At 38.0% G+C, this 552,867-nt stretch overlaps 1 long non-coding RNA gene across 8 annotated transcripts; it reads right to left on the bottom strand.

The window, feature by feature from the left end:
- Positions 1-72,860: 72,860 nt before the first annotated feature.
- On the bottom strand, positions 72,861-508,998 carry LOC116448550. 8 transcript variants are annotated; one of them, XR_004242002.1, is made up of 8 exons: positions 508,935-508,998; positions 428,891-428,969; positions 361,826-361,993; positions 207,359-207,422; positions 200,490-200,557; positions 135,698-135,819; positions 118,214-118,503; positions 72,861-76,444 (listed from the first exon to the last, which is right to left on the bottom strand). It is a non-coding gene; the product is annotated as an uncharacterized LOC116448550 (long non-coding RNA). The 8 variants fall into 8 exon arrangements; XR_004242006.1 differs by lacking the exon at positions 72,861-76,444 and adding an exon at positions 88,628-90,155; XR_004242005.1 differs by lacking the exon at positions 72,861-76,444 and adding an exon at positions 166,906-167,046 and having other exon boundaries at positions 112,584-118,503.
- Between the last annotated feature and the right edge of the window lie 43,869 nt (positions 508,999-552,867).

Raw genomic sequence — 552,867 nt, 5'->3', positions numbered from 1 at the left:
ACATGCATCAGGAGGAAAGCAGCAGCCTAAATTCCAGCAGTTTATGAGAAACCTTGGGAGTACAGGGACATAAGGGTGCTCTGCAACAGATGAGACATTTGTAAAGTATTTTGTTTGTTCTTCTTTCATCTAGCTTTACTTTTCACTGTTAAGTACGTGGAGAGACTGAGGTGTGGGTAAGGAAGTAGTATATAGGCAAGAGATTTCTGAAGTCTCCTTTTGGTTAAAAATACTGAGTATAGCTTGGTTTTATTTCATATTTCAGCTCTACTCCTAAGAAATGTTCGGTGCTTTTGGTCGTATTTTACACATTTAATTTTCTTTTAACATCACTGTTCAACAAGTAATCCCAATATCTATTTGTCTGTTCATTTTTTTTTCCCCCAAAGGATTTCATGCTTACTGTGAGTGGGTAAGAGTATGACAAGCCCCAGAAGAATACAGATTTTTTTCAGTGAGGCAATAATAATGAAATCTGAGTGTGCCTGTTTCTTTATAATGACTTTTCCCCCACATCTGCTGTATTCATGGACTAAATGCTAATTCAACGCAGGGCTTCCACAGCAGCTTCTCTTTTGCAGCAGATAGAGATATTAAAGAGACAGAAAAGTCTAGAAAGGACCCTTGTACTTCTTTCCTCCCATGTGCATGTAACCAGTTTTGCTTTTGTTTTTCTGCTTGAAAGAACTGGTTCAGATTTTTCTTTTCAGCTACTGCAATGAGCTTTTTGAAGAACTTCAGTTTCATTAGATTTATTTCTGATATGGTCTTCAGTGGATTCAGTTCTGGAATGAGTAAGTATTTTTTTGAGTCTTTGCCTCCCTGAATCCTCACTTTCTTGTGTGGCACAGTAGGCTGCTCTGCTATTTTTTTGAGTGAAAGGGAAGACAATACCTGTCTTAGCAGCCCCTGTGACTGAGCTGTCAAATAAATTACTTGACTATTACTTTTTTTCATTATGGGATTTTTTTGATGCCACAGCAGAGTATGAATTGGAGGGCAGAGCTTTCATAAAATACATTCGTAGAGTTGATACTGGTAGTTCTTAGAGATGAGATTTGCACTAGTAGTGTTAACTGTAGAATTGCAAGAATAAGTAATTAATTTATGACTGCCAGGATTTTGTTGTACGCAGATGGTGGAAGTGCCACTTAAGTGGCTTTCCAACGTTTTCCCAAATACTTTCTGTATCTTAATGTAAGAAGTTAAGAAGTTACTTGGAATCTAATAAAGCAGATAGTCTTCCTCAACAGTACTGAAGAACCTTAGTTCAAACCTTAATTACAAATGGAAAGAGAAGCTTTTACATTCTTCAGTGAAATATTTGGCATCTTGCCACCTTTTATTTTCTTTTTTTTTTTCTTCTGTATATAATTCTCTTCTTATTTGACATATGGGTCAAATAAATACAAGTGCATCCCACTTACAGGGTGGTGGCTGTCTTCTATTGTATTTCACGGCTAGGGGGAAGGCAGAATGAGGGAAGGGATGGGTGAAAGTTCAGAATTCACCTCACAGAATTGTTTCCTTCTGCAGCTGTTTGCACAGAGCTGTGTTCCTACAGCACCTCAATCCTAAACTAACAGGAGAGCGTCTGAGAAGCAGTCGATATCCTGGCATGATGCTAAGGCTGTTAAATGCAGGATCATCTTTTTCTCTTGGTAATTTATTGCTTCTAGAAAGTGAGTTTTCTGGATTAAGCTTCTGTCGCGGGTTCGGTTTATAACCGGGCAGAAACACCAATTTAGTGTAGTGGTTTGGTCCAAAATACTCATTACTGTTTATCTGCTGTGAGATAAGAATTAGGAGAAATGCAAAACAGGCACCAAACTTGAAAGAATAAAAGAAGTTTATTAACAGACCTAAAAGGAGAAAAAAAAATTATACCGCCTTCAGAACTCTCCTCCTCCCCCCACCTTCCTCCCTTCTCCCACTGACAATGTGAAAAGACAGCCCTTAAGATGTTCAGTCTGTTTACCACTTCCATAATAACCTTGTTCAGTCCATTTAGAAAGAGAAGTCTCTTCTTGCTCATGCTATGAAAACATTATCACAACGAGACAGCCGCCCACTTCCAAATATTGTTCAGTCCATTTAGGAAGAGGAGTCTCTCTGCCTGCGTGTGAGTCCTTTCCCCCGACTTGCAGCTTTCCCTGCAACTGCTTTCGAGGGTCCACTCTTGAAGTTTTTTGGGGTACAATTTTAAGGTTGAGCCGTTCAGAAACAAAAACAGAGGCCCTTCTCCTTCCCTGGGAGCAAAGGGTCTTCATCATCTTCATCGTTAGGACTATCTCTGGGAGCATCTCTAGGAGCTGAGGTTTTCTCCTTTCCCATTTGGAGCAAAAGTCCTCATCTGGTTCATCTCTAGGGACTGAGGTTTTCTCCTTTCCCGTTTGGAGCAAAAGTCCTCATCTGGTTCATCTCTCCCTGTCCAAACTTCTCATGAAATTACAGCTGCGTCAGCATCTGCCTATCTCAGCGCAGGTGCTTTTGCTTACGAGTTGAACACTCCACCCCCCATATCTTCATGAAATTACAACAGGATACTCTGATATATCATAGCTTCACAACAGAATTTCAGCTTTAAGCATCTCCTCTCTCTCTTCCCTCAGGTTTTCAGCTCTTCACAGCAATAAAAGGGTTACTCTCACCTCGGCCTTGCAGCTTTGCAGCTGGAATGTTGAATTTTTCTTATCGCAGTGGAGAGGGGGGAGAGCCGAGCTGCTCCGGCTGCCCACGGCAAGGCAGTGGGGGGGGTTCCACGGCTGGAACAGGTCCATGGCTTCAGGATGGCCGTGGCCTGGCCCAGCCTGGCCCGAGCAGGGCCTGGCCGGGCCCGCTGGCCCCCACACGGGGCCCGCAGCCACCTGTCCCAGCGCCGGAAACGAGAGAGAGCTTGGAGGGGGAGTTTGCCTATTCTTAAATGTGGATCACAGAGGTGATCACAACTTTAAGTGGCTTAGAGAATTGTCCATATTCAACCTGGCCAGCTGATAGGTTCTTTCAGTTCCCAGAGGAAACTGTAAGCACCCCTTAGCAAGGACGTCCCTTCCAGGACTATGCTTGCTAACCTATGACAGCTTCACTTCAGAAAAGCTGTTTTGGCTGTGTTAAAGCAATGCCCTTCAGGATTATTTTGCATGAGGATCAAATGTAAGATCAGCTGTCTGATAAAATCATATTAGTCTTAAGTTTTTTAATAGAGTATGGCAACAGTTCAAAAGTAGGATCTCAGTCAGCATGATTACAGCCTGTATTGGCGTCAGTGCAGCTGCAGAAGTAGCAAAGCTGGGAGCCTGGCCACTGAGGAGGGTATTGGCCTGGGGTGATGCTGTGCTGCTTAGGCAGTGGAGAAAACTGCACTTTCTTGAAAAATACCTGCTTGTGTTTTGGTCCTGAATATTGATCCCTTTGCAGTTGCCTGCTCCACTTACTTCTGGTGTATGGTTGTTGAATGTCTGAATGCCTGAGGTTGGCAAGGGAGCTGTATAGTCATGTAGAAACTGACTTAAGTCAGGAACTGGTCTTCTGGCCTCAAACCAGAGTTCTCCTATTTCCCAGAATTTTGCTTAGTTGTGAAAGGAGTTGCTCAACTACTAATGACTCTGCATCATTTTGTTTCTGCACTCTGTTGAGAGAGGGGAGCAGAGAGAGGAGGAAGGGAGCAGAACGAATTTATTATAAGCTACTTCCTTGCTACAATGTCTGTAGCGTAGACGGGACATGAAAGCATTGCATTTTCACAACCTGATTTGGAATGACAGTGTAATGTAAGCCCATGAGATAGTTTACCATATTTAATACTGTAAAACATCAGGACCTAGCCTTCAGAGTGGGCTTGACTAACACTTCAGGCTTTAAGCTTTCTCAGACATGGGTTACTGATCTCTCACAATGTATGGTCATCCCCTGGCAGTGTGTGAAGAGGAGGTTTGCAGCCTTGCTGTTTTCCACTTCTGTGTCTCTAGCAGCAGGACTAGCAGAGCAATTGCTCAGATCTTTGTTCCTTAAATCAAGTTGCTGACTGATAACAATTATCACTCTTGTGTAATGGGAAGGTGTGTTGAACTTGTGATGTTAATATTTGAACAATAGGTCTGTCTTCACCTCTTGTGGTAGCAGTCAGGATGGAGAGATGGAGTTGGTGAGGGTATCAGAGAGAGTGAGCTGCATCCTGCTCTGGTCCCACAGTAAGCACACTGATTGCAGAGAAATCCAGGGTTTGCTGCTACAGTTTGATCCAACTTAGTTGCCCCAGGTTGTGTACAAAGAGCTTAGAGAAAATGGAGTGTGCTTTGTAAGGATTAACTCCTCTGATGTTTTAGCTCCTAAATTCTATCCAGTCTCTGAGCTTATGAGAGATGAAGATTTGGGGGGGGGGTTAACTTGCTTTTTCCTCAGAGGCTTCCAACACAGGCATGGTGCAATTAAGGCATTTCTGTAAGAAGCACCTTCTAAAGGAAGGTACCTCCAGCATGAAGTAAATAGAATGCATGAGAAGATGGGGTAGAAAGTATTAAGTATAAGCTACTAGAAGCTAGTTTTATCTTTGGCAGTGCTGGGAGATTGTACGAGGTGGGTGGGTACACAGTGCAACAATGAACTTCTGGCACAGCTAAATTTAGAGACTCATCATATCTGAATCACTTCTGTACACTGTGATTCACCCAGGGAGCTATTTCAAGCATTTAGTCATTGTTTAAGACACGTACCAAGTAAAGCAGGATGGGTCCTGGTATATAAAAGAGTGATTTGCCTTAGAATTTCTGGATCCAGCTGTCACAGTCTTGTCTTTGCTGTGCTGTCAGGAATTGTAAACTGGAGATTTCGATAGTGTTACTTGAAAATAGAGGAAATTCTCAGTTCTTATACTTCAACCACATGTGTTAATCTGCATGAGAGCATTTTGGCCACATGTGCTATGAACTTTTAGTTCTCTTAGACTCATGGCCTGTGTCCCCATCACTCAGGCATACAGTGCACGTCTCTCCATCGAAACCATGCCCCCTTCATGCCTCATGTGTTTGCCAGATGTCAGCTTTCCAGGGACAAAAAATAAGCATGGGTGGCCAATGGCTTTTGCATGATTGGAGGCAGGAGCAAGGAAGACAGAGACAAGGGATCTTTATTCTAAAGTGTTCTTGAAATGTAAATTTTTAAACTGCTTCTTCTGTGGTAATGAAGGATGCCTTAGGATCAGAACTAAGGAGCTATTGTATATCAGAGGTATAACTGAGCTGTGCTCTGTAAAAAAGTACAGATGAGGCTTCCTGATTTTTTTTTCTAGTAGTGTATGCAGCCAGTGGGATGAGATAGACATAGAGGGCTCCAGGCAGGAGCAGTTTCTTGGATCCTGTGGGCAAATCCTTCATCTTGAGCAGTGGCACTGCTCATGGCTGTTGGAGCGGGTGACCAGAGCCATGTTTCACTGCTGTGGTTGGTGTGTGGTGAGGGCTTTTTAGTCTTCATCACATTATCCATCAGTGTATGTGTATGCACACAGACCCATGCTTGATTTTTTTCTATAGCCTGGCTGTATCTTGGCCTTGTTCTGCAAGCAGGATTTTTTCAGTGTGCATCTCATACTGAAAAAAATTATCCCGTTCTGCTGAAAATTAGGGTGCAGAGAAGAGTACACAGGCAGGGCTTAATTTTTCTCTAAATATTACTGACAAACAGGGCATATAAATATGAACTTTGTGTGAATTAATTGATCCATATTAGTTGGTAAAATAGCAAAAGTAGGAAAAAATGAGATGTTCTTTAGCTTGAACATAAACGTATGGGAAATGCTCTGTGTTTTCCATCATTAGCTAGACATAATCTACCTGAAGTTACACAAAAGGAAAAGCTGAATGGACACCCCAGTGTGTTTCCAAAATAGCTGTGCAGGTGTTCTTGAAATGTTTTTTGAGCAAATAAATGGATCTGTTCTTGGCAAGCTGTTCCCATTTTTATTTTTTTTTTAGTCTGAAGGGAACAAAAGCACATTAATATACTGCTGTGGCAGCATTCAAATGCTCAAAAAGCTCAAAAAAAATATAGATATCATATTGCAGAGGAGAGAAAAACTTTGCAGCCATTAAGACAACAAAAATATTCCCTACATGGAGTATTTTGTGACCAGAGCCTTGAGATGGCACTTGAGGAATATCGTCAAAATACCACAGCCTGAAGACCAATGTGTTTTCTTAGTACAATTTTATCTCTATTTAAAAAGAGCTTCTAGTTGCAGACTTTATTCCTGAAGGGCCTTTTCTTCGTGTGCAATCAAAATGAGAGATGTCATTAAAACATCTGTATTCAGAAATAAAGCCAAACTACCAGCTTACTCAAGGTGTTCCTTAGCTAAGATGCCCCCACGTGCAATACTCCATGTAGCTCTAATACCTACCCAGTCTCGTGCTTGGCATTAAAATTCCATGACAAGTTCTGCTAAGCCAGCAGGCAAAAAGTAGTCAAGTATAGGGACAGGTGTATTTTTGACAGATTTCATGCAGAACTGACACTGATTGCATTTATGAGCGCAGGTTGCTGATGTAAGGATTAATTTCAGCTAGGACAAGCTTTTGCCCACAGCTTCAACGTGTCCTCTGCTTGTGGATACATGAGAGCTGGTAAGAAGCTTGCAAAATACTTGGGCCTAAAGTGCTAATTTATCTATTTCCTGCAAAGCAGGAGGTGTAATTTGATAGTGAGACCACAAAGGCCGAGGATTGAGAGAGCATAGGTGCACAATTCTGGTTTCCTGGAAAAGCTTCACAGTGAGGAATAAGACAATTGTTGAATGAAAGGATGCTCATCTCAAAGGATGCTGAAATTTCACCTGGCCCTTACAGTTGGGAATTAAAGACACTCTTTCCTTGAGGATGGGAGCAACTGAAGCTTCTCTGTCTTGGTAATTAAGAAATCCAGCTAGAGCTCTTTCTGTTGTTTTTCTTGTGAATCTGTGGGAGCAGGATGGCAACTGTAGAGTAGCGCCAGGGCCTGATGGGTGTCCAAGCAGAGCACTGACACAGAGGAAGAGGGAAGGCTGATAACACGCTCTGTGTTTTTTCCATGGCACTGATCAGGGCTGGTTTGTTATGCCCTTTTTATTTGCTTGGTTGTTTGTTTCTTGTTTTCAATTGGGAAATGAAGGGAGGTAATACAGTTCTTGAGCAATGTAAATTGCTAGAACTATAGAAATGAGAAGTGAACACTTCTTTCTTTCAGAGAAATAGTAAAAATACATAATCTGAGTGGTTAAATATAAAGAAACTACAAAGTGTAGGAGATCTGCAGTGAGGAAATCTTAATCTTTTTGCTGAAAATGCCCTTACAGAGTTATTTGATTTCTGCAGATAATGGAGTAAAATATGCACAAAGTAAAACTGCAGCTCCTTGCTAACGCAAAAGGAATTGGTCTCATAAGGCTGAAAAATATTTTTTTGCTTCACAAAAAAAATTTTAGATAAGGGTAACTCTTGTATTTACTGTAAGTAACTCATATATAAATTCTGCTTCTCTATAGTTCTTTTATAAATATTCCCATCTGCTTTTGCCCTTTTGTTTTTGATGTGCTTATCTCCAAGCTGAAGATTTTATGTGCAGCATGCTGTATTGTAGTGCTGCTTCTTTACTTCAAGGCAAGGAAGCTCTTTTGGACTGAATGTCTTCCATAGAAAATCTGCTCGTGATAGAAACTTAAAGCAAACTTTACTAGATTTTTATCTTTTCACTTTTAAATGCCTGAGAAGTGATGAGTGTTTGTTTCTAATGATAAGAATGTTTTCCTTTCACTACTGAAGCTTGCAGAATTTTTAAAAAAAACCTACTAAAGAAAACTGATTTGGGATTCAGTTTCATTTTTAAAACAAAAATAAGTTTTTGGGTTTGTTTTTTTGGGTTTGTTTTTGGTTTTGGGGTTTTTTTCTTTTAATAATGGAACCAGGTAGATTTATATGAAATAAAGTTATAAATATTAATCTATAGGAAATGAGTTTAGGAAAAGTGCAAGGCAGTGGAATTGAGTGAGCAAGTGACAGCATTGCATATCATGGTCTATCCTTCATGCAAAAAATAGCATTAAGTGTCTTATTTCAATCCACTTGCCAAGCTGTAATGGAGCGTGATATATTGATGATGTCAGAAGTTAACAGATCCTCTGTTGTCTTTCATTTTCTGTTCTAAGGGGCTGAATTCCCAGTAGGCATCTCTGCTGTTATTTCTCACTTTTGGCCAGTGGAAACAATAAGAATTATTTATAAGGCCACTAATTGGAACTCCTACATCCCCCCACCCCAACTTGAGTTAACTCTTTGTTTCCTTGCCAACAGCTGTTAGATAAATTTAATTCATTATTTTTTGACTTCACTGTGCTGCCTTCTGTGTGTGTTGCTTGGTGCAATGTCTCATGGTACAAGCAGAGCACTAAGACATGGCATTTCTCCATCCCTTGTGCGAGCTTCATTCTTGAATCCAGTATTTTCCTAAATGCCTGTGGTCCACTGGTAAAGCGATTACAGAGATGCCTGCAGTCCTTCCTCACTGTTTCATGAAACATTTCATGGCTTCTCTTGGATTCCTGGAAGTTGGTTGTAGATACAGAGCTTCTTTCTATGTTCCCACCTGGCTTGAGTTCAGCATGTTGATAGCTCTCTGTGTAAAGTGAACCTTGATAAAGAGAATATTCTTCCTTTTCATCTAGCTTTCCAACTGCCTAAGTTTTGAATTATGAATGTTTTTCTTTGTAGTAGAGTGGTGTGGGAAAGAAGGAAGCAGTCCAACAACATTGCCAATACCATTGGCAATAAAAATTCTACTTAAATGTGAAGTATGGTTTCTTCATGGTATGCTTCTTCAGGCTCCAGTTCCTCTCCCTCCATCCCTTCTTTAGTTCAGAAATAAATATATTCAAACCAAATGCCAAAATAAAACTTTCCTTTCCTTTTTAGACTAGCAGTACATTCAGGACTGTCTAAAGGCTTGCACAGATAGTGGACTAACAGCTTTGCACAATGTCAATTTTGTATTTATTTATCACTCGGGAAGTTACTTGAAGGTGTGTAAAAACTCTTTGAACTGAACTGCTGCCCTCTACAAGCTGGAGTGCATTATGCTTTGGTTAAATGATAACACATGAAGCTCAGAGAAGGCCCTCTGAATATTTAATGGTGCATTCTGTGCTCATTTTCATGAGAAGTTGGGGCAGAAGGCTACTAGAATTCTCAAATTCATGAAACTTAAAGCAAGAATAATAACAGCATGAAAAAAGGCTTATAATTTAGAACTGAGTTTTGTGTAGTCCTACAACAGCCTCCTGTTTGCTGTGCTTCTGGTCTTTATTGTGGTATCTTGGGTATGTATTGCATAAATATACCACAAGAACATGATTTAATTTATTTGGTGGTTACTTAAGGCTGATCACAAGAATAATCTTTAGAACTCTGATAAATAGAGACTAAATAACCATAATTTTGAAACAATTAAAATAGCACTATGTATGAACAATAGAATAGTGAGATCTGTTTTGGGGCCATGCCTGCAAAAAGCTGAATTTCTGCACATTTGACTTAAGCTTCTTCTTGGAAATGACCTTTCTCAATTTCATTTCAGGATCTGTGGGTTCTATAAACTCTCTTCTGTAATTTGCTGGGGAGGTCAAAGTATTTAACCTATTTAATAAAAGTATGAGCAAACAGACAATGGAAGATAAAAAAAGGCTTTTTCTTATCTATGTACTTTTCCTCTGGTGGGAAGTTGTAAAGTAGTGCTTTTATACTCTGCCATCCTGTGGCCAAAATTGAATTTTACAAATGCTTGTTAAAACCAGGAGGGGGTCTGGATAATAGAAATTAGGACACAAATAAAAGCTGCAAAAGTACTTAACATAATACTTCAGGTACAGTTATAGGCTTCAAGTCAAGCAATATGGTCATATTTGGACAGTGTGCATTTGTCCACACGTCCCTAAAAATGTCATGAATAATACTTGCATACCCACATTTTTAGGTAGAAGTTGCAATTTACAGAGGATGAAATAGTGTCTGGTAATAGAGCAGCGCTCGCTTTCTTCTAAGTGCGTCAGAGTATTTGATGGGAAAATTGTGGCTCAGAAGAACTGATTTGTTCATTCCATTTGGCAGCAAATCTGGGAAGAGGCTGCAGACTCTCGGATTCCAGTCTTGGCCATGGCCCCCGGCTGAGTGACTCAGTTGCCAGGCGAGCGTCCGTGATTCCCGCGAGTGCTTCCCGGCAGCCCGGCTCGGGGCTGGGGGCGGGAGGGGGCTCTGAGCAGGGATGGCCTCAAACACCACACACAGCCCTCTGCCAGCTCTACGTGCAGAGCAGGGAAAGAAAGACAAAACTTTCCCAGCAAGCTGATATTTGATGCAGGATCTCTCCCCTGGTCCTGTTCCGTTACTTTCTAAAAATGTCTTCTGGTATGAACCCAAAATCTGCTGGACTGCGGGAGCCAAGAGCAACACCAGCCAGTGCAATGCTGCAGGAGCATCTCTTGCCTTCCCTCATCAGCAGAGAGGCCTCCTCCTCCCTGCTCTGTTCTCAGTCTCTCCTGTACCTGTTTGACATTCTAATGAAATGCTGCCTCTGACTCTCATGCTGTTGTAAATTCGAATTTTAATATATAGAGGTTATGTTAATATGTGATGGGGCTAATAATGTGGTTAGTGTTTTCCTAGATGTTGGTTGAATGTGCCATTTCCATATGGTGTACGTGGTAAGTATGAAGTTACCTGGAGAGGTGTGACCGCTTTTCCAAGCCTTTCTGCTAATTATTTGGATAAGAGAAAATAACTGTTACCTCCCAGAAGTAAAATGTCATCATGTTTCTTTGAAATAATTTACTGTTCCAGATACTGACACCCTAGTTTTATTTTTGTTTTTCTTCAGTCCTTACCAAGACATCGTCAAATGTGACCACTGACATAGATGTTTAGTTGTATGTTTTCAAAGCCAGGTCAGAAAAATAATATAGAACTTAAAACTATATTCAAAAAAAGAAATATTTGCACAAAGCCATTTCTGGAAGTTTCTTAACAAGAGGTAGCTGGATAGAGCCATTTTTATCAGCTCTAATTTGATGGATTTTTCTGCTCAGTCAAGTCAGAAAAATTTAAATGGAAACTTTGTATACTTCAGTGAATGCATTAACTGATAATGTGGTTTGTAGGCTGCAGAGAAAAATACAAAAAGGAAAAATTATGTACATTTTGCACCTTAAAACTGTATGGGCTGTTATGTTTTATAAATATTCATTGTTAATTGATTTTCTTTACCTGCTCTGGACTAGATCTTGGGCTGCTGACTAATAGAACATGAAATCTGTGTGTTACCTCATAAGTTGTCTGTTGGGAAAGTTCAATTGTTTCAATGTAATTTTATTGTCAAAGGAAGTCATTATCAGAAGAGGCAATTTCTTTGTGAGTAATGCCAGTTTGAATTTTTTTGATTGGCTTTTGGACTTACGGGTGTGGCGGATTGGAGAATACAGCTGCAGTTATTTTCTTAGTAGAGATTGTTGATTTCCCCTTCTATGTGAGCTGAAAAGTTACAGTTTTGAACCACCTGGAGCCTTTTCATGCTGAGGGATTTCCTTTCTAGATGTGGTGAATGGGAAGAGTATTTTCAAAAAAATAACTGGAAAATAAAGAAATTCCTTTACTGGCCTTAAAGAACAATACAAAAAAACCCCCTTCCTTATCTTATGTGGTGGTTAGTTAACGTTTTGCTCCTTCTAAATGCAGTGAAGGTGTGCATAAAGGGTTAAGAACCTTTTTTCCTATAAGAATGGAAAATGTAGCAAGTATCTTTACTTACCATGGGACTTCTGTGGTTGGTTGAACTGCATCAGGTTAAAGCAGATTGGTGGGGCAAGGGCGAAAACAGCTTTCTTTACAAAGCAAGCAAGGTGTTGGAAATATGAAGGGGCATCAAGTCACTCTCATGCCATGTGTCAGCACCGCTTCACAAACACCACAGTGCTGGTCTTCAGCGTCCCGCTGGATGCCCTGGTTATCCTACAGCACTCTGCAACCACAGCTGGGCTGTCAGCTGGGTAAGTCATGCTGTGTTTATCCTGAGAGGTCATTCTTGGCCAAGGATGAGTACAGATCTGGCAGTCCCAGATAATTTTGAAAGAACGAGGCAGTGCTGGAGAGCCGAGGCTTTCGTCACATCGGTGGAAAGTTTCGAGATGCAGAGCGGGTTCAGTCTGTGCTTTGGGCTGTGGGCGGTCACTGGGAGACCTGTTTGTTTTCATGGCTCTGCTTTCCCTCGACAGCCATCTTCACTGCAGGAACACAGGAGGAGGTGTGGATGCAAGAGCTGGGGCTGCTGTGCCACTGCCAGGGCATCTGCTTCCTCTGTCCTCCGTTCAGCTTCACTGGGCTCGGGTGACATGGCTGGGAAGCAACAACAGAAATCTGTTGCCATTTTTAGTCCTGACTGACATTTATAGCATCAGGCACAGAAGATGTTCCTCAGCTCTGAGTGAATGAAGCCTCTAAATCAAGAGCTGCATGGCTGCCAATAAAGCAGCTGCTTGCTCTTTGTATCTTGCATCCTTGCGAATTCTTCATATCTCTGATCAGGTTTCGTCTCCTAGATGTATGGGAAGTATATATCCATCAGGGAGGGTGCTATTAAGGACAAGTAAATGTGTGTAGTATATTTTATTTGAATTGTCATTTGGGTGAAAGCACTTTCAGAAATGGCTGTTTAACTGGAAGACTGTTTCAGAGCTGAAGTGATTCAGAGGAAGAATAAAGCCTGTGAAACTCACTTCAAGCAGGGGTGAAAAGAGGCAGTAATTTGTCTCTTGCTCCATTATGTAATTCAACAGTAGGTTAAAAGTGCTTTCAGCTGCAGAACCAGGTCTTCTAAGAGCAGTTTGTACAGACAGCAGATTTTTTCCGTGTCCTGACTCTGAGGGGTGTTGTCTCCTGTGTTTGCAGCCTCTGAGGAGGAAGCTCAGCTTGAAGGCTTGTGCCAAAGCTTATTCCTGAGGACAGAGACCGTGAGCCCTGGCTGCTGCCAGGCTGTCGGCTCTCCCCACACCGCTGGGAGCCTCAGCCTCCTGCAGAGAGGTATTGGGAGCTAGGAAATGGAAACTAGGCCATGGGTGCTTTTGGCAACATCTCTCTTTTTGTAAGACAGCAAACCTGGGTTTTGCTGCCCCTCACTTCCTCCCTCCCAGAACAGAGTAAATATTTGTCCTTAATCTCTGTCTATCTCCTAGTATTTGCAAATCTGCCCTGAAGGTGTGTGGGTATAAGAACTGGACAGGGAATAAGGAGGAATGTTTCTGTTAAAGCTGTTGCAGAAGAGGAGAGAAAAGTAGCTTTTTAATTTTTTTTTTCTTCCCTCTTCTACCTCAGAAACAAGATCCAGCAAAATTACCATTTCAGGAAATGCACATATTTGCTTTAAAAATTTCCTTCTGCTTTAACATATTTTCTTTGCTGGCTGGTCTCTGGAATTTGTCTGAATTAATTGTGTCAGCAGTCACTGGAGCCTAAGCACTACTGTAAAAGTTTCTGGGGATTTTATTAACTTGACTCCTTGTGTTATGCTTATGCCTAATCAATGGATTGATTGTGGTAGGAAAGATTTCAGAAATTGGACTTTGTTTGCCAGTGCATGGTAATTTCTGATTGAAACTTCGTGATTGTTAAGGGAAAATGGTGGCTCTTACAGGCTTTATTGGACAGATGTATATGAATGCTGATTATGCTATTTATTGGGTAGGTCTCAACTGACTGCATGCTAATCAGCTGCTCTTTCCTTAGCTAGCCTGGAGTTGCTTTTCTAGCAGTTTCTACTTTCCTCATTCCCTCGCCACGTATGTACTTTCTCTCCTAGTCTTTTACTCTGCACAGATGCTCTGTTGATGATCTTTGAACTCAGGCAGGGAAAAGCCCCTTGTCATAAATATTTTCTTTTTTTTTTCCCCACCCCTCTTTGGCAGTGAAGCATTTGGCCACGTCTTCATGTTCTCTTCCTACCAGTATTGCTTCCAGATGTTGTCTTGGTGCTTTTTTCTTGTTTGCATTTGGGTTGTTGCTTGATCATTAGCACTCTGTTTTTGAGAGGGAAGCCTTTGACTTGGTAGCGAGCAGACATGAACCCAAGCCACAATTGTCTGACCTCAGCTTCCTCTGTTTGAGGTTGTGTTTGGATTTAAGATGTTGGTTTGGCCTATAGCAAGTGAGACTCAGCCACAAAGTGCATTTCTGGATTCAGAGGTGGATTTTACCAATGATCCAAGACTACACAACTTAGTGCTTCATGTTGACTACGTGTAGAGTCAAATTCTGTTGCTAAAGATTTAACCCTTTTTCTTTTGTTTGAAACACTGCTGTGGATAGCTTGCATCTTCAGAGGAAATAAATAACCTGAAACTCTGTGCTTGATGTGATTTTGTTCTTGAGGGCCATAAATATGATGAGATGGAGGACAGTCTCACTCCACAGACTGGAAGTGAGACCATCTCTCCCTGATGACCCTGATGATGGCACAGACCTGAGCTGTGCTGCTCTGATAAGAGGAATTGGAGGTCAGGTTGTTCTTGCAGCTGCCTCAAATACCTTTTCCTTCACATTGCTCTGTGCAGTTCCTAGAGGGGTTTTGGGGGAGTCAACCTTATTGGAGTGACAGATGTCACAGTGCTGGGGCTTCACAGAAAGAATTATTAATTACCAATATAAGTACCAAAACAAGCCATGTATCTGTGTTCCTTATAGCTCTCACTACTCGTGAATCAAGAACAAGAAAAGGAGTATGCTCTCTTCTCACATAGCCTGGGTAATTCTGTCTCCTGGCCGTAGCTTCTGGCATGAAGAAATCATATTATTAGCTTCCCAGTCTGTAAGTGGTGTCCGTGTTTTGTGAATCACTGGTTTTGGAGCATTTCCTACCTCCTGGTGGGGAATTTGCTCTTTTACCCCACCCTTAAGAAGTGGAAGATTAGCTGGAGGCCAACTTAACTGCATGCCATCCCCAAATCAATGTGACCAAGGTTCAGAATGCACATAGGCCCAAATTCAGTCTGGTACAGAAATGGGGACCTGCAGTCCCCAAGTGACAAAACAGGGGAAGAGTCACACAAGTGACAAACACTAAACTCTGTTATAACAACGCTTTTGCAAACAAATTCACCCCAGCCTAGGCAAGGGAGAGGCCTTCATCAAATTTCAAGCAAAAACGGTTTGTGTCTGGGAGTCCTCAAGACTGAAGCCCCCTACTTGTCACGCAAAGGATGGAAAAAAATTCACTTTACTATTAAAAACTGCTGAAAAAATTGAAGACTTGTTTTTGTTCCAGCAAACTTCATGTATGTCCTTCCCTCCCTCGGCTGGAAGAAAGTCAGCATAAATACCGTCTTGTAATCTGTGGTTGATTTGGCAAGGTGCAGATGTTTATTCCTATGGAATAATTTCCTATGCAGCAGATTTGTTCCAAAAGTAGTCCAGAAGTGATTAAATCTGGAGTACAACATTTACATGATTTACAGGAATTCAGCTGATCTGTGCTTACTCCTTCTCAGCTGGAAAGAAGGAAAAAATGCCCAGATTTCTCTTGCTGTGGTGAAGGTATGAAGGACCTCAAGGGCTCTCCCTTTTTTTGGCCCACAGGAGGGCATCATCGAGCTGCAGCTGAAACAGGCATTGCCAGAGCAGGTGTACAGTTTGCTGATGTAAGAATCAATGAATTGAAACGAATTAGCTAATTCAGAAATATTATAGACTCTGCCTATTTAGTGGTATGTCAGTCTGCATCCTCTCTGGTTTTGGGTTTGGCTGTATTTGTGGTTAATCTGTAATTGCTCCAAATTCCTTTTGTCATCTGTAGCCAATGACATATATTGTGAAGAATAAGACAAAGTTGTTTATTAGGGTGTAGTCCTGGTTTTTTTCTTTTTACTTCTCTTTCCAAACTGTATTGCATAGTTAAGTGTTGTGCTGGGGAAAATGGACTAATAGGGTTATGATTTTGAGTTGTGGCATTATCAGAGTGCCTGTGTGTTAAAGGCTATGCTACACAGACTGCAGGCTGAGAATTGCACAACACTGATGGCATGAAGTTCAGTTACTTCAGCAACATATCAGCTTTGGTGTTTAATGCAGGTGGCTTTCAGTAGTAGTAGCAGTGTAGCAAAGGTAGCGGCACAAAGGGTTTGTTTTGCAATAACCTGTGGTCTCCATAAGTTCTGATCACACTCTGGAGTGAGGTGCTCTGGGAGGCTGAGACCTGACTCTGGAGGAGCTGAAATAGGGGGCGGATATGCCAGATCCTAAGAGGCTGGGAAACCAGATCAGACAGAGCTTGGCACTCAGGCTTTCTGAATCTCTGCATATATGATGTTTTCAGGTTCACAGAACTATAGAAGATGCTGTGTTGGAAAGAACCCATCAGGATCACTGAGTGACAGGTGAGTTAAGGGGGAGAGGGCTTGTGTCTGCAACTGGGACTTCACAAACCTTTCTTCTGCTGTATCCCTTTGGCTGGCAAAGCTGGTATTGCCAGGGGAATTACCAGGGTAATTACCTGAACTCTCAAGGTGTTTTCTCCAAGGGGGGATGGAGGCCCAGATGGAGGCTGTTATATACCAGGCACTAATAACATTTTTGTTTCTAACCAAAATTATCTGGAGGGATAAACAAGGCAAAATGATTCAGTAAAGGTGTTGTCTTCTATTAGACTGACTAATCTATAGTCAGGTTGAGGGAGGTTTCAGGTTTTACATGGATGTTAATGTTGTGGTTAAGAGATCTTTAAGGCACTTTGGGTTCTCATAGAGGCAGAATATTGCCAATTAAAACAAAGTTTATAGTTTGGAAACTCCCACTTCCCCAGCCATATAAGCTAAAAACACAATTGAAACTGAAAACCAGGAGTCTGTAACAAGGAGTGGATTTTTGTGCCAAGTTCCATGGTGCTGCAAGGGGATAATACTTGAATTTCCTTTTTAATGTTCACATCAGGAAAGAATGACCTAGGCCTCCCCCCAGCCCTCTTTTTTCCTTTTTTTTTCACCCAGGGAACTCCTGAAGTATATTGGCATATACTAAAACAACTTTGACAGGACATTATAGATGATGGATTGGTGTGTAAAGGATACATTCCAGTATTTTATTAGAAAAGCAATTGTTTGGATGTGTATCACTTCTAGTTTAGCCAGAGGCAGTTATATAGCTTCATATAGCCAGTAAGATTAACTCTCTGTGAATTGACATTTTGGGAAGCTATCAGTCTTGCAAAGACTCAAAAAAAAATCTCAAGTAAAAGAACAGGCTTGTGTCCATTTTTCTCTTTATCAGCAAATGCCGTTTTTGGGTCCTTGGGAGCTAGACTTTCTCCAAATCATTATTCTTTAATGAAAGAAAAAAAAAAAAAGTTGGTCTAGAAATGATCTGGCCTTCAAACCTTACTCTTTTGTCCTTCTGTTATTGGATTCTCAAACAGTGGCTTTGTTTGTCTGTGCTGTCCTGGCCTTGCCTGAAAGAAGTGTAGGTCTTTGGATGCATTAGCTGAACTCATTATCAGCAAAGGATGTAAGTACTAAGGGATGCTAAGGAATTTGTCAGAATGATCTGTTTAAGGGTGAGTAATAAAACTTAATGTTTTTATGTAAAGTTCAGTTATGCTAATGAAAACTTAAAATGAAGGAACCCAGCTAAGTTTTAAGTCTCTTAGGAGTTACTTCTTACAAGTAACTCTAGTTTCTGCAAGTGCATTTGACTTATTTTTGATGCCTTATGTGAATGGAATTTAGGGGGTTTGTCCCACTTATATTTTACCTCCTCCTACTGGTTTGTCAAAATGTACTGGGGCCAAGATGCTCCGTGCATGGTTACAGTGGGAGGGCTGCCCTATAAAGAGCAGTCAGGCATATCAAATCCACAAAAAAAAGAGGCCAAAGTAAGCACCTGAAGGTGGACACACAGAAATATGCAGGTGTGGCCATGCAGTGGATGGGGGCAGGAGGAGGGCTCAGGCCTGCGTCCATCGCAGCACCTTCTGTGGCCATAGGAGTCCCTGCAGCAGAGGCAGCCCCAGTGCTCGGTCAGCCACATCTGCCGTAGCAGAGAAGTGCTCCCACAATGGGCAAAGCAATCCCAGGCTCCCCTTCCAGACCTTGGTTTACAGGTAGAAACCCAAGGGTAGGTAAGACACTCTTTTAGATGAGGTCAATCTGCCCTGACTTGCCTCGAACAGAGGTGCCACAAGTTTGTTCAATTTTCCTCTCCTTATGCAAATTCCTTTTTCATGACACCTCTAATCCTTGTTCTCCAATCCCCTTTTTCTCCTCCTAGAGCACTCTAAAAATCCCTTCTGGTGAGTAATTTCACAAGCTGTCGCTTGTGGCTGTGCCCCCTCCAACCCTGCAGTGCTGCATTGCTGTGGCAGCCCCAGGTGAGCCTTTGCTGCTGAGGGACTCCACAAATTGTGTGTGGGATTGGATGAGAAACATCTCAAAGATATCACTGCTGATGTAAGAAAGTCCTGTGAAGCTGGAATGTTACATTCTCATTGAAAGTTGATTTACAGCAAGTGGGATGATCTAGTATGGAAATATGATTTCATAAAAAACCAGCCCACCAAAATACCCCCCCCCCTTTTTTCTCCTCCACCTCCAAAAAACAAAGTATTTGGACTGGACCCACTTATAGCACAGGTTTCTACATTAAACAGTGTCAAATGGCAAAACTTAGAGAAAAATCTGATACTGGGGAAGGAGACAGGATATAGGGTTGTTACAGGGGTTAATATTGTTTCAACAAAAAAGTAAAAGGCTTCTTTACTCCATAGCCCTGCTAAATCAAGCTTCAGAAAACATAAAACATTGAACTATGATGACAACCTCTTGGACAGAGCTGCACACATCCCACCACTTAGGATGGTGTGCAATAGTTTTCTGCTACCAAGTGCTTGCAAGTGCTTTCTGGCTTGGTTTGATTTTTCCAATTGAAAAATATGAATGCATTTCAAGGTGGAGATGTGTTTTTGTATGCATGTAGCTGTGTTTGTGTATAAACTCACTGATTTCAATTAGTTCCTTGGCCTCTGGACCCTTGGTGTGAATGCCAGGACTAGGCTATGATTTGCTGCTGTCGAGACCTGCCGGAGCAGCTACGGATGTGGCAGAAATCCATTCAGCTGCAGTGATTGCCTTAGTCAGGGCCTGCAGAGCCTGTGCCTAGGGCACTGGAGTAGATGAAAGGAGTAGAAAGATTAACTGATGTTTCCAAATTCTGTCACTGTAGAATTTGTTCAACACACCTACACTCGCATGTACACACACAAATCCTTCTTCTAAAAAGGAAGGGCTCTGCATGCACTGTATCCTCTGTACTTAATCCCTCAGACACCCAGCCCTTAAACATTCATAAATGATTTGAAATTATTCCCCAGCAGTGACTTACTACTGTGGAGGAGGAGTCAGGGACTTTCAAAGTGTTCTGGAACTTTTACTGAGTGACTGTAGGCAGAAGCCTGGGAAGGGCTGAGGGTGTAGGTTACGGACAGGAGATCTCTATAAACAGATCTTTGAACATGCGGTTTATTGCAAAGGGCGTGGGTATAGGGGCACTCCTCAGAGCTGCCAGACTCAGCTCAGAGCAGGCCCAAGAGAGCAAGAGAGTAAGCGGGTAAGAGAGAGAGAGAGAGAGCACGAGTATGAGAGTGAAAGAGAGGAGTGGAAAAGGCATGGACTCTTGGTTACAATACAATAAATCATCTTCTGTACTGAATATTCTAATTGTCACTAACCAATCTAATACAAGATACAAATCCTATAGCATTTACATACAGCCTATAAGAGTTCTTATATTACCATAGAGTGTTACATCTTAACTTCTAAAAACTGCTCTTTGGACCCCTTCTGCTGAGCTAGTAGGGTCTGCTCTGACCCTTGGACCTGTTTGCAAGCAGAGGGTATTGTTCCATCAAGAGGGCATTACCTTCAGTTGGCCATACCATTGTTTTCCAGTTGTTCAGTAACTAAGATTTGGTATTTCAAAAGTGGCTTTCATTTCGATGTTGCCTGTAGTTTTCATATTCCCAAAATCTTTTGTCAGGCAATCATATTTATAAGGCTTTCCTGTTTCATCTTCCCCAACATGAGGGTATTTGGAACTTTGTAAAGTGGGGCTGTGGTAGGCTCAGGAGGGCAGGTGAGTCAGCAGAGAACCTTGTGGCAGCCAGTGAGGGTAAGAAGCAGAGTTTTTGCAGCTAAAAAGCACAGCCCCAACTACAGACACAGGAAGTTGCCATTAAGTTTTGACAAGCAGAGACTGACATTGTTCTGCTGTGTCTTATAAATCTTTCCATGGTGCAGCTGTGTCACAAAGCAGTAAGCCTCTCTCTGAGTGAAATGGGGAAATGGACAGGGACAAGCCCACCCTGGTGATGCTCTGAGCTTGCTGCCAGCTCTGTCATTGTACCAGCATGACACTTCTGAGGTAGTAAGTCCTGCAGAAAAACAAGAATATTTTTATAGGCTCTGTGCTGCACTCGTGGAGTCAGATGGGTTTTGGATCAGGTCAGGTGGTTTGTGTCCTCCATGGCATGGCCATGGTGACCACAGGTTGATTCTGAGTGACATGGAAAGACAGCTTGTTTATTGAACTGTAAAAAAGAATGGGAAGTTCTCAGGTGGATATAAACACCTTAATTCTCCTGAAGTGCATGGTGATGTGTCTCCTCTAAACCTCTTACTGCAGAGTTTGGCACTTAGCATGTTGTGATGACTGGAGTTCCAAATTCTAGGAATTCTAAACTCAACAGCACTAAGGAATTAAAATCTAAAGCTCTGGATCATCAGTATAAGAGAAGGACTGTACATCTTGACTTCACAGACTGAGCTCAGAGTCAGTTTCCACTTCTGCAATAGTGAAAATTTCTTTAAGCAGAGGTGTCTGTTTTAGGTTGTTTAAATAACATGTCAGAAGAGCAGAAGAGTATACATGGTTAGGGGCATGATTCATGAGTGGGTGGAGAATAACTGTTACTTTGATGTTTAATATTACAGGCTAGCAGAAACCAGAGATGGATGTTTTCATTACATTTTCTGTCTTCAAAAGATGGTAAATTAAGGGTGGTCCTAGGTAGCAAGGTGCTTTTCAAAAAGTGCAAGGGAACAGCACTGAAATTGATGTATTAGTCATTCTTCTCTTTGTCCTCTGAAAAATGAAAATGCTGCATGCTGGAATATGGAACTCTGCTTATGGTGTCATTTATAATGAAAAACTGTGCTTGCTTTCTGCACCACCTTTTTAAATAATTGATACCTACTCTAAGATCTAAACTCACAGTATTTGTGTAGTGACAGAAAATAAAACCTCCAATAGGGAGCCACAGATAATAAACTGACCTTTTCTTATGCTTTTTGTACTGAGATTTTGAGCAGAAATGTCACGTCTGGAGAAAATGCTTATGAAAACTTTTAAGACAGAGCAGTCAAGGAGCTGATATATCTGGAAACAGTAACTGCAAGGAGCATGAGATGGTACCATTTGGGGAGTTTATATGGCCCTATGTATTCACTTTGTCTTATTAGTTCAAAATACCTGCATTGCTAAAGGAGAATGATAAATATTCAAAAAACTTAGATAATCTGATACTTTAAGTAGTAGTCACCTTCTTTCCTTACCTTTATTGTATCTATTTTTTAAAAAATCACTCAATCTAATTGCCAGTAGCAGTTCTCTGCCTAGCAAATATAGATATGTCTATGCTGTCTGTGCTCCCAGTTGTAAAATTGGAGTCAGGAACCATTAGGTCCAGCAATACACCAATGCTGTTGGTGCAAAGCCTCTGAGCTGGTGTTTGGGGTCTGGGAATTCCTCTAACCAGTGGGAGCAGTGACCAGAAATCACTTCTTCACTGCAGGATCAATTATTTGGTGCCAACCTCTTTTCTCAGAAGAGGGATCCATAAGCCTCTAAGCTGTAGTGTCCTTTTTTTTGCTATCAATACTAGTGTCTCCCAAACCCAGTGTCCTTGAAAAGCTGGTAAGGTCAAAGGCTGTTGAATTGAGCTGACAGGACCCTTTTCCCTTAGGAATTCTGTAAGCAGAAGTACCTGGCTTTAGAAAGGCATCCTAGATTTTTTTTGTTGTTTGAAAAGTTATTCTTTCAGATAGTCGATTGAAAGAAGGATTTCTCTTTCATTTCTTCCAAAAAAGAACTTCTGCCAAATGTCAGCGGAGGTGGAAACCATGAGTTCAGTGTATGCACAAACTGAGCAATACCAACGCTGGCACTGAGCTCTGGCAGAGGTGCTCAGCTCTGTTTTGAAAGGGCCACCTCCAGGAGCAAGAGGCAAGTTCAACAACATAATATTTTCCAGTTTTCTCTGAGTGTTGATGATTTTCATACTTTTAAGACTTATTTCATAAAGCCAGAGAAGGAAATACCAACACCAAATGTCAGTACATTCTGTTTGCAGCCAGGTCTCCTTGGGTATGGCTGGCTTGCATTTTCCACATTGCAGCTATCTCAGTTAAAGTGGAATGGTTTTCAGCAAACACTATAAAAAAACCTAGAAAAGAACAAGCAGAGTGGATGGAATGCTAGCGGCTCTAAATGCATATTAGAGGAACTTATGTTAAAACTTCATTGGCACATATTTGGATGAAGGCTAAAATCCTAACTCATAGTACTAAACAGCAGAAAGTACTGCACATTAGTTTTAGTTCAGTGGCAGGAATCTGGTAAACTTCCTCCTCAAAGAAAAGTAATTTCAGTGAACATACAGGAAGGAACTGCTAATTCTGGTTCTTTATTAAAGGAGTAAACATCCATTTCATAAATTTTAAGAATTAACAAATATTTGTCCTGTTAATTTCCTTGGTAATCATACCTTCACTAAGTTTTCTCTCTGCTTGCTGCCTTCTACATAGATTTATATGGCACACATTTAGCAATGAATAGATTTTGGATAGTCTCACTGATAGTGAAACCCTATATGCATTGCCCTCTTTCATAAGTAATTATCCACCTACCTCTTCAGCCTCTAAAAATTAACTGCACAAACTTTACTCATTAAAAATAATGGCATATCTCAATCTATTATTTCCCAGAAATACTGGGTTTTTCCTCTCTATATATTTTAAATATGAAAATGTTAAAGGTATTTTTGTGGGGAACATACATTATGTGAAAGTATTTCTGCATTGGGCACATTAAAATCAATCCCTTTTCACTCATTAAAATAAATGCATATGTTGGCTGGTCTGCACTGCTTGCTGTTAAATATCTTTGTCTTTCTCTACACCGACTTTGTCTTGAAACTAAGAGAGGTTTGACTTGTGATCCTTGACCATCACTGAATTTCCATACAGCTGGTGGAGCAGTTTCCTTCTGATAGGAAAAACTATTCCAGGGAAATTTACAAACCCTGGATGAGGATGTTACTAATGGATGTGATCTCATCTCTCTTCCTATTTCAGGTCTAGACAATGTGTGCATACACATGTAACAACAGTGAAAACAGAAAAAGCAAAGCCCAGGAGTGCAGAGGAACTCACACTGGGGTACCCTTGGAGAATGGCCAGTTTAGCAGAGATAAGCCAAAATCTTGCTGTAGCCTGAAGTAATTACACACCTTAATAAACTGTTAGGTCATATTTGCAGTTAAATGCCTTAGTATTGATTAGAAAACAAAGCAAATTAAATATTAAAGAAGTGTTTTTCAAAACCAAAATAGCTGCATATTTCTCCTGCCATTGTTTTTTTGTTCCCAGGATGTGCTTAACCATTTTCACATCTATCAATCTTGCCATAACACAGGAGGGTGGAGTTTCCTACCTTTCAACATTTTGGTGTGTGTGTTACTATTGCCTGCTGTGCTCTTTGCTGAGGAGAACAAAAATAGCTTCTGATGCTAAAGAGAATATTCAGAAACCTTTCTGAGTGTGTGCTTGCCAAAAGGCATTCAGCATTCCTGAGTCTGCTTGAAAAAAAAAAGCCTAGTAGAGACTTTAATTTCAGTAAATAGGTTAATATTTATGTTTAAGACATGAAATTTAAAATGTTTAACTGAATCATGAATTTTTTCTACGTGGTCTGGAGCTCTCCTGACATTTTTCAAATCTGTTTCTTAAATGTCCAAATATAAAACCACATTAGTATTCAGAAAGAATTTTTGAATCTTCATACCTTATTTGCTCAGGCTAAGTGTGCATCCCACTTTGATTAAGACTTTGCTGATCCTGAAGTAAAATCATTAAAGATTCATAAATGACCATTGCTTTTTCTGCTCTTTGAGAATGTACTGACACATTTTATGCAATTATTTGTCTCGAGTAGCTTCCTGAACTTTTAACCCCCTTTACATTCTCTTATGCATACTTGCATTAAGTCCAAAAATCTTCATTGCAAAGCATTTTTAAAAGCTTATATATGATTCATTTGAGTTAAGTGAAAGTAAAATTATGAAAAAGCACCCTGTCATGCAAGGGCTCATTGCTAATTAACTACATGGGTGGTTTCCTTTGAGGAATAATTTCTCTCAGTTCTTTAATTTCCAGGTTAAAATGCCTTTGAGTCTGGGCTCCTCTTTTGGAAAGATGTCTCTAAAAGTGACAGCTGGATAATGTTGTCCTCCAAGGCGAAGTCTGCTATCACATCTCCTGCTCACACATCTCAGCTCCATGGCATGGGGATACACAGGGAGTTTAATCCACCAGAAATTTAATTTTTTTTCCCTTCTTTTAGCTCAGCTTCTAAGCACACAAGACTTGTGCTTCCTTTAGCACTCATCTAACCCAGTCCCTCCATTCTTTCTCGTTATTTGTTCATGGTCTGAAGTGCAGGGGAGAGGAACCTTTCCAGGACTTTCCCTGAGTCACCAAGCCCATGCCCAGCCCCAGCAGCCAGGCACCATCTCCTGCCAGGGCATGACCCAAAGCACCAGACCCCAAGCTGGTCCTTGGGTGCTCGTGGACCTGCCTGAGCAGACGTGTGTGCCCATCCCACCCTGTGGGGCTTTTCTGGCACTCTGGAGGAGTTGTGATGAGGAGAACTGCTCACCATCCTGTCAGACCCATGGGCAATGCATTTTCCTTCCTCTTGGGCTTTGTGCTCTAACTCAGCTGCAGCTGTAAAAGCCCAGAAGAAACAGATGAGCGCCATTATGCTCAGAGTCTGGAACATTTTAATGCTGAAATACTTAGAAAGCTATTTGAATTGGTAGGTATGCAAAGCTGGGAGAGTAACCAGCCTTTTTCCATCAGTTATCCTAAGAGTAAAAAATGCATTTTAGAAGTCTGTATAAAATACTCTTGAATATCCAGTCTTGTTATTAAAACAGTTTTCTTTAATGTGTTTATAAATTTTAAATGTGTACTTACTACAATTAAAACTGATGATAAAACCCTCACTGGCTCCAAGAGGAGGAATTAATCAGAATACTTAATTGTTCATTACTAGAAAAACACCTGCACAGGATTTTAGGCTATCAAACTTGTCTGCTTTTGATGCTTTGGTTTAAACTCAATGTACATTGGAGCCTAAGTAGGATTTTGGTATAAAATAGGAAGGTGATGCCCATATTGGAGAAGAAAGACATTCAATTTATATTCTCAGTAAAAGCTAAATTGGCTTTGTTTAAGGTGGACTATAAATCTCCCTGTATTAACGGTGTCTAAAGCTTAAGCAAGATGTTTTTGTTTGGTCTTAGAGATTCTTCCCAGCCACCTCTTTTTCTGCTGTTTGCTTTAATTAAAGAGCTAATGCACTACTGATGTCAGAGATACCAGAAAACAAACTGTTAGTCACAAAGAACAAATGAAAATTTTAACCAAATTATTAAAAACATTTCAGGGTGGCTTGTTTTGAAATGCCTTTTTCTATCAGAAACCAAGAACTGAGTAATTTACCATGTGCCCATGCATTCAGAGCACAGGATTTGGAGTCCTTGTAGTCATTCTTAATGCTGAAAACTGGTATTTCTCTTTATAACTCTTTAAAGAGAAAAAAATTCCCACATAATCTTTTTTTTTTTTCAGTCCTCCTTCGTGGTCATTAAGGCTATAAAACATTTTTTTTTTTTAAGTGGCTAGCTTGCTTTTGCATATTTAGGACTTTTAGTTGAGCCAAGGGAATAAGAAAATTTCCTTCTACTCCTCTGATTATGTTGCTTACAGTCATGTGTAATCTGAATGTAGCCAGTCTTAGCTGAGTGTGTGAGTAAAAGGGTCCTAATTTCTTTTTCAGAATGAAGGGTGAAGTACATCCTTTGACAAGTTACCACTGAGACTTGTTTTCAAACACTTTGCAAAATTTTTTGCCATCCATTGCTTTGCTACCTCTCATCTTTGATAAAGTTAATATTTTTCTACATTGTTATATAGTCATTATCTCGAACAAAGTTTCTAGATGTTATTTATATTATTTGACATATAAATGGGCAACTTTTGGCAATTTTACCAATGAACTTTTCTCCTGGATGAAGTCTTTACTACTACAAATGAAGGAATTTAAAGTCTTAAGAGATCGCCATTCTTGATACAGCTTTGAAAATATAGCTGTTACCAAAAAATTCCCATCAGGTATTTCGACTTCCTTCAAGGTTATCTAGGAAAAAACACAGGAAACCCCCCTAGAAAAGTCAGGATAACCCTGGCTTTGGTGAAAGAAAATGCTGTACAAGATTTCAACATCTCTTTTATATAAGAAAATAAAGCCTGAGTGCTGATTTTCAGTTTCACTCCATTAGAACCACAGGATTTTGTGACATTGTTATTTATAACTACAATATTGTCAGCTGAATATTTATGTATATAATTATCCATGCTTTTTTTTTTTTAGATTAACCATCTGTTAATATAGCTTTTAAAATGTTTTAAGAGATCATTAACCTACTAATATTTTAAAGCACCATCACATATGCTTTTTTCCTTGTTTTTTTTACAAATATATTGTCTATAATTTATTCCTTGATGGAAAAAAGTTCCCTGCAAGTAAAATATTATTAACCTTCAGGGTCTATACAGCAAGAGTAGAACAGAGAATTTCAGGAGATGATGCCTGTAAAACCTTTTTACTGTTAACATATACAAATCTATTAAGACTGTAAGATTGAATTTCACGTTTGACTACCAGTGAACTTGATGAGACTGCAAGAAAAGACTTATTTTGGATAGTTTCATCTTCAGAAATTGCTCTATGATCTTTGATGATTATGTGTCACTGCTTTGCTGGGACTTACGTCTGACCTGCATGGATGGTTTGCTGCTTAGTGCCTTGTCAGAGGGATCTGTGCCAAAACAGAGATTTAGGTTTGGAAGGGTTCAGGTGTCAAGAAGTCTTCATGTCTTATGTTGCTCCATTAATCTTTGGAGGGTTGTTTTGTTTTACTCTGCTTCAAGAGCAGAGTCAATTTAGAGCAAAATTCTGCTTTGCTGGTGTGACTGGAATTGTGCTGGTGAGTGCAAAGCGTTTGTAACCAGCCTTGCAGCGGGCAGCACTCCCTGCTATCAGAGCACAACCTGATTGAGTTTCCTCAATCTCCCACCTTCTTATTACTGCAGCATTAGAACTGCCTTCCTAAATGTAGAAGAAAACTCTTGCTAGCCAAAAATCTCTCTACTGCCGCTGAGCAGCAAACACTTTTCTGTAACACAACTGGCTGTATGCTAAGATTGCGATCTTCTCTCTGTTATAAATCTGTCCAGGGAGCTTTGGGCTGGATGGAAACTTGTGGCACTATCAAAGATGCATTTACTCCCAGAACTCCATGCCCAATCCATTCTTTCTATTGCTCGTGTCAACATACAGATTCAGTGATGCTGTGGCTGTGCAAGTAACTCCACCACAGTTTCCATGACAGTAAAAGGATCAGGAAAATGTCTGTGTGTGTTTGCTGGTTTTCATTTAGCAGCTTCTACAGCAATAAATCCCATAATGTTTATGTGGCCTCTGTGGCAGAATTACTGAATATTTAATAATGATGACAAAGTAGAATCAAGACACAGATTCTTTACTGTGGTGAAAAAATTAGCACTTAGGTAGCAAATATACGCCACTGTGCCCTCAAACTGCCTGGTGTAGGAAATTTAGTACCTGATTAATGTGTTAAATATGTGGGATATATTTGATCAAAGTTGGGGTATAAAATGTTCATTGAAATGTTGTGAAAAGGTTACAGTAAGAAAGCTTTTGAACATGAGTCTTTTATTTTGGGACCAATATTCTAAATGAATGCATTGAAAGCAACGTTTCTGTCAGTGCAGAAGCATGTTAAACAGGCAAGCTATAGTCTGTGTTAGGTAACATTGCAGACTCTAATTATAGAAAGCTCAGGAAAATGTACTACAGTAAGCCACATTCATTTTAGATGCTGCCACTTGGGCACTGTAAAGCATCCAGAGTGGGGAGGAGGAATGTGGTGCTTATTTTGAAAATTCTCAGACAGAAGACGCTCTGGTTTGTATATGTCTAAAAAACCACATGATTCCCTGAAGTGTTTTCTTTCTCAAATAGAAACTTTTTCTTCCTGAGGAGTGGCCTGGTTTTCAGCATGGAAAAGGAAAAAATCCAAAAAACAGGTTGGAAAATACTCTGAGACTAAGAATAATGACATGCAAAACTTGTTGATCAGCATATCCCTGTTTAGGAGAACGGTCCTTTCTCCTTGAAGGGCAGGAGGGTTGCATTCTGCTACAGGAGCCAAATTGTCCCCTCCCTCTGTGCCTTGAAGAAGTTAGGTGCAGATCTAAAATATTTAAAACTCTATTACCTGTGTGTAATGTTAATTTGGAACATCAGTCCAATAGGTGAGAGTGGCAGTTTGCATTCAGGGATGACCATGGCAGCTTATTCCATCCATGCCCTCCTGGAAGGAAAGGGACTGGAAGTACAGGGCACAGAGGTCATTGCTGATGATTCCACCAGCTTCATTCCTTTTATTTTGCCACAGTTTTGTCCACATGATAATGTAATTCATTGTTGCAAATGCAGTAGGAACCTGAATGGAGGTTGTAGCCAGATGGGGGCTGATCTCTTTTCCAAGGTAACAAGTGACAGGACAAGAGGAAATGCCCTCAAGTTGTGCCAAAGGAGGTTCAGATTGGATATTAGGAAAAATTTCTTCACTGAAAGGGTGGTCAGGCATTGCTACCCAGGGGAATGGTGAAATCACTATCCCTAGAAGCATTCAAAAGCAATGGAGATGTGGTGTTTAGAATCATAGTTTAGTGGTGGACCTGGCAGTGTTAGGTTAAAGGTTGGCCTCAATGATCTTAGAGGTCTTTTCCAACCTGATGATTCTAGGAAGTACCTGGATGCAAATCATCCTTTAACCACTCAACTGAAATAACTATTTCACAAAGTATTTTTTTTTTTTTTAGACCTTGAGAAATATTCAAGAAAACCTGAATTTTGGACCTTAATATCTTACAGATGTTGCCATTATGCTTACTAAACCACATCGTTTTGGTTGGAGCTCATGCTAGTGTTGCAGAAGCTGCTAGACCACTTCAGTACAGCAGGTGGAGAGAAGCTGGAATTAAATCCTCTTTTTCTGTCCACTGGCCTGCAGGCATAACTACATACCTCCAGTGCACTTACGGGATTAACAATAATAGCTTGCCAAATACACTTTTAATTCCTGGTGACTGAGCAGATAACTTGGAGGCCTTGCACTGATGTTTTCCTGCCATTCCACTTTATATTTTAAGTGATCTGTTTTCCTGTGCAAGCTTTGTGTTGTTTGCGTTAGTACTTTTTAAAGCCCAGGTTACAGACCAGTGGTGAGAAGCAACTCAGTCCTCAAAATGTTCACAGCTGAAATTTTTTGTTATGATAAGGGGAAGAATAGGGAGCGAGCAGAAGACAGAGGGGAACCTGAAGAGTTCCCTGCTTAGGCACTGACTTGCAGAGATCAGATCTGGAGTCAAAATTAAATTCAAATAGTGTCTTTTGTTTTCTTGCACATCAATAGTCTATTATTAACACCCAGTATCTGTGGCTCAAAATTAGTTAAATTAGCCTAATCTTAATAGGATAACTCTAAGTATTCATCTACATTGTCCAGGGACCATCTAAATTAAGGTGGTTGGTAACTGCATATAAATTGACAATATGCATTGATCCTTTCTGCCCACCCTTGCTTTCAAGTGGAGCTCATGTGCAGGAAAACTTCTTTCCCATAAAGCCAATCCATATCTTGGAACAGCTGCAATCAATACATTGACAGCACATGGCATGGGCAAATAGATGAGGGTAACAAACAAGTCAGATTAGTTCTCAGGAAAAATACAAACTCTCCTGGTTGATAGACCACCATTACCGTGCTCCTCACTTCTCAGGGCCCAACTCATTTTCTCACATGTTCAGCTCCCTGTTATCAGTAGAATTGACCAGAATTTTAACACTGAGATAAGCATAATATATAAATGCATTCCTGCTTCAAAATCCATCAATGACAGTGTTTAGTCTTCTCTGGGCAGGAGTGTAAGGTATTAGAATAAGGCCTATCCCATAAAAACGGATCTTTAAGTTTCCTGAACAAGTTCAATATCCACTCTGAATACCCCTGTTGGAAGCACTCACCACTGACTGGTCACCTCTGAGCTGAGGTTCGTTGTTTTTATGACAGAGCTTGCTCAGATGTGACAGCAAAGGAAGGGACAGTATTAGGGGCAAGTCTCCTCTGGTCCCATTTTCTGTGATAGAAAGAGGGAGGACATAAACTCATCAGGCCACCAGAGAAACAGGACTTCTTGAGTCCCGCTGGGCTCTTTGTAAGAGCCAGAGTTCAGCAAATGGCAAGGTAATATCCTGGGTTCCTGAGGCTGGAGGGACAAGCTCTGGGCTAGCTTCCACAAGGAAAGGAAAGGCTAGCTGGCTGGGGAATTGTTGGCATGAGCACAGTGGTGTGGAAGGGAGGCTGTGAGTTTCTTCCCTAGCGCAGAGTTCCCCTTTTCTTTTAGACCATGGTACAGCTCCAAGTACTTTGAGCACTATTAACTCCTTCATGCTGCCAGGAACAATACCAGGAGTAGTTCATCAAGAGTGTGAATGGGGAAATCCTGCATATAATAATAATGCAGGACCAGGACATACAAACAATATTTTCAATAGCAAGGTCATTCAAATATTTCCATTTCTTTCTTATTTTTTTATTCTAGGTAACTATTCCTGCTTTGCCATTCTTGCTGCATATGGAAGATTAGATATTTTGTGTTCTTGAGCTCTCATGGTTGATCAAGCCATTTGGAGACATAATGACAATGGAATTAGGTGAAAATCCCATAAACCATCGAATTACACATCTAGAAGCACATGGAGTTCAGAGTCAATATTTCTGCTGGAACAAAGATGTAGAGCACATTGCTGTTTTCATCTGGTCATTCTGACTTTCCAAATTGCTGACATGCAGTGGTATGAAAAGCCTTCCTACAGCTCTTTGTGTCAAATCAAAAGGTCTTTTTTCTATCAAGTTATTTCTCATATATTTTTTTCCCATATTCATACTTCCAAGAAGTAACGAAATCAATTTTGTATACCCAAAGTGGTTTTTGATGCCTTATTGTCAGGGATCAATCAGTCTTTAGTCTCCAGCTGTAGAATGTCCAGGTTTTGGGTTATCAGAGTTATCAGGCAGTTTGAACTTATTTGTGTTTATACTCCAGAGGTCTTAGAGAAGCAGAAAGCAGTCATTTATAAAGAGACAGATTTAAAAATAAAAAAGAGAAATACATAACTTTCCCGTCTTATTTTTTTTTCCCCATCTATCTCTAAACACTGCTTATGAAATGACTGCTTTACAGTAAAGGTGGTACCAAATGCATGGTGCCATCCACACTCTTTCCTACCCCAGGCCAACAAATCCTGTTTGTACTGAGAGCAAGGTGTGGTATGGACCCACTTCGTCCATGTTCACTTGACCAGAGCTGCTCGGACCTTGCTGGGGCTTTAGTGCCACCTGAGACTTGGTGTCACTGCCTGCTCACTCCAGGTGTGGGGGAGCCTCAGCTGATCCACTGTGAGGAAATGCTCAGGGGGCTTTTTCTTTTCAGTGATGTTGTTGTTCCTTCTGCAGAGTTCATCTGCCTTTTTGTTGTAATTCCTCCTTTACTGGTGCATGAACAGAGCCACGAGGTCAGTTTTTTTCATTAATTTCTATTCATTTCTTGAAGTCCTTAGAAATCTGTGACCTCTTATTGCCCTGAAAGCAAGCAGGGGACACACAGCTGTCCTTCCAAGCAAGCAGTCAGGCAGACTTTAGACTGGTAAATGCAAGAGGAAATGTTAGTGAGATTCACTCAAGCATTAGAAGTGTTTTGGCACAATATCCAGGATATTTGTATTGACCTGTGTAACACTGCTGCAAAAAACTCCCTACAGCTCCCAGCATACTCAGAAATACCTGATAACACTTTTTTCCCCCCCGCCTAAATGCTTTAAGATATGTTCATTTAGATATTTTGTATCAGGTATTCCTACCATCAGGGAGGCCATTAATAGATTTCTGAAAACTGTAGCACTTTTTAATGTACATTTTCTCAATTCTTGGTAAAAATAAATTGATCTAAAAGTAAAGCATTCCAGATTTCCACATCCAGAATTAAAAAAAATGCCTAAAAACTGTAAAAAAATATACTAGATCATAGTAGGCTAGTAAAAATGAATATGAGGGAGGGAGTTCAGTAAAGGAGTGCTGCTTTTTATTATTTTTTAATAATTAATTGAAACTTTCCATGTAAAAAAGGTTTTATATTAGACTTTTATGATGATAGTGATTTTATTGTTGCTGGGATAACCCTGACTGCTATTCACTGAAGTAGTAACAGGCTGCAGGAGTACCCATGCACCCTACTGTGTATTTATTTATTTCTCTTGTGTATTCCTGTTTAGAGACTGAGAAAAAACCATAAAAATTAAATTACAAGTCCTATCAGAAAAGAGGTTTTGTGAGATACAGAAAACTTAAGCAAACTAAAAAAAGTCTACTTACTAGTTTTAAAACCAGATGTGATAGGCCCCTATGAAATCATTTCCTACTGCTATCATGCTGATTAGCTGCACAGACTGTGTTACTGGTCTCTCGAACAGATGGTCTATACTTCTCTTGCAAACTCCAGAGTTACTGGATGACAGAGGCATTTAATTTTGAAGTCCTTTAAAAAAATAGTCCTGTTTTAGATTTACTTCTTGATGAAGATTTACATATTTTTACTACAGAGTAATATTTCTCCAAAGCTTAAATCCCTACTACTTTATTTCTGGAACGATTCACATGTTTGGCCTCCAACTTTTGCTGTGTTATGTTGGTCTGGCTCCCAGATCCAAGGGCTTTATTATCTGTCCAGTGCCTGCTACATTCCACCCATCTGCCTGTGTGATTGAAGGAAGGCAGCATTAAGCAATCTTTGCTTACGACAGCATCTTCCAGAAGAGCTCAGATACTTTCAAACCCTCTGCCTTTGTTTTCTTGGGTAAGAAAACAACTACTGTTTCAATGACTGTCTTGAGAACTTCTAGGTAAATATGAACAGTTGCATGAACCAAGTTTATGACCATGGCCAGTCTTACTCTGACACAATGCAGCAATCAAGTACAGAATACACAGCTCTTTCCCATCTGTCTTTGTGCAGCACAGAGTTTTGTCTGGCTCGTGCATATATACACGTAAGTATGTTTAAATGCTTCCTGTCAGTATAAGAGAGAACTGTAACTACTATAATGCTGCAAGTTGCGCTGAACATTTCATGAACTTAGAATTTATGTTACTATTTAGTTTTGTTTTGCTTTTCTGCCATGTGTTTTCTCAGAAAGACCTCGAGCTGACAATATATCAACTGAGTTCTAAGTTAACAACTTTGCTGCCGTATTTTATATTTCTAAAAATTATGTTGGAGAATTTAGTACCTATGAAACTCTAATAGCTTTAGGGCTAAATTCAGTATAAAGATCTATAGCAGCACAGCTAGCACACACCATGACAGATGGATAAAGAAGCTGCAACTCCATTTGTTTGGAAGGAGTTGCATAAGCCAAACCTGAGTACAAAAACTGTAAGTTTCTGGTAAACATACAGGGAGGCACAGTCCCATATGCACTTCAGGGCTCATCTGAGCACTCTTGCAGCTGCTCCACATGGGGAGGGATGCTTGGTCCCTTTCTCACAGATAAAATTCAGACAAGCAGCTTTCTAGACACAGGGACCTCAGCTGTCACAAGAGAGTATAACTAATGTCTCTCTCCAAATGACTGCATAACTTGACTACAGCCTAACTCCAGACCCCGGAGTTCCCTCACCTACCACCTTCACATCATCTGGCAGCATCACTGCTTTTTCTGACCACACTTGTGGACGAAAAAAACGAGTGGCAGATTGGACAGGCATATTATTTGCATGTCTGAGATCATCAAGCCTTCATAGATCTGACACAATGAAACATTAATTCATACCCTATCATTTTTTTTTGCAGTTGACATTAGATTGATCCTGAGTGTCTATTCACATCTGCTTGAAGGAGTTGTATTTTACACTTCTTGCTGAGCACATAATGAAATGTAAATTCCCTGACTCACCATGTACGAAAATGCCTTACACAAAGGATTTTCTCTTTCTCTGTCATATAATTAACAAACCCAAGTCTCTGCTTGCTCTTTCAGCTGATTTAGCACCCTCTCACTTGGGAGAGGAGACCAGGGAATAAACCTTTCTTACACAGTTTTTATTACATTCTGAACCAGCCTCTTAGCATCCTCCCTGGGTTTAATTTTTGACTGAGATAAGCCATTTGAGACAGATCTGAAGACAAATTCCTACAGATGCCAGAACCTAGGGAGCCCTTAAGGAGCATCTTGATCTTCACTCTGCTGTCCTGCAAGTACTTCTCTCAGAAAGGGTGCTTAGGCAGTGATTGCAGGAGTTGTAAGTTGCTTTGCATATTTTTTCACAGAAAGAAATAACATGGCTCTATTGCATTTCTTTTCCACTTTGTTACCAATTTACAACTTTTTCCTAAAAATCTGTGAAATCTTTATGAGGTAAATGGACATGCCTCTTCTGCAGCAGAGGATCTGTCTGTGCTTGTAATCTGTGAGAAATTACATGAACTATTTGGAGGCTAAAATATTTTTTTTACTATGGAGAGAAGCTGTGCCTGTTTGTTTTATCTACAGTGGCTCTCATGTGCTCTTTGGCATCACTGCTGCTCTCTGTTCCTCTCCACAGGGAGAGTTTCAGTTGTAGAGAGGTGACCTTATGAATTGTTATTAATTAACACTTCCACATGTAAATTAGAGCCTCTGTCATAGGCATGCAGAGAAGCTGCTGCTCCGTGAGAAGTGCAGGCACACAAGTTACCAACAGCTCTGTCCAAATGTGGGCAGTTCCTGGCCTTCTGCCAGGCCAAGCGCATGGACATGCATATATCCATCCATCTCTGAGACAAAGGAATATTCCATGTTAATGGGAAAGTAAAGTTATATTGCCAGAACATGTCATCTTCAACAGAAATAACATTCTCTGGTCCTCTCAGAGTACCAAGAGCTTCCCAGCTGTGTGAAGCTTATGGTCTGAAAACTCTCCTGGGATATCCAGATACAGAGAAGTTCAATTTTTTTACAACTCTGAGGTGGGGCCCAGAAGTTTTCATTTTATCTCAAATATTTTTTAATTTTTTCAGTCAATCTATGTGGTGATCTCTTAATATTAGAAAATTTAGAAAATCTATGAGGTTGGTCTACAATATTGTTTGAGTTTCTATGATGTTCTGGCACATAAATCAGATGCTAGAGGGACCAGCTATTTTAGAAATTATCTCAAGGCTGTAAGAAAAGAACCAGTTTATCTTGAATAAAGCTGTTCCTTCAGTTTGATCACGTTGTGGATTTAAAACCTCCTTGATTCTAAACATTTAAACATAAACATTTTCAATACTGTCTGGGGGAGGACCGTGGATCTGCCTGCTATGGGATTAATCAAATTATCTTTTTGATAAATATCAGGCAGTTGGACTGCCAATAGTCAAAAATAGTACTCAGGGAACACAATAATCTGGCTGTAGAAGAAACATCCTTTATTTCGTAATAATGAATGAGGAGAGGAGAGCTTACATCTCTTCCCTTGCGGTGCCTCCCAGGACTCTGTGTTCCAGTCTCAGGGGCTGAACGTTTGCTCAATCAATTTATGTGAAATTTTAAACTCTGGCTGCAAGAAGTCTTTTTATTTAATGTATATTTAGACCACAGAATAGTGCCTCTTTTCTTATGGAAACAATCTTGCTGTATGAGATGAAATGGCACATATAAACTTAACCTTCTTAACCTGTAAATCTTATCACAAATGGTCATAAAGTTTCCATCCTGCTCCTTTTCAAGTCCTTCAAAGGAGAAACAAGTTTGTGGTTAACATATATACAATCATGAGCCCTGTGAGTTTGGCATTTACTGGTGTTGAGCCAATGGCAGAACCACAAATGTACATGGAGCAACTCCTCTTACGGAAACGTCATCTCCTTCACCCTCTGAGAGCCAGGAATGTTTCCATTTAGGAAAAACAGACCATCAAGTGGTGTAGTGGAACTTGCCACCACAAATGGAGATCTTTGATGAAATCACATGGATGGGTCTGTTCTGACTGTGCAGGATATAATTTGCCTGCTCCACAAATGGAAACAAAATAAATTGGTGTCTGATGGTCCTTGCTGCCTGGTATCACATTGTTTATTTAAACAGATCAGTGAATCTGGGGATCTATTGCACAGCTTAATTCATACTGGAAATAGAAAATGGAAGATAAATTCAGGAGTTGAGTAGTAAAAATTCAAACTTTTCCCCTTTTTTGCCTGCCTGTGGGATGTGGTTATGCGTAAACATTTCCACTGGGACCAAGTGACTGTAGCTGGATGCAGTTTGCACTGGCAGCACAAGGCCCCATCCAGAACTAATCTGTTTAACAGCTCAGTCTGAAGCCACTATCAGTACAACTCATCTAAAAAGATATTTCTCATGCACACTGATTTTAAAGTAATTATTTAAATTACTATTACTGTTCTGTTTTCCACAGAGCCTGTCAGAAGTCCTTCTTGGCCTCCACTTACAGCTGGGCAGCTTTCTGGGAGTTCAGGATCTCCTGGCAAGAGAAAAATCTGCAAAATCTCACAGAATTCCCTGCATTCAGTGCTGTGAGTACTTCTGCCTGGTTTAATCCTACAGGTTATTTTTGAAACTCGTTACTAATATAACTTCAGCTTCCAGAGTTACAGCACTCAAAACGGGTTAGAGTCTTAAACTAATTTTACCTATCTTAGAGGAAATCTTGTAAAGGACATGTAAAAGTTATTAGTCAGAGACTAAATTTTAGGCAGAGCATGTTCTAATGAAAATTAATTAAACTAGAAACATAATTTAGCAACACAAGTTGGTTCTGGTGAACAAAAAAAAAGTTGAAAAATCACAGCACTTTTTAGGTAATCAAAATGTTAACCTGTTTCTCTGTGAGCAATTCATAAATAGTCTTGATGATGTACAGTGGCTTAAGTTCTGTAATTAAGCATGGGAAACACACAGCTGGATTTCAATTTTAGTTGAAATTTACACAGTTGAGAAGAATGTAATAATATATCTACTTGTGTTTTTAGAATGCCCTTCCTGCTTATCTCTTTAAGGTGTATGTTTTTTTGTGCTAGTAACTAGGCAGAATGGACCAAACCAAAAAACTTAACCTGAATGCTTCACTAAATTTTTGATAGGTAATTTCAGATGCAATGGCTCCTCACCAGACCTTTGGGGACTGCCCTATGCTAGGAGAGCAGCTGAAGGAACTTTTCTACTTTTGCTTTTATTTTATGAAAGTAACAGACATGAAGTGTGGGTCACTCAGACAAAAGAGTGCTATTCAAATTAGAGAAAACTACCATGCAGTTTTCTAATGATACCTTGAAGTACTTCCTAAACCTCCATGCAGCTTTGTTAGCAAGTAGTCTCATCAAATAAACATCAAAACTGGTGGAAGTAAAGCACAGCTTGTGCCCAGTAATGAACTGAATGAGTTGGGATGAAAATTATCTGAGGCTAAGCACACTGGTCCTGAGCTGCTGTCCCACTCCACAGGGAGAACCAGGGAAATGCTGCTGCAGCCCCTCAGGGCTCCTGCTCAGCTGTGCAGCTTGGCTTCTGGACTGTATTGGAAAAGCTGTGTGTGCTCAGCTTTCTCCTTTCTTAATGTGAGTTTGCTCCACAAAGATGCTGAATGGCAAATCTCAAAACAGGAATAACTGCTTACCTTCCAAATGGCAATCTGCCATGAGAGGTGTCTGCTGAAAATGTGGTGAGAGCAGTTACCAGGGGACACATCATGGAACCACAATACATCAAAAGCACAGGAGACCGAGAGGATAAAGGATCACCTCTGTACACTAAACCAGTTACTTTATTATGATTAACCAGAGTTGTAGCAGAGCTTTGTCAAATAAAGCACACCACAAAGTTCAAGTTTTGCCCCTGCTTTTAAGTACACTGTTTTAGTTAGGTGAATAAAGGCTTCAATGGAAGTGACAGCACAGCCAGAGCCATGACAAGAGCAAGCCAGCGCTGAGCCCCCGTGAGCCAGCGGGAGATCAAACTCCCTGAGGGTCAGAATGGCTGGGGGTGCTGTCAGGAGCAAACACCCCACTGTGACTCTGAGCTTCAGCCTCTCTGATGGATGTCTCAGCAAGCTGGCTGCTACCAACCTTGTCAAACATTTTTCTACACCAACACAGAAGACCAAAAATAGCTCTCTCACATCTCGTTAGATGTCCATGGCCAGAATACCCCTGTCCAGATTAATAAGTCATTACTAATTTAGAAAAGCATAGCTCATATATCTCTTTACATACATCCTGCTCTGCAGTGGTAGCCAAGCAGCAGGACATTTTCAAGCACCACCTGTGCAGCCTGGCTCGCAACCTGCCAGAGAAGCACGGGTGGTCTCCAGACACCAACTGCAGTCATGCTGACACTGCACGTCCAGCTGTTCTTAGAGGGACTTGGAAATGTATAATGCTACGTTAGTAAGTAAAGCCCCTAGTTAGGCTAACTTAAAGCAGCTTTTAATCTTTGCTAATGAAAATCTGCAGTTATGATCCTAAGTCTTTTTCCAAATACTTCTGCAGCTTTGGGTGCAATCCAACACCCACTGACTTAAAAGAAAAATCTGACTGTAGAAGGCCATTTCTGCTGACAATCCTGTACCAGCCGCAGAGGCTGACCAACATGGGAAGAGTCCAAAATTCAGCAGAGGCCCCCCTGACCAACCTAATGTTCCCACTGTACTTGCACAGGCCTCCTGCACACATCATGAGCAGTGCAGAGCTGGCACTGTGCATCAAGCTGTGGCAGGGGACGAGGTGTCCACAGTTTTTCTTGAAGCACTGTTGTCACAGCTCAAGTGCTCCTCAGGTAGTTCTTTCTCTTCTAAAGGAACTTGAGGTTTTGTAGAACCATAGCCTCAAGTTCCAGCTTCTATAGTAGTGTAAGTTGCTTACCTGTAGGCTCAGGAAAGATTGATCAGATTTGTAGTGTTTTTACTTTTCTGCTTAGCCAGAGTGAAGATGAGCCTCCAAGTAAAATAATCTGCAGCCTGGAGGGACCACTGGCCTTGGCACTTGAGCTTCATATCATAAGCATCTCTTTTGCCAGCATGTTTCAGCTAGAAAGAGCAAACCTGGACATGACAGCTGAGGAGAATGAGAGCAGGAAGCACTCATGTCTGTTGCTCAGCCCAGACTCCCCCACACCTGAGAGAGCTGAGTAATGAGTTTTGACAAGAGCAACGTTAATGCATTTGTGGCTTTCCGTGTTCTGCAGCCCCAAGGCTGCCTTGCCTGGAGCAGAGCATGCCAGGGGCTGGCTCTGCTGCTGCTCTGGTAATTTCCCTTACGTTGGGAAGATGTCTGTGCAGTTTGTTAAGTTCCAAACTGGCAGCTCTGCAGAGCAGGCTGAGAAGGGCCAGCAGTGCTTGGAGATTGTCAGTGCAGGGACATGTTGACATGTGGGGGAGTGACTCCAGAGTGGTCCCAGGCTTGGGCTGAGCCTCTTCAGTGTGAACATTGATGAGTTCCTGAGGTAAACCACTAAAGTGCTATTGTATCTTTATGTCACACTTAGGGAGACAGTGACAGGGAGAAAACTTGACTTAAAACTCTTCAGGAAGACTCCATGTCTGCAGGCAGACAGAACCCCTGTTTGTGCAGCAGTGCTGCTGCTCCCGCCTCTGTGCTCAGTCCTGAGGTAAGGTTCCAGCAGGCCAAAGTAAGCCCATTTAATGAGGGCCGGGCGGCATTGTGCCTCTTGCCAGCTGCCTCATTAGTGAACGGACTGCACTACAAAAGGCAAACCCCATCAGCCTGTGCAGGCTTAGAGGGCTGCTGGGTCTGTTGCTGATTTACAAAGCTCAGCTGTTCTGGGTTAAGCAATCGCATATGGGAACTTGTTGGGAGCTTCCTTCAAGTAAGCCCTAAAGTAAGTTACATCTTTATGGGAAAATGTTTAAAAATAAAACCATATGAAGAAGCATGCAGGAGTACAGGCTGGAAGGGGAAAGACAGCTCTGTTTTTATTTTGCTGTAGCTCACTGTCTGCATCTGGTAAACAAGAAGAGGATGAAGCAACTACTAAAAGTGAAGTTACTATTTCAGGGATGAAGAAAATGGAGATTATTCCAAACTTACCTTCAAAGATTTTTACTGACCTTAGGGGTTTTTTTCCCCACTCTTTATGGGCAACAGAACTATAGTTTTTTGCCTCTATTTCTGTTTCTCCAGTTGTGAGAAATTATTATAGTAGGGGCAGGCAGTGGAAATAGCATAAGCTGGAGTTACCATCACTCTCTTGTGTACCATGAGTGTTTCAGTATTTGGTTTTCATCTGCGAGATCAGAGCAGATCCTCTATGTGGGATGGTGATTCCAACAAGGTCATGGCTTTGAAGAAATGTTTCAGTGCAACTGTAGTAATTTTTTTGACTACTAGAAAAATACTGCGCAGAAATGTGACTCGAGCACAGCTACACTGTCAGTAGGAGAGAATCTGTGATGCAGGGCCCATAGTAGAGTCCATCGTATGTGAACTGTATGTGAAGGACATCAATTCATACAGTTTGCTCTTACCCTGGTGCTGAGGCAGCAGTGAGTGATTTTTGCTGAGTCTTTAGTTAGGAAATGCAGTTTCTGTTTACAGTGGAGTTCACAGAGGCTTCTCAGGAATGACATCCTTGTGGACCATGGAAAATTGTTTAATGGTGGCAGACAAGTTGGAAAAGAAATGGCTTCTACTGAGGAGGCCCAGACTTTCCCTTAGTATAGTCTGATTTCCCATCTTTCACACCTCTAGGAAAAGATCCATGAATATCAGTTCACAGTGTGAAAAATTAATATTACCTACTTGTAGCTGCTGTTCTTTTCCAGTGTGTTTGGTCACAAGATTTGGAGTACTTTCACAATCAGCAAGGGTAAAGGAAAACATTTTGAGAAGTTGGCAGAAACATGCTAACAGTTCAGCAGGAAGCTGAACACTCTATTTCCATGGAAGTGTGTAAACTGAGATATTTTTATAAGTAGGAGGAAATGAAGCTTATGTTTTGTGGTTTTAAAAAATAAGTTACTGTATCTACCACATACTGCATTAAAATAAAAAGTCAAGGAAGCTAAAGTTACTCACATATGCCCAAACTGGCACACAGAGTTTCATCTATAAATATCAAGAATTGATACATTCATTGATAGGTAAATGTATCATTGTGCTCTTATGTTTGTATGGCTTAGTGGTCCCATTTTTAAATTCTGTCTTGTATTTTGACAAACTTTACTTTATTAAGTCTTTGTCCATTGAAACCTGTATATTTTCCAGTCTTTCTCAGAAATCTAATTTAAACAAGACTCATAAGTGCAGCAGAGCTATCATTCTCCATATATTTGCCAAAAATCTGCACTTATTACACAGAAGCAGCAGAATATTTTCTTCATTTTGAAAATGAAAATCGATAGGATTTTATCAGGAGCAGGTGGCTCTAGAAAAGACACCTGGGAACTAAAAGCTTTTTATATGTAATTGATGGATACCATTTCATGGAAATTAATTATAAATGGAAGAAAATATGAGCAACTTTAATATTTTAATCTTGTTGATGATCAAGGGCATTTTAAAACTGTTACTCATTGGAATAAAGACATTTTAAACAGTGGAACATTCTGAACACAAATTTGAAGCTCTTGTAAACTGAAGCTCTCAGTCCTCTGAGTTAAATTTCTAATTATATTTGCAAGTGTTTTCTAAAGGATTTTGTGAAAGGTGAAGAAAATTGCTGAGATCACATTTGAAGTAAAAATGGAGAGGTACAAAATAGGTTTATATAAGCTGATGCTACATCAATTTTGTTTGGGTACTCATTTAAAAAAAATTCTAAAAAATTTTATTCATTTTACCGGAAGAAAAACCCCATCTAGAGTTATGCAAACAAACACCAAAAGGTGATAATTTTTCCCCCATGTAATGAACACTAAGTACAAGAAATACTTACTATTTTTAAACATAAATCATAATAAATATTTTATGCTTGACAGAATGGACTCAGCATTTGTGAGCCAAATGACTCATACCAAAATCCTTTCAGCTGCAAAGGCTTTATTCACTTTTATACCTGCAAGAGCCTGAAGAGAGAGGCAAGATTTGAGGTTTGTGAATTCCCTGAGAAGTGAGACAGTTGTGAACAGAGACACCAAACACAGTCTCTTTTTACTGAAAATGCAGCTTCTTCTGTCCAGTGTTTATTTACATCTCCCAGATGTTGTCTAAGGATGCGAGCTCTGTCCCTGCATGGCCTCTCAAGGGTTCTACTGGGCCTTGCCAGTGTCCTCCAGCCAGGAGACAAAGATGTGCATTCAAACACTGGGCCTTCCCTCTGGCACAGGGAGTTACCACAATAACTCCTTAGAAAAGCAGCTCTTTAGAACAATTCAGACTTGGGAAGATTTGCACTCCTCTTCCTGTGCCTGGGAGAACTGCCTGCTCCTCACTGGAAGGCACAGTGGGCAAAGGAAGGATTTCACACAGAGTTATGTTTTTGTACAAGGACACCTGATATTCTCCTTAACAAGTTTGTGGCTTATGGCTCTGATGAACTGCTGGGGTAGGTGTTAAAATATGAGAGGAAAATCTTTAGAAATAAGGTCTCCTAAAACAGACCCAATAGAAAGTTCAACAACTCAGACCTAACTCAAGGCTTCCTCCCAAAGTGTGGAACAAAAAAGGTACATAAGGAAAAATTCTTGAGAGAGAGAAAGAGATTTGTGAATTGCTTTTGTCCTTAGGAGGACTTTCCCCTTCTCATGCCATAGCCCATGTCCCAACACCATGACATTTCTCACTCTACACCTGAGGTAATGGGCCACTCACCTTGTCTGAGGCCTCTCGATGTTACTCTAGTCTTAATTGCTTAATTGGACTTCAGTCCTAATGCTGACATTCACTTTCTGTGGACCTGCATAAGCAATTTCAATGGAACTGAATCCAAGTTCAGCAAACTATAAACTGATGGATATTATCTTTATTGGCATCACAGAGAGCTTTTTGCATTTTCATTTTCATGAAATATATGATACAGAAATATTGTCATATTTATACTAAAGTCATAAGAACTCTTTTGCTCTTTTACTTAATATCACTTTGGTAAAGAGCATCCAAGACCATCCATTTCACTGTCAGATTTTTCACTTATATATGAGTCTTCTACCATTTTACTTCAGGATTCATATTCAATATTTGTTATTCAAAGTCTGGTCTGCCAACTTCTTTTCCTTCTTGCTTAGGTGTATGCCTCCAGTCTGCTGACCTGTATTTCTACATGTATTTTTCCTACACCATAAAGTGCACTGGACTCAGGGGCCAGTGCATCAGCTTTTACACAAATATCTTTATTCCCTTTTAGCCCTTTTCTGTTCTGGCATTATCACATAGTGTTGCTGCTCTGACAGTTATGAAAGGTTCATCACTATGACAACACAGGTATCAAGCAGAAATATTAACCAACCTATTGCCTGCTCATGCATTCACAAATTATACATAACATGGGAACTTTTTACATAACAGCTATGCTTCACTAATCCCTGTTCAGCAATTCAGGGAGAGTGGAGAGCAAATCCTGTACAGAGCAGTAGATTTCTTAGGGTTTAGGTTGGCATGCACTCAGTCATGGTGCTTCAAAGACTTCAGACAGTTTGCCCGTCCTTTAGAGATCCAGGGACAGAGGTGATGACAAATTTTGAAACTTTATACACAATTTTTTGTGCTTCAAAGCAGCCTGGAAAACATTTGATGCATTCTGGGGTTATGGAGCACTGCTGGGCTGTGCTGGCAGCCAGTTTGAATTGGCAGCTCCTGTCCAGTGGAGATCCAGGAATCCACATTTGGAAAAAAATGGCACAAGTGCTTTGTTCAGATACAGTCAAGGCAATGTGTTTAAACCTGATCAGATATAGGGACTTAAAGACAGATTGGCTTAATCATGAGTTTAATGACTCTGAGTACCAAGGTGATGGGTAATCCATCTTTCAAAAGAAGTGGTCTGGGAGCAGGTTGTAAATCAACTGGGATAAAAATTTAGTTGTGAAGCAGGAAAGTAACTATCTTCAGGTGACACTGTGACATTGATGCCTGGGGCAAAGATGGATCGTAGAAACAACAAAAACTGCAGCCTGCTGATTTCTGCAGACATAGGTCCGATACGTGCAGCAGTTTCTGATCTGTTATGGGGAAAGCAGATCCTTAAGAGGAAAGTGTGGATCACGGAGAATACGGAGTCAGCAGATCAGCAGAAGCAGCTGCAGGCTTAAAGAAAGATGAAACTATAAGAAGAGCAGTGGTACGTAGCATACAAACAGGTGCAATGATTAAAATAAGGACAGCAAATCTGTCTAAAGGACATTCCTGTCACTGAGCAGCAAATACAACCATTTTTTGGGAAGGTTTCCTCAGCATAAATATTACATCTAACTGGAGCAGGAATGGCCAAGGACAGAAAGATACAATTAAAAATGTGTGAAAGAGGCACGAGCCTGCCCCATGAATGTGTGTGGCTCAGGTAGTCCAGGAGTGGTTAATGACAGAGAGGGAGAGATGCTCCTACTCAAAAGAAGCCCAGGGAAGCCTGGCACTGGTACCTTCCTGGATGCTTGTTTTTCTACATGACAGAGAGGGTGTGTGACACTGGGGATGAAAACAGGGACTTGCAGCGCTGATAGTCCTCGTGGGAATCTCTGCCTGGCCCAGGTTCAGGTGCCTGAGGGAGTGGTGCACATGTGCAGGCTTGGTGTGCTTTGCCCAAATACAGCAGTGTGATGCTCTGAGAGCAAATTCTGTTCAAGAGAGGCAATTTTATGGTTAAAATAAGGACTTAGGTATAAAGTAAAAAGTAAATATTAAACCCACATGGGCTATATAAAGATCTGCTTGAGGACAAAGGAAAAGTAAGTTGGGTCTTCTGGCATGATATTCTCTAGGCAACCTATCTTGCTGTGGTTTTGTGATAGCTGTATAACTATGTCCTTGTAGCCATTTGAGTACCTGGAAGCATAAAATAATAGTAGCAGCAATAAATAACCTATTAACCGATTGGAAAGTGCTGGGGGTTTTTTTCAATGGTTTGCAAGTAGATAGCATATTATTATTATTTTGTGATATTTTAATTTTTATTTAATTCTTGTAACTAAAATAAATTCTTTCTACACAAGATCATGCTAAAAAATACCAGACTATCTGTACTACTTACCCTTTATTTAGTTTAGTTTTGATTTACTCCCTGCACTAGTAACATTGCTAATCAGTGTAATAGTAGCACCTGCTAGGCTTACCTAGCCCAGAATCGCAGACATTTCACATTGAAGCAAAGGGAGCCTGCTTTAGGTTAAGATTGCTACAAAATAGATTAAAAAAACTGCTTTTCTGCTAAAGGTCTGTAATTTTCACAGCTCTTATCTCCTTTACCACCTTGTTTTCTCTTTCTTTAAGAGACCACTTTTCTTTCCTAGAAAACTTTACTGGTTCTTCTGTTTCTTCCACTTAATTATTATCATGTTGTTTTTCAGGAGATTAAGTATCTTTTAAAACATTGTGGAGAGACTTGGTCTTTCCTACTAAGCTTTATGAACTATTTAAACATGCAAACTGAATTTGTTTGAAGTGAAATGTCACTGAACTAGCTAAAAATGTATCCTTAATATTCTGTGAGATGTCTCACCGCTCTGTCTGAGTCTTAAACAGTTTAGACCAGTGCTGAGCTGTATGAATTTGTTATTTTTTTCATGTTTTGCGAACTGTATAATCTTAGGCTACTCTGAGCTGCCATTGAAGTTGGCTGACAATAAGATTGGAATGACTGAAGAGATCAAATTCCATCCAGAGAGACCTTGACAGGCTTGAGAGAAGGGCAAACCTCATAAATTTAATAAGGGGGATTTTTTTTAAACTGAAGGAGGGTGGATTTAGATTCAATATTAGGAAGAAATTCTTCCCTGTGAGGGTGGTGAGGCACTGGCACAGGTTGCCCAGAGAAGATGGAAGTGTCCAAGGCCAGGTTGGACAAGTCCTTGAGCAACCTGGTCTAGTGGAAGGTGTCCCTGCCCATGGCAGGGGGTTGGAACAAGAGGATCCTTAGCGTCCCTTCCAACAGAGACCATTCTAGAATTCTATGATTTCCAGACAAACTGGAGCCAGGCCATGGATATTTTCTGAATTAAACCAGCTTAAAAAGTTAATGGCCAGTTAAAACTCTCTGAATTCTGACTGTAGGATGTCATAAGAAGAAACAACTATTGAGATGCCCATGCTAGCTAATGAAATAAATTAATAAAAATAAACAGTCTCCCAGTCATTATGATATCTGCTTAGTCATTTCTTCTTCTCTCCCAGGGAAATTGCTCCGTGAGCATGTCTGGCTCTAGAGAGAAAAGCAAGACCTAAGGAGGGAGGATGTTAAGAGTGACAGCTGAGGTGGACTTGGTCTTTATTAAGTAGTGGGGAACTACTAGTAATGATAGCATTGTTACTGTTTTGAAGTATTAAAAGGCATTTGGAAAAAGTTAAAAATGCAATATTAAAAGATGATAGCTTTCTTTGATAGCTTTGCTTAACAAACAAAAGTAAAGAACTCGGAAGATATGGAGGAACAACTAGGGAAGATAGAACACAATATCTGGAAAATGAGAAAGTAGAAGTCAGGGTGAAAAAGAAAAAAGGTAAGAAGGATTTTATAGTCATTTGTGCTCAGCTTCAGCTTGTCTGCAATAATCCCAGCAGAAAATCCCAGGAGCAATTTTTCCAGCAGATTAATAAAAATCCTTATTTCAAACTGCTTCATTTTTCAGAGTCTTGTGTTTTATTAAAGTATCCTTTTTTTCTGGCTATACAGCAAATATTGCTTCCTCTAAAAGCCTACAGTGTTAGCTGGAGTATTGGAAGCTGATTCCAAATAGTGTAATCCTCCCTTTGCAATTCATGATGCATGAGAAGGAATGTATCTGCAACACCAGAAGGGAGTCAGTGCAGATCTGGGGTGCACCAAGCGTGGTGGGAAAGAGCAGAAGAAAAGTTTGGTTTTGGCTGCCCTGATTATATCAGTACCTAATGACCATGGCAACATTTGGTATTGCATTGAAATAGAAGTTTGCAGGAGCAGTTTTCAGGTCTGATATTCAGTAAAACTTACTGGCTGGTTCAGGTTTCAGACAGAAATTTATTGAAGCCACGTTTCATAGCTCAGTCTGTGATCTATCCCTTAAAAAGGAATCTGATTTACTAAAGGGAGTGAGCATGAAAAATTGTGATTTGTCTATGTCTGAGTTTACTGTAATGTATTCCAAAGGTCACGGTATTTTTTAAAAAGACTGTTGTTGTTTACTCTGGGATTTCAAAACTTCCCACACAGTAAAAAAGACATTGAAAGGGCTAAACTAATGAAGAATTGAGCTATTAAGCTAGAACTATGGCGGATTTCTTCCAAACCAAGAAGTGTTTATCGCCAAAGGTTTATAATATCTAGAGCAAAGGTTTACAATAAATTCAAGATCATATACTATCATATGGATAATATGATCATATATCCTTGCAAACAATTACACGTTTCTTCTGTCTGAAGCCTGTTTTGATAGAATAGGAAATATGGGCTGCTCTACCCCAGCTCCTCTCTACTGGCTGATATTTAAACCTGTGTTTACTTAATCAACATATCTAAATTGAAAACCACTGGCTCCACTAAATTATATAATCAATTCTGAAAACATATTTTCCAGATTAAAACCCAGAATTTACTCCTTGCTGCTGTAGTTACTTTTTTGCAGTATCTGTGTCCATTTTGAGTGATGCTTGGAAGCACACGAAGTGAACATGAGGACTGGATATCTCGCCAAAATTGTGTTCACTATGACCATAATGTTACCATTAAGGCCCAAAATCCTAATATAAGCCCCCCAGACAGTAATATTAGCATTATAGTGTATTAATATGACATTAAAATAGTGCATTTATGGTTCCACAGTCCTCATTTTGGTATAAACTAAAATGCTATTGGCCATGGTGGCTTTGATCTATGTCCATGCAGTTTAGCAATTGGATACAGACTTTTGACCAGTCAAAACACAACAGTCTTTATTTTAAGGGTAGAGAACAGACTCCAAGTGAGCTCCTTCCAGGAGAAGTTAATGCTAAAGTCATAAAACTGTGTGAGCTTTGTAGCAGAACACACCTAAAGGTACATCACAGGGTGTTTACTTTTGCACAAGAAAAAAATCATATCACACACAATATATTCTTGAAAGTAGGTTAAATGTGCATTATACATTCACAAAAAAAGACCAAATGTCAAAATAACATAAATGCAGTGTATGTGGTGATGATTTTTAACACAGAAATGGGATCAAACGAGTAAGTATTTTGGCAAAAATCTGTGAAAGTTTCAGAGTTGAACCAGAAGGATGATTCTGTGCCAGTTTGAAATGTGACATATATTTCTACACAGCTATTTCTTTGATGCATGTAGAAAGCCATACTTGACACCTTATTTAAAAGATTCCACTCTGTATGAAACAATTCTGTACTAAGTGGAAAATGGTTTAAAGTGCACACTTCTCCATTGGAACAACGATTTCAGCAGATGGCTGAAATTTTGTCACATGTTCCTGTGATTTCCATAACCCAAAGGCATCTGAGGAACCATTCCACAGTTCAACATTCTTTGAAGACAATGTGAGTCCTTCCACATATTTGGGATAACAATCAAAATTTTATTCAAATGTGACCTATGTTCATATTTCATTGATTTTAGATCCATCCATGATTTTTTTCCAATACCGATCATAGAACTCAGAAAGCAGATTTCCTTTCTTATATTTCATTTCTCCCAGCCAGATATTGCAATCTTTTTTTACCTTGTTGTCAATAGTTTCTGAGATGCCTTCAGACACAATTATAAAGTCCACTGACGTCCTCAGGAAATTGCTGAACTCAGTCAGGGGAGCTTTCATACAAGTGATGCAAACAGAACAGTAACACTTAGAGGATGCACCCAGTCTTGGAGAAAAAGTTTGGGCTTCCAAGGTCATTAATTGTATATGTGGAAACCCATGGAATTGAATACACCCCTGTCTCCTGTGAAGTTTTTAACTGTAAAATACTGCATAGCAGAACAGTTCTAATAAATTGTTTCCTGTAAAACCTTGGGCCACAGTTCTATTAAGAAAAATCCTATGAGTTGCTGCAATGCTGATCACCAGTCTCTCTTGTGAGAGATCGTAATGGAAATCCTCCTTTTCCCACTATGCAGATGAGGAAGTCCTTCTTTAAGGCTGTTGTGGAGCAGGATGTGGAATAGGCCAGCACAGGGCAGCACATGTTCTTTCAACTTTTCTAGGGATTTTCTGATATAAGAATCTCCTCTATTTACAAGAACACAATTTAATTTTTTTTTTTTTTTCAAACTTGAACTCAGTAAGGAGTGAGTAAAAGAAATCTTTGAACCATTACTTCCCAGGAGGAAAAACATGAAAAGTATTAGGGGAAAAAAAAGTTTGAAAGAGTTGTAGAGCTTTTTTTATTTACACAGTATTTGAAATTTTTTTAAAGTTTCTTCTTTCCTATATTTCTATATGTTCCTGGTTTTTGCTTTCTCTCAACAAAAGAAAAACTATGAAAAATTAAAAGAATGACATAAACCCCATTCTTATCATTGGAAGGGTTTCCATTTCTATTTTTGTGGTTTTGAAAGTGAGGAAAAAGATGAGCACAATATCTGGTCATAAAATACTGGCATATTATACAGCATAGGAATGCTGTCCACTGATGGCAACACAGTGCTCCAACAAACATCTCACATACTTTCCAGAGAGGTGTTGTCCCCTGATTTTCAATGATAGTTGAACCTTGGTTGCTGCTGACTTTTTCTGCTTTCTTTAGCCTTGGTCACAACGTGACTTCCATACAAAATACTGTGAGGATACTATGGAGAACTTTCTTTCTCATAGTTGAAGAAGCATCAAAGGAATTACTGGATTTATTCTGCTGTAGTGGTGAAACCTGCCTGAAAATGTCATGGCACATATAGGAATAATTTATATTGTTCCAGTTAACATGTGGAGCTATTTGCATTATACTGCATATTCATTTAGCTGTCATCACTGTGGGTGGGTTTCCATTTTCCACCCTCTGTCTGAGCAGTGATTTGGTAGAAGACAGTTCCTATAAGAACATAGGAAAAAGTGATCTATAGTAGCTGTAAAAACAGGCAAGGTGGAAAACAGTTTTACCTACAGGTATTGATATTTCATTTCACACTTCAATCCCTGTTGAGCAATTGCTCATAAAAAGAAAATGCTCTGGTTAAGCTGGCAAAGACTAGAAATGCCACTTATTACATACCCTGGATAGCATTCCTGGCCTGGAATGCGGGTGCCCATAAATGATAAATATGACACAATAAATAGATGGCAGAAAAATCACAGATGTGAAGATCCTATGTCCTGAAATGGAAATAAAACTGGAATTTCATAGCGAGAGATTCCTATTATCAGATGGAAAAAGACACCCTCCTAGCCCATAACTATTGCCAATATTGTGATGAGTCCTTTGACTCCATGGTGCCTTCTTTAGAATTGCATTGCTGCAAACAGGGATGGAACAGCACCAAAATGGTTGTTTCCTGTGCAAACAATTAATTTTGCTATTTCTTAATTGTATGAAGTTAAGTTATGCAGTCAGTCAATTTCAGTTACACTCATGTTGCCATTTCTTTTGCTGGGCTTGTTTATTGTCTGTGCACACCATGGTGAGTGCACAGGAAATGCTCATCCCATATTGTGCCACTTGGGCAGTTCTATTACAAATAAATAAGCATTTGCCTAGACAAAATTTTGTAGTAAGAGATGGAAATATGACAAAAGAAACACTGAAAGAATACTTTTTTTTCTGAAGGTTCAGAGACTTTTCTACTTATTTTATTTCAGATCTTACATTTCAGAGGTCCAGAAAATTGCAGGCAAAAATGTTTCTAGTTTTCATGTGGGTTTTGGTGTGTTTTTGTCCTTTGGAGTAGGTATTCCAAACAACATGAAGCATTATTTGCTAAAGATGTATGTGTCCAATAGAGCTCTACAGGATATTTTCATTCCTCCCATAATGACATCACTTCTCAGTAAGCCTTCTATATAAACACCTCGCTGTTTGGAAAAACATTTATTTTTGTATTCTTTATTCTTTGCTTTACAATACTTGTGTGGCAGAAAATCTTCCCTGAACAAAGCAAATTACAAAGTGTCATTGGAATGGCCAAATTCCATGGAGAAGGCCCCCAAATGACAGACTTAGAACAACCACAAAGTGTTGACTAAAAAATTGCAGAAAAGTACTACCTTTTCTATTCTATTCTAGAACAAGCACTGCTGTGCTAAGGAAAGGTGAGAAGCAGATTCATCCTGCCATCAGAGAGTTTCTGCCTCAATGTTAAACCCTGTTTCACAAATGCATTACTTTGTTAAAAAAGATTTGTCTTCTCTGCTTGAGAGTCAGAGTAAGATAAAGCTGAAAAGTAATCTTGTTGGGGTAAGCCTAGTAATTGGGAATAAATGGTTGGGGATTGGCAAGCTCAATTCCTTGTGTTTGCTCACGTACAGTCCTCATAAAGAAAGGCAAGAGGAGCATTTGCAAACACTTACTGCCCTTTATGCAGTCTAAAGGCTTTCTCTCTGGGTGAGTTTGAGCTCTTTTACAAAATCTTACCAGTCTAATATTAGTGAGTACAGAGAGAGGTGTATGAGAACAAAAATATCTCCCAAATCCTCTTATAGAAAAAATATTAGGAAACATTGCATGTATTACACTCCATTTAAGAAATATGTTAGAACAATAATCATAAAACTAATGGTAAGTTTACTTTGTCAGGCAAATACAACTTTCAAATTCAGCTGTGTAGGTGGTACTGGCCCCTCTTTAGCACCATAGGTTTGAAAAATGCAAGCTATGCACTGAAAAAGATTTGTCATGTCGAACATTTATTTTCATTTCATTTTGTCTTACAATCTTCAGCCAGAATTGTATTTCATGTTAGACATCTCTAAGCAGTTTTCAGACATATCATAATTACTTTTTGGTAATTATGGGATTATTGGTGCAAAACTGCCCCATTGCCCCATTGGCAGAAGGCATTGGAAGCCATGCACTGGAAGTGGAGACCCCAACAGCCTGCAGACAAAGCAGCTCCACACATTCGCCTCACATAGCCAAAGGTGGGTATCCTAAAACTTTGAGGAGGACTCTGCTTTCCTTGGCAAAGCGGAGACTAATTTAACTTACATGATGGATGATTTTGCTTATGAGAGAAGAGAAGGAGATTCAAAGAGTAGTCTTGAGTTTGATTCTGAGGGATCCAATCAAGTAATAAAACAATTTCTTTCTATGCCTAATTTGAAAGACTACACCATCAGATCCAGATTAGCCTGAAATAGTGATGGAGTTTCATGCTGAGAATGTCTGTACCCATTTCAGAAGAACCTGTGTACTCAGACTTCTGAGGCATGTGAGCCTTGGCAAGGTAAAACTGGTTCATTCAAGAGCAGAGGGAAAGAGGCAAGTTAGAGAAAAGCTGTCCCTCACTGAGAGCAGCATAAGCTGAAAGAAAATAATATCAAAAGGCAGAGGAAGATAGAGAATAACTTGGCAAGATCCAAGATAGACTGATTTGTTATACAGATAATGTTCTTTGGTAACTTGCAGCACAATGATGAAGAAATGTTCCAGGCTGGGACATAATTTTATACCAATTTTTCAATTTGTTTAATTTTGATCTCGGCATAGGAACATCAGAAGGAGGACACTACTTGAAGGAGCTTAATTTTGTGTATGCTTTGCATCAAACTAAAAATGTATTATTTTTTATGAGTTTTTGTATGCTTGCATGTTTCCCTTATCACACTTTATTTTAATTATTTGTCTGTCTCAGTAAGCTTTTCTTAGCGTATTTGTGAAAGATGTGTGGAATGCACAGTTTCTTCTGTGCCAGTTGCTTCCAAAGTAACTGAAGAGAAAAACTAACTTACCTAGAAATAATGGGGTTTTTTTACTACTATTTCAATGGTCCAGTCTTCATTCCAATCTTATTGTGAAATATATAATCATGAAGGTGTATTTTGACAGCTCTTCTGAATCTGAATAGAGAATAATTAAAGCAAATAGCAATTAACCTGTCTTAGGGAAAGCATCGTAACGTAAGTGCTGCTTCAGGGAAATTTCTGTTGTAAAATCAAAAGGATAGACAAGGAGAAAAATAGTGTTTGAGGCAAGCTGCCAGTCAAATTATGTTCAATATGGTTGATTTAATGTTCCTTCATCTTCCTAGTCAGAGTTGTGGTCTTGAGGAACATATTAGGAGCTTGCAGGAAGCTATAAATATAGGAGATATAAAATGGGATAAAGACAACATTGCAATTTAAGATTAGAAGAATGAAACACACATATATATACACATACACATACTTACTGAAAATGAAAACAAGACTTACGTAATTAGTTCTGTTATTTATAAAATATGGGGTTTATGCTTTTTTTAGTGAATAAATTGCTGAATACACTGAGGCATGTCAGTAAAAACATTAAAATGGCTATACAGGGTAAAACCAAAGTTCATAATATGCTGTCTCAAGGAATGAGTAAAAGCAGATGTCTAAGACAGACCAAACATGAAATCAGAAACTACCTCAGTCAGAGAAAGTTTTCTCTTTTTTTTACCGTCTTAATAATTCCTAACATTTGTCTTTATTTTTCTATTCTCTGAGCTGATGTTCTCATGGACTGCATATTACTCTGCAAGATGCAGTCTGCAGTAATTTAGAACACATCATGTTATACGTGAAATTATGGTTTATCTTTCCCTCATCTATATAATTTCACATTTATTTTGTTGAATTGTATCTGCCATTTAAATGACTCATTGCCCATCTCAAAGGGTTTTTTCTGTTTCTTTAGTGAATCTTCAACTTCTGCTCCTACTCTCTGTTTTCAGCTCTTTAATCCTTCTCTTTTGGCAAGGGAGATTTTGAGAGCCCTTTGGAAAGACAGATATATTATATTGAGTGGATCTTCTTTATCATAGACTTTTTGTCTCCTTCCAAAAACCAAAGAATAAAGATTAATTTATATTTTAGTTTATCTCTTTCAATTTTTCATTTACTTTCTAATGATTTTTAAGGTATTGATATCAAATTTACTGTCTTGTAAATTTGTGCCCTTCTCAGGACACACATTTGTCATATTTTCTGTTTTGCAGCCCTCAAGTACCAAGGTGGTTTTGAGCTAGAGCTCATGAAACAGAGCCAGGTCAGTTACTGCATCACAGATAAACTTTAGAATGGCTGGAGATGGTCCTGGCAGATCTGCCTCTTGCATAGACTGATTTTCCTGATGTTTATGTTGATATGTTCTAACTATCCTTAGGTATTCTTATCTACTTTATACTCCACAGAATGAGAACCAAACAAACCAAACCCTCTCATAATCTTGAGGCAAACTCTACCCTCTGCTAATTTGTCTGTACATTTTGGTGTTAATGTCAATCGATATAAGTTGCCAAATTCCAGAATTTACTTTTCCAACTCAATGGCCAATGATTAGAAGCGACAGGAAAATCACTTTTACAGACAGAGGAACAGCAAAGTGCTGTTTCCATTTGTCTTTCTGCTTGGTATGAAAAAAAATTGTCTGCACCCACAAGCACAATATTGCAGAAAGTCTAGTATTGAAAATCCATGCAACTTCTCCGTAAAAGAACGTGGACTCTTAAGAAATTCTGGAATTGCTGGCAAGAAGAAGAGTCATCCCCATCTTTAATTCATCTGCCTTACTTGAGCAGTAACAGAAGGTGCATAGTGGAGATCTGATCCAGCAGAATCTGTCACTGTACTTCCTTTAATCAAGAAAACCCTTCTGTACATCTCAAACACAAAAGAACTGAGTTCCAAGAACTCAGACAGAGAATATTCAGAATGCCACTTCTGCACTGATTGTATGAAGTATTACAAAGGGTTTTTGTTGATATAAAAAATATTATTGCTCAGCAGCAGGGACCACGAGCTACTTAGCTGTAATGTCACACTATTAGGTTTAAGGCAAAAGGAACAACTACAACATTTGTTTAGTATAAAAAGATCAATCCTCAGGAGAATGAAACAGTAATTTGAGTGTCTGCTGCAGGATGAGTCAGACATTGTAGCACCATCCAGGCCCCTGCCATGACTGAGACATGGACTGATGGCATGCATTACTTGGAAAGGTGGTGAAAGCTGCAGTCTCGAGCCAAAGCGTGTTGGGGAATTACTGCAGATTAATTTCTGTTGGTGTTGAAGGGTGCATCTCTCCTAAATCCTGTGCTTGTTATGACTCTCCTCTGCTCAAGTGGACTGGAAAGAGATAAAGCTGAAAACACATTTTACTAGGGAGATAAATACTGCTGGGATCTGTAACATCACAAAATAATATACCTTCCCAAATGCAGACTGGAGAACAGGTATTGTCAAAACGGTCCAGTCAATGCAGCTTGTTACAGGTGAAAAACTTCAGCATTTCCAAAGCAAAATGTATTTTCATTCTGCCATGAATTTTGGTGAAGGGATTAATTTGAAACTGATAGAAGCTCACACATTAATTTTGCTTAAATATCAACAGCTAGTAAGTTTTGTTTTCAGAAGGCCAAGCTTTTAGAAAGGAAGAGAAACAGTCAATAAAAGCAAGTGGGATGGAGAGACTAAGTTATTTTTAAAATAAAGGCAAAAGTTGTCTGAAAACCATATCCCTGTAAGATGTGAAAATTAGTAGTTGAGAGATTGTTGGACAAATAACCCCCACTTTTAGCACAGAAAAGAGCAAACAGAAAAAAAGAGCTGAATCTTAAAAATTTAGGCAAAGCAACAGATGAGGGAGAAGACGTGAGGAAGTGAAAGTTGCCAGACTTTGCAGAGGAAATTAAGAACACACTGTAAACCTTGGATGGCAAAATGAGTGAGCAAAGAAAGATGGGAGATTTAAGGCAATGCAGAAGGACTCTACGTCGTGTTCTCAGTGGGAATACGAATGTAGTTTATGGGTGTGGAGATAGGAGAGCTAATGCAAGAGGGGATTAGTGAGAAAGTGTGACAACAGAGCTGGCAGTCAGATACAAGGCCCTCCAGACACTCCCACTGAGGGATTTACTATTCCACCCCCCACAGTGATGAACAACCTGGCATGGAATACTGCAAGACTCTGAACAGGATTTTAATCGTTCTTTCTGGTGTGTGTGTAAGGGGCAGATAATACCTTTTAGCTGTATAATATGATGGTGACTGAAGCATGGAAAAAGATGGGGAAATGGGTGAGGTGCAAGAGAAAATTAGGTGATGACTGCCCCAGGCAGGGGCAGGGAAACAAAGGCAGACAGAGACAGAAATGAAGATCCAGAAGGAAGAGGGCTTGAAAAGCAACACTGAGAATGCAAGAGCAGTCCAGCTATCCACTCCATCTCTCAGACATCAGTGTGGTAACTATGTTAGCTAGATTTCAAATAAGGCTGTGAAATGTCGCTGTGCTGGTGCTGGGAGTTCAGGAATGGGAGGGGAGCTCAGTGCAGGCGCTGCAGGGTGAGGCTGGGGGAGCGAGGCCTGGGGCTGGTTTGTTTGGGGTGGTGTGTGCTGACACCAGTCCCTGTTCTGCCAGCAGCACCAGGAGCTGCACAGTGACCACTCAGCCCTTTGCCTTCGCATGGGTTTTTCAATTGTGTCTCAGGTCAGGAAGTTATTCTAGTATGGGATGTGAACTTTCCTCTTTCACGTGTTAAAGAACTGCACCCCTTCTCACACTACACAACACCTTTAAATGCGTATTCACATGGCCCAGATGCTCACAGACACTCAGGTGCTGGCAGGCAGTAGCCAGTATGGTCTCTAAAATGTAGTGAGGGAAGTCCAGTGCTGAATCTCATACAAACATTCACCCACTAAGATGGAGTGCTAAAGTTTATAGTCACTAATGGTGAAGGCAGTTTTTTTGGGCTAGAGAGACATTTATCTATTACATTTGTTTATTTAATACATTGTGTGGCAAGAAAATATGTAAGAGTTACATTAGCAAGTTTAGCAATTATTTTTACTTTAGTCTGTGCATTTCGATCTGTTTGTCATTTCCTATTCTGAAGTCAGCAGAACCCAATCATTTTTATCAGCACTTTGAGTACTGCAATGCACCATCAAGACTGGAGAAAAATGGGGATGTAAAAGTAATCTCTGCAACAGGTAGGGGTGTTTACATATAGATAGCATGTTTAGTTTGATAAATGCTTCTTCATGTAGTCAGATAGTTTTCTAAATATCTGATATCAAGAAAACACACAGAAGGTGCCAAGTTCCATTTCTATTTTCTAGATAGAACAAAATGAACTGAATTTATAAATGCCACTGGTGTGCCACTCATTTATTGACATTAAATTCTGAAAATTGTGAAGAAGGACAGCAAAAGAGAGGCTATTTCATTTTAATGGAGAAGTCACAGTTCTGTGAACTTTGTCATTTCTCATGTGAGCTTGCCAAGCAGCATGAGTGAAAATGACATGGGGAAAAAAAGGCCAGCATGGTGAATTTAGTCACAAATTGTTGTTTTCTGTTTTACCTAGACACCTTTCTTGAGAAAAAGGGAACTCTGAAAGTCAAAAAATTTTGAATACAGAATAAAATTGAGTAAAACCTTATTACAAATGAGCTGTATTGGTTCACCCTGCCAAAAAACAAAGGGGTTAGATTTCTTTGTTCTTTGCATTTGTTTGGTAACTTCAATTTAAAATAGGAAAAGATACAGTCTATTTTTCTAAAATAAAATGTATAAATATGCAGAAATAATATTAGCATGATACCAAACCCCAGACACCTGAATTTAGCATTGCATTTTTGCATTTTTTTTTCTGGTACAGCTTAATATTGTTCCAGGTAAGGAAAAAAACCCAAGCCAGACAACACCAAGTATCATGTAGAACATATAAAAGAGTTGTTTTCAAGATTGTTTTCAAAGCATAGTGTTGAGAAATGGTATTAAGCTACAAGAGTAGGATACACCACTGTGTTTGATTCCTTGGAAATCCCAACATGATGCCTCTCCTGCAGCAGGGATGGGGCAGATGAAGCCTAGGAGGGAGCTGACACTTGACCAGCACACGTCCCCAGGTTCCAGCCAGCTTTAGCAATGTGGGGAGGGCAGGGGAGGTTTCACAGCTTCACCCTTGTGTAGCCAGGGGCCAGCCTGAGGTGCACAGAAGACTAAGAGTGAGTAAAGCAGCAGCTCTGCTCAGCTGGGCACCACAGAGCACAATGCTCTGACCCTTCTGCTCTCACAGCCCTGGAATGAGAGCTCTCCCTCGAGCTGGGACTGTTCTCCTCATCTTGCTGCCACAAAGGTACTAAAACCCAGTAGAAAAACTGACACTTTTTTAAAAATAAAGCCCTATAGGTTATTTTCTCAATTTCCAATGAAGGATTAATTGAAGTATCTATTTTAACTGATCATGGCCTGCCAGTACAGGGTACAGATGAAAAATTGTATTAGCAGCCTTCTCAAGCTAAATCTTATTTTTCATGGCTCATTAACTTTGGTAAAGTCTGCTCCAGGCTGAAATTTTACAAGATTCAAGTTCTAAAGTGTTTTCTTTAAGAACTGATAACTAAAAATGGCCAGCAAGTTCAATGGCATATAAAAATAAATAAGTTATTAGCGTTAGACATTTTAATTTACTGGGCTTGAAAATATCAGATAAGAAAAAGGTGGCAGACAGTTATGACTGCTAATTACCTTCCAGCTCTGTTCTGGATGCATTTGCAGTAGCTGTGAATGAAGTGGTGCTCTTCAATGTGTAAGAAATAGACTAGTATTATTTTGTAAAAACTTCAGTAAGAATATGTCTTTGTCAAAGGTAAAGGGTACTCAGATTTCAAGCAGAGAATTATCTTAGCAGCCAGGAAACTGTCCTTTCCCAGTGCTGTGCAAGAAAAGAAGTGAGAGGAATCTCTGGCGAGCTTTCCTCATTCCTTTGCCAGGTCCTTGGAGGCAACAGCCACCCCAGGGTGTTCACAGCCTCCACGGCTCCCCGCGCCCCATCCTTCTCCTTCCTGGGCAGCGTGGCCAGGGCAGAGCCCAGGGGTCTGCCCTGAGTGTCCCTCACCTGCTGCCCACTGCCCCTGCTCCCCAGGGCAGACACTGGCTAAGCAAGGCTGGGAATTTGCAGTCCCGGGGGCAGAAATAATTCCTCAGTCTGAGCTCCACAGCTTGTTTCAGCTCTGAGGACACTGAGAGGTAGAACAAAAGAACTTTTCTAGTCATGCAGCAGTTACTAAAATGCAGCCTCAGTGGCGCAGGACATCTCTAAATCATCCCTGGGCAGAGAGTGGGACCTGCCCATCTATGGCTGCCTATTGTGGATGCAGATCACCAGATTATTTAATGCAGAGGAGGTGTTCTCCCACCCCCCCTCTCACCGTGTGTGCAGTGGCTCCCCAAATAACCCTGGTTCTCCTATAAAAACACAGTTTAATATTTGTGGGGCGGGAAAGGGTAAATGTGTGTTTGACACCACTTAAATTATTGCCAAATACTAAGTGTGACAATCTGCGTATCTGGGAGGGGCTTAGGCTGCAAAAAAGAAGTATGCAAGAATTCAACAAGGTTTATTTCTGCCACTACACTTTTGCTTTCCATTTCTCAGATACTGAAAGAGCTTAGCCTTATATTTACAGCCAAAAACATTAATAGTTTGATTTTTTTTGTACTCCTTTTCAAAAAAAGATTTGGAGTTCGTCTTCTTGGAGGGGGTGGGGAACTAACTGCCTCACTTAAAGCAAAAAGGACCTTTATTTTCACACAATATGGATCATGTTTCTATTATCAGGTCAGTTTGAAAAAAAGCTTTGAAAGAAATGCTGCCATAGAATGCAAATCCAAATAATACATTGTCTTATGGACATTAACTCTACTTTGTAAAGTAAGTACCCATTTCACAGAAGTTGAATTTATTGATGAAATAATGGGAGAAAGTATGTTCCAAAAAATAGACATATTTCAAAGTTTTTAGATTTTTTTGTTCTAGGTTTGTAACTTGGAACTTGGCTTTATGTTATACCATATATCATATGACTGAAACTGCTTCAAAGAAAAAAAATGGTTTCAATATGTATGAAGAATTTCTTTCCATATGTCATGAAGGATAAAAAATGTTTTGACAACTGTTTTCTCATGAGACAAGATTTGTATGTTCTGAGATGCAGTAACATGTCACCAGCTAAGCTAGTGAACAGCAGCAGTTTGAAATAGCCAGTGAGGATGGCTGGGCCAAAAGACTTTTTTCTAAAAAAGCGAGCTGCAATGCCATTTTTCGTTTAGCTGTTGACTGCCAGTCAACATTTCTTTTGGATTTGAATAAATATGCTCTATATAATGATTTCTTAGCATTTTAGTGTCCATTCTTCCTCTCTTCTCTAGCAATTCTGGGCTTTGTTATGTTCCTGACTGTGATGTTTGGGACCTGGTTTTCCTCCTTTCCATTTTTAAAGATGACCTTGCTGGTAAATCTGCTTTCAAAGGTCCCTTGGCTCCATTTAAAACCCAGACCTTTAAACATGGTCTTTAATAGTTGTGAAATGTTCTCATAAATTCCAAGCTATGTATTTTCTATATTGTTTCTTTATGGTTCATTTAGTGTGACATTATATAAAAATTTTAAAGAGGCATTTCCTTCTCAATCACTTTTGAGTGAAGTGTCTGGAAAAATCACTCTTAAAACTTTCTGTTTGAGCCATTAATTAGCACACTTCTTGTTAACTGCTGCTGTAGCTTTTGATTCACTGGCACCAGCACCCTTCTGGTGTGATGGATGTGCTGTAAAGGCTTAGATAGATAGGCTGTTTGCATGTCATAGTAAAATGAGATATGGCATTCACTTTCAAAATGAACTTTATGGGATAATACTTTATAGAAGTGATGATGTCGTCCTGGATACTGCAGCTTTGCAAGTAAATACAAATAATGCTCCATGTGTTTTATTAGCCTTTGTCAGTGTAACCTTTAACAGAAAATTAAGACATATTCAGTGCAGTATTTTAAGATGAAAGGGGCATTAACATAATAGCATAAATAACAACCCAAGAATTTATGTAGGCAGCTATGAATAAAGATACAAAGGTTTCCTGAACATAAGAGTCTGGTGTGAGAAAAAACCAAAAAGTCTCATAGAAATAGAAGGAGTTACTGGAAATCAGAACCCCTTGAGATGGGGAGGAATTTATTGGTTCTGGTTTTATTTTGACTCTTCTTCTATAAAATAAAAAAAAAGTTTTAATATTGCCCAACAGGTTTTTTTATGTATAACAAACTGCAGTGTAGAAAGCTTTTCACCTGATGGGAATTAATGACCAAGGGAAAAAAAGCCTGACAAACAAGAGGGACGTATATGGAGTTAGCACAGCACTGGTCACCATGTCCTTTCTTGCCCTTGAACCTGCTGAGGGATTAAAGGCAGTGCAGTGCTCAGATGTCCCTGTAATGAAAGAGCCAGAACAACACTTCAGAGAGGAAAGCAGCATGAGAAAAATGGAGAAACCACAATTGATTACTGCCCTTGGTTTTGTTGGTTACCAGGAGCTATGACACAGCAGTAAAGAGTAAGGCTTAGGCAACATCTGTTATTTGTCCAGCATGAAAGGAGTTTGAAAGCTGTGCCACTGCTGGAATGAAGATCCATCCTGGGACGGGTTCTACACAAGGGCACAAGCCTGAGTGCGTGGCTCACCTGCCACTGCCAGCAGGTACCACCAGCCCCTGGCTACACCTCTGGCAGAGCGTGGCACCTGCACTGCCTTCCCAGACAGCAGCAAGGAGCTCAAACAGCATTAGCAGGCCTGTAAGTAGATGTCCCAGAGAATTATCAGGGACAATGATGAATCACACTGGCATTTAGACCATGCTCAATGGGAGCTAAAAAGTGAAAAAGTAATTTCATTTTGCAGTAGATTTTCAAAATACCTGGAGGCAGATATTTCCCTGGGTCATGGCCCAGTCTTGTAACTTTCTTTCCGCAAACTCCTTCTCTTTTTGGTTGTTACATCCGGTGCTCTTGTGTGTGGCATAATAATAACCTGTGTAGGGTAAAGAGAGCTGCCACTGACAGTAATAGCACCAAGACTCAGTTACATATAACTTGTGCAGTATTTTCTTTTGGTCATCACAAATAGAATTAATGAAAGGCAAAAATGAAAAACGGTTTTTAAAGGTGGATGAATCTAATAAATAAGAACCAGAAAAAAAAAAAAAAGAAAAGGTTGTCAATTTATATTCTACAAAACTTGGGTGGGTTTTGGCAGTCAGCATTAAATGCAACTTTGCTGTGTTGCTGTGCATCATCTCAGGACAAAAAGTAGTACACAATGCTTGTATTTAATGCATTCTACTTATGTCGTTCAGTAAGTGATAGTGTGTCCTATCTAATTAAATCCAGATTTCTGTACATCTCTTTATTTACTTACTGTGAAAATAATGGAAGCTAGCATTAAAGTATTAAAATCAGATAAAATTGCATTTCATATTAATACAGTGTGTGGAAATGTGTAATTTAAAATATATCTTACGAAATGTAATCTTCTTTACATATTGCATAGAGCTCTGATATTGATCAAGATATTTCTGGGAGTGTATGATGAGAGGAGAAAATGAGTGTGTTATCTTTCCTCTAGCTATAAGCTTGCTTCTTGATGATCTCTCACACTGCTTCTTTGAATAAAACTAGTTCTTGTTTGATCTTTTTTCTTCTTGTTGTTTAAGGAAGGTTAGTTTCAAAAAGGAATGTTGGAATGTAGTCAGCTTCTCTCCAGTCAGATACTTTGCAGAGCAGTGGGTGAGCAATCCAGGGTCCCTTCATCTTTGTCCCTTCTCTGGTCACACTGGGAACAGTTCCTAAGACAAACTTTGCTTTGTTTTCCCACTTTCAGACCAGCACAGGTCGAGGGGACCCAGCAGGGTCTGGCTGACAAAGGCATTCAGATTGAGATCTGCCCTTAGCTAGAGCAGGACACTGGAAAGAGCTGCAGGACACACAAGCTGCAGTGGCTGCAAGGAATGCCAGGACACCTCGGATGGACAGGTCGATGTATTTAACTTTGCTTCTGGTTTGAAAATTCAGCCTGTTTAGAGACAGGAGAGGCTTTAAGTTACTTTTCTGAACACTGAATCCTTCAGGCTGGTTCCCGCGTCATTCACACCGATGTAAATCCTCTGAGGCCAATGGGAATTGTACTGGACACAAATGCAGTGAGAATGAGGTAATCTATATTCATATGCAGGATCTTCTCTTTTCTTGAATCTGCCATAGCAGTGATCCCTATCTGTGACTAAGGATTTGCTTTTTAAATCACAGTTTTTATTTTTGTCAGAAACATTCAAATATTGCCATCCTGGGCTACATACATACACATTTGTAACTGAAACTCTTTAAAATCATCCTCTCTTGTTCCTTATAAAAATATGTCTAATAAATCCTGTAAAAAATCCATCATGCAATCTTGAGACAGGCACTATTAAAATTAAGAAGGGCTTTCAAATTTAGGAGATGCTTTAAGATTAGAGCCTTATATTTTAATATCCAGCATCAAAGCTTCAAAGAAATTTATTCAAACTTGTACACCAGCAATATGAAAGGTGACAGGTGTCTTCCTGCATTGTTATCTGCTGGTTGGGAACCAAAAAGCAAAAATTAGTGATACAGAAATCCAAAAACTGAAATTGAAAATGAACTCATAAAAAGATGACATGAATATTGTGTATATCTCTAGAACAATAGTTGTTGCAGTTAATTTTTTTTTCTTTTTCATTAACAAGGCACTTAAAAATATTCAAAAGAATAAAATTACCTGAGAAAAACCAAAATTGTAACTATTTTCACTCTGTAATGTTTACCTTTGGAGAAGCAAAATTGTCTGCCAAATGTGGGATGGTTCCTTTCTTTAAATTCTGACTGGCGGGAAAAAAAAAAAATCTGCTGTCTGCAGAAATTATCTAATTTTGTAGCTGTCTTAAGGATATGTCTCCTTTTAGCAGATGATGCCCTTTCTTCCTTGAGTGGAACATTCACTGTGCTCCATAAACAGTCACTTTGCATTATGTAGATTATTTCCCAAGAAAAGTAAAGGAGCGGGCTTTTGACAATGATGGAAACAATGAAGCATGAAGAATTCAGAGAAGATCAAAGGTGCTTATTAGTTTAGATGGTAGGAAATAGAGCCACTAACAATAACACAGTATCTTTCTTGTTACTCTTTCATACAGTATGAAATCCCATAATTGTTGCATCAGAAAACGCTTCATTTACTTTTCATGAATCAAATATTTAAAAGAAATTCTTATGCTTCATATCACATGTAGTAGAGGGACCCCCTCATTTATCGTATTACTTTGATGTATTTTTTTATTACTTGAAAGGCTAATTCAGATTGCAGAGGTTTCATGAATATTTTATGGATTCGGTGTTGTGAATGATCAGAAATCTCTCTCTCTGATATGCTCTGGGCTTATGATTCAGCAGTGCTCAAATTCAACCCAGCAGAGAAATAGGCTGTGGAAGCAAAAACCCAGTTGAATCATCTTCCATATTCCTGCATTTTTACTCAGAGCATTCCTATGACAGCTACAGGTGCCTCCCATATGTATAGAGCTGAGCATATCAGTGGTGCAAAGTAATATCTTATTCATGTCTCTTCTCTGCTAAGACATAACCAAGAGAACCTATTTCAGGCAACTTCATGTTATAACCACTGACTTAGTTCATCCTAAAACTATTTTTGATCTTATTTATTTTCTTGCTTTAAATTACAAAGGTCTGAAAATCTTCTAGTATGTGGTTTAGCAGTTCTAATATTACTCTTTCCCTACTCCATTTGAGGTTGAAGTATAACAATAATACAATTGGTTTAATTAAATTTTTACTGTTTCTTATGTCTGCTATGATTACCAGACTGGTGCTGTATTTAGATACTAAATCATTTTTATTTAGTAGCACATCAGTAGTTTTAAAATTTTATCCGCTATGGGCTTTCTCCCTATATATCTTGCAAAAGAAAAGGGAATCTGTGTATTTAAAATTTTGTGGTGGAATATTCTGAGCAAAGCAGTGGATAGATCAGTGGAGGACAGATAAAAAGTAAATAAAAATATATCTTCAGCATCCACTGCAAGCAAAAAATCAAGCTGAAAAGACCTGCCAGAGTACCACTAAAACCCACAATATATACAGAAATTGCTTGTTTGTAGTATAATAGATCCAGTGTCTTCATTTAATAGTGATAAAAACCTCATCAAACAACTTCTGCTCACTCATACAAGGTCAGTATCACCTGCATTGCTCAGAAGGTTTGCTGTGAACCACTTCAGGTAGAAGGTCTTGACTACCCTGTGACACAGTTGAAAACCCAGTCAGTCATCCTGTGCCACAGCCCCAACTGTTCCCCTGCTCAGAGCCATTTTGTATGTGACATCTAACCACTATGTCAGGATAAATGGTTTCATCTCTTCTTGTGCTGATTTGAACTACAAGCTCACCAATGTTACTGGTTTTCCACAGCAGTGAATTCCCACAATTGCACATTAGCAGAGAAACTGGTGTCTGGGCTTTCAGAAGTCCTCGGGTTTTCTTCACGACGAACAGATTGGAGGTTAACACTACTCAGAGGTCATGGGAAACATCCATAGTAAAGGGATGTGGGAGGGTTTGTGCAGTTTCTCTCCCTCCTATTCTGCTGTTTCAGAGTCTACAAACAGCTGCCAATGTGTTTAATCATTACAAGCGAAAAAACACTGGAAAATGTATGCAAAATATGGGTGCACTGGGAGAGGACAGGAGGGTGGGAGAGAAAAAGAAGACAGATTTTAATGATCTCTGTCCACTCCCAAAGTAAAGACATACCCAATGTTATCCAGCAGCATGAAGATATGTTTTAACAATAACCTTTAAAATAATGGTAAAAAATATAAATTAAATACTGCTTGTCTGTTCCCCAGAGATTAAAAAGAAAATCAGCTTCTGCTTTATTTGGTAGGAAACCTTAGCTTACTCCAGAGAACAGGGTGTAAAGCCACAGTATTGCACTGTTAAAGAGATTTGGTATTCCAGCTAGGTACTGAATTTCCTTTAATAAATATTAGCACTTGGAAAAATTCTGAACTGTGTAAAACCCGCAATTTCGAATTCCTTTCCAGCACCTTAGCTTATGCAAGACTGACACAGAAAGGAACTTCTGAAGCCCATAAAGGCAGGGAGGTTTAACTTCTGTTTTCATTTTTCCTAAAAAAATATTAAAGCCATGCTCGAGTAATCATTTTTAATGAAAGAATATAACTCTGTGAGTTAAACTCTCTTAATAAGCCTGAACTTGTGAAAGAAGTGCATCTCAAGACTATCATGAGTAATTGCTGCATATTTTCAAGACATCATTATTAAGATGAGCAGCTTTTAGTGCTGGTTAACTGTGACACTGCTGATTTTCAAGTGTGTGCAACTCTTACATTTTTGTCGTGCTATCTTTCGACAGCTCCTTCTCCTTTTGCCTCCGAACATGGGACAGGTTCCTACTTTCAGTGGGGTTATTGTTGATGGTTTATGTCCATCCTTGCAACTCCATTAGCTAATGGAAAAAAAATAGTGATGGACCTGTGTATCATGCCCTGAGATTTACATACCACAGGTTTTTGTTAAGAGTTTTCAATCATTTAACACATATAAAGACCATGCTGAAAGGTGATATTCCAATACACAAGCCAGCTATGAAATAACAGACATAGTGGTAGTTTTTCTTCTCAACCTATTGGCTCAGATACTGAGGGGACAGGGGAGGGAAGGGAAATATGCTACACAATAAAGAATCTCCTGACTCAGCCTAAGGGAAGAGATATTTTTCTGGTTCTGTGATCCAGATCACTCGTGGGCAAGACCAGACCAAGGCAAATGGATCAGACAGATGCAAAACAAGCCCAGCCATAAAAACCTCAAAAAAATCTTCCAGTCTATATCCCAAGCTCTTTAGTATGCTCATCATTACTCTGTAAGTTTTAAAAAGGAGAGCACATGAAGCAAAGCCATTTGCCTACCTTTTTACTGAATCCTGCATTATACTTTCTTTTATAAAAAGCAGACTAAATCTAATGACTGCAGCCATCTTACAATCTGCAGGCCTTTCTGCCTGCAAGCTGTGATCAATTTATAAAGTACAGATGAAAAAAAGCAGCCCAGAGCAGGATGCAAAAGCTCGAGTAAGCTGCCAGCCTTTTCTTAGGTGCCCTCTTTGGGGGCAGCAGCACCTCCACACTCATGGCAGGGGGTGAGAAAGAAGTTGAAATGAAGTCATCTCTTTAGAGAACAGTAAAAAAAACTTTTAAGTCACTTTTCTTCACTTCCACTTCACTCAGTTGAGGCACTCAACATTTACTTACAGGACATCAGAATTTAAATAAAGGACTCAAACTGTGTCAACTTTTAAATGATTTCTTGTTCTTCAAGATACTGGCAACCTGATACCAGAAATTCCACATCCCTTTATCTGCCTTAAGAAGAGCTTACAGACTTAGAAGCAATTTTCCCACTCTATCAAAATTCTACAAAGGACATGAGAAAGGTCAGAAAGAAAGCTCTGGTTTCTCTGACTTTGACCACCGAGCTCTCCAAAAAGCATATTGAATATCATTGCACCCAAACAGGGAAACATCATACCATCACCTTTTTAATCTATGATGGATGGCATTATATGGCAATAACAGAGCAATACAATGGCAACCTTGTCTTCTTCTGGGTTTCATTTAAATCAAATCCCCCAAATGAAGCCTAACTTAGAAAGAAAAACAAAAAGAGCTGAACTTTAAATGCTACTACAATATAAGTGTGCCAGTTAGAGTCCTGCAAGGAGTTCCTTTTTATCTGAAAGCACATGCAAGCTCAGAATCCAAGTTCAGATAACTGTATACTTTTCCCAGGGTGGTCTCTTTGATTTGGTGGGTCTCAGGCTCCTAATTATCCAGATCAAGTGTCAGACCAGAAAGATAATGTTGGAGCCTGCATGGGCCTGGCTTCATTTCCCCTGGAAATCAGTGTGCAGAGACCAGAAGGAAAGATCTTACTAGTTTGCACCAGATTTTCTTTAAAGAAAGGTGTAAGAACTGAGCCATGCTTATTTTATAACTGTGCTGCAAACTATGCTTGGATGTCTCTACGTGGAAAGCACAACATGAAGGTATGATGAGGTTTAGGAGTGCCATGAAGACGTGTTCTGTCCTAAACAATGACAATTCTTTACAAAAGAAATAATTAGTTAAATTCATCATATGTTCTAGCTGTATTTGTTTTTTTGTGATCTTCAAGCAGGTCGAAGCACAACTACATGATGTTTATTAATGGCTTAGCAGGAAGGTGTTACCTATATGCAAGATGAAGTGTGCCTGAGAGAGGAGGAACTTTTCTGTGAGTCTGCAAGATAAGATGTAGATGAGCTGTGGGTTAGAGGAAGACTAATAACACAGTAAGTGATAGTATTAAAAATAAATAAATGTTTAAGTCATAAACCATGAGAAAAAAAATGAACTGCTTTACTGAGCAGCTTAGAAGAGAAAGAAAAATGAACCCAATCCCTTGGATCAAGGCAGTTAGAAATGGTTTATAGTTTTAATACTCAAGACTGGCAATGACAATAAAAATTTAAAAAAACTTAGACACTGTGGCCTTTATCATTCTCCCCACTTACAATCATGGAAGATATTTGTGCTTATTGTGCATTTATCAACACTCAATTTTCTGTAAGGTGTAATTATTGATAACTAAAATGGTGATCTTAAATCATAAAAAAACCACTGTTAAGTAAAAAATATTCCTCAAGCTCACACCTCAGAAAACAAGCATTCTATACAGATGCCTGCAGCCCAGTCATGGTGCTACTGGTGTGGAATTTCTCAATGTGGTGAAAAGGGACATGTTGTAGATTTTGCATGTTCCCTGAAGGCATGTTAAACTTCACAGACACCTCTCCAGAGAATCCAGTGACTGAGATCTTTGTTCCCTTCACCAAGGAAATCAGATGCAATGCAGTCAAAAATTGAACTCTTCACATGGCAGGTTCAGTACTGAACAGAAAAGCAACTGTTTGCCTGTCTTAAAGTAATAACCAAAACCTCTCAGATCTCTACATAAGTGCTCAAAGCTTGAAATGCTTGTGTCTAGGTGTAAAACACTCAAAGCCTTGAACTTGTATAGAGTAATTGCTTAGTCCCATGTAGTACTCCTTAATTTCTTTGATCATGAACAGTAATGCCTGTCAGATGTGCATTATCACAGTGCTGGAGGCAAAAAGCTCTTTTGTTGCTTTCTTTTGAGGTAATAAATGAAGTGATGCCATTCACATTTTATAGATAAGGATGTTAGCTACAGAGAGTTGAAGGTTCTTGCCTAAGGCCACGGAGGAATTACTTCGTCTGAGCTGGTTATCTCTTATTTTAGTCACATAAAAGAATTTGGTTCTCAGTTATCAACTATTTATCATTAAATATGTCATTAAACAAGGAATAAAGAAAGCATCACTGTCATCATTCAACAGAAAAGCATCTTGCAAGTGTGAGTCATTACAAAGTGGAGTTCTGCAACAACAGGGTGTTTTAACAAGGGCAAGGCTAGAAGCTAAATATTAGTTACAGAAAGCATAAAATAAATACAAGATTACTGAAAACTCATCTAGTTTCAAAAAGAAGTGGATATGGTGTGAATCACATCACAGGTTTCAGATCCTCACGGCTGCCTTGGTGTCAGACTTAGGAAAAACAGTTCTGATTTTGGCCTCACGTTGCAACCTTGTGAAACTCCCACTTTTTGCATTCGGATGTGAAAACCAGCCTTACTTACTTTAAATTTTTTGAGGCTTTTAAATTCCCCAACTCAAATAAAATCGCGGGACAGCTAAAACAACAACACATAGGACCAAAGCAAAATTTTACAGGAGACTCCATGTGACCAAAGACAGCTGACGTTAAGAAATTTCTATGGAATATACAAACTTGAGTTTTTAGTCAGAATTTGTGATATTACATCAAGCATGCTTGCTCACCCAAGCTGGGCTGTAAGATTGACACACGTATTGCTACTCTATTAGGATTTTTTTGTCATTTGCAAATTTTATTAGCAATGATTTTATATCACTTATCAGATATTTGCTACTTGTCACTCAAGAAATTTAATTACTCTGAATCAAGAGTATTTCTGTGAAAGACTTGTTACAAAATATGCTAGTGGAGATTTCTTATCAAAGATAATTTTTAATCTAATAGTTGATCATGCCTAGCCCACTTACATTGAGATATATTAACTTTGTATAGACTTGTTTGGAATACATTGTTTTCCGTGTCATTAATTTTAAATATTTTTAAATTTTAGATGGTTTGTTCACTCAAAAAGGATGTTTGCTTTTATTGTGTTTATTCTAACTAATGAGTAAGTGTACAAGTTGATGATCAGAAGCACAGAAATAACTGACATTTTTATTCTCCCATAAAATTTTAATATGAATGGCCATAAACAGCTCAACTAGAATGCCTATTGTTAATTTTAAATTGATTTATGTCCTTTTTAGAACTATGGTTTAGGGTCCTCTTTAATTTTTACAGTTTATGGTGGATTTTAGTAGTAGAGGTTAATTCCTCTGATAAAGAAAAAACAGCATGTGCAATAGAATGTATTTACAAAGATTATTTTTACTGCAGAAATTATTCATCTCCTAAATTTTACGATGATAAATATCCAGATAAACTGCAATGAAATACAGCTTCTTTCCTAGACTTTCAGCAATTCTTAGAATGAGGAGAAGTGGGAATCCATTGGCAATGAGTACTTGGTGATGTATGGAAATACCAACATTTTCCAAGCACCTCTGAAGCCTCACCTAGTGCTTCTTGGACTGAAATTCCTACATGACTAAGGAGAGAAGAGAGTAATTACAGAAGGAACACTGAAAGAGAAAAAAACCCCAAAACTTCAAATGCTATTTAATTAATGTTATTTTCACGATAATTTTTTGATTCCTATGAAAATCATTTTATCACAATTTGGAAGGAGATTGTTGACAACACCAACATTGCAGAGCTCGAATCTTTTCAGGCTACATTCATAAAAATGAGGAAAGCTCTTCAAAGGCTTTAATACCAAATGATGTAGTTTGGTGCAGGTAGTTATATACTAGTTTAAATCTATCAAACACCTAACTATTACTTTTGACTTATTCTCAGAATTCTGATTTGAGGCAAGAAGTTCTGGTGCTGGAGCCTGTGCTTTTATCTTCCAACCCTTTCAGTGTGCAGATGCATTCAATGCTTCTGCAAATCAGCCTCATAACTCTAAAGAGCACAGAGGGATTTTTGTGGCTTTAATTTGTTTATTTGGTTTTGGTTTTGTTTTGTTTTGATTTTTTGCCTGTCCATTCTCTCCAGGAAGAAAATTAGTCTTGTTAAACCAGTTAATTTAGTTAAACCAGTTAATTGGGCTGGGAAGCTACTGAATTGACAGTAATTGTGTATTGTTCTATTTTTATACTTGAATAACAAACCATTTTTAATTCTTGGTGATGAATAAATGGTCATAGAATATTCTAAGCCAATGTCACAGCTCAGAGAAAACTACAGAGCTTTCTAAGTACCAGCTGACTGAAAACACCAGCCCGTTATTTTTGTGAACTCAGGCTAGTAGTGATTTTTCATTGAATTTTTGATAGGTCAAGTACAGTTCAGATGTGGAATGATTTTTTTTTCACATCCTACAGCGTGGTATTTTTTAGCAGGTTTTAAGCTAAAAATAAAATTTTTTTGATATACAGGAAAATAATATAATAATAAAATAATATAAAATAATATTAAAAAGTATTCAGAAAATACTTCAAATTATTAATTATAGCATTTTTTAGATACAGCAGAGAGCTTGGCCATGGTGAGCTGTATTTAGCCTAAGGCTGAACAATTATTAAGAAGACATGGTGGCTTTATACCAATTGTGTCTTTTATGAATTCAAGGCTTCAGGAAAGGGCAATTTGGCTTCCTTACAACAAGTTTTGTGTAAAAGCAAGTTCTGAGCTGTTTAAATCACATCTGTGGGGTTTGAGCAGCTTTACAGGCCAGAGACCAGTAGTGACACTTGGCTGCTTCCTATGTATCACAGGGGGATTTCTAAGACACTCTTAGAGGTTGTTGGTTTCCAAATGCTGAACAAAGATGACAGCAAAGAGGGACAGGTGGAGGCAGTTTTTCTACCCATCAGTTTCAACCAAGTCTAATTTTATTACATAAAAATATATCTGCTTTAAGTAACAACTTGATATAGCACTATTTATGGCCCAGACAAATACGAATTGGAAAGTATCACATGGAGCATACTTGAAGCATTTTTTACCTTATTGGATGGAAGAAGCAGCTTACTGGAATGAATAAGTAGTCCATGTAGGATAAATTTAGTATATTAATATTAAATATTTTACAACACCATATCTGAATTTCACTTTATTTTTCCATTAATTAATTTCTTATTACTCCTTTTTTTCTTTTTTTTTGGTACAGCCTCTGCGAAATGGAGTAAAGCCACCAAAATAAATAGTTGAATTATTTCTAACCAAATAAGTTCTCATTTAAACTCAGGTTTCTAACTAAATTATTTCCTCTTCCCCACTTACTGTGAGGTAGGAGAAAATTGGCTGCTTGAACTCCAATTACAGGCCTCTGCTTAAGAAAGATCTGTATAATTTGTATACTTGCTGAGACAACACAGTAGTGCCTTAGTCTCCGAAATGTCTCTGTGCTCAATTAATATTTTCCAGACGAGTGGTATTGTCACCAGTGAACAGGGATTCTCAGTGCTGACTTGAAAAGAGACAAGCCAGGCACTTGGACACTCAGACTGAGAAAGTGACCAGTGCTCAGCAAGGACCATGGAATCAGAACATTTGCAATAAATGTTGAGGTTAATCTTAGATCAGAAAAATCCCTTCTCCTGAGAAAACAACTTCCTGCAAGTGAATCTCAAATTTCAGTTGACAGTGACTCCAAGAACCTACCTGTTTCCTAGTGACCTTTTATGTAATTTAACAGGATGCAATATGAAGAGTGTTTTCCCCTAAGGACCAGCATAAATTTCCTTTTGCTTGCTTTCATCCTGTTACTTATGCTTAGACTACTTCAGATTATCTTAAACATTTCCATGGTACCTATTGATAACAACACCCCCAGTGAAACTTTGCTGGTGTTTACTCCTTTTCAGATACAGCACAATCAAGGAGGACAATGTGTGTGCTTGAACCCCCACAGCAAGAAGCCAATTTTTACCAATAAGGAAAAAAATGCTGCAAGAACCAGAAAGATTAAAAAACAACCCAACAAATCAACCAACCAATCACCCAACAAACAAACCAACAAATCCACCAAAAAAACCCCCCAAACCACTTGCAGAAGTAGATTATATTTGAGCCTGGAAAAAAAATATTACTGGAGTAGACATGTATCCTTCCAAGTTTTTATGGAGACAATAAACCAAGAACTGGGTAATATGTTCTGACCATCTATTTTAAGCCCACTTGAAGTACTTGCCTAGTAAAATTATTGCTTTATATAACAGTTTGTTCTTTTTGTTTTGATTAATGACCATGCTAGTTTCTAGGCAGCAACGCTTCCTACAGCTACATAGGAGAAAGCACTTTTTTTGGAACTGCTGTTACCTGCCAGTGAGAAAATGGCTGTCCTGCCAGTGCATTTTACAGAAAGCAATTAAATCTTGTTCTAAAATAGAAAGTGTCCAGCGTTGTTTTTAAACATGTAACAGTTTTTGAGCATCCTGTTCTTGTTTTTCTAATTCAATTCCATTACTGACCTTGTGAATCTTCAGACAAGATAAATTGCCTTTATTTGAAATAGATTAACTATATAAACACATATTCTCTCCAAATATCTTTGGAAACACTCATACTTCCTTACAACTCCTTTTGCTAGCTCAGACATTTTTAACAGCTTGATATTTTTGGGGGGGCTCATTGCAGTAGAAGCACATTGTGCACATGTCTTTTAGTGTTTAATCTTTTTCATTTACAGAGTTTGGTCACAAAACAAGGACTCATGAAAACCGAACTTAATTTCACAGGCATATAAAACAAAATGGCAGCATTCAGATAAGGCAACTGAAAAAGCTTTGACTGTTGCAGAAGCTTGAATACTGTTGTGACTTTTCCTGTCTAAATCAAATGCAGAAAACTGGCACAGCTAATTTTGATGGAGAAGATGTGTTGCTTTGAAATGTGGTGGAAAAACACAACCCACAACCCACTGCTTCCACTTCTTCAGCTCTCATGCAGCCTAGCAGACAAGAGTCAGACCAATATCTGCAACCAAATACAAGCTGCTGATCCAACCTGTCTTTCGAAGAAATTGGATTAGGACAGAGGAACATCAGGCAAAAGGCAGGAGTTTCCATACCTTTTTAAAGAAATGTCTTTAAATTTTTATCATGTCTTTGAAAAACAAGAAGGACTAGGAAAACCAAACAGCTAATTTTTAGGTCACTCTGCTTTGGATGCAAAAACTGGGAATCAAGTCTTAAAAAAAATTATTTAAGGTCTACAGTAGCAAAGAAGGTGCTTTCATTTCCAATTGCTGAACAGAGCTGCATGGGTAAAAATCTCATGAAAAATGCCAAAGTGGTAGCCAGATTTCAAGAGAGCTTCTGCCAGAGATTCGTGTTCAATTGTATGAACTGGACATATGGATTTAGTTATATTATGTGGGAAAAGTTTGGAGCACAGAAATTGTACTTCTGTAAAAAGCCAAGAAATATAATGCAGAGGGACTAGGCAAAAAAAAAAAAAAAAAAAAAAAATAATTAAAAATAAGGCAGAAAGTGAAAGAAAAAACCACAGAGTTGTGGGTTCTTCTGTCCAGTAATAAAAGGAAAGTAAATTTCTCAGAACATTCATGAATAAATCCAGAGCTTAGTGCCATATTTCAAAAATAAATAACAACAATCTGCATACAGAAAAGGTCAACAGCCAGTCTGGTACTATAAACTTTTTTGGTTTTGTTTCTAAATCCTGTTATTGTGGGTTTTAGTTGTTGGTTTTGTTGTTTCTTGGTTTTGCATTTTTTTCTTTTTAAGAAGAAACTTCCTACTACAGAGACAACCAGGCCAGAGACAACTCTATTAGCACAAAGGACATTCCAGCAAACACCAGAGGTTTTTTCAGTGAATACAGGGTGGAGAGGACCCAGCCTTCCCACCAGAGAGCCAGCCAACACTTCAATAACTGCCGCTCCCAGTTCTGTATCAGCCATGGGGTAGGTGGGGTCTATTTTTCACTTTTAACATCTTGCTTGATGAGTTTTCAGTTTGAATTTTATGCTTTGAGCCAATTTTTCCACAATTTCCCAGCTTCTGGCTGCTGTTGCACATCAATGGTTGTCTCCTTACACTTTCTCTTTCCCAAACTTTCTGTCTCTGGAGGAAGATGAGAGGTTTTCTCTGTTACTTTTCTCTTGTGCAGAGCTTACTAAGAGAGTGATTAGTTGCTGTATTAGTTGATTATTTTTCAGAGTGGTGCAGGCCTGGAAACACCTTTCTTGGAGACAAACCTGCTTAGGACTTTCTACACCCATTATTATTCTAATTCCTTGGAAAAGATCCTGAGCTGCTTTTTTTCAATCCACATGATCTACAGATGCTATCAGATGATGTAATCAACTTTCTCACATATGCTTGGTCTGATCAGAATGAAAAAATTTGCTGGTGCTTTTCTTATTTTGATAAACAGCCATCCAAACTCTCCTTGCAGTTAGATCTCCACTGTATTTCAGTATCAATGGAGCTGAAAAACAGAAAGGGCAATGTAAACACATTGTTATAAACACATAAAATATTCCTAATGAGACCTTTTCATACTAGCAGCCAATCACCTCTATGATCCTCCGGTCATACCACCTGTGTCAGCAAATGCAGTTTCTCAATAATTTCATCCTTGCCTTTCTTCCTGAAATCACTGTCAAAGAACTAATTAAAAATGTTAAAATATCAGGATCCTAAAAATGGCACTGTAAGACAAATCTGAGAAAAACTGGATGTTTTAAGTTCTCAGTCTGATTCCTTCAGCCTAGCTGAGGTTCAAAAGCAATGTTGTGTTTAATAAGAAATCTTAATGTTTGTCTGTGTATTCTTTCTTCATGCAGCTGTGGGCTCAGAGCTTCTAAAAAAAGATGAAGACATGAAGACAATCAAGCAAACAGGACTGGCAGTGCCCAGCAAAAGGCTGAGGAGCTGGGATGCAGTGCAGGAAAACTACAGAGCAAGTCTGAGTGATGACTTTAACCAACTCTATCTTTGACCTTTACTCAGTCTAATTATTGTGATTTTCTTTCGTTTTATTGTGGTTTTTCAAAATGTGTCTGCACTTTACAAATGCTCTGTTTGCTTCAGTAGAAAGAGTCAAAACAAACAAGTAAAAACACCAAGCCAAAAGTACAACCCCGAAGCTGGAAACTACATATTAGAAGTAGGAATGGCCAAACTCTGCTTGCTCAGACTTCTCTCTTATTCCCAGCCCTGCATTCAGAAGGGAGGAAGGAAACAAAGGCCGTGCTTCTGTGGCACTTCATGTGACCCTGCCAACCCAGCCAGAGCCTGTCAGTGTCCACACACACTCCCAGGCAATCCTGTACCAGCCTGAGCTGCCAGTAAGCCCATATTCCTTGGGAGCTGCTGGAAGTGCTGTGCAAACCTGGTGTGGACACCCAGGCTGCCCTCCCCCAGGAAAGGGTTCATGTCAAAGTGACAGACAAACTACTTTCAAACCAGCATTTCTATGTCATGTATAACAAAATATAGAAAGTTTCTACTACTTTCTTCAGAAGTGAAACACAGATGGGGACTGGAAAACCATTTTTGGTCTCCTTGGTGGAACATTGCTTTATGATCTGAAACCAACATCTGCCGAAGAGGCTATCACTCACAGGTACAAATGCGCTCTATTGCAAGACTGAAAAATTAATTAAACCATTGTTTATTCAATTACATTCTTTGGCCCTGCTCCATCTAGATAAACAAGCTGAATAAACTTCTGAAATCTCTCAGCCTGAAGAGCCTGAATCCTATTATCAGCTGTTAAATTAAACATTTAGAAGGCCACATTCCATGAAAGGATATTTCCAAGGACCTATGGTACTTGTAAAACAGCATATTCAAAATATTTTGCCATTTTAAACAAAACTGCCTTGAGATTTTCAAAATCTTAAATAGGCCTAAAAATTAACTACTTCCATTTAATTTTTTCCGGCAAGTTTTATGTTGTAAAATATGTTTTTTTATATAAACCAAGGTGAATCATCCAATAAAGAAGAGATAGTGTGTTTGGTTGCGTAATATTTTCTTACCTGTGATCACAGACCATACCAAAGAGTGTGAAATTCCTCTCTGCCTCTCTACAGGTCACAGTAACTAGGTGTAATTTCAGAGCAGACTACAGAAATTTCACACATTATTCAGTGGGGAAAGTAAGAGGGAGACTGAAGCCCAGGACCAACAGTATTTACAATTAGAAGAAGGTGTGAGAGGCAAAGCAGATGTGCTTGAGCACAGAAACCGCCTGGCAAGTTTCACTTTACAGTCCTGCATGTGCAGAAATGCTTTTCAGAAGTGATGAACTTTACAGCACCACTGGAATCCTATACTTCACTGTATGAGAAACTGGCAGCAATAGTAGCTGCAGGACAGAACTGTCACGGGCCAACTACACCCCTTTGGAGGGGGCAAAAAGAAGCTCATGTATTCAGAGGTTTAAACCAGAATATGATATGCATGTGTCATTGGGATATCCACTGGCACAGCAGCTTCAGCCATCAGCACAAGAGCCAGTGGCTCTTGGACAGAGACTTTATTAAAAAGGTTAGCCAAGACGAAATAGTGAGAAAAAATGTATACCACATAAAATTCCATCTTTCTTTAAGATGCACCAAGCATGAAAGGCTATGGAAGAGTTCTCACCTTAAAACAACAAAACAAGGAAAAAAATATTGTCCCTACTGAATAACAAAACAAACATAAAAGAACTTCAAATCTATACAAGACTACCTACTCTCTCTGAGTAAGCAGAGTCAGTATGTGGAGTTTTATACTCATTCCACTGCATTCTTTCGCTATTTTTTTATCTGTAAACAAACTCTTATTTTACATGACGCTGAACGAAGAACAGCAATTTTCCCCATGGCTGGGTAAAGGCCTCAGAATCAGAAATCTGACTCCTGAGTAATCTTGTTCCCAGTTTTTCTTTATTATTTATGTGATTTTTCCATGAGGAGGAACATGGCATGTTTCTGTCCCAGAAACAGACTGGAGACTGACATGGAATGGTTCAAAAAGGTTATTTACGCAAAATAATATTTTTCCAGTATAATGCACCCCTTGATTTAACACTGGATGCAATAACCTTTGCTCAGCAGTGAGAGTGCCAAAGCATCACACAGCTTCTAATGTAGTCTGAAAAATAAGACCTGAATTTTGAAAGAGCAGTGACAATACCAAGGCATATCAGGACCCTGAGCCCAGAGTGAGTCACAGCATTTTTCTTCTATGTCTTTTATCTTGCTCATAGCAGAAGTTGACTTGTTCAGCAGGGACTTTAGCTTTGGGCTGAGCCAATGCCAGGGGAGCTGAGTGTCTGGGTGAGCAGGGAGGTCCCCAGAGCCATCCTTGTTCCCTGTTCTCGTTAGTGGCAGTGCCAGATTCTTGCCCTGCACCATCAGGCCCAGGGCCCAAAGCTGTAATCAGCACAGGACATTTACCATCTGCAATTATTCTGTTTTTGAAAGTGAACAGGTCTCTATCCAGGTGACAGCCATCTGTGACTGGTTTCACACACAGTTATGATACCATTGTGCTTTGCAATATGCCATTCAAAGGCTTCCTGAACAATGTGGGAAAGACGATGGATTTGACACTGAGTGTCAGGAGGAAAAGGATCGTGGGTTAAGCTCAGATGCACAGAGATATTTATTCTGATGCTTGAAACTGAGCACTGTTTAGATTACAGCTCAGACTTCACAGCATCAACCGCCTTTCGTCCTTCTTGAACAGAGCAGGCAGAAATCTGACTTGGATGATTAACTCATGTTATTAAAGTTTAGAAAAGAAAATAAGTACATTGCAAATGAAAAACCTCTGCCTGTGACTGAAACCAAGAATTCAATTGTGCCACTGCTCTGCAAACTGAGCAACCGAGGCTGTGCCCCATGACACCCCCAGCAGCAGCGATGATCTGCACTGGCACTTGAAGGCACTGTAAATCATCTGCCCAGGGAAGTATTGTAGACTTCAATAGATCAGATTAGCCCTTACTGCCTTCAGAGTAGATTTACTAGGGCATTAATGGATTTTTAGCCCTTCCATCTCACTCAGTGACACTTCCCCAAGCAGTGTTATGCATATTTCTGGATACATGGCATACCATTCAGAGCAGTAACTGTTGTGCAGCAGACATGAAAACTTGGTTTTCCTTGGTCTCTTGCAGGTGTACTATAAAGTTCAACCAACAGCGCATTAACAGCTGTCCTTACCTTACTAGTGACTGGCTACAATTTTCAGTCTTACCAAAAGTTGGGTTGCATTTCTCCTGAGAGGCCAAATCTCTTCAGACATGATGCCCTCTAACTTCCCAATGGAGTACAGAAGCAAACAAAATGCAAAAGAGACATGGATTTCTAACTAAGCAGGATTGCAGCCCAAGTCTATAAAGACTGAAATTTCTATAGCTCACATTAAGAAAGGCACAGACACATGTACTACAAAAAGCTACTAACTTTAAACAAGACCTGTTTTGAAAGGCAGAAAATGCAGTCAGAGAAATTTTGCAGACCACCTGCCCAAAACCAGAGGACCAGTGTTCCCCTGCTCTCTGCTCTACTACACAACCAGCCTGGCAACCTCAGCACCCTAGAGAGACACAAAAACTTCTTAAGAGGATGGATTTTTTGTTCATTGTTTTATGTAATTTAGAATCTTCACTGTGAATTCCTTGCAGCTCTGCAGACTGAGAGGGGCAAAAAGCTTTAATCCAAATATCAACGTGCCCAAGGAAGTTTGTCTGTAAGCAGCAAGTAGCTGCTGGCAGAGGTGGTTCACCAAGGCTGCAGGACTGAGTTCCCCTGGCCCCAGCAGGGAGGCAGCAGGGTTGGAGCTCCTGCACAGGGCTGCACAGGCAGCTCTGCCACAGCCATCCACAGATGGCCCTGGGGCCTGTAGGGCCAGTTTCATCCTGAATGCTTTGAAGGTTCCCACTCTCCTCCTTTCTGTGCTCCACTATTTTTTAAGAACTCTGGTTTACACACAATGCAGTAGAACAATATTTATCCAGTGTTGGTGTGTTTTTTTCCAAAGGGATAACCTTTGGGACACTTTCTGGGTCTTGAATAACTTTATCACTACCAGAGGAGCATAAAGAATGGTTTATGATACAGCTTACTGACCTATTTTTCATATTTGTTTCTACAGAATGACCTTTTCTTTTGCTTAAAATTTTACTCTACTTATTCCAACTATTCTCGAAGTATTGCACTAGAGATGGAAATAAAAATGGATGAAAATAATAATAAAAGATATGGTATTTCTAATTTTCATAAAGGAAAAAGAGTTATTTTTTCAGTCCTTTCCAAAAGAAGAAAATCTCTCCCCTTTTATTCCAACTCTGACTGCTCTAAAAGACAGGGGAGAAGGAAGACAGCAGGCAATGGATGTAACTATCTACCTGTTCTCTTCAATCTACTGCTCTGGGCATTCATTAAAGTGTCAGGCTTGTTCTCTGCAATAGGTATAACATTGCTTTTGTTGAATTTATCAGTAGATCTCACACTGTCTATTTATGAATGTGGTTTTTTCCATAACCACCAATGTTTAAAGAAACAGCAGAAGTCTCCATATGTGCATGCTCAGTTTTCTGAAGAGAGTTGTTCTTGAAGAGTTTTACCTTACTCTATTTGAGGTCAGTCCGGTCCTCCTCTTTATAACTCCACTATAATCTTAGAGAGCTTAAAGGAACTCTTTAACTCTTTTAACTATTTCCTTGTGATTGAACTTTCATATAACCTGTTACTTTCTTGAGTTTGCTTTTTTATTTTCACAAAGGATTCTGAAATAAACCCCTGCCCAAAGCCCCTACATGAAAATCATTGAAAACACATCCAAATTTGACCACAATAACATTTACTTCTGTGGTTTGTATGGCCCAAAGAAGTCTTACTTGGGAATTAATATTTCTCTATTTGATAACAATTGCAGCACATCTAGAGACTACACCTATCTAACAGCCTAACCTGCAAAACTAATGATTAAACATCAAAATACTTACCAAAATAATGTATTTAATCAACTTGTCCGTTGTTTACAGAACAACATGAGAGCAGTGACAAAATAATTAATTACTTTTGTTTCTCTGTTCCATTAAACATTTCTTGAAGTATATCTTTGCCCTGTGGAATGGGAAGCTTCCCACTGGGAGCTGGGTATCAGCAGGCCTTTTGAATGCTGATACCAGCTGGGGCTTTCAGCATCAGTCCCTTCTCTGCACCTGATTACCCACCCAGTACTTTCTGCACCACAGCACTCACTGCCTCTCCTGCAACACCAGTAACTCAAAGTGGCTCCAGTCATTCCAGTATCTCTTTTGAGGGACATTCTCCAGGTCTGATTGCAGCACACAAACACGAAGCTACAAAATAATCCCTGACTTAATTTAAGCTGCCAACACTGACTCAGTTCAAAGGGGAGGTTGTCTTAGTTAAATTTGCACTGTCTGGCCATGAATTATGTCTACATTGCTCTGTCTTTCCCATTCAATTCAACTGTACTAGTTTGATGTAAAACAGGGCAGAGGGAGGCATCAGAGCATTTAAGCACTTCTTCAGTTTACAGTCCCTGCACTCTTCCACTGGAGTTAATGTTACACCTCTCCATATTAGAACGTACGGGTATGAGTTTGTCAGTTGCTCCTTAGCTTGAGTTTCAAGAGTTTTGACACCGCCTTCAATGCTCATGTAAATTGACAGAGAATGTTAGCATAGAGCCATAAAATCCAGCCTGCTCTGCATGGTACTTTTGAATATAAAGATAAAGCAAAGAGTATACAGAGGCCTTGATTTGGGCAGAAAAACTGTATCCTTTCCTAAGGAAATACATGAGATCAGAGTCCAACATTTTTTCACCTCCCCATATCCAGACTAAATAATATTACATTTTTTTGTTTTGCAGTCTAATAAATCACAGTTGGCTCTTTCAGCTGATATAATGTCACTGTAATGCTCTGAGACAAGTGCTGGTGTGTTAGTTATGGAGATGAGAGTGTGTAGGCAAGCACTCATTAGCCTTAACTAATGAATCCTCTAACAAAGTCACGCACAATTGAGAGGAGCACAAGTAACTGAAGCCTTGAGGCTTATTGCACTGGGTGTTCAGAGAAGGGTTTTTTGTTTGTTTTGTTCTGATTGAGTGAAACTATTCTCTCCCTTCCTTGCTTTGTAACAGGACACAGTCCCTCAGTATGTTTCTAAACTGAGTTGTGGTTTATGGGAGACCTGACTTTTATGAAGGACAAAAGCCAGGTTTGCCTGGGAGTGATCTGAGGTGCAGCCTCACTGTGCTATAGCAGTAGTAAAACAAGGTGATCCCACAGAGATCTATAAGTGTTCTTTTGTGAATATATGAGTGGCTTCACAGCACCACTGACAGCCCCTGAAAGCTAAATGAGTAGGTCTTTGTACTCTGAAAAACAATCAGTCCCCTGAAGACCTCAGGGAAAGCACAGAGGAGCTTTGGTTTCTGAGATGGTTGGGAAACACAACAGGTTACAGGGAGTGAGAGTACTGTGGAGAGCTGGAATGAGCCACTCTCTCATCTTATGAAGACTGTTTCTCCTTCATTTCATACTTAGTTACAGAGATCTCTTCTCAGTGCTTGTTTAGCGAGCATTTTTTTCCTTATATACAGTGTTTTTCTCTACCTTCCCACTCGAGAAATGACCTCTGCAAGGGAAGGATTGTGGCTATTTAATATTGGCATTTTATGATTACATGCTTTTTTAAATTCCTTTTTTTTCCTAATTCCTTCCAGAATGGAATGGGTCAGGAAGAAGAGAGGGAGCAGCATCTTTGTTCAAAAGCTGCTGAGCCAGCTCTAGGTAAGAAGCCCCAAGAGATTTCAGGGACAGGGGAGCCAAGCTGGAAGATATTTCTGTTGTTTCCAGAGTTCACACGATTTGTCTAAGCAGATCTCCTTCAAAGCTCTGCTTGAATATGTCCAGGGCTGTAAAGAGCTGGCCAGGCATGGAAGGCTACAAAGCATTTCCAGGGAACTCAGTCATGGCAATGAAAGCAGAGAAAAGGTACTGATGGCTCATAAAATGACTATTTTCAAAAGGAGCAAAAGTGAGAGGCCTCATGGAGTAGGATTTGAGTACAAGAGAGCTGGACACAATTTCCAACTTCACCAGGTGGGAATTCACTTAGCCCATCCCACAGTTTGTGCCTCCACCCATACTCTGGGGATGTAAACTCTACTTTCTTGGACTTTTTTGTTACTGACGTGACTAACACTGTTAATTTACTGATTGCTGTTCCTCAGAAGCACTGAGAAAAGGAAACTCTTTTAAACTTTTTCAGAAATCCAATCTCCCTTCCCCTCCAGTTTTAGTTTGAAGCCATGGAGTGAGAAGGAGCCATCTCCAAGGAGTGGTGAATTCTCCCTGCTCTACTCATCCTCGGCACAGCAGGAGGAAAGAACAGGTTCCCTGCTGAGTACACAAGGACGTGTGAGGAGAGGATGCATTTTCCTCTGTCTTACTAAATTAGAATTACACACCTAAATTAATATATTTTCCCTGCCAAAATAGACTTGCTTTTCTCTAAGTATGGCAATAGCATTCTTACCATGGGGGAGTAAGACCACTGGTGGGCTCTGAGGGAACAAGCACAAGCACTACAGAGCATAAGTTATGCACAAAATGAGAGACCTTCAGAGTGCTGGTAAACTTAACACCAACCAATGGATGTATAGAATGATTTGGATAAAACACTGCCAGCATACATGGAGTAACACACCAAGTAAACCACATGCCAGCACAAATAAATGAGACTTCAACACTAATAAAGTACATAAAGAAAAATACCTCTAGCATTAGCAGGCAAATGCTATGTTCAGTCTGGATTTCATGCAGGATTCATTTGAGAATTTGAGTTATAAAACTAATCCTGACACCTCACTTTGAATGAAATTTTCTCCGTGCTTCCCTTTACGTGACTGGAAAGTTGTATATTTTAGTTTAAAATCCTTTCTAATCAAGACAGTTTGCAGTAGAAAAGAAGGAGAATTTAAAATAAAGTTGCTTCTTGGAACACTAGTTCTCACTAAAAGATTCTTCACTGCCCTACACTTTAAACCATTTATGAAACCACAAAGTAGATCATGGAAAAATTGGGTTGACATCCTGCTCTAAGGAAATATTCCTATAAACATTCATCTGTGGGCAATGAGCCTATAGTGTGAAAAGTACAGAAAGACTGTCCCCTGCATCCCCCATATTCCTGGTATGGCAAACTGTACCATTTTACTAAAACTACTAGGATATATTTATTACAAAAACATAAATTAAAAATGAAAGGTTAAAATCTCCCCTTTGTTTTAAGGGGTGAAGGGAATAAATACAGTATCTGGCTGTCAAATCAAAAAGCCATAAAATCTCCATGGAAATAAAATAATGTATAAATGACCTGTTTTTAGCCATCATCCCCTTGTTTTACAAACCAACAGTACGGGAACACAATGTAAAAGTTGCAAAAGGGCCAAAAGAAAACTGAATACCAGCTCTCCAGTAGTTTCAGTTTAGGTTAGAGCAAGGCTCCTGGTGAGGACACACCTCCCTAGGCTAGCAAAGAGCTCCCCTTGCTGGCGATGCAGCCCCTGAGTTATTGCTTCCGACTTAATTAACCAAAACAGTAGTAAACAGCCATAAATCAACTGGCCAGCCGATCAAGCCAGAATAAAATAATTATATTGCTTACGAGTACCCAGTGTCAGCTCACATACTTTCAAATATACTTCCTGGTCTGAAATGAAACTTTGAACGAATTCGTGGGCAAAATGTAAAGTGGTACTTAGGCAAAGTGGAGAAAAGAGTGAAGAATGAAGTGAAGAATGAGACCAGACCCACTGGAGTCTTTCCCATGCCATCAATAGTTCTTGGCTGAGCTCCAGAACAAAAGTAAGGGAGAGACATTTTGACACTACCAGATCTTTCTGTGAACCCCAGATCATTCTAGTCTGGTAGGCTGACATTTTGTGGTAAAAACATTAATCCAGATTATGCATAATCTCCCTATGTTTTGCTATATTGTAGTGCTTGATATACACAAGTTACAGTTTTTTCCCTAGGCAACATAATGCTGCACAAAAAGATGGTGCTCTCTATAAATTCTTTTGTAAATAGCCTTTATGAGTATTCTCCCACATCTTTATCTTTCATTATAACATTATTCTTTTCACCTTTACAGCAAAGTTGAATATGTCTGGTAATTTTAGCCAAGAGTTCTTCAAAAGCACCTCATCAGCTTTCACTCATGTGGATAAAATTATATTTCATGGTGTACAAAAGGATATTTTGCACAAAATGAATGATCAAAAACTATTTTTCTCCATGCCTGAAGTATAATAGATATACCAGTCTTCATATTAATTTAATTAAAAAATTAAAATTGATTTTTAAATAGCTGGTAGGATCCCATGGAATAACACAGTGATAGAGGACTACAGCACTTTTCTAGAAAGGAGAAAAGAACAACAAATGTTCAGGAGAAACAGAATAAGGACCAGAGATGAACCAAAAATATTATAAATGGCATTTTAATTGCAAAGTATTTACATACCATCAACTCAAATTACACAAAATACATACAAAAACCTTGGCAGCAAGGTTTCCTTGATGGATTTGACCAAGATCACTATGAAGACATTCTGATTTTTTTCAATTATCCATCTAAATTGATTTGAGGGGGGTTTTTTTGTGGCGAGGTTTTTCAATCAATCACTGAAGGACAGATTGTGACACATTGCCAATACTTCACTCACTTTTTTCACAGTCTGCTGTGTCACAGAGACTGCTGGTACACCAGTGGGATCTCTATCCTTTATGTCCACGCACACCCCCAATGAGGAGATTATCCTGAGTGAGACACTGGAATAGCAGTGCTCTCAGCCTCAGGAAGCATTTAATGTGGAGAAATTACTGTACACCAGAAGCAATGGGAAGGGTTCAGAAAGCTCTGTTCCTTACCGTGCTGTGTTGAGCACCGCTCTTTTCCAAGGAAACCACCTCCTCTTTGGGTAATTGCCTGCAGGTTTCCACCATCATAATGGTCTGTCTTGTCTCTTACAGGATTTAAGATTTGGCTTTTCACACAAAGGAGTATTCTCACTATGCCTGAGATCAGAATCAATGCACACAAATGGGAAAGTAGCCATATCCCTGTTTGGCCTGTTTAATTAACTCCTTGGCAATACTACCACAAGTGGAAACCTAACTTTCTGGTGCCTCAAGTGGCTTCTGATATAAAACACTTGCTTTCTAAAAACAGCTTTCAAGGAAACATGCCTTTAGGAATTAATTTAAGACTCTGAATCAGTGCGTGCAGAAACTCCTGCTGCATTGCTCGGTTCTAAGGAAGAACTAGTTTGAAGGAGAGAAAGTACAATAATTATGCAGCTTTCACCACCAGACAGAAATGCACTGGAAAGTTAATAAGCAACAACATGAGACAGATAAGCTTCCTTTGTTTGTAGACAGCAAATTGGGAGACAAGTTCAGATTTTTTTCCTACCAAATATTACACAAACGGCCTCTAGAGGGATCCAGGTTATTGCTTTTCTGTTGAAATCCCTTAAGCTTGGTTGTCATTTTTATTGTTGTTTTTTCTTTCCCCTCTGTTACTTTTTAACTAGTGAATAATTCCTCTAGAAATAATGATGCAAACAATTTGTATTAAAACCCCAGAGTTCATGACCAAGATGAAGCTTTTTGAAAATCAAGAATTAAAAAACCTGGAGGGCAAGGTTCACATTCAGTAGAAGTCCAGGCTCAAACCAATCAGCTCTCAGCTCATATCACATTCAGTAAAAAAATACAAACCCAAAGAAATGCCTATGCATTCAGCTGCCTATGTGAAATGCAGCTGAACTGGTGAATCTGCACAGTTAGGTTAGGAAAGTGGTAAGAATTGGGCTCAAGTTTCTGCGGAATGAGTCAGTATTTCCCACTTGAGCTCCTAGAATACTCATGAAAAAGTATATTGCTTCTAAATTATTGTATCTGGCTTGGGCTTTGTTTGCCTGAATTATTTCACCTAGTTCAAATTTTCACAGCTAAGGTTTTAGTAAAGCAGGTGTATGTTTAGGAGTCCCAAGTTAAACAAAGAGCAAGAATTTAATTCCATGATGTTGATATTCTACATGTTCTATGTTCTGGATTCACCAAAAAAATGGGTATAACAAGCAGCTTCAAGACAGCTTCAAAATCCAGTCTAGCCAGCTTTTTATTGAATGTGCACTTCACATGCAATCAAATGTAAATAGAGGAGATGTAATGACCATAGGCATGTGGAAATGACTCTTTGTGCAGGTGTGAAAGGAAGTGGAAGATATGCTCCCACTCTGTTTGCAGCTTTGTTTTCAAGTTCATATTCTGCAAAAATAGCATTTTCAGGGACCCTCAGGCACCCATAAAAATGTATGAAGGCATTCAGCTAACATCTTATTCTTCTGTTTGGTGGAATTGTTGTTTGGCTTGTGCAAATCAAGACAGAGAGAGGAACAGATAAAAAAGGTTATGGAAAGGCCTCATTGCTTTGGAAAAACAGGTCACAATGCTGCCATTAGAGATGCTTTGCTGCAACTGGGCCCTGAAATCAGACTCCACTACAGTTTGTATAACAGAGCACTACACAAAGCCAGTCCAAAACCAATCTGGTTCACTGAATTTAAAGTTTCATTTTATTCCTTCTGTTAGTGCACTAATAGCACAACAACACAGAAAAACACTTTCACGACACAGGCATTTGGCTCAGGTACAGGAAGTGTTGTTCATAAACACTGAACACAGCACCAGATCCCCAAAAATGTTTACTGTTTCTGATGTGCCTTGTTCCAGCCTATAAAATACAGATAAATCATCTTCTCCCAGACAACAATTTTGTGAAGATTAATCATTAGCAACTGCAGGGGCTCAGCTAAGTGACTAAACCACAAACTCAGCTAGAAAAACTCAACAAATTAAAACAGGCTTTAGATAAAAAAGAAAGACATAAACTTTCTCCAGTGACACCAATGAGAGCTTTTGTCTCCAGCTCAAAAGGAATGTTGTGCAGTTAAAATCTCCTGCTGCTGAGTTTTTGTTTAAATTTTGGTTTGCAACAACAAGAACAAAACATTTAATTAAAAATGCCAATATAAACTAGGCAAAGTTTCCTTATGCTTTACTGTGAACTTCGTAGAAAATTAGAAAAGCTACAGAATTAAACATTTAAGCTTCTTCCTGAGGGTAAAACAAGAAAACAACCAACCATAAACTGGAGTCTAAACTAACATTTCTTATTCCACCAAGCCAGCTGCCAGCTGAATCACTCAATTACACCTTCTATCATTTAGTAATCCAGACTACAGAATACCTCCTGAACCAAATAGCTTCAAAATGATTATTGTAATATTTCAATGAAAAATAATACAAAGTGTTTTTTTACTCATAGGTTAAAAAAATAATACTTTCCTAGAACAGAATAGTTTAATTAATTGTACAACTTTTTAGTCCCACATGATTTTTTCTCTCCCTGTAATTTTTTTTACATTATCTATAAAATCAAACACAATTCATTTTCTTCTAGCTGGAATTCACAGAAATAGTAAAATGGTTAGATTTTTATGGCATGATTTTTGTTGGGTTTTTTATCCTCTGGAACTTGAATCCACACTTCTAATAATTACCTAATGCTTTATTTGCAACTATATGGTGCTCTTTAATGGTTTGATAAGCAAATTCTACCTATTCCCATTCCACTGCATTTTTCTCTCAAGACCTCAGTAGGAAAATAATGTGGTTTATGTCATTATTTTTTACTACTGAAACTCTTCTTAATGAGGTTCTCCAGTGAGACTCCTCAGGGCTACCTGTCAAAAAAAAAAAACAAACCAGAAAACAAAACAGAAGGGAAGGAATCCTCAGATATTAAAAGTAGGATTTCTGCATCGAAAGTAACAGCATAGCATTCACAGAAGACTACCAAGAATTTTACACAAGTTTTTGGCTATTTTACAGCAGTTTTACGTTGCAGTGGGGCTTTGAAAATTCAGTCATGCTGGGTCTCTGCTGTGTTCACTTCAGAGCTCCTGAATGCCACTCAAGTCTGTTACGTTTTTCTAGCTTCAGTGGGCTGTATTCCAGGCCGATTTATGGGTAAAGATGCTGGACTTCTGTCATTACACACTACCACAAATCCACCTGGCTGGAGTAAAGAGAGGATATCAGATCACACCTATTTGGGAAAAAACACAAACCCAGAGGTAGGGACCATTATTGTTGTGTATTCTCCAACCTGCAAAATATAATCATGGAAAGAAAACTAAAAGAGAAATTACTGTGCTGCTTTTGATATAATATTCAAAGAGTGATGTCATTAAACAGCAGATAGAAGAATCAGATAAGGAATTTATGGGAACAGCAAAGCCATTCCTCTCCAACCTCACAGTACACCTACTACAATTTTTAGTAGCACATCTGCTAATGAAACTCTAAATACTTTGAACAGCAAGAACTAGTTGTCTTTGTCTTTAATTTCTGAAAAAAATCTACTGACTCATTAATTTTTGGTTCAGTGTTTGATATGCACTGTTACACAGGTTTAAAAAAAACCAACTCCACAACATTACATGAAAAAAGAAAAATATTTCTTATAGTGTTAGTACTAAGTAGTAGTATTTCTGGTAATTAAAGAGAATATGTGTTATACTTTTAAAAACATGAGAAGCTATTTCTACATCCTCTTTACACATGAATAATGTTAAAAACTCTGGTTGTTGGATGAAGCCTCTAGGAAACAGGTGCTCATTTTTTGCAATATTTCAGCATATCTGCTCCTTTGTCTAGATATTTTTAACTTTTCACTGCCCATTTTGTCTCCTTACCTGTTCTTTGTTAAAGATTTTCTATTTCTAGATGAAATATGGGCAAAGCAAAAATGAGTAAAAAAGCTGCAATTTTAAAAGGCAATCAAGCCTGAATACAGAACCTTTCAGCAAAGGCCTGGGCTTGGTTTGTGATGGATGTCAATAATGCACAGATGACCTTTCCCATTTTCAGGAACTCTGTTCCTCTAACAAGATTCTGCCACAGAGTATAAAAATATCCATCTGACAACAAATTCTCTTTCTATTTTTAAATTTTTTTTCCCATGATCTTGGGCTGACCTGGTGTTGTGACTAATAAATATCCATTGTCACTTTTTATCCCCAAAATGGATGAAGTCAGAATGTGTCAGGTGGTATAGAAGACCAAATTGCTCCTTTTTAATTTGGTGTCAAGCTCTAACAAACCTACAGTACTTCTTTGATATCCACACATATTTTGGATTTCCCAAACAAGGAACTGGGTTAAAGTTTGAAGAATAGAGATTGACTATTGACATTTAATTTGATCACAGCAGAAATACAGGAAATTTTTCATTAAGAAGTTAGCACATGAAAAATTGCTTAGAGAAAGCTTCAAATGGAGAACTCCAGTGACTAATTTTTTACTCTAGATTCTAATATTTCTTTAAACAGCCCTGTAGCTAATCATAAGGATAACTCTTTCTCCTGCACAGGGAGAACTAACACACATGACCAGCAACATTTTTGGTCAACTTTTAAGTTTGTTGTCAACCAGCTCAACCCACATAAGTCTATGTTACACCTTCTAATCCGCACCAGAACCGTCTATGGCTTTCTGATTTTAACATTATTTAAAATGTTGATTTCGGTTTTTTGTTTTAGTGAAACAACAAATTCAGATTCTGAGTCCTCCCTCTTCCCATCTTTTGCTTAGCTCATTTCCCAAGAAATGTACAAGAGTGTGAAAACCGAACACCCTGAAATTTTGTTGTACTCAGGAATTTGTATTAGGCAAGTACAATTATATTAATATAAATTACTCTCTTCCAATTGCACTAAATTTGTAAGCAGGCTTCCCTATTTAGGAAATTTATTTGCTCTGATATGACTTTTTCTGGTCAAGTCATTTCAGTTTTACAATGTTGGAAACATAAAATGATTTCTTGACACCAAATGCCTTCTTGACACAAAAATTCTCACTTTAGTAAAATAGATTAATTAAAGAAAGAAAAAAAAATGTTCAATATGGAGTGATGCAAAACCTCATTCTCTGTGCAATAAGTTGTTTTACTGAAGGAGAAACAAATATTTCTCAGGTTAAAATTGTACCTGTCATTCACATGTGTGATTTACCATCATCATGTTATCCCCTCATGATACTGGGTGATTTCTTGCATAACTCCTTAGGTATTAATGCATTGAAAACTTCACTGCACTACATTTCCATTTCACCTGCTGACATTTTGTTTTATTTGGCTTTGGTTTTGTCAGGGAGGCCAAGAGACAGCATCTTGTAGACAAATTTCGATTTACTAGGTAGGAAGAGAAATCTTTTTCTGCTAAAGACTGTTCATGGAAATTTTCTGGAATACAAGGAAGTCCCAGGAAAACATTCTGCTTGATTTAAATAATGTTGTGCTCAGAATAGCAGCCTTAGCAATTTCCATTTAATTTCAGCCCAAAGCAGCTGTGGTTCTGGAAGAACTACATGGGAAGCGAATTCAGAGAATTTACCTGACCCTGTTAGTTGTGTCAGATGGGAAGGACAATGTGAGTGGTTGTTTTTCCATTGCATAGAAGAAAAAATTACTTTGTCTTCCCTAAAGCATGGCATATGTTTGAGAAGGTACAGAGGTCCCTCTTCTAACTTCCTGTATATTTTCTTAAATTTGTAGTAATAACCTGCACAAACACCTGTTAGACTTCAGTTTAAATGAGTCAATTGGTTCAAAAGCAGGAGAATGTAGAAAAACACACACTGAGAGACAGAGCAAGGGACAAGAAAGATGGGAATTCCATTAACATCAACACGGCTCAACAACTGATTGTCTCAGAAGAAAATCAGCCAAATTTTATTGCTTAAATTTCAAGAACCTGATTCAGATAAGATATTTTCCATAGTTACTGAATGATTGCAAAAGTACTTTTTTACTGGCTTGTCAGCAAAGCATTTAAATTTCTTGTACTCAAGATGTAAAAAACAATAAACTTACATCAAGTGACAGGGATTAAGAAGCAGGATTTTCCTAATGACTAAGACATAAAAAGTGCATGTGAGCGTATTAAACCTTCAAGATAGTCAATATACTTTCTTTCTCAATTAAACAAAAAAGGCTGCTTAAAAGTATAGTGAATAAAGTAGAATTTTGAACACTGAATTCAAAATAAAGAGATTTCATTCTTTCTTTCCCTAGGACAGCAAGCAAATTTCAATAGTGTTTTCTATGAAGGAGTGACTTCTCGTCACTGGCATGCATTATAATAATAAACCAAGAACAAGTAAAGGAACATTATTATATTAGGAAAAGGTAGAGCAATATAGCTACTAAAAAGCCATGTGGCTTTTTTGGTACATTCCCTGGCATAACCAGGTGCATTGTTTTTTCTTTCTGTAATGTACCGTGTACATACGCACAATATATCTGGCAGCTCAGCTAGCGGTGTTTTGCTAATTATGAAAGCTCACTTGATTCTTACTGTCTTCATACAGGGAGTAAGGATTCCTATATTTTGCATTGTTGTATTTTCCTGCCACAACAGCAGTTTGACCCTTAATATTACAATGGAAAAGGCTGCTGTAAAATTTTATATGTTCAGGGCTACATCTGCAGCTATACTACTTTATTGTTAATATTATTGCTCACAAGGTAGCATAAAAAGAATTATTCTCAGCAGAAATATTTGCATGTGTTTATTTTTAGCTCCTGAACAGACAGACATCAGCAGGGATTTCTGTTGAAGTTATTTCACTGATAACAATCCATTCTCGTCAGATGACAAAGCATCATGACCAAGTGAAGCACCAGTGTAACCAGTGGGACTTGTTTTGATGGGTACAAATAAATATAATAACAAAAGACATGATGCTGCAGCAAGCATAAATGCTGCACAAAAAATAGTTCAGTTCTTACTCTTCTCTGGACAAGAGCATTCCGAGGCTTCTAAATCTTTTATTAAGCATATAACTGAATCTTTATGATTTCTGTTTTTTCTAAGTCAGCACTTTTAATTTAAACAGGACATCTGAATTCCTCTTCTAGGTGACATGATTTACCCTCAGGAGTGGTTTGCATTTTTATTATCTTCTAAAATTATACTGAAGAAAATGTGTCCAACCTGAGTTTGAACCGCTGTTTTAAAATTAAACTTAGCCACTTCAACCAACTGTGACTGGGATTTTAAAATTATCTAGTTTCTCCTGCCATAATAGCACTGTTCACTTGGGTGCACACAAAAATAAACAGAACATTCTTAATTAGCTCATCTGAAAGAAGTGCCTACTAAGCGTGTCTTTGCAAGCTCTGTTTATAATTGTGAAGTTGTCATCCTAAGGGGAAAAAGGTAACTCTTTCCGTGTTTCTGCTATACAGTCTTAAGTTAATGAGTTTGCACTTGGATTTATTAATTAACATGTTTTATATTCTTCATATAAAAAGCTTGCCCAAGACTCTGTTAGTCAGAATCTAATATGTGAAGATTTAATGCCTTTAATTGTCTAAAAGACCATGGTGTTTATTTGGCTGAGCAACATACATCCATATCTTGATGAATTTTGGATGCTGCTGCAACTCCCACTGAAAAAGGGTTATTTTAAGCAATGACATCAATTACCTCTACTTATATATTGAACTTGAGAGAGAAGCCTGTAATTCTAAATTCCTTTAAGTATTAAGGTAAATCACTATCCAAATTTCAATTGCATGATCCTTTCACCCCCCATGATTTAATTGCATGACTCTTGAGAACATTTATTTTCCCATTGAAGAACACTTTTTGTTTTTCAAGACAAAAAAAAAGTTATAAAATTAAGATATTTAAGATGCAGGAAAAAAGATAGTGTAAATAAGACCTTCATACCTTTTCAGTAAATAAAATATCTTTCAGAATGTGCCTGGTTGTAGAAATGCAACACAAATCATACTGGTCAAAGATCAAATAAATTTTCTGAATGCCAATATGCCTTGGCTCAATCTTACTGTCACAGTAGAAACAACAGAAGTAGGTATGAAAGTGTACATAATCTTATGTGGTCATGGGCTTGATGAGCTGCAAATGGTATATGGAGTTGGAAAGCCCCAGAAGACTTAGTGCTGCACTGGAAAGGGACACTGTTGCCAGCACTGTAACACAGGGAGTTAGAATAAGACAGGTGCATGTGTCTCACTTATAAATATGAGTTTTGGCAGGGCCTAAACACTCTCTTCATTAAAGCGAGTGAGAACCGTCTCCGTTGAATTTAAAGAACTTACTGAATTTCAGAGATGGGTTGGAGTAACTAATTGAATTTAAGACTTCAGCTATTGCCTCTTTTTCAAATGTCTGTTTTAAGTTCTTTGTTCACATTATTAGTACATTGAAAAGGATTGCAAATGAAAAAAAACAATCTTCATAGAATGTCTGAAATAACCACACATTTCTTAGCTGTTCTCCGAGGTTAAAAATAAAACTCAATACAAATATATCAGAAGGTGGAAAAAGAAACTAAGCTTGATAAATATGCTTTTGCCAGTCTGCTTGCTTTCTCTGCAATGTGATGATTTCTCATAGAAATAATGTGTCTGAAAAACCATATCTGTAGCATTACATTTGATCAGTTTGATTGCTGTAACATTACACCTGAAGGCTGATCAATATCAAATTACCTTGAACAAAGTCAAGTCTACAGCACAGTTGGGCCATTTCATTGTGTTAAAGGTAAAGACATAATCTGCAAGTACAAATGAATTGCCTTTCTCATTTTCTGCCTCATCACTGAACTTTATTCTAATGTGTGGCTTCAAATTTTGCTCTGTTATTCTAGAAAAAGGAAATACAAATCACAGACCCACTTCAACCTTGCCCCATAACATTAATGTCACATGTCTGAAGTAGTCTTTTTTCAATAAATAGTGTTCATACCTGTCTGAGGTGTTTGTAAGAGCAGTTCACCAGGTTCCACTCAGGCACTGAAGGCCTCAGGAGCCAGCATGCACATCAGTCTGGCTGAATGTAAATGGATGTACACCAAATTTTTCAAATACTAATTCAGCTGTTTTAGCACTTCTCATCTGGACATTCCAAATCGATTTTTAACTGAAACTGATCCAAAATTGCAGGACACTCATTGTGGGCTTCCCACACACCTCAGGGAAGTTGTTTTAGGCAGTCGCTGCTGTCAGCCCCCACAATGACAGTGTTTAAGAATGTTCCAGATATAAACACAGTCTTAAAAGAAATTGTTCACTGCTTTGCTAAAGTAGAGTTTGGGTGTTCTGTATTTCACAGGATTAAGCCCATCATAGATATGTTTAATTATCCTGCTTCAGATTCAACTGTATTATTAAGACAGACACAGCAAGCTCTTGCTGATAGAAAAATCAATATGGGTGATACTTCCAGTCACTTGTTTTTTGCATATCTACTTCATGAGGAACCACCACTGTCATGCTTGGGTTTGACACATTCAAAATGAAACAGACTTCCTGCTAGAATCCTAGATGATACAAACATGTCTTGAATATAAAAATTCAAATTCTAGTTATTCAAACAAGAGCTCTCCCAAAACCTGAGATTACACTGGAGTTAAAAGTGATTTATAATTAATTATGACTTACTGATTCATAATCAGTCCTCATACTATTTAAAACCCTACTAAAAATAGAAAATTACCTAATGTTCAGGATATTACACACAAACATATTATTTGGTTTCTTATTCCCCCTCCTTCTCACTCCCTCCTTTCTGAGCATGTAAATGTTGTATATGAATATTTCTTTAATTGCAATTCAGATCCTCATTCACTTACTATCATTTGGAAAATGTAGCATTCAGTGTGACAATGAATGCAGTTTGAAGAGGGGGAGCATTTATCTTGCTACTTTTGGTATGACATTTTTATAATCACATAGACCTCCTTTCCCAGTTTTCTTCACCTATTAACATTTCACAATTGTTTTGATTGCAATGTTCATTAACAAAACAGTGGACAGTCTCACCCGACAGCTTATTAAAAGATCTTGCACAGATCAAAGTATTTTTGATTTTTAAATAAAGGTTTCTGGTGCTTTACAATTTTCCTCATTCTTGCACTGGTAAGAATGAAGGCTATCAAAGCCTTGGAGCCTAGCACAACTTTGTTACAGACTTCAGCCTTCTTAAACCCCCATAGTTTTTCAAGAAAAATGTCAGAAGTATTCCATTTGTTCGTTGAAATTTATCCAATCAAACTGGATATACTGGAAGGTGAAGGTTAACCTTTACTCTTGGTGATTTGAAGTCATTCCTCTTACGAGAGACGTGGGATAAAGTGACCTCTGGAAGTGCCTGTGTCTCCGTTTTGTAGGAGTAGGATAGTAAGCAGAGAGAGCAGTACCTTCAGAAGGTGATTCCTCTCATTGTAAGGTTTAGATTTCTACAGTAAGGTGAGATGAGACCAAACACCTCTCTCTTCCATAACACCTACTCCCAAGCTGGGGTTTCATGTATCAGATTTTTTGTTAAAGATTTAGCTTGCCAACAGTACCTGATACAGATGTGAAACTCAGAGATGCTCTGAGGAAACAGGTTGTCTTCTCTAGATTCACATCATGTGAAATATGGCACACCTCCAAAAGTTACATTTTGCCCATCAAAGGCTGTGCAGTGTGCACAGTCCCTGGTAAGTACACAGAATATATGTATTATTTGATGATATAACACCACCTCTTCCCAACACTCAAGCTTAAAAAATGAGGGTGGCCTTCCCAAACCATCATCTAATTTCTGTGTATCTTGCCTGGTATTTTCATATCACTTTTACTGCTCTCTGCTTTGTTTATATGAGGACTTAATAAAGACCCTAGATGACACTGGTCAGTGTAGATATTTCTTATGGTATATTTCATTTCACAGACTAAATAAATAAATAAAACAAGAGGCTGGAGTTGGCAATGAAGTGTCTGAAACCTGCTATTGTGATTAGGGTGTCCTTCTTCCTCAGTCAACCTGGTGTTTTTTATACAAAAGTCAAACTATAAATCAGTAGATATTGGATAACTCAAAAGCTATAGAGAACATAAAATTATGTGGCTTCAGCTTAAAGAATCACAAGGAGAGAGAAATTAGGGATGGAAGGCTTATTAAACTGTCTAGTTCAATCTCTGCCAATATGGGAATATTCCCTGGAATGTATTTTACAGCACGTTATCAAAAATTTTTTCCATACGTGATTCTGCTCTGGAAAGAGCCTATAAAAGTGGTCTGGTATAGTACCATTCTGACTGAATCCATGATTTCCTTCAGTTCCAGAGAGTTCAAAGAAATATCTTTTTCCTCTCAACGGAAGACATCCACTCTTTCAATCATACACATGATTGCTTATAACAGATATTCTGTGAGGCACCCTTGCCTTTATTTGCATTGTGTAACTCCACATTATGCCTCGACTCACTCCTCTTGCCTTAGGCACACTGTGATGCAGGGAAGAGGATGGAGGTAACAGCAGAGGTAAATGCTTTATCAGAGATAAAGTGATACAGATTCTTTGTATTACCTACATGAGCACTGAGACTTACAGCATTAATACTGTATCTTCCACAGCTATTCCTCTCCTATTTCTGACGCCACAGATTCTGAATCTTGACTGAATGAGTCCTTCATTATTCTCAACTTCCTTCTGATATTACTACTGAAATCATTCAAATATTACTACCACTCTCCCCAAGAGACCTGTCTTTTATAGCTTGAGGTGGAGCAATGGTCAGTTACCTGAATCCTGAAGCTGCTGAAATTATTCTTCTGCCTCATAGTAAGCACATTTGCTCTTCGCTTAGTGCCCCTTCATCTTTTCTTTGACTCTAAGTGTGACCTTTTCACTTTTGTCTTTGATTTTATTCGTAGTTCTTTTCTTTTTCCATTTCACAGTTTTAAACTCCCTTCTAGGACTAGAATATAATTTTGATTTCCTTGACTAGACTGACCAAACAGGCCACACTGTTTAACTGGATAAGATTTGCCTTTGCCAGTTCTGCAGGATTCATGCCGGCCTTTATGTAAGTGGTCCCCCTCACTTTGTTGTCAGTGTCCATGCTTTAAGGTCATATTCAGGCTGGGTGTGGGTGAATGATGCTTATGCCTGCTGACAGCAGGGAGAGAGCCATGCCCATCTGAGCACTGACTGGAACAGCTCAGCTGGGATCTTCTCGGGGTTTTTGGCCAATTAGCCATTTACATTTAATTTTTTTCTCCCATTATTCTGAAACATAGATTTAGAAGAAACATAAAGATTTTAGTTATAAGCTAGCTGTATTGAAATTAGTTAGAGTAGGAAGGAATTCGGGCCCAGCCAGAGTTAATTAAAATAGTTGACAGAGCTGGACCTGAAATGGGTTTTAAGATGTTAGTAACTGATTACCAAATTACTGATGATCTGTCATTTGTATGTTTGCTTAGCTGTGCTTAGAACGAGGAATAGAAACATTGATAAATTGGTGTAGGGAACAAGGACAATTACCAATTTCCTCCCTTTGTGGGAACCCCTTCAAAAGTCACGCAAGAAGAAACTCAGAGGTCACCAAAGTAATTAGGATTGTTAAAGTTCAGAAAGGCAAAAAGGTCAAAATGAGGAAGATGAGTTACTTCATCTTTTTTGGGACCACTGACCCAATTCGAGACCACCGACTCAATTCAGGACACACACTATGCATGCTTAATGACATCTAAGCTCATTTCCATATGAAGTGGAGAATGGGAGGTGTTAATGTTATGAATATGCATTTGTATTTTGGATATTCATAATATTTGGAAATAAAAAGTGCCATGTTTGCTTGTATCGGGCCCTGCGTCTTAGGGAGCTATCCCATGCAGTGCCTGGTGCCAATAAAACATGCACTTTCTAACTCTAAACTGTTAGAGAGTTTTTGTCTGTCTCAGTTGGATATCGATATTAGATCAATATTCATATTTTGGTAAATCAACAGATTCCTCTTCTTTGAAAGTTTTGCATTACCTAATTTTTATGCTGATTTCAAAACAGTCCCAATTCTAATGCCATGAAGATTCTTTTTAATTATTGACATTCTCACCATTGCCAGGGGATGTCAGCAGTTCTGTGACCATGATTTTAACAAAAATCATGCTTTTTTCCTCAATCTTTTCCACTTGCCTGTCGACATTACCCTTTCTGAGGCTCTTCACAATGTCCTTACACTGTTTCCACACTGCAGCAGGCAGGCAAGAACAAAGCATAACACAGACATCTTCTGGAAACCTGACTTGCCCTCTCGGCTTGAAGCCTTCCTGCTGACAGACTGTTCAGGCTCTCTGGGGTGGAGAGATGCTGGCAGATGTTTGATGTTGTGATCTGTAGGCCCTGAGAGAGGCACTTAAGCACACCTATATTTATGCTTGCTGGGTGTCTACAACCAGTCAGGCTTAAAAATGCAGTGTAGGTATAATGGTCATTATTTGTAGATATCCTGTCACCAAAACAGAGTTCACACCTCTTCAGTTCACTGCAATCATCTTTCTCAGAATCTCAACAGCATCTGTGGGATTGGAGCACTTACAATCCCACTTCACAGAAATCCCACTTCACAATTTCTCACTGTTTTCTAGGCTGAAACTCATCTTCCCTACTGCAGTTTCTTCTCCTCCTCTTTTATATTTTACTCTGTCTCATCTTTTATAATTTACAAGAGAAAAATTAACTTTGTCAGTCCTTATTCTTGATGCTAGCTGTACTACAGCCTGGGGCTTCCAGATGCATTTCAGAGAGGGCAGTGTTGAATGCAGCAGCCACAGCATTAAGCAAGACACCCTGGGAACCTCAGCTTTATTTTTACTTTGTCACCGGCTTGCTGAAGGACTGTGGCTACTGCCTGGGGCCTCCTTCTGCTTTGGTTTCAACATCTTTCATACAAAGATAAAATCACAGCATTTAGGTTGGAAAAGATTTTTAAGATTATCAAGTCTGACTGTTAACTGAACACTGCCAAGTTCACCACTAAATCATGTCCCTAAGTGCCACAGCTACGAGGCTTTTCAATACCTCCAGGAATGGTGGCTCAAATACTTGCCTGAGCAGCCTGTTCCAGTGCTTGACAACCCTTTTTGGTGACAAAAGTTTTCCTAATATGTAATCTAAACCCATCTGGTGCAACTTGAAGCATTTTTCTCTTATCCTATCACTTGCACCTGGGAGAAGAGGTTGACCCTCAACTTGACGCAATGTCCTTTCTCTCCCAGATCTCCTTTTCTCCAGGCTAAACAACCCCAAATCCTTCATTGCTCTTTGTAAGTCTTGTTCTCTAGACCTTTCACCAGTTTCGTTGTCCTTCTCTGGACACTCTCCAGCAACTTAATGTGATTCTTCAAATGAGAGTCCCAAGACTGAGCACAATACTCAAGATGTGCCCTCACCAGTGCCAAGTATACAGGGGGATGATCACTGTTCCTAGACTTCCAGGAACACTCCCTTTTCTCCTTCAAATCTAGTTTAATCTCTTTCAGTGAGACCTGCTAACTCCTTTTCCCTTTTTGAGACAGGTGTACCCTGTCTGTTGTCAGCAGGCCTGGTGTTGTTTAAACTGACCCATAACCAAAAAACCCCCAAATTCTGCCAGTGACACCATGTTCAGAGACAGATATTGATCTTACGGAATTTCATGCTTTTTCCCTCATCATGTCTTGCAACCAGAAAGATAGAGGAGAACACTACTTGTGCTCCTCAACTGCTGATATTGGCTTCCTTTATAAAATGCTTTCAGGCCTATTGAAGAAAAATAACCTGGAAGAGAAATGCTACTATTGCTTGGCTGATTCAGTCCTTGCTATTTTCTCATCACAATCACAGGAACAGAAGTGCTGTACAGACACAGTGCCTGAAAGCTCACCAACCTACAGAGGAGTTTCCTCCTAAGCACAGGAGTGAAGGGCTCGGAGCCCTCCTAGACTCTCTGGCATCTCACCAGAATGGCAGTGGGCCTGCCAGAAACTTTTTTTAACTTTCAGCTTTCCAAAAGCTTTATAGTCCAAGAATTTATTTACTTTTTATGCTGAAAGGGAAAAAAAAGGAGAGAAAATAAAGGTTGGATAATTTTCATGTTGCACGTAAGTAATTCCTGTTTCTGATCCGCTTGCAATAGTAAACTCTTCCTGTTGTGCCACCTAAAAAGACTGGAAAATGTCCATTCTGATTGTTTTCCCTAGGCAATGTTGAGTGAATGTTCAGCTCCCCGAGGTTGAAGTGTACTGATATAAATTTACTGTGATAGAGCCGCACTGCTGCTGATTGTTGCAGAACTACCACTGAGTAGTAAATGCTTCACTGCTCTATTACCCGGGGGGGCTGAGCATTAACTACACTATTGAACAGCAAATGCTTATCATCCCCTATAATTCAAACTATATAAATCACTGAAGAGAGACAATGTGCCTACAGGGAACTCACATGGTCTATAAAAATGTAAAAATCAGAACTATATTTAGCTGAGAGAGTAATCTTAAAAAAAGAAGAAAGTATTCAAAAGATAATCTCAGACATTAAACTTACCTTCGTTTCAATCTACCCAAGGTTTGGTGGAGTTTAATCTTCTTTGCAAACATTTTCATCGTTAACAATATTTAAAAAAATAGGATTAAGAAATAAAAGCTATTACTCTTCTCTCTCTCCCATCCTCCAACCATTCATGCAGCATATAGAATGACCTCTTTTAAGCCCATCCTTAGAGCAAAGCAAAATGCCAGCATTTTTTATTCACTGAGAAAAGCATTTCTACTTTGCTTAAAAATATAATAGAAGGCTTAAGATATCTTGCTTGTAAACCACTGTAACCACTGAAAGTGGAAGACACAGTTCCCTTTTGTTTAAAGACAGTTCTTCAAATGTAGGGCTTATGTAAGGTTCATTGCACTGAGAAGAAAGGCAAGTAAAAACATTCCTCCAAGGAACTGTACTGTGACTGACGCCATAAACTTTCATTCCTGTATAAGCAAACACTTTATGTGAGGTGGACAAAAGTAGTTCCATTACTGTCAATGAATTACCCATGGCTGTGAAGTTAAATACACATGAGCATTTGAAGCATCAGAGAACTTTATAATAAGCTGGTGCTGCATATTCCTTAATGTACACATAAAATCTGTTTTCTGTTTTTGCCTTCACCATGCAATAACCTCTGGACAGGCCATACCATGTATTCACAATGCAATTTATTGCAAAGCCAAGGCCTTCAATATATTCTATATTAAAAAACAAAACCATCCCCAAACATATATCCATAGAGAAATAAAACATGGTAACCTTTAATACACAAATGCAATTCCAGAAAAAGACAAAGAGCAAAACCAGATGAGAAAGGCCTCAGGGGAGAAGTGGCATGGGACTTTCCGAGTGCTCCATGTAGCATTCAGAGAGCTGATGAAAGAGAGGTTTGAGAGCAGAGTTGGAAAATCAAAGCAATCAATGTTTCAAAGGGATCAGAACAAAGTCAAATAAGGGTACTAAGCTTTATTCTTAATCCACGGACAGCTTTGTAGCATCTAACTAAGATCTATCCTTCTTGAAGATGTTCTAATGAAACAAAGATTTTGATTTTTTAATATTATGAAAGATGATTTCATCAACAACTTGTGTTTGGTTTTTTATCCTTATGTCCTGGGGTGACGTTATGAAGCTGCTTTATTCCTTAACCGTCCGCTCAATGCCCAAGGACGCTGTGCCTTTAGGATGGACCTGGAGGGCGGGGCTGGAGCCCCTGACCCTTAGGGGTCAGTGAGGGGCGGTTGAACGGCTCAGCCCAAGGGCTCCAGGGTCTGGGCAGGGCTCGGGAGGGAGTGTGCCGGGAGCACTGTGCTGCTTTTCTGGCTTTCCTTTGTGTTCCAGCTAGCTGGGAAAAGGTTCTGTTGGTTTTTCTCTTGTTCTTTTTTCCCTTTCCTTCCCCTTGCCTCACTGCCTCCCTTCCCTCCTCACTGGTCTGGGGAGCCTGCAGGGATGGCCCTGGCTGGTCGGAGCCTCGGTGTCTGTTCCCTCTCCGGGAATTTGCTGAGTTTTGAGGGGTTTTTTTTATCCTGTTATACCCTGTTTTGTTTGTGTGTTAATAAACAGTTTGGCTTCTTTTTCCCACTTTCACTTCTTGTGACCCATTTGTCTCATTGACGGAGGAAAAGGGGAGGCCCTTTTGCCTTTGGAGGAGACACTCACTCCAGAATGTTTCCTCCTGAAGTTTTGTCTCAAAAACAGAGACACCTATGCAGAGAAAATAACTATACTTGATCAGCATGTGTGTCCTACGGTACTGTGTGAGCCTGTACTAACCAAGAGTAATAAGGGATTTTAAACAAAAATATAATAAAACTGTGCAAGTATGTTTGAAACACTGAGAGAAATAACATGAGGTATAGTTTAATTAGACAATCAGAAAAGAGTTCTCCCAGCACACAAAGCCATGTACATACAAGATTATTTTGTAAGAATGAAGCAAATAATGCCAACATACTTCAGATGTTCTATCAGGGCACCTCATTATCAAGGGAGATAAGATCTTTCTGTATATATATGTGATGTGGCTTGAAGGTGTTGCTTTCAGTTGTCTTCAGATGAAAAGCAGATAATTAACTCCAAACAAAATCAAGGAAGCTCAGAGAAAACCAATGAAATCTCTAAAGGCAATCTGGTCTTCTAAAGGCTGCTATTTCATCCAGTCCATGGCTTTATCTCCTGTGGGCTATTATATGTTCATCAGGAGGTCAAAAGTGAGAAGAGAGCAGAGTATACTAAGAAATTGTAGTGAAAAAAATGTTTAATTTGCGATTAAGAGCAGAAAAATTAATGTGATGCAGCAGTAGTTTAATATGCTGGCAAAACGAACACTTACAAGTAATCCTCCAAAATGTACACCAGCTGCAGAATTCCAGATGAATTTAAGATGTTCATCCCACAGGACCACTCAATGAAAATGATCTCATGCTTCAGGATTTTCAGATCAGAGCCATATGCTGTACACTAACACATTTGCAATATTAGTACCTTGCAGTAAATTTCTTAGAGCATTATTGAATCTCATTTCCAATGCCCACAGTCAGCCAACTTCTCTCATTTCCCTATGGAGATAACCCTGTTGGATCAGCCTTACATGACGTTACTCTGGTACTAGACTGAGAGTATATTCCGCGTTTGACTAAACATTAGATAACCATAGCTTCTGGTGATGAAGAATTTAATTGATTTTAAAATTTTTCACGTGATGTTACTCATCAGCTGGTGGAAGCTGCTGCAGTGGCAGGAGTGGAAATGGGGGGTGACACCTGTGAGGGTCAGCTGGGCAGCCTGCAGCACCCAGCATCTGCGGGAATGCTGGCATGAGTGTGGATCAGCTGTACATAGACCCTTACTCTTCTTGCATCTCAGAAAGTCTCATGAACTAGAAACAGACTTTTTATTTTATTTAGTTTATTTGGCTCCTAAACATTTTTAGGTCTCTGTTGACAAAAAGTAAATATCTGTAAATGGAAAAAAAAAAAGGCCTCTTAAAAGTTAATGTAATTTGCCTTATGTTCGAGACCCACTATTACACTCTGTGCTCATTATGTCCCACCTAAAAAGAATATTAAAAATCTCATAATTTTGTTGCTGGATTTTCTACTTTATTATTACCACAACAGGCAGGTAATCATTATGATAATTAATCAAGACTGAGACGTAAATAACTCACATAGGGGTTAATAATCAGATAATAACAGTAAGCACTGTTTCTGTATAATTAAGTCAAATGACATGATTTATACTGATGCAAACGTACCTCCAGAACATAACATTTAAGGATTTTATTGTCTTTTCAAACAGCCCTACACTTTGTGAGCCTGCAGTACCTGAAGGCTGCTTAAATGCTAAACTTCTGACATTGACAAGATTTGAATTGGAGACATTTTTCTTCAAAATTGTAATAATTTATTTGCCATCAACTACCATTGGCTACCATTAATTAAATTTTCCTTTTCAGAATCACAGAATGGCTGAGGGTGGAAGGGATCTATGGAGATCTTCTTGTCCAATCACCCCAGCTCAAGCAGGACCATGCTAACTGATTGCCTCCAGAAACTTCATCACCTGTGCATCATAATATTCCTGTGGGAACATGCTGAACTTCTAATGTGGCCAATGAAAAAACTCTCAGTGATTTTCTAAAAACAACATATGATTTATAACATAGAGACTTTCTTGTATCAACTCATAATTGGAAAGAAGTGTTGTAATTCTTAACAGTTGTGTAAGCACCAGCAGTGCTACATGTAAAGCAAAATAAGGCATTCCCAAATCACATGCAAACTTAAACCAGGAAGGAAAGTTCCATAAAAGCAATGGTTTTCTCAAGCTATAGTCACTCAAGAAAAAGTTAAGCATTTTTATATTAGTACTAAAATAACTTATATTGCTGTGTCTATTAACTCAAATCTCTTTTTCAAATATGTGGAAGTAAATGGTAGGATGTAAGAAACATTTTCTAGATATAAATGCTATTTGAATGATTACTTGAGAGGAATTCTGGAAGCTACTAACAGATTTGCATTTTTGCTGAGGGTCAGATGTGAATCAACATTTCTAAGTTTGAGATAAAACTTACTTCTTGAGTAGTCCTACTGATTGAAATAAATTTCAGGGAAGGGGTGGGTTTTCATTTTTCGACCTTCCTAACGTGGGAAGATTTTCTAAAATGTGTTTTAGGTTTATTTGTCTTTGCAATTTGTTATCCTTTGCTCCTCTTCTTACTTTTCTCTTTCATCTTTCCCTAAATAATTTTGCTTTAGCACTTTGATAGGATTGCACAGGCCTGAAAGCACAGAGACAGAATTGTAGGGTTAAGAGAAGAGAGGCCATTTTCCCACAGGGAGGATTTCTTGCTTATTTAGCCGCTCTTCCAAACTTCAGAAGTTCTTATAAAGCTCTGCCTTAATCTATTTAGTAACCTATATGGTTGCAAAATGAGTCAGATCCAGAATCCAGGAAGGAAATTTCATGGAAATCCAAGGAGAGACAAACAGAGCTTTAGGGCTTGCTATCCTCACAGCATCAACATGCATAGTTCATTCCACCTGTACAGCTTTTACAGCTGTGGTTTCCAGTGACATTAGGTGGGGACAATCTTCAGCAACACATTTCAGGCAATAAGCTGGAAAGTCTTGAGGAAAGAAAAGCAGAGATCTCCACACATTGTCTCCTCTCCACACATTTTTAGCTAGTTAAGATTATTTAGACATTTTAAGACCATTAAGAATTAATATAAACAAAATTATAGGAAATGTCACTTTCAGGGAGGGTCTTTATCCCTCTCTGACACAGTGTCCAGGGGAATACAATGCAGGCAATATTTCTCCCTGCCACTTATTGTACTGCTGGGGCATGAAATATCTGTGAGCTGCATGGTCAATATTCCTGGAGATATCTGGTTGAATAAAGTTGTATCCACATTTGAATCCATACCTAAATAATTAGTGTCAGCCTTCCACCTGGCACTGAGGTAAAATATTCACTTTCATACCATAGCAGCTCAGCAACAAATGCTAGAAATTTTTCATCAGGACCTATGTCTCATGCGATAAGGTTTTTTAGCACTTTTACAAACTTCTTTCCTTTTTCTACTCTGCATTTTTCACTGTTTCCCCTTATTTTATTAATGCCAGTCTGCTTGAAAAGGGCACAGGGAAAAGCAAGCATTCTGCAGGGTAAATGGGAAAAGAAATGGACAGAAGCTTTTCTTAAAATGTCACTGCTCTCAAAGAGCTTGTGGCGGGCCAGCGTTATATAAGGCTGGGTTTTAAAGACATGTTATTAAATATGCCCTGATCTCCTATTTCTAGCTTGCAATTTTAATCCTCTCCACACTAAATTTAAATTTAAAAGTATTTTAACCAGCAACTTGTTACAATCCTTTGTCATGTTTTGTATCTACTGCAGCAACGCTGTCCTGAATCAAGACAAGGTAGGAACATCGTGGCTGTCAAAAGATGTATCTGACAGAACCAGTTATTGCTTTAGCAAAAAAATCTCAAAGCCCTCTGTGCACAGCCTGACCCATTGCAAGAACCTGTTGCGATGGTATTTGGGGTGCATATTGTTTTAGAGTGTCTTTTAGTCTATTTGCACATGGATCATATTGTCCTTTGGGGTCAGCACTCACATTCTAAACACAGCTGCAATTGTCATCAGAGAAATTACATTTAACATGAATGTGGTCCTGGCACCAGTAGCTTTATTCTATATTTTATATAAGAAACTGAATAAACTTAGATAAAATACAACTAATACAAATATAAGGCTTTTGATGTTTTCAGTCTAAAATTTATACAGAGGATCTACATCAGTTTTTTTTGAGTTTGTCTCTACTCTGCACATTTTTAACTAGTTAAGATTGTTTAGACATTTTAAGACAATTAAGAATTAATATAAACAGAATTATATGAAGTCCTATTAAAGTAATTTATGCCTCACTATAAAGTTTCAAAAGAAAATACTTTTCAAAGCTTTCCTCCCTATAATGTATCTAAAATGTAACTGAACCATACAGAAAACAGTAGGTAAGAGTACTGGGAATCTTCCTACTTTAAATGGGTGTCAGCTAAGAGGAGGTGATTATTTTCCAGTAAATGTTTAGTATAATCAGCAATTTAACACCTTCCTTAACACCAGTGTGCTTTGATAACCTTTCCAAGCAGTCCTGAGGGCTGTGTCTCTCTGGTGTCAACACCTTGGTCTCTTCTGGGACACTGTGGTCTCCTACCACAGGAGAAATATATAGAGAGAGTTGAGGCTAGGGTTTCCTTAGTACAAAATCAAAAGGGTGAGAGGAAGAATGGATTCTGGAGTGGGGCCATTAAGGGCTCTGTTCTTGCCTGCACTGCTGTAGTGTTGAAGGTTTCCTCCCTCCCTTCCTCCCTTTAAAACCAGCTAATTCTTGCATTTGGGTTAGGTCTTGGGTCTGTAAGTCAGGAGAAGACATCCAGTGAGGCTTATACTTTGAATTATTCCCAGTTTTCAGACTGGGACATACTGAGATTGAGACAACTCCAGCAGTAAGCGCTGAAAATGCTCCCAGGCTTTTCATTCCTGTGCCTTGTTCATCATTTACCTTCACCAGCACCAACAGAGGCCCTGCTCTAACTGTAAATCTAAATCAGCTGTACATCATTCCCAGGAGGTCTGATTATATTTGTCCAAAATAATAGAGAAGCATAGCTGACTCTAAAGAAAACTCTAAACTTCCCCACCTAAAAATTTAGATCTCAGATTAATAAGTTCTTAAGTAATTGGGTCAGCCATAAATAGGGCTGTTTGCAAAGACAAGAATACATTAATCTGGAAAGGTCATACTGCTCATATCACTGAGAAGTATTAAAGTATTTATAACCCAGTTTTGAGGATCAATTGCTTGCAGTCAGATTGCATCTATTCCTTTTAAATACATTCAAACTAAAGAGTCCTCTGGAGGTTTCTTCCATGTAGTCCACAACACAGAGTAAATACTTAGGTTCAAGGCAGAACAGATTTTGGTTAAGTATCTCCTATGAAGAGTTATAAAAACCAGTATTGATTTCTGGATGTTTACTTCAGGGAAGAAGAAAAGGCTTTCCTGGTGTTGGAAGCCTAAGGGATTATTACAGACAAGAGAAAAAAACCCCAGGATCTGCTTCTTCAGTAGCTGTCTGATGAGGGGTAAAATGTTCTCTACAAACCTGGGTGCACCTTAGAGACATGTAGGGACCTCTGCATTGTATCCCATGCTGTTAGAGCAGCCTTTCTTTTCTCAGCTCTTACAGGAACTCTGTACCATGCTAAGGAATAAATGATTTATTTGGGGACTTCTGCCTCGTCTGACTGAACCTACTATCCCAATGGTCTTTGGGAGATATAAAGTAGAGTAAACATAAAAAGGCTATGATTTTACAACTTTCCTTGTCTGAGCTTGTTATGGGAATATAGGAAACACCAGCACTGTAACACTGTGAATTGAAATTGCTCATTCCCCATTTACTCAGCTCAGTACATGCTCTACATTCTGTCTTGTCACTTCCTGACCTCCTTGATCAGGTTATTAGAGAATTGAAGTGGTTTTCTAAGCCATTCAATTAGAAATAAACTGCATAATATACTGCTGTCTTAATCAGATTTCTGGAGCGTTTAAACCACATTGTTGTAGTCCTTATTTCATTTTTGCAAACAAAACCCCCTTAGTATAACATGCAATTAAAATAGGATAATTTATTCCATTAATCTTAATCTAAATACAATCCTGCTCTGTTGTAAAAAAAAAAAAAAGCCCATCTTAAAGCTCCACCTGAAAGTTTCCTGTTTTGCACTGGGATCATGGGGGAAATGGAAACATGAAAACAGCCAAGAAATCCAATTAGGAACAGAGGTACTAAAATAGACCAGTCTTAAAAAGTGTCAGAGGAAAGAACTGGTAGCTAAATCTGAGAAAATACTTCAAAAAATAATTTTGTTATTTCTATCTAATTTTTGCTGTTTATAAAATATGCATGACTTGACTGGGAAATTCTTAAATATAAGATATTCAATATCTTATTAAAATATATAGAGTGGTAAATTTCTTTAAGTCCATAGATATTAGAAACCACAAGTAAGTGTTCCCCAGATAACACTGGGTGAGGCATTTGGACCAACACATGACTTTAATCTGGCATTAAATTTATTGCTATATAATCTAAGTAGTCTTATCAAATTTAAAATCCAAGAATTATAAAATTTCTATTTCAAGATACTTGCACTTTTGATATGGTTTGGAATATTTGAAATACAGTTTACAGACATCTAGTATAATTACAGAACAGAAAGTTTTTAACAGATATAGATGAGATAAAGGAAAGCATTAAAGTCATATTTGTAGTGGTTTGGTCCAAAATACTCATTACTGTTTATCTTCTGTGAGATAAGAATTAGGAGAAACGCAGAGCAGGCACCAAACTTGAAAGAATATAAAGAAGTTTATTAACAGACCTAAAAGAAGGGAAAAAAAAATTACACCACCTTCAGATTATAATTAATTATACCTCCCTTCCCCCACCTTCCTCCCTTCTCCCACTGACAATGTGAAAAGACAACCCTTAAGATGTTCAGTCTGTTTACCACTTCCATAATAACCTTGTTCAGTCCATTTAGAAAGTCTCTTCTTGCTCATGCTATGAAAACATTATCACAACGAGACAGCCGCCCACTTCCAAATATTGTTTAGTCCATTTAGGAAGAGGAGTCTCTCTGCCTGCGTGTGAGTCCTTTCCCCCGACTTGCAGCTTTTCCTGCAACTGCTTTTGAGGGTCCACTCTTGAAGTTTTTTGGGGTACAATTTTAAGGTTGAGCCGTTCAGAAACAAAAACAGAGGCCCTTCTCCTTCCCTGGGAGCAAAGGGTCTTCCTCATCTTCATCGTTAGGACTATCTCTGGGAGCATCTCTAGGGACTGAGGTTTTCTCCTTTCCCATTTGGAGCAAAAGTCCTCATCTGGTTCATCTCTAGGGACTGGGGTTTTCTCCTTTCCCATTTGGAGCAAAAGTCCTCATCTGGTTCATCTCTCCCTGTCCAAACTTCTCATGAAATTACAGCTGCGTCAGCATCTGCCTATCTCAGCGCAGGTGCTTTTGTTTACGCGTTGAACACTCCTCCCCCCATATCTTCATGAAATTACCACGGGATACTCTGATATATCATAGCTTCACAACAGAATTTCAGCTTTAAGCATCTCCTCTTTCTCTTCCCTCAGGTTTTCAGCTCTTCACAGCAATAAAAGGGTTAATCTCACCCAGGCCTTGATGCTGGAATGTGGCTTATGGAAGTGGAGAGGGGAGGGGAGCTGAGCCGCTCCGGCTGCCCACAGCAGGGCTGTGGGGGGTTCCGCGGGTGGAATAGGGCCCGTCGGCTCCAGGATGGCCGTGGCCTGGCCCGAGCAGGGCCTGGCTGGGCCCACTGGCCCCCGCATGGGGCCCGCAGCCACCTGTCCCAGCACCAGAAACGAGAGAGCGAGCTTTGGGGGGAGGGGACTGTCTATTCTTAAATGTGGATCACAGAGGCGGTCACAACTTTAAGTGGCTTAGAGAATTGTCCATATTCAAACTGGCCAGCTGATAGGTTCTATCAGGTCCCAGAGGAAGCTGTAAGCACCCCTTAGCAAGGACATCCCTTCCGGGACAATGCTTGCTAACCTATGACAATATTCAAAAGCAGAAAATCCAGCCAAATTCAGCCAAAAGAGTAATTAATCGTAGAATCACAGCATAGCTTGGGTTGGAGGAGACCTTAAAGATCATCATGTGTTGCAACCCCCCTGCTATGGGCAGGGACACCTTCCACTATACCAAGTGGCTCAGAGCTCCATCCAGCCTGGCCTTGAACACTCCCAAGGATGGGGGATCCACAGCTCCTCTGGTCAACCTGTGCCAGCGCCTCACCACTCTCACAGGGAAGAGTTTCTTCCTTATATCTAATCAAACCTATTCTCTTTCAGTTCGAAGCCATTCCCCATTGTCCTGTCACTACCTGCCCTTGTAAAAAATCCCTCTCCAGCTTTCTTGTAGCTCCTTTAGGTATTGAAAGGGCTCTAAGGTCTCCCCAGGGTCTTGTATCCAGGCTGAACAACTACAGCTCTCTCAGCCTGTCTTCTTACAGAGCATGTGTCTTTAGTCAAATAGTTTCACTTCTGGAATATGCAGTTTTGGGTTGATTGAATGTTAAAGTGTTCAATAGACTTCTATGTGAGATATTGCAGTGATGGATCTTGATTTTACTTCTCACTTGAGGACCTTCAGTCCTGGAGCCACCCCTGGATTTTTTCACTCTTCTGAATTAATTCATTCTTATTCCAATATTTTCTAATTGGTGAATGAGATACAGAAGACACCAAAGATTCCTTGCCAAGAATTCTCTGTTTTGGAAGCCATAGCTATAGTTTTCTCCTTCTATAAATGTGCACATAGTCAGGGGAGTGAGGAAAGCCCAAAATATTCATTACCATGTGATGCTGGCTGCTAGAAACAGAGAAAATGGTGCCTGTAACCTCCAGGGTTCATCATTAGATTAACCACCACTAAGGTAAGGCCATACATCATTAAAGATGACAGGCGCAGTGTTGGCAATACAAGAATAATAAGTAGAACAACTTGCAGTGTCCCTGTGAGTGGGAATGGAGGAGAAGTCTTATAGATGCTGCTGAGGAGGGGGAGGGTGAATAGGTAGTCATTACCTCAGGAGAAAAATTATAAACTGCATTCTTATTCAGCAGACATGTCTTTGCTTATCAAGTTTATCTGCATTTACAGTACACTATGAGAACCAAATACATCAGTTACTCAATGTCTAAACATGCTTTTCCAACATGAAAAATATGTTGCCTATCCTGATAAGAGCTTAAATGCTTTTCATTTAACCTTAGCTTTCTCTACTTGTTTTAATGACGAATTGCTATGTACGTGAAATGTTTTCCAGCTAAGGTCCTTAGCACAACATTGCTAGGGAATACTACAGCATGAATCTCCTGGTTCCTCACAGGAGTGCTGTCCTCAGGCACTTGGTGTTGTTGTTCAGTGGGACTAGAAAAGGCAACCAGCTGAAGTCCTTTTGCACTCAAGAGATTTTAGAGTATTCAAGGATAAAATCCTTCAGAACAGAACAGTGGATGAGCAGCGTCAATTCTTTTTTTTTTTTTTTGGTGTTAATAGAAGGGGAAGCTTTCATTTTAAGAGTTCCCCATGGAGAGCAGACATTTATTTACTAGACAGTGCAGACTCCCATGGCACCTAGCATCCAGCATTCTCATCCTTAGTTTAGTTTCAGCCTATCTCTACCTTTTCCATTTGCTTCGAAGTTTCATGAATTGAAATAAAAATAACTATAGAGAGTCAATATAGGTCAACTCTTCAGCAAATTAGCAAGCTCTGTACTGTTTAATATCTAAGCTTTTCTGCCTCCCATGCAAAGTTTTCAGGTCTTTGTTTTGCACACCCAGTTCACATTGGTCATGGGATGCACCAACAAATAAACAAAGAAATCTTTCTCTGTTTGTGCCTCTTACCAGTCTCTGAATCTGAACTGTCTCAATCACCTCTTAGACAAGTTTATCAGACAGTGAGTACATCTCATTTGTAATGTACCAGAAGTTGTAATGCTGTGGCATGTGAGGCTCTGGGAGCATTTCAAACCATTATTTTCTTGGCTCAAGTCAATGCAACTTATAAAAAAATATCTCTAGTTTTAGCAATCCAAATTAGCACTTGAGTGCTTTTTCAGCAGAAGATCAAAACTAGAGATCAGAGTATGATTACTGACTTATGAATGTGAAAAAGTATATAACTTGTATGCATGACAGCAATCCTGTACTTGAGGGTCCATTACCAACTTAATATACCTAAAAAATAATTACATTTCTCATGTCTATAATTCCATGAAATTTTGAAAATAATGTCATCCTCTTCTTATAATGGTCATCAATACACTACCCAATCAGTAAATTGTAGAGCATGGAGACAAAAATAAGCCAACAATCCACTAATTTGTTTTATAACCTTTCAAAATCTGGATCTTTGACAGAAAAATAACTTTTTAGGTAGTTAAACTTATTAACACATTCATGTAATGTGTTTAGAAAGTAGGATTTGGTACACCGGCAAAAACCTTCCTCACCTGTCTACTTCATGCTGTTACTAAATTCTCCAGGTTCGGGGTACATAAGAAATGTGATCCTCATGGCCTCTGTCCCAAATTACGCAGCTGAGCCTAGAGAAGGGTGACTGTGTCACCTGCCATGGTGGCGGGCCCCAGGACACTGATATAAATCCACAATAGCTCACACTTCATCTTGCCATAGGCTCTGCCCAGACAAATCCTCCACCCACTTTAACAAGGCTCTGCAAGGAGTGATATCTCTTCTTTCTATTTCCATGTTCCCTCTCTTCTCCTGTATAGTCTCCTGCACATTTTAATAGACAACTGGGCCTAAAAATGGAGCTCTAACTAAATAAAATATACTGAATTAGCTCAATCACTTATCAATCAAGAAATGATGACTTACTGCTATGAATATTAACCAGCCAAAACAGGTGGAGCATTAATGAAAATAGTGCAGACATACTCAATCAAAAAAATAATTTTGCACTATGAAAGATAAACAAGACCATTGGGTAACTGCTGAAGATTTAGTAAAAAAAAAAAAAAAAATTCTTGTTAATACTTTTCTCAGTGTGGAGTGACCTAGGTTTTCAATTAATCTTAAAAATCAGAATAGAAAAAACCCACAAAAACCCCTTAATATGTGTATTCTGGAGAAAAAACCCTCTTTAATTATAACAGGATATTATTTATGTATCTAGATTTTAATTGCACTCATTTGATATACTCATTAAAATTATTTTCATTACAATCAAGCTTTTTACTCTTTTCTAACTCCGTTAGACTCTACTATTCATGGAATGGAAAAAAAAGAGGTTCTGAACAAAATTATGGCACCAGACATCCCTTGAATCTGAATTGAACGCTATTTCTTTTCATAGGAATACTCATATTTAAATGGATATTACACAGTTCTAAAAGCTTGTACACATGGCTGGGGCCACCCCACAGCCTTTTCTTCTCTGTGCTGCTCCAAAGCAGCCCTCATGAGGATGCTCTTTCCCAGCCTCACGCTGCTTCCCAACAGGACTCTGCAGGATTCCACAGCTGCTCTCAGGCTGGGCTGGGCCCTTTTCTGCCTCCAGCAGGAACAGGAATGTCAGTGGGGCAGCCACCCAGCCCTGGCTCTGAGCTGCAGCAGGAACAGAGCACAGAGAGGGATGTACACACCCTCTGGACCCGTCCTCTGCACATGGAGAGACCCAGCAGTTCCTGCTGCACCCAGCAGCTCTGGGGGCATCTCTGCTCTCACAGGTCCCTCTGTTTGTCAGCAGCACCCCTGGGCCTCCCACCCCTATCTGAGCTTCCACAGAAAGAAATCATGTCACAAAGTTCACCATGAGACACACAGGAACATACTGTGGAGCTGGTTCCATTTCTTTTGAGGTCAGTGTCCCTCCAGGGGCTTCAGAGACACGTGTGTCACAAAGAGTCTTTTACAATATTATAATTCTTATTCTATTACCTTCACACACCAAATTAGTTTAGGTATATTTTTCAGAAGTGGTCCCTTGGCCATTGCCTTCACTGTGACTGCTGAAACAAATCTTTTTGCCTTTGCTAGGCAAAGTAGCTAAAAACCCTCAAAACAGGCATGGAACATCCGCACAACACTTAAATCTTAAGAAATAAGCAAATGCCAAAATCTGTGGTGTAGAAAGTCCTTTGTAGGTGCAAAGTATGTAATAACTGCCTCTTTTGAGTCAGTTCATTAAGCTTCTTGCATTTTTGAAACATCCAACAATCCTCTGAAAATGTGTAAAATATTTCCAAAGCACTTTTCTTTTAGAATTTATAACAAAAACTCTTAATTAATTTCATTAACTTTTGTATTAGCTTAGTTTCACTTCACTGGAACAAGTCTTTAGTCTCATTTCTGAAGGAATTTAAGAACAAATAAAGGGGGAAAATACAAAGTAAACTCACCAAAAGCAATTACAAATAACCTTTGGACAACGAGTCTTTATTACAATAATTAAAAACATTAAGTAATTTTTTTTCTCAAGAATTTCGTCATTTCCAGCATTTTGGGTGATGAGTTATAAGTAACACATTTTCAATTTGTGCTGTTTTGTCATGTTAACCCATCTGGCCCATTGAAGAAGGTTCACTTTAACTACTCACAGAGATGATTTCCTGCTAAGAAGTTGAATTAGTATAAAAATATTTTAGTGTGCATAATTTGAACGTCTGGTAATATAACTAGCATTTTCTTCCTGAGGAAATTAGATTCATCCCTCTTTCTCCCCCTTAAAATGAAACATGCTATTTTTACATGTTTATTTCTGTTCACTTACAAAACAAAATAAAAAAGAGTAATTTAGGTGATGTCTTTTCCCTTCCTCATAAACGGTTTGATTTGATTTTATTTAAACAAAATCTAAAATTGCCACACAGAGAATATATACTATAAGAATTTAAACCCAAATTAAATAATAGAGCTGAAAGTTTTAAATTTTATATATGCATATATACACACACACACACATATATACATATATATATAGTGGAGCTATAAGATTTTTCTGAAAGTTAGGGAAATTCAGATCAAGATCAAGATTTTTAACCTCTGACTCTTCCCAAAATACCAGGAAAGCATTCACCAACAATGATGAGTTTTCAGCATTGTAATATTCTTCAGCTGTTACACATACAGACACACCACAAATTTAATGTATTCTTAATAACCAAGGATCATTCTGATCTTTTTTCTCCCTGATGGTCCTTCAGTTTTCACCAAATCACAGGTGTGTTACTGCTGGGAGATCGTGGTCATTTGAAAATCTGACCCTTGGGATTTTTCCATTTCCAAGAGCTTTGCTTCTGGTTGGATAGGTATGAGAGATGCACAGGAAGCATGCTCACGTTTTGTTTCCTTTTTTTATCAGCTTATTTAGAATATAGCCCCTAAGGACAGTCATAAATTTTGTACAGTAATTCACAGCAATGGCAGTTCAGGTGACTAAATTCTTCTAAGCCAGATTTTATTCTGCCTAATTAAAATATATAAAAATGCTTTTTTTTTCCTCCCTTGTACATACCTGGGCCACTCATCAGTGTCTTAGAACACAACCTGACTTAGCTGTGTGTGCTCTGTGTCAAACACACAATTAGAGCTATTGGATTGTAGCTCACAAGGTTAAAGCAACTTCTGATTGTGAGAAGTTCTAAGAGGTACAACACAAGAATGGGAAGTTCCCTGTCATCACAAACTGTGCCTTTCTTCTTCTCTTGATTTCTGTGTTAGAGAGCATCAATCACAATGTCTCCTGCTTGTAAGACACAACAATTATCACTGACTGAAACCTCGCTGGCCTAGACACACACTATTGTGAGTGGACACTGAGCAACTCTGTTTTGTCAGAAGGTCAAATAACTTTCATATTACTTATCCAGCAAGATTGAAAGGATTTATTGTCCATCCTTTTTGAAACACAAGTTAATGGGAAGAAAGGGATGGTGATATTTTTCTCAACTTTCAAAACCTGTAGAAAACCCTTTACAGAAAACACAGGGAAGCAGTTCTTAACGCATTTTAAAGACAGTATATGTTTGAGGAAGGATTTCAGAATTACCTTTAATGGCAGTATCTTGAAATCCAGCAGACTTTCTCTTCAGTTCAAACCTGCTGAACACAGCAGTGTTGGCTTAAGCAAACCACCTGTAGTGGGAATCACACCACCACCAAACCCCTTAATTGAGGGCATGTCCTCCACTCTCAATGAAGAAGGTTTTAAAGATGATTCACAACAGCAGCACACTGACATGGTCACTCCCAAGAGCGTTTTATCTCTGAAATCACCCATCATCTGTGCTGATTAGTGCAGGCTTAGGATCTTTGGCAGTCTCTTACATCTCTGGGTAGCTGTAAATCAGAAGACCACATTAAATATAAACATTACCAAAAGTCCAGGATACCGTGCAACATATTAAGTTCAAGAACATATTTCACTGAATTTATCTCAATGCTAAAATTTTTAAACTAAATGCAAAAATCTGTTCCTGTGTATTTGTAACAAATGTCTATAAACCCAATATAAATATTTTCCTACTACAAATGGCACACAGCACTTTTTAAGTTTAATTTCTTCATCTACATCTTCCAAGGAAAGACTTGCTCAATAGTTCTGTCACTGAAAATATCCAAGAAATAATTATATTTTAAGAGATTATTCATTGTGTATAAATTTTAATTCCTCTGAAATATACTCTCTTAATAAGGGGAAATTATTGCATGGTACAGACAGAAGAGAAAGTGAAATAATTAGGTTTCTGTGTTTGAGTATCTATGCTCCTTTGAATTAATTCAGTTTGACTGTTGGTGGAGTTAAAATTTCATTATAGAGTGAGTTATTAGTTCTAATAAGATATTACTGAAACATTATTTCTAGTTTGAAATCATGTTTAAATGATGTACCTTATGAGCTTAACTTTTAAGGGCTAAACCATCAGGGAAAAATGTTAAACAAGTAAGTCATTGTACTGGGAGGTTAAAACTGGTTCTTGGCACAGCCTGTGCAAGGGCTTGTCTGTAGGTTGGTCAGCATGGGAGGCAGACTGACCCAGAGGTGTCTGAGGGGCAGCTGCCTTCCTGCTCCTTGTAGAGGGACAGAAATGTGCCAGGTGGACTTTTTGGCATTGGTCAGCAAATCCTGCCCCTCCTGTGAGCCAGGGTTGGACATTACAGGGGGAAAAGTAGAGCCTTTTTCATGTTTCACACACACAAGTTAAAAGATACTTAGCACACAAATATTAATACAAGTGAGTACACTCTCATTTCCTTTCACTTCATAGTGTGCGGCTGGTACCATCTGCAGTCTAGTCCATATAATTTAGAGGGTCTGACATCTATTGCCCTGATCTCATTTATCACCAGCCCATCTTCATTTTCGAAGCACAGATACTCAGTGTACAATTTTTACTGTAAAATTGAATTTGTTTCTTATGACAGAGTAGGCTTGTTGAATTTATGATTCAACATTGAACATCTTTCACCTTGGAAGTAGCTTTCCTGCAGTAAAAACGAGGCATCTCTCTCATGAGGACAGTATAACATCATGATACAGATGCCCATCCTGTTAGACAAGGTCGTGCCAGGAGAAACTAAACTTAATTTTCTGAGACTTTACAACACTTAGCCCTATATTTCACTTTACAAGGATAAATACTGGGAAATACTTTATCCCAATGTAACAACTGTCCTTTTGATCAGGGGAACAAAAAAAAAGTGTTTGATGTTCAGTTCAAAATGGCTGAGAGAAAGAAAATACAAAAGGCATGCTGAAGACTTGTTACTTTTCTATCTGGTGGTTTCTGCCTTTGTCTTTACATCACAGAAAATAACCAAATCATCTCACTTGTATTTTGGAACCAGACTCTTCATTATGTGTGGGTATTTTATTCAAGACTATTTTATGGCTGCCTCAAATCCTTAGTCACTGGGTTCACAGCTTTGCTATCACCTTAGTCTAACCACTGCAATTACTGTCAAGCTCTCACATAAAACTACAACTAAATTGGTCTTAATTAATTCATGTTACAGAGAAGCAGGGACATCTTGCTGTTTCCATCTTGTCTTCAGACTTTCACAACCTCCTTCTAGTCTGCAAATCATATCATTCTTCTTTCATAGCACTTCACAGCACTTCACATGCTTCTGAGATAACAAAGCTCTGCATTAACTCGACCCCTTTGTCATGCAGGGGACAGCTTTTTCCCTCATCCACCTACAGAAGCACTGATGGGCCCATCTGGCTCCATCTCTGAAATGCAACCCAAGAGGTTGCAAATCCTCATTTTCCAAGAAAAAAACAAACCTCTGTCTTTCACATCATTCCTTGCCTTCCTCCCCTGTTTCACCTCATCACTATTTGTAGAGAGTCCCCAAGCAGCCACAGCTCAGCTCCCCCACGTGAGAAAGCAGCAGCCACCATCCTGATCTGCTGCACCTTGTGTAGCTCATTTGCCTTCTCTAGAGAAACTCTGCTGCTGCCAGCTGTTAAAGGTGCTCAGTAATTTTCCAGCGAAAGTAAACACCTACAGGCTGTAATTACAGCCTGTCAAAAACACACTCAGCCTTAAGGAACTGAGATACTGCAGACTAAAGCTCCTCAGATCTGTCTGGATCCTTTTACAAGCCCAAAAAGGAAACCAGTTCACAGCTGGCGAAATATTTTCCCAATTATAATTTAAATTAGAGCCTGTGTGTTCTGCATCTGAATGCACACTCCTGGGAGAGCAGCTGGATTCTGCTGTAATTGAGAGATTTTATAGAGGAATTAGTTAAATAATTAAATATATATATATATATATATGTAAAAAAAACTAAAACCAAACCAAAACCAAACACAAACAGAAAACCCTCACCAACTACCAAAAACCCACGTTCTCATGCCTTCTGAATTACAGCTCTTTATCTATCTTTATCTAGATCATCATTCATAGGACTTTCCTTGACCACAGCAACAATACTGAGCAAAAAATGCATGGTGCTTGATGCCCATTTTTCTCACTTTTAAATTCATTAATTTCTGTTGTTGCAAGGAACATTAGAGCATCATGGACCAAATGTTCCCCAGCATAAATTTCCACCAAATTGTCAAAAAACTTTCAAAAGCTTAGACTAAAGTATAAAGCCTCTTTTTAACAAAGAAGGAGACAGCCTGGTGTACTCTTGATGTGTTTAGTTTCCAGGTGTAAGAATGGGCATCCTTGAAGGGACTCTGGTTGATTATGCAATCATATCACAAGGTATTACAAGCAAAGGATGGATAAACCTGCATTTATTTGGGAGAAATAGAAGATTATTGTACTAAGGGCTCAACTCTTCTCAGATGTTTTGGGTTTTTTCCCCTTCCCCAAGCAGTTCAAATTCTACAGGACTTAACCTCTGATTTTGTTTCCTTTTCTACTACTGTGTATTTCTCCTTTACTAAGAACAAATCACAAGAAGAAGATATTTTGAAAATGGCTTGGACATGTTTTAACCAACAAATCCAGAGTAATCAGCAGGCTCAGATTCCCAAAGTTGAAGGTTTATTTTAGAACAGCATGCCATGTTTAATCAGTTTTCCTAGTGCTGCACAGTACTATCTGCTTTGACAAGAATATGTTGATCGTATTACAGAATGATTACTGCTAATGGAGATCTTTTAGACAAGATTAGATTTTCTTCTGTCCAGATGCCTCAAAGAACATTATTAGTTTTTGGTGTCATATTTTTGTAACATTAATATGATCAGCTTATGGGCTTGCTCATATGCTATAACTGCAGCAATTTATCTGACAGTTAAGCTGTCAGGACCACGCAGCATCTAACCCAGTGAGCACTGCTGCAATCTGGATCAAATTAGGCATTGCCCACGCAATCTTATCACAGCTGTGAGGTGACCAATGAGTATTCTGATGAGCCCCCCGCCTTTGAGGTTCAGAAATTTGCATTGTGCAACTCAAGAGATGTTTCCAAGAATGATTACTTCATGGAAATATCCCTAACAGTGAATCTGCATACTTTTAAAGGAATGTAGGTTGGATTTTTTTCCCACATAAATCAGCAAAATGGGAAATAGAGCTGTGCTGCTTTCACAGCTAGTTAATGTGGCACTGTAGCCTATTAGTATAACAGCAGTGGTGATAGTAAGTTTTTTATATAAATACAGAAAAGATAAATTACTTGAATATAAAGCACTGTTCTGTCCTTCTTTCAAAGTTACTGAAGATGTACAAGTTCCTTGCATGACCTGTATTTACTGGTTAGACAAAAAAATAATTATAAAAGGTGAGAAGGATAAAGATTAGTTTTAATACATTTTGACTAGAGAGCCTTACAATATCAACAAAGCAATACTATTGCCCTTAAGTTCAATACATAACTGGTATGCACTCTGATGGCATGCTTCATCCCTTTTGATAATATGCCTTTAAAAACAATGTCCTTTAGGGTCCAATGGACCATGAAATAGTCTCTACAAAAGTACCAGTGGTGTCAATGCTGAGACAAACATTCATTTTGGCTGTCAGCTTTAAGGACTGCGGAAGAAATGAAGCACATTTATTATATACTGATGTATTCTGACTAGATAATCCTTTTCACTTGTAGGCACTATAAAGACAAGTGCAGATTACTGTGGGGGGACATTTAAAAAAGATTGCAATGGGCTGAAACAGTTGAGTGTCCCCAATTTCACAGTTGGATAATTTGCCTTATAAACTTGTATTTAAATGAAAAGTTTTACTGGCAATGAAGTACGCTAAATAAACAATCTATAATTTGAAATAGAGCAAGTTGGAGATACTTACACAGAAACTGTATGTACTAATGCTACATTTATTAATTAACTTCGGAATTTGCTTTTCTATGCTGCTGGCATTTTCAGGGTTTTTTATGACCATTGTCATATAAATTCTGTGAAATTTTGTCCTTTGTCACAGCCCAAAGACTTTTTTTTAAAGAATTTTGTTTAACTGTTGAAAGTTTTGTGTTTGAGGGAGAGTGGAATTGACTAGACAGACTGCAGACTTCTGTAACAGCACAGTCTTGCTACATGGTGAAAAGCACATCGTTTCTGGCTTCTCTGGTAACACATGCCGCAGCCAAGGCAACACTCCCTGCTGAAGGGCTGCCTGGATTCTGTTTCAGTTTGCTGGCAGGACACCTTTCAGAAAATGCAGTGTACTGCAGTACTTTACCTATGTATTGCTGTTGTCTTTATGGACTCTGAGATCACACATAATACTTACGAGAAGTGGGAAGTGAATGTCATTCGTCTACATACTGAGTAATGCATTCAGAAGCTGAACTTTCTTCCCCTTTCAGTGCAGAATTCACTTACCAGCTGCCATCCTACTTCAAAATTAATCTGATGCACTGATCTTCCATTGGCGCTAATATTATATAGGTTACTAGATTTGGGGTTGGGTTTAATCAAATTTCTAGGCAAGAGCTTCATAAAGAGTTTCAGTAGGAGTGGTTCTTTTGAAACCAGATAGAGGCCTAAGTAAATGCATTTTACCTTCAAAAATTATTAAAGGCAGTTTCTGTAAGCAAAGTTTGGATCCTGAACTACAAATACATAAGTCACTATAGTTCTGTAAGCAAGGAGGCTTGTACCATGTGGGGCTTTGGTCTGCAAACTTTATAGACAAGGAAATCAATTTCTCTGCCATATTATTCTCCAATGCTTACGATATATTTGGTAGTGTGAAAGACATAAATATCACAAAAGATATTGATCCACATTATTTTAATCTCTACTAAAGCAGATAGTATTAGAAAAATGTCAGTATCATGACAGGCAGTTTAAAACTTTCAGACTTTTAACAGAAATATAAATTTCCTGACTGTATACTTTCACAGTTTCATAACACTCAGTTAGCAGCAGCTACAAATTGTCTAACTGAGATTACTACAACTGCACTGAAACAAAAATTAACCCTTTTATAGTAAAGAAACTTTACTCTAAATTTACTTATTAAATTTATTAAAACTCACTTTGTAATTAGGAGGTGGTATCAATGAAAACAATGGGAAATTTTAGGCTAAGGCCTGGCAAATCTGTGTAGCACTGAGCAGTATCCAGTACAAGCATTTGTAAAATGAACTTGTTTCTTACTTGGTGTCGTGTGGAGAAGAATACACTCAGAGATAACAATCTGCTTGGGCTATACCTGAACAAAACTACTACTTTTGTTTCCTACACAAATGTATTAATGAAAAAACACACTGAAAGTTGACAAAATATCTTGTTCTGTCAAAATATTTTTTCCAAATTTTGACTCCTTAGACACTGAATTTGGTTAAATATTATTTTGAAATGTCACAGCAAAATGAAAACTTGAAACATGATTTAAGAATGTCAAAACAAAATCTATTTTATTTTCTGTTGTCAAAACCAAATCTATTTTATTTTCTGTTACTGAACATTATTCTTACTTTGGTTTGTATCAGCCTCAAAAGGCATTGAAATTATTTTGAGTATGGAGCCTGAAATGGAGTTTTGTGAAAAACTTTAGCTTCACTAACTGTTTAAATAAATCTACTTAGCCAGTCTGTTTTTCTGTATTGCATGTTCTCTCAGCCAGGAAAATCTCCATGATGTTTATTTTCTGTCCCACTCTCTGCCTGTCATGAAGCATATGTTGTAGGAGACTGATTGCATCTCAGACTGACAGCTGCTCTGCTCTTCCAGTTCTCTGTCACGAAGGAAGATAGCTTCCATTTAGCAAAGAAATTCTGCAATAATGTGTTTGGACACTTGCCTTTAGAACTTAACCATTATAAACTCTGGGGTTCAGTGTGCATGAAATCAGGATTCTCATTCCCTTATAGGCTTCTCTGTCAACTTTTATGGAGGTAAAAATTTCTAATCCATATTAATCTCAATTCTTCTGGGAAACTGTATCCTATGCCACTCAACTTATAAATTAATTCCTTCCACCCATTTTACTTGCAATCCTTCTGGCAAAGCTGGAGCTGCAGAGAGCACACTCTGTTAGAACACACACGAACATGAGCAGATTTTTTACTTGACATCACACAGCCCATTCAGGGGGAATTCTTTATGAACCATTTCTTTCTCACCAGAATTGTAGAAAGGGCTGGAACAGAGCAGGGCATCTTACAGGTGACCTATTGACAGCCCTCTACACAGGTTCATATTACTTAATATTTCGTATGAACTCTGAATTGCAGGTGTTACAGTGCCATGATTGCAAAAATTAAAACAATTAGGGTTGGAAGAGGTATCATTAAGTTATTAAAATACATGGTATTTGCTATTTGCAGAACACAGGGGTTTTTGACAAGTGAAAGAAGTAAGAGCATGACACTGCAAAACATTAAAGTGACCAATCAGATCAGAAGGCAGAAAGATGCCTCTTGGGAGAACTGTAAAATTGTTACCATGTAAACCAGCATAGAAACGTGTGGGTTTTCTTTTCTTTGATTCTTTTAAAAATTATTTTTGTGGGTGTATTACATTAGAATCACATCCTTAGGTGTTTGCATAGGTCACAACAAACGTATTGCAAACCAAACAAAACATTCTCTTTAATAAGCCAAGATCTTCATCATGACATTTCCTATACTGGGAAGGTAACCCAAAGAGTTCAAATGCAAGTGGTTACCAGAAACAATCAGGTAAAACAATGTCCTGTAATGTGGCTTTTTCTCTGCCGTGAGGTGGCAATAGGTATGGCTTCCAATAATCAAGGTACAAAAAAAAAGGCATTTCACACAGATTGGTAGATATTGGTGTCAATATGACAAAAAAGAAAGAATGTCATTGCAAAACATCTCAGCACACAATTAGTCTTACTAGTGCCTAATTTTTTCAGTGATCTTAAGTTCTTTCCTCTAGAAGCTGAATTAGCTTTGCAACCTTTAGGTTATAAAATTATAATCCGGCTTTTTTGGTTTTTTTACTTCTCTTTTGTTACCCTGGTTGCGTTCTCCCACGGTGATCCAAGTAAATTTTTTGCCATAGGTTGGAAATTACCATCAGTAACCATTGTGTTTCTGTCCATGCACTGAACATCTGGAAATATATTCTCCATGCTTGTGCTGGGAATGAAAAGAATTGGAAGCAGACACAAAATTTCTGCCAAGATTTCTTGAGAAGAGTTATGCAAATATATATGGGTGACAATGAAAGAAGTTCAGAAAACCTTAGTTTTCTCACCTAACTGGAATACAGATTTAGTATTTAACTTGGGTTTTTTTGGGGGTGGTTGTGGGTTTGGTTTTTTGTTTTTTTTTTAGTTCTGGCCTGTTCTGAACATTCATTGTATTCAGCCACGTCTCTGCATCAACAACGAACTAAAATCTATGAAATTATTGACTGCTTATAGAAGCAAATACATCCATTTATCAACATTTTCATTTTGGTACAAAAAAGGAGAAATATATACTTGGAATAAAGGCAAAACAAATAAGGTATGTAGTCATAAGAATGTTTGATTTGTGCTGTATAGGCTGCAATTCATTGATATTTACTTCCTTCATAAATGGCTCTAAAGTACACAGAGGTTTTTTTTCCAGGCTTCAGACTGACACATAAAACTTGCCTGTCTTTGCACAAAAATAACTCAGATTTTAGAATGCATTAGATGAACTCATGTTTTCCAAAGATTAAGTTAATACCTGTGAAAATTATTCTTAAAGAGATCAAATTGATCTATAATTTTGCCCATGTTGATACAATGGAATTTTACTAAAATAGTAAGATGATAATAAATGAAGCTTAAAACTGGAAGAAAAAAAGCCAGCAATTTTGAAAATTAATAAAAGTTTGGTTTGCAAACCAGTTCTTCTCCTGCTGAAATAAACAGGATTCTGTCATTGTATGCTCTGAAAATAGGATTCTACTGTTTATTTGGGAGTAACATTGTAAGATTCCTATGAATTATAGAGAAAGAAAAAAAAACTATTTGGGAGATACTATTAACTTTCATTAATGAATTCAAGATGCTTCATTATGGAACACGTATGTGTATACATATCTCTGTGTCTATATATCTAATACATACGTGTGTATATATGTAATGAATATATGGATAAGATTGATTTACATGATAATACGAAGACAAAAAAAATATTTGAATGGACAGAAACAAAAAGAAACCAATTAGGTATATTGGGTCTTGAAACTGATTCTATTATGGGTTGGGTTTTCAGCAGAGTTAGACACTGATTCTTTCTGACTCAAAAGGTGTGACCTCCACTCTGTCCTTTTCCTGCTGGTCATACTGCATAACAAATGCTACAATAGTGGTATGGAAGCTTATCATTTGTACACAGCAGAGTTTTCTAAAGGAGTACAATTTTTATGTTTATATTATATATTTCTTAGCTCACTGGTTTCAGGCTATGAGTACTTGCCTTTTTACAGTAATGTTCATCATCTGACAGCTTCAAAATCTGACTGTTCATGCAAATAAAGCAAAAGGGTTTTGGCTTTTGATGTCAAATGATACAACTGCTCTTATGATTAGCACAGACTTTCAGCCCTGTTGCCTGTCAAAAATGCAAATACTTTTCCTTATACTGCCACATAAAAAGCTCCTCTGTACATTACAATGCAACCCAAACCCAAGCCAATCAAAAATGATCAGAGTTCAGTGGAAGAATCAATGCGATCTGGAAAAGAACTATGTTGGAATTTCAACCATTCTTTGACAGGAGCAGTGAAAACTTCTGTAATTCAGTAGTAGTTCAAAAAGAATTCCTCCTTCCACATACTTAGGAACACAAGAAAATGCTGGAACAAAATACCATATTGCCTTCTGAGAAGCGTCTTATATTTTAGTTAAATGTCTTGGGGCGGACTAATGCTGATGTATCTGTGAGACAAGAGGGACCATAAGTGCCTCTCCTGTGTATCAAACATTACAAACTTCTATAGCAAGAGTAAAGGAAGGACTGGGTATCTCATGAACCTCTCAGTCCTGTAAACAAAGCTTTGTGGCAGTTCCAAAATTCTTCCCTCAGCCAAACACATGGCAAGGGAACATCTGACATGCCAGCTGATAGAATGAAATTGTTCAGAGATGACAGGGAAAATCGTTATTTTACAGCTACTGCCCATGCTATCACACACTCAGCCAAGTGCATTTTGTGAAACTGGAATGTGCTACTAAAAAAGGGTTTGCAAACTATAGCAATTTCTGAGGACCTCAAGAACATGCTGTCAAGACAGCATGTATTAAGAAATATGACCATGATAATGAAAGATCCAAAGCAGAAAATGACATCCTTTCAACTACTGGAAACCCTTTTCTTCTTTAGAAGATGAATCAATATTCAATTAGGTTGGCTTTTTTTTTTTTTTTCAGTACAGTTTCTGAGTATGCAATATGGAATAATGCTAGAATAAAAAATAGTGTCTGAAAAAAATTAAATGGTCTACATTTACCTTGAGGTGCAATTTTCTACTGAATCGAGGTCCTTAAGATAAACTTTAATCTCTCAACTCTTTATTTGTCATTGACAAGGAGAAGCAAGGAAAGAACAATAAATCCCTCTTTGTAGATGTAGGATAAAATGAAACTACTCCAGCATTTACCTTACACAAACAAAGAGGCACTTCAGTTCCTTAGGACCCATTTGCAGGACCTCTCCCCCTTACTTACTATGCATTTGTCTAAAATTAATTTTTAGGCTAGCTTAGAAAAATGCTTCCTACATGAAAGATATGAAAAACCTTGTCTAGATCGTACAAGGGGCATTAACAGCTTTTTTTTTTTCCTTTATCTGATATAGGGTTAAAAAGAATATGTTTCAGAGATACTTGTGTGGGTATTTACAAAGACAAATCTGCGCTGTAACTTCTAAATCCATGTTTGCCTCATGCAGAGGGCAGAAAGAGTGCATAAGCGTCCCCTGTTAGGCTGAATAGGTGTGAGCATCTGGATACTCAGAGTTTCCATTATAAAAATACCTCACAGTCGTTACAGTTCTTGCCTATCAAGCAGAACAGCACCCTCAGCTTGCAGGCAAGGAAATGGAGCCTGAGATTACATGTGATTTACTCAAGGTCAGAGAGGAAATCTGCATTAATGTTTGAGCTCCAGTGTTTTGATACCTAAAATCCAGCTAATTCAACCATTATAGTATCCTTTATCTATGCAGGCTATAAACTTGAGCACATCCCCATGGTGCTTTCTGAATTAGAGTGAGAACCCTCAATCTCTTGCATGCACATATGCTGCAGGAAAAAACTGTAAGCAAAGTTGTTTGATGAGAATGAAATATTTAAATGTGCACTCAGGCACATCAAATGTTATTCTTTACATACAAACCAAAACCCCTCAGACAAAACAAACTTATAAAAAGAAATAGACTCTCCATACTCAACAGACTCTTGGGAACAAGAGTCCATCCAATTCTGCAGGTTTGGGACAGGGACTGACTGACTGGATTTTGTAAGGATAATTACAACTCAGCTGACAATTAAAGCAAACACCACTGGGCAATAAATTGCAATGTCCTTGTGATCTATCCAATTTTATCAAGCCTTTGAATTTCTTTCTTACTAGTTTGAGATGAATCAGGACCTTGAGGGAAACATAGGGTTTTTTACAGTGTATTTAGCTACATCTCTGTCTTCAATTCTTGGTTCCCTCAGTTTTCCTTGCAGTTTTAGCAAAAAGGATAATTTTCCCTTCTCAGTACTTTACTGGCCAGCCAATCCCTGGATAGTTTCTCTATAAATCTGCCCAAATTCTACAGAGATGTTTTGATTTCCTGGACTTAGTGGCCAGATTCTTATTTTTACTGATATTTTCCATCACCTGGTATCATGGAAAAAACGTAAGGCTGGAGAAGGCACTAATTTTGCCTTTGTGGAAAACCTTAAATATGTTTATAATGTCTCTGGCTTGAACTTCAGAACTCTGTCGTAGGACTGGTAATGTTTTTCCCTCCCTTGAAGGAACTTGAGGCAGATTCCTTCCAGCCCAACACTGCTGCCAGAGCAGGCAGTAGGATGTTACAGCAGACTGTCCTCCAGTGGAGAGGACCAGAACTGACAGTCCTGGATTCTGCACAGTAAAACTTTTCTGACCAATGTACAAACCCCAACCTTTCACAGCAGAAAATTGTGCATTTTATTCTGTAACTCATTTTACTCCTCTGCAGACTGCCAAATTGAAAAGGCCTGCAGCAGATGGATCACTGACAGACTTGCAGGGACCATTTAATTAAATGGTGCCCATTAGGGCAGCATTCAGGAGCCTGAAAGTTCACAGCTGGATTTTCATTACACAGAAACATGGAAGATGTCAATGAATTGGCATCTTTATTACCTGTTAACGTAGAATGAGTAAATTTAATGAAAAAATATATACATCTTTAAAAGTATATGTTTAAGTCTTCTTTTGTTAACTGTAAAAAAAAAAACCAATCTAGATTACCTTTCAGGCTAAGTCCCAGCACCTTTCAGTCCATTTGATCTCAGAAACAGAGGCAATCATGGAGATTTTAACACTGTAATTGGTATTGCCTTATAGAAACACCTGGGACCTACTCTTTCAATGAAGACATCCTTTTTGCACATTGATAATAATTTCATTCCATTAGAAAGAGGCTGTTTATTATTTTTTAGTCTAACACATGACACAAAAACAGGGGTCTTTGCCAAATTAATTATGATTTCTTATCTTGAATCCCAACAAATTACCAATGCATGTAAAGGTCTCAGTCTGGTTTCTAACAAACACAAGTCAAAAAGCCATTGTTATAGGGAAGAAAAGGAGATTGTGAGACAGGTGCTCTATAAAGGATGTGAAATGTCTGTATAGAGCACAAAGAATTCTAATATGTTAAGACCAAGAACACTGCCTTCAAATAATCATCCAACTCCAAAACCGAAAAGGTTATCAGTTAGAAACATTGCATGTATTTTATCATCTTTCTGTCAGAAAGAAGTGGGAGAGAACTACTTGAGGAATTGTGTTAAAAACATCACTCAATCTATTACAAAAACTATTGATGCAGTAATGTGTCATTAGTGGCAATTAATGAGAGGTTAAATGCTGTGTGGTACGGTGATATTGTGCATTAATTGGAAACCACTCCTGAGAAAAAAATTCTTATGAAATTAGGGTAGTATTTCAGAATAACCAGTCACTCCTTGAAAAGAAGAGGTCCTTGAAAAGACTCCTTGAAAAGAAGAGGTATATTTTTGGTGATTTTATTTGTTTTTTACCAATCTAATTTTATATTTTGTATGTTCAAGCTTGCAGAATAGAGTGGAAGCAGACTTGAAAGAATGAGGCACTCCAGTGATCTAGGAGAGAGAAGGAAGGGCAATTCACTCTGAGACAAGTGGATGTAAGAGTAAGACTCTGAAATACTGAATTGGGATCTGACTCATGACAGTCTTCAAGCAGATGTCTTTTATTGCCCTCAAGCAGATGTCTTTTATTTCCATTCTGTACCTATAAAGGAGGGTATGTAGTAAAAACAATCTGAAAAAAAAAATGCTATAAGATGCTGAGGACTGTGCACATACCTAAATAGATGTTGCAAGTAGAAAATGCCTGTAAATGTACTTCAGGGGATCGTTCATTCTGAGCAGAGAACAGTGTGAAGTGAGAACTGTAGCCCTTGAGATGGGGGAGTGCTGCAGAGCTTAGCAGACTAATGCAGTGATGTCCTGCAGCCTGTCTGCCAGGACACTGCAGTGCAGAGCAGACTGACTGGCACAGTTTAGTCAATCCCTGCATAAGGACATGAGAACAGTGCTTATAGGCCTGATAAAGGTACCTTCAGTCCAGCACTTTGGTCCAAATGTTGGCCAAGGAGTGGATATTTGTGAAACAAATAGACAGCAGTATTTTTCATAGAATGCCCTTCCACAAATATGAACTGAAGTTTCATAAACTGAATGGTGAATCTGAATGATGAGCAAATTACACCTGTTTCAGACCTAACAAGGCTCTTGTCACCGTTCCTTGCTAAAAAAGGAGTGCAGGGCTATTAGCCCAAGATGAACCTAAAATGGACCTAACCTTAGCTCAGGCTGTTACTCCAACACCTGGGAAATTCACCATAACAGCACCGAGGTCTCAGAGAAGCAACTCAGCTCTAACATAACTGCACATGCAATAATCTCCATGTATCACATCCTAGCTTGTAAAAGAGGGACAATACTAATACTGTACCCAACTGATATGAGGTGCCTCAATGTCAGAAAGTACAGAGAAATGAAGGAAATTGAATTTTTTTTTTTTTTGGTAGTATTAAAAAGGTTAATAATTATTTAAGAAGGTTATAAAATTCAAGTGATGAGTCATGTCATGGACCTGCTTCACCTACATTCTATCTGCTGATCTGCCTCCCTTTTCAGCTTGGAACAGGTTGTGCCAGAATACCTCAAAAAGAGAAACAAACCCCCAGCTGTTATCACCTAAGAGAGGATTTTCTACTTTGAACTCTTTGCTTAGAATTTCCCCACCAGTGTGCCTGTGTTCCAAGAACAGCTATTTTATATTTTATGGCAATATTGAAGACCACAAAGGTGCCCCACCCCCCAAAAATATATTATGTGTCATATGAAGAAGACACTTTTTATTGGATGGCTAATAATGTGCTAAAGGTTCTGTCATTCATGAGTAATTTGGTTATCAAAACTGAAAGGTCACAAGATATTTGCTGGTTTCATATATAACCTGAGCCAGCTATATATAAATGTAGATGTATGAACAAAGTGAGGGAATTTATGGGCTATGTCGTGTATGACAAGTCTGCTTTTTCAGGGTAGTCTGAATAAAACTTTCTGTTAGAGCTTGTTTGAGTGATGTGAGTGGGATCCTAGGCTGGAATAAAGAAAACTACATTTGTATAAATCCCTTGGCTGTCCTGATTGTGTGCTGGACATTTAAGACAGGATGCTGGAAGTTTCCTGGGCTGCTAAACCAGTCAGCCATATTTGGAGAAGTGGTTCCCAGGTTCTATCAGCTGAGAGGCAGAGATTCTTTCCTATTCCTCACTTGCTAACTTCTACCCCTCTCTCCCATGCAGACCAGTCACTGTTGCCTTCTGGCTCCATTCCGCCTGCAGCAGCAGCTCTTGCAATGGGCACAGGAAAGGATCATCCCTGAGAGTGCCCACACCCAGAGCGCAGTGGCACTCAGAGCCTTTGCACGACCAGTGAGGCCCTGTCACTGCTGGTTAGTGAGCAAACATGCACCAAAGAACATTCAACCCATGGCAGTCCTCACAATCAAGTGAATTTGAGAGGTTTCTCAGCAACTATTTTGCCTTTTCTCTCAACTGCTGTTTTTTATTATCAAAGGTGGGGACTTAGTTGAAAATGTTTACAAAAAACACAACCAAATCACCCCTCGGAGCTTAAAATGTATGAGCCAATTTAAAAATGTTTTATACTGATATACATATAGGGGACCTACAAGTCTGTTACTTGCACAGATGTGTCAATGCCTGATCTAAGATGCTAGGAAAATGTTTTCCATGCTTTTGAAATTTTCCAAGAGTTTTGTTGAGAAATCCTCTTGTTCCCTATTAGTTTACAACTGCATTAATGGTGCTACTCTTTGGGTTGACCAGTGATCCATAACATTTAGCTCCTTTGAAAAAAACAGATATCATCCTTTAAATAAATTACATACAAATTTATCTTTGTGACTTCTATTGGGTTTGTAGGTTCTCATAATTTTTGTCCACAAACTCTGAATTTGAAGTTATTCACTTATTTATTACAACCTCTTTTTCAAGTTTCAAAATTTGGTGTATTTCCTTCAGACTTGACAATATCAAGCACTAGCACCTTTACACCAGTTGCTGAACCCCTCTGCCATCCATATACTGCCAAATATAAAAGAGGTACATAAACATGGAAGATGAAAACGAAATGGGAACAGATGGGCCCATCTGCAATTATACCTCTGAAAAGACTGAGAGCCTCGCAGAGATTTATAAACCTTCTGGAGTCCAGACATTTGGTGATCTCATAAAATGATCCTGAAAGTGTTTTAAATAAGTAATTGACAATAACAATTTTATGTGGAATAAAGGAAACTTCTCAAATCAACACTGTACCAACAAAGAGAAAACAATTAGGAGCTCAAAAGCTTTTGCAAGTGTATGTAACTTGAGTAAGCAAATGGAAGATTCCAGGAAAGGTGCTGTTCCCTCTAAGATTTTAGCCAAGTAAAAAAGAAATTTTTAAATAAATGTGATAAGTTGACTTGACTAACTATGATTCCAATCTGGCTGATCAGGTCTGTCATTAGGATATGTCAGTTACCAGTTTTTCTCTATAAGAAAGGTCATGACTTTTATCGGTCTGGTAAAGTTGCTCCGTCAAATCTATGAGGCTCTTCCCTTTTTGGACTAAAAACTGAGCAAGTATTCTGCCATCCTACTCCTCCTGGAGTTAATGGCATTAACAATTCAGGGAACATCTCCAGCTTATCTCCCCACTTTCAGCTAAGTTTAGGGCACTGATTTTCTACAGCCTGCTCAATTGTAATGGCTTTCTTTCTAAAATGACCCCGTTTCTCAGTAAGATGTCAAACAGCCTAGACAGGGATGGCTTCTGCTTGTAAAGTGTTGGCCATGAAATAAGAACAGCAGTATTAAATAATATAGTTTGTATAAACTGAATTTAAAATAGCAAGCTGAAATGTCATACAGCAAGGACTGATATCCCCAAGGCAGTCATGGGTAATGGATTGATTCACAAAAATCTGAGCCAATTTGCTAGGAATCCAAAAAGAAAATTAAAGCCCATGCCTTTGAACACTACAAGCTGAAGCAGTTGAACTGAAGAAATTCCAGGAAATTTCATCAGCTGGCTTCTAAACTGTGTGAGATGTAGGAGATGCTCAAAGTGGAATTACTCCAAGGACAGAGGTCAGAAAACATCCAAGCAATAAGCCTGAAACATTTTCGAGCAATAGAAAAAAAATATTTTGAGAAGGAAATTTTCTAGGAGATATGACTTAAAAACACTACCACACCAGCAGTCAATAAATGGTAACAGAGAGACCACATGTTTACCCAGTAATAACGTTTGCAGCAACACATTTCCATGCTTTTCCCAGCATTAACCAAGGGAAAATGAGAGAAGGAACTACCCTGCTGTGAAACAATGAGTTGCATCCAATTTCTCCAAAACTGCTTTTTCATTCAGCCATGGAAATACCTTTTTAGGCTAAAAAAAACGAATTAACTTAGTCTGCAAGAAATAGCATTTAAAAGAGAGAGAAAAGGTTACAGGTTTTCACCAGTCAACTTCTAAAACTTGTTCTGGGAGACAGAATTAATACATGTGCATAGTTTTTGCTTTGTCCTTTCCCATTAAGTTATGCGTGGAGAGGACGGGGTTTTCTAAAAACAACTTGAAAAAAGTCTCATATTAGCAGTATGCAGTGGTTCTGAAAGTCTGTGTTCAATAGCCTTCTGGGATAAGAATTCAACAGAAATTTATAAAACAATGTAAGATGTAGAACTTGGAGTCAAGAAAACACCATAAATAATCATTATTTGTTTCTCCTCATCTGTTTTAATTCTGTAAATATAATTCTAACCTAATTACCTCAGGCTTAGAGTCCAAGTTGCAGGCTGGGTTCCATTTGAAGGTGTTCTCAGATGAATAGCAATGTTTCCGTATCAACAAAAGAATCAAATGTCATCCAGTCCTGTTCTCCTAAATACAAACTGGAGCAACATGAATGCATTATGACATGGTGAAAATAAACCCCACAATTTCAGTCTGAAACCAATAAACTTAACTGATTTCTGTGTTTTTGCTGCCATTTAAAAATGGGTATAAGTAAAGACAGGAAAGTCTCTTTCCAGAAAATTGGTTTGTTGTGCTAATTTTCAAATTTCCTCTGCAATTGGCCTTGTGTTCAGATATTTTGCAAAAGGGACCAATGAAGTTTATCTAATTTAAGTCTAAATACCCATCTCATAAAATATATGATTATCTGGGGAGAGAGAGTAGAATAAGGAGGTGACACAGCCTAGGGAACTTAAAAGAAATTCAATATCATAATCTATTTTCATGGTAACTTGGTTGATTTCTTAGAGAGAGACATTTAGATCTGAAAAGGTATAAAAGGACCAATACAGAAAGTCTGGAAATTGAAGCTCCATCTAGAAAATGCTACATACTTTTTACTTGAAGAGATAAAATTTTTAGAATATTTTAACAAAAGGAATAGACTTTCCAGAACTTCAAATTTTTATTCTTAACTTCTAGGTAGATGTTGTAACAGTGATACCAGAAGTACTTAACCTGTAATATAATAAAAGACAGACTCAATGATTACAGCAGACTCTAAAGCTTGAAAGTGATGAATTTGTTAGGAGAAAATATTTTGGGATTAGTTCAGGGAGTAAACTTGTAGTGCAAAATAATAAAAAATGTACCTACTTCATATTGAATCAGCTGTATGTGTGAAAAATTACTTGCTCCTCTAAGCAATATTTTAAGTAATAATTTTAGTTGATACGCAGAATTTACAACCATTATTTTTTACGCTGTTGTATCAACAGTGGCGAGGTTACAAGTTTTGTTCTCTTTCCAGTACTTCTGCCATTCTCTCTGTTGGTACAAATCTGCATTCTTGCCCCCTTCACTTGTGTTTCCGAGGAACAAAACTGCCAACTAGTTCAGTAAACCCTTGCAAACCACGTTGTGATCTAAACATTTTTATTTCTATAATGTTGAATCATGCAGGGAGCCTTCCATGCAGCATTTATTTGCAGCAAGGAAAATAGTATAAAGTTGCACAGCTATTTGAGCTCTGAGGTCATTCAAAGCACAGTGGAATTAAAATTACTCTCTGCCACAAAACCCTTCAGTAACTGAGGTGTGGAAAAAGGGAGAGGAAATTGAAAAGATGGAAATGCATGGGGTATTTAGGGCTGAGGTTATCACCTCGATTACACAGAAGAGTAAAACAAAATGAACGTAGATAGATAAGGTCAAAATGTAGTTTGATATTTCTGTGCAGCCTAAACGACAAAGGAAAAGGATCTACTTGATTTTTTTTCCTTCCAATTCTCTATAAAGTATTCTCTCCCAAATAACCAGACAATATAGGTTTAGCAACTGGAAGTGTGGGAATATATATATATGAATGCACTTCAAGGTGCTACAGCTTCCCTGCCACCAGCAGTGCCTCTAAACAGCCTGCAGGGAACACTAATTTGCTCTTAAACACACACACACACATATATATATCCTGCATATTAAATTTATAAACCTCATTTTAATTGCATTTTTACATGCAACTTTTCCCTACACAGAAGGAAAAACCTCTTAGGAGGTCGAGGAAGACTGGAAAAGGGTCAGAAAAGACTGGAAAGTTTCTGCTGCTGCTGCCATTCACATATGCTCTGCCTGGATAAAAGGTCTTTGTACCACGTCACTTGAAAGATCACAGTGCTCTGTCACGGGTACTGCTGACACCTTTCCATGTAATGCCATGAACCAGAGATCCAGTAAAATGGAGTAACATAAGATTTCCTCCTTTCTCACATCAGTCAGTGCACTTCTCACCAGTTTGCCCTCTTTCTTAAAGTAAATACAACCCTGATTCTCTCTTCTTTTCTCTTTGCAGAACATGTGTCCTTTAGCTCAGGAAAGGAAATGAGAAGGTTGTCTTCTGAGCCTGTCATACAACAGGCCAGCCTGTCTAACTTACAAGGTCAGTAGATTCAAAAAGTGAGGTTTTTCTTCTCTTTTCAAATGAAATGCAGTGATAAGTGCTTACTTGATTAAACCAGCGGATAAGAGCATCTATTGTAATTCTTTCCTCTCTTTTCATTTATCCCTTTGGCTCCAAGAGATAAGAATGGAGAACTTTTACCCTGGCATTGATCCAAGCTTTGAAAGGACTTGCTCATTATGGATAATGTTCTTATTCAAATGAGCAGTCCCCTTGAAGCAAATACTAATGTTGTCTGACTGTAATGAACAGGATTTAATCCTATATTTTAAATGAATTTTTATCTCATGAAAGTATATTTATATATTCCTGTCTCTAATCTGACTGGATTTTACCATTGACTTCTGCTAAAGAAGAGTCTACATTACATGAAGCCATCAAGTTAGATCACAGTTAAATATCTTTCCCTTAAATGTATGCTTCCATAAAGAAAATATAAACAGTCACAATAAAGGACAAGAAAATTAGGAATTTCAAATGTCATGTTAAATATATTTGTATTTATAGACTAATTAAAAATTTATACACTAAATACAAATTTATTTAAATTCTCCCTCTATATTGTCTCCTTTACAACAAAAGATCCAAGCACATTTAGCGATTTCATATACACAAATCATTTTGTCATCTTTCCTTTCTTCAAAGCTTTTAAATTCCAAAATAAGCCTTATGAGATGGGAGAGCCATCAGAAAAGAAGCATTCACAGGGTTGATAAACAATGTATATATACAGAGATATAAGATTTATTTTCTATTCTTTCCCTAATAATTCCTAAAAAGTGATTTCTTCTGGACACTCACCAGACACCTAGCTGATGCTTTTCACCAGCACTACCTATAACTGTCAAAAGATCTTGCTCTTGACACTTAACAATCCCAGAGATCATAATTTTATAAGTGGAGCTCAAGCTGTTTTTTCCCCTGCGTCGCTACATTTATCTACACTGAATTTCACCATTTTAGTGCCCCATCACTAGACTTAGGAAATCCTTCTGTAATTATTCTTGATCATTCTACCTTAAATCTCTCATAACAGTAAATAACACAACACCACTTCTCATTCCAAGATCCCTGACAAACATATTGAAATATGGTAATACTTGTTTTTTCCCCAGTATAGAAATCAGAATCCAGAATTAGAAATGGGGCAGAGTCCCTTATAAATAAATGTATCTACATCTAAAAGATGAGATAGGAAACAACACAAATAATTGCATTGTCTCTAGCTATAGAACAATATTGAGTTAAATATAGGTTGATTTGATACAAAACAAAATTAAATATTTTAAGACATTTGAAGGCTTTTTAAAATATTAAAAGGGAAAGCAATTAAAAAATTAACAAAAAACCCCATCTTTTTGCAAAAGTACATAAAAAATTTGTTGCTTAAATATGTTCAAAATAGTTCTGGGATGATTTAATAATGATTCCATATTTTTATTTCCTTCATAATATGTAATTCAATTAAAGGCAATGCAAATTCACTGTCTATGCTGGAATAGCTGGATCTGTGTTTTGGTATCGGGTCAAAAAATTTTGATCAATGCAAAATGGTTCATAGTTCTTTACAAGAATACTCACTTTTAGCCCTGTAAATGTATCCTGCAGCTGCAATACTACTGAGTGTTCATTTGGCACATTTGATTTAAGATAAATAAATAACTTGCCAGTATAACACACAATGTATGCTTGTGTGACTGCATATACAAATACTTCCAATGCTTCTTAAGAATTAAGATATAAGCAAGTTCTGACTTGAGTAAGGCCATATGTATACTAGTTGACAACTTATTTTTTGTCTCTAACACAAATTTTTTGATTTCAGAAAAATTCAGTGAAAACTCTTTAAATGAGAAATGCAAGTTCATTTATAAAAATCTGAGTCTTTATACAGTTTAAAAAAAAAGGGAATGAAATTTCAAGGGGTATCTGAGGATTTTTTCCATTAATACTCTATTATTCATAAGCAAAAAACTGCAGCCTTTTGTAAAGCTTGAATATATGAAAAGAGTAAAATGCTGGATTATTCAAAGTTAAAGAGTTCATTTCAGCTTTTGCAAAATGATGGTGCTTTTGATGAGTAAGACTCAACTGCTGACAATTTATTGACAAAATCATTGTTTATTCCTAACCTAAGAAAATAATTCAATAACAAACCATGTGAAATTATTTATTCAAAGCAGGAGCTGATGAAAATCATTCTCATTATACCTAGATATGATTTGAAATCTTTTATTCAATGTATTTGATAAGCGTTTGAACCTTTTTCTCAGTTCAACAATTATAAAAAATTTCCCATATAAGTGAGATCCCATAATAAGGAGAATTAACTCTTCTGGATAGTTTTTAAAGTTATCTTACATAGTTCTTAAAGTCAGCTAAGGATTCAGAGGTGTCAGCCTGAAAACCACTCGAGTCCTTGAGAATGCCTGTGACTGTAGTTAGTCCTGGTCAGAGTCTGAGGAAAAGCCAGGGCAGCGACAGCTCAAATGTCCATCCCTCTCTACAGGATCTTTAAAACTCACAAATGGCTGAAGTTCAAAATTCTTAATATGAGAACAAAATGAAGCAACCCCACTGGATATAAAGATATAAAAAATATTTTATGTGATGACAGGTCATACACCCTAAAGCTGAGTAAGGTTATGAATAGAAAATATACTTAGTGTGAACTTCAAATCCTTTGCTAGAAGGTAAAAATGAGACAAAAATGGAGCTGATGACATTTCAGTCAGACGAGATGGGAATGGGATAGTAGCTTTGAAAGTTGAGACATAACTCAAGGAATGCAGAAGAGTCAGTGGCCTGGTATTTCAAATACAGATTATTTTCAGAGCTGAATCAGGCTTTAAAGACACAACAGTAACTACAAACCTTCCTTATCTCTCACAGAAAACAATCCCTTCTTAGTCTGTGAAGCTATGAATGCAGGTCTTTCCATTTCCTGTTATTGAAATTCATGAAATTCAAGGTATATTTCTAATGATTTGGCAGGTTGGGTATAGAAGTCTCAGCACACACTTGTTTTGGAGCACCTCAACTCAACATGCACTCTGCTAAGCAGCTCAGTAGTGACTGTCCTGTGCACCCCATCCAGAAGTGCCATTGTCCCTCTCTCGACAGGAAGCCTATCATGGAAAAAGATCTTGGAAGCCCTGACTTTCCCAGCAAATCTTCTCTACCTGGTGTAAGCAACCCAACTAGTCAATAATTAGATGGATGCAAATGGTTTTTCAGCATTATTGCCAGGACTTATAATTTCAACTAAAACCAGCAATTACCTGGTGGACATATCTATTTATGTACACACCAGTCAAATCAGCTCTGCAATAGTTACCAAGTAGCTCCTATTGTGCAATAAAATCATTTTGAAGGGGTGATCCTCAAATGAATACTGACACCTTCCACGCTAGATGTCCAGAACTGGATGTATAACAAGCAATTTCTACAAACAATGCGACCGCATGTCAGGTTTCGTTGCTCTCAATTTTACTGCTTTTCTTTCTTCCAAGAGAATGTGTACAAATTCACACAACTGCTGCAAGAAATTTATCTATAACTTAAAACATAATTGAGCACTAAGAATATTTTTCCCTGCTGCTGACCTTGTAGTAAATTCTATCCCTAACTGATTGGCATGACTGTCTACTTTTAAACTCTAACAAAATATATACTTCACCTGCTTTCTTTTTCTTTTTGAGCAGTTCCTTATAATAATTTGCCACAGGGGAGAAACAAAGAAAAAAAAAAGATGTTTTATGTCCATTCAAAATACACAGTTTCGTGGAGGCAGTAAGCAAGTGCATATCTGACCTCCTGCCTTATGTAGCATGGAAACGAAAGGATTTCCATGAAGACACAAGCAGAAATTGAAGACCTCAACACCCAAAATAAATTTAACCATGATAATTTCCCAGCCTGGTTTCTTTCAGATGTGTGTTTCACACATCTTTGGGTGCTGGGTCTGACTGAGGCCTCTCCTACAGTGGGGGCATTTTTAGAAACATTCTCTTCCTTTCTGATATCTGGTAAGGATTGATGTCAACATTCAGATGTTCCCCCAGGGAAAGCACTGACAGGGCCTCTCTCTAACTGATCAGCTGCTCTAATGCTGCTGAGATTAACTCAGGACATCGAGGGAACTTCCCTCTGCTAGACCCATCTGTAATTAGGCAACAGTTTTGAGAATTTCAGACACACAGACATACATGAAAAATACTCCAGAGAAATGAAAACTTTAGTGAGCAATCTAAACTAGTGCTTCTTCTTTTACTTATGCATTATACTGTAGTCTGTACAGTGGTTGCAAAACATATTTCTTGAGTCTTAGAATTCCAAGCACTCTTTAAATACCTTTCTTTGTTACGTAAGCAGGTCATCCAGAGCAAACAGAATTCCATTTCTCAGACAACCCGGAGCATGTCCTTAAGGAGATACATGTGTGGCTACACAAAAATGTGTGCAACTGTGTTTGCATTTAAATACAGAATGATTTATTAAGAATTTCCATTTCCAAATCCTGTTGGAAATGAGTCTCTAAACTTTCCATGACTTCTTTCCAGTAACTTCCTAATCTCTGCATTTACTGGTAAAGGCAGCATTCAATCATGTTGATATTGCACAAGTACTGCACTGTGCGTCAGACAGATGTATTACCAGTGCATGCCTATGAAAATATTCATGTAAAGAGTATTAATAAAGTTCACAGAAAAGAGTTTATATCTTTTTGTAAAACTGCATACTAAATACTCTTATAATGCAACACACATATAAAATCAATTTTAGCATTTATAAAGGTGTAAGAAAAGTAGAATGAGGCAATTTGAGCTGTAGAAACAATAGAATATTTTTGCTACAAGGACCAAACCTTCGAAAGAAATATCAGCATTTAATTTATGTGACGCTTCAAGGCTATCACATACTGTTTTATGTTGGTTTGGTTTTGTTTTTCTAATGAGGGCAGTAAGACAGAAGTAGATGGAAGGGGTTTTTTCTCCTAATTTTCCTTGCTGTCTTGCCTTGATTGCAGCTACAGCAACTACATTGATGTACAATGATACACTCGACATCCTCATGCTAATAATTGGTGCCTCTGCTCATTTTCCCCAAGGCCATCTGGGTGAATTCCCGAGATCAAGTTATTTTTATAGAGGCTCTCAGCAGGAGGGAGGGCTCTCCACACCCTCTTTGAAATTCAGTGTGCTGGCACATCACAGCTGCTTTCCCAGAAACTGTGAGAATAATCAGCACTGCAGGAATCAGGGGAAGCTGCTTTAGCTCTCTCTGGAGGCCCAAGCAAAAGGTATACGCTGCATGGATCTGAACCTCCACCCATCTTTTCTGCAGCCAAGGGAGTTCAGAAAAATGTCCAAGTCTAACCTGAATCTGGCAACTGTTCAGAAAAGAAAAGTACTGACCAAGACACCAATGTCAGCTGTGGTTTCTTTAATTTGAAAATAAACCTGGTAAAAAAATTCACTGAATACCTCACCAATAGGACAAAGGGGGGAAAAGCTATAGAACCAGGACTAGGTGAAATGTTTATTTAGTCCCAAAGACTCCTTCATATTTGTTATCTGTTCTGTTTTGAAATTATAGCTTTGGGTTTGTTCTTAGCTGATATACAACTGGGCTGAGAGTTCACATCTAAATTAGAGAAGCACCAGCCATTGAAGTTAATGCATCAAGGTACCAGCAGTGTTCCTCTGTCATGTCCCATGGCCATGGGAGCTTTAATGGATCAGATGGTGACTGTGAAGCAACTACGACATACCCACCTCCCTAAGAAAGAAAAAAAGAAAGAGAAAATAGAACAGCTGTATGTGTTCCCATGTACACAAAGAAATGACCAACCAATAAAGGAAGTAAAAGCAAGAGATTATCCAAAGCATAGAATAATTTTCAGTTACAAATGAAACCATTGCAGTAATACTGACCCTACTGAGTGGTTGGCGCTTTTTTTTTTTCCTGAAAAGATTTACAATACTTCGAAAAATAAAAATTTTGAAAAATACTGATTTACAGAACTCCTAAGTATCAGTGGATGCTGATATTGGCTCTACAACTCTTGGTAGCTTTTAATTATTCCAAAGTTATCATTTTCAAAGGAAACTACAGCTTATTTAGAGAATTTATTATTTTTACTCAGAACTTAATCTCTGGGCACAGGCATTTCCTTTTCCCTCTGTCCTACATCACTTTGCTCCCTCCTCCTTCAGAGGGTCTTTGTATTTTAGACCATATCTGAAAGCTCATTGGATATTCTGTTTACAATGTTATTTTGTAGAGCTCTAATTACTAATGTATTTAGCATTCTGAGACAAGACTTCAAACCTTCTGACAAATTATTAATCATGGATATGAGAAGCTCAAAAATAAGAAAACGAAAAGCTTATTTGTGGCCATGAGCTTGTTAATCTTTGTTATTCAGCAGTTATGTGTGTTAACAGAATACTAACACAAATCATGTAATGGGAAAATTTCTACATGAGAACTTTTTTTCCTGAGTGACATATAGATTAGCAGGACTCCTCCTGCTACTCTGAACCGTTTATCAACTTCCCTTCAGCCCATTTTGTTGAAACAACAAATCAGTGTCAGCTTACTTTCCCCACTGATCTGCCTCCTCTAATCTGTTTATTAGAACTCTGTAGGAAAAAATAGACTAAATTCTTGACATCATATTATTTAGCAGGAGACTAATAAATTTAATAAATTTAATGTACCTTAAAAAAAAACCCAAACTCACAACCCTAAGATCTAATACATTTATGTAGGGAAACCTTGGTTTTCTTATTCTCTCCCTTGATATGGAACAAAGAGAACATAAAATTTCTGTATCTTTTCAGTCAGTGTGCTGAGCATTTCAAACCTTAGGAAAATTTTACTTACGGGCAAAGAAATAAAGAAAGCAATTCCTAAACCACAATTATTTAATCTTACTTGATTCTCTGGCAAAAGAAAAAGAGAAGGGGAAAAAGGAAAAGGGGAAATATGTTAAAATGAAATGACCTTTCCAGAAACTTGAAAAGATCTATAGGTAATTGATGTTCAGTTATAGTTTCCCAAATTGACTGTTCCACTACGCCTTGAGAGCATTTTCTCCTGCCTGTACTTCCATCAATTGCTCATGAATATGTCAGTGAACAGGATTCTAAGCCTTATCCGAGTTTCCAGTTCAGCACATTGACTGCTCCTCCTTAGAGCCTGAGCTCTCCATCAAAGAGGAAAATCGAATCAGTTTGATACTATTATTTCTTGCTAAATCCATTTTGGCTGTTTCTTATAGTCTTACTAGACTCATGAGTATCTGGTCATTGTTAACCTTTTTGCAAAGACAGAAGAGGGGCTTAGAATTCCTCCTCCCTTGCATTTACACCCTGATTAATTGAGACCCTGACTAATTTCACTCTTCCCTTTGTCACCTAATGTATTTGTAGATCCTCTTCCTTTCTTTACCCCTGGTAAATATCAGTGCACTCACCTTTTTATCCTGGCTGGTTTTTTAACCTAAAGGGTTTTGATAGCCTTTTAGAGACAACTGCTCTTTTTTCCATTTGTGTATGTCTCCTTTTGTAATAAAGATACCACGACACAGCCAAATTACCTTTCATTGCCTTCTTACATTCTCTGCTTTTAGACAGTTGGCTCTTTTGCCACTATGACCAGAGTTAGTCATGCTTGGATTCAGTTATCCAGACACTTTTGTATCATCAGTGAATCTTGGCTTGTCAATTTTTTTAGTAAAGTCCTTCTGCAGCACTGCCTGCTAACTCAGCAGCAGCAGTTTGAGCTGGGAGAGCTGCTGAGCCCGCCAGACATTTAGAACAAGCCTTTAGACAGATGTGGTTCAAATCCCTCCCATAATGATAATTTCACCTGGGAAGCAATGCAATTTGTGACATTTTCAATTCTCACTAAAAGCACAGGCACATTATGATACTATCTAGAAATGAAAATTTAGATTTAAGAAGTGTGAGTCCTACTAAAAGCACATTACAGGCCCAGCTAATCACTTCAGTCAGGGCATTACTGGTGCTTTGCATGTAAACTCCAGGCTAATTAACTGTCTCTGCCAGCTGCAGGTTTTGAACAGGGTACAAATACTATGTATTTTCTACTAATTTTAGCAATTTGGATTGCTATTGTTCAAAAACTGCAAATCATCCAGGCCCTTGAAGCCAGACAAGTAGTTGGCTACATACAGCAATGGCCACTGCTAATTCCTGGTTTTAATTCTATATTACTAATAAAAAGTCTACTGGGATGGACAAGATGACCATTATCACCAGACACATATAGAGATGGACAATTTTGTGACAAATGCTTTTATAGTCAGGATTTCAGATGACTAGGAGTAGTTAAACGAATATGATGCAGGAACATATGTTAGCTCTTATTTTAATACAAACATAGTGAATTTGTGAAACGTGTATTTGGTGTTCATAGACTGAAAACAGCAGACTCAGATCTAAAAAAGATATAAAGCAATTTAGTCTGTTGAAGATGCTCTACTGCATAGGTCTACTAGGATGGGACTCAGTAGAGATGGTTTCTGTTATGCCAGTGACTTACTCTGTTGTTGTATTATTTCTTTCCCTCACTGACTTCGGTTAAAGGAAAAGGATTAATTACTTCTGCCTGTGAATTTGCGCAGCACAAGATCTTTCATTCAAAATCAGGCCCTAATCCTAGAGAAAACAAAACAACAAAAAAACCCATCAAAAACATCTCCCGAGCCATACAAAAGTATCCATTCTATACAAGTCTACAACATTACTGGCTGTTAGCTGATAAACTTGTGGTAGCTGCTGTGTAGCTACTACACAATAAATAGGAGAAATCCAGTTATGTCCATAGCAATACTTAAGCACTGCTGTAAATACACACCTTAGCTAAAGCACCTGCTTCTATCTGTTCTCTGTAGAAAAGCAATAATTCCACTCATTTAATTGACCTGATCCAAATGCAGTTCTGGAGCTAACACATACAAGATATCATGACCCAATCTATTTGGGCAGTGTTGACATTTGCAGGAATTGCTTTCTGAAGATTAAGATGAAACAAAGTTGGGATTGATTGAAGTATTCCAAAGGGTTTTATTCACTGGTTTTACAGTGTAGCAACTGTCATTTCTGAAAGTCATATGGATTTAAATTGATTTGAAATAGGGTTCTTATTTAATTATCTGGCACAATTGCAGTTTATGAAACTTGCTGATTGCTGTGAGAGGCTCTCTGTGGCAAAAGCTTACAGCAAAGAGAGAAGGAAGTCAACAGATGAGAGGAGGATTGTTAACAAGCTGATGAAAAATGAAGACATACTAGGCTAAATCACCAAGGAGTGTGTTTTGAAGTTCTTGCGCATTTCCAGACTGGCTAAGGATTAAGAGCTTTATGCAAAAAATAGATTGAATAATTTCTAGGAAAATGAAATCATTTAGACTTCAAAGCAGAGCAGCAAACTTAAAACCATAAAGCTGTGGAAGAAATTATGCTCTTTCAGAGCAACAATATCACAGCACCTTCAGAACATGCACAAGTCTAAACTTTTACTCTCTCCTCAGACCAAAAGGACACAAAAATGCCTTCCTTAGTCTGCACCTCTGCAGAGGCACTGATGTGGTGTGCTCTGGTCCTGGCACCCTTTATCCTGACTTCTTGTCACAAAGGGGCATCAGTAGCACTGGGATAGGTGAGAAAGTCACCCATGACAGCACATTCAAGGAAGCTTTCATGTAAGGATGTGTGGGAAGGGAGGAGGGGGGAAAGGCAGCACTGAGTGTTTATGGGTTTCTTCCCCAAGTTAATGGTTGGTCTCATCAGTATTCTAAGTGATGATACCAAACCTAATTCTGCAAATCTGCTCTGAAAGACCTCCTAAATTTTGAGCCTCTCAGTGTTTTAAATGACACAAAACCTGGTTGAGTTTTTCTGGATAATAAAAATCAGGTTCAGTCACAAGATGCTCAGCTTTGTCACAACTGAGGGACCTTGGAACATCCCAAAAAATTAAATGCTAAGAATCTACAGAAATTCTTATGCCAAAAGAGAGTCTGATGCAACTCTGGGGTAATGCAGCAAGTTGGTGAAATTTGTAGAATCACAGTTCTATATCTGCTGGCTAAATTTCAGCCATCTTCAGGTCATGCAGAAACACTTGCAGTTGGTTTCAAATGTAGTGACTGAGAGCTGAGCTCTAGAGCATATGTGGCACCAGTTTCTAAAATCACACCCATATCCACAGGGACTGAATGCCTTAGTGAGAAACATTAAGTTGCTCACAAGTGTGTAAGAGAGATCAGACATTTGTATCAAGTAAATCAAAATCTGGTATGTTGCAGACCAGCTTCCAGATGGCCAAATCCTGCAGGATTTTTGAGGTCTGTAGGAATTGTACTGAGCCAGAACCTGCAGTATTTGGTTCTGAAGAATTAAATACATTTCTGGCTGTAGAACAAAACTCTACTAAACTTTAAAGATACAGTTGGCCAACTGAAAATGTAAACTCAGAGGTCTGAGAAGTATAAAATTTGCTCTAGCAATATTTTATTCTACAAAAACTGCTCCACAAACCCGGTGGCTGTGGTTGTTTTTGCTTGAGGCTATGTTGCCTCCTTCAAGTTTGAGGAGATAAGAAATAATTGTCATTTTTCAGCCATCACTGGAAGCAGTCCTAAAACATAAGGCCATGGTATAGTTCCTAGTATTCAGACTGATGCTTTTTCCTGGAAAAAATAATGAATCCAACTGTGGCTCCCTTCAGCGATTCCTCATTATAAATGAGGGAACACGAAAGATGCTGCTGCTTGCTGTTTGAAGGGATAAGATATCGGGTTTAACAGCATTATAAAGGACAATATCCTTTTATTTCTCTGTTTATTTCAAAGGAGGTGGAGGAATTGGGCTGAAAATATCTTTCTAGATCAGTGTGGTAGACTTACCTGATTCTCTGAGTTTCATAGAAAAAATTTCTACAAACTTTATTTTCTAAAATCTGAGACACATGACTTGGGGACCAAAGCACTGGAGGGGTTTGCTGTGATGCCTTAGGTTTTAACTTTTGTATTTTTCAAATTCTGTACTGCTTAGTGTGTAACTCTGAAGTTTCTTGTAGCCTGTTAATTTCTGCTCTCTCATGCTAGGTAGACATAACAAAGCCTCTCCAGGCCTGCTCTTCAAGGACACCCAGACCCTCCTAAGCCCAAAAAGTATAAACCAAAAGCCTCTAAGGGGGGCAAGCGGAGGGGAAATTACATCATTAAACTGAATCTTTAATTGGAGAATTAACCCTGATATGCAAATGAACCAAACCTATAAAAGTGTGAAGAACTCGTGACCTGTCGTCCATCTTGGGGTCCATCTTGGCAATAGCCTCTGGCTCCCCACAGGGTACCTTTGAAGGCCTTTCAAAGAAATACCTGCTTTTATTCCTTTACTCCTGTCTAGTCCCTGTTTCTAGGAGGCCTCTTAAGGCATCAGTTGGTTAGGCAAACTGAGGAGCTTATCCAAAAAAATCACACTTCCCTCTGAGGAAAAAGTAGTAAGAAAATTAGGGATGCATTTTTGCCACACTTCAAGTTACCGTGCACAAGATAAAACATGTTCTTTTGACATTTTTGGACAAATTCAGAAACAACATGAAGCAAACCAAACCTCATACCTAAAACAATTAAAATTTTGGCAAGATTAGTTTCCCTTTGATCACACAGTATTGCTTCAAGGACAGTTCAGCAGAAATGCTAAGATTTGATTGAATTTTTACTGAAATTCTGCCCTCTCTCCTTCCCACACTTTGCAGTGAGCTAAATTACAAAGCACCCAACTTCAATGTAATTAAATTGTGCTCCACTTTGAGAAAATACTCATTGCAGGAACTGAGGTATACTCAAATTCTCAGATTTTTAACAAAGCCAAATAAGTTTGATACTTTCCAGAGTTGTTCTGCAAGGGTCAAACAAAATTATTTTTTGACCATGTTAAGTTCATCCATCACTGGTAAAATAATATGGGCTTTTGCAGATCACTCTCTTACAACTGCTCATAAATAAAGGGTACAGCTCTGAAATCTGCATCTCTTATATGTCCTCTACAATTTTATGCCTAAATTAAAAAGTCAGAATCTATTTCACATTGTCAAATGGATCTTTAGCAACTGGGATTTGTTTTCATATTGTTGTACCTAGTAAGCATAGTGAATACATGAGCTTTTCCACTAAATTAAATGAAAAGATTATTGCTTTTGCCCTAAGCAGACGTTACAGAACATGCCCAGGAAGATAAACGTAAAAAGCAAAATATAGCAGAAGATTGAGTACTTGTCAAAACCAAATTGAAGGCAGTAGGCAGCAAATTGGATTTTCCTTTACAATAACATGCAGTTCACATTCTACTACTGTAATGAATATTATAATGTGTGCTTTCTAATACAATGTCTAGCGATGCATTTCTAGAACTATTTCTCTAAGCTTAAGGATATTCTTGTTATATCATGGTTCAGTACATAGTAATGATGAGTTCGTTCAGTTCACTGCATAGCCTTAAGAATATCTTCTTCTGAAGAAAGGAAAATATTAATCTCTAGATTTCTCTTTCAGTTACAGAGATTTAAAGCTATGAAAATCATCAGATTTAAAACAATGTCTTCCCACTGTCCAGCTCCCAAACAGCTATGGTTGCTTTGGGAACCAGCACAAGTACCATAAACAAGCACCAAATCCTCCCCAGAGCTTAGAAACAGCACTGAATCCAGTGGCTGCAAACCCAGCTTGCAAATTATGAGTCCAAATCAATGTAATTCTTCTAATTTTATGAAAAATTTGGATGGTGGGTAATTAGCACACTCATGATCGTGAGTCACAGACCCAGTGTTTTCTTCTGCACAGATCAGTGGCTCTGTGCTGAGAATGCAGTCCCAGCTGGGCAGGTGGCTCTCAGTGACATTGCCAGGAAGGTCACTCTTTGACCCAGAACTGAACCCCATTCCACATGAGACAATAATTTTTACATTTAAAAGAGGATCTTTTCTGTTGTGTTTGTAGATGATGGAAAGGGGCTGGTGTGTGCAGCACATAGAGCGTAAAGAAATGGAAAGAGAGAAATAAAGCTTTTTTTATACCAGATATTAAACTTTACTGTATATTTCAAAAGAAAGAAGCATAGGCAAAAAAGCAATAATGTGAAATGAGACAGGATCATGTGGGTGAGAAGGGATGCTTGGTTGTCATAACAAAGCAATACCTTCCTGCACAATTCAGATCTTCAGGGAACATTTCTTGCTGAATTTAGCTTAAAAATAAGGCAATCAGAAAACACTGATATGCTGAGACTCAAAGTGATAAAAAATGTACATGGATGTCAGCCTTGGGAATTGCTGTATGTGTTCCATACCAGATAATGGCTGAAAACAAGTTGTATATTGTGCTGTCTAAATGGTATTTAAAATAAAGAAGCCAAGGAGCTCTACTATTACCATGCAGTCAGGAAGAGTGATGTGGCTGCCTGTTGGTTCAAGGGCACCCATAAAATGCTTCTTTAACAGAAGCAAGCTAATGCAGTGAAACAAAAGATAATCACTTTCAGGGCTTTAGTCAGAGGAAATTTAAAACTTGGCTGGAAAAGTTATAAATATCCTGCATTATTTTAAACTCCTATCAGGGAAGAATGGATTTGATATTTAAGAATATATAATTATTTCTGGTAATTATGAAAGAAAGAGAAGAGTAACTTGACTCGGCTTAATCTGGTTTTTTTTTTTTTCCCAAATAAGATCCTACATTTCTTTAACAGAAGCAGACCTGAGGGAGGTGTGATGACACAAACCCATGCCAAAATTCAAATTTTTCTAAAACTTTTAATACATAGAACATGTTTGTAGTACTGTCAAAATAAGCTTAATGTTTCTGTCTTGGAGAAATTTCTGAAGTTATTACTATTCTGTGTGATGTCCAATGTTTTGTCACTGTTCCACATCTTTCTTGACAATAGCTTTTATTGATTCCTGTGGATTATTCAGGTCTCATGTTTAGATTGTCAAAAATCTAGTGTCTAGGACTTCCCAGGTTCCATGAGTTCCAAGATTTGGACCAGTTTCTTTTCTAATTACAAGTGATTAGTTACTGCAGACATTATTCGTAGTACTAATCCCAGGACTAATCCTTCTTTGGAGCTAATCTGATACTGCATCATTATTTATTTATTAGATGTTGATCATAGGATTTATGAAGTACAAGAACTCAACTGGAAGAATGTTTCTTTTAAAACAAAACTATCTTAGCATAAAGATTACAGACAGATGAAATTCCTGGAAAACATACTTGGTTTTGTTACTTTTTTCCATGTAGATGACCACTTGATTGAATTGTCATTGTCGGTAAAGAACGATGAAAAATAATGAGAAATCATTATCACATCCAAGGGAGGCAGCTATCTCCAGCTCTATTTCTGAGAACACAGTGAGTAATACCAATGTACCTTTCAGAAACTGAAGAAAGAACAGAGAAATAGCCCCACATCTTGAAAATGCCACATCCATGCAAATGTGGAATGTGTCATCATGATGAAATCATCTTCCCTTAAATTTTAGAGTAGATTGGCTAAAAAGAGAACACACAGCTGGTAGCCAAATGGAACCCAGAGACAATGAGAGGCAGCACTGGGCCACTGCTGCTGATTTTCAAGGCTGCACTGGAATTTCAAAGGAAGATGGCAAAAAGGGAAGCACAATTCTTAAAAAAATTATGATTTTAAGGGGACAATTTTCTATTTTCATACTAGGCTTTCTTTTCCAAGGCATGACTGGAAAAAAATTGAAAGATATTCATGGGTAACAGTAGTTTGTATGTAATAGAACCCATCTTATTGAATCCATTTTTACTTAACACACTTGTAAATTTTATTTAGTATAGGTGTTGTCTTACTGCTGCCACTATGTTACAGAGAATTCCAGACAACTTGAATGTCATTAGCAGATTAAGGAATGATTTCAAATATGGAAAGATTTAGCATATGAAAAAATTGCTAATGAACTTTTGAACACTTTTTAATAAAATTCCTCTTACCAAGCGACAGTTAACCAGCAAAGATGTTTGGTTTTTGACCAGCAAATAAGCTTGGTCAGCATTAAAAAATTATAAACCAAAAGAATCAGGACACTGTAAATAAATCCATCCTTTAAGTCCAGTAGGAATGTAATAAATTTTTTCCCTGCCATGTTCCAAGATAATATTGGAGTAAAAAAATAATCAGCTTCTGAACATTATGTACTTGTTCAAAGACATAAATGAATGCCTTATTTTGTAAAAATTGCATAAGTATGAATAAAAGGAAAAAGAAACAGAGGTACTAACGTACAATAGAAAAAGTTAAACCCTTTAATTTCTTGTTAGACATAACAGATGCCTGAAGCTCGTGCTGTTGTGTTTAAGAAAAGCTGATTTGCTTGTCTGTAACTCAATATTAAGCTGTAGATTAGTTTTGCAGTGTATTGTACATAAGCTTCTGAATTTAACCACATCTATTTGGAAGAGATTGAGGAAATATTCTTTTTTAGCTCTTAGAAGTTCCAATTTTCTCCAAAGCCTATGGTGATAAATGCCAGCCTTAGAAATACAAACCTCAGACTTTGCTGATGAACTTGTAAACTTTCCAAGATATTTGGAGGCCACCTGCAGAGAGTCTGTGCTTGACCTTGAACAGATAAACCTCAGGGAGGGATCACAGTGTGCAATAAAAACTTCAGCAGCTGAGCTGAGAATTCTGTCCTTTACAAAAGCTGTGGGACCAAAATCACACACAGAGGCATGGAAAAAGTGGCATAGAAGCAGACAATTAATTGGACATAGAAACAGCAAAGTATTTCAGGCTATATTTCATAGCATTCAGGGAATTGTGATTGTAAGTGTTTACACTAAGATGAGTGAGGGATGAATAAGCAGTCCTGTAAAAAATTACAGTTTTACAGACTAATTTCCACATGCCGCCTATCTGATGGTGTCATAGGAAATCTCTTGAGATTAACCTAAGGAAACATTGCAGGTACACAGAGCCCAAATTTCTGTCCATTCCTGCCCCTAAGGTCAGCCTCACCATAAACCTTTCCATGAGCTGGGCATTACAAGGCTGCTTCTTCCCTCTGTCCCTGAGATCCCTTCCAAGCTCTGTGGAAAGAGGCAGATCTCTGCTCTGCTTCAGGGAGAGCAGTGATTTAACCAGCCTTTTCTCTAAGCCACTGATAGTAATCCCAGACTGGCATAGCTGAGAGCTTCTATTGGAAACCAGCTATTTGATGTGGTAAAGCTCTATGGGGAATGAGATTTGATAAGCTTTTACATATTTTTAAAATGTGGAGAAAGAGAACTAAGAAGACAAAACAAGGCACTCAGTTCTTGCACAACAGCGCTCCCACCATGACCACTGAGAAGCTTTTTCTCTTACAGAGCTGATAATGTCAGCAGATCTGCCTGAGGAGTTGCTTTTTCCCCTGCAGCCTTCATCTGCCGCTGGAGTAGGCCTAATCAATAACCCTGCAAGAGGGAGAGAGAATTTAACGGGTTCAAAGGACTTTGCTCAAAACTTTTTTGTACCAGCATCCCAGCTGAAAGTACGGTACATGCCTATTTTGCTCATCATAGTTTTATAACTTATAGTAGCCTGAAGCAGTTCTTCCCTCCTCCCTCCTCCTCAAACAGAATGAATTCAGCCACAGGGTTTTGCAGCATCTGATCAATATTTACTTAGCAAGACAATTTTAACAAGAACAAAAATATTCTTCCATGCAGTAGCTTCCATTTTTTAAACTTGTCAAAATATCTGTCTTGGTCTGAAGCAAGATGTAAAGACTTTAATGAGGAAAGGGAAGTAACAGAATTGAAATTGATTCATTTTGAAATGTTCACAGTTATTCAGACTACAGCTCACACCAAATAGGGTTCATATTCAAAATACATATTTTCCTTACCAAGCTGTAAAACCATTCACAAAGTGTTGAAAATTTATCTGCTGGAATAGATATGTTTAAATTCAACTGCTTCTTCATAAATTGCTTGTGGCAAAAATGTGATGGCAACAGTTGCAATGAGTTACCAAAATATTTTTCTTATTTTTTAATTTTTGTATTAGATCTCCTGTATGCACATATTTAGTCCTTCAAATACATGTCTGTTAGATAACACTGGTTAAAAGAGTACAACCAACCTGTGCACCCTCAGCAAGTTCATCAATGACACCGAGCTGCGTGGTGTGGTCAATGGGCTGGAGGGAAGGGATGCCATTCAGAGGGACCTGGACAGGCTGGAGAGGTGCACCTGTGTGGGCCTCATGAAGTTCAACAAGGCCAAGTGCAAGGTCCTGCACCTGGGTCAGGGCAATCCCAAGCAGAGGCTGGGCAGAGAAGGGGTGAAGAGCAGCCCTGAGGGGAAGCACTTGGGGGTGCTGGTGGAGGAGAAGCTCAACATGAGCCGGCCATGAGCACTCACAGCCCAGAGAGACAAACGTGTCCTGGGCTGCATCCAGAGCAGCGTGGGCAGCAGGGCAGGGAGGGGGTTCTGCCCCTCAGCTCTGCTCAGACCCCACCTGCAGGGCTGCATCCAGCTCTGGAATTCCCAGCATAAGAAGGACATGGAGCTGTTGGTGCAAGTCCAAAGGAGGCCACAAAGGTGATGGTGAACCACCACTGCTAGGGAGACAGGCTGAGAGAGCTGGGGTTCCTCAGCCTGGAGAAGACTCCAGGGAGACCTTAGAGCCCCTTGCAGTACCTGAAAGGGTTCTACAAGAGATGAAATATTTATAAGGGCGTGTAGTGGCAGAAAAAGGGGGAAGGGTTTAAACTGAAAAAGCAGAGCTTTAGATCAGATATTAGGGAGAGATTCTTTACTGTGGGAATGGTGAAGCGTTGGAACAGGTTGTCCAGAGGAGTTTTAGATGCCCCATCCCTGGCAGTGTTAGGGGGTAGGCTGGATGGGGCAAGCAGGTCTAGTGGAAGGTGTCCCTGCCCATGGGTGTGGGGATGGAACTAGATGATATTTAAGGTCCCATATATTCCATGATTCTATGAAAATAATCTCTGATGACAGTGATAGTTGTTTGGAAAGACAAAATAGTCTCCTTGTCTAACAGAGTTTTTCTTGATGTTTTAAATATTCTTCATGTCAAAAGAGGGTTAATTCTGGGCAGATATCATTCGAATCTATGAATTTGGATTAGTAATTTCTACTAGAAAAAATATTGAGAAGATTTATGTAGGGGTGTTTAGTTACTGAGATGATTATAAATGTAGATTATTATGACCTTTAGGTAAATGTCTTTAAATCTTGCAAATGTTTCTTTCCCTTAGTATAAACCAGCCCTGAGGCTGAAAATACCTTTTTTTTCACAGTGTCTAATATTTTCTAAGAGGTAACTGAAACATTACTGATTCTATCCACCACTGATTTTATCAGCTACTGTTATTAGAAGAATAGACAGGTTTTTTAAGAATAATTCTGTAATTGAGATGCTATTTAAGGCTAAAGTTTCCCTTACTACATTGAGAAGTGAAAATGCAAACCCTTATACTGCTGATAAACAAGCTCTGAGGAATTCAGTCTAGAATGACAGAAATAAATGAAAAAGGAGTAAGTTTGACATTGCTTCCTTCAACAACTGAGCACCTCCTGCTTTGACCTAGTTTTATTTTTAGATGCAGATGCAGACAGAACACGAATCAAAATGCCTTGCAATTATTGGTTTGTGTGATAATTAGCATTTTGGATCTGTTATTCAAAAACAATCACAGATCAGGGAAAACCACGAGTCTCAATTCCAAAAGGGCTCAACTCCAAAAAACCACTTTTCCAGACAAGTTCCCAGAAGGGTTCTAGAAGAGACACAAATATATCCTATGTACATCAGTGCTGTGGATGTTCTGCATGCCCTCTGCTCACCAAGTTACACTGACAAAAAAGCAGCAATTTCTGATGCTAGCCTTAGAGTAAGAGTTTGGGTTTTAAAACAAGTTATTCCCTACTGTTTTAGATGTTTTCAGTCTTGAGTTCTGCAGTACTGTATTGCCAAGAATTTAAATGTGGACCAGGAAAGTGACTGGATACCTGGCAGAGACAGCCCAGGAGTTAGTTATACATCTTTCAGTGATCTGCTGAAAATTGGTTATTTTTTGCTAAAGTCAGTGTGGGCTAGAGAATCATCTCTGAAGCTTTACTGGACTTTCTCCTACAGTTTCAAGCATGAAAGAAGTTTGTGTGGCTTGGAAAATGCCACGTGGTAAACACTGGGATTGTTCTCAGTGGTAAGAGCCTAAACTGTAAAGGTTCAGTCCGTAGCACTCATCCATTGGAGAAGAAAGTACAATAAAATTAGTTAATACAATTTTTTAATATATCAAATCCTTTAGAAGATAACAGCAACAAAAAAGTGATGGGTAACCAGGAGTCCACTAAACCTATCCTTAATGAATGATTGCCTCTCTCTTTTGCTTTACATATTTGTGCCTTTATTGCATTACCAGATCAAAACTTAGCACCCACAAAGACTACCCAGTTACTGGGCACTGTGAGGTATAAACCTCTCCAAGGTGTCCAATTTCTTCAGGGGTTATTTTTGCACAGTAAAGACAGACATTAAAGTTGAGTAGGGCATCTGAACTTCTAACAAACTTCTTTGGGCATCTGGAATCATTCCCTGAAGACCAGCTTGTTTTAAATGCGAAAAGAACACCTGCAGAAATATCAGTGACAGTCCTCAAACACACCAAGTTCATGAGGCCACGAAGTACTGAGATGTTATAAGGAAAGAACTGAAAAATACAAGCCACAAAGACATAAAGCCTGCTTTCCTGTAGACATGAGGGAGAAGTGACTGTTACTGAAATCTCTTTTTATCTCCCTAGAGATACATTTCTTGAAGAAATTAGGGATTTGTTGAATCATGTCTTATGCTCTCAGAGACCTCCCAGATGTCTTATTTCTTTTAATAAACTGTTCTGCTACATTGCTATAACAAATTTCTTTCAGAATATGGGGATTTTTATGCAAGGGTTATTGGAATTGAATTGAAGACTAAAAGTCAGAGCATAACAAATAATTTTCATTTCTAGCACTATGTAATTAAAAAGAACATTTGTTCATTGCCATCTATCTTTTTTCCCCTTCTTGCTCAGCCAAAGCTGAGGATGTAATACAATTGGAAATATTACTAAATAACTGCTTGAAAAGAGAGTTTTTGAAAAGCTTTTAGTCTGGAATTTTCTGAAACCATAACTGCAACTAAGAGATAAAATTGGAAAGTACTACAATACAGGACATCATTATCTGATTTTCAGTCAGTGGCTAAAAAAGGTAGAAGCCTCTACTCTTATTTCCTTCATATACATAAAACATAATCAGTGTTAGCAATGGTAGAAAATACACAGACCCGTAAATACTCCTGTGCCTAGATACATTTACATATTTTAAAGATGCAGTTTATTCCCTTCATGCATGAGAGAGACTAAAGGTGTCACTTTCAGAGTATTCAGTCACTGTAGTGCATGCTCAGTCATGAGTCATGTAATCACTGAAGTGACATTTAATTGTGTTTTAAATGTCTGTGGTTAAAATGACTGTTAGGGTATGAAAATATAGCAGTTGTCTTGCAGAAATATGACTATCATTTCTCCATACCCAATTGGTGCTGCTACTATGTATTAAGTTGGTCTATTTCTTCCAGTAGAAGAAATTATTAAAATTATTTCTTTGCTCTTGAGATTTTCAATTGGAAACTTCTTTTGTTCTGTCCTCCCTCCTTCTGCCTTCTTCATTGACCTGACGTACTGAACCAGATAAAAGCATTGTTGATTCACTCTTGTTAGGAGAGAGTGAATCAAGAAGAGAGTTACCCACTCCTCTCAGAGGTTCCCAGAACAGAATGACAAGAAAACAGAAGAACAAAGCAATGGAAACGAGACTAAAGGTAGAACTTTCCCTCTGTCTATTGACAAAAGCAAGGAATAGAAGACCATACTCCCCAGCCTGGGGAAACCCAGGATGCTAATAAGAACATTCATGATCTGTCTTAGAAGAGCCAGATTAAATTGTATCTTAAATTAAAGTGTATTTTCCAGATGGTGAATTTATCAGACAATCAAAGTACAAGGCAGTACATTTTTGTAACTCATTAGATTTCAAAACTATAAACTTAAAACATGGGGAATCTGATCTTTGGAGTTGAAACAGACCTTGAAGCCCAGGGTAAAATATTATTTAGACTATACATCTTTACCACACTGATGTATTAACTATGTAAAACAGTCACAAGAATATTTATAACTGTCCAATATGTCCAGAAAAACCAAAATTCTTCTTTAGATTTTTATTTTTTAAAGATCCACTATTAAACTAAGAAAGAAGAAATTAGTTTACTAAGGACAGGATTTTCTGTTCAATCCAATAACCTGGGTAACACAATTTAAGTTTTGCAATAATAGAAAATCCACAGACAAATCCTCCCCAATGTTAGTCACTGTTCAACAGTTAGTAATGAATGCTTTTACTAATATGAACATGTTTTGCATTGTCTTCAAGCTATAAAATTAGATTGGTACCTTGATGAGAACTTTACACAGTGAATCTGAATGGTTACTACCTGAGTAGGATAAAATGTGTATTGTATAAGTGGGTTAACACTGGACAGATAAATATTAAGTTTTTCTTAAGTCTGTCATCAGGAAGTGGCATTAGGAGTACCTCTGCGCAGCAAGTGAAAGAGTAATATATAATTCATTAATAGGCAGGTTAAATCTTACTTTATTGCTGAATTTAATTATCAAGAGTCAGAATAACCCTCATTCCCTAGAGATGCATTCACTCTCCTGAGAGTCCCAGGAAGATTTTACCTCCAAACTGCATTTTAACATGGAAACAGAATGCCTGAGAAAGGCAAATTATCTGAGAATCAGTTCCATTTCTTACACCCGAGCAGGTCCTCCTCATAGTTCAGTTCACAGTCCAAAGAAAACAACTTGAAGCTAAGCCAAAGCTGCAGGTAGCTATTGCTGTTTCCCTGCACAGCACCTGCTTCCAAGCACAAGGGAATTGGTTTGCTTTGTATTTGATTACAATGAACTTGACTTTGCTTCATTATTAAAGTGTGTTTGGGCGAAAAGTAATTTCATGTGGGTTTGGTAAACACTTGTGCCCCCTTCAGGGACTGGGAAACTTTATAGTACACAATTCTCAGTCAAACACTCTGGGAAAGATGTTTCTGTGTCTGCTAGACCTGCTTGGAGACGGATTGTGCAAGCTGACAAACTCAGTGGGAGACTTAGGTCTTAGATTTGCCAGGCAATAAGAAAAGCTGATTTTGTAAATAAGAAACAGGAAGCAGAGACAAAAATCAGAGACCTCAGAAACTCAGAACATACGTACTTTCCTACAGAGACAGTTTCCAGTGCATATATATATCTTCGCTAGTTTCTAGTTTTATTATTATTATTACTACTACTGAGGCTTATTTTTAAAAAGGCTAGAGAAAACTGCGTTTTGCTGTTAAAGGGATGTAAAATTGTATCAACACAAGTCTCAAATGCTTAATTTTCTAGAGCATCTCTTGATAGTTATTCTGGGTCAGCAGGATGATTTTTGCCATCCCAGTGAAATGAGCCATAAACCACTGAAAGCTGTGTTTGCATAAATTCCACAGGGGCTTCTCCAAGCTGAAGCTTGCCAATGTTTTGTGAGTAGAACATGCTCAACATGACAACACAGCAATGAGGAGAATAAATCCTGTGGCTGACCTGTAAAAGATGTACCGATATCTTAGATGTACTGATATCTGACAGGTGAAACATTTAATCAGGAGCTTAAGTAATGTGTTTTATATACATCTGATAAATAGACTGTGGTATTGGGTATTATTTTTTTTCTTTTTCTTCCCCGTAAACGGTTGTTAATTTTAGTATTTGGTGTATTATATGAGGGGCGTGTACATGCTGACTTTGTATTGTCTTTTAAAGTGGCCTCATATTTATATTTTCTTCCAGCAAGAAGAAATTTGATCATTCTGGTTATCTTCTGATATTAAAAGGTCTTTGATATTTTCCTGAATTAGTCATGCAAGACTCAGGAATATCTGTGCTGACAGAGTTCTTTCTGGTTAGAAGTCACATGCTGAAAATTATTCCCAATATCAGAAATATCTAATAGCTTAGAAGCAAGGTGACAACTCAAATTACTGTTTTAGCAAACAAGCAGCATTATCTGACTGAAAGATAAGTAAAAAATTAGATTCAGTTCTGAGACACTTCTCCCCCACAGAAGTTATCTGTAGTTATCTCCCATCATAATAGCTTAGCTAAAGAACTGTTTGCAGATGTGATAATATAAATGCAGACATTGCCTCAGATAAATTTAGCTGGAGATGGAAGTGTTTCTAAACAAAAAATAATAGCAATAATCTCACATTCTGGCTTTGACTGTGTTTTAGCCAATTTCTACTGTACATTTCCCCTTCTGGATTTGTTATTTGTTGGAAAGTTATTGCATTAGCATGTGGGGAAGGTGTACAGCTACCAGCATCATTGTTCAAGAGTTACTTTATTGGAATATGCTTAGAATTTTAGAGCATTTAAAGCAAAATAGAAGTTTTACTCATGTAACTCTGGTAAAAAACAGAGTTAAAAGGCCCGAGAAGACCTGATGTAATTCATCCCTTTGTTCCAAGGAAGGATCAGCAAGAGTATTTGCACTGTTTGATACAGAAATCTCTCCAGCCCAGCTGCCTTAGCCTGCTGTTTTCCCCTGGTGTCTGCAGGCAGTAATTCACCTGCTTCCCTGCAAAGGGACACAGTCCCAGTCAGCACCTACCCCTCCCTGCATGGAGAAATCCACCCAGCAGCTGAGACCTGCGCTTCTCAGCACGTGCTCACACAGCACCTGGGCTACACACACCGTATTTTATGATTTCCTGCTCAGACCTGTTACTAAGGACCTTCAGCACTGAGGATTTAACAAGCTCCAAATGCAGCCTAGGCTGGTGTTTCATCTGCAGGTGGTTCCTTCTAACACCATTTCTCGCCACAAGGCAGAATTCCTCCCCTTGGCCTGCCCACCACAGACATAAAGAGCTGTATCTAAAGCCTTTGTCTCCCAATTACTCAGCCTTTCTTTTCCCAGGCCAGGCCATGGAAAGTTCTCTAAACCTCCTCTGTGCTCTCCTCTGGACTCCCCTAACAATAACAGCCAGTCTAAAATGCTGTACGTCCTGTGAGCTCTTCCAGCTCATCCGTCACAAGCTGACGAATTTTTCTCTCCCCATCCCAGTTATTGTTCACTCCTGTTTGTAACTCACTATTTGGCTTATTCTGCAGAGCTTTGGGCAGCCAGCTGACTCCTTGCCTGCAGCCAGTCTTCCCCCAGTTTAGACTTCTAATCCTATTCTCTTCATCCAAGTGCAAAATAGGGTCTGGTTGTGGGCTGATTTTTGGTTTGTTTGGGTTTTTTTTCTAGAATGTGGTTTCCCTGATTTTACTAAAGTATCAGCCCCTAAGGCATCTCAGAAAAATTCTGTCGTTTTAGGTTTGCTTTGCATCTTTCTTTTGAGGGTTTTGTTACTCATCAGAAAAGCAGCTTCAATCTTTGGCTGCCCCAAATGCAGTCATCTTTCAATGCTGTAATAAATGTTCAATTTCTTCTCTTCTAAATAAGGAAGAGTCATGTTTTGCTCACATGAAGACTAAAAGTAATACAGGAAAAAAAAATAATAAATAAACAGTAAATACTGCTATTCAGCCTCTTCCCTACAGCCTCACCAAGCCTTCCTTCACAAGCCTAAGCATTAGAAGAATTACAGAGCAATTTTTTTTTTATTTTGACTCCCTGACACTCTTCCTAACTTTCACTGAACACCTCACCTTTCAGAAATAATTGGGGCAATTAGCGGGCAAGTTGCAAATATATCCATGCCGATTTTCTGAAAAGAAACTTGGTATTTCACGAGGAAAAAATGTTATTTCACACACAGATGGAAACAAAGAAGGAAATGGGAATTCTAGACAAGATGTTCCTTCACACCATATGCAATATCTCTTGCTTTTGCTGATTAGTCTCATCATTAATGCAAGTACTTAGGACAGCTATGCCCTCCTACCATTATCTGTGACCAATTTCAATGAGATTTTGAGTGAACCATTAAGCTCACCACATGTCAAAAGCTGTTTAATGCAATTCTTTAGGCAATAGCTGAAACATCCTGCTGCCCCCCAGTTACAGAACATGTCTGAATTCCTCTACCACCACCAGGTGTAAGGGCTCAGACACAGCTGCCACAGAACTGGTTTCACTCGGGGCAAAAAAACAAACCCAAAATCAAAGAAGCACTCAAAAAGGAAAAATCTTTCAGCTTGATCAGTTTGGAGCCACTAGGTGTGAAACCACAGCCAAAGTCGTCATTTTGGAGAGAACAGAGAAAACTGCTTATTTCAAAGCAGCTCTTGAGGTTCAGATTATTTGAATCCAGGACTGTCACTTTTCATGTTCGTATCTTAACACAAGGACCATTAGTTTTCTAAATAACACTTGTCCTCACCAAAACAGAAGTTTCTCTCTAAAGGAATTATCTGCAGAAAATACTAGACCTCAGTAATATTGTGAAATTACACCATGGACAGACAGTTCCTACCGTGGACAAGCTTATACCTAAGATGTTTCTGTTCCATTTTTCTGGCTGGGAAGGGAATCTTAAAGCATGATAAAGCAGTGGAGGAAAAGAGCCAGTGAGGGAATCCATGAGTAGTTTAGTCTTAGTTTTATTGATCATGCTGAAAATCCAATTCTCTGCTAGCAAACTTTATTTTAAAGTATAAAAGCAATGAAAAGAGGGTACTTCTGAAAGGTTATGTCATTAGGGAAGAAAAATGGAGAGTAATTCATTAACTCTCAATGCTGCAGTTTTAGCTATGGAACAGCATTTACTGTGCACAGGACTGGCAGTTTAATGCATGCTCGATACTCCACTGCAGAAAAGACTGGGTAATTACAACTTAAATTGTAGCTGTCAGCATCAGGACATACATAAGGTTTCATAAAAGACCTGAGTCTATCTTTATATCTTCTCTGGAGCTTTCAAAAACACCAGTAGGATTTGCAGCTCAAGAAGAAATTCAAAAAAGGCCTCCAAAGGAAAAAATATGCAGCCCATAAGAAAACTACAACAAACTACACATCCCTTCCTCTGAAGCTTTAGCTTTTTAAACTGTTAATGAACATTCAAGTTAAGGAAATAACTACTTATAGACACGATCAAATACAGAACATAAGGTCAATCTTGAATCTACCAAATATAATCTAACCATAATGTTAAAATGATGATATATTTCTAATATCTCTGTGGAGGTATTCAATAAAATATGGAAACATTAAAAAAAAAAAGCTGTTTTCCTTATGTGTGACTCATGGATATTTTAGATTCTTTTTTGGCCCTTATTCCAGTCCTTGTGATTTCCAAAAGGTGTATACATTCAGGGACACAGCAAAAGGAATGATTTATAGTCCAAATTCTTAATTTTCCAGTTCATTACCAAGTCCTCATTTAATTTAGTACCTTATTTTCCTCTGGCCAATGCTTTATCCTTAGTGTTTCCAATTTTATATAAGTACACCACAATACCCACTGAACATTAGAAATAACTATGTGCAATCTTTCTGAAAATCAAATCAGTACAAATAACCCACAGTTTCCTGGTATATAAAAAGAAAAAAGATAAAAACTACACTCAATATCCATTAATCTATTGGAAGAACATATATATTTCTATCCAGGTAATTAAAACCACCCATTTGAGGCTTTAAAGAATACTACATAATTTCAAAAACAATAGGAGTACATTAACATGAATTTTTCTATTTTAGATTTATATTTTAAATATAAAGAATTGTTTGTAGACTAACTGCTGGCTTTCTGGATACATTAGCTCATTAGTAATGTCATTATATCACATTAAACCATATGAACATGTATTTTAAATAGAAGGAACTGGTAAAAGAAATTAAAACATCAACTAGGAAAATTTGACCTTTGTTAATTATTTCAGTACAGAGAGAGCTCATTGATGATAATACTATGCCAGGTAATGTTAGATAAAGGATTATTATGAACCTTGTTATTCAAGTAATTAATTTACTTCAATAGCAACTGCCAATAAATGTCACCACTGCCCTAAAGCGCCACATTCTGGACTTTCACAATATAGTGTGGTGTGTGCACAGATGAAGAATGAGCTCTATAGTCCAGAGTCCTATTTACAGAGAGATTTTCCCCCAAATACATCTATAAATTAATATTTAGTCCTAAAATATTAATGTACTATAAGACTAGAAGCCTGAAAATTACTCAAGAAAAAGCCTTCAAAATCAATATGTAAAAAGAAAAGTATGCGCCAGATATTTGAATTACCATATCCTCCAACAAGAAAAAGGTAATGACCTGGAATATTTTAAGAGATGGTTTAAAAGAAATACAAAGACCACACGACACCAACATAGATGCAGCTGAACAAAAATATAGTGGAAATCTTGTATATTAACAGGAATATAGCAGATAAGATATCTCTTAATACCAGTGACAAGTCTGTTGAATTAATGTAATAATTTAAGGGGAAAGGGGCACTAAAAATTAAGGAGGAATAACCCACAGAGCAAGTCAGGTCTCTCAGAATCCTGTCCATAAGCTAAAATCACAGACTGATACTCATTTTCCATTTCAGTGCATGCTATAGTCAACACCTTAGCAAAATTTAGAGAATGATGCCTTTTCAAAGAGGCAAGGAATTGCCAAATCCCACTCCTGAATCTTGCTATTCCTTATAATGACTCATCATGGACCCAGGACTGAAATACAAGTTCCAAAACCCACTTCTCCTGCAGAAATACTATACAGAAACTCTCTCCCTTTCTTCCATTTATCCTATGGAAGTTCCTGCAAATTGCATTTGCAAATCTCAGCTGTGGCTAATATGCAGCAGTCAGAGGGGAAACTCATGTGGTGTGATCGTTCCAAAACGTACCAAATTATACGCCATGACGACTATTTGGGTTCCATCCATAACCCAATTAAAAATGTAGGTCAAAACCCACCCATATAATATTTTCTTGCTGCAGATATTGATGAACTGCTGGAAATAACCTGCACAAGCTGCAGAAGCTGAATGTGGCAGCTATGCATTCTCTTTACAAATTGCATCTCTGTGATCAAATCCTGAGGGCAGACAGACCTGGATAACCCTGCAGCAATGAGAAAACTTCACACTCACCTACACACCAAGTGGTACTTGCAGCTGGGCTGCCCTGGGGCCAGTGGAGCCCAGCCCAGTGCACTCTGTAAGCTGTGCACAGGGCGGGAGTTCTGTCTCTGATCCCACAGCTATGTATCTCAGCTAACTCTCCTGGGACCCCCATCTGGAGCACTTCCTTCATCCTCTCACTCATTACACCTAAAAGTCAAGACCAGTAAAAAGTTGAAGAGTTCATGCCAACTGCCACCAGTTTCTTTTCTGTCCCCAGTAATGAACAACATTTGTTTTTCCTGATGTGATAGTGAATGGCTCTCTGATGTTTTCTTGTTCTTCACAAATCTCTGGCCCTCTTTTCTCATCACTAGATATCAGCTCCTACTTCCAGCTACTCCATCAGCACATCTGTGTGAACTGATGGTTCAAGCAACACTCAGCATCTTCCATTTCAGACCCTTTCTGTACACACTACAGACCCTCTGCAACAGAGGAGTTTTATGGTTTCATACAAAGTGTGTATTTGACTGATTTTTTTCTTAATGGTAGGAAAATATTTTTTAAAATAAAAGCATTTTCCTGAAATTACTATGCAAATGTGGACTACCAACTGATAGACTTGTTTAATGAGAAACTCCTGAACCTAACTGATATGGCGGCAGAAGGGATGTATGTTTTTAAAAGCTAGTTGAATCAGGGGATAATTTAGGTTTGAAGGAACACAAAATGTTATTTAGGCCAGGTCTTGTTCAAAACAGAGGATATTTGTCACAGCTTTGTCCTGACAAGTTTTAAATACCTCCAAGTTACTGACCTTGTTCCTTTGACATCCATCTCCAAAGCCTGCAGAAGGCTCATTTGCTCAAGAGCTCTTCACAATGACAGACACCTCCAATAATTCCAGTCCTGCCTGTGGTGCCAACGGAGCAGCTCCATCTGTTATGGCTCGGCCCTCCTGATGCAGCCGAAAACCAGAATAAATCTTACTAAATGCAGAATAAATATCTTTTGCACATAAGAAGAAAAAGTTTTGAGATGCTCCCCTAATGAAATCTGCATTAATTACGAAATTAACCCGAGGCTCTCAGCCTCATTCACACCTTGCTATGCTTTCACTTTCTCCTAATCTACACTACTGAACAGAAAACAGAAACAAACTAATCAATAAAACCATGAACTTTGCCTTCACTGCAGGCATGCATAGGAAGAATTCAGATCTATCTTTCAATAAATCAATGTGACTCCACTTGGACAAAATTCTTATATAATCACAATTGAATACATAATATTGGTGACTTTAAAAGACCCATATTATTCCAATATTCATATTTTCCCTATATAAGAAAAAAATTAAGAAAAAATTTGGTCTATTATATCAGTAGAGAAATATTTTCAGTTCAGCTTTCAGATCTGCAGATAGCTTTTCTGACATGTTACTGAAGTGTATGTCTACAATAGCATTTTGGACACTACAGATATCATTTCTAAGAAAGGAATCAAAACTGCTCAGCTTGTCATATTTTAATACTTTTGGGGTATATTAATCTGACTGATAGCACTGTGAAATAGCTGTTTTTTTCTTAGCAGGAATAGACCATTTGTATATATTTATGATTGGCTCCATTCCAAAGCTGCTAAGGTTTTATGTTTCCTCAGTTACTGCCACAGTTATGGTTTATAGGTCTGTTTGGTGAAACTTAGGGAAATACTCTTTCCATATTTTGACTGTTGCTGAAATGCCAAGAAACGTAGAAATTGCTACTCCCATTCATCATCATAAAACTGATATGCCCTGAACCACTTGATATTGTACAGGATGTGACTTCAGTGCTAGCAAAGTGCTTAAAAATGCATTTGATACAGCATTGGCAAGTTGCTGACCAAACACTGACCAAACCCTCTTTGGTGTTTACACCCCAAACAGCATGAAAAAGTACAATGAGAGGATTATATGGGAGGGGAGGAGGAGATACATGCTTGGATAATAAAGGTGAAAGAATCAGTGGGTGAAGAGGAAGAAAAATAAAGACCACTTAAAAACCATTCAAAGAAAATGAGATGATGATGCAAAGAGCAGGACTTTCATGTAGATATGGGAAAAAACAGGGACATACAGATAAGATCAATAAAGCACTGGAAGCAGAGACTACATGGTGAAAGAATAATGTAATCAAGGAAAATATTCAACCAAACAAGTGATCAGTCTGAAGGAATAGATACAGAAAAGCATTCTGTTTAGCAATCTGTGAAATGGGATTTGATAAAGCACATGTAAGGAGTAGTTCATGGAAATGCAGTAATAAAATGAAAGGTTTCTTTTAGTATTGTCTTTATTTTTTTTTAGCAGGCAGAAAGAATTGTATTTTTGAGCTGTTTTGTGGTCAGAGTGAATCCACATGCTAATGATAGCGTGCAGAGGAGTGTACAAGTTTCTTCAAATTTTAGTGAATAAAATAGGGAGCAAACCTCCATTGCTAAATGGCTGAAAAGAAGAAAATATGTAGATAAATCACACCTCTCACCAGTAATATGAACTGGAAGAGAACCCAAATTCCATTTTGCAGGAAAAAAAAAAGAAAATCTTTTATAAATAATGTAAAGAAAAGGATGGGAATCAAGCAAGATTGGGCTTTTAAAATATAATAAAGAATTTCAATTTGTGGATTTCAGTGCTCATAATAGCAAATTTCCTAATAATGTTGGCAGGTGTTGTTTACTACTAGAATCAATACACTTTGTGAGAATTGCAAATGCAAATCTCAAACTCAAGTGTGCTATACAGTGGATTTTTCCTCTAGCACACATTGCACATCTGAGGTTGGAACTTTCTTTTAACTAGTTTAATTACTCAGGCATGGAAAACATTGTGTGTGATAACTTCGTATCTTGAGGATCTACGTGTTTTATCACTTAAGGACATCAGGACTTGTGCTAACTTTCATAATTTCTTTTTAATTAGTAAAACATCATTCTGTGCTTAGAGAGAAAAAAATTAAGTGGCTTTTGTGGGAAAGTAATGAAAGAATATATTTGGCTGAACTCGGAAACATCCACTGAGCTACTGAGCTATGTGATGATTTCAAGTTAAGCAAAACTTACAGCACATCTGGAATTAGATTTCTTAATTATATGATGGTTATTAAAGTTGTAATAGCCAATACTGCGTGCTTGCAAGCAGAGATAAAAAGATCCAAGTTTAATACTATTATCAACATAAAGGAAAACAACCATTATGCTCACTCTTTTTCCTGGAAAGGATAAGATGAATCATGGATATAGAGGTCTCATACCATTTAAACCACTGTTCTCAGATAGGTTCTATCCTACAAAATCCAATTTCTACAGCCCTTTATACATCTTTATTCATAGTTCATATACTCTACAATCCAGTCTGAAAGATTCTTTATTGAATAAATTTCCACTTATACCATTCATATATAACATTATCATTATAGTCTCAATGTTGTCAAGCATTAATTTTACAGATAAGTTTATTTTAAACAAAATCTGACATTACTAACACCACTAAAGAGGTTATATATTCAAATGTTATTTCCTGAAATGACACACTTGTCAAGCCAAAAGTAGCACACCATAAAATTAATTATTCTTCTTACACTGATAAACAGGAAAAAAAAACAAAACTAGGGAGTGACAGCAGCACTACATTCCTATAGACTAACGTAAATAAGCTCATATTCTACCATCCTCCCCCTGTGACTGACTAGAAAAGAAATTAAGATTAATTATTCACAAAAAGTAAGGAGCTATTACTTTCTTAAGAGGATCTCATAAACAAAATTTTATGTGCCTGTAATATTTTTGGATTTGTTCCATCTAGAGCACAATTATCTTTATGGTTACTTTATGGTTACCTGGGAACAACCCAGGCTGCTGGATGTGCTGCTGGTGTAGGGCAAATGACCCATTTCTCAGTGCTCTGCCTGAAGCTACAACGAAATCTGGAACCACCTCCCTTCTGCTTACTAGATCCATTTTGCTGCTTGTGCTATCTCCTTTTTTTTTTTTTTTGAGGATAAATTTCAGATGGAAAGGAAATGAATTCCCACTGCATTATTGCATTTGTTATTCTAGCATGTATTAAAAATTTGCAATAAATATTGTAAGGAGGTAAATGAAATATTGATACAGAATCCAATCTATATCATAAATCTTAGGTTCCTTTTTTTAAATATTATTGTTCTGTGAATGCAGTCAGTGATATTTCTCAGTTCATCAGAGAAACTGCTCTTTGAAATGTAAATGACACTGCAGGGACTGAATATCTTGCTGACAACTATTTTTCTATAATATATCTTGGACATAACGTTTAAAAAACACTAAAATATGGAATGCTGTGTAGATCACCACTTGGTTTACATGACATTTTACATTACACAGAGGTGTTAGATTTTAAAAGGCTGACAAAATATAAATAGGTGTAACATAGAGTTTAAATAGAATTGTTTTATATGAGCAATAGAATTTATAATTTGTAAAGCAAGAAACAATAGCATTTGCAACATACACTGATGCACACTCCCCATTCTCTTGGTTATCTGGCTTCATTTGCTTTTTGTCAGGCAATACGAAAAAAGTTATGACAAAACCTCAAATAAATAAACAATGTGTATCATAGATACCCTTTGGGCAGGCAATACCCACTGGGAGGCTGTGTTACAGGGTTTTAATTACTACTATCATTCTCTGCTCCTTTGGAGTATGGTAGTGGTCTTTGAGATGCTTGGACCAAGAGCAGAGAGAGAAATTGTGAGAGAAGTGTGCAGCAGAGATCATAAAGAGTGTTTGACTTGAGATTAGCTCATTTCATGCACTAAGAAAATAGAACTTCTTCTTGGATTTTAGTCTAGCTTTAATACTTTTGATTAATTTGGCACTGATGGTTTTTGAAAGTGGATGTTCTCCCTTGTGCTATACTTTTGTCCCATTAAAATAGTCCTTTACAGAACTGATGATTATGTTAAGTTCTGTCTTTATGTCTTCTTTTAGCAGAACATCTGAGGCAATTACTGCCTAAAGGCATGATAATCTAAAAGGTCTTTTTCTATTTCAGACATCTCAACTGGTTTTATTTTGTTTAGTCATTATGCCTTCCATTCCTAGAGAATGGGAGCTACTATAAAATTGGCAGCTCCAATGCCAACTTTATACAAAGCTTTCTTTTCTCTCTTGCTTCTGCTATAACTGAATGTGGTTTTGATGAGAACGGTATTTCCACAAACACTGCCTATCAGAAAGCTGCATGTGCATAATAGAATTGCTTGAATTACTATTGCAGGACTTAAATTTTATACAGTCGAGGACCATTTTAATTTCAGTCTTTCAGCTGTTTGGTATTTTTTCTTAAGCAACAACGATAACCTCCCTATAGAGATTGTACTACAGGACAGCCAAAGCTCTATTTTTGCAGAATCTGTAAATGTATTTCTTGGTCTCCTGCCAGCAAATGAATCAAATAGTGTTAAAGCTTACTCAAGTCATTTGATAGACACACATGGCTGCAGTGGGTTTTCAAGCAGGATACAAATGTTTACTTTAGTCTTCAGCTCATCTTGTGTATTCTCCCTCTGCCTTCTTGATTCCATTTCCTTCTTGTTTCTGTGTCTCTCTGTTCCCTCCTGACATCTGTCATTAAAATAATTAGACATAGACACTTTTTTTTTTCCCTGTAAGCCTTCTATTGCTATTTCTGTACTGGGAAGAGTGAGAAGAGTTTAGGAACCAAAGAAAGGTTCTTCCAGAGGATTGGTTCATACTTCAGTGGGATACTGGGCAACACGTGCCTTACATAAGAGAGACCTCGGTGATAGCACAAGTACTTCAGGATTCTAAATATTTCCAGTAGTATCAAGAACAGCATCATGACAGAGATTTAGAGAGTAATCCTGGCTTTACATGGTTCCAGCTTTTTTAGGTAAGAATATGTAACTGAGGAAGTCTATTTCCACACAAAATTTTTTGCAGCTTTGAATAGTTCAAGATCTCTAGTAAAATTCCCCCAACACACCCCCCCCCCCCCTACACCCTACTTGGTGCCTATTTCTCTGTAGCTTGGTTTTCTTTTGTAAGACACATCGGAAATGTGTCTGACTGAAAATAACAAAGTACTTAGTCTTTTATCTGTATTCCCTCTGTCACTTTTCATTACAGAATTCCTTCATTTTAGGATAAAAGGGAGCTGCTTGAAACAGCTGAGGTTAGTTTATAGCATTGTTCTGTTGCTTTTGTCTGCTGCCTGTCTCGTCCTAGGAACTGAACCCATTCATCCTCTCTACATCTATGGGCAAGTTCGAGGTTTCTGCTTTCAGAAGAACCCTGGCGTGTTCCAAATCCACAGAACTTCTGCACAGATACATGTGAAGTGAAAGTCAGTAAAGTGCTCAACAGCAGCTGCAATTTCCTGAGAATCCTTTGCCCAAGGCAATCGTTTGTGGAAGGGTGGACTACATGTGATTTTCTGATAAATAAAAATCTATGTCAATGTCTTGGTACTGCAATTGAAATATTTTCTTTTTGCTAGAGATGACACCCTGTGGTTCTGATTATTCCCTTGTTTCTCTTGCCATTTGTAAATGGGACAGCAATGGTAATGTGGAAAAGCAAAGGTAATGTGGAAAGTTCCCATTACTTAAATCCTAACAGTTAACAAGGCTGGAAATGGGATTTTCTTATTAAAAAAAAAAACCAAACAGCCTCCTGAAAATGAAATCATTTCCCAAAAATGTTTTTATCCATTTTTTTTCCAGTGTGAACTTCCTGATGGAAAATAAAATGAGGCAATATTCTTCTAGAAGGGCAGATCTAATTGATGCAGGTCATAAAGGATATCTCCTTTATATTGATTATGTAAGTTGGGGACATTTCTATAAATAATATTGGTTTTATCAAAATATTTTCTGCGACAGAAAAAATATTTAAATATTTTAATTTCAAAAATTTTGTTAAATCAAAAGAACAAAGAAAAATCACACAAGAAAAAAATGGTCAATTTAAAATTATATCAACACAGAAAAAAAATCAGGGTTTTTTTTTAATTTATGACTCACAGATTGGTCCTCTAAATTGTTTTAGTACTCATAGTAAGAATTATACAGGAGGAGAAAAATAGCCCAGCCCTTCGGTCCTATACCTCCTGGTGCAAGCAATCTAAATTTTTTTGATAATCGAACTTTTTTTCATGTAGCAACTTTAAAAGGACTTTATTAAATGAGATTGTTTCATGCTTCTTTCTTTGGTTTTTATCTGAAATCTGGCCTTGAAAACTAGCAACAGGTGTCGGCATTTCTGATATAGTGCCATGGTCTGCATCTAGAAATTCTGTGAAGATTGCATGAAGCTGGGAGGACATCCTTCCACAATAAAATGCAAAGGAAGAGTATATTACAATTTTCCAGATGAAAGAATATATTTGACACCAAGGAAATGTACTCCTTGATGCTCATTATGAATGACATTTTTAAAATTCAGATGAAAATAATGTGGCTTTTACATAATATTGATCATGAGAGCAAGAAACTTCTGACTGAAGCAGAAGTGGAAGGGCAGAAAGAGGATTTCCAACATGATAATGGATTCTTGTTCTCCTCAGGTGCTGGAGGTGCAAAGTCCTAGTCCCGCAAAAGTCAGTGAAGGAAAAAACTCCCAATTATTTCAATGGAATTTAGATTTAACTGAAGGAATTTCTGCTCTGTGGCTTCTTATATGTGTTAATGTATTAGGACCTAAGAAAAGCTAGGAAAAAATAATTGATTGAAAATTGTATCCAGAGAATGGTCTTGCATTTCATTTTATCTCCAGCATGCTGAATAAAAAACAGGGGAAAAAATTACAAGGCACAGGGAAATTCTCAATTTTCAGCTATGCTGTTTCTTAAAAATTTCCAAAACTTTAAACCATGAGGAAGACAGGAAGACTGTAGCTAAACTGCCCTTTCATGTGCTGAACCAACCCAAATCGAACTGCTTTGTTGAAATCAAGAGTGGGTTTTTTGTTGTTGTTGTCTGTGCACCAGCATGACACTGATCTGCCACTCGCTCAGATGCTGACAGCCTTAATTTTCACTTAGGGCAGGCTGGGAAACTGTGGCTTTCCTCCAAAGCATCGGACACTGGGACAAGGGCAGTTTGGTCAAATATCTTCACATTCATGATAAAACAAACACATGAACCAACAAATCAGAACACAGGTGAAGTGGCTTACTGTTCAGTGACAAAAGGAACAAGCATCTTATTGTATAAAATAAGGACATATCTATTTTCCAATGTTTTTCATAGGGGGAAAAAAGCCAGTAATTAAAAGCTCAGGGAAAACCATTCGGTGTTACAGCACCAAGGTTTCTTTGATTTTCTATTTCACTGAAGATACAGATTTTTGGTCTTCTGGATGGATGGAGAAGGGAAAAACTGAGAATAGGAGTATTTCCAGCGAAAAGAAATGTTTAATTATCTCTTCAGACCAAAAAATTTACCCATATTATGCTATTCTTCAAGATTTACTTGTGTCAGTAAAATATGAGTGGATAACAGTGAGAAGTTTGATTCTTTCCCTGTCAGGTAATCCTGGCTAGAAGGGAGGCACACTGCTAACCCAAGAACAAATGAAGAAGTGGATACAATATTCCTGAGGAGGATTGTCCATATGTGGTTGCCTTAAACGGCTTTCAAGAAAGCACCTTTAGTTATTCATTTTTAGATTGGGAGTTCTTTGCAAAGGTCTCATTCTAGAATATAACACTAATCGCTGGTGTCTTTGTGATAGAAACAGCACTGATGGAAGACTTTGTCTTGGAATTTGAAATTATTTCTGAAGCTGACTATTTTTTTGAAGGAACTGCACTTCACTGAAATTTTTCTACCCTGTAAAAGTTTGATCTTCATGAAACAGATACTGGCCTAAGTCCTACTGAGTTACCTAAATGCAAAGAATCTTGAAATAAATTTAACTGATGATCCCACATTTCAAAGATTTTCAGATGACATGCAATGTAAAGCACAGACGACCTTTATAATTCTGTAAATACCATACAAGTTGACATCTCCACTTATTTGAGTGTGTGTATAGGTGTAAGTATTATACAAAAGCAAAGAGCCCGAAGGGTTCACTTTTCCAGCTGCTGCTCTGAATACACAGACATTAGACATTCAAAAAGTGCCCAGAATTGTGGCTGAGGAAGCAGAGCAAATTAGTATGGGCACACTGGGAGAGAAAGGGCATTTACCCATTGTACTGCAGACCAACAATGCAGGCAAATATAATTTAAATGCGACCATTATTAAAATATGACTACAGCACCAGGATCAGTTCTTAACACTAAGCATATTCCAAACCAGCAAATGCAGAATTCATTTCAACAGAACATTAACAAAATAGTATTATAGAACCCTTTGCAATGCTTTCAATTTGACCATCTAAACAAAATAAAATTCAGATTCATTTTCTATTGCTTTATCTAATCTTAGTTTTATCTGTTATTATTGATGTCATTATAAATGCATATAATGAATACATTAATACTGACACAATATTTCATCTTTTTATTGCAACAGGCAGTGAAAGACACATTGGGCCTTTTCACTGAAGTTGAATATGAATAAAGACTACTACTTCAATATAGAAAGATTAATAAAGATGTAGAATGGTGTCACGTACTAAATCCATATTTTACTATTAATCATACAGCATAAGCTAAGCTGGTTATGGTTGTTCTTGTGTTTTACTATACAGGTATTACCAGGGTAGCTAAAAAGATTTAGAAAAAGCACAGCATTGCTAATTTGGACATAATCATTAACTACTATGGCTTTATTACTATGGTTGAAAAGCCAGACAATAGCCAGGATTTATCATATTTATTAGGAAGAAGCAGTCGTTTCTCTGCTTTTTTGTTAACGCAGTGGTGTTCAGTCAAACAGCACTGAACGGTTTATTGCAAAGGGCGTGGGTACAGGGGCACTGCTTAGAGCTGCCAACCGCAGCTCGGAGCAGGCCCAGGAGAGCAAGAGCATAAAAGTAAGAGCAAGTAGGTAAGAGTGGAGTAAGAGTGAGCGAAGAGGAGGTAAGTAAGAGAGTAAGTGGGTAAGGGAGTAAGTAGAGTGGTAGTGCAGAAGTCCTCGTTACAATACAATAAATCATCTTCTGTACTGAATATTCTAATTGTCACTAACCAATCTAATACAAGATACAAATCCTATAGCATTTACATACAGCCTATAAGAGTTCTTATATTACCATAGAGTGTTACATCTTAACTTCTAAAAACTACTCTTTGGACCCCTTCTGCTGAGCTAGTAGGGTCTGCTCTGACCCTTGGACCTGCCTGCAAGCAGAGGGTATTGTTCAATCAAGAGGGGATTACCTTCAGTCGGCCATACCATTGTTTTCCAGTTGTTCAGTAACTAAGACTTGGTATCTCAAAGGTGGCCTTCATTTCGATGTCGCTTATAGTTTTCATATTCCCAAAATCTTTTGTCAGGCAATCATATTTATAAGGCTTTCCTGTTTCATCTTCCCCAACAGGCGAGGCCAAATTTATCCAGCAGTTTTGTAAGGATTGTCTCAGAGACAACTCAGGTCTTCACAGTATTCAACTTTTAAATGAGGAGAGGAATTGGGAGAATTCTAAAGCAAAAAAATTTTAAAGTAGAATAAACATTTATCCATTTGGGTTTCTGCAAAATAACCTAGATAACATATTTAAAAGAAAGAAAAAAAAAAAAAAAAAGAGGAAAAGATAGAAAATTATGGAGATGATCCAATATCCAATAACTGAAATATTTTCAGAACTTCCAGAATGTTTAATAAGAGCATGTTGCAATTTACACTGAGATGTGGAAAATTCAATACACTTTACACCTCCCAGAATTCTGGAGCTGCCAGCTCTGAAGGAATGGAGCACATAAATTATGTATTTCCTGTTATTCTTGGTCTGCAGCTGATCTTCTACTGAGCAATGAGAAAGAGTTTTAGAGCCCTAGGAGACAGCTGGTGCTGTCTAGCGTGTTTGACTGATTTTGTGAGCAGAGAATGAAAGGCATAAAAAGCAAAATAAGAATCTAAAACTCAAGATGTATTTTCTCCTGAAAGAAATTTTGGAAGGTTACAAAGCTGTGCAAGATGGCAAGATTAAGAGTAATCTATTCTAAAGAATTGTATTATTTGAAAATGAAAAGTCTCAAGTAGATAGGATAGAAATCCAAACGTGCAGTTTTCTCTGCAAATGAACAGGATCATGTTGTTGGTAACTCATAATACTTTGCATTTCAACATCAGTGCCAGAAAGCTAATGACTGTAAAAGATTTGGATCACTTGAGACTGTGGACCTCAAATGTGATGCCATGTAGGATTCAGCTGCAGTTTTGTCAGACTGATGTTCAACTGTTCTTCAACATAACCTGCAGGGGATAATGGTTTTCAATACTGGGTAAGTTTACTGGAGCGGGTACTAAACTCATGGGTGGTTCTGCTCTTCTCAAAGAGCTATTCAGACTGCAATTGGTAGGCCCCATTCTTCTTCTCCAACAAGCAGGCCAGTTGGAGGAAAAAAACATTCCTCCAGCTGCTTTTTCATCCCTCTGCAAACCATTTATTCTCTTTGTAGAGTTTCTCTCTTTAAGCAAAATAAACATCCTAAGCCAGAAATAGACACTGGAAGGGCTTACATCTGATGGTTCCTATTTACAAAGACAAGTCACCAATTCACAGTCATGGCAGCATCCAAATACAAAAAATCGGGCTGAAAATGTGCCTTTTCTCACAGGCTCCCTTAATATGACCTGTAAGAAGGCTAGAGATTAATGCTGAATTTTGACTCAATTGTCATTCAGAGAATCTAAAAGGCAGAATTCCCACAGATGAACTTCCCATAAGTACATTTTGAAATGAAATTCCTTTCTCAAAACAATTCCCTTTCTGACCAGCTCATGACTCCTCCAAGTCACCAAGGGAGTAACTTTTATATCCCTAGCCACAGATGTGGAGTACTGATCAAGTCTCTTGGTCCTGACTCTCCTTCTGCAAGGGCAGCAAGCAACTTGCTTTGCAGATCATCTGGCACATTTGGGAAAGGGTTGTTGTGCCAGGAGATTGAACAGAACCTGTGTCAGTATTTCATGTATCAGAAAAACTTTTCAGGTGGTGTGGGTGGGTGGGAGTGTCCCTTTACCCTTCCTTTTCTCAGCCTCTTAAGCAGACTGGCATGGCCTGAGACAGATGATAACAGTGAAGATTCTTGGGTCTGATAAGTAAACCCCTGTCAGATATGAGGGTTCAACACCAACGCATTTTACAAGGACTCAGTAAGACGATACAGAAATTAAACCTCTGCATCCCCTCAACTAACAGGTTTTAAAGATGAAGACATTGTAATTATTCCACCAACAACAGAAGTTCCAGCAAACTCATACAACCTCTATGTGTAACAGTTAATTTGGCAGAAACTCCTCAAAAAATGTCCCAGCTTGAAAAGTAATTTCCAGAACTCCAGAAAATGAGACAGAGACTGCTGCTTCTATTCAGCCCTGAATAGAGCTAAAATGTATAAATCATGGTTCATGAAAGAAATATGGGGAGGAGAATTTCACTGTACCACAGATGTGGAATCCTGGGAAGATAGCCTTCAAAAGTTCCACATATTGCTATCACAGTGAGAAAATTCCAGTGGAAAGCAATTTCACACTCTTTATAGGCCACTGTAATCAGCCAGAAAATGAATTAGCATAGCCCAGAGGACAAGGTACTATCAAACATGGTCTTGATCCAGTGGAACACTTAATCTTATGCTTAATATTTAGCACCTGAGCTGTTCCATTAAGTCACATATGCACAAATCAAACTTGTCCTGGCACTAAAAATAACTGAAATAATTTCTAGCAAGTTGTCTGTTGTATCCACTGTTTTGTTCTATTCATGTTGCCCAAGACAATACTCATTTTTCAAGCTATCTTAAATTACTTAGCATATACTTGCCTATTTCTGCCACTAGTGCTTGGGCTGAATGCCATTCACAGTTCAGGAAGTCGTTATGAAAATGTTGATCCATCATATAATATTTTAAAATAATGAAGCATACTTTCTTTTCAATGACAAGTAGAGTATAAATTTTAGAATAAAGTTTCTGTTCTGCATATGTTATCAGGTTCAAAATTCTCTAATATCTAGCTGACATTTTCTTTTTCTGAAAAAAAATTCCTTAGTCATTACACATATTTTGAAAAGTGGCATAAAGGCAATCAAAGCATAATAATTTTCTTTTATCTGGGCAGCTATTCAGATGCATTTATTTTTTTCAAATACTATTTACAACATTTTTCATATGCTATTAGTTAATATACCAAAAAACAAAACAAATTTCAGAGGCAAATTATGAAAAGAAATGCTCTTTAATATGCAGTACAGTCCCAAAATCAGAAAAACAAAGAAATATTGACAACTGAGCATGAAATAAAACTTAGAAATCTGAAAACAAACTTCAAAGTTTCAATATAGCTAGATAAAATGCCAGTTTGAAATATGAATAGGAGGAAAAATAAGATCAGACAGTCCTAGGACTTGCTTGAGAATCATTGAGCTTTAATCAGTAACTCGTATCATCCACAGAAGCTAGACTAATAACTTTCAGATAAAATAGTGTTATAGTACAGAGAGGTCAACCTTCCTCTACATGGAGTTAAGGACATTTTGATTCTACCTAGGGTGATTCAAGTCTTCTGAACAATTTAATCTGGTTGCTCCAAGGGGCAGAGCCTTGACAAGGGGAAGGTAAAATGAGAACAGAAATGACAGAGGAGAAAGGAAGACAAGCCCAAAGAAGCAGGACTGTGGCAGGGTGGGAAGTGAGGAGTGTTCTTGGCACTGATGCACCTGGACAAAATACCAGCTACCACTAATACAGATGATTCCTTATTACATTGCTGTACAAAATTCTGTCAGGACACCTATAGGAAATGAATTAAAGCTGCAAAATTATGCTACCAAAATGTCACTATTTGCATTCAAATTCACCTGTTACTTCTAATAGCATAATTTCATATTTAAAATATGCATATTTAGTGTATGTACTAAAATGGTGAATAATACCAATACACATTTTTCCTGTTTACTTTCTATTATTTCATAATCCCCTTCCAAAACTGGCATTTAAAGATCTACATTTTAATGAGATTTCAGATTGCTGATTTCTTCTAAATTGAAGTTCAGAGTTTGCACATATTATGAATTAACTAAAACATTGACCTACATTACCTTATCAGAAAAAAAAAAAACAAACCACCTAAAATATCTTTATCTAAAATATACAAGGAAAGCCAAACCAGTTCCAGTTGTTGTAATCAATTTCCATTTGCAGTGGGATTACAAAACGTTATTTAAGAGACTGCAGCATACATTCATCCCACAGATGGGAACTAAGGGGCTCTTTCAGCAGAGTACTCAGGGAAATATTTCTCTTCATGCTTGCCAGGTTTGTTAAATGTGGACTTATATGTAAACTCTAATGGTATTATTTCTGACTTCCCAGTCTCATATTCCCATAGAAGGCAGCAAGAAGACAAAAATAAATTCTTTCAGATTAATAAAAATTGTATCAAAATGAATATAGCCCTTGTCTTACAGGTTTGCTATGCATATACTTGATCTAACTGAAAAGAGTTTTTGACATTAAAAAGCCCCTCATATTCTAATGAATTTTGTATTAATTCCTTTCTTTAAGTAATTCACACTAAAGCCTTTAGAACTATGAATATTAGAAAAGATGTATAGTTTTAAAAAAATATGAGGTAAAGAGATGAAATCACAAATATCTTATATTGGGTTTTTTTTGCAACAGACAATAAGATGTTTCTGGATACACACACTTGTGTTACTGCTTTAAAAAATTAATAAAAGACATATTTGCATGCTAAGAAAAAGACTATTTCTCCCTCCTCTCATAAAAGTTCGCAGTTCATCTCACTTTTAACAAGTAAATGGTGAAATAATTTTTTGCTGATAGCGATACTGTCACTGCTGTTTGCATTGCTAGTTTGCAGATTGAGTGACCAACAACATTTACCATCTCTTTTAGCAAAAAAGCAATGAGTTCCATTTTTATGCTGTTTCTCTCTCAGGGTTCATTCCTTAGGCCACTCCAGCATCCCCAATATACACCACAGAGACTCAGAAAAGCCAACCTACATCTGAATACTCTGAAGATTTCTGTATTTTTAAGCATTCACTCATAAAATGCATTGGAATCGCCTTCACAACTCATCATTTTGGTAACTGTAGTCAAGTGGAGACATTAAGTTGCTTTTTTCAAAACCAGAACACTTTGGCAGCCCACTCCAGACAATCAGTAAAGGAATTAACATTGGAGGGCTCACAAATGAGATCTTATTGTACTATGCACTGCAGACCTATAAACCTTATCTAAAAAATACATCTGAAAGAAGAATTTATAGAAGAAAAGAAAAATCTGAATATACAGGAAACCAAGTCAGAATGCACATCACCTAATAATTTCAAATATATTTTACTGCAAACAAATGTGACAGCAGTGCACCTGCACTGGTACCAAGCATGAGAAATGCTCACTCTCAATTGCTGACACAAAAAGTCCCCTTGCCCCGGTTCCAGACCAGTATTTTTGCTAAGGGTATCTACAGTATCTTGCTATTCAAGGAAAATATGTCAACACTTTAAGGCAAGAGGTAAAAATCCTAAAAGACATCAGAATCTGAAAGCACATACCAAGAGCTAGACTCATGTCTTGTCAGTGTTGGTTGCCCTCATTCTGTTTTGCTTGGCCAGACACAGAAATCTCCAGTGACAGAAGCAGCTGCCTTTGAAGATCTGCTGGGGGCAGGTTTGTGATGTGATACACAAACGGCCATGGTACAAAACACGACCTTTAGCTACTTGGTAATATGACCAAATATAGCCAGAATGCTAATTACTACCTGCAGACTGGTCCCACTTCTAAACCAGCTTCCGGCTTAAATATATGCAAACCTGAGATCTATTTCTAACAGACTGATTTTAATTTGGAGTCTGACCATGGCAGAGACTTCATCTCTTCTCAAGAACTTTAACCTCCTGTGACAAAATTGAACACGTTTGCTGACAGAATGGTTTCTGTGAAGGACTCTTGAGATGAACAAACACATGAGGTTTTACTGGAATGACCTGATTACAGAAGGATGCTGATAAATTTTTTGGCTGGGATTTTAGAGCATGAGAAACACTGAGTATGCCTAATCTCCAAATATTTTAGCTATGTATAATGGAAACATAGTTGGGTCTGCATTGGGCTGTCTTGAAATAATTGCATTTGAAGCAATCAAGTCTTTAAAAGGAAAATGAAAGTCAGCAATGAAATTCTCAGTTGAAAGGTCAGATAAGTGAAGCACTTACAATCACAGCAAGAGGTCTACAGACTGCTAGGCAATAGTGTAAACATGAAAGAGAAATCTGGAGATTCAGAGAGGAGCCTGGGAGACCACTTTTGCCACTGATTTTTTCTGCTAAGACAATGGGATCAGAGCAGTAGCTTCAGAGAATAAGTTATACCCAGTAACCATGGATACCCAGGAAAAAAAAAAAAGGGATAAGAAGGAAACATTTGCTGAACTCAAGTCTGAATTTGACTTTGAACATGAAGAAGCAGAGAAATCTATTCCACAGCTCAGAACAGCCAGACAAACAAATGAACTTGAAGAAAAGGTGAAGAGGGGCTTGAAAGCATTTTAGGATTTTACTTATCCTTACCGTGTTAAAAGAGGGAAAGTTGCCACAATGTTTCCATGCTGAATTGACTTGCAGAAACATAAGAGAAATGAAAAAGAGATGAATAAGTAGAATTACTGTTCAGCTAGTTACTGACTGATATCTTTTTTCTTCCTTTCTACAGTTTCAGTTTCTTCTTAACAGCTGAATGAAATCTAGCCACAAATTCTGAAAATCATTCACATGGCACCAAGGGCCACACTTGAGTAAAATATTATATTGACCACGTAATATGAGAGTGAGTATTAGGTTGTAAAATGTGTTTTGCAAGTTCTGAAAACCAGACCCAAAAACTCTTGCAATAAAAAAAATGTTGGGGAATTTAATTTTTGGAGCATGTTAACAAAAGTAGTGGAAGCAATAGAGAGAACTCAGTCCTGCAATGTAGACTAACCAGTTAAGAAATACATTAAATTGGAATATTCTTATTTGTTATAATAAGACGTTTCACCTGCAACTTTACTTTCAAGATTTTATTGGGGTTTTTTTATTGAAACTCAAGGAACTTATTGGACAAGTATTCACAAGCTGCCTGCACAAATTTACGACAACTCAACTGTTCAGGGAAATTAGAGCAAGGCAGAAGTGCAACTGCTCAAGAAGAGTGGGGAGAGAAATAAAAAGATATGTGCTTATTTCTTATTCAGCACTCTCAGCATTAAACTTCCTCATAAAAAATATCTCTCCTTACAAATGCAAAAGGAACACAGCAAGATAAACTCTGGAGAAAGCCCCCTTAGAACAATATGTTAAATCAGTCTGTGTAATTTTTATACTCACTGTATCAGTACAGAAAAAGATTATCTGAGCAATCTGAGAATTCCAGAAGGTTAAACAAAGTTGTTTCTGTACAAAAGTGCAAGCAAAATTTTTAACAGATTCACATTCCTATGTCATTTCTTCCCAGGGATCCTCAGACTATAAAACTGTAAACTGGGAGGAACTTGTCAATTCTTTTGTCAAAGAAAGATTATAAAAAAAGTGGAAAAAAGAAAAAGTAAACATATTTTAATATTTTAACTTTTTCCCTTGCAGTCGAGTTCAGATAGCAGTTATCATAGACATCTGATTTAGCAATCCATATAATTAAATAATATATTTCAAGATATTAAAATTTATTATTTTTTATGTTAAACTTGAGAGGGGATTATTTTTCATTTTTTCATTCTAGGGTTTTTTTTTCCCCTTTATGGTTCAAAAATAAAAACATGTTAAAGATAGCGATATTTCCTTTCGTTTTTATGAAAAATAAAGTTATCAAAATAATTAGGTGATTCTACGAGCTGGTTGATGAAAACTAAAGATGTTAAGGCTAAAAATAATGAAATTCAATAGTAAAATTGCTACTCAGAAATTATTACATGAATATGTCTTTGAAAGGAGTACATACAATTTTCTCAGAAGAATAAGATTTTTTTATATTGTTTTTTGTCCCTGATTTGTCCTTCTGGAAAATGTTCATAATTTCACTGAAAATCATATCCTTTTATAAAATGCTTCAATAGCTTAGAGCAACATTTGCATGTTCTATTTAATTCTCTGGCTTCCTCACAGCAATTTCTGTTGAGGTAAATTACATTTCCAGTGAACTACACAGGTTTAGTCTTCACAATCTTTAAGCTTTTTCAATAATGTTACACTTAGAATGACATACTTGAAAAATATTAGAACAGGGTGCCATAAGAAATTTCATTCCATGTGAAGAAACAATAAGATGATGTGGGGTTTTTTTGGCTCTGCTCCTGAACAGCACTGATGTCAGTATTTAATACTATATTGCAAACCCAAAGTGAGATTGAAAACCCAATTGTTATGGAAATTGGCATTAAATTTTCCACTTTTTGTCTGAGAAAGTCTTATCAAACAAAAATAAATGGCACATAAGGCAGATATCTTTCTTTCCCCTCCTGCTTGAATATGACAATCCAAAAGTAAAAACCCACTCCCACTGTGCCCTGAACATAAGTGCTTATCAGCAACCCTGCAGTACAAAACATGTCTATGGATAGAAAACAAGACGTCCACAGAATCTGAAACACCACTGGACATTACTAACAAAAATGCACTGAAATAGAGTCTAAGGATCCCGATTATGAAACTGAACCTTACTATGCTGGTCCTTGCACAAGAAACAATCAAGCTTGACAAATATAGACTTTTAAAGTGAATATTTGCATTGTGGTGGTTCCCACACTTTGTACTTACAGCTTCATCCTGTACTTACAGGAACACTGGAGGTGGTGTAACAAGATAGTGGAGCAGACCTATATTTTGTGAAGCAATCTACCATGAAATCTACTTGCTAGGTTTATTTTTTGCTGCTCTAAGCTATATTGAAAAGTGTTTTTTCTATATCAATGTGTAGCATAAGAACTGGGAAGAACAGACTTGGCTTTGAATCCCCTTCTTTCCTCACCCCTTTGTTGCACAAAGTGCAGCCAAGCTGTTTATTTGAACCCCAAGCCCTTTGGACAGTCTCAGCTCGACAAACAGATATGATATATGGGTACTCACACTCCTTCTCATCTGTTGCTATGGCATTTTGCCTGCTCACAAGGTGACTGGACAATTTTGCAATGAAAGTCAGCACTGAAGATCAAAAGCTCTCCTGTGGAACAGTGCTGCCTCTGCCATCTGTTTTGCATGATGCTTGACAGGTCCTGGGAAGAATGGATGAGAAGGCAACACCATGTCATGCTTTTACCTATTTTTCCTCACTAGCTGACATTTTGTCCCACCTTTCTTCCACCTGCTACTTGAAAAAATGCAGAGAAAAAAACAAACTTCAGAACAGAAGAGAAAAAACCAATCATCCTCCTGTAACTGAAGAAATTCGCAGAAGTTCCCAGGCAGAGGCTAGCAGATATCATCACACAAGTAACAGCTGCCAGCATGCTTGGGGAAGCAATAAAACAATAAAAAATACCAGAAAACCTACGAGTTTCCAGCAATAGATGGTGAGTTGTGTGCTGATACCCTGTTGTTAACACACACTAAATAATGTTAAATAGTCATGCAGAAAAAAATCATTTGCAACCAAAAGCAATATTTCTGAAAGAAAAGCATTAGGGGAAAAGTTGACAACATTCAGCAGATTCTTACAATCAGATTTCCTGGAAGACAGTGTTGAAATACTTTTAAGGAATTTTTAAAAGGACCAATGAATGGCAAAACATTAGACTAAATTAAATGTCAATTTACTGAGAATGTGTCAGTCAACTCTAAATTCAGGTACATAAGCAGTTGTCAAATGTTTGCTTCTTATCCATTACTGTAAAAAGATAGAAAGAATATATTACCCTCCATTAAAAGATGGAAAATGGGTTGTCTAAAATTCAAGTTTTGTATATTCTAGTTCTTCTTTCTTACTGAGTAGGACAAAAATCCACAGATTTCTTTTCCTGTTTTACAGCTCTTACTGTATTCTGCTATATTAAAGACAAATAAGTATGAACATTTGTATAATATCTCATTTGTCTGCATATAAGAATATTACAGAGACATCCAATTCAATTTGGAAGGCCTTCAACAACAACAGCTTCTCTGAGTATACTCTAAACCACAACTGATGAAGATTTCCTATTTATCATTCCTGACCCTCTCAGATTTCCAAATGTTCTCTCTGTAGGGACTGTAATGAAGACAGAAATATTTTTCTCACCACAGGCAGTCCCATCGTTCCACCTCCCTAGGTGAGAGTGCTCTTATGTTACTGAAGGATTTGCCTGCAAATCAGAGTAGAGAGGCATTTCCTGGGTCCAGATAAACTGTTACTGCAATGCAGCAACTCCCAGCAATGTTCAAGACAACAGCTATTATGATGAAGCTCATATAGCTAGTCCTCCAAAGAACAGCCTCATTCCTAAATTATTTACACATGTTAATTTTTTCTCCCCATGCTGTTACGCATTTGAATTGCTTTGCTCTCATTTATAGCAGTACACATTATGGCTGAGATTTTCAAAGCTATGAATCCCTCAGGTGGCTTTCAAGACCTAGATGTAATCTCTTAGTTTATGCTCATTTATAGGGGATTTACAAAGGAAGATGTTCTTTCATTCCAGCAGGCAGTTTATGCAAATTAGGTTTTTTATCAGATGCCCATCCTTCAATACCACCATTAATTAGCAGACTGGATACTGTGAAAACTGTGAGCAGTTGGTAATTATAATGGGCAATACAGAAGACAGGCTTTCTTTGCCATAGAAGTAGCAGACATTATATGATCAATACATTTACTGCAAAATATTTCTGGTGGTACAAGGTCTTATTTTATGTTAATACGATAATGAACATAGACAGGAAATTTGATTAGTATTTTCACATGAAAAACTGTAGTACATTTCACCTGGAACCAATGTCATAAAATGTTTGCCAATATATACTGAGGAATGTAAACATTAGCCATGGTGTGACCTAAACTGTGAAAAATTTGTTATATGTTTTTACCAATAATTACAACAACAGATTCCTATGGCTTCTTTGAAAGAAGGATCCTCTTTTCTTTTCTTTTTTTATTTTCCAGCAGGCCCAGGTACAAAATGAATTAAAAACCAACTTGCAATAAAAGTACAGCTTCTCACCACCACATAGAATGGCCTCCTCACTTTGGGATTGTTACGGGCAAAAATTAGTTTTCAAAATAAAATCTGGCAATATGTCCGTTGGTTAAACTGGTTAAATTATGAAAATACTATTAATCACATAGCTCACAGTTCCCACAATTCAAAGAATAGTGCTTCATAGAATATTTAACCAGATGAAAAGCTTAATTTTGTGACTGTAATTGCCATATAAGAGATTTGCTGATTCCAGCAAGGAAAGGTGCATTTCTTTGTTTTGTCACTTGGTGCTCATGTACATAAAGTATAAAAGAAAGGAAAACCTTCCTGTGGGTAGCAGCTGATGTGGGTTTCAGGTGTCAGATTAGCACCTTCTCTAAGTGTATGCAGTGTTAACTGGTATCCATTGGCTGTCAGTGCCAGCTGGGATTTTAAGGAAAACCCATTCCTCATGTGAGGCGAGCTGCAAAGCCTGCAGAAGAGCACATCCAGTCCCATATTCCTCCCCCTGCTTTACTGCTCCTGTTGGTTTGAGACCAAGGACCCTTCATCCTTTCTAAACAATTACTTATCTAATCCAAGCCACAGTGTGTCTCAGAGAATTGTTTCTGAGTTTTGCTGTTTCTATTCCTGACATGCGCCATTTAAGCTTGTTCCAGTTGCTGATTCACTCTATCCTTTCTCCTTTATTTGAAGGTTTAAATCTTGTTACTACAGCTCTGAAATGTTCTCACTTCATACTTTTCAGCAGTCATGATTTTCGTTCATAATCCTGAGTATGCATATTTTAACAACGAAGTTTCATCTAGGACTCCAATCTCAAGAAAATATAACACAATTAAAGAAATATATCAAGCATATGATAAGGCTTAGTCAGCTATAGCTCCTGTAAGTATACCCAGCCTTGGAAAGTAGGAATCACTACCAGTAACACACACAAGGTCTCAAAATTTATGAAAATGGTAGGGAACAGCTGTTTTGTTAGAGAGGTCTCAGCAGGTAAATACCAAATTTGGTGGTGACACCAAAATTAAGATTTTATTAAATCATTTAGTAAAGACAAATCCAAGAAAAACAGGAAGTGGTTAAGAGGGAAAAAAGAAAGCAGAATAAGCAGCAGTAAAATAAATAGGTCATGTAAATGTCTTAACAGTTTTGCTCTGTTAAAATATCTCTGCTAAATCAGACAGAATAACCTTGGCATATTGCATTATCCCTGAGAGATGGATGTAAGAAGACATTCAGAAACTAAGCCTTACTCTGCATGACAGTACAAAACTGATAATACAATCAATACAGCTTCAGGGTACAAGAAATTATCTGAGCGTATTTGTTAAATGTGACTTCACACATGGAAGTGTGTCAGAGAGACAAGGAGAAAATGAATTTGATATACATCCCTGCAGATATATGCTGATACACATGCCTGCAGAAAGCAGACAAATTGAGAATTAATCTGAATTCTAAATAATGCAGAAAATGAAACACCAGAGAAACAATTTACTTATGCCAACATCAGCTAACGCATACATGAACAATTTGAAATAACTATGAAAAGACACACTATTACCATTTCATTTCCCTGAGGCAAGTAATGTGATTTAGAAATGCTTAACTTTTCCTATTAATCTTGATGCAGGAAAAGAGAAAAAGTAAACACTCTATTTTATAGTGTTTTGTAGTTATAGCTAAAGTCAGAGAGATTACAACATTCACTTGCTTATACTTCTGTCCCTGCACTTCTCAGTCACCACTCTCATTTTCATACCAAGAGTCAAATTTTCCCTTTTCCCTCCATACTCAACAGTAAAGGTTTTCCAGCTCTTCAGCCACGTGAGCTGAGTTTCAATCATGTAGCACTTCTTTATAGAGTCCCCTGATGTGGCAGTGACTGTAAAAAAAAAGCCACATGCCTGAATAGGTGTGCATGTGACTCCAGCTGAACCCCTTCTGTCCCTGAGGAGGGGAGTCTCCAACTCTCATCACTCACAGCCATTTGGCCACTGCCCCTCTGTTTTAAACAAAAGGCAACAGGCCAGCTGGAAGGCTCTCAGGGTTGGGATCCAGCTTCCTGGCTGGCAAAAGGACACACACATGTAGCTTATATTTTGGATGGAGGCATTCTCCAACACTCACGTTGGAACAGTGATGCATTAACATATTCCAGATTTGCTGGAGTAAGGAGCAGGAGCATGGCTCTCTGTATGTTAGCAACTGGGAGAGCAAATCCAGAGCTCTGGTCACTGAGCCAAGCCTAATTCTGTGTCTTACATTATACTTCTACTGTCTCCTCTTATTCTGAAAAATTACACTGAAAGAAAGTCATATTCAAATGTCTGCATGGAATTTATATGTGCTGCAAAAGCCTGCTAAGTGGTCTTGTTCATGGCAATGTTTGCATCTCAGTCTTCAAGTAGTGACATTCAGAGAAAGTGATAAACAATCACAAATAAGAAGAGGCATCTCCTACCAATCACAGATTTTTCCGTGGGTAACACCGACAGTGCAGTAAGCCTTAATTCGCTCTCTGGTTTTTCTTGGTTTGTTTTTTCTTTCCACACAGAGCATACAAATTTACAACACCAGAGCTGAAATATCTGTTTGCAGGTGCCACAAACACTGCAGGGATGTCAGGAGAGAGACTGCGAGGTCTAAGGATGCTGCTCTCCACAATGTTCCAGGCAGTAAGTGAAGGACGAGGAGATAGATCAGCCCTTTACAGATGCTTTAGTGCTAAACAAAATGCAACAACAGAAACTCTGCTTCAGAGAGTAAGTGTGAACTGTCAGGGATGATGGGCTGGATGAAGTAAAAGCCTTTCTTTCCATCTATCACAATGAGGGGAAAAACAAAAGCTGTAGGCAATGCCTATGTACTATGTGGCTCATTCATAAAAGTAGATTCCTGTGCCAGACACTTTAAGAAATGCACTTTTTCTTGTCCATATTCTGGACAGATGACACAGACTATCTTCAGGAAGTAAATGTGCAACTTAATTTTGAGGAATCAATTACTAACTCAGAGCAGCAATGTTGCAGAAAAGTTGGAAGAAAACTCTCTTTCCCAGAAAAATGTTTGTACCTAATATTATTTCATAGTTCAGTGTTGTGAAAATGAGCGATGCAGATTCCCCAGGGAGGAGCAAAGGAGAGCCCTTTATTGCAAAAGCTGGGCCTTTTTAAGCACTTAGCTGGTTATCAGTTTACCTAGTTTTAAAGCATAACAAGCATTATTCAACCAACCACCACACACCACAATGTGAACACATGACAGTCACGCAGCATGTTTTTCTACCCCTAACTCAGCTGTGTTGCTTTCCCACAGTCCTTCTGTACGCAGCTAAAGTAACAAGCCTGAGCCATGATTTTACAAATGCAACAAGGCCTTCATTTTATAAGGTTTTACCTATATGCCACAGTTCAGCAAACTTTAAACTTTTTGATTCTTTAGAAAATCCTAAAATCTGCACGGGAATTGGTATTTTCATGAACCATTACAACCAATGTAATAAATATTTGCATATTTATAGTGCAGTTAGTGAACTACACCTCTGAAAAATGGAAAATCCATTAAAGATCTAATATTTCCTGGTTGAGAACCTTACCTTTGTTAAAAGAGTAAACCAGTGAAGTGGATGATCTAGCCATAAAATAAATATAGAAGTTTCATCTACCTTAGATGCTCATTTGGCATTGATCTTAGAGGTTATAAAAAGTTATTTCAGCTTTCTCCCTTCTCTGCTTTCTTCAGCACAAATTATTTTATTTTAAGGACTTTATCACACACGACAGAATAATGACATATCCATGCAAAGATAAATAAAACTCAAATGAATATAAATATTGCTGCACCTCAGTTTTATTAGCACCAAAATAATAATCTAATAGGTTAAAGAATTTTAAGAATAGGTGACAACAAACTCTGCTAATTTACAGGAAAAAACAATGCAAATTCAGGCAGGGGAAGGAAATTAAAAGTTAGTGTAAAATTATACTCTAAAAAGAAGTATTATTGATACCACCACCATACATTGTTATGTCAAAACTGCCATTACAGAGAATTCTCAAAGACATGTGTATTAAACAGATGTTTGACCTACAGCTTTTTGAAAAAGAAATCCTCTAAGAATTGCAGATCTTATTTCTTAGCAGACCAACACAAAGCAATCTTAAAAAAATCATAGAAATGTCGTGAGGGAGGCCTACAAGTTTGTCTTATGAAGAAAATGTTCTGTTTTACTGAGTGCTTTGTCAAGTTAGTTAATTAATTAATTAATTGACTGAACTCCCAACTGAAAAATTCCCTTTTATGAGTATTTTTGGCCCTGTCTTTCAGCTTGAAGTATTTTATTTTTTTTTTATTTTTAATATCCTGACCACAGGTGGTGGTTGCATATACAGGGAAACAAAACCTTTTACATTTTCATTCCTGATCTCAGAGACTTGGGAACACTGCATATAAACTTGTCCTCCACAGAATCATTCACAGAAGGGAAGCTTGAAGGCCTACTTGAATTCTTCATCATTTCTGGGAATATGCATGCAATGTCTGGTGGAGCCAGAAACACCTTTCACTCAGCTACAGGAGAATCAGAAAAGAAACTAGATTCAGAGACCACTGAGTCCACTGAATCTTGTTTTCAAGAACATTGGTTAGGCCTGTTTTTACACTGTCTTGCCTCCTGCCTTGTGGAATAATGCTCTATGACCACTTAGCCAGTGAACTTCTTAAAATATAGCTGACCTCCCTGCTCCTCATACCCAGTACAAACCCTGCTTTAGGCACAGTGACAAACTTTGGCCTTTTTATTGTGTCAGGTGGTAGAATAGATATAAAATATTAATTCATGTTCAAGAGCACGGAAAAGCAGTGTATTGTATTTAAAGCTGATTTTGAAGAGGATATTATATGACACCCATGAATTCTTTCTATTGTCTCCAACAAGAATTAGATTAAGCTATTTGGAGTCATAGCTGCCATAGCTATTGTATCATGAGGAAGAGCATCTGAGTGCTAATGGATAACAACATTAGCATTGAAAAAGAGTGAAAAGCACACATAAGGAGCTCCATAAATTTGTTATAAAACCCATTACTAAATGTTATTTAGCATTTACTCCTGAGGCTTAATGTTACACTAAATTAATAGTGTTATGGTTTCTATTCAACAGATTGCCTTAAAGTATTACATAAAAGATTAAAAACCACACTATAGTAACAATGGGGATCACTTTTAATCACGTCAAGAAAAACAATTTTTGTTTAATATCTTTATTTTGTACCTCAGACCATACATTATAGCCCAAAGCATAGTCTCAACATCTTGTTACTTCTTGAGTTAGCATCAATGTATATGAGTAGCTGCACAGATGTCTATAGATAATAATTGGAGAATAGTAAACATGTAAATAATAAGAGAAGTCTGGCACAGCATAAAAGTCCACAATGTTCATTAATCGTTAACTTCAGTCATGTGGCACTGTGCTCTTTAGGGTCACCAAGCAAGCTCGAAGGGAAGGACTGTCTCACGGGAGGGGAAAAAGATTTTCTGTCTTGATTTTGTGTCCCTTGCTGGTGATGTTCATGGTTTTGGGCATGACTAGAGAGTTTGCAAGCCTTCTAAAGCACTTGGACAGATAAGGAAAGAGGACAGCAATATCCAGGAATTAGACTCTGAAACATTCAGGCTGTCTCAGTGAAAAGATGTCACTACTCCTCCTCAATTCCAGTTTAGTGATACTTTTACTTCTCAAATAAGCCCGACAGAACTGTTAGAGACTGACAGGGAAAGCCTCTTCATTCAGTCGACCTCCCAGTGTCTTGCTGCGTGCCAGGGCTATGCCAGCAGAGTCTTCTCTCTATAATGCATTCCTTCCAAAGCATGTCCTCTGATGCATTTCCAGCCCCAAAGCTACTTATCTTAATAAAGAACTATCCCCTGCTCTCCTCAGCATCAGTATTGGGGTCTGGTCTATCAATACCTGCTCCCTCCTGACTAAAATGTCAGTGGTTTTCAAACCTCACTGAAATTACTGCAAGTGCCCCATAAATATAGAGCAAAGAATCTGAACTAGAAAGAACTAAGTAAACACAGAAAAAACCACAAAGAAACAAACAAATGAAAAAAGTTTTGCAATAGGAATATACATTGTAACAAAACTAATAGTTTTATAGAGATTTTTTACAAAAATTAAATTAAAATGTATTTGTTTCACAAGTAATTTCAGCAGTAATCTGTAAGCTAGGATTTCACTATTAAGCAAGACCTTCACCAGGAACACTGCTGTCACTAAAGGTGGTGGCAACCTGGGCACAAAGCTGTCCTTTCCAAAGTTGCTGCCCTTTTGTGGATTTCCTGTGCTGTTTAGACCACATTTTTATCCAGATCTTAAATTAGGGACTATGCCAAAGAGCTCGAGAAGTGCTGGCATTGCTATGGCACAAATAAGCAAACTCTGATTGGACCAATGGGGATCAAAAAGAGACTTCAGGTACTGTTTAAAACATAAGTAAAGTATTTATCGCCTTTACAAAAAAAAAAAAAAAAAAAAAAAAAGAAGAAGTGCTGCCACAGTGTTGAGTGTGATTTCTGTTCATAAATTTTAATTCAGTCTAAAACCCAGACTGACACTGAAATTCACAGCTTCCTCTCCTGGACATAAGTTGGTTGTGATTCCTTGAGTCACTCTCTGCTTTCCTTGAGCACAGGCACAACAGCAATCGAACGGCTCCGAGCTGATCACAAGTTTGGAACTGGCTACCTCCAGCTGCAGTTTTGCAGGATCCCATGACAGCCACTCTCCATTCTGCCTGTGTCCCTCTCCAGCATTTGCTCATACATCAACATCTGTATCCAACACATCTACACTTCATTTTGAAAGTAATTTCAGGTTTTTTCACTTTCAGCTGAGTGATATCTTGCTTTTACACTATGCAGCATGATGCACTGCATGACATTCACTTTTTAATATCACCTAAAAATATTTTGGTCTTTTACATTCTAATTATACAGATTCATATCCTCCAGGTAAAAAAACATTGGTGATCCTTAATAAACGTGGGCTCTTCCAGTAGTAGAAGTTATATAAATTGAGTTAAGGTGCCTTTGAGCTAAGATGTGGGTAATATTGAATGCCCAGTTCATACTGAGGGGAAATCTCATATGATCTGGCCCATTATATAATATAAATTTAATTTTTGTCCAATTTATTTCAAACTAGTTCTCAAAGTAATGAAGTTTTCTCTGTAAAGTCATTCAATCAATTCAACTTCTCTTCACCCCCAAGCAGACAGCCACAATCACACACGAGAAAAAGAAATCCCTTTTTCTGGTGGTTCTGATGCTTTCATTTTACTCATTGATGGAGTTATTCTGGATATAGTGTCAATCATTAGCTTAGATTCCACTCCTCTGGAAAATTTCAACTGTAATTTTCTTACTTTATTTAGGGAAAAAGCTGCTAAAAATGCATATTATTTAACCTTAACAAGAGTCCCCAGAAAGCTAAACAGAAGGATACATTTTGCATGATGGAACAGAATAGCCCATGTCAGGTGATCTGAGAGCAAATAAAAGCCAAGAACCCTGAGGTTATCACTAACCTTCAGATCTTCTTACATAGACATGTATCTGATTTTAGGGGGAGGGGAAAGTAATTTAGGTCTCGAGAGGTTTACATTTAATTAGTTTTTAATCCATTCCTACACCCAATGCCTCAGAGGATGATTTCATCTTTAAATACATCTAATTGGATGTATTTTAATTGACAAAGCCTACAACATGCATAATAGAACTACGAGGAGTTAAAGTACAGTTTTATATTTTAATGTGTTTATATTTAATTTAAAATTCAGTAAACAGGGTTTCACTCTGCTGGAGTAAACAGGTGAAACCCAATTAACTTCAAAGGGACTGTTCCCAGTGTGTAGCATATGTGAAAGTTGTGGATGATTAGAGTCTAAGGACACCTGCAAAGTGTCATTATAATGTCAGTGAAAAGAAAATATTTCACACTCCTTCTGCAACACCTCTGAAAAACTCAAGTTGATTGTGGGAGGGGAGGGATAATTGCTTCGCTGTTCTTTCATTTGATTGAATCACTAATCTTGAATTAAATTATTAATCTTGAATTAAAATGTTAAATTATAATAAATATAGATATGTATTTGAGCAGCAGAAATAAACTGCTTTGATAAATAGCATCCCGCCCCCCCCCCATGCTGTTAATTCTATGTGAAAACATTTCAGAAATACTGGTAACACTAAATATTGGAAGTGAAACTGAGCTTCTGCAGTCTTACACAATTTTTTCTTTTTGACATGGAAGGACATTGCATGCACTCATGTGCATGCAGTTTTTGGAAATTTTGTGTACCATTTAACGAATTTCTCAAATGCAGAAATGTTTTTAGTTGATAAAATGTGCATTGCAGAAGTTCAGTTTCACCTTCAATATGAAGTCTAGCATATTCTGATACAGTGGAAGCAGAATGGCTGCTTTTCCATCAGACATGTAAATAATTTAATTTCCTCATTATATTTGCTTTTTTGATGATAGACTTTGATTTTTCATTTTTACACAAAATTACATCACCAAGTTTGGAATAAACCTTAATTGCACACCAATATTTTCTGCTGCCAATAAAGTTTGTAAAATTATGACAAAACTAAGATGGTTTATGACTCTCTGACCAACTGAGACTGTGGACTATGCACACAATGCAACACTAACATGGCAGAGATTCCTGAGCAAGCCTTTATGTCTACACAGCACATCCAAAAGGCAACAGAGCTAACTTAGTATGGTTTTGCTTATTTTCTATGATATTCTTCTGCAGTGTGTATAAAAAGGCTCAGGCAACTGTCCAAACGCTAGAAAAGGTACTCGAAGTGTTTCTGATTCCCTTTTATGCACAGGAAAACACTAAAAGCCTAATATAAATATTAGTAAAGTATGAAGGTATCACATCAAAACCCACTGCCAATGCACAGTAATGGTGCCATGGGGAAATTCTTTCCCCAGACTTGCAGTATTAGGATATAGCTGCTGCTCTGCCAGCCGAGAGCACCTGCCCCAGCTCTGAGTCCAGCCTGAGTGCACAGAGTGTAACCATGACAGCTTTGGGTGTCAGTGCTGAGTGCTTCAGACTCTGGCCAGGAGTGCCAGCTCTGACAGCAGCCACGCAAGCAGCTGGAGAGACCATTCCTGTGTATGAGGGGAGGGAGCTACTCAAGGAGCAGCAACATTATTATGTCTTGTTCAGAAAGTAAGTCTCCCACGGAGAGAAATGACAATTAAATGGACCTACATAGATGTTTCTAGACTCTTTATTACATCTAAAATTAGCACAGGTTTTCTTAAATATAAACCACAATCCACAGCACAGCATAATTTCAGATGCACTAAAGATGCTTTTTCATCAGAAACAGGCAACTCCAGTTATTACAGTGTGACATGCTGGCTAGCACCAAGGAACAGCAGAGGCAACCCTTACTCATTTCCTTGAAAGAGAATCATTCGTTGTAAAAATATCTGTGTCTGACAAGAAGTGCAGTTGTTATGCACTGGCATTGAGTTCACTTTGAACTCCAAAGTAATAGGAAAAAGGAGACAAATTCATAAACGACAAAAGAATCAAACACCAATTACTGGTAGCAGCTTTCTGAAGAACTTTGTTAAACAGAATAACATAATCTTAACTGAACAAGAATTAGGGTGAAAATTGCCCCGATAAGGACATCTGAAACTCATCTCAGTATGCCAACAAAAATGAAATGAGAAAAATCAGAAGATTTAAAAAATTTGCACAAACTGATATAATAAAATTCAAATGGTGGATTCTTTTGAAATGGATGTGGTTTTTTACCTATAAGTATTTAGGATACCTTTCAGGGGAACTGAAATATTTTAATAACTTGTCAGTCTTGAAAAGTTAAACAGAGAACAGCTGACTATCTCCAGTTATCCTGTTGCTTCTAAGCACACCTTTATGACATATCTTATTACATAGATATGACTTAATGACATAATGTAGAAATGGGTGTAGTTCCATAGTATCTAACACCTGGGAGTCAAATGTCTTCATATTCTTAGTCCACTGCAGGCACAAGATCCCTCACACAGGAAAAAATATTCCAGACCTGTGTCCAATGATGCTACAACTTCCGGTTGGAAATACCTAATAAAAGTTTGAACTATACATGTAAATATGGACACAAGCATATCATTGCCATATTTTTGAATAGTGGCAGTTGTGAACATTTTTCATGACACGTTTCTTCTGCTGAGTATCCTTGAATTCTCTGATTGGATTTGCTAGATTTCTATAAATGTCACTGAATAAATCACAATACCAGACCACATTATGTGAATTTTTGCCACAAAATTAACTGCCAGTAATGAGTAGCACATCCTGCTTTGTAGAAAAATAGACAGATGGTCAGTTAATCTTAGGCCTTGGCAAAAACCTAAAGGGAATACTGCTAAATAATAAAATAAATGAAGACATCAAACCCAGCCCTAGTTTGAATATGAAAATTAAACTCTATTCATGTTATTCTTATCCAAATATCTTGAGTATATTACACCAAATAAAATTCTCCTGGGAAGAATCCTTTCAAGAATAAAATTCTTCATGTTTGCTCCAGTAATTGCAAAGTAGTATTGATAAAAATACGGAAAACAGGGAAATACTTGAAAGGAAGTCACCTATTAAATTTAAAATGTTCTCTAAAATTTTACTGACGTGCTGTAAACTGTAAAATCAGACTTAATTTCATTTCCAAGAAGGTTTGAGAAAAAAAGGGATCTGATATATTAAATACAAAATTTTTGTAAAAACTGAAAACAAAGTGGTGTTTTCATTCTTTCCCAATTCATGGAAATGTTGATAAAAAATACTGGGAAATATCAAAATGGGAAAAAAATATGCAAATACTCTGAAAATAGAGTTTTTATCTCTTCTCACACTGAAAGCAGGGAGAAGCCTGGAACACATAGTTTACAGTAGGGACTTGGATAACTGTCCAGCCATATTTACCAGAAACTTTGGGTGTTGCTTTTCTTAATTTGAGAAAAAACACTCTGGCAAAGAGAATATGAGAGATGAAATTTCTCCCTGGACCAATTCACACAAAACAAATGTATAATCTTTGTCCTTTCCTGCTATTAATGAAAACAGGCACCAACAGGCTTCAACTTGATGAAATTCTTAAACTACTCACAAGTTTTCTTAAATTCTGACCCCTTTGCTACATATTTAAAATCAACCAGTGGCTGCTACAGTTGTGTGTTTGTCATAGGATGTTGCCATTCAGCCAGATTTGCATATCAAGCAAAAGAGGTGGAGTAGTTTAATCACCTGTTCTGGCATGCAAGAGATTAATATTAATTACAGTCTTCCAAGTGTCATTTAGCTTCTTAGCTTTCCTGGTGCTGATTATTTTATAGCACATTTGTGCAAAGAGCTTGTTTTACATTTATTTACAGTACTTGAAACCCTGGAAACATGTCTTGCGTGTTTTGAATCACAAGCCACGTGATCTGTGGGATGCATCAAACATAAAGTTGGAATCTATTTACCACTAAAATATGCCCTTTAATATAGTCTCAGTATAGGCATATCTTATTTAAAGTCTCTGCACAGAACAACGTGAAAGTCTAGAATTAACAAGCAGTTAATTAAAGTGCCAAAGTATATCCATCTAAGAGACAGAAGACTAAATATCCTAAATTAACTTAAGATTTATAAGCAGTTCTTTGCCATTACCCTTTCAAATTCTGAAGAAACAAGTTAATGCCTGAATCTGCAAATTGGGTAGAGTATACCAATCTCTCTTCCAAAGTGACTATTCTATCAGGGACTGAGAAAAAAGTAATCAGACAAAACCAGCACTTTCAGCTTCTCCAAAACCAGGGCACAAATAGTGTTTGGTCTGTTTAAACACACACAGCAATAGAATACTAATTTCAGAGTGGTTTTATTTCAGAGCAGCGGCATTTCTGCAATTCATCTTCTAGGGAGTCAGAAGACTTAAAAAATATTTTAGAACAGTTTCTAGCATTAGATTAAAAAAACCAGGATATGTAGTAACAAAATCCAATGAGAAAATGGTTCATGTCATAAATAAAAGACTAAAGAAGTTGCCCTTCATACAGCTGAAATGTCAGCAGGGAAAAAAAAAAACCAAAACCAATATTATAAATGGGGACTGTAAACCAAATCTGGGGATATTGATGAGGTATGCAAATCACTTTTTGAGACACTGCAGGATGAAGAACTTGGACCTTGTGTAACAAAGGGAAATGTTCTCTATTACAGAGTGAATAAGAAGATAGAGGAAGTATTACCAGGTATCATAATTTTAGGTTAGCATAGAGAAGATTGAAGTGACACAGCAAAATTGAAGGGGAAAATGAGATCTCTACCACTGATGAGAAAACTAACAGCAAGTTTAAATTGCAGCATGAAAAGTACAAGACAGGCATCAGGAAAAGCATTCTCAAAGTACAGAGAGGTAAGGAATGGAACATATAAAGTTTGTAGAGTTTCTTACACTGAAGGCTTTTATGGGCAGATTCAGTCATTGCTGACAGACATTTGCAGGCACAGTTCATGATGGACTCAAGTGGGATTTCTTGTCACCCTGAAATCTGAGAGCTCTATTTCTGTCTAATTCCCCATCATTCTAATTAACATCAGAATAAATAATTCTACTCTGCAAACTAAGCAGATACTTTAAGTCAATAGTATCAAATTTTAAAAGTCTTGCTGTTCACATACAAATAAACTACATATGCATTTGCATGTATAGATACAAATACATATTTGACCTACATGGAAATAAGATGGACCCTAAGTAGGGCTGTTATAGATAATCCTTGCCAACCTCACTGGTTTCCTGTAAGACTCCAGATAACTTTTCTGAGATAAAGTGCATATGCTGAGGTGAAGCATTGATAAATTATCTTTTTTTATTAAATTACAGACTAGACTTGTCACGGGAAGTTCTCTTCTTCGTTGTTCACAAATCAAACATATAGGGAAAAAATCATACCTGAAACGCCCCCCAAAATGCCAACACTCAAGTAGATTTTCACATGTTCTTTTCTTCAACAATGCATACTGCAAAAAAATTAAGAATACTCTTTTACAATTTTAACACATTAGAACAGACATTTGATGAGAAGGCAAGATAAAAATGCAGCTTATGAATTAGTTAGACTGTTTGGAGCCACAAAAAAAAAATCATTTGACTAAATTTCTTAATCAATATGAAAGAAATAATGCAACTACCAGCAACACCTGGCTCAATAATAGTTAAAGTAGTCTATAAAGGACTTGAAATGAGCACATGAACTGCAGTTCTGCCTGTAGCATGAGTTATGGCTACAAGGACAGCACTAAATTCTCTAAGGCGTATCTTAATTGTTTGATGTAAAAGGAACCCCAAACATCTATCTTAAGTGTATAGGTGTGCCAGTCTGGTATGTCTCCTGGCCATGCCAGCTTTGCAAACTCTATAATGCCACCCTTCCTATGAGTTTCTCACCTCTGCCTAGTGTCATCTTTACAGCTGTGGCAAAGTAGCAGGTGGTGGCTGCGTCCATCTGCCCTCACAGAGTCCATCCCTCTCACTGAGCAATCACAGCTCCACTGGGAATGGTTGGTGAGAATGGCAGGGCAGGTTTCTCAAATACAGGTATCTCTTGCTCTGAGCATGGACACTGAGGCTCAACAGTTGGCACATAAGGCTTGGAAAGACATTCTTACCAAGAGATTTCTTCCTGTCTAGCCAGTGCAGGAAAAAAGCATTGAGGCTAATTTTTGCCATCCTTCTTCACATTGATTTTCATTCCTTGCAGCTGTCTTTCCCAGAGGATAATCCATAGTGATTCTGAATCTACCCCTGTCATACAGACTGACTTCACAAAACAGGCATTCCCTCCCCTACAACAAAGTCAGATTTGAGTTTTCCATGAGCAATCCCTGATGACTGGTATTTAAACAATCAAGGTTTAATAAAAACAACATCTCAGATAACCCTTCTTCCTCTAAAACCAGCAGTATAAATATTTGGAAAACTTGGTGGGTGTTCGGAGTGTAGCAGAATACCGTAGGAAGAGAAAGACTGAGAGAAACTGGCAAAGATGATTAATAAAAGTTTATGAAATAAATAATGCCTAAGGGTTAGCTGCTGCAAAGATAAATTGCCCCTAGAGGAGACAGATTCTAGTTATGGAGAAACGAGCTATCACTTTTGGATAGCTTAATTTATAATAAAAGAAACAAACTTCTGAGCCTAGAATTATTTATAGAGAGATATTACAAGAAATATGTCTAAGCTGTTAATAATCATGAAAGAGAACAAGGAGGTGTAATGGTCAGTTATCTATCAAGACATAAAATGGGATGAAATGTATCTTTCTTTTTAAATCAGAAGATTTTCACACACTAGTTATATAAAATGAATTTCAAAGGTTGGAATATTGATTGTCTTCGAATTGGTCAGATTATCATTTTCATTCCTGATGGCAGTATGTCATTTTTGAAAGAACGCTACAGTATGTAGCAGAACAACATCAATGAGATCTGTGAAATGCGCATTTTCAAAGGCTGTTGATTATAATAATATACTCTCCTAGTCAAAGTGAGACCTGAAAGTAACGTGCTGTGGAACAGGCACAATGTTTTAACCTATAAAGCATCTCAGGAAAAGGTGTCCTTTGCTCTTTAACTTGAAGCAGATCTCCCAGACACGGGGAGGAGATGCAGTGCATTTAGCAAGGCCAAGAAACTCTCACAGACCAAAGCACTGCTGGCCTTAGTTTCTTTTACACAAGAAACAAAGCCCAGGGTATTCAGATACCTTCTCTGGAGCACCACACAGCCACCAAAGCCCTTGGCTCTTTCTCCTCAACAAGTTCAAAGTGGAATTTGATAGCGAAATGATGGTTTCTTTGTATGTGCATATTTCATTTGTTGCACAGATGCCCACAGACAGAGCGGTTGTTAAAAAAATATAATAACCATAATAGGGAAACGCTTTTTAGGGCAATCAGGCCTCTCAAGCAGCATGGCCAAGGGCTGTCTGGATGGTGAGAGGAGTCACCATTGCAGAGGTCCAGCTGGATCGGGAGACATTCCTGAACCTTTCAGCACATCAGCTCTTCTGGCTATGTGAGCATTTTGTGGCAGAGGGTGATCTGATCTAAGATCACAAACAACAGCTCCTACTAAACTCTTCAGGCCATCAGTCACCACAACTTCCCTTCCCTGCTCCTCAACTCCCACCCTTTTGAGGAGGTCGAACTCCCAAAACAAGTGGGAATAAATTTCCTCCAAGAAACTAGACGTTTCCCTCTTCTCTGCCTGTGCCTGGCCGAGCCTGAGGTGGGCAGGGTGGGAGGCCCTGGGGCTGTGCAGGGCTGTCGCAGCCCGTACTGCTGGGCAGCTGGGGAACACGATCAGCCATGGTGTCTTCTGAAGACACCCTGTGAAGAAAAAATGGATTCAGCTCTTTAGTCTGTTGCATTTTTGGAGCATTTAATTTCTTAATACATTAAAAATAAAACAATGAGTAGCTGACAAGTTATTTTAGTATGATTGCCTAAGGTTATTACCATTCTGTCTGACAAAATTAGGGAAAAGTGTAATCATTGCTGAAGGGAAAAAGCAGTCAAATTTCAGAAAGCTGGTGATAGCAAGTTAGTTCAGGATAAAAATGTTAAACTTTGTAATTTACTTTGTAAAATTACTACTTTGTAATACTCTTTCCCCAATATTCACGATCGATTTCAAAACATAATATGCCAGTACCTGTTCTTATGAAAACATAAAGATTGGGAACACAATGCAGGAACACAGATGTCATGGTAAAGGACTTCGCTGACCTTTAAGTAATAAAAGCATAGCCTTTTATTTTAATAGACTCTGGCATTATTATAATTCTCTCCTGGTAAACCACAAAATGTGAGTTATTACACATTTTATCCAGGTCAGCTGTGTTAGGATGAGGATTTTAAAACAGCCACAAAGAACTTCAGTAGATTACACAAATCATATGAAGGATTTGATAGGTCTGAACAGCAAAAATAATTATTGAGTTCTTTTAAAGGACTTATAAATGCAAAGTGTGAATGTAATGATTATATTAAAGTCAAAAAGAGAAAAAGATTTGAGGATTATTTTTTGAGCTCCTTGAAGTAAATTTTCTTTTCACTTTGAAAGCAAGATGACTAGATTAAGACACACCACAGATAAAACACCTTGCTGGGCCGGCAGCCTCCAACCAGTCATCTCTGCACAGCACACTCGTGCACTGTGTTAAAAAGCAGCTGCAAATACACATGCTAAGGGAATCACAGTCACAATCTTTAGCATATTAATATGCCTCGTGTGATGCATTAGGAAGGCAAAAGTTCAACTCTCAGTCAGATCAAAGACATTCTTGTTATTTACAGTTCTTGGTGTTACCATTTCCCACACCAAGCAGCCCTACTGGAAGTAGCCCTCCCAGTGATTAGAAAATTGAAGCAGCTTTTAATCTTGAATCCCACCCCACCAAGGGTTGCACTAATGGCTTGCTTAGATTAGCCTGCTGTGCGGCATCACAACCCAGCACCACCTCTGTCACCTCTGCCTAACTCTGCTGCCACAGAGTGCTGAGAAACACCCTTGTTAACTGATGCAGGAAGGAAGCAGAGAAATAAACGTGTTCTGACACAGAAAAAGTCCATCCAGCACATATCTTCTGCTTCTGGAAAGTAAACACCACCATGTTCTCATGGAAGAGAGAATCATTTTAGTGTGAGTGCAGTGAAGCTAAGCAATAAAATGGGATGTGGCACTTTGCTTTTCTGAAAATCCTGTATTTCTTTCTAAATCAACACAACTAGTGAATGCACAGGTTACACAGGTGATTAGGAACATCTCAGTCTGTTCTACTATATTAAAGCTGAGGTGAGGAGTAGTGTTGACATAGGTGGCAGATTGAGCAGTTTGGGTATGATTGCAAATTCTGAATTAGTTGTTTTGATGCAACTAAGTTGTCAGCAAGACAATCACCATATACACAGCAAAAATAATCCATTCTTTGCAACAACATGTCCTTCTAGATGCGGAATGGTTTGTTAACTGCTTATCTTCCGTTTGAGCTGGACACCCTTTGATGCAGTACCTAAAAGCAGGAGTACTGGAATAGTTTCACCAGAAAATTGCTGCAAAAGAGAAGTTAGTTAAGCACATGTTAAGTGTTTCTAACAGAGTTAAAAGCAAGATTCAGCAAAGATTTCATATCACAGCTTAAAAATCAAGACTGTGAAGCAAAACTAGCTGGACAAAAGTGTCATAAATTTTACATTAAACTACCTGTCTGACGAAAAACCCCAAACCAACAATTAATGATCATTTATGGTAAGTGCTTCCTACTTAAAGGTTATCTATTACCTCTGTGATTTTACAGCCTGAAAAATGCATCTTATCTACCTACCATATTTCAATACCCCTTCCAATAATCTTTTTAAAGTGCTAAGAAGGAAACAAAGTGCAGTAAATTTGAATTAATGAGCAGGAGAGTGTAGAATGCCTATCAAGCTGCATAACACTGCCCTTTCAGAAGCAATCCTGCATCACAAAATATTGTACTCAGCCACAGAAATCTTTGTTGCACACAAGATCTTTTACCTGCATTGCTGTCCACATACATTCTGTCCTTGGAGTATGAGATCCAGTGAAATTAGAAAAACCTCTGAAAAACTTCAGATTAGTACATATATATGTACTATATGTACATATAGTCCTAAAATTCATATATTGCAGGTATCTAAAAGACCCATCTTCCTCCTGTCTTTCTACATTGCCAGGGTCTATATGGAAAACTCCCCCAATCTTCACACCCAGTAAAGCCATGCTATAGATGTCACTTTCATTCAGCCCCACACACTTCAAATATTTGCCCAGGATATATCCCATGTTTTATTCTTATAATATCCTTTATTTTTTACTAGATACAAGCAGTAATTGGACTGCATTTTCTAGTATGCAACAGTGAAATCTGTAGAATTAAGCCACAAAGACCAGACATTGAATCACTTCCCTTGTCTCATGGCTTCCCTCAACATCTCCATCTTTGTCTTCAGACACCCTGTGCATCACACTTATATTTCTATAAGTTCTGAAAAACCCAGGCTGAATTCCAGTATACTCTTGAAGGTAATGTCAGAAATAATGTCAATGTTTTCTCTTTGGAGGAATTCCTCACTAAAATAAATGAAAAGGTATTAGAAAAATTATCCCTCATTAAGAGGTCACTGCAAGGCATGGAAAAATGCAATATTGAAAAACTGTCTGTCAGAAGGCTTATTACACCAGTGTACAAATACCAATATACAGCTTTATCTCCCCACTCCTTTTCTATCTGTTGTCCCTCATCTTTTACTTCAGACTCTAAGGAACAGAACTTTTTGCGTATGCAGTAGAGAATCTGGAAAAGGACAACCATATTTGTTAATATTACAATATAAGCATAATCAGCAGATGCTCAGGGAACATTTTCCTGATATGAACATGCAAGAGGGTTCCCAAGCAATCCCCACTTCAGCAAAGCAATTAAGAAGAAACAAAAATCTTCTGGTTCATACTGATCACTGACCCACAACTGGAAAGGAAAAAAGGAGGGTTTGCAACTTATTTTCCTTATCATCAGGTCGCACAAAGTAGACACAGAACAGTCCAGCATAAAAAAATTTAAAACTCTCCTTATTATGGGACACGGAATTTGATCACGGACAAAAAAAAGGAAATTATTCAAGGCAAGACTCCCCAAATACAAAATAAATTTTAAAAAATTAACCAAACCATACAAAGCTTAACAATAAGACTGTACTTTTTTTACATTACAGAAGATGATACCAATTATTGCCATAATAGAAATTTATTTATGACTTCCAGTTTCTTAAACAATTTCTCTTTGATAATGAAGCCCAACTGTCACTGAGTAAGGCTGTGGTATTTTCACTAACAAAGTTGGTGTGTAACAGGCAATTATTACTACAGTGACAAGACTTAATACATATTACAAGAGAATTTCAAACATTCAATGAAATGTCAAGTTTTGATAACTGTCTTCCCCAAAAGAATGTTAATGCTAACACTTGTGGAAAAAAATAAACTGCCTGAAAAATCCCTGGTTTACTTCATTTGGTAGGCTGAGAAATCCATCAGCACAGCATGCCAGCATCATGGAAAATTAATGTACCATATATTAGAGTGAGAGACCACAATATGTTAAAATTTAATTAAATGGCCATGTTTCTAGTAAATCCAAACATAGAACTACTTTTTATTTTGCAGCCGCTGACAGGAAAGTACTCAGACATGCATGTGAAAATGCATAACTAAGCAAAAAGCAACATATGTTGTATTTAAATTAGTTTATTTTCTCCCCAGCTTTTCTCCCTCTGGCACAGAACATTCAAATTGCTAGATGTGAACTCTCTTTTATTCAGCATTTTCCATGGGTTACCTTGGAATGGTCCCCACGCATCTAACTTGCTCTTATGTATGACTTCCATGGCATTTAGTTCCTCTTTAGATTGTAGGAAGCATTTACTGGGGTACAGTTCAGAACTTTAGAGTTCATTTCAGAGATCATATGTGCAACTAATCCCTGAATACCTTGAATGTGAAAAAAGAATTCATTCTGAAGAAATAATTTCATATCCCAAAGCTTCCAGTGTATTCTCTCTTTCATTGAAATTATTGAATGTAGCAAGATTAGATTTGTGGAACTGAGAACAAAGAACTGTGGAAAATGAGTTTCTTGGTTTATGTGTTTAACAAATCCAAATGTGTTTTCATACCCTTCAGGCCCTCATAATAGATGAATATTGCACAAAAATGAACCTGAAATAGATTTCTACTCACGCTTGCTGTCAGTCACCTTCCAGCCCAGCTTGGTCTTACTGCTCATCTCTTCTCCTTTTACTCCCTAAATGGAATATTAAAGAAATTATGTTAATTTAGTAACTCTGAAGTGTCATACAACAGAACTGAGACAAAATTAGGTTTTTATACTCCCTGTTATCAACCACAGGCATTTTTGCAACATCAAACATTAAGAGTTTCAGTATTTAAAAATATTATTGCTGCAATCATTTGTTTCCATCTAGTCTTGCATCTTCCAAAATTTTCTGATTGGAAAGAAGGACAAAGTTCTCATATTCTTATCTTTTCATAGGGGTAAGATTAATGCACATAGAAAACCTTTGAACTATGAATAAATGGGTGAGCTTTTCCTAAACTAGGTTATCACTATGTAATGGTCATGACCTCCAGTTATAAAATGAAATTCTTTCAATAACTGCCATAATGGTGCCTTAAGATGCCTAGAATGAATTTCTTTAGTTATCTCTTAGAGAAAAAGAATTAAGATGATTTCTTATAAAGAACTTTTCCGTATTCCACATGATGAAAATCCCAAGCTCTGCCAAAAATTACCCTTCATTTCTCCTTATCTTTCATGCAATGTGTTTTAAAAGATTACACTTTCTTTAGCATTACTTGATATAACCAGAAACCCTTTGGGCTCAATTCCTGACTCCTAACTAGAAATGGAGCATGATAACACTGAATGTATAATTTAAAGATATATTAGTAAAATACACGTTTTATTAGTAAATAATATTTGTGGCAGCATTAATTTTTTATGCATGATAATTACAGAATTAAATTTTCTCTTCCATTGCTGATGCATGTCTCTAAATTAAAATAGAGGGAAGCCTCAGAAAATGTGAACTGACACCACTCCATTGATTTTGTAGGTTAATGTTCAAATCCAGTACCTATCAGGTCAGTTGGTCTGGTGTTCCTATTAACAAAACAATAAATGTTTATAGGAATTATACAAAGGATCACATTAATTCCTCCTTCACCCTATTGTCTCACCCAAATGATGTTTGGCTCTGCTGAACAAGATACTTTTTTAAACAATTAGAGGTTAATACATTCCTGTGAAACTCCAGCCTTTTTAGAAACAACATTAGTTTGTTTTTCTTCACAAGTTTCAATTTAGTAAATAAAATAAAATAAATTGACATGATAATATTGAAAAAAAGCATTGCTACTGAAAACTTAAGGAAGAACCTACATAGTCTTGTTGTTCCACAATTAAACCATCAATAATATTAAAATATTCCTATGCTATATCTGGATTTAAAAATTTTACCACTTCTAGGCATCATATTAAAATATTATTAATTTATAGTGAAAAACCATAATAAAGGGGAAAAAAACCTTGAAAATTGAACTTCAGCGTTATTAAAATAATTTTAATTTAGAAATTTACTTCTGCCAAGATCTTCATCTTTCAGAAACATGCATTAGTATTTCAGTTGCTTTAGCTTACTTGTGTTCTACATAAACATACAATGTCAGAAGAGCAGAAGAGTCAAGGTTTTCTCATTTCTATTTTTAAATTATTCTCAACTTTACAGCTGCACCAATGGCTTTTGTACTTTAATGAGCATCAGGCTTTTGTTTGTAACAGATCAGGTGTAGGGGAGATGATAAAAGGGATTGAAAATTTTAGTTACAGCAAGATATGTTGTTTAGCCAAAAATATATTATGCTGCAGTAATATAAAAAATGTCACAGAAGAGCCTTTATATAACTCTTCAAAAGTACACGAGCTCATCTTTGCACCTGCCTTTCTAAGGGAAGGTCCTATAAATGAAAAATCTCAAATGAAAATGTAAACTTCTGTTTCCTGTTAGAATCTTTTTCAGCTTGATTTTTAAAGGATAGGAAGCCACATTTTAAAATCCCAGGTGAGGCCTCGCCTGTCCTCTTTGTATTTTGCTCAAGAAAAACTCTGCTGATCTTATTCTTTTGCAGCTTTTAATCTGTTTACATACTTCTTCCTTTTAATTGTAAAAATTTGTTGCATCTTTAGAACATGTTCTAACCTATGTTACTTACTCATTGCAAAGTATCTATGCATTTCATTTTCCAGAGCAAATACAAAATAAAACAAGCAGCACTGGCAATTGCAAAATGGAAATGATGAACCACATGATAATTATCCTTAACCAAAATTTCTGCATTGACATTCAAAAATGAAGTTTCAAATGTTAAATATTCTATAATAAAAATCAAATGTATGTGGAGTCACTGGGAAAACCTATACCTCTTGGTTAGATATTGTACATAAAATTAAACACAAATAAGGTCATACCTATGGGATATTTCGTGCCTTTACCCTAAATTAGGTCACATGAAACACACAAAAGCTATTTATACAATGAATGCAGAGCTATAGCTGACTTTCCTCTAGGCATAATACAAGGTGCCTATAAATTTGCCTTTCTGGTCAATCCAATAAAGCTAAAGGTCATTGGATAATGCAGTCCTTCGCCCCAGTTATGGTCTTCTATCACTGGGAGGGCCAATGGGGCATGGACATGAGCAGCTGAAATATTTCACATTGACTCAAAAGAGCTGCAGGTGTAGAAGAACCTTCTTCAAATTAAACTTTAAATGACTTTCCATTGGTGCTAACTTCATTAGAAAAGCAAGGAAACAGGAGGGTGGTAAAAAGTCTACAGAACAACACAAATTTTACATACACCTTTTCATTGTTACAAAAAGCTTAATAACATTGAAGTTACAGTAGTTACATGGTCTTTTCTTTAGGTATGACAGTGCTTCAAAATATTTAATTTAATTTGAATAAAACAAATTTGTTTTGTTAGAAATAACAAGGACCATGGTGGATCATTTCCATTTTTATCTGGTCAAGTGCTCTGGCATGATGAATAGCACATAATTCCTGATTCAAGTGCAAAACAACTCCAGCCTTTGTGACCAAGCAAAATTTAGAAGACATGCTTACTTGATCAATTTGAATAAGCTGGGTATGAGTCTTCTTGGGAAGAGACAGTGAAAAAGATGTGCTAGACAGAGTAGAGTTATCTGAGACTGGTATTAAATATGGTCATAAGATTGTCAAAAACTTTATTAATGTTAATAACAAAGCAGCAGAACACATCAGGAACCAGCCAAGCTTTTGCATTTTATACACACCCCTGTTGAAGTATATCCCAACTAGACTGAAAAAGGACATCTATTAGAGAACTAAAAAGTCCAAATACTGTGTAGCAGGAAATCCTACATTTGATGAAAAATGTCATAAATGAAACCAGAAGCAAATGAAGACCATTAGCATGACATAATGTTCTAGCTTAGATATTTTAAAAAATCACATTGGACAAAACCACCCCAAAAATTAAGCAATAAGAAGAAGCAATCTGACATAAACAAACAACAAAACAAAGAATCCAGTCTCAAGGAACACAGCAAGAAAATCTGAATTCTGCAAAAAGCAAGGAATAATTTCAATATGAAATTCTTGTGTCGCTAACTACAAAATTGCGTATAACTTTCCTGGTCGTATTTTGAGATATTGCACAACACAAAAAAGTTCTATTTCATGTAATTTTACTTCTCATCCACATCACCTGTTGTAGCAGCAGGTAGTCAAACAATTGCAACACACTAATACCAGATTCCCTAATGTGACTCACTGGAGATCACTAACGATACTACTTTTATCCTGGTGGCATAAAGGTAGCACAAAAATGGAAAAAACCTGCTCTACATGGAAGGCAATATTTTGAGTCTGAGAGAAAATACCATATGGAAAATTGTTTTCTTCTGTGTCATCATCAAACAATTTCTAAATGGTGTTAAAAGCTTCTTATGATTCAGAGATAATTTTATAAATATTCATATACATGCAAGTACTCCTACATTCTTCATGCAATTGCTAATCAGCTATTTATTTTAATTAATAATCACATATTTAGTTAAATTGCTAGTACGCATTGCTTTTTGGAGGCACCAGCACAAATTTTAACATAAAAATTCTACTAAAGGTTTATTGGAGGAGTTTTTTAAACCTTGTACAAGATGCATCTTGTATCTGTAGCCCATTCACTAGGTCCATATTAGATTTTTCATCCAGGTTACATTATCATTTAACATCAGAGCATGAGATTTTAACGTCTGTTTTTCTGAATGCTTCCCTCAATCTCTTTTGTTAAGATAGATGAGGTTAATCTGTATTTAACCTTTTTATTTGACCATAAAAATTCTTTAAGTTTTCTGTTGGAAAACAGAAAAATAGCAGGTTAGTCTTATTCTACATTTCTGCATTTATTCATTTATTATACATTATTTCCATGATTTTGAAATAATCAAAATAAAGGTTTAGGACTTGTGTAGACACCTGAAGAAAACAGACGTATTTGTAGGAGTGTTTAGATCCCAGCAGTTCCTATTTTGCTCTGCTGTTAAAAATATTTTTTAAAATTTTGATCATTCAAATTCTATATCTAGAAACAATAGAAATACAAATTTCAGTGAAGTTCTACTTGTAGGCTTTTTCACATGCTAGGTAGAATACAACTGCAAAGAAAATGAAACAAAGAACAATGCTTCATGGAACAGTGTGTGTAGCTACAAAGGATTATAATCCAGATGGATTATTTTTTGTTCCTGAATTAGTTATGAAAATATGGTGGCACACCACAGCCACACAGGAATAATGAACCTTCACAAAGTGGTGCTTTGTTCAGGGAAAGAAGGTTTTGCAGTCATAACAGTAATTAATTCTAAGCCAGAACTAATTTTCTTCTTAGTTGTTACCTCCCCTCTTTTCTTTTAATTTTGCCATTAGAAATGGCAAATGTTTTTCAAGTTCAATGTCACCATTATAGGATATTCAAATTCATATAATTCTTTTATATTTCAGATTAGATTTATTGTCTTATTTTTTATGCTTCTGTGAATATAAAATATTTTCTAACCCAAAAAAAACCCAGCAAAAAGCATTTGTAACCTAGATAAAGGCATAACCAGGAAACGTGAGTATTTTTATTTATCATAAGAAATTCTTAGAATCATTGTTTTCAATTGAGTGAATTAACTGTAATCTGGAATAGATATTTATAGTTGATCATATTGCAGGTGGTATCTTGGGGTAGTCTTACTTAATTTTTATATTAATAGATTTTAGGATGGTTATTACTTCAACCAAATCATCTGTCATTGAGTGTAAAATGCTGGACAATATCATTAGTGCAATTAATTAAGCACCTAATGCATTGTGAGGAGGATATTCAATTATGCCCCACTGGAATTGCACACCATGAGTGTCTTAACCAGGTCAGTTTGAAATGCTTGTATCCATCATTACAACATCATTCAGTGCAACAGAGAGACTGAACTAAATCATCCAGTGACTATTCAGCCACTAATTTCCTATTTCAGCCTTGTCTGACATATATATTAATATTATTTCTCGATTTCCTCCTTGAACATGCATCCCATGGGAACATTAAATGCAGATGTGGTACAATGGTTGGCTTGCAATAAAAAAATAAGGCTACATTTTAATGCAGTTTTACCAAGAGAGAACTATCACAAAGAGCCATCTAAAGGTAGAAAGCTTTAGCCAATACTTCATATCAGTTTAAAGGCAAGCAGGTTAGTTGAATGTGTTCATCAAAACTACTTTGAGACGGGATATTATTGTTCTATCCTATTGCATAAATCTATGAGACTTGAAGAGTTTATTTCACACCTTTTCCAGAAATTATTAGAAACCACAAGAAGACAGAAATCACAGAAATTTTTAACAACGTGAAGATCAAAGTGGTTGAAGACATGAAAAGATTTATATATCTGTTGACTGGAAGAAATGTAGGCTGTAATCACCAAAGTAAATATTTCTGAATAACAATCACGAAAGTGGTTTAGCAACGACATTTAAGCTTTTACAGATTATGCTGAATTACAAAATTGATTTCTGCTTTGTGTGTTACTTTCCAAGACTGCCTGAGCAGAAGTGGTGGTTACAAATTTTCTGGTGTAAATGTCTTCCACCCCAAATGTTTTGCCAACAAAAGTCTAACTCCAAGAAATTCTTCAGTGTGTTTATTTCCAAAATTGACTACTAATGAGCCCTACTACTCCCAATAAACATCCATATCTAATTTATGGCTATATTTTAAGATTTCCTGTTTAAAATTTTAAATCCAGTTTAGGACAGATAAAAAATTCTAACTTCTAAAATAAAAATTAAAAATATGAAGCCCTACCTCACAGAGGTATCTTTCTATTGTTTATTTAATCCACCATATGTCTCATTTAAAACAAAGTGGGTATCTGCAGATGTGTGAATGGAAGAACAGTGCAATGACAGCTTTGCATTCTGCTGCTACCAAACTTTAGAGAGTAACATGTAACACATTGAGGCACTTTGTTTAATGACAGGTAAAAAGGAAAGAGTTGAGTTCAAGTCAATTCAAAACTGATTTTTAATTATTTCCTTCTATAAATGGCTTTATATTTCAACTAGATGGTGCTCTAAACTATACAATGGCAACTTTGAGATGTCCGACTTTTTTTGGAGCTCTTCAAATGCAAAATGCCCTAACCAGATATTTAGTTCTCAGGAACACAAGACATTTTCCAGTTAACATGCTTCTTAATCTCTAATTCTGTTTCTATAGCCGTCACTCCTAAATTCAATAGCCATGAAATCTGCCGCTGATTTAAGAAAAGGTATTGTTACCATCTTACCATGTGCTGATTTCAATAGGTGCAAAGACACAGCAATATTTCTTAATTTCCCCAGCTCTTTCTAGAATATTTCCAGACAAAGATTTGCTTTCACTTTTTCTCTTACATTTCAATATTATTGTAGATTGAGATTACCTGATGTGCTGAATCTGAATTGACCCTCACAAAAAGTATAGTGAAATTATACAGGAATTCCAGTGACCTGTATATTTATCAACCTCCTCTGCACTCAGTATGCAGATCAGCATACTATGTACTTAAGGCTGTTACAATCAGAATTACTAGGAGATTCTTAATTAAAATCTCATGATTCCTATGGTTGCTATGGTAACTCAGACTAAATAAAATAATTTGAGTGATACTACATCAGCACTCTTTGTTGTTTTTAATGTAGGTTTATGATTGCAATCACTATATTAACAACTATGCTTACTTTATTAGCATGATTTACTTCTTCTTGGGAATACAGCCTTAGGGATACATTTTAGGCTGCTTATGCTCCAAGCAGACAGAATTCATTAAATCCAGGCACTAATATCAAATATGTTCATGCCATATAACTGACCTATAGATATTGAATCTGCTGGGGGTCTGATGACAGAAGAGTATATTTTCAGTATAATTCTGATATTCTGCCTCCTCCTGCATATTTGAAAAGAACTGAATATCATGGCAAGTGTCTTATATAAAAGTTATGGTAAAAATTAATGGCAATTCCAGTTTTTAAAAAATAGACCACATAAATGTTAAATTTACGATTTTATATGTTATCATGCCACTCCATTGTGCCTGTGACACTGGTTGACAATTTGACAGTTCACTTCTACACAAGTGACTTAAATATAGAGATGAAGCTGTATTGATATCACAGAATTTGACTTAGTCTTTTGTCCAGTGAGAAATTAAATGGCAGCTTCTGTGAATAGTGAAGATACCCATGACATGCAGCTTAGTGGTGGAGGAACAGTGCAGATGAAACTCATTGCTTTACACTCAAGTTACATTGTTAGCAGCTCACAGCAGTACCGATGAACGTGAAGGATGAAGCTGAACCATTACATCCAAAATTAAAGCCTGAGCTGTTCATGGCATGGCGGCCTCTCTTGGATTCAAAGCAACATGAATTCCATCCAAAGCTAATATAACTAAACCACCATTACAGAAATTGTTAGGTATGACATAGGTTACATTTTCTCCTAAGGTTCAATCTATGGTTTGCTTTTCTCTAACCCCGAAGAATCTTATAAGTTGTCCTAATACACACACAGGTATAAACAGAGCAGATCACTCTGTCACCAACCACCAAATCATAAAGCACAGTATCTATTAATGAGAAGACAAAATATTGCAGGTGAATTCCAAAACACTGCCTGTCCTTTAAACAACTTTTGATATGTGACAACATATTTGTCACTAAAGTAGCAGTGCACTCAGTCGAAACTGGCACATAATTATCATTAATAATGTTACTTATTAGTGATCGCTTCATTATGGGTCTCTTAGTTTGGTTTTGGTTGTTTATCAAGGTCATTACTCTTGTGCTGGAGCAAAGTACAGGCAGCTAAAGAAGCCCATGAGAATTAGAACTGTAAAAGATCAAACACAGAAACTTTAGAAATTTTTGCTAATATAGTTTTCTGACATCTTTTAAATGGGACAATTTATCTTGTTGGCAAATTTCTTAAGACAAAGAGTTACTTACTAAGACAAATGGTTACTTTTCCATTTCTCTCTAGATTCTTCAAACGCATAGACATTTTTGAATCTCATCAATACTGAAAATTCCACAGCAAGGCCTCTGGGTGAAACCAATTAAAAATCTCCTTCAGCTCCTGAGAATGATTTGAACTATGGTTAATTCTTCCCAGATTAATGTGCTTTCATTGCTCATTTCTTCACACACAATGAAAGAAAATCCTGTTTATAGAATCCTATAAACAGGATTTTATAGACTCATACATAGCAGGATGCAATAAATATTCTGCACATTATGAATTAGAAGGGAGATGGCAAATATATGGTGCTGGGTGGAGGCTTACTATCAGGTCAGCAAGTAAACAACCAAGTATCTAAAATTTGCACATATTTACCATCAGAATTTTTGTTTACTCAAACAATTTGAAGACAGGTTTGTGTAGTAAATTAACACTTATCACCACATACTGTTTATTCAGTATATTTGATTAAACATTTATGTCATTCAAATATCAATCAAATATATAAATATTTGCTCTGAGCTTCAAATTTAGTTATTTTTCACAAGCAAATCTGCAAAAATTTCATTGAGATAAATGCAAGTGCTCCAGAAATGAGAAGAAAGAATAAAATTTAATTCCTTCATCTATTTTAGAAGCAAGTAGAAACTTTAACTAAGCCACAGGGGGGACTATGATTTTGCAAAATGTATAATCAATGTTGCCAATGTCATGATTTGAAAATTTACTCAAGCTCAAAGAGTCAGTATGCAGGTTTTACTTAAATAAATCTATATTTTCTCAAGTCAAGAACAAAGATAATTTAGTGTCCCATTTTTGCTAACATTAGTTATCCACATGCTGTAGTCAGGTAAGCTTAGAAATTCCAGTTGGAGTTGTTCACTTTCTGTCAAACATCATAGGAAATACATAACACTTTTTGCTTTCTATATTTACAGGTCATTTGCTTGCTTGTTTTTGTGACAACTCAGGGTTGGTGACAGTCTGCCCTTCACTTGAACAGATCCAATGTTTATTAACAGCAGCCTGAATGCAGGAGGTCAGGGGTGAGTGGAACAGGAAGATTCTCATCCTTTTCAGCAGGAAGCAGTATATTGCAAACAGCATATCAAATATGTAACAAATCCTAACATTGAGACTGCAGCAAGAAAAAACTACATTCAATGGAATATTTTCCAGAGCAGAATCAAAATGTAGCTCCTGGCAAACAATATTTAGCAAAAAAAAAGACAGCATTTTTCTAAATGTCACCATATGTATTTTTAGACATCTGTTAGTACCAATTAAATGAAATTACAAGTTATTAAGTCAAATGAGATTTTCCTGTTATTCCATTCATTTGCAATGTTATCTCCTCCATACTTGATTCACGACAGTCAATCCAGACTATATTTAAAACAGAAGCAAATGGCTGTTCTCTCGCTGTGTTTCTGAATTAAGTCTGGAGTATGCACATCACATGTTTTGAAAAATCATTCACACGGAAGTGTCACATTAACACAAATAATGCTATAATTGAGATGTTGTCACCTCTTACCACTGACACAAAAGTACCAAGTACCATGCAGCAAATTTTTTTCAGTAGGAAGTACACTCACCAGCTCAAAATAGCTAATTTAGAGAGCTCAGGGAATTAAAACAACCTACTTACTTTTTTAGTGTAACTAATCAGCTAGATTTTACATTCCACATTGTTGTATTGGAAATACCTAAGCGGACCAAAATGTAAACAGTGTGCCTCTGCAAACACATTCTTTTGGTTTCCGAGAACTTTCAGGAAAAGTGTATTTTGAAAATGGATCCTTGTCTTCTGTTTAAACCACCATGTTATGATTATTTACATCCACCAAAAACATGGATAGTTGACAAAAACACAGATAAAGGAATTACATACACATAGGATTCCTATCCCCCTGTGCATCAAATTCTTTAACCTCTTCCAGTGCTGCAGGAAAGGACAGGGCAGCCAAAGAAGAAATAAAATGGATGCTACACAGCATGGTCTGCAGAGCTCATAACTTGGAATTTCTGAAGAAACTACTATGCTGTGTTTGTAGAAAGAGGATGAAAAGAATTAAATACAAAAGTACTAACCTTGAAAAACTGGGCTCTAGCAGGAGGTATAGACTTGTATCTAAGGGTGGAGGAAAATAAACTATGAAGTTTTGATTCGCATAAGATTGAAATTGGAAATGATAAGTATGAAATTTAAATGAGTAGATTTTGCTTTGGTAAGAAAGAGGAGAAGTAGATAGTCAAAAAAGACCAGTTACTAGAAATTAGACCGACATCTCCAGTGCTGATTTTGGGCATCCAACTTGCATCTCCAAAGAAATGCAAACAGAAGTCGATTCATGCTCTTCTGAGATAGAAGGGAGCTTTGCCAATGAGATGAAGCCCACAGCCAGGAGAAAAATCAAATATTTACAAAGAAAGGCTTAAACTGTTCTGCCAGAGCCAGCTTCAGTAGGAGTAATTTAATTGATGTTAATAGTACTTTAGCTGACAACTCTGCAAATTAAGTAATGAAACTGTTTCATCTGTGTGCATATGAGGAGTTCAACATTTTCGTTCTATCCCATTCAGCTGCTCACATTTTTGGTCTGAGTATTGCTCTTAATCTCTTTAAATCTGTGACTTCTTTTTTGCATAATAAAGTAAAAGCCAACTGTAATGTGATAAGACCTTCTTTTTCTTTGACAAAAAGAAACTTAGGAATCTGCCAGTATTAGGTAAAACCTTTTGTTCCTTAAAATTGCTGTAGACAAATTGCCTACTGCAAAAAAATATTGCCTGCTGCTCACCAGGATTCCAATTCTGAATGTATTTTAAATTTTCACTGAGAGGTGACTTCATCAATGTCACTATAAGGATGCTGCTCAGTCTCATGAAAAAAATGAAAGGGAAAAACAATATTGTCTTCATACTTTCTTTAGTCAACAATTTTCAGAAGCTATTAACAAGTCTCCAGGCTTAATTTTTAAACCTCTTTCTGATAAATAGCTTAAAAGTATTCAAGGAAAAGTGTCCAAGTAACCTAAAGTTAAGTTTGGATATACTTGGACATTGAATGAACTGGTACAAAACAAACCACATTGAGTGCTGGTTTGGGTTTGTTCTTCAGTGTGAGCAGCACTTATGATCAAGCCATGTGAGCAGGCAGAACTAGGTATTTTGGCTTCATAGAAGGCAGCAGATGTCCTCTGATAGATACTGAATTATGTTTGAGCTGGGGACAAATAGATATTCTGAATCAGTGCTTAGCTGGTTTATCAGACAATATAAAGAAAGCGTTATCATTTTCACCATGTCTAATATGTAGCTGTGTCAGTATTCTAAAGTCACGGGAGTTCTTATCCTTTGAAACTTTTATTTCTTTTTATTGGGAGTAGTTTTAGAAGCATTTCCTAAAGCAGAAGTCCTGTTTGTCAGTGCTGACCTCAACACATGAACAAAGAAACAACCTAACAACATTACTGAGACCATGACTGAATATATGTAATGACTCAGCAAAACAGAATGTAAATTAGAAATTGAAAAGATGCAGGAATAGTTTATACAAGTGAAAGAGAACAGTCTTAACATTCTCATAATTTTTAAGAAACACTCCTTATGTAGCTGTCCTAAAAGCCTGGCCCATTCTCATATACCACAGGTTGCAAGGATTTCAGAACTTTCTCCTGCTTGTGAAAATCTCTGCATGAATGTGATAAAACACAACTCTGCAATAAAACACTGCATTATGGCAGAGCCCTGCTCCACCACCTACTCATTAATAAACAGCTGCCTTAAAAATGAGGTAACTTGATGCTTTTTCTTGCCTCCACTTTGCCTTTTTGGGGGGTAGTAAATATAGGAAAATTAATTTCCTGTACAGAATTGTTAAGTGGGCTATGTTTTGTTAAAATCCTGCTTCCTCGATGATCCCAACACATGCCTAATTCACTCTCCAGCCTTAGTTCTTGCTTTGAGTTTAGAGTTCAAACTTAGTTACAATGAGGAATTTCAGTCAGAAGTTTATTTCTCTATAAAGTAATTTAACTTCTGTTTAATCGAGGGTATAGGGTAGATGTTGTCAAATTCATTTAGTTAAGAGCAGAATACAAGAAAAGAAATTTATTTGACAAGCTAATAGTTTTCTCAGAAACATATACAACTGCTCCTAACAGCCTTTTGTCACTAGTCTTTTATTTGAATCTCCGTAGGTGAGAAAGAGGCTGTCTGGATATTTCGAACTAGATATGGCAAATGATTTTCTTCTGTAAACTCAGTGGGTTGTAAAGGCTGTTACATGTCTAGTTCACCATGATAATTATGCTGACAGAAATAGTTCCTTCAATATTTAAGCCTGTTTTAAAAGGAGCAATAATATTTAAAAAATGAGTTCTGTGATGTTTTACACAATTCTGAAGCTATTTCAGTCTGCATGTCTAATGCATAGGTGATGTATCCTTGAAGCAGGCTTGCAAAGTCGAAGGTAGTGCATGTCATGGGAAGAGAAATAAGCAAAGCATTCGTTCTACACCACAGGCAGTGACACTGTTGGCATGGCTGATGGTTCAAAAGTACATTTTTCTTGCTATTATTTCATGTTTGCTGGAATGTTTATGATTCTGCTTGGTTTTATATCGACAAATTTCACAGGTATCTTGCAACTTCCTAAGAAGAGGTATTAATCCAGCTGTGTGCTCCTTGTTCCTTTCAGAAGACCTTTAAACTAGTATTAATATTGCAACAACAGAGGGCCAGAATTCCCCTGTCTGCAAATACCTACCTTGCCTCACATAATACCATCTCTTTCATGATGGTTATTCTCAAAAATTAATAACCAAGAACTTTGGAAATGGCAAACTCAGATTGGTATGTCATGGCTCTTTATAATCCAGTGCAGGAAAATAATGGAAAATTTACTCTTATTTCTATTCTGGGCTGAATGGGCACTTCCAGTTCACCAGTTTCAACCTGTAAATAGGAATTAAGGATTCACTACAATAGAGAGGGAGCACGGGAGAGTTGTGATCCTATAGTGATCTGTCTTAGGCATTCACCTGTGGTTGGAAGGGGAGTGTGGACCCTTCTCCAATGTCCTCAAGAGTAGATGTGAATCTGCATTCCTTCACAACAAATTAATAAAACAATGGTAAGAATGTGTAGCATTTCCTCCACAGCAGTAAAATTCATAACCCACAGTTCCTACCCCCATTCCACAGTTGAATTTTACTATACTATTTCAACTTATAGATTCTCTGCTGTTATATGTAACCTGAATTCTGTTACAGAAAAGAAAAAGTCAAACCATACATTCATACAGACCTGCTGAAATTTCTCACCTTATAGGTGCTTTTAAATATACTCCTATTTCCATTTAACTATGAAATGGAAAAATCCTCAAAATTAATAATTCATTTTAGAATGACATCAGCTTGTTTGTAAAATACAAATTTTCTTCTGCCTAAATACAGTGATTCCTGGGGAGTGTTACACACTTTTGGATTAATGTCAATTCTTTACCTCTTCCTGACTCTGTCTTGACTTTTTTCCTTTTGTCCTGGAGCTGTACCTGCCTGTCAAAGTACTGAGCTGCAGCTTCTAACACCACCTCCTACTTTTTTGATTTATGCTATTTTCTTCTCTTATACTTGGTAATAAATCTTTGCAAAGAACAGTACTCTAGCCACTGACCAAAGTTGCCACCTTCTTCATAATCACATTTATTCCGTTTCTAAGATAAGATCTGGGACACAAAACAAAGGATAAAGGGGCCTTTAAGCAAAACACTAAGACAAGTCTTCTCTTAAATAATTCCAGTATTTATGTCAGGTAGCTGAGGGCAATAAAATGAATGAATCCTAAATTATCACAACCTGTTCATGTTGTGCCTCAGTTGGGACAACTGTCAACCCTCCGCCTCAAATCCTTGACTTATTTAAAAGTGACACTACTTCTCAGGTGAACCAAAAGTCATAAAATCAAGAAATAAACTGCACTTCATCATAGGCCAAATCTTGGAAAAGACAGGAGGAATACCTAGGGGAGTGCAGTCACAGTTTGAGACTTAGAAATCTCTGGGCTTTTACCCCTTCCCTTCCACCATCAGAGTGCGAGTTAGGAGAGGATTGACAAGAATGAACTAACTTCTGGATTACTCTTGGTTTTAAATTAATTGATATTCTACAACATAATTATCCCACTTTCAAAGGGCACTCTGTTAATTATTTTTGTGTCTTTCAGTATGATTCATTCCAGGGTCATATTGCAGTGCATAAACTGGAAACACCAGTGTGTTTCTAAAATGCAGTGCACTGCCAGGTGGATGTACTAGCATATTCTCATTTCACAAGGGCAGCAAAACACTTTATTCTGGCTAATTACACGTGTGCAGAGGCAGGCTATACTGTTTCTAATGCTACGTAACACAGTATTATTTCATGCAGGATGGACCTGTTTGAACACAGCTGTATCCAGCATGTGATGCCATTGTGTCACACAGACATTCTCTTGGATCTGCTTTATGGGTTTTCACTATTTCTCTACTGCTGTAATACAGAGGTTTAGACCCTTACCAAACATTTTCCTGCAACATCTTGAGAAGTGTTTGGTGTAATACTGCAGTTTCAGAGACAACAGCAGATGAGACAAAACCCTGGGGATAGTCCAGCACGGCTTTCCATAAGTTTGGATTGTAAAGTGAAAGTTCTTGCTATTTTTATGATAGTAATATTTCTCATTAAGTAGCCAGCCAGTCTGTGAAAACACGGCAGCAGTGTATTTGTTGTATGACATTCTATTATTTAAAAATTCCTGATTATCTAGGAAAGAGCTACTGCTATTTGCTCCAAAAATGTATGGCTTGCTGCAGAGGCCTGTACAAGCAGCAAACTGTAGAGGTTTATACATAAACTTGCAAACAGAAAGAACAGATACTATTGTTTTAAGAGACAGTAGAAATATTTCAGTAAAGAACTCTATCACTTTCATCTGACAGATGCTTATTTTGGGAGCTGGTACTACACATATCTTCCCATGAGTGGAGGCCAAACTTCTTTCTCCCCTTCAGGACACTATTTTAAATAGGCAGTTTAATTACTGCCTGCATTCACTAGTTTTCTGCAGGGTAGATGCACTCTGCAGTTGATTTAGGAATACTGAGCCTTTGGCAAAGAGCAAGCATAAAATTATCTTTGGAATCTTGCCCCTGGAAAGTATTTCTAGATACCTGAAGCAGATAACTGACAGCTTTATCAAAACTTGGGAATTTGCCATGATCTAAGTATTGGAATTACTGAGCCTGTCCGTAAAAGGCATGGCCTTTCTGATGGGTAGATAAAAAATGGGAGCACAGAAATTAAGCCAGGCACTCATTTCTTTTGAAGGTATATTCTTCAATAAATGTCAATATATTAAAGTTGTCAGGTGTATTAGAGGACACCTGTCAGGAAGCTAACTAAGATGTGCTTTATATCCATTTATGGCTTTCTTCTCTTGTAAAGTTCTTCATCACCGACAGGAAATATTTTTGCATTCATTGCTTGATAGAATTGCAGAAAGAGCGAATTCCTAAAATTTAACCATGAACTCGCTCATGAGTACTCGCTCATGTACCCACCTCAGCTCCCCACTGAGCAGTGCCAAGGTAACTGGGAATGCCTGCACTGGGAAGTGTCAACAGTTCGGTGACTACCCACGGCCACCTCCACTAAGTTCACCACATGGGTGGAGTTCATAGCTGTAAAATCTTACCCACAGTCATACTGACAGGGCTCATTAGCTCCAATGAGCACCACAGCACAGCAAATATTCAGCATCTGCACCCAGATGGCTTAACCTGGACTCCACTGAGGCTGTCCCCGAATCGCTTTCCCAAGAGGTACCAGGTCAGTTCCTCATAAGGTTTCTTCACATCCACTCAGCACATTCATGAGGTACCTCCCCCATCCTGCACTCCCTGTTCAGAAGGATGGTTTCTGGCTTTCTAACACCAATTCCAGAATCCAGCAGATGCTGTGAATTAAACCAGTAATGATGACAGCAAGAAGTTTCTCACATCAGCTTATGATCCCTGGCTGGAATCTCCATTTTTATCAAAAGCTTGGTTTATTTAAATATAATATTTTGAAAGTGTTTAGTAAGAAAAATGTTCATAATACAATCATTTAATTGCAAGTGGATCCAGAGTGTCAAAAAGCATGGTAAAGCACCACAGAACTCTTACTCTCCACATCATCAGAACAAAAGCAGACTGAGAGCCACAGTCATTTACCACATTGCCTTGCCAAGCAAAAATTTGTAGAATGAAATGCAAGTATTGAAAATGCTCAGTGTTCATCTATCAAGCAATGCCACTATAAATATTAGAATTTATTGCACTTATTACATTGTCAAATGCATCTGTTCTGTTGGCATTTAGAATTGGATAAAGGCTGAGACATGAAAAAAATTACTTCCAGCAGCACTTAGATAAATGTCACTTCCCAATGCCCATGTGCCCATGCTGTGTTGGCTATTACACTGCTTTCCCCCAGGAACAACTTTATTTAATCCTTTAAATAAAAGTACAAGATATATGTGTGTGTGTGTATGTGTGTGTATGGATACCCACAAACTACTTCAGCTGGGAAGATTTAATGTAACAACAAATGAAGGTTAGTGTCAAAATAAAATACAGCTCCAGAAATATTTGTTCCATTTTTAATACTACTCCAATAACTACTGTAAGATATTAAGGAGGAAAAAAAATGAGTCCTTTTTTAATATGACAAAGTGTCCCAACTATCAGCTTGCAATAAGGACCTTGACAGGGATTTAGCAGTGACTTGCCCAGTTCTGAGCTTATATTAACCAAGATTTTTGGAACTTAGAAGAACATTATAAGCTGACAGCCTAGGACACCCTAAGAAAATCTTACATTTAATAATAAGTGACAGAAGGAAATTGCATGGTACCCTCTCCTTACTGAAAACACAAGCAGTGACATGACAAATAAAAGATGACAAAACATGCGTCTGAGTTATTGGCATTATGCTTATCATATAGCTAATTTCTAGAAATCAAAACAGCTAAGAGGTTAGATATTTACATGAATAATGAGAAAATCTTATGACATCTTCAAAAAAAAAAAAAATCCTGATTCCTACATTAGGATGAGAACTTCAGTAAACGAAGGCTCCTGATTTCACAGGCATTATTCTAGTTGTGGTGTGAGTTAACTTAGATTAAAAAAAAAAGTAGTTACAATAATGTACAATAGCAGTGATTCACCTACTCTTATACTCCCTGGCAGGCAATATTTCTTTAGTTTGGTATAAAAACTTTCTACTGCTTTGTCTTTGTACCTTTTGCTATCTTCTTCTGTGCAAACTTTAAGTAGGCTTTTCTCTTGAGGCTGTATTCCCCTTAGACCTGTAATGCTATTGTGTAACCCAGATCCAGGAGGGTGAAGTTTTCCCTTGTTTGTGCCACTCAGTGTGCTGCAGCTCCTTGCTGTTCTTGTCTGGGAGGAAAATCCAGAGCAGTGCTATAGCAGTGCTCTATAGAATCATCAGTTAGGTTGGAAAAGACCCTTAAGACCAATTCGTTGTTCATTGAATGCTGCTGACTCCACCACTAAACCATATCCCCAAGTGCCACATCTACATGGATTTTAAATGGTTTGGGTTGGAAGTCACTTTAAATTCTAGTTGCGACCCCCTGCTGTGGGCAAGGACACCTTCCACTAGAACAGGTTGCTCAGAGCCCCCTCCAAACCCCCTTCCAGGGATGGAACATGACAACTCCTCTGGGCAACTTGTTCCAGTGCCTTACTACCCTCACAGCAAATAATTTATTCCTTATGTCTAATCTAAATCAATCACCTTTCAGTTAAAAGCCATTAACCTTGTCCTACCACTACTCCCCTCTCTGGCTCTCTTGTAGGCCTACTTTAGGTACTGTAAAGTACTCTAAGGTCTTCCTGGAGCCTTCCCTTCTCCAAGATGATCGACAGCAAATCTCTCAGCCTGTCTTCGCAGAAGACGTGCTCCACCCCTCTGATCACTTTTGTGGCTCTCTGAACACATCATTCTCATGTTGGGGACCCCAGAGCTGGGTGCAGCACTGCATGTGGAATCTCACCAGACCAGAACAGGGGGCAGAATCCCTTCCCTCCTCTGCTGCCCACAGTGCTTTGGTTGCTGGATTGTGTTGAGCTCCTCATGAATCAATACTCCCAATGCTAAAAGAAACATTAAACACCCAATCAAGCAACGTGGATATTGCTATCAAGCAATGCTGTACAATGGAAAGTAACCCCTTTGTTCTCCCCCTAAAGTAACATCCAATTTCAAGGCCAGAAGCACTGGATCCATTTCTGTTCAAGGTTGCTGTATGAAATTCAGATTCAAGTGGATTCCATGCTGCTGGAACCTCTGAACACGCTTCCTCTCATCTTTCAGGATAACCAGCACTTTGTGCTGCACAGCAACACTCCAGCTGAGGCCCTGAGCCCAGTTCACACTTTATCTCACTACCTTACATTATTTACCATCTCTGTCAGGCCCTAAGGTGCCACATTAACCGGCTAGGGAAACTACACAAGCCATGGTGAGACCTTCCTTAGAACAGCAATGAAGACAACACACCGGCATTTTTAATCTTATTGCTTCTGCTCTTTTGCAAATACTAGTACACATGGCTTGAATCCCTCAATAGTGAGGAGTAGGAATAAAATCATCAAAAGCAATGAGCTATATTTAAAAATCAGAGTAAAGGCAGTGTTTGCATTTGTAAGGTGCTGACTTTCAGCTCAGACCCAGGGTCTGCTCGGGAATCTGTAACTGGAAAATGGCCATAGCCTCCCCCAGGGGAAAAATGCATATGGATCCTAAAAGTATCAGTGAAACAAATCTTATACTATTCTTTCACTGCAAAGCAGGTACTTGGAGAGTCAACATATTCTAAAATATTATTTCTATGGTCCAGTATTGAAATAATCTCTTTGAGCATACCCGAAACCGATTTAGTGAGTTGACATCAGCTGTCTCCAGCATTCTCTAACTTCTGAAAAAGTTAAAGAATTTTACTTCAGAACTGACCTTTAAGAAATTAATGTTTAAGCACATTAGAGATGTGAAATACACTTTTTGAAAACAGTAATATTGCTGTCTCCTCCATCTGACTACCAGTTCATCTCTCCCATAAATTATTTCAAGACCTGTAACACCAAAGTAGACTTCATATTATACTGGATTGAAGGGGTTTTTACCTTCTTTTTTTTTCAACAATAAATCTACATTTCTGCAGCAAATGTCTCTGTCCTCCTTACTGAACGCAAAATATTTTCTACTATACACATAAACTAAAATAGATTGAGAATACTTATTTTTTCAGCAGCAGTATCTAACAATGTGCCTTTCTTAGGGAGACAGAAGAAAGTAATGGAATATGTAATTTTACAGAAGTAATTATTAGCTTGAACAATTTTGAAAATAACTTGTGAGGAGTAATTTCAGGAAACTGAGGCTTACAGAACATTTCTGTTAAATGTAACTGGGAACAAAACTATTGTTGAATAAGTGTCCTTGGTATTGTGATAATACCTAGAGCGAAGGAGGGAGTCAGTAGCATGTCTTACTTCCAATTCTGTACTCACATCCTACTTCACTCCCGCCCAGGAGGGGCACAAGCTAGACACAGACATTATGCATTGACTGTACAGTACTGCATTGCCTTGCTCAGAAGTTATTTCTTGTTTCAAGCATATTCTAATCAGCTTAAGACTGAAATCACTTTGCATGCTTTTTCTCCGCCAAAGACAATATCAGGGCTCTAAGCACATCCAGTTCCACTGCTTGATTTCTACAGGGTCTTCTTCAGAGCTGTCATTAACATTAACATACCATTAACATTAACATATCAAAGCCACCTCGAGCTAATTAGTTATGTAAATTATATTTCAAAAATATACTAATAACACAGCTACATCCAGCTGTAATAATGTTACAGGACAAAAAGTTATTTCTTACTTTGTTCCTTCAGCTCCCTTCAATAAACAGTTTTATAGTTAAGGAATTGCTCAAGTTTCTCCAAAAGACTTAATTATCTGCACCAAATAAAATGTTCTGCATCCTGTTATCTTTTCTAGATATACTTTTTCTTTCCTTAAACCTGTTATCATAGTAGCCACACCTTTAATGATTTTGTGTTAAGACGATCACTACACCTTCATTTTAAATATTTAACCTGAAAAGGGAATTTAGACATTCAGTGTGTCATAAAACAGTCATAAAATACTGATTTTTCTTGTTTCTCTAGATGACAGCCTATGAGTTATCACCTTTTATTTTATTTGCGACATCAAACAGTTACCAAAAAAGCCATCTTTGGTAACATGACTGATGCCAACAGCATTTCAGGAAAAAGAAATTTGAGCTTTCTATTTTATTAAATGTCCACTAGTGCCACATATCTCCTACCTAAAATTTAGCTGCATTTATAGAAAGTGACAATTAAACAAATGCTTAAGTGTTTCAGTAAATCAGAATCCTTGTGTTACAGATGCTCCCTCATTCCTGCTCCGCTTTGTTTCCCAAGCCTGCAAGGTCACTGTGCCAAACTCGCTCATGCAAGGAGACAATGGGAGCAGTCATTGGCAATGTGAGCACAAGTTTGCACAAAGATGTCCTGATAGAGAAAAACAAGACACTTATTAATTTTGGTGTTACTTCTAAGCTCCAGATGTCAGTGCCCTTACAAAATCACAACTTGAGTTGAGATAATGTTCAGCACCACCTTAGAAGGTAACTGGAATTAGATTTAGTCCTCAATGGAAAGATTTAATAGCATATAAAATGTTGCTTTTGTTGTTTGCTTTGCATTTTGCATCCAAAATGCAGAGCCAAACCCTTCAGGCAAAGCTTTTCCATGAAATGATATATGCATTGAAAAGAATAAATGCAATAGAAGGATTTAGGCAGCAATACTGCCTTCTTTTTTTCTTGTGGGCGACATGCCAAATTTAATCAGTTTGCTTCCTATGCCTGCCTGATTTGATAAAAAATAATAGCTACTGAAGGTAGCTGATAGCAAGTGGCGCAGATTATAGCATCCAAGCTATTTTTTCTTTAAAAACTAACCAAACAAAAGCTTATCAGAAATATTATCTGTCATAGAATACTTTTATATTAAAAAATCAAAACTGTGATCAATCAACAGCCACCAAATATATACTATTTGAATCACTAATATTTAATTCACCATTTGTTGTGAGAAATGAAGATATTTGCAATGCAGAATAGAATATCCTCAGGAAAGAAAAAAAAACATTCTTTTGACTAAAGACTTACAGTGACACAAATTAGAAACTCAGTAAATTTTGGAAAATCAATTATTGGTGCGAGCATAGTTCACAGTACTGGAAGTGGTTTGACTAATTATCATTTATTTCCATCAGAATAGCTTCCAGGACCTGATGCCATGCAAACAAAAGTTTAAGGAGAGGTACAAATTGACTTAGTTTTGCATCAAGAGTATATCTCTCATTTCAGCAGAGAACTATAACTTCACATAGAATCTTTAACGTAGGTCCCTTCATCAAGGAAGTCACGTTCCTAATATCATGGATATGCATTGAAAGTAATTTATCTCAAAACTAACCACATAACTCCCTTGTCCTCCTCGCCATCTCTATGTTTATAGTTAGAAAAATGGACAATGATAATGAAAACAAAGTGTATTCAAAAACGTGACCCAACTCTTATTTGGACCAAGGCCCCTACAGCCGTAACTGGGAAGAGGTGCATTACACTGAGGTCAGACTGCACTGGAACAAAACCATGTCTCTGCCCTCAAAACAAAACTAAGTAAATGTTCCAGAATTCCACGCTCTTGCATCAATTACTTCTGTTTCAAAACACATCTCCTTTAAATGTTCTGTTTGATATCAAAGGGCTGGAACAAAAAAACACAGTTAAATTAATATTTTCACTGTTTGGAAAGATGCTGCTTCTGTCCAAAGTTATATCCATAAATACAAAGAGAATTCTGAAATGCCTGAATTTCTCACATCAGTTATGATTGAAAAAGGTTCAAATAAACTCAGAATTAGGCTCAGTGAGTCAATAAAACCTGAACCTTTAGATAAAAGGATTTTTGATATGACTAAGAGTGTTAACTGAAGCCCTTTCAGATGTGGTCTCCTCAACTGAAATCTAGAATAACTCTGCCAAGAGAAGTCTCACATCTGGTTCTGACAAATATACCCTGCAGAATTCTATTAATTAAAAAATATCAGATTAGAAGTTACCTTTTATTTTATCAAAGGAAAAAAAAACCCCAATGCTTGTACAAACAGGTGGAACTCTTTCTGTTCTTTAATGGTATATGTTATGTCTTTGAAACCTTTAATAGTTCTTTCTTTGCTTCCTTCCTTATCTATCCAGGCACAAGCTGTACAGAGGTGTGAGGACTTTCCTCAGTCTCTGCAAGGGAAAAGATCCTGTTCCTGCACTTGTACTCTCTACACATTGGGACCATGATTCCAAAGAGGCCCAGCCATGTGGAGATATGTTTTAGAACATTAACTTCTTGTAGGAAATTCATATGTGTCACATACAACTTGCACCACTGGTTTATGTTGGCACATGACAACAAATGTCAGTACATTAAAAATTCACAAGAAATTCACATTTACCACTCAGTATTACTTAGGAAAGTCACTGATTAACAGCCTTGTAGTGATGCAGAAAGTCTTCTGCTGGTCCAGTCCAATGCAAATGACCGAGCTGGTCTTTATTTAGTACATGCTGGAGCCTGACTGCCAAAAATGATAAACAGCTCCCACCAGATGATGATTTACTGCTCCTGTGCAGCTGTGAGCATCAGTTACAGAAATGTAGCATGCAAAAAATGTAAAACCAGAAAGGTGTCATTGCTCTAGCCCTAGCAAAAGAACTATTACTGTTATTTCAGGAGACTGCTGCCTTTAAGGTAATTAAACACTGACAACTTTGTTCACTCCCTATTTAAAATGACTGAAGTTTGATTTTATTACAACTTCCTCTATCTCTAACTCCCTGTGTAGTATAACTCCCATTCAAAAATAAATCTTGAAAACATAATTGATTATCCAGGACAATTCTAGCTCTCGTTTTCAGTTAGGAGCTGAGGTGGCAGACTGGGCAATGCTGATGAATGCTAAACAGCCTGTGACTGATTTTATATGGATACTCTGCCAACCCTATAACACAATGAAGTATATTGAAGGTAGAAACTACAAAATCTATTCTAAATTATACAAGGACAGTATATTGGGAGAAAATAATTAACCAATTAATTTCTAACTTCACTAAAAGCTAATTTCCTTTAAATTTTTTATCATTTTGACAAGAGCATTACTCTAAGCAAAAAAAAAAAATCCAAACCTATTTAATCAGGTTTCAGACATACTTTCCTAGTAGGTAATTCTCTTATGTCCAGGTAAGCCTTCTTAAAATCTCATTATCATCTGTGAAATGTTTCCCCAATGTCTTGTGAGTAACACTTGCACAATAATATCAAATTTTTAACTCTTTCACAGATAAGGCCTAACTACTGTAAATTCAGGCTTGCAATACATTTAAGAGTCTATGTGGGAAAGTTTAGGGTTGTGAGTTGCCCAGATTACCTGACCAGAAACAAGCTACTTGTAATAACTTTAGGATAGTTGAGTGAAGTGGATTCTACTAATCTTGTAATGAAATGCTAAAATGCCTGGTGGGATAAATGCAGCTAACACACTGGTAACAATTTGCTTTTTCCATTTAATGCTAAATTTCCTTATTTTGATTTTTTTCTTCCCATGGCTGGAAGAATAGGGTGAAAATATTTAGAAAAATAATAATTCCAAGGAACTTTATTTCAGTGAAAATGCAAATGACCTTGTCAGTATGTTTTATTTTGACAAGTTGAAAATCTATTCTTTAATTTTTCCTCCAGCTACACAAGGGAATAGTTAAGCCAACAATTAAAAGTATGCATCTGTTTCAGCAGTGTTTCATGAAAAAAAATTTAAAAACCCAGTATCGCCCAAAGTATTTCAGTGTCTTCCAGTTAGCACTCTCCAATGGAAAACATTTCTCTCTAGTTTGAAAAGCTCTTCAAGGATAGTCAGAAATAACAAGAACCAGTAAGCTCATGGAGAAGGAAGACCTATATGGAAATGTATTCCCTGATAAACAGGAGCAAAGAGCTCCTTATTCTTGGTGCTACAAGACTGAAAGCCAATGAGGTAAATTTCATAATGGGGAAAAAAAGAAAGTGGTAGAAGGATGCTGGCTACAGCAAAAGGTGGAAAAATGAAGGTAATCATAAGAATAAAAGTAAATATTGCATTTTTTAAAGTATTATATTATTTTAAGATGGTCTTTGTGTATAGGAAAGTAGAGCAGTACAAAATTGACTATTATTATTGCAAAAAAGAACAACTCCATTACAATGAACAGAACATGTATAATATTTTTTTTACTTTTCCTGAAATCATCCAAGTTCAAATAAACTCCACGAACCTAGACTGAACCAACAAGGTACTTAAGACTATCATGAAGGGAGATGTGAGATCACCAGAGGCTCTCCTCCAATGACTGCTAAAATCAAAGGGAGATTGCTGACCTCTAAATGTAGAATAGGACTCAAAAACTACCTCAAAACAGCATATTAAGCACATTATTAGCTTTTACTTTATATTTGGTTTAAATGCACACAAATTTAGAAAAGGTAGCTTATTCACAGTATTGTCAACACTCTCTCCATTATTATAACATTATTATAATATTTGTCTTGCCATCAGTGATGGCTCTATGGGAAAAACTTCCCCATTAAAAAAAAAAAGAAAAATACCATGATGATTGGATGGATGTAATTAGCTGAGATACAGAAATCTGTTTTCCTTCTCTAGAGCTTTGTACAGTCTATGTTGCATGAATTGCCTCCTTTCAAAAGAGAGCAGGAGAAAATGAAGCAAGCACAAGACCACTGGATGTCTGAAGTGACTAAATAAACTAAATTGAAAATATTGTGTACATGGATGCTCTGTGTGTATGAAATTAGCTTTAAAAGAAAAATGCCATCCTTCCCCATCCCAATTAACATCAAAATGATTCTCTATTGAGCTAAGTCTAATAGATTTTACTCTGAGACATGAAGTACTTCCTTAAGGACAGTAGAAATAAAGCTCTTACTCTATGACAGGGAAGGTTAAATTGAAGCACACTTTTTTTTTGTATTTGACATTTACGAATAGCAGAAGTCATACAATAATGAAATAATAATGAAATTATAAATAGGTTAATCTTCATTTAAATTGCAAAGATGTGCTTTTCTGCCTGCCTCAGAGGTCACACATGTTGGTGTGTAATGACCTACTGAAAACAACTCCTTAGCAAAAATGGAAAATTCAGGGGACAATTTTCTGTCCAATGAAAGCTTCACCTTACAGTCTATGTAATTTTACAGTAACATGTACAACTTCAATTTTACAGTGCCTTTTATGCTGCTATCCCAACCTGCTTGACTAGTGTTAATTAATTCATCTTCTTGACCCCTAAGGGGTTAAACAACTTGTCAAAATTAAAAAAGAATACAAGGCACAACGACCAATAAACTAAAAATATTAATTGAAACCTCAAACCTAGCTCTTTAAGTAACGGGGAGAAACTTCATACATAAAAGAGAAGAAAAAACATTTCATTAAATGTATTTAATACTTAGCTCCTGTTGCTGTTTATTTCTGTGCATACTAAAAGACATTTCCTCAGAGCTGGGCCTGTTCAATTTCCTTGTGAAATTTCAGAAGTGGCAGAGAATTATCTACCCACAGTGGTTGTTCTTCTAAAATATGTGAGACGCATTCTCACACAGCATTTAATATTCCATACACAGAATATGGCATGGATTTTCTATTTTGGCTGAATAACAGCTGAGAAAAAAAAAAAAAAGAGAGTACTGTCTTGGATTACAGAGAAACTGTCCTATAACAAAGAAGCACTGTTTGAGATTCTGGATATTCATTTTTCACTTAATCGGTTTTGACAAAAAATCAGCAAAATTCCATACTTTGCAAATCAAAATAATTGACCTGTGGGCAGATAAGGGCATGTATTTAAATGCATAAAATTTCTGTAGATGCTCAAATTAAAGTCTTCTTTTGAAAGTCTATTTTTCCCTGCTTCTAGTAACATCCTAATGAATAGCATATTGAAAATAATTTTGAACTTCACTGTGAAAAATATGACCACTGAAGTATTGTGATTTGCATAATTTAAAGACTGTAAAAAAACTTTTATAAAATCACAGGCATATTTTCACTTCAAATAGTAGTGAATTCTAAGTAATATTGAATAAACACAAAATGTAGTTCTTATCAGAAAACAAAATTTATTTTCTTGGGTTTAAGATAAGAGAAAATAGTTAAATTTTTCACAGAAGAAAACCAGAAAAGATTACCATATGATCAAAACTCTGGGACAGTATGTTGCATATAGTGCCTTCAATTTTAAAATAATGACTTTGTCTTTTGCGAGCTGTCTTGCAAATCAGCATCCATTTCTATAACTTGTCCATGCCATCAGACACTGATACCAAGTAATTTCCAAAATTATTTCTTTGTCTCCCTACTCTAGCTGGGATACGTGAATGCTGTTTCCAGTCTGCCATACAGTAGAAAAAAAGAGAGCAGTGGTGAGAGTTCACCGATTTCAGAGTGTAACCAGCCCCAGGCACAGCTCCTCTCCTCAATCACAGTGCTCTCTGCTGCACCTCCCTACAGGTGGAACAGGAGTTGCAAATGCTCCTTCTTCCAGATGGAAAGTCTGTTTTACATATTTAGACTATGAGCTCTGCAGAGGAGCAGTTTTCTCTTGAACTAAGTCATTTAATTCATTGCAGCTTTTTTTTACTGAATTTTGTACTTGCCACTCATTTGTGACTCTCATTTCAATACACAAACTCTACCAGCAAGCACCAACCTTCTTGTGAGGAGGTTTGGCTGGCCCATCCACCTGGTGGCACTCATGCATCTTCCTTATCTTGAGTTAATTAAAATATCTTCTTAAAATAAATAATTATAAAAGTGCTACCACTACAACCCCATGTTTTGCTAACATGGCTGGAATCTTTACTTTTACTACTAACACAAGGGAAGACACCTCTTCTTTATTCCCTGGGAGCAGAAAGCATCCTCAGTGCTAAAATAAACAGTCTTTTCTATAAGAAGGTGTCTATGAAATGCTCTTTCCTTCTATAGCTCTGCTCCATAAATTCTTAACATACTCTTGTTCCCTTAACCCTACATTGATATTTCTACTGCACTGAAAAATCAATCTCCTATTTTTATTCTATTTGGTACGTATGCCCAATATTTTAATCTACCATGTTGTATTTACAACATGTTTAAACTGTGTCACTTGAGTAGACCAATAGCTTCTAAATAAATTAAGATGTTTCAATTTATATGTACAAGATTTTGCCTCCAATAAACAAACAAGCATCATAGTGCTTTGCCTCTTGCATCGGATACATTATCACTATAGATTTGACCTTCAAAACTGCTTCACAATAAGATGTACAATGAGAGAATACAAATGGTCAGGAAGATTTGATTTGGTGGTTAAATTTTATTGACATGTTTTGAACATATTCAGATATTGTTTTCCTGTTACTCCATTTCAGTTGTCCAAATTTACAGAGCCCAGTCCCAGAATTTCTTTTTAACATCCTGCACACACATTGACACAGCCTTCAGAACTTCCAAGATTTCTGAAGGTGACTCTGGCATAGTTTCTGTCACCATAGATGAAAGCTGACACTTTTTAGTCCTTTCATATTGCAGTGTCCTTTTTCCTCCCTACCCAGATATTCCTCCAGACTTTCTCATTACTTGTCCATGCAGTAAATGTCAGAACTGTAGACTGCAGCCCCGCGGACTGAATGACCCAAATAAGTGGACACTCACTGAGGCAGCCAAGGTCAATGGCTAACACAAAATCGTTATTATATATGTGCAAAACATGGCTATAAAAGCAGGATAAAATCTGTCACATGGACTGAGAGAGAGATGGGTCCTGTTCAGCGGCAAACAGTTACAGTGGAACTGCGTGGCTACGGTGACTGCCCGAGCTCTGGGTCTCAAACTTCTTGATGCAGCTGAGAGCAGAAATGCATAAAGTAAACACAGACAGCTTTCCCTTCACTAAGGCTGAGGTGAACCTGTTATACATTGTGTTTCATTGAAGAACTTTGACTATTTCTAAAACCTCTTCAACTGAGTTTCCCTATTTTACACTGACTGTTCTATTTACATTGAACATTTTGTGTTACACACTACACAGAGATTTTAGCTCAACCTCCTTCAAATTACACATCTTGTATAGGTTAGAAAAGGGGTGGAAAGAAAGAATTCAGCAAATACTCTGGCAGAACATGGCACTTGAATAATTAGAGCATAGCCATATCTCAGATCAACTCCCTGCCTGGCAAACTCACTGTCAGAAGCATTGCTGGGCTCCCTTGCTCAAGAAGTAGCTTCTCAGTGACTCATCATTTCTCACTCTCTATGAAAAATATGCACATTACTCTGAACATACAGAAGCTTAGCTGGCTGACAAGGAGAAAGATAGTAAAAAGGTTATTATTTTTTTTTTTAATGGGAAATTTAACGCTGCAGAGGGCTGCAGGCCTCTTCTTTCTTTCTTTCTTGCCTTCTCTCTTTCTGTCTTCCTTCCTTCCTTTTTCCTTGAACAACAAAATGACAACCCTTCCGGCCTCACAAATCTGGAAGTGCACACACTTTATTGATTTCAATTATGGGTGTATAAAATTGATATGTACAAAATGAATGTGTCTAGTCTACAGCAGAGATCTCAGCAAGGAAATAAGTACTTTGTTTAAGAGTTTACATTTAGAGCCTCTTCTTAATAAGAAGAAAAATAAAAGGAGGGATGGAGCCATAATTAATAAAGATAAATAAATACCAAAAAGATGGGTTTTTATGTGTTTTTTCCTCTTGCAATATCTCTTCCTGGCTAATACACATTCAGACTGTAGAAATGCACTGTCATGCACTGCAGCATTTGTAAAGTACACCTTGCATTTCTAACCTTATTAAGAGTCATGATAGTATTCATTGTATTATTATTTTTATTGTTCTTATTTATCTGCCAGTGTCCCCTTTCTTCAGCCACTTGGAATCCTTGAAATCTGTTCTGGACTCGTACAATATTAGCCCAGATCAGTGACTCCTTTCTACCACTCATACCTGTGCTAAACTAACCAGTACAGGGTTCTTAATCCTTTTCATGAAACATAAACAAACAAGCAAAGAAGACATATTTAGTCCTGGCATGAGAAATAGGTTGTTTTCTTTAAATAAAAATCTAACACTGTTCACTGAAATGAAATATTTCAAGCTTTGACTATACTAAACAAGGGTATTGATTTTTCTAGGTTTTTTTCTATTGTGAGAGCTCTTATAAGTGATAGAGACCATTACATCATTCTGGTTTAGTAGTCAGGATCTTTTGTGGAACCTTTCTAGGCTGCTGGCTGTTTTTGTAAACTGTTTGCTTTTAAAAGCACTCAGACTTCTTTAATCTATTTACATCTCCAGTGGTAATTTTATTCAATAGCAGAATACAGGTATTGCACATCTGGTATCCATAATCTGGATGTTATTATCCATCTGGTACCTGCCCTTTTTTGTCACTGCATGGAACTCAATAAGAGTTTGAAAATCTGCAGACAAGACTAAGCTAGTAGAGTTGGGGTTACACACCTTATTCCACATGAAAACAAGCCTCAGGAAGGACATTACATTGTGTATTCATTACTCAAAGAATTTTTTTAACTGTGAAAAGACTTTGGAGTTCGTAAAAGAAATCCCCATCTATCTGCAACCTTAACCTTTACCTTTGTTAGTGCACATATTAATATAAAAAATGTAGTATTTTAGCTAGAAAGTTCTCATGTATGGATACAATCTGTTCTAAATCAGACCAAAAATTTCTTTTTGTCAGTTTCATTTGTCAAGTCTGTTGAAAAGGCAAGCAAAAATTCAAAGTATGAAAAAAAATCCATCTCATTCTGTAAACAGAAATACACTCATCATAGTACAGTAATCGGGGAGAAACAAAAAAGTAGTTCAAAATTATTTTTCAAAAATTGCTATAAGTCTATAAGTGGATACAATTTGAGGTTAGAAAACTGGGATTACTAATATGGCTGCAGGGTGCATTCTCTGCTGCCTTCTTATTTCTATTTCCCAGTGAAGTTATATGATAATTTTGGAAAAGGATGAGTAATAACACACAAGTTCCCATGGCTTTGACTTACAATTAATCCTGCATGAGTTTATGTTTGTTCATTTGTAAAGCAAATAAAATTGTGTTCTTCTACAGCTCATGTCTGTTACTTTCAGTGTATATGGAGGAAAAATGAAAGGCTGTGACTATTCTTTTCTGCTCCACACTGAGTTAGAGATATTGCAATGATACTCAGAAGATGTCTCGTCTGAGGGCTGTATTTTATCTAAGCATTGGAATGTGACATTGCAATTAGTATGGGAAAACTGAACGCTACTTTCCCCAAAACTTTAAACAATAGCACTTGGAGCACAACTTTGTTAGGAGCTAGGATGTATTCCTGCAAAATCAATCTTCTATCTAATCAAAATGTTATCTATAAAACAAGAAGGATAATTTGAGACTAATTAAATTCCAAGTGAAAACAATTACAGTTTAATATGTATTCCCCTTAGGATATTGCCACTTTTTACCACCCTGTTACAATCACAAACTAGAGAGACGCATTTGTACTGATAACCTTGTCCACCTCAACCCACACCCAAAGGATAATTCAAGTACAATGCACATCCACACACAACAGTGCTATCCAAACCACTTGGGCAGCTTGATCACCATCTGGCCCAATCTGGCTTTAACAGAGATTAATTCTAGGTCATCCAATTCCTTTACTGTTCTTTTTTGATACATTTCCAGTATCAGTACAGGTCCAGTATGAAAAACTGCACTTCAAGTTATGGAATTTGCAAGAATGAACCTTTTACAACAGGAAAAAAAAAAATCATTCTCCCACAGAAAATACAGCATAAAAGTTTCTGAGATCTAACAACCTTCCAAATTCAAGTGGTGTGACAGACATATACCTCCCATTGTGCCTTCTGTCATGGCTGGCTGTACCCACAGGCAGAGGAAATCTGACAAACCTCAGGTCCAGAGAAGGGAAAAATTTTTTGAATGCAATACTCATCTGAAGGACAGAGAAGATCTAGATAAAAAGAAGGACTATTTCTAAAAGTGGGATGGAGAAACAGACCTCCAAAGAGAGTTTCCACATTTGCAAGCTGCAAAGGGGATCAAACTATCCCAATGGCAAAAGTGGGACAGCAAAACTACTGCAGTGTGACTCTGCACACTTACCAGGGACTTGCCATCCACAAGGGAGTTACCTCAGAGCTGTTTCTCAGAGATTTTTCACTTCTCTGACAAGCACGAAAGTGAGCAGGATCAGCACGGTAGCAAAATTGACACCACCACTGCCAGTGTCTGGCTTTCTACTCCACTCCTCTCCTATAGATGATTCCAATTGTGTTTCAAGATGCACAGAAAGCAGAAATTTCTGCAGCTGAACAATGAGTACCCAGTCCATAAATGCCCTGAACAAACAGAGAGGTAGCCATGAGTTTTCAGAAATGTCTTTTTCAGAAATCTCCTTCTTGAGTTCTCTACAATTCCCATCCCAGTAGAATTGCACAGTATCCTACAATTTTATTTTCTTGCTTCCCAGGAAGTGCTGGGTAGGGAAAAAATGCACTACAGTTGAAGGGTACTGTGCAATTCTACCAGTACAGAGGAAAGTAGGTGCAGATTCAGGGCATTCAGTGAACAAAACAGATGTCTAATTTTCAAAACACACCAACAACTGCATTAGGTGTCCTCTCACTCTCATGTGCTTCCATATACAACCCTTAAGATACTCTTGGAAAATAGATTTTACTAGAGAAAAGGTGCTTGTGTGCCTACTCAGGTAATGAGTGATGCAGCTTAGTGATCAAACAGCACAAAAAGTGCAAGATGCCCTGATTTCGATTTTGATAATTTTGTGACTAATCTGGAATAATAGATGTAGTCTTTACCAATAATAAATTCAAGTTAAATCGTTCTTATAAAATTACAACCTTTCTTACACCCAAGCAATTACCATCTTGCCTACAATGAAGACTTGTGTGGGCTAAGACTGGCTGCTGCAAACCATGACCCTTTGTTTGAATTTAAACTTTCATATGCTTAATAAACTCTCATGTATCACATCAAAGCTGGACGGCATTTTCATTGAAGTATTTTCCTTTCATTGTGCACTTCAAGTTTTAAAATCAATATTTTACCCTACAATAAAAATGTTTCAGCTATTTTATTCTGTAGGAAAAATAAAAACATAATCTCCTAATATAAACAAGAATTAATCACACTTTTTCGGCTGCAGTGCCATAGTAAAGCAGTATATCCTAAAACCTGTTCAAATAAAACTAAATTTACTTAGTTTTCTAAGTAACTTTTATAAATTTACTTACTTAAATTTATTCTGAGATTTCTAATAGTATCAGATACAGCATGACTGTACGAAAGCAAAATTGCTTTGTTCTTTCTGGTATTTATTTGTATAAAGCATATATTTTCTCTTCCTCCTGCTGGTTTTCTGTCCCAAAGGAAATGATTTCTTACCATGAGTTCAATGAACAATACATTCTGTTAAGAAAAATTTTGACATAATATAAAGGTGGTTTGAACACCTTGAAGACATGAGTTTTCCAACAAGATGCGTGGCAGATCTCTCTCCAGGAACGTAAATTCCTTCCCAATGCCCAACTTGCTACCACCAAATGGGGCTTTGACAGGCCCTACAAAGACTCTAATCTCCCTCCTTACAACAGATGGCAATATTTTCCTCTCTTTAGAAAATACTGGTAACAACGCTGGAAATGGTTTAAGGCAGAATTCAGATTTCACAGCCTTCTACTGCCTGTGCACAGAGCAAATATCTGTAAACAAGGCCTCATAGCTTAAACATGAGATATCAATCCATGGAACAGAAGCTTTATCCATGTTGATAATAACTTGTAATCCACTCCTTAGTAAAATCTTCTTGGCCATTTCTACTGGTTGTAAATTACTGTGTGCTATTTGAACTAAACTCAGCACAACTATAGATTATATAGCTGGGCATATAACTTGGAAATCATTTTCAGTGATCACACAAACATTTCATCTTTTCCTTTAATACTATCCATGGAAGTAAGCTGAAATTCCTTAAGGCTTCCAAGCAAGGGTAAAAAATCAGCAACAGGATAGGTACTTGCTTTAGAATTTGCATGAAAAACACAAGGAACAAGATACCAAAATGGCAAGGAATTTGGGAAATACAAAGTAGAAGAGGTTCCTGTTTTCCTGAAGGAACAACAAAGAAGTAGTCAGTGAATAAACCTGGAGAGTCCTAGGTACTTCATAACCTCAGGATTAGTTCACAGTTAATGGTCTTACCCAGTGTCATAGCTAAAGCAACACATTTAAATCTAGGTTTTCTTCAAGGTGACTTATTTGATCATTTTCCCCAATGAAAAATTATATTGGCTAAGAAATTTTTAAGGTTTAGGAAATGGAGTTCTGGTTTATAATATTATGCAAGACACAGTACACAGCTTAATGGATTCACTGTCCTGAATAGTGCAATGAAATACTTAAATGCAGTGAATAATATTTGTTTCACTGATTTTTCATTTGTAAAATTAATGCATCATTTTTCATTATTTTTAACAGTGGAATATATGCAGGTAAATATAAATGTTATAGGGTAATTTTTTGTTCCTATATCATTTTAATGTATAATTTAGTAATTAGGGTAAAGGACCATTTGATATAATGTAACATGAAACAGACAACCTGTTTCAATTCCTATTACAAAAGTCTATCTTTAACTGGGGATGAGGAAGAAAACACAGCCATTTTAAAAGAACAGAAATGTTACCAAGCCAAATCAACCCCAGTTAACTGTACACAGTGAAGTCCAAAGGGTTTTGATGCTTTCCAGGTTAAAGAGTTCTTGCATGGTTTATCATACGTAGAGAAAAACACCTAAGGGATACAAAAGGATAAAAATCTTGTGGCACGAATTCTGGATTCCTGTGCTATCTCCAGGGGTCCTTAATCCACCAAAAACATTTTTTCCATCTGAATTGTTAATCTCCCAAAATACAGAGGGGAGAAGAGAGAAGAGTGTTGAATCTTCAGGATGAATTATTTTTCATTCATTGGGCTGTGCTGGAAGCATGGGCTACTTTCTGACATGGGTGCTCAAGGTGCATGAAAAGTGGCTTCTGTTCTTAGATTTCAAGCTAGCAAATTACAGGCTGAGGTTGGCATTTCCTTTCATTTACCTGATCTTCATTTAGACGAGCTTGTATTTTAAAAAATTTTAAAGATAATTATGTATGTTAATATATCATAATTAAAGGGCTTCTCTGACATTTGTCTTATTAGTTTGCTTCATCTAAAACAATAATGGTAACTGTTGAAATACGTGCATCCAAGACACAAATAACTCATTTGGCAGAACTTACTCATTTCAGAGTCTATTTCTATTCTCTTTTAAATGGTAATTTTACCCAAAGCAATATCGGTTTCACCACTGGACTTCAAAGATTACTTTAAATTTGGCATCTTTTTTGTAGGCAGGACTCCAACATTAGAAGCAATGTGTCGAGACTCTGCATCAGCAGCAGGCAAGGGGCTTTGGTGAAAGGTCTGGACTGAGATAACAATTCAAGTATTTTAAAAGCTTATTATCTTTCTAAAAATGAAAATAATTCATCATTTTCTTACAATTTAACACTAGTAGTTGCAGAGGAAATATTTCAGGGTTTTTTAATTACCTTTGGTATCTAAATAGCTAGTTTTCAGATTCTATTAATCTTTTTGATTAAAGCAGGTCTGCTGCTGAATAAATCTAAACATATCCATTGATTGCAAGATGAGTTAGTGCTAGATGGTTATACAATTAGTCCACATGATCACAAATTCCTTGTAAAATGCATTGGTTTGGCTCATGTTTACATTTCCTTCAGCAGTCTTTATGAAAAGTTTACAGGTTTATGACTCCATAGGTTTAATTCAGGCATCCAATAAGGTACTTTGCAAGACACCCGTATTTGCATATCCCTGTTCACTAAGCTCTGTTCTCATTCTAAATCTCAGCAGTGCAATTTACACACTAGAAATAACATAAGCAAAAGAAAACTTGAAGCCTGTTGATATTTTCTTGTGGCATCCACACATAGTTTTGTGGTTTATTTCATCAAGTCTCATGAGACAAACAACCAGGCTGAGGCAATATTCCAGCTCAATGTCTTCAAAAAAAGGGACTTAAGAGCAGATTTGCTTAAAACAGAGAGTGAAGGGAGTAAGAAATGAGACAGGGAAGAATTGAATGAAGACCTTTGCACTGTTATTAACTATGTTCTTGACAATTTCAAAATATACAACTTCATTCTGCAGTCCTAAATGATTCCAGAAGTTGCCTTGGATGTAGCTTTTAGAGACAAAGTGTTGGGTAACATTTCAGTTTCTAAAGTGTTCTCAGAGTCCAAAACCATCTGCCTGCTTTCTCCTGCTATTGGAAAGGTTTCTGTACAATCAGATGGTTTGGAACAATCTCCATTAAACTGTATCCATTAAAAGCTATTAAGGAACTTTTTGATGTGAATGAGAACCCACTACCAATAAGGCATTTTGGCTGTTGATGATGGAAAGTATTCTTTAGAGAGATGATCAGATTCTCTATATGCTGTGAGAAAATATTTAGATATGTTTCCTTGTTTGAAAGCAGATGGAAGAATCAAATTACCTCAGGTTACCAAGCTAATGTTGGCAGACTTCTATATTTGGCTGCAAATAGGATAAATCTAGATTTGAATAAGACAAGGGTGTAGATGGCAGACATTTATGTATGTATCAAAGATTTACTAGCTGCTGCTAGACAAATTTTCAGTTCCATTACTCTTCTTTCAAGTTCCACCAAATACCCAGTTTTATTGGTATCTGAAATATGTGTTTTTATTAAAACAGGTCTGCTGCTGAATAAAACTATCAACATGTCCATTGATTGCAAGAAGAGTTAGGGCTAGACGGGTATTGCTGCTTATCCTTTTTTCATGCTCATGTTATTGAGGATACCATTTGAAATGTGCAATTGACTCTGCAGAGAGGGCAAGATCATAACTTGAAGATATAAAAGTTTATGATATTTTATCAAAGCTCAAAGAAAACCTAATAGTGTCTAAATGAGATTTAAGATTGTGTGCTAAGTGTTCAAAGAAGAAATACTTTGAACACTTAGCACACAATCTTAAAGGATCAACTTCTACAGTGATGTTTCTTTACAAAACATGTTTTCCATGTAGAGATGGATGCATCGAACTCCATAACAATTTATTTAAATATTCTTTTATGTATCCCAGAACCTGAAGGTCACAGAACATAATAGGAACTTTTGTGACAGAATCCCAAATGTACATAGTCCTACCAGAAGCAGACTATAAAGCTGAATGGGAAACTATTTTCCCATGTTGAAAACCACTGTTACATATGAAAAAAATATCTCCCCTCAGCATGAGTGTGAAAACAAGACACTTCCAAATTCTACACAGGAAGAGACCTGCTCTGGGCTTAAAACACTAATCATCTAATTCTTGAAATGAAATCTTTGTGCTGCCATTACCCAGTATCTGAAACAAGAATCCCTTTGGTTTTCCAGATATGAATAATTCCCATTGCAAATGTTTTGCTGCAAATAGATAAGAAAAGAAGCATGTGGTGAACATTGGTTCAACATGTCCTGTGAGCATGTCTATGGAGTCACGCTTTGTGCTGAGTGAAAATCAAATCCACTCAATGAAAAAGCACAGCTGATCATATTCACAAGTGTGAGGGCTGGCAGCTTAACATAAGGTGTGCACTCAAAGATTTTGCAGCATCAGACACCACCTCTTCAACACAGTTTAATCAAGAAAGATGTCAAGCTGAATTAAACCACAACTGCATTATGGAGGTCAGACTAAACTAAAAAGCTTTTGAGTGGTACGCTCCTGTGCAAAGCTTCTGTTTTGCCAGCGAACATTATCCTGCAAAAATTTTTTTTAACCAGAATATTTTCTGAACAGTTCCAGTTTAGGTATCTTGACAGTCTAGATGAGAAACCAAACAGTTTCTTGCATCAAGTGCCACTTTTCATGATACATAAGTCCCTTCAATATATGGGCTAAAGGAAAAGAAAGGGCAACTTTTAGGGTCTCACCACACTTGAACCTTGAGAGAAAGAGTTTGGCAGGGTTTTTGTAGCAGCAAAGGCAGCTTGACTACCCTCACTGTAGGGAGAGAGGATCAATACTGAAGAGAGACCCTTCTGCTTTCAGGATCAGTAAGAGTACAGAAGATAGTCACTGCTCTTTAAAATTGTTTGTTCAGTAATTCCCCACTTCTCAATAACTTTACCACTAAATTTATGGGCCATATGACAGTACTTTAAATTCATTTTAGAACAACCCATAGATGACATATGGGTGATGGGGTAGCCCTACCTTGTCTCAGATGATTAATTGCTCTACTTATTTTTCTACAAGAAGCAATGTTATTACTCTGAAATAGTAAACAAGATCAATCCTAAATCCATTCTGTATTGGAAACCATGCACACGAGCATCACAGATACTCTCCCAAACTGTAAAACTAAGTAAATCCCAATTTCATGGGTTTTTTATATAGGTTCTTCTTTTAATCTCTCATTTAAAATTAGAAGACAATTGATGAAACACTGAACAACTGATTTACAACTCATTGCTGCATAAAAGGTATCAGCACTGCAAAAAGATACCCAATACCATCTTTTACGTACCTGGCCACCATGAAAAATGCAGAAAGAACTTCTCAAAAAAATTTCAATTAGGCTTTACCTGAGTAACATCAAATGTGTCATAATCATAATATGATTTGTAACAGAAGAGTAAACAAACACAGATTTTAAATTTTATGTGTGCATTTGAATCGAGCAGCTCCTTATATGATAGAACTTTTAAAATTAGTATAGATACAATCCCATGTGTGGACAGATGTAGATTTAATTGGAATCAGGAAACTGATCTGTTTATCTAAAACTCTCAGAAGCACTATTTCAATTAGTGTATCTTTCAGTGTTTTCAAAAAACCTGTTTTGAAAACAATTTCAGTGTAGGGCTATACATAGAACTACAGCTATGTTCTACTCCAGAGCTACTGCATTTCCTGTCCATAAAGTTGGTAACAAAAAGAACACATTCTACCTATCACTTTTAAAATAAGAATTTAAATAATACCTTACTAAGGAAAACAATTAAACCAGAAACTCGCATTGAAAAATATGAAAAAGACATGAGCAAAAATATGAGCGTTAAGCAAGGCTGAATCCAAATTTCACCGCTCCATTTCATCCTTAGAAATACTGCAGGGGAGCAGAATAAAATTTACCAGTCAATAAGCATTATTCAGTATTTGAATAAATATGGAAACCACATTATCAGAACTTAACAAGGGTAAAATAAAAGTAATATAATAAAATTACATGGGTTTCTTATATGCACCTGGGAAAGGAAATTATTTTGCCATAAGATGGATGATTCTTCTGATAATTTAAAGGGACTTTTAAAGGGACTTCTGATAATTTAAAGGGATAAAGAAGAGACTTTTCCCCTCATTTTTCACCATTAATGCCACAACACAAGTGTAATAAAAAAATCTTAATTTCAAAATACTTCATCTAACTTCTAGGAATGAGAAAAAAGCATTCCTATTATATTTCCTCCCCAGTGAAAAAGAATCTATATACCAGAAAGTTGTCTGAGAAACAGTCCAGGGACTTAAATTTGATAGTCATACTACAACCACTATGTCTTTCACTGAATAAGACCACACCAGAAAATAAGATATTTGACCACTTATTTCTTCAGAACATATCCAGTCATAAATAGGTACAGCCACAGTAAAAGAAAAATAACCAACCAAAGCCAAGAGTTATGTAAGAAAAAGAAACAGTTGAAAAGTTTGGCCTCATTTGAAGAAAAAGCTTTTTAGGATAGTTGTTATTCAAATATAAGCACCATTTGTCAATTCCAACATATTCTGAATGAAAAAAAATGCTAGACTGCGTTTGAAATGAAGTTTCATCTACTCCAAAAACTTCATACCTGAACAGTCAAATGTAAAAGTTTCTGGCTTGAACTGCTAGTAACCAAAAGACCTGGCCAATTAAAGGATTTTCACACAAACCTCAGAATTTCATCTGAGCACAAGCCTTTGGAAAAGGGCATGCTTCACTCTGTTGGGGTTGTGTGTAAAAGAGCAGCATCTACCTAACAAGCAGCTGAAATCTCTCTTTGTGCTACAACACAACAACATGCTGCTTCTTACAGACCTGATTATAAAAATACTAGAAACTTTATTGTTCTTTTTAAAGTCTCCACAGCTATGCCATCATCTGGTATATGTTAGCAACTGGTACAATCAGCATGAGGCTGGAAAAGCCTGTTGGCTTGGTTGAACTCTGTTGTGGCCTTACTGTTTTCTTTTGGGTGTCTTTCAAAAGCTCCCATCTCCTTTAGGCAAGTGCTCAGCATTTGCAAATGACACCAGTGCAGAAAACTATTTTGCTTGTATCCAACACAGGCAGCAGCTGAGTTCCACCAGGTGAGGAGAGCTGGAGGATGGACCAGTGAAACACAGGGGTGTGTACAACTATTTCATACATATTTTGCACATGGAATACTTTAAGTTGGCTTATCAGGAACTTCAGAATATATTCCGAAGTATAGCTCTGCTCCCAATACAAAACATGCAAAGACTCACATCCTGCTCACTTATCCTGATGCGCTGTAATACACTCAGTGGCAAGGCAGGGCAGAGAACATTGTGTGTCTGTCTGCCTCCTCCTCATCCTTCTGAATCAGGCCACTATGCCTTTCAAGGGGCACATAAATAAACAAGCAAGCTGATGCCTTCAGGATCTATTAAAGAAAATGTGTCTCCAATGTTTTAATGTATTTTTCACTCTAAGCATAGAGTTGTTTCAACAAAATCCCAAATCATCTGCATCTTTTGGTTCCCAAAAGGAGAGGTCAAAATCATGAGTAAGCAGAAGTGATAACAGATGTTGATATTTTAGCATTTGGCTGTGGCAAAATCTATATAAATAGGAACTGCAGAAGAGTTAACTGTCTGTGGTGGCCCAGACAGCACCAGAAGCCAGAGCTCTTGAAGCCAAATCCTTTGAGAGGAAAGGTCCGTGTCCCCAGTGAACAGAAAAAAGGCTGCAGATTGAGTTGCTGGAGATACAGCCCCAGGCCTTCATGTTCTGGGCCTGTATTAACAGTCTCATCATACCGTGGATGTTGCTGAATTTAATTAAAAGGGGTATCAGAAGTCCAGCCTACTTTTCATATTTTAAGAGCTCAGGCAATAGTGTCAAAACCTCCGAGAAGCCAAATTAGACATAAAATCCTCTTAGGTCAATGAAATCACCCAAAAGTAAATCTTGCACTTAGAGTAGATTTTAATGGATATGTTAATTCATTCAATGTGCAGCTCAGCCAACTTACATTAAACATAATTTTCACAAGTAACAGTTTTTTCCCCATTAAAGAAATTATATACACCTCACTTAAAATGAAACTGATATGACAGGCCTCTATAGAATTAATTAACGTCACATCTTGAGGGAAAGGTGAATGAGGGAACATTTTTTAAGCCAGCAATAAAAAATATAAATTAGTTTATTTCACATAATTGGTATTTGAGATATTGTTCTATGGATCAAATAACACATACATGCAAATTAAAATTCCTAATAAGCCCACAAAAAAGCAAGTTTCATAGCCACAAACTGGACAACAACCTACTTTTGGAAAGTACATTTAAGACAATTTCGGCAAGAAACATACTTTACATACTTTTGCACTGCTCTAAGCCTTTATCTAGATTGTGAGATATTCCAAGAGGTCTTGTGGATCTAAAAAATGTTAGAAAACGATTCCTACCTGATTTCTATTCATATGTATTTAACTCCTTCAGATCATGGGCTACACAAAGTCTTTCTTCTAAACTTGACATCTTTGTTAGTACATGCATATTCTGAGAACTTTTCCCTGACAAGGCATTGCAAAGCACTGACTCCTCATATGGCCATATCTTTGAGCTGGCTTGGAAAAACTGCTCTGCAGACAGAGCACTGGACTGGGTTCTCTGCACCTGACTTGAAGCTATCTATTACAGCAGTCTCTGCAAGAGTGAAAGCACTTCACTCATACATGCTTTGGGTTTTGGTAAAGTCACACCTGTTAATTACATGCTCCATATACAGCACTTTGCCCAGCTGTCAGGGCTGTCATCACGGCTGTCGTGCCCTAAGTGTACATGCCTCAGGTAAGGCAAAGTTTGGGGGCAGAGGTTTAATCTTCATTAGGCTCATAGACATGCAGCAGATGGCAGATTTTGGGCACAAAAACCTTTCTGAAACTGAATTAATAATCTTCTAAGCTGAACACAAGCTGTAGGATATGGGACTGAACTCACCACATGTGCAGCCTAAGAGAAAAGCCAGTTGATATCTGGGGCAAAATAAACATAGTTAGGATATTCTGATGCTTTCATTGATTTTTGGCCCAAGATCAAGGAGCAAAAATACAGCATCCTTACACAGTCTGGAACCATTTTTAAGTGAGGTTCTTGTATAGACCTTTTTTTTCTCCCTCTCTTACCCAATAGCTGAAAATGCAGAGCCATGAGAATGGAGACATGAGGCCCAGACTGTAGTGCAAGCTGGGATGTGTGCAACCCTGGCTGCTGGACCTAGCAAATTCTTTTGGGGAAGCATCCAAATTGGTGGCTTCAAGACCAGCTAGCAGTTGAATGTGCCCTCTGAGGGTGCAAGGAAATAATGGACTTTTTGTTATAATTTCACCAGAGTGTTCTCTTTCTCCATTAAAACCAAAGCACGGATATTGTATATTCTGAAACCTCAGTGGTAAAAAAAAATAATCCTGAAACTTCATCCTGTGGGCTATCTTTTAGTATCGGTTTATGCTGGAATGAACTCTTTACAATTCCAAGGTTACAAACCCTCTTTGTTGAAGACAAGGCATCAGGGCTTTTTCTCCTCATAAAGAGAGAAAAATTAACTTCAGATAACTAGAATAAAGCAACCAGCCATACGTCTCTTTCTAGGATATGGTATACAGCACTAACTTCTTAAAACATACAAGAAGTGAGGCCTAAGAGACAGCAGAAAACTGGCATATGTCTTTACACACATAAAAACTGTACTATGATTAATCCAAACTGCTTATAGTTCTTTTTTAGCTGTTTTCTTTCACACAGAAATATTGTGACGCTATACCTAATCATACCTAAACAGCATGTTACAATTTGTTTGGGGCTGTTGGAGAGAGAATTATGCTTGTTTTTCCAAAGGCACTGGAGATCTTCCATATTCAACTCAACTCAGATCCTGCTTTCATAGGTCTGTGGAGGCATCACCAGAGGGAAATAATAATGGAAATTAGAAATGAAGCAGACTGCTAAAAACAAAATTAAAGACCTCTGAGAAATTACAGACTTCAAATTTGATTTTTTTTAAACTGACAGCCTGCTGAAACTCAGAGAAAGATAAACACATTATGTTCAACTTCTGGGTATCTGCCTTACAGTGACAAGAAAATATCCTTACTTCAAGAAAATGCACTTTAGAAAAAGGGAATAAAAACTAAATGTAAGGATGGCTGGAAATAAAACAATTTCAAAGGCTTTGACATCAAACAGTTTATTATCATCTGCTTTATAATTGCATCTGCTAGATTTCTAATCTATCAGAAATAGAGAGATTCTGAGAATCTCATGGGAACAGTCAGGTCTTAATGAGAAATGCAGATATGAAAGTTAAGCTCTTGCTTATAAGGAAAAAGTGAGGGGGGGGAGGCGGGGGGAAGGAGATGGTGATCTTGCAAGAGGATTGAAAAGAATTCTACTACAAAGAGTTCGCTTTCCAAGTGCAAAAAAACCCACAAACTTCTGCTGTTAATCAGTTCATAAGAAAAAAATTGAGATCTGGTTTAAACAGCTTTCAGTCCAGCTTAAAAAAAAACTGAAAAAAACCTACAAAGACAAAAACTGGTTAGTGACAAGAAGCAGCCTTGGCACACTTCTGCATTTAGCACTGTCAAATATTTTAACCAGGACAGTAAAAACATGTAGCTTTACAGTAGTATCTGAAAGGAATTAATGAGGTATACTGCATATTAATATTCCAAGAATATGAGGATGAAAACATGTGTTTGTGAAGAGGAAAGAGGAAAAACATGTGCTTGTGAGTTTTAACAAGGAATGAAAGCTAATAACCTGGGCTAACAAAGCAAGAGTTGATAGCTCAAAAACAGCTGAGAAGGCACATGGTGACACTGTGGAAAATCATGTTTCTTGAGAGGAAATGTTTCCACAGAGAGGGGCTAACAGGAGCTGGCTGGAACAAGACAGGAGAAAAATCTTTGTAGAGGAAAGTGGCACTGAAAGCAAAGAATTCGGTATTTTCCACACCCATAGACAGATGCAGTAGATTGGTTTTGGCAATGGAGATGAAACATGTAGAGGGCCTGGATATGGCAAATCAAAAAAGATGAAGGATGATATGCATGATGTGGCCTAAAAATCCAACACACAGCAAGGGTTTCTTATCAACCAAAAAGGAAATAATGTAAATGATAATCTGATGGTAACGAAGAAGAGTCCTGGGTGACTGTACTGAATGAACACTGACTGCATGTGGGCAGATGCAAAAACATGCAATAGTGGGTCTGCCAACAATCCAGGTAAGGAAAGCAGGTGACTTTGTCCTCTGAGACAGCTCGGCCGAAGGTGGAATGTAAAAGGACAAAAGCAGCCAGAAAACCAGTTGAATCTGGATGAATGAAACTTTGTAACTAGTTCTCTTCAGAGGTTTCAGTTAAATCAAGACACAAGAACTGACTTACACAAGAACTGACTTCACTATCTCCAGACAAATGGTAATGGGAATGTTGGAGAAGCTTAGTAATAAAAGATGAATTTTGGATACTTGCATGTGCCATGAGTTTTTACTGAACAGCATCCTCATTGCACTGATAGTGGCAAAAGAATAAAAAAACCAGAGAGCTTCAGAAGAATGATAATGGAGGGAAAGTCGGGGACACAGGAGAGATCTGGAGAAGAATTAAGTGAAGGTCACTGGGGTATTGGTGAGGATAAGATCAGACACTGTGCAGGCAAGAAACTTCTACATCCAGTGCCAAGAGATAAAAGGCAGAGTTGTGAGGGGGAAGGGAAGACAAGACAAGGGCTGGGGTAAATTCAGATCATTTATTGTCAGTTTTCTCAGAAAGAGCACATGAAAAGGGAGAAATGGAAAATAGATGTGATTAGAATTGAAAGGCAGTGAGGAAGAATAGTCTGCTTGAAAGAAAAGCGAGCTGTAAGACAAAGACAGAGGATTGCATTGTTTTCTACAACGCAGGCTGGTGGGTTCGATCTGGTAAATCAGCCTTTGTTTTAATTCTCTGGTGGAAGTGTTTAATCTCAAGTAATTATCCTTGCTTTGCAGTGTTATCTGCATCTCCCCTAACTAAAACAATATAATGGTGAATAGGAGGACATTTTAAGGGATTCATCAATTCATACATCCATAATTTAGACAGGATTTTGTTTCAGTTTTTCTTTAAGACAAACCCCCACCACTTTTGTTTTTCCTAGCTGTATTTTATTTAACCTTCCACAAGCTATTTAATCTATATTAAACATAATTTTTTAAGTTTAATGTGCATCATACCAAGATGTCACATCATTACAGAGTTAATGCAGAAGCAGTCTTCTATAGCTCCTGACCAGTTCAATAGAAACTGACAATTTTTTTTTTTAAATGATAAGAGATTTTTTTTTAAAAATAAAAATGAAGCAAGGAAGAGATTAAAATATGGCGTAATGCTCAACACATGATGCCAAGACATTTTCAAGCAATTAACAATAACAACTAAGGTAAACTAAAATGGTTACCCTAAGAAAGGTTCTTTCTCTCTAGCAAATAGCCTAGGTTTCCTTCCTGCATTGCTTATGTATAGCTGTTTCAAGATGCTAAACTAATACACTTTATAATGCATTAATATAATAAATAGTTTTATTTAATAATATTTTTTATTATTTACATTATTTATCTATCTGCACAGATGGAATTGCACAGAAAAAAATATCACCTACGTCAGAATGTCCTTAACCTCTAAAATAGCCGCATGAAATTTGTTTGGAAAACTTTTATTGCCCTAGACAGCTGGTGCCCTTGCCTCACACACTGGCACAGGGGTGCCAGCTTTCTGCCTCAACCAGGACAATAATACTCAATGTTGCAGCTGGTGTCATAACGAGGGACTCCCTCTACCAGCCCTCAGAAGGGCCAGGCCAAAGCTGTCCCCGCACCCCGCCCTGGGGCAGCCCCAGCCAGGCTGCTGTGGGGCTGGGACACAGCCAGCCCTGAGCCCACTGCAGCTGCACTGCCCTGCCCCCAGACAAAGGTGCCCAACCTGCCTCTTCCCAGGAAAACGAGGACAGGCAGTGACACAGTGAATTACAGCACAGTGGTCTGGAGGGATAAGGGACATTTCAGAGTATGCTGCCAAAGGAGGAAATACCAAATAGAAAGTAGTTTAAGTAAGAACTCCTGTAGGGAGAATACACCCACAGGTATGGAGCACTTTCAATTATTTTTAGCTGTTCCATTTCCGAGCACACACCAAACTGTTTATTTGGTTTTTTCTAAAGAAAATACAAGCATATTGACCAACTGACTGAACAAGGTTGTTTTAGGAGTCTGCTTATCCTGCTAGAAGGGAATTGTGTTACAATGCATGTAACATTTTGATTTCATTACCACAAGTTTGTATAACAAGCAGTTCCTCAACCATTTCTATTTTATATTAACTTATTTATATATACATATGTAAATGTATCCATTTACATATATGTCTCACGATATCCATTTACATATATGGAATTTTTGACTCTTCATCAAGATTAATTTTCTAATTTGAGCAAAAAGTAAGTCTTTTGCATTATAGTAGAATTTGTTTAACTTTGGAAGAATTTACATTTTCCTCCATATTATAAAGCTTACATAGCAAATTTAATTATTTTGCTGCTTATTTAACTGTCTTTTAAGCTATTTGTCAAAATTACTCTGCTGTAATGACTTACCTTCCTCTTTATTACATCTAGGCAAAGAATAATGTTTAAATACTAGCATATATCAAAAGTTTAAACACAAATATATCATAATGGAAAACACATGAATAACATGAAAACATATCTGAAATTCTTTATCCTTTATCATCAATTACAGAAAAAAATGGAACAAAAATCCCATTAGTGTGTGTTTTCTATAAACCTAGGAGTATAATCTAACAAGCAAGTGCAGAATCTAGAAAAGCATTATCAGCTTGACTTCTTGTCTGTAGTTTGGTAACTACATTCTTCTCACCTTTCTAAAGTGCAAACTCAGAACTCACACTAAGTGTAATGTTCAGTAAATATTTTCTTTAATTTTTTCCCCCACAAGTATGAAAATTTCCATTACATTAGTAAATTTATTTATGTTTGTGTTTTATATAGGTAGGACTTAAAAATCCCAGGTTAACACAGGCTGGAAGAAACCTCAGGAGGTCTCCAGTATTATCCTAAGTGTGGGACCTCAAGTTCATACGAGGCAAAGAACAGAAATTCCATCAAAAATAAGGGATTTTTCCACTTAAAACCTCTTAAAATATAATCAAGTTGCTTCAGTTTGGGCTAAGAACAGCTAAGAACTAGCTGTAAAGCTCATCTCTCCTTATGAGAGGACAAAAAGTGAGTAGAATATATCAACAGTGATGTTGGGAAATAAAAAAAACCACCTCAAAATAGAACTGGATGGAATATTTCCATGACCTCTAAAAAACGTCATTTCTGTTTTCACATAGGGAGAAAATTAGCCTGGAGAGGGGCAAATCTAGGAGTTTGAATTCATAAGCCATTTCACATTTGCTGCACTGATTTGTTTGTTAGCACAAACAAATTGCTTTTTGGTGTTTTTTCTGTGGTAAAAGCTGGGCACCTTGGATTACAAATCCTATTTTCACTGTTTGTAGTTCTTTGCAGAGATACTAAACCTTGCAAATCAACTCCAGTACATGCACGTTATGTACACTCATGATTCACATCCTATTTTTAGCTATAAAATATAATATAAATTAGAAATATCAAAAGCTTCCAGTGGCAACTTAGCTCTGCTGCCTTAAAAGTCAGTCTTCTAATTCCCACTGGACAAAAACAGGTTAGTTAAATTCCAAGCAATTGCAAAAATCCACTCAAGTGTTATAGAGTGCATGGTTACTCACTAGATCAAAGGAGGTATTTAGAACAATCCGTAGGAAGAAGGGATCAGTTTACTCTTTCATGAAAAGCAATGGAAAATACACACTGGTCCCTACTGCAGGGGAGAGATACCAGGTCTGTGTGCATATTTGTACATTCTGGGAAAATGGCCCTTGTTTGACTTAATTTAGTAGCTGTTTCCTATGAGCTACTCATTGTAAAAGAAAACACAATCCCTGTAGGCAGTCTCACAATTTCACTTTGTCTCAAACATTAAGATCTTTATACAATTCTTATTAAAGATCAAACACCAGTATTCCCTACTTATAGTCCCTGATGTTTGTTGGATCAGTGGGGTTTTTCTCCCTCTAGGAGATGAAACTAACACAACCTTACTGTATCTATATGTAAGGGGAATAATGGGCAATTGCCAGGAAACTCATTATCATTAACAGCTTTTCAAATTATTGCCACTGGTGGTTTTAACTAGAATTGGAACTCCTTCTCCTGGAATGTACCTGTACATGAGGAAATGAAAGCTCTGCTTCGTACCAGTCATCTTGGATTCTCTCTCTTCCAATTTCTGACTTGTAGAATTAATATTTCAGACAGAGATTTTCTCCAAAGATATTCACTTGATTTACACTACTTAAGTATCTTTCAGGCATGTGTAACTATCAGAAAGAGTGCAAGATCAAAATTTAAATCTTGTAGTAGTTAAAAGTTACAAAGGAAATACATTTATTTAATGTTACTCTGAGAGCTAAGGGAAATCAGAATCCACATTTGAACAGTACATGCTATACCATCCTGAATGCTCTTAAATTTGTTCTAAAGGACCCAATTCTCTGCTGACAGCAAGAAGGTTCACTGCAGGGTTCCCTCTGCAGACAGACTACCCTGGCCAGCAGTGCAGGGTCCCCCACTACGCAGCCCACTCAGGGATTAAACTGGAAATCAGTCATGAAACCTGTATAAAATTTGCTAGGGTAAGAAAGTTTCCCTAGTGCACAGAGCTGTCCCTATTCTCTGTCTGCTGCTGGAGCAGCAGTGCACGTGTCACCTCTATCCCCTCACACCTCAGGCACCTCCTGATTCCTCCACTGACAGCAAACATCTTGGGAGAGAATTTTCCACCAGGAGTTAGAAGTGAATGACTGACCTCTTAGAGACGGCTTCAGGGCTTGACAAGGGGATGACATCCTGCATCTTTGTTTTTATTGCATCACCTGACTGGAAGGATCTTATCTCAAGCATTTAAACTGGCCAAAGGTCAAAGACATGCAAATGTCAAAAATAAAACATGTTAAAGTGGAGCCAGCAATGAATAACTCAATGCACTCTCCTAGATTAAGTGACTTTTTTTTTTTCAATTATTCAATGTTAATTGTTAAGAAACAATTTCTATTTCACTTATTTATCTTTTTAAATTACCTATATCGGACAAAGAGGTTTCACTTTCATCATGTTTTAAATAAATGAAATATTCTTATTTTATTAATTTCTTGAAAAATACTGCAGATGTTTACTGAATCCCGCTTGAATATTACCACAGAAGTTGAAAATTTTCATCTCTCCTATTCAATACCTTGCAATAACCATTAATTTTTCAGTGCTTGCCAGTATATACAGAATTTAAAAGAAATGTTTCATTGCATTCACAAAAGTCCTGATGAATATCATCTTGAATATAAAGAAAATGAACATTTTGTAAGTTGAAGGAGGTAAAAGCAAACAGTACTACAAATGAAGGAATTTAGAATTTGTTTTATGCATTTACTGCAACACCAAAAAAAAATCTTTTTCTTGCTTCCTTGTACATATTTTTTTATTCTCTACCTTCATCTTTGTGAAAAGATTATTTTTCAGCTGTGATGCTTTGAATGTGAAAATACTAACAAAAAACAATTCCACCCAAACAATACCTATGCTACAGTACTGACAACTCCTCAACCATTAAAAAATGCAAGAAATAGCATTTTCTTTTCAAGAACAAAAAGTATTCGGAAAAACAGAAGAATCCCAAAATGCTATTTTCCTTTTTGCTGTTCCTTTTCTTTCTGTAAGAAAAATATTTAATAGCTTTGACCTTCTAGACTCATATGTTTTTTCATTTTCCTTTTTCTTTTGAAAACTCTTCAATATGGCTGCATCATCAAAGTTCTTTACTTGACATATCTATTTCATTTTTCATTAGAAAGCAAACTCAAATCATAGTCAAACCTTTTGCTTTTGATGGAAAGAGGTTAGGGTTTTCAACTAATTTGGAAAGTCTCTTGCATCTGGGCTTTTCAGTTTCTTCAGTACAAACTATGCATTCTCAGCTGTGTAAAACCAAAATATTTCCTGGATTACTACAAAAAACCAAGGTTTTCTAGCTGGTTCTGGCATGCCAAATGTCCTCAGAACCCATGGTTTGATCCAGATGTGCAGTGAAATGAAGTCTCCCTTCATTAATCATCTGATTTTTGTATCTCCATCAGCTTACAGGCTATGCAAATAACTAACAACAAATATAACAGGACACCTAACTGATATGAAAAAAAATTAGGGGCTAAACAGATGATGTACTTTGAAAGGTATATGAATGAGAAATACAGTCATCTTCAGAAGATTTCTTGTCCCATTTAATCATGTGTAACTGCTCTGGGAAAAAAGCTTTGAAGTGTCTATTCTGCCAGTAGAAGGAAAAGATACTTTATTTCATCGTTTATTTATACTTTTAGATGGAATTATTTTTCAGTAAGCATTGGCAGAGGAAACAAACTTGATAACACAACTGTTCTTGCCATCTGTACATACTTCACACGTTGTCATATAGAGTCACTTGGATAGGAAAACAAACACAAAATTGCCGAGTTCTGTGTGTTATGTAAAATGCTCTGCTTGTCAGTACAATTCGGGAGTGCCCTCACCTACGCTGAAGGAAAGATGTTAATCTAAATTTGACAGAAGTGTCTGCAAGAGGTAGGAAGGATTATCTATGAAGTTTAATAGTAGCAGCAGTTTAGGACATATTTAGACCTTCTCACTTGCACGAGGCAAGCTTTAGGAGTGGAACGAGCCATCTGCTTCTGCACAGAATGGCCTTTAAAAAGTAATCTTTCTGTCAGGCAGTGCTTGACTCATCCTCAGAACCCTTTTTGATGGAAAAACATCAGCTTATACCACCTGAGGGTATTGTCTTCTGTGTCTCTCAGAGAAGTAGGCTCACTGTTTCCTCCCAGGTTCCTCTGCAAGCACTTTGCCAGCAGGATCCTTGGGTAGTCTACTACCTTTTTGCTGTCTTTGCCTGAAATCTGCACCTTTCCACTACCAGCAGTCTTACCTTGATTCTTATCCTGCAAAAAAATCAAAATCATAAACCCAAGCTCACACTTGAATCTGAATGGTTATATCCGTTTTACCAGATTCTGGAGCAGTCTGGGTGCATTCTGTGGCCAAATCCTTTCTATAATAATGAAAGCTCTCCAGCACAAGACTCCCCATTTCTCTCCATACCCATGAGCAGGCACTGACACCACACTAAGATACTAGGAGAGAAAATTCAGGGTGGGCAGCAGCCCATGGGCATTTCCAGTAGGGTTTCCCATCTGAACAAACAATCCAGCAGGACAAGAGACCCACCTCTCCTGCAGTTCAGGTGTTACAGCCACTGCTATCAAGGACAGCATGTCCCAGAATGTGTTAACTGTGTCACTGCTACTAGGATACAGAATTACAATAAGGAAAAAAAACAACAAAACAACAAACAACCACCCCCAAAATCCCCAAAAAGCACCAGCAACAACAACATAACACCTAAAGTTTTACAGAAATCCTCAATAAAGGATTCTTTTTTGAGAAAATATAAACATCTAATCCCACGCAAAGGATATGTTTTATCACTCCCTGCTGTGGTTGTAAAACTGTCAATCAAATCAGATTAAGACTTATAACATAATAGCTACATAATATCATTGTTTGATAACAGGCTGGAAGTCATCTGGACTAAAAGTAAAATACAATAAAAAAACCAACAACCAAACCCACCCCCCAAACACAATCCTTCACACTGCCATAAAATAGACCAATAGGCATTAAAGAGATCATGCAACTGAGATTAGTCTTACTCAACAGCACAGTTTTTGTCATTTCTTTCTGTCTTGAGGTTAAGCAAGCAAGAATAACAGGTATTGTATACAGCACTTAAAATGAACTGCCTGTGTATGATGAAAAAGATGAGGAATAACATTTGAATATTAAGGTGGAGTCCCTTCCACCCCAAACCCTCTTCACTACAGAAAGATCTGGCTTCTTTAATAAAATACATTCCTGGTGGCTAATTGAACACACCTTCCTGCAGCTTGCTTAAGGAAAATATACCTCAGTAGGTGTATCAAGATGATAAAGGAGATATAATTAGAAATCCTATGATGTGAAAATGCAATCACACAGTCCTTTTAAACAGTACAAGGGAGAACTTGTGAAAGAGACAGTTGGAAGCTTTGGTTCACACAGGAAGATTGCTGATGTCTGTATTATCACCATTCTAAGCCAAGAGTATTTCAAGTGATGGCATTACTCTGACAAGTGTGGTTAAGGCCAGATAAGGTGGGGGGAAATGTAAAAGGCTTTGGGAGGGAAAAGTTGAATAATAATTTTGTTGGGATTGCACCCAGTGGATGCAAACCAGAATAAATATGAAAAACATCAAGAGATAATGGTTGCTATCCTGTGCTTAATACAGAAATTTCAGGTCTAACAGAAGGCTCCTTGTAGTCCTACACATATTGGTCAACCTCCTCTCCTCTGCTGCAGGGGTCAGCAAGAGATGTCAAGGCAGAAGTAGGTATGAGAACCTTCACAAAGTCTCTTGTTGGAATACCAGCCATGCTTGTGGTTGTTCTCTTCTCCCCTGTGTGTGCAGAGAGGAAGAAACCCAGCGCTCTCACTGATAGCTGGGCTCCAAAACAACAGGGAGAGTGCACAAGTGATGCCCAGGCTGAGGCCAAAGCAGCTGGCTCTGAACGCAGGGACAGCAGGCAGCTGATAGAGAGCCAGGGAGGGTGCACAGCACGTAGCCATGAGGGGGAAACTGCATTGTTCTCGAAAGTTCATCTCACCTGTAATGGGAGACTTAAAGAGTCTAAAAGCTGAAACAGGTAACGAGAAGGTGGCCCTTGCACATAGTATTTGCCAAATCGCTTCTGCCCCTGTGCATGGAAAAGGAATGTGAAGTCATTCTTGACCATTTGGCTGGTTTTAAAACGTCAGACTATTCTGGGGAGGAGCAAGGAATACTTGACATATAAAATTAAGTAATCCAACCATTTGGCCTTGGAGCATGTGTTAGAAATTGTTGTACTTGGAGACAGCCACAAAGAATGTCCAAATTTTGCAACAGCCTCATGGCATTTCTGTGGATTGCAGCCATAGACTTACAAGGTGAAATGTTGCTGATGGAAACGTTGCAGACACACACAAAGGAAAGAGCGTGAAATGGACAGTTCTAGAACAAAAAGCCTACATTTTAAGGGTCTTGGTAGATATTGCAAATTTGTAGATTTTTTATATCGAAAGTATGGAATTCACAGATAACATTCCACCATTTTAGTCAGCAACAACATAAAATGAAGTATAAGCAGGAAAGGTAAGACATCCAAATACAGAGATGATACCTTCCTTACATTTGATTTTTTACACTGATGTACCTCACATACTAAAAAAGTACATGTTGGCCCTCTCTGCACTGAAATAGAAACCTCAGAAGTCTAAGAAAATGTATTATGTGCAGGCTGGGGCCCCAAACTGAAAATAATTCACTTTTGGACACTCATTTCACCTCAATGTCAGCAACAACAAGAGGAAAACCTCTCTGTGTTCTTAAACTTTCTTATCAATTCAAGACTCCACAGGGATCAGCATCCTGAATTTACAGTAGGTAACAGAAACTGAATGCTTCCCAGGTAATAAGGAGATACTTTGCAATGCAGTAAATTACTGCTGGAATATTAGTTTATTACTTGCATCTACCACACTAGCTGAGGCCATGATGTAATCAGGAGGCAAAAACTTCTCAGGAGAAAAAAAAATTGGCTGTGTACTTCAGTCTCTAGCCTATCTCTTGTTTCTGGGATAACTCAAGTTTTGACGCACTTAGTTGTCTGATCTAATGTAAAACATCTTGAGGAATACAGACCATATGGCTTGGGAGGGTGAACATGTGTAAGGAAGGAGAAATGAATTCTTCAAAAGTTCATCTGCAATGAAACTGTCACAAATGATGCACCTCTTACCTATTAAACATGTCACTATTAATGTCAAAACAACTAACTAAAAGATATGTTCAAACACAGTGAAAATCCTACATCCCTTAACAAAAATTCACTGTTTGATGAATTTAATACATTCATCATACAGAAGTGTGTTATATACATAAATGCATTTTGCTTGGAAAATTAACTTACTCCACTTTTTAATATGAGATAGGGATATGATCTTCATATATCATAAAACTTATTACTGAATGCCAGCTGCCTTTGCCTCTGCATGTCTTCCCCCACTAGAAAAGAACTCAAGCCATATTCATATTACAAACTGGACACTAGTTGCACTGTTTCATAAATAAAATTTAAACCTCATACTAGACAAAAACAAATTTACCAAAATACTCTTAAATCCAAAATGCGCAGCTTAAATTTCAAAGAAAAGGTATAAGAGATCTTTAGCAAAGCCAGGAATGGTTACAAATAACATCTTCAGTTATAGCTACAAATGTCTTGGGATGACAGGAAAAAGTGATTATGAGTACTAATTCCATTAACTCTCCTTGCCCATTGTGCCTCTGAACCTCTGAAGCAAAAACATATTTTTCCTGGTTTGGCAACAACTGATATGAGGAGCAAGGTGTTAAGATGATGTTGGACTCGCTGTAAAAGCAGGGTTAACACAGTTGTGCCTTCTGTTGTGTTGCTTGTTATACCAGAGGAAATGCAAGAAGCCTTTTGGAATCTCTCTGAAGCACTGCTGTAGTGGAGGAATAAGAGCTCTGCTGGTCACTACCAGTAGAGCTTGTGAGTGGAGAATCCATACATAAAACTTTGAAATGACAAAATCTTAACATTTGTGCTAAAGATTAAAAGAAAACTATGAGCCCACAAGACTGCAATAAAAGTTATGTATTTAATTCTTTTGTGTGGAAAAAAAAAGACCATGTGTGTTTCTGAAAGTACTAATTATTTTGCCAGGTTGAATCACAGCTGAGATGTATCACTGTCATTAACTTCATTGTTAATAGTCTTTTCAATAAATTATCACTGGGTGTTCCTTACAGCCCTTTTAACTTAACATAAAAGAAAATGATCTATCAAATTTAAAGGCTTATGAATCTGAATCTTAACACAGAGATGAGTGAAGCAGCCCTCAGGGGCTACAGTTAGCTGTGGAGTAAAATGTAATGGAATCAAAGACAGCTGTATTGCAAGACAGAAGGAAGCACAGCCTGGGATCTCCTACTGGATATGGTCATTGCCAGCACCTTGGGCTGCACAGGAGAAGTAGGATGTGGACCACATCCTGAATTTGAATTTTTAATAGCAATAGACGTATTGCACAAATGCCAGGCTCCTGGTAAATCCATGGCTTGACCATCTTGCCCTTCTGCAGTCTCACTCATCATCAGTCTGGATCTGCTGCTAAACAGCCCCTCTTTCCCGCAGCCCCACCTCCTTGACAACTCCCTTCCTGGCTCCCCCAAGACCTTCAGTCACCAGGAACATAGAAAAGTCCTGCAAACTTTGGCATCTCCATGGAAGTAGCTGGACATGAGGAGAATTGCTGCTCACAGAGAACCACCCTCTCCTAATCCCATGGGACTCAGTGTTTCAAGAGTATGCAGGCTTTGCCATCATGGGCAAAGGCTGTGACAGCACCTGGCCACTGCACACAGCGGGTGCACACAGACAGTTCAAGGTTCTCTTAACCCATTCTAAGATTCTCAATAATGCCCAATATCATTTCCTCGAAGTGCCTCAGCTTTAGAAGCTGCTAGTCAAGGCAGATTTACATACTTGCTGATGATGGCAGGCAACTCCAGGGAATGTGGGGAACTGGAGTAATGGCAGGAAATACTCAATTTGACTAGAGATTTTGTCAAAATCTTACCCATATCATTGTTTTTCCTCATAAATGCAGCTATGCCAGACACCTTGTTGCTAAAATTATCATTTGGAAAAAAGTCCCCTATCCATTTCATAAGTCCACTTAGTCACATGGAAGGAAAAAAAAGAATGACCTTGGGAGGATGGGGGAAGAAATCAATGTTTTAAGAGAGGATCAAAAAGGATTCATGTTTTAATTATCCTCCTTAGTTCTGTATAATGATAAACTAGTTTTGGGATGATTAGATGATTCTGCTTTCTTACTCCCTGCAAACTAAGGTCTCCTTTCTAATATATTCACTTTTATTTTCAGTTTATTTTGGGGCAATACATCTGTACAATTTGATAAGCTATATCTTTTCTAAATTTGCTATTTCCTTCATCCAAAAAGAGTTAAAAGACAAAAGCCAAGAATTATTTTATGCGTTTAGACCTGCTAAATTCTGACATTTTTCAGAGGATGAGTACAAAGTGAGAAAAAGAAAAGAAAACCAAAACCAAAGACCCCCAACTTTTAAGGCAGACACTAAGTCTTCCCTTAATCCAAAATTGATTCCCAAATCTGAAACTCTTTCAAACTGTGCAAGAAAGTGTGCACTGTTGAGCAATGTCTTGCTCATCAAAATGGGTGGAGGGTGTGTTTTGCCATAGTCAGTATGAAATGTGCACCATGTCAGGGTCACAGGGATGGGACTTGTGCTCTGACCTCCTGAGGATTCCCAAGCACAGCAGCCTTGGCTCTGCCATGCGGTTTTCACCAGGGAAGTGCACCAAGGAAATGCACTCCTCTGCAAAAGAGAGAAATGCAAGTTTCCAGCTATAATTAGACAAGCCATGGAACTTTTAATGAAGCTGTACTCATTAGTGATACAGCCAACCAAGGCAATTAAACCCTCTTACTATTCTGGTAGCTATAAGACAGATTATGGTCTTCTCTTCTCTTCCCTTTTTTTATAATTTTGCCTTTAACAATTAGAGCAGCTGCAGTAACCCAAACTAAAAGAAACAGTTTTGTTGTTAGCAAATCAATTTTACTTTGTATTACATGCAGATCTTAATTATACAAGACATTTTAATTCTTCACAAGGACACAACACTAAAAAAGAAAAGATAAAAGAAATAAATTATTTCTGGAACATAAAAGAGAAAGACTCTAGGTGGCAAAAAGAGAGAGCAATAAAAATGAAGAATATTTTGAAATTGGCTTTAAGAAAGATAATTTTTGAACCTGTAATGAGTAAAAACAGGACAATAGTGTCTAACAATGATTTAATTTCTTTCTGGCAGTAGACTAAACAAAGTCTGCTTATTTTCATTTATGAAGAAGAAAGTTGAAGTAGTGCATGCTAAGCAGAAAAAAACCCCAAACCAACACTAAGTTTATTAAGGTAAAGTCATTACTATTATTTGCAATTTGGCAGTCCACAGAACCCTGGAATGATGTTCACTCTGTTTCTGCCCTTATGTATAGTAACAGCCTTCATCAAGAATTTATAATCTGAAGAGGGCAGGAGGAAAGGAGGGTATTCATTGTCATCACTTTACAAAATAACAGCCAACAATCAAAGAGATTAAAGCAAATACTCCCCAAGCTAGGTAGGCACTTAATTCTCCTTGAATAATTTAAAATTTTCAGCTTAAGACTACATATGTTGCATCTCTGACATGCTTTCTCAAGCCTAAAGGGGAAAGGAATTAAGATCTTCTCACTACATATTTCCCTTTCCATCTACCATTCTAGAGCTAGAAGAATTCAGAGATGGAAATACTCAGATTTTTACTCAAAATTTTTAAAAACATGATACTTTTATAAAAGAGTCTTCTATAAATGTGTGTTGGTGTTATTTCACTGGACACTTTGCTAAATTCAACCATTTTGGGCAGAAAAAAAAATTAAAAAACTCCAAACAGATAATGAAATTTATAGAAAATACTAACTGCAAGACATGTGAGGATTGTATTTTTAAGAAATACAAGGAAGAGGTACCCTAAATTAAAGAAGGTGTGGCAGTCGAGAGTTTGCCAAGCATAAATATTTATTTTTTAACATGAGATTTTCACACATCTCAGTTGGCACAGTGCCTTAGTATTTAATATACTCTTGGTAAGATAGAAAAGTATTTTAAATTTAGATGAAAAGGAGAATGAGGAGTATATTGTAATTTAAAAAAACCATTGAAAATACCCACAGATAGGTGTATAACTAGGCTAATTATAAATCTCCTATTAAGATGTAGTGTTGTTTGTTCCCTTCTTGAGGCTCCTGTGTACAGAGATGCACAGAGAGCTGGATGCCTCATTACATATCTTGTCATCAAACTGAAGCTGTTCACAGCAATTAAATAAGGAAGGCACCAGCTACGGGCAGAGAACAAAAGCTCAGCAGCAGTCTTGCATTCACATGATTAAGCAACCTGGAACTCTCAGAGGCTTGTGCTAAACACAGATTTTTATGTGTAAGAGTATCCTTTTGAGACATTTTTTCTCTCTACTAGGAATCAAAAAGATGAGGTGAGGACTAATCAGACTGTTGGTCCTTTATCCCATTCATACAGGGACTGAGATAAAGACCAAAAAGTTGGAGATAAAAATTTAGCAGTAATACTTAATAATATCTAACAAATACTGTGTTATTATTTATCCAGCTAGCAGGGGATCTGAGTGAGTTTGTTCACGTGCCAAGTCACTGAAACACCACTGGACATACAAGGGCACATCTGAGGCAAAAAATCCTGAGCATTTTTCTCAATCAGAAAGAGGAAAAACCGAGGTTCTCTTGACAGGAGATGCACCCCTGGTGTGCCCGTGCCATGCAGAGGTGCCCGCTGCAGCGCTGCACCAGTGGATGGCAGCATGGCTGTGTCAGTGATGAGGGCCACCCGCCCCTGCTCCACATCTCCCACCCAAACAGGGCTGGGGCTCTCCTTCCTTGCACCATCCTCAAGCACTGCTCCCCACCCTGCTCCCAGGGCTGGCAAAGCCCTTTTGACCATGGACAAGCACTGCAGGACTTTCCTTGGCTGTTGATTGGGATGCTGTCACTCTCCTCTACGGGACTTGGCCGCGCTGGTACCAGTGTGACATGAGAGTCTGGTATGTACAAATACTGGGGCAAGCTAAAGCTGCATGGCCTGCTTCACTAAGGAAACGGCATCTCCTCTCACAGCATTAAAAAGTAAGGTTTTAGGAGTTTTTTTCCAACACTGCATTAATATTCTTTGTCAGCTTTAACAAAGAATTCAGATTCTTTGTTAGTTAAACCTAACTTTAGCGGTCGCTTTACACCTTTGTAAACAAAAACAGTGTTTGGGGACATTTTTAAAATACAATTCTGTTTTTCAAAGGAAAATGATCTTTTTTATAGAGGAAAAAAGAGATTCAGTAGTTTTACCACACTTCTTCAATATTTAACTTTTTGTTCTAAAATTTAGAATTATAATGTTTTATTCAATATTTTCCTTGCTAGAATGGCACAGAGAAGGTAGGTTTCCTGAAACCAACAGAGAGGCTCCATTTCAAGCATTTTGCTGAACATGCTGGTTATAGCTTTATGTAAATTAATCAACAGGTCAGCTATTCTTTTTATTTTTGGCCACGTGTGTATTTTGATTGAAATTTTTTTAGCGGTAACAACAGAAAGTACATCATGTGAGATATGAGGCCTTTTTGAATCGCTTATATCAGAACTGAAGTCTTTGCTAATCCAGATACTGACAGGCAAATTTGTTCACACAAACACATTTGTATTTTAAATCCCTTTTTTTCCCAAAGGGTCCTCACAATATTTGAATATTTCACATGTGAAGAATATGAATACTGAGTGTTTAAAACTGTAAGCAGGGTACTATAAAATGCCTGAATCTGAACTGAATGTAAAGGGATGATTCACACAATCAGTCCTGCTATTGTGCAGTAGATTAATTCCTTGGAAACTCCTGGTACCTATCAACCACTGCACATCCCTTATGAAAAATACATAAGCCTGACACCTCTAAATTTATACTTTATAATCTAAATAATGCTCAGACTAGGGCTCAAGTAGTAATCCCCCAGAAAATACACAGCTGTGCACTTGCTAAAGAAGACAGGCCTGAAATACCTTGGGGTAATTAAGAACCAGGAGGTTACCAGGCAATACATATGACAGGCAAGAAAATCCAGATCATAAACTGCAGCCTTAATGAAGACTCAACAAAAAATGGTAATGGCATCTGAACTGCCTTTTTTCCTCAGCTTAGAGAGGAGCTATTACTGGGTGAGAGCAGGCAAAAATATCACCACCCTCTTTTTTGCTGTGAATAAATGAAACACCTGATTCTGCCCTATAAATCCATTTAAGAAGCTAAAAAAGAAAACCAAGCCAAACCAAATAAACAATGGCAAAAACCATGCCATAGATTCAAAGAAATAACAATGAAACCCCCGACTGGTCCCTGAGACATCAAAAGCCAGAAGAGAGCAGAGCACAGCTCAGCCACCCAGGGATCCACAGCCTGGGACTGTGGCAGTGCCTGGAGAAGGACAGAATTCACAGCCCAGGGGAAAGGAGTGGCTGAAAACCATTTTGCACTCTTCCAAGATCGAGGCTGGTCTGGAAGCTACTCTGTTTTAGGAAACTTTTGAGGTGTCAGTCCCAGCTACAGGTACCATAGCAGAGTGGTGTGCATGGTGATACAAAGCTGTTCTCTACCCTTGTACCAGTGGCCAGACTCATCTCGCAATTTCTTGTCCATCTGCCCCATCAAGGCTTGTCTGAATCTACACCCACATGGTGTTACCTACAGCCATCTCCCTCTGATGTACCACAAACTCCACACTGAGAAATTTTCCTGGATAGCTCTGCAGTATTGCCACAAGAGAAAATCCCAGAAAATACACCCGCCTTGTCCCTGAATTACTTCTTCAAGTTGAATACTTCTCATGTTTTAGTGTAAAATCAGAGACAGCAGTGTTCATTCATCTGTCACACAACATAACTGTAAACTTAGGATAAAGATATGCAAAACACCATCTTTAATCATATCTAATTAACACAGGGTAGTCTGCAAAGGCACAGCAATCACGTGTGAATTTTTCATCAGTCATTTTCTCTACACTGCTCCTTTTATTTTCTAAAAAGAAGTAAAAACGGAAATTGTATCACATTATCTAGACATTTTAGATAAATCTTTCTTATTCTGAAAGGTCAGAGATCAACTCACTGTTCTTTAAGAGGGGTAGAGAGCTAAATAAGAAGAGTAGAAAGGGTAAATAGAACCGAGTGCTTAAGTTCTCTGAGAGTTCTGAGTGATAAAAATTACATTAGAAAAATTTTTTCATGCAATATTAAGCTGCTATTGTACACTGAATTGTCATCTGCAGCAGACAGAATTATCTATTGGTATGATTTTATTACAGAAATTACTTATTACTGCTCTGTTAACTCAAATAGATCCAACAATGAACTGCAGTCTGTCATCTGATACCATGTTTTGTCAAGCCTTTGGATTACAAACTTTGAATAACAGCTTGAGGCCATGCTATGAAGTGCCTGGATTTGCTACTGCTGCTTGGCTTTTCATTGAGTACACATGGCTATAATGAATTTACTTTCTAATCATAAAAATCAAGATGACATCTTGAAAACAAAGAAAGTTTCATTCTTTTCTTCCTATCTCATGCTAATAAAACTTAGTAACGAAAATCTGGTCTTTACTAGCCTCTAAGTATTAGCATAATAAATAACAACAGTGTACAAGGCATGGCAAAAGAATGGATCACAATGTCAAAGTCTAGGGGGATATTGAAGAATGTTTGCATGGACCTTGTGGCAGATAAAATATTCTGCACTTTGGCATCTACAATCAGAAAAATGAGCATGCAGACCATGCCACACCATGGACTCCAGGAAAGCAAATGCCTCAGCAGCAAAGGAGATCAGTCATTTTCTCAAAGAACTTCATCAGCAAAACCTTATGTCCCACCAGAGTGCTTGGCCCGCTTTGCCACGGTGTCACTCCTGACACCTGCCACTGTCCTGCAGAAATCTCCTTACACCAGTGTTTGCAAAACCAATAAACAAATACAAATAGCACTCTGAACTCCTGATTTAAGAAGATGCATTAAGTTTTGCAGAATAACATGAGGCATCAAGCTCAGAAAGTGATGCTACACAGAACATGTCATAGCAATAAAGAGCCTTTGAGTCTCAGGGTTGTCAAAACAGATCTTCCTGATCAGATGGACTGCAAAAGACTCTTTCAAAAGTGGGTCCCATTCGTTGTCAGGAATATTACAGACTGAAAGAAATCACATTTGCAGCATTCATACTGAAACCAGTTTGAGTTTCAATTATGGATTCATTTGTAACCTAAAAGTAGTTTAATCTGTAAGTTTATGGTAAATTATCAATAGTTTATTTTCATTAACATGATAAATAGTTGACGTAGATTCACTTTACTTTAGAACTAGCCATACATAAATGCTTTATTTTAGGCTAAAATCTAGATGGTTTGAAGAGATTTAGGTCAGTTTATTACTTGAGCCAACATATTAGAGAAGTTTTGCTGCACAATTACCAAGAGACTTAAAGTTATTTCTTTTCTCATTATAGCCTGAAAGTTCCTACTTTCTTTTCCTGTTGCCCTAAATTCTGATAATTTTAATTTCTCTTCAGTTTTAATTAAGCTACCCTAGGGCTTATAAACCCTGAAAGTTTTTACATTTCTTTTTTTTTTAATAATTAAAACCAATTCAATTTGTTTCAAAGGTCTGATGTTTAAACAGGCAACGTTCTCAGAACTCCTCAGCTCTGCTTGTAATAAGAAATATATTTGTGGAATGAACTGTTCATTGCACCACTCTTCCAATTGCTTCAGTCAAAGTCATTTAATGTGTGTTCACAGCTTGAAAAGTGCTGTAATGCAAGGCATACTCATATTAATACGTGTTAATCTTTCTGGAAGCTAAAACAAAATTGTGGTCCTGATCTGGTGTCTTCACACTTGAGAAATGTGAAGTTAAAATAGGCAACTTCTCTAACCACAAATCACATCAAAACATATTGCATAAGAGGGCTTGCAGATCTTATAAAACTGTTTTAGGAAAAAGTTTCAGATGGCAAATGGAAGCTCCCAACCTTAGAAGAGGAAGTAAGAAAACTGGCTTGTTACCTCTTATTCTTAGAAAATACTTTGAAAAGTTTTATTCTACCCTTTCATACTCCTGACTAAAATATTTTTTTGCTGTTCGCAGCAAAATGGTTGTTCTAGAAACTCTCATGTTTCACCAGTTGCTTCTTTTTCTGCACTGGCACACCCTAAACAGGCAGCAAGCACTGACAAAAGGGAAGTACAAAAGGAAAACAAGAAGCATAAAAAAATTATAAAGCACAGATTCCACTGTCCCTATATTAACAAGATATACAATATAAAATTCTATTTAAGAACCTGACACGGTTCTCAAATGGCTTGCTTTATGAACAGAGTATAAGAATTCTATACATAGAATTTCCCTGAAATCTTTGCATTGCAGGTGCTGTAGCACAAAACTTTGGCACGCTCTTTTCAGATACTACCAAGCAAATCTGTATATCTGTATATATGGGTTCACTATCATCTGCCAATCTTAGCACTGTATCTATACACCTTTCCATTTTGTGTGTAGCCACTGTAGAAGAATCGAGAAAATTGTTTTAAAAATAACTTGCAAGACAAGTTGACATTTCTTCAGTATTTCAGAAATTCTTTATAAAAATATTAGCTGCTTCCAAAGGAAATCTCACTGCTCTCAAATGTATTTTAATATTGACAAGAGCTTTCAAGCAGGAGATATAATCTTGACTCACTCTCCTTACCTGGCTTCCTCTGTTCATGTACATTTAAAATTCCAAAGTATTGGCAGATCCAAATGCCAAGCAGACTACAAGAGATGGCAAACACAAAGGTAGACAGAAATGACCTTGCCATCACTGAGAGGCAGGAAGAAAGAAAGCTTGAAATAAGGTGGCAAATTTTCAGTTTGGTGGCTGAAACAAAGAACTAATTATATCAGCTCAGCCCGTCTTGAAGGAAATTACCTTTTTTATCTAAAGTCTCTCTTTTAAGGAAATTGAAATAAATATAACTTCAGTTGAAATTAAATATTTTGACCCAACCAGTACAATTAAAACAAGATTCAGGCAGCACAGTTCTGACCAGGCAGAATCCAGGACAGGTTACCAGGTATTCTACGTCCCATTTCTTCAGCTGCCAAACAATTTTCATTTCCTTATTTCATACTCTTAGTTAAGGTCTGTGCTGTGTTTGTGACCAGCACCTACATCAGTTTGCACATCAGTGGCCCCAGTATCGCTTTTGGTTTTAATTTGCATGCAACAGCATTTCTGAAACATTTTCCCAAAAGCTGTGTGAATAAAAAATAAACAGGATTGTTAGTATTCCCCTTTTTGACAAGTTGAGAAACACTTTAACAACTTGTCCATATGCCCAATCTAAAAATTCATAGGAAAGTAAGGAAACAGTATTAGACAAGAAATATACAGAAAAAGAACCTGATTGATATTCTGGTAGGAATTTAGAATTTCTTTCTCTCTCTCTACCCATTGTCTCACAGCACACGTGATTAATTAAATGGGGTCACTCTATGAAATAAAATACATTACAAAGTTAAGGATCACAAAAACCAAGAGAAAGGTTTTATTGACTCACACAATAGAACAGGTTCTCAGTCATCAGGTGATTAGCCTTGTACCTAACCACCTCTCTGAAATACCAACCCATTGCTTTGGAAAACCTTCTACGCCTTTTTCTGTCCTGTTTACCTGAGAGGAGAAAGGAATATGAGCCTTAAATGCTGAGTATGTAACTCTCCCCTAAGTAAAGATTCAGCATGAGATGGTGGAGCATAGCAACTGCACTGAATCTGCCCCTGACTTTGCCTTGTTCATGAACCTTGCTGGGTTCATGGCACCCAGCCTCAGCTTTTACTCCTCTGTGCTCCCCCACAGCCATGAAATCTGCCCTGGCATCTCACTGTGGATGGCTGAGATGTTTATTCAAAAAGACAAAGCAAGACACTTTCCTCTTCATCCCCTCACCACACCAGCAGGAACGTTCTGTAGAGAATAAAGCAAAGACAAAAAGCATATATCTTAGTGACATGAGTGATTTATAGCCCCAAGGAGCGATAAAATGATCCATGACTAGAAGTCAGTGTTTTTATTAGAAATGATGATTCCCAGTCATGGTGCTTTTTCGTTATGTGCATAATTAATGTTAGCCTGTGGAAGCTGCCAATGACGCTCATCACCAGCGGATGTTCTTATAATATATGTGTGGATTTGAATGCATGATGAAGTTTTTCTGTCTTTTGGGATTCAAAACAGAAGTTTGTGAATAATGCAAGACTGAAAACCAAAAATAACAAAGAAACTGCTACTCATCCAGTAAGTAGTAGAGAAAAGAGCACAGAATACAAAGTAAAGTAACCAAAACAGGCCCAGACTTTCCTGTAAAAAACATAACTGTGTGAAGATCTGTTTGGTCTTTGCTTAGAAAATATCTACAAAAGAGAAATTCAAAACTATTTTACTGACATCTTTGGAAGCAGCAAATTCTCTGTTTACTCAGCCACCAAAATCGAGAGAGGCAACACTGGAAGTCTCCACCACAATTTTTGTTTGAACCCTGGCTGTGAGAGTGCACCTCTACTGCTGGCAAAGGAGTCACCTGTGGGCAGCAGGCACCTCCTTTCCTGAGCCCAGTGTGACACACATTTGACTCCTGATGGTGTGGTTTGGATCTAAACAGCTGCCAGTCTTCAACATCGTGTGTCCAAAGCGAGCCACGCACGTCATACATACAGAAACAATGTGTACTTTGTGCACACAAACACTGCTGAACGCTGGTGGTGACTTCAGAGGACGTGTGCACACATAATTTGAAGACTAAAGGTTGTATCCTCCACTACAAGTTGCTACACAGAAATATTTACACTGGGAATACTACACAATTTATGCTATATTATTGCAGTACCATTACCCTGTTTTAGTTACTTCCTGAATCACATTGCTATACTCTAAACCATGCTCTTTTTTGCCTTTGCCTTCCTCTCAAAAATCACTTCTACGTGGAAAGTAGCTTTTTCCTGACTACTTCAGTTTCTTTCGAATTTTTTTAATTATTTCAAATACCACACAAAACCAAACAATATTGATACTCCAAGAGGAGAAATACTGTCAATAGTTATGTTTCCAAGTAGTATTTTTTTATTCTGCATAGGCTTTTGGATTTATCAAAATATTTACTTATGGGAACAGCTTTACTCAGTGCCTGGTGGATCACCAATTACACATTAAAGAACAAGGTCATAAAATATTGATAAAATCATTAACTACAGTTTTATCCTTTTAACATGGATAAAACCACAAGCTGCTACAATCTTACTTTGATTCCCAAGGAAATAAATTATTTCAAGAACAGTATTTAATTGCTAGAACACTTCCAAAAAAGAAAGAGAAAAAGTACCTTTCCCAAATTACAATTTTGTGTTCATGTATTTGCCTCACCAATGCACTCTGGTGATCTGAACCAAATGTCCCAGACCCAGAGTTTTGTAGGCATGCTGTATTCCTGAAATAACACTGTGACTAGCGTTGCAGCTCCTCAAACTACAAAGTACAAATTACAAAAGTAATTATGCTCTTTACCAAATTAGAAAGCACTCTGTGGATTTTTTCTCTTTATGTTCTCGAATGTTACCCCTCTTCTTTATATCAGACAAACAATTGTGAGAATGCTGACATGAGGCCAGATATGAAATACTAATTTGGTTCTTTAGACAAAGATCGTTACTTGTTTTCAGAAAGCTACTCTAGTACCTTTTCTTTCTGGACAAAGCATTTTCTTACTCTTCCAGTGACCAGTTGAAATCTCCAATAACTTCTACTTAAGAAGAAAACCCAGTGGATTTGGGAGCAGAACTGGCTACAGGCTCTGTTGATACATGTCTTGCCATCATTATGGGACACCACTTTTCCAACTTCCAAAAGAAGACTTCCCCAAGCCCAGCACTTAATTAAAGAACAACAAAAAAGTTTTTATCCTGTAGCTCAAATATCCAGATAAAACCAATAGTGTTAACTAAATCATCAAAATTTGCAGTAAAATCCAAGAAAAGGCATAGCAAATGTTTAAAGCAAAGTGTCTTTGTCCTGCCTTGGCAGTGCCAGCCCAGAAGGACCAGAGAACTCCCAGCACAGACGTCCATGGAGCCACAAGAATCCACACACTTCAAACGAGCTGCCCCACATGGTCTGGTGAAAGCTTTCAGGAGCTGTCTATGAAAGCATAATCTTTTCTTCCTGTATAATTTATACTTATTTTCCAACCTCATTTTAAATCTGATTGGAGACTAACAGCACAACAGAGAAGCAGATATTTTGTTCCCCCTGTTGTACTCAAGTTGTTTTTCTCAGTTGTTTTTCAGATTTCCTACCAAGTCGTTAATGAGCTGTCAATTATTTGTGCAAATTAAGAGGCAAGCACTGAAAATTAGACACCAGAAAAGAAACATTTCCTCAAGTCTTGGGAAATACAAGACTACTTTTAACGATTCTCTTAAAATTGATGAATCTTCATTTATATCAGAACAAAAGCTACTTTATATAAGGTAGGTAACTATTTGAAATGTGTCCACTGTAGTAAAAAAAGACAGCAAAATACTAAATACAGATATATAATTCAGCAGCTAAATTCATGGCAATATTTTGAAGGGGAAAAATTAAAATGTCGTTATTGTCCTGGAGAGAGCACCATAACCTGATTGCAGTTCACATCACTGCTGATTATAACCTATTTGTTGAGTTTGCTTTCCATAAACTGTTATCAATTTAGGTCTTTGTTCTTTAAAGGAGCTTCCTGATTCAGTCTCTTGTTCTTGGCCCTGCAGGTACCACATGTGATTTCCCAGTTGGTGCTCAGCCACATGGAAACTTCTCCACCTTTAGCACAACCCATAGGATGAGAATGTTGGTGGCAAAGGTAGCAGGAATATGGCCAGGAAATCTCAGCACCTTCTAAAGCAGATGGAAGGGAAATTTGCTTCATCTATGTCGGAAAAACCATTGAGTTTTCTTTATCCCCCTGCCATTTTAGCCTCTGCTACTCATTCCCATCCTGCAGTTGTGTGAATAGTAATTGTGTGTGGCTACATTCTGAGATCCTGGAAACCACTAATGTGAAAAATGAGAACAAAAATAATATTCTAACCATCTTTTTGTCATCTCAATCACCAGTTGCCCTTACAAGACAAAATTAGCAATTTTAATCACTGTGACAGGGATTTTAAATCATCCTCTCCAAGAAAAAATTATGTTTTTCTAAGTTTTAATTATGCAAAGGGTTACTCTTAAGAGGCTACAGCAGGATATTTCATATGCTTAAATTTAATCACATGCATAAGTCATTACAGAATCAGAGACTGGTATTTTTACTGGGAGACCCAGCATTTTCCCTTGAAGGAAGGATTGCTTCCCTTTGTCAGTCCTGACTCTAATGTTCTGAGAAACCTGAATTCAGACTGGAGCAGATGTGGATATCCAAAAAGCTGCATTGATCTCCAGTGAAATATCAGATCTTTCCTACCAGGAGAAGAAGTTAGGTGCTTCCTCTACCAGAGGGTACAGACCAAAGGTGAAACACAGATGCCAAGAAGAAAGGGCTTAGAAATCCCTGAAAATTATAAAAATAAAAACTTCTGGATCCTCATTCTCCTTAATGGACCAGTACTGACTGAAAAACTTCTAATTTTTATGCAAATTTTGTAAAAATGTCTAAAAATTATCTGTAAAATTTTGCTGGTCTTTTAATGATGAAAATAAAGACCATTCAGCATAAACGCAGTGAATAGGGTCATGTACATGGGCAAGTGAGCAGGGAAGGTTACATTTTAATTCAGGTTGCACAGAGACTAGAAGGGCTTTCTGAGCCTTCCCCACTGAAGTTAACAGGCAGAGGAGATTATTTTATCTGCTCATCTTTTCACCCAGCTCCACGTGTGAGTAATTACAGAGTAATGTACATGCAACACTCAGGACCATCTGCTTGACTGGAGCCCAGACCCTCACACCAGATGCCAGCCTCAATTTAAGTCAGAAGGCAGTGAATAGAAGTTGTTGCCATGAGCTGTTCGGGCTTTGCATTGGGCCCATTACAATGCCTGCTCTTAAAGCTGCAACCCTCCTGCTGCTAATCTGTGTCCTTGCTAAGCAGAGGTCTCCCAGGGAGGAGGAGGAGCTGCAGACTATCCCTGCCCTGCCAGGTGCTGCAGGTCAGTGTTGGAGGAGAAGCTGCCTATCAGTCTGAACAGGTGCTACCTGTTTCACCAGTCTAAAACCCAAAGAATTTCAGCCTCCAGTTCTAGCTCCTTGCCATTACCTTTCACAAACAAGTCCACTTAAAGAGGAGACACAAAAAGAATGTCTTTTCATCTCAGGAAGATTTATTTCTCTGGCATCTGCTGAAATCATCTGTTTAGGAACACAGGCTCTCCAAAGGAGTGATTAAAGCTTTCAGGTTGCTGGAGTGGGGCCAACCTGAGAGCCTGTGGTCTGTTACAAAAATTCAAGTACAAAACCCCACGACCACCCAACAAAACCCCATCAAAATAAGTTGTGTAGGGAGTGGTGTATCAGGCTTTTAATTTCCATTAGCAGTGAAGCTTAGACATGCAAACAGAACATTGTTACAGCACCAGTAATGGATGCACAATGGACAGATCAGCGTGAGTCTGTTATTGCTGTCAAATCAATACAGCAGTTATTACTGAGTTATCTGTATCACAGGCAGACACAGAGGTCTCAGGTGACATAACTGGAGGCAAAGTAACTTGCCTATGGCAAACAGATGATGAACAGAATTAAAATCCAGGTCTCTCGAGTCTCAGACCAGATCCTTATAATTCTTTTTTTTTCTGATACAATCTGTGATACTTAAGCCACTTTCCGTGGGAAAAACATTGCAAGACACAAAGGTAAAGTATTATAAATTGATTTCAGAGATTTTATCTTCTTCCTAGGTTTGGTAAATTTTCCTGAAACTTGGATGTCTAGGGTGAAAATGACACTTTCCCTTTGTGTTATAGAAACATCATCTGGCAATGGAACATTTACTTAAAAGAAACCACAGACACTAAGCAGCACTACCTCAGAAGACTGCACATTTAAACTACTTATCAAATAACTTTCCTATTTTAGAAAAAGGAAGGAAAAAAAAAAAAAGAAAGAGCTTCTATATTCCTAAAGCTTTTAAATAATAGGCTGCATAAAGCCCATATTTGAAATTAAAATATGACATGAAATTTGCCTGTAAAGAGAATTCCATGCATAAGATGGAAGCATGAAAAATAAACCCACATAACTTCTTTTGCAATCTAAAAATCAGCAGTGATGGAAAAATTGCTGCAATTTTTGCTGCATGTTAAATGAGTTTTCTAATTATTTTTTCCATGATAAAGGGCATAGATGCTCATTTAAGCAGACTTAAGACACACAATTATTTTTTAAAAGATTTATATCTCTTTTCTTTGAAAAATGACTAAAATCAAATAACCCACCACTTGTGTTTTCCCTCATTCAGTAAAACATCTGTCACAAACCTGTGCCATACAGACCACAGACTAAGCAGGCTATAGGAACTGAGGTGTCAAGAGTGTGTGCAGCATCTTCCAAGACACTGACTCACTTTTATGCCCCATTCCTAATGTTAATAGTAATTTCCATATTCAGATTTAGCACCTATATAGTACTTAATTTCTCACAGCAAAGAAGATGTTCTCTCAAGATCTGTTAACACTGAAAAGTATCTTCTGATCCCAAGACAGAAAAGGTCTGAACACTGCTGTGTTCTGTTGCATAAACTTTTCTCATTCATAATGTTGACAGGGATGCACAGATTTTAAAGCAGTATAAACACATGGCTATTAAAGACAAAACACTTGAAACAAAAACAAACAAACATTATTCCTTTTTGCCATCTTGCAATTAGGAGTAAAGTCTTGGCCTCACTAAAGCCAGAATTTCCTCCAAAGTATTAACAAATACATCTGAAATTTTCTACTAGCAAGGACCAAAATAAGGAAATCAGGAGTAAAGACATACGAGCATAACTCATAGCAGCTGGCATCTTTCCATCAACTGACTGGATGCCAGGGCAAGAGATTCCACTGTCAGTTATCATTGTGCAAGAGAATGCAAAATTCTGCTAAGTATTTTTTTGAGCATACAGCAGTGTCTAACAAGGAATGGAGCCTGAAATGCTATTTCCTCAAAAATGCCTCATTATGGAAAGGTTTCTTTTCTAAGACAGGAGGCCTTCAGTTCAGTGAAGTACTTTTAGGTGAATTACACTGCACACACAGAACTGATCTTGATGACTTCCCGAGGAAAAAGAATTCAGAGTGAATTTCAGTAGGAATTTGATTAATTCCCAGTGTGCCTTTAATGCCATTTAAGAAAAACACACACAGGCTATTCAATGACCTCTAAAGGGAAGTGCATGCCTACAACTCTAGCAAATGCAAATCAAATGAAAAGGACAAATGTCATGGAGATATATTTTGTAAATGTTAAGTATTATGAGCCTTCTTTTGTATCACAAATAAACTTCATTGTGCTACTACATTGCAAGCAACTACAACTGTTTTTATGCTCTGAGTAATGGGCAGAATTAAAGAAAGCGGCGGGCATAGTAGATTTGACCTCTGAAAACAGCTCTGTGTTTTTCCTCCGACCATTTATATTACTTTATTTCTGTAGCCTTTGGAAAGAAGCAAACTCAGGACCCAGTCAGTTGTACAGTTCTCTCTGGTGTGATCCAGCGTCCCTCTGCTTTTGCTTAAGGAGCCTCTGTCCCCTGCAGCCCCTCCTGTGCACCAAGATTTAATCTGGCCATCCTCACAGTGACATCTCACCTCTGTGTGTTCCCACCTTTACACACCCACATGGCAATAAAGCCTCAGAAGCCACACACAGGACATGAGTTTGTGGAAGTGAACTAAAAAAAAGAAAATCAGTACAAAGTCAAAAATTCCTGTCTAAAATGAAACAAGATATCCCTGATACATTGCATTCAGCACAATATCATTAGATTAATACTAAAGATATAATATATATTTGTATAAAAATTATGCCCTGCCTGTTATATTTGTTTGACTTTCTGTAAAATAATTATGTTAAAATCTATATCCCATGGTTCTTCTGATTAAGCTTGAAGAGCTGTGTGAGGATCCAAAAGGACAGGAATTCCTCTCATGGGCAGTATAGTATTGTAATTTTAAATTGCACTGTGCCCCTCAAAGCTGGGGAAAAGCCTCTGACTTCCAGTTCTCCCAGTACTGCAAGATGCTGGGTTATACTGGTGCCAGCATCCCTCTGTACCCTCCACAAAGATACAGAGTATGATCAGGCCTGAGTCAGCCCAAGGCTCTTGGTCATTGTAGGCTAAAGCTCAGGGCCGGGATTGGTCCAGCCCAACTGTGGGAATGAAGGATGTCACCCCATCCTGGGATAATTAGCCAGGAATCAGCCCCAGAGATTTGGGTTCTGTGGTGCCCAGCAAAGAGTGAGAGAGGCAGTGGCTGTACAGTGAAAATTGTAGAGAGGAAACTGTACAGAGAAAACCTCCTCTTACCCTCAGGGACTTCTTCAGCAGAAGCACAGAGGTCAGAGAGCTGCATCTCCAGATTGGATCACACATGTTGGTGCCCCAAGCAGCCATTCCAGGCAGCTGCCTCCTTCATTAGCCCTGATTGCAGAAATCTCACAAGTCCTTTGAATCACAAAAGGATCCCTGATTCTTCACTGTAAAAACTTGCTGGATCCTATGTTTATCATAAAAGCAGATGCCCAAACTGAGAATTTACTTTATTTGCCAACCAGCAGGCAAACCTCGAGCCCAAGCAAAGGTAGTGTTTAAGCCAGAGCAGCATTTTAAAATATGTGGAAACTATATTCTTATTATTGCTTTTATCATTTATGACAGGAAGATCTTTAATATATGGGTGAATTTCCATTTGGAGAAATCAATAGTCTTAAATAATAACTAAGATTTCAGGTCTTTCAATCACAGTGCAAAATAACCTACTATTAACTTTACAAATGAGAACCAAGTTAAAAGGCTTCTAGCAAATTACCGGTGAATCACCAGAATTTGCTTCAGGCAGAGATATTATTCCTAAATTGTTGCCAGTGATCTATACCTTTAGTGGTTTTTATTGCTAATTTGCACTGGTTTCTCATACTCTTCTTCTAATGGATCATTACAGCAGCCAGATAATTTGTACTGCTGCCAATAACTGTCTCAAGGCAAGGCTGTTTAGGTAGAGCAAGAATAATGCACAGCAAGAGTGAGCCTTCGAAAATAATTCTGAATTAAAGCATTGTTATGGGAAAAATAGGAATCACTTAACAGAAAAGAAAGCTACATTTTTAAGTATCTTGTTTTCAAAATCAAGGCCATCACAGCTGAAGTACTACCTTAATAATATACTGTTAAGGGCTTCTTTTTATTAGTTTTAAAAATTCTGTTCACTTTCTTTTATGCCAAAAAAACATACTGGGTCAAGCTGTACTTGAAAGTATTGCAAAGTGACACAGGCATCCAGAAGAATTAAATTATAATACTACGGAAAATAAAACAAAGAATTACATGCACTTTGAGATTTCTCAAAATGCTCCAAACTTTTATCATACATAAACCACCTCAAACCTTAAATCTTTATAAAGCTGGTCAGTTATATAAAGGATAAGATAACAATAATTTGTGGATCAAAAAGAAGTGATTTAAACAAAACCTGATAAACCTTTAAGTTGAGGCACATTAGTTAGAAGTAATAAGTAGTACTCAATTCATCTTTGGTATGACGGGTTCTTTCTTTCATATCTTTCTTTGACTACGCTATAGATTTTTCCTTCCAACAAACCTCAACCTGTTCTTGGAGGGCAGTGAGCAGCCCTGCAGAGTGTTGATTGTAATGCAGCCCATGCAGCTGAAGCAAAGGGCACTGAAAAGGATGCTCCAGGGAGCCAAGCTCAGGCTCCAAATCACCTCACAAGCAGACAGTCTGCAACACCTCCACATATGCACTCCTGTAGTATCACACACATCCCATAAACAGAGCCCAAACCATTTCTCTGCTGAGCACCCACGTGTGTATATACAAGTACTGGAAACCTCTTGCCTCATCTTTGGGGTTTACTTTCTCATCTTCCAGCTGGATTCAGTTAGGTTTATACACAGTAGTGTGATCTTTACGAAAGGCAGACAGTCCCTATTCTTATAATTGTTATAAACTGTTGATCATTGCTTTGTCTGCCGCCTTAGTATCTTCTAATTTTTTAAGTTCAAAAGTTTGGGGACATTCTTTAAAGATGCACACAACTATTTTAACCTTTCCTTGTGATCAGTGAGCTGGAATAGCATCATCTACAGTAAGCATAAATTTACAGTATTAATTGTGCATTTAATACACAGTACAACTGCCACCTCACTTTCTTTCTAACTAGTTTGGGGCAGCAGGGAACAGAGGGCACTGAATTTGGGTCTCAGTCAGGCTGTATGAATCTGGCCTTTGCTTTACATATTCATAAGCCAGCACACTGACATGCAGCTGTCAACGATTCCGAACTCCTTCCTGAAAGATGACACCTCAACAGTGTATTTATGAGCTCACTGGCTGCTGTTTCAGGCAGATTTGAATACATTCTCTTTTCAGGTGTCTGGCATGTCTTTGTGGAGCTCGGTGACAATGTGCTAGCTTGTCCTGGTGTTATGTGATCAGGGAAGAGATCAAATCCAAGGAACAGGCCTGGGCCAACAGTCCAGCTTCTGTGCTGCCGTCCTTCAGGGTGCAGAGAGGAACTGGCTGCTGACACAAAGCTAAAATGGGCAGAAAACAGACTTCTGTCAGGGATAGCTGACTGGTGACTCGAGAGCAACAGTTCTTACCTCCTCTCTGTGAAGGAGGGCTGAAAACACCAGGAATGTCAGGCTCCAATTTTCTCTGCCCAGTCAGATGCCACAAAAGAAGCTGAACCTCTCAAAGTAGAATATAACAAAGTAGTGATGTGCATTTTCCAGGACCCTGCTCCATTACCTTAACAACATTTCTATTGATGACACCTTTATTTTATATTATTTATCCCCTTAACCTAGGGGGTATACTGTGTTGCTAAACACTAATTTCCCTTAATATGTCGAATTTCCATGAATACTGCATTTTCTCAGTACTCCCGGCTGTGATTTTTTTCTCTAATTCTGTTTCTAGGGGAACACTGTCCTTCCCACTGAACTGCTGGGCCCTGCTGAATATTTCACTGTCTGTCCCTGTGCAGAACCAGCACGAAAAGCTATTCCATATGACAAACTGGTACAGAATAACCAGTCAAGATCCCCAGCCCCATCATAGGGAGAGCAGAGAGTTTGCTTTTTTATTTTAAACAGAAGGAAAACAAGAGTGGAAAAGCATTTGAAGCTTAGCTTTGGCCCTTACCAACTATAGTCTGCTCTTGGAAATAACAACCTTCTTTTGAGAGGGATCTCCTCTGAGCTCAATACAGTCACCTCGATGGACACACAATTTACCCTTTTAAAGAAGCAGCATCTCTTGAAGAGATGTGATTGAAGAGTTTGACTTAAAAAATCACTGACGTTACAAGTGCTTCCACAAGCTTTCCACATAAGTTAAATCAAGATATGACAGGTAGACTAAAAAATAATTAACAAAATGGCTTACAACAAAAATAAAGGAAGGTTACCTGGAAAAAAAAAGGGAAGGGGTTTGGTTTGAAACTGTATTTGAAGATATGATCAGTGTATTCACTGATCATCATCAAAGGGCTCCCCTTTGTCTTCATTCCTATCTATTTTTTTGATATATTTTGCTATCATGGAGTATTCTTATGAGCTTATATCAAGTAAGCCCATCCACTGCTTACTTTTGCAGTGCTGCAGGAGTCAGCTCTGCAGCAAGGGCCAAACTCAGATGAATGATTTGATAAATGTGCAGGCACTGCAATGCATTCTACTTTGTGTGCAAAGACAACAAAACCCTTTCCTTACTTGACTTTACTCATTTTAAAATTCCTTTTTATTTTTAATTATGCAGAAATTAGTCTTATTTTTGCCTCAACTAATATTCTTCACAAGGGTAGAAGAAGCCCTAGCTTAATATAGATATATTTTCACTTTTTGAGAATAATTAACCAACTTAAAATATACTGTTTTTGAGAATACTGGACTATGAATATAAATATTCAAAATTATCAAAGCTTATTCAACCCTAAATATATATATATATTTTAAATTGTTATACAGAAATTCAAAAGCATGGGTATGAATTTATGTATGAGTATAAAATGGAAAATAATAATCACTTCAATTTTATCTATCTTGATTCAATTTGCTGGCAAATCCATATGCAAAATATATATTTCTATTTACCTATTCCTTAAAATCCAATAATAGTTTACAACTAAGAAATACTATTTAGTTTACACTTAACTCTGGAAAATTGTGTTGCATCCATTTTTATGTCTTAAACAACTAGGCTATAAAAATAAAGAGATAGAAGGATCAATACTCCACTCAAGTGATACATAAATCTGAGTATCACCAAATACTGGAAGTCTATATGTATAAATTACTTACCTCAATAGCAAGATATAAATTACAAGATATAAACAGCACTAATGGAGGGTTCAGAAGAATTTTGTGAGGAAAAATTTAAAAAGCAGATCAGGATGCAAAAAATAACAACTAATCAATTCATTTTATTGCTTTAGTTAACAAAGCTTCTCTTAGAGATGAAGGGTTATTTAGTAACAAAAGCATAAAAAGATGAAACTTCAGCTCGGATAGTAAATAATGAAGACTACTCAAGTTTTACTATGTGCTGTTCTGTAACAAACTTTCTCAATAGTTTGTATTTGCTTTTTTTTCCCCTTAGCTACTGGATTTTAATCTAATTATTTCAAGTTGTCTCAGGCAAAACTATTGGCAACAACATGGAGCTGAAGTTGTAGCCACTTTACCTGCACTGATACATGCAAATGTTGTCATCATTCTAAATCAGTACCTGAGTAATCCCTCAGATTCTAAACACCTAATTGGTTGGGGTTTACTGAATGCTAAAGAAATCATCTGCTGAGGTGGTTTTCATTTGAGCTGCAGGTATGTCAATTGCAGCCTTTAGATACCCTCAGTGAAATTGCAGAGGTAAAAAAAAAAAAAAAAAAAAAAAAATCAGCATCTCCAGCCTAGGCATATTTTTCCCTTGTGGCTACTTGGGAGATGGTTACTTGATGTAAGAATTCAAAATATTGATGGAGGGGACTATTCATAAAAGGTTCAACACAAAGGAAGATGTCTTGCTAAAAGCAGTGAGAGCTGGTTGCCATCATCTCAAGCATCTTTTGATTTGATTTATGAAGCCGTGCACACGAGTCACAGTCTCAGCACAGCTTCTTCCTCTGGCTATACACGTTGTAGAGATTGCCCATCCACAGCTACAAGCAGAAAAGCTGCCAAGCGATGGTGTTAATCCTCCTGTTCTCGCACATTCAGTCTGCCCTCTTCACATGAACTCTTCATGCCCAGCAGCTACTTTGTCCTTCTTCACTAACTCAGTGCTTGACCCTGAAGGGTAACCTTCTTCCACATGTCCTTGGGAGTCACAAGGCTTACCAAAGTCAGAGAAGAACAGGAGAGAGGGAGGAGGATGAGAGATGATGACTGTCCGTTTGTGACAAAGTACTGCAGATACAACTGGGTTTTGAATTTACACATGTCCCAAAGCTGTATGGCAAAACTAAAAGCTGAGACAGGCCTTTGAGGAGATAACCTTGAAAGAAATCTCTACATTGGTAATTAATTTATGCCAACAAGCTGATTGACTTACTGCCAACACACCACAAACCTAAGGTTAATTGCAGCCAGAGAAGGAGAATCTGGCAGTGAAAACTGCAGAAAGCTAAAATGTGCTAACAGAACTGTACTATCACCCCAGCACTGCAACCACTCTGCAGTAACTTCACCTGAAGAATTGGTTGGGCAGCTGAGGGAGAGGCACACATGTCAAGACCATTTAAAGCAAGTTAAAAAGGAGTTATGATAAGGGAAAAGTTAGGAAGCAAACAGAAGAAATAAGACTGTGAATTTGTTGTTTGTTTGGAGCTTTTTCCTGTTCAGCATCTAGGAAATTAAGTAAGGACAAAAAAATAAATTATTTTGCCACTCTGGAAAGAAATCTAAAAGAGAAAACAGCCCAAATTCAACCCACTCCTGCAGATTACTCAGAAACAGGAACTCATAACTTTGATCATCCCTTACTCCATTTACATCCTGAGGCCAAGGTCACAAATATCCTCTGTAGGGGCAGGAACACTCACAGACCAACTTTTGCAGTGAAATCTCTCTGTAATGGCATTGATAGCCAATTCACTCACGTTTGTAACTTTGGCTTCTTTAACTGGAAAATATTGTGTTCTGGGTCATTATCTCATCTCTGGCAATAGGATACAGACACTCAATAGCAAGTTTAGCTTTTATTGAAGTGTTGCTGTGTTTTGCTCTCAAGAACTGCTCTTCAATTAGTACCAGTTAACCCAAGACTGACCAAATCCATGGCTGCCCTTTTTGTGGTCTGTGAGAACATTTTAAAAGCAGTTTTAAAATTCCAGTGGTTTTCTTTTATTCTGTGTTTTGGACTTGTGAAGAAGCTCTTGTTATACACTACTTTTAGAACACTGTATGTCAGAAAAAAATTACATTAAAGTTTCCATCTAAGTGCACTTCATTTCATCATACCAGGATGTAATTTGTACTATCTTTTAAATTTAAATGCAATTAGTTCATAGAAAATGTCAACATGACACCAATACCTTCCTTCCACTGTGGAGTGAAGAACAGTTTGGAGAAATGTCACTAGAGTGACTCAGATCATGTTCTTTGTAGGTGTTTTGCAGCACCATCATCAACACCTTTTTTTTCTGGTTTTTTTTTTTTTTTTTAAAGATGCGTCACTTGCTTACTTTTATAATGCTAAAGGAGGGATGAAGAAAAAATATTTCATCTAGCTCTATTGATTTCCCAGATTTGGATAAGTTTATAATTTGCTCAAAATGTAAGAACTGGAGATTTTTAGCCAAATATTGAGTGTGTCTTGAGCATAACTGAAAAAAATGATGTCTAAGTGGGATTTGAAGTCTGAAGGATCTTGATGTCTGAAGTACTACTACAACATTTCAATATTGCATGTTGAAGAAAGACTTGCATTTTGTAAAGGCTCAGAAAAACACAGGCAAGCTTTAATGACCAAACTACAGATAATGGAAATATTTTCACTAAGTTTATATGTTGATTCTTATTTCTTTAACTAGAAATATGTTCAGAAGAACACAAAAATACCAGTAAGAACAGAAAGAATCATCTTCCAGCATGCAGAATGAAAACTATTTTCTCCAAGTAACACAGCAGATATATCAGGCACCATAATGCTCCCTCACAGAGGGCCCATGTTTGTCTTTAACTTAATTTGCTACATCCACTGGACTTGAACTTTAGGCAAGAGTCTTCAAAAGATGATAAAGGAAAAGCAGCCTAAGTCATCAGCCCAGGAGTTAGTGTGCAAATTAACAGTTGCTGTGTTTCAAAACATAACTTTTCACCCTTTAGGAGTCTGCTCAAGTGGTCTGGACTGGCTGCACCAAGAAGGAAATGTTATTAAAATACCCCTGTCCCCTGTACAGCATGGGCATAAGGCATACATAAATTAAATACCTGAAAAATTAGTTGGCATGGTCAGATTAGCAGTAGATAAACTAGATAAATGTAAATATAAATATAAATAATATAAATATAAATATAAATGTGATAGGTTATGGGATGAGATCCAAGAGTGCACCCTTGAACATCCGTCATCCCATGCATTTTCTTGTCACAAACTACATACCCATTATCACTGCTTGACTTTTAAACATGTAGGATTTCTACTTACAGAAGTTGTATTGGGTGAGGAGAGTCTGGTAGTTACATACCTTAAGTATGAAAGGAAGAAACCCAGCATTACTGAAATTGGGATCTTTTTTCATTCAATTCATTAAGATAGAGTTACCTTCTGCCCAGTGAAGGAATCAAGCAAGTAACCACTTCAAATTGTGTTAAAAACTGCCTTTTACCAGTAAAATTTTAAGCCACAGTGATGCTTGAACACGCTAAATCTTCAGTGTTCCATGCTTCTACCTTCTGTTAATGTAAGATGGTTACTGCCAGAATTTTGCATGTAAAGTTTCCTTTATTTGCAGGTATATTTTCACATCTAAATTTACCAATATACTTTAAGCAACTAAAACTCAAAAAATACTGATACTGTAATACCACTGAATATTCCTTGTTTATAAATCAATTTATAATGTATCCATGTGATTCAATAATCTTGCTTAATTTCACTCACAACATACAGACCTCTGTGGTGATCTATAATACTTCATATTATTCTGCATGCTTAAATAATCAACAAATTTTCATTGTTTCTGGTTCAGAAACATAAATGGAAAGCTACTAAAAAAATGTTGCAGTTTATTTCTAAAATAGGCTTGCTGCATTTTTTAATACTATATGGTGCTGAATGCTCAAAGCATGTGGATCCCTTCTATATTACATAGCATTAGAAATAAACATGGGGATGGATTTTGCATTTTTCTTTTAAGGTAGTATCCAAATACCTTTTTCTGAACTTATAAAATTGTTTTTTAAAATATATGTGATAAGTGTGCCCAGAGAAGGGATACTGCAGTAATGAACATATTCAGTAACAAGTGCATAGATGCTTTTTAGCAAATTGGATGAGAAATCCCAAACTGTGAATATAAATCACTCAACTTTACTACATGCATTGAATCTACATTTTTATTTTGATTTCTCTCCTGCTTTCCTTGAACTGTACTTTGGTAGAATTTTACCAGAACATTTACATTTAAAAATGAAAATCCGGTTAAAACGGTTCCTCTCAATAGAGCTGTATTTTCAGCCACTGCAAACCTTACCAGTGGGAATCATAATATGCTCTTCTGTGAAAACCATTTTTCTTAAAAATATTAAAATTTATTAATATTGTCATGCAATGAAAAAAGCCAATTACAATTGGTGTCTTCACTGGAAGACCAATGTTTTTCTCTTTCCTTTAAGAACTAAGGAATTAATATTTTTTTCTTGTTATTAAGCCACACATGATCCAGCTTCTGACATTACCATAACACTGAGTCCTTCTATGACTGCAGAAAAGGTGACTCCATCAGTCTTTGGCCACAAGACAATACCAGGATTTCAGATGTCATCTGTACTGTGAGTCCCTCACCAGCTCCTGATTTTTACATTTTGTTTTTAACCAATGGGTACAACAGACATTCTGTTTGTATCTATTAAAGCATCTCCTTTGAGTTTTAAACAATTTCCTCTACACTTTTTTTGTTTTTACACCACAAATTACAAGCTCAAAATAGTGTACACCATATTGGAAAGTTCAAGAAAAGTCCAGACATTCTCTCCACAAGCAGGAGAGTCATATTCTATAGTGATGCCTATCTTTATTTTATGATTCCAACATAAAATTTGCATTAGGAAAGAAGAATAAAATTCTCAAAAGGCACATATTTAAGATTCTGCTTCTATCCAACCCCCAAGAAATAGTTTTACCTGCCAAGGAATCTTAATCATGTTAGAATAACTGTGAAATTAAATTTCTCATATTTCCAGATGCAATAATGTGCAAACACCAAGATGTTTACTGATGTTTCTAAATCAGGGAGGAATTTCAGATGAGGAAGGGAAATATTTGAATGATTTTACTAAGCATGGGAGTGGAGAAGGAAGAGGGAGACTCACAGGACACAGCACTAATCTGAAGAATGAGTGGGAAAATCATACCTACAGAAGAGTATTTCACTGAGGGAATGAAACTCCCACTCAGGAATGGACAGCTGAACACTGTGGATTCCATTGGCCATGGGCTGTCAGCACTGTTTCATGCACATTTGAAGCACTGTCAGTCCCGAATACATGAAAAGTGAAAATTACCATCCATCACTCAAATTTATGCTTTTTTCAAATAAGAGCCTTTGTTTTCTAAACACATGATGGTGTTTGCAGTTATTATAAAGCCTATTACAACTAACATGTAAAGCCTTACACCCACAAGTTATACTCTTGTGCAATGTAAATAACTGCAGCTATCCCAGAAGTTCCTAGACTGGAAAACAATCCTGCTGTAACTATCCTTGATATCAGCTAAATATATATTTCCTCCTACAGCTTTTAGAATAGATCAGACTTCATAGCAACAAAGATGATGTCTCTTGGGACTGACTTTCCATTGAAGAGAGCTTTAATTTATTTATAGCTACACTTTATACTGCAAATGACACTGGGAACCCAGATAAGCTGTTTTGAAGAATTGCTCTCCCCTATTAAATAGCTGGTACTGTTAACTGATTAAAATCTTATTGCAAAAATAAAAGGCTCAAACAAGTTTGCCTTGTAACAAGGAATTGAAATGCATTCTGTGCTAAGAGCTAGTGAGCCATAATGACTACAGCAAAGACCTCTTTTACAGTTTCTGAATGCCTTTTATGCCAAAAGAAATAAAGAAATCTTTACAATGAGTAAGAGAGCTTTCCAAGAAAGCTTTTTTATGTTTTGAAAGATATATGAGCTGTTCCTGAGATGTTTTGAGCAGGCAGTCAATGCAGGCCTGAAGTGCAAAATGCCTTTGTCTGCTCAGTCCCAGGTTTGCTCTGTGCAGCTTATGTTTTAGAAAAAAGTGGCTTCAAAATCTTAGAAAATACTGTGCAGAAGTACAATTATGATTGTTTTTTAAAGCACTACTCCTTTCTGCAATAGCAGCAATTGCAAAGTAAGATTCGTTTGGGATCTTCAAGGAAAACATCTCTGCATTGTCTTGAGAACTTCCAAATACCAAGAAAACAACCATTTCTCAACTGATGACCTAGAGCCTGAATCTTGGACAAAAATGAGTTTAAAATGACAAGTCTATTACAGACATTTTACATGCTTCTTTGGTGAAGGAAAACATACAGAATGTGTTAACTTGTGCATTAATAGGAAGACACCGGGTTCATTACTCAGTATCCAGTGAAAGGGTTTTAAAATATTTGCACTAGTACTCACTGTTTCTCTGGCGAGAATTTTTTGTCTTCCTTTCATTGCATAATCAGTAATTGAATATTTTTTAAGGATCTTGGACTGTCCTAATCTGTAACCTCAGACAGTTTCCACATAAATATCAAATCTAACAACAAAAGGCTATAAAAAAATTAGATTCGTTGGCTTCAAGAAACGTGGGCAAAACATAAACTAATGTGGCATCCACCTTGGCTTTCCAAGAATAACCAGTGCTCTTGGAGACTGGCTTCAACACCATTTGTCCAAGACAGGAGCTCACTGTTGCTCATCTATGCCACTCAAAAAACTTATCAGTCCAGTGGAAGAACCACCATCACAGACAATAATGCAGGATCAAACTGGTACTTTGCTTTTTAGTGACAGCCAAAGGCTTCCCCCAATCCACACTGATGAGCTGACTTGGATGATCACCCAGCTAATCAGGTAAGGATTTTGTGGTTAGCTCTGGTCTTTTGGGTGACAGGCAGGGATCTGGGGTAGTCACTTTCTCTCAGCTTCAGTGTGCATCTGCAAGATTTCCCAAGCCATGTGTCTTCTGAAGCTGTTACTGAACTTGCATTAAAAGAATATGCGAGTGAGGGCTGGAAAGTGATTTGCAAAGGTTTTGTTTATTTACTAAGCTACTAGGCTCCATATGCACTGGTAAGGACAGAGGTTTGTTTTGTGCTTTAACTATAAACACCTTCCCCATGTGCAACACATAAATGTGTCATCCAAAGGTTGGCATCAACAGGACTTTATTTACTAATTAGTTCAGCAGTTTATTACGCTGAAATTTAAATGTACTAATCAAATGTTTATTTTGTAATCATGTTACATTAATGCTAATTAGTGATGTATTTATCGCTTCATGGATTACATTTAAATTTAAATGCTCCAGTCAAAAGTTTGACATTAAATTGCACATACCTAGTTAAAGAGTCTCTAATGTATTGGTTAATTTTAAATACCATTAGACAAATTCAATTTTTTTTTTTACTGTAAGGATGAATTTTCTTAAAACATCATCTAGATAACTTTTTAATTTTTATCCTGTGGATAAGTATTTCCTTCATAACTGGAAACATGTAGGTATGAACCAAACATCTTTTAAATATTTTTCTTTCTTCTTTTGCTAGTATAACTTAGAGAATCAATTTTAGGAAAAAAAAAAAAAACATTTTAGGCCTGACCATTGGGATGTACCAACTCACTACAAACTTCCAAGGAAAGTTAATAGATTTAGATGCAATTCACAAGGGATTATACCTGAGTTTATAAAAACTACTGCTCAGCTGCTTTTGTTATAAAGCAAGAAAGGCGTAGCCTGTACCTCGAGACAACAACAAAATAGAGCCCCACATAGCAAGGAAACTCCCAGCCCAGTTCTTACTGAGCCATACATGATTGCGGCCAGGTTACTGCATGTCTGTAGTTCTGAGGGAGATTTAAGCAGTTTTAGGAAAACTCCAGTGGAAAAATAGAACTGTAAAAGCAAATATTCTTCAGTGGAATAATCAGTGTATGACAACTTGACTGTACATAGAAAAAAATCTAATATACATCACAATTCCAACTTTCCAAATATTAACACAGTTGTAATCAACTCCCATAAACTCCTATTCAGGATGAAAAAAACTCATGAACAGAGTTTACAGGCAGGACAGAGACAAATGGAGCTCAAGATGCAAAGATGCATCATCTTTGTGTGGCTGGTTGTAAATGACACACAGTTCAGAATCTCCTTTTCTCTGCCAGATCTGATCATTCAGTTTCATTAACTTCCCAAAGGCAGAGGCACAGTGCACCTCTCCTAAGATATGTGAGATGTTTAGAAGGAAAATGGAAATCTTCAAACTTCAAAGTCGGGATGATTTATTTCATGACCTATCGTCCTTCCCTTAGATGCCAGCATTGAGTCACAAGGTCTGCCTTTTGTTTCTTTAATAACTGGCAAAGCTTTAAATTCGTATACCCAATTTCAAGGGGTTTTTGTTTTGCCATGTTAGAGATTATCAGTTTCAGTTACAGAATTATCAGAAGTGTATTCTGAATGCATTCTGATGTTAGTGCTCTGTTGAAACTTTTTATTTTTTAGAAAAGAATAATAATATAAGGCTAATGTGAAATTCTCATTCCCCTAAGAATTTATTCAAGTACTTCATAAAAAAGAAATAAAACCTTGTTGCTTTTATAAAATAAAATAATAAAAAAACCAAACCAGCTGTCATCTTGCTTTACATTTGCTGGTTTATCTTTTCACTTGGTTCTTCCAATGTCATTCAGTCTCAACTGAACCTTTTAAAAGCTCTTCAAGTTTGCCTTGATGTTGCTGAAAATCTTTGCATTTACATAATGCCTAAAATGGTCTATCCAAGATAACTTATTTGCCAGTGGCAGTGTCTAGAGCAGAAATCAAATACTCAGAATCCCATCCCACTCTTCTGATCTAGAATCAACTCCCAAAAGACCGAGCTCAGTTTAAAGGAACTTGATGTTGACAGGCCTGAAGATTTGTGCAGATGTATTCTGTTGTTATTGGCTATCAAAACACTTTTTTGAATTCCATTTTTTTAAAAAAATCAAATTTAATTAACAAAACAATAAGAGTAGTTTGGATGGGATAGGACCTATAGTTTGCAGTCCTTCTAATAAACTAATGTTCAGAAATGTAGTGCATTTACAGAAGATGATGTTGGGACTGTATCTACAGTGCATCTGCCAGTGCACTTACTGAAGGAAGTGGATGAACGGGAATAATATTTCCTGAAAGGGAAATTATGAGAATTTGGAGATAGAGTTGAGAAGGAAAAATGCCAAATTGTAAAATAAACAATAAAAAAGAAATTTTAATTATAAAAAAGGATGTCTTAGACTCAGACATGTATCAGACTCTCAGCACCACAGCAGTCTTTCCAGGGATCAGAAGACAGTAAATACACCAATGTTTATTATACTCAATATTTATGTTGCCCTGGCAGTGAAAAAATTTTGGAGTTGGATAGCCAGGATGTAGGAATATCAAGGTTTATAGTAATGTTCACCGTTGCACAGAAAGGTGCTGCAGCAGAAGGGCAAGAAACTTGCCCTTTCAAATCTACTTTAGAATTTCTTATTACTATGGACATAAGTAGTTTGTAAAGAGAAGAGCTCTTTCAGCCAGCAGTTTCCTTGGAGAGTTGTACAACCTGTGACCCAACACAAAGCCAGATGTCCTCGCCCCACCCAGCCCACCCCAAAGAGCTCAGAGTGCCCATCGCTGAGGTTACCTTGCCCTCATGTCCCCTACCCCTAACAAACACTTTCTGCACCCTTGACACGGACCATTAAGGCATTAAGACAATCAGTGAGATTCTTTCCCTCCAATCTCTGTGCTGGAAGACCATAACCCCCAGAGGCATTGTCAGGGACACGGGCCAGGGGAGGCCAAGGCAGTAGCGGCTGGGGCTGGAAGGAACAGCAGGACACGGCGCAGACTGCCCAAATTTGAGGAGCTGACAACACCAGTAAGGAGAAGGGAAATAATTAAGTCCAGTGCATGTCTGATTTTGTGAGCTACTCTTTCTTACTGCTCTTCTGAAAACCGTGCCAGAGCTAATTAATGTCACCTGTGACAAGACAGCCCTTTTTAATGAACTTGCTTGTTTTCCCCTGCAACTGAACTCTGCCCCTCACATTCTGCATGCAGCATCACATACAGACACTATCATGTTTGCCAGAAATATAGCTGCAAGTTTGGTATGTCATTGCAATGTTTATTTATTCCATTCAAAGTTTATTTCAGCTACTGACTGAATATGTAGGATTTTCTTTGACTGACAATTGATTAAAAAAGGAATTTATCACCTCCTTTCTTTAGGCCTTTCTTCTGTACATCATATTCTAATATTTTTTTGTTCTAAACACAAGAAAAACCCTTCTGTTCAAATGGGTATTTTCTTGTTTTTGCAAGTATTAATGTGGACTTCAGTATTTATAAGAAATTACTAAATCTTAAACCTTTAGATAAAATTTATTTTTCATTTACTTTCATAACATAGCCATTTTTAGAACTTAACAAAAACACTTCTCTTTTTTTATAAAAAAGTAAGTCAGATTTTCATTTAATCAAGAAAGGGGTAGCAGTTCTCTTTTACCTGTTAATTTAGTAAACTCTACAGAAGTAATAATATATGAAGAGGTCAATTCCCATTAGTACTGTATTTTAATTATATACAGTTATCCCCCAAATTAAATTTTGCCTGCCAGCTGATTATCATAATTTAAGTTCTTCAAGTGATCACAGTTATTTTTAACATACTGCCTTTCAGATGTTTCACATTCCATGTCAATATTCTTAAAAATTACTCCAAGGACAAGAAAAATCCCACTACTAAAGAAAACACAAAGAAAAATACTTGCTTCATGATCCAGTAAACCATGAACAAAAAGGAGTTTTGCTCAGAGCTGAGGATACACTGTACTGAAGAAACCTCAAATCTTGATAGAACATGGTCCAGTTGGTTTCTTTACCAACAGAAATTATTGATGTCATTGATTCCTAAAAGCAAAGCAGATTCCTCAGCAGCTGAGTACAGGACAGTGCCCCCCCTAAAGCTCTCCTGGAGAAAGGAGAATACACACACAAAACCTTGGGGAGAACTCAGGGCCTCCTCTGCTCCCCAGACTCTCCACTGGAGCTGCTGTCAGACCCTGCCCCAGCTCTCTGCACATCTGTTCCAAAGGCAGCTCCCACAAACTGTGTCAGGCACAGGTCACACACAAATATCAAACCTCAGGCTGCACAACTCATGTACCGAGTCAGTGATTATTCAGTCCTTTATTACACTACCAACAGCTCAAGTTTTTATTTTGTTTTCTTGTGCTTCATTTACTTTTTTTGGTTCATTTAATAGCCAAGGACTGCATAGAAACACTACAAAATCACAGGGCACTGTGTCACATAACTAAACAGACCACATTCACTAAAAATATTTCCTTTCACCTACCACTTCTTTGTTTGTGTTCAATCCTCTTTAATTTCTTTCTGCATCATAAAGCTGCAGCAACACTGATGGAGGTCAGTTTAATTTCAGACATTGTAATTTCATACACAGATAACGGGAAACTGCACAGAGAATGTCCACTTTTCATTTCCTGTGTGTACAGCGCAAACCCCTCCATGTTCAAATGAAACAAGGCACCTGAACAGGTGAAGTGAATGGTTAAAATCAGGTATGAGATCAGATGCTTTGCTACGTGTTTATTTATAGTGAGAGTCACAGGCATCATGGCAATGTAGCCAGTATGAGACTGAGGCAGTTAGAAAAGAAAATTAGATCTGATTTTTGAAACTATGACATGTTGGACATTGGAAACATTTACCCACTTTCTAAAATAGGGAGGCTATGATCCAAGTTGCAAAAATATGATGAAAATTAAACCCGAGTAAAACCTACAGACACTTAAGGTTTTTATTAGCAACTCATTAAGAAGTATAATTTAAAGAAATCAGTTATCCACTACTCTGAGTTGAGTTCATAAGCAGAACCTTTTGCACTAACTTTTTACTGATGGTTCCTGGCCGCACAGGGTGTTGGGCTGTTTGTATTTCATTTCTTTTTACTTGGAATCAATATGTACAAGATTTGATATTGTGGGCTGCCTCCATATCCCAGATGGCCTCCCTGAAATATTGGTCCACCTCCTGGTTCCACCTCCCTACAAGATGTTTTAGAAGGAGGTTTGTAGACTATATCAAGCAATGTCTCCAGATAGTTACCCAGTGCTATTTGAAAGCTCAGAAGTTGCAGCCCACCCAGCCACAGAAATGCAGTCAGAGAGCACCAGAGGATAAATGGGGCTCTGCAGGCAAAGAGGTGATTTAGGAAGTCTGCTGGAAAACTTAAGCTGAAATTTATGTGCTTTTAGAGAGCACAGTTTGAAGCTCACAAGAGCTGTGGTTTCAAAAACCTTGGAGCAGAAGAAAGAAGATGTTGGCTCACTGCAAACATTTTGCTCAGCTGGAGCTCTGGCTAGAGCTTACTTTCTTTGCAATCTGAAAACATTAGAGAAAACAAACTGAGACTGGGATAAAATTTAAGACTGGGATTTAGCTTCTGTATCCAGCACTTGATACTGCATGGTCTGTGCACTACTAAAGGGTTCACTCATCTCCCTTCACATAAGTCCAGCACACACTGTATTAATAAAAATACCTTCCAACTCCTCTTATTTCTATGTTCAAAGGGAATCTAAAGACTCTTAACAGTTATCAACTTTTAAAAAACAACAAAAAAATTTTTTTTCACAACCTGCCAAGCTCATATGTGAACTAGAGCATATCATTCCACAGCAGCTGCAGCCCCCTAGCCCAAGTCAGCTCAGTCACTGTCAGACAGAGTGAATCTCAAAGATCTCTCCTGATTTAGGTTCACTTTTCAGCTGTCAAAACAGAGGCTATGACTACCACTGACAGAATTATCATCTGAGTTTGAAGAAGTAATTTTCTACTTTTACTGTTCACACCAGGCTGGATTCTTCCAATACAAGAGCTTTAGAAAAGACAAGTAGTCTCTTTGGAAGAACAAGCAAATTACACATAAAAAACATGGAAACAGCTGGAAACTTATCAAAGTTTTCTTTTGAAATCTCATTCCACTTGTCACTTAGGAAACACAAGTTCTAAGTCTGCTTTCCCCAAATGACAATGTTCCATGCTCACTGAAGCAGCACAATCTCTGCCACAGTATTTAGGATTGAGAGAAATGAGATTTCAAAAGCTTATTAATTGCTAAAAATATGTTTCCAAAGGGAAAAAAATATAACACAATGCATCAACATCATTCCAAGTTTTCAGACAGCCTGAAATACTGGCTTTGACTTAGCTGAAATATAATCATACAAATGTCAATTAATTGTTTCCCTAGTGATCAGACTTCCAGCCTTTGCATCTGCTATAAATCCCTGCTGATTCCTAGACCTAACACAGGACCAGAAACCTGAGCTGTCACTTGGCCCAAAAAATGACAGGCTTTTCTTGAGAGAGTGCTTAGTATTTTTCCTCTTCAAATTCTATTGCACATTGAATCTTAAAACTAAATAAAGCTGCAAAATAATCAGCTGTAAAGTAAAAATAGGTACAACGGGGGTGTTGTTTTATTTGTACAATATTTGCGTGTTTGAATTGCTACTAATCTTTGAAAGTTATCTATTGCCAAGAGCTGAGTTACCTATAGGGAAGATCCCAGGAGAACTGGGAACGCTAGGGTAATTTGTTGCAAGGATTTAGTCAATGTAATTGTGCAGTGTGCAAGAACCTGGTTTCCACCCTCAGTTTGTGTCTGCTTCTTTTCACTTCTAATTCAGGACTTCCCACAGGAGGTTGTTTTCTCCCTTGCTTTTTTTCCAAAACATTTCTCCTGAAACCTTCAAAAAAAGGATGTGTCCTGCAATTCAGTAATCATTCAGCAGCATCCACAATTTTACTGCAGAATAGTCATATAAAACCATATTTCTCTTATTTATTCATCTATGGCTATGACTTTTCCTCCAAAGCCCTGGTAATTTCTAAAAATTTTAGATCCAGTTTTTATTTAATGGAAGCTGAATATAATCTGTTCTGGTGTGACCCAAAGTACAGCAACTTTAATCAGACTTATCGTCTTTATTAGAGTAATTTAATAACCACCTTATTGATTTAATTCGTATCAGAAAGCATCTAAAGTTGGCAGAGTTAAACCTCTTCAAACATTACCTTTTTAATTCCAGGAAGAGCACTGACTCCTGGCTAGAAAAGCTCCACTTTACTTATACAAATGCAGGCTCTGAACCTTTATCCACCACAGTCTGCACTTTTATGGAAAAATGTGGTGAGCCCAATGACAGTCATGCATAATACTGGGCAAAATCTGTTGGTAACAAAAGGCAGTTTTGTGCTGCAGAGATGCACAGATGAAACCACTAAATACAGAAGTTGGCCTGGGTGTAAATTCTTCCTGCTCGGAAAGCTAATGCCATAGTCAGCACACACAGGCTCCCAGACACCAGCTGAAGACTTATACATTGGTGGTTCCAAATCCTACTGAAGGAGAAGATGAATAAGTTTGGACTGTTACTCAGTGACTGAGTAAATTAAGTACAATGGTCCTAATTAAAATGGAGCTGGTGCAAATTAAAGAAAAATAGGACAGCAAAGAAAAGAAATGCAGATTTTATCTCCTCATTCACTTTTAAAATATGTATGTAACTGTGCTGATTCGAAATGGAAGAAGCATCCTAACTGCAAATAACTGAGTTTATATTAATTAGTGAATTTTTCCCACAGTGAGACAGGTGTGAAAGTAGATGTCAGGCATCCCTGCTCAACCTTCTTTCAAGTAGTGATTGACAAGAATGATTATGGCTCAACCAAAACATTTGTTACTGCCTGAAGGAATAATTTCAGTAATACTTCTCTATCTATCTTCTTCCATATCCAAACACCAGTGGTTTTTATGACTGTTAAATCTGTAACATATAAGCACCTTATCGTTTGTCTAAAGTGACTATAACTTGAATTTAAGCACCAGCTAGCAGGTAGGTTCTCTGTTCCAGGTACTCTCATTTTGGGAAAAACATACAAGGAAGAAAGAGAGAAACTACATTTTGCCTGAGCAAATAATTTTGCAGTATCTTGTTGAGAATGCTGCATGTCTCAAAAGTTATGCCAGCATTTCAAGAATGGTTACCAAAAGGATGTAGAATGGGAAGCAGGTAAATCATTTCCGTCTTCTATAGGAAGGAATAGCAAAGGAGCAAAGGAGACTACTCTGGATCTACTCAGAGACTACTCTGGATCTACTACAAAGGATCTACTCTGTTTCTGACTCTGCTGTAAACTCTGGAGCAATGTGTGTTCAGTGGCAGAATAAGAGTTGCAGGACCAGTCTCTCTTGGTGGAATGACTCTTTAGCAACAGTCTGAGACACTGGGCAGATTCAGCATCCCAGGAGTTCCAGCGGTCTGTCTCCTGTCTGGAGGCTGGACATACTGACACCTGAGCCTTTCACTCCCTTTCTCTATCCTGGTATTCCTGAACTTTATCCTACAAGACTAACAGTTACAAACTCAGGAACTGCAGTTCTGGGAACCATTACACAAACCCAATGTGGTGACCTGCATACACTACACTTCTCTGGAGGTAAGTATAACAATAAACTTAACAATCAAACAAAACAAACCACCAAAAAGTGTTACTCTTATTCACAGCTGGGTCAGGATTAGTAAAACTCATGTGGATTCTATGGATCTGGGAGAGCTTACTTTTATGAAAAAATCAATCGAGATAAAATTTATACTCTGCTGTACCTCAGTAAATCTGCAGACTGTAAGCCACTTCAGTGGAACTGCTGTGGAATATCAGCTGAATAATTAATATGGTAGCTTAAATGGGGAGTTTGCTTCAATATAGATCAGTTTCCAGTCTTATGCACATAGCATTTCTCACACTATCATTTATAGATTCTGAAACCAAAATGAAAGATGTCATCAACTAACAAAGAAGCTCCTAATATATGTAGATATCTTACATCAGTATCAATGATTTTTTTTTCCAAGGATGATTATCCTTATCTCCCTTTAATTCTGACGTAAGTGTTTCATTCAGTTTTGGTATGTGTTTATCTGTCTTCACTGCATTCAAGTATTTTTCAAAGAAACCTGTTATTTATTATGACAACTGGAAATTGACCTGGTAAGGTCATCTATTTTAACTCCATTTATTATTTTACCCTTAAATTCCTGTCCAAAACACAGTTGAAAATTAAAAGAAAAATGTGTCTTCACCAAATTTTGATTTATAAGATACTCAATGCCCTTTTTAATGGTAACTTTTTCTATAAGAAGCAGTAAATTGTAATAGGCAGGAAAACAGACCTATGGTACATGAAAGAGAAATAAAAATGCAAGTGATTGAATGCATATTCACAGAAGTTTAAGCTGGGTAATATTCAGTAACAGAAAAACAAACACCCAATTTTAGGCATATCTTTGTTATCCTGCCACTTGATGCACACTTGTTTGAAATAAGGCAAGGAAGTAGAAAACAGCCTTTATCCTGCAGGTCTCCAAAAGCATTTCTCTGGGTAAGGGTCTGATTTGATGTGGTGCATGTAGACACATGCAGCAAATGGAGCCCTACAGCTCGGAAATCTCGCAAAAGTGAGAAAAATCCCTCATCAATGTTGCCTTGAATTCAAGGAAGAAAATAAAGATTTCCCATGGTTTTGGGGGACTCAGGAGATGCAGAAGTGGTGATGGCCTAGTTAGGGCCATCCTTGCTTTCCTCTCCTCCCCAAGCACTATCAATTAAGCTGCAGCAGGTACTAGCCCTGGGCTGGCTCCCTCCGTGCTATTCAAACAAGGCACAAATAGGGTAAAATTCACACCTAAACTGACACGAGCAGCAAGACAAGATTGATGAGAAGCTTTTGCATCTCCTTCTCTGAGATGAGGCACAGTTACAACTGAACAGGCTTTATGCACCGATACACACGGATTTCATGGCTGTGTTTCAGTTTGGGCCTTTCCCCCATGAAGATAGGCATATGCTTTGCCAGGTTCTCTCTCAAGTCAGTAGTCTAACACAAATGTAATATTTCAAATTAAGTCCAGGACTCACGAACAAGTCCTCCTTTGGATCCTGATTTGCAGTTTTCCCACTGGAAGGGGCTATCAGGGCCTTGGTGCACCTTTGGACACAAACAATAAGACTGTTTGTAAGGGAACTACTGCAGCCCTGAAGAGTATCACCATAACACAAACCAGAATAGAAACAGAGCTCTATTAATCAAAAAATTGGACTTTTTTTTTTAACCAAAAGATTATAAGCAGAACTATCAAAGGGATAGTAGCTGCCCAATTTTTTCAATCATTTTAATTCTAGGCTAACATCTATTTTCTTATACAGATGTGTAAACTCCACCACCTTGAATCCAGAGCATATAATTACTCTGACCACAATAGACTCAATTTTTTCTACTTATCTTGTTTGTAGGAAGCCAGACTTCTATTTGCACTATGGTACCTCTGATCCACGAAATGACCCAAGGTAGTGTCTTACTTCTCACCAAATCCGTATCTCATAAGTTTTTCATAATGCCATGACTAAACCCACGTGAACCAATGACAAGAAAAATAAAATAAATAATAACAACAACAGAAAAAAAAAACCCAAACAAAACCAAACATACACAAAAAAACTACACAGAAAAACTCCAACACAAGAGCCCGAGGCCTTGTGGAGTTTAGATAATCAAATTTCAATTTCCCACAAGCTGTAGCACAATACAAAATACCTAATCTTAGAATCATTTCGATATCTTACCTCACCATTCTATGAGGACTCAAATGGTGGGTAATAGACAGGACTCCTCCTTATTCAGTTTGAAAATCTTGTTGTACTTTGACCACTTGAGTGAGGAACCGTAGTGCCCTAGCCACTCATCAGGTCAATATTTTCCCTTTCTTAAGGGTACACAGAAAATTTTACACATAATGGAAACCATATTTAAAGTTGCAATGCACGATAGTCTAGATGATTATATCCAGATAATTAATTTCTGCTTGTTGATGAGCAGAACTCTGCTGTGAACCTTTAATACTTTTTTATTAATTTTTGAGTGAATATAATCATAACTTTTTTTCCAATCTCTTACTTTAACTTTGGTTTGGCTAAAAGATACTTATTTATACTTTTGTAACAGGGAGGCAAACTGATACAGATCATGTTAAATTTCTCTCTTTCACACAGTTGTTCTGTGAGATTAGCAATAAATCATCACAATTGTGATGATTTTTCTGAATGGGTTTTATTAAATGCATTTTTAAACTTATTAAAGAGTATGTCTGTGTTCCAATATTGTTCCCAATATTGTTACACAAGACTTGTACTACACTATGTCATATGTGTTGTAAGACTGGTAACAGAAAGCAATACAGCACATGAAAAATAATTACATCACATCCAACAGAAATTAAATATCTCAGATTGAACCATGCAGAGAAGATTAGCTACAAGAAAAAAAATCCATTTTTTGGTATTAGTCCTCAGCAGGAACTTGTTTATAGCGGAAATTTATTTCTGCACATATGTGAATTTTACATGCACATCAGACAACCCAAATGGTCCTTGATATTAAGCTGAGCAGAAGACAAGAATTATTTTTTGTGAAAACTTTTTCAAGATTTCCTTCGGCCTCAGAAACTCCCAGCTGTAACAATGTGTAGAAAATGACAGAAGTTACAAAAGGGAGAACAAGGCCCAAATGAGCAGCCTGGATCTAAGTTATGTGAGAAGGGACTTCAGCTTAAGTGCTCTGCAATGGAATGGGGTCAGTGTAATGATTAAAGTATTTGCTAAGCAGACGTGCCTTGCTCTCTTGAGGAACTTTACTAATCTTTTTAATTTCCCATGAGGTGTGCCCATTTAGAACAACCAAACAAAAAGCCCCTCTAACAGATGAATTCTTTGTAAAGACAACTCTTACCATCTCTAATTTCTCTTCTGTATGCCAGAGGCATCAATCATCCTTTTAATATTACCAGGTCTCTGCAGAGATGAGAGCGTGTTTACAATATGACACTGCACTGAACACTTGACATGTGGATTGGTTTCCTGGTTCTCAGTTCATAAGCCTGACGAGAAAGAACCAGCAACAACAAATCAAACTGAGGTTTCAGGACACATCAGACATTCCAAAGATACTTGGACATTTAATCACACGCTGCCACCCATAATGTTCCTCATGGATTGCTTTTGGTTGGCCCAGAGAATGACGGACAATATTTCTTTTGTCATCGAGCAACTGATAACCTACAACCTGGGAGCCAGGCATTATCTCTGCTGTACCTTCTCCCTCTCCCTCTCTCCTCTCTCTAACTGTCCATGCTTGCATGTCAGACTACAAGATGGAATTAAGGATCCTAATTCACTAGCAAGAATATTTTCTACTGTAACCAGCCTAGAGAAACTAGCCCAGTGTCTCTCCATAAGTATTTCCTTCTCTTTTCTTGACTTCACTCTTCCTTTCCCCTGTCATTCAAAACAGAGCTGTATAAGAGAAAAAGGATTAAAAAAAAAAGGAAAAACCCACAAAAGTAAAGCTCTCATCAAACCTCTTGCATATGTTAATTGGGGTATCTGAAATGCTCTGTTTATGGAGCTGGACATCTGCACGAAGCTTCCTCAAGTGATAGATCAGATGAGGATGTTTCCCATTTCTAAATGTGGTTGACCATACTGATGGGTACCAATACTTTTCAAACTGTGAGGCATTTCAGACATGAGAAATTACTCAAGCAAGGTAACTAGGAACAAGCACTAAGCATCATTCCCTGGATAAAATTTAACCTATTTTATAGACAATTGGGAAAATTTTCAAACCTATTTTAAAATGAAACTCCAATACTCAAACTGGTGCTTTTGTAGCCCAATGAAAAAAGATTATATAAATTTACATAAACATTTTTTTTTCTTCTCACATATATTCTAAGCAATTTTTGTTACCTAACCTTTACAGTAAGATTTTGCCCAGTGGGGGAAGTGGCCATGCAGTTCAAATTTATCCCTTACTCCATCATGTTGATGATTTTTTTTTTTTTAAACACTTAAAGCACTTGAAATAATGCCCATCTTCAGCCTTTGTTTTCTGGTTATGGATGTGGTTTAGTATCTCTTTATGTTCCTGCTTTTAAGGCATTTATATTTTAAAGTGTAATCATGGGCAGCAGAGTGCGACTGATCTAGTGTCGCTAATGGAACTGAAATGACGCTTTTTTTGCAATTGAAAGTTAGTTCCTCCTTTTTTCTTTTCTTTTTTATTTTGTTAAATCTAATACTTTGTGTGGCTGAAAACGGTAAACAAGAAACCATACGCAATAAGAGAGCAGACTTGAGCGTGTACAAGTATCAAATGATCCCTGCTTAACTATTATCTGGCAACTCCCAGCTCTGCCAAACTTTTAAATGGTATACAGAAAGGTACAAGAAAAGAACAGGAAATCAAATATTCATGCCTTTCATGTCTCTATGCAACCCTTCCAGTTCCCTGGATGCTTCCAACTTTTCCAAGGAAATGTTGTTTTCTCACTCTGGCATCATGACGTGCTGGCATTACACTTGAAGGTACATCAGGTGAAGTTTCATATTGCAGCAGAACTTGGAAAACCCATTATATTCACGCTACCCATTAGCCATGAACTGAAACCATTTTAAGCCAGAAGCATGAACCAAAAATAGCCTCCTACTGCCAATATTAGAGCTGACTGCCACAAGTCAGAGAAATATTATAAAAGGTACCAGGTTCTCTTGATAAAGTAGTTACTTTTCTACTGCTTCTAGAAACATCCTCTCATGAATTTCTAGTTTAGCTACACAGAAGAGCACAAAAGTTATAGGGCAGGGGAACAGATCACTGCCTACCCTGCAGGCACAGCAGCAAATTTCAGGAGGCTGCTCATCCATGGCTAATGCAGCCCAGGACAAAAGAGGTAACATCAGAGGAGAAGGAGAGAACTGTTTTTTCTGCATGGTAATATGGAGATTCTCTTCCTCAAAGTGAGGAAATACAAGCTACTGGGAATGTTCAGGGCATATAGATGGGCAAATTAAATCCCTTCATGGAAATGGTTTGTGTTGTGCCTCTGGGCCGAGTGAAGAGGATTTCTGATCCACGCCTTAGCTAAGCACAGCTGTTAGCCTGGGGCAGTACAACATCACAAGAGAAAGCAGACTTACAAGGAGGACTATCTTAAGTTATTAAAGGTGCAGGGTTAATACTGACAGTATTCTTGAGGGCTAAGACACTTTAACAATCAGCATCACACTTAACTCCACTGGATGAATCTAAGTTACAAACTGAAATTATGGAGGGAGGGAAAAAATTCTGTATTTAGTGTAGTCCTGAAGGCAGTCCAGAAAGCAGTATTTCAGTCTGCAGGTTTTGCTGTTATCATCTCCTTTCACTCATCCTTACCTGACCCTTTGAAAAGCACTTAAATACACAAGAATACATTACGATGTCTGTGTTTGCAGAAATGCTCTAACTACAAACTTCTAAAGTTTTAGCAATTTAGGTCTGAACATAGGGAATGAGGATAATACTTTACATAAAACACTATTGTAATTTGCATTCCTCAAAGTGTTTGATACGAGGGGTAGCATTCAGTTATAAAAAAGGCAGACGATAAGGTGCAGCCAAAGAGGAAATAAAACAGTTTGCTATTATTGCAATTGCACTACTTTTTGTTTTAGCAATATATTAACAAGTATGGCCCTTGGTATGACTGAAGAGAAGAAATGCTGCAGAACTGAACTTTCAGGATGTAACTAGGACTTTATGTCTATAAAACTGTTCAGTTCACTTATATAATAATTTAAAATACACAGTTTGCCAAGACATTTGCAAGGATTGGTTGCAATCGCATCTCAAACATTCTTGCACAATCAAAAATCTTTGCTTTTTCTTTGTTCAGATAACTCAGACTTGACACCACAGCCTCAACTTGGGTCTCAACAACAGGTTGGAGAAAGAAGGGCCTGAAAACTCCCCTGATTCCTTCAGTTACTGGAACTCTGCTTTCAGAGCTATATATGAGTGATCAAAATCAGAGGAAATTGAATTCATCCTACAGCTACACTCAGAGCTTTTTCTTCACAATATCTAAGTTGTTCAGAAGCATGAAGAAATATATATATATATATATATATATATATATATATATATGCAAAATTATACCCAACAAAAAACTATGAGTTTAATTTTGGTTGGGTTATTTTTTTGGCAAAATTTAATAGAACATATTCCTCTAAAAAGGGAACTACTCATGCAAGAAAAAGTTTATAAACAAACACAAAGTTTATATAAAATTCTCGATATTAATATTCAATGATAATTTACACAATATTTTCAGCACCATATTTCCTGTCAGCCAGTTTTTTAAAAAGGAACAATTCTATTACTGATACATATCAATATAGTAAAATATTTTCCTGATTAATTATACATCCTTATCTGCATACTGGTCATACAGCTTTAGTGGAAAATATTTAAAACCTTTCCATGAGAATGCAGCACATTTCTACTGTTCTCATTAATATTCCAAGCAATTTTCTGCTTGTTGATCAACTTTCCGGTTTAATGAATACCAGAAAATGTGGATGATTACATGGATCTTGACAGGTGCATGTCTACTGTTAAGACAGAATTTCCCACAAAGAATTCAATGATCTACAATACTGTGCAATTCATTATAGCACCAAAAATTTCAGTAAAGCACTGAAATAAAAACATGTTTTGCTGGAAGAGATTTTATACATTATCTATTCCTCCCTTTTATACAAGGGAAAATAAGAAATTTAAGAAAATAATAGATAACTGTAGACCTAAATTTCCTCTCATCACAGTTGAAAATAATAGTTGGACATCTTAGGCCTTATGTTAAGTGCCAAGAGACAGAATTTTCCCTACCTGAGGCAGACAAAGGAGTATTTTTTTCTTCCCCTTTTAAATACTTTGACTGCAAGAAAGCTGTACTAAATTGAACATCATGGCCACAGAAATGAAACTGTCCTTGCCCACACAGAGCAGGCAAAAATTAATGAAGGTTGTATAGAAGTCTGACTGCAGACAATGTACGTGCCATAAACTTCGAAGGCAGAGCTGGAGGAGAGGCAGCAGGCACTGCTCTCTGACTGCCCCGCTCAGATCCCAGCTTTGTCCCCTTGTCCATACCAGCAGGGCACAGCTGTGCCAGCACAGCTACACCCCACCTGTGACATGCCCTCACAGGCAGGTCCTGCAGGTTGGTCATGTTTGAGGGACACCAGAGCCAAAAAACCATAAGGGCACGTTCTGAACCCTTCCAGCAGCAGACAGTGACACACTTGGTAAGCACACGCATTTTGTGTTACAGGTTAAGACAGAGATGGCAAAGGGGACCCCAGACCTTTCACTGCTTTGCAGAAATCTCTGGTTTTGTCTTGTTTAATAATCCTTCAGAAAAAGATCTGAGACCCTTGACAAACCAATCCAAGCATGCAAAAAAGACATATGATGACCAGATGGCCCATACTCTCATTCTTCAACACCCATATGTTTCAAGTGTATTTTCAGATTGCTGATAAAGAGTGGGGCTTTGGAGTTGCAAAGATCCTAGCTGGCAGGCAGAATCCTTACAGATGTTGGAAAAAATTATTTCACTGCAGAAGGATCTCAACTAAGCACACACTGCATTAAGAATTAAGCTGATTTGCTGCATTTCCCTGAGACAGCAAAAAATTGCAGTTCTCTCTAATGTCCTACTGTTATACTATTTTTTTTTTTTTAACTTGCCTTTGGATGAGCAAGTCTAGAGTTTAAACAGTATCCTTATAATTGGATTCTTCTGGTTGACAATACTGGACACAACTGATAATATTGAAAAATAGTAATAATATAAATCCTATCAATTTTGGTGATGCCTTTATCTCTAGATTAAAAGCCAAGAAAAAAACTTCAAACTATAAACAATGCTTCCAATTTTCCACTAATCATTAAAAACTTTTGAGGCACAGAAAAACAGCGTATTTTATTGAGTACTGAACATTATACAGGGTTACAAGAATGTAAGAATTTCAGTAAGAATAATTTAAGATATTGTGTGCATTTCATAGAATCAAAAGTTCATCTTAACAAAGATTTAAAAGCAGTTTATAGTTTTGTGTTTCAGACAAGCTTTCCTGAACTCACTGATCATAAGACTACTCATAGGTGATACCTGCGACCCTGGAATTCAGCAGTCTGCTAGACTCTTAGGCCAGCTGAGAAAGCTGGGCAAAATAATTACTTTCTATAATTTTTCCTGTAGCATAAGTGGTGATGTTTTTTGGATTAGCAGTATTTATTGCTTATCATCTCATTAAGAAATGTCTCATAGACTGTAGAATCTTAAAGGTTATAGATCACTTGTTCCAAGCCTTGGCCTGACCATCAGGAACATTTGGCATTTGTTGTTGCATAACATCTTCCCCAGAGTCCCTTTACCTAACAATAAAAAAACACATATGGACTGAAATCCTGATTTCATCCTCACCAACAGAAGCTTTTGTTATTAAAGCTGTAAGGACAAGGCAACATACATTAAGCTATTCCCACTGATTTTACCCATTTTGTGGTGAACTAAGAAAACAAATGAATTAGTTCACTGAACCACTATGGATGTGCCTAGCTCTGTTTGTAGCTGATGAAGAAAACCAGGCAATTTTAGAACATTATGTAGCTGATCACATGAAAACATCTCCTTGAGGTTGATGTTAATTAAACCCTAGTTTCACTGAGTTTATAGACTAGATCTCCAGCACGTCCAAGGGGAACAGAACATGACTAACTCAGCAACTCATCACATCTTGTTTATTTATAAAATCATGTGTCTTAAACTGAAACATTTCCATTTTAGCAAGCTGAAAATCCAAAAGTAGAAACATCTGCCCAAGGGTGTGGAAAAGTATTTGAAAAATCCAATCTTTTAAAGTAGTGCATTTATAAACATGTAAATACTTGTCAGATAGGTCAATAGCTTGAAATAAAATATGAGATGGTAATACTGTTACAGTTTGCCCTGTCTACTCATGGTAGGCCTACCAAGAATAAAAAAGCACCAAAAAAATCCTCTATTTCAGCCTCTAACAGTCAGAAAAATATTGTGGCACTGAAGAAAGAGGCCCAGGAAATATTTGTACAGTGCAGCTTCTGCCCCTAGTGACATGAGAGGGTCTCACTTGGGGCACAGACCCTAAGCCATAGCAAGTCACTTCTTCTTCCTCTTCTAAAGTAGAATATGTTTGGACATGTGTTAAATCTCTGGAAGACTTTCCCCTTGTCTTTGCTCTTGCTCTGCCATGCACCACATTCACTAACCCCAAAGTGTCCCAAGTTACAAAGTTACAAAATTCAATCATTCCAGAAAGTTATCCGTGACAAGGCTTGAGGAACCATGAATGAGGTCAATATGGGCTGCAGCCACTGTCACTGATATGAAATTATGATGTATTTAGACTTGTCAGCATTCAACTTTATACAAACCAAAACCTTCTTGTATATCAATAAACAGACTTAATCTGGATCTCTCCCATTAATGTGCAATTATTTCTATTTGCAGTTGGAGTGTATTTCCATAACACTCAAATAACACAGCAGATGTTAATGTCCATAAATCCTCTCTTGTGAATATTTCACTGCTTGATGCTCCAGTTTTCTATATGTAAAAATAATACATTTTGAAAGCTATGTTTATATTTACAATGAATACCTTGATTCCTTTCTGAGAAATACAAAGACATATTTTTGCATCCTTAACGAGCTCTTTTAGCCCTTTTAAAAATAAAATTAAAGCTCTTATATAATGTTATAGAAATACACTTAATGAAAATTATTTAAAATATTTAAACTAATATTAGTAAGGTATCAGTCTCAAAGACAAAGGAATAAAGCATATTTATCATCCACTAGACAAAGAATAGACTGATTGTTCTTAAGTATGAATTTTCAGAAGTGACGTGATTTACAATTTTATACTTTGACTTATAGAGTCTGAAGTCATGAAATGTTAAGTAATTTTTCAGAAAGAAAAATAATTAAAGAAAGCATCAAAAACTATTCATCCCAATGTCAAGGCACTCCAGGTCACCTCTAGTTCTCACATGTAAGCAGGAATTGTAGGGATTTAGCTATTTTACTGCTCTAATGGCATCTAACATGATACTTAGTATGAAAAAAACCCACAAATGCTATGATATAAAATGTCCAAAATCAACATCAAATTCAGTCTTCACCTGCAATAATACTGGCTTCTTACCTAGGAATATATAAGTCCCTCCAGAGTGTATATAATCCCCTACAGAGTAACAGGATTTTGCATTGGGGTCTGACACTCTGGTAATTTTACTGGAAAGATTTTGAATGCTGCAATCTGTCACTGAATTTTCCTTCTTCCCCACAGCTGCACCACTCACAGCCATACAGAATCACAGAACGGGGCAGATTGGAAGGGACCACAGTGGATCATCTGGTCCAGTGAGGGAGACTCCACACACTCTTTGGGCAATCTATTCCAGTGCATGGTGTCCTGCACAGTAAGGTTCTTCCTCATTTTCAGGTGGAACTTCCTGGGCATCAGTTTCTGCCTGCTGCCTGTTGTGCTATTGCTCAGCACCACCGAGCAGAGCCTGGTCCTTCCTCTTATCCCTCCCTGCAGAGACTCATGTTCATTGGTGAGGTCCCCTCTGAGTCATCTCTTTTTGAGGCTGAGCAGGCCCAGCTCTCTCAGCCTTGCCTCAGAAGAGAGATGCTCCAATCCCCTCATGATCTTTGCAGCCTCCACTGGACCTGCTCCAGGAGCTCCATGTCTCTCTTGTCCAGAGGAGCCCAGAACTGGACACATCACCAGGGCACACCTAGATCAACTTATACTCTGTCCTATTTACTCCCTGAAGGGATGGGCAATTAGTATAATGTGGAAAATTTTTTTCGTTCCCTAAGTGCATTTCTTTATGGTTTTTACTGTAGAATTTAATTTCTCTTTTGAGGCTGGGAAAGGTACCATAAAAAAAAAGAAATAAAAAAATTCCACCTTATGTCGTTCTGCACTTTCTGCCCAGCAATTCAATTTGTCCTGTTGACAATGCCACCTGACTTTGAATCTTTAGTAAATTTCAACAGAATACTACACTTTTGGTGCCAAAACCATTACTAAAAACATTAAACAAAATTGGTTCCAAGACTGATGTTCAGGAACTCTATTAAATAATCTTTCAATACATTCTGCTTCCTCGTTTTAACATGATTTATTCTGAGTCAGGTTTATCACTCCATTTAATGCTTATTTTCTGGAAAGTGTACAGAAATATAAAATAATTCAATTCAACACCCTGGCTCGAAAAGCACTTGCTTCTGTGTGTAGCCTACAGTTGATGTATTAAATGACAATAAAATGGATAAAACAACCTTACTGCACTAAAAGTTACTGCCAATACACAACATTGTTAAATTAAAAATTAATTGCCTGAAGAAATACACAGAAATTCATACATGCATACTTCAAATTTTTTATTTAGGGTTGCTTAATAATTTATGGCTTGAGTAAGAACATGCCTCCTTCAGCATAAAAATGTTAATTGCATTAAAGAAGAAACAATCCCTGGAGCACAGAAGCGAGCACTACAACTTGTTAGTCAAAAATTAATACTCAGCACTGTAAGTCATTTTTATTAACTCACTCTACAGTTGCAATGGCTGCACAATTACAAACAACAATGAACTATTTCCTAAAACATGAGATAAATGATCAAATTAATTTTTAGTTTAGTAAAATATTTTGTTACTTCAGTCTCTTTACCAAAGACTGAAGCCCAGAATGAAAAAAATATCACTTTTTTCTGTATTTTTTGCAGTGCTTTTACAATTTCTGCTTCACATGCTGCCCACTGTTATGCATTCAGTACTGATATCAGTGAGCAGAGACCATTACAGTACAGAACTAATGAAACTGGTTTTGGTTTTTTCCCTCTCTAGCTGAAAAAAGTCAGCTTCAGCAAAATATTTCCTTAATTGTGAGTGCATCAGGACCCCTTTTTTAAACTTAGACACTTTCAAGTGACACTTTTCTGTAGATATTTTGGGGAATTTTCACACGTTCCTCTTTTTTTAACTAAAGCAACCTGGCAAAAATTTGCAGAAAAACTAAGTCACTCTGTATTTCTGGCAAAAACTTTCACCTTTGTCTCAATTAAGTGATGTCCCACATTAAAAAAAAGAAAAAAAAAAAAGAACAAAACTGCTAACAATTGCTGTATTGCAGCAGAGCTCTTATCTTCCTCTGAGCCCAAAACATACACATTTGTGTCTTGCTTTACCTCTTGATTTTTGCCAGCACAGCAAAACTGGAGTGTGTACCCAATATTCAGTGTGTGCATAAAGTGCACAGAGCTCGTGCCACATCAGATGATGTTTGGGAGTCTGATCCTCTGGGAGGACTCTGTGAAAGTCTCCAATAAAACTGCACTGCAGCGAAACCATCACAAGGCAAAAGGGTCCTTTTCACTACAAAAATAGAGACTCATGTTGGGGCAGGGAGGGAGGTGCCACCAGAACAGGACAAAAGATGCAGTTGGAAGAAAAATAGGTAAAAGATGGAAAAATACCTCAGGAAGAATTACACATAAGATACAGCTGGCTCAAAATGCCCTTCAGAGAATAAAATTTCTGAAGGCTGCAGGTGTTTCCTGTGAAAATATTACTGATTTTTTTTATTCCCTGAATCCTTTTTCATTCTCCTGCCTATGTATTTGCTGCTGCAGGGCATGAGGTGCCATGAGGACACCAATCCAATGTGGAACACACCTTTTTATGATAAGGAGGTTACAAACAGCTCAGCAAATGAAAGTCTAGAAAACAAAGCTCTGGCTTTGGGAACGTGTATTGACATCTTGTGGCTTCTCATCACGGAGTGCTCTGCAGTTCTACCACAGAGCAATGACACAGCTCTCTGCAAAGAGCTCCCAGCTCTGTGGAGACCCTGGGTAAGAGCTGCCCAGCACCTACTGTGGGATTTTGGCTGGGATACTTGCACTGCAGCTCCATGTGTCCACCACTAGGGCAGACTGCAGTGCTGTGAAACACCTTGCTTACCCAAGAGATTGCAAGATGCTATACACAACTTGGTAAATAACCAGGCAGCTTCTACAGAAAAACATTTTTCAGTTCTCCAAACAGAAAAACATGGCTTGGGAAGGAGTGCATCTGATTATTGTCAAGAAGAGTTGCTTTTTACAGGTAGATTTTAATTTTTTAAAATAGGTAAGGTTTTGTTCAAACCTTTCATAAAATGTCACGGTTACAAAGTTTAATTCTGCCAAAGGCTATGAACAGTTTAAAACATTGTTTTGATTACTTGGTCAGCACAGAGATTTTATTTCCCATCAGAACACATTACTGTAGAGAATGTTGACCAAATGAACTCTCTCCTTGTTTGTGTCTCACCTAATTAAGCATTATAATTATAAACAGCTTCAGGCTGTCATAATTAGACTCCTGTTGATTTTACTACTGTTGTCTCATACAGCTCTCTGCTCAGTGTCCAGTCACGCAGAGACTGCACACGGTCTGTCCTTTAAAACTCCTGGAAACTGGGTAGCAGTGCAAGTCTTCAAAACCAGTGTCAAACTGAGTACATTTAAAATTAATCGCTGATCAGTCTTATCTTTGAAGGAGGCCTAAACTTGGAACTCATCTGCTTTTCCTTGGGAGCAGAACTTACAGACAACCAAAACATTTCTTTCAAATGTTTCTGCTGTTTCAATTGAAAGCAGCTCTAAGAAATTGCTCCCTGATCAAATGTCATCTTTGTTATGAAGTTAGTCAAATATTTATCAAGATGAACATTAATTTTTTTGCATGCATATCCTCCCTAATTAAATTTGCATATTCATTGCACTAATTAGCCCAATGGCTTTAATATGAATCAGAAATTGATACTGTGGATGTTCTCAGGTTTAAAGTGCAAAAGGTGCCATGATGGCTCTGAAATGGTACAGTAGGTTTGGTTTACACAGCCCATCTCAAGCAGGGCCAGCAGAGATGTTCTTTCTCTGCAGTGACGTGGTGACTAATGCAGAGAGGAGTCAATGCAAACTGCTCATGACCTACCAAAAGGTAAATAGCCAGCAAGGACAGGTCACACCACAGGGGCTACAACTGAGGTTTGTTGTAAAGCAGTTGACACTGTATTATTCTGAAGGGCAACACACTGCATTTTCCTCTGACTTTGTATCATCTGAAACCCTTTACCATTGACTGCTCTGGGTTCTGCCAGGCATCTGGAGTTTACCCATGCAATTAGTCCCTCTCCTTTCTCTTGCTGTATCACTGTGCATCAATGACCATTTTTCAGTGCTTCCACATGTTTGGTCACTTTTTGCCAGCAAGCACACTTGGGAAAAAACACAAAACAAAAACGCTAAAAACAAAACAACAAACACTGGAGCTTAAGACATGAGGCAGCTTAAAATTATTCCCACTGCAGTAATTCCCAAGCATACACCAGCAAATGAGTCAGGCATGTACCAACACACTTTGTTTTTCCCTTCATGTGACATGAACACATTGTGAAGGTGGTAAATATACTTGATTTTATAGTAGTCTTTACTCCAGTACAATTCCGTGTGTGTTGGGAGGATTCCCAGCAGAGAGGATGAGACAGTATTGTAGAGGGGTGGTAAAAAGCAAGAAAATAACAACCTACCTTTCCTCTAATACAATAGAACACTACAGAAATACTTGGAGGATGTCTCAGCATGGATTACTTCGAACACAGCAAGTTCTGAATTTTTTACAGAAAGAAGTCCTTTGGGAGAAGAGTTAGTAGGAAGAGTTAGTTCAAACTCGAGATTCAAAAAAAACACCAAACCTGAAAATTGTGCTGGTTTTTTCTCCCCCATCTCTCCTGATAGCTCTTTATACTTTCACTGTCTGTGATTCCCAACATGATGTTCAACAGGGAATATTTCTGTTCTAAATTGTAGATCCTTTCAAGATACATGTTAATTCCTGTTGCCCTAAAGATATACCATAGTTTAACAGACTGCTCTCAGCCAGTTGACTACAGAAATTATTTTGTTCCCAGTTTTAGTATATAGTGTACATAAAACTTTGCTAATATCTTGACCAAATGTTGTTTTTCTTCTTTACTCCTGGAAGCACGGAATTCCCCAATAAATGAACAAATTCAGGCCCCCCAAAATAATCTCTTGAAATGCAATAGCATTTCAGAGGAGAACTAAGCTTCAGAAAAGCATACAGCTATGAATCCACAGAGGGCATCATCTGCTAGTCCCACTTTTAGATTTGAAAGCTAAAGTCTTTGCCTCTTTTCCTGATATCTAACCTGGCCAAAAGGGTGTCTTGCAAGGATCACCAGTGAGCAAGGTGAAAACAGCATGTCAGGAAAAACAGTGATTTTGCCACGTGGTGGGGGAGAGAGGTACCTATAACCTTTAACTGATCAGAACTATTAATAAAAATATATATGTGCACAGAGCACGTAAAAAATTCCAGATGGCATGACACAATATAGAGTTCTTATAGGTATGAGTTAGAATGACAGCACTATTCCTAAGTGCCTATATACCTTTTATATAACCATGGCACTGAGACACCTACATATGCTACATATTTCACAGAAAAATTATTTATCAGGAGTTAATTTTTTTACTATGGAGTTTTGAATTTTATTGGTCCTATTTTTCATCTATTTTTGCCTGCAAAATAAGTTCCTGCTGGACTATGATTCTTGTGGCACACATTTTTCAGAAATAAAAATAAAAGGAGAAAAAATTCATATGTAATAAAACTTTAGAACCTTTTAAAAATTATCTAATGTAGCTCTACCTTCCATAACCATGTTATTGCAGATTTTATGACTGCTCTTGTGTGACCAGCCTGGGTTAGCAACAAGTAGGATTTTTTTAAACTATTTTTTTATAAATTCTATTGGCCACTTCTTCACCACTGGCATAAATTCAAAGTTTTGTTCTTCCTTTAATCAGTACTTATTGAGAAAAAGAGCAACCTAACTTTATCCCTTTCCTACTATATCTATATTTCTTTGGGGTGGTAGTAAGTAATACCTAGAAGTTGTCACCCAGACAACTCCCAAAATTGCAGCTCATTCTGATGCTGTCCTTAGTGCTTGACTGAACATCAGGGTTCATATCCAAATAATAAATGCATTGAGAGAAAGGAGAGATGAAACTAAGGTCTTAAACTTTGTTTCAATTTAAAAAGAAAAATCAGAGCAGAGGAGAGGTTTGAGAATTCTGTGTCACATGGCTTCATGTAGTACAGATACTCCCAGTCCCTAAACAACTGAGCAGATCCAAAGAGCTGTAATTCACCTGCAAGAACCAAACACTTTCAGAAAGAATGAGCCTGTATTGAATGCAATAACGTAAGCAAGAGCTAATGTAGATCTCACAGTTTTATGGTGTATTCTCAGGATTCCAACCTCTGACAGACACACACAATCAGGAAGAAAGAGGTATGAGAAGCTGATAAAAATATGCATTGCCTAAGCCAACATTCAAGGATGAAATTGTGCTACTGCACCAAAAATATATTAAAGTTATAAACTAGAGTGTGTAGGCTGAGTATCAAAGAATTACCAGCAAAAATTAATTACAAATACTGCAGTGACACAGGATGAGAGAAATTATTTTTCTTTTCTAATTTAGGGGAACCTCAGGTACTGCTGATCATGCTAGATAACTGAATCCTTTACAATCATATGACCCAGAATTAAGAGTACGTAAATATATACATGCATAAAAACACAAACATATGCTCATGTAAGCCACTCCTTGCCACAGCTTCTCTTAAAAGAAACTCACACCATCTCAACTCTCATGAGTTCAGATAATTTATGCAACAATTTCATGCAGTGAAATTCCCAGAGCAGAGCTCCCAATATGCACGTGGAGCAATCCTTCCTCAAGTGTTCTAATATCCTTCGTGAGTCTCATCATTAAAAATGGCCATATTTGGCTGGTTTCCCTTTATGGCAGCCCTCTGAAAGCACAGTGAAGTTGATATAATCGCCTTGAAAACCAACATGGACATAATGACTATTTGTGCCTGGAGTACATTATGGCTTGTGTTAATATTTTATGTTTGCTGACTCTATTTGCAAATTGCACCATGGAGTGTGTTCTCAGTATTGCTTCAGTTTGGCGGAATGAAAAAGAACCATTCTATGGGGAGTATTCTCTGTTTGTTTTACAACAAGGGATGGGAGGAATTGGATGCTGTACTTACTGCTTAGTACTCCAGATGCTTCAACTGCAAGTGGGTAGGAATAAGACCTCACTGTCACAGCAGGGAATCCCAGAAGCATCAGAGTTCCCCAGCAGCTGGCACTTTCAGAGCAAATGGATCAGATCACAGTGTAATTGAACACCAAGGCAGTAAAAAGACAAAATAGTTTAGATGAGACTATTAATTTCAGGATCACAAATCTTGCTTGTAAATATTTAATGGAAAGCGCAGTAAAGTAGAATTTCCAAACTTTGATTAAGGAAAGTAGTTGTGCAAATTCACTTAAAAGAAATAAGTCAAGGGTTTTTTGATGCAAAAAATGTCATGTAGTGCCTGAACTACAGACCAGAGAGCTGGGCTGAAAGCATCTTGGTATGCCTGCAAGGTGGAGTTTTAAAACACACTGCAAAAAATGGCTCTTCACAGAGTCCATGGATAAGCTCTGGGACTCCTTGCTCCAGACAGAGTTGGTAAAGGAAGAGACTGACATGTTCATGAGTTTAAAAAAATTGCAAAACAATACTAAACTTAGAGGTCACCTTTGGCTCAGGAATTCTCTCAGCAATAAATTGTTTACTGAATGAGTATTACAGTAAAGTATTACTACAGATGCGTTCTGTTCCTGTGCCTTCCCCTAGATGCACACTTCAAGCCACATTGTACTTAGACTGAGCCTATAAAGATTTTATGTTCTCATGAAAAATAACACAATCAGGTTATAGATTTTATAGGTGAAAAACTTCGGTCAGCAAACAGTAAATTCTAACTGGAAATATTTTCTAGAGGCAAGAGTATTCCAAGGGGACATGTGACAACAGAAAAAGAAAATGTCTTTCTAAAATTGATGTAAAAATTGAAATAATAATAAAAGTTGTCTCAGAGATTATTTACATCTCATCTTGGGATCACCAGAGTCATAGTGCTCTTGAAAAATGCACTATAGGTTGGTCTCCTGGTAGAAACTAGAAATAATTCAAAGTACCAAAACAAAGTTAGAGTGAAATCCAGTTGAATAATGTTTGAATATTTGACTGCAACTGCCAATTATGGCATTTATTAGTGCTATGTTCTAGGCATTATTTGGGGACATAATTGTATGTCAAATAAATACATTCACAACACATGTAAGCAGCTAACAAGTTACACTGCTTTCTTCAAGTTTTTCATTTGGTTGGTTTTTGCTATTCAACTAAACCAAACTGAGATATCAAAATTTGGAGCTCTGGTGGTTTTTTCAATACATGCAACAAAATGTATGCACTGAAGTAGTAGATTTACACCATCAATTTAGTGAATATTTCTAGACTTTTTCATCACATGCTTCTCAATAGTTACGTTGATGAGGCACTGGTGAGTTTTTACTACATTTTAAAACTTAGTGTTTTCTTGCTTCCATATGAACAAGCTGTGTAATAGTACTACAATATTGAAATACTCTCTGACAAGATCCAATTGTTTTTAAAAAAAAAGACTGTAGTAATTTCCATATTTCATATTTAAAATCACTTTTCCCACAGAACACAGAAGGCTTAGAACAACTCGTGCCTTGGACTGGTATTCTGTTATATTTCACACACTAGAAAAATATTTGGTTAATATTTTGGTAGAAGAATTCTGGCTGAGGCAAATTTTTCCATTGTTTACACTGCCTATGGATTTTACTAGTGTAAGGAATTTATTGTCCTTTCTTCTTAAACTATTTATTTAATTCATGAAAACCTGAAAACTGTTATGTACTCCAACAGAGCAAATTGAAATATTATTATGTAATATAGTAAAATAAAATGTAAACAGATGCATTTTAATATTATACAATGCAGCATTCTACGGCTCATTAAACTATATTCATTACTAAGCTGGATCCATAGAAACAATTTTGTAGCTTTAACAATGCACCAGATGTCAGATGTTTGCTGTGTCAGATGCTTTTATTCTTTAACCACTAGGAATTTACAGTCAAGCTTGCCTCAATAAACACATAAATCTGGTCACATCTATCAAATTTGCCAGTATAAGCTAGAATTAAATTCTGAGACAGTAGTCAGGACCCATAGCATTTTATGCATAAATTTTTCTAGATAAAGGTTCAAAGTGGAAAATATTGGAGAGTAGGATTCCATTCTGGTCCAACCAAAACAAAATTTTTCAAGTCATTCTCTCTACCTACAACAAACCTTGTCACCTTGCATGAAAAAAAAGGTACAGTTGAAAAACATCCAACTGAAATGTTCTGCCAATTTTTAAATATTTCTCCTTCCACATCCCCCTTTTTCTCTCTCCACATATCAGAGTGGAAAAAAACCCAAACAAGAAGCCACAGATATTTTTCTCTGAGTTACAGCAACTAGAAAGGATTTGTGTAACCCAAGCTACCAAGCCACAATAACTGCATCTATTGCAACTTCCACAAGGTCACTCCTTTGCTTTTTAAAAAGATCTGAAAAGACACTGATCTAGAGGATCTCTTACTGAGAGAAAAGATCAGTTTATCTTTGCCATTACTCACATCCAAGCTTCTGCTGGAGAACCAAATTGTCACGTGCTGCTAATGAACACAATCGTCACCCCAGCAGTGTCAGTGCTGGATTCAAAGAGCTATTGAAGTTGTCTGTACAAACAATTGACCACAGACAGTTCTAGTCTGTTATTTATGGACACCCTAATGATTTCAGGCTTTTTCCAGTCTCCACTGAACAGAGTTGTGCAGTGCTCCCATGTTATCAATCTTAATAAAAGCTCTGGAGCTGGTAACCTAGAACCTAAATGATTTAGTTCAGCTGCCAGATCTAATATTAGTCCCATTTTCCACTTATAAAATTTGGGTTTTGCTGCTAATGAACCAATTTTAATCCAGCATTCTGAAATCTCCTGGCTCCACACACTGGAAAGGGTAACAGCAGCATACAGTGATGTTAACCTGGTTCCAGCTACACCTGATTTCACTTCTACTTTAATTTTCTGCTTTCCAAGATAAAATGTCATATGGCTTTATGGAAGGTTTTATCAGTACAATATGGTTTTAAGACTATCCCACCCATTTATGTTGTCTTTTAACTGGTTTCAAAGGCATGGATGGATGCCAAGGAACTAACGTCAAATCACAGCTGCAAAACATCCCAGGCTATCAGAAGCATCTTTAAATAATAGTCTAAAATTCAAAGCAAAAAACTCAGTTGTACATCTGGAAATTAAGCATAGATCCAAACACATGCACAACTACTACTCTGCCTTTACTCTCAGTTCAGTGTGAGCTTACTTGAGTTTAAATCACTATTTCAGGAAGTCAATCAGGGGTTTGCTTGTTTATTTCTTTTAATATATACAGACAACTTCAAATGTGCTCTTCTTACCAGATCCTTGCATTTTTTTAACTATACTAATTCCAAAGATTTCGTCATTCCCCTCTTGATCATCATGGCAAGGCATCCTTCTGAGCTTCCAGCAGCCACGATAATTGGCAGCTTTGTCAACACTGACCACTGGAAAATATTTTCTCCACCCATACACCTGCAAGAGAAGTTCCCAGAGCAGTTTGCACAGCTCAGTGAAGGCAGCTACTGGCTGTCCCCAGAGCCGAATATAAGGACATATATATATATATATATATATACACACATATATGTTATATATATATTATCTATCATATATATATTATAATAATATATATATTATATATAATATCAGTTACATTGAAATCAACTTTAACTCAGGCCAGACTGAAACAAACTTGTTTATTTACAGATATGCAAACCAGATGTAGGATAGGTGACGAAACCAGAACCATGTATAACTTCTCCCACAATTGAATCTGTTAGAATCTCTCTTTTTCTTTCTAAATCCAACCACAAGGCTCATAGATACTGCTGGCAGTTCTGCAGCCCTCTGCCCTCACACTGCATTTACTGAAGAGGATCTGAATCTGGAAACCTTTGCTTCCTGTGGGCCTCTAAACCACATCAAAAGAACTGACCCTTTCCAGGGATGTACAGCCTCTTTTGTTGCTGATCTTTCATCTGGTGGCAGATTTCAAGCTGTCTGTTGCATAAGTTGATAGCTGCCTCCTCCAGCTTCAAGGTGTCTTGTGAATGTAGCCTGTTGAAATGATCATCTGCCTCTTTAGACCCAGACTGTACTTTCAGTGTTAGATAATTAGCAACAAATCATTCATAAAAGCTAAAAATAAATGTCTGCCATACCACAAGAAATCAGTGTTAAATACTTCAGTCACCATGCCAGACTGTGAATTGGGGGGCAGAAAATAGCTCTGAAATGGTGCCTTGTTAAGTGCCACTGCTAGGCTCAGCACTCAACATTTGGACTCAGACCAAATTTAATAAAAAAAAAATTCTACTTATCAGATATTCCTCTGCTCTGAAGCTATATGGAGATCAGAAGAAAAAATCCTCCCAAAGCGTCACAACATTGAGAAAAGGCAGTTTCTCTTGAAGTAACTTCAGCCAGAAAAAAAATCTCCTCTGGACTTGCTGCAACTGCACAAACAAATCTGAGATACTTTCTGAGCTCAGGTGAGACCATCTGCATGCAGGGCTATCCTTCCTGATGGTTTTGTGAAGCATATCGACTTCCTTTAAAGAAATCATACTGGGTTTTTTTCCATCCCCTGGTGTCTTCTTTGTGTTATCTTTTAGTAGGCTATTGAGTCAGCTCAGGGGTATAAACAGATGTGTTGCTCTCTTTTTTGAACCTGTTCAATGCTCTTTATTGATCCAACAGTTAATGATTACAGTGGTAAAATGCTGTCAAACAATTAATATTCATTAGGGAACTGAAGTACCCCACACAGAAAGGATATTTGCCAGATGAGCTTTCAGAATATTAAAATTTCAGGTTAGTTTCTAGTATATGTTATCCATAATTACAGTATCTGATTTATTGATTCATAAACATATTTTATTTTCACTTTTAGTCTGACTAGCCTGTCTGTTTCTATAATTACTGATCTGAATTTGTTCTTTACAGAAGAAAGAAAATTTACACCTTTTTTTGGAGGGAAGAGGGACTGCCCCTTCCCAGAGGTAGAGGGCAGCAGCTTCTTGTAGAACAGCAGTGGGCAGATTGTGGGTCTTGGCAGCGCGAAGCTCCCATCCCAGGGCTCTGAGACGTGGCCAGTAAAGGGCTGTGCTTGCATGGAACTCCAAAAGTTTAGTAGGAAAGGCTCTTTAGTGCCACATCTCTTGGCCCAGGGCCACAGCCCAAATCTCTACAACCTATATATGTATTTACTGCCCATGCACTGATGTGGCCTCAATGTAGTTTCACATTCACTGAGACTTCTCAGAGACATATACCTCTCTACTTTGGAGAAACACTTGCTAAAATTAACTCTTCCAAACCGTTTGAATACTACAAATCCAAGGAAAACTTTGATTCACTCCCAGACCCCGTCCTCATGCACTCACCAATTCTTCCTTGACAGTAAAATAAGCATTAGGTGATAAGAGTATTTCTTAGGGTTCATCAGAAAAGACTTACACATTTTCATCAGTGCATATTCTGCGGTGCTTGAATCATAGATTTTTACCCAGAGAATGCATTTGATCTATTGCAGTTTTCTGCATTGATTTCTGTGACCTATATCAAAAAGGTTTTATCTGCTAATTCCTGTGTCATGCCTAATCAAGTGGGAGCTAATCTAGCTAAGATGGAATCTGTAGAAGAAAAACCTTTCAGAAGTGATAGAGCACCCACTGTAATTTTTTTATCTGCTCACGCATTACGCTTTCCTCAAATTATGAGGGGAAAAAAACAACCAATACAAACAAACAAACACAAAAAACCTCCCAACAAACCAAAGCACATCAAAAAGGAAGGACCATAAGTCCTAGAAGCCTAAATACAACATTTAGAGAGGTACATGACATTTTGTTAGCATGACAGAGATTACGTAGCACAAGAGAACAACATTACCAGTTTTCATATCTTTTTTGTCAGTATTCAGCGTTTTATAAATACTTCTTTTTATAGACAGAGAACCTTCAGACATGATGTGAAGCAGTAACTCCTGCAGTTAACCATATGCCGAAAATATTAACAAAATACTAGTTTCTATACTAGTACTAGAAAGACTCCATATATTTGTGTCTGGGAGTTCTCCTTGCTGAGTTTTCTCAGGTTCCATAGTACTAAGTGGCTTTCCAGAGTATTCAGAAAATCAAGCAGCAGCCTCAAAACAGTTGTTTGGAATACTCCAATGTAGTACTGATTTTTGGCTGTTATTAAAATAAATTTGACTAATTCTCTAACCTTTTTTTGCAACAACAGGTTAAATTAAGAACCTTAACTTAGGAAAATTGTCCTATTTTATTGTACTTTAAGTGGTTTTGCCTTGTTCAATACACTGTTTTATTATTAAACACTGCTGCCTCAATGTTCACTTAGGCAGATGCACATGATTACAACAATATTATATCAGCATAAAAAAATGCTCTAACTGGAGGTGAAAAGTGATGTAAGCCTTCAACAGAGGTGGTGTTTGGCACTGAAGAGACTTGCATAAAAGAATTTAAGTGAAAAACAACAAATCTGTACTGCAACTCAGATAATGTTCATTGAAAGTAATACATGACATATTATATGTAAAAACTTGATCAAATAAAATATATTCAAAACAGTTTTAATTTTTTTTTTATTTAGATGGTTATGTATAAATTGTTGCACAAAAGAAGTAAAGAGAATACCCTAGGTAACAACCCTGCTGCACAAACTGTGCTGTTGCATGTGAAAGAAGCGATAGAACGAGGTTCCAGCACCCTATTTCTGACACTGCTTTTTTTCTTGTTGAATTTTGTGCTCTAAGTATTTAAGTACTAGCTATTGGAAGGGACATTGATGCTGTTCAGTTTGCCCCAACAGCCCTCTCCCACAGCCCACAGCCTCTTGTTTGAAAACACCAGCTTACATTATTACACCAGCTTACATTATTTCTTGGCATGTAAAAGAAAGTTTCAAAGTATGGTACAAAAATTTAGAACAGCCAAATATTAGCCACAAACCTTATACTGGTGACTCTCTGTTGTATTAATACTCCCTCCAGACTTTCAGGGACGCTTCTCCTCCATTACCCATTTATCTGACTATTCCTCATTCATTTTAATACTGTGACATTTACTGAAATAACGCTATGCTACATCATTTCTGTTGCAAGCTGATTACTTATTAGTGCACACACATATCCCCGAAGGACAAAGTTCTCAAACTGTACAACAAAATTGCATAACTTTCTGAAACAAATCAGATCTGTGCATGCACTGCAGATAAAGCATCTGTTCAAGAAAATAACAGGTGAAAAAGTGTTGCATACAATTTATTCTCATCAGAAGGGATTAGAAATGGATTGCTAAACATCCATGAGACACATGAATGGTGAATGCTTGAAAGCAGGGAAGCAGAGAAAGGTGCCAAGAACTTAAGCTCTCCTTTGTTCTTTTCCATTTACTAACTACCAGGTACACATAAAAACCAGTCATGAATATTTGATTAGTTTTGATTTACACAAAAGTATCTGTTATATTTCTTTGAAGGCTGCTTGTTTATTTAGTGTTTTTACAATAGCAAAGCTAACAAAGACTTTGCATTAGCTCAGCCTCATGCTAAAGAAGATTCTAAGTAATATTATAATTTGCAGGGCTGAAAGTTCACAAGGTTTCCTTATGGTAACTGAATTTCTGTCTTGGCTCTCTAATATAGTGGGTAAAAATATTCCTTGTTTCTTTCCAGTATAGGCAACAGATATTCATTAGAATTTCTAGAAATGTTTTGATTGAACTAGGTTTAAAATAAAAAATACTTGCCTTGCTTAATTTTAATTCATAACTATGTTTCCCAAGTAAGACACTGTAGAGTGTTTCATTGACTTCCACAAGTACTTTGAAATTATTTTTCTATTTCTGGAATCCCTAATCTCAGATGAAAGGTCATAGAACACTAGTTGACATAAAAATACAGGTGACAGTGCCTTTGTCAAAGGCAGAATTAGGACTTCACTAATAAGATTAAGTACAGAAATAGTGTGTCAGAAAGGTATGAAGAAATTTGTATAACTACATTTCAGGAAAATCCATGTGTAGTATGAAGAATCAAAGAAAAATGTAGAGAGCCAACCTGAGCAGATAATTTGCACACTGACTAAAAAAGTTCAGGATTTTTGAAGGGATATAAAAATAATACTCCCATATCTTACGTGGGGAATTAATGCCATATGCAGATGCTATGTATACTGATAGTAGCTTTTAGACTTCTAACAGAAATAAAGGGAAGAAAAATCTAATGCTATATCAACTTTTTCATAGCTATCATTCCAGTATTTGCAAGCAGAATTATTCCATCAAGATAAAAGGTTAGTACAGTGGGTTAAAAGCCTTTGTGCTAATATCTAGCACTGCTGATTAAGTCCAGAATTGTAACACAGGTGAGCAAATTTCAAGATTTCAAATCTCCAGGCAGCCAGCAAGATCAATTTTCTCTGAAACTAAAATCAGTGAATTAGAAAATATAATAGCTGGGTATATAAATAGTTAGGTGCCATTAGTTGCTGTCAGCACCTGCTACGCAATAGATTCAGAAAGACCTGCAGGGATTTATGGACATCTGCAGTATTGCAGCATCCCTCTACCACCTGCAGAGGATATAAACCCTGAAGAATAGGCCTCAAACAGGTGGAATTACACACTGCATTATTTGGCAGAGAAAACCTGGTTCAAACAAAACATTATTCTGTCAAGAATATGAGATTTGTGACACTAAATATTGTACAGCAGATGGAATTAGACTACAGAAAGATTCGAATTGGTGTAATTTCCTGCTACTTTATGTGTCGGCCCATCTGGGTGAACCTCAGGCTGCTATTTAAGTAAGAGTCCATACACTTGAATCTCCAATTCAGTTGATCATAAGGATGGTAGTTCATTTTGTTACACACCCAATGAGAGAGAGCAAACCTTCTTCCTTTACAAGATGTGAGCTCTTCAGATGTTCAAGTATTCCATTTTAATGCTAATATTACTAATAATTTTAAGACTAATAATTTATTACTAATAATTTATACCTGCATTGATCGTTGGAAAGTGAAGGTTTCTTTCCCCTCTTTCTAAACATCAATAACTATCTACTTGAACAGGATTTTTCCAGAGAAGAATATAAAATAATAAAATAATTCACTTCATACCTCTTTTAACCAAAAATCATTATTGCCACTCTTCAAGTAGCCACAGTCTCTCTCTTTTTTTTTTCTTTTTTCTTTTTTAATAAATAATTTTTGCTTATACTTTGTAGTATAAAAATTTAAGCTGTTGCCTGGTTTATTTTATGTATCATTTCAGGGGAAAACCACCAATTCCTAGCCCTAAAGCTAGAGTACTCTTCATTGCTGTAAATGTCTCTCCTAAACAACACAAAGTGAAAATACAATCAGGCATTTGCCCTGCACCTTAAAAAGGTGGACAGAAAGGTGAGATATTAGTGATTAGCTAAGAGAAACATTACATAACAATTTCAAACTTTTAACCCCTTTCTCAGCTTGCCACAACACAGACAGCAAGGCTGTTTAAGATTAATGTACCACCAGGAATTGTTTTACTCACTGTTGAGTTTCTTCCCCACAAAAGCACTACAATAGCAGCAATAGATACTGAAAATAAAATTAAATATCTACTCATTATTCATTAGAATATAATAGTAGAATTCTTTTTGTTTATACACATGATTGCTTACACAAGTCCAAAGTACATCAAATGTCTGGTTTTACCTGACATAAAAAAAAAATTCAAAACCTTCCATTTAACAAAGCACACCAAAGTCTTTGTAAATATGTAGTCTTAGTAAGCCTTTTGTGAGTAAATTACTAACATGAAGATGAAGTTTGCCATTTTTATGAGTAAACATTAAAGAAAACTGTCTTACTAGTAAATGACTTCACAGGATACAGCTGTACCTAACATTAAAGCCACACAGATCCTGTGTGACTGATGGTACTGGTGCAAATGAATTGTAGATGTAATTCCACTGGAATGAGGATAAAAATTGCTTAAACCTTATTATATCATAGGCATCTAGTTTGCATTTTTCCCTTCATTTTTACTAGTCAAAGTCCTTTTTCAATTATTTCCTTTTTCCAAATTCTTTATGCAGAAAAAACTGCCTTTAAAAATACAAGAAAGCAGTCCATGGTTAGCTCACAACTATTAATATTTGAAAAGTCAGCATCATATTACGGGTTTGAGTTTCTGTATGCATGGAAATATCTAAATGCTTTAATATCAAGGTGAATATGTGAGCAATTCCAAGCTCTTTTTGGATGAGGGATATGTAAGGAATTAAAAGTAATGACGAGACTAGTGAAATTAAATTATTTTTTGGCACAAGCCTTTATCATAAGGGATAATGAGGAAATTTCTATTCCAAGGGCATTTCTTATAGGAATTCACAGTGTGGACTTAAGAGAGATTGAACACTTTACGAAGGAAATAATAGAGCAACCTGAGAAATGCAAGTGCAGTGAATCGCCACCATATGGTGCTTGTTCCAACATTCTGGAAGAAATGAACTATGGAATAGCAAAGTTCCTGAAGAGTAATTTAATGAACTTAAAAGCATCAGCACTTCTTGAGTTTAGAGGCCCTCCTATTTAACCTGAGTCTTCCATTGGAGACAAGAGAGATCTCAAAATACAGAGCCAGGGGAATAACTTTAGCCTGAAGAAGCTACTTGAGAGTCTAATTAAGCATAAAATAGTGTAATTATATTTTAATTGGTTCAAATTAGAGTGACTTGTGCAAGAAACAATAATGCCTTTGCAACAATTACTCGTGTTTGAGTAAAGTTCAGAATGGTGGAGAGGTGTGACAAACCGGCTCAATACAAAGCCTGTGGCTTGTCATCCACCCAGTGCACCAGCACAAGCACCTTCAGAGCCACAAAGAAAAATGCTACAGGTTTTTTAGTTGGCTTTTGTTTTGGAAAGTGTCAGATGATTGATCTTGAGAAAGCAGTTAAACAATTTTTTTAAAAAATTACAATTCTACATTGTTAATTTTCATATTCAAATCATTTTCAGATCCATTTCAATTACACCCACTCAATCTGGTGCACATTTACCTTGCTTTGTACAGCAAACATTTACCTTGGCAGCAGTGGGATGCGTGGTCAGAAGACAGCCCTGCAATACGCTGCAGGAGCATCCCAGCTCAGTGTATCAATGCATCAGCACCAATCCATGGGATTTCCTGCAAGTAATGAAACGTCTCCTCCAGGCCTTTTACTGCGCCCATTTATCCCTTTTCTCTAAATCTGAAGGTGCAAAGCTTCAGCTCACCCTTGCTTTGCATCTCTATATCTTCTTGTGTAGATGAATCTTGCCTGTAACTCCCTGGTAATAACCAATTTTATTCAGAAGAACCCTCAGCTATTCACAGCTCTCACTGCAGAGCTCTGGTTGGGGTTTTTCCCTTTACAATGTAATCAGCTTATGCTGTTGACATACTCCATAATTTCATAGACCTTGTGTGCCTTGATATCCACTTATCAATAAAATACTTTAATCACAGGAGAAGGCTCAGAGAAATCTCTCTCTTAAATGTTTATTCTACTACATTAAACTATGAGAAGGGAGAGAGCAAATTACTTTTCAGACAAAAAATTCATGAGGAATTGAGTGATTGCAGTCTTCCAGAGGCAGCATGAAACAGGCAATTCAGCCTTTGCTTTTAATGGGAATGAATTAACTTATGATGCTGGTCAGGTACATCTCTGATGTTGACAGGACCAACCTTTCCATTCCAGATTGTAACTACTTGAAAATTCATCTGACAAAGTGATCTGGGTTGAGATCTCCCTCACCAGTAATCAGCAAGGTGTTTAATATCCCCTGGACGATGGATAAATGAGTTATCATCCTTCATCTTTCCCAAAAAATTTCAAAGATTATATTTTGAGCTTGACATTGGAATAGCATGTTTTAAAATGTTTGAAAATTGTGCATTAGAGAGAGAGAAAAAAAAAAGGCATTCTGAACTACAAGTCAATTTCCAGGGCTGATGAAATTAAAAAAGGATGGAATTAGTCTAAAGGAGACCAGTCTGCTGCTGCTTGTTTTTATTGAAGAGCCAGGAAAATAAATAGTCTTATGACCACCTTACAAAAAGTGTACTAAAATACAGAAGCCAGGAAAAGGAGATCCTATAAAAAAAGTACATGAAAAAGTTGAAGAGGGGAGAAAGTGAAAACAAACCATTAAAAATATAAAATAGTAGAGGTTTTTATTACAGCAGTTGTAAAGGACTAGGGCAGGTGTATGATTCAGGCTGCATAAAGCAAAAGTATTTAAATCAATGAAAAGGTCTTGTACACTGTCATTAAAAGTCTTTGTACGTGCACAGGTTCAGTTACAAAAAGTGTTTGCAATGAAAGTTTATTTAACTACCTGAGAGTAATTCTAAGATGCTTTTTAAAATGCTCTTTGGAAGCTTCAAATAGCACTAAACCTGCAGCAGAAAAACAGCTCTTCTAATTTGCACCTACACCATTCTAATATTCTTTTACTTATTTTGCGTGAGCATAACTCATATTAACCTGAAAGACAAAAACTTCATTTACTACACACTGTTAGAGACTGAGTAGAAGTGCAAGCTGTAACTTCCAAACATCTGGTTTCTATATAGCCACTAAAAGCTTATATTGATCCACTTTGGGTTTGTTAGAGTATGCTTCCTGATCTTAAAGGACTGTTTAAGATGCATGTTGGCATGTGTGCCAGCAGATAATAAAAAGAAGAGGGAAAACAAACTTTTGTTATACTCAAAGATAAAAGAATAAAACCAGTACAACAGTCCACAAGAGGAATCTGACAACTTGAATCTTTCGTGCAATTTATAGATATAAATGATACCTGAAATACCATCTAGAATTCCAATTACTTCACTCTCCTTAGGAGGGAAATTGGGGAAAAACAAATATTCATGAAGGACTGGTGACACTAGCTGGGACAAAATTACAATGCCAAGAGAGAAATCCTAGCCCTGCTTCAAACAAATAGTAAACTCCTACTGCTTTTGTTAATTTAACATAAAGAATTCCATTCCAAAACCATGAATGGCAGCAGCAGCATGGCACACCCTTGTCAGAAAGAAGCCAACTTCTCTGTAAAAGCAGTCATTAGGGAAAAATATTCAGCACATAAAAACATTGCCTTTTATTGCAGTTTTGCATTGAAGGTTATGCAACATAATTCAAATGTAACATTAAAATCCTCTCAAAAGAGCACAATGATCACTCAACTGTGTCTATAGCCAACAGCAGCAAAGAGAAAGATCACTGTGTTATAAATGTTACAAGAAGTTTTTCTGGTACTGAGTATTTGACCTATTGAACTTTCTTCTGGAAATCAAATGGCTATTTAAAACAGAAAATATTTTAACGTTTAGTAGTAATTTCCAAAAATCAATAATCAAATTTATGCCAAAGACTGTGTGTAATCTCATTAAAACTCTTTTCTGCCCCCCATCACTTTCCTGTACTTGGCTCCAAATTAGCAAACCACAAAAACCACTGCATCGAAATGAAGACCTGCAATCAAACTACCGAAGTGAGCAGGTCCCAGGGCCTGCCAGGGAATTATTCCAAGGCTGGGAGTAGCATGGCAGTCCTTCTGTCACCCCTGACCCTTTGCCATCTGAGCCAGAGGGAGTACCATCTCCTAGCCCAAAATGCAGAGAGCTGGGAGCCTGTTCACTCCTCCCTCTCGAAGCTAAGGCTCACAAGCCACTGGTCACCAGCTCAGAATCCAGCCCAGTATTTCCCCTTCCTTAAGGAGGCAGAGAGGAGGAACTCGTGGTGAGCAGAACATTGTTTCTTCAGCCATCAATTATTCTGCCAGAGACTGCCCATAGTTCCTGGCATTTTCCCCTGAAAATTGTAGGGCATCAGAAAGCAGCAGTGCCTGGCCACATTCTCTTTCTCATAATCATAGGGAACAGGATTAAGAGAAAAAATTTATTGAATTCTTCTTCAGCTTAGCTCTCCTTCTGTGCAATACCACCTATGATACAACTGTCCCTGGGAACTAACATTGTAACCAGGAGTTAAAGTATTGTAGTATGAAAACAGAAATAACACCTTTAACAAATATCCCATACAATGAATGCTATTTATTGACATCCATCTACAACTTTTGTAATACCTGGTTTAGAGATTTTTCATGGGACATGAAAGACAAAATTTACAATAGCTCCAGCAGCTGTAAGAAATAACAGATTGCCCTGGAGAGAATATAGTGCACCTTTACAAACAGCACAGCTGCTGCTGGGGCCTCTGAACTGCCTAATACTGACTGCTCCAGTGGTCTGTGCTGCTCCAACCCAAAGCACAGATGCATTTATTATTGAACACCTTCAGCCAACAGAATGGCTGGCTTTTTTCCGGTTTGTTTTGGGTTGTTTTTTTTCCACCCTCAGTGATGAAACAGCATAAATCAATGTCCCATAAGCATCATTGCACCCACTAAATAGCTAATTAGGAAGCTTTAGCTGGAAGACTCACCTTATAAAGCACCCCTGTGAACCTCAGCTGAGAACTTAGTAGCTTTTTTGCTATTAAAAATACTCATAAAAACAATAAATTTGCTGAAAGAAATACTCATGGAGTTTATAAAAAATAAATCCTTTTAATTTTCAGAATGTTTCATAAAAGTTGTAATATTTTTGGTGTGTCTGAGCTCAAGTTTTAGAAATCAAAATTTTCAATGTTTTAGTTTGACTCTATTTACAAACGTAAAGTATACTGGCCCCCCAAGAAACAGTAAAAAAGATAAAATTTAAGATCATGTTTTGACAGAGTTCAATATTCTTTTTCAGTTTTCTTACATAATTGAGGGGGGTTTATTTTAAACTTAAGCATCTCCACCGGCAAGAGAAGTTTTAGTAAAAGTGGAAGTGCAGAGATGAAAGAAATCAAAGAAACTTGACTACCAATTTAAACCTCAAACTTCAAATTACTGACTGTAATACATAATAAAGTTTAAGAATTTGACCCAAATTAAATAGACAAAAAATAGACATCTCAGGAAAACAAAGTAAAATCAGAATCATAAGCTGCTTTCAAGTAGGAAATGAGAATCAGGAAAACTACTGTGATATTTTAGCAAATATGAGATAGTCTGTGGAGGGAAGGGTTTGCAAACAGAATAACTTAGTATCATTTGGGGATCATATGGCAGTTATGAATTTTTTGCAATTTAATGTAATATACCACACAATGTGACCCATATAATGCTAAGTAATCATCTTAGTTATTAAAATGAATAATTACAAATGGTAAACCAGTGGCCCTTGTCACTCATAAAGAGATAATTGGGTTCTTTCAATCCTGACTGATGCTTACAGAGCTAGATCCAGCACTTATTATACCAGAATTCTGATCATTATTTTCCCTCCACAGAAAAGAAACTATTGATGAAACAAGACAGAAAAGAGATGTCTGAGCGCCAAACTGGGGGCACTTACAGAGCAGATGCAGGAATGTCTGTCCACAGAAAGTGACCTTGACAAAAACTACGAACAAAGAAAAGTATCAGTAGCTGCTGGTTGTATGAGTCGTGACAAAAAGCAGCAGTAGGTGGGTGACAGGAAGGAACATGTCAATTAGGGTGAGAAGTGCTGCACAGATAGGTTAGGAAAGTGCAGACACATCAAAATCTGAGACACTGTCAGAACAACGCCTTTGTTTCAAGTACAAGTACAAGGCTTAGGAGAAAACGTTTAAAGTGCGACACTGTGTTCTCTGTCCCAGAGCCTCAGCAGCCTGCCTGCCCATCGGTGCAAGACTGCTTCCACTGCTAAATGGGGTCTGGCACTGGGAAACACAGGAAGGAAACCTCTGTCACGTAAGAGCCATGACAACGGGTGGGAGAATCTGCGCAACAGAGTTTGACCATGATTGTAAATTCGGGAGCCAGAAAAGGTAACACCAACATCAGAGCAGGTACAGTGAGATTAAAAATTTTTCATCATTTGAATGAAAAAGGAAGCTTGACTGTACATATACTATATCCTTGGAAAATAACTTTTTGCATTGAAGGATAATTGCCTGAGGAAGGCCAAGAAGCAAGAGTGTATGTGGGCATGGTCTCAGCAGGAACCAGTCTGAAGTCTCTTTACCCTTCCTCTTTGGGCTTTATATGTTGCTCAAAGAACTGCTGAGCAGAAAGTATTGCAACAACTTTAAAAAGCAGACTAGAAAAAAAGAAGACAGGGCCAAATTTTAAGGGCAAAAATACCTGAGATGCAGTGACAGAGGTTCATGTGATTTTTGGATTATCCTCATCTCTCAGACAGAGGTCTCATGACATGGCAGAAGGAATTAATACTTTAAATTCAGCACCAAAAACAACCCAGAATCATATACAATCCTAGAGACCAAAATTTAGGTTGGAAGGCAACATTAATCTTGAAAGTCTACATAAAATAGTAAAGCAAGACTTGTGAATCATTAGGGGAGCTTCTTTAGAAGGCAAAATACAATCCTTCTTCAAGGTAAACTTGCATAACCTGTAATGTAGGGATGTATTCTATGCCATTTATAAGAAAGTTCACATTTAATTTTGGAAAATTCTGAAAGTGCTTTTCCTGATCTGTCTTCTACTATCAAACCCTCTTTTTTTAATACAACATTTGAAATACAAGTAAAAAAATGAATGACTTGTGCAATTAAGCATTGGCATCCACAACCTGAGCATTATGTTCATTACAGCTTGAGCCTGAATTTCTTCTAAAAACATGAAATAGAACATGAATAGAGTTTCAAAGCTAGGGAGCAACGTTGTCAGCATTGATATAAACAACTCTATTTTTGCAGGTCTGATAACTGAACTCATGGATTGGTTTCACCCAGTCCAGCACATCTCCCCCTTGGGGAGGCAGCTTTACCTGCCTGTGTTTATCTGCTGTTGAACACATTCACAGACTACCAGCAGATGATTCCACAGACTCAACAGTCTGAACTGCTGAGTTCTTGTGGTTGAAGTCTCCCACTGAAACTTGCATACATGGATTTATGTGGACTGGATACACCTTAAAGCCATAATTTTCTTCTACATATAGTGATCACTAAAAAATTATGATTTAGATTTTTAAAGGCGTCTAAGGTGATTTAGCAAAAAAAAAAGGCGCCGAAATCCATCAAGAATTACTCTAATTGCTTATGATTCTAAGAATATGATTTTTAATGGAATACATTATCAAAGATAAGTTAAAAATTCCAATATTTCATGTAAGAGCGAAACCAAAACCATACTATTCTGCTCAAGGGAAAAAAAATAGTGTAGCCCTTTTCACGACAAACTATTGAGAAATTATGCATAATAGAAAAAACTAAATCATTCCTGTTGCCAGATATAAGCTAACACTGGCCAAAGGCTGTTTTGCATTTGACAAAACGGGGGGGGGGGGAAAAAAAAAGAAAAGCCTAGTTTTAGATTCGTGGATCAATTCCAATCAGTCACAATTCCTTTTTACAGCTTTTAAAAAAGTTCTCTGTAATGATGGACAAAACCACTACAGGCTCATTATTTTTACTGTAGTAGAGTAGGGATATTAAAATTTATGAGTGAAATAAAATTGTCCCCAGGCCATAGATCTTGCATATAATAGGTACTCATTCACTGGGTTCTTTTCATATTAATGAGTGCAGAACATACAAGTTAGGCTAAATTACAGGCATATAAATACAGTGAGATGGTTCAGATGGCACATAAAATACAAGGTTACACTCAAAATTATTTTTATTACTAGTACAGGGCACAGATATACATTTCTTCATGTTGATTGTTTCCTCTTGCTTTTGTCTTTATTTTTGTACCAATTAATGTATATTTAAAATTTCATCAAATGGCACTGCAGTCAGGAAAATCCTAATAATGCTTATAAAAGAAAATTATTTCCCATAATTTCCTGTTTGTATTGCATTCATAACTGGTTTTTGACAGCAGAGCACTTTAAATGCAAGTCCAGGTATTTTGGACATACTCAAACAATACATTCAATCTTATAAAGAGAATCACTCAAGACTAAACTGTATTTCACAACCCCAAGATTTAGACTGCTATAATTTAGCTGTGGTATTCTCAGAGAGATATAAAAAGTTTTTTAAAAGTTCTTTCTCAAAATAAGTCTTTATTCACACAGCTATTGGCTAGGGAGATAAGGCAAACTCTGTATGCACCTAAAAAAAGGTTAACATTTCATTCCTCTCAAAGGAAACTGAGGTAGTTAATCCATTTTAGTTTTTTTTCTAAATTTCCTCTTAATACCTGTATGTACAACTCCTTTGGAGCTCCTGTCAAATTCTTCATTACAGGAAAGACTTTAACAAGGAACTTAACTTCTATAACTTCTGTATACTGCTTTAACTGAGTGTATGTCAGCTGTGTTAAATTTTAGCCTTAACTACACGTGTAGGCAAATAAAGCTGCTGCAAAGCCAGTTGCGGGCTATTAGCTTTGTGAAAATCTATAATTAAGACAAAAATTTCAAGGTGGAAATGGGTAAGACTGACATTAGAGCAGTAAATCACAACTCTTTCAACTGCTTGACTCATTTTATCTTCCCTCCAAGAAGTTGCTCCCTTTTCTTCCAAATGACTGGAGAATTTAGGAACATTCTAGCTGAGAAAAGAAAGAGTTTCACCACTCATAAACTTGTAAAGCAAAGCTACCTTAGAATTCAAAGGCTCATAAATTAGCACAAAAGTCTCCTTCATTTATGAAAAATATATTACTGTAATACAACCGAAGAGCCATCTTAACTGGGCACAAGTTACATGGGTTAGTAGTGTGTGGATAGAAATATACTAATTTTATCAATCAATTGAGAAAATTAAGAATCATATCAACTCCTGAAAAAAAATTTACAATTCCTAAATATTTCTTTTGGCTTTAAAAATCATAGCAGAATCAACACTATTATAATAATACATGCATGCCTGGAGCTGCCTCAATCCAACTGCTCCTGTAAGATTTGGGGGGAGGGGTTACAGCTTAGTTTCATTTGTGGGGCTTTGCTTCTTTTTTTTCATTTTTATAAGAAAGAGAACACAATTAGTTTCAAACCAAGATCCAGCAATTGAAAGTGAGACTTAGCTCTTCCAGCTGTGTACAAAAGCCAGACCCACTTTATAGTTCAGCTTCAGAGGGAGGGTATGTCCCCAACAGATGTATTATTTTAAAACACACATACCAAGTGTTGCACACACCTCACTGAAACAATGCACATTTGAGATCCCACTATTAGATGTGGCCTAAGAGAAAACAGATGTGGGGCACCATGGAAAATGAGATGAAATAGAGTAAAATTTTACCTAATTTTTGTTTATCCAGTTGTTATGAGAAGTGTGGAAAAGAGAGAAATTAACAAGCTAAAAGAGCAGAAGAAAGCAATGGAGATAATAGTAATAAAACTGTGTAAAATAATGTGTACATTCCTGTATGACCGGTACTGCTTTATTAAATTGCAATATAGTTACATATAATAATATCAGTAATACTGACATAATAAGAGGGGGGGGAGGAGAGGGGACGGGGAGGGAATATCTGTATTTTGTGTTTTGCTTCCAAAAAGGACATTTTCTGTAAGACCACCCTTAGAGCTGTGTTCTCCTGTCGAGCAGATGGCAGTCCCAGCAAGATGTCACCAGTGTACTCAAGTGCTGTAAGAACTGCCCTCTGAGCAAGCTGGCAGCACTTATATTCCTTTTAGATCTTGTTTACACTTGCAATTGTGTCAAAACTGCTCAGAATGAAAGGATTGCTCGCTAATTTAAATATTAATGTAGGAATACTGTAGGAATAAGATGTTGCTTCTTCGCTGTAAGGACATTGCTTGCGTAAAGGAATGGGGTTGAGTTTTGTTTGGTTGGTTGTCCAAAGTTGTTTGCAGAGAATTAAAAATTCCTTCACTTTCTAAATTATCAGGGTGCAAGGGTGTTTAACTTAAGTAACTGCAAAACAACAACTACTGAATTTCTTACACCAAGAATTGTAATGAATTATTTCAGAAGACCAAGGCAAACAGATCTTTGCAAAGCTAGTGGCTTATTTAATCAAAACCCAACAAGTATATAACAAAAAATTGACTGTCTTACCCAAAAAGAACCCACAATCCAACCTGTCTAGGGCAGATAGAAGGGGGACTGCACCAGAAAAGTCACTTCCATACATCCTTTAAACAGTTAACCAGAAAGACCAGCACACCAACCTTGACCTCAGGACATGTTATCCCCAGTAAACTGGGTCCCAGAGGAAAGAATACCCCATAGCCAGACACAGGGGAACAGGTCTCCTGACCACACAGGTAGAATCTAGCTAGTGCTGGAAACTCCCCAGCCATGGGAAGATGGGATTCAAGGAAGATTTTCAGGGCAAATCTTCAGAATCTGCCTTCTCCACCAGCACGGGCAGTCCAGCTATGGCCACACTATTTTCCACTAACAAGGGCAATCAAATAGTCTCACCCCAGATGTGCTCTGAAGGCAAAGCAGTTATGTGCTCCCTTAGCGGGACTGGAAGACTTCAGTACTTTTGTACCTTTTAGATTAAAGTGCAGGGACTCTACGAGAGGTGCACTTTTTATTTAACAACCTATATTTCTTCTCTGTCACATATGAAAAGAATGGGCGGGTGTGGAATCAAGGAAGAATTACAGACTGCATCTTCCCTATTTGAAAATATATCTGTCTTTGTTTTCTGCCCTTTGTCACATTTCTTCTGAGCACCTTCATTTTTACTAGATGGGCAATTACACTTTTTTTCTTAATTCACAACTGAACAGTCTCTTTTACTTTTATCTTACCTTTCTTCACATCCTCTTTGGCTGTCTTTTCACTTTATTCTATTTCTTCCAACTAGTGGAAAAAAACAACCTGCCAAGCTAAGAGGCAAGTACAAAGAAGAAAGAGTAAAGAACAAAGAATGCTACTAATATTTTTGCAAAGAGGTAAATAAATATGCATCAGTAAAAATAAAACCCAGAAATGTTGATGTAATCACTCCGAAATATATAAAAATCCACCAAAAGATCTATAAGCACTACTCCAAATGTTTGATTTTTTTTTATATTCTTCCTTTCTTTAGACTCACTCTGTTGTCTTTTGAACCACCACTGGCAGTCACCAAGTTTCTCATTAAGATTGTTTTCAGACAGAAAATCTGAACCATAAAAGAAGGCAGTCCATGAGAGAAAATGCAAACCAGCTATGCCAGGACCCCAACACTGCTGTAAGTATGAACAACATTAGGCTTAAAGGACTTTGAAAAAAATATCTAGCACTTATAAATAATAGAAAAGCTACACAGCATCCTGAGAGATCAACTGGTCCATCTCACATCTCAAAACACACCAGATATTGAGACATTTGACACATGCTTTTCTACCTGGTTTGTTAAACCATATGTGATGGATAACCCATCCATCCATGTCTGGCCAGGCAGTCCAAACTACACTATGGATAACACAAGTGGCACCACAAGCCTTTCCAAAGTACAGCACAGCCTAGTCCTGAAACCAAAAGCTTCACAACCATAGTATTAATTGCTACAACCTATGTGAGTGCATGGATCCTTGGCCAGACTTACTGCTATAACATCATGGATCACAGTCCCAGCCAACATTCTGAAGAATCTTGACCTTCTTTATCAGTTGGTTAACTATTCTTCTTTTAAATTTTCAAATCAGATTTTCAAACCTCACATTATTTCTGCATCTCCCCTGCTGTGTCTGGCCCATTATCTTTCTTGAAGTGCAGTACTGAAATTAGCAGTCCCATAGCTGAGAGTCTTACCAGCACTCAAAGGAAAGAATTCCCTTTGCTCCTGTCACAGCTCTCCTATCTATAACACACAAGAATGTATGGTTGCTTTTCTGTTATTAACATGAATACACAATTTATCATTAGAAAATTACTTTTCCCTACCCCGAGATACCTTACAGAGATAAGGAAACAAAAATTAAAAAGGAGAGAGAGACCCACATCAATTACTGCTTTTCTTTTCCATGAACAACCGATCCATTTCAGACCCATTCATGCATTATGAATGTCCAGATAAGCAAAAAGCTTTTCCTCTGCAAATTAAGATAGAATAAATGAGTTTAAGGCAGGTTGGTGCACTCAACTGCTAAGCACTGCTTAGTCTCCATGCATTTTAGCAATTCAAAGTTCTCACCTTTCATAAGGGGCTGTGACTTCCAAGGTAACTGAGGACTGAATGGAAACTGGTAGAATTTTAAGTGCTGTTGTTCAACTCTAGTCCTGAGGAAGGCACATCTGCCAGAAACTCACAAATTCAAAGAGGGAAAACCCTTGGAAAAATTATTTGCCTTCAACTTTACATATCCCGCATACAGGCATAAATGCAATCTCAGGGAGAACACTAGCAATTTACATGAATTGCAAATATCCCCCTTTTAAATAAATAAAAGATCAATACATCCTTCAAAATCATCCTTGCATCTTGTCTTTTGCTAACCCTTTACCCTTAGAAGCTGATGTTACAAAACAAGGTAAATTCTATTTCATCATCTTGTATGCAGAAAGGAAGCAGAATCTCTTTCATTATTATGGACAATGGGACACAGTGCAGCTTCCTAAGCATTTAATAAAGTGTGTTCTTTTCTTTCAGCCTTTCTTTTGTTTCCTCACACTTTTCTTAACACTTTGTAAAGATTAATGAACACTGTTGTTTATGTATCTTATGCCCGAAAAAGAATGACCTTCAAGGCTGTTATGAAATGGAAGTCAGGAATTTCTCTGTCCTTATTAGCTTTATATTAAGTTAATCTGTTGGGGCTTTCGTTGGTAGTGGTTTGGGATTCTTTTCTAATTGTAGTTAACTATCTGAATACAACTGTTAAGGGGGTTTATTTCCATTACCTTTTACCATTATATTGTTCTTTCATGAGCAAACAGAGATCATTCCTCATTCCTCAGAGCACATGGAGACTTTTCAAATTTCCTGAGTGAGGGCACAGCTGCTGCATCACTCACCAACCATCACAGATAGCAACACTGCAGTAATTGGTATTAAATTATTCACCAAGCTCTGTGTAAAAGAAAGTTTATATATCTTTCTGGAAAATGCTATTAATACCTAAGAACATATGAAGCAAAACCCACTGAACACATCTCTGTGTACAGACCCAACAGATCTAACTAAAATACAATTGCTGTGTTCCAACTAACAAAGCCCCGACATAGCCGAAAACTGAAAGTGTTTTGGATATTGGTTTTGTCTTTGGTTTTATAGGAAAGTCATTAAACGTGCATAGAGAGATACTCTATTTAAAGCATTCAAATTGATATCCTCTGATTTTATATAAAAATAAAAATGACTCCACTACTTTTACTACTGCAGCACTAAAGCAATGTGAACTAGCTTTTTTCCTCTCCTCTGCAGTATCAGGAAAAAAACCCTGGACTTTCAGTCACATATCAGTATCATAGGCTTGCAAAAATTGCACCTCACAAAAGTAGTCAACTGTTAAAAGCTCTGAAGTACTTTTAAAATCTACAAACATATATACAAGTATATCTTGCCTGAAATTACTACAGCAATAACCACAAAATTAGGATATCATATAAGATCACATAAATAATATTGCATTTCAGAACATAATTTTAACAACCTAGTTTCAACTTGCAACAGGCTATTTTAATTTCTCTAGACACAATTTTTACTTATTCGTACTCCTTCACTGCACAAGCCTAAAGCCAACAGGAGAGATATTACTGCCTGATCCCCACAGTCCTCCATTCCTCTCACATTTTTTCATAAGCAGAAGGTATCAGGGCACCTCTCAGCCAAAATTTCACATGAAACAAAAGGAGATGCAAGAAAACAACTTTGTGCACCCAGTTTCCACCTCCCTGCCCCCTCATGTGAGGGGGAATATTTATTCAGTCTGTTATTCCTTGGCTCTCTGGATAACAAGGCCTTTCCTTTACCATGGGAGACGAGAGCTCATTTTCTGAGAAACTAATTTTGAAATTACTTGTAGATGCAGTAATTTAAAGCAGGAAAAAAACAAGGCAAAGTTATGAATAGGCATTTTGTAATTTCCATTTTCTCTTCAAGATAGATCCTTTTTTTATGCAATGTGAAAGACAGAAACCAGAGCTCATTGCCACAGTGCATAACCAGCTCTGAGAGCATCACGACTTTGCCCCGGCATTGACAGGGCAGAGACAATACTGCTTATTAGCACAAGTGAGATTCATTACTACAACCAAAGCAGCAACATCCCCTACTCATAAATCCACAGGTAATCTTACATTGTTATAGCTGCAGTGCCTGTGCTTCCTTTTTGTCACTTATAAAAATAGTTTTTATTGCAGTCTATTCTGGGTGAAGGTCAAATGAGAGAGACAAGACTGGAAAGTTAAGTCTTTTAAATGGAGACAGCCCATAATGCAGATTCCTTTAATACAAGTTCTCCTGCCTGCACTATAAGCCTTGACCTAGAAAGCCCCTGCATCTTGAGCATTTCAGGGCTTGAAATAACTCAGTCTATACGCAAGAATTTACTAAAGATATTTCTGACATCAACTGTACAAACATTTGTTCTAATAAATGGAGGTAGAATCATAGGCTTATTTGGATTAGAAGATTCCAACCCTCTGCCATGGGCAGGGACACCTTCTATTTGTCCAGGTTGCTCAGAGCCCCATGCAGCCTGACCTTGAACAGTTCCAGGGATGGGGCATCCACAGTTTCTCTGGGCAACCTGTTCCTGTGCCTCACCACCCTCACAGGGAAGAATTTCTTCCTAATGTCCAATCTAAATCCACCCTCCTACAGTTCAAAGGCATTGCCCCCTGGATAGTTCTCTTTTAGAGAATACTTTACACCAGGGCGTGCAATGTGATCACCAGACTTAGTCTATTAAAGAATGGAAGAATGACTTGACAGGCTATAAGAGAGGAAGCCTTTCTCTATTTCAGCTCTATTGTTCAGTTTTCTAATTTACAGATCACAGTAGTAGAAAAGGTAATTCTATTCAAACACAAAGAAATGTGTTAAATTGTCTGGAAAAAAAAAAAAAAAAGCATTCTACAGAGAAAGGGAACGAGGCGTCTGCTTGTCTTCTGAAATGGTACCTGCTTTTGAAATAGCCACAGAGGAATATTAAGTGAATCAATAGAACCAGTACATTTATCTGAAAGAGTGGGGACAGCCAGGGTCATAATTATTACCCCTGGTGTGTTGCTAATACACGAAAAACAGCAAACGAAAAATGTTGATTGATTGCTATGAATTTCTGGCAGCTGTAGCTTTTGAAGCATGAAATACATTAGCATTGTATCCTAATGTCTTCGATAATTTTTCAGAACTGATGCTTGTCTTCTGAGCAAAGTATATTATTTATTTACAAAGAAGTCACTGGCTGTAAAAAATTAAACATGTAGAAAATAAGCTGACCTCCATTTTTTCTACAAAATGACATTTCTTTGAAGGACAAAGGAAGAAATAACTTATACTGTTAGTGAATGATACAGGTTTAATTTCATGTTCATTGTCCAAATACCTTTGCCCTTTACAGGTTATTAACTGTAACAAGCTCCTGGGTGAATTTATTGCATCATTACACAGCAACTATAGAATATTTCTAGTAGAAAAACCTACAGTGAAATAGCAGCTCTGTTAAAAGGAACATTTTTGAAATACAATGCCTGATTTGTAAGAGTCATTAAAAGAGTTTCTTCAGACTAAGTCTTCACATGTACCATAAAGGTTCTCAAATGCCATAGCTTTAAGTGTGCTTACACATTTATGTCTTAATATTCTTTTGCTTTCCCCATCATTCTCTGTGCATAACTGATCACCGAAGTAAACCAAATTATTTTATTCTTCTCCAATGATTTAATGTTTGTTTCTGCTTGAATACAGAGATTATATTCAATACAAGATGTCTAATAGAAACACTATTACAGGGATTTAAGCATTCAGAGATGAACCAATGGTTCTTTTCAAAAGTTTCTGCAAGCCTCTAGAAAGAAGGACAAAGAACTGTTAAGGGAAATGTGACAGAGCCAGATAACCAGCAAGAGCAGGTGCTGCAGCCATTGTTAGACCTTAAGAAACAAAGATATCAACAAATAGCAGTAAGTCCAGTTCCTTACACTCAGCAGGGTTAACTGCAGTGGCATTAATTTCAAATCAACACAAGCACACCCAGTCACAAAGATTGTTTTTTACATTGATGAGGATCCTGCTTTTATTTCTAAGATTTGCAATACAAATAAATACACAATTAGTGAAACAGGATTTTTGAATTACAAATCAATACTGACATGACCCCAGTGAAAAACTAGCAATTTCTCTGTCGAGTTGTTTGCCTTACTGGGACTTGCCCACTTAGAGCACTTGTGTGCCCTTATGGTATGGCTGACTAATATTTGTATTCACACCATAGGTAATCCAGGCTCTTACACAGCCATTGTTCCTGACCTCTTCCCTGCCTAAACTCAGAACTATCTGACCTGAAATTAATGGTGCTTTTAACTTTTTGGCACAGGAAACACCTCTAGTTGGACTGCTGGCCAGTTCTGTCTGCAAGAAGGGAAAATGCTTGTAGACCCTCATTGTCTGCCCATAGTTCTTCCACTATTGATAAAAGGACAGACAACTCCCACAATTTATGGTGAGGAAATCTGTACAGCTCAGCTTTTTTTGAGAAGAAAACAAAATGCTTGTACAAAACATTCACATAAATCCTACATAGGCAGAAAAAGGCAAAACTGGTGATAGCACTGCTCAAAAGGGCACAGCTTCTCTGTGTGTTTGCCAATACAGAGACCCTGCTAACACTCAGCTCTGGAAAACCATCATCACAGAAAAGACATGTCCATGAGGGTATAAAAGATACAACTGTTAGCTGAAGTAATGAGGCAAAGGCTCCAGCTACCACATAAGTCAAAAAACTGCCATTCTTCAAGCTCAAATTTAAGGGCTCTGGAGGGACAATGCCAAAGCCAGATATCTCAGTTGTGCCTCTTGAATTCTTGCTCTGTAATCAGCAAAGATTTATTTCCATCTTATGTGGTCTCTCATGCTGGCACTATAAAGCACAACAGCACTCAGATGAGTCTGACTGAATTCACTTACATCCACCTAGCCACCCACTCACAGCCGTGCTTGTGAGTAAGCAAGACTCTGGGGTGGGATCCAGAGCATGGTTCAAATTCATGAGCTCATAAAAAAATATTTTAACCATGTTGGTACATTCTGGATCTTGTTTAAACATAAGAGGTTAGACTGTGAGGCTAAATAGACATGCACAAAAGAGACAGAAAATGTTAATGCAAAATAAGTTTATTTCAAAGGAAGAAATATACATTTTGGCTTGTAGCACAGATGCAGGATAGCTAATGTTCGTTCATGCTTTTTCTTCTGTTTCTTCTAAAGTCCTGCACACACATCACCTATGCTTCCTCTCTCTTCAGGAAACCTGATGTGTTATAGGTAAAAAAATTCTATAAATTCAAAGCTAAAAGCTAAAATTTCAAGCTTCATTATAACCTCTACTAGCTTCATGACTATGCACTGTGAGAGGAGAATCCAGACAATTAGTGTTATAGTGTGATTTTCCTTCCAGCTTGACTAAGCCATTGCTCAGCCACAACAGCTCCCATGCAATAGGAAAACTTGGCTGTCATGGCAAGACATCAAAACAAGGACACCCAGTAGCTGACACTGGCATACTGTGACTCCTGGCACAGCACTTTCCCAGGCTTATCATGCCTTGAAAATATCTCAGCAGACCCTGAAAATCCCCACCATAGTAGATTTCAGTGTTCTGTAGGACACAAAGCAGCATGTACAGTCTAGAGAAAAGAAACCATACACTTTGCAATAGGGCAATTCTGAGGCCTGTCAAATAGCTTCCTACTGACACCAATGAGGATTTGCAAGGGATTTGCTTTCAGCACAGTCCCAGACAGAGCTCCACAGGAAGCCAGGGCTAGTATCTGCAAATCTATTTCTGCTCGTTCAGAAGTTGCAAAAGTCAAACCACATAACCCAACCTGTGAACAAGATTTTCTCTTCCACAACCTACAGGAACCTTAAACAAATTAAGCCAGCTGTTAAGAAGGTAATTTGTACTGAAAAGTCTATAAGAAACAGCAGCAAAGCACAAAGAGCAGCTCTCATTTTCTGCTAGGCTCCTTCCTTGTCCTCTTCAGAGGGCAGATTGGAAAAAGCTTCACACCCGAGTCTCATCCCACTCTGGTTCTTCCAGGGCATGCTGGCAAAACCCTCTGGGACTGGGAAGGCCTTGCAGGATTTAGACAGATTTGAAGCTGCCCTTGGTGCCCTGGTAGTGCTGCAGAATAATATTCAGGAATTTTAATTCACAGCTTCTTGAAGTATTCAGGTGTAAATGACAAAACAAAACACAAGATAACAAACAGGGCTCACCTGACTTCTCACAGACTAAAAGAGGAGGATTAGAGTTTCACAAATAGTCCCATATTTCCCTGCCCTGATGTTCATGGGAAAAGATGTCTAAAATGACCCATGCAGGATTACAAAGTTTACGACAAATTTTAAGACAGAATGATCAGTAAAAGAATTGAAAATTTAGGAAGTCAGCATTCTCCAGGTGCTGATCCCCCTATTTCAATATCAGTAGTTTACTCTTTAGATACAAACAGCCTAAAGCAAATATTATATTTAGCTTAATTATATTTATATTATTAAATCAGAAGATTTTTTTTTTATTTCAGGATGTAAAAGCATAGTAAATAAAAGGATCATGTGTAGGGTTTTATTTTGCTGTTGGTTTTTGATGGTTTTGTTTTGGCTTTTAAATGCTTAGTTGTTGGTGTTTTTTTAAATAATAAAAAAACCCTAGTAATGTCCAGGGAAGGTTTCATGCTTATTTCATTTGCTCTAATTTTACATCTCTGTAATGCCTCAAGGCATATCTACAATCTGCAAATTGTTCTATAAGTGTGGAATAATTTTACCAAAGACAGCAAACTGTAATTTACATCGGTGTAACTAAGAGCTAGGTATATTTGCTAGTTTTTAATGGCCTATCAGGTTTATTCTAAATGCTATTAAAATGACAAAGTAAAGCAAACCAAAATGAAACGGAGAATTCTTCTGTCTCCGTCTGCACGTTACAAGCAGATATTCCATAAAATATATTTATCAGCACTGTGACCAGCCATAAAACGTTGTCAGTGCGGAATGTTTATGTACTGTAGCATAGCAAAATTGTCCCCCTGGTAACTCTAAATCAGCTTCTGAACAGGTTTTGGTGCTTCTTCATCTGCAGGCTTGCTCAAAGGGAAATGCCATTTATGGTGTCTGGATTATCATTTTTGCTATGAAGGATGTCACAGTTGAATTGCAGATCCACATAAAGGTAAAAATTGCTGGATTTTTTATTAATAAATCTTAGAGACCAATCACAGCATTATTTACCTTTAGATTTTAAAAAAAATGTTTAAATTTTAAGGGAACAGCTCAAGAGCTGTAAACTTCGGTTTGATTAATATAGCATGTCATCTGCATATTGCAACTATAGGAATTCATGCTGTTACCTCATCAGATCTCATAAACAAAACAGTGCCAGGACTTGTCACCATCAGTATGTCTTCACCACATAGTCTGAGCAACTGTCAACTGCATCCAAACATCTGAATTAGCTTAGGCCAAATTCAAGTATAAAGCAAAAGCATAACCTACTCCTCTGCCTCGTCATTACTTCCTAACTCAACCAACATTTAGGACACATCCAATACTGATCAGAGGGAAATAAATAGATTATAGGCTTCACTCCCTCCCTCCCCAAAGTAAAAATTAAAATAACAGAGATCAAACAAAACTCCTCTACACAACAAAATATTCTTTGTGATTCTGAACTGGTTTTTGCAGCACTACATTTGCTCTGGCATTCTCCATGCTCTCATTGGGAAAACTAAAATTCAGCAGTAAAGGAAGCAGTCTGTGTAATACAGTTGCAGAAACACCAGCTTCACAAAACTAACAAGTTAAAACGCTCTTTAATGCAGCATTGACAACAGAAAAACTTCCAGTAACAGATCCAGATGCAAGCTGACGCCTCAGTTTTCACAGTACATTGAACCCTTGAGGCTTTGCATCAATAATTCTTTGGGAAAGAAGAGTCAAGTTTTTTAATTGAATAAAAATTTGTCCCTTTATTTTGCATCAATTTGAACTAGAAACTGTAAACAAATACTTTAACTGTCATAATTATATCAAAACAGTAACAGAGCCTTAATTCTTAAAAATCTTGCCTTTTTCAATCAATGCTTTTAAGTACTAATTTTCAGTCTTAGTAACCTTACCTTCCACCCCACTTTGTTTTTTAGTGATGAACAATATCTTGCTATTCTTTCTTCCTCAGAGCCCTATGAATAGAAATTATTTTAATCTATATTATCTCAAGTATTTTTCTATTGTTGTGTAATAAAGCTAGATTCCCTTTCTATAGGAGTAACAGAAAGGTCTCTAACAGGGAAAATGTTATTCTGTGTTAGTAGTATAAAAAGCCAAGTACTTTTGATTTAAAGTGAAAGATGGTATTTCAGAATTAACATCTTCCTTGACAATGAAGATTGCCATTGACAATACATTCATTTATTTCTGTGTCTTCAAACACAGTCCTGAATATTTTAAACCTGCCCTTGCTATGCATTGCCCAGGTCAATTAGGAGAATACATGAGCCACCTTCCTTAGCCAAGTTCACCTGCAGTTTAGTGTTCATTTACATTTCTGCTGGTTGCCTCTCAGACCAACTTTTGGACACAACACATCAAGACTTACACAGCCTTTAGTGCAGTGAGGTACAAACACAAAAAAAAACCCTACTGAAAATAGGGCTTAAGGCACCACTGAATTTTGCACAGTGAAAACAAAATGTGTTTATTAAATATTTAATGTCAATATGACATTAAATAAAAAAGGTTATGTTAACAATCCACATTTTTGGAACTTCCTGTTGATTTATAAGAGCTTTGTAGCAATATGGTTTTTTTGATCATATAGTAATTTCAAATGCAAAAAAATTTGTGGCCATAATTGAAATAATTTCAAAAATAAAAAAGTCAGTGATATCACCCTTCTTCTCTTTCTTTCCCAAAGCCTTTGTTATGTATATATAAATAAATACACCGCAAAGCCTTGCATCACAGTTGCACAAGACAGATCTATTTTTAGCTAAGAGGACGAGTTCTGACACAAAACTGCATGAACTAAGAATAAGGGGGTCAGTAGGTTTAGAAAACCTAGTTTTTTTAAGGAAGCTAAATTAAGGTGGGACTCTGAATTTTCAAAGCCTTTCATCACCTTTATTACCTTAGGTAAGAGCAGATACATGGCCACTACCAGCCCCGTTATAGACTTGAGGCACAGTCCTGGGGTAATAGCAGTAGTTTATAAAAGGTGAGCCTCCAGGGGCGGAAAAGCACTTTCAAAAAAAAAAGCCCAAAACAAACAACTAAAACCCCACCAAAACCCCCAATCAAATAAAAAAATATTCAGGGTGTAGATACCAAAGACGTGTGCTTCAGAGCAACCATAATTACCATTTTTTTTAAAAATTTTCTTTGGCCAAGTGAAAGATGTCTTTTCTAGTTGAACAGAGCTTTTTACTCTGCTTTAAAGAAGTTGCTTCATTTCTTTTTCAGTCTCACAAAGTAATCAGAAGGCACCAGTCTAGCATTTTTTACTAAATTAAGAAGATAATTTCCCACCTTTTTAGCACAGGAAAGAGCATTTCTATGAACTGAAAACTTTCTACAGGACAGTAGCAAAAAGTATTCATGTCCCTCCTCCAGTAGCAGGTCCTGGAGGCTCATTTCCCACTGAGAGGCTTTTCCTTCTGCCTCACGGGTGCTTTAGGGGATGAAGATGTCCCTGCTAAAGCCTCACTTGTTCCGGAAAGGCACAAGGGAAAGCATCACAGGTTCCATGTCAGGCTGCACAGTTGTTCCCCATGCCTTTCCTTCTCTCCTGATTAAAATTTTATGTGACCTTTTCACAGCAAACACCATTCACTACACCCAAGCAGGCAGAAATAACCAGCTGGTATTTCAAGCCATGATCTTCTCCCAAGAGCCTGATGTGGAGCGCTCCCGGTTCTACACCAGCATTTCAGCCAGCAGGATCCTAGGGAAAGGAAGTGTGCATGTTGCTATTTCCCCTTCGCTGTGTCAGTTCACCTCAAATAAGTTTTCGTATCACTCTGCCTTTTCTGGTCACTTGGATTTTTTATGTGTTAATGAACTTTGCTTGGTCTTCAGGAAATTCCCTGTGAAAATCTCAGGCAGATTCACCGCAAAGGCCTCTTGGCTGACAGCCCCTTAACAAATGAAGTAAGAACCGTTCACAGTCTCACCAAGTTGATTGTACCAGATGTGACACAGCACAAAATGAGCATTGAAAGGTTGCATCAACCAATTAGATAGTTATTACGAATTAAAAAAAAAAAAATCTTCCTCTGGCTACAGGGGTGTATCATATCATATTCTTTTTTGTAACTAATAAATGGACTGTCATAATTGCCTATTTTATGGCAAGGGAATCATTTGAATTTAGTAGCCATTCACAGGAGTAGATAGATTGGTGCCTAATTTCTAGCTTGAATATGGTTTATTTGTAAACAAACTAATTCAAGCTAAGATACAAGTGCTAATTTTGAGAACAGGAAGAATTACATAGGGAGAAAGAGAGCTGTATGTTAGTCAAAATGCACAAGTAATCTTAATGCTAGCAGAACTGAAAGCAATTACTTTGTCAAGGTCTATCACAAGTATTAGCGCTGGAAAAACTACTTGGTTTCTTATTTTCATTTGGAAAAGTCTCATCTGTCACATTTTCTGTCTTTCTTTTCTTACAAGTACTCATAAACTATGAGCTGTGATGCAGCTTAGACCTTCAGCACTCACAGTACTCTTCTGTGACCTTTTCAGTCACACCATTACACTGATGAATTAATCCAGAGCACAACAATGGAAAGGGAAGTATTAAGGGAGGCATATAAGGTCATAAAAATAATTGACATGCAAAGTGTTACATCTATCACTTTGATTATTGAGTCTGATATCAGGATTCTTCAGACTTGCAAAGCACTGAGTTACATAACCAACTTGTGCCCACATACACACAAATTACCTTTGTTTCGGTTTTTTTTTTTTTAGTTTAAAAACCCCATTACCTGCAGTGCCAGTCCAGTGCAAAAATGTTTTATACTCATTCTAGATCAGAATCAAACATCCATACATGAGCTAGTCTAGGATCCCCTAACTCCATCCACAACCAGCAATGAGGATATAATCTTTCAGTAGCAACAAAGTCACCAGGAATATGTTAAATATATTTTAAATAAAATTTATTGTGAAGAATGAATATTGGCTTCCTATTTATTCCAGACCCTAGGAAGGTCTGATGGCTCTAAGCCTTTGCTGTATTTCAAAAGCACATTCAGAGTGTGCCCACAATTTCCCAGGCAAAGCAAAATATGCAGCTCTCCGAAGATTTCCTATGAGGTGCATCATAAGTCAGCTGCACTTCCTTAACTAGCACGTTTTCAGGAATGCTGAGCTTATGATCTCCAGGATTAATAGCAATATGCTTACAAAATGTAAAGAAAGGAAATTAACTACTCTGTCCCTGAAGAATCACTGGCTTTAGCAGATAATTAAGAAGTTCTGCATTTTTAGCTTATGATTAGCTGCAATCAAAAAGATGATCTCTATTATGCTTTTTTTCCATTAAAACTTCTGCAATGGATAATGAAAACTGCAAAGGAAAGAGCAGAGAAATCCAAGGAAATGAGCACATACAGTGCAACAGAGCATAGTGATATGCCTTGCCGGTTCCAGAAAGAAGGTTTAAATATTGTAGCATTCTGGTAACTACTTTTACTTGCATGCAGAAGACTAAGCAAAGACTGTACTTCAGATACTCATCCCACCTTTACATGCCCCTTACAGCAAACTTACTGGTCATTAAAAGGTATAGCTGCTTTTATTAAAGTGTTGTGGCCCTGGGATTAGCTGAGCGGGTCAGAGCATGGTGCTAATAATGCCAAGGTTGTGGGTTCCATCCTTCTGTGGGTCATTCACTTCACAATTGGTACTTGATGATCCTTCTGGGTCCCTTCCAACTCAGACTATCCTGTGATTCTTTGACTTTAAAACATAACTTCCAACAAGAATGTTATTTCTCCGCTTGTTCTGCATAAATCTGCAATCTGAATTAATTTAGTGTGTTGAAGTAAAGCTTGCAGATTTCCCCATAATTAAAGCAGCCTGAACATCCATGGCTTTATTGGCTATTTTCATACATATTTGGCTATTTTAGAAACTAATTGCCTGGTTTTGCTTAAAAAAAAAAAAATGAAAGCAGTTCATTTGGAAAGATTCAACACATACATTTTACTGTAGGACTTGATATCTGTTGAGCTTGGGTGTTCTTAGGACATGGCAAACATTTTCTCTGTGCTGGACCTGTCTTTGCCTGTGATGGACCAAGCTTTCTTTTCAGAGGAGGTTTGGGAATGATGACTCTCCCTCTGGTGTTCTGCACATAGAGCAAGGCCCCTCTCCAGAGTCAGAACAAAGGAGGAAATCGCTCTGTGAAAGACTAAGATGTGTCCCAAAATTAGGAACTGCAGAAAAAGAGGCATTGGAGTGATAGAAGAGAACTGGGAAGCCTGAGACTTGCCCAGTACAGCGAGTAGCCTGGGCTGGGAACTGTAGGAAGGCAGAAAAAGATTAGCACACACCATGCCTGGAAGGGGGTGTGCACCACACTCCCTGCACATCCACACAGCTCACAGCCCTTTCTCCACTTTCTTCAAAAGAGATTGCTGAGAATCCAGAATTCACTTGAACCCAATCCCCTGGGAATTAGTTTTCTGGCATATTTTATAATCCACATGAAATCTAAAGGGAAGAGTTGATTGGGAGATGAGGTAAAAATGGAAATGAGGTCAATAAAACAAACTTGGAACATAAAATACTGTATGAAAGATTACTATAAGAACTGTACACATTGTGCAGCAATTTTATGAAATGTTTAGATCTTTGCATTTTTCCTGTTACAAAGAATATCCTTCACTTCCAGATTTCAGCAATTCAGGTTGTTGAAGGTTAGTTCTTTTCAAAAAGCTATTGCTGCAAAATGGAGTTCAGAGTACAATAGGCAATAAGCCTTTGTTATTGTTATTGTGTTTCTTCTTAAAATTCTTAGTTCTCAAGCATTACTTAAATTGGTGACTAAAAGACATTTTAATTGTTTGCAAGACTGGAACATATGATTTTAAAAACTCTAAATGTAACATCTCTCTAGTTGGAGGTATGCATTATTTAACCAGAACAATAGCTCTCATTAAAACTTAACTTAATTTTTCAGCTTTCTCAAAACATCTGCTACTCATGGGATCTGGCTGTGTAATTATAATAAACAAAATTTCTCTTGTGATGCTCCTTTAGTTGCAAAAACAAGAGGTTTGTAGGATTTCTTCATAGTTTTGATAAATTAAAACTCATTGCAACAGAAATAATTAGAAGATTTTTGTTGTTATTTTAAGACTATTACTTTAAAAGTTGATGCTCTTGACTCAGTTACCATAATTCTATCATTTGAAACAAAACTCTGGAAATCATGTCTTTACAGAGGTTTAATGAAAACAACTTATTTTCCAAGGCATATATTGAAACTAATACCTGACAAGTCACAAACATAATCTTAAAGCTGTACATGTACCAAGGAGGGTATAGATGTCAAATCATTGAAAGATTTGGGGCAGTTTGTATCACTTGATAGCAAAACTATTTGAAAGGGATTAAATACTTTGGAAAGAGGCATCATAAGCAGTTTTATAGGTTTTGATACCAATTTTCCAGATTATCATGTTTGTCATCTTGCCAAAAATGTAAAATACAAAATAAAGTGTTGACCATGTGACCAGTGACAGTTGTTGTGACCCCAATGTAGAAGTTTCCAGAAGATACAAGCCAGGCTTTTTTTATCCCAAACCAGATTTAAAGCAAAAGCTTTACCTGTCAGTTTTGAATAATGCTCTCTTTCTTTTTGCTAAGAATAAAAACCTAAAAGCAACATCCATGCTAGCGAAATGACAGGATAAGTGTGTGAATGTTGATTCTCAACACAGTTTCCGTTGGTAGTACATGTCCCCATTTCCAATCAAGGTAACATTAAAAACCATCCAGATGACCTTTCACCAGGCAAAAAACCAACTAAACAAACAAAGAAACCAACAAACTGGGTGGGGGAATACCACACCAAAAACCCCAAAAGACCAACCAACTAAACAAAAATCACTGAAAACCATAATGATTTTTCATGTTACAGATCAGACTGCAGTATTACCTTTCTGATGCTGAACAACAACTACTGTGAAAACAGTGGTGGGTACACTCTTTTGAGAGAAAACAGTAGAGAGCAAGTTGGAAGACTAAACAATAGCAAGTGTAAATATTATCATTGATAAAATTATTTAATTGACTTGGAATTATAAGATCCCCACCATAAGTACATGCCAGCTCACCACCTAACCTTAAGCTTTCATTTCAGTGCCTGCATTTGTATTTACACTTTGTTTCCATGTCCATTTACAACCTCATATTACCATCATTTCTCCATCTGTAGTTTCAGACCATCACCAATCAATCAACACCATTCCAGCAACTACCATCAGGACATTTGGACAGGCCTCAATGCCCTAAGACCAATTGTATGAGGCTCAATAAGGTCAAATGCTGGGTCCTACACTTGGGTCACAACAAGCCCCTTCAGCGCAACAGACTGGGGGCAGAGTGGACCTTATAATTTTCTACAAACACCTGAAAGGAGATTGTAGCAAGGTGGGGGTCAAGATCTTCCCCCAGGCAGCACGCATCTAAGAAATATTTAGCTTGATTTGCTAATTGTAATCCTCAACAAAAGTGCTTAAAAACATTCATGCAATGGAACAGAAAATCCTGACACCTACGAAGTACCTGTACAGCCTAGGTAAACTGATCCTGACTGTAGAAAAGGACATGAAGAAGTAGATATTTCTGATAGGAAACACATCACATGGCTACTGGTATATTTCAGTGCCCCTGGACTGAATCTTGAAAGACCATAAACCAGCAGACAGACTCACATCTATATTGGATGGAAATTTCCTATCATTATTTTTAGTGAAAAATGAGTTTTGATGAAATAGGATATAGGAAAGTGTTTGCCAAAAACCTTCAAATACAAAGCCGATTGAACTTTTCCAAATGAAAGAGTTTTACCATATTTCAATTTCTTTTTTTTTTAATGGCATTTGAAACTGACTGCACACCTTATAGACTTCTCAAACTGAGCTCCATCAATTCCTTCATCTGCACTTTTCATTAGTAAATAAGGTTCCATCTGGGCTGTAGAAGTAGATGAGGAGGGCGCAGTGGGACTGAAAGCTTCCAGCACTGAATTGCCCTGAAATGTGCTCTGGTCTATGAACACTCTGGACCCAAGCAGATAAGAAACCAGCTGAGGCAATAATCACCTGCTTTTTATTATTTCCTTCTACTATGCTTTCTAGTTCCATCCTGGGTCTCATCCCCAAGCCACGAATCAATTCTATTTATTTTCTATTTCATTTTATAGACAAACATGCTATTCAGATTTAAATATTCCACCTTCCTAAAGTGTCTTGGTAAATATCACATATACAATGCTAAACCTAATGAACAGATTATATGGGCTTTTCAAGTGGATTAAAAGATACAAAACTATGACAAAAAGATACCACTATTTGCACTATACTGTTTCAAGAGGCGTAAGTTTATATTTCCATAACTGTCTGGGTCACAGAGGCTGTATCCACATAGTCTGAATCTTAGAAATGCTGTAGTCACATTTGGGGATGGAGGTGGAAAAAATCATAAGCTTCATTAACAGATTCAGGGGACAAGAATAAAATGCATGTACTGCCTGTGCAGCAGATGTGATGAACACAAAACATGCAGAAAGTTTCATGTTTTGCACTGAGACTGAAATACAGCACTGCTAGGAGACTCTGCTTGGCCTCTCTCACTCCTCCCACCAGGATCAGCCACCTCACCAAGAGAACTGAAACAAAATGGGTTAGGTGAACAGTTTGGGTTATTACTATACTTAGTCATTGCTGAGGTCTTATCTCCAGCTCATCTCTTCCTTCCAGTAAAATCTCTCTTAGCTGAACTGAGAAGTCTCAAGTCTTTAGACCCTTCCCAAGGTCTAAACAAGACAAAAGACACCATAAAGAAATGCACAGAAGTTGCTTCTGGACCAGAAGCATCACAGTGGGAGTCAATGTGGGGAGTCATCAAGAGCTGAGAGAGAATGTCACCTGACTTTGGTACACCAATAGGTTGGTACTGCCTATTTCTCTGCCTCAAGGCCTCCTGCTTCACATGGATTTCATAATTTGAAGATTTCCTAATCCTTTTCTCTAGTTTATATGCTGAGGCAAGTGAACAAATTCTTAAAACTTGCCTGGTCTTCTAAGCATAAATAGAGTTGCAATATATCACATTTAAAATAGTCTGTGTATATTTTATTTCAGTTTTTAAGTTATTTATTTTTAGAAAAAAGATTAAATCACTTGGAAGTTAACCCAGGGCTTGTTCTCCTGCCCCCAAACATAAAAGTCTGTCTTTTTCTCTAGCAGCAGTCACAAATTTCCTCAGGACTCTATGCAGAGCTATCAGAAAGCTGATTTTACCTGTGCAAACATGAAACCTGCTGCTGCCCTGTCAACAGAGGCCATCAGGAGTCCAAGGACTGCCACTGCACATGGGAGAGACTGTCCTCTCTCAGCCACTGCTGCCAGTAATGCACACCCATGTCTTCAGCAACATCTCTGGCCAGGGCTGAGAAAAGTGTTTGGACACTGCTGCCCAGGATGCTCCTGGTGGGTTGAGAAAACCATGAGTTTTTACTGAAGGCTACCTAGAGGTTAATGAACAATCATCTTCTCATGCAAGCCAATGCATTAAAGATAAGGATTTTGTTTTTTCTTTTTCCATTTACAGAAATGTTGAGTAGATAGTAAATTACGTTTGTACCAAATTGCGATTAGCTGTTGAAAACTACTGTTTGGGGTTTTTTTCTTTAACAGTTCAACCCGATATTAAAGATAAAAACAGAATAAAAATGGTTATGCATTCTTTCACATTCGAGTGAAGAAAATTATTTTGCACAGCAAGTATTGAGATCAATTAAAATCCTTTATTTCAGATATAATTAACAAGGCTCACAAGCATAAAGTGAATTAATTTCCTATATCAAACCAAATGCTGTTTTCTGTCAGTAAATGACTATTCTCTTACAGCACTATGCATTAATAATTCATCATTTCTGTATATTCTAACAGATGGGACTTAATGAAAACTTCTAATGAAAACAGCATTAACTTACATACAGCATGTAAAATCTTTAAAGGAATAGTATTTTCTTCAATGTTAAGGTTTTTCGTTGCACAATTTCCTAATTAGAGTTAAATTATTACATTACCAAAATAAAGCAGTCCTTACACTGAGTGAAAAACATAAAAAGGAATCTAATACAGTTGTATAAAATAAAAACAAATAAACCCAAGACCTAGTCCTTCAATAAATAACCACAAAATAACTTTATAATAGTTCATGCTTACTAATACTTATCCTTGTATTTGATTTAACTTTGATGAGGTTCAATTAATCTGGCAAGTGACATGCATACTCTAGGATTTCACTCTCTGACATAGGAGAATAGAAAATTAGCACATAAACCTCACACAACCACGAGATTCAGATCTCAGTCACTCACTACCCTGCAGTGCAGAACAAGGCTGCAAGACCAAAGTTACTGCAGCTCACTTACTGCCATAGAGAGGAACATTTTTTCTTCCTACCACCTCCTTTTTTACTTCCCATTTCCTTTCAAGATCTCAAAGGAGAGAAATAAAATGGGGGGAGAGTGTGTGTATGTGTGTGTGTGTGTTATTACTCCAGCTCAATAAGGCTAAAAACACAGGGAGAAAGAAGGAATTTGTTGTCTGATCTTAGGTATACTGAAGTCAATCGGAATTGATTGACTAGAAATATTTTCATTTCATAGCTCCCTACATCAGCAACAGCACTACTGGCCTCTAATACTGTCATTTTAAATTTTTACTTAGGAAAATCTAGAAGACCTGCCAATGCAAGCAGCAAATAAGCATAACAATTCTACAACAAACAACAAAAACTGAATATGTAATTTGTCTATATTAACAATCCCATTGTGATAAAAGCCCCTTCCTTTAATTTTACAAGGGATATTCACCACAAGGACACGACATGACATGGAAACACTTTTCTCTCCTGAACATTTTGCCATTGTAGCTGCCACCATTTGTTCTTATTAAGCACATTCAGACAAAGAATGAATTCTGCTGTTGTTTTCTGTGTGTTTTCAAGACTGAGGGGTTGATGCTGCAAAATGCTGAATGAACTGACTGCTCCAAGGACATCCACAGCTCTAAATGCATGCACAGCCACAGTCAGGATTAAAGGAATTTCCCATGTAAATCGTTGCATCCACATGGTGATTCCTTGCCAGATAGACAGCACACAATAAGTACATTATTAGAGCAAGTACATGAGGTAGAGAATCTTGTTTATGCAAATGGAATGAAACTATCACAATAGGTATCCCCTTTCTCCCTGAGCAGTTAACAGAGATATTGGTAGCAAAAATAGTCATGTTTTTCTCCATTAGTTAGGATGCCTGCATTATACATTTTCATTCTATGCCAAGTCCTTAAACTGCAAAAAGAAAAACCTTAAGGTAAATACTTTGCATTTGCACCAGACCAAAGAGCAATTATTTGTTCACATCTCCATTATACCTTACTTTGAAAGGGCAACTTTCAGAACTCTAAGGGAAATTAGGTGAAATAAGTTATTTGAAACTGACGGGGAAGGAGTGAAGAAGAAATAAACAGAGCTTTTAAGGACATGCTGAAAGTGCCACCCAATATCACACAGCATTGTCTTTAACTAATATCCTTGCTAAATGCCAAAAAATACCTACTTTCCAGGTGGCTCTTGACACAGGCCATAACTCAAAAGTTTATTGTATTGCACTATGAGAATAAAGTGCCCTAAGAAACTACAAAAATATATTATAAATGCACTTTTAGTTAGTTAGAAAGTGTTTTTGATACAAAATCCATAATATCTTTCCCTTTAGATTTTGCTATGTAACATAACAACGCATTTATTGGAGGTTTGCAACATGGCCCCAGAATTTCCTAATTGCTACTCTAGAAATAAGCCTCAAAGATTTGAGTATCCCATCTTAAATAAATGTTTGGTTCTTTGCTTTGAAAAATATGATACTCAGTCTGTGCTTTTAAAGAAAAAGCTGTAGAGAATGTGTTGACATAAGTCTTCTGGATAAATTTTTCCTCTTCTAACAAGATTACCCATGTGTATTTTTCTGACAGGGACCAGAAACAGAAAATAACTCCCTTTACATTGCTCCATCATAATGCAACCTCAGAAAGAACAATAAATTAAAATATCTGTTGCCAAAAATTGAGTTGTTTGTTTCTCGGCTCTCCCAGATGGAAAACACTTTTCTTAAATCATTGCAAATGAAATTAGGCAGCTTGTTAGTAAAGCCTAATCATTCATTAACATTTTAAATTCCTACAAAGGGACAAAATACTTGAGTATCTGACTGCCTGAATATTAACAGATAATGCTTTCTGTTTATATGTGAATACCTAAAGTGTGTATCAGAAGTTACCTAAAGAACACTGGGAAAAATTTTTGCTTTTTCAAAAGTTCTTAGAGCTCACAATGTTCTCTTTTTTTATTATTATTATTCTTTCCTCTCATCCTTTTCATTTTTTCCACATCATACCTATCTTATAACTCTGTCCAAAGCAAGGTCTTTTTGCTTTCCTTTGACGTAGGTCTCGGTATTGACTAAAAATGAGTATATTTCTTCCAACATACTGATCCAAGATGGACAGATTTAGATAGCTGGATTTGTACTATAGTGACTCTGCACATTAGTTCAACATTATGTTACAAATCCATACACAAAGAGACATGGAGAGGACAGAATTATGGGTGAAGGCATCAACTCTTTTTTAAAAAAGCATAGGAACCTATTGCCCTGGTCTAATATCTGGAAATAAATGAGATTCAATCCACTGAATCTAATACTAGATTTCATCTGGTTAAATGAAGAACCCCACCACATAAAGCAAGTGGTTAAGCATCCTAATAGATAAGCTAAGGAAGAAAACCCAATAACTAGTCTGTTGTCTGTGCAACTATTCCAAAGCCTTTGGCAAAAGTTGATATCACAGAAAGATCCCAAAGGACTTTCCCAGAATTTGAAATCTTTGCCAGATCATCTAAATTACAGGTTTCAGTGACTTTGGCATCTGACACCTGGGGACAAGCTATGCACATATTTTATATTATTCTCCACTTTGTACTGCTCACTGAGGAAGGGAAAAAGCTCTCAGCACCGCGGTCATGTGTGGCTTTTGCTGGTGGGGTACAAGCCAATACGCACAGCACAACTGTATGCTATTTTTGCTGCTTTTACTGTGGGAGAGGTGTCCTACAACAGAGAGGCAAAACACATCTTCATCCATTACAGGCCTGTAAGGCAGAAACTGTCAGACAGAGTCTTTTGCCCTGTGCCCACTGCACCATTAACTTTTAGAGGAGTAGTTAGTTACTGATCAGTCTCAAAATGTACCAGAAGTTGATCAGTAAAGACTCCAGCTTCTATGAATTGTCTGACATTTCTAAGAGTGAAAGTGTGAATTGCAACAAGGGGGTTTTTTTAAAAGCCCCAAATAATAGCATTCATGTTTCAATCCTGATTGAAACAAATATAATCCCTTCTTTCCTTCAACTTCCTAAGTTCTCAGGCTTTTTCTTGTAGCTTTTAAGATACATATGTTTAAAAAAAATATATCACAGCAACAGCATAAACTCATATCACATTGCTAGCAGTCTCCTGGAAGTTTGAAATTGCAACAAAATGTAGAGACAATAACACCACATATCACCTTCCTGCTCTGTGAGCAGTCTACAGTTCAAGAGCATTTTCAAAGCACCAATACCACAGTACTAAGCACTAATAGCCCGGGCAGGCAGGCTCCCACCATGCTAATTAACTCACCTAGGGGGTTCTAGTTACGGCCCACATGCACAATTTCAAAGCTTTTCTCTCCCCTCCTACTCCTTTGTCTAATATTTTTCACTATAATCACACTCAGGAAGAAAATTATAAAGCCAAGCATGACAAGTGTGTCTTGCCTCAGCTAAAACTATTCAGAAACAATAAAAGGCAAGATTGAGAGGCATAGATATAGAAAGGCTTTTGCCCTTCTAGCAACAGAAAAATAAGTTAAATTCTTGAAGCCCATTTGATGAGGAAAATGCACGCTTTCTGTTTTTCTGGGTGAGAGTTCCAAGGATTTCCACAGCTCATTTGCTGCAGAGGTCAAATCCAATCCAAGAAACTTCCACCAAACATACAGCCTTTTTACTGCAGCCATACACCACAGTCATCTCCCTCCTACCCATCAACAGAAGACTAATCACTCCGGGGTGCAGTTTAATATAAATGGCTGTAACAAGGACTGTGCACAGCAACAGCAATAAAAATCATCCCCAAAGCGGCCACAACAAACCCTGTGCTCAGATTTCCCTGTGGAAGCTCTTTAAGTCAGGCTTATGTACACATTGCTCATAGTTCATTTCCAGTCTCTGCTTCCCAACCAGCAGGTGTTCAAAATGTAATGTATTGCTTACCTCCCCATTTTATCATACAAGGATGTCGAAGTGGCTACTTCATAAACTAGACAGGGTATAACCCAGAAACTTACATTAATTTGCTAATTGGCCTTCTGGAGCAGATCAGAAGGCACAGCAGAAGCCTTTAAGTTTTCAGGTATTATTTTTCCATTTTCTGAATGTAAGAGGAGGAACTCCATACAAATTCTCTAGCAACAAGAAATAGTTACACTTACTGCAGCAAAAGCTTGACTTGAAAACTTAAATTAACCTTAGAGGAATAATTCAAAATCCAAGGTTGAAGAGCTGCTTTCATTTCCCTCCTTTTTTTTTTTTTCTGCTTTCCTGCAACAAATACAACACAACTGCACAGTTTCAAACTGTCAGAATTCATCACTCTAGAGAGAATAAATTTTAAAAAATCTAATCTCTCTTACCTATGGAAGCATTTCCTTTTGGCTGCTCTGGGTTTCCTCCAGATGAAGTGGCAACTGGCAGGTCTTTGTTGATAGATACCGACCACAGGTCATGTGATTCAGCATGGGCAAATCTCAAATTTTCAGCTTTCTGGAGCATCATAGAGTAGCAGAACTGTTGCACAACATCTGGAAAGTGAATCAGAAAATAATTCAAGATTAATAACTTTCATATCTTGTTTTAGTGTTTCAGGGAAAATTGCCAGCAATGGAATGACACTAATTATTACTTCATCAACATTAGTCAGTGAGCCTAATTTGCGCGAAAGATAGTGGGACTGAAGGCAAAAGGAGGCAGCTTTAGTCAACCTCTAAATATGAACTTCAGGGAACAGTTCATGCAGAGGCATTTGCCTTCCAGAACGCCAAGAGGCATCTCTCCTCCATCTTTTATAACTCAGGTCCTGCAGATTGGTCTAGGGTGGCTGGCAAAAAGCAAATAAAGAAAAGTTCAAAAGCATGAACTCCATTACAGGATTTTAAATACGGTGTAGAAACCAAGATGGCAGTGGAAACAGTGCATCCTACTGTTTTTTCTCATTTCTACATTTTTCTCCTAATACAGAAAAAGTTGCTTAGAAGTATTTTAATAGCACATATTCCCACTTATTAAATATCGCATTTAGTGATTTAATACTGTTGCTAAAGTTATGAAAATCAAAATGTAGATCATTAGCATGAATCCATTTTCATTGTGTGTGAAAGAGCATGAACTCTCATAAATCATTTATAAAGGACACTTCTACATCTCCTCCCACAACTCCTTAGTATTATTTAGTTCTTTTCCAGATGTAAGAATGTACTGCAGCTAAAGTCTCTGTTCATTAAGCATCTCAGTTCAGTTCCCAGTTAAGCTGATCAATTACATTAGGGACCAAACACTCAGAAATTATACAAATATATTCTCCTATTTAAATGGCAAAAAATAAACCCCACCTTAAATAGAAAAGTATCCTTGGCTCTGCATGTGCACACAGAGCTTTGTTTTTAATAGAGCTTTTCTCAGAGCAGTTTTACTTTCAAATTTATATGAAAGTAGAAGGAAAAACCCAATGCAGACTGAAGGCAAATTAAAAAAATAAAAAATTCAAGATTAAAACATCTTTCAACTGAGTAATTTATTTAGATAGTAGATAAAATATAAAAGCACCACAGACTTTAAGGTAGCAGAATATGAAAAACCCCAAAATAAACTCTCCTACAGTCAGAAGGAATCAGTTCTCAAAGAAAATTAACTAAGATGTTGCTATTTTCCTGCAACGTTAATGAATTTCTGCATTTACTTTGCTGAACATCTACTGTTCATTACTGCAACATAAGCAGAACTGGAAACTAACCTTTTTTTATCAGAAAAAAAAACATGAACTGAATTCTTTCCTCAGAGTCTTAAAATTTCCAGTTATACTCATGGGTATTTCTTACTTAAGTAAAATTAGAATCCTTATTTATGTTGCTGTTCAAACAATTGTTATTGTATTTAGTTAAATCACATCAGCACATAATATCATATCATGTTCTTATAAGGATTCATTTTTAAAGGAAGAAATGGTTAAAAAAGTGAAACCAAGAAGGCAAAGAAATTCAGTGTACTTTCCTCTTCATATCCAGTTTCAATAACAGAATTATTGTCCAGCTGGAGCAACTTTATGACTCAATACATTTCAAAACCACTTTCAGAACACAGAAAAATAGTATTATAAAAATAATTCATCCTCGAGTTTAATTTCACATCTAGAACATAATGGAATATTTAATACTTGTCAAGTCAACTCTGCAAAGTTACCTTATACTGCTCAAATGTGGAAAAAATGGGAAACAGGGGCATATTTGCCCATCAGACAGTACGAGACTATTTGTATATATGTGTATATATCCTACTTAAATCAGTTGTAAAAGCTTACAAAACCCCCACAAAGCTACAAACAAAAACCCCCAGCTGTGGCTTATTTATTCCACTTAGGACTGCTCTTTGAGCATGCCTGACATAAGGAGCCATTCTGCTCCTGCTCCCAGGACACAAGGCAACTGTGCAGCCTGAAAGAGCAGCACATCCAACTGTGGGACCCAAGAGACTTAACCCATTTTGATCAAATCAAATTTTCTGATATCAATTGTTCTTATATTTGGGGGAAAAAAATATTTTAGTGCCTTACCAAGCATTAAATCAACCTACTAGAAAGTAATCATCCATCCCACAAGTAAACAATATAATTCAAAATGTAAAAGATGTGAGTCATGATAATTCAACTTTAAGATTCTGTAATTCTTCTCCAGACAAGCTTGTTTCCTCAAGAGAATGAGTGCCCTGAAATCGTGGCACAGTGGAGCACTCCAGCTAGCAATGAATCCCCAGCATAATATTAAAACCAAACCCATCACACAAATGTAAGATATACACAAATACATAATTTTATGTATGCATAAATTAAACAAGAGTCTTCTTTTGATTTTTTGGTTAAACCAAACAGTTTTCCCATTCACTTTTTTTTTTTTTTTTTTTTTTTTTTTTTGTAGCTGAAGAACATTTAAACAGATTCTGGCAGAGTTGCACCCCCAGAACGTTCCGTTCTAGCAGAAGCACAAAGCATGTCAGTAGGACAGCCTGGGAATCAAAGCAATAATGTGCTTTCCTTCCATGGTTGAAGCCTTCATTTGAACGAGTGGTTGAGCAGGCTGACCACAATCCCCTCAGTCAGTTTGATTAGCTGTGATCCCACTCACTCCCACAATGCCCTTTAATAGCCTCTGGACTCTGCAAAATCAGTGCGTAGGGGATTAGGAACACTGGGTTTCTGTTTCAGAAGGGGTGAAAATGGTTATTTTCAGAGTGAAGTCATACTGATGTATAACTATCTAGTAAAGGCAACACCACTGACCTCTGGTCTGTTCAAGGGCTCATAAATAATTAAAACATAAAATCTTTATAAGTGTCTGGTTAAATACAGGCATCTAAATCCCATTGAAGCACCCAGATAAGAAGCTTGATTTTAAAAGACATCTGTTTACTACATTTCACAGTACTTTTCACTGATCACTCATTTACATGTATTTCCTTACATTAAGAATTGTTTTCTTTTAATTCAGTGATTTACCGGGGCACCTTTCTGTGCATTAAAGCATCTCTTTTCATTAGCAAAAATAAAAGGGCATTGTAAGTCACTGCTGCTGCAACAGTGTATCAAAAAATCAGAACTGAGGAAAAACAAAACAAAAAAATACACAGTTCCTCAAGATCACTGTATACCTAAAACCACCCCCACAAATGGAATTTATCAAAAGGTCAGACTTAAAAAGCAGCAATTCATAAATACTAATTACCACCTTGCCAATGATTGCATGATAACATTTACTGATGTATAATTGAACGGCAAAAATTTGAAAAAACAGAGAGCATGGGTAGATTCAATAATTAATTCCTCCCACACTAATCAGTTTCTGACTATTTCTTATAATAAGCACAATTACATATTCTTGCTTCCTTTTTCTTCTCTTTTTCCTTTGTGAGTAACAAACTATGAGTCTGTCTTTCTAAAACTAAAGGGAAGGGGAACCATTGCAAATACCAGTAAAAATATTTTTTAATAGTTACAAATTTCTAAATATTTTATTTGTATCTAAGTTTTTGCTTCATTGCTGAATGCTACTATGATTCTTTGTTTTACAAAACATTAGTTCATTTAAATTATCCCATTAGACCTAGATCATCTTCCCTCAAGCCTTCTTCCTAAACTGCACATCTGTAACCCAGTGCATTTATTTGTGTTATTATAAACATAATTTAGCAGCCATCATCCTCTGTCCCCCACTATCCCAACAGCGGGGTTGTGGTTAAGGACAGCTCATCTCCACTTTCTCAGGTCTGAGCAGACAAAAGACTCTGTGCTATTCCCAGTTACAGGGTTAGGCCTGTCAGGATGTAATTATTCAGATTACAGCACCAATTCGCAAGCAGCCACAGTGAGCTCACACATGCTTTTGCTGTGCAAGGGATAAACAAGACTAAAAGCACAAGAGCAGCTGCCAGAAACATGGCAGGAGATGGTGCTTAGAATCACACACAGGTTGAATGACCTGGGGTGTTATGAGCACAACATACCACAGTAACTGTTGGCTATAGGGGAAGTGCCAAAATATTAAGTCAAATCATAATATTTTTGTTATTTTATTTTTAAACTTCAGCCAAACTTTATCTTTCCAAAATATTTTGCTAGAACAATATATTGTGCAGTCCTATGCTGGAACAATGTCAATAGAAAAGTCCCAACAGCAAGGCACACAATCCTCTGTAGGCCACATGGAAACCAAATTGTTACAACACTTGTCGGAACACACAAAAAATATCCAAAATTATCATACAGTCCTCCTGGGTTTCAGTCCTCCTGAAACAGGTAGGTTTCATCCATGAAAAAGAAGACTGATATTTTTAATCATAAATATATAGGGAAAAACACAACAAACAAAAGCCAACTCCTGCTCCCCAAGATTCAAAAACACTTTCAAGAACTGAAAACCAGCATTCTCCAGTTGTCACTCGCCAAACACAGATACACCCTTCCAAATACCCTTGTCTCCCACACTTCAGAAAGCACCCAAAGAAAAGTCACAGTGGGAGAGGAGCAGCACCTGGCCCACAAAGCCCAATACTGTAAGAAATCCAAACCTTGCAGTCAGGTGTCTTTAACTGACATGAAATAAAACCTGCAAGAGCACAGAGCTGAAGAAAAGCCTTTGCACCAGTTCCATCCCCCAGTGAGCACCAGCCACCAATCCTATGTTGCTCCAGGATGTTTGGCACTAAGATTTTCTGCTCTCCATTGCAGGAAACAGAATCACAAGACATAGGCATGACCTCTTCAAGGGCAACTAAAAGTCTGAGACAGCAGATTCCTGAGGCTTCATCACCATAGCCAGAATTAGTTCTGCAGACCTCTGGGATGGCACCAGTAATGGTTCTGGATTGTCTCCCATGTCTCACAGGTGAGCTTCAGTGTGAACTAATGAGATAAAGGGACTGCAGAGACCTCTGGCAGAAAACACACTGGAAAGGAAACCCTTCAAAAACCACTTTGTTTCTTCTGGGTTTGGATAAGGAAGATGTTGGCTGCAAGGGAAAACTGACATGAAGAAGCCTCTCACCCACGGTAATATAGAACATGAATTTGTAGGCAGACCCACACCAAGCTGTTTCTCTATCCATACCCTACAGACTTATTCTAGTGAATCTGGCTAAAACCTAACAGAAAAAAAAAGCTGTTGTGTATAGAAAAGTACTGTAAAAATAAAATCGCTTTTCTTTACTGACAACACTGAAATATAGCAATGCTACTTTCAGCACAGACTGTACAATTGAGGAAGAAAACCAGCCTAGTGACACTGAACAAGTCAGAGAGTTGTCTAATTTGGTTACTTTGGTTGTGGGCAGAGGTGTGGTATGTTTTTTCAGTTTTGGGGGTTTGTTTTATGTAGTTTTGTTTTTAAAAAAAATCTTTTATTTAAAAAAAATTCATGCATCTGTCCTCCAGCAATTCTATTCTATAGAAGGCTCCATATCCAGAATAATGCATTTTTTACCTTGCATTTTATCTTCATGACCTGTAACATTAATACATCGTTAAAATGACAGCCTTTCCCAGTGATGTATTAATTTAACAGTTCAGATCAGATTGTTCTAGAAAATATGATGCTGAACAGGCGAAACTGCAGTAAGATACTCTGACAAAGAATGACTGTAAAGATTGGTTCAAATAACAGAGAGGGTAGAATAGGATCTAGAAATGAAATAGTGCCACAGCTTTCAGGTACTAGAAAATAGGTTAAACACAGCAGTATGGGCGCAGGGGAGCAAAACTGGAGGTGCAGCTCTGAAACAGCATTTTACACACATCACTAAATGTCTCTCGTCTCTCCCATCTTCCTCTTCCTGATAACACTTGGTTACTAAGTTGGGAGGGTCTGAAATTTGGGGCTTTTTTTTTTTCCTTCTCTGTTTTGTTTTAAAAAAGTTTATTTGCAGAGCCACTGGCAGACTTTGCAGAAAGCTCTGAGTCAAGAGCCAAGCAGGCCCAGTCAGAGGGATGCTGTTATCCTGCTGGACTCTGAACAGGAACACGGGGTTTGTACTCAGAATGAAGAACCAAGCAATAAGGATTGGTGAGAATGTGTGTGACCCTGAGATGTAAAGTACAGCTATGGGAATAATGAAGATATAGTCAGTAAAGTAGATTGATTAGAGGTCAGTAAAGCAAGCTGTTGAAAGGAGACTTCACACATTTAGGGTGCCATTATCACAAGCTGTAACAAACAGCCCTCTGGATATTTCCTAAATCCTTTTAAATCATGATAATTTACCGGAAGGTCTTTTTACAGCGTTCAAAGTCCATTTGCAAGTAGGAGGAGAAATGGCTGTCTAAATAGCATTATTTTAGCATAATAATTATTATACAAACTTTAAGTTCCTCTACTGGACAGAAAGCAATCTCTGAGGAAGAACTCTGTTTTCTGTCAGCAACTTCAAAGTGGCCTTTTTTTTAATTGCCTCACTGTGATTACCTCGACTACATTGATCAAAGAGTCACTAGGAATATTCCTCAACATTAAGCAACACAATGATGAAAAACTACCTATTCATCCTTAATACAGGGCAGATAAACAACAGTTCATCCCACTGCCATGAAACAATTAGGGGAAAAAGAATATTTTATGTCAGACTTAGAGATGAAGGAAGATCGCATACTGTGAGACAGCATACAGCCCTCAGAGCAGCTCTACTATGTCATACTAAGGCCCTTTGTCCAATATCTGCCAGGCAAGATGTTCACCACACCAGGAACAAGACAGATTTCTGGGTCACTGCCACAGAGCCTCAGGTCTCACATAACACAGCCTTCAGCAGAGGGGCAAAGAACAGATGTGCTGTGGAGAAGGATGAGCAGCAATTCCTGTCTTTGCTATCCCAGCTGAAGTCATTATTTGACCTATCATATATCAGCTACTTAATTCCTCCATAGAGGCTTATTTTCTCCATGGAATTCAACTATTAACACTGCAAGCTTGCTGGCTTTGGTAAATGTACTGCTGTATAGTGGTTTGGTTGGGTTCATTCACTCCCTTCCCTCGAAGTTATCCATTATTTCAGGACAAGTGAATCCCATCAAACTACCATTTCACAAAAACAATTTAGGAGACCACATAAGACCATGGAAACCTCTCAAGAATTAGTTTTCAAATTCTATTTGAGTAGCAGAGGAAAAAACCAACCAAGAAATTTGACAAGGAGAAAGCTGAGTGACCCTGAAATGGGTCAGAGTACCACAGACATTCCAAGGTCCTCACTACACTCTAACTAAAGGTGAGATACCCAACTCACCCACATTTGAATGCGAGACACCCAAATTCAAACCACCTGCAGCAGATCCACTTGCTACTGGGCAAAAGTTCATCAGGAACAGAAGAGGAAGTGGAGGAGTTAAAAGCACAAAGATGTTCAACCAAGCACGCGAGGGGGAACAGCAATACAGTCATTAATATTTCACTCTTCCATGAAGAAATGTTATAGTGACTTTTCCTGCTAATTCACAAAACCATTTGAGATCTTTGGTAGAAGAAATACACTTATGAAGGATTCTACTAAAGTGAGAAAGCAATATGGGAATGTTTGATTTACTATTTTATGTGTTTGCTAAAAATAGGTTAGAGAACTACATTTTAAGGTTTATACCATAATGAAAACAATTAAGACTTTCAGAATGGAAAAAAACAGTTAGGTACTGTTTGGTTTTTTTGACGCTGCCATAATTTCTACGAATAGGCTAGTAGTTTATTTCAAAGTCTCTCTCCCATCCTCTGGAAACACATTATCTTTTCTGAATTTCTTTAATCTTGCACTGTTATTTGAAAAGAAATACTGTACCAAAATACTCAGGCTTAAGAACCTTGAATTATGTGTAGTTTGCTACAAAAAAATGCTACCAGAATTTGAGTTAAAAATCAGTGTTCCTTTGTCCAGCAGATAACCTCTCAAACATTTCACAGCCCAAATAAATCTTTCTCTTTTGGAATGCATGAAAGATAATTTTAGTGAATATGGCAGACACAAGCAAAAGAGTATATATATATTCTGCTAGTGATTAAGCAAAGTGTTTTCAAACTCGAATGGATGAGGGGACCTATTTAATATTGGGACTGCTTTCTGACAGTCTTAATTTACACATCAAAAGAGAAATACACTCTAAGATTTTGTCACTGTAATGGTTTTGCTATTACATTAACTAGCAATTACTACACAATGCCATGCAAGCTGACTAGGCTTTAAATGCCAAGTCCCAATTTTGAAACCTCCTTAGGCTGTTATTTCAACATCTTCCACACTTTGAAGGGAGAAAATTACGAAGGTTACAATTGCATGGATTAATAATGGCTAAAAATGCCTACAAACACTGTTTTCTAGCCTCTGTGCAAGGAAGCAGAAAAATATCAGTTGTGGTTTACCCTTTCCTCTGTTCTACCCAGTATTTGAAAAGTAAAGCACAGGGGTGGAAGCTGGAGACATGTTCTCTTCCTGTTCTCCCCATGGGAAAGTGCTGGGATGCTCTTGCTGGGATGCTCTGGGACAACTAAGTTTTGTATTTGAGCACCTTTACAATAGCACATTGCATTGGATGAGTGCTTTTGGTTGTGTCAAATGATTTTGTTTATTTTTTTTCTTTTTTTCTTTTCTTTATTCTTTTTTTCACTTTTGTCTCTCACAGCTATGAGGTATTGCTGACTTAAACCCAGTGTCTATTTTGTCTGCATTCCACAGTAGCTACAATTTCGAACCGGCAACTGCAAATATTCAACTTTGATTTGCTGACTGTTTCATGCAAAGGTTCTGGCACAGCTGGATTTTCCTTCATATACTTTGATTTGTTCTTTTTATGCCCTGGTTCAGCTCTCCCACTGAACAGCTCCAGAGCACTTAATTAATATATCAATAGGCAGACCCTCATCTGATACAAATCAGAGGTTCACTGTAATTTGCTTTAATAGAAATATGTCTATTTATGGAAATAAACGGATCATTTCTTGGTTAAGGAAAGCAATAGGCATTTGGGCATGGCTTCCTCTACAATAGCATTTGATACCATATCTCTTTCCTTGCAATCACCTCGTTTTCTGTGTTGTAGTTTTTCAAGTTCTATTTAATGTGAAGCCAGTGTCACCTGCTAAGGTACATGAGCCAAATTCTTCAATACAATAAGAGAAGTCTCCTAAAATAGAGACAGACACCTAAAGTTAGGCAGCCAGGTCACACAGCTTCATAATTAATCCTTCAAACAAAATTTCAAAGGGTTGGTATTGATTTTGGTGGATGCATTTTCCAGGCTACTTGATGAAATCAGGTTGGCTTGTAGCAACTTTGAAACAGAAGAGAGTAATATAGATAATGGAGAGTCAAGGACTTCATGCACTTCTTACTTATTGCAGTTATTTATGATTCCTAACCAATATAATTTCTCGTACAGTTGTTCTCCATAATCCCTTAGGTTTCCTCCCCCACTATTCTGGTATTGTTTCTTATCATTAGATTTTCCCACCCATCTCACAACAATACATTAATTCCTGATCAACATTGAAGACCAAACGTAGAGCCTCTGGGAAGAGTGACTGGATCAGAACCCTGGGTTCCTGTCAGGCAGGGCTGGGAGCACAGAGCACTTGCAAATGGCCCTTTAACTGTTCCCTGATGCTCCTCAAAAGGCCCCTTGATGGCCTCCCCACACTTCTTGTTACCATTAATATTCAAATTCACCGCGCTGAAAATACAGCCTGCAAGTAGGTATAGATTGGAGCAATCGAAATAACATCTAACACAGTTTTCTGTCTAGAATAGGTTGTGAAAAGGAAACCAGGATAACAAATAAACATGTTTCATATACAGACATCTGTGGGCCTGTGTTAAACTCACTATACAAAGTAGTGTTAGTCTCCCTTTTTGAAAATCCCTGACAAAAAAACCATTTCCATTTGCTCTCTGTAATGCATGGGCCCAACTGGTATTTCTAGAATAACGTAACAGACATTTCACTCCCTTTTGACCTCCACACTAGGAATTCACCAGCCAGTTATGCAAAGGACACATATGTAAATATATAGATTTCTTCCCAAATCTCAGAGCTTTCTGCACAGTAATTTTTCTCCTCTTCAGCATCAGTACACATTATGTGACATTATTTACCTCAACACACGGCTTCAAGAGTCCCTTTATTAGACAGCAAGACCAAAAGGCCCTTCTGAACAAGAGAACTAACAGTCCCCTCTTGCTATAAATAGCTAGGGTTTTTTTCTAAGTATTTGTTGACTACATTATTTCTTTCTTTTCCTGGAAATTGGAAAGAAAATGTCACCTTTCAGGGACAGTTATTTGTTCCTTTAAATTGACTATAAAAGAGTTCTTGGAAGGCAAGAGGATATTTCCCTTCATTCTTAGCTACTAAAAAAGTGACTTTCACTAAAAAAAGAGATGATGTATTCATAAAAGTAGATAAAAACTATACTGTTAACCATCTGCTTTTGGATTTGCTACTCAGTGACTAGAGATATATATTTAAAAATTACACAAAACAAGCTGGAAAAAGTTAAACATTTTACTAGGAGATCATATTACTCGTTTACATTATCTTTCACGTTAACCTTTAATCCTAGAAGGGGAACCTGTTTAACCTAATGCTGTTATTCAACTGGGCATTAATTTTCTTTAATTATTAATCTCCTGTAATCAAACATTCCAGGCTCTGCATCTATCAAGTCCACAAGCATGAAGCAGAAAATAGTTCACTGTTTCATTTTATACCAGCTGAAAGTTTTCTCTACTCCTCCGTTAGTGTTGCCATGCCGTCAGAATGCGACGTTCAGAAAGCAAACCAGATGCCCACTTTAGTAAAAAGAGCAACAAAAATCGCAACACCTTACCAAAATAAAATTGTATTTATGAGCAGCTCTCACTAAACCTACCGAGAGGTGCAGGGCACTTGTGTACTACTGGTCCTCCTCCTTCAAGGGCCTCAGGGTGCAGAGCTGGCTCAGCACCCACACATTCATTTTGTGCCTTGACCTTGGTGACCAGGGCTGGAATCACAGTTGCAAAGCACCAGCCAGGTAACAAATAAATCTGCTCATGCTGATGGTCTTTCTGATGCTTTGGGTAGGAAAAAAAAAAAAAAAAAAATGCAGTGACAAAAACAAAGAGAGCAATACCTTCATTCTAAACCAGACAATCAGAGCGTGAACACTGGAGGTACTAAGCACTTCATGAAATACAACTATGTGGTATCTGCAGGCGTGGATCATGAGCAGATGAGATTTAGGAATTCTCTTCATAATTTTTTTTTAAAAAGCTGTAGATTCTCGTATTTATGATTTCATTGTGCTTTAATTCACTTACACTTTAATAAGTCAAAAGGGTTTTGGGGGATTGGGAGTGGGGAAATATGTTGCAATTATGGTTTTAAATAATTTATTCATCAGTTAAATCCAAGCTATTTTAATGATTTGTTAAACATTCTGCAGCAGTTGTATTAAACAGAGACCAGGAGAAATTAATGATTAGGTGATAATAGCTGGAGATCCTATCACTGTTACTCAGCTAAATTGATTTTCTTAGAATAGCTAAATAAATAAAATTAAAAGCTACACGACAAATTGCAAAATTTTGTTAAGCAAACTACGTACTGCTAGATCCCAAAGGGAAAAAAAATAAGGAAACTTTTTTTTCCTAATTTTTAAAATGTCAGAACACATTTTTGTTTTTATTAAACTCTTCTACAAGATATGAGTCCCCTCTTCAGAGTAATTTGTATTTATTTAGTTGAAATTCTTTTTTTTAAAAAAAAGCACTAAGTCTCTCTGACATAGCTAACACTAAATTCCATATTCTGTTCGTTGTCTTATCCCTAGTGCATCCCTCTGCGCTTACATCTAACCCAGCTCTCTAGGATGTCTTCAAGTTATTCCCTTATCCAACAAACTTCACCTCACAGTACATTGTCCATAAATCTCTCTCCCAGTGAAGCCAAGCAGTAGAAGAGCATCAGGAATGCGTGCCCAGCAAAGGCAGGGCTGGTGCCAGTGTGCAGATGGCTGCTGAGGAGCTGAGCTGGGGCCGTGGCAGAGCCTGCCACTGACAACCCTGCGTGGAACCACTCGAGCACAGTGATGCTGTTTGCAACCGCTCCCTCAAACCTTCAGCTGAGAGTGGCTCTCCCAAAAGCTGGGCCAGAGGAGCAGAACAAATGCCTCAGCCACACCAGCTTGCAACCTGGCCTTCTAGGTCACCTCACTACACTTCCAGCTAGTCCACAGTCATCCCCTTCTACCTGCCCTTGCATACAGGGGGAGCAGATAGTAATCACATCCCCCTGAAATGCTGTCACCCCACCTTAGTGCTACAGCTGCACCAGAAAGCTAAACTGGGAAAATTACAACTCTTAGAAACCAAAAGACTCTGAAAAAACTTCCATTCAGGAAAAAAAAAGGTACGTTCATCTACCAGGCTGAGCATCAAGTCAGAGGTTGCTCCCTGAATAATTACTGTCATAACTGTCTTAACCCCCAATTAAAAAGAAATCTTACAGATGAGATTAGCCAGCTACAGATGAATAGTCTTCAGGAAGGATTTAAAAAAATCTGAAAAGTCTGTCTCTTCTGCTTTCTTCACAAAGAAGATTTGCCCACTAATAACTTGTCTAGTTCAACAGACTATGGAAATTACTTTTTTTTTAATGGGAAATTTCATTTCAGAAAGCAAACTTCTCAAATTTATTATAACCTATTTATATTCAAGACTGTAAGTTTTGAAATTCCATCTGCAGTAAATTACCAGGCAAGCAATTTGATAAACCTTCACATAGCTCTTGATCTTAGCATGGGTAGCTCCATTCTAATTCAGGCACATGTCCAACACCAAGTATGCATTTGTGCAGACCTGTTAAATGATAAATACAGACTAGTCCAATGCCATAAAGCACTTCAAATGTCTCACTGAAAGTCAAGTAATAAATCACATTAGGAAAATAATTCTCAGAATAACTACATTGAAGCTCAGTCAACACGTAGCATGCAAAATGCTGAGCACAAAAGTTTAAGGTAGATCAGAACTTCTAGTATAGCCTGCTGAAATGCAGCCCAGGTGGGTGGACCAGCACCACACTACAGCATTTTCCATTGTGCCTGTGATCATTTGGCCTTGCAACCATCCAAACAGCTCCAAAGCAGACTGTTGCAGTAAGAATGTAGCTGTTGGGAAGTTAGCACTCCGCTATAATCTGTGAGGTGCTGAGCAGCAAAAGCTGAGCAAAATCAGCAGGAGATGAAGGCCTCTTCACCGAGGCAAACAATACCATGTATTCTCGGGACATACAGAACTTTTACAACAATGCATCAGGGGGAAAAAAGTGCCTGCCTGGAGACTTGTGTAGGGAAAAGTGCTTTTTTAAATCTGTACAGGTTTGATTACAATCATCTTGGCCAGGCAAACAGTTCAGGTCCTAAGACAGTATGGGCAGGAAATAAATCTCTCTAGAGGTCTCCCAGTGCAAATATTTCATTGGTAGAGGCTAAACAGCATAAATTACATTTCAGATGAAAACAACTAGGTCTCAGGGTTATTAAACAGGGTAAACAATAGCAGTAGAAATATTTATTGGGGCTGCTGGAATGGGACCCTACAGTATCTTTTTAGATATTGCATCTTGTGGTCCATCTTGAAATTTTCCTTGAAGTCATTTGCAACTCTGGAAACACATGTGCTGTGCATATGACCTAGATTTCTGGATATTACCTCCTGTATGCTGTTTTAATAGCTAATTTAATTTTCTCCTCTTTTCATAATGAGACTAAAGATTACATCCTACTGGCTTTATTATTATCCAACATCCATTCTGTGCAAAATCATAGTGTACATTCTTGAACTTCTCCTTCAGCCATCAAATCAGCCTTGATTGATGCCCCAAATCCTGCATCAGCATCTCTGTGTATCCCAGCTACATCTACAGGGAGGGTGCTGAAGTTCTTTGAATGAGCTACACCTCTATCACTACGTACATTCATTATTTAACAAATTGATGAAGACATTTTTAACAGCAATGAGACCACAAGAGGATGACTAAAACTACCTTAAAAGTTGTAATCCCTGTATAAGAGGAGCCCCTCACAGTCATTTTTAGAGAGGGCAGAAATCTCTACCTGTCTCACAAGATTTTAGCCAGCATAAACCAGACTGAGAATAGCTGAGCACTTGGTACTTTCTATATACAGCTCAAGTCTGTCGCCCTGAGTTTTATTTCATATAACTCTGGTTTTCATTAGAGTAACCACTCTAAAATCAAATTATCTAAACTTTTATAAGGCCAACTAGAATCAGGTCTTGTTAAATATTTATTAAATAAGAGAAGCTATAACAGTCTGAAGAGACAGTCTGTTCTGTGTGGAGTTTTAAAGTCACGTTCAGTAAGACAGTATTCTGAATTGCTAACATATCGGACTGATTGAAACAATAAACTCCTTATATTTCTTCAAATAGCTATTTTGGATTCTTGAAAGCTATTGTGATACACAAAGTAGCATTACTAGGGGAAAAAATAATAATGAGTAATGCCTGCATCTCAAGCATTCCTATTTGGAAAACTGGAGTGGAACATAATCTGGTTTTGTAACTGGCTGGTAAAATTTATCCTTCTCTAGCAATTTATTTTGGAGTTAGAAGGGTGAAAAATCAATTTTTAGATAGCCATGGAGTTGGGAAGAGGAAGTAATTGAAACTCAGTTGATTAGATTGCCTTTTTTTTTTTTTTTTTTTTTGTAGGTTTCCTTGGTTATGTTGGTGTTTTGTTTTTTTTTAAAAAAGTGAAGATATCACTTAGATTAGCTCTTCTTCTTTTATGTAGAAAAGGTCTTGGGATAGAGAAAAATGGTTTAGGTCCCTTCCATGAAGACGTATGTGTATGACACGGTATAGACACCTCGGAACAAAAGCATGCTTACAGCTGTAGATAAGCCCCACCCTCAATGACTGCTTTCGGCTCTTCACCACATCAAGCAGTAGAGTGCTGTCAGACTTTAGCTATAGCTAATCTACAAAAATTTATATCATCTGCATACATACTTCATTAGGCATTCTATAAAATCAGGCTATTTTCAAAGATTAAACAAAATTTATATTCAAGGTCTCTCTGTAAATATACACAAACAGAGACACCTATATTATATCCATAGCACTAACTTTGATTATAGCAGATTTATAAACTGTATCTCCCCTACTCTTTGCAGATTTGTAAGGAGACATCTTTGGCAGTATAATAGCTCTCTGATAAAGTTTTTTACAAGTGTGTGTCTCTCTCTTTCTCGCCTTCTTTTCCCCAGTTAACACCTAAATATAAGAAGATGAATAATCTAACTTTATTCAAGTTTTTCCTCACTCTTTCCCTTCTAGGTTGTATCTGTCTGCTTAGAACAAGATCAGAATTCTGGGAAAAAAATTACTCCTGCAAAACATACCAGTAATTGTGCCCCAAAAGGTCACATTACAATGCTGCAGGCTGCTTCTGTGAATAAGATTAAAGATCTATGTATGATTAATTTGCCATTTTACCAAAATTTTTTGAGCTGAAATATTAAAAATGTCATACAACTTCGAGAAAATAAAGTGACTATCACTTCACTGAACTACAGACAGATATTAACAAAAATACCAGTGACACATTATCGAAATAATCTGTGATCAGAAATTATTCCCATATCTTTCCATCGAGGGAAGAATATACCATAACAAAAGTCAAATTAACCAGCTCAGCTCATATCAAATGTAAAGAAAGACTGATTGCCTCAAACCCCACTACAGGATCATTAAAAGTAAATATGTGGCCATAATTCCAAGACATATACATTCAAAATAAACGTTTCTTCAGGCAGTATGTAAACAAAGCTCCAATTATTTTATCTTTTTCTTTGAAGGAGTGTATTGCTGCATGAAGCCAAGGAACCACACTGTCACTCTTGCAACGTCTCTGTACCCTCTGCACTCTGCCTCAGGCTCCTCCAGGTGATGTTGAGAAGATTCATTCTGGTACATGCCCTAAGCTAAAGTACCAAGCCCCTACCCAAGGGGGGCAAGGAAGCACATGGACAACTCACCTCAGTTTTACCACTTTCAGTAGGGCCACCACAGGATTAGCTGGAGGAAGAGCAGGAAAATGGAAAGGATGAAGGGACACTTTCAATTCCACAGGTATGACCTCAAAGACCTCTGCTGTGACCTTTCAGTCCAAGAGAATCCACTCGACAGCAAGCTTCAGATCAGGTCTCAGCACTATCTTTGAAATTCAGATGTTAACAGCCTTCCAGAATGGAGGGTAGGGTAGAAAAATAATTCTCAGGTCTGATATATTTTTATAAGCTCAAAAGTACAGACATTTCTGGAAGCTACATTATATACAACTGCCCTCATCTTGCTGTCAAACAGTGCTGTCCATCACCTTGGAACACTCAGTGAGCTGACATCTAAACAAGCGGTACTGCGCAGTGGCCACCCAAACAAGTGCACACCAGTAACACTTCACACTCTCCTCTGCTCTTTACTCACACTACCATAAAATGATAAAAACTTCAATAAAAACCTTCTAGCTGAGCAGTAAGACCAAAGCCTTTTAGCAATACAAAGCCACACTTCCTAGCATGCTCCCCACTTCTTATGCAAAACTATGGGAGATTATTGTCATAATCCATAATTCAACTGCAGACAGTACAGCTATCAGCTGGTACTGGAACTAAATCTGTGTAGAAGACTTTCAATACAAAAAGCTCGATTAGCATCTCACAAACCAGCGTGGATCCAGCTCATAAACAGCCACAGTTTACTTTTGCATTAGACTGACTGACTTTTAAAATATCTTTTGTTTATGGCCTACCAGAGTCTCCAGGTTTTGCATAATAATTGACAAAACTGGCGGTACAATTAACTGGGCATTTTTATTCTTTTACTATTCCTATCTTTCAGGAGTTGATATCGTAATGGAAATCTCCAACATCAAAGATAAAGCAACTTTACATTGTGAAATTCTTGCAATTAAAAGAAAATTGGATGCCTCCATAACATTAGCTTTTACTTAATTGCTAAGCATCCTTTTTTTGTCCATGGCAGGAAGGCTCATTTAGATGCAAATATTTCTCCAGAGAATCAGAATGTTTATTTTTATGACTGTTTTTGTTATTAATGCACTACTATTGGGGGGGGGGGGGTGGGAGGGGGAGTGTTTCTCTCTGACCAAGAGCAAAAGCAGCCCTATAATCTTAAGGGCTCATGAGGAAGGAAGGACCTAAAAAACGTATGTTTCTAACCTGCCATGATGACTGACAAACACACCTCCACCTCAGTTCACAGTTCAGTTTGTTACTGGCCTATGAAGGAATTCATTTTCCTCAGCTCATCCCATGGCTTCCTCACATGTTACAGCTATAATATGTCAGATTTTTTCAAAACCTTGAAGTGACAGTTTGGATATAAGGTCATGCCTTGTCGGAACAAGGGTTGAGATGCACAGCTTTAAAATGCATTGACTGTTTAGTTTCTGCATTAGCTTGATGTCTGAGTGACCTACTTTGCTTATTTAATGAGATTGTGAAGAGAATGCTTTGCATTTCTGACAAGGATATTTTTCATTGCCAAAGAAGGAAATAAAAAAATGACAATTTGAAATGCAAAGGTTTATTTTAATGGGAGTAACACAGCATGCATTATAATAAAAACAGACTATAGCTGTCATGGTTGGGTGCTGTAGAGCAGGCAGCATATATAAAGAGGCAAAAAAGTCAATTAAGATTTTGGGAATATAAAATAAAAGATAAACAAGAGTCTGTGGGCTCCTTTACTTTCAAGAACTAATACTATTCAAGCCGTACATTTTAGTCTCAAACCCTACATAGCAAGGGCTACAAAAATAACTGTAATTATTCCATTTGTTTCTGATCGAGTCATTTGAATACTTCATCCAGTAAGGTAAAATATTTCCAGGCAACAGCAAAAAAACAAAACAAAAAAAAGAAACCCAGGACCAGTACTATTAGCATCTTTGTCCTTTTCAGTTAATAGTACTACAATTAGAGATTTACTTGGCGCTTAAGTAAAACTTAACTAAACTTCACAAGAACAATAGCTAGAGAGAAAACAGCAAAACTGTTGACTTATTGCTTCTCTTCCCAAGGTTTCCTAAACCCCTTTCTATGGTCTGTATGAGGATATTTGTCTTCACTCTTCACTCACAGCTTCTGAAGATACCTTATTGCCAACAACTCTTATTAACATCTGGGTTTCCAAGGACTGAGTTCCCACAAAAAGCCTACCTACAGCTGCAGCAGGAACTCTGCAGGGGGTAACACTGATTTTCTTCAAGGTCTCCCAACCATTTCATCAGTCTCCAAAACCACATAGGTCTCACCAGCTGACTCATTTTCAGAGCTCCCTATGTATAAAACACCTACAGCATTGAGTTGCAAAATATGCCAATAAAAAAAATAAACCTAGATTCATGACAACAAAAAATTGCCTCTGGAATGAAAACTGTAATTAAATTCAGTATTAACCTACACAGGGAGAAATAACAACTAACAGACCAGCTTCTATAATCACAGCACTATCATCTGTTCAACAAGTAGGAATTAATTCCTTACACAGAAATTTACAGACAGCCCAGGGAGGTCGTGGAATCTCCCTCTCCAGAGACATTCCACACCCACCTGGACAGGATCCTGTATAACCTGCTCTGGGTGACCCTGTCTTGGCAGAGATATTGGACTGGGTGATCTCCAGAGGTCCCTTCCAATCCTACCAATTCTATGATTCTGTGCATTTAGGAAGTCTTTTTCTTCCCCAGAAATAGCACTTTATCTATTGGAATAAGTTCTGCCATTTTAATAAAATTTCATATGAAGAGAAATAAAATAATGGACCCAACATCCAAATATGTCATACTACCTTCAGCAAGGACCAGATGCTTGAATTGACTTGCTAAACTTGAAATACAGCCCTATAATTCTATTATTCATATATTTTAATAACCTGTATGACGTCCAAACAGCTAAATCCACCACATTTTCACAATGAAACTGCATTACAGCTATTAGACTTGACAAAATTTACTTTTCTGTGCCACCTGATCTTTCCTGCACAGGTTAGAAGATACTAACATGCTTTAAGGCTTTGGAAATTGATGGTCTTTAAGGTCTTTTCCCACCCAAGCCATTCTATGATTCTATTCTGTAATACTTGACTAACAAATACATTACACAGTGTAGTGGGTTATAATGAAGGTGCTCTGAAATGACCACAGACCACCTCAAGAACTGAGAACAGAGTTGTATTTGAAGTATGATTTGTGACAGCATTTCCTAAGACTACTGCAAATACTCTGGGAGATAGCAGCAAATAAACACCTCATGATCTCTGCTTTAACCAGAGTAGATGAGAAAATCTACAGAATTTGTAGAAGTCCTTGGCATCAGAAAAGCTAATAGGATTACAGGTTGTTATGTTATTTTGTAAGCTAAAAAACTCACTGATTGCCAATAGACCTTCTGGACACTTATGAGCATTCTGGCTCTCCTAGATCTTATGATGACAGATCACAGCATACCAGCAGAAAAACAGTGTTGTTTAAGCACAGTACCCACGGATATTACCAGGAATTGAAGTTCCTTCACTGATTTAATAAAAACATTTTCAGTAACCCACATAAGTTCTCCACATAAGTTTGATTATATACAGAGGTAAACCACCATGTCAGTCGTTCAAGCAATGCAAAATCTAGTACAGATATAGGGGTGTTTTAACTATATAAAGTACATGTTTACACAACTAGTATAAAGAGAATAATGTTTTTCAAATGAATGTAAAATAGCCACTGATAACCCTTTCAGATACAAGTGTTTGGCTTTCGCCTTTATGGTGTCACCTCAGTTCCTATGTCTGGAACAGATGGTACAAATTGGTCTTATGAGTTCCTCCCATCCACTTATTGTCACTGTCTGGTAGCAATCATAACAAAACAATCTGAAAAAAGCCTTTATTGGCAGAAAAGGTTGCTTTAATGAGAGACTGAGACCATTTATCAGATCAAATATCACATCAAAGAAATGGCTTGTAGCTTAAGTTTGCCTTTTTTGCATTTATAAGCAAGATAATTCTCAGTAAGCTCTGTATCAGGTTGACACTTCATTGATGTCTTTTTGATTCCCCATCTGACAAAATACTGCATTTTAAAATTTCACACAGAATAACAAATTGAAATTTGTTTGCTAAATTGAAAATTAAACATTTCAAGTCATCATTAAAATGGTGAACTTTCTTAGTGAAGAGACCTAGGGCAGAGCTCCACCACAAACTGTCCGACAGGGCCTGGAGCCACACTGGGTTTGGTGTGGGATTGCCTGCCCAGCCTCCAGTAGTTTGGGCAGAATCTGAGCCAGCTCGGCCTCTGCTCTCCAGGAGCCCATCAGACATAGGAGGAGCAGCACAGGCCTTGAGCTACATTTTAGAAGCAATTCTTGGTGTCCTGGGAAGCTGACACGGGACACCTGCAACGTCAGACACAAGGCTGATGTACACCTTGCCAGTCAAGACTACCAGGGTGCAGATTACATAAGCATCACGTGTAAGAAATACATATCCAGTGCCACCCCCTAACAAAATTAAATGTAATTACACTCAGGATAATAAGTGCATTTGGGTCTGGAAAGGTCTAGCTTTCCTGTTTTAAATAGAAATGAATGAGATATCACAACACAAAACCACATCTCGAATTACAGGCATTCATAGCAATAGTAATTAGTTGAAAATGAAAATAAATTGAATACAGCATTGTTCCAAACCATTTATCTAATTTGATCAAGGAATCATTAACTAATTAAGTAGCAATGCTTGAATGTGCAGCTTATAAAAGCACAAGGTCACATGAAGGCCACACTATCAGCAGAAAACATGGTTAAGGAAGGCTATCTTTAGAAGGGTTTACACAAAAGTCATGTAAGTGCACATTTACCAAGTGCTTTCAGAGCTGACCAGTCAGTAAAAAAATTGCCAATCCTTATTTAGGGGTATGAAACTGTGTAATAATGCTATTATAACCTCTAAGTAGCTTTTCTCAAAAAAAGAGTTCTTTTCAATGCAGCATACCAGTGATCTTAGCACACTTATTTGTGTGTTTCAGCCACAGTTTTTGAGGAGAGGAGGGCTACAGAACCTGTCTATAAGCTAAAAGTGATTCAGAACCAAGAACTGACAGAAGTTTGCTCAGAATCCCTCCACAGACATTTAGGTCAGCAGAGGTGGGGGAGGCTTGGACATCACCAACATTTATATTTCAGCCCAATGTGGCTTTTGAAAAGTTACACCCTTCACTTGAAAAGGTTCCACTGAGTTCCACAAAACAATTTAATTTTCCTCCCTATAAAAAACACAAAGAAAACAAAGAAAAAAACCCACCTAAAGTACACAAAACAGCCTGACTATTTCAAACAAGTGACTGATACAATAACTCTACTTCTCAGAATTGATTCTCCTTCTCATCTTCACTTGCTTTGGGGGTTTCTTTGTGGGGGATTTTGTGCCTTTTGTGTGTGCATATGTTGTTGTTTGGGGTTTTCATTATTGTTGTTTGTGGTTTTTTTTCTTTTTAAGTATTATGTTGAAAAGTAGGGGCTCAGTGAATGACACAGTTCCAGCAAAACATACATTGCAAAAGCAATTCCAGGAAATATAGACTTAAGGAATGAAAGTAGTGTGTGCCTATGACAAGTAAATTGCATGACTGTGGGGTATAGTTCAATTCTACATCAAGAAAAATCCTGTTATACAGTTGAAAAATTAATTTCATTCCCCGTGGCCTGAAAATATTTTTTTCTGACATTTGAGAGAATTGTAATTGCAAGAGTACAAAACCACATCTATCTTGTCATTTACTTGGTTCTGTTGTGGGCTGAATATTATCACGTACAGCCCTACGGTCCCTGAATAGCTTCTTGGGAGAGCTGGGATTGCTATCCCTCTTCCTGATGCCAAGAAAGTCTTTTTTCATTCTTTTCTTTTTCCAGTGAGACAACTTGTGAAAAATTATTTTTGTTTCTAGGACTGGCAAACAGTGCCTCATGTATTTGTTATCTGCCTCCCTTTTTTCAGTGCCATTATATATTTTAACCTGTGAGTGCCAGAGTGACCATCACTGAATACAGACTGCTGTAGCTGAGGAGCAAGGTTGGCTGTTGGACCAGGCAGGAAGATTACCCTTCCTTCTTTCTGCCCCCTGATCTGGAACAGCATCCTTGGGAGCCTCTCCTCCACTAGCTCCGAATGTCTGGAAAAATAAAGCTCAGTAAAGATAAAAAGGGAATATTGGAGAACCAATAGTCAAGTCTATACTCAAATCCATGAAAAAAGAATTGAATTTGTTTATTCCCCTAGACTCGTAGTTAGCTTTTTTTTGTTTGTGTTTCTTATAACATGGGAGAAGTAAAGGAACTGTGAATGGTATCCTGGGGTGGGAGTAGAGACTCTATCCTCAAAAATAAAATTCAGCTGAATCTCGGTAAGCCAGTCACTGAAATCACTAAAAAGCCTTATAACTCTTCCAGCTGGTATGGCTTGTATATAACTGGATAAGAGAGACCTCAGTAACTCTTAAAGGAGTGGATATGGAATGAAAATGGGAATTGCCTCACTTTAAAGGCAGATCTAAATGCAGATAATCACTACCAACAGTGAAACCTGGAGATAAATAAATTAATGCTCAGGTCTAGAAAGGCACTAGATACCCAGCACACATTTCTTTGCCTAAAGGTAAGTAGTCACATTTTAAAATTGTATTGCAATCGCTAAGTCAAAAAGTAGAGAAAGCCAAGAACTGTGGATGTGGAACATAACTTAATATGCAAATTTAAACACGTTTTCTTTCCATTATCAGTAACTACAACCCTGAAAGCAATTGGTGCTTCTGTGCTTAGTGTGAAATATTTGTAGACAAAAAAAATTATTTTTCAGTCTTTGAGCTACCAGAAACACAAAGTAAAGTAAATTATCCAGATTTCTCCAGAACAATTAGATAAAAAGAAAACAACCAACTTGGTAAAACTTTAAACAATTATCTATTTCACCTCTATGACTCAGCTCTTTATGTTAAGATCCTATCTTGAGTACAAATAAAGTTTATCACTCAGGTTCCAATCAGGAAATTAATTAGGAAGAAACAAGAAAGCAAATGAAAGATGAAAAAAAAATTGTATTGCACATCAAACTTTTTAAACCTGACAATTACACTTTACGATTTCATTTCCATGGTAATACAAAGTATCTGCTTAGCTGATTGAATCGTTTGAAAGAAACAAATTCCTGAACAAGATAAGTCTAGTGATGTATAAGATGTTTAACAGAGGTGTTTCACTGTTTATCTTCAGGCAGGTTTGTTCTGGAGTTTTCTTAAGTGAAGACTTGATTAGGAATGACTTTGAAACACAAAGGCAAGAAACTACCACAGTCATATTGAATGAAATATAGAGATAACATTTTCAAATTTCATTCCAGAAAAGAAGCTGGGAGGTTATTTGGAATGTTCCTTCAGAATCTGTATAAGTGGCATACACTCATGCTGATTTAAATAGCACTGTTCTTAGACTTCACAGTATTTACCCCATATTTTGCTCTTGTTTGAAGCAAGATTTCTTTTTTAACAGCTTGCTGAAAATTACTGACTTAGAGCTAATTTGTCTTTTTATCCTTTTGCAGACTCGAGTGTACCCCTTTTTTATCTATTCAATTAATTTTAGATTTTCATGACAAATTATATGGAACATAGTTCCCGCCATCATTCACGGGCAGTAAGATCTTCCTCTTCCCCCAAGGGCAAGACAGGCTATATCCTTATTGTGTTTCATAATCCATTTTTTTCAGTACAAGATGATGGTGTTGGTCGTGGCTCACTGAGAACATTATATTTATTGCCATAATGGAATGGAATTTAGTCTTTAATTTACATTTTGACTTCTTGAGATTAAATTACCCTTCCATTCAAAGGGCCAGTTCATGGCTTGTGGCCTCCAGGAGGTAAAAAGCTTAAGCAAGAGGCCAGTGAAGCACAGTCTTTGTGCCTTTGCTTTGCATAAACATGATTTTCAGTCCATTTATGAGCATCTAACTGTGGGGCTGGATTTTGTTTGCAGAATAATTCATGGGAAGGTTTTCCCTACTGTGAATATGTGTTTACCTAAAAATAAACTGCATGATTCATCATAAAAATGTTTAAGAGCAGGATGGCTATCACAGGGCTTGCTTTGGCACAAGGTTAAGTAGGACATTTTTAAGTCAGACACATTTTGCCATTATTCATTTAATTAAGTTAAACATTACAGCAATTGGAAATCTTAAACAGTAATGGAATCCAACCTTCATGGATTATTTGCAATGAAAACCAAGCCAGCCTGATGTTCATTCAAGTGGCAATGTTCTACACCACCATGAGGAAGCCGAAACCCTACATCACTGTCTCTCTAACAGTGTGTAATCTGCCTTAGTTTGCACAAAACAGAAAAGCTTTTTCTCATCTCCTAGACAAACATGACAGGATTTAGGGTCTGGCAAGACTAAAACAACTTAGTCAATTAGTTTCCGTAGGCTGCATTCGCATCTGAGCTGGGACCACTGCCACCGATTGGTTACATTCAACAACACACAGTTATCCTGGAGCTTTTATTTTAATTAGGACATTTTTACAACAAGAACCATTTAGTCATTTTTCTGGATTGATTGGCTCAATTTTAGTGAATTTTTTTTTTTTTTTTTTTGGTTAGGCTGCTCTTCTCATACTTCATTAATAAGGCAATAAATAAATACCACAGCTTACCGAAAGACATAGCTGGAAAGCTGATTTGTGATAATTCATCATTATTGGCTCCAATTAATTACATGGATATAGTTTTTCTACTGCTGCCATTTCCTCCAGTATTTTTATGCTCATATATCTGAATAAAAACAGACTTGTTTTTTGAAGCAAAATGTGTGATTTGTGCTTGTCACTTGAAAGTAATATTTACAGAACAATATTGCCAAGTTGAAGTTTGATTATATTCTTTAAAAAAAACAAACAAATGAAAAAAAACAGTGGCAATCTTTGTTCAAATCTCAACAAAATACTTGTCTCACAAAAATACATAAACATCTAAAGCAGTCCCTTTGGATAAACATCAGCGCTCATTCACTCCAAATGTATATTTTATTTTTTAACGATTTTTATGCATCTTCACCAATTTTCCAGTTACATTCTGGGCTAAGATTAAGATGATCCAAATAACCCTCATACTAATGTCAAATACAGGAACTACTGCTCCTACTAAACAGTTCCCTTTTTGTAAATCTAGGACTAAAATAAGGGTTTCAGGGCAATTTTACCCTGAGAGATCATAAACTGTTAATCAGCCATTATCACCATCCTCTTGCATTTTTCATAAAAATTTCCCAGAACTTGGTTCCTTTCTCAAATATTTAACCTCTGTTAGAGCATGACCAAAACAAAAGCCCTCAGACAAAGTGTGTGGTTGACTGAATTCAGCTGCCCAAACCATGCAGAATGGACCTGGGGTTGTTGTTTAGTATTTTCTATTGTTTCCAGAGATATCTGTACATGTGAGTAGTGATTAAATACTACTTTCACTATTACAACAAATTATTGAGACCAACATTTTCTGGAATCTAGAACTCTTCAAATACAGTGACCACTTCCTATGTAAAATTACATTTTGAGATTACCATAAGGTACATCCCATTCACATAATGCAAGTTTGTTACATTCTGCATAATTAAATTTCATGTTTATTTATGCTGTGTTACAGTTAAATGTTAGAAATCCCTTGCGCTTATGATCTATCTTATTTTAGTACTATTTTTAATCAATTAGCCAAACCTGGAATTGAATGAGAATGTCTTATAAAATTAGCATGATACTATTGTCCATCAAAAACTCATACTAATTGTCTCAGATATCCCTCTTAACTGCATTCATCAAGCACCACATTAGACACTCATTATTTCCACACTCATACTGGCTAATTCTAATACTCAGGTAGATAATCCTATTAACCCTTACAAAATACCAGAGGAACACCAGTGGTCTTCCAGAATGCCAAAGCTTTGCTGCCCAAGAGCTCTGGGGGAAAGAAACAAAAACAAAAATCCACCAAACCAAAAAAACATTGAGTTTCAGAGCATTCCTTTGGTGATTCTCTAATTCCTTTGGATACTTGTTATCTGCATCTGCTAATAGGAAAGAACTCAACTTTATCAGCCACAATTCAGCCTCATGAATAAGTAATTCACCTGGTTTGAATGAATTTTGTAACTGCCATATGCTAAGAATGTCATTACATGCCATGTTCTTCCCCCTCTTCAGATCAGAAATGTTTATATTCTTATAAACTTTTTATACTACTATCAAAAATTTTATCACGTTTGACTACAAAATCATAATTAGGATTTCATCTGCTCTCAGTGTTCTTAGAGCCTACATTGTACAATCTAACTCTGCTCATCCTGTATTCTTCATAATGACATCTTGCTTATTTGATCACTATGGAGAATTAATAGAGATGAGAAAACGATCAAATTTTTATGAACTATCAGATGTGCACTTTCAACACGGATTGAAAAACAAATGGCATGTTTTAGGTAGAGGTGACAGTGTACAAAGCAGGAAATGACAGTATGGAAATCTAGAAAAAGATAAACTGAGGACCTTTTTGGCTTGACAAGACAGTAACCAGGTCTCTGCTGAATACGATTATTAAGCTCAGAGGTCTCAAAAATATTGACAAAGCCTCCAGAAAAGTCTAAATAATGTTAAAATGCATGCATAAGGACAGATATTAAATGGAAGTCCATCTTCTAGTAATGAGAATATCAAAGACTGAAATCAACTCTGTTTTCTCAACACAAAAGTCACAAGTGGACTTTTTTACAAGTCTTCTTATTTTAGAGAAATAAAAAGCAGATGCCAAAAGTAACTCCTTTTTCAATGCACAATCACAGATCTGTGAAGGATCTTTGACCGCAAGACCATTAGTATTAGATTAATCATTCTGGGCTCAGAACTCAGTCACTCCAAAGGCTGCATATCTGCAAAGTCATATGCAAAATTCAGCTAAATCTGTGAAAATGGAAAACATCCAGGATTGGCACCAGAAATCCTCTGCCACGATCTGCCTTCCAGACAGGAACCAGACTCGAATGCATTTAGGAAGGAAATTGCACTCTGAAATAATTAAGCCTACCCCTCCCTCTCACAGCAGGTTGAAGACAGTATGCAGAGATAACAGAAAACTGTATTTCACATCAGCATTTCAGAAAAATACTGCAGCTTCCCAACCACCACCATTTGCAAGTATTTAGGCTCAAAGCATAAAACAACCCTCCTGCACCCACCCCTCCCAGCAAGTTCTGCTGTGCTCACAGTCTGTTCTGCTCATGTTTGAAATGCCACTTTCTGACTCAGTTGTAGAACAAAGAGCAGCTGATGCCAACATAGGTAGGATGAAAATTGCAGCACCTCTCGTGATTTATAGGCACAGCCTGTGGAGCTGAAAGGCACCTATTGTTTAGCATATGGTGTACTCCACTACATCACAGAGTTTTGTGTAAATCTGAAACTATAAAGACTGCAAAAAAAGGGGAAAGGCAATACAAGACAGAGCAATCTTATTATCTCTAGACCTTATTCTACCACAATTTTAATGAGTTCCCTAGCAACCTGCCCAGGCTCAAAGTAGGACAGGTACCTGGAAAGAGCCTTGGGATGATGCATCCAGGAAGCAGAGGAATAATAGAAATACTACAGGGAGAGATAACATTGCTCTTCACAATCAGCTTCATTCAAGAAAGATGAGATTTCTCAAATACCTGTCCTGTGATGAGAGTATACAAGCAAACATCACAAAATTTCACAAATTCTTTCTATTCACAGGCTCTTATCCTCTCTCCATCAGTGTATTTAATTCATCCTCATGTGCATAATTTTTTAATTCCCAGAGCTATTTTTACCATTAAAATCTGCATTGTATTCCAACAATGTAAAAAATGATCCAATTTTGCAGCACTGAAGAGTGAAATCGTAACTTCTTACATTTTTTAAAAAGTTGTGTAAAGCACTCAGAATTACCATCTCAACCATTTTTGTGGCAATTCAAATCCAGTACAAACAGCTGTTATTTATGAGACAATGAAAGTAATACTGCAAGCACAGAGGACCCCACATTATTTGACTTGGAGAAATCCCTAAGGCCAATATTCATTCCCTCACAAAACATAATACATTACTTCACAAGAGGTAGAGTGAGGTCTCTATTCACCCCTGCCAGTGCAAGAAGATCTGGTACATCAAAGTGGCAAAAACCTCAAAGTTTAATGTAAAAACTTTAACTTTGGTCTTAAAAATCAAACTGAAATAGTAAGAAGGCATATTTCAGCCCCCCTGCACACGTATAGGAAGACTGTAAAGTATAAATAAGCACCTATCTTCAAGCTACAAAAATTATTCAGCTTTTCAGATACACCACAACACTAGCTTAAAAACCCACTGTACGTGGCCATACCCAATATTGCAGCTTTTTTTGTGAGTGAGAAGCCATCCCTTCCTCACTTCATTTCACGTTAACACCCACGGAACCCATTCCTGAGCAGGGCCACCACTGCTCTAATATCTAGAGGAAACAGCAGGGAAATGAGCCCTGTGCAAAACACTCAGCTACTTCAGAAGGAAAACACTGGTACCAAACCAGAAGAAATATTTATCTGGATTAAGATACTCTCATTAAGTACATTTATTGAAAGGTCTAGTGAGAACAGGGGTTGATTTCGGAGACTTAGTTTTGTCTAAACACAATGACATCCCTCCCACCCCAAAAAGAATGTTTTTTTAATGAGCTCATCTGTGGCAGAAACCGCAGAAGTCAAGAGAAGGGGCTTGAGCAAGAGCAGATGGTCAGTCAGTGCCAGCCCCCAGCAGGGCAGGTGTTCTGTGCCATGTCACTGCCCTGAGCTGGTTTGGTTAAGCAATCCCAGCTGAAAGCAAGAGGTGGCCAAAGGAGGTCATTGCTTTGCTCATGTAGATGCCTAGGAATAATAAGCCTTTATATAATCTTCCAAATGACACTACACCTTTCAGTTGCCATAATTCGCATGTTGCCTGCAGACTTAATTCATTGCTTGGACTGTCAGTGAAGCTCCCAGTGGCTTGGACAGCAACACAGAGAAAGCCACGGCACACCAAAAGCAGTGAAAGGGCCCTGCTTTTACTTAAAAACAGATGTTCTGAGAAACATCAGCAACTTACTCTAAATATTTATGCTTTGAAATCATGAAGTGCTTGTTAAGGAAGCAAATTATCCTGCCAGACACGTCCCTTTCTCTAGGTTCCTACTGGAATTCATTCACAGTCCCTGCTCTAACACATCACTGTAGGAGCATAGAGCAGTGCATGGTATCCAGCAATTAAAAGATTCCCAACACCCCTGACAGATTCAATGGATCTGGCCCACAGCTTAAGAGAGACATCATCAGCTGCTTCTCCTTAGACTTCAAGACACTTTCTAGCTGACTCATCTCCTTCAGGCCATAAAAACACTATGCTACCTAGCCCTGCAACAGAGATCATAAATATAAAGGGGAAAGGTAGAGTGCGAGATAATTCCTGCATTCCTCTTTTCTTCATAGCAGCACCAAGTCAGGTGTCCTAGTCCATGGCTCGGTAATAGTAAAGCAATGCAATAACCAGCCAGAAACTCAGGATAAGCTTTACTGACCATGATGAAATACCAGTGTCATAAAAAGAAAAAAGTTTGCGTTTAGTGGAACTCCACCAAGTCCCCTCATTCTTATAAAAGAGGATAAAAGAATTGCCTGTTTGAAACTACCAAACCCATCTGTGCAGCCAAGTTATATCGAAAAAAATTACACCGAAAAAAATTGGCTGTAGACTGAAGATCAATAAGTGCATGGGCATGGCTAATGACTAAATAAATACTGCTGGAAAGCTTGGAAGGAAATTTGAACCATGGCTCAGAATTCCTGGTTTATTGATTATGTATCTGTAAGATTGTGATATGCATCTCACTGACAGAGGCAAGTTTCTACAAAAACTAATTACCCAAATGTTTTTTAGACACAGAAAATACAGTCCTTTTAATGAACCCAGATCACAGCCATTTAAAAACACCTAGAAATCATTCTGGGGGACTGGTTCAAGTGCAAATTCAATTTAGAAAGTGTGGCATTTCAACCAGCTTACTTACAATTAATGAATACAACTCTATATAGCCACAGGAAGCCAACTCCTAATAGTAAAAAAGAAGTATGATAGTTATCAGTGAACTAGGCAGCATTAGATATATTTTACTAGGAACACAAGTTTTGATAGTAATTCTACCTCTGGACTTTTAAGAGGTATTTTTTCAGTTCCTCAATAAAGAGGGCTCTAGCTCACTACAACTCACCATAAAGGGGTACACACAAGAATTAATTTAGGCCAACTACTCATCTTAAGCCCTACAATCAGGGATTGAGAAATTTTCATTTATATTCGCCAATTTCTAGTCTGACTTCAGGGAGAAGAACATTTCATTCTGGGGCAAAGGTCAAGGTTCCTTCCCCTAGAACTCTAAATTTGCTTTTAAAGTATCATAGTTTTTCCAATGCTGTGAAGAAGAAAGCATCAACTAAATTATTAAATAGGTTAAAACTGTTTCTTGCCATCTCAAGCCCAATGAAGAGATTTTCTACAAATCCTTGTGAAGACTTAGTGGTGAGAAGAGCATAGAGCTCTCTGACAGCAGAAGTTTTCAAAATGGAATGAAAAAATAATATTTGGAAAAGGAAATGCAATTAAATAAAATTATTGAAGTCAGATTCACGTGGAAACTTTCTCCTTCAATGACTCAACTTGTACTAGCAATCTGAGGGTAAACTGCACTTATAATTAATATTTTGTAAGGTAATTAATGATGTAGCCAAATATTAGCTGCCAGACTCTTGGAAAACATTACTTTTCTTCCAAGCTTTCTTTTTGTTTTACAAAGCTATGAATAAATATTGTAGAATGTTATACAGAATGGCTGTTTGATAATACCTTTTTTCTCGGTGGACCTGACTTGCATCAGACTTCTTTAACGTATAGCCGGCATGTAAGACAAAAAATGCAATTCTGAACAGAAAAGTCAGACGGTGGTTGAATAATTACTCTCACTTTTTCCATTGAACTTTGTTGTATAAACTTTGGACTGGATTTGACACATTTTTAGATTCATGCAGAGCAGTCTGCAGTACTGCATACAAAGAAGAGCAAGGAAACCTAGACTCATGTGGAGTGCAAACTCTCAAAAAAGATTTGACCCATCAGCTGCTTTATGTAGTAGTTTATTTGGGGATCAACCAGCTGTTTTCAGCTGCCTCTTCACCAGAACTGAGCTATTGTCAGACACTGTAAAGGGGCAAACCAACTTTTTTTTAGTCTATTAAAAACTATTAAGGAACAATGCAGCCAAATAACGCAAAAAAATTAGGAAGTTAAAACCTGTATTTTACAAAAAAACATGCACTTTAGAGAAGAAGCCTTGTCTTCACGCAAGTAGGAAATATGACAATTTCATTTATAATTTAATAACTGAAGAAATTAGTCTGTGCTCTTATGCAACCATATTAAGTGGGTAGATCCATATTCTAAGAGGCATTTACAGCATAGTAACTTCAGAGACCATTAAAACCGTAAGAGGGAAGTTGCTCTCTGTCTCCTCATGCATACAATTTATCAGTAACCATGCATAGCCCTTACTAATGGCCATCTTTTATAGACAACAATATTTTCTGCTAGAATTTCTAAAAATCATACTATAATTCCATCTGAAACAACTATTTTTTTTCAGGAAGTCCTAATTGTTTATTTTATTATTAACAAAAATAAAACAAAAGCCCTAATTATATTGGTCCAATGATTGCAGGCAACTGATAGAATATATAAGCCTGTGTACTTGCATAAATAGATGGAATATTTTTAGGGATAGTCAAAAACACATTGTGAGAATGCAGCCTAGTCCTAAAACAGTGTTAATTAATAGAGTTTTCCTGAGCTATTGCACTGACTGTTTCACTGTACACATACACATGTTTTACACTGCAGCAATCACCAGCTCTCTGATACTGAGAGACAAAACACATGGATGCTCCCATGCTTACAAAACTTTTTCTCCTTCACTGAGAGCAGGAACAAAACTAGGTAATAAATTTTTTTTGCTAGAGCTCCCACACATTAGAGCAACTTTCTGCTCTGCTCTTTATAAAGTCTTTTATATCAATTTTAAAAAGTTTAAATTGGGTAAAAACAAATTTTCATTTGCTGCACTGTATATTTAATTTTAACTGTGAAAATGCCTTAAAAATTTGGACCAAACAGGTATAAGGCCTAACGTGACTTTCATAAAGATTTATTTAATTGCTTACCTTTAACAATTTATTTCTACGTATAAGTTACCTAACTGAAGTTTGAGATATAGCAAATGAATATCTGTTTAGAATAACCTCTGACAAAATCTTGCTGAAGAGGTAAAACTTATAGCTATTCGAGGAAAGAAAGATCTACTGTTGCTGTTCTTCCATCATGTTCAGAGACAGGACATGCCCAAAATTGTGTTCTTTCTAAGTAGAGAACAATTTCACCACTTTTTATTTCTGGAACAACCCAGAGCCACCAAACATTTTCAGCTAGTGGTTTATGTCTGAATAAGTAATATCTATTCAAAGGTATCAAGTTATTTTCCTCTTAGAGGGTCTGAGAACATGTATTGCTCAGGCTATATACTTATACATGCTTACACTGATGAAATAAGATATTTGCTGAACATCAACCAGACACTGGTCTTGGGTATTTAACAACCAAACAGGAGAACACATATTTTACTGGCAAAGAGAAATGTGTAAATAAGTATTTGCCAAGCTTGTCACATCCTTGGATACCATATGCTCTATGACAGTAGAGCAGGCATGGCACAGTAACAAATTTGATTACCTATATTCCATTAATACTTAGAGAAAGCTGAGCATCTACCACTCAGCAAAGTGCTAGGGTTGTTCCACCACTGAAGTGTTGGGAGTTCTCACTCCCCCTATCCCTTCAGTCTAGGAACAAACACACAAGATTAGTCTTTGTAACAGATTACACTGAAATATCTGGCATCCTTACAGTTCATAAATGTTTGCCAAATTACATGTATGCAGAGATATCTTAATAATAAATGCAGCAGCTGTTTTCTATCTTAGGATATAATAGAGAAACAATGAGAAATTATCTGTTATCATTGTGTTACAAAATGAGAGTCAAGAAAAAATAATAAAGGCATTGTATATGACACAGCTTACAAACAAAATAATGTCTTTCAGAACTTTAGATAAAAAGTCTGGAGAGGCAGAAACCCACAGAGGCAGTGTCCTTAAAAAATCAAAACAGTCTAGCAGCAAATGAAAGTCAGCTTTTGAAGATGTGTTCCTAAATTTTTCTTTTTTTTCCCTTCAGGTCATCAGAGTCCCCATGGACACAAACATCAGGGGCAACAAAACCCATTGTCGTGATCCTAAATGCACCCATCATCTCTCAGCTGGCATGTTCAGTGCAGGCAGCTCTCAAAAATGTGTAGCGCATAGGTCTACAAACAGGTTGAAAGACATGATTCATTCGTAACAGAAACTGTATTTGAAATTTTGTTTCATTTCCCTTTTCTCGGGTCACAGAAATAAATGAAAGCAAACAGCAAAAGCAGAGTAAGCTCTGCTTCCAAACCTGTGACTCCTTTCAGATGCTGAATAAAAACTGGCTACAATTTCCACTGAGTTTGTATTTTCAAGTATCTCACAGAAAGACAGAGCCCAAGTTATTGTTAAAGTGACACTGTCAAGAATGGCAGACCTGAATTAGACTTGCCTGACATGATCTCAACTATTGATTCATGCACATACACCACATTTTAGCAATGAAATACACAACTCCAGGTCTTTGAAGTGTTGCAGACAACAACATTCTCCACAGTCTCAATACTATCCTGCCTGTTTGAAAGACGAAAGTTCTGTACAAATGGCAATAAATATTTCAGACACACAATCATGATGAGAAAGTATCACCTTGTCAGGTTTGTCCATCTCACATAATAGCAGTCTGGAGCTTATAGGCCTCCCAGGCCAGAGAAAGTATTGCTATCTCAAACTGAATTCAGTTTCAAGCATTGAACCATATTTTACCTTTCTTTTGTTGCAAATCTGGGAGGGAATTTAGCATGCATGTGTGCAGAGGCCACTTGGTTAGGTGCGTGTAAATATACTGTAGCTTTTAAGTAGAGAGACATCAGAACAGTGTAACAGATTCCTTTGGGGATTTCCTCTCTTCCATTTCTTTTCAGAAAAGGTGCATTTTAAATGCAGTCTAAAAACAACGGCATTTTCCTCCTATACAAAGATGCCTACATTAGAGAGAAACCCACTTACAGCCACACTAATGGCAGCCAGCATTTCTGGTGATTCAGAAATTCAAAGAGAAATATTTTTTTCTACATAAAAGTTGCAAAAGTAAGTTCCAAACAGTTGTGTAACAGTGAAACGGCACTTAGGCAGCTGCTAAGGTTTAACCTCACTTTGAAGTCACACAGGTCATATGGAAACACAGTTTGGAGTAGAATTTTAATAACTTATCTCTAGGTGGAGACAATGCCATGCAGGCTTCCTCAGGATTCTGTGAGTTATGTTCATTATAAGAAAAAAAAGTACATTCAGAAGGTCCCTAAAAACCATCAGCCTTGAAACAAAAGATAACACCCATTTATATGCCTTCCTCCAGAAGGGGTAACAGTCAAACACAGAGTGACATATGTTGCGTGTCAAATTCACCACTTGAAATGACAATTTCATTTACATAAAACCAGCATTACAAGGTTTTAATTAGCACTAATCGTTGTTAGACTCGCAGAAAAAAATCCAAAATATGGTAGAAAGTGAGGAAATACAAGCAGGGCAAGTGTAAAATACTCTGCAATATGTTCTTTGCTCATTTGACAGGTATAGTTCAGTTTTTACCATATTCCATAGCAAGACATGAAGAGTCCTGCAGTACATTTTTTTAAAGGATAATCAAGTTCTAGTACCATTATTACAGTAATGTGTACTCTTTAAGAACCTCAGTCAACTCCAACTGGAAGCATTTGAAATTACTACATTTTGTTTCCACAACACTAAATAAAATGCTATGTGGGGTAAACCTGATGGATTTAAGACTCCATTTCCCTTGCCCCAAAGCAGCTCAAGTTTGTGGCATTTCAATAGATAATTTCAAAGTCATCACTTTGAGTTACTAAAAACAGTCAAGACTCAGGCCTGAAGAGAGTGAGGATACAGCAGGATGGGATCCCCATAGTCTGAGAGAGTCTCCTCTTCCTACCACCCAACCTCACTGCACTTGCTCTGGAGCCAAACCTTTGGCCAAGCCAATATAATTCATTAAACAGCAACTTTCTCACCAGACAGCCTTGCAAGTCCAGTCTTAGTGAGGTCTGAGCACATAGGCAACAGAAGCAAACTACAAACTTGGAATTTTGTCTGCCCAGTCTTCCAAGACTGAAATAAAAAATAAAGCTTGGACTTTAAAGTACTACACGTGTTTTTGATGAAGGCACCCAAATTTTGCAGTTGATCTGAAAAGGTTTTCACAAGATTGGTGGAGGGTTTGCATACAAGAAATGTATGCATAAATTATAACTTTAAGGGTTTGGTTTTACAAGGACTTGGTCTGCCTTAAAATACAATGGCCTCCAGAGATCACTACCTACAATTGCCTTGCAGAATAACTGCAGGTCCTCAGGGTTTCAAGCTGTTGTATAGTAAATTCACAAACAAGAGAAAGGGTTTACAAATACTTACAACCAGGGATAATTTGCCTTCCCCCTCTTCCTTCCATTTTTTAAGCCTGTAAAGACACTAATTCACATCAGTCACATCCTCCCGTCTTCTGACAACACAGAAAGTAGGAATAAATCCACTGAGACAGACAGACACTAGGTTTTGATTATCTTGACCCAACAGTGGTTTTACAGCATTATAACACTGCATTCTGTTCCCTTTGACTTTAGTGAAATCACAATCATAAAACTTTTGTCACTGGCAAACCTACTAGATGCCAATACATCACTCTGTGTCCTAAGAGAGTTTGAGAAGCAGATATTTCATCAGGTCTTTTTTCCTCCTTCCTCACAGATAAAAATAAAATTAACAAAAATCAACCAACCAACAAAACTAAAGAAAACACACACATCTCAATCTGGGACGTGTTGATTAAAAGCAAGGAGAGATAAAAAGTGCAACATGACCTAATCTATTTAGTAGAATACTTGAGTAATGAAATGGTGGAGAGAGAGCAGAGTTCATGAATAGAAACTAAACTAGAGCCAGGAGATTCAGCTTTTTTAAGCTCCAGGATTACATGGGGCCTTCTTGGGACCAGCTGCAATCCACCAAGCACAAAAACACTGATTACAAACTTCATTAGTCAGAGTCAGGCTGTCTTTGCTTTTCTGTGTATATACTAGCTTGGCTGTGCATAATTTTTCTTAAAGTTATTCCCTGTTCCATCATAACCATCTTTCATTAATGCACACTTGAATACAAAATCACAGAGATGAAAGACACCATTCAGATATTTCTTCCCCTGATCAGCTGATAGCTGGAGCTGAAAAGTAACTGGAAAATCTTAGTTTGCCAACCCATAGGAGAAACTCAGATCTTGTAACCATTTTTACCCTATTCTTTAAAATTTGTTAACCACTGTAACTGCACACCATACTAAAGACATTAAAACAACTAAAGTTCCTCTTGCATTTCAAGACAAAACCACATTTCCAAACTCCTAGAATAGGTCACCTTGATCTTTTAGGTAAACAACATACAAGTGTAAAATGTCCCAGAAAACATATTAAGAGGATCACTTATTTTCTGTAAGTGCCAAAAATAAGTTAAACAGTATATAAAAAAACCCCAGAAACCTATTTCTTGAGTACTATTGAACACAAGTATCAAAATTACTTCAAACCAAGCTAACTCATTCTCTCACAGCTTAGTAAAAAATTTCTGTGGCCACAAGGAAACAGTAGGCCAAAACTTTCCAGTCTTGGATTTAAAAATTACAAACTCAAACTAAGTACCACAAGGCAAGCTGACACACTGAAATACAGTTTGGGAATCAGTCTCTTTTTGCCATCTTAGCCCAACTCCTGCTATGGACTTGTGCCCAGTCCTCAGCCTTGGGAGACTTTGCAAAGCAAGGCTGAACACGGATGATGTCCTTTGCCAGGGTGACCTGGATCCTTCCAGTCTGTGCCTGCACAGCACAACCCACGCTCACCCTTCAAGGAGATGCTGCTTTCCTGGAGCTCCAGGGCCACAGGCTGTCCTGGGACTGCCAAAGCAGCCCTACAGCACAGCAACCCTCTCTTCTCCTGTAGGTAAGAGCTGCGCTGGTAAACGTAAGCATCAGATGATTGCATTAATTCAGCAATTAGTCATAATTAGAAAGATCAGCTCTCATGCACTAAGGCCAGCTCAATGGCAGTGCAAGAAAATATTATACCTGAATATGGAATACTCAGACTGAGAAACAAGCCAATGAGTTTAAAATGTTTCAAAAGCTTTTATCCCAAGCTGGAGACTTGTCTGAAGTTTATACTGAGAAAATTACTCTCAAATACCCCTTTTTAATTTTCTATTCCTGTTCCCCAAAGTTGGGCTCAAACATGATTTGATTTTTGCAGAAATCTGTTTTGAATCAAACATTGGAAAATACCATTGTGAAGAACCCAAGTGGTCACTGAAGTAATAAACTGGTTTGATATTAATTCATAAAATCACCTGCAATCCAGGCATTTCCTGCTCTACGAGGGAGAAGTACGAAAGCAGTTTGGTAAGAAAGGGAACATAAGAAAAATGGCTTTGGATAGAATCAATTTCTATAGCAGAAAGTTATAGGTAAGTAGATTAATGCAGTTCTAGTGCAGCTTTGCAATGAGAAGAAAAATATCTGTTGCTTACGAGAAGTTCCAGGACATGAGGTAAGCCACAGAAATTTAGTGTTGAAAACAAATATTTTATTCCTGCATCTGCAGTATTTTCTCTTCAGATACACAGACTTGGCCAGCCAGATGTCTTGCCTATTGCACCAATTTGGTAACCTAGCTACGGTATCAGAGATCCACTTAAAGGGAAATACTGTATTTTGCAGGGGAAAAGGAACTGGTTTTGTTAATAAAAACAGCAATATTGAAGTAACCAGTACTGGCTTTTTTCAAAAATATATCAGAAATAGACAAAAAGCATCTACAAAGTAGGGTTTATGTATTCCCAATGTAGAAGAAAGTTCTGAGAAAGCAGCTTCAGGAATATGTCAGAAGGCTGAATTTTATTTGGGGCTAGAGCCCAGGTTACACATCAGAAAAGAGTCAACAACCGGGTTTATAAGTCAGCTTGTAACAAGCAGGTTGTCCCCATATTCTGGTGACAATTCACATCAATCATGAACCACAAATCTGACCCCCAGACTGAACTTATATACAAATTAATTCATCATTCCTCACTTGGGCCCAAATCAGCCATGGTTTACTCTTTAGGTCAAAGATTGGGTAGAAAATTGTACATTAGTAAAAAGAATCACTTTCATTACTTACCCATCAGAACCACTCAACTTAGCAGACTAAACTCCAAATGAGCTGGCTTGCACCAAAGATAACTGCTGTAAAACAGAAACGCAGGAGTAAAGGCAAATACTCCTCACCTTAACAGAAATCCTTTTGTGGAAAACTATAGCCATTGCTACAGTTCTATGCAACAAAATGCTGGAAGAGGATTTCAGTCCTGGTAAAAACTTGTCATGTTAATGGTGAACAAAACTGTAGAAAAGCACTAACATTCCAAGAAGAGGACACCTCACCCCGTGGAACTTAAAACACTTTTCCAGCCATACAAAAAAAATCTCTAAATCAAGAGTTTCACATAATGCCAAAAAAATTTATTCTGGGTTTATAGAAAGCTTTCTTTACAATAGTTGTCATCTTTATCCATTCTTAACTGTAACTGACATTCAGAACAACTCTTACTCATGTTGTCTTTTCACTGTTTATTGTGCCTCTGTAACCAAGGAAATGATCAGTTTTCAAATAGTAGTAGCAGTAGGAACACAAATGGCTTGTATCAAGCCATGGTGAATTTGATTATTTTCAAGAAATAAGTTCTCACTGACTGATCATTTAAAAAAAAGTTTCACAATTACTTTGGGACAATTCTACAAGCTCAGATAACACAGCACTTCCAAAATCATGTCAAAAGGCTTCCTCAAAAATGAGAATAAAGAAGCAGTTTACATTGTAAGCATGTTTAATTTACAAATTAGAAATATGACCACTAATCTGGTCTCTCAGGTTCAGCATATTTAATCAATGCCACCCTTACAAGCTTTCCTCCCAGCAGACCAGTTGGTTTTGATACAGAGTAACTGAAATGAATAACTTAATGAATAACTGAAATGTCAATAACTGCAGGCACTAATTGGTCAGTTAGGACCATGCATTTTCACAGTTCTCACTCATTTATCAGTTTCTGCTATTCCTTATGTGAATTCCTATTCCAAATACTATGCATTTGCTTTGCTGACACGAAAAAAAATGAGGTTTCTTTTCTGAATTCTCAGTATTTCATTCATGAGCCCTTTTTATGCAGTGATTCCACACCTGACAACAGGCCCTAAAGCAATCATACACCCTAAACAATTACAACAACTCATAAAAATAAGCACTGCATAAAATGTAACGGAAGAACATTACCTTAAAATACTTGATACCCTCAGGGGAACCATTTTCCTTTCACAAACACATAGTTTCCTTTGACATTAATATGGGAGCTACATGAATAAGAAAAAAAGCAATAGATCCTTTGCTTGAAAAACACATTTGTGCCAAGTGGGTATTGGCAACCTGTTTAGCCCAGATGACTGGTGGGGGGCCTACCCAGAAATATTTACCTGCAGGCTGCTGGTTCATATTCCACACAGCTGAAAACTACAAGTGTCACTACTGCTCTGAGGATCACTTGCTGATTTATTGTCTTGGTGCACTTAACATTTTAAGGAAGAACACTAATTGGGGTATGTTCTGTAAAGTGGTCCTTCCAGTGTGTTTAAACACACTGGTACACTCCAGTGTTAATTATAGCAACACAATTTGTACAGTGCTGGTACAATTCTCTGCCGTTGGGAAATATGCAGTAAATTAGAGAAAAACTTTTAAGTTTCCACATCTGAACACAGTTATATGCAATTAGATGCAGCACATTTAAAAAGAAAAAAAAGATCAGAACTACTTTGTATTCTGTATTTTGCTTCAAGTTCTAGAAAATAATTACACAAGAACAGAGGTAAGTAAAACAAACAAACAAGTTATACCTTTGGCATCAACTGTTAAAAACCATGGTATCTATATCTATTTTATATATATATATATATTCACCCAGATAATTGTAATTATATCTATTTGGTCACAGAATTACAGAGACCAACAATCTCATAATATGCTTCAGCAGGTAGAGTTGTGAACTGAATATTTTGAATTCATTTGTTAAATCTCATCTTGAATTTCTGATATGGAACCAAATGCAATAGCTTCATGAAGGTAAGGCAACAACACCACCAGCCACCAAAAATGCAAAAAAACCAAAATAAATAAGTAAAAAATTAAAAAAAAAAAAAGAAAAAACAAACAACAACAACAAAGAAATTCAGGAGGCAAAAGAAATTTCTGGTTGCCTAATGAGCCTCAAAAATGCACTCACTTTCACAAAAAAAAAAAAATTCTTCTGCTCTGTTCACTCATCTTTAGCCCTCCTGTCAACCTTCCCTTTTCTGACTGTTCTCCCATACCTCAATTTGTGTTCTCTCTTCCTTACTGATGCCTGGAAATTTAAGCTTGCTTTCAGTGACCCCGTATATGCCACATCCTCTGCCATAAGCTTTGCTAATTAGCATAGAATTATTTTCTGGTTCTTTCCAGGCCATTATTTTTTAAAAATCCAATGAAATCTGGATTTGTATCTAGATCATATTTTCTTATTACCAAATGATGCACCATCTCTAACTTTTGTTGTCACAGTCACACCACAGTATCTGCAGGCCTTTAAAGCGGGAAAGGCAGAGGCTGCTTAAGATAAGATTTCCATGGTACTAAATTAAGTACTGTTTCAGCCAACATAACTGCCTAACCATGCCCTGTACTTGATCTTGTGTTCATACAACAGTTTTCCTCTGAAGTGAGATCAATTCTGCCCATATCACAAGACTTCTTTCTGGTTTTGTCATTAATCTTATGAGCAGGATGCTCAGATGAAGCCATTCTGCCATGTCAGTACATTTGTCTTTTAGAAAACTGACAAAAATCTTTCCACCATCCAAGATTAAGTTTCTTAACACCACTAAAAGCGATCGCTGATCCCTTCATGAAAACACACGGGAGTGTCTGACACAAAGAAAGAAAGAAATCATCTACAATTTGGCATCTAGGACAGCACAGAGACCTAAATTACTGTTTAACAGACTGATTCACTAATTTCACCATCTGCATTTGAATTTACTCCATGTCAAGACCCTATGTCACTTGTTCCTACCAAACAGTTAAAGAGCCATGACTACACATCTACTACAACAGAAGCTTGGTGTTCGTGAGGAGGGACATTTTGAGGGATTGGTGCTCCATCCTCTTTGCTCATGACAACAAATGGCAAAGCATATATCTCTGACTGGTTTGAACTAAAGAAATTCGGTGACTGTTCTGAAAGCATGAAACTATACCCTTGTCATTTAAGGCAACAGTGGTGACCCATTTTTAGACTCAGCCTTTAAACAGGATTTTATGTATATGTTGTGTATGCTTTTCTTCCTCTTCTACACATTTCTGCTTTGCACTAGCACAGTAGTTGAGCAATGGGACCCTGACCCATGACAACTGTTTCTAGTTGTTAACATGATAGAGTGACATCAAGTAGAATGGCAGAATTTGCTCTTTTCCTGCTCTAGGTGTTGGGGACCCCAGAGCTGGATGCAGCCCTGCAGGTGGGGTCTGAGCAGAGCTGAGGGGCAGAACCCCCTCCCTGCCCTGCTGCCCACGCTGCTCTGGATGCAGCCCAGGACACGTTTGTCTCTCTGGGCTGTGAGTGCTCATGGCCGGCTCGTGTTGAGCTTCTCCTCCACCAGCACCCCCAAGTGCTTCCCCTCAGGGCTGCTCTTCACCCCTTCTCTGCCCAGCCTCTGCTTGGGATTGCCCTGACCCAGGTGCAGGACCTTGCACTTGGCCTTGTTGAACTTCATGAGGCCCACACAGGTGCACCTCTCCAGCCTGTCCAGGTCCCTCTGAATGGCATCCCTTCCCTCCAGCCCATTGACCACACCACGCAGCTCGGTGTCATTGATGAACTGACTGAAAGTGCACTCGATCCCACTGTCCATGTTGCCAATAAAGATGTTAAACTGTGCTCATCCCAATATAACCCCAGAGAACACCATTCATCACTGATCCCCATGTGGCCATCCAGCTGTTGACCACAACTTTGTTAAGGAAACCTCCCTGTCCAACCATCCAAGAGCCACTGTCACACTCACACCACCTGAGCTGTGACCAAAGCCCCTTCACAGCTACACACCCCACTCACACAATCAAACCACATTTCCTCACCAGCTTGACCCCAGGATTCCAACAGCAGAAATTCAGACATCCAGGTCCGTAAAATAATTTAATCATAGTGTAATAATTTAACAATAAAACAACAAAATAGCTCAAGCTTGTGCCTCCAAGAAGGGATTCTGAACAATGGAACCCCTGGGCTTTTATACCATCACAGTCTAAGCAAGGGAAAGTCTGGGGGTCGTGGGCTCCTGCCGTGCCTCCCCAGGGTCTGTTCACCTGGCTGCCACACAGGTCCCCAGCACTTCACGGCCTCTTGCCTTGGGCTCCTGCCCCCAGAGCTCAACCTGCAGCTCATACACTGAGGTACCTGCACTGAATATGTTCCTCAACATCTGAGTGGTCCATCTGTCAAATCCATGTGTTTCCAGTTTAAAGACAAAGACGTCATGTGGAACAGGGGATATCAGTTGACTTTAAAAACTCAGAACTGTAAATAAATTCATTGTTATTAGTCACAGTGAGGCAACTCTTGACTTCTTAAAAAGTTAACTCTGCTATCTCTGGTTGCCCACCATAACAAAGAATTCTCCAATATTTTGAAATTAAAAAACCACTTAGGATAACATGCATTTGTAATCTCAGAACACAAAGGAATTTTTACTTTTCAGGCAGTTTTTGAAGTGTACATTTTTATGTTGTCACCTTGACCTACTCACCCACTGTCTGCCCATTAAGAAACTTCAGTAAGGATTATTTTTATCACATTCCTCTAAACATTCTATGATTTCTACAGCAATCATAGAAAGAAGAAAAAATCCCACACCATAAAGAAGGCCTTATCTCATTCTCACATCAGTATCAAGTACAAGGCTAAAAGGATTTTTGGCATCCAGGCAAAAAGAGTTATAGATTTGAAATCAAGTTTCTGAAATCCATAAACTAGAATGTTAATTAACATTTGCAGATACAAACACAGACAAAATTGCAGTTAATAGGCAATCTTTTAAATGAAGGGAGATCAACAAGCTTCAAAGTGCAAGGAAATAACAGCCTTGCTCTATTTATCCTCTCCTCACACAAATATCTGAAGAAACATGTCAAAATAGTATCAAATTTAAGAGTAACATGAACCATCTAAATAATTGCACTTGGCTGTGCACAAGTATGCTGTAGCTCTGTAAATCACTCCCTGTAATGATATACCTCTGCCTGGATGCTCAGCCTCTCTGAGAAGAGCTCACAATTCAGTTATTAAAACACACTACCCTGAGACAAGACAGACGAGAGCTGTCTCACACCTATTAGAACTCTGTACTGACTTTAATTATGGCCCAGATTTCCTAAGGACTCCGGGTAACTCCTAATAAAATGAAGATGATGTATTGATTTCAGCCACCAAGGACTTTGCAATTATGGGATTTTTTTTCTAGAATAAAGAAAGGAAGGAGGGAAAAAAATGCAAAGGGTGATTCACTGGGTCATTAAGAATTTTATTCTCAAAAGAAAAAAAATATAATGTTTTTCCTTCTTCCATTGTGGATGAGAATGAAAAATAAAATCACTATTCTGTATTTCAATGCCTGCAGCATATGCTTTTACAGGGTAATCCCTTGTGTGCAGAGACATTTTATTAGGGAAGAAACATTACAGAAAAGAGCAAGAAAATCCAGTGAAACTAAGGGGTCACAGTAGGGTAACTTTTATTGGGCACATTCTTCACATCCTTAGGGTAGTGAAGCAGTTAATGTTTTAAGAACCCTTCAGTCCTGTCGTTATTTACAGGAACTCATCCCCCTTGCATTGCAAACCCCAGAACAATCAACTGTCAGGTCCATGACCCTCTAAGATAAGAAAGCACACACCTCCAGACAACCTTTGGTAAATATTCACAGAACGTCTTTTGACTCCTATGATGTGATTTTGCTGGACTACAGCAGAAGAATATAAGGAATCATGCTCGGGGATAAATTAAACAGTTTCTCTTGCACATAAATGGGGGTTTCATCCCTTTCTGCTGCTGCTGAGTGAAAGCAGAGCTAACAGAGACAGAAATTACTACAGTGAGAAGATGAGATTTTTTTTACATAAAACCCAAACCTACCTGGATTGATCTGCACAGGTTCTCCATATCCAGTGATTGATATTATGTCTCCAAGATACACAAGCTTCAAATTTTACAGGCAATTCTTTCTCCAGTTTCTGTTAGAGTTACAAAACCAAAATAAAACAACAACAAAAAATCCCAAATCCAAAGAAACAGAGGAGACAAAACAATGGGCTGGAAACAAATGGGAGAGTCACTGCAGTCACTGCTGATAAAATGCTTAGATCACTGAGTCACTAGAGTGGTACTAAATATTGAGAAGGGTAAGATGGCCATAAAGGCAAACTGGCTAAGCTGGCAAGTCAAAGCTATTCACAGCCAAACACAAGGTCAGACATTTGGTAAAGGAATTCAGAATTGGAGACCATATCCTGAAAAACAGTATCTAAAAAAAAGATGCAAGCAACATACAGGGGAAAAATCTGCGCTGCAGGATTCTGGCCCCATGCAGGGAGACTGGGACAGGTGAAAGCATCTCTAAACCAGAGCTGAAGTCTGCTTGTATCATGCTATCACCATCTTTTTTAACCAAAAATGCATTTATAAAGCTTATTTAAAAAATAAACAAACTACTTTACTACTTAAAAATAATTTAGACCCTGATTCAACAGCATTTAAATGTCTAAACCTCAATAAATTGCATGGTAAGATGCAGACAAACATTTTCCTCTTCTAGAGTCTTCAGATTTATTTCCAGGGATTATCATTTTTAAAGCAAGCCATTTTCTCTACAATTCAAGCTGGGCATGCTTCTTTCAGACAAAAGAGAACTGCTGGCCACATTCTCAAACGGCACATTGAGCCCAGAATAAATAGCTTGCAGCTCCAAAGCAAGGTCACACATTCATCGGCGCAGACCACAGCAATGCCAACAGGTCAATGTACTCTTATTGAAAAATGTATCACATTAAACTCAGTATTTTGAATATTTCTTTTGTCTCCCATGAAAAATAGAAAAATTAGTTGTCTGAAAACATCTGTTGTTAAGAGCCTTACACAGAATTCAGTATGAACAATAAGAACTGCTACTTTTACAGCACTTTTTTTTAAACAGAGGGTTTAGTGTTTTAATTATATATAAAATTATCTGGATTTTTTTTGTAATAGGTGTTCTCATTATTTTCACTCACATTGAAGGCCACATGCATAGCTAGCAGAGGAAAATGAGCAGTAAACCCCCAGAGAGCTGCAGGCAGGGGAGGGGGAAATACATTTTGCCCTAAATATTTATCTAAATGAAGTAAACAATTAATCCTATTCAGATTGTACAAGTATTTAGACTGGCCTATTAAAACACACTAACAAATAAAATTTCAATGTCATATCTTCAAGGTTAAGTTCTCCATGTCCCCCTTGCAGGCTGTGGTGGGTTGACCCTGCCTAGATTCTAGGTGCCCACCAGGGAAGTTCTATCACTTCCCTCCTCAGATGGACAAGGAAGAAAATAAAGCAAAAGGCTCTTAGATCAAGGTAAGGGAAGGGAGAGATCACTCACCAGTTACTCCCATGGGCAAAGCAGACACAGCTTGGGGAAATTAATTTAATTTATTACCAATCAAATCAGAGCAGGATAATGAGAAATAAAACATTATTATATGATTATCATGCCTTTTGCCCACTCCTCCCTTCTTCAACAGCTTAACTTCACTCTCAAGTTCTCTATTTCCTCCCTGCCCTGCTGGCTGCTTTCTTAACTGTTATCACTGAAGTGTTTTTACCACACTGATGGACTCTGCCTTGGCCCCCAGTAGCTCTGTCTTGGAGCTGGCAGGTGTTGGCTGTGTCAGATGTAGGTGAAGCCTCAAGCAGCTGCTCACAGACAACACTTCTGTAGCCACCCCTGCTATCAGAACCCTGCCATGCAAACCCAGTACACAACTAAATACTAATGTGCACAGCCCAGAGCTAGGAAACAGTTCCTTTGTGAGATCTTAGTCAATTATGATACAGAATAAGCCATCCTGCTCCAGGGTGCTTCTCAGAATTTTGTCAGAAGGTGAAGAACACGATGAAAAAGAAAACATTTAACATTTAATTAACATTCCATGCTTCAATTTCCATCATTATTTTACTAGGAGAAATATTATGAATACATCCAGTGCTCTAAAAGTACACCTGGTTTGTAAGTAAATAAGTTATTTTCAGGATTTATAAACAATGAAATACAGACACTTTTTATTTGGGATCTTTCATGTAGAGATTTTTAACTTGAAAATATTTTAGATATTTAAACAACAAAATCCTGCAAAACTCAAGGTCACATATAGCATATGACAGTATTTTCCATGTCTCTGAAAGGTGGAAAGGGCACATTTATCTCCAACAGAAGGATCAGGCTTTTGTTTTCCATAAAAGACAGACAAGAGAAACTCAGACCTTAGCCAGAAGAACCCACATCACTTTTACCAGAAGCCTAAAGCAGCAGCATCTGACCCCTCTCTCCTAGAAGATCTTATTTTCGCTTTTATGAAGGCTGAATACTTGTAACATTACCTGTGCCATTTCACTACTTCTCTGTAACTTTATACTGACCATTCAAAGGTCTACAAATATAAGTATTCATATACTTAAGTCAGGGAAAAGCCATCTTTGAAGCTGTTTGGAAGTCATGTGCTCGCTGAGACAAGGTATCTAGTATCCAGATTTTATTAATATAATTCCAGAACTCAGTGACTCAATCCACCTACTTGAAAATAAATAGTTCAGCTACTAATAACTCCTGAAATAAACAAATATGTAGGATAATGACAGTAAAGAGCTCTCCTAGGATTCACAAGTCTGCTTCATATAAGGTGAACCACAGCCAAATACTAAAAGACAATATAAGAGGTATAGTAAAAACTGATTTTGAAACAGGTCAGAAGGGAACCTTTGATAAAAAAATCCCAACCAAAACATAGTGAACATTTATTCTTGTATTCTATTTTTTAATAACCTGCTATAAGAGTCTTAGAGGGAAGTTAATCTTTCAATGTCTTGAAATACGCACTTACACTTTCCTGTGGGTTTACCTTTTCTTCAGTAATGTTCTGCTTTCAAAGTCTGGCTATACTCAGAAGACTTGTACAGTCCTCTGCGCAAGTTTAGCAGAGAGAAGCCTGTAAAAGCAGTTTACTAAGTGCTGGGGCCTCAATCTGTGAACCAGAAAAAGCAGACATGAAAGGTGTCTGTATATGTTTAAATCTAAAGTTATAGACAGGCATTCCACTAAGTAAGGCAAAACCAAGTGATTACAGTGCTTCACATCTTTTCCCAGAGGCTTTCTTTGGCCAGTGACAGCAATACAAAGGTAACTACAAGCTCAGTAAATTATTCCAGTGGCAACTACACCCTCACCATTTTTTTCCCCTGCAGCTTTTCCATCCACATAGTCACACAACAGAAATGGAGCCCCAGCATTTGAGGAGGTCTGTGAGACAGCAAAAACAAACAGTTCTGTTGACGACCATCAGCTCCAGCCTGCTTCCTTGTTTGGGATGGGACAGGATATCAAACCCACATCTCAGCTCCAGGAGCTGTCACATTGAGGTGAAGCCAGACCTACAGCGCAGGTCAGAGCTGTGTGCTCAGGTCTTTCAGAAGACATCTAGTACCCCAAACACGGCGAAGTCTCCCGGACTCAGAAATTGCTTGTCCAGATCATCTAGCAAGTCAGGCATTATCCACACGACATGGGGACTGTCACAGCACCTCCTTTCCCCACCAGTTTCTCTCCACAGGCAGTCTGGCAGTACATTATACAATGATTTTCCCCTCATGTCAGTAGCAGTATTCTGTTGAAAACACTGTCAACCAAGCCACATTACCCTTGGGGACACTTGTAACTTTTATGGATATGAAAAAGAAAGGAAGATGACAAGAAATAACAACTGCCCATCATGACAGCCTTCCAAGTGTCTAAAGTTTTCTGACAACATGATTGTCATTAATGCACTATATATCCTAATTAATGTGGAAATGCATGCTTTGTTTCTTCTTTCTTTCTCTAAAAGCAGTCACCATTTTCAAGTGCTGTCAAAAGTGGCACCATTTAAAGGTCAAAAAGTTGACAAAAATGTGAGCAATTAGCTGCTGTCAAGCAAAAATGATGGTCTAAGGGATTACACTGCTAGAAGATTGCTGCATTGACAGAGAAAAAATGGAACTAGATCAAACAAGTAAACCTTGATCTGTCCATATCTTTTTTCTCAGAAGTGATGAATCATAAGAGACCAGGTCCTCTGCTGCTGTACTATCTCTGGAATCAAACTGCCCTTTTTCTGGATGCTGAGTTACTACCAATGCCCTCTTTAATTCAAAAGGAGAAACAGAGGCAGACTGCATTTGTATAGGTACATTTGCATACCAGGCAAACTGAGGAAAAAAAAGGTAAATTGCCTTGATGCAAGTGCTTTAGCCCTACCTTTCACTGCTGAACTTTCAGACAGCTTTCAGTCAGCTCCTAACCAGAGGGAGTTTCACCCCCATAAATGAAGTCCAGAGGGGACAGGCTCTCCTTTCTGACCACTCCTCAAAGTGCAGGCTTGGCTGTAAACATGACTGTACAGGCCATGAATTTAACAAAGCTCCCTCATTATTCTACAGATACATAATAAATAACACATTTCCAAACTACTTGGAGCTCTTCAGCTGATAAACATTGCAACCCCAAGGTATTACTTGTGTAACATATTAACAATGAAATGAACTTTCATTTTCAGAAACAATTTAGACCCAAACAATTAAGCAACATCTAAAACACTCAAAAATCTGAGAGACGGGTAATCTATATATGGAATCCAAAAAGGGAAGGAGACTTACTATTGTATTTTTTAAAATTTTACTGCAGCAGTCTAAAAATATCATAAAGTATACCACTACTTATATAATAACTTCTGTAATAATTCAAAAGAACATAAAAGAAAGGATCTAATCCACTAGAGTTTATATAGAGCTGCCATGTTATAAAGGTTACAGTCACATTCAACTGCATTTACTTTCAAACACATTAGTTGGTTTTTACTAAAAAATTTTTTTAAAAGTATATATTACATCATCTTTGATTGGCAGGATTGTCACATTGAGAACTATCTCTAGCACAGGACGGAGAAAAATCACCCAAAGAGCTGGAATTACAGGTTTTCAGTGCTTCAGAACAAATAAAAGATTCTGCCTTGCTTTTCACTAGATAACATGGCAAATAGCTTTTATTTGCGGCATTACAATTATTTTTTTACCAAAATCAGTCCCCAGATAGCTGCATTGATCCTGTTACACTTGAGGCAGTTTAATCTAAGGAAAACTGATGTTAAGAAAAATGTTTTTTAAAAAAGCCAACAATAGCAGTAAAGAGCATCTTGGGGAATTTTAATGAGATTTTTTCTGTACAGTGCAAGTTTAACATTCCCACAGAACAGATCAATACCACTTTTTTCTCCCAGATACATTGGGGAACATCCTGCACTTGAACCCATCCAGGAAGATCAATCCCCCCAGCACTTTTGACTCTCTTCTCACTGCTCTGCAGCAGAGTATTGGCCATGCAGCTGGCAGGAGTGCCAGAGGCAAGACAGGTATCTGCAGCATCCCACTCATTCCCAGTCATGGTCAAAAAGGAATTTTTTTTCTGGAGAAGGGAATACCACGTAGTCCAACCTGGAAAGTATGTTTTCTTTATTTCCACCCACACAAATATCTGTGGATAGATGAAAATCTTATATTGTAGTGCTGGTAGCTGTTCTCCAATCACAAGGAGGGCACAGCTTTGAGAGGGCTTTTAATTCTTTGCAATGTTAAAAAACTAATTTAGTCAGGGCAGTAAAATCCAGCAGTATTCAAGAATGAAATTGTGCTGTTCTCCATCCAGTCACTTAATGTCTCCTGGCTACTTTTAAATTTCCTTTGCAGTTTTCATTCTCATTTTCCCATTTCACTTTACCCTTTCAACCACTCATGCTTTGTCAGGACACAGTCTGGGAATTAATTTCTTTTACCATTTCTTTACTTGTAAACATAGTCTTCCTGAGTTTATAAACAAAGCTGGCCAAAATTATAGGAGACTTCAACTATTTGGTGTCTCCTCTTGTTTCTTAAAGTGGGCCCCCTCACAATTCTGTATTTCATAATAAAAAATGCCCATGAGAAAAGTAGGTTAAAAGGACTAGGGTTAAAGCCACCCACAAACATAGCTTCTCACTTGAATGCAGAGTTTGGGATTTGGTACACAGTGGAAAAGCCTTTTATTTTATTTTTTGAAGAGAGAAAGTACTCTGAAGTGGATCGACTGTCCTTGATCTTTTCCACCCACACAGCCCTTTTTCTCTTGTTTTTGGTTCTCATTTTCAAGCTACATCAATACAAAGTCTGTGAAAATGATCTTTTTCCCCCTCACATATTTACTGCTGTCCCCAACCCCTAAAAAAATACAAAAAACACCCCCAAAACAATAGAGAACACAGGTATGACCTTAAAAGCTTCTGACTTCTCTGCCATGGCCACAGACAGTACTGTGCTGCTAATCCTGTCTGCCCACTGCTTGTGAGATCTCCTTGAGATAAATATCATTTCTTCATACAAACCACACAGCAAGTGCAGTGAGAGAAATGAGCTGAATTTGTAGCTTGTTTTTAATGAAGATGCTTAAACTCACTCCTAAGAGGTTTTCCATTGTCAAGGAAAAAAGCAAAGAATGAAACAAACCACACTTAACAGATTTGATTTAAAACTAGCCACATCCTCAAGCCTTTCTCCATACATCTTTATTCTCAATTCAGTGACATTTTCAGAGACAACAAAAATGGCATAAAATACCCTTAGAGTAAAATATCGCCCTGCAAACCCTCTCCCCATCTCCGTTTGTGCTGAAACTGCTACTCCTATTACAGTTCATACTCAGTGTTAATTGCAGTTGTAATGGCAAAGGTCAGTATTGATCCATCAACCCATCTACCCAGCAAGACTTCACAAGCTTATTCTCATTCATACAGAACATTGAACAGTATTAAGGGCTATTGACAAGTGAAAACAGGGTCAAGGACTATGTCTCAGATACTCCCTGCAATATTATCCCACCATAGGCATTCCAGTAAGCTTTTGGACTGGGCAGCAGAAGGAGTCTAGAAGAGATCCAAAACTGCAAATCTTCTTGGATTTTGCTGATTAGACACTAATTGTCAAGCAGTTGCAGTGTTTGGAAATGTAACTGTTCCCAACAGGAAAAAAAAAAACAAACCAACAAATCCATCCCTCCACAGGATTCTCGTCACCAAAAAGTGCAAAAGCAGCAGCCCCATCCTTGGATGTCCCATCACATCTTTTGGATTGGCATATGCCAAATTGTGACTGGTTCATGATTCAGTACAGCTCCTAGGGTGTGTGCAACAATGCCCCTCCCTTACCTGTGACAGAATGCCTGTCAGGAGCCAAAGCCTGGGGTCTTTTGGGGCGGTGAGAAGTAAATCACTTCCAGGAAGGTATGGGAAGGCTTTATCCTGGAATTTGAACCAGATCAAAGCGCATATGATTTATATTCATAAACTATTTATTCCTATGATTAGAAACACCTCAAAGGGATCTGCTTACTGGAAAGAAAGGTGCTCCTTACGTCAGAGAGTGTGTCAGAAGTAGGTCACTCTAAACAGATATTTATTTTAGAAGTACATAACTCAAACAATTCAACAGCACCTAATACAGATTAGTGCTTTGGCATATATTTCATACATAGTTGCTAATGTTCAAGCTGGTGGCTCCCAAGGGCTTTTAAAAGATTAAATACTAAACCCAAAACTAACCAGAATGGGGTCCAGGAAGTCTCAGGGACTAAATGCTTTCAGAAGCATTGCAAAGCTTTTCATACCACTCTCTCTCCTATCCTGCAGGATTTAAAACCCTTCTTGTAAAGAAAAAAGATAATGAAATCCAACGGATGTAATCCACAGCACCTGGTTGGTGGTGACACCTATATATAACTAAAAGTTTAAAACTTTAGGATTAAAACGAGTCTGTGTGAAAAAGCAATTTAAACACTCAGGTCAGGATACAAAAGCTGAACATCAGCCTCACTGCCATACAGACTGTTATTTCATTTTTTTCCACAATATTTTGAAATAAATACTACTTTCCCTCATGTTATGACTATTTACTGCCATGAAGGGCTAAGGTGTTCCCAACAAAAGGCAGAAAACTGGCTTTACCTGTAGATTTCCCATCTTCTTTCAACTCCTTTTTCTGCTAGCAATGGTTTGCCACAGCTTCTCCCAAGCCCCGGAGCCCCCATGCAGCACCCCCACTGCTGGGAGCCACGTCCCACCCTGCCCATCCCCATTGTTCAGCTGTGGGGCTTTCAGAGCAGTAAGACACCAACAGTAATGAAGCAGGAGCTGTTGCTGGGACAACATTGATGTTCAAGTGGAGGACAGCACAGTGAGCCCTGTCTAGGAGTGGGGGCTGGAAGTGACACTGAAATCAGCTGGAAAATAAACTTTCTAACACAATTTGAAGCATTAGAAAGCAGATATTCTTTATCAGCACTGGACACACCAAAGAGTCTCTCCTTTAAACAGATTGTGGGGTGAAACTTTACAACAGGGTATTTATTCCATCACGATCATGCCTATTCATTACAAAGTATTTCCTAGCTCATACATAAACAAGGCTGTTGCTGGAAGCCACATCCAGAGTGGTGAAACACAGGGGGGACTGAGGGCAGGAGGTGTGAGAAACAGCTGGCTTGGGGTTGGGCGGCTGCCCAAGGCCAAATGGCCACACTGGTCCCAGGAACACGGACACCATTGGACACTGCTATTCAAAAAAACCCACGTGTCTCCCAAGCAGAGCTGGAGAATACAAGTCTAACCAATTTCTACAGCAAAGCACAGGTCACAGAGCCAAGACCTTTTCTGTTAGGGCAATAGAGTTCAGGATGCTTTGAATGGAGATGTAAGATGGAGAAGAAACCAAAAAAGCCTGGAATGCTCTGACTGACAGGTAGCAAAGGAAGCAGCTTTTGGGTTCAGCACTGGTTAAGCAACAGGGGAACAATAATTATTGAAAGATATAATTAGGAGTACCAACTAAAAAAAAAATTACATTTGGAGCTTGCTTACGCCTAGGGCTTTGTGTAAATACTTTCAAACAAACAAATCTGTGTTAGCAAAAGGAACCTCATTGCCAGTTTTCAATTTCCCTCTTTAAGATGAACAGTATGCAAGGGGTTTTATCTTGATTATTCAGATAGATTAAAAACAGTTTGGTTTTGGTTTGTTTCATTTATTTTGCTGGTTTTAAAAAAAAAGGCAAAAAAACTACTGAAAGCAGAAAAGAGACATATAAAAACCCCCCTAACCAGAGTTAGGAACATAGGAATAATTCAGGCACAGATAAAATAGGATGAAAAAAAAAAAAAAAGAAAGGAAAAAAAAAAGTCTCTTTATTACAGCCTTCCAGAGTAGTGGCAGCAGGAAAACAAAATGGAACTGATTTTTATCCTCCTACTTAAGCCAGGACACTAATGAGGTGTGGCTATAATATAAAAAAAGAGGGAAAAGTGGCTTTTATCTATACAAACCCCTTGTAGCTTTAAGTTAAGCACCTCTTCTGCTCTCAGTAGCAGCCCAAACATATGCACAGCGGTCATAGAAGAAAAATAAGATACTGGAGTAGATTCAACATACTGAACAAATCCCCTGAGTTTGTAATTCCCCAGCATTCTCTTCCCTCCAGATGCTACCCAGGATTTTATAAAATTAAGTTACATAAAAATGCTTTCATTCCTGGGAAAGGGAATTTCATTTCATCATATTCAGACAACTTAATAACAGTACAGATTACTGTACCTCATGTTGCATAGGAAACCATTTTAGAAAAAAATGAAGTCTTTTCACTGAAAGAAGGAAGAAAATTCATTCCAGTAGATTTACATTTGCAGTAGATTTGCATCTGCTACTGTAGCAAAGCGTCACTGGTAGAAGCAGAATTTAGATAAAATACCTACTCATAAAATGAGTATCATACCCATTTACAACAGAAAAAATTTAATAAATCAAGACTGAAAAAATTATTATTCATTGAAAAGAAACCACATGGTTGGATGTGTAAAGATAATCTTGACATGAATGCAGTTATCTTCTTGGCATAATTTATGTGAACTCCTTTCACAGAAGACCATTAACAAGGTATAACAAAACTCATAATTAATCTGAAAACAAGAATGCAACATTAAGTTTCCCAGCACCTCAAGTTTTCTAATGAATGAAATATTTCCTACTGTCTTTCATCAGAAGAATAATAAAGTTTTATTAAAATGTACAATAACAGAATAGATAGGTTTAAAGTACAGCCTCTGTACAGTGTAATGAGGTTTTGGCTCATAAAAATGCTTAGACTTTCATTAAAGAGATCAATGACCCCAAAAGGAAATTAGTTTAGCAGAAATACACATGCAGGTTCTGCAGAATACCATTGTATGTCAGCATCAGGATGAACTAGGGCATCCTTCACAAAAGGATATAAATGAAGGCAAAGCCACAGTAACAGAAGAACAAGACAAAGTCTTGACAAAGGACTAAGGGGCAGCCCCAAACTTAGCAATAACCTCTGAGTGCAACACATTTGAGCAAGTTCAAAGAGAGAAATATGAGTGTGAGAAAAAGCAGAGCCACAGCATCACCAGAAGGTGCAGTGGAGGATTAATGGAGGGAGGGGTTTTCTTCCATATAGGGATGTCCTACACAGACCCAAGGATTATATTTAAGCTCTTCTACGTAACCATTTCTGAGACAGATTTATCTGTTTTAAACTGGCTGTACACCACTGCATTGCTCTACAACAACACATATAGCTCATATCACAAGGGGACACACTAAAAATCAAACCAAGTCTAGGACTTGGAAATGTTTGTATTTTCATTCCAGTTGCAATGATATATAAAAATTGCCTTTAAAGTTTCCTAGGCCCAAGACATAAATTTTTAGTACTAAATATTACTAAACAAGTAATAACAGTCATGTTGTAACAGCTAGAAGTCCCTCGTAGATTCAAAATATGCTTTCATCTTCTGACCGCTGCAAATTTCTGAGGTCACTAAGTACCTCTCTTACTCTTCCCACTAAAGCAAACCCAGCTGTCCTCAGACTGTTTAGACTTTTTTCTCCAAAAGTGGCTGGCAATAACACTGACATTTATTGCTTAGCTTTTATTGCACTCTTTGGAACTAAGGAGAACATATGAGAATATGTATTTATACACACACACACACAGAGAAAAATATGCATTTATCAGATTCCTTTACGTTTTCATTGAGCTGTTTTTACCTGTTCACATCTTCTTTTATTTAATGGTTCAACAGATATAAATATACTTTTCCAAATACCTTACTGGGATGTTCCCCACTACCCGAAGTAAAATAAACATTATCAGTTAAAATTTAGATCTGTTTTATATGCAGTTCTTGCAACAACATTAACAATAGCCACTTTTAAATAACCAAACATGATTAATAATCTCCAAAAGGAATAACACTGCACAAAGTCCACCTTGGAATAGCCACCAACAAAAAAATAACCTAATAAGAAAATATAAATAAACATTGCTGAGGAAACTAGCTAAAAATAAATCTAATCTGAGACAGACAAGTTTAGGGTATTACCAAACAGCAGCAGGAAAACATGGACCTTTCACCCATATCAGTCTTCCAATCCATCCACTGAAACCCCTATTTCAAAACTGCAGGCAAGAGTTTTCAAAGTTGCAACATCAAAACAAAAGTTTTATGAGGATGATATGCTGCAATGTAATCCAATATTTATTGATACTCCCAGTCTTGGTACATGTTATCTAGAGTAAGAGTGGGACAAATAGCTTCAAGTGCTCTTACAGCTATCAGTAAGACTTCTGAATACAATTAGTATTCCCTTCTGATCATACCAAGATTTAAAAGACATGTACCCACACAATACAAGGAGAGCTGCCATCCATGACAGATAACTACTTTAAGAAGATTACTCCTATTCAAACTGTTCACGTAATGTTTATGTGGATAGCTTAAGGGATAACAGATCTACTGAGCAAAAAGGCTTCCAACTAAAAGTGTGGGTACACCAGGTTTTGGAACAACTGTGCTTGGGGTTCCAGCCCCAGTGGTGCGCAGCAAACTCCTGGCTGCCATTGGTCAGGCAATTCCCAGCAGAGAGAAATTTGCAATCTGAGAAAGAACTACATTCAGAGGATTGTGTGAAGTCTATGAGTTGTACCAGGCTTGTATGACACAACTCTTCAGCTGGATGCGTTCCACTGAGCCACTTCGTCGGCCTCCTGCACTCTCTGGATAAAGCAAAGTGTTTGGCTGGCCCTGTTCCCTGAGTCATAAACAACAGAGACAGCAGCCATTGAGTCACCTGCTCCTGCCTCTCTGCAAACCAGGCAGCCACTGGGAAACTCCACAGGCACCATCCGCAGTCAAGTGTGGCCAGAGGCACAGGGAAGAACCAAGGCCCTGTGGCAGAGCCGCGGAGCCAGCAGCAGGAAAGGCAGGTGGCTATAGGGAGCAAAACCAGAAAGCCATAAGTGCTACAGTGTGGAGAGACTTAAAAACCACAGTAAACTGCAGGTAAAAAATGAAATCTTAGCCTGGGATAAAATAGTCAGCTTCATTCTCTCCCCATGCATCCTCAAGTCACTGCCAGACAAGCTGCTGGTCACTCATTCACTGCCTGGGAAAGGGAGTTTGTAGCAGCTGATTAAGAGTGACTGCTCATCAGTATTAACGGCCTATTTCTAAATGGTTTCATGCAGTAAGACAGAACCAAGATGATTACTGTTGTCCATAAAGATCTATGGAAAAGAGAACAACAACCAGGGAGAAGAGCCAAAAATAGATTCCAGATTGGCAGGCTTAATCTGGAAGTGAATACCAATAACCAAAGAAGCAGAGGAGGGTTTCAGCAATCGGAACAGTGAAGCCACGGGAAGATGTGCACGTGAGCAAGCAACAGGAACGTCTCGATAGCTCCAGATGTAACAGCTGCTTACAGTGGCAGATGATTGTGTTTCAGGATCTGGAGGATCCCTTCAGCCAAGACAGAGGGTAAGAAGAAAACCTGCCCTCCCCCAAATCAATAACACTTTCACTGTCTGCAAGGCAGTTAGATTTATTCAGGGATTTCCAAACTGGCCACTCAAAGCATTAATTTCAAGAACATTTTTACTCACCAAAAACTGTTTTGAGATAAACAGGTCAGTGTAAACAATACAATCACATGCTTGGAAAAACAGCTTGTTGTACAACCAGTAACTGATGTAAGTTTTACAGTTGTCTTAGTTTTGTTAGGCTAAAGATTAAGCTGGCTGCCAAAATATTAGCCTTGGGCTTCCTCACAAACCATAATACTTCAATATTAAAGGCTATATTGTATTTTAAAATGTCAATTAAGTAGTTTGCAATAGACTGTATTTTTCCTAGAGTTTAAAATGCCTAAAATTATCCTTAATTTATAGAAAGAGTGTAAATCTTTCTCAGCTTTGTGAGCACAAATGAAATTACTTCAATTTAGATTTTCTTACAGTGTGCACCTGTGCAGCAATATATGCTTAGTACAATGAAATTAAGAACATTTTCATAATTACAGTGATTTTACTACAGATTAGTATCTCCAATATAACACAGCAATGTTCAATTGGGCACACAATGGAAAAAAAATAAAAGGCTTAAGTTTCAGATGAACACATTTGGTAATCTAGAACAGCATGATAAATGATCAAAAATATAAGAGATCTTCTGCTTATTCTACTGATTAAGAACACAGGCAGCTATTAATCCAACTAGATTCTAGAGAGGACATGAGAAAAATTAAAGTGAGACACAGAGTTATATACTATCTATATATATATATATATATACACATACAATGTTTCAAGAAAAATTGTGTTTGGGGAGCAGATTACATAAATCTTCTACAGTGCTGCAAGCTGCATTATTCCATTCTTTGGTACACAGAATAGTGGGATAAAGAAGTCAGAAGAACCTTATGGTTTGAGATATACCCCAAGTATAACAATATGTATTCTGAAAAACAAGAATTCAAACCACAACCCTGAAAAAAACACTTGGAGGTTCACAGCTGTCTACACACTGAGATTCAGAAATTTAGAAACTTGAACTCCGTGTTATTGTGCTCTTAGCTAAAATACAGATTAACCCTAAATAAAACAGAGGGGCAGTAACATTTCCCACTCCCCATTAACCTCTCCTTCACAATAAATACTTTCCCTTCACACAACACAGAACTCCCACCACGACCACCGAGGCACATCTAGGAACGTATGCTATGAACCTCGATTTTTCCAGCCCAGAACGTTTCATGTTATGAGACCTCACATCCCTTAAAAGCCAAGGGAATGAACTGAGATTCATCTGACCAGAGGAGCCCGGGATTGCCAGGGCTGCCCGCACGAGCACAGGCTGCCCATACCTAGCGAGGGCTGAGGACAGCGGAGCATTCCCGGACCCCTCCAGCGAGGCTCGGGCAGCCCCCAGAGAGCCGCGGGGTCCCTGGCAGCGCAGGGCACGGGCCAGGGGAGCGGCCCCACCCGCAGCCCCTCCAGCTGCCCACGAGCCCCCGCTCACCTGCACAGCTCCCGCACAGCCCTGCCCCGCCGCAGCTCCTTTACCTGGGGCAGCCGGGCCCCATGGGGTCCATCAGCTCCTGCCCCACCCCGGGCGAAAGGACCGCAGCCCTTTCACCTGGGGCCGCCTCGCCCCTCGGGCAGCTGCGCCCTGCCCGGAGCCCTGCGGGCCTCTGGGCCGGCGGCGGCCGGGCCGGGGCTGGTGTTGGGCTGGCCGGCGAGCAGCAGCTCCCAGCAGCTCCCAGCAGCTCCCAGCTGCGCTCTGCTCCCGCACCTGGTGCCCAGCACCGAGCAGCAGCCAGGGGCCAGCCCCAGGGACGGCTCCAGCCCGGCCTCACTCGCCCCCGGCTCTGCTCAGTGCCCGGAGGCACCGCCGTGCCCTCCGCCAGCCCTTTGGAAGCAGCATAGCTTTCCCCCGGGCTGCCCAGCAGTGCTACAGGGTCCAAATGACTGCCGGGGAAGGGGGGGAGACACTGTTTTAACCTCAGCAAATTGATGAATTAATATTTTATATTGCATCTACATCTTCTGTAAATGGATGCACCGAGGTGATAAAGCAGGCAGACAGGCAGAAAGAAAAATCTTTTGCAAAATCTGGACAGCAAAATAAGTTCCTCTAGGCAAATTTAATTAATATTAATTAAAATGAATGCCAGAGAATGTTGGGGGCAGGGAGACTGGCATGATGGATTGTCACCTCTAAAGCGAACAGAAAACTCTTGCTTGGTTCAACACACATGGAAGAAGAATTTTATTCAAATTGATTAACCAGTATCTTCTAAGTAGGTTAAGGTTTGTGTCTCCAACCCCTTAAGCAAATAACATTTTTGACATTGATTGCAGTAACCACAGGAATCTGCTTTACAGATTTGCCCACTGCACAACTCTAAAACACTGTAGTTCTCAACATTCTTTTACTTGACCAGACATTCCCCATGTGACATTTTCCACTTACTCTTGGAGAAAAAGTGTCTAAAAATTCTCAGCAAAAACAATACAGGACTTCCTAGTACATACCCTCAGGGCTGAAAATCTCCCCGTAAAATCTTAACAAAGTCAATGAAAAATTAGTACTGAGGAGGATTTTAAGGGATGGGCAAAAACATTTCCCTGCCCTAACTCCTTCAACATTGCTGACAGATGCTTATTTCACTTGCTCTTTAAAAGCACCCATGGCAGAAATGCCATATTTCCACATTCAATGTGTGCTGTTTCACCAACTGTTATTTTTTTCTCCTACCTAACAGAAATCTGATTTGCCACCTTAATTTTGTCTTATCTATTGAACAATTCAGGTTATTCCCTTCCTTTCCAGCATGGCCTGTTTCTTGTCCTGGATGAAGGAGTTGTGGCTGTCTCTTCCCTTGACACACTTCTAACAAGCCAACAATGCCTGTTGTGCAGAGTATCCTCTGCACAGGGCATTGAAGTCCAAAAGGCAGGGGGCACCAAGATGGAGATAAATTTTTTAGATTTTTGTTACAAGTCAAAACTACTAAAAATAATTTTCTGAATACTTCTTAGTAATGACATTACATTTCATAGACCCTAGTGAGCACTCCTGTATTTAGATGCTAAATGCACAATCTTGGATTCCAAGCACTCGGGCCTCATGCACAAGGAGCACTTTTGCCTGTCATTATTCTTCCAGCCTGATTTGCATGGTGCACCTGAGCAGCAAAGCATGGTCAAGAATTGGTTTGTCTTCACAGTGAGAAATTAGAGAATAAATACATGGAGAATGAAATCTAAAAATAGAAAGCATCTTCTAGAATAAGAAGATAAAAAGAGGTTATATGTGGCCCATGTCACAAGACAGAGAGATGCAAAAAGAAATGCCTAAACAATTGAAGGACAAGATGAATGAGTTAGCATAATATATGATAGCAAGCAGAGCAATTATTTTGCTATTTTTTTTTCAGTCTAGGGCAAACAGAAAAATGGAGGTATTATCCTCTGTTCCTTTCATATCATGCAGCTAACAAGTTCTATTATGGTATTGCATTACAGCCTACCCCACCACCACTGAATAAAGACATGCATATATTACTGTTAGCTACCCATTTCAAAGCTTCCAATTCCAGAAACAATAATCCATTTGGGGGAAAAAAAAAAAGTGATCCTGCAGAGTAATAAGAGTAAAAAGTATTAAAATTCTTTGTTCCCTATGTGCTTACATTGATCTCCTCTAGTTTCCCTCCAGAGATTTTAAGAGTGTTTCACCATGTAGTCTTCCAAGCTCAGGCTGCGTGCTGGTAGGAATCTATACCTACCCTTAGGACTTCCTTGAGAGAGATTCCCAAGATTGATGTAGACACCTTCCAAAGCAGAAACATAATGGTATAAATGATAAATGAGGACTATTATATAACCACATCAACCCCTGGAATATAAATCGTGCATTTGGCTATGGATCCAATACACTTTCCTCTCAAATGCAATCCTAGTTTCAATCATTTCTTGCAGACTCCACCCTGTAATTCAGGTGTGGTTCATGCTGAAGGAGGTGTTTGCAGGGAAAATGTATCATCATTGCAGTCAGCCATCCTGCAGTAAACCATTCCCCTTCTGCACCAGCCATTCCTACTCTCTTTAATTCAGCATAAATTATGAAATCTCAGAATAAACCAGTACCACTGTGATATTCTTTTTGTAGGTTTTGTAACATGTGGTCTGTTGTGTGCACAATGCAAGGAGCAGGACCAAGCAGAGCTTTCACATTCACAGTTCAGTCACTCATCAGGTCACTTTCTTGCATTCTCAGCATGGCAACTGCATGTTCATTTATGAAAACTGAACCTCCAGTGATGGTGCAGCATGAATTAAACTAGATTTCCATTCAAGGCTCAATGAACAATTAACAACCCTGCAATGATACTATAGTTCAGAAATTCATGCAGTTTCAAACACCTCGAACCATCTGTGTTCAGAAACATTAGAGCTTTGGTGTTAAAAGTGTTCTTATCAGTACTTAGTTAATCCCATGATAAATCTGAGCAGTGAACTTAACAGTTTAGAAACAGAGTCAAAAGAAGCAATGTATAATTTTTATTTCAACACATTTCTCTAATTGCTAATTGGACCTTCCTGGACCATGAAGATAATTAGGTTATTTTTTCCTCTCATTTTGTGATATCTCAACTTTTGCATACACTGTGCCTGGGAGAACACAATGTTCCAGCTGAGGGAAAAAAACACTGAAGGACGGTAATTAGAGAAAATAGCAATGCAGAGTTGTGACCCACATCACGAACATTAGCAAGTACTCAGGAAAGAGATCCCACTAGGAACAACCAGTTAATGATTGTATGAGAAGTGCCTTAAGTTATTCTGCTTGAAAAGGTGCAAGCTACTGAGCAGGGTAAAGTGCTTGCTGGCAAACTGAAAATAGGATTTGCAGACAGGCCCCCACCCAAACCTCACATCAAGTTTGACTTTTACAATTTAATATGTTTGTACATTGAGAGCATACAGAAGAGAAAAGCTGTTTCAGATACAGACAGCATGTCTGGTTTAGAAAGTGAAAAAGCTCTAATTTGTTGTTTCTACAGAGTGAGGAAATTGCATTTCATTATGTGACTGAGGTAACAATATCTTTATATTTTTATGGTGTCTGTATATGTTTTAGGATATGCATATATATTTTTCAGGAGACATGAAAGTGTTCCTTGGCAATTGGAGTATTGGGAGACTGTTTATTCATTACTCTTATTTAGTTTATGAGTACATTTGCAATCCTTCACATCTTTCTGTAAATTTGTTCCACAAAACTGAAATGAGAAGGATTATATAGTTTTGTCTGTTTAGTAGTAGCCCTTTACTCCAGAATATTCATCTTTAGCTATCTTATACCCACACACGTTAATCTCAAAACTATGTTCAAATTATGATGCCCAATGGCATCCTAAAGAGTAGCCAGGCCTTAACAGAAACACCTCCAGATATTTTGTCCATATGAAAGTCAGGCAGCAATTAAGTCTTTTCCCCCCCTCCCCTTCTTTTCTTTTCTCAAGATTAGCCAGCTGAAATGCTTACAGACAGCACTACATCTCCCCCACCCAAGGCTGTTTGAGGCAGTGGAGAGAGGTGCACTCACAAAATTTCACATCAGAAGACTCTGCCTTCAGCATAAGGATCTGCCTGAGAACAACCCCTGTCAGAGGCAGGCCTGAATTCAAGGGAAATGCTTGCAAAGAAAATGACCAGCAAACATTGTATTCAGTGCCCCAACATAACACACCTGATTTTATCCTCTAAAAATTCTAACCTTTACGAAGATTTCAGAAAAAATTCCTTCAAGTATTTTATTCACCCATTAGGATAGAATAGGCTGGACATATAACTACTAAGAGAGAAAGTGGATTGTAAAGAAAATACACTTTTAAAAATTAATTTAAAAGCAACAAAGAGATTTCATAGTCTTAATAAAGGAAATGCATTGTGGGAGCAACAATTTATAGGCTAAGAAGAAATTAGCATGTAGCATGATAGTTACCTGAGTCACACATTTATGATCTTACATGACGCTAAAACATTAACTGGGAGACAAAAATGGCAATTGAATACAACTTAGAAGAAATGCCTTGATAATTAAGTAATTAGATAATTTTACTTGCAGTCTATCACAAACAGTGATATCAAATTTATTTCACATTATTCCTAAGTAACTTACTATAACATTTATAATCCCTTTAACCTGAAGCAGTCCGTATCCATAGAGATAAAAGAAAAAAAAAGAACAGTATGGAAACGTATTAAAGATTCCATTCAGCTTTCCCTGAAGGCTTCCAAACAGTTTCAATTATAGCTCTGTCAAACTTAACACTCTAATGGTCCCTATACACGTTGTTTCATATATTTATTCTCCATGAAATTACTGGTAGAAAATAAGGACCGAAGTAAAAAGTTTCTAGCAAAGCATGACTGAAGGCAAGCTTTAGATAAATTATACATCAATTACAATTCTATTCTTGTAGCTATTACTGATACAAGATGTTCATGTGTCTAAATCAAACCCTCTCATTGGTGCAATTTTCCAAGTTGTACAGGCGCTCCAGGGTGTCACCAGGTAAAAGACAGATAGAAGTTGTGGGATTTTCAGTTGGGCTTAATTCTCCTAGTGAGAGGTTTTATTAAATTTACTAAATGCCTTTCATTTTTAGTACCTCTATATTTATAAGGGTTGCATATGTCCCCAGCTTCAGATGATCTTTAGCGCAAGCAAAATCCATACACCTTTTCTAGTGTTTTGTTTTGGTCCTCCAGAGATGCTGTTTAACTAACAACAAAGGGTATTTGGTAGAGGCTTTACATCCAGAACATTTAAAAATGTAAATCATTCCCAAAACCCACTGGAAGACACTTGGGAGTTGACAGGGAAAGAATTTAATTGTATTTTGAAAGGCTCTGTGGAAAATCCACAGGCTAAGAGCAAGCTTAATTAGCAGGAATACGTGGTGACATTGGTCTATGCAGCCACTAGAATTACAACAATATATGCACAGTTAACTGTTTTATATTCACATAGGTCAGGTACATAATGTACAGGCTTGGTGCTGACTTTGTTAATGTTTGAATAAAAGTTTAAAATGTTTGGGGTTCCTAGGTCAGTGCAATTAACTTAGGAAGTATTTGGTGCAGGTTTGCAGGGTGCTTAACTTCAGTGAGAGACGGCTCAAACAGGTGGGTGCTGTGAAAACATCACAGAGAACATTTGACAATGAGGAAACTTTTTTTTATCAGCGTAATAATATGCCTTGCTGACTATATCAAAATAGGGAAAAAAAGTCTGGTTTCATGTCAAATTATGATCCAGTTCTTGTCAAAGACAAGCAATTAGGCCAGAGAAGCATATTGATATTCATATTTTCTGGAACTAAAATGCACTATATTTATCAGCTTCAGTCCTTTAAAATAAATATTGACAAGAAAAGATGGGAAAAATTATTTCTTATCCCATCTGCCACTTAAAATGTCAAGCCTGAGCAATGCCATTTTCAGTCTTTCCTGATATGTGATCATAAGATATTGTTTATCTTTGCTTTGTGATGGCATTAAGAAACAACAGTCAAAACTACAAAGGTCAAGTTGTTCCTTCTGGTTTGTCAAGCTGTATAATCCTCCTTCAGTGGACTTGGATTTTGGGAGAGATGTGGGTGACAGCAGTTTTAAGAGAACTGAAAACCAGTTCTAACATTGAAAAGCTTTTGGAGAAAAAAAAAAATGTATTGATCATAGGACAACAAAGAAAGTCACATTATAAAAACTATTAAGGATTTGTATAACGGTTTATTTGTCATCATATGTTCCTCACAGCCCGTGAGGATGAGTATGGCTATAGGGACCCCTTAGGCACATTAACAGAAGGGCTGAATTCAATTTAAACTGTGTCTATCAATTTCTATGCTTTGAGAAATGGCCCTTTTACACTTCCATGAGAACAGAACTTTGCAATAGTTCAAATGATATCTAATGGTGGTTTGGAGCCCAAGGTTAAAGTTTCAGTCCCTATATAATGACTGCATGTGTTCCATTCAATGATTGGGATATGATTATAGTCCATACATGGTGAGATATTATTATAGAGACTATACAGAGTTGGCACTTGGATTAATTAAGGGATGATACCTCATTTTTTTTTCTGTATGAACAAAACTGACTGAGCATTTTGTAAGCAGAACTGCAAAGGAAACTGGTTCACTTTCAAACTACACCATTTGGGAGAACATTTTTGAAAAACTACCTATCAGTGACAGCTGATATAAAGCTTAACAGAGGAGCTTGGCCCAAGAATATTCTCTTGAGATTTGATCATTATCAGTTTGGAGTAAGAAAATTCTGTGCTTGAGTGATTTTAATTTTTTTAACTAAATTTTATTTATTAGAAACATCTTACAGCTTGGAGCTGTATGGAAAGATGCCACTGAGTTGGAAAGGTTATCTATAACTGCCCCACAAATTCAGGATATGAGTATTGATTACACAATTCTAAGTTGTCCATATTGCTGTATTTTGGGGGTAAATACACATATATCTGCAAAACAGCATTATGAGATCCAGTTATTGCTAGCAGCATATACATTTAATGACAAAAGAGTATGACTTCTGTAGGCTCAACCTCACATACTCATTTGCAGATGTTAATGAGGTAGAAAATTAAAAAAGACAACAGTATGTGGTATTTGCTAATTCCAACCACTAAAATAACTTATTTTACATGCCTAGATCTAAAATTTTCTTAGCCAGAGATCACCATGCTCCAGATTTAAATCACAGAAAGTGTAGAAGTGTAAATTATTGAAATTTGTTTTCACTTGGGGCTGTTTGGCTCATCTGTGAAGATGTACAAGTTAATTATTTTTATTAGAACAATATCACTAATGAGACGTGAGCAGAAGAGAGAAGAAGTGTGCAGCTGAAGTTATTGTCAGAGTCTCTGCTGGTAGTGCTATTTCATATGCTCTTAAGAATAGAATAACAAGTAGATCCATATAATTTAAGAAGACAAATTACGTTTTTTCTCAGCTCACCTCACATAACAAATAGCACATTCACCATAAAGTCCAAAAATATGTCAGAAAAAGCAACAGGCTTGTGTTGATTAAGTACCTGCAACAAAAGAAATCAGATATTAAAAAAAGGGCACATTTGTATCTCAGTACTATAAAAAGTTCTCAAATAATTTATAGAATTGGGGCCTTGGTTGAGCAGTCATTGGCTTAGTACAAAGAGATGTGCATTTTGTCTGCATGGGCCAGTGGTGGGTAACAAGACTCTTCTTTCCTCAGACACGTCTCGGAGCCCAATAAACCCTTACTTTCCTCTCCAGAGCAGTGGCAGACACAGCCCTGCCCACCATACTCAGAAGCACACGTTGCTGGAAGAGTCCTTTGTGCCACAAGGCCCACATGTCCCCTGTGCCACAGCTTCTGCATTCCAGTCTTGAGGCCAACACAAAACCCAGCAAAGTCAAGGACAGGATTTTTACAAATTCTCATGGGCTCAGCTGCTTCCTGGCTTGACTTGCAAGATTTATGGTTGCATCTGAGCCCTGACAATAACCTCATCTTTGATGGTGACTGACAAGACAAAAGAAGATTTTGTTTAATTTACATCTTTGCTTCCAAATGTGTACATGGGCCTCAGTGTTCGAACACAGTTCCTCTTGATTTTGACACTGAGACCAGAACTGAAGGGACTAAAATGATTCAAAAATATTACACTCACCCTTCAAATATAGCTTTAATTTTTTTGCTCTTAAAACCAAAAGATAAAGACTGAAAAAGTGCATGACATTTTTCATTGACTTTGTAGTCTTTCTAAGTCCTACTGATACAGTATAACTTTAATGACACAGTCACTATTTTTTGCCTTCCAAGCAATCATGATCTCAATGGAAGTGACAGTAAGAGATGCTCCCACTGAAACTGTGTCTCAGGAGATAGAGCTTTATTGGAAGAAATTCAATACACTTTTGACACAATGAAAACACTATTAACAGTAACTAAAATATATTCATAAAAGTAGTTTCTTTTCAATAGCAAAATCCATGGTATTTATGCTGTTAAAGAAAGAAAGGATCTCTGTGGAGCTTTGCAGTGATATTGGGCTCCCCTCCCTGAAGCCCTGAAGACGCAATGTGACTCTAATGGCGCAGCTATTTTTTTCTCCTATAAGAAAACAACACTAAGAGAGATGCTCCCACTGAAATCATATCTTTGGGAATAGGAATTTCATGGAATTGATTTACCTATGGCACAGTGAAAACACTAGTGAGTAACTTGAGCATATTCAGAGAAGTGGCTACTTTTCAAAAGTAAAATCCTCAATAGCTGAGACTTCAAAGGACAGCAAACACCACAGCTAGAGAAGAGCCTTAGGGCATTTTGCAAAGCTGAGGATAAACAAACAGGTCTACCATCAGTAAGCCTGTATTATATTTTGAAGAGAAAGCTAATAAAGTTTCCCAAATTCAACAGAGCAGAACAAAAATTTGCATTCCATGCTTAGTCACTGTACCTAAACTCTGTGGCAAAAAAGATCTCCTTAAACTGCTTCTAGTAAAAGGCCAGTGCTTCTCCTGCAACCACAAAAAACAGAGAGATCAAAGAGACTTCAAAACACAAACCTGAGATATGAGGTGGCTGCAGGGAACAAAACCAACCAAGTCCCCAAGTCTATCATCAAGCGGCCTTAGATGCCATCTAAGCATCACTCTGCAGCCTTAGCCTTCTAAAGATTAATTTGTGCAACTTCACCTCGCAGGGCAGACAAGATGGGCAGTATCAAGCTTTTTCCTGTGTCCTGTCCATAGAAGCTACAGCTACACTATGATTATGGGTCCTGCTTCTGGCACATGAAGTGTTTGAAAATTGCAGCAGCAAGCAGCTAATAATCTTTACAGCATGGGCATTAATGGAAACTTCTGCCACAAGCTCTTGACAGTAAATGGTATTCCTGGGAAAAAGAAAATAAAAGCAAGCAAAAAACTCCCACCAAAAAAACCAAAAACCCACACACTCCCCAAAGAAACTGTAATGGTCAAACAGCCATTCTCTCCCCTAACAGATCTAAAAAATATGGAATCATTTGTTGAAGCTTAAACACCAGTTTGGACTACTCAAAACAATACTGTGAGTGGGAACAAGCTCAATTTCAATCTGAAATTTTACAATTCAAAAGCAACTGAAAGACACATATTAAACTGGAATTATTAGGGAAACTTCCATTGTTATAGTTACCTTCTGCTCTCATTTTATGACATCCGGCTTTATTGAAATGGTAGCAACTCACCTTTCTTGCAAAAAAGAAAATGTTTCTTTAGCACCAGCCTTTTGCCATATCTACCTGATTTTTTTATGCAATTTACCCTCAGTGATTCCATGTTTTCTGTGGCAGTATGGTTTACAAGAACAAGTAATGGAACCAAAATAAATTCCTGCATGTTACAAACATTTTACTTTTTAAAATTATGAATAGAACCAATCCTACTGCAATAACAATAATAAAACCAAACTAGTATGAGTGGAGAACTTTTAAATACTTTCATTGTTGACACACAAAAAATGACTCCAGAAAATGAAATCTTAATCTCCTCAAATAAATACGATCTTAGCTACTGGCTTTTATGTGCAGGGTATTTCATGCAAAGAGCAATAAATATGTATTTTCTTGAGAGTGTGAGAATGACAGCAGTAAAAAAGGTTCTCAGTGGAATCTCTTCTGGGCAGTTACAACCCAAATAGGAAGAGGAAGAAAATGAACCACTAACAAGTCTGTAGATATTGTTACCACTCTGGTGTCTTCCATATTAAATGAAAAGGAATAGAATTCTCTTATGTTCTAATCTACAATAATTAATTCAGACTATTTGTTTTCAATGAAACAAATCTAAAGAGAAAAAAAAGAGAGAGAGAGGAAGAACATTTTAGGTGCCTATCACGAAAAGCAATAAAACACCTTTTTTTAACACTTCTGCATCCACTTAGATGCAGATCTGAGAGGAACAGACATATTGCTACATAAGGCCTTTATGATCCCCTAAACTCTATGGCCAGGAAGACTCTGGGGTAACTTTGGATGTTGGCATCCAAGTGCTGTGCCCTCAGCCCGAGTGCCCACAGTGCCAGTGAGTGCCACAGGGCTGTTCCTGTGAACAAGGAACTAACTACACTCACTCTTGCCCCTCCACATCCCATCCCTCCTCCTGACATGCTGATTTCTAGGACGATAATCATAATGTATTTGTCCATGTTTAAAATTCCTCTGGATTGTATTTTCAAAGAGGCCTCAGACTGACTGCTAACATTTCAGCAGCAGCTCTCGTCTGAAGCTCTGCACACACAAAATTCTTTCTGTATTTGTACAGTTCGAGAGATCTTGCATCAGTCAAGCAACAGAGGAGCTCTCTGAACTGTGTGCTCCAGCAGCACCAGTTGTTTGAAGTTCACAAAAGAGCTGTGTCATGTTCTTTGCTGTTGAGCACTGCCTGGGAATTTATTGTCCTCTAGTTTTTCACACAAAAGCTTGACAGTGAAACCATCAGTACAGAGCACTGAAAAGGCAGCACTGGAACAAAGATTACTTTGTTTTTTGTTTCTCTTTCCTCATCTTCCACTTGTATTCCAACCTTTCTAATTATTTTCTTTACAATATATATTTATTTTTTTTATATTTAATAAAATGCACCTTCACATTGACATTTTAAAATTTGTGTACTCTCCAGTTATTTATTTTATGAATAAAACAAACACAGTCCTTGGAAGGATCTCTAATTAACAGGGTTTTGGTAATAATTTTCAATGTTTACCTTGTTCTTATTTTATGTTGAAAATACACTTGTACAAAACAGAAATCTGGATTCCCAAAATAAAACATATCTGTATTTTGGCAGAAAAATAGAAAGAAGAAACCACAAACAAATGTTTCTTGCATTACTCTAGAGAAGTGTCAATTTAAAGCCCAGATAACATGACACAGTCACCAAATGACATCTTGTCTGCTGGTCATCAAAAAAAAATCTCAAGATGCCTCTTTGGATTCAGGCCAAAATCATGTGTTCAGAAAGCAAGAAAGCACACTGTGTTTTGTGCTTCAAGTACCAGATATGTTGTACAGTACAAATGCTGAGCTCCCTTCCAAGCATCCACAGGTTGTGAAATGGAATTGCAGGCAAGAAATTGTCCCATGGTAAGGCTTCTCTTTCAGTGTGCACCTAAATATTTCCTCATTTTTATCTAACTCTAGATTCAAACTTTTTTTATACCATAATTTTTAATGAGTTATTTTAAAAATAAATTATTTTAATCATAAAACATGTTACTTTACATGCTGGACTAAGAGAAATAATCTTCCAATTCTTTCATTCCTTCCCATTCACTAATACTTTTGGATTAAGGGGGAGGGGAGTGTTGCCTACCAAGTGACAGCTCAGAATTGCCCCACGGCAATTATTGGTCCCCCTTGGGTGTAAGCAAACCAACCTATTTAATGTCTAGTAGCTGTTGAACCTAAGCAAGTACATTGTGTCATTCAGTCTCTAAATAAAACAGGAATACCATTTGTCCTCCCAACAGAAAACAGAGTGGAGCAGGGAAAGCAAGTTCCTGTAAACAACACTCAGGAGTGCAGCTGGAGCTGGCTTTTGTCCCTCCTCTGTCAGAGGGCTCAGACTCCAGCAGGAGATTGTTGGAGCTACTGGGTCCCTTCCCCTTGTGCCAGGACCAGAGTTAGTGTGTGAAGGGTTTGATCCTAAGCGAGACTGCGAAGAACGACCACGGCCAGCCTTCTGTAAAACATTAAGTACCTGTGTCTTGCAGTGGCACACAATGAAATGAACAGCATGGAAAACAGCGTATAAATTCATAGCAAATTCACAGAGTCCAATTTTCTTATTTAATTATTTCAGCAAATATTGGATCCATGTGTAATTGGCAATTATGTTGTAAGTTTTACCAATGGGTACATTCTCCCAAGAGGTGACATTCCCTGAACAAGGATGAACAAGATGTGCATTGGAGTTGTGCTGTTTCCTGTTGTATACAGTATTTCCTAGTCACACTACACATCAGTGATGCTTTACAGACAGGTCTTACAGTGCGTATGAGCAGCGTGTCTGAACAAACACAGAGGTGTTTGCACAATAGGCTCTCCGTTTGTGATGGGATCTACATGCATTACTTTGGTAACGTCAATGAGGACAACTTCCATGAGTAAGATATTATAGTAAATCCACAGGAAGCCTAAAAAGTCATGTATAAGCAGCCCTGATTCAGCACTACTTCAAACAGAAATAGAATACCAATTAGTGCAGCAGAGAGATGCAACATGACCAATGCTTGAGTCAAAAATATCACAGAAAAACTCCCATTTCTTCACTTTATAAAACACTCTTTGTTTCTATCATCAGTTTCTCCCCTCCTTGAGTGTTCATAAAATAGTGAATTGAGACAGAAGATAGAAGCTTTATTTGACTGTGAGGGGAAAAAAAAAGCTTTACATGTACAAAAAGCATTTAGATCTTTCACAAATGGTCACAAGTTATAGTGGATGTAGAGGAAATTATCAGTAATGAAGCAGACAAAATGTAATGAAGCAATTGTTTAAAGTTCCTAGTCCTAAGAAAGACCAAATCTTAATTTTTGTGCTCAGTGTAACAGATAAAATTTCTTTGCTTTCCACAGGCTGGACTTGTTGGTAATGTTACAAAGTGGTTCTGAGTGTCAGAGTCTGTTGTTAAACAGACTAATACCTCATACTACACACCATTCAGCAACTTTTTAATTTTAAATATAGTCTTACATATTTGTTGTACTGAGGTATCTGCAGAATTGTAATAAAATCAGTGGAACTGATAGACAAGTAAGGAATTACTTGCTTGCTATGCTCAGAAGTATCAAAAAATTGCTGAGAAATAATCCATGCTAAATAAAGGCATTTCTTTCCCAAAGTTTTTAACATTGTTTGGAAAAACCTTTGTTCATTATTACTGACAGAGAATAAAGTCACAAAGGCTTGGTAGAAACAAATTGAAAAGTATTTGGCTTCTCTCCTCCGCCTTCTGTGCCAGCCATTTGCACCATCTACAAGGCTGTCCCTATAAAAATTTCCAGCTATTTTTGCTACCAGCAGAGAGGCACAGCATGAAGCTTATCCACATCAAACATCCTCCTCCAGAGTTTACCAGTCTTCCATTTTAATGTGTTGCTGTCTTTCTAATCAGCTTGGTCCATCTCTGGGTTTTTGCATCTCCCATGTATATCTACACATTATACTGCTGGTGGTTTATTGAATTTATGAAATTTCTTTCCCCTGGTGGACCAGCCAATGAATTTCCTACTGATAATTTAACTGTGGTAAGTAAGCTTCATCCATCATTTCCTTATTTATCTCTGGAAGCAAAAGCAATAGTCACAGAGTCGTCTTTGAAAAGAAGGTTTGTGACCTGACCTTGTGCCTTCAATGAAAACTAATAATGACTTGATAATAATGGGATTTTTCTTAGGAGTATGAGACCTGTCAAAGCATGGTCTGGAATGAAAGTTCCATTAAATAGCTTGGCAATGATGCAATATTGGTTGACCTGATTGTTTTTCCTTCAGGAGTTATAAATCAATAGCATGTGCCCAGATTCATGGAAAAAGTTAAAATCTTTCTCTTTCATGAAATATTATTCAAAGTATTTTTGTTATGTGTTTTCATACATTATTTAATAATTTTATTTAATTCTTATTATCAAACCATGAGGAATTACCATTTAATGTTCTTTGTATTACAGTACAACTGCATAATGAAAAGGTAGATCTAGAAAAACAGCAAATTGTTGTTCTCATCCTCCACAGAAAATAATATCCAGATCCAAATGCATGCTGTTTTACCTGATTGCAAAAAAAAGCTGTAGTTTAAAAAATTTCCCCTGACATTTTTCATGATTAGTTTTCAACAGGCATATTGGGTTTCTATTTTACATACAGAGAAATGTTCACCTCTTTGCCAGCAATGAAAAATATCTCCAAAATAATACAAAATGAATCCTCAGTGGTACCTTCATGAATCACATGAAACTGTGTGCATAGAACAATATTTTCTGGGATGTTAGAATCTCATTTTAAATGCAAGACACTGAAGAAGACTTTGTCTCGCTCCAGCATGAGACTGATCCTTCAGAAGAACCTCAGCCCTAAACAAGGCAACTACCAAAAATACAAATATTTTTCTGCTCTATTTATATAACAACCAAAAAAAAAAAAAGTAAAACTTCTAGATTGAAAAGCCTCAAACAAAGCAAGAGTCACAATAATATTTTGTAATCTGTTGCACAGTAATTCACTGAAGGGTCTATAGAACAATCACTCACAAGAGACAAAGAATAAATGGTAAATGAAACAGGTACTTTTTGGGGGCAACACCAACACAACCTCCCTGCCTTGGGGACTGACCTACCCAGACTTCATGTTTCAGCTTAATCAGGTAACCTGGAGGTACAGGACTGTAGAATTTGGACAGTGCTTTGATTCCAAACCTTCCCAGTACTGAATGTCCTAAGATCCTGATTTAGAGCCGACACAATTGATACAGTCTGTCTTGAGATCAGACTCACGGATTTAACCACACTGTTACTGTTACTGAACCTGTCCAGAACTGATTGATTCCTATAATTTCCAGTATGAGATATATATTTATTCATCAATAAGTTATACAGAGCTTTACCTGGGTCAGACTTTGTCTTTTCTCTTAAACAGTTTCTCCTTCTTGGTGTTCCTCCTGTTCACCCTTATCCCTTTACATTCAGTTTAATTACATTAATTTTAAATAAATAAAGGGGATTTAGTTAAATCCCATTAAGAGGAGTAAATATGTCCTATTTAATCTCTCCTTTTTTTATTGTGTTAAACTAAACAAAGCTTTGCTAGTCCCACTCACTTTTTCCACTCACTTTTCAAACTTGCAGTCTTTTCCTGAATGTTAATTTTCCTTCATTTTGAAGGACCAGAAACTAAATTTTGCAGATAAAAAAGACCATTACTTACACTAGAGTACCACTGCTGTTGTGTATCCACAGTTGCCAGAAGTCAGAGTCCACAGCTGTGTGAGCTTCACTGGGCACAACTGAGTATGTAACAAGGTGCACTTTTAATACAGCAACATTTACACTACTGAGCATTAGAGGAGAGGAAGCTGGAAGTGGAATGAGTGATTTGCAATTTGGTCACTGTCTCGCGAGCTTGTTACAAACAAAGCAGCAAAAGACTATTTATGTTCAGGTAAATGTTTCAAACAGGAGATGCAGCCATTTCCTAAAAAAATTGTGTAGAGAAATCTTTTATCCTTTGGTTCTCCTTGCTCTGCAGTCACCTTCTCCTTCAATCTGCAGTGTGACAAATACGTACAAGCACATGTGTAAGTACTTGTATTTGTCATTTGTCATTGTGCAATGCTTTTGCTTAACGCAAGCATTGCACCTTTCTGTAAAGGCGAGGCACTGTTTAGGGCTGAGCATTTGTAAGAGACGGTCCGAGGATCCCTCATCTGCCTCACGATCATCGCCGAGGACAGAGACTGAACACAGCAGTCCTGGCCTGGCTGAGGTGGGATGTCTGCCAAGTGCTGCCTGCGGGTGTGCCCACTGGGAACTGGTACGCATTCCTGAGGAAAATTAGTGCAGGTCCCAATGGACTGTGCCGTTCTTGCTGCCCAGGCGGGAAGGACTGCGCTGAAGCGGAAAGGAATGACCTGTCCTGTACACCTCTCCTGTACACCTGTCCTGTACGTCTGTCCTGTACCTGCTTCCCAAAGCAACGGGCCCCATAACAATGGCTGTAGATTTCCCGACCTCTTGGCCAGTTGCTCCTCGTTTCTGAAAAGGGCTATAAAGGGACTTTCTGAAATAACCGAGTCCGAGATCTCCCCACGGAAAGAAGACGAATCTATTGGCAGAAGACCACGAGGACTTCGTCTCATCTGTTGGTAGCTATTGCCCCCTCTTTTTCCCCCTCTCTACTTCGTTTTTTTCTCTCTCTCTCTTACTCTCTTCTATTGCATTAAAGTGTTGTGGGCACTTAATAAAGGCGCATGGACTTAATAAAGTCCTTTTACACTCTGAGATCGATAAACGAACCATCACGACCCCCGCTTGCATTAGCGGATCATGACAGCATTCTGCTGCATTATTTGCATTTTGGATTTTATTCAGAATATTCAGAATCACTCTCTGTATTTTTCAGTCCTTTTTTCTTTCCCAGAATACCAAGCAATTCCAATTCTTTGTTTTGCAAACTAAGTCCACTGAGTCATTATATCATCTTCCTGCCAAGACGTCTGTGCTCTCCTACTTTCAACAGTCTTGTTTCTCCTAAGCCAGACTTTGCAGCAGTCCCTTAGTTATTTTGGGTGTTCTGATCCCTGACACAATCTGTCCTCAAATTCCATGAATCTGAAAGACATTAATCCAACCTCACTAACCCCTATGAAACTGCTTTGGGTTTTATTCTGACAATGCTGCATTCTTTAAGTTTCTAAAGTGCAGTCTGATTTATTTTGTTCACTTTCTATAAGCTGCAAAAAAATTCTAAGGTGTTACCGAGCTCAATATTTTAAAACAATACCAAAAATTTATTGGTTTTTTCAGCTAAATCTACTTATTTGAACCCTTTCAAATTATCTCCACCACATAGAATTGCAATGAAATTTAATATCACACTTCTTTTTGGTAACATCTTTGTTAATGTTTATTTTTTCTACTAATTTTTTTTCTCCCTACAACTGCTTCATTTCAAGTGCTATGAGGGCTTCACACACAAAACTAACCAAATAAGAGTTAGGAGTTTTGACACAAATTGGAGGAGACTGTTTAACACTACAGCTGCTGTGCTGGATGTTACAGGAGGAAGCTTCAGAGAGGAGGAGAAGGATATGGGCACAGGTTCAGTTTGGTGTCCCTGCACCACTGTTTCAGTCCTCCAGCCTGACTGCCTGCTCCCAGACAGCTGAGGGATGACCTCTGCCACTTCCCACACATCCCCACCACTCTGTACATGTTCCCAGTGGAAAATGTACATATTTCTGGAAGAGTCCTACCTCCTGATGCATGGCTATGTGCAGCACAGGGGGTCAGGGAACCCGAAAGGGTACATGGAATATGTTTAGAGACCATTTACTGTCTGTTAAAATGAAAAAACTCTAAGTGGGAGGCCAGATGACAGCCACCATAGTGCACAATTGCTTTCTCTGTAGAGCCCAATGAAAAGAAATATTAAAAAAAATAATAATCATAAAGCCATTTTCTTAGGTTACCTGCCAAGCCACAGCAGCAAGATATTCCACACATCAATGCACAAGGTATGCCATCGAGTCAGTCCCTCTGCTAGAAAAATTCAGCACAAATGGCACCACAGTGTATATGTATCTCTGCTGAAGGAATCTCCAGGTGTGCTCAACACCTTGTCCAGGCTGCACCCCCTGAAGCCATGACAGTTACCACGGCAGCCATTCAAAGACATGTGGCAGGACTCAGAAAGGTAACCTGAAATGCCTAAAGAAGGTTATTTAGGACACAACAGTAGTCTGCTTCAGAATTCAGCCAGGACTTCTCCACTTCAGCCCATTTTCTACTCTTTTTACCGACCTTGTACTAAAAAACAATATTTTCTCTATATTGTTTGGTTAACTTGAATACTTTTTGCTCCTGTCCAGAGGATTCTCAGTACCAATTTAAAGGTAAGAAAAACCCTTACCCTTGAAGTCATAGAATACAGGGCAAAAAATTTAAAAAGTAACCCATTGGTATTCCCACAGGCTTTCTCTGTCCCACTTATTTCCTCAAACAGCACAGGTTTTGAATTGCATTCTGCCAAGTGCCAAGACATAAAGCTTCTATATTGTCCACAGTGTGTATTTGTGAAACTCTCATACTGCTCTTATCTCAAATGTTCTTTCCTGCACTAATCCTGTTTGCTGTCTCCTGGTCTTGCAAGTCTCCTTACCCAGGAGGCTCAGGAGGGCCAACTGAGCACACCTGAGTGAGATGTGGCAAAAGAGCTGAGGTAAGCTCTGAGGGCCAGCAGCTGTGGGTTTTGAAGCTGCTGGAGATTCCTGTGACACTTAATGTGAACTTTATGAGATGAGCATCCTGAAATGAGGAAGGAAGGACAGAAGCAGCATAGAAAACATTATGCTGTAAGTCAGGAGACCAAGGCTTTTTTGGTTATTCTTCCCATATATGACATTTAGATGTAGTTCCACTTCCTCACCAGTTGTTCTTGTTTGTATCAGTTACAAAGTTTTTAATAATCACTCTCACCATTTGTTTGTGCAATGCACAGATCATACAGAGGGGCCTTGACAGCTTTGGGAAAGTCTGGTGACTGCAATTCAAACACAAAAGTGCACATTTCAAAATGGCATTTCAGCAATCTCTGTCCCTGTTGCATTTTCTCCCAAACTGTGAAGGGAGATGATGGTGTAGGGATAATGAACACTTTTGAACAATACTATTTTCCAGAGAGAATCCAACTCGTTGACATCACTTAGAAGCCAGCAAATATTGAGCAGCCACAGACACATTCAAATGTGTGGCCTGTTATGCATCCCTGTTTCTGGTGAAGGATTTGTGTTACTAAAGTTTGAATGCATCTTATTGCAGCACTGTTAATCATTCTGGTATTTGCCAGACAGTTTAAATTTCACATCCTGCTTTGTAGTTAGATATGAAAAACTGTTCAAAACTGCTCATGTGATTTAGGAGATGAAAACAAACAGTATGCAGCTATATGACTTGTCAGAGCTACGCTGGTATCCTTGCACAATGCCCTGGCAGAGGAGGATGCCAGCTTCCATCTGGGAAGACCACGCCTAGTGCTGGGTTGTGGAAACAGCTCTTTTCTAAGTCACTTAAGTGCTTTTCAATTTCTTGGCAGCAGCGTTTGAAGAATTTTCTGCGTTACAGCCGATTTCATTTCAAGAAAATGCAAGCAATGTCTATTTCAAATAATATGAAAAAAAGACAAATTATCTCAGACAGAAAATTAAGAGAAAAATAAGCAACAATAATGGAAGAAACCATAAGCTGGCATACTTGGCTAAGATGTATATACTTTAACTGAAATGCACAGTCAACATTTCAGAAAGTGATTACTTTTTCCTTTAAGAAAAAAAAAGCAAAACAAAACACATGGGGAATATTCCTTTTTTTCCTGTGGAACACTGTATAGATGGTCAAGAGTTAAATCTTGGGCAAAAGTAATCCTGGATAAACCTAAAACAGCAACTAACAAGCAGAATCTCCCAGCAGCAAGGAGCAAATGAGTTGGAGAAATGGTGAGGAGAGGAGAAAGCATGATTTCTGAGAAAGTCAATTCTTTCTACAAGAATAGAAGCAGCAGAAGGAAAAAATTAGCAGAGTTTTTTTAGATACAACACAGAGTAGTTTAAAAGAAGTATGATGTAATTGGGGTCATGGAGATTTGGCTTATGCAGGAGACTGCCTAAGATACCAAGCTAAAAATTAAAGGAGACTCATAAGAATTGAAAGCAAATGCTGGAAAAGGGGAGTTTCAATACCTAAACTTCCTATTGCAGATTTGGTAAGGAGCAGAGAACACATTATCATTCTAGTGTGCTCAAGGTGTGGAAGTTAAAGACAGAAGTATTAGATGCTGGGATACCATAATAACCCTATGTCCTAAAAGGCAAAGTATGCCATATGATCCCATCTACTCGACCATGATGAAACTTCTCAGCAGCCTTCCTGAGAACACCAACAGCCGCTTTGGCCTACTGGGAATGGAGAGGTGAACCAGAGAGAGCAGGAAGCTGGCTGAGATATTACAGCCAATGCTCCTTTTTGGATCAAGCTACAGCTACTGTATTTGGGGTTTTTTTCCATTTCAGTTAAATTCCCTATGGTTTTTAGGACCTGATACAGAGAATATCTCAAAATTTCTCCTCTTTCAGGATATTCATGGACAAAATTATTAACTTACTTCAGCAATGATGATAAGAAGAGAGCAAAGAGATGCGTGAGGAGGTGTTGCCAACTGTCCAGCAACTGCTGAAGGAAACATAAGTAGTGGGACAGCTGATCTCTGACAGACTGCTCATTCAGCAGGATGCTGAGAAAAGAGCCTGCCAGAATCTGGCATCAGAATCTGGCATCAGAATCTGGCAACATCAGAATCTGGCAACAGTCTTCTGCTTGCAGTACAAATCTGAATTCATTGCTTCAGAAAAGATTGAATTTCCTAAAGGCTGACATTCCAGATATAGTGAAATTGAAACGTATTACTACTGTGATGGACCAAACACAGGTAGAAATGCAAGGGTGAGGAGACTGCATCTTGGAAGATCTCTTCAAAGGCTAGAAGTGACCAGCCTCAGAAACACAACTGCTCTGAACCTCTGAACTTCTGTATCTTCTGAGCCAAACAATTCTGACGTCAGCATAAAGATCCAAATGTCATGTTTGCATGAACTGCTTGAAAGTCACACATACCTTTCACTCTCCACTCTCAGAAATGCCTTCTTTCCATATTTACTATTAATTACAGTAAATTCATCAGTTATCAACCTCAGGCAGAACATCATTAATTGACAACTAAATGTGACACAATAAGGTACCCACAGTGTCTCAGCATCTTCCTTTCTTGTCCCTCAGTTAAAATCTTTATTAAATATTAATGAAGTTTCTTGAAACTGCTCCTGCAATGAGGCCTTTTCAGAGGCAACACACATCTGATAATGTGTTTCAGTTCAAGTATTTACAAGGGTCTTCTGCTTCTGTTGTTGAGAATCAGTTAAATAACTGGAACTTGTACCACATCTTTCCTAGTGCAAGCTACAGCTGATTCCGGCAAAGCATCTGAGTATGCAGCACTGGTATAGTTCTTTCAATTAATTAAAGGGAAATTTATACCAGAGAGGTAATTAATAAGAAAATAAAATCCAAACCAAAACAAGCCTCAGGTAAAATTCTGCAGAAAATTTTATTTTTTCCTTCAGACTTATGCTAACTTTTTGTCCCTTTTCCTTGAGCTCTGTTCTCTCCTCTGTTTTGCTGAGCAGATGTGCAGACTTCAGACTCAGGTTTATAAAAGTACTTTCAGAATATGGACATCGAGCTTTTTCCAACTCAGTAAATTATGCTTAAAATTAACTTTCTGGTCATTTCTTCCAAAGGGTCTTTGTGGCTTCAATATCACAAGGCTCTAGGCCTTCATGTGCACTTGAAAGATCTCCACACTTCTAAAGATCTCCAGAGCATTTTATCCTATTCCTGTCCTTTTCACTCCTTAAATTTTTATATTTATAGCTATGTTTAACTATGAATAATCTAGTAAATACCTTGAAATCCCTTGCTTTTATTTAATGTTAATCAAAGCTGCCATCAAAATAAGTTACAATAGTTACCATGATTTAGAGAACCTTAGGCACCAAAACAGTTTAAATAAATTGACACAGCACTCAGAAATATGCTAGTGATGAATTTTTTCTAATCCATTAATATTGCAGACTCCTTTTACCATTTCAAGGTTATTTTTATGTGGATTCAGTGCTTATATTCTAATGTTATTTATTTAAAATAGCAAATAGAGGCAAACATTCAGCTAGTGAAGCTTTATGCTTCCTTAGGAGTTCCATTTCTCCACTCTGTGTGCCTGGGCTCTTTCAAGTGCAATGTTTTATTATACAACATTTATATTCTATCAACCAGCTACTTGGCACACACAAACCATCATACCTCAGAATTCAACTGAGAGGTGACGTTCTGTAACCATTGAGCTACTGGGTACTTTTTTTGGAGGGATTGTTACGCAATTCTTGGCTGCATTATTCAACACTATTTAAAGCCTGGGTATTTAACAATAGTTGGCTGTAATTTTTCAAATATTTATTAAAGAAAAATATTAGTCTGATATAGGGGCACAGAATTTCAGACCTTCACTTATGGAAAAACATCTCTTTTTTTGGTCTGGTGGCAATGGGGTTAACTGCCATGTGTATAGAGAGTGGAGATGGTGGGAAGAGAGGGAAAGACAAATTTCAGGGGGGTCCCAAGTGCTGGAGAGCTGGCCAGAGTAACGACATGAACACCAATACGATTTGAGCATCGTTCTCCCTTTACTGTTTACCTACACAAGCTGATATCTACTTTGCAAAGATTCATGCCCAGTCCCTCTAGACGGCCTTTAATCCACGGGGGAGCTGACCGGTGTATAACTTTGCCAAGGACTTTCAGGGCTGCCTGCAGCCCGGTGTTATCCAGGCTTGCCTGCAGCCAGGGGCCAGTTCAGGGGTTTTTCCTCGGCAACCCTGGGTTGTCCAATTTTTCCAGGGGTATCATATGCCCCTGTTCCACAAGGAATCCCTCTACAGACAAACACCAAGGAAAAGGGAATAGGGAGAGTGATGAAGTTCTTAGCTCTGAAATGGAGAAAGAAAATGACCATTTCTGGAATTTGGAAATGTTAAGCATGATGGAAAAGATGGAAAATTTTGATGTGCCATAACAGCAGTATCTCTATTGAGTTCAAGACTTTTATCATCCAGTTGGAGCTACAGTGCTTGGATCATCTTTTGACAGTGTATTATAGCTCTCCCTCTGGGGCTGAGGGCTGTTGGTTTATATCTTTCTATTCCCATGCTCACTAGTTGCTTGCTTTCACTGGCATAGTACTGATGAGGGCAAGGCATTGTCCTCCCTAAAGTGTGTGCTCAGTGTCTGTGAAACCTGGTAGTTCTATTATGCAGGACAGTCAGTGAGAGGGTTGTTTTGTATTTGATGCTCAGAAATGTTAATAAAATGATATATGTTAGTTCCAATTCTTAGCGTTGTATGTCCTTTTACTAACACTTCATTTATTCAGTAGACTCAGTGATTAATACAGCATGAGTGAAAGACTCTTGGAATAATAACTGATGCTCCCAAATGACTTTATTCTACGCAAACTGTATATTTTCATTTGATCTCATTTTTAGTTTGGAAATTAGGGAGCAAGACATTTTAAAATGCTGCCTGTCTGTTAAATTTCCTTTCCCACAGTAAATAGTGGCCATCTGAGAACAAATTTGGAAGACAGATAAAATTCTGAAGCTCTTATACTCATTCTGGAAATCAGCAGCTGTACAGGAAAGAAACAAATTAGTGCTCTAACAGAGAGAAAGACAGGATTCAGCCATTATACACTTCTCTTTGGCAGCTGCATGTTAACTGCAGAAAGTGCTATTTCCTGCCAGTGTGATCATCACAGGAGACTTGGGAAGGAACTGGGAGTAATGCAGTCAGAAGAGAGGACTTAGGACACAAAGGACATAAATCCATAGGAAGCCAGATCTCATTAATTTCCCTGATCGTAACGAAATGTTCTCTTTCTTAACAACGACTTTTTGCACTATAATTGCAATTTTATATATGTGTATACATTTACTACACACACGAGTAGTAAAAATAGCAATTTACTGAAACATTATGAGGTGCATATTTTCCCTCTTTTTTTCCCTTCCTTGCTCTTTACAGAACTCAACTGCACATGTATAACCCCACACCCCATCTCATTCACTAATGAGATGTTGAACCTATTCAGTGAGAGATTTATCAAAGAAAGATTGCATCAGGAGAAGCAGCAGGTGAACTGCATATCAACAAGAACACTGAGCAGTAAATATTTTTCAAAGTACAAGGGATAAACCACATGAATATTTCCTTTTTGAGAAGGGATATCAGATTTTTCAGATTAGTAACTAATGAGAAAAAGGGTATGAATAAATTTTGGAAGGGAGGGTGGGAGGGAGGGGAGCAAGGGAGGAAGGAAGGGAGAGAAAAGAGAGGGAGGAAGAAAGGGAGAGAGAGAGGGAAAGAGGGAAAGAGAGAGAAAGAGAGAGGAAAGAGAGAAAGAGAGAAGAAAGAAGAGAAAGAGAAAGAAAGAGACAAAGAGGAAGAGGAAGAGAGGAAGAGAAAGAAAGAAAGAAAGAAAGAGAAAGAAAAAGAGAAAGAAAGAGAATGAAAGAGAGAGAAAGAGAAAGAGAAAGAGAAAGAGCAAAAGAGAGAAAGAGAAAGAGAAAGAGAAAGAGAAAGAGAAAGAGAAAGAGAAAGAGAAAGAGAAAGAAAGAGAAGGAGAGAAAGGGAAAAGGAGAGAAAAAGAGGGAGAAAGAGAGAGAAAGGGAAAGAGAGGGAAAGAGAGAGAAAGGGAAAAGAGAGGGAAAGAGAGAGAAAGAGAAGGAAAGAGAGGGAAAGAGGGAAAGAGAGGGAAAGAGAGAAAGAGAGAGCGAGAGAGAGAGAGAGAGAGCAGGATATTGATACAAAATTGAAGAAAGTGATAGATTACCACTGACAAAGAAGAGTTTTGGTTTTGCTCTCAGTATTTTCCCTAGAAACCCTTTAAAAAGAGGGAAGGAAATTGTGTGTTTTCTTGTTTAGCTTTTCAACTACTGCTGAGAGGTTCTAGATGTAGAAGACAGAAAGGGACAGCAGTGCTATGGGCCAGAGAAGGCAGGGAAGATGTGCATGGAGGGGAGAAGTGCATTTGATAATGAACTTCTAGTTTAGCAGCAAATCACTGCTGTTGGAAATTCAGAATACTATCCAAAATAAGCAACACGTATTGTGAGCAACAGATTATTTCAGTATTTCATGGTACCAAAAGCTCTTACCAACAGAAAGAAGCAAATTGTATTTTTAAACTGAAGTCACAAGATAAGTGTTAAGTCTTTAAAGGATCTGTAGTGCAGTCTGAGCTATAAAATGCTGCTATTACAGTCGGTTGTAAATCTCCCTGACAGCTATGTCTGCAGTTCTAAAACTGAACTACTGAAACAGTGATACAATAATAATAAAAGCAATGCAACATAAGTCCTGGATGTACTAGATTTATGAATAGGATAGTCTTTCTTGAAAAGGGCATAGAAACCCCAATTAGCTAGGAAAAAAAAGATTAATAGAATTTTGTCAGTATCCACCAACATGAGTATCACCCAGACAATGAATTCTGCATTCCTTAAACTAATCTGATTCTTCAGTAATGTCACGTTATAAAAAATTACACTTACAATTTACACTTTGTTTCTGTATTTTGGTGCAGCAAAGGAGATCACTAGTAGTATGTCACAGGAGTAAGGGAGAAATGGAGTGAAAAAAAGATAGGAAGAGCTGTCTACAAACTGATCAATACCAAACATCAATAGGGTTTGTGCTTCTGTACCACCAGCTTACCAGAATAAAAGAATATTTTTACAGTAGTTTTCTGACTTGATTTTTTCTGTAGAACATTGTTCAGAAGACTTTTAAGAAAATTTTCCACAGAACCTCAATATACCAGTAATTAGAATCACTAAATTTATATCACTAAAGAGATGCTTAGAAAACTTGAACCTTAAGAATACTGGATTGAGTCCTATTTACATAGACCTTAATGCTGCATTATGTATTTGGCACATGAAAAATCCCATCAATTTAAATTAGATTTAAATCAGATTTATGTTTAAATTAAGTGAAGTTAGACAGGGACATAAATATTTTGACTACCTGCCTCTTCTTCATTGATCTAGTGAAACAGACCAAAGCAGTGGCAAATCTGAGTCAGAAATTGTTGATCTCTTCCCTTCCTGTAGTGACTTCAGCATCAGACTGCAACTGGGGAAAGCACAGTCCTGTGGGCTGCTTTTGAAGGCATCATGAAACTGTGTACTGCTGATTGTGGCAAGAGGTTGTGGTTCCACTGGATGGCCACATAAAGAGCAAACATCTATGGGCCCATCTCATACCATTTAAATTGTATTTGACAGGTCTGAATATATAATTATGCAAAAATTCTTCAATAATTTAGCATAATAATAAATTAGCTTCCACTGTGATTCATACAAACATGAGGTGGGTAAGAGTAATCCCACAGCTCTATCAGTGCATCTCATTCTCAGTTTCTGACAGCTGCTTCCTCGTACTTCGTACTGATAGAGGAGGCAGACAACTAGCTCAGAATTCCAACTGGGCTTTGTCTAAGTGTGATTGTATAGTTTGTATCAAATATCCAGTCAAGAAATCTCAGTTCTGATTGATTGCAATAGTGACAAAAGATTTTACACTAATCCTGTTCCACTCGGATTAGAAGAGTCTTAGCCATGTCCTTAAATGTGACAATTCAGATGAAAGAGTGCCTAGTATTTGACTGAGAGGGAGGAGTATAAATCCTTTACTTTTATAGGCAATCTCATTCATTTAGGAACACAGGTCAACTTTCCTACTGCACATTAATATAAGGAAACCAGTTAATAGAAAAAAACTACTCATGTTATTTAATTTCCCAGCATAGGCCCCCTCAGCACAGCCAGCATTAGGAGAACTGAATGGCTCAGAGAGACTGGAAATTCAGTACCTTAGATGTAGTTCAGGGAGGTGTGGGAGTATTTAAAAGATTTCAAAGATATACAAGAGCAGTAACTGCCCAAAACATTGCAGAAACAAGGGTGGATACTGTCCTGATTGAACAAAATTATAGTTGTGTAAAATAAGCGTGAATACAATATCATGGCAAGTTTTCTTTGAAGTAGAGAGCAAATAGCAACTTCTACAGCATTTTACCCTTACCTTCAGGAAAACTCATATGCATGAGCCTACTGTCATTCACCTACTGTCAGCAAGTGACACATTTGGAAATATCCATCAAAGCCTGCAGGGGAAGAACTTGTCCCCACTAGAGTGAATGGAAACCTTTCTTTTTCCCAGAATTCATTCCTTGTTACTGCAGTTGCCCCATGAAATTAATGTGTATGAGGACGAGCAGTTCCATTTTGGCAGTGACTGTTATCATCAGTATAGTTCCAAAATAAAACAAAAAAATGTCCCCTAGTGTTTGTACAATATACCTCTCTATCTACATATGGATGTATGAGAGCTGGAGGAGAGGGCTGTTTGTTTTAGGTTTTGTGCTTGTGAACAACATCCAGCTCATTTCAAAACCACCAAAGCTCGAGCAGGGAACACTACCCCCACTATATTATCAAGGTTGCAGGAAATGACAACTGATGAACAGACAGCCAACGTTTTACAAGTGGTGATAAGCCATCAACCCAAATGTTTTATTAGTAACTTTTCTTAAATGATTATGTTTTCTTAGAGGAAAAAATCCTGCACCATACTGTACTGTAGAAAAGGATAAAAGTTAATTTCAAAACAAACTGTCAAGGGTTATGGTGCTAAAAGCATCATTTTCACAATAAAATTAAGATTTCCCTCATACGAATTTTGTTGCCACAGAAACCAGCAACCACAGAATCTGAGATCATTTTCTGTAGAATAGAATTCCTGTGACCTTGAGTTTAATCAGTAGTGATAGTATTAATTTGAAAGCTGGAAAATAATAAAAAAAGTATTCTGCCATTTTCTGAGTTAATAATTTCACAGCTGTGGAAAAGGGGCATTCTTTTACAATAGTGTAATTTTGTAATTTGAACTCCACTGCTGTGAACGTTATTGGACATAGTGGCATCTTATTAACTTCACTGGAGTTGCTCATAATTGCAAGCACAGCTGACATATCCAGCAGTAAGATTTTGGAAGGCAAAGCTTTTAGCTCAGGAGACCTTAAAAAAGATTTTATCTTCTTTTATTTGTCAGAAAAAAAAAAAAAGAAACCTCCAAATATAGCCACGACACTTCAGAAATGATTGTTAATATGCTTTGGAGAGGAAGATAGGAAGATCACTCGAGGGAGTCCTCCCTCAGTAGCTCCATATTCTCTCCCACACCCCGCAATTTCCACCCTAGGGAAGCTGGCAGAGATTGGTTCTACCTATGAAATTTCCATAAGTACCAAACTAAGTGCTATTAAACCCATGGAAGAGAAATTTGATGTTAAATTGGACTCTTGTGCTCTACAAATGTGAAAAATTAGGGGATAAAATGGAAATGCTTGAAGGTACACATTCTGCTATAAATGCTCAATATGATATTAAAAAAAAACAACTAAGGGCTAATGTAAGAAATCTTTCTGCTCTGTTAAAAATAATGATATTTTATGCCATAAATTAGAGGCGCTAGAGAAGCAGCCTCAGAGCAGGTGTTTTAGCATAAGTGGCGTTTTCGAAGGAAACAGTGACATTGAAGGAGTTGCTGAGTATTCCACGTCCATGGCATGGCAAAAAGTGCATCTGACCTAGTGAGCCTGCCACTAGTGACTCAGAAAAATGAGCTGTCTCACAGGAATCTGAACTGACTGCAAGAGTTTCTCTCTTCCAGCTAAGCATATTCCAATTTTACTGCTACTTCCTAAGTAGACTTAAACTTCTAAGAGTCTTACAACTTACTCAATGGGAGCAGAATTTCTGTTTTAGAATGGGTTAAAAACACATCATATGCTTTTTTTTGTTGAAAGTATAACCATTTCTAAGTTTTGTCAAATATATTCCTTTAAAGGAAAATATAAATTTGTTTTCATATTTATTTTGTGATATAAAAGCACTTCTTTTCACACAAACAAAATGTAAATAGGATCTTTTTTTAATATAATGTATATTGACAAATATAATTTTTTATCTTATAAAAAGCAGAAGTACTCTAGAAACATCTTTACACTAACCAAGTCGGGTAGGACAGCAAGAGTTTTAATGTTTACTGAATTAATGCAAGTCCTTAGTGAGGAAGTTGTTCTTCCTACATAGTCCTAATCTAATTTTATTCCAAGAGAAATTTTCCTCTTTCCAATAACATGCTCTGTCAAAAAGCTGTACAGCTATCCACATACCTTTCTTAAGTACAAGTAAACAAAATGTCCTTACTCTGATACAGAGGATAGATCACAGTAGTGAACACACTGTTTGGAAACCAGACATTGCCCAAGAGACATCCATTCTAAGGCCTCTCCTGAGATCTGTGTCAATCAGATTTTGCTGTCATTCCAGTACAACTCCAAACATGTGCTTCCTATCATCCTGGAAGTAAATAATACAAAGGTTCCAGGAAACAGCCGCTCTTTGAAGGAACCAGAACCATGTCACTGATATCTGATGCTTGCAACTTGTCAAAAATAGGCAACAGAAACCTATCTTGCACTTACAAGAGACCAAGGAGGATGTCTTTTATATCTCCAATGTCTATGATTTAGCTTTCCTCTCCCCTGCGTGCTCATGCACGTGGCAGAACTTTCCAGGATACTTGCAGATTACTAAAACCATATATAATTTAGATTTTTTAAATGTAAAAACTTTCCATTTTGTGTTTTAGTTATAGAATCAGTGGTTTGTAGTCTTTTATTCCAATGGGATGCCTCCTATGTGCACTAAGTAGTGCAGAATGTAGATACTCTCCAGGAGGTCCCTGAGGTAAGAAAACATCATATAAAATTTAACACTCTCCTCCAACACTTCAGTAACAACTAATGGCAGGAGGTGAAACTTGTTAAGAGGAAACAAAGCAAAACAAAGGAGCAAAAAAACCCAACCATGGGTTCTGGCTCAACTCATTTTAGCATAACAAATCAGACACGTTTTGGGGCAACATTGAATTAGAGACTTCAGACAATACTTCAAACACATTTAACATCCTGGTTCCTGCAGAGGTCATTTTCTTTCCCAATCTTTATCAATTATCATTTGTGTTGTGCTGAAGACACAAGAACCCTAGAGTTTTGTGATTTTTTTATTCCTGTTTATTTATTGTGGATGTCCAGTGAAATTACTGCTTTTATGCCCTGATGTCCACAGAATACTGTAGCAAGAAGGTATTTATTCTAATTAGTGTTATTGTAAAGTAATCAGACAACTGTACACACGGAAACAAAGAGCAGAGGTGATGCTTAAAGAAAAAACAAACAACATTCTCATAGAAATCAGTGGTATTTAAAAAGATTTTAGAACCAGAGCAGAGGCAAGACTGCACAAGATAAGCACCTGAGTTAACATGGAGCTCAAAGAGTAAATATGGAAATATGGATTGGAAGTCAGGAAAATGCTACCGCTATACCAGCACGTCAATAAGGCTTTTGGTGGGCTGTGGCATTCAGCTCTAGTGTACATGTTAAAAAAGATATTGAAATTCCTAGACCTTAGCAAAAGCGCTACAATAATTATTTTGCATTGTAAAACAGTCTACATTTTGAGAAAGAACAAAACAAATTCTAGTTCTGAACATATTTAACTAAACAAAGAAATGATAGTACAGAACCAGTTACTCAAGGCTGTACAAGATTCATCATTAGTTCAGCTTTTTTAATCCTGGTAAGATTTTTTTTGAATTAGCAGAAGTTCAGAAAATGAAAGATATTATTTGGCTACAAGCACCATTTACTGAAACTCAAGCTGTCTGTTATTTATGTTATTTATGTAGAAGTCACACCAGACATGTTTAATGGTCTGTTCTGACAATAACAATCAGTCTACAGGTCTACCTGGAATTAAATGTTAAAAATGTTGTTACAGCTTTTCAAAGTATTATCACTGAATTTCACCAATATTCTTTAGTCCTTAAAAAAGCCTAAATAGCTTTCTCATTCTGCAAAAGCAGTGAAGCAGGATTGTAAGCTCTGAAGAGCCTATTTTGAAGCACTCCTGAAGTTCTCTCTAAATCTAACCACCCAACTCCTTTCGCTGTCTTCATCTCTTGAAAATCTTTCCAAAATACTCAGTAACAACCACCCTTCCATATCCCCATACATCTTTTCTGTTGAATTATTTGTAGGAGGACATCTAGAACCAAGCAGTAATTTCTGTCATACAAGTGGTATTATTGTTAATACTTTGTTTTCTTCTTTCTACATTACAGAAATTCTTTTTCCTATTACCCGACAAGAACTAGTTCTTGCTTAACAGATAAACAAACTGCCTGCTGAGCCTAAGCCTATCTTATTTTGTCTGGGTTTTTTGGTGGGTTTTTGGGGAGTTTTGTTTGTTTGTTTTGTTGATGGTTTTTGGTTGGTTGGTTGGTTGGTTAGTTGGTTGGTTGGTTGGTTGTGGGGTGGAGAAGGTTGAAAAAAGAAAAGGCTTTTCTTGGAGTCCAGTATGAACATGTGAATATTTGTTTCACCTTGCTGACTCTATGTAACATTTGGGTGAATAATTTTCCAAACAATCTGAGCATTAAATCTAGAGACATGAATTTTCAGTGTTACTAAAGATGCTCAAAGGACCATTGTCAATGCAACTGATGTAGTAAATTCAGAATTACCTTAAAACATCCACCAGACTGAAAACATAGAGGAATGTTACCCCTACTATTACTCTCAACATGTTCAAGAACTTTTTTTTAATTATATATTAAGGTTTTGTGCATAAATCTAATTTGTTGAAATAATTTGAGATCCACATGAGGCCAGCAATATTGCAAATGACTATAATATCCATGAAATTATGACAGCTAAGAGCACTTTGGACTCAGTTATAGATCCCTGTAAAGTGTCAAGGGTGAGCTGGTATTCAAGTGTAGGTATTGAATTACCAGTGTGACTGGAAAGTGTTCCTCAAGCTTTGTGCTCACTGTTTTGCTAGTTTGAATTTGGTTGTTTGAAATCAGTGCTACAGAGTACTGAAATGAAAAATCCCAGAGGAACTACCTGTAAATTCAGTTATGTTTTCCTTTCCCTTTCTTCTCAGTTCAGTATATTGCCAATTTTGAAGAGAGAAAGCCTATGTCATAAGATAATGTTTCCTGACTTGTGGAATTACAGCACAAAAAGAGTATTTACATGTCCTATTCAGGTCTTAAGTAGATGTTAAATGATTTTTCTCCATAAGATCCCATGTAAGTTTAATCTACATCCCTGTTTCTACATCTCTGAAATATTTTCTTTAAATATAGACAGATAGCTGGGTTATTCTACAGGCAGAAATAGTTAGAAAGTTAACATCTTAATCTATACCTAGAAATTATTTTTTATAAAAGATCTATTCACCCTGTTCCCATCATGGTACAGTAATGCATATATAGGTTCTCAGAGACAATCTCTCAGAACCTACCACTCATTTTCTTTCCTGAATAATGCACTTGTCCTGTCATAAACAAAAGATAAAACAAAATGAAAGCAATAATTTTTTTGGCAAGCAGAGAAATAGAAGCAGAGAGATATATTTGAATTATTTGGCCTTTTGCAACAAGCAAACTGTCTAAGAAATGTGACTCATACTTATGGGATAAAATGTTTTGACACTCAAAAGGACAATCAATGACTGTAGAATTTCTTTAAATACTGAACAGAAAGAACAGGCTAACCTTGAAATGATTTGCTGCCTTTTCGCAGGCCCAAATCCTTAATGCTTACAAGGGTAGCCAATCTGTCCATCAAGATCAATAGCAACAGCAGCCTGGCCAATATCTCACAGGCAAAGGGCAATAGAAAAGGGAAAGGAAGTGATAGCTACATTCTTTTTTTGAAAAATATTTTTCAAAAGTTTAGATCTGATCACTGAATCTTCTACTTCAAGTCATCAGCATTTACTAAAGAGCAAAGACAAAGCACAGGATATAATTCAGATCTTGCAAATGAGGAAAGAAATGTAGTTTACTTCAGAGCAGCAGACTATTTGGACAAAAAAAAAAGACATTAAAATGAAAACCAATTCTGACTATGAAAAATTGTCTAAACTACCAGAACTCTTACCTTTGGATAAATACATAAAATTATAGGTAGCATATTCAGGCTGAAGGTTTCAGAGGTAACACAATTTCAGCAGAATGCAGGACTTTATCTTTCTCATTTCTTTAATGATATTTTCCTTAATCTTTGGGTCAAGATTATTCCTACAAGATCACAAAGTCATATTCCTAGCAGAAGAATAACCTGTGAATGTATTTGATCACTTGGAAAATACATTTATCTTCCTCTATACCAATAATACGGAGTAATGATGACATATTTGAATAAATGTTATCAGAGGATATTTGGAGACTATTTTCTCAGTATATGTTATCAGTATAAATGCAATGTATGTCATGTGCACCCTGTTGTCCAAGGATGCTCACCTGAATGTTATCAAGATAGCATTTAGCAGCAAAGTCATTATAACTATCTATATCTAAGATAACCCATCTAGATTTTAGAGAAAATATTTTTATTTAAGATCCAAACTGAGGATCAATATGATGTGTTTTAGCTCACAACAGGTAAAAAACATTACAGGTAAAATATAATTTAAAAAAAACAACTATGATTGTCAAGATAGCAAGGAGTAATTTGTTCTCGAGCCACAACTGAACTACATATGCCCCTTTTCTAAGGCTAGAATCAAGCCTAAATCACATAATGCTACTCAAGGAGTGTGCCTGGAGGCTTCTAGAAATCCTGCTATGGACTTCTCCTGTGTTTTAAGTGCATAAGTACATTCCAAAATCGGATTATAAGAGGTTGTCTGAAGCTGAGTATCCTCAAGTGAACCTACCTTGGTAACTTCCTCAAACCACAGGACTAATTACCACTAGTTATATATTAGTATGGAGTAAATAATTACCTATTTATATACTAACTATTATCCGGAAAACAAACCGAGAATAATTATGCTTTTCACTTGGAAATACAAACCTATAAGAATCCTGAGAACTTTACAGACACTATTTTTTGTAATCCTTATATCACCTTGAGGCTGTATTTTCAAAGCAAAAACATGACACTCCCTGTATGTGTCACTTTTACAGTTTTAGACAGTCAGCCCCCAAACCCTCTGTAGGCATCGTTTCACACCTTTGCCATTATGCTACTTGCATACTTCATAGATTAGGTAACTTTATTAAAAGGATCTTGGTTTGCTACTTTGAGGCAGGCAAATTACACTCCAGTTTTGGAAACGAAAGGAAGCTGAAGCACAGAGAAACTTTCAGGTTGAAAAAAATCAGGCTAAACCAGAAAGGCTCACACCAAAAAACATAATGTTTCAGAAGTCAATGCATCAAGACAGTGATTATTCACCAGAGCAAAACTTTAAAAAGGCCTCTACTATTCCTCCTCATTCACACAACTGTGAGACACCGGATCCTAAAAGACCTTTCCTGCTACACCTGTCAGAGAATCAAGCTCACAGCAGGAGCTTAGGTCCTATTCTTGCCAGCCAGCTTTCCTTGCTTACCCTGCCCAAAACCTAATCAAGTCTTCTCTTGGTCACCTTAATGACACTGGGTGGCTTGGGGGTCCTTCCTTTTATTAAAACAGCTTTCTGGCAGTGGAGAGCCTGAAGGAATTAAGGCCAGCTGAATGGGAAGGGATCTGGTTTTGCTGGTTTTAAGAGGCAGAAAAGTGTTACTCTAAACTGAGTGTAAGAGGAATTTGAGGCTGAGAAGAAATACAGATATAAGGTGGCAAGACAAATATCTAATAACAATTATGACTGGAATCTGCAAAAATGCAAAAAGACATGCCAGGGCTTTGCATTCCTTAGTATTCATAGCATTCCTTACTGAAGTTTATTCTTGACAAGACATATGTATGCATAACCATTTTTAACAAGACTGCTCAGAGTCAGATTTTAAAATCTTAGAACTCAAAAAAATAGGACTGGCAGATACATTAGTGTTCTACCTGATCCCTCCATCTGCCCCTTTACAGCATCAGATGATCTAGGAAAAGAGAAAATCACCTGCTCTATACACCACCTTTGAATATTCTGGGGATATAAGAGCATTTGAGTCACTTCAGGTCACCAGATTGTTGGATATCTTCAAGTTTCAACTTCCCACTCAGTGAATTCAATGGAAGACATTGACTTTGAAGGGAACACAGATTTACAGAATTCTGCAGAAATATCTATTGTCAAAAAAATTTTAAAAGAAACACTAAAATTGTCTTCAACGCCATCTGCTCCCTCATTACCCAAACCCAAACCATGACCAACTGTACTTAAACATTTTTGACAAATCTAAAAAAAATTTCCTCCAGTAATGAAAACTCCATAATCTTTGTTGGAAATTCATCCTAGAACTTAATTTTACTTATTATTAGAAGGTTTTTACAACGTATTCTAACTTATCCTATTGAAATCCAAGGTCTTTGTAATCTGTGTTTAACTACAGGGAACAAAGAGAACAGTTGCTTCCAATTACTTAATCGAGTAATTGAATACATACCTGTATCCTTACACGTTTTTTACTGGTAATTATTTTCATTCTTAACTTGGTTTTCAAAATGTTTATTAGTTTTAAGTTCCAATTTCAAAATGGCTAATAATTCTAGAAATTGATTTTTCTATTTCAACTAAAAAATTGATAGGCCTCCACCATCAAACTGCACTCTAAAAGAAAAATATCTATTTTTTTTTTTAAGTTATTATCGAAGACTTATTGAGCTTCCATAAGGAAAAGTTCAGAAAATTCTGAGAAAGAAGAGAATGTTCATCTGGAAAACCTTTTCTGCAAGATTCACTTGATTGTGACTGGTACAACTACAGAAAAGAGTATGCAAAGAGCAGTGATGGTTCTGTGGTATTAAGAACCCTTTACAGTGAGAGAGCCAAACAGTTCAACCTGTTTATTTTCTCAGAAAAGAATGAATGGTGTCCAGAACAGGATATATAAGTACATTTGCAGGAAGAAAACCCACAGTGTAAGGCCTCTGTGGTGCAGAAGAAAGAGCAGTGAATGAAAGAAAGCTAAAATTAGCACAGACAGATAATTATCCTCTGCAACAGTTCATCACCAGCAATAGTGCATTCCCATCCATCAAAACCTAGAAGTCTGTTGGAATTCTATGATTTTGGCTACAAAACTGTTGTATAAAATTCTGGCAACTCAAAAAGGTAAAATGGGTAAAATAACTTGATATTCAGAGAGGGTCTTGTAACCTAGAAATTCAATCTACCCAAACTGCAAAAAAGCTAAACCATCACTGAAATAAAAAAAAAAAAAAAAGAAACCAGAGAAATTGTTTACAAAGAAACATATCCCTAACTCAAGTCTCCCACAATTCTGGTTTGTCTTGAGGGAGAGCAAGAGATGAGTCAAGTTGTAACTTAACATATTTGTCAATTGCCATTTATGCTTTAAAAAATGTGCAAATAATAAGAGTAATCAAACAAAAACATGCCTTGTCCATGATCAAGGACTTGTAATGCTGCTTTCCAAAGGAAGGAACTCTGATGTAAGGTTTTCATCTCTTGTTTGCTGTTCACAGAGCAACTGAGAAGTAAAACATGCAAACATCATAACCTTAGACTGCAACATAAAGCCTTCTGGCAAAAGATCAAAGAAGATGGAACATAAAAGCTCCAGATAAGGCTTAAAACTATAAAGCTTGAACCAAAGGCGTGAGAATTCACAAGTCTGTTTGTAGAAGAAATATCTCTAATAACAAGCATTGCCTCCATGGAAACAGGGCCTTCCTTGAGTCTGGGCTGGATCCAGGGAGTGACAAAGGACAGCAGACAGTGAAGGCGCTGCAATTGTCTTTAGGGTATGAAATATCACAGTCCTCATAAGTACCAATTCTTTTAAGGAAAAAAAATAAGCATTGCAATGTGCTTCCCATTCTAATCACTAAACAGCCTTGCAGGGAAACCAGGCGATTTGTCAGTAACAAAGGAAAGAAAGAAAACTTTATTAAAAAACCAGACACTGGCCAGCTTGCCACAAAGAAAGGCTGCAGAATAGTTTTCCCACACACAACACATGTTCAAAAGCAATCACTTCATAAACAAAACCTGAGCTCACAGAGCTCTGCCCCTGCACAGACATCTGCCTGTAACAGCCGTCCCCTAATAAATCACCCAAGAACCCTCTTCCTGCTCAGCAAGAGCAGTGGAGCTGCTCTGCTCTCTCACAGGATGATGTCTGGGCAAGGGACTCTGGTGCCTGAGCTCTAGCTATTATACATAATATTTACTATTATGCATGATCATACCATAAAATATTTATATTTTCTTGAAGAAGATGTTCTAACTGATTCCCAGTCTAAAACAGGTAATAAATTCTTTCTGTTTCTTCATTCTTGTCCACCCTTTTCCTGGTGTAACTTTTTTAAATCACTGAGATGATAATTTTCTTTATTATCGTGGTAAAACCAGTACCTGTTTAATGTTAATGAATCAGGAAATTCTACAACCACCATGCTAGTAGGAACAAGGAACTAGGAAAAATCCTAACTAAAGTCTTTTCTCACACTTTTAGTACACGTACTCCAATTATTAATTTATACTACCCTGATCTTGCAATTCTCCCTTACCCATAAGGCAGTGTGTGAATTAATCACCCCTAAAACAAATACCTTTTACTTCAAATTATGGAAATAAATCTTTAAAATTTCATGCCAATGTGAATTTAAATTAGAGAGTATTTATAGATGAAGCCTTAGTGATTTTCTTTATTCACTCATTCAATTTGTTTTTAAGCAAAAATTCCCAGCTCGCTGGCTTCCCTTTTCCCCAGGTACTCCTGCTGCAAGCATACAGCCCTGTGCTTGTGACACTGCTGCTGCCTCCAGGAGGAAAATGCAATACCCCAGATATTATGTTATGGTTTTTCTGCATTATTAATCAACAGAACTAGCAGTGAAAGAGCAATTAACTTTTTTTAGCACAAAGAAAAAGAAAACTTAATTAGGAAGTCAAACAAGAAGAGATAAGGAGATTACAACTCTCATGGAAGAAACACAGCCCAATCTTCTATGTCCAAACTCCAGATGGATGAGTTTAATGTTGGAGGGGTTTAGGCACAGGGAAGTAAGTCTTACCCTGTGGCTGATATTAGTTATTATATTAGATATAAACACTTTTTTCACCCTCTCTCATCCCCTTCACAGCACTGCCATTCCCCTTTGAGCCCCTCTGCTTGCCTGATGGAAGGAGGAATTGGAGGAGGACAGCAACAATTCCCTGGGATCCAGCAACAACTTTGAACCATGAGATTTAAGGTGGAACACACTTACCCATTGCACTGAAGCTACCTCACAAAGAAGGCTTTGTGAGAGATTAGTTTCATGGAAAGCTAATATGAATATTTTACTTCATTTTGCAAATCAGACTCGGTCATCAAGCCTAGCGTCCTGTTATCAAGGCAGTGGAGCAGCTCAGAGTGCACACATCATTTGCTCTGTTTCTCATGAACAATGCCCAAAATTACCACTTCCATTCATCTCTCCACAAACCTCAACAGCCCCATCTATCATGTATCAGACAACTGTTTACTCTTTGGTAAACATCTTACAAAAATCACACATCCAAATGTAACAGTAACAGCTCCCTTTATGCTAACACAGACTCAACAATTTTTCCATGGATTCAGCAAAAAAACAAGTTTTACATTAGCAGTTTATTCAGATTTCAGGTTCCTTTGATGCATGCTCTGAATCTGCAAAAAGTGATTGACTTGCATATGGAAAGAAAAATTGCTACAACAATGCATTTTCTATTGCAAATTTCTCATACTCAATGAACCAGCAAAACTCCTTTTCTGGCAGTCTGCAGACTTAGATGAGATATATTGGGTAACAGGTGCCAACACAGCTTCCACTATAAACTCTAATCAATTTAATTGACTAAGTCCTTACTGGCTAGGCAGGCTATTTGAATGTGGTAGAAGGGTAACAAAGCCCTTTAATTGCTTTAACCACAGACAGGATACAGGGACTGAAATTGTGGTTCTAGAGAGCAACATGCTCACCAGTCAGGATCATATAGAAAGGGGGAAAAAGGTCTGTATATGTAGTTTGTGTCCCATGCTGCACAACCATCTCCTGCTGGATCTGTTGGATTCAAAATCCCTCAAAGGTACAACAGCACCTGTTAGAGCAAGCTGAGCACTTTAATGAAAAAATGGTCTGGCAACATGCAGCTGAAAGGGAAGAATCTAGGGCAGCATTTGGAGGTGGAGGCTTTAATAAAAAATACTGGTCATGGGTTTGCTTCCCAAAGCTCAGGAAAAATGAATGTCTGGCTGAGACAGTCAGTTTAGCTGTATTATCTTGGCATCGGTCTGTTTTCAGTTTGCCAGAAATAAGTGAATAGTCCATTTCACATGTACTGCCAGCAATCAAAAAAATCAACTGAGTAGACACATCCTCTATTAGGTATGGTGCTGCCACTGCATTAGCTCTCAGCAATCTATTAACTCTGTTAATAGGAGCTGGGATCATTTCAGAGTAATGCTGTTTTGGCTTCTCACTAAACTTAAAGAAAAAAAATGGTTTTAAAATCTGACATTAATCATTCAACAAAATCACATCTGATAGCTGACCTGAACAAGATAGATTTAATTATTGAACCGGCTTTCTTTGGTCACATCTTTAATTTTATACACGGCTTAGAAAAATAAAATCCTACTGAAAGTTCCACTTAGGTTATGCTGGTCAAAAAGTTGACAAAAGCATTGATGACATTGCTAGGTGGATTTGACTGGTCTTTAGCAAACGTACTGTTTATAAACCATTGACTAATTTCAAACCAGAATGAATCCCCCTACTCCCTAGAAACTGAGCGTGCTCTTTCCTGCGTAACTTTTCTAATCCCCCTGGTAATGCAAAACAAGATACTGGCGTAAGAAATAATGAGAAAGCAGAAGAGGAGGATGGCTTTGAATTCCTTCTCCTACCCTTTGTCCCTCTTTTATGCTTTGAGAGATATGGATATACTGATCCCTCTGTGTCTATGCAGATTCTTATTGCCGTTTCCATTAATATTAAAAGCACAGACACAATTCAGCTGATGCCTATTCCCAGATTCATAAACAAAACCGAGAGTGTTTTGATCAAATTACTGTTCTTGAAGCTTCCCTCTCAAGGCCAGAAACTTAGTTGTCCAGATTTACAAATCTCTTTTCAATATGAAAGGGTGTAATGGCAAGCTAGGTGGTATTCTTTTACAGAAATTCAGAGTGTAATCTATAAACCAAAATTACATTTATAGAGTTTATTTAAATTGGACTTTTTGTTCCATAGAAAAATTATGCTGCACAACAAATCTCCCAAGGACCACACACTTCCCAAAGTACCAGCATCCTCCAAATCCCTCATCTGCTAAACTGAATAGATTTTGGCTTAGTTTTCATTTAATTTCTTCACAATGCCTGTCATTCAGACACTTGAAGTTACACAAAAGAGAGCCTCTGGAGCTCAGGTAACTCTTCAGTCAATTCCCATTGTGATGGAATGGATTGCTCCCCTGTTCATTTTTCATATTATTTCAATTTGGGGGCTTTTATTACTTTTGTTCTCAGTTATTTTTTCAGTTTAGGAACAAAAGCCTGTGATTAGTAGGTATGGATGTAATTTTTTAAATTCTGGTTTAAGGAAAACTTTCAGATATTTAAGTTTGGAGCTGTTGCCCCAGTATCATTTTTAGGGTTTTACTTGCTTCCAAATTCAGTTCTGTATCAACATAGACGAGTCAATTTCTTTCTTTGTCATTATTAAATCAAGACAGCTGAGATTGCACTGATAGAAATGTAAACAAAAGCTGGCATAAAATTTCAATACAGAAGCTCATTTAATAACCAATCCTGAAATTTTGCTGCTAATATATTCATAAGCTGGATCAAATCAGTTCAATTCTACTCTTACTTATTTGAGGACGAAAAGCATATTAAACCAGTAATTTCAATATTAGTCAATTCCATTTTTACATCAAAATTACTATTATTTTTGTTTTATTTCTTCTTTTAATACGATAGTGATAAAGACTGAGAAGGGTTTGTGAAATCCTTGTAGCGAGTTATTTTTTGCTCAGTACAAATTGAAATGGCTGTAGCACTTGATAACAGCATAAGAAAAATGTGGATGACTCCCCTCTGCTTTCCTTACAGACTTAATGTATTCTCTGGCTTAATTGTGATGTTTTATTTTAGCACTCAGATCCAACATATCAAACGAAAGATTTGGGTGGATGGTTGGCTGCTCTTAATCAATGGATCAAGAGCAGCCCTGAGGGGAAGCACTTGGGGGTGGTGGTGGAGGAGAAGCTCAACACGAGCCGGCCATGAGCACTCACAGCCCAGAGAGACAAACGTGTCCTGGGCTGCATCCAGAGCAGCGTGGGCAGCAGGGCAGGGAGGGGGTTCTGCCCCTCAGCTCTGCTCAGACCCCACCCGCAGGGCTGCATCCAGCTCTGGGGTCCACAACATAAGCACATGGAGCTGTTGGAGCAAGTTCAGAGGAGGCCATAAAGATGATTCAAGGGCTGGAGCACTTCTCCTGCAAAGACAGGCTGTGAGAGTAGGGGCTGTTCAGCCTGGAGTAGAGAAGGCTCTTTTGAGACCTTATAGGACTTTCCAGTACCTGAGGGGTCAATATTAATGAGATCAATAAAGTGAGTCAAGACATGTCCAATCCCATCTGCAGCTTACTGGAGAGATATCTAACATAGTTTGCTAATTCACATGCGAGACACTTGGTTTAACCAAGTTCAGGCATAGAAAACACCCACAGCAGCCTATCCCTAAAGAGTATCCATTTGTTCATAGAGTTCTTTTGAGGAGTCAACTTCCATCCCTATTGCATCGGGCAGCTCAAATGTCACTCAAATCTTACCTCTAACTCTCCCATCCTCAGGTGAAAAACTCCATAAGATAAAAAAAATTGCTTTTGGAAGTACTTCCATGATTGCACGGCACACCAGAGTGTACTGCAGGCTCTGTACTTTGAATGCTATTCCACATTTTCTAGCAGGAGTTGTGAATGTCAAGTGGTGCAGGTGGAGCTAATAAAAGGTTCCAATACTGTCAGAAGTGCCATTATTTTTGTTGATTCGTCTGTTGTAGAGCTACTCTAATCCAGGTATGTGAAAGGATGAGGGGAAATCAATCAGTTTCCTGCTGCTCTGGAGCCAACAGTTTTGATGCCCTATTTTCTCTGCTAGTGTTAGTGTAAGATCCTCTGAGATATACACTGGCTCTGTTTGGAGTCGTGAATTGGTGTAGGAATGCAAAGGTTTTTGTCACCGTTTATTTGTTTAAGTACAATGCTGTCAAGTCGAAATTTAAGCTTCGACTCAACTCATTTCCCAAAGAATTCACGTGAGACACCACAACATATCCTGTGTTAGGTGTAGTATATTCTCTGCCAGCCACAGACTCCACCATCACAACCTCCCATTGTTCCATGCCTAAATTACGCTCTCTGGAAAGTAGTCATGAGAGAGTTATAAAGAAGAAAACATGGGCTGTCATCTCAATTCACAGTAATTTGCAAGTTTCTCCCATTTCTTGAAAAAATCAATAGAATAAAAACACTTCTGACGTCAAAGCGCCAGAGCCAGGTAACCTTGGCTAGGGCAGCTGGGGCTGCCATGCTCCTGTCTGCTCCCACCTCCAGAGCAGAGCACCAAGCCCAGATATCCACTGCCCTGGTGAAGCCTTCTAGGGAACAGAGAGTCTACCCAAGAGCATCCCTTTACCTTTTCCTATCTTGCCCTGATAAATTGTAGTTCATCAGTTTTTTAGTATTTACCAGACTCGGTTCTCACCTGACAGAATTTTTTTTAAACTTGCAAGGTCACAAGGATTTACATGCCTGCTGCAAAATGCACCTGCATTTTTCCAGCTGCGCTTATCACATGGCAAAAGAAGATTTAAAAGTATTAATTTCTCATTGTTTGCATTCTCACCTGACTAGAAAAAAACCCCACATTATTTCCAGATTAATAGTACTGCCAAATCCAAGAACAGAGCCCAGTTCAGGACTGAGTTACAAGTGTCTGAAAAGTGAGTTCATTATAAAAGTGCAGCATGAGTGGTTTCATCAATCCTCTTTGCAATGCAGCAAGAGCTGAAGGTATCAGCTATTCTGGCTGTTTCATGCTGATTCAAGCTGCTCTTCCCAACGTACCCAGGAAGGCATCAAAAACCCCCAGTCATTAACTGAACAATTACTCTTTATAGTGTTATCATTTTTATTGCCTAAATGTTCAACATAACCACCCAACATGTTCTGAATGAATCACTAAAATTAAGAACCCTTGCTTACCTGCTCTTAGATACTATTTTGGCTTTCACTAAAAATACAGTGCTCTCTTTCCTTTAATATCTTGTTCAAAATAATACCCATAAAGTTAAACTTTCCCTGGGAAATCACAGACAATATCTAAATTAGAATCAACACTTCAGATGGATCAACATCTGTCAGATATATCAGGACCAAAATAAAAAAAAAAGAAAAGAAAGAACAAAGACCAGGGTAAGGCTAAATAACTAAATAAAACAGTAAACCAGACAGTAAGATTCTAAGGAGATGCCATCTGGAATCTCAACTTCTGTCCTTATATCCAAGTATCTGATACTCAAGTAATTTCACGAATGATTGTAATCAAAACCTTTCAGCAAAGCAGAAAATTAACACCCAAACAACAGCACTGAACTACTGCTTCCAGTGCTTCCAGTGACTGTGATCAAAACTGAAAATGGACAAGCACTGAGAGGGAGAGGGGAAAAAAAGAAAAAAAAGAGGCAGTCCGTGGTTTTAGGTAACACAACTGTGAAAATGCTAAACACAGAAATATTTTCTGCTATACTATGAAATCCCATCGGCACTCATTTATTTCCATTCAAAATGCCAAACATTGGTGCATGTTTAAACACAAATATGTACCATATAAGCAGGGAAAATATAATCCAGTCTTGAGCAAATTACTTGTTTCAATACAATATCAATTACATTTTCATATTTGGTGTGAAGTTTTCTTGGTACTGCCAGCTATTTGCCCATATAAAATTTTGGAAAGTGACTTGATAACTGTAAAAATATTTATGCTGAAGAGCTATATATGGTGATGTAGTAGAAACAGATTTTCCTTAGTGTAGGTTTTAACTGCATATAAAAGCGTTGGAACCACCCATCATATTTTGCTGTTGTTGTTTGCACTTACTGTATAAACAGAATATTAAATTCAAGATAGAAACTAAGACCTTGACTTTTTCATTAAGTTTCATAGGCAGTAAGAAAAAGGATTTCCAACTAAGAGTGCAAATTGCAAAATGGTGCAGCGTTAAACAAGATTAATACAGCTTAAAAGCTGTGCCCAAAGTTCCAAACCTATGGTGCATCTTTGCCTGATGGAGACAATTTTTTCACTGAGGCAATTATACCTTCAAGAAAGAAGGCACTTCCCAGAGCCAGGTGGAGGGCCGAGTGCCCAGCACCCACCCTGCCACTGGCACTACCCATGTCACTCCTTCCTGTGACACCCACAGGGCAGCAAAGAGAATCCTTTCATGACAGGATTAAAAAATGCACACAGGACTCCACATAACTGCATGAGCTATATCAAGTTGCCCTTCCAAAAGCATCAATGAATAAAATTTCAGAATACAATTTAGAGCTCAAAGGAATGTGATGCCAATGAGAGCGTTAAACACAATGAATGACATCTTTTCCCATTAATCACGATGTTTTATTCACGCACACAAAATGAGCTGGCAGCTTTGAAAAGGGATAGGCAAGGTACTTCCCCCAGGGAAAGCACTCCTTCTTTTAAGGCTCAGCTTCACTTTCTGCAAACTCTAAGAGCAATGGCTGCTGTTGGGGAGTCCCATAAAGTAGCCATGGGCCTCTCTGCACTGGCACCTTATCTGGGCATGCCATCTTTAGCAAATGTAAGCAAAGCAGAAGCCCTAGAGACTGTTCTGTCTTCTCCACAAAGGGAATTGCCATGCCTGGCACATCTCACAGGAGTCCCAAGAGGGCCCCTTGATCTGAGTGATTTGTCACCTTCACTGGGTTGGAGTGAGTACCAGCCAACAGGCTGTAGATTACAGCTCCATTACCCCACAGTCACCCCTGGAGCTGCAAAATCCTTAACTTAGTCTTCAACAGGATCACCCAAGGTCTTTTTTATCCTGCTGATTTATTCTAGTGCTTTTCTTGAAGACCTCACAGTATTGGCCAATGGACTCCAGCTATGTATTTTCATCTTTATCATTGTAGCTGACAGAAGTGTTTTGTCTTTTAAATCTAAAATATCTCTAAATCTTGAGAGAAGTGATTTAGAGCCATCTATGCAGGAACAAAACTAATGATAAAAACCACCTGAATAGAAACAGAAATGAATTGCTATAATAGTAGGTGATCTAAAACTACAACACATCAGTAAGATTAGATAAACAGACTGTTATCTTAATGAATCTGTCTATACAAGCAATTCCAGAGTCTTCCTTTATCATATCTTTTTTGTAAGCCACACATATCAGTTTACATATATGAAGCAGCTATTGATCTCTCAGGAAAATGTGCTTAGATAAGGCTTTCAGAAATAAAAAATGAAAAAACAACCAAAAACAAGACGAACATAGCAGAGCTGCCAAAATAGGGAACTGCTGTATTTCATTCCCAGTACACGCACACTGGGTATGTTTTAGTACTGGTTGTTGCTATCTGAAGTGTAAACACTGTTGCCAGACAGAAGGCTGGAATGGCTTTGAAAAATATTTCTCCTGAAATTTGCATCATCTCACTTTTGTAAAATTAAACTAGCTCATTAATAAAAAAAAAATTAAACAAACAACAAATAACTTGAGAAAGGTACTGACTAGCTCTGTCAACAGCCTTTGTCCCTTCCAGGGTTAGTGGAGTTAGCTGTGATACATTCTGGGATACCGCCACTGCATTTGGATTATGAGGGCTTAGTTCACAGCTTGTGAAGGTGTGAAAACAAGCTTCATCTTCACAGCTCCACATACAGACATGCTCTACCCCAACTCTTCATTGCTATAGAGAAGAGACAGTGGGAACAAAATGTAGCTAAAATTTTTGCCATATACCTTTTTGCTTCTCCTTAGCATGAAGGAGCAGCAAGGATGATTTAACTTGTTACTCAGCTTCCAGAACTTCTGGATCAGGCTGGGGTCTTAAAACCCTTCACTGTCACCACACCATTACCTTTGTTAACACTTGATTTAAATTATTATTTCAGACTGCATACATTAAGCCCCAAACTACACCAGGCTGAAGAGCAGAACATACTGGATCCACCACCAGTCTGAGCTCTACACCTCAGATCTCTGCATTTGCAGAAAGCCACCTACACCCTTCCAACAGCTGAACCTCTAATCCTGATGGGAAGTTGGATCTCACCATTATGATTGTTATGCATTAAAAAGCCACACTATGCAATATTCAGGGTTTAAAACATTTAATGTGTAGCTCCTGAAATTGTAAGTCAACGAACACAACCCCAATAACAGCTATATTTTCAGGCAGCACAACAAACATACACATATTTGTACAAAAATACACTAAAAAAATCAAATATTCCATTGTACAGATCTCCTTAGATGTTTTCTATACCCTTTAAATCAAAATCAAGTGAAAAAACCCCCCAACACTCGAAGGATAGCTTTGCCTCTAAATCACTGCACAAAATACAGATTCCACACATCTTATTGCTGGAAGCGTGGAATATTAGCAAAACTCAAAGCCAGCTCTCTGTTCAGCTGTACCCATGAGAGTTTGGGGGGAGGGCTGCATGCATATATCTATTTCATTGCATATCCAGACACCTTTTTAAACCTTTATGTAATTGTTTTATTAATTATTCTTGGCCACTAAGAGAAAGGATCTTTAAATTGAATTTCTTTCTAAAATAATTATTGCTGATTAATGTACAATTATCTTACCATTGTCCACTGTTTTCTCAAGTCAAGTTTTCATTGGAACAAAAATGCATATGTGAAAGGGTTCTTGAAGCACAGTCAGACCTTTTGCATGGGTTTGTGCTAATTACCAGAGATCCTTTTGTTATCAGCCTGGACATTAATGACAAAAGAAGACAAGTGTAGAGTCTATTTTGTTTGAGCTAATTACTAACCATTCCCCATTCAATTTATGCTTGGAGGAGTACAATAATCATGACACAGTGCATTAGCTCTGTCCCAGGCAGTTTCTGCCATGCTGAGTGTTAATTGTCAGGACAGATTCCAGTCAGGAATAATAGTGTTTCGGGCATGTCTGTTCACAAGCAGTGCTCTAGCAATTTCTTCTGTGCAGTAAGATAGGCCCTTTTAATTTTTTATGTCGGGGAATACTGGAAAATTTCCTCTTTTGCAGAGGCAAATGGCATCACTCTCACTGGCTTACAGTTTTTACGATTAAACACTGTACCTAGTTAGAAAAAATTAATGATCCAGAACCAAGAACTGAAGAACATGACAGAAACTGAACAGCTCACCTGGACTTTTTTTTAAAGTATATATTATGTGAAAATGTATCAATACAACTAATTGAGCTGTTTACCTTGCACTAAAAGCAGGGAGCTTAGAGGGCTAGTCATAGGTAGTAAGCCATTTCATATTATTCAAAACCCACTAAATTTGAAAAGGTTTTAGTGGATTAAGCATTGCTTCAGGGTCTTTGAGATCTTGAAAATTAATGGATTTATGGTAAATCCTCCAAAAATCATTTCACAGAATGTAATGAATAGTGATAGCATTTCAAAGTTGTTAGTGTCCTCTATCCTGCACTTTGGTGATATCATACTCTAAACTAAAAGCACCTGTTCTATAATGATCTAATGTATCATCAAGTCTTGAGGAGTAAAAAGGAAAAGAAGGCTCATTTCTCCTCTGTGCCCATCTTTAACAAATGATCTTCAAAAAACCAAAGTGCAGCCACACAAAGTCTGCTCATAAATTTCTTCAGAAGGTCGCATGGCAAACAATGTACCATCATGCTATCCTAAGAAACTTCGTACGTAAACATGAAATAAAAGTTTGGCAATCTTCAGTATAATGGTTGCTTTTAGGATGATCATCTACAAGATACCATCAGTGCAGGCATGAAGGGGCAAATTTGTGTGAAACAATCCACATGTACTCACACAGCTTTATCCATTAATTTTCCTGTTTCAGTCTGCAAGACTATTTAATGCACTGCTCAACCCAGAATAACACTGGTTTAAGGAGAGTGACAGGAAAATACCCTGATAAAACAGTGAGTGCTGTTATTAAGCTATTAGATCTTTAAGAAGGTACCAAAGCCTTCTTATTATCTAAATGCTAATGGAGACATAACCAAAAGTGCCTCTTCCACCCACTGCTAACAAGGAAATCATCTGGTCCTGAGGCAAAATGTTTGAAGTCAGTATTTTGCTGCATGCTAATATCACGAAGCCATGTCATGCAAGATTAGACAGATTCCACAAATCAGCACAAACTTTCCCGAACCAGCAGGAGAACAGCAAGAGCACAAACTTGTGCAGTGTGATCCACAGCAAGGTGCCTGAAGGACTGAAGTTTATCCTGCCAGAACACCCCTCTCACAGCCTGCTGTGCATTGTAATAGTTCCTTTCAGATATGGAGAGATGCATTCAAATACAGATCTCTGTAGAAAAGCATCTGCTGCCTCTTGCAAGCCTCAGCACTACTTTCACAGACCAACATTTCACTTTCCAGTTTGGTGTAGAGGCTTTCTTTAATTTAGGAACATACTCAGTCCTACCCTACAAAACAAAATCAGTATCAGAAAAATATCATTATTATGTTTCATAAAATTATTAACTTACTTGTACCTATAAAAGTGAAGTTAAAGAACCACTGCTTTCCTGGGAAAACAATTTCCATGGCTGACAGCTAAAAAATGTGGAATTCCTGTTTTAGCAGTTTCTCACCAGCTCATTATTAATGGTGGTCTCAGTCACACAACACGACCACATGTTCGGAGTTACACAGAAATGGAGGTGTCAGGTTGGAAGGCTAATATCTTTTTATCTCAATCATTTTATTTTATCTCTCTTCTCTCTGATACAGCACTGGGAAGTTTCTCTGCACATTTACTTCTGCATTTACAATCATCAAACACCAAACTACTTTTGGTTCTCTTGCTGTAACAGGTGGGGGTTTATTGACACACTCATTAACTTGTAACTTAAAAGCAGAGGGAAGAGAAACAGCTAATTGCTGCAGCTGACAGAGGTGGCATTTCCATGAACTGCAGCACAATCACATCCCTGTGGCTGCTTCTTTTCAACGTGGTACCTCCTCGTTTGATGCAGCTGAACTACGCAAGGCAGCCCCACAGTATAGTTTCAGTATAGCACAGCAGGAAGGAACATCATAACAAATGAATCATCAGAGCTCTTCCAAGCATCAAGACCTCCATTTTCCTAATTTACATTTCAAAAGGGTCTGCAGTTTGAAGTAGTAAAGAAATCATTTGCTTTTGCAAGATAAGTGCTTTTCCAAGTAGGAAACTCGGTGGCAATTCCAAAAAGGGTTCTGATTATAATTTTTGTTCTGTATTAGAACAGACACAAAAGACTTTTAGAATCTCTCCATCAAAAGCTGCCCAGTGTTCTGCATTTCTGCAATCTTTGACCATGTACTGCTTCTGTGGAACACTGGGTCAACATGCTCAGCTGCCTTGAACACTTGGCAAACAAAGTGTTCTTTAAATAAATGTTTGTAGGCTACAATACAGTTAATTGTGTGGAATAAAAACAACTCCAAGAGGCATTGTCAGAAGCAGCACAGAATGAGAGACTTATATAAATCTTGTCTCTACAGATTCTTCCTAGAAGTTTTTTGGGGAGCGATGGTTTTGGAGCAATTTGCAGCATTGTGCACTGGTGAGCTTCTGGGCAGAAGGAGGAGTTGGTGTCTCCAAGCTACTGCTATCTGTTTGTACAGTAAGTTTTTAAACTCTCACTCTCTCATATTTCTGCAAGGCATGATACTCTAAATATTATAGAGGCCCATCAGTGCTCCTAAAGGGAGGTGAGGAAAGAAGCAGCGCGTGTTCTCACTGTCTCTCACCCACACAGTCTCACTCCCTCTCTCTGCTGGAGCAACGAATTCCCATCCTAGGAATGACAGTGAAGTGACAGTCACTACTCCAACCTTTCTTGCTCTGTATTTGGCTAGAATTACATGGATCTCGTTACAGGCCCCGGCACAATTTATATTTGTTTCTTAGTCATCTGTATAACAAAAATTAAACTTCATAAAACCAACTTTCAATCATTCGTTCTTGGGTGCGACACTTCTTCATCACAGCATGCCAGGTTATTATCACATGTTCTTCCTATAATTGAAACTCCAGCCGGAGGGAACAAAGATGCCAAGGATTCCCACAGTACAGCACACAATAACATTTCCTTGCAAGTACCTGGCTTTCTTCATGCTCCCGTGTTCTTATGACAAAGCCCGTCACGAGAACTGGCAACTGCAAAACAAATTCATTCCTGAAATGCCGAGAGAGATCAAAAAGAGGGTGTTACACTTTAAATTGTTGCTACTAATTGTTAAATCTTCTGTTCTTCAAATACTGTAGCTGCCAAAACTCAGGCTTCTCATTAACTGTATCCAGGTAATTACAGAACTTTTTGGACGGAGGAGACAACAGAACAATCCTTTTAAAAACAAGGAAGCATAAAATCAGAGTGGCTCAGTGATCTCCCTGGAGCCATCTTGTTGACTCATTTTGGAAACAGGAAAATTCGCAAAATGAACTGACATTTTGTACCCCAGATGCAACAGAAAGCAACTCAAAGTTGGCTTCCTCTGCCTGGGAGAGTCCATTATGCCTTCAGTCAAATTCATGTGTGTGGATTCCTCCTCTCATTATTGTTTACCTGGCACAGTAATACTCTACTTCACAAACACATATTTGCATGTAATGAAGGAATTATGTACGTCATGTAGTCACTCTAACTGAAGTTATCAAATACAAAATTCTCTTGTAATTTGCAGGGTCTAGATCTTTAATGTCCTGAATGCTCTAGATAACTCCATTACAGTACACTGCTGAGTGGGTGGCAGTATTAAAATTAAAAATATTGAAAAAGATCTAATAATCAAGGTAAAGTTCTCATGAAAGCGAGTCCAAATGGTTGGTAAATCTTACATGGCATTCAAACATATCACATTTAATACACCCAGTGAAATCTATCATGATTGCTTCTTCCAATAGATAACTATTCCTTTTAGGTCTGAGCAAAGAAATTCACTGAGAAAAGAGTCATGTTCCTTTTAATGCCATTATGGCACTCTCCTGGTCTATGCAGTAGTGAATTCCCATACAGAACAGCCTGAGTTCAGTATCCAAACACCTGTTTGGAGTTCAGGAAAACCCTTCCATGTAAAGCATCCTCTTGGGTGGCCTGATTTGAAAGCCTGAGACAGACTACAAAATACAGATTTGCACATACTTAATTTGGAATTTGCTTCAGATACAAGCTAACATGTTGAAAAACAGGGGTTATAAACACTTGTCTAGGATCTCCAAAATCATCTGTGTCCCATTCTCATCCTTTCTACCTCTAGAGACAGTCTCTGTCTAAAGCAATGAGCTTTAATACAGAGCTGACTTGATGCATGTGAACATTTCTGGCTATTGTTGTTTCCTGGGAAACAATGGCAACTCCTCTCAGCACACAGCAGCAGCATCACCACACACACCTCGCTCCCAAGCTTCACCTGGTGTACAGGACCAAGTGCTGAATTCACTTAGTAATTAACTGCTCCACTTCAGCCTTTCATTCTCACTTTCAAATACATTTAAAGGTTTATTGAGTGCTTCTTTTCCACTGCATCTCTACCTTTTCACATCTGTATTCCAGCTAATCATTACTGCATTGTCCCATCATTTTTGCATTTGATTGTGATGGCACACAGGTGGCAAAACTGTACAAGTCAATCAGGAGTGTCTGTTTTTACAAGGAACTGCTTTGTTTCTTCACAAGAAAACTAAATAAGTATTTTTGGAAAATCCTGAATTACATTTTAAAAGGTCATGTTTGAATTTGAGAACCAAAGACTGGCTATTCTCAGTGTCAGAAAATAAATTAAAATAAAAATTAAAAAAAAAAATTAAAAAAAGAAACAGACTTAATAATATTTCCATCTCAAAGTTTTTCATATGCAGGGAAACCTGTTCACCAAATCTTTATTTAGTTGTAAAGGAGAACAATCAGACTGAAAAGCTGAAGTTTGGAGACTTTTTATGTCTAGAGAGACTCTTGTGCTGTTTATTTACTACCAACAGGAAAAGCACAATGCAGATTTCCTTGTACACTGTCTTCTGCACACTGAAAGTGCACAGTACCTATGCTGAAATCCTTCCAGTTAACAAGAATTGACAGGACACCACAAGGATTAGATACCTCAATGATCACAAATAAACTTTGTTGTTGTGTATGTAAACAGGAGAATACATTTCATGTTTCTGCAAAGCTGAAGCCTAGAGCTTTTGTTTTTATTCTAGCTAACAGGAAACGTGGAATTTTGTGGGGGTGGTGGTATTATCTTGACCTGGAATAATAAGATGTTGGTCCACCCTGGAGATGGGATCCTGTGTTTAACAAAGCTGGAAGCTAATGCATAATGGCAAACCTAGCCTTTGCTCTTTTGTTCTACCTCAGTCAGTGGAAAACATTGCAGAAGCAGTTTATGCACACACAGTACTCTTAAATCACATCCCAGAGCAGATTTTGACTTGAAATGATTGCATATTTTGCTTTGCATCTATAAATGTGGAAGCTTAAAATTAGTCTTGGCAATTAGAAGTGTGTTCCAAGGTTACAGCTGGTGGAACTGCTTTCAAGTGATTTATCAGCCTTTTAGTGATACAGCCATAGTTTTATGAATATGAACCCCACTGCCATCACACACTGTTGATCCATTCTCCTTATCATGGCAATGTTGTCTTGAGATTCAAGGGAAAACAACTGGACTTGGAATGATGTGCATACCAGAAACAGCAAAATGCTCTTGAACTCAGTAAAATACAAGCCTCATTTATCTAGCTCCAGCTTTTCTTTGCATCTCTGAAGTCCCCTTTTCTTAGAAAAAAACACATTTTTCTTATTTAAAGCTGGCTTCTGTTGTCTTCATGTAGTTCACAAATACTGTATCAATTTCACCAATATGAAACTAAGCTCAAGATTATTAGACCTGACTTGGTTTAAATTCAAAATACAAACCCAAATATAATGATTCCCTTGTGCTTAGCAAATAGAAAATTTCATTTTAAAATAGTGAGGAAATTAAAACTTTTTGGTCTGCTCTACTGCAGTATTGTCAAAGGCAATAATGACACTAGTATTCCAACTACCACTAACTGAGTGCCCTGCAGGCAGGGAGTTGGGATTCCTGGGGCAGGGCACTCCAGGTAAGCTCCTGCCTGTGTCAGCAGTGTCCCAGGGCCAGGTGCCATGGCTCCCCTGTCCTTGAACCAGATGAAGTCAGCAAGAACACAAAAACTGGGAAGAACATTTAATTAAGAGTATTTTGGGACAGAGGATTTTGGCATTGGCAAGGCAATCCGAGTTGAAACAAACTAAACTATTGAAAAAATTCTTCATTTTTGAAGAAATTCAAGAGCTGAGAAAAGCTGAAACAAATCTTCAGTTTATGGATCTGGGAACACTGGGATGAAATGACCAGGCAGCAGCCAGTCCACACACAGATCAGCATGATACTTTTCCTCCCTTAGAACAACCAGGCAACAGGGAATAATCTCAGCAACTACTCATGGAAAAGCAGACACTACACTGTTTCAGCCATCTGAGATTACCTGCCAGCTGCTTTACCTGCCCAACCTACACGGGTCACTCCAGTGTGCTCCTCTAAAAGTACATGAGAACAACATTCTCTCTCACGTTTTCCAAATTAAATCCAAGTGGAGGGAGGAAAGAAAACTCATTTTACTTCTAGTTCAGCACTGCCTGACTACTTTTTACCACATGATAGTAGAATATATTCCTTCACCAAAAAAAAAAAAAAATCTACAGATCACAGCATGGTTCCTGGTCTCAGTCTGTATTCCTGTCTCTGAGAGAAGTTATAACCACAATGGCACTTCAGTTTGAGGCAGCAGACAAAAGAAATAGATTGTTAACAAATGCTAGTACTTTTCTCTGTTTCACATTGCTTATATCAATAAAGATAAATATTTTGGACTCTGGGGAAGGGAATTTGGACTGTTTGGCTGGAAATCTAGTTAAAAGGTTTTCCTCACCTTAGATTATGTTGGCGCTATAAACCTAAGCTTGCTTGCAACAACTATAATTCAACAGAGCCTGGGAGAAGGGGGAAGGGGAAAAGAATTTTTAATTGTTCCCCAATAAACTGTTCCATAGCATTATTGTAACAAATCAAAGCTGTTCTCACAGAAGGGGAAAGCTTTTATTTTAAATAATGAGAATTTAAGCTTCAGGAACCAGGTCCTCAGAAACTGCAGCCTCAAATCTCAGTCCTGATACCTCTGGTCTCTTCAAAAGCCCTAAGGATATTTATCCTATGCTGCTCAAGGATTCCTCAGGTAGTTTGGCAGAAACAGCAAAGCAACTTGGTTTTGCCCTCCAAAGCTGTATAATAAAGTGCTAACAAGAATTCCCCAAGTGTGATATCAAGATGCCAGTGTTTCTCTCAGAAAGCTATTATCTTGGTAGGCCACAATTTTTTTTTCCTGTATAGACAAGCAGAATGGGATTTTCAAAAGAATTCACTTCAGCTTGACTCAGAGAAGAAAGTAAAATTTCTAGCGATTTCAGAGGGAAGAGATGAACAGCTACTTCTGAAAATGCTTTCTGTACCCTACATAGTATATGAAACCACCACTGATGGAGGAATTCATTAAATATAGCAAAATATAGCAATCTCCTCAGGCAGGAGACTTGAGCCACCTATCGCTATTCAATGGACAGGGACAAGGAATCACAAGCAGAGAGAAAAGCTGGCAGCTCTCTTACCTGATATCACTGTTAAGGTGAAATCTATACAGATAAATTACAGAAGTATAAGAAAATAGGACACTGGTTTACGTTTTGGACATATTTCCTATGCAAAAAACCAAGATCATAGAACAGAGCATATCTGGGAGGTACATGGCATTCACTCTCAATCAATGTAACCACATCAGAACGCATTGCAGTCTTGACAAATTTATTAAGCCTAAATAAAAGTGTTCATTAATAAAGACTGAACAGTTGTTTTCTGAGGCAAAGCCATCATGCATTATGTTGTGGAAATAGAAAATTTATGCTAAGCATTAAAGACAGAATAAAAAATATGGAGACTGCTTCATTTCTCTTTTCTAAAACTGTCAACTGTTAATGATCTTTCAGAGGTATAATTACTTCATATATCAAGCAGAAATCTGCCTTAGATTACTGCTTCAAAATGGGGCTTCTAGACAAAATTCTACTTTTGAGCATGATATGGTAGACCAGTGTAAATGCTTTACAGTGGAGAAACAGAATAAAAAAATGACAAGGTAGACAATTTCTATTTCTAGTGAATATTAATCATTAAATAAACTGTTAAAGCATTTCAGCTAAAACTTGCTTTGGGAATATAGCTAAAGATGTCAATGATCTTCACAACATGGCAAGATGCTAAAGATGACGATGGCCAAGCCTAGGATTACATTTCTATGGCAGGATATATGGGTGAAAATTTCAAACTTTGCTTAGTGAAATTAGAAAAACCAAAAATAGAACCTTCCTACTTCTGGGAGAATAGTTCATAACAAATCATTCATTCAATTAATTTCACTTTACCTATTCACAAATTGCCTGCAAAACACTTATAATTTTCTCCAAGGTGCTACTTCAATTAATTCACTGTATAATTTCAGTGAATAACTTTTCAGCTGCAGATTGTGACAAGTGTTCAGTATTCATAACTTGAAAACTGTTGATTAGCTCTGACTGATCTGGGGATGATTGATGTCAGCACAGGAGTCTGTCCTGCCCATAGCCATCTGCATTTATTCCTCCTGTATAATCTGGCACTTGCAAACTACCCAAAGGCTGAGCTACATCTGCTATTTACATGCAGTAGTGCAAATGCAGCTTTACAATGAGCATAAACCCCTTTCTTTTTAAACTGCAGGAACTTGGCTTTGTTTGCAGATAGATAACCACACATGGCTAGCTTACACCTAAATGACTATTTTTTTCTGGATGGAAGTAAGTTTGAAAGTAGATCAATTTAGCAAAATTTGATGAAATCAGCATAACTGATTTCAGTAAATGACATCTCTTACTGGGAACAGCCAACGGCCCAGGCAGATTCCAGAACTGAACAAGGTTTCTGTCTTGCTTCTACTGATGGCTACCAGAAACCAGACCATTAAAAACCATAAAGCCAATCAACAGTTTGTGGAGAAATCTCATGATTATGCCTTGCCAGAAAAAATAAGCATGGAGCAAATATTTCAAAGCAAAAGACTTCGGCTATTTAGTGGTAAGGGCTGAGTCACACAACTGCTGTTTAACTGCTTGCACATATATGTCTGGGTAACTAATACTAGTTATGTCTTTAAGAAATTAAGCATTTGTTATATTGTCCCATCAGCTAACATGTTTTCCCATTTCCCACTAAGCAGCAATCTCGAGTTGTCTTTGAGAGTTGAAAAGCAGGGGGTTCCACAAAAGAGGTTTCAGGAAGAAAACCAAAATCAAATCTGCTGCCTGCAGAGCCAACAGGCACTGCCTGCCCACTGGATCCAGTGACACAGAGCTGTGCTGTCACTGAGCTCCTCAGCCACCCCCCCAGTTGCCACCTCCACTGCTGAGTTACCTGCTCTGTGAGCTCGTATTAATGATCTGTTAGGTGTCTTCACTTCGGCACATGACACACCAGCTACACCTTTCAATAACTGACCTTTTGTTCCTCAGTCATACTTCTTCTTTCAGGACTAGATTTCAGTTTCAGTATCATTACTTTATGTTGTTCTGTGTTACTTTTCCTGACAATCCATTTCCCCGCATATCTCTCATCTGACAGCCTCGTTGCTCACCATCTTTAACTCTTACCAGTCTTCCCCTCACTCCTGGAGCTTTGCTGGTCTCCCATGCCCCAGTTGTTGCCTCTTCATCCTCCTCACACAACACACGCAACCTGAAATGCACCTTCACCTGCTGTCTGTCACACAGCACCAACCTCTCCTCCTTTGGAGAGGAGCTCAGCCTCTGACAAGCAAGTTGAATTCCATACATTTTATATACACCTTCTTCTACTGATTGCACGTCTCCACATAAAATATTCAGTAGATCTTCATGTCAGAGGGCACCATAAGATCATTTACCTATATCTTAATCTCTCTCCTTATGGTTTCACCCTTAGATTTCCCCATATATCAGATAATTTTCCCATCTATTTGTACATAGACTGTTTCCAGACAAACTACAACATCAAGAGGATCAAAGACATTGAGGCAAATACATGAGTTCAACTGGCAAAAATTCCTGCCTTGCCCAGAGCCTGGTGAGCAGTTTGACCCTGATAGTGTGAACATGACAGGTCCACCAGGCCTGGAGGAGTCTGGCTCTTTGTGCACCAGTAGGGCCTGTTAGACATGTGGGTGGCCACTCACAGGCTCTTCTGAAGAAACTAAACCAAGAAAACCAGCTGCTGTGCTGAGTGGCCAGGAGGGGAATTCCTCAGCTGGCCATCAAAAGGATGAGTTTGGCTCACGTTTCATGTTTGGAGCCTATGGAAGGTGATGCAGGCAGGCTTGCAGAACATGGCTCCCTGGTGGACCATCCCTGCACACAGCTGTGCTCCTTCCATTTTCCATGCACAGAAAAAATGTTCTTGGAGATATTCTCTGTGGAGTTGATATGCAATAAAATGTCACAGTGATGCAAGAAACACCACTTCTGTATATGTCACTACAGAGATATGAGCCAATGCTGGCAAATACAACTGATCTGAAGCAGGAGGCATCTGCACATTGTTTTCAAGACACTGACAGACTTCAAAAATTAACAGCCAAAATAAGATGCTTGAGCAAAACAGCTCAGTTACAGAACAGTGTTCCTCTAGATTCAAAAACGTGTCTCACAGTAACACTCCACTGGAATTAGTGCAACTGGTTGCCAAGTGGAGTTACCATCAGGGCTGGCAATGGCTTGACATCACATAACATTCTGGCCCAAACAATCTGCTGTGCAAGTTCTCCAGGACAGGGATTATCTTTGGAGTTGCACAGGAGCAAATAATCATGGAAAATATTCAAATTATTTCATAAACCTAATTTTAAGACATTGGAAAAAAACCAAAACCAACCACCAAATGTTTTCAAAGAGTTGCTGCCCAATGTTTTCTGACTATTAGATGCTCTACAAAGTCTCTCACTGGATAGATACTCTCACACATTCAGCCTGGATTGAGAAAGGAAAAATCCCAGATTGCATAAATACATTTTTTTTTTCTTTTTCTTTTTATTATTTTCAGTAAGTCCTCTGACTAATCTACAGAGGATAGTGAAGGATTTTACATATAAATCTGCCATTAAAGGCTATGGAGTTACACCAATTAAATCAACATACCTTTCTAAGTCTTAGGCTAAGAAGTTGAAGCTGAAGTTGGCCATATGTTTTAGCTCTTTTCTCCCTCTCTGGTTTGGTCAGTAGAAAATCTGAGATTATTTTTAAGAATCTTTTAGACTGTAGCTTATCCTGACAACTGGTGACTTTCTTTAAATATATAAACCAATTTGCAGATTTAATAGGGATGAACAAAATTAGGGATAAGTCTCAGTGGAGTGTTAGGAATGATCTCAGACTTGGAACATGTCACTGGCATATAGATATCTAGAAACATCACAGTTAAACTGACACCACTATTGAGGAAAAGCTTCTGTACAATCACCCAGGCTGCATTAAAGAAAGTATTTCCTCACATTGCTGGACTATTCACAACAAAAACCTGGTCAAAAGGCTGTAATGTACAAGACATTCATTCCTTTCCTAGAGTTTAAACGAAGAATGTGATTAAGAATTTAGAACTACAGCACGAGAGATTATTCATTTTGTAACAGCAATATAAAATACATTTGCTATGCCACAGAATGTTTCATTAAAAGCTGTTTTATAATTAGTTTTACCGCAAACTAAAAGACCCAAATGCAATTGCTTTGATGCAATTAGTCCATCTTATATTTCAATGATGCAAAGTCTTGTCGAGCTGTAATAAGATCAAAATAGATTTTTCTCTGCATTCTCTTTACATTAGTGATTTTAAATCCAGAACTTAGTATTCAACTTCTGATGAAATTTCCTCCTCCTTTCCTACGAACTCTCATACAAGTTTAGGATTCCCATCTCTTACTGTACCAGTTTGAAGTTACTATTCAGTTTTAAGTGTGAAAATAATACACAGATATCTGCAATTCTCATGTTACATTTAGTTTTTCAAATCTATTAGGTGGTATTAGAACTCAAAAGAAATGAAAGTTTCTGCCTATTTAATGGAAGTTAAATAGGAAATTCAATATGTGACTCACCTTAGAAGATGCTTGAGCTGCCCTCTCTGCAGTGTTTCTCTGAATATTGCATGCCACCATGTCAAAACATTGAATTTTGAAACTCTAAGATCCATTTATTTCCCAGTTTATATGTACTTCCATTTCTAATTTAAAAGACAAATTTATTCAATGAAATAGAAATACTTTATTGATATTCAAATAAAAAGCATCTGGGAGAGACCCTGTAGATTGCAAAACTATTTTACTGAATACTTCTTCAGGATATTAATCTTATAAGATTTATTTGGAAGACACTGAGACAGTTCTATACTTTAGGTTACATTAAAACTGAGAAAAAAAAAAGTCCTTTCATTGCAGCTGTATTCTGGTTCATTTCCTCGGCTTTGCTTTGGAATCTACAGCACCTCACAGGCACGGAAGATGATGCTGCCCACCCCCAAAGGCATTATTATAGCTTTAGAGTAGGCCCACTGTCTCCTGAGAGGTCCCTATTTTTAGTGTTAAATATTTGATAGTATCTCTAAGTAAACATCTATTTATTTACTTATTTGCTTGGGCCTAAAACATCAGTTTCTCTGCAAATGCAAACTAAAGTTTGATCTTAATATCTGTTTATTTCTTTCAAGGAGAAAATAGGCTTTCCTCCCATATTTTTTTTGCTGAGTGGTCGTTTTAAAACTATTTTTAAATGTTTTCTGTACTCCAAAGAAGCAGCTAAGCTCCATCTCTGCTTTCAGCAGCCCCACTAATTAGACATATTCAGATTATTTTCCTCTTCAGTGCAGAGTTTATAGGCCATATCCTGCCATCAGTCACACCCATGCAGCCCATCTTTAACAGCACTGATTTCTAAAGGACTTTCAATGACATAACTGGAAACACAATTTATCCATTGTAGTACCCGGCTTCATGACCTGTTTAGGTCTCTGGATATCAGTTAGCCAAATGCAATAATTAAGCTGTAAAATTATTTATACTGTTCTCTGTAAGACAGCTAAAGAAAGGTGGATCATATATGTATTTTTCTCTCTCCAGCAGTGGCATAAAAATAAAACTATCTTGAAATTAATGAAATAGTATCCTTTTATAAAGACTTTCTGCTCTGACTACACAGAACTGTAGATAAAAAACTATCACAGAAAATTTTTCTGTTTCCCCCGAACATATAATATCCTGTCACTGAAAATGACCCTCCGAAATGGCAACAAATGTGTATCAAATCTATGGGTTTCAATAATATTGTTCAGACTCCTGGCAAATGCAAGAGTCACATGATGTGACATGGGACTTCATTAACCCCTCTCTCATGTGACCATGTGTGTCCTGCAGTGCAGGTGCAGTAAGGTCAATGCATCAGGTCTGAACCTCATTTAACAAGTACGAGCACCTCAGTGCTTAGTATGGGAATAAAAGTCAGCTGTGCTGTCTCAAAATCCCTAAGGCCATTTGCCTGGGATTCCAGGCAGACTCATTGCTTTTATCATCAAATGTCTATAAATCTTAAACAAACATGTTGCATGGAACAAGCAATGGGACATGAAGACACCTTGGTTTCATCAGTAAGTCAAACTACGAGGATTTCCTTGTTCAAACAGCTCCTTATCTTCAGGGAAAGATAGGGCGAAAAATCATAATGACGTGTTTCTTTCAAGCTTAAGTGGAACACAGCAGCTAGAAAGAGGAAAGTACTGTCTGTGTACATGTAGGATACAGGATTTCAAATCCACCTGCAAATAAGCTCCTGGTGAGGCTTCTCTCATCATACTTAACTGCACTACTCAATCACTTTCCTTTAACAAAGAGCAATTCTGTACAAAAGTATCGTTTGGAACTACTGCCAAAGATAGCTACAGAAACACAGTCTCAAACATCTTCAAGCAACTGCACTGTTATAAGTTTGAATATCTGAAACAATTTGTAAATGTCTTACATAAAGCTCCCTCACTGTTTTTCCTATTTTTTTTTTCTAGCATGTGCTTCAGGCCAATCTTTCATTTAATAAGTTACTATCAACCATGGAAACAAACTCCGGGAGTCTTAGAAGAATTGCATGCAGATAAGAGCTATCTTCACACCTTATATAGATATTTTAGATAGAAAAATGTGATATAGACAGGAGTCAGGTTGCACATGTATTTTCATCAGCACAATTTGTTGTTCACATAGTTACAGGAGAAAGAGAATTTAGACCTTGTTTCATTGGTTGGTGTCCCTTGCAAGTCACTGGATGGGACACCTTAATCTGAAAAGAGAATCTCTCTCTTTCTAAGAAATTTAGGATAATGGCCTAAATTGTCTTTAAATGATGACAGAGATCTGGATTAATCCAAGTCCTTATTAGCATAATGATCTTTGCATCCTATTTTACCATATTTACCACATTTAAGGAAAAATCTGTTTATTACTTCTTCAACCTTAAAAGGAAAAAAACTGGGGATTACCTGAGACAAAATGTGTCCTGCTCAAGTCTAGTGCATTATTCTGTAATCATTGCTCTGAGAAATTCCACCTGTTTTCCAACATTTAAGATAAAAATTCTTGAGATAAAATAAATTTTCAGGAAGCTAGTTCCTTCTAGGCTAGCAGTGAATTTGGACCAGTGGGGGTTTTGTCTTTATAAGGATTTTGCAGTGAGATGCTTAATTAATTTCTAATGAATTGCACTGTGGTTTTGCTGAGTACATGTATGTTAATTTCTTTTCCTGTAATTGTGAATTTTCTTGGTTCAGAGCACAACTTTCATGTCCCTTTGATGTATAATAGATATATAAAGTCATAAAGGTAAGCCTGGAGCTCTCTGGTTTAACTGTATTTAGGTATGCAACCAAATTGGTTCCCCTAATGTTCATTATGACACTAGCACTATATATGTAATCTGAAGCCTACAAAGCAAAACATGAAATTTCTTACAGACTTTTCAAACTACTTTCTAAACTTCATCAAAGCATTGCCTTAAGGAACTAATCAGTTTCAGAGTTATTATCAAGTGACTTATAATGAGTATGTTCACAATGGAAGCCGTATCAGAATTAAAACCCATCTTGCTCTCAAAAAGATAACAACCCCACCCCACTCACCCATAAAAAACCCAACTAAAGACCAAATCCCCTGGGCCCTAGCTCTTTGTCCCATTACAAAGCACGATTAAATTTTTCAGCAATTTCTCATTGCCTTATTTCATCCTTCTTATCTTCTACTCTGCTCTGACAAGGCAGTGACTTTCTTAGGAGTTTTTGTACTATGGATTAATTACTCCTCTCAATCTATAAAAAGCCTGTTGACTGTAATTTGATGCTACACTCTATAGGGGACAGCACAGGCTTGTCTTTTCCCTTCCTTGCAAATATTTGCCTTCTCCAGTGCAAAGTAAAAGAAACATCATTTCTTTCCAATCAAATATTTTTTACTACTAGAAATCAGCTTCCAACCTCTGGTCTGTTGTTCCTAATGACTAGAAAGCACATCAAGCACTGATACTGATGTCTGCCCAAAATTGTATTCAATGTGCTTGAGCAACAGAATTTGGCCAATTGTGATTACCTGCAAGGCCAGCAATCAGAAAATTCTGAATCTGCCTGGGGGTGTGTCTCGGTTTTGAAAGACAGGTGTCTGCTAAGGAAGGCAGAGGCCCCCCTTGAAGTGGCAGATATAACCCCTTTTCCCTCCAAGTTATTATATTTTGAAATCAAGGGCCTTTAGGCAAAGATGTGGGAAATAGGAATAACAGTTCTTTACTCTATATATATATATGTGTATAACCAGTCAAACAAAAACAACAACAACTATGGCAGTAACAGCAAACACAAACCCAGCCCCAGCCCTCTCGGCTGTCGGGCCCTTTCCCCTCGGGTGCAGTTCCGCTCGCAGCCGGCAGGGGCGCTGGCGGCTCCCGGTGAGCAGGGCAGGTGCGATGGTTCCCCCGCGGCTGCAGGGGGCGCTCCGGAGCGAGCTCGGGACACACGCGGCTCTGGTGCCCTGGGATCCCGGGAAGGGATGGGACAAAGGCTTCACAAACCGCTGGGCAGCTGACCCCGGGCTCTCAGGAACAGCAGGCTGAAACGGCAGGGACGGACGCAAATCCCGGGTGGCAGGCGAGATGTATCCAGATGGGAAAAACCCACGGAGGCCCAGGCAGGCAGGGCGAGCAGGGCTACAGCGTAGCGGAAGCTCAAAACAGCAGCGGGGCAGGGCAGCCACAGCCCGGTCTCCAGCAGGGCAGGGAAAGCGGCTTTTGGGGTCCCGGCGTCGTTTCCAGCAGGAAGAAAGAACGGCCAAAAAGAAAGAAGCAGCAGCTCCTTTCTCTGCAGCTTCTCTCTCCGGACGCTCAGAGCGAACTGACTCCACACCCAGGTGTAGACAAAGGAGTAGCCAGGTCCACCCCACTCCCCTTTTGTCTTTCTTAAGTACAGCTATTTGTCCCCTAGCAACATGCATATGGGAGAAAATTCCTTTAACAGGGAAAAAAAAAAAAAAAAACCAGACTAAACTAAAACCCCAACATTATCCACCCCGAATTTTTTCCCATACTAACATGTTACATGAAACTTAACTTTTTTAACCATATAAATCTATGCATTACCCAAATTATATACAAATATACATGCTGATACTGATACAAGTACAGAGCCATGGGTAGTTCACCCTAAAACAAGGTCCCCTTGAGGTAAGCATCGGGTCTCTCCATCCTTTTGCATCACCCACCAGGTGCAACCTGGTCCCTGAGCAAAAACAACCCCACGGATGGGTTTGTCTTTGCTCAAGGCAGACTTTACCCAAACAGTTTTTCCAAGCATACCTCTCATGTGCACCACTGGAACCTTATCCCCGTCTGTTGTTTGTAGGGGTTCAGATTGGGCAGGGCCTGCTCGGCTGGTGGAACCTCGAGTGTTAACTAACCAGGTGGCTCTTGCTAAATGCATCTCCCAGTTTTTGAAAGTCCCCCCACCCAGTGCCTTCAAGGTGGTTTTAAGCAGTCCATTACACCGCTCAACCTTCCCAGCTGCTGGTGCATGGTAAGGGATGTGGTACACCCACTCTATGCCATGTTCTCTAGCCCAGGTGTTTATAAGGCTGTTCTTGAAATGAGTCCCATTGTCAGACTCGATTCTCTCAGGGGTGCCATGCCTCCAAAGGACTTGCTTTTCCAGGCCCAGGATGGTGTTCCGGGCAGTAGCATGAGGCACAGGGTAGGTCTCCAGCCATCCAGTGGTGGCTTCTACCATTGTGAGCACATAGCGCTTGCCTTGGCGGGTTTGAGGCAGTGTGATGTAATCAATCTGCCAGGCCTCCCCATACTTGTATTTGGACCATCGCCCACCATACCACAGAGGCTTCACCCGCTTGGCCTGCTTGATCGCAGCGCATGTCTCACAGTCATGGATAACCTGGGAGATACTGTCCATGGTTAGATCCACCCCTCGGTCTCGTGCCCACTTATAGGTGGCATCTCTGCCCTGATGACCTGAGGCATCATGGGCCCATCGAGCTAGGAACAATTCTCCTTTATGTTGCCAATCCAAGTCTATCTGGGACACCTCTATTTTCGCAGCCTGATCTACCTGTTTGTTGTTACGATGTTCTTCATTAGCCCGGCTCTTGGGGATGTGAGCATCTACATGACAGACCTTCACGGATAGCTCCTCTACCCGAGTGGCAATGTCTTTCCACTCTTCAGCAGCCCAGATTGGTTTTCCTCTGCGCTGCCAGTTTGCCTTATTCCACCTTTCCAGCCAACCCGACAGAGCATTGGCTACCATCCATGAATCAGTGTAGAGGTAGAGCTTTGGCCACTTCTCTCTTTCAGCTATGTCCAGAGCTAATTGGACAGCTTTGAGCTCAGCAAATTGGCTCGATCCACCTTCTCCTTCAGTAGCCTGTGCAACTTGTCGTGTGGGGCTCCATACAGCGGCTTTCCATTTCCGGCTAGCGCCTACAATTCGGCAGGAACCATCAGTGAAGAGGGCGTATTGTCTTTCACTCTCTGGTAGCTCGTTATATGGTGGGGCTTCTTCGGCACGTGTCACCTGCTCCTCTTCTTCTTCAGAAGATAACCCAAAAGTCTCACCTTCCGGCCAGTTCGTAATTATTTCCAAGATCCCAGGGCGACTTGGGTTTCCAATTCGGGCGCGCTGCGTGATGAGGGCAATCCATTTGCTCCAAGTAGCGTCGGTGGCGTGATGCGTGGAGGGAACCTTTCCTTTGAACATCCACCCCAGCACCGGTAGTCGGGGTGCCAGGAGGAGTTGTGCCTCTGTGCCGATTACTTCTGAGGCAGCCTGGACTCCTTCATAAGCCGCCAGGATTTCCTTCTCTGTGGGAGTGTAGTTGGCTTCAGATCCTCTGTAGCTTCGGCTCCAGAATCCCAGTGGTCGGCCCCGAGTCTCACCAGGCACCTTCTGCCAGAGGCTCCAGGACAGACCATTGTTCCCGGCTGCAGAGTAGAGCACGTTCTTCACCTCTGGTCATGTCCTGACTGGGCCAAGGGCTACGGCGTGAGCAATTTCCTGTTTGATCTGGGCGAAGGCTTGCTGCTGTTCAGGGCCCCAGTGGAAATCATTCTTCTTGCGGGTAACCAGGTAGAGAGGACTCACGATCTGGCTGTACTCGGGAATGTGCATCCTCCAGAAACCTATGGCGCCTAGGAAAGCTTGTGTTTCCTTCTTGTTGGTCGGCGGAGACATTGCTGTGATCTTATTGATGACCTCAATGGGAATCTGACGTCGTCCATCTTGCCACTTTACTCCCAGGAACTGGATCTCTCGGGCAGGTCCCTTGACCTTGCTCTTCTTGATGGCAAAACCAGCTTGCAGGAGAATTTGAATTATTCTCTCTCCTTTCTCAAACACTTCGGTTGCGGTGTTCCCCCACACAATGATGTCATCAATGTACTGCAGATGTTCTGGAGCCTCACCCTTTTCTAGTGCAGTCTGGATCAGTCCATGACAGATGGTGGGACTGTGCTTCCACCCCTGGGGCAGTCGGTTCCAGGTGTACTGCACGCCCCTCCAGGTGAAGGCAAACTGAGGCCTGCACTCTGCTGCCAGAGGAATGGAGAAGAATGCATTGGCAATGTCAATAGTGGCGTACCACTTCGCTGCTTTGGACTCCAGCTCGTACTGGAGCTCCAACATGTCCGGCACGGCAGCGCTCAGCGGTGGAGTCACTTCATTCAGGGCACGATAGTCCACAGTCAATCTCCATTCCCCGTCAGACTTGCGCACAGGCCAGATGGGGCTGTTGAAGGGTGAGTGGGTCTTGCTGACCACCCCTTGACTCTCCAGCTCGCGGATCATCTTGTGGATGGGGATCACAGCATCTCGATTTGTCCGATACTGCCGGCGGTGCACTGTCGAGGTGGCAATTGGCACTCGTTGCTCTTCCACTTTCAGGAGCCCAACTGCAGAAGGATTCTCAGATAGTCCAGGCAGGGTGTTCAATTGCCTAATGCCCTCTGCCTCCACAGCAGCAATCCCAAATGCCCATCTGAGTCCTTTTGGATCTTTGTAGTAGCCATTCCGGAGGAAGTCTATGCTCAGAATACACGGGGCCTCTGGGCCGGTCACAATCGGATGCTTTTGCCACTCCTTCCCAGTCAGGCTCACCTCAGCTTCCAAAAGGGTCACCTGCTGTGATCCCCCAGTCACTCCAGCGATGGATACAGGTTCTGCCCCCACATGTCCCGATGGCATTAAAGTACACTGTGCCCCAGTATCAACCAATGCATCATATTTTTGTGGCTCTGATGTGCCAGGCCATCGGATCCACACCGTCCAGAAAACTCGGTTCTCCCGTGCCTCTTCCTGGCTAGAGGCAGGGCCCCTCTAGCCCTGGTTATCATTCTTTCCCTGGGCGTACATGCTCGAGGTACCTTCAAGGGGATCCGACATATCATCCTCCCTTCTGTAATGCCTGGCAGCTCGGTCACGGGAGGCTGAGGCTACCTTCACCTTAGCGGAACCCCCTCGGTTAGTGCCTCCCTCCTTGAGTTCACGCACCCGCGCTGCCAGGGCAGAGGTGGGTTTCCCATCCCACCTTCTCATGTCTTCCCCATGCTCACACAGGAAAAACCACAGCTCAGCTCGTGGGGTGTACCCTCTCTCTCTAGCAGGGGGACGACGGGCTCTGACTTGGGGGCCTGTGACTCGCACTGGTGCCACACTGACCCTCCTCATCTCCTCCCTCATCTCCTCCCTCATCTCCTCCCTCATCTCCTCCCTCATCTCCTTCATCTCCTCTTTGAGGTCCTGGACCACAGCAGAGACATGAGCTTTTAGCGGGCCATTGATCATGCTGTCATAATGCCTGAGCCTGTTGGCAACAGAGCCCACTGTTTCTCGGGTATTGTCAGCATCAATCGTTGCAATGAAGGTGGTGTATTGCGATGGCCCTAGCCTTGCCAGGTTCCACATCATCTGTCCTGTGCACCTGACCTTATCGGGGTCATTATCATGCTGTCCATCCTTCCCAAAGAGTACCTCTAATATTGCCACCTCTCTTAGCTGTTGGATCCCTTGCTCGAGTGTCTTCCACTGCATTCTATGATGATACTCCTGCATTCTTTCTTTGTGAATGAACCTTTCTCTCACACTCATTAAGAGCCGCTCCCAGAGAGAGAGAGAGGCCCTGGCTCCCTCACAAATATCTGGTCCACACCTGGGTCCTGGGTCAACGATCCCAGATACCTTGCCTCACCACTATCCAGTTGCACACTTGTGCCCATAAGGTCCCAAACCCGAAGCAGCCAGGTGGTATAAGGCTCACGCCCCCTTCGCACAATGTCGTTTCGCATAGCACGGAGACTGTCGTGCGACAGGGACTCAGTGATGACTTCTGGCTCTGGCTCTCCTGCTGGTTGTGAGGGCCCTGGTTGCCCATCATCATTAACTGGTCGTACTGATTTGGTCTTATACTTCCTCCTTTGCACAGGGGCGACTGCTGCTGGCTGTGGTTGTCCTTGTGGTTCAGCTGAAGCCTGGACGGTTGTAACATCCGTGGGTTCCACTGCTGCACCATCAGACTCACCCTCTTTGGGGCAGGGAGAGGGTTTTTCACTAGCTGAGGAGGTGTATTCCCTTAGCAATTGGCATATCTCCTGGCGCACCTGGCCCATCTCTTGGCACATCTCCTGCATCCCTTTTGCCAGTACCCCCACCCAGTTTGGGTAGTCCATTTCTGAGGTGGACTGTTGGGCAGTATCAGTCTGTGGGGCAGGATCTCTAGTGTCTGGGGCTGTGGCAGGCTCTGGCTCTGGGGTAGGATCTCTAGTGTCTGGGGCCGTGTCAGGTTCTGGGGTAGGATCTCTAGTGTCTGGGGCCGTGTCAGGTTCTGGGGTAGGATCTCTAGTGTCTGGGGCCGTGTCAGGCTCTGGGGCAGGATCAGGCTCTGGGGTAGGAACTCTACTCTCTGGGGCCATGTCAGGTTCTGGGGCAGGATCAGGCTCTGGGGTAGGATCTCTAGTCTCTGGGGCTGGTGTCCAGGTAGATATCCAAGCCAATCTCAACTTATCCTTGAATGCTAAATAGAGTAGGCCTATCAGCAGCAGATGGTTAGTATTCAGAGGGAATTTAAACCCTTCGAAAATTGATGGGGTGGGCCCAAAGAACTGGTTGAGGGGTTGGGAGAAAACTTCCCCTGGTGTCATTTCCTCACAGAAAGTACCATTGTTAACATAACCCCAAAAACATGTGCTCAGTGTGTGATAGCTGTTTATCCATGTGCCCACATTCCGGAGGAAGTTAAAAACCCATGAATTCCTCACCTTCTCGACCCATAACGCAAGCTGGATAACAGCAATGGTAGCCTTAGTCAGAGGACCCATATTCAAGTAAGGAGCTGCAAAGGGGAAGAATATAGCCACGGCTACATGCCACCCAAACCAGGGTAAACTAGACCACATAGTGCTGCCTAACAAGGTTCCAATATCCAGCACACAAAATAAAGTTATCGAGGAACTGTTATTCCTTTTTCACCTCTATCTCTTAATGCCCTCGTGCAACACGTTGGGCGCCAAGATCTGTCTCGGTTTTGAAAGACAGGTGTCTGCTAAGGAAGGCAGAGGCCCCCCTTGAAGTGGCAGATATAACCCCTTTTCCCTCCAAGTTATTATATTTTGAAATCAAGGGCCTTTAGGCAAAGATGTGGGAAATAGGAATAACAGTTCTTTACTCTATATATATATATATATGTGTATAACCAGTCAAACAAAAACAACAACAACTATGGCAGTAACAGCAAACACAAACCCAGTGCCAGCCTTCTCGGCTGTCGGGCCCTTTCCCCTCGGGTGCAGTTCCGCTCGCAGCCGGCAGGGGCGCTGGCGGCTCCCGGTGAGCAGGGCAGGTGCGATGGTTCCCCCGCGGCTGCAGGGGGCGCTCCGGAGCGAGCTCGGGACACACGCGGCACCGGTGGCCTGGGATCCCGGGAAGGGATGGAACAAAGGCTTCACAAACCGCTGGGCAGCTGACCCCGGGCTCTCAGGAACAGCAGGCTGGAACGGCAGGGACGGACGCAAATCCCGGGTGGCAGGCGAGATGTATCCAGATGGGAAAAACCCACGGAGGCCCAGGCAGGCAGGGCGAGCAGGGCTACAGCGTAGCGGAAGCTCGAAGCAGCAGCGGGGCAGGGCAGCCACAGCTCGGCCTCCAGCAGGGCAGGGAAAGCGGCTTTTGGGGTCTCGGCGTCGTTTCCGGCAGGAAGAAAGAACGGCCAAAAAGAAAGAAGCAGCAGCTCCTTTCTCTGCAGCTTCTCTCCCCGGACGCTCAGAGCGAACTGCACCCACACCCAGGTGTAGACAAAGGAGTAGCCAGGTCCACCCCACTCCCCTTTTGTCTTTCTTAAGTACAGCTATTTGTCCCCTAGCAACATGCATATGGGAGAAAATTCCTTTAACAGGGAAAAAAAAAAAAAAAAACAGACTAAACTAAAACCCCAACAGGGTGCTATAGTAAAATAATTGCCAAAAAACAACGCTGCCATTGAGACTTGTATCTTAAAACTCAGCAATGGGTTTGTGAGCTGTAGCAGATCTGTACTTTTGGCACTAACTACTACTATAAACCTGTGAGGAGAGTGGTTCCAGTTTTTGTCTGGTAAATTACACTAACACAGAAGACTAAAAATAACCCCAGCCATTCCTGTTGGTTGTAAGTAATTTCATCCCTGATATGCTAGAAAAACATGATTATTTTCACATTTCATTCATATAGCAGATGAGATGTGAAATGAGTGTCATAGTTGATAAACACCACAGTGGCTGCTAAGTCTCATGCTAAGTAAACAAAAACTTCTCTGTTCACTGTACACAAAATTAACAATAAAAGTTACTGTGAAATCTGGATATAAAAATAAGCACAACTTCAGAGAGAAAAGGGTCATTACAGAGGAAATGAGTTGGTGACAGCAGCTCTCCCAGCCAGCTGCAGCTGTAGGAAGTTACCCATTGACTTTGACGGGAAATCCAGCCTGTGCATAAAATATTGCTTCAAATACCCTAATTCTTACCCAATTCTAGGGTTTAGTGGAACAAAAAGAGGAAACAAGAAAGCACAGAGTTCAGTTTTGGGCAATGCACCTACACATGGGCCATCTCACAGTGACTTCAGTGTCGCCCAAGAGGTCTCTGACACAGAAAGGCCTTTCACCCAGAGCTCAGAGAACAGCTCTCACTAAATCCCATCTACTGCTCTATACTCTTAACTTTCTGAAATAAAAAGTGTGTCAGAAATGCATTAGTTATGCTTCACTCCTGCATGACTATAATACAGATTGACTAACACACCTGGATAAAAAAAAATACAAAAAAACCCAGAGCAATAGCAAGCACAGGTAAATGCTTTGTTAACTGCAACTTCCTCCCCTCTCCTCCCTGCTATAATATAGAACATCTGCTGTGAACAAGAACTAACCTGCTCCTAGCCAAATTCCAGTACTGATGTATGTGTGATTAATGCATTCCCTCAATCATGCCATTATCCCCTTAAATGGGGCTGAAATAATAAATTAAAAAGCTCAGGTATGCTCTACAACAGGTGGATATTGTTTCAGTTTTCACTAAAAGCAATGTAGCACTGCATCATAGGCTTATTTGGGCTTGACTCTTCCTTAACTATTGCTACTGAACAAGTAAGATAAGTAGGGCACTCCTCGGATTACAACAAAATCAGATGATGCTGGGTGACTCCAGGTATGTGCTGGGTCCTGCCATACAACTTACGAGCAGAGCTGAGTTTGTAGAAGTTTGCAGAAGTCAAAGCAAGTCTTCTGCACTCCTGTAGTCTTCATTACTGCACTGTCACATCATAGCAGGCTGCTGCAGGAGCAAGGGCTGAGCAGCCTGACTGCTGAATGATTGTCTTCTGTGGAGGCCATTCTGAGATTCAGTATTAAATGCTTTCCTTTTTCAATGAACAAATGCTGTGGGCCAGCATGTGATGACGTTCACTTCCACAGCCTCATGCTACTAAAATTCCTCCTTATACAAAAGGAGTCCCTACAGGTTCTTTAAAATTATTAGACTTAGATTTCCATATTCCAAAACTGAACCAGAAAGAGTATGGAAATAGCTTACTCTTAAACAAACAGCCCCCACAGCCTTTGCTTTTCCACTGCAAATCAGACACCACAGTGATATATCACTGTGGATATGGATAAGTGCAATGATCCAGGAACTACAGAACCAAATAGGAACAGAGACACTTTCTAGAAGACCCAGAAGGAATTAAAAACCGATACTGGAAAGATGGGAGGAAAAAAGTACAATTTTCCACCCAAAAACTTTCAGTCCTTCAAACTTCCAGCAATTTCTAAACTCTGGCTAAAAGGAGTGAAATGGAAACAGCTCTACAGGAGGAAAGATTTCATATCTCTGCCACTCCCATGCACAGAATTCTCATCATTCATAAATGGGAAGTAAGCAGGGAACAAGCGCAGCACAGGGCACAGATAACATTTGTTGTTTATATTACACAGGTTTATGTATGGACATAAATTTATACAAAGGCATAAGTGCAAAACTTTTGAGGAGTTTTTTGCTCGAATATAAAGCAGCAAAGTGTGGAAGCAGAGGCTTTTTAAAAATTCTTCATTGAAGTACACTGCAGTCAGAGAATAGTTCCCATTAAACAGAACAGAAAGAGATATTGGGTGAAGTAATGAATGGGTACCATTGTTGTTTTTCAAGATGGAGATCAAGAGGTTGGTGACAGGTTTTTTGTCTGCTTTGTACAACAGCTTCTTAAATTGTATAAATGTGAAGGAAGAAGTGCCTTTTTATTCTCCTTGGATTAGCTTCAGGTTTTCTGTGATGAGAAAAAAAATTGTTTTCTTAGATGTGCTGCCTGAATTTGCTGGCTTGTGCCATATTAAAACTTAAAGTATGAAAAGTTTTCTGAAAAAATGCACTTTCTAGGCAGCTTAAAGTGGAGTTTTCTTTGCAGCATTTACAGAATAAACATGAAACTCTTCAAACTCTCCCAGGAAAGTTCTTTGAAACACCTTCCTTTTCAAATATGTTCTTCTTTCTCTCTACTTCTGACTTTTTAAACAAGCACAGTTTACTTGCAAGCAGGAATCTGTTGTATGCTGAACCTGCTGAACCTGAATTTCACAACTATACATAATTATGATAGGTGGATACATTATGTAAGTTATTTATTTCAATACAGCCGTTTTTCAGCATTCTAATAAAAGAACTTTTAAAGCTGTGACAAACTGGTGTCTGATGGGATCTCTGCTCAGTAGCAGCAGTTTTTAGTTAGGCTTGTTAATACTGTTCATGGTAAATAATTTCTTTTTGTCTTAAATAATTTTGTGGTTAGTCAGTACCTAAGAAGGGACTCAGACTGTGAGTTCTGGAAAGATTACTTCCCTCCTTCTGGTAAGTGAAGTGCAGACATTGGCCATGCTGTATATTGTGACTTAAAACAGCCCCCAAGGATCCCTGGCATTACCAGAAAGGCAAGCCAGGCCTTACAGACTTCTAAAATTTCTTTTCTCCTCTGAGGGAATCACTGGCTGCAAGAATGAAAAGTTGTGGTCTGTCCCTTCCTTACCACAACCACTTCTGTACTCAGCAGATGATAAGCACTGAAAAAACCTAGATGTGGGATTTCCAAAAAGAGGTAAGTGCTCTACAAACATATATCCAATGCAACATGACATCTGTTGGGAGTCTTTGACACTTCCAGTTTGGAATTTCAACACTATGGCATCTAGTGGTATCACTACAGAACACAAGCAACAAACGGCATAGGTGGCACACCACCTTTAAATGCCTATTTTCTCCTTCTCTCAAGAAGCAGAACCAACTATTTGTGCCAACAGTGTGAAGCAGTTTCGAAAAAGGCAATTGTTCAAACAAAAGAATCCTTTATGTACTAAGTGGACCCTTGTGAATTTTAGAGCTAAAATGTATATCGTTGTCCTGAGTAACATGAGAGGTCTGTATGGCTGAGAGTCAAAAATTGTGTGAACTAAATCAGTTTTTTTCAGTGCACACCAAGTCATTTATAAGAAGCTGAGACATTCACACTTGCATTGACGTCAGCAGGCCTGGAGTATGTAGCCCTTTTAAAAAAAAATCAGGACACTGCTCTGATGTCTGCATAAATGTTCGTCACAACATTTGGACCCTATTAAACCCACACAGACTACTTAGAGATAAGAGGCTCTGTATCTTATTAAGCAGTCCTTCCAGCCATGCACTTTTACATTACTTTCCTGTCATTTGTTCAGGCCCCTGAAACCAAGCTGCACAGCAGAAACCAAAAAATATACAGTAGCCATTATTGGCCAATATAATACAACAGCCTTTGTTTCCCTGCAAATTGCCTCTAGGACTGAACAACTTGTTTCACTACAGTACAATTTACCAGTGTAAATCCACATAGGCTACAACAGAGCAGGGCACTCCTTCAAAGGCACAGCCAGTTATGAAAGCCTTGTTCCACCTTTGTTTATCAGATCTCTATTCATCATCCTTCCAGACACTCCTGCTTTCCCATGTTTTCCCAGGGAGGGGCGGGATGGTTGATGGGTTGTGAGACAGATGATAAGACATACCTGATCTGGGAGTTTGAATAATTTGTTTAAAGAAACTCTGTTCAGTTTTGCAGACATCCTGTCATCTGACTGCTGCTGGCACATTGTGTGTGAAACAGCTGGAATTTTCAAAGCTGCTCTTTATCTAAAATATATAGGTGAATGTATCCAGAACATATTTCATATGCACTCTGAATATATTTAGATAAAATACCTTGATCCAAATAATTTTTGGTAGGGAAAAACCAGCTGGTGAGCACTATATTCCTCCTTCTCCTGGCGTCATGGCTTACTCTACAGCACTAGTAAAAGCAAGACCCAAACAACCCTTTTACACAACCATACGTTCTCATAGTATCACAAGAATATTTGCCATAATTTTGAGGTGCATTAAATTGCTTGGTTAATGTTACATTCAAAGTAGAACAATACATTTGCCTTCATATGACAGTGAGAAAAGTACTGATATGTCTGCAATCAAGAGTATAACTTTCTGTCAATTCTAACTACTCAGGGAAAAAAGCACATAAGAAAAAAGAAAAAAAAAAAAAAAAAAAAAAAAAACCAACCCTGCACATTAAAATTACTGGTCAGAAGCAGTGCCATCCATAATGCCATAGTGTATGTCTATTCTCAGATATATATGGTTTCTGGAAGACATATTACTTATTAAACCTGTGTGAGCCAAGAGCCCCTGTAGCATCTGAAATTCAAATCTTATAGGGAAGACATTATTTACCTGTCACATAAACTGCTGCATAGTTTTGCTTTTCCTAAAATTTGCCAAGTCAAAGACTTACAGAAGTTAAACTTCTATTTACTTTTTTTTTAAAAAGCAACTGATGCTAGGAGCTTGAATTTATCTCAGCAGGTGCTCACTATAAAACCAAGTGGTAGTGCTTAAATACCTTCACTTTAACCGTTTCACTACTAATCATTTTGGCAGCCACACCAAACCAGTGATTATCAAAAGCATACACTATTATTTTATGCAAGCAGAGATGTTGAGATAAGAGCTAATTCTGCTCTGGTTTACAGCGCCAAGATAGGATCAGGTGTGGCCTTTTTAACAAACGTATGATCAGTACTTCCCCAACAGAGGAGAGAAGGGAATTATATCCTTTCCCAGGTACAAGATTTGCCTTTGCCACCTGCATGTCAAACAGATTTCTCCAATCTTTTTATACCAAAAGACTCCTTGAATGAGCTCTCAAAGCCTACCCTGTCTCTCCCTTCTTTTTCTGCCACAATCATTTGCCTTTTATATTTTCCATTTAAAAATCTGCAGTACCCAAAGGATCTGTGCATTCCTCAATTACCTGAGTAAATACACCAGATATCCAACTTGATAAATAGGAAACAGAGCCTTGTTACTACAATAAACACTGATAGTCGTGGGAAGGCAATTTAAGGGAGCAGCACAGAACAATCCTGGGACACATACAGAATCCAGCTGTCATATAAGATAGGAATCCCATCCTTATTTTCTAGGATATTTGAGAAAGGTATTGTCCTTCTTCCTCTGACACCACAGTCATGCATCCTCTGTGTTCACAGAGCAAAAACACTGCCCTGTCTTATACAAGAGTTGAGAAGGAAAGCTTGATTTTAAGCACGTAGGCAAAGGAACAACTCTTAAACGAAACAGCCTGCTATGACCTAATTCAAGAAAGTTTTGTCAGGTGATAATCTCTCTCACCCTTTCTATGTCATTCCCTGAAGTACATAAGTGTTCAAAACAGTTTTAAAACATTAAGAAATGTGAGAGAAGTAGCTGTCCTCCTGTGCAGCTCTGACAAAGATTAGAATTCCCAATATAGTCACTGGTTGCAAAAGTGCTCTTAAGCTGCTGTTTCACTGGGTTCATGTCTGAGTGCCACTAATCAAATTAACTGTGATGGCGGCAGTAAGCTGTTTATAGAGATGAAAGACCTACCAAAAGAAGTTTCTATTACAGCTTATGAAGCTGAATACTGTTAAGCATATAAACACCCACTGCACAGAAAATCTTGACTTTTTTCTTTCTGCAGTTTCTCACTAGAGGGTCAAGAGTACATATGTGTTCTTGTTAAGCCTTCCACAAGCCAAAAAATCCCTCTTCCCATCATATAACTGTCTTTTATTTTTCCCCTGGGAAAAAAAAAGAAATAGCATTTTTTTTTGTTGCCTCTCTCAGAAAAAATAAAATGAAAGGTAATAGAAGCAATAAACAATGATTTAATAGAACATATTTTTACAGTATGATGGCTGTGTCAAGCTGCAAGCTCTTCCCCATGGTGCAGTTAAAAAATCAAAACGCAGTCAGGAGTCTGTTCCAAAACAGGAAACTGTCAACCAGGCACTTTTAGCCTGTCAGACTGTTGTGACTTTGAAAAGGAATATCAGGCTGTTGATGTTTGTGGAAAGCATCACTGTGCCACAGAAAAAAAGAGATAAGAGAGCAGCTACTGAGATGACACAGGAGGCCCCTCACACACAACCAATTACGTGTGGCTACAGCAACCCGGGAAGACAAAGGAAGGCAGCAGACACGTTCTATGCACAGAGAAGGATGGTGGCCTCAGCTCTTTACCAAGATCTGGAGCAGATGCCTGAGGACTCAAGATCTGGGAGCTCTCTGAACCATTACACGTCTTCTCAAAGGCCACTCACACAGGATCTATAATAGGCTTTCCCTCAGTTCACATCAGCCCATTTATTTTACCTTCATCATCAGAATAACCTCCTTCAGTGTTGGCTGAGGAAAGTAATGCAAACAAAAAGTGCTAAAAAGATGACTAATTTATTAAGCATACAGATGTTGTCTAGGAAGTCTTATTAAAAGTTACAAAATCTGTCTCCTCCCTCCATTTTCTCATTAAAATATAAGAAAGTCATAAAAAATGTACTTTTTAAATATTTGATACCAAAATATCTGTTCTTAATTTGCACAGGTTATGCGGAAAGAAGGAAAATGAAGCCTCAGACTGCCTTGCACCTGCAGCCCTTGCTAAAGGAGTACAAGGTAACTGCCACTAATGAGTGCCCACTCTGGAACAGCTACACAGTGAGCACAGTGCTGGCAAATCACAGAGGTCCTTCTAAATTAGGTTTGAGAACCCTCCTGACAGGAAGAATTAATTAGTGGTATTAATAATGTCAGAGGTCTCTTCCTTTGATAGTATTACAATTCTCCTAAATAAATACGTGGCATAGGGTTCCTCCCAATTTCAAAGCAGAGAAAATCATGTTTTCATGTCTTTTTGGCATTAGTAACCATTTATGTATCTACTAAATGTACAATCATTATATCTAATATAATATCATCCAGCCAGTCAAATGACTGCCAAGTTTCTCTTTTATATTTCAACAATGAAGAAAACATTTCATCTTCTCACCACACTGACATCCTAATATCTTCAACTTTTTCTCTCCAGTTTTAGCTTTTAAGACAGGCAGTGCTAGATTAATACATGTATAAAAGTGGTTCTCTGTAGACTTCACAAAAGTGGAGAATTATTTTTTTTTAGCTCAGCACAAATTTGTAGCAACTGATACTTTACCAGAAACTTCTTTTTGGATATTTTGCTCCACAAAATAAATCTATTCCTATCATTCATCTCAGTACCATACCTTTTCTGTACTTAGAGTTTCTTTGTGATTCCTGGGTGACTTTATCTATTACTAGAATTATTACAGTTACATTAAGAGATTAGAGTAACTTCTAAACAGAGCATTCAAAACTGTGCTTAAAGAATACAGAAATACTAACAAGCCATCATTTAACCAGTTCAACAGCTATTTTAGAACTCAAATTAGGATAAAAATGGATAAGAAAATATTTTCATTGTATCCATGTGGCACCAGATTAGCCCTCAGTGGTCAAGTATTAAACATTGCGAAAGCATAAATACATAAAATGGGACAAAAGCTTAGCATGGAGAAACACAAAATAACGCAGCATTCCCTGATATAGCTTCCTAGAAACTGCCAGTATTAATTTGGCCAGATAACTTTCAGAGGCAGAGTTATTTTTCTGCAGTGTAGACAGTCTCTGATGTTAGAGAGAAAACCTTTTCTCTGAGATAAAAGCTGGTTTTTAACAAAGCACATCTTAAGCTTCACGTTAGCAGCATATTATAATTTGCTTTGAAACACGGTGTGCTGCTGGCACCGGGTGTATCACCCTCATCAAGCCAGGGAAGTTTGCAATGGGGAGCGCATTAGTAAAAATTACCTTTAAAGACCAGTGTTTGCATTCATATGTACAGCTGATGTAAAACAGATGTCTTCGTGCTTGAGCTCCTATTTTAAGTCCAGACACAAAGCATATTGTGCCCGTACAATGAGATACGTTGCATCTCCAGCCCGATGTGTGCAGAACTCTGCAGATGTGGCTGCTGTGATGTTCTGCTGCTCTGCCACGGCGATGTCTCTGCTCCCTGCCTGAGAACACCCCATCCTGAGCTGGGGTGAGGGGGGACTGTGCACAGGGCCCAGGGACAGCAGGGGTGGGAGCAGAGTGTACAGGCCTCCCCCAGCTTGCAACAGCCCCACACTCTCTGCCCAGATCTGATAAGCACAGATACACAACAGCTGATGGTGATTCCATCTGTCTTGTGGTGGGGGCTGACATGAACTATCATGAGAAAACACTTTCTTATCTTTACCAACAAAGAATGAAGTCTTAGTGGGATTTTTAGGAAGAAAGTGGCTAGACCACCAAAGATGCTATTAATACCTGATTTCTTGCCAAGGAGAAAGGCAAAGCCTCACTAGGCAAGCCTGCAGCAACAGCTGCAACTGGAACACCTTGGAGAGGACTTGGTTCTCACATATTTCTAAGGCCTGTGAAAGGCCCAGAGAGACCTCTGAGGTTCAGGTACTACCCTTGCCCTTAACCCAGCAGGATGGAGGCAGGAGGAGACAGCTACACTGCTCTCAGTGCTGGCATTGCTGCTTAGCAGGGCAAGCAGCACCCACCAGTGCCTGGCAGACTGCAACCACACTGCCAAGGCAGGAAAAGAGGATGCTCACAGGACAGAGAGAAGCTGCCCCCTCTTCCTGATCTCCTCACTTCTACCACACAAGACAGCAACAGACCACATGGCTGCAGGTATTTCACCCATCACTGCCATGATTTTCACCATCATGACTCAAATATTATGTGTGTGGTGGTTCCTTTCCCCCATGAGAGCCTGCAAACCCTAAAGATTACAGGATCAACCAAGGTCCTGCTGAAGTCAGGTAGCCTCTTTCCATTTCCATGAGCCTTTGGGTCTGCTCCTTAATGTACTACTGATGAAGTGTATTAAAATCTATACACTTGGCTTTCTCCAGCTTATTCAGTATAAGTGATGTTACTTCTTATCTGCAAATATAAACTGTTTTGTTATGTGGTTTTGTAGAGTCCTTGCTGCACATTGAAAAGCTACTCTCTCTGTAAAAAGGCACAAGCATCTGTCTTGCTAGGAGTATAGTTATCTACTGCCAGAGACACCAGTTTCATTTTTTGATTAGGGAAACATGTACCAACGCTGTTATAGTTAATACAGCAGTTTTACTACACAAGCCACACAGGAGGCAATATATTAGCTGTCCTACTGAGGAATGCAAACAGCACAGAGTGTTTGGATTTCCAGCATCCTTGAGAAGTGACTTTGGTATTATACTAACGATGCCCCAGTGAGTAATCATTTTCAGGTAGTAACAACTCTTGAAAATAACTCTTTCAGTCTAATTACACTGCCAGGTTAGAGAAAGCCTTTCAGTGAAGTTTATGGGCCAGATTCTTAGTCACTGTAAACAGTTATAACTCCACAGGTTCCAGGAGGAGTAATCCAATTTATACACTGGACCTACCTCTCTCTTCTGTAAACCCTGTATTAAAGGTTATGTGATAATTAAGGACGAAGGAATAAAAAAGCCAAACACCCTGACTTGATTCAGGCAATGACTTTGCATTTACTGAAATGAGGATGAAGAGAACCAGGCTTCAAGAGATTAGTTATAACTAGGAGATTAGTTCAGTGCAATAAAGCCCATTTAGCATAACACAGAGAACTCTCTGCCGCATTTTGGAATAATGCATTTTAAATCTGCCAGTTGCCTCTGAAGGTCCCAATCCTGCAAAGCTCACTCATGATTTAACTTTATGTGGTATAAATAGTCCCACTGGAATCAGCCTATTCACGGTGCAGACAGACAAGCAGAGCTAAACTACTGGATAAATTAAGGGTTAGGCCAGGGAAAAGTTCTCTGGATTCTGTGTCTCCTTGAGATTTGACCTATAAACAAACAGGGAAATATTTGGCATTTTGCTTAGGAGAAATATCTCTGGTTTTCAGTGGTTGTGGTTCTACTTCAAAGAAAATCATCTATTCTTTCTCAAACAAATGTGATTTTCACAAGAAACCACATAAAGGTATAATTCTCTATAGATATGCTTTTAATGCTTCTCCAAAATGGGAAAAAAAAAATTCAATCAAAATTGCCAAAATAAGGAAGCATATATAATTCATTTTCATTAGTCCTGCTACAATTCTTGCCTCTGAACTCATTTGAAGCCTGTGTTCTAGATTAGCAGCACAATGTTAAAGCTGGTTTGAGGCACAGAGCTGTTAGGTGTCATATACCAAATGACAAAATATTCAATAAATTCTCTGCCTTGCTCCAGAAATAAAAATATTTTTATCAACATGAATATAGAGGACTGAGAAAGACGGGTGCTTTTAGCTCAAGTGTGTTTTAGAAGAAACACGCTAACCAGAGCCAAGGCAAAAAGCCAACAACTCCTAGATCAAGAACCTGAAATTTACATTTAATCAACCTCAATTAGGGACAAGAAATCAATTTAACACACTGTTTGCAGAACATTTACTCTGTAAGCATCTTGTATGATGCAGCACTGCTAAAATTACCCCCACAGAAATCAGATGTTATTAAGGAAAGTACAATGGCCAAAGAAATTATGCCACAGAAGTCACTGAAATAGAACAAGGAATTTCTTTATTTGGTTTCCCAAAACTTCAAACGTAACCTTTGATAAGTTGAATGTTTGATCTTTTAGCTACCAGCACAATTTCCTAGTTACTTTTATAAACTGGAGCTTTCAAACTCCTACCTACTCCCAGTGATCTCTGCATACTGGCTTATTTAATATTCCCTCAGCTTATCTCAAGTCTCAATGCAGCAAGGCTTTTTAGTTGCTATGGCCCTAAGCATGGAACATGAAAGAAAAGGATATCTGGGAGCCTCATTCTATATTTTTCATTTTAAAAAAAAGGCCTGGGAGCCTGAGGCATGTCCCCCGTCATTTTCAGTTGTTTTGGAGCTCCCACTTACACTTGGGGCATTCCATCTTCACAGGGTACTTCTTCAAATATTCACTGAGACATGCAGAAATATCAAAGCTGTATCAGACCTGTAACTCTTGTTTCAGTATGAAATGGGATGCCTGCTTGCATAATTACCAAAGGGACTAAACTGTTAAATTGACCAAACAGGTCTTGCCCAAAAGCTCATGGCCTAGTTTCCTATTAGTCATTGTGGTACAGTCTTCTTAATCCCAGTACTCATACAAGAAGCATTTACTTTCTACCGCCCAAATAACTCACAGCTCCTTCAAAGCAGCACTACTGCACTAATCTGGTTGTTGTCACAAGCCCAACAAGAGCTGATAAGCACAATATGTTACATAAAGTATGAACAGACAGTGAGAGAGCACTACATTCACACTGTTTGCTTTTGTTATTCTTAGTAAAAAAGGCATGATATCTTTGTGAGCACCTTTGAATTAATGTGCTTGTATCATCTTAGGCTTGCAGAAAAGGTAAAGCATGTGTAAGAGGCAAGGAATTTGGAATATCTGAGCACAGCTGTTCCTGTCCAGTTGTACCACTGACAGACAAGCACTCTCAGCTTGGGAGCTGCACTGACACCAGCTCTGAAACCTTTTTAAATTGGAGACTGAGGTATTGCAGAAAAGCAATTACTCTCACACTATAAAGACACCACCAGGTGGATCAGCAATGCAGAGTGACAAAACACACAGACTGCACTAGATTGAGGTGCTGACAGTTCTTCAGGGAGAGGGAAGCTCCTCTGGCAAAGAGGCAGCAGAAGCAAATGAAGCCTCTTCATCCTATATTCCTTCTCCAGGTCGAGGGGTGCATGACCACAGTGCACTTGATTCTGCCAGCTCAAACACCTCGTCACAACTATCTGGAGCTGGGGAGGGCTGGATTCATTGATATTCAGGCCTGAAGAACACAACAGTGATGAGAAATTACTTCTTCCTTGTTGCCAGTGCTCATATGCTAAAAGTAGACTGTGCTCGGTCCCTTGGACTTCTTGCTTGAAGCAGCAGGAATACATCACTAGATCAGCCAGAACAGGCTAACCACTGCTAGTGAGAGAACAGTTCCACAGACTTTGGAGACCCCATTGAAACTTGAGACTGTAATGCAGCCTACACCTCAAGATTCATGCTGCTGTACTTGCTATTTTTAAATCTGGCTCAGCTCTCTTTAGTTGCACTGCAATGTACTTGAGCTTGGTTTGCCCGAGCAGAATGGCACAACCCAAGTAAACTCACTGTCAAGGTCAAAGTGCTGGTATCTAGACATGTGAGGATTTGCTGCTCCCTTCAGAGGTACTCTGACATCAGCAAGAATAAGACCCCACATCTTTCTCTAAATCTCCTCTCCTTTAGCAAAGAATGTTGTATACATGAAGTAATCTAAGCACTTAAGACAGTATTTCACATCCAGCTTCTGGAATATTTCAACTGCCTGGGAGCTTTAAAAGAGCACTAGCTATAGAGATGTAAATATGGGTCCAAAGAAATCTACCAGATATTATACACATGATGAAGGAAAATGATCTCTATTGAATTTAAAATATGCTGTAGACTCTCATTTCCATTTTGTCCTTTGCTGTAAAGACTGGCAGACAGGTATAGTGGTATAGCAGAGAAATTGTGAGCCTTTTACTACTGGAGAGACTGCAGAGGTTGTGGATAAGGGTAAAAGATGAATATTCTCTGCTGGTTTCCACCTCCCAGACAAAAAATGCTGTGCATTCGAAAATGTGGGAAGGCTGGCACACAAAGGTAAAGATAAAGGCTGCCTAAGATAAAAACTTCCCAAGTAACAGAGCATTTCCAGCTGATAAAGATACAAAAGTTGAAGAACTTCTGTACAGAAAAAGTGGCTTAAATACGTCTTTTCCACTTTCCATTTCTGATTATTTGAAAATCTTTGATTTCTGCTCTTTGAGGCTAACTGAATACTATGCATGACATCTAATTTAAAGCTTGCTGGTTTTAAATCATTGCATTCACAAGCAGTTTTATTGACATTAACATACAGTTATAACTAGGCAATTAAGTCATGTTCCATTAAGAAAGAAAAATCCTGTCCTTGGAAGTCAGCAACATTTTAGGTGAGCACAGAAAAAGCCATCACAATACTACCTTTCTTTGTGAACTCAGTTATGATTTTTATTTGCTTGCTGTTGTTCATTAAACTTTCATAAAAAAATAATGACTCATCAGTAGAAAATGAAACTTTGCTACAGTACAAATCTTTTGGAGCTTTTCACCTGAATTTCTCAAATAAACCTAAGTATTACTCGTTTGAACTCAGCAATAACTGTGACATAGATACAAAGCATATGACAGATATTGCTGAGTGCTGTGGAACACGATTCAAAAATTATATAGCCCATAACTCAGCAGATATTACTACTATGTCAAGTATACTGTAGCACTCAGGGAACTTCAGCTTCTTCTCCACTGAGAGTTTCTAGTAGTCATGTGCCTGAGCAGTTTAATGAAACAGGTATATTATTAATGCCACCAGAAAAAGGATGATTTCTGTGAGAAGGAAAATAAATACTTGGGGTGTTATATGCAATTTAAATTTGTAATAAACTCCAGATGTTGCAAATTGTGCTCTGTTTTAGGGAACTGCTGTTCCCAAGCTTGAAATTCCTTAGGAGTGTTTAGAGATATTTTAGAGCCTCACTTTCTAATCCCAGTTTCTCCTCCACAAACACATATTTCACCCAAAAACATGAAACAACTGTGCCTGTAGATGAACAAACCCAAAATGTTACAAAGCTCCCTGGGTTTGTTACCTGGTATTTATGCACAAATCACACCACGGCATATTGAGACCTAATAGGGCTAAGTGCTGTGGGGTTCTGAAACAGCAGGACCCTAGCATGCTTAGGGGTTGATGATGTAAAGAAGCCTCCCTGACTGATGTTAACCTGCAGAAGCAGGCGGGAAAGCAGCATCCCACCATTTTGAATAACTCCACATTGTAGCACTGCAGGGGGTTTTTGCGACCCGAGTGCAGGACCTGGCACTTCACCTTGTTGCACCTCATACCCTTGGCCTGAGCCCATCAATCCAGCCTGTCCAGATCCCTCTGCAGAACCTTCCTCCCCTCCAGCAGATCCACATTCCCAGCCAACTTGCTGTTGCCTGCAAATTCACTGAGACTGCACTTGATCCCCTTGTTTGATCCCCTTGATCAAACAGGGCTGGCCCCAGTACCGAGCTCGGCGGAGCCCCACCAGTGCCCAGGTGCCAGCTGGATGTAATTCCATTGCCCACCACACTCTGGGCCCAGGTATCCTGCCGTTTTTATCCAGCAGAGAGAGCCTGTGCAAGCCATGAGCAGCCGGGTTCTCCAGGAGATGCTGTGGGAAACAGTGACATAGGCTTTACTACAGTCCAGACAGACACATCCACAGCCATCTCCTCATCCACAAAGCAGGTCGCCCTGCCATAGAAGGAGATGAGGCTGGTCAAGCAGGACCTGCCTTTTCTATGCCCATGGCTGACCCCCTGGTTGTCCTGTATGTGCCATGGCATGGCACTCGGGATGATCTTCTCCCTGAACTTCCCCAGCACTGTGATCAGGCTGACAGGCCCGTAGTTCCCTGCGTGCTCCTTCTGACCCTTCCTGCAGAGAGGCATCACACTGGTCACTCTGCAGCTATCTAGGACCTTCCAGGTTGGTCAGGACTGATGATAAATGATGGAGAGCAGTTGAACAAGCTCTTTTGGCAACTCCTTCACTGCCCTTGGGTGGGGTCTATTCATTACCAGAGACTTGGGAGGGTCTAGGTGGCTCAGCAGGTCATCATCTACTCCATCCTGGATTGCAGGGGGTCTATTCTAATGCTCATCCCTGTCTCCCATCTCAGGGGGCTGGTTGCCCTGAGGATAACTGGCCTTTCTGTTGAAGTCTGAGGTAAAGAAGATATTAAGTACCCCTGTGAAGTCTACAGAACGCAATTAACCTGTAGGGTTTGCATTAGTAAGTTATGTGATTTTAAATGATGTTAAAACACAATTTACTGCTCAACATAGCTGTTTGTGTCCATCAAACCTGTATTTCTGTGAAATGGATAACAGATTTGTTTACCAAAAAATGCTTGTCCTGAAGCCATGTTGATGGAAGTCTCCCATTTTTATTCTTAAATTGTGTTTACAGTCTCTATTTGACTATTGCATTTATTGTGCCTCTGTGTGACCTGTAGCTAAGCAGCTTAGAGTTTCCTGTTGTTCAAAAACCAAATTTCCCCATTTTTTTGACATCAGTGAAAAAATAACACTGTTAATCATGTCTTTTAGGTCTCTGACAAATTTTCTGAATCTGTGGTTTAAAAAAAAAAATCTTAGTTTCAGTAAGTGCTACCTCCTTTTTTTTTTTTTTGTTCTCATTGGTGAATATTCAATTCTCTCAAAATCTGCCTCCTGTATGCATGTTCTTGCTTCATTCCAAATATAGGACACAAACTGTTGTTGACATTTCTTGCCTCTTTTGCATCACTATTCAGGATTTCACCATCTGGATCAAGCAAAGAATCCAATAAAGGTTTCTTTTGATCCCAATTACGTTCTAAAATGCTTTTAAAAATCGTTTTACCCTTTAGCCATTGACATATTTCCATTAGTGTCCTTTATCAGATAAAGTTTTTTTCCAATACTATGTGTTTTAACAAGGATGCCTTTTGACAACTGTAATATATTATTAAGGCAAGACTGCTTTATCTGACTGTGGTTTTGGTTAACATTTTTCACTTTAAATGTGTGATCTAAGCAGAAAGTTTCAGCAGTTTTGAGTTGTCACACAGTTGTCACACAAGCTATATTCTGTTGTGAAACGAAAGGGTAGTAAATGGTAATTAGGGAATGCACAAATTGTTTTTTGAAGGAAATCCAACAGACTTACTCCACAGTGGGCTCAAAGCAAAGCTCTACTAAGTTACATTTCATTTTTAAAATACCTGATGAAATTGTTTAGTACCCCTGCCAGCATTCACCAACTATATATAGTTATAGCTATTATAAAAAAGGCTTTCTTCATGCATGCTGTAGACTGGTGCTTACGGCTCAAATTGTTCCCCAGTGAGGTTTGCTTGGGCAAATATAACTAAGAAGGCAGACACTGTAAGTCTGCATGTATATGAGTCTTACATATACACCTGAGAGCAGTGTTGACAGGAATAGTCTATTTCTAAAACAGGCTAACAGGGTGTCAGCCAGCAGGTGGTCTAACTTCAGGTCACAGCATATATGTGGACGCCAAAGTAAAAAGGAATTAGATGTCAGGGACTAACCAAAACAACTCTGAAGAACAGAGAACTGAGGTTTATGAGAAACACATATTTGGATATTTGTTATCGCATAATAAAAGCTGTGGAAACACCAAAAATTATCTTTATTCCCGTAAAACCAAGCCCATAAGATTATTTCTTCCTTCCTTTTTTTTCCCCCAATAAATCAAATGGAGATACAAGAAAAAAAATAAAGGAAAGTTGCAATGGAACAGATTGGCTTAAATTATAAACTTTAGGTATTTTGAAGGCTAGAATAACATTTGATTTGTAGTGATGCATATCTAACAGTTGTCATATTCCTCTTCCTATATTTTTAATGGCTAACTTAGCACTTACCTGATCCAATAGCCACACACATGAGAAATTTGTAGAATTTAGAAATCCATTGATGGCTTTTCATCTGTAAAAATATTTGATAGTATGTTTCACTTTAAACCATATTCACTTTAAAAGGATAATCATATCTTTGTATAAAGAGAAACCACCCAATCTGAATCATCCAACACATAACATTCACCAACTAAAAAAAGAATAAAGCAAATGAAGAGGAAAATAGCTCATATTCATTTCACATTGTATGCAAAACTACATTTACTTGCTTTATGAGGGATTTTTGGAAGGTTTAAAGATGCTGGAGTGATAGGTTAGTTTTGTATGCCAAATTAAGCTAAAATTTGCAATAGGAAAATGGAGCATGTAGTAAGATGTAATACTTTAGTACTAGTTAAGGAGCAAATATGGCTTATCTATGGAGAGCTTTTCCACACTGAAAACACAGTGGAAAGACATTAATCACTGCTTGCTTTCTACATTTTGTTTGATCTAATGCTTACATGAAAGAAATATGCTGGCAACTTGGAGAAAAAAATAGGTTACAGAAAAGGAGATGCTTACCTAGAAGGGTGTTTCTTTTAAAGTCTAGTGAAAGAATTGTCTGTGCAGTGTGAATGGGACACTACCAAACCCTACACATATTATTGTTCCTAGTAGTTATTATTCTGCATTCATTTACACTCTTACAATCTCATTTGTCAACAGTATATGAGGACCTTCTTCCAAAATTGAATCAAGCTTCAAAAGACAAAGTCTGTTTGCAAAGTTACTCATACCCTGCCATCTTTCTGAGCATTCTCAGAGTGGGAATTACTTAAACACTAAATAATTTTTTCTTTCATGGTGACTATAAAAAAATAGAATCACTTAGGGTTTCTTTTAAGAGAGATCACAATTTCATTTTACTAATAAAACAGTCTTTCATGCAAAAACTTCAAATAAATTTGCCCTAGGACCAGCTTGAACTTTTGGCACCCACAGTGTTTCTTGTCAAGGAGATCACAGGCCTGCTACCCCTTAATCCTGCTCATCTTGTTTGTTTTGATCCCCACCCATCCTGGCTTCATTCAATGCCCTCCAGTTACTATAGCTGAAAAAAACAGCAGCAGCCAGTGCTCCCCTCCATGCTTTGCATTTTGCTAATGATTTTATAGACTGCAATCATATGGCTGTTTATCGAGTTGAGAGAGCCTGGCCTCTTCACTCAGACACCAAAACAAAGCATGTTAACTTTGGTGCTTTAACTATATCTTGCCTCACCTCTTTTTTTCTTTTTAATCTTCATGTGTGGCAAATAAAAAAAAAAATTTAAAAAAAGGGAGAAAAACCAACTATCCCACAACCAGTATTTGCCTCTTACAAAAATTCTAAAATTTCTAGCAAGTGAAAAGTATCAAGAAAAAAGAGGAAAAGGAAAGTTTTTCTAATGCATGGGGGCTGTGAACAGACAACAGCCACTCTACTTTCTTGATGTAATTTCCATAGGACTTTCAATAGTTTCAGCCATCACTTGTACCATAATGCAGCAAACCCAGTAGAGAGGGCTACTTCTGGATTTGCTATTCTAATTTTCCTTCCTCCCTCTCTTGAGCATGCTATGTTTGCCTTTATTCCTTCTCTCCTTCCCGGTTGCTTCATGTTCTCTGAAGACCATAAAAGATTTCTCATTTTGGCTGATGATTAAAATAACTCATTTTCAAAAGTGGAAGGGGAAAAAGATGATGAACACTGATATGATCCACCTGGCATTACATGGAAGGAAAAGTCCTAAAAGGTAGAGGTCATAGGCAGCAAATTTTCTTATTTGACTACACTTATGCTTTTAGTCATAAAGCAGCTTCCAATTTCTAAATTATCTTTAGGTGCCTGTGCAAGCTGACAGCCAAAGGAGAGACACCATCTCAAGAGCAAACTAATTATCCCAATGGCCAAAGATTTCAAGACTTGAAAGGAAAACAGAAGGCAAAAAAATCAGAGAAATGAAAGAATGTCTGTTCATCAATGCTATTCTTAATGTATATTTAATGAGATGGTTTAAACACTTTGAAGTGAAAGGATCTTGATCGCCACAATGGCTGATGCAGTTAAACTGTTTATGAGGGAGGGAGACATCACAGGCAATTCCTATTCACAAGACTGAAATCAAGCCTTCTAAAAAAAATTATTCCTTTTATTCTTATGAAAATACCAATTGCTGACTCTCAGGTAATTGACAAAATGGTTTATAACATTTCTATAACAAAGATATGATTCTATAGTGAAAGGTGTAGTTAGACAGAGAGTGACTTTAAAAAAAACCTGCACTTACTATCCACAGAAAAAGGAAATAAAGGTTTCTGCTAAAAGTCTGAAATGGACTAAGTTTATAATGTGAAGTCCCTTGAGTAATATCTAATTTGACTCTAAGTATAACTCAAATATAAGATTTGCATGATGCCCTCAAGTGTCATTATTGCTGCTTCATTGCATTAATTAATACATTGCCAGCGTCAGCTCAATAATCACTGGTTCCTACATTGTGAATGATTCCTTAAATTGTAAGTCAGTGCAGGATTTTGTGAGAACAAGTTATTGTTATGTTTACTCCAGTAAGCTTATAGTTCACTGCAATTATATAGTAATATAAAATTTCATATGCAAAAAAACTTTCATTTCTAATCACTTGGGTTTTTTCCCTTCAGAATTTCTGCTGCCACATTTTCAGTTGTCATAATCAGTCAGAGAGGATTCTCTCAAGGATAACAAGGCAGAATGGAAAATTCGAATCAACCTCCATAGACAGCAAGATGTCTTTCATTAGATTTGGTAACATACAGCTGGCACTTTTTTCTTTCAACCTCACAGATAAATACTTTCATTGTGTATGTTAATCAGACTGGGAAAAGATACAGAAAATGGAAGAGTCAGATTTAAACCACATTTCTGAATAATTACATCAAGATGTGCCACTTACTGAGGGTTTCTTTTTTTCTAAGTGAAAAACATTCCCTAAGTGAAAAAGAAAATGCACAGTAATTATTTTTCTTGTAGGCTGCAAATCTTTATACTGACATGAAAAAGAAATGAACCAGTATATCTACTATAATAGATATTAATAGGCACCCCAAGGACAGTGGTACACACTGTCTCACAATACTTCAGAAAGGAAGGAAAATCAAAGCACTTCAGTATGTAGCAAACAAGGTTTTCAATAAGCTCCTTCTATATTAAAGGCTTGAGCAAAAAGGTTCGGAGACCTTCCAAGACAGGGAAGGCACCAGCACACACAATTCCCCTTGGACACAGAGGTTACAGCCACAGTCCTATTGATTTTTATGAGACTATTATGTACTGAAATGAATGCTGTTTGATTCAATGGGACTTTTTATAGACACAAATTGCTTTCCTTAATTGTAATGGGCAGAATGGAGGTAAGAGAACAGTATTGGATCCTCAATCTTTTTGTGCAAAGGAAAGAGCAATTTCCTGAGCTGCAGGACTGAAATGTTCCACCCCCATCAGGGAGATAAGAGGTGCTCTTCATCTTTGATTTTAGGGTGGTTTTTGTCCTAATATTATTTCTGAGCTAAGCATCCTTAATCTATGTCAAAAAAAACACAAAACAAAAAAAAAAAACCCGCATGCAACTGTTTTCTTCTAATGTGTTTTAGTTACTACTGCAACGGTATTTAATTGTCACCTGACCTGAGCCCATTACAGTTGAAAAAATTTTGCAGGCTTTTCACTAAGCCTGTTATAACACAAAACTTAATTTCTATTCGTAAATCTCAATTTGATACAGATCTACAGTACAATTATAGCAAGTTGTATCCAAGAGAAGAGAATTAGTGAGATTAAATTGCATCGCACTCATCATATGAATTCTAGATGCACTGACTTCCCAAAATCTCAGCTGAAGTTTGCTTAAAGTAAAAAACATACAAACAAAATGAACAATTATTCAAACTATAAATTAAAAAATGTACCAGTATTTAAAGCCTGTCTGCCTGGTATGAAATGGGAATGAAAAGTCAAGTGTTAAGCAATGACTAGTGCAGAATATATAGGCAGAACATGGCCAGTTCCTGTCTGTGCTCTAAGAATGAGAAGCAGCCTGTGAGTGGATTGGAGCTCGCAGTGCTATGGAGATGATTCAAAGAACAAAGCACATTTAACACCCTTGTGCTTCATCCTTCTCTTTGTACAGCTTACATCATCACCAATAAATAATACTGCATAGTAAGAGTCCAGTCAATCTTTTCTTAAGCTGTTTCACAAATCCTTCTCTGTGAAATGTAGTATCGTGACCCACACGATAACTTACACTGAAGTATTTTACCAGAATTCAGCAGATGTAAGAGATTTCCATCCATTCCTATTGCAATTAAAGTTCATTCAGTGATTGTTACAATGACCTTCAAACTTCTGGTAAAAGTGGCAGATTTTCTGCACTGGTTATAAAAAAACCAAACAAAAAGCCACAGAAACCCCTCCCCTAACCTCAGTTCTTAACACAGAGAATTCTTTGAATAAATAGTAAAAAAATATTAGTTAATGGACTTATTTAACATGCTATAAGAATTATGGAATCCATTCTGATTTGGCATCTTAAATTGAGCACACTTGTTGAAACACCCACGGCAAACCACTAATTTTTACCACTACTATAGGGCTTCTGGAAAGGAAATGCATTCTGACAGACAAATTACAACCTCAGCTTCTATCAGCTTCAAGACAAGCAGTCAAGACTATGATATGCTTAAATAACTAAAGGACTCAAACCACTTAGTATGTAACACTCTGACTTGGTCAGAACATAAACATAAAATTCAAGTAAAAATGTTTGTCTTCTCCCTTTAGAATGTTCTAGTCCAAGAAATCTCATTTCCCATTAAGTAAAGAATATAGAATATGCTACATGTTTTCAACAGTTACTAACTCCAGGGATCATTTAAATTCAAAAAGACAGATTTTCCCTTTTCAGCCAGCACTCCACACAGAGTTATTTGAAATGGTGAGAGGACAGGGAATTGTTTCAATCCTTTTCTCTAACTAGATGAGCTCTAACAGGTAAAAGACTAATTACACCTTTGGTGGATAGCTAACCAAACTTCTCCCTGGCAACAATTACAGCAGCTGCCTGAGACTTGGAATTGTGCCACTGGACAACGGACAAACACCCATGGCATAAAGGAAAACCTTACTTCCTATTGTGAAGAGAGATTTTGCTGCCCCTCTAGAGCCTGAGCAGCTGCGCTGCCCTCGGGTGCCCCGGTACTGCATTCCCTAACACACACTCCAGATCCACACTCCCACAGGGATGAGGTATCAGGGGATGGGAAGGAGCAAGAGATTGGTGGCAAAACCCACTAACAACCACTGTCTTATCTCACAGGCTGGAGAAAAAGCCTCCATCAGCCATGGTCTCTACAGGGAAAATTTCCCTCTTTATCCCTCTTACAGTGTATTTCTGTACCTCATTTGCTATTTTGCTTAACACAAGCCAAGTTCGAGCATCATCTGTGTTTTAGTGCTTTCTTCTCTGCTGAGAGGACCTGTAATTGTAGGTGTTTCTATTCATCTGAAGGATTTAATGAGCTACCAATAAAATCTGATATCAAAGGCAAATATGCAAGCCATAAGGACAAAAATACTTGTGTACCTCAGTTAAATTTCAAATACCCTGAGGTTCTACATGAACTTTCATTATGTCCTGCCTTGTGTCTGTCTTACATAGCATAATACATAAAAATGAACCAATTAAAATCCAAGCCTTTTACTTGCTAAAATCTCCAGTTTCATCCAATAGAAGAGTTTTACATTGCCATGTCAATGTGTTCCATGTAATGATGGCAACATAAGAACAGAATTGTCCTTAAAGCTTCTGACCAGAATAAACAGAGTATTGCAGGAACAATACCTGATGCAGGAAAAAAAAACCCTGTGCTGACATTTTATCCTAAATAAAAATAAAACATAAACAAAACTTTATTAAAACAAACACACAAAAATCCAGACTCCACAAACAACAAATCTAAACTAAAAACTCTGAAGGATTAAGTTCCCAATTATTTTTGTAGCATTTACTCATATTTTTCAACTTTTTGTTTATTTTGTTCTTCAAGAAAATGAGTTTTCATTGTCCAAAAATTATCACAAATGAAGACATTTCTTATCTTCCCAGCCAATTTAACAAAATTATGGCTAAAACCAACTGAAGAGTGTTCTTACTAAAAGGGTAACCAGCAGAAAGCTGTGCTGTGGGCAGATTCCTGTACCTGTGTTAGCGGCTCTGTGATCAGAAGGAAGGCTTTTTTCTCTTGGGGTGAACACAACAGAACAAATGCAGAGACTGGCTCTGCTTTGGGAGGTTTTAACTGCAATACAGTGAATGGTCCTTGGAAACTATGATCTGTTTACTTAAGTAGCTCATTTAACAGCAAAATTCCCTTTAAAAGCTACAGCTGAAATAGTATTGCAGTTATTCAAAAATTAACTCCTGGGCTTGCTTTAGTTTCCAGTAATGTCAGAATTTTGAAGCATTTGAGATGTGGAGAAACAGCAGCCTTCCCTTAATAATTGGTAAACATGGCCAGCACTGAACAGGTTCCCCAGAGAAGTGGTCACAGCCCCAAGCCTGACGGAGTTCAAGTGTCTGGACAACGTTCTCAGGCACAGGGTGTGACTTTTGGGGTGTCCTGTGCAGAGCCAGGACTTGGACTCGATGATCCTGACAGGTCCCTTCTAACTCAGCTTATTCTGTGGCCCTATGATTAATATATCTGCTAAATGACATTCCTGTCTTTCACACTATTTCACACTCACAGTATTTCAGGTAATTTAGCTTCCAACTCACCCATAAATACTCTTGATAAATCTGTGGCCAACCAATAACAAGAAATATTTGACAAAGGAAGGAAAAATTTTGTAAATCACACAGTACAGTTCAATGCAATTTGGTCGTCGTGCTGTGACCAGTCAGCTGTGTTTTACATGGCAGTGTACATTCATTTCCATATAGACTTTATTCATACTCTACATCTGTACTCCAGCAACATGGAAAGGCTCTGCTGCTTGGAGATCAAACTTTAAAAATAGAGGAGAGGGTGATGAAAACATCATATTTTGCTCTTACTGCTAATATATTTTAAAATAGGAAAAAAAATCAATAATAAAGTAATTTCCTTGACTCCTAAGGGATGAAGCATGCAAGCTCCACATGATTATCTGGATGATCTCAAATTCTTCTTTAATAGCTTTTCATTTATGGTCAGACTAAAATTTGACACTTAAAATTGATGATATATATCCTTTTTTGTGGGGTGCATCTATACTGACTCTCTTTAATTTCCCATATTGCATAGTACAGAAGAGAAACATATTTCAAGTTCTGCAGGATTCCAGTTTCACTGGCAGTGAAATGGTGATTTGACAAACATGAATTGGATGATATTCCACCATTCATCAGACCTTCAGGAATCTGGGATAAACACATTAGAAAGACATTGCCATTAATTGCACAGTCCCACATATAACCTGACAGTACTTCTAGAAAGTGTAAAGACGTAAATTAAGACACTTCATAAAAATCCAACGAGAAAGGAATTCTGTAACAGTCAATAAAATTACTAATACAACACATGCTCCTTAGATATCATATCAATATCTACACTCTTTTGTACTTTTAAAGGGGAAAACCCTAACTATTAACCTGCATGGCTTCACTTGTCTTTGCTAATTCAGGGACTCCGCTGATTTACAAATTACCAGCTATAGGTCATAAATGTTCTTGTCTAATACAGGCTGATAACTCTCATTGTGTGCAAATGACTACATCAGTCTCCTTTCAGATGAGGAGGAAAATTCTGCCACTTATCATCTTCCAATCATTTTGTCACAAAAGAAGTCATAGAGTTGTCATATAATGGAAAACTCATAATGACTGTTCCACTCTATGACAGGCACACACTTGTCAGTGTGCACGTCCTTTATTTGGATCAATGCAATATAGAGAGACAAGATGTAAAACTGAGGGGTTTTGGTATCTATAATGCTCCTTACTAGTGGCATAAGAAAAAAAAAGAACATTTCATCTGTGCAACCTTATATTAAAGGGATATTCAAAGTGCAGAATAAGAAACTCATTAGATCTTTGAAACTGTAAAAGGCTAGGTATTCATATCTCAAAAAATTTAAAAATACACTCTCTGCTACAGAAACCTAAATTACCTCTCTGACCAAAGTGGAGAAAAAACAGACTAATTAGAAGGAATATCTATAATCAGTTTGCTGAAGAACCTTAGCTATCCAATTTTTTAAAAGAAAATCTATAGTACCACATTCCAAATTATTATACCTTTTTCTCCTTACAAAGGTATTCTACTTGTGAGATTTATTCATGAGAGGAGAGGCCCATGCCCTAAGACAAATGACAGCACACATTAACTCATAAGAGTGAACACTTTGGGGGTTATTCAGCAACTCACTGATTCTCCATATTTTTGTCATGTACAACAGTGGCTTTATTCTAGAAGATGAAATCCCCATGCTAGGTATTCTAGGTAGCTTTACAGAACTGCACTTCCCCAAGAATATTTTATTGTAACCATAAATAAGTATTTGTAGAGTACCAGAGATAATTGATGTTGGCTGTGAGTAACTCTGTTAATAACAGCTCCCTCCAATGCTCTAAATAAAATTTATTTATGGCCACACAGGAACCATATAAAACACAGTATACACACTACTACAGACATCAAAAACTGGTTAAATAAATGATGTTTCATTTGCATGTGAAGGTAATAAACATTCTTGCATTTGCTAAATTTATTTGTGCCTTACATCACTCTCTGGCTCCTCAGCAGTACATAAGTCTCTGCACCCACATGAGAATTCTAGCATTTCCTGATTCTTCAGAACTCTATATCCCCAGGATTGTCTTTCTCCCATACTACCCCTACATTAGTCACTAGTATTCCAGAATCTATTTTCACTCCTGTCTCTTTAGAGTAAAACAATTTTTGTTATCAGCCTTCAAGCCTTTCTAAAACCCTAACTACAACATCTAAATATTGACTCTTTAAATTAGGATCAGTAAAGCCACTGGCTTAGTCATGCTTTCCATCAAAGATACATTCACATAGGGTTTACAAAGCTGAGAGATAAGCATTAGATAATTTTTACAGATGCCAGTACAATGTGCAGCAACATGTCATTAGCAAGGATTTTCAGATGTCTGTGTACAAAGTACTGCACACAAGCACCTTACACAGCCCAAGGCATTAACTGCTACCTGCAGCATTAAAGCTCTGGAGTTTAAAAAATGGTAGTAACTGTGTAGCTAAAGCGTGTGTTTAAAATATTATAAATTGTCTTTGAATATCATACTAATTACGTGAAATATTAATTTACTTTCAAAGTTTGATAATTATGAATGTTTAAGTCCGACCTCCATTCTCTGACTTAGCACTCGAAAGACAAAATATACATACTCAACCTTAATCATATAATACTAAAATCCATTCTTCAGCCATCACTCCACTCCATTTTTTTTCATTATTTTCACATATACATTCTACTTAATTTATTCCATTCACCCTTGGTCTAGATAAGTTTTATGCTCTTATATGCATGTGTTCAGCAAAAATCTACTTCTAGGATACCTTCCTGCATTAAGTAGAGCCAGAGCTAAAAATCAGCTGAAACAGCTTTGAATCCAATTAATCTTTTAAACAACATATCACAGGATTTTGGATGCCTCACAAAAAAGGAATGCTCCTCACTTGTAAGTGATGTTCCAAGGGCCTGTTTACACAAGGAACTGGATTTAAAGGAAGATGCAAATGTAAGGGGAGAGTGCTATCCTGAACAGACTTCTTATGTGAACACTTATATACTGAAATGAAAATGCTTCATATACCGAGCTAAACAGTTTCCCTTGTAGGTAAACTCTAAGTGAGCATCCCCAGGAGGGAGTTCAGGTCCTAGGTTTCTTGACAAGTTGATCGTATTTTCTAGGTGGCTCATTTTTATTATAAATCCTCTAGATCAAATAAATGCCAACACTTTGGAGGAGCAGACTACACTAAACAGAACCCCAGCAGATAAACCATGCACTGACACAGCACAGCTTCTTGCTAGATTTACTCCAGCATCACAGCCAGCACAAGAGGCGCTGAGCGTTCCCCTCTGCTACTCACTCACTCAGCACCCACTCAACAGTGCCAGTGCTGAGGTTTGTGTCCAAATCTGGATCAGAGTTCTCTTTGTGCAAAAATCCCCCCAAAAGGGAGGGCAGGAACAAGTGAGCCTAGACAGGAAAAACCTCTCAGGCTTCTTAAGAAGTGACAGCCTCACCACCTGCTATCTGTGAGGTCCCCCAGTCTGATGTCTACTCTAAAACTCACCAAAAGAAACTAATTTCTTTTCAGACCTTCTATGAGCACAGTTATTTTTATTAATCTTCATTAATGTGCATTTAGAATCCATTCTCGGCTATAATAATTTCTTTTTTGAGGTCCTTTCCTTTAGACCCACAAAACAACCAAGTCTTTAAAGAAAATACCACAGATATTCACTTAAATACAATAATTGTCTCTAACACTCTAGATTGACCTTTCCCAACTAGGAGATGGAGGGAGCCAAACTTGCTGAAGCAGTCACTGAAAGGCCTAGAGGAAGACTAGGAAAATGTTTGAATTTCAACTACTAGTGGTTTAAGACTAGAATATTTCAGGCCTTCTTAGACTCTGATTTTTTTACTTTTTATAAATGCATTCATCTAAGTCGCTCGAATGGGATCTCTTTTCTTTGTAGCTTCAAACATTAAACAATTTTTTTTGCAAAAAATGTGTATTTCTACTGTCATGTTCTCTGATGTCTGGTTTTAAAAAAGATTTAAATAAATTTATTTTTTTGTCTAATATTCAAAACACTTTCCTCTTTCATCGGCTCTTTCTCTGTACTCCATATAGTTTCCTCAATACAAAGATCACGAACAGGCTAAGGCATGAATTTGATGTGCGTTTCCAAGATACAATTAAGCTAACAGCCTCCAAGAAATCATATCAAATAACATAGGGCCTAAAGGGCTTAGCATATTGAAAAAAAAAAGAATTCACTACAGATTTTTCATATTTACAAGTGTATTCTCCTGTTATTTTTGAAAAGTGTCTATTTATGTGCATAATGTATAATTTGTGTTACTAATAGAATGCCAGAGAAATATGGGAAAATATACAAAAAATACCAAAAAATCACTGCTCTTTACTTTTAAGGGGAAAAAAGAAAACAAAAAACAACAATAACCTCTACTAAGAGTTATGAAAGAGCTGTGTCCTAGCTCCTCTTATCTCAGGCTTGGTATCAGCCAAGAAGCACCTTTCCTAAAAAGGCAGATTTTTGGCAGACACAGCAATGCCAAAGCAGCAAACAGGAAGGTCAGCACAAACACTGCTGACCAATTCATCAGAATTTGGAAAACCACAATTTTTATTGTCAAAACTAAAGAAGAAAGAAAAAGTTTCTTTCTGTAAAGAAAAAGTTTAAGGAGGAAACCTATATATTCTTCAGAACCAGGTATTCACGGCAATATTTCCTAAATCTTGCTAAAAGACTACAAAACAAAACATTCCCTCTTAAAAGAGGCTTTTGAGGGATATGGAGCACAATGTGGGAGGAGCCCAACCCTGCTCAGTAAGGGTTGCAGTGGGAAAGAAAAGCTGAGAAGCTTCAAATGGAAACTTTTACAATTAAAAAATACTCCCTTCATTGTAATAGAAATGTTGATTTTTCAATTTCACATTTGTAGTGGTTTGGTCCAAAATACTCATTACTGTTTACCTTCTGTGAGATAAGAATTAGGAGAAAAGCAAAGCAGGCACCAAATTTGAAAGAATATAAAGAAATTTATTAACAGACCTAAAAGAAGAAAGAGGGGGGAAAAAAAATCATACCACACCTTCAGAACACTTCTCCTCCCCCCACCTTTCTCCCTTCTCCCAGTGACAATGTAAAAAGACAGCCCTTGAGATGTTCAGTCTGTTTATCACTTCCATAATAACCTTGTTCAGTCCGTTTAGGAAGAGGAGTCTCTCTTGCCCATGCTATCACAACAAGACAGCTGCCCGGGCTGGTTCTCTGCTCGCATGCGAGTCCCTTCCCTGACTTGCAGCATTTCCCACAACTGCTTTCAAGGGTCCACTCTTGAATTACTGGGGTAAAATTTTAAGGTTGAGCTGTTCAGAAACAAAAGTTCTCTTCACCCATCTCTGGGAGCATTTTATCTCTAAGAACAGAGACCCTTCTCCTTCCCTGGGAGCAAAGGGTCCTCCTCATCTTCATCTCTAGGACTATCTCTGGGAGCATCTCTAGGAACTGAGGTCTTCCCCTTTCCATGTGGAGTAAGAGTCCTCATCGCTTCCATCTCTCCCTGTTCAAACTTCTCATCAAATTACAGCTGCTTCAGCATCTGCCTATCTCAGTGCAGGTGCTTTTGCTCTCAAGTACAAGTTGAACGCTCCACCCCCCATGCCTTCTTGAAATTACAATGGGATACTCTGATATATCACAGCTTTACAACAGAATTTCAGCTTTAAGCATCTCCTCTTTCTCCTCCCTCAGGGTTTCAGCTCTTCACAGCACTAAAAGGGTTAATCTCACCCAGGCCTTGCAGCTGGAATGTGGCTTATCTCGGTGGAGAGGGGGGAGAGCCGCTCCCGCTGCCCACAGCAAGGCAGTGGGGGGGTTCTGCGGGTGGAACAGGGCCCATCGGCTCCAGGATGGCCGTGGCCCGGCCCGGCCTGGTCCGAGCAGGGCCTGGCCGGGCCCGCTGGCCCCCACACGGGGCCCGCAGCCGCCTGTCCCAGCGCCGGAAACGAGAGAGAGAGAGACTCTGCCCGGCGTTTGTCTATTCTTAAGTGTGTATCACAGAGGCGGTCACAGTTTTAAGTGGCTTAAAAAATTGTCCATATTCAAACTGGCCATCTGATAGGTTCTGTCAAGTCATAGAGGAAGCTGTAAGCACCCCTTTGCAAGAACATCACTTTCGGGACTATGCTTTACTAACACATGACAACATTCTAGTACTACTAAAAAAAAGACATTTTTATAATTTAAAGTCTCATAGCCTTACCTTGCAGATTCTTTTTTTGGCATTCCACTTGAATTTTTATTTTGTTTTTTGTATTTATATTTTGTTCCTATTAAACATAGAGCTATAATGCAAGCATTCTATACTTCCCTCCCTTTCCAATCACTTTAGATGATTTTCTTTCCAGACAAACAATAAGTATAAAAAAAATCATTTCTGCTTCAGAGTTGCCACTCATGTGGAACTAAACTAAATCACACAACAATTAACAATATGTTAATGAACTAAGCCAGAAGTTTAATGGAGATGAAAAAACCATTTCTAGCAGTTATAGTAGGAGATTATTTTAAACAAAAGTTTTCTGCAGCTAAATACATCACATAAACAATAAATTCCAGTTTGTGATTACAAAAATTGATTTTTATTTGCAGTAATTGGCAAATTCAGCAAAAGACAGAGACTAGAAATGGAGCATTTCCTGCTACAGATAAAATTGAAACTTTATCATCTTGTAAAAAGCAGAGCATGGCAACCATAAAGCACAAGGGTTTTGGTGAGTGATCACCACACCTGGTATTATTTAATAGACTAAATTCTAGCAGAAGGTATAGTTGTTTCAAACCGAAACTAATGCAATATTGTCTTCAGAGGGGCCACAGTTTATATTAAACTGATCTTAATGCAACAAAACATGAGTTCTCAAGTTATGAGATTAAAATATACCTGATATTACAAAAAGCAGGTGGTTTATACATCTTAAGTAGGTATATATCTTGTTAGCATAAATCCTGTTAACATTAATCTCCATTTTCATATACATATTTTACCTCCCCCTCACTTGATGAATTGAATTCTAAAATATTTACAAGGAGAAATATTAGGCAAAGAAAGGTTAGGTCAGAAACCTGCAGAAATATTTATGAATACTTTTTCATCCTCCCCAAATTCCTTTAATATGATTTAATACTAAAACAAAAACAAACAAACAAAAAAAAAAAAAAAACGAAAAACAAACCCCAACAAAATCAAAAAGTTGTTAAGCTAAGAAACCTTTTAGCTCAGAAAATTACTGCATTGATTGTAGTTTTGAACTCCTCATTGCTGTTTCTCACTCTCTATAAATTTCAAAAAGAACCAGCAATGGTATCCCCAGGACACAAATGGTGGGTGATATCTGACTGGGCAGGTTTGTGTGCCTGGAATTCAGAGGAGAAATGAAATTCACCCTTGCTTAAATGGCAGCTTCACCCACTGCTGCAAATGCAGACTCTGTGTGAGATGCACATGGGGAAAGGACTTTGACAGCATCTGTGACCATTCCTGGCCACCAAAACCTTTCTGCATTTCACCACCAGATACATACAAGCTCATCTGGGTACATCATTTTCTCTGCATTCCCAAAATGTCTTTGTTGTTGTAGTGGTTTGGTCCAAAATACTCATTACTGTTTATCTGCTGTGAGATAAGAATTAGGAGAAATGCAAAACAGGCACCAAACTTGAAAGAATATAAAGAAGTTTATTAACAGACCTAAAAGAAGAAAAAAAAAAAATACCACCTTCAGAACTCTCCTCCTCCCCCCACCTTCCTCCCTTCTCCCACTGACAATGTGAAAAGACAACCCTTAAGATGTTCAGTCTGTTTACCACTTCCATAATAACCTTGTTCAGTCCATTTAGAAAGAGAAGTCTCTTCTTGCTCATGCTATGAAAACAGTATCACAACGAGCCAGCCGCCCACTTCCAAATATTGTTCAGTCCATTTAGGAAGAGGAGTCTCTCTGCCTGCGTGTGAGTCCTTTCCCCCGACTTGCAGCTTTTCCCGCAACTGCTTTCGAGGGTCCACTCTTGAAGTTTTTTGGGGTACAATTTTAAGGTTGAGCCGTTCAGAAACAAAAACAGAGGCCCTTCTCCTTCCCTGGGAGCAAAGGGTCTTCCTCATCTTCATCGTTAGGACTATCTCTGGGAGCATCTCTAGGAACTGAGGTTTTCTCCTTTCCCATTTGGAGCAAAAGTCCTCATCTGGTTCATCTCTACGGACTGAGGTTTTCTCCTTTCCCGTTTGGAGCAAAAGTCCTCATCTGGTTCATCTCTCCCTGTCCAAACTTCTCATGAAATTACAGCTGCGTCAGCATCTACCTATCTCAGCGCAGGTGCTTTTGCTTACGAGTTGAACACTCCACCCCCCAGATCTTCATGAAATTACAACAGGATACTCTGATATATCATAGCTTCACAACAGAATTTCAGCTTTAAGCATCTCCTCTCTCTCTTCCCTCAGGTTTTCAGCTCTTCACAGCAATAAAAGGGTTACTCTCACCTCGGCCTTGCAGCTTTGCAGCTGGAATGTTGAATTTTTCTTATCGCAGTGGAGAGGGGGGAGAGCCGAGCCGCTCCGGCTGCCCACGGCAAGGCAGTGGGGGGGGGTTCCACGACTTGAACAGGTCCATCGACCCAGGATGGCTGTGGCCCGGCCCGGCCTGGCCCAAGCAGGGCCTGGGCCGGGTCCGCTGGCCCCCGCACGGGGCCTGCAGCCGCCTGCCCCAGCAGCGGAAACGAGAGAGAGCTTGGAGGGGGAGTTTGCCTATTCTTAAATGTGGATAACAGAGGTGATCACAACTTTAAGTGGCTTAGAGAATTGTCCATATTCAAACTGGCCAGCTGATAGGTTCTATCAGTTCCCAGAGGAAACTGTAAGCACCTCTTAGCAAGGACGTCCCTTCCGGGACGATGCTTGCTAACCTATGACAGTTTTTCTTGCTAAAGACAAAGCTACTTCAGCCATTTTAGAGTTGCCATTAATATCATTTATCTTGTTCATTAATGGTCTTAATTCTGTTTAGAACTCTTAGTAAATGTTTTTCTTAAGGAAGTCAACTCATTTGTCTGGCATGGATTTTTCTGTTTGTCTATTGTCCATATGCTCATCAAATCCAAAATATAATTGACTGCATAAGCTTATTTGCATAGCTTCCCATCTGTCCCTGTCAAGTAAACTTTGTTTTATTATTTACTAATGGAAAATTAACCTTCTGTGCTCTTGAAAAATGAATCAGTCACCTCCATTAGGTAATGCATTGTCCTATTGAATTTGTAAGGCTGATACCCCTTTGCAAAGGAGGGCCCTATTAGCAGCAACTATTAAGGGAGGAGACCAAGCACATGGCTCTACCATCTCCAAGCAGGAACAGCACTGGACTGCATAACAGTTTCTGCTTCCTTATATTTGATTAAACTTTGTCACTAGAGCCTCCACAAGACACTCTATAACCATTCTGTAACTCAAACTAAAAACAGAAATTATATTATATACAGAAATTGCAACTTCAAGGTGTGATAAAGTCATTCCTGGAATGATGCCACAGTACATCTGGTTAATAAGTACTGAAAGGAACATGATTCCTTTCTATTCACGTATATTTAATAGATAAATTCCTATTCCTACTAACACTTAACACATACCAAAATTAGATTTGAAAAGAAAAGTGATATTAACTTCAGATTGCCTTATAATTGTGCAGCAAGTAGGATTTGGTTGATTTAGACCATGCGCACCAATTGCAGCCATAACCCTAACTCCACAGCCTCTGAATGCATCCAAGACAATGGTCGTGCCACATACAGACACAGGCAGAAGGATATATTTCCCCCAAAGGAAACAGCAAGATCCGTAATTTATCTTCTCATATAAAGGGAAAATACCTCTTTAAGACTGAGGGATACCTACAGTAACAAACAAGGAGGGTAGGTAAGTACAACACATGTGAGCAATCCCTATTCACTCAACCGGCAGGGAAAGCTTTCATCAGGAACAAAGGTTGATAAGTTAGGTTTCAGCATTCTTGTACAACTCTGTTTTGTGCCAAAATTAAACATAAAGAAACTGGGGAAGTGCCGAGGAACAAAAATTCACTTCCCTGAGGTTTCTGAAAACTAACATGGTGTAGAGCTGTGATCTCCATTACAGCACAGATGCTGCCATACACAGCTATTTAAAAAGCAGCATCATGGAAACAGTGCAGTTAAAGTGTAATACACCATGTCCCTGGCAGCAGGGTCAGATTCAAACATTGCAAAAGTGCTTTGGCAATGAGATTGCAAAGCATGTGAACACTGTCTAAAAGTATGCTTGTATATTTTATTCTATCTACATGAATGGGATCAGTAACCTTTACATTTGAAGGATATTTTTTTATACCAAGCAGAAATAATCAATTAGGCTTTTAATTGACTCCCAAACAGCAAGACTTACAGGTGCATTTACTTAGCTCAGAAGCAGATGATGGCTAGGTCTTGTTACTGGCCCTCATATGCTACTATGGGTAAAAACAGAAATCTTACCCCCAGGTTGATTTGCACTGCAGGGGTATCTCCAAGCAACGTTGGAAAAATTCATCACCTGCTTCAGCTGAGCCAAAGACCCACAGAAAATGAATCCATACAGACACCTCCCAAACAGGAGCAATACACATGTTTTCCTGCTATAAATTCAACCCAAGTTTGTTATGACGCAGGAGCTGACTGGTGTTGCTTTTGACTGATTTTGTAGCCTAGGTCAGACTCCCAAGAAGAATAGCTCTGTTTCCAATCAAGAGCTTTGGACACAACTAAAGAAACACATAAATGTATTCAGATTCCAATAGGAAAAGGAAATCTATCCATAAATAAATATATATATACACACAGACACCAGTTTGGGTCACTGCTGATAAAAGTCCTTGGGTTCCACGTGTTGTCTGAGAGCATGCTGAGTATTCAGATACAGGCTTTCCTCTTTAACAGAAACTAAAGAGTAATATATCCCCTCATCTCTCCTTTCTGTGTACCACAGAGGAGGAGGGGACCACTCTCCTACCATTTTAGGCTTGTTCTTGCACAACTGGACTGGGATGCAAACACAGAAGTGGCTTCCTTGGAAAACTGATTTGGCCATGCTTTGTGAAGTGACATGGTGCTTTTCTATTCCCCCTTCCCAAAGAGCCCTGGGAAGAGGAAGACAGAATTGGTGGCCTGGCTCTGCCACTTGGTACCCCAGAAGGAGAAGTAGGAGGGGCAGAGGCTCAGGAGTGACACTGCTTTGCACAGAAGAGCCCGGGTTACCCAGTGTAATTTGCATTGTGCATTTCCTCAGCTTTCTAAAAGGTAGAATTTGAACTTAGCTAAGTATTTCTTGGGTTTCAGTGTGTATTTACAATGTACGGTGTAGAAAATAAATGTGAAATGAAATAAAGAATATATATACCTTAGACAGGTATACCTTCTACTTTCAAATAAACACGCTGTTCTCATAGATTTCTATGGGAGTCCTGCGTGAATAACGACCAAATAAAAACTTTGCAATCTACCTTTGTGTGTTTTTATACATTACAACTCATAAATATGCAATATGGACACAAAATATCCTCAAAGAGACTGCAACCATCCAGAAAAAAAAAGAAAACCAAAAACCAGAAATATTATAGCTTCTCTTACTCAGTTTTTAAAAGCTGCAGTGTTGTTGGCATACTTGTTTAACTTTTCAGAAATTCAGTTAAAATACGCCTTTTGTGTTGTTCCAAGATGTTGTAAGCCTGCTCCTTTGAAATACTTAGTGCTGCACATGGAAGTTTTTGTGGATACTGAACACACACCTGAGCACAATTTAAAATAAAGCCATCCTATGAGCAGTGGTGCCCAGGCAGTGGCCTTGCTTCCAGCAGCATCTTGTGGTCCTTTGCCAAGACTGTACGAAAGACTTCAAATACCTGATTTACATAGTCCAAATCATTCCCATCTCAAGTGTACTGATGTGTGATTTGATAATCTGCCTGGAAGGCTGATCGGTGTTGCTCCCTGGTGCTCACCCAGGGGAGTACAATCCATGCTCAATCCGTGTCTGGTCGGTGACTTCTGGCTGAAAGGTCTCAGACTCCAGGTGCCTGCGCAGGGTGCAGCACTGGGGCCACTGGTGCTCCCACGTGCTGTCAGAGTCTAAGCAGTAAATCCCAGCTGATAATCTAACCCAGTCAGCTGCACCCCAGAGCAATTAGCAGCTTGTAAACTTGAAGCACTACTCTAAAGCTAGAGATGCTAAAGCCAGTGTGAAAGAGTTTGGAGGATTAGATGTGCAGACTACTTAGCAAGCTTTACTTTGTGACAACAGACTGAAGCTAAAAATTATGAAGTGATAAATTCCCCAGGATGCTGCTCTAATCAAGGGGGTATACATAAACATTTCCTACCTGTGAACTGCACTCAAACATGGAATTATTTAATCAAAAGGAAATTTAAGTGCGTGAAAGGAAATATAGGTTTTATTATCTGCAGGCAATTGTTCAGTTGTACTGTTCCTGTTCATTGTCTGGGGGAACTGAGGTGATTCATGAATATATTCTGCTGTCATTTCCACAACAGCTGCAAGTTAACTGCTGAAATAGCAGAACAATTTTTATTTTGGTCCTGCTTAACTGCACCGTCTTCTGTCAATGCAAAACATGAATTATCCAAGGAGAATCAATCAAAAACTAAATTAAAATCAGACATCATAATTTCCCTGTCACAGGCTCATTTTCCTCATGTTAAAGGTGATGAAAGTTTATTAAGTCCAACAGTAAGGTGAGGAAAATTAGGCCCCACAGAAGTGGTGAATGAATTTTAGGAAATATGTGGGATTTATTTAGTGTTGCAGCACAAGCAGGCCAAGAACCAGCTGAATGTATTCTATAACAATAAGCAAAAAACCAAACAAGCAACAAAAAAAAAGGAAAGTCTGTTGAAAAATAAATAAATAAAGGCATTGGTGTATTGGAGGATTATTTTAAACATTGCTTGGACAGAAGTTTGGAGGAGTTTTTTTGTTTGATTTTTCTTTTAGTTGTAAATTCATCTTTATTGCCAACCTCTTGCTCCAGAGTGGGAAAGTCCATTATGTACCTGTTGTTTTAGACCACCAAAAAGACGATTTATGATCTTTTGCTCAGCACATCCAATTACAGTATAGAGCAGGAAGAGTAAAGAAATTCTCAAATTGTCCACATCCTTTTGTAGAAAAATAATGAATAGAACACCAGTCTGCAAAGCCTCATCCTACTGAATTAATATTGACTCAAAGGCAAATTCAATGTACTCCATATTTTATTTCTGTATAGATGATATTTATGCTATATTTTCATCTTCATGACTTTTATCAAGTCATTGTTTGCTGACACTCTTGATTTTAGGTATGATTCTGGCTCTCAAATGGTCACATAATCATTGGCCTCCTTTCACAGTCCATTATGTTAAACCAAAGCTACAAAAACAAGATTATTTCATCTCAGAGCATTTCAGAGACATTAAATATTTAAAAAGTTTTTCCTTTTAGCTGCTGAGTGACTCCTGAATAACCATTAAAAAAAAAAACAAAAAAAAACACCATCTAACAGATGCATTTGTAAAAAAAATCATTGGCATATGCAGACATTCGTTTATTTCACACTCAGTTGTTACCCTCTTTTGGCAGCGATGAAGTGACAAAATGAAGGGGAAAATGAAGCACTTGAACTCTGGTATCATAACGCAGATGCTGGATCCAGTGAACTATGCAGATCAGGTCAAGTGTACCCTGTCTCTGCTGCCCCCAGAGAGATTGCCTGGCATATCTGCAGCTGCAAGGGCAGAGGTTTCCATGTGTAGCAGTGTGACCTACATTTAAGGTGCACATACCCTTTACGTTTTCAGTAAACCAGTAACCTGCAATTAACATTTCAAATGGAAAATGTACTGCAGAAGGGTGGTGTTGTTCAACCTACTCTGTCACAAGTAATCATCATTTCCCAGTCCTTACACGACCAAGGCACATGCATAAAACATATTTCTTTGTCTGTTAGCATTCTCAGATTTCTGCCACCTTGCTACATCTAGCATCACACTGAAAAACTGAGACTCCTTTGACCACACAAGCATAAACAAACATAACAGAAAAAAAAACAATTGTATGAACACAAAGGCCTTGTGGAGAAAAAAGAAAATATACAGTTGTAAACAACCGAAAATTTACAGAGTGTGCATGGAGAGGCAAGGCTGAAATCTTCAGACCACTGGGAACACTCCCCTTATTCCACCTGAGCACTGAAAGATCAGACACTGGAGAGATAATTCCCCTGTGCCAAATAAGGTAATGTTTTTTGGAGTAGAGCTGACAAAAGTGCTTTACCTGATTCATGGGCCAGGTCCTCAACTTTGGCTTCTGGCAGACCCAGAAGAGGCAAATCAGAGACACCTCAAAATTAGTTAGGAAACAGCCTGTTTTCATCTCCTCCTGGCATCAGAGATCTTAATCTATTTGTGCAGGATTCTGTTTATTTGCTGTTGATGAAGAAATGGTTACCTGACTGCCTGTAGAACTGTAAGGAGCTAATATGACTTCCAGGTGAGGTTTGCCATCTCCTTGTCATACACTTGCTTTTCACTCTCACCTGACTGCTGAGTGTTCACAGGGACTCAGGAAATTCTTCTCTAGATATTTGGAGGTATGGGGAGTGCCAGTTTCTTCCACTGTCTCAGGCCTGACAGCCTGTGGCCAGTCCCTGTGACACCTTAGGTAGGTACGAAACAGGTGTGGGACCACAAGCTGAAAAGTACTGATGTAATGTATAAGTAAAAAGGAACACAATAATAAAGTCAAACTAACTGAAAATCCTTAAATCCCTTGAAAATCTTTTAAAGAGTTATTTAAAAGAGTCAAAGGTACAGACAATTTGAAAGCAGTCACCAGTGCTAGCAATATAAGAAAAAAATATTACTATTTGTTGTATTGAAGACTTCTGGAAGCAGTTTTACAGTGATACCACCATTGAATGCTCCTGTATGAAGTGTGTTTAAATGTGTTAAACATTTGGATATTCACATTTATATAGCATTCTGTGAAGATCCCAGGAAGGCTGGAGAAATGATACACTTTAGAGACAGCACATTAAAAAAATAGATAACCGTGAAGTTCAGCAATGGTTTGGCAGGTAAGAAGAAAAAATTTAAAAAACCAACAAAACCAAACACCAAAAAACAACCAGATGTGTGAAAGTAGGCCTAGTTCAAACACTACCCAGAGGATCTGTGCTATTTTGCTATGTAATTTCTGTGACACATCACAAATGAGCAATGCTCCAAAAGAAAAGAGGACACTGAGTCAGATCCTGATTTTAGTGAGGAACACTAACTGCAGCCCCAAAAGTAAGACACTGAGGTGAAATAGTTTGTGTTTCTCAAGTATTTTATCTTGGAGAATCAGTGAGTTGCTGACCAGGAGACATAGATTTAACAATTTTCAGCCCTGAAGAAATTTGCTGCATCATCTTAGTCACCAGATGTAAACAAGAGTAAAAGAAAAGTTGCATCAAAACCAAACATTGACTAGCTATCACATGCAAACACGAAATTTGGAAATCATCACAAAAATTGTAGGCACCGTGTATGATCCAGGAAACCAGGCAGGCATAAAATTGAAATATGGGGAAAAGCTTATTATACTTTAATGGTCTGCTCCCATGCCTAAAATATTTTACTGAAACTAGGTCAGGAAGCTCAGAATCTTGCAAGATCAAATGCAGAAAAAAACAATATTAGGACTAAAAAGAAAACTGGTGAAGAAATCGCATCCTGTTTTTGCACAGTGTTCATAACATGTTTCCAATATATCCAGTCTCTAGACTGCTCAACTAATTCTACAGACATCTTACACTTTTAAAAGTTTTACTTTTATCCTCTTTAGATATATAGATATAATTCCATAAGATTGTCCAGGCATGAAGTTATGGTGTTTGGAAAGCAGAAGCTCAGCTGGAGTTGAGACTTAACTACCAAGAGCAAAGAGAGCTTCTGTAGCTACATTAGTAGTCAAATACTCTCCTGAGTTCTCCCTGCTTTCAGCTGGAGATGAGATTGATGTTCCTTCCAACCTGAATCATCCTATAATATTACTACTTTTAATACTATTTCATTAAGCTATATTACCCTTTAGTAACTTAGTTAAATTAATTTATGTTAGTTGGAATTACAGAGAAAAAACCTCACAAGATTATATAAATAAAGTGAAAAATATCTGCATAATTCAGAAATAACTTGTGTGGGAATGAAAGTCCAAAATTTGCTTTTTATAAATGTCCTCTAGTATTTTTTTAAAGTCCATAGCTACAAATTTTGCATTCATTTGTATTCCATGAATACCCAATTATCAATTCATCCAAATCTCATCTGTCATTTTTGCATGTATTCATGCAATGCTCATTACAAGCGCATAAATCCGCTGAGGTCCTTTAGAATCCCATAGAGTGGTGTAAATTTCTGTCATATTCCTGATGTTTTAAAGTGTCTGCTCACTGTCCAAGAGGACACATGAAAAGACATTTTGATGTACAGTGTAAAACTTTTGGCCCATTTTATTCTGTGGTAAAAATTCTGTTAACATGCATGTACCTGCATATTGTTGCATATCATCCCAAGTCAGTGCCCAGACAGATACAGACAGTGGAGAGCACCACTCTCCTGCAAAGCAGCCATCTTCAGCTGAGGGGGAAAGTAGGAGGAATATATTGAAAAAAAAATTAAAATCAAACTGTTAACCCTCTATTTGTCCCACTCTTCCCCTAAACCATCATGTAATTCTTCCCTTGCAACTACCTTGTGTTTTCTCCCCCACCATACCAATTTTACTAGAGCAGGAATTATTTTGTAGCAGCAATTAATTTATCTGTTTTCTTCAATTTACAGTATTGAAAATCATGTAGCAAGTTCTATTTTACAGTTATAATCAATGTCTTCATGATGTGCTGAGAAAAAAAATATCCTGTTTGCTTGAAAATGGTCAAAGTACTCATTAAAAATATAAGCATCCAGAGAAATGTTAGGAAGGAAAATTCCTGATAATTATTTTCCAGCGTCTAAAAGCCATACCAACACATGTATGACACTGCTAGATAATAGTTCCTTTTTTTTTTTTTTTTTTTCTTTCTGGAGCATTGAACTGGAATTTTTCTTAAGATTAAAGAGTCCTTCTGTTCAAATTGAACTTGATTTAAAGCTCATTCTTGTTTTATTTCATACTGTATACACTTATTTTTATGAAATAAAAGGCAATATTTCACCAATCCTAATTGCAGGAGGCTTGGCTCCTGAGATAAAAAGTTTAAGAAGGCACAAAGCCCATAATCAGCACTCCATATTCTCCCAAGATCAGGTCCCAGAAGCCAGTGAGGTAAAAAAATCTTCTTATCAGAGTTCAGCAAATTAGGTGTTAATATTCTAAATGTGTCTCTTTTTTCTTTTATAAATGCTTCAATAAGTAATGAACTTTTTTTTATTTATTGAAAACTGAGTCATTAGAGTCTAATCTATCTGGAATGCACTAGAAACATTTCAAATATGGGATTCTCCATTTAATTGGTAACAGAGTATTCTAACTCACTTCACACAAAAAAATTGTAAAATTCATATGCAGTTGACTTTCTTCTCCTCACAGAAAACTTGGGGCAGTAGCTGTGAGACTCTCAAAATCCTGATTAGCTACACAAAAAAGAGAGGCACAGGCAGTTACATACAAGCTATAGCAAAATAGCTCTTCATGCAAGTTCTAGAAACCTTTCAATTGTTACCATGAAGCACAAGCTGCATTTTCTTAAGACTGCTATTTATGAGCAGAAGGCAGTTTTTCCTGTTAATTCTAGTGCCACCACAGTCCCTGGCTGGTTTTCTATTGAAGTTGCTGGACTGTGTTGGGCAGAATACAAACTTCCTGGTGCTCATGGGAGGAAGAATTGTGACCTCACCATCCTTGGCTGAGCTGAGACACAGCAGCCTTTTCATCTGAACTGCAGGTTACAGCTCAAGAGTGTCAAAAAGAGTTCAAAAAAGAAATGCATTGATACCGTGTGCATTGTCCTGCTGTGCAGTACATGGAACTGCAAGCCCCAGCTTAAGCACCAGCTGACAGTCACTAATTTTCAGCATCTGGAACTCTGCTGACAACACCTTTGTTTTGCTTCCAGTGCATTCTGTCAAATGAAAAAGCCTCTGACTCAAGCAGTGAAGTCCAAAGACAAAGATGACAAAAAAACAACCTCTTGCATCTGTTTTTGGGGGCAGATCAGTTGCTGAACTTTTTTCTTTCTCATCTTGCTCACAACAAGAGACAAAAAAAAGTAGAGATATTATAGATCTTCCTTTGTTCAAATTCAATTGTTTGAGTCCAAATCTCACTTGCACTTGAGCAGAGCATGACCTCACAATGCAGAAAGTACCAGCAGCTTCACTAGTATTAGCAAAAAAGAGGAAGACCCTAAATAACTTATATCTAGTGTCAGATTTCAGTTTTCTAATGCATTTCTAGGCATGTGAGTGAAGCCTTCTTTATATAATTTTTCTAAAAATCATACATATTGTAGAGAAAAAAAATTGTTTGCAAAATCCCTCACTATGCCCTTGTCCTTGTTTGCAAAAGTTGATGATTCTATGACTGACACATAAACATTGAGAAAATTGAACCAGAACTTGCCTGAACCAAGAGCAGTATGAAATAATCCTACCAGATGGGAACTCTAAACATTATGTTTCTGACCCTGATACAATAAACAGTGTGTAAACAGATAGACACCTTATTTAGATACAGATTTTTAGAAAAAATGTGTGTTTTCTGACAGTTGTATTCAGCTCTTTTCAAGTGAATGATGAATTGCTTGTGCTTTTAAACACTTTGGACAGGAAAGCTAAACTAAATAGAAGAGATGTAGTGTGCCTGACATACCTTCTCAAGCATAGTTTTATGTCATTTAAAAAGAAAACATTGGAAGGAATGCAGCAGTATGTAAACAGTCTTTTCATTGCTAGAACTGCCTGTTTCCTGCAGGCTCCTCTGTGCTAACAGCAGCCTCATAAGCATCAAGATCCTCAGAAAGGAGAAAATGGGTTTGAAATCCAAATACTATTTCTTTAAAATTTCAGCAAGATGTAGAATGGTAGAAAAACCTGGCTCTGAAGTGAGACACACCCACAGAAACCAGATCAGCTCTAAATTCTCTTGATCCAGTCAAGAGAAAACTGTAACCACACAATAATATCCATACAGAAGATGGAGCAGGTAGAAGTAATAAGATCTTGGCCCTCTAGCCCAAGTACTTAAAAATCTTTAATTGCCACTCACAAAAGCTGTGATTTCAACTTCTTCCTATGGCTTACTGCAGTTCTTCAGACTAATATTTACACATCACCTACACGTGGTAACTTTTCATGGACTGCCCAAAAAGATCACAAACACTTCATAACAAAACTGTGTTAAATCTGTTGAAACTCCACTGTACATGTTATACAAGCAACAATTCATAAATCATCATTAATATTTGCCCTTGCAGGAGAGTTATGGAAACTTCTGTGCTCAACCCTGATATTAAGCAAAATCAAAAATATTACTCTTTGTGAGATGATTTTGGTTTTCCTTGGAAGCAAAATTTCAGGCTTTCTATTTACTTCATTTAAATGCAAATATTCATTCTTCAAGTCAAAGCAGCAGTTTTAGGCTTCAATTTTAAAGCACTATTTCCTACCAGAAGTATACTAAGCGAAAGCAAAATTATATAAATATTCAATTCCCATGTTACATTGTTTTTCAGTGTAAGCTCATGGCTTCCTGACACTGAGACCTCTAAGAATGGTCACATTTTTGGGGTCCCCCGGGCCACACAAAAGAAACCTGCACTAAAGAGGTATTGAACATTGAAAAGTTTATTTTTTTCCTTTAATATCGCTCTCTGCAATCAGGAGTGAAAATTCTTTTCAATGACGCAATGGCTCAGGCACAAAAAATTCAGCCTGTGCATCGGGAATTTGTATGTAACAGCTCAGGATTCCAGGTACCTGAGCCATTTTGGTCCACACATCCCTGTGCTGGGAATTCACACCATGACAGCAGTACATTATGCATTTCCTAATGAACATCAGGACAGGGAAGAGCCATCATTTCATCCAGCCTATGTTCTTCAGAACAGTAATATTTTCTTTTCAGTACCCCTGGTCAATGCTGGTGACTCCAAAGGGTGGAAAGAATTGAAAAATTGTAAGAGCAGGAAAAGAAAATAAATATCAGAACAAACACTTCACAAGACAAGGATTGAATGCCTGGAGAGCAGTACAGCAAGGACAGCCATGGCAGCAGATTAAACATGGGTACAAGCAGGGGTATTAAACAGGTATATATACTATGACTGTCTCTATCCAACCAGTAGAATTTTAATCATTAGTTTTCTGGCTTTCCTGTTATTTTGATCTCAACATGTTTTCAGGCGTTAGGGATATCAACCTTAATTAGTTATGAACAGGAATAAGTTTGAGTTCATACTACACAATTTCACACTTACTTGATTCTAATCACAGCAAAATAAAACAGAAATCTAAAGTCTGATCCTAGAGTGAAAATACTGGAAATTATTCTAATGATTTTTCCAAAGTCTGACTGTAGACTTATTAGAAACTGTAGTTTCCAAACAACTACTTGTAGTTTGTGGACTAGTCATCAGACTAGACCAGGAAACCTGGATTCAGTTCCCAATCTCATATTAATCTGAAGAGTCATTTTCCTAAGCCGAGAAAGAGGGACTGCTTCTCTAACAGACACTATTCCTTATTTCCCAGTCTTGCCTGCACAATTCTGCTTGGTTTTGTTCTAATCTTGGTGAAGAGCACAGGGCTGAGAACCTCTCCAGCAGCAGGTGTCTGACACTTGAAGAATGCACCAAGCAGCTGCTGTTTCCTCTTTCTCAGCAAGGATTCTACAGTTACCCTGGGCAGCAGAGAAAAACACTAGAGGGAAGTGGGACAGAAAACCTTAAAGTAAAGCAGTTTGGAAAATACAAATTTTGACACTGATTAATAGAACTTTACAGGAAATATCATCTAGAAAAAACCATAGATCAAATTATCTGGGGTGTACTGATTCTTGCCAGTATTTTTCTGTTTACCTTCTTTTTGTGCTCCTCTCCTGGTATCCCTCTGCATTTCTGTTTCAAATTATCAAGCATTCTGTTGCTTTGCATATACAAAATATCCTTTAAAAATGAAAAGAAAATTCTGCAGTACACCGTCTGTCCCCAAATAATTTGCTATCCACATCTCCATCTAATAAGATGCTCTTCACCAAGAGGCTGCTAAATAACATCTACCTCCAAAAGTGACATGCAATGAGTGAGTGCTGCAAGAGAATATGCGCTCAGCTTGAGACAGAAACTGTGGATAAGAGAAGGGTAAGCAGTATATTTAGTTTGACATTAATCTGGGCTAGAACACAGTCTATCAGGAAAATTGCCTTCCCTTACCATTTATTGCAGTTACAGCTATGTTTTATAAATGTAACCATTAGCATGTTGTACTCCAGGCTGTGCAAAGGGAGATAACCACAACCAGAACACAAACACTGGTGCGTGATACATTTCAACAGAAAATGCTGTATTTTTGAGCCCCAGAGCTAAAACAAAAGGTGAAATTCATTTGAGTAATGCACTCTGATACTGACTCTGCCTTGAGTGAGTTACATGCAATATCCATAAAAGCTGAGTGTGAGGAGGAAGTAATGAATTTATGGATGCATGTACAATGAACATTTCTTATGTTTTATAGATCTGTGGCCACTATAGGAGGCATTCAGGCAGAAGGGAACATGCTAGTGACTACACAATAGAGATACAATTTAATGATGGTTTGCAAAGCAGAGGCTTTTCATTTTATGGGAAAAAAGACTAGTAGTGGATAAAGACCTGTTTTCAAAATGTGAGAAAAGTCTTTAACAGTTGTCAGCCTGTGCATAAGGAGACAAGAACTGGATTTCCAGGACTCCCTCATTCCCAAATCAGCCTTAACAGTAATTTCAAAGTCCACTGAAAGAATTAAGTTCTCCTTAAATGCGTCACTGTCTGCACAGCTGCAGCATCTTAGAGAAGTATTTGGCTTCGTGAGCTCTAAACTCATGTTTTAGTTTCCCTGTCATAACTGCTACACTTCCATAGCAGAAGTTTAGACTTCTGTTTCACTGCAATATGTCTGCATGTTATTTTTCATCTTCAGTTTGTTTAGTATCAAAGGCAAACCACAGCTGCATTCGCTTGTGCAACAGCCGGGGTTGGCTCACAGAAAATCTCTTGGAGTTTGCAACCCGCCATGGAAGCTCAGGGTTGGGGACTGTCTCCTGCCAAGTTTCCATAGTCACGTTTGCAGCTGATATTGCTGAGCTTCATGTCAATGAACTTCCAGAAGGGGGAGGTGACAGAAGGAGAAGTCACAACTTTAAGAGGCCCTCGCTCCTCAGACCCAGCCCAGCTCACCAGAGGTGTCAGTCCGGGTGGAGCAGACAGTTGACTTCTACATGCTCCGAGAGTCCACTCTATTGTCACAGCTGCTACTTCGGTGTGGGAGGAAGACTGCAACCTGCCCAAGCTGGTTTAATTGTTACTCATCAGCAAGTCTCTGGAGAAACTGGAGTAATCCTTGAAGAATTAGAAACAAGCTGCTACGTGTATGATAATGTGTTAATCAGGAGTAAAGGGAGTGAATGACTTCACTTTGTTAGTTTGCAAGTTACTGAAACCAGCTCTTATGGTTAAATCCTGCAATTTTTACTCTAATCAAATTAATAATAAAATTAATTTACTGTTCCCTATATGCACAGCTCTGCCCTTGACACAAAGGGATTTTTTTTTCCCCAAATGATCTGTACACAAGACTCTTGAAGCTTCCTTTTGTATTCCCTTTTCACTACCCCATCCACCAGCCAGTGGTAGACCAGTGGGAAAAAAAAGAGGCAAAATTTTCCATGCTGTGCAACAGCACTGTCAAACAGACCATGGAGCTCAAAGCCAAGAAAAATATAGGGAAACAGACTAAAGGTATTCACAGAACAGCAAGTTATTTTGCAGCAAGTGAATTTCCATAGGTCGCTCAGTGTCAGCAACGAGATAATGATGACTGTGGTTACCACCACAACACACACCTGCTCACTGTGCACATAACTCCTGTTTTTGATGGACTTATGACTTTAGAAGCTCTATCCAAAGACTGTAAGTCTGGCCCTATATGTTTAGGACACAGCAATACCAACAGAAAGCCCTGCTCCTCACACTTAGCTGAACAAAAGCAGGCAGCCTGTTCAACTGTTTCTAATGCTCAAACAGGGACATGTCTACGTCCAGAGCCGGGGCTGTTTTACTGGCAGTGAGAAAAGATGACTGAAAGGGACAGGAATTATATTTGAAGTCAGGCTTTCAGGGGAGGGACAGACAGTCACACCAATAGCAGCAGAACATATTGGTGTAATGTGGGATATTACATATAAATGGCTCTAGAAATCCTCAATTCCAGTTCTCTTAACACAGATCAAGACTTCCCAAGGTAGAGAGACATTTGTGCTTAAGTGTTGAGAGACCTGTTGCGGGCACATGACAAGTCTACTTCTGACACCTGTTCAGAACACAGCGGTTCCTTAGGAGACATGGCTGAGGGAGCTACACAAATGCAGGAGGGTTTGTCCCAAAAAGGTTGCACTATCTGACAGCTCTGTGAGAGTCTCTGAAGTAACCACATGGTGTCAAACCACCTTCTGGAAGAAAAACCTTTATGTCCAGTTAATGACCCCAGTCATCCCCCTTCCCCCATTCTCCCTTGAGTTTCATGTTTGCCAAGGTTATAATTAACCCAGGAAGCTAACTAGAACATTGTTATTCCCTGCTACACTGTTGACTATTGTAGTACAGATGGAATTATTTCCCATGTATACTAAAACACTTAAATAAACTGTAACCAGTTCAGGTGACAGCTGTGTGTTTGACTGGGTTCAATTTACAATGTCAACATAGATAACAGACATCCCATTGATGAAGAACAAGCCTAAATTCTGTGGCTTAAGGGTATGGCTCACTTAGAAAATGTCTAAAACATCAAGGTCAGCAACTTTGGGGAAGAGAGATGTAAGCAGCAAACACACAAACTTATCTCATGCCTTTCCGAAGAATGCTTGTGCTGTGTCATTTAAAATTTTTATGGAGAATAAAGACAAGTAAGTTTTAATAATTACATGAATATTGAAATTTCAGTTGATGAAAGTCATTTTAATGATTGTTTATTAAAAAGTGACTATATTTAAATTCTAATAAAATGTTGCTATAATTTAAATCTTCTTTTGACTGTATACTCAGTGGTATGGTCCCATGAAGATCCTGTACATAGTTGTACAAACTGTGCAGTTCTGTACAGGCAATAGCTCTGTGAGACAGGATAATCTTAATCCAGACATATAGAGAAAATTATTTAATACAATGCTGGTTTGGATTTGGATGACTATTTAGGTTCTGGATACTTAGTTATCACTGAAAACAAAGCATGTTTATAAAACATCAGGACAGCATTTTCTAGTCATCAGAGAGGAAAAAAAAAAGTGAAATAAATTTTCTTCATTTCTGCACAAATTATATCACACCCTGACAATGAGACCCAGACTATTCAAAGAGGTAAGCTGCCCCATACATTTTTATCTATATGTCTAAGAATTTGTTTGATCTCATGTAACAGGATAGAGTGCTATTTACGCTTCCTAAAATGGAAGAAGCAGCATGGCAGTATTAACAAAGCCCTACTTTAATCCAAGGATGTTAACAGACATATGTTTTCAACACACTCAGTGGATAAAGAGACAGGATCCTTCTGTTAAGATTCAGATTATGTTTTCCTGAAGTAGTATCTGCCATTATCATACTCATACACAGAAGAGTGTAAAGAAACTGGATTCCTAGGTCTAAAACTAACCCACATAAAATCCCTCTCCTTCCCCACACCACTCCCTTCCAACTCACCTTATATATGTTTGTTTCCAGCCAACAAGAAAAAAAAATTTGTTAGTTTTTCTTGATAACACCTATCTCATGGGTGTGGGGGTATTGTGTGTGCTCCTATCAGCTTTTTGCATACATTGCAAAGTCTAAATACAAAATGGTTATCCAGATTAATCAGCTACAAGGAGTTATTGGCATATAGTCAGTCACAGAGGGGGCTTGGAGAGATGTACTGCACCAAGTTCTTCAGGGTAAGTGTAAAAAAACAACCCCACAATAAAGAGAAATAATTATCTTTTTGAATGTACCTATGTCTTTGCAACCTCTGAGAAAATACTTCAGCATTTTTCAGATCAACTGCAATTTTTTCCTAGGTCAGAAAAGAGGTCAAGGAAAATTCAGAAGGAACTAAAGTTCTGAAAGCTAAAATACCTTCACTCTCAAAGAAAATTGCGTGAAATTATGCCTTTTAATTCAGGGAGCAACAACTATATAACTCTTGGTAACCTTAAATACCAGCAGGTATTTATTTATACTTGAGAACTTCTGCACCCTGCTGAAGTAAAAGACTTTCTGTGCTGGTTCAAGCTGACATGTTAATTTTGCCTCCAATTATCTTGTGCATTGCAGTGAATGGATAAATACCCTGTGCAGTAACAGCTGTGTCAGGCACCTCCAGAAGAGGAAAGCTCTCCCCAGATGGTGCAAATTATTCCATGATATCTGTAGTGGCGTGTGCTACCAATATATTCTCAAGTTGCCATCAGGTACTTCAGATGTCACGTCTACCTCAGCTGCAGTTACAGTATGCTATGATTTGAGGAACATACCAAAGCCAGGGTACCACTTAAATAAATACGTTCTGCAGGTACAGATTTACCACAGCAAAGAAGCTCAGATATTGTTCAGTTGTGTGAAGGTTTTTGCCACCATGTAGAATGAATTAGTAGACAGAATAATCATGCTTTAACAGAAGAGCAGTGACCAAAGAGCTGTATTTTTCATGCATTATTTCAAAATTTTCCAGTTTATACAAGTGCTTGCTCCTTTGTCACTTTTTTCTATCACATAAACAAAAAACATGCATTTAAAATGTGGCTTGTAGGACATTTGTAGCCAAGAGATGAAACGATTCCCAAAGTAAAAACTTTTCTAGATTCCCAAAACATTACAAAGTTTCGTTCTATTAACAGACAAATTACATACACTTCTGAAAAATGTTTGCTTAATCCCATGACCATAAAACAACTAGACCCTCCAGAAAAAGTGAGGTCTAAATTATACATGTATAAGCACATGTATTTTAAAGTGAATAAATATAAAATGTCAGTGTGCTATACAGTAAGAAAGAACCCTAAATCTAGAGAAACTAACTAAAGTTAAGGTCTCATTTTTGTTGAAAAAGTCAATTTTAATTGACTTCTCCAAAATGGTTTCATTTACGTTTGGAAATGCACCTTTTAAAAAAATATATTTTTCTACTGCTGCTCTTAGTGTGTCTTCTCCCCTCAAGCAATTTCTGAAAGTAGTTTCAAGAGAAAAGTGAGTAATTGTAGACTGACTGATCAGCCTCAAGAGAGTAACAGGGGTTGTGGTAGTTTTCACTAGCATGGAGCAGGGAGGAGGTCTTCTCTAAGTAACTGGAAAACCTGCTGAGTAGGATGACCTTCTTTTTATACTGCATAAGGTTCGGGGCATTGGCCAGCTTTTCCAGAGACAGCTGTTCATCTGCTTGAGTGCATTAAAATTCCCTGCTCCCCTCTCATCATTCCTTGCTCTCACACCTACATTTTGACCGGAGAGCATCACAAAATCAGGTAAAGAGGTAATTGCTTCAAGTGCTTCTTGGTGGTTTGAAAGAGACCCATGCCTTTTCCAAGCAGCAGCAAATCAGACAGGGAATATTATGCCAATAACTAAAAGCAGACAGAATAGAAAAATTCAATATTAAAAGTGGTTGGGTGCATTTTAATGTTTTCCAAAACCATAGAAAACGCTCCCTTCCCTTCTGCTTGGGGAAGCACGTACCATGCCCTTCTTGAAAGCCTCAGAGAAGGAATTTAACACAGTAAATCTAACACTTTCCAGAATCACCTCCTACTCTCCCAGAATTAAGCAGAATCAACAGAAGCACAGAGAGTCTTTCCTATGTAAAAGCCTCTGTACATCATTTCTAAATTTAAGGTTTGGTCACTTCTTTTTTCCTCAGTCTTTTTCATACAGCTGCAGGACCTTAGGAAAGTGAAGACTGACTCAGCCAAGGTACTTTGGAGCTGGGCTGGTTCTCAGTGCCAGCAGAGATGCAAGGAGGGGTGGGTGCCAGCACAAAGCCATTGCCTAGTCCCGCCATCAGCTTCTACTGATCCCTGCGCTGCTGCTCTGCTCCTCCAGATGTGCCAGTGCAGACTACAGGTGTCACTTGTGCAGCAGGGCAGTGCTGCCCAGCCCAGATATTATAGATCTCTCACTCATGCTCAAAATAACTTTCCCAAAGTTTCTGAGATTGATCAGCTGGAAAAAGAAAGAGAAGCAGTACAGGAAGACACTTTTTTCTATCATTCTTCTCTCCAGATATTTCTTCTCCAGATATAAACAGTCAGTGCTTTAAAGTTCCCAACTCTTGTACAGCTGTACACTCAAAAGTATCCCTTAGTGAGCACTTACGGCATCCTGATCTTTTTCATGTCTGCTCTGAGATGAAAGTCATAAACAGCATCAACCCAAAAGCTTCTATTGCAGCTGTCTCAATTCTAAGGAACCACTCCTTGAACCCAGTTTTCAGCTTCAGTTTCTAAATGAAATTTTATTGAAGTGATCAGCTTTAGCTGTCAAACTTTCTGGTCTTCAAGCCTACATAAACAGATTGTGGTAGCATAATTTGCAGAAGAAATGGATATTAATTATCATAGAAGATTTTCTGAGATCTTTCCAAACGGATATTGTATTGTCCTTGGTAATAATGGATGAGACCCATTTGACCAAGTTTGAAAACTGGGATACTTCAGGTACAGGATGTACAGGAGACTGCTGCACATGAGCACTCAAACAATTCCTAGTAATTTCCAGAAAAAGCAGATCTCTCTTTCTGGGAAGTATTACCATTTCCCAAACACAACTAACACATGAGCTTTTTATCAGGAATTATGGGAAACAAAAAAAAAAAAATGAAAAACAAAGCCACTTATGTCAATTTTACATGTGAAAAAATAAAACCTCAGAGAACCTGTTAGCAAGTGGGAAGCAACAGGCTGTCTTCTACAAGAGAGAAAAAACCAAACTATATAACTTGTGAATAGTCTGAGCTGCAGTTATTGCATCTACAAGCAAAAAACCAAATATTTTCTTCACAAAAAAAAAAAAAAAAAAAAAAAAAAAAAAAAAAAAAAAAAAAAAAGGCAGTTCAGTAAATCTTCCTTAAGTCAATCCTGAAATTCTGGTGTTCACATGTCCCTCTGTTCCCACAGCATTCTGAAAGCCCTTGTGCATCCTCAAGGGAAAAATCTCTACTCCGAATGTGATTTTGGGACCCGCCTTTGTTCCAGTCATTGGCACAAACGATCCTATAATAACTACCAAACTTTTATCTTATAGATTTCTCTTTTTATAGATACATTTCCCACAATACTCATGTTGCTTTTCCTAATTTGGAGCAATTAGATTACAAGGCCACATATGTTTTTCCTTTTCCTCTGACATATCTAGATGTAGAACTGCTGTGGATAATGACCTTATTATATATAACCATACAGTGGTCATAGCAGGTATCATCTGTAACTAGAATTGTTAAAATTCACTGAGCAGAAATCTTCCAAGGGGGCTGCAAGAGATGCCTGCTGAATACAGGGTTCTTTGTGCACTTAAACAGATGTTCATCCTGCTTATTCATTTTAATCTGCTAAAAGTATCTTGGCTAGAAACATCTTAAGAACAATTTTATCAGCTTAACTGTACAGTAAGGAATAGAACCTGGGACATGATTAGAGCACAAAGTTATAAAAGCTTTGAATGTGTGCCACATATAAATTGGCATTAAGCCAACCAGAAAAATAACCATTTTTCTTTTCAGAAGTATGCATTTTCATAGAATTGCAACATGTAAGTTAATGGTTCTTATAAATCTTCAGTAAGAACATAAGAAACATAATGAAACTTAATGAGACTTAACTATGATGTAAATCTTAATTCATCTTACTCCAACCAGTGATTTTCAGGGACTTTTTATGGCAGTAATTTTAAAGCTGTTTTCTGATGAACAAAAGCTTTTCTCTCACAGTGTCTCTTTAGGTTGCCTTATGAAATAAGTTGACCAGCAGTGAAACACCCCTTCTAGTCTAGAATTCTATATGTCACAAATGGAAGCAGACAGCTGCTTTGATTTACCTTCTTATATTCAGCTGTCTTGCCCCCATCTAATGCAGAGACTATTAAGAAGATTAGGTAAATAGATTCCATTTGCTATGTGCCAATCAATATTACAGAATCAATGTGGTTTTTGTGATCATAAATAGAAAACAGCACAAGTTAATTGCAAAACCACATATCACAAATTACTACAAATCTGCTTTAACTATCCCCATTTTTTGTTATTTCACAATGACTTTAGTAACCTTCACACTGATCTCACTGATAAGGGGCATAACCCTGATTAGGGGCACTAAATGACTGGAATGTTCCTGGGAGCTGATTACATGCATTTTGCTTATGGCTTATCAAGTCTTATCTGCTGATAAGGTCTTCCTCATCTCCCTTCTTCAGAATACCAGCTGTGGGACATAGGAAATATTCCATTGGTTTTATCAAAGACATAAATGAACTGAATCTTCACTGATATAATTCTCAGTGGTGTAAGGAAACACTTCTCTGTCAGTTTACTCACCCTGACTCTGTGTTTACAAAGCAGACACTGTAGATTCCACTGATGGATATTTATTTGCATTTAAACATAACATGACATATTTGTTTCAGGATCTTTTTAAAAAATATTTTTCCTGGCTTTAAATATGTAGTTTTGAACCGGACTTTTCCACAGAAGTATCATCACCAAAGCCAACAAACAATCTCCAAACAAAACAAAACAAAAGCCCAACAACAAGTGTTGGAGCCCAACGCTCCCCTGAAAAAAAACCCAGTAAAATTAGACCAAGCAAAAAAAGCACTTGAGTTATCAAACTAAACACTTCAACTCTATACAGCACAAAAACACAGAAATTAAATAGTTGGCAAGAAAGATTGATCTTCCCAGATGTAGAGTGTTCCACAAAAACAGCCATAGCTCAACAACTTTTTCCCACAAAGGCAGAGGGAACAGAAAGAGTACAACAGGTGCACTTTATAACTGTAAATTTCTTGCACAGCTGATGGACATGACTCTCCATTGCATCAGTATTTAGACAGGAATTCAAAGATCACCACATCAGAATAAAAACTGGCAAGCACTTATTCCTTGTTCATTGTTTTGGGAATTTCTTATATGAATTCAGTAACAAATTGAAGCTAACCAAAGGTTTCCCATTTCTGTATCACAGTACACTAAGAGCCTTAAGGTAAGGGTAGGAAAAGATTCTTTACAATGAAATCTTACCATGCCCAGCTCTACAAAACGTTCACAGAATTAACTTGCAAAAGTGTATCGATGTCTCAGGAATGACATCTGCCTCTCCAGATCCTCTATCTGCATCTCTTTTGAAATTAACAATAATATACAGAAATAAAATAATTTTAGATACATTTATTTGTAAGCAAGATTTTTATATATAAATTTATTGAGAATTTTTTAGAGAGTGTTGTTCATAATCACAATGCCTATCAACACACAAAAACCCAGTTTAAATCATCTGGCTTCATTTTGCCCCTGCTAACATAAGTCTTAAGCACATGATTATTCATATCTGATTTAAGTAATGATACTAACAACCAGAGGAAACTTGACTCTGCTCATACTGTAGGCCAAAGAGTTGTCTGTACTATGTTGATTACTCCCATTATTTGGACATAAACATTTAAAAGCCTGCACGATCAGAGGTTCAAAACCTGTTTTGAATATTATAATCCTGTGGATGCTATATTTTTCTGAATTAGTTGTATAAAGACCAAGAACTGACAAACCAAAACAATCAGAGAATGAATGATTGTGTTGGTGCTTGCATAGTAATTATTCAGGATCTTGTATCCAGATAATTGAGTAACTTTTTTTACACATTATCTATTTTTCCTTCATCTCATTTGTCCTGAAATAAAAATATTTTGTGTATTTTATTGCAATAAGCTTAATACAGATATCAAAGCAGTTTAGGATTATAGGTACCTAATATTTAATCATTCCTTATTAGTTCATTCTTTATTATAGTTCTAATTTTAAAGAGGCATAACCAAATTAAAAGAAAAATAGTATGAAAATAAACAAATTTTTTCCTCTGTACCACAGTTTTGAAACTGAAAACCTTTTCTCTGATATTTTTATATAGTTAGTTTTTACCAAAAAAAAGTAATAATAGAGGGATCACAATTAGTGTGAAACTCTTGGATATCAAAATGGCACTTACAGAAAATAGGTGGGTTTTTACAGGAACTGTGTTTGCAAAGCTGGCCAAGCACAAACACCCACAGAGCCACTCAGACACACCAGCTCCAGTGGCACCAACTGCAGTGAGATGAGTGGCTTTGAAGGCCTTTAACAATATTTTTCAGTAATCATTCGGTCACAAAATGCTTGGGAAGTGAACTAACCTTGAACTGTCTTTTCATTAATATACTCTTCCTCTCATCTTTCAACACAGAAACACTTTCATGTTCTAAAATGACTGTCCAAATACCACAATCAGAACAATTCCTCTCAGGATGAATGGAGTCCTACTACATTTAACTGTGAAATACAACAATATTCCTGTTCTGCTGCTTTCTGCAGGGCACTCCCTGGCAGTGACAATGGATCTGTGCTGAAAGCACTGAATTCAGGCAAGTCAGAATGGCAGTAAGTGAACCAACAAACTGGTGTTACCCCTCCCAGGGAAGATATTCCCCCACTATTTCTGATAATAGATGGAAAGGAAAGGGGAGATGAAATCATTAGTTCTACAAGCTTTAATTAAACATATTTTAGATTCACTTTTTAGACCTTAAAGAATGAGTCCTGAAGTTATTCTTGGTAGGGAAGTGGCTACGGCCTGGAAAGTGATACACTTGATGCAAGAACTCTTAAGTCCTCGCCTTACAAGCAAAGACCTCTAGGAGAGAGAAAAATTATCTTCAATTGCCAAATCCTATGAATGTTTACTGTAATTACAAAGATGATTTCTGGCCATCACTCTCAGCAGCCACAGAAGGTTCCTAAGTTTCTGCGGTTCCCCATGATAATACAGTCATGCTTCCTTTCACCACTTCCTCCAGAGGCAACTCAAGCCAGGCTTTTGTGGTCAGGAACTCAGAAAAATGCACAGATCCGGGGTGAGTGAGAGATGACAGGAAGATGAAGGGATAAGAAGAGCACAGGACTGAGAGGAATTAAAAGCAAAAGAAGTTGAAGCTGAAAGTTTTAAAACGTGTCAAGGAAAGCATAGTAGAAGTGATTTTTTTTTTTAGGCTTATATTGTTCGAATGCTTATGACCTACAAGTCTTCAACACTGCAGGAATTCATTTAAGGCACAAGATTTTCTGGACTTGGATGGAATAGAAATCTTTCCAGGATCATCGTCATAATATGAAGAAGAATTTAAATGATTGCATCATATACATACCATAGACTTTAGAAGATTTAAAAGCCTTTGTAATTTTTAACTGTCTATTGCATTGTTCATTAACATTTCTGCTAAAAACTCTGCTACATAGCATTCATGGAACCACCGTGCATTAAGCAAAAGCTCATGGATAAAAATAAAACTGTTAATGTTTAGCAATCCCTCCTTTTTCAGCAATTAAATTACAAGCACCTGCATGCTTTGGTATCTAATTAAATTTCCTAAAATACCTTTCCTTCTGATGTAATTTAGATGTTTCCTAGAACATTTAAAAGTTGCTGGAATTGTTTAAGTGAACATGCTATTCAACAACTGAATGACAGATGAGTCAAGAAAAGCACTCTTTACACAGATTCCAACATTACTGACTTACGTTAATAATTATAAATAGCTTATATGATTCTCTAGCTTGTAAAAATTACACTAATTTATGATTTTCCGAACACATTACAATAAGCAGTGTATTCTTGCAGTACATAAGGGAAAGCTTTATCTGAGGTCCCTGTACCTACTAGTAGATTACTGACATTTAGTTGCATTTATTTGTCCTGGTTTCTGTGGCCACAAGTATAATATTGATATATTCCCACACAAGCATGCTCATTGAAAAACATGGCTTTTTTAAGTGTGTTTACGTTTTAACATTATTAGGATCAGCATGTTAAGACCTACTCCTTTTTTCCTCACTCCACTCCCACCCCCCCCACATCACCCACCTTGGTTAAAACTGAGCTACTTCAGTCCTGCCTACACAACATACATTAGGGGCAGCAGCCATACACCCCTCAAGCAGGTCTTTACATCCTTTAATTTCTTGCAAACTTTTAAACCACAGGCCCTGTGGGACAGGGACAGGTATTCACCACATTTTCCTCAGACCTAGCTGAGGCTTCCTGACACCATGGCAATATTTCACCACAAACTATGTAAATCAGCAGCACAGTCCTCTTGGCTCCTCAGTCAAAGCTGGGGATTCCAAGCCTGAAATTCATATGCTTCCAAAAGCAAAAAATAGCACATCATAGACTCATTCATGTTTCCTACATCATGAACAGCAGTAAAATAGGGCACATTTTTTCCCATGCCTCTTTTTATTTCCCTTTCCTCAATCCCTTGAAGAATAACAGAAATTAAAATCTATAATTTCACTTACTTACAAGATTCTTTATTCTTTTATACGTCTTGTCAGACTTACTGCATCTATACAATTCCCCTAGTAGATTAAGAAGCCTCAGAGGCTATTGCTCAGATTAAGCAGTAGCTCTTACTGTAATCTTCTTATTCTCAATGTTTCCATCTTCTGCTCTATCCACATGATTAAACAATAAGTATATTATATCTTTCAGTACATCTGGCAGTTCAGGTCCCATCAGTCAGCCTATTTCTGACATAGCCCATTGCAACAAGACTTGGTATCTGTCCTTCATAGAACAGTGCATTTAGTCCAATTTTCAAGCATTCTAGAAAATGGTCTTATTCAGTGATGCCTATGTTATTTCTTATGCTGCCATTTTCTGCCATCTTTCAGTATAAAAGGTGTTTAATGAGGTACCAGGCAGGCCCATTACTTAAATGACAAGTGTTGTTATTTGGATCTAAACAGAATATCCTATCTTAAAAAAAATTGTATCAATCTTCTTCTGAAGTGTAATGTGAGCATTAATTTTAACACAGTTTGCTGCCATGGGAAATAGGCATGAAGCCACTCACAAGCTTTCAATAGTTTCTGAAAAAAGGCTGGACTGGTGGAACATTATTACAAATTCTACTGAAAGACCGTTCAGCACCTTAGAAAATGAAGAAAATATAATACCCTAAGTGTGATGCATTTCTGTTTTCCCCCATTCTGGCTGGATCCTCAACAGATCAGACAGTTAAATACAGGCTAATGCAAAGAGAAATACTGAGGAAACATTTTATTATCAAATGTCTCAGTAGGCTAGGAAGAATATTTTTGTTGCTCTTGGAATATATTTGTCTGACAACAATAAAGATTTATTTCTTATTAGCTACTAATTGAGATTATTTTATATTTTTGGGGTTCATTAAAATATTAAAACAAACATGAGACATTAGGATGTGCCAGAATCCTCAAACATGCAGCAATTTAAATAACATTCTTCTGGTCAAAAGATACCAAGTTTAGGCTTAGTCCTCCAGCATGCAGAGGGTTCTTCTGTCCTGGCGATTAGGATTACATTGCCAATAAATAAAAGCCTGAACTTTTGATGAGGGGACCCAAATATATTTGTTACAGCAAATAAAGCTCCAGTGAGAAGCATCTGACTACGACCCATTGTTCTCCTGGCTCTGAAAAGGCTCCATTGCTCCACTGCTGTCAGGGACTGAGTAAAGCCAGGAGCTGGGTAGCACTTTCTAAGAGAGGGAATGAAGGGAGTGGGAGAAAAACCCAAAACAGAACAGAAAAAAACCCACAAAACCAGACCTTACTGCTTGGGTTTGATCTGTCGGACACTATTAGTTAAGTACTTAACTAAATCAGCTGAATACTACCCAAAGCAGAAACAGCAACTTCCGTTACCAAGAGTCATGTCAGGACAGTCTGTAAACATTCCTGTGCAGAAAAGAGCTGTAGCAACGAATCCTAACCAGAAAACACTAGAACTACAACCAGAGTTCCTGTTTTGGGAAGGGGGGAAGGAAGGTATTATTTACATGCAGAACATTTGGAGGTGAGCAGGAGGGGATGTAGCATCTGTGCTTTTGTTCCATAGTTATTATACCTAAGTAGAATCCTAGGTCATGTTTAGAGCTCCTAAACAAACTGTAACAATGAAACTTCACCTCTTGTCAACTCTACAGGGACTAAAAGATCTAACAAAACAATAATCTCATTAGAAAAGCAAGAAAATAAGCCTTAAGCAGCTGTTCATTATCTCACAGAAAACATTAACATTCCAGACTTCGTTGACACAATGAACAAAAATAAAACAAATAGACAAACAAAAAAAAAAAAATTTAAAAACACCCTTCTGCAGCACACCAGCCAAACAATACAAGTATTCATGTCAGTCATATTCATTACATTTTGTATATCAGTTTTTTGAGTCTCACATTTCTTCCGGGTCAGGTAAGATACCAAGAAACATCCTTTATTTCCATCTAAACTTTTCACCATTTAAACCAAAGGCTTGAATGTGCTTCTCCTTTCCACCTCCTCCTCCTGCTTGTTTTTCTAGAAGCAGGGTAGCAGCCACTGCCTGGTTTTTTATCTCAGGCCCTTCAAAACAGTATAAAAATGCAATAAAAAGTCCTGAGCTGATCAGAATAATTCTATTCTAGTGACATTTTGTAGTTCTACACATAGTCTTTTCTGGGTCCTGAAAAGTCTGTGGTACGTTCATCTCTTAAAACCTACTGGAGCAGAAGCTGGGCTTCACTTTTTCAAGACAAACCCAGACTAAAGACTGCAGCCAAACACCAACAAGAACAATTGGGAAGAACAAACAGTAGGAACCCAGGCAAAGCAGTATATGGAGATGGACCAAAGTAGGACTGAATTTCTTTAGTTATAATAGACTGTGAAAAGTAAGGAAATTTTATTCTGACAAATAAAAACAAGGACAGTATTTTGGGAAAAGGAGATAATTCAAAAATAGAGGCACAGCCACTTCTTCAGTATTCCTGAACCATGAATCCCACAAAAAAGTCTACAAGTCTACTGGAGGGACTGTGTCTCCCAGTTGCTCCAGACACAGGGCCCCTCACAGCACACAGTCCCCACCGTTACTATCCAGATTATTGTCCCTCACCGCATCCCATCTCTGGGCAGCCCTTCATTCCTGCTCTCAGCCCTCCTCCCGCCTGTCCCAGGCACAGCCTGTGCACACAAGCCTCTGGAACCCGGGCTTGTGAATCTGGGGATGGATAGAAGCGGGGATTTGTCACCACTTTAAAGGAAGCACCCTAACATGACAGCTCTTGGGAGTGAATCATCCTCTTCCCAAAGGAAGCTAAAGACAAGCCTTTCTAGAGGGCTGCTGAACAAAGTTATTGGTCCAATTTGCTCCAGGATTTGAACTACAGAGAACACAGAAGGACATCCAGCTACAAAAGAGCATTGACCTAAGATACGTAGGAGTGCTAATCTTCAATATTATCTCCAAATATTATCTCTGTGGGAAGGGAGTCATTCCAAGAAATTACAAACAGCTTTTACAGACTGAAAGGTGGCAGGGTCACTTTCCTCCAGTTACTCACAGTACAGAGATTTTATCTAATTCTAGTTCATTGGCTTCCAGCATTTGTAAGATTAAAGCACAGTCATTTGGCTTCTTGCTGAGGAAATATGTTGTTAG

This window comes from Corvus moneduloides, chromosome 10 (assembly GCF_009650955.1).
Source record: "Corvus moneduloides isolate bCorMon1 chromosome 10, bCorMon1.pri, whole genome shotgun sequence".
NCBI lineage: Eukaryota > Metazoa > Chordata > Aves > Passeriformes > Corvidae > Corvus > Corvus moneduloides.
The sequence above is the reverse complement of the archived record's forward strand: the minus strand, read 5'-3'. Positions and strand labels throughout refer to the sequence as shown.